The following is a 576716-nucleotide window of genomic DNA, read 5'->3' on the forward strand; positions in this document are numbered from 1 at the left end:
TGTATATTGTCACCCTGCTTATTTAACTTCTATGCAGAGTACATCATTTGAAATGCCGGACTGGATGAAGCACAAGCTGGAATCAAGATTGCAGGGAGAAATATCAATAACTTCAGATATGCAGACGGTACCACTATAATGGCAGGAAGCGAAAAGAAACTAAAGCTATTCTTGATAAGGGTGAAAGAGGAGAGTGAAAAAGCTGGCTTAAAACTCAACACTCAGAAAACAAAGATCATGGCATCCGGTTCCATTACTTCATGGCAAATAGATGGGGAAAAATTGGAAGCTTTTTATTTTCTTTTCTTGGGCTCCAAACTCACGGCAGACAGTGACTGCAGCCATGAAATTAAAAGACACTGGTTCTTTGGAAGAAAAGATATGACAAACATAGATAGTATATTAAAAAACAGAGACATCACTTTGTCAACAAAGGTCCATCTAGTCAAAGCTATGGTTTTTCCAGTAGTCATATAGAGATGTGAGAGTTGGACCATAAAGAAGGCTGAGTGCCTAAGAACTGTTGCTTTCAAACTGTGTTGCTGGAGAAGATTCTTGAGAATCCCTTGGACAGCAAGGAGATCAAACCAGTCAATCCTAAGGGAAATCAGCCCTGAATACTCATTGTAAAGACTTATACCAAAGATGAAGCTCCAGTAATTTGGCCACCTGATGTGAAGATTCAACTCATTGGATAAGATCTTGATGCTGGGAAAGACTGAGGGCAGGAGAAGAAGGAGGGCAACAGAGGATGAGGTGGTTGGACGGCATCACTGACTCAATAGACATTACTTTTAATAAACCCTGGAAGATAGTGAAAGACAAGGAAGCCTGACATGCTGCAGTCCCTGTGGTTGCAAAGAGTCAGACACAACTGAATGACAGACCACAAATGCATATATATGGAATCTAGTGGCTAAAGCGACTTGGCACACAAGCATGCATTGAATCTAGAATCATGGTACTGGTGAGCCTATTTTCCTGGGCAGCAATGGAGATGCAAACCTAGAGAACAGACTTGTGGACATAGTTGGGAGAGAAAGGGTGGGGCAAACTAGGAGAGTAGCATTGGAACTTATACTTTTCTGTATGTAAGATTGATAGCCAATGGGTAGTTGCTGTATGAGGCAGGGTGCTCAAACTTGGTGCTCTGTAACAACCTAGCGCGATGGTATTGTGTAGGAAATGGGAGGGAGTTTCAAAGGGGGGGGTGGTGACTGATTCATGTTGATGTACAGAAGAACACAACACAATATTGTAAAGCAATTATCCTCCAATTAAAAAATAAAATAATTCTACAAACAGTAAATGCTGGAGAGAGTATGGAGAAAAGAGAACTTTCCTACAGCATTAGTAGGAATGTAAATTGGTATAGCCACTATAGAGAACAATATAAAGGTTCCTTAAAAAATAAAAAGAGTTACCATATGACCCTGCAATCCCACTCCTGGGCATATGTCAGAGAAAATCCTAATTCAAAAAGATACTTGCAGTCCAATTTTTTTTGTAGTTCTATTTACAATAGCCAGGATATGGATACAACCTAAATGTCCATCAATAGAAGAATAGATAAAGAAGATATGATACATTTATACAATGGAATATTAACTATAACAGATAAAAAATAATGCCATTTTCAGCAACATGGATGGACCTAGAGATTGTCATACTGAGTAAAATCAGACAGAGAAAGAGAAATATCATATGATATCCCATATATGTGAAAACTATAAAGAAATGATACAATTCAACTTATTTATAAAACAGAAACAGAGTCATAGACTTAAAGAATGAAATTTTGGTTATGGTGGGAGGAGGTAGGGGAGAAGGGATAGTTAGGGAGTCTGAGATCCATACATATACATTGCTGTATTTAAAATGGATAATCAAAAAAGACCTACTCTATACTTCAGGGAACTCTACTCAATGCTATGTGGCAACCTAGATGGGAGATTGCCACACGAGTGAATGAATGTTTATGTATGGCTGAGACTCTCTGCCATGCACCTGAAGCTATCACAACATGGTTAACTGACTATGCTGCTGCTGCTAAATCACCTCAGTTGTGTCCGACTCTGTGTGACCCCATAGACGGCAGCCCACCAGGCTCCCCCATTCCTGGGATTCTCCAGGCAAGAATACTGGAGTGGCTTGCCATTTCCTTCTCCAATGCATGAAAGTGAAAAGGGAAAGTGAAGTTGCTATAGTGCAATACAAACTTAAATTGTTTAAAAATTTTTTTAAAATTAAGGATATTTGGACCCCTGAGTAAAATTAAAATGGAGTAACAATCAATTAAAATTACAGTTTTAAATACAATTACTAAGAAAATTATGTATAACTATTGGATCTCATTTTTGAGAATGTGTAACAAATCTCTCAACTATCAGGAATTTTCCAGAAGTTTGTATTTTCAGATATACACAGACTCTGTCAATATATAGTTTTAAAAATTTAAAGTAACCTGTTTATTTAGTTTCATTAAAAATTCTGTAACAAAGTTTTTCTTATTACCTATTTGAAATTAGTTCACATGCAAGGAATTTTTATTTCTGCTTAAGACTAGCTTCAACTCTAATATCTCTTATAGATCTACAATATAAATGCCATTATTCATGAAAGTAGGATTATTTAATATGGACTTCTTTTATAGACACAATGTTTATTTTATTTGCTTTTGATATGTATTCAAGTAAAAACAGCTATAAACTTAGATAGGTACATATATTTGGTAAAACAGAATATACAAAATTACTGTCTAAATTTTTTGCAATGATAAGTATTGTTTTGATATTCAAGAAAACAGCAAGAGAAGACTTTTCTGAAAACATAAGAAGGCATCACTAAAGTATAACTTACTATGGTTGTTGAATATACTGTGAAACAAAGATCCCAAAACTCAGTGTTTACAACAGTAAGAATTTTTTACCCTGGGTTTGTAGGCCAACTGCTTCCCTGCCAGCAACACAACCTGTGTCCAGTGTGCAGCTTTATGGCACTGCTTCATACTATGGGTTGGCTGAACTTAACTGAAAGCTGAGACATTCTCCTTTGGTCAGTTCCTATCTGGTGTATATTTTCCTTATGGCAAATTATTGAGTAGAAAGTACAAATGAAAATGAGCAATCATAATTTAAGCCTCTGTTAACATCACATCCACTAATATTCCATTGACCAAAGCAAATCACATAGCCAAGCCCAGAGTAAAAGTATGTGGAATTTCACCATGATGGCATGGTAAGGATATGGATGCCCACTTTCATCAAGGAAAGTTGAAAATCAGTACCAATAATTTAATTTTCCATATAAGGTTTGATAAAGCCAAAATCAACCAGAGGCAACAATGAAAAAGACACAAGGATGCCCAAAATTGCTCTATCTTCCTATGCTCCTTTCTTCTTTTGGAATCAATCTGAGGACTCTGGAATCATTTGCTCAGCAGCAGTACCTATTCTTGGTTGTTTGTCCTCCTCCAGGGGATCTTGCCAACCCAGGGATCGAACCCAGGTCTCCCTCATTGCAGGCGGATTCTTTACCATCTCAGCCACCAGGGAAGCCCTTATCTATTCCTGCCCTCCTTAAATTAGGCTCCAGTTGTAAACATTGTACTGTATTGCCTACTACACTGCCACTTGTTTATGTCCCACTCCTTTACAGTCTGATTAGTAAACCATAGAAATTAATTCTCTCCAAGTGTTGCTGCTGCTGCTGCTGCTAAGTCGCTTCAGTCGTGTCCGACTCTGTGTGACCCCATAGACGGCAGCCCACCAGGCTTCCCGGTCCCTGCGGTTCTCCAGGCAAGAACACTGGAGTGGGTTGCCATTTCCTTCTCCAATGTATGAAAGTGAAAAGGGAAAGTGAAGTCACTCAGTCATGTCCGACTCTTAGCGACCCCATGGACTGCAGCCTACCAGGCTCCTCCGCCCATGGGATTTTCCCGGCAAGCGTACTGGAGTGGGGTGCCATTGCCTTCTCCAAAGTGTTAATGACCAATTAAAACTTCTAATACCTTGCTCAAAGATTTCGGCATTTTACCACTGTAGCCTGAAAGCTTAGCAACAGCTCACACCATCAAATTAGTTTGAATTATTTCAGGATCATTAGACATCCAAGGAAAAGTGATGCTTTAGCATGACCACATTACAATTGTTTATCTTAAAGTGAGCTGAAAACAATTTTGGACTATTTACATATGGTTTTTGAATGTAATTAATGTAGGAGTATTTCTTCAGTTATCTTCCACTGAGGATAAATATGATAGGTTTTATTAACATGCAGAATGAGTCCTGCATTTAATTACAGTCCCTTGTCATCTACCTGCACCTCCAATTCATCTCTCTTGTTGATATGAATTTGTTACATTAACCCAGTGTCAGTTAAGATCAAGTACTTTGTCAGCTCACACATAATCATCTTCCAAAAAAGGCAGTCACTGAAATACAGGTTAGAGTATTAGATAGTATCAGATTTTCTTCCAGAAGATAATCATGAAAAAAGAATGCAGTTATAGATTTCACCATTATATGAACATAAAGGATATAAAATGACTGACTTTTAATGCCAGAAAGGACCTTAGAAATCAGTTGTTCAAAATCTTTATGTTTCGAGTGAACAAAAGGAAGTGAAGTTATTTGATGGAATGTAATTAACGGCAGAACTAGGCTTTATTCTAAATACTCTTTTCTTTCCATTACACCAAGCATATTAGTCATGATCATTGTGGATAATCAATAAAAGGTAATCTAGTTATATATAATCAATATCTTTAAATTCTTGTGATTCTTACAAAAAGAGATTTACCTAAAATAGTCATAGGAATTCAGTGTTTTTAAAGAACAAAATGAACATGAAGCAATAACTTTTCTCAAATGAGGAGCTTGGACAATGATGTAACTGTGGATATAGTAACAGTATGGAGAGCAGCCTCTGGGACCCCCAGGAAGCAAATTAAAGCACATGTAACCCGAAGCAATGGCACCCCACTCCAGTACTCTTGCCTGGAAAAATCCCATGGACGGAGGAGCCTGGTGGGCCGCAGTCCATGGGGTCACGAAGAGTCAGACACGACTGAGCGACTTCACTTTCACTTTTCACTTTCACACATTGGAGAAGGAAATGGCAACCCACCCCAGTGTTCTTGCCTGGAGAATCCCAGGGATGGGGGAGCCTGGTGGGCTGCCATCTATGGGGTCGCATAGAGTCGGACACGACTGAAGTGACTTAGCAGTAGATATAATGGTCTTCTGAATTAAATTCATCAATTCTGGTCCATTTTAGTTCACTGATTCCTAAAATGTCAATGTTCACTCTTGCCATCTCCTATTTGACCAGTTCCAATTTACCTTGATTCATGGATCTAACATTCCAGGTTCCTATGCAATACTGTTCTTTAGAGAAATGGACATTACTTCCATCACCAGTCACATCCACAACTGGGTGTTGCTTTTGCTTTGGCTCAGCCTCTTCATTCTTTCTGGAGCTATTTCTCCACTCTTCTCCAGGAGCATATTGGGCACCTACCAACCCAGGGAGTTCATCTTTCAGTGTCATATTTTTTGCCTTTTCATACCGTTCATGGGGTTCTGAAGGCAAGAATACTGAAGTGGTTTTCCATTCCCTTCTCCAGTGGATCACGTTTTGTCAGAACTCTCCACATTTTGTCAGAACTCTCCATAAGAGTTTGTCAGAACTCTTCACTGATTTTATGAATCAGTGAACTAAAATGGACTGGAATTGGTGAATTTAATTCAGATGACCATTATGTCTACTAATGTGGAAAAGAATCTCTTAGAGAAATGGAGTAACCCTCTTAGTCAAGAAAAGAGTCCAAAATGCAGTACTTAGGTGCAATCTCAAAAATGACAGAATGATCTCTGTTCATTTCCAAAGCAAACCATTCAATATCACAGCAATCCAAGTCTATGCCCCAGCCACTAATGCCAAAGAAGCTGAAGTTGAACAGTTCTGTGAAGACTTACAAGACCTTCTAGAACTAACACAAAAGAAAGATGTCCTTTTCATCATAGGGGACTGGAATGCAAAAGAAGGAAGTCAAGAGATACTTGGAGTAATGGGCAAGTTTGGCCTTGGAGTACAGAATGAAGCAGGTCAAAGGCTTGCTTTTGAGTTTTGCTAACAGAGTTTTGCCAAAAGAACACACTGCTCATAGCAAACACCCTCTTCCAACAACACAAGAGAAGACTCTACACATGGACATCACAAGATGGTCAATACTGAAATCAGATTGACTATATTCTTGGCAGCCAAAGATGAAGAAGCTCTATACAGTCAGCAAAAACAAGACTGGGAGCTGACAGTGCCTCAGATAATGGACTCCTTATTGCCAAATTCAGACTTATATTGAAGTGGGGGAAACCACTGGACCATTCAGGTATTACCTAAATCATACCCCTCATGATTATACAGTGGAAGTGACAAATATATTCAAGGGATTAGATCTGATAGATGGAGTGCCTGAAGAAGTATGGATGGAGGTTCATAACATTGTATAGGAGGCAGCGATAAAAACCATCCCCAAGAAGACATGAAAAAGGCAAAATGGTTGTCTGAAGAGGCCATAGTGGAAAAGGTCAGTTTGCATTCCAATCCCAAAGAAAGGCAATGCCAAAGAATATTCAAACTACCACACAATTGCATTCATCTCACAAGCTAGCAAAGTAATGCTCAAAATTCTCCAAGTTAGGCTTCAATAATACATGACCCGAGAACTTCCAGATGTTCAAACTGGATTTAGAAAAGGCAGAGGAACCAGAGATCAAATTACCAGAATCTGTTGGATCATAGGAAAAGCAACAGAACTCCAGAAGAACATCTACTTCTGCTTCATTGACTACATTAAAGCCTTTGACTGTGTGGAAAACTCTTAAAGAATTGAGAATATCAGACTACCTTACCTGCCTCTTGAGAAATCTGTATGCAGGTCAAGCAGCAATAGTTAGAACCAGACATGGAAAAACAAACTGGTTCCAAATTGGGAAAAGAGTACGTCAAGGCTATAAATTGTCACCCTGCTTATTTAACATATAAGCAGAGTACATTATGCAAAATGCCAGACTGGATGAAGTGCAAGCTGGAATCAAGATTGCCGGGAGAAATATCAATAACCTCAGATATGCAGATGATACCACCCTTTTGGCAGTAAGCAAAGAGAAACTAAAGAGCCTCTTGATGAAAGTGAAAGAGGAGAGTGAAAAAGCTGGCTTAGAACTCAACATTCATAAAACGAAGATCATGGCATCCAGTCCCATTACTTCATGGCAAGTAGATGGGGAAATAAAGGAATCAGTAAGAGACTTTATTTTTGTAGCTCCGAAATCACTGCAAATGGTGACTGCAGCCATGAAATTAAAAGACACTTGCTCCTTGAAAGAAAAGCTATGACCAACCTAGACAGCATATAAAAGGCAGGGACATTACTTTACCCACAAAAGTTCATCTAGTTAAAGCTATGGTTTTTCCAGTTGTCATGTATGGATGTGAGAGTTGGACTATAAAGAAAGCTGAGCACCAAAGAACTGATGCTTTTGAACTGTGGTGTTGGAGAAGACTCTTGAGAGTCCCCTGGACAGCCAGGAGATCAAACCAGTCAATCCTAAAGGAAATCGGTCCTGAATATTCATTGGAAGGACTGATGCTAAAGCTGAAACTCCAATACTTTGGCCACCTGATGCGAAAAACTGACTGATTGGAAAAGACCCTGATGCTGGGAAAGATTGAGGGCAGGAGGAGAAGGGGACAACAGAGGATGAGATGGTTGGATGGCATCACCAACTCGATGGACATGAGTCTGAGCAAGTTCCGGCAAAACAAATATTTATTTGACTGCCCAGGGAGATATTCATAGTAATGGGACATATGAGGCTAACCTTGATGTTCTAGGTGTAATTCAGCCAGCAGCTTATTAAAATAAATGTTTTGTAAAAGTCAGATTTGGGTAGAAAAAATAAACTATACATGATTGGTGTCATCCTCAAACCACTATCCATACTGGCCCTGCTTTGTTATTTTATAAGGCCAAAAGAAGCAGTTTAGAATCATATTTTTTTTTCTCCACCTTTGTCCTGTTTTAGTAGAAGCTGTGCTGTGTTTGCTGGTTGAAACATTAGACAAATGAACCCTGTGGCAGTTTGTCTATTGCTTCTCATTACACTAATATGGAAAATTAACTAGGAATCATGCTTTCTCTCTCGTTAGCCTGGTGGCACACTTATAAGGACACCATCAAGACTGTTCTTTTCATTCAGTCCTCAGATTGTCTCTGGGCAGTTGCTGCTTTCTACACATTTGTAATCTTTCTTCATTAAACTGAAATACAACACTACTGAGAGTCTTTTGTTACAAGTAGCTAGGGACATGACTGTGATTTTGTTCATTATTAGGTCAGTGGTGTGAGTTTTGAGAACAAAGGCAATAGGAATAATAATAGTTGGTATTAGATATTAAAGTCACTAAGTTATCCTGAAGGATTCACAAAGAAAAGGGATCACTGCCCTTGTTTTCACAGATACATGAACAAATACTGAATGACTCTACAAGGTCAAGAAAACTCGTGATATATAGAGAGAAGATTAAAACAATTTAAGTCCTTATGGCAGCATATTTTTGGAGGATAACAGTTGCAATGCTTGTTCTTTTTCCTTTTTCCTCTACAAATCCCCTAGGTGGACTCTGCTCTGGTTTTTCTTCTCTTCTAATATCATACTACATTTTAAAATACTGGCTTTTTTTTTTCTTCTTTCTTTGCAGATACATTACATTTTTAAAAGCCAGAAAACATGTTTTTCTTTGAGTAACCCTCCTTGAAAAGAGGGGGTTTTAAAGAAAGCTTCCCAATATTGTTTTAGAAATACACTAGAGAAAACATGATCCAGGCCTAAGCAACATTTCTTCTTCTGTTTCCTTTACTCTGGACTTAATGCATTCAACTTTTGGAAAGAAGTGGGTTTTATAAGTGTCCCATGATAAGAAAGACGAGAAAGGCTTTAAATCTCTGTAAATCATCCTTTTGCTTAAGTGTTTCCTGATACTTCTGTGAGTTGAACCCATACTGTGGTCCCAATTTATTCTAATTTTAGGACCATCATGACTCATATAAAATATTAAATTACAAATTAGATATTTAAAAGGGAAAATTTTGTTTCTATGCACATGAGTCGTGTCTAATAATCCACGCCAACATGAGAAACAGTAACATTAAATGTGTGGATCACAATAAACTGGAAAATTCTGAAAGAGATGGGAATACCAGACCACCTGAGCTGCCTCTTGAGAAAGCTATATGCAGGTCAGGAAGCAACAGTTAGAACTGGACATGGAACAACAGACTGGTTCCAAATAGGAAAACGAGTACGTCAAGGCTGTATATTGTCACCCTGCTTATTTAACTTCTATGCAGAGTACATCATGAGAAATGCTAGGCTGGAAGAAGCACAAGCTGGAATCAAGATTGCCAGGAGAAATATCAATAACCTCAGCTATGCAGATGACACCACCCTTATGGCAGAAAGTGAAGAGGAACTAAAAAGCCTCTTCATGAAAGTGAAAGTGGAGAGTGAAAAAGATGGCTTAAAGCTCAACATTCAGAAAACGAAGATCATGGCACCCGGTCCCATCACTTCATGGGAAATAGATGGGGAAACAGTGGAAATAGTGTCAGACTTTATTTTTGGGGGGTTCCAAAATCACTGCAGATGGTGATTGCAGCCATGAAATGAAAAGATGCTTACTCCTTGGAAGGAAAGTTATGACCAACCTAGATAGCATATTCAAAAGTAGAGACATTACTTTGCCAACAAAGGTCCATTTAGTCAAGGCTATGGTTTTTCCAGTAGTCATGTATGGATGTGAGAGTTGGACTGCAAAGAAAGCTGAGCACCGAAGAATTGATGCTTTTGAAGTGTAGTGTTGGAGAAGACTCTTGAGAGTCCCTTGGACTGCAAGGAGATCCAACCAGTCCATTCTGAAGGAGATCAGCCCTGGGATTTCTTTGGAAGGAATGATGCTAAAGCTGAACCTCCAATACTTTGGCCACCTCATGTGAAGAGTTGACTCATTGGAAAAGACTCTGATGCTGGGAGGGATTTGGGGCAGGAGGAGAAGGGGACGACAGAGGATGAGATGGCTGGATGGCATCACCGACTCGATGGATGTGAGTCTGGGTGAACTCCGGGAGTTGGTGATGGACAGGGAGGTCTGGCGTGCTGTGATTCATGGGGTTGCAAAGAGTCGGACATGACTGAGCAACTGAACTGAACTGAACATTCAAAGTGATCAGTGGAGCATAATAATGACAATGATAAAACTTTTTAAATCAGCAGATTTGACTTTGTCAGCTTGGAAGCTGCACCTGCTCCTTAGGGCCTGCTTTAGATGCCTGGTATATTCTTTCTCTAGAAACATGCCTAGTTCCCCTACTCACTTCTTTCAAGGCTTTTCTCAATTCTCACCCTCTTGATGTGGCCTCTTCTGAATGCTCCATTTAACTCTGAAAGCTAATACTGCCCTCCCCTTCCTAGACCTCACTATGTCAAATGCTGTTCTACTCTGTCATTATATCCTTGGCCTTTATCATTTTCTAACAAATAGCTGTGAAAAGAAGAGAAGCAAAAAGAAAAGGAGAAAAGGATAGATATACCCCATTTGAATGCAGAATTCAAAAGAATGCAAGGAGAGCTAAGAAAACCTTCCTCGGTGATCAATGAAAAGAAATAAAAGAAAACAATAGAATGGGAAAGACTGGAGATCTCGTCAAGAAAATTAAAGATACCAAGGGAATATTTCATGCAAAGATGGGCTCAATAAAGGAGAGAAATGGTATGGACCTAACAGAAGCAGAAGACATTAAGAAGAGGTGGCAAGAATGCACAGAAGAACTAAACAAAAAATATCAAAAAAAAAACAACCCATATAATCACGATGGTATGATCACTCATCTAGAGCCAGACATCCTGGAATGCGAAGTCAAGTGGGCCTTAGGAAGCATCACTACGAACAAAACTAATGGAGGTAATGGAATTCCAGTTGAGCTATTTCAAATCCTAAAAGATGATGCTGTGAAAGTGCTGCACTCAATATGCCAGCAAATTTAGAAAAGTCAGCCTGGTGCTGGGAAAGATTGAAGGCAGGAGGAGAAGGGGACGACAGAGGATGAGATGGCATCACCGACTCAATGTACATGAGTTTGAGTAAACTGCGGGAGTTGGTGATGGACAAGGAAGTCTGGCATACTGCAGTCTATGGTGTCGCAAAGAGTCAGACACAGTCTCGAACACACAAAGAGATTCACAGAGTTGAATAGAGAAGAGAAGGGGGAGGGAGGAGACAGAGGCGACACGGTGGAGAAAAAGGAGAATCCAAAGGGGGAGAGAGCAGTCAAGCCAGTAATCTCGCTCCCAAGTAAAAATGGGTACTGAAGATTGGGTTTCTAAAGGTACAAAATTGATAACAAATACCAAAAAGCAAAGATTAAAAATCTAGAGTAGAGGTTGGATTCTCAAAAATACAATATTCAAGAAAAAAACAAAGTCACAAAAATTATAAAATATATGTATATGAAGTTTGCTTTAAAAAATAGGGTCTTTTTTTTGCAAAGTAATAGGTTATAAAAATGAAAATTAAAGGAGTAATAGAGGACTTAAAATAAAAAAAATTTTTTTAATTTAAAGAATGATAATAGTAAAAATATATCTAGGACTTTCTCTGGTTTTCTTGTGGACAGTGTGGGCTCAGTTCATTTTCAGATAGTTCCTTGATCCAGCTTATACTTCTCAAGGTCTATAGGTCCCTTCCTATGTAGTCAGTGCTAACTACAGGGTTTTAATCTATTGCACCTGTCACTTCCAAGGTGGTTCCCTCTGTTTTAGCTTCTTCTGTTTGCTGGTCTCTTCAGAGTCTAATTTCTGCCCTGACACTAGGGGGCAGTGGTGGACACTTTTTTAGACTCACTTGTTCAGATGGGATGGGGAGGGATGGCAAAACCAATATAATATTGTAAAGTAATTAGCCTCCAATTAAAATAAATAAATTTATATTTTTTAAAAAAAAGTCAGACACAACTGAGTGACTGAACTCAGTGACTGATTGTATAATTTCCATGTATCCGTCCTTTTTTACAGTGTCTTTTCCTGTAATTGATCTAGTCTCACAAAACTGTGGTTTGAAAAAATACTTGATATTATTTCAATTTTCTTATTTACTGAAGCTTGATTTGTAACCCAAGATGTGGTCTATCCTGGAGAATATTCCATGTGCACTGGAGAAGAAAGTATATTCTTCTGCATTTGGATGGAATGTCCTGAAGATATCAACTAGGTCCATCAGGTTTAAAGTTAATTTAAGGCTTGTGATTCCTTATCAATTTTGTTTTGATGATCTGTTCATTGGTGTAAGTGGGGTTTTTATGTCCCCTACTATTATTATGTTACTGTCAATTTTCTTTTCTATATCTCTTAGTGTTTGTTTATATATTGGGGTGCTCCTTTGTTGGGTGCATAAATGTTTTTAATTGTTATATGTTCTTCTTGGATTAATCCCTTTATCATTATGTATTGTCCTTCTTTATCACTTATAATATTCTTTTAAGGTCTATTTTGTCTGATAGGAAAATTGCCACTCCAGTTTTATTTGCTTTCTATTTGCATGCAGTATCTTTTTCCACCCTTTTACTTTTAGTCTGTATGTGTCTCTAGGTCTGATGTGGGTCTCTTGTAAACAGAGACAGCATATATATGGGTTTTGCTTGTCTGTCTGTGTCTTTTGTTGGAAGCATTTAGTCCGTTTACCTTTAAAGTAATTATTGATATATGAAGCGACTTAGCAGCAGCAGCAGCAGCATGTTCCTATTGGCATTTTCTTAATTGTTTTGGGTTTGTTTTTGTATGTCTTTTCCTGTTCTTATGCTTCCTGCCTATAGAAGTCCCTTTGCCATTTGTTGTAAAGCTGTTTTGGTGGTGCTAAATTCTCTTAACTTTTGTCTGTAAAACTTTTGATTTCTCATCAATTTTGAATGAGATCCTTGCCAGGTAGAGTAATCTTGGTTGTTGATTTTTTTTTTTTTCCTTTGTGTACTTTAAATATATCTGGTGATCCCCTTTTGACCTGTAGAGTTTCTGCTGAAAGAGCAGCTGTTAATTGTATGGGGTTTCCCTTGTATGTTACTTGTTGCTTTTCCCTTGCTGCTTTAATAGTTTTTCTTTGTGTTTAATCTTCATTAGTTTGATTAGCATGTGTCTTGGCAAGTTTTTCCTTGCTGCTGCTGCTGCTGCTAAGTTGCTTCAGTCGTGTCTAACTCTGTGCGACCCCATAGACGGCAGCCCACCAGGCTCCCCCATCCCTGGGATTCTCCAGGCAAGAATACTGGAGTGGGTTTCCATTTCCTTCTCCAATGCATGAAAGTGAAAAGTGAAAGTGAAGTCACTCAGTCATGTCCAACTCTTAGCGACCCCATGGATTGCAGCCTACCAGGCTCCTCCATCCGTGGGATTTTCCAGGCAAGAGTACTGGAGTGGGGTGCCATTGCCTTCTCCAAGTTTCTTCTTGGGTTTATCCTATTGGGACACTCTGTGCTTCATGGACTTGTTAATTTCCTTTCACACGTTGGGGAAGCTTTTGATTATAATCTCTTCAAAACTCTTCTAAGACCTTTTATTTTTCCTCTCTTTCTTCTGAGACCCTTATAATTTGAATGTTGGTCAGTTTCATATTGTCCCAGAGGTCTCTGAGACTATCCTCAATTTTTTTCCTTTTCCCTTTATTCAGTTCTTCAACAGTTATTTCTACCATTCTGTCTTCCAGCTCACTTATCTCTTCTTCTACTTCAGTTATTCTGTTATTGACTCCTTCTAGAGTATTTTTAATTACAGTAAATGTGTTATTCATCCCTGTCTTTTTATTCTTTATTTCTTTGAGGTCCTTGATGAATGTATTATTTGATTCCTGCATTTTATTCATTATATTTTTGAGGTTTTGAATCATCTTTTTTCTATCTTTACTCTGAAATCTTTTTTTAGGAAGTTTGCCTATTTCCTCTTCATTTACTTGGTCTTGTGAGTTCTTACCTTGTTCTTTCATTTGCATGATATTTCTCTGTCTTTTCATTTTTTTCTAACTTACTCTGTTTGAGGTCTCCTTTTCCTAGGTTTTAAGGTTGTATTCCTCTTCCTTATTGTTTCTGCCCCTGGTAGATAAGGCTGGTCTGGTTGTTTGTGTAGGCTTCGTGTTGAGAGTGACTTGTGCCCATGTTCTGTGGGAGAAGTTGATTTTTTTGTATTGTTTTTTTTCTCTCTAATGGGCAAGGATATGTAAAGTAGTATGTTTTGGGGTGAATCGTGTATGCTAATGATTGGATTTGTATTTTTGCCTTGCTTGTTTTTGAGTGAAGAATCCTTCACTGGGTGTGGCAAGCAGTTGAATGATGCTGGCTCTTTTGTGCAGATGGAGGCCTTTGTGGGAGTTCTCACTAATTAAAACTCCCTGAATTTAGGAGTTTTCTGACAGCCTAGAGTCCGGGACTCAGTACTCCCACTCCAAAGGCTCAGGCCCAATCACTGGTCAGAGATCCAAAATTCCATAAGTCATTTGTTATGGCATTAAAGGGGGAATAAAACAAACACACAAATAAACAAAATATAAAAAGAAACAAAAGATGATCGCACACAAATGGTCAAGATAAAATAAGACAAATAATAACAAAAACAATGAAACATACCCACACACACACATACACACATACAAATGAAATCACAGCAGTCCAAAAAAAGAAAGTAAAAGAGAGTGACCCGGCAAGCAAAGGAAGCCAGAAATTATATCAACCAATTAAAAGAAAACTAACTAAATGCAAACTGGAAAGTAAAACCAAAGCAGAATGTCAACTGGGGAATAAAGCAAAGAAAAAAACCAAACTAACAAACATATTGTAAAAAGAAAGAAAAAGAAGAAAAGAAAAAATCATAGAAAAACAAAGTTAAACAGAATTATATAAAACAGATTTATATATATTAAAAGAACAGCAGGAAAAGAAAAATAAAAAAATAATAATAATTGAACAAAAACAAACCAAAAAACCCACAGAACCACAAAGGGCCAAAATAGAGGTAGAAATTTATAAAGGAAATAAAAAGTATGATTAAATAAATTCTCAAAAGCTTAAATAGAGTTAATAGTCATAATAAAATCAACAACTTCCACAACAGAGGGGAAAGAAAAGAAAAAAACTCCAGAACCAATCAAAATATAAGAATAATAATTCTTTTCTCAAATATCGGTTGTAAATGTCCTTTCCTTCTCTGTGAGTCACAGTTCACTTCTGTCTCCCTAATGATGCCCTCCAATACTGGGCTTTTCTCTGGACCTGCTGTGGGGCAGCTCAGAGTCTCATCTGGCCTTGCTCCTGTGTGTTCTTGCCTCTACGGTCCACAGCTGCCAGAATCAGTAAATTTTCCTTTGTGGGAGCACTCATTGTCAATTTATATATTGCATAGACACAGTCTGCCTACTTAATCATGTGGATTTAATCTGCAGCTTGTACAGCTTGTAGGGAGGTTTTTGATCCTCTTCCTTAGCCACATTGCCCCTGGGATTCAACTGTGGTTTTATCTCCACCTCTCTATGTGGGTCATCCACAGGAGTTTGTTACCAAGGCTGCCCTGGAGGATTTGGGTCTGTTCCAGTGAGGGCTGGGTATGGAGGAGGTGCAGCAGCTTGAATCACAATGACCCTGGCAAAACCAGGTACACAGGGGATCCTGCAGCCAGGGGAGCAGGAGATATGATGCCATTAGGGTTTTTCTAGCCTCTAACAGATCTGTTCCATTGGGGATCAAGCAAGCAGGTGGCACAGCTGCTTGAATCACAGAGAGCCTGGCAATGCCACATAGGCAGGGGAGCCAGCAGCCATTGGCCTGGGAGATATGGTGTTCAGTTCAGTTCAGTCACTCAGTCTTGTCCAGCTCTTTGTGACTCCATGGACTGCAGCACATGCCAGGCCTCCCTGTCCATCACCAACTCCTGGAGTTTACTAACTCATGTCCATTGAGTCTGTGATGCCATTCAACCATCTCATCTTCTGTTGTCCCCTTCTTCTCCCACCTTCAATCTTTCCCAGCATCACGATCTTTTCAAATGAGTCAGTTCTTCACATCAGATGGCCAAAGTATTGGAGTTTCAGCTTCAATATCAGTTTTTCCAATGAATATTCAGGACAGATTTTCTTTAGGATGAACTAGTTGGACCTCCTTGCAGTCCAAGGGACTCTCAAGAGTCTTCTCCAACACCACAGTTCAAAAGCATCAATTCTTCAGCGCTCAGTTTTCTAGTCCAACTCTCACATCCATAATGACTACTGGAAAAACCATAGCTTTGACTAGATGAACCTTTGTTGGCAAAGTAATCTCTCTGTTTATTAATATGCTGTCAAGGTTGGTCATAACTATTCTTCCAAGGAGCAAGCATCTTTTAATTTCATGGCTGCAGTCACCATCTGCAGTGATTTTGGAGCCCCCAAAAATTAAGTCTGTCACTGTTTCCACTGTTTCTCCATCTATTTCTCATGAAGTGATGGGAACAGATGTCATGATCTTAGTTTTCTGAATTTTGAGCTTTAAGCCAACTTTTTCACTCTACTCTTTCACTTTCATCAAGAGGCTTTTTAGTTCTTCTTCACTTTGCGCCATAAGGGTGGTGTCATCTGCATATCTGAGGTTATTGATATTTCTCCCAGAAATCTTGATTCCAGCTTGTGCTCCATCTGGCCAGCGTTTCTCATGATGTACTCTGCATTTAAGTTAAATAAGTATGGTGACAATATACAGCCTTGATGTACTCCATTCCCTATTGGGAACCAGAATGTTGTTCCATGTCCAGTTCTACTGTTGCTTCCTGACTTGCATACAGGTTTCTCAAGAGGCAGGTCAGGTGGTCTGGTATTCCCATCTCTTTCAGAATTTTCCAGTTTATTGTGATCCACACAGTCAAAGGCTTTGGCATAGTCAATAAAGCAGAAATAGATGTTTTTCTAGAATTCTCTTGCTTTTTCGATGATCCAACGGATGTTGCCAATCTGATCTCTGGTTCCTCTGCCTTTTCTAAAACCAGTTTGAATATCTGCAAGTTCACAGTTCATGTACTGTTGAAGCCTGGCTTGGAGAATTTTGAACATTACTTTACTAGTGTGTGTGTAGGGGCGGTGGCCGAGAGGAGCTACCACACGTCTGAGGTCAGGGAGGCGGCCAGGAGGAGCAACCTCACATCCAAGGAGCAGCGGCTGCATGGGTGCAGGAGGGCCGAGAGGAGCTACTCCACGTCCATGGTCAGGAGGGGTGGCCCTGAGGAGATACCCCTCGTCCAAGGTAAGGAGCAGCAGCTGTGCTTTGCTGGAGCAGCTGTGAAGAGATACCCCACATCCAAGGTAAGAGAAACCCAAGTAAGACGGTAGGTGTTGCGAGAGGGCATCAGAGGGCAGACACACTGAAACCATAATCACAGAAAACTAGCCAATCTGATCACACCACTAAGCCATGCCATGTGGGGCCACTCAGACAGGAGGGCCATGGCGGAGAGGTCTGACAAAATGTGGTCCACTGGAGAAGGGAATGGCAAACCACTTCAGTATTCTTGCCTTGAGAACCCCATAAACAGTACGAAAAGGCAAAATGATAGGATACTGAAAGGGGAAATCCCTGGGTCAGTAGGTGCCCAATATGCTACTGCAGATCAGTGGAGAAATAACTCCAGAGAGAATGAAGGGATGGAGTCAAAGCAAAAACAATACCCAGTTGTGGATGTGACTGGTGATAGAAAAAAGGTCTGATGCTGTAAAGAGTAATATGCATAGGAACCTGGAATGTCAGGTCCATGAAACAAGGCAAACAGAGATCATTCTGTCGTTTTTGAGATTGCATCCAAGTACTGCATTTTGGACTCTTTTGTTAACCATGATGGCTACTCCATTTCTTCTAAGGGATTCCTGCCCACAGTAGTAGATATAATGGTCATTTGAGTTAAATTCACCCATTCCAGTCCATCTTAGTTCGCTGATTCCTAGAATGTCGACATTCACTCTTGCCATCTCCTGTTTGACCACTTCCAATTATCTCTTTTCGTTTCCAAGGCAAACCACTCAATATCACGGTAATCCAAGCCTGTGCCCCAACCAGTAATGCTGAAGAAGCTGAAGTTGAACGGTTCTATGAAGACCTACAAGACCTTTTAGAACTAACACCCAAAAAGATATCCTTTTCATTATAGGGGACTGGAATGCAAAAGTAGGAAGTGAAGAAACACCTGGAGTAACAGGCAAATTTGGCCTTGGAGTACGGAATGAAGGAGGGCAAAGGCTAATAGAGTTTTGCCAAGAGAATGCACTGGTCATAACAAACACCCTCTTCCAACAACACAAGAGAAGACTCTACACATGGACATCACCAGATGGTCAACACCCAAATCAGATTGATTATATTCTTTGCAGTCAAAGATGGAGAAGCTCTATACACTCAGCAAAAACAAGACCAGGCGCTGACTGTGGCTCAGATCATGAACTCCTTATTGCCAAATTCAGACTGAAATTGAAGAAAGTAGGGAAAACCACTAGACCATTCAGGTATAACCTAAATCAAATCCCTTATGATTATACAGTGGAAGTGAGAAATAGATTTAAGGGACTAGATCTGATAGAGTGCCTGATGAACTATGGATGGAGGTTTGTGACATTGTACAGGAGACAGGGATCAAGACCATCCCCAAGAAAAAGAAATGCAAAAAAGAAAAATGGCTGTCTGAGGAGGCCTTACAAATAGCTGTGAAAAGAAGACAAGCAAAAAGAAAAGGAGAAAAGGAAAGATATCCATTTAAATGGAGAGTTCCAAAGAATAGCAAGGAGAGATAAGAAAGCCTTCCTCAGCAGTCCATGCAAAGAAATAGGGGAAAACAATAGAATGGAAAAGACTAGAGATCGCTTCAAGAAAATTAGAGATACCAAAGGAACATTTCATGCAAAGATGGGCTCGATAAAGGACAGAAATGGTATGGACCTAACAGAAGCAGAAGATATTAAGAAGAGGTGGCAAGAATACACAGAAGAACTGTACAAACAAGAGCTTCACAACCCAGGTAATCACGATGGTGTGATCACTCATCTAGAGCCAGACATCCTGGGATGTGAAGTCAAGTGGGCCTTAGGAAGCATGAGTATGAACAAAGCTAGTGGAGGTGATGGGATTCCAGTTGAGCTATTCCAAATCCTGAAAGATGATGCTATAAAAGTGCTGCACTCAATATGCCAGCAAATTTGGAAAACTCAGCAGTGGCCACAGGACTGGAAAAGGTCAGTTTTCATTCCAATCCCAAAGAAAGGCAATGCCAAAGAATGCTCAAACCACCACACAATTGCACTCATCTCACACACTAGTAAAGTAATGCTCAAAATTCTCCAAGCCAGGCTTCAGTAATACATGAACCGTGAACTTCCAGATGTTCAAGCTGGTTTTAGAAAAGGCAGAGGAACCAGAGATCAAATTGTCAACATCTGTTGGATCATCGAAAGAGCAAGAGAGTTCCAGAAAAACATCTATTTCTGCTTTATTGACTATGCCAAAGCTTTTGACTGTGCGGATCACAATAAACTGTGGAAAATTCTGAAAGAGATGGGAATACCAGACCACCTGACCTGCCTCTTGAGAAACCTATATGCAGGTCAGGAAGCAAGAGTTAGAACTGGACATGGAACAACAGACTGGTTCCAAATAGGAAAAGGAGTACGTCAAGGCTGTATATTGTCCCCCTGCTTATTTAACTTCTATGCAGAGTACCTCATGAGAAACGCTGGGCTGGAAGAAGCACAAGCTGGTTCAAGATTGCTAGGAGAAATATCAATAACTTCAGATATGCAGATAACACCACCCTTATGGCAGAAAGTTAAGAGGAACTAAAAAGCTTCTTGAAGAAAGTGAAAGAGGAGAGTGACAAAGTTGGCTTAAAGCTCAACATTCAGAAAACGAAGATCATGGCATCTGGTCCCATCACTTCATGGGAGATATTTGGGTAAACAGTGGAAACAGTGTCAGACTTTATTTTGGGGGGCTCCAAAATCACTGCAGATGGTGACTGCAGCCATGAAATTAAAAGACGCTTACTCCTTGGAAGGAAAGTTATGACCAACCTAGATAGTATATTGAAAAGCAGAGATATTACTTTGCCAATAAAGGTCTGTCTAGTCAAGGTTAGGTTTTTCCAGTGGTCATGTATGGATGTGAGAGTTGGACTGTGAAGAAAGCTGAGCACCAAAGAATTGATGCTTTTGAAGTGTGGTGTTGGAGAAGACTCTTGAGAGTCCCTTGGACTGCAAGGAGTACCAACCAGTCCATCTTAAAGGAGATCAGTCCTGGGTGTTCATTGGAAGGACTGATGCTAAAGCTGAAACTCCAGTACTTTGGCCACCTCATGTGAAGAGTTGACTCATTGGAAAAGACTCTGATGCTGGGAGGGATTGGGGGAAGGAGGAGAAGGGGACAACAGAGGATGAGATGGCTGGATGGCATCACCAACTTGATGGACATGAGTTTGAGTGAACTCCAAGAGTTCGTGATAGAAAGGGAGGCCTGGCATGCTGTAATTTATGGGGTCACAAAGAGTCGGACACGACTGAGTGACTGAACTGAACTGAACTGAATTTACTAGTGTGTGAGATGAGTGCAATTGTGTGGTCGTTTGAGAATTCTTTGGCATTGCCTTTCTTTGGGATTGGAATGCAAACTGCCCTTTTCCAGTCCCTTGGAAAAAGGAACCCTAACCCTAACACATCTGAGTTTTCTAAATTTGCTGGCATATTGAGTGCAAAAGTTTCACAGCATCATCTTTTAGGATTTGAAATAGCTCAACTGGAATTCCATCACCTCCACTAGCTTTGTTCATACTCATGCTTCCTAAGGCCCACCTGACTATACATTCCAGGATCTGGCTCTAGGTGAGTGATCACACCATGGTGATTATCTGGGTCGTGACAATATTTTTTGTACAGTTCTGTGTATTCTTGCCACCTCTTCTTGATATCTTCTGCTTCTGTCAGGTTCTTACCATTTCTGTCCTTTATTAAGCCCAGCTTTGCATGAAATGTTCCCTTGGTATGTCTAATCTTCTTGAAGTGATCTCTAGTCTTTCCCATTCTATTGTTTTCCTCTATTTCTTTGCACTGATCACTGAGAAAGGCTTTCTTATCTCTCCTTGCTATTCTTTGGAACTCTGCATCCAAATGGGTATATCTTTCCTTTTCTCCTTTTCTTTTTGCTTGTCTTCTTTTCACAGCTATTTGTAAGGCCTCCTCAGACAGCCATTTTGCTTTTTTGCATTTCTTTTTCTTGGGGATGGTCTTGATCCCTGTCTCCTGTACAATGTCACAAACCTCCATCCATAGTTCATCAGGCACTCTATCAGATCTAGTCCCTTAAATCTATTTCTCACTTCTACTGTATAATCATAAGGGATTTGATTTAGGTTATACCTGAATGGTCTATTGGTTTTCCCCACTTTCTTCAATTTCAGTCTGAATTTGGCAATAAGAAGTTCATGATCTGAACCACAGTCAGCTCCCACTCTTGTTTTTGCTGACTGTATAGAGCTTCTCTATCTTTGGCTGCAAAAAAGATATTCTGATTTCATTATTGACCATCTGGTGATGTCCATGTGTAGATATGGTGTTACTAGGGTTGTTTTCCAGCCTCTGGCCACTCTGTCCCAACGAGGACTGGGTGTGGAGGTAGCACAGCTGCTTGGGACCCAGGCTTGCCAGGTGTGTAGGGATGCTGGCCATCTCAGCCACAGGAGCTATGGCACTATTAGTCCCTTTCTAGACTCAGAAGCTGGCATTCAAAGGACCTCTTTGACTGCTCTTTATCTGCTCCCTGGTGCATCAGGCACTTAAAGTGCACTGTGGCTGGGGTCAGTCTCTGTTTCTCAGTGCTTCAGGCACTTGAAGGGCCGCTCACTATGAGTCCTTCTCTACTGTTCAACTGCCCAATCTGGCGTGCAGGGAGAGAGAGGCGACAGTGATGGCTTCGTCCTGCGCACATGACTCAGCATTATTGCCTTGTCTCTATGGCCACTCTGCTTTCTTGCAAAGGCATTTCCTACCATGATCTCCTCCCGCATGTCCCCTCATACTGTCTCCCCCCAGTCAACAGCAGACCTTGCCCTGGGATTGTTCTCCAATCTCTATGATCCAGCTCCCAGCATGCCAGGGAACTTGTGTCCCTGTCCAGGGTATGTAGGGCTACAGCAAGGATTGTCTGTGTGGTTCTTATTCCATTCAGCCTGTCACAGGTCAGCTTCTGCACTCTCCAACAGCTTCAAATGCTCCTCCACTGTCCCCAACAATTTCCCTGATGTGGGGATTGACCCCTGTCTCAGATTTCTCACCCCTTGGGTGGAGGTCCGTTTGTTCATGCTCCTCTTTTTCCCCTTCTTCCTTCATCCTACTGAGTTTTGTGTGGATCTATGCATCCCTTTCAAAATTATAATTTTGAATTTTACATTTAAATCCATAACCCAGTTAGAATTGTTTTTTATGTAAGTTTTGAGACTTAGGTTGGGGTTCTTTCTTTTCTTCTTTATTTTTTTGCATATGATTCTTTAATTATTCCAGCATGATTTTTTGAAAAGACTATTATTTTTCCTTTGAATTTCTTTTGTACTTTCATCAAAAAGTTACTTACATCTGTTATACTAGCTTCTCTATTTTATTTCACTGATATGTCTCTTTACCTATTTTATACAGTCTTGATTACACTAGCTATATAATGTTCATTCTTCCTGCTTTATTCTCCTTTTTCAAGATTGTTAGCTATTATAGTTGTTTTGCCTTTCATATAAATTTTTAGAATAATATAATCTATATCTGCAAAATGTTTTTGCTTGGCAGGTTATTTGTTGTTGTTCAGTCATTCAGTTGTGTCCGAATCTTTGCGACCCCATGGACTGCAGCACGCCTGGCTTCCCTGTCCTTTACCATCTCCCAGAGATATGTAAGCTCAACTCAAGTTCATTGAGTCGGTGATGCCATCCAAACATCTCATCCTTTGTCATCCCCTTCTCCTCCTGCCTTCAATCTTTCCCAGCATCAGGGTCATGGATGGCATGACCTCCAGCAACGACATGGATGTCAGTTCTATGACTGCAAGGCACTGGATTCCACCAACCAAAGTGAGCAAGGGAACAGATTCTCCACTAGAGTCTTCAAAAAGCTCCAGTACGTTGACCACCTGATGCAAACAGGCAACTCATTGTAAAAGACTCTGATGCTGGGAAAGATTGAAGGCAGAAGGAGAGGAGAGTAACAGAGGGTGAAGTGGTAGGATGGCATCACCAATTCAATGGACATGAACTTGGGCAAACTCCTACAGATAGTGAGGTACAGGGAGGCCTGGTGTGCTACAGTCCATGGGATCGCAAAGAGTCAGACATGTCTTAGCAACTGGACAAAAAGAAACATTACTCTAGCTGTATCTCACAATTTTTATGTTGTATTTTCATATATATATACACATACAAAACTTTTAAATTTAGATTTATAAATATATTTACCATGACATTTCATCCTTGACCTATGAATTATTTAGAAATGTTGCTTGGTTCCCAAGTGTTAGATGATTTTCCTTTTATGTTTATTATTAAATTGAATTCTTTTAAGTTTGATGATGTCTATTCTTAAGTACCAGTTATAATCCTGGGACTATATATGTTATTATATGGTCTATTGACACTTTGAAAAAAATGTATACTCTCTTGTTGTTAGGGTGTTCTACAAATATCGATCAGACTCTGTTGGTTAAATGTATTGATATTATTGAGTTCTGTATTCTTGCTGATTTTCTATTTCTTCTATCAATTATTAAGAGAGGGATGTTGCAGTCTCCAACTTTAGTTGTGGGTTTGTTCGCTTCTTTTAATTCAGTTAGTTTTTGCTTCACGTATTCTCTAGCTTCGTTGTTTGGTGCATGCACATTTAGGGTAACTATGTCTTCTTAACTGACTGACCATTTTATCAATATATAATGCTCATTGCTGTCTCTCATAATTTTATTTTGCTTCAAACTTATTTTATTGATTATTATTATAGCCACTCCTGTTTTCTTACATTATTGTTGATTGATTACTATTGATACATTTTGTTTCATCATTCTTACTTTCAATCTACCTGTATAATTATACTTGAAATAAATTTCTTGTGGATATAGTGAGGCCATGTTTAATTCTCTCCACCAGTATTTTTGCTTTAATTGGTATATCTAGAACATTTGCATTGTGTTGTTATATCTTTATTAAGGGCTTAAGCCAGTCATGTCATTTTTGTTTTCTGTTATCTCTATCTTTTATTTCTATTTTTCATATGTAACATCCTGTGAATCACTAGAACATTGTTTTAAATTCTGTTTAGGTTTATCTTGCTTGGAAACTCCCATGGACGGAGGAGCCTGGTAGGCTGCAGTCCATGGGGTCGCTAAGAGTCGGGCACGACTGAGCGACTTCACTTTCCCTTTTCACTTTCATGCATTGGAGAAGGAAATGGCAACCCACTCCAGTGTTCTTGCCTGGAGAATCCCAGGGACGGGGGAGCCTGGTGGGCTGCCGTCTATGGGGTCACACAGAGTCGGACATGACTGAAGTGACTTAGCATTAACATTAGGTTTATCTATGAGTCTATCTATTTGAATATATTTTATATTGGTTTCTATAGTTAATATATACTGATAACTTATATTAGTCTACTTGTGCTGCTATTTACTAGTTTTCCTTTCTTTACATCTTTTTATGCTCTATATAAGGCAATATAATTACCTTAAATATTTTTTCTGATTTAGAATCACATCAGACAGCGTTCATTTTTTTGTTCAATCACCAAACAGGAAAATTAAAGAAGAAAAAAAAGACAATCGTAGTCATCCATATTTTTGCTTACTATATTTTTTCTTTCTTCCTTACATTCTAAGATTCCTTCTTTTATCATTTCCCTTTGTTTAAAGAATTTCCTTTTATACTGTGTGTAAGTGTACTGCTACTGATAACATATTTTCTTAAGTTTCCTTCATTTGAGAATGCTTTATATCTCCTTAATTCTTAAAGAATACTTTTGCTATGTATATAATTCTGGGTTAGCAATTATTTTCTTTCATCACTTAATACCTATTGTGTTATTTCCTCCTGGCTTCTGTGGTTTCTAATGAGAAATTCATTATAATTTGAACTTTTCACCATATAGGTAAAATGTCCTGTTTTTCTGAATGTGTTAGACTTTTGTGTGTATGTCTTTAGCTTTTAGAAGTTTAATTATGTATATTGACATGGATTTCTTCAGATTTATCCTGTTTAAAGTTAATTGTTTCCTGAATTCGTATATTTTGATCTCAAACTACCTCAAGAGATGCAGTTTGTTTTAGAGCTGGATGAAATAGTCTCATCTATGTAGTTGATTCCACTCATGTGATAAACTAGTAGATGCAGAGATAAACAGATTAGCTCAAGTTCTCAGTAATTGGGTACCAGGTTTGTGTTAAGGGAGCCATGATGGCAATTTCTTCAGGATTAAGAATGACAGATTTTTTTTTTTAATCCCATGTCTCTCACTGACTTAAAGTATTTGTTGGAAAATCACTTAGCATTTTGCATTGTGTAGTGGAAGCAGACTTTTCACACCAATGTACCTGAATTAAATCATTCTTGAATTATACAAAGTTCTGAGATTTAGTGTTTAACTCTTTGATTTTTGTTTTACTTAGCTATATAAGGGGATAAGTAAACTATCATTTCTTATCCCTTTGCCAGAGTGTTTCAAAGTCAGATCCTATAATGCATATAGAATTGTTTTGGAATCTGCATGGAAATGATGAAGTTGAGGGGCATTTTGTCCTTTATCTCATGCATTGTCATGGGTTGCAATTCATGTTTGTCAAGTGTAAGTTTTAGGTACATATTGCATGGCTGTGCCTCAATTTAAATAGTATTTAATAGTATTTCTTATTTAATATTTAATAAAATATTTAATTTTTAGAGATTTAATAAATTTTTATTTAATTAACTTATATTTACTTGATAAAATATATAAATTAGTAATTATTTAATATTTAATAAAATATAAGATATAATTTGTGTACTAGAGCATAATGAAAGGAATAGTCAGAAAGACAGTTGCCCAGGCAGCCTGTCTATAAGATATATTGAAATGTATCCAAAGAAACAAACTATGAGTGGAAATGTGATTAGAAAGAAAAACAAAACCTTAAACAGGAAACTTTGCAGTGGAACACTGACATATTTGGAAGGAATATCTAATGAGAGTCTAAGTGGAGAATGCCCCAGCAATATAAATTACCATTCTGTATACTTCATTTAAAATCTTATTGTGAGAATCATCAGGGCCTTTCAGAGATTTAAATTGCTCACATTTCCAATAATCATATGTTGCTAAAATGGTCAAAACATCTTTAAGGCTGCCCACAAGCTGGTCCTATACATTTCAACATTGCTTGCTCTAATCTTATAATTATACTTGCTTCTGGCATCATGAAGATAGTCCCAAGTCCACTGTGTTATTCTCCTGTGGAAGGACATAGAGTCAGCTACTCTCTATAAAAAGAAGTATGTCAGAGACCACTTGCCAGGGTCTGGAGAAATCACCAGACCTCCTGGTAAGCAAATGGCATTGTTGCTACTGCTACTGCTATTGGGCTGCTTTGGTGACAGGTCTGGAAAAGGTATTTCTTTTAGGAGTATAATTTTACTTTCTATATTCTATAATTTTTACATTTCAAACATATATAAGTTATTGTAGCCTCTTTACTTATAATAAATAAGTTACTGTAGCCTCTTTCTTATAACCTCTTATTAGCTAACCATTAAGATGTTCTACTGCTCTGACAAATAAGACCATAAGAAAATATCAATTTCTACTGATAGAACACATAAATCAGTCTTTGGCAATAGTTTATTCAGCAAACTTCACAATTAAACTTTGAGTTCTCCTTCTGTGGCAGGATTAAAATTTCTTTTCAATTATAATGAAAATTATTCCACTATACTAACATAATTATGTGAGATGATATTATAAGGGAATAGGAAACAATGCACTTTTTTTTACTTAGAAAGGATATTAATTTGAAGACACACAGAACTTAAACCCAGTGAAGGTAAGAAATGAGATATAAATTAGTAAACTAATTGCCAATATACTAATTAACAATCAACATTTTTTGCAATTTTAATAGTCTTTCTTTGTGTCAAGAGCCAAAAAGAGAGAGTGACTGAAAGAGCAATCACACATATTTCAGAAAATTGAAGATCAAATGTAAAAGATTTCAGAGCTGAAGAGAATTATTTCATATCAATTCAGTTCAGTTCAGTTGCTCAGTTGTGTCCGACTCTTTGCAACCGCATGGACTGCTGCACACCAGGCTTCCCTGTCCATCACCAACTCCCAGAGTTTACTCAAACTCATGTCCATTGACTCAATGATGGCATCCAAACATCTCATCGTCTGTCATCCCCTTTTCCTCCTGACTTCAATCTTGTCCACCATCAGGGTCTTTTCAAATGAGTCAGCTCTTCGCATCAGGTGGCCAGAGTATTGGAGTTACAGCTTCAGCATCAGTTCATCCAATGAATATTCAGGACTGATTTCCTTTAGGATGGACTGGTTGGATCTCCTTGCAGTCCAAGGGACTCTCAAGAGTCTTCTCCAACACCACACTTCAAGTATCAATTCTTCAGTGCTCAGCTTACTTTATAGTCCAAATCTCACATCCACACATGACTACTGGAAAAACCATAGCTTTGACTAGACGGACCTTTGTTGGCAAAATAACATCTCTGCTTTTTAATATGCTGTCTAGGTTGGTCATAACTTTTCTTCCAAGGAGCAAGCGTCTTTTAATTTCATGGTTGCAATCACAATCTGCAGTGACCTTGGAGCCCCCAAAAATTAAGTCTGTCACTGTTTCAACTGTTTCCCCATCTATTTGCCATGAAATGATGGGACCAGATACCATGATCTTCGTTTTCTGAATGTTGAGTTTTAAGCCAATGTTTTCACTCTTCTCTTTCACGTTCATCAAGAGGCTCTTTAGTTCTTCTTCTCTTTCTGCCATAAGAGTGGTGTCATCTGCATATCTGAAATTATTGATATTTCCCCCAGCAATCTTGATTCCAGCTTGTGTTTCATCCAGCCCAGCGTTTCTTATGATGTACTCTGCATATAAGTTAAATAAGCAGGCTGACATTATGCAGCCTTGAAGTATTCCTTTCCCAGTTTGGAACCAGTCTGTTGTTCCATGTCCATTTCTAACTGCTGCTTTCTGACCTACATACAGATTTCTCAAGAGGCAGATCAGGTGGTCTGATAGTCCCATCTCTTAGAATTTTCCACAGTTTGTTGTGATCCACACAGTCAAAGGCTTTGGCATAGTCAATAAAGCAGAAATAGATGTTTTTCTGGAACTCTCTTGCTTTTTTGATGATCCAACAGATGTTAACAATTTGATCTCTGGTTCCTCTGCCTTTTCTAAAACCAGCTTGGACACCTGGAAGTTCATGGTTCATGTGCTGTTGAAGCTTGGCTAGGAGAATTTTTAGCATTACTTTACTAGCATCTAAGATGAGTGCAATTGTGTAGTAGTGTGAGCATTCTTTGACACTACCTTTCTTTGGGATTGGAATGCAAACTGACCTTTTCCAGTCCTGTGGCCACTGCTGGGTTTTCTAAATTTGCTGACATATTGAGTGCACCACTTTCACAGCATCATCTTTCAGCATTTGAAATAGTTCAACTGGAATTCCATCACCTCCACTAGCTTTGTTTTTAGTGACACTTCCTAAGGCTCACTTGACTTTGTATTCCAGGATGTCTGGCTTTAGATTGGTGATCACACCATCATGATTATATGGGTCATGAAGATCTTTTTTTTTTTTTTTGGTATAGTTCTTTTGTGTATACTTGCCACCTCTTCTTGATATTTTCTGCTTCTGTTAGGTTCATACCATTTCTGTCTTTTATTGTGTGCATCTTTGCATGAAATGTTCCCTTGGTATCTCTAATTTTCTTGAAGAGATCTCTAGACTTTCCCATTCTGTTGCTTTCCTCTATTTCTTTGCATTGATCACTAAGGAAGGCTTTCTTATCTCTCCTTCCTATTCTTCAGAACTCTGCATTCAAATGTGTATACCTTTCCTTTTCTCCTTTGCCTTTAGCTTCTCTTTTATTTACAGCTATTTGTAAGGCCTCCTCAGACAACCATTTTTCCTTTTTGTATTTCTTTTCCTTGGGGATGGTCTTGATCCCTGCCTCCTGTACAATGTCACGAACCTCCATCCATACTTCTTCAGGCACTCTGTTCATCAGATCTAATCCCTTGAATCTATTTGTCACTTCCCCTGTATAATCGTAAGGGATTTGATTTACGTCATACCTGAATGGTCTAGCAGTTTTCCCCACTTTCTTCAATTTAAGTCTGAATTTGGCAATAAAGACTTCATGGTCTGTGCCACAGTCAGCTCCCGGTCTTGTTTTTCACTAAGCTCTTGACTATATAGAGCTTCTCTATCTTTTGATGCAAAGAATATAATCAGTATGATTTCGGTATTGACCATCTGGTGATGCCATGTGTAGAGTCGTCTCCTGTGTTGTTGGAAGAGAGTGTTTGCTATGACCAGTGTGTTCTCTTGGCAGAACTCTGTTAGCCTTTGACCTGCTTCATTGTGTACTCCAAGGTCAAATTTGCCTGTTACTCCAGGTATCGCTGAACTTCCTACTTTTGCATTCCAGTCCCCTATGATGAAAAAGAGATCTTTTTTTGAGTGTTAGTTCTAAAAGGTCTTGTAGGTCTTCATAGAACCGTTCAACTTCAGCTACTTCAGCATTAATGGTTGGGGCATAGACTTGGATTACTGTGATATTGAATGGTTTGCCTTGGAAAAGAACAGATCATTCTGTCATTTTTGAGATATCACCCAAGTATTGCATTTCAGACTCTTTTGTTAACTATGATGAGAATTGTTTAAATGGTATTAAATTTGGAGGTGACTCCTTACAGATATTGTCTTTAGTTTCTTCTTGCTCACCTTTTATTAGAGGAAAATTTGCATGAAAATAGAATCTTTGCTGCTTGAGGCTTTGTTTTACCTAATGACCTGATAAAAATAAAAGTTTTAATAGGTACAACATTCTCAGACTCACCACATAAAACAAGACTTTTAAAAATAAGACACAAGGAGACAAAATCATCTTTTTTACTTGAAGCAAAGCACCTCATTTTACCTCACCTGGATATAGGCTTTTCAAACAATCACAGTGAATTCTTTCCTGCATAGGAACTGAAGGCCCCACAGTTTAACATACATTGACACTTGAACAACATTGGATTAGACTGTGTAGGTTCACATATATGTGGATTTTTTTCAATAACTACATTGGAAAAAATGTTTGGAGATATATGACAGTTTGAAAAACTTGCAGATAAACTCTGTAGACTAGAAACATGAAAAAATTAATAAAAAGGGAAGCTAGGGATGCATAAAATTTATAAGGATACTATGCCTATCCTTAGATAGGCATAAAGTGAGCTATATTTAATATAAAATGAATAATGTGTTAGTTTTCTGTTTTACAACTTTGATTTCAAAGAATTCAGTTCAGTTCAGTTCAGTCACTCAGTCGTGTCCGACTCTTTGCGACCCCATGAATCGCAGCACGCCAGGCCTCCCTGTCCATCACCAACTCCCAGAGTTCACTCAGACTCACGTCCATCGAGTCAGTGATGCCATCCAGCCATCTCATCCTCTGTCGTCCCCTTCTCCTCCTGCCCCCAATCCCTCCCAGCATCAGAGTCTTTTCCAATGAGTCAACTCTTCACATGAGGTGGCCAAAGTACTGGAGTTTCAGCTTCAGCATCATTCCCTCCAAAGAAATCCCAGGGCTGATCTCCTTCAGAATGGACTGGTTGGATCTCCTTGCAGTCCAAGGGACTCTCAAGAGTCTTCTCCAACACCACAGTTCAAAAGCATCAATTCTTCGGCACTCAGCCTTCTTCACAGTCCAACTCTCACATCCATACATGACCACAGGAAAAAACATAGCCTTGACTAGATGAAGCTTTGTTGGCAAAGTAATGTCTCTGCTTTTGAATATGCTATCTATGTTGGTCATAACTTTCCTTCCAAGGAGTAAGCATCTTTTAATTTCATGGCTGCATTACCCATTACTGTCTGGTATGTCTTTCTTCCTCTCACCTAATTGAAGGCAAAGGAAAAAAGGAACAATATGCACATCTGAATGCAAAGTTCCGAGAATACCAAGGAGAGATAAGAAAACCTTCCTAAGTGAACAATGCAAAGAAATAGAGGACAACAATGGAATGGGAAAGACGAGGGCTCTCTTCAAGAAAATTAGAAGGAAACCAGAATTGAAACAGACACGTGTACCCCAATGTTCATTGCAGCACTGTTTCTAATAGCCAGGACATGGAAGCAACCTAGATGTCCATCAGCAGATGAATGGATAAGAAAGCTGTGGTACATATACACAATGAAGTATTACTCAGCCATTAAAAAGAATACATTTGAATCAGTTCTAATGAGGTGGATGAAACTGGAGCCTATTATACAGAGTGAAGTAAGCCAGAAAGAAAAACACCAATACAGTATACTAATGCATATATATGGAATTTAGAAAGATGGTAACAATAACCCTGTATATGAGACAGCAAAAGAGACACTGATGTATAGAACAGTCTTTTGGACTCTGTGGGAGAGGGAGAGGGTGGGATGATTTGGGAGAATGACATTGAAACATGTATGATATCATATATGAAACGAGTCACCAGTCCAGGTTCGATGCACGATACTGGGTGCTTGAGGCTGGTGCACTGGGATGACCCAGAGGAATGGTACAGGGAGGGAGGAGGGAGGAGGGTTCAAGATGGGGAACACGTGTATACCTGTGGCGGATTCATGTTGATATATAGCAAAACCAATACAATATTGTAAAGTTAAAAAATAAAATAAAAAAAAAAGAAAATTAGAGATACCAAGGGAACATTTCATGCAAAGATGGACAGAGTAAAGGACAGAAATGGTATGGACCTAAGAGAAGCAGAAGATATTAAGAAGAGGTGGCAGGAATAAACAGAAAAACTACACAAAAGAGATCTTAATGACCCAGATAACCACGATGGTGTGATGACTCACCTAGAGACAGGCATCTTGAAGTGTGAAGTCAAGTGGGCCTTAGGAGGCAGCACTATGAACAAAGCTAGTGGAGGTGATAGAATCCCAGCTGAGCTATTTCAAATCCTAAAAGATGATGCTGTTAAAGTGCTGCATTCCAAAGCAAATTTGGAAAACTCAGTAGTGGCCGCAGGACTGGAAAAGGTCAGTTTTCATTCCAATCATGAAGAAGAGCCATGCCAAAGAATGTTCAAACTACCGCACTATTATACTCATTTCACATGCTAGCAAGATCCTACTCAAAATCTTTCAAGCTAGGCTTCAACATTATGTGACCAAGAACTTCCAGATATTCAAGCAGGATTTTAAAAAAGCAGAGGAAACAGATATCAAATTGCCAACATCCACTGGATCATAGAAAAAGCAAGAGAATTCCAGAAAAAAAACATCTACTTCTGCTTCACTGAATACACTAAAGCCTTTGACTGTGTGGATCACAACAAACTGCAGAAAATCTTCAAGAGATGGTAATACCAGACCACCTTACCTGCCTCCTGAAAAATATGTATGCTGGTCAAGCAGCAACAATGACATGGACATGGAACAACGGACTGATTCAAAGTTAGGAAAAGAGTACATCTAGGCTGTATATTGTCACCCTGCTTATTTAACTTATATGCAGAGTACATTATACAAAATGCTGGGCTGGATGAAGCACAAGCTGGAATCAAGATTGCCAGGAGAAATTTCAATAATAGCTAATATCAATAAAGATATGCAAATGACACCACCCTTATAGCAGAAAGTGAAGAGGAACTAAAGATCCTCTTAATGAAGGTGAAAGAGGCAAGTGAAAAGCTGGCTTAAAACTCAACTATCAAAAAAAAAAGATCATGGCATCCAGTCCCATCATTTCATGCGAATAGATGGGGAAACAATGGAAATAGTCACAGACTTTATTTTCTTGGGCTTCAAAATCACTGCAGATGGTGACGGCAGCCATGATATTCAAAGACACTTGCCTCTTGGAAGAAAAGCTATGAAAAGCCAAATAGCGTATCGTAAAGCCAACAAAGTCTGTACAATCAAAGCTATAGTTTCTCCAGTAGTCCTGTATGGATGTGAGAGTTGGACCATAATGAAAGCTGAGCACTGAAGAATTGGTGCTTTTGAACTGTGGTGTTGGAGAAGACTCTTCAGAATCCCCTGGACTGCAAGGAGATCAAACCAGTCAATACTAAAATAAGTCAGTCATGAATATTCATTGGAAGGACTTATGCTGAAGCTGAAGCTCCCATACTTTGGCCACCTGATGGGAAGAGCTGACTCGTAAGAAAAGACCCTGATGCTGGGGAAGATTGAAGTCAGGAGGAGAAGGTGATGACAGAGGACAAAATGGTTGGATGGCATCACTGCCTCGATGGACATGAGTTTGAGCAAGCTCTGGGAGATGGTGAATGACAAGGAAGCCTGGTGTGCTACAGTCCATGGGGTCACAAAGAGTCAGACATGACCTAGCGATTAAACAACAACAAATGGAGGACTAATCGGGTGTGCTTGGTATTATTTTTTTATTTGCTATTTTGGAAAATTATAGGTTGAATTAATAATAAACACATAGGAATCAAGACAATATTTCTTAAATTAAAGGTCCAGGATTTTTAGCTCCAAGTGGCAGAAAAAGAACTGTACAAGAAAGGCAACATCCTCTAGTACACTTTAAAGCTTATATAATCATAATAATATTAAATACCATATAATGATTTAACAAAATTGTGTTGTAAATATACTGTGGTAATTGGAAAAAAAATTTTTGGTGGTGAGTATGGAAGGAGATACACATATACATGTATATATATTTACTTATAATATTAAATATTATATACAAGCCTATAATATTTATATAATATACTTTCTATATAAATATATGTAATTTTTTTTTTTTTTAGGAATAAAGCTGTTTAAATCACAGCATGGAGGGAGTTCAATATCTTCACCCTAATACTACTGACTTTAATCTGCTGCATAGGACTGAACTGTCCAATGTCAACAGATCCATAGAAGTATTCAGATAAGCAGAAAAAAAAGCTTCCTGAAGTATTTCATTCTTATCCCGGATGCAGCAATAGCTTAACAATCTGCAGAGTAAGATAGCCTCAAGAAAAGAAAGGGATATGGTTATAGTTAAAGGAATATATTATGTAAAGTGAAAGGAGTATATATGGGCTTACAACATATGCAATATATGCAGTGTGTCATATATAATCTAAAGCATTGAAAATAAACAAATTGTTTAAAAGTATCAGATAGATGAAATTTGTACAAAACTATGGAAGAATATAATAGAAAGAGCAGTTTACAATTATTAAAGGAGATTGCCTCTAGTATGAAGAATTTGTGGTGGTGATTCAGATAGCTTTTTTCCTTATGTGATAGCATTATTTGGCTTTTTATACTACATGCTTTTATAATTTTAATAAAACTCATAAAATAAAAAAGAAAACATAGGGAACAAAGTATAAGTAAAGGCAAATTAAAAGCATATACAGTGTTTATTGTTGCTTTGTTCAGCCGCTCAGTTGTCTCTGACTCTTCGTGAACCCATGAACTGCAGCACGCCAAGCCCTCCTGTCCTTCATTATCTTGCTGAGTTTGCTCGAACCCATGTCCATTGAGTCAGTGTTGCCTCAATGTATATATACACGCCATTGTTCATTTCAACACTTCTTCACAATACCCAAGACATGGAAGCAGCCTAAATATCCATGAGCAGATGAATGGATGAAGAAGGTGTCACATACATATGTGTGTGTATATATATATAATGGAATATTAATCATCTATTAAAAAGAATGAAATAATGCCATTTGCAAATTTATTTTTTAATTATAAAAAGAAAATAATTGTAGCCACCTTAAAAAAAGAATGTACAACGTTTACCCTTGGAAACCTAAGAATTAAAAGAACTATTCTTCATTCTCTAAGAGATATCATAGAACATGAATTCTTATTACAAACAAATATTTTTTTAAAAAAGAGTACAAGTCAAAGCAAAGGATTTCTTTAAATAGAAAAAAAAAAGAAACCAAATTGACAAAGTTAAAGAATTGAAAGAAAAATCAACACTACAGAGAATGCCACTTTAAAAGTAATACTAACAACAAAATAAAATTAATGCAACAGGAAATGTCTTAGACACAATGGCAAGATTGAATAAATAATATTTAAAAAGGAAAACTGCAAAGAGTGAATATAATGTGTTACAATTCACGACAAATATATATCAGTTATAAAATATATATTTGCAAACAAACCTAACATATAAATACATTTTAAAATAACATAATAATGTAGAAACTTAGCAGACAGTTCATGTAGGTGTCATAACAAGTAATATCAAGTTCCACAGATGCTGGCAGCAATGTCTCCACTTTCATACAAGTAGCCACATGCCCTAAGTATGTCACTGAGATGGTTACATAAGAGGTTTCTAACTTTCTCGCCTTTGACTGTGTGGATCACAATAAACTGTGGAAAATTCTGAAAGAGATGAGAATACTAGACCACCTGACCTGCCTCTTGAGAAACCTGTATGCAGGTCAGGAAGCAACAGTTAGAACTGGACATGGAACAACAGACTGGTTCCAAATAGGAAAAGGAGTACGTCAAGGCTGTATATTGTCACCCTGCTTATTTAACTTATATGCAGAGTACATCATGAGAAACGCTGAACTGGAAGAAACACAAGCTGGAATCAAGATTGCCGGGAGAAATATCAATAACCTCAGATATGCAGATGACACCACCCTTATGGCAGAAAGTAAAGAAGAACTAAAAAGCCTCTTGATGAAAGTGAAAGTGGAGAGTGAAAAAGTTGGCTTAAAGCTCAACATTCAGAAAATGAAGATCATGGCATCTAGTCCCATCACTTCATGGGAAATAGATGGGGAAACAGTGGAAACAGTGTCAGATTTTATTTTTTGGGCTCCAAAATCATTGCAGATGGTGATTGCAGCCATGAAATGAAAAGACGCTTACTTCTTGTAAGGAAAGTTATGACCAACCTAGATAACATATTCAAAAGCAGAGACATTACTTTGCCAACAGGGGTCCATCTAGTCAAGGCTATGGTTTTTCCAGTGGTCATGTATGGATGTGAGAGTTGGACTACGAAGAAAGCTGAGTGCCGAAGAATTGATGCTTTTGAACTGTGGTGTTGGAGAAGACTCTTGAGAGTCCCTTGGACTGCAAGGAGATCCAACCAGTCCATTCTGAAGGAGATCAGCCCTGGGATTTCTTTGGAAGAAATGATGCTAAAGCTGAAACTCCAGTACCTTGGCCACCTCATGTGAAGAGTTGACTCATTGGAAAAGACTCTGATGCTGGGAGGGATTGGGGGCAGGAGGAGAAGGGGACGACAGAGGATGAGATGGCTGGCTGGCATCACTGACTCGATGGACGTGAGTCTGAGTGAACTGGGGGTTGGTGATGGACAGGGAGGTCTGGCATGCTGCGATTCATTGGGTCGCAAAGAGTCGGACATGACTGAGCGACTGAACTGAACTGAACTGAACTTTCCCACAGATATACATTAACATACAGATCAATTCCCTCTGAGAGAAATCCAAAAAGTAGTTGAGTGATTCCTACATATTTGGGTGACTGAGAAAATATCCACATCCAATATCCACATACCAGCCTGTGTCTAGGTATGGACTAGAATCCTCAACAGACCCTGAAAGGATCAGTGGGTACTTCCCCAGCCTTCTCTCTCCAGCTCACTCCAACAATAAAGGCAAGTCAGCAGCATCTCCCCAGAAGGAGCTTATTCATACATCTAGCACACCAACTTTTGTGATTGCTACACAAGGGACATTCCCTGAATCATCTCGTTCTGATAGTTAACAGGGTTTGCATTCATTAGTCTCACAGTAGTATAGCAACAAACTCTGTTTTAAAACTGGTACTTGAGCACTCCCTATGGTTCTATGTTAGGCTCAGTGCAGAGGGAACAGGAAAAATAAACACTCATTTCCCAGTTTCTCCCTGGAAGGAGTTGACTAAATACATTCCCAGCTTCTGCCCCAGGGTCTAGTTTCTAATAAGCCTGCTGACTGGGATCCTCCTGGAAGACCCAAAGAGCCAGCGGACATTACCCTCAAATTTTCCCTCTGCGTGGCTTCAACAATAAAACCAAGTCTCCAGCTTCTCCTTGAAAGGAGCTTGTCTGCACATTTAGCACTTCAACTTTTAACACTTCAAGGTCCACACAACTGATGGACCTTCAAATCACCTAGGTCTGTTAACAAAGTCTGTAGGTTTAGAATTCACAAGTCCATGTGAAAGTCACTCAGTCATGTGTGACTCTTTGCGACCCCATGGACTACATAGCCCATGGAATTCTCCAGGCCAGAATACTGGAGTGGGTAACCTTTCCCTTCTCCAGGTTATCTTCCCAACCCAGGGATCGAACCCAGGACTCCCACATTGCAGGAAGATTATTTACCAGCTGAGCCACAAGGGAAGCCCCCACAAATCCATAGAGCCATATTAAATAACAAGTAGTTTTGAAACAGGCACACAGCATTTTCTGCAGCTATGACCTCTGGGTTCAGTTCAGAGGGAGTGGGCAAAAATGCCCATCTTCTGATTTCTCTCTGGAAAGAAATGCTTCCAAACTCATTTCATGAGACCAGTGTTACCTTGATACCAAAGACAGACAAGTACACAACAAGAAAAGAAAAGTTACAGGCCAATACCCCTAGTGAACATCAGTTCAGTTCAGTTCAGTCGCTCAGTCGTGTCTGACTCTTTGCGACCCCATGAATTGCAGCACGCCAGGCCTCCCTGTCTATCACCAACTCCCGGAGTTCACTCACACTCACATCCATCGAGTCGGTGATGCCATCCAGCCATCTCATCCTCTGTCGTCCCCTTCTCCTCCCGCCCCCAATCCCTCCCAGCATCAGTCTTTTCCAATGAGTCAACACTTTGCATGAGGTGGCCAAAGTACTGGAGTTTCAACTTCAGCATCATTCCTTCCAAAGAACACCCAGGGCTGATCTCCTTCAGAATGGACTGGTTGGATCTCCTTGCAGTCCAAGGGACTCTCAAGAGTCTTCTCCAACACCACAGTTCAAAACCATCAATTCTTCCGCGCTCAGCTTTCTCCACAGTCCAACTCTCACATCCATACATGACCACAGGAAAAACCATAGCCTTGACTAGACGGACCTTAGTTGGCAAAGTAACGTCTCTGCTTTTGAATACACTATCTAGGTTGGTCATAACTTTCCTTCCAAGGAGTAAGCGTCTTTTAACATAGATACACAAAAAATCTTAAAAAATATTTGCAAACTGAATTCAACAGTAGAGTAAGAGGATTGTACACCATGATAAAGTGAGATATATTCTTTGGATGCAAGAATGGGGTCGACATATGCAAATGAGTCAATGAGATATATCACATTAAAAAATTGAAAAATAAAAATCATATGACCATCCCAATAAACACAGAAAAAGTACTTGATAAAATTCAACGTCCTGTCATGAAAAAGATTCTCAATAATTTAAGCATAAAGGGAATATACCTCAACATAATAAAAGTCATATAGGACAAGCCCACATTTAATGTCCTCAACAGTGAACTTCTGAAAGATTTTCCTTTAAGATCAAGAACAAGACAAGTGTGCCCACTTTATCACTTTTATTAAACACAGTTCTGAAAGTCCTAGCTAGAACAATTAGAAAAGAAAACAAAGCAAAAGGCATCCAAATTGGAAAGGAAGAAGTGAAATTATCTCTATTTACAGATGACATGATCTTATAAATAAAAACCCTAAAGACTCCACCAAAAATTTATTAAAGAAATTTAGTAAAATTGCAAGACAAAAAATCAATAGGCAAAAATTATATACATTTCTCTGCATTAATAATGAACTATGAGAAAAAGGAAATATAAAAAATCATTTACATGTGTATAACCAAAGAGAACTATGGTGTTGGAGAAGACTCTTGAGAGTCCCTTGAACAGCAAGATCAAACCAGTCAATCCTAAAAGAAATCAGTCTTGAATATTCATTGGAAGGACTGATGCTGAAGCTGAAGCTCCAATACTTTGGCCACCTGATGTGAAGAATTGATTCATTGTTATTGGAAAAGACACTGATGCTGGGAAAGATTGAAGTCAGGAGGAGACAGGGATGACAGAGGATGAACTGGTTGGATGGCATCACTGCCTCAGTGGACATGAGTTTGAGCAAGCTCCAGGAGTTGGTGATGGACAGGGAAGCCTGGCATGCTGTAGTCCATGGATTCACAAAGAGTTGGATGACTGAGTGACTAAACTGAACTGAAACATAAACTTAATTTTAAAACATCAAGATGGTAGTGTCAGCAACAGTATGTTAGATACTTAGAAAATTAAATTATTTTCCCAAAGAGTCCTTTTTCGAAACTAGCTAATTTTTCTCTTCCTTCCCATGTTTGTTGCTCTCTATCTAAATGAAAGTGAAAGTGAAGTCACTCAATCGTGTCCAGCTCTTTGCAACCCCATGAACTGCAGCCCACCAGGCTCCTCCATCCATGGAATTTTCCAGGCAAGAATACTGGAGTGGGTTGCCATTTCCTTCTCCAGGAGATCGTCTCGACCCAGGGATTGAACCCAGGTCTCCTGCATTGCAGGCAGATGCTTACCATCTGAGCCACCAGGGAAGTCTCTAAGTAACCTTATTTGACTCCCTTAAGCATTTACAACTAAATTAAATTATTTATTTACATTTTCCTTCACTAGAATGTAATACTCCTGAAGACAGAATCTTTATAACACCGTTTCTAGATGCTAAGCATTTATTGACTGTGTAACCATAAAAGATGAGATAATTGGTGCTCTTATACTTCCTTCTACCTCCCCTCTGCCAGATATTATTTTTATTACTCTTTTATTTATATTATTTACTTTTATCTTTATTATTCTCAAGGTATACTACAACTATGTTTTGTTGTATTCTCAGTTCCAACAAGTCCTTAGCCTTAATTTTATATGAAAATTAATTAAATGCTCATCATCATTCCCTTTACCACAATTTACTCTTTTCAAGTTTCTGCATTCTGATTCCATATTCAATTAGCTGCATTTGACCACTGGGAAAATTTTCCAAGAATAGTCACTAAATGTTATTTCCTTGCATCTTCTGATGTTTGAGGATGTCTGTTAATTGCCTTCATAGTTGAAACTCATATCAGCTGGATAATTTATAATTGAGTCACATTTATTTTTCATTTAATTTTATAAACATAATTTCTTTGTCTTCTGGCCCATATGTTACAGTGGAAAGCCAGAGCTTTACACCCTTGCAGATAATTTGTCATTTTCCCTGAATATGTATGCATTTCTCTCTTTTCCTAGAACTTAAATGTCAGTTTTCTGGACTGATTTTTTTTTAAATAGCATAGTTTTCTTTTCATATTGAGAATAATTTCCCTGTATTTCAGAACAACGTTTCTTCATGACCACTTTTAATTCATTATTTTCTTTCCCATTGGTTGACTTCTTGACTTCATCAAAGCAAATTACACTTGCCTGTTCAACTTTATCTCTCTCTACATTAAACTTTCTTCATATTATTTTTTCTTCCATCTATATTATCTATTATTTCTCACTGCATATATTATTTCCCATATATTAAGGGAGATTGTCATCAAACAACATATGGAAAAACATTATAAAATTACGAATCTTGAGAAATGGTGCAAGGAAAAAAAAAACTTCAATAGTGATATAGAAAATGAAAGTTGCTCAGTTGTGTCCAACTCTTTGGAGCCCCATGGACTGTATAGCCCCTGGAATTCTCCAGGCCAGAATACTGGAGTGGGTAGCTTTTCCCTTCTCCAGGGGATCTTCCTGACTCAGGAATTGAACCAGGGTCTCCTGCATTGCAGGTGGATTCTTTACCAAATGAGCATAGTGATATAGGGGGTCCTAATTTATACTAGGTAATTTATACTAGGTCCCCCATAGTGATATAGGGGGTCCTAATTTATACTAGGTAATCAGGAAAGAGTTCTCAGTAGAAGCGATATTTAAGCTGTGAAGTAAATGTTGAGTTAATCAGGTGAAGATTTAGTGGGAAATCATTGGGACAAATTGCATATAGAGGAAATAGCTTGTCTCTCTCTGCACCAGGAAAATAATTGGTGTTTGAAGAACCAAAAGACAGTCTGTATAGCTGAAGTACAATGAATGCCAGAAAAAAATAAAATGATTTGGAATGGTTTTTGAAAGGAAAGGAAAATCATATAGAGCAACAGTAGATAAAAGAGTCATTGTTTAGTTGCTAAGTCTTGTTCAACTCTTTCACGACCCCATTGACAATAGCCTGCCAGGCTCCTCTGTCCATGGGGTTCTCCAGGCAAGAATACTGGAGTCAGTTGCCCTTTCCTTCCCCAGGAGGTCTTTCCCACCCAAGGACTGAACCCACATCTCCTGCTTGGTAGGCAGATTCTTTACCACTGAACCACCTGGGAATCCCAAAGGGATTCTATTTTATTCTAAATTAGATTATAATTCAATCAAGTTATTTTTAAAGGAGAGATACGAGGTATTTGTAGTAATGAATAAAATATCACCTCATTAGCAGTATGAAATTTAAGGGGTAGCACAAATGTGTGATGAATAGAGTAACAAGTAGATACAGTGTGAAGAAGTGTTGGAAATGGTTTGTATAATGGTGACAGCAGTGGACTTGAAAAGAGATGCATAAATTTAAGGTATTTGGGGGAAGCAGAACTGACAGAATTTTGTAATGTGTTGAGGGTTGCATATGTGAATAAAAAAGAATGTCAAGGAAACCTTCATATTTCTGAAATATACAAGGAGAGGTATAGACACTATTTACCAAATCAGAAAAATTAGAAAGGATAGTCACATTGGCTTGGTTGTGAGAGGTTGAAACATAAGGATTACTCTGTATATATATTAAATTTGTGATGCCCATTAAATAGGAATGTGAGATGTGAAGGAGGCAGCTGTAATATGAATTTGACACTTAGTAGAGTTCTCAATAACTGTTAGACAAAAGATTCTAGGCACGCGTGATCAGTGGTTGCAACACACAAGCTCAGCAGTTGCAGCTCACGGGCTCTAGAGTGCAGGCTCAGTGGTTGTGGCGCATGGGCTTAGTTGCTCAGGGGCATGTGGAATCTTCCCAGACCAGAGATCAAACCCACGTCCCCTGCACTGGCAAGCAGATTCCTACCCACTGTGCCACCAGGGAAGTACCTGAATGTAATACTTAATTATGTAACGCTAACGTATCATTCAGAGACTATTCATAGAAAATTTTAAATATAGTGAAATACTTATAGAATACTTAGAAGTTACCATTTAAAGCTTTACTCAGATTAACTCACTAAATCCATATAATAAAGCCAGTAAGTAACTAGTAAGTTACTCTTATTCTAGTTTTAACAATGAACATTCTGAGGCAAAGAGAGGTACATGCTCTAGGACACACAGCTAATTAATCACATGTCTAGAATAAAGAAAATTAAAGCAAAGAGTAGAGGAAAAAAGAAGTAAGGATGATTCTAAAAGACCCATGTACCCCAATGTTGATAGAAGCACTGTTTACAATAGCCAAACATGGAAGCAACCTAGATGTCCATTGACAGATGAATGGATAAAGAAGCTGTGGTACATATATACAATGGAATATTAGCCATAAAAAGGAATGAATTTGAATCCATTCTAGTGAAGTGGATGAAACTAGAGCCTGTTATACAGAATGAAGTAAGTCAAAAAGAGAAAAACAAGTATCATATATTAATGCAAATACATGAAATCTAGAAAAATGTTACTGGTGAACCTATTTGCAGGGCAGGAATAAAGAGAGAACAGGCTTGTGGACACAGCAGGGGAAGCAGAAAGTGGGATGAATCAAGAGAGTAGCATTGAAACATCTACATTACCTATGTAAAATAGATAGCCAGAGAGGACAGACAGACTGCAGCCCAGGGGAGAGTTTTTGTGGTTCTTCTGATTTCAGGTGATGGGCAGGGTTGGGCTGGTGCTATGATCCCTCTAACTCAACAGTTCTATGATTCTATGATGTCACTGAAGAGAGAAGAATAGGGAGCTGAGCTCGGCTCCAGCTACGCCCATTCCTCCGTCCTCTGGATTCTGATAGTTTTGGGGATGAGGGGAGATGAGCTGAGTCCCAGCTCAGACTCCCCTCTAGCCACCTCAGCCCCCACCACATTTATGGAGAGAAATTAACCAGGGTGAGTCCACACCACCAGAACAAGCCGAGCATCTTTTATGAAGCTGATCAAAAGAACAACAATAAAAACATCCTTTTATTCTTCTGTTTCTAGAAAACTTAAAGAACAAGAGAACTACATTCACACTGAGCTGGAAAACATATTTGGACAATCTGTGATTGTGAGAGTAGATGAGTCGTCTAGTTAACCATATGAACTTTGAAACCACAGCATTCACTTTCTTCATCATCCTTCTAATTTGCCTCAGTTGCATCTTCCTTTTATTGGTGGTTTTTTTATATAAATGGTATAAATCCATGCTGATAAATTGGGATCAGATTTTAAGTCAGTAGCAAATGTATCTAGTAATAATATAAAGCAATTTAAAATAGAGCAAATAATAATGCTGTAGCTATCTGTTTTTTCTATTTCAGGGTTTTAGAAATGCTAATTTCCTGATTAAAAGTGAAGTTCCTTTCCAAGTCTTAACATCAAGACCTTTCTTTCTTTTCCACACTTTCTCCTTTGTGATTATAGTTCCCAAAGCAGGACAGATGAAGAGACAGAAAAAGGTCCTTGTACAGAAAATGAAGGTGAAGATTGTCTAGCTGCTAATACAGAGATGAACAATTTAGACAACCAAGAAAAGTAAGTCTGCACCTTAGGATGTGGTGGAATGCCATTTTTGTGTGTGACCATGAGGGCTAAGATGCATGAATTTTAAAAACCTTGCTGATTGATTTTCTAGGACTCTTGCACCTGCAAGGCATGGCATTCTTGTCCAGAGACGGAGTAAAGATGCGATGACCACACCCTTAGGAAATAGAGAGGACGTGGAGGGTGAAGAAGAGAACAAAATAAAAGAGAAGCAAAAGCCTGAGAATGCTACAGAAAATGGTCAAGAGGTGATATGCTTTTCTACTCTTAAGAGGCATTTAGTGTTTAAAGAAGAGGTAAATTCCTTGGCTAGGTATATTGAAGGATGGTCTTGTTTGTAACTTAGGTTTGTATCTGGAAGGAGTGCAGTGTTGACAATCATTTAAACCACCCTTCTTAGCTTATTGGTTCATTTTGTTAAACCAATTACACATGCCTGGACACTTGCTCCATCTTCATCCTTACATTTGTGGTTTTCTTAATAATTCCCTTTCATTTTGCTTTATTCAGAATCCTAAGGTGTTAGAGCTGGAGGAGATCATTTAGGGAGCCAACCCTCTTATGTTACGAATGAGAAAATAAGATGAATTGTTGAAGTCACTCCTCCTCCCTGGCCAGGCTCAGGACCAGATGCCAAAGACCTGCTCTACTTCTGGGTTCCTTCTACAATAGCTTGTAAACATTGCCGGAGCCTTCTTGAACTCGTGTTTGGGGCTGCCTAATAACAACAACTCACATGTCCTCCTAACATGAGACCCATGACCTCTTGGAGACAGAATGGTGATCCAGGTGGCTCTTGGGTTTACCTCCTTTGTAGAGAAAATAACACATGTTGCCAGATGCTATTTGAATATAGTAGTGTGTGCTTTTATAACCATAGAAATATGAAAATTATATCTTTATGGATTATTACTGCTTTTCTGTATCATTTAGAAATCCTTTTTCTGTTTCTTACTAACAATGTAAATATAACCCATATTTTTTAAAAGCAGGGCCTGCTGTATTCATAAATTTATCATTGATATTAGTTGTTATATTCTCTTACAGGATGACTATTTGCAAAAACCACTCATACCTCTCACTGGAAGTTCTTCAGTTGTTGATAACCATAAAAGACCCTTAAAAGGAGTAACATTTTCTAGGGAGGTAATCGTTGTGGACCTTGGAAAGGACAATCCTATGGCTCGAAGCTATACTCGGTTACATAAAGAGAGAAAGTAAAGCTTAAAAAAGGCTGAGAGCAAAAGAAATGTAACCTTAGACTAACAAGGAAATGACTGGGGGTGCAAAATCATGTTGAAACAGCAAAATAATGGGGAATTAAGCAAATATGGATAATATTTTATCTTTATGCAGAAAAGGTGGACTATGTGCAAAATTCTATAAGTAAAATACCCAGGGCAACTCAAATGTGAGTTCAAGAAATTGATTGTATTAAGTGTCCTTAAAACTCTGTCTACTCAAACACTGTTGTACTGTGTGAATAAAGTTATTTGTGTTTGTGCAGATGTCTTTTAGGTCATATTCAAGGCGGATTTTGGAAACAGCCCAGGTTCTTGGTGCTTTGATCATAGGCATTTAGAATCAAATAACATTACTGCTAACATCATGGAAACTTTCAGTAAGTAGGACTTGGGTCTCCTCGACATAGTTCCTTTTGAATTCAGTCCTGAAATCTTTCTTGTCCTGACAACTGCTTTTTTTTCTAATTTAAATAAAATATATATATTATATATATATATAATATAATATATATATATATATATTAGCCACTGGACTACCAGGAAAGTCCCCTGACAACTGATTTTTTAAATTGATACCAAGACAAGGATGGTGGATACCATCCACCAACAAAATACCCTGTTACTTAGACAATTCCTGAGGTTATACTATTCTTGATTTCAATAGTTTAAAAATGTGCTTTCCATCAGTGAAATATAACATTACAGACCAGTACAGTATCATCCAAACCATTGCAGTAAACATTTGTGAGATGTGTAAGGGGCTATGAGAGGAGATAAAAAGCAGAAAACAGCATCTGATTCAGGGGCCTCGCACATTGCCATGTATATGTCATATGCTTAATAGATGTTTGTTGGGTGACTGGGAGAATAAGTGATAAAATAATGTAGAATGTGTGACTAATGCTAAATGAAACTATTGACACCATTTGATGGGGAGAAGTCCCTGTGGTCTGGGACCATTCCACTGTGGGGAAGAGAAGGGACTTGACGGAATGGAAGGATTGGCTAATACAAGCAGAGGGAAGAGGGTATTTCCATTGGTGACAGGCACAAGCCAAGGCAGAGAGGTGAAAATATGTGTTGAGCCTGGTAGCTGGAGGCGTGTTGAGAGTTAAGAGTGAAGTGTGGTGAGGGGTCCGAGTAAGGTAACTCTGAGGATCCCAGGCTAGAGAGAGGTACTGGGTAGAGAATGCAGTAAAGTAGTGTGCGCTGGGGGTGGGGGTCTACAGTAATATCCATCAAGAGCCCTAGAGTCCAGGAACTGTCTACAAGCACTGAAAAATATTGATCTTTCACCTGATGGTAACATTAATTTTTTTTTGGCTACATCCCACAGCATGTGGGATCCAACTTACCCTGTCAGGGATGGAGCCTGTGCCCCCTGCAGTGGAAGCGCAGTCTTAAGCACTGGACTGCCAAGGAAGTCCCAACATTAACATTTTTTAATTATTGTAAAATACACATAAAATCTACCACCTTAATGATCCTAAGTGCACAGTTAAGTAATACTAAGTACACTCACATTGTACAATCATCACTTACATCCACAGTACTTCTCATTTTGCTGAACTCTAACTCTACCCATTAAACACTAACTCCTCATTTCCTACCACCCCAGCCCCTGGTAACTACCAACCTACTTTCTATCTCTATGAATTTGACTACTCTAAGTACCTCATACAAGTGGAATTGCAGTATTTGTCCTTCTGTGGCCAGCTTCCTTCACCCAGCATAATGTCCTCAAGGTTTATCCATGTGTCAGAATTTCCTTTCTTTTAAAGCCTGAATAATACTCCATTTTTTTTTTTGCATATTCCAAATGTTTATACATTTATCCATTAATGAACACTTTGGGTTGCTTCACTTTTTGTCTACTGTAAATAATGCTGCTCTGAATGTTTCAAATTCTAATATATGAAATTTCACACCTAGATGACCATTTATTTCCATATGAGTTTTTCCAGATGAGGGCTTCTCTGGTGGCTCAGATGGTAAAGAATACGCCTGCAGTGCTGGAGATCCCAGGTTCGACACCTGGGTTGGGAAGATACCTTGGAGAAGGAAATGGCAACCCACTCCAGTATACTTGCCTGGAGAATTCCAGGGACAGAGGAGCCTGGTGGGCTACAGTCCATGGGGTCACACATGGGGTCGCAAAGAGTCAGACACTACTGAGTAACTACGAACACTTTCACTCTTTTTTTGTTTCCATATGATGTCATGATTTCATTGCCTATATCTGTCTGAATTTATAAAACCAAGTTACTTTTTCACAAACTGACAAGAGTATTGAAGGAATGAATCCATAAATGGTGCATCCATATCAAACTAAAGGCCAGTTTCCTGGTGAGTGGACTGTACTAGCTGAAGTTTTGTAAAACTTTCAGTAGAAGAAGATGGTAGGAAAATGGGCCATCAGTGCCTACGATAGTACAGACACCCGAAATGCCAAAGACCAATCAATGTGCCACCACTATGGGGTGAGTCAAATTCAATGTTAACTTGAATTTTATTAGTTTTTATGCTCCTGTTTGTATTTTGTTTGTAAATTTGTTTTGATTTGATTTTTTTAAAGATACCTGACTAAAAATGTTCAAGACAGCTTTGGTTTTTCTGAAAAATGTTAATTAATTAGTTTGGCTGCGCTGGGTCTTAGCTGGGGGACTCGGGACCTTTGATCTTTGTAGTGGCACACAGGGGTCATTTATCGCGGCCTATGGGATCCAGTTCCCTGACTAGGGATGCAATGCTCCCCTTGCATTGGGAGCACGCAGTCCTAGCCACTGGGCCACCAGGGAAGTCCCTGTTTTGATTTTAGAGTTGAATGAGAGCACTAAGGATATTCAGTTTTATGTTTCAACACAGTTTAAAAGTTACACTATATATAATGAACAATTCAAGGTCATTGTGTGTGTGTTGCGGGTAAGTCCCTGAGAATTCTACTACAGGATTAGTTTATTGATGACCTGGGAGATAAATGGAGATGACTGTAGTGACAAGTCAGGGTTTGAGGATGAGGGTCTGGAACAGAGGCGGCAGAACACAAAGTAAAGAACGTCAGTTTCTGGTTAGATGTGGAACAATGAGAGGACTTGACAGTGACTCCTGAGTTTGGACACCTGACGGTCAGAAAGAGGCAAGTCCAAAGAAGTGACTGGTGGGAAGGAAATGATTACCTAGATTTTAGCTCTGCTGAACTTGAGATGTTTGCCAGAAATTCAGCTGAAGATGCCCGGGGCACCAAAGCTGTGGGATTCCCCATTTCCATCTGCTAAGCTGTGGCTCCTGTTAAAAGCGGCTGTTAAAAGTGCCCATTGGTATTTCTCTTGTAGAAATGGGGTCAAACTTACCACCTTTCCTCTTTAATTAGCTGTGGACCCAGGGACCCCAAGCAAGACACATCACCCGAAAGCCAAGAGGGAAAAGCTAGATAAATTGAAGTATTTTTAGAAAAGCTTCTAAAGTCAAAAGACCAACAACAAAACCAGGAAGGCCTATTTTTAAAATAAAAATTAAAAAAAAAAACCTTTTACTGTCATACAGAGTGAAGTGAGTCAGAAAGAGAAAAATATTGCATTTTAACACATAAATATAGAATATAGAAAAATGGTACTGATGAACCTATTTGCGGGGCAGGAATAGAGACGCAGACATAGAGAATGGACCTGTGGAACAGTGAAGGAAGGAGAAGGTGGGATGAATTGAGAAAGTAGGATTGACGTATATACACGTTTGTAAAACAGATAGCTAGTGACAAGCTGCTGTAGAGCACAGGGAGCTCGACTGGTGCTCTGTGAGGACCTGGAGGGGTGGGATGGGGTGGTGGGAGGCTCGACAGGGAGGAGATATTTGTATACTTAGAGTGGATTCACATTGTTGTACAGCAGAAACTAACACAACATTGTAAACCAATTATCCTTCAATTAAAAAAAAATTACAGAAAAAGTTTCACAAGTAGTACAGAGAACTATATATGCTTTCACTCAGATTCCCCAGTTAACTGTTTGCCATATTTGTATTACCATCCTCTCTGTCCATGAAATTCATATGTTTTAAGCATTTGAGAGTCAGATGCAAACATGCTGTATCACTCAGCCTTAGCACTTCAGCACAAATTTCCAACAAACTGGGACATCTTCCCACATAATCAACCATCAATTAACATCGATACACTTGCTGACTAATCCGTAGGCCTCACTCAAAATTTGCTGGTTGTCCCAGTTATATTCTTTGTAGGCCCAGGATCCAGTTCAGGATAACACTTTCTGTTTAGCCATCATTCTTTAGTCTCTTCAATTTGGACTGGTTCCTCAGACTTTCTTTGACTTTTTTGACCTTGATACGTTTGAAGATTGCAGATCAATTACTTTGTAGCATGTCCCTCACTGTTGGACTTGCCTGATGTAACTTCATGATTAGGTTCAGGTCATGTACCTTTAGCAAGAATATTCAAGAGGTGATCCTGTGATCTCAGTGCATCGTATCAGGAGGCATGTGCTGTCATATGTATTGATGTAATTTAATTTTTACTACTTGGTTTTGTCAGATTTCTCCCCTGTGAATTAATAAGTGGTTTTTACTTATTAATAAACGATATTAGTTGACAGCCTACAGAAAGGAAAGCTTTCTCTTCCCTCCTACTCAATCACTTATTCAATATATCAGTGTGAACTTTTAGATCCTGTTTTGTTCAGTGGGTCATAGTCCTTTACGATCATTATTTATTTGGATATTCACATGTTCCCAGATAGGGCCAAGGGAGCCCCTTCCAACTGGCTCTTGGACCTTTAGACATATTTGAGCACTCTGTTGTATAAGATGTTCCAAGCTCATCTTATACTTTCTCTGCCCCCGCCCTGGAATCAGCTATTTCTTTAGGGGAGAATGCTATTCCAAAAATAAGATCTGCATGCTAAGCATGCTCATAGCTCCTGGGTTATCATTGTTTCTAGAATTTTTCAGTGGACAGAGGTAGGAAATGTATATATGTACAAACATAATATACACATATGCAGACATATAATACATATTAATTATCTACAAATGATCCTCAAACTTAGTGGCTTAAATAATAATTCTGTATTATCTCTCATGGTTTATGAGGGCCAGGAATTCAAAGTGCGTACAATGGGGAATGACTTGTTTCTGTGCCATGATGTTTGGGTCTTTGGGGCTGAAATCATCCAAAGGTTGTTCATTCACATGTGTGGCACTTGCTGCTGGCTGTCAGGGTCAGGAGCTATCCCTGGAACACCTACATACGGCCTGCCATGGGACCCTGGCTTACTCACGAGTTGGTGACTGGATTCCAAAATCAAGTAATGAGAGAGAGAAAGAAGGTGAATTTTTATATCCTTTTTGTAACCTAGCATTGGAGGTCACCTAGACATTAAGTTCTAGACTAGAAATCTTTTCAAGAAAGTTAGAGATACCAAGGAAACATTTCATGCAAAGATGGACACAAGAAAGGACAGAAATGGTATGGACCTAACAGAAGCAGAAGATATTAAGAAGAGATGGCAAGAATACCAAAAAACTACACAAAAAAGATCTTCGTGACCCAGATAAACATGATCGTGTGATCACTCACCTAGACCCAGACATCCTGGAATGCAAAGTCAAGTGGGCCTTAGGAAGCATCACTATTAACAAAGCTAGTGGAGGTTATGGAATTCCACTTGAGCTATTTCAAATCCTAAAAGATAATGCTGCTAAAGTGCTGCACTCAATATACCAGCAAATTTGGAAAACTCAGCAGTGGCCATAGGACTGGAAAAGGTCAGTTTTCATTCCAATCCCAAAGAAGGGCAATGCCAAAGAATGTTCAAACTACTGCACAATTATCTCACACACTAGCAAAGTAATGCTCAAAATTCTCCAAACCAGGCTTCAACAGTATGTGAATCGAACTTCCAGATGTTCAAGCTGGATTTAGAAAAGGCAGAGAAATCAGAGATCAAATTGTCAACATCTATTGGCTCATAGAAAAAGCAAGAGAATTCCAAAAAAACATCTACTTCTGCTTTACTAATTACGCTAAAGCCTTTGACTGTGTAGATCACAACAAACTATGGAAAATTCTTCAAGACATGAGAATACCAGACCACCTTACCAGCCTCATGAGAAATCTGTATGCAGGTCAAGAGGCAACAGTTAGAACCAGACATGGAACAATAGACTGGTTCCAAATTAGGGAAGGAGTTTGTCAAGGCTGTATATTGTCACCCTGCTTATTTAACTTATATGCAGAGTACATCATGTGAAATGCCAGGCTGGATGAAGCACAAGCTGGAATCAAGATTGCCAGGAGAAATATCAATAGCCTCATCTATATAGATGATACTACCCTTGTGGTAGAAAGTGAAGAGGAACTAAAAAGCTTCCTGATGAAAGTGAAAGAGAAGAATAAAAAAGCTGGCTTAGAACTCAACTTTCAAAAAACTAAGATCATGGCATCTGGTCCCATCACTTCAGGGCAAATAGATGGGGAAACAATGGAAACAGTGACAGACTTTATTTTCTTGGGCTCCAAAATCACTGCAGATGGTGACAGCAGCCATGAAATTAAAAAACACTTACTCCTTGGAAGAAAAGCTATGACCAACCTAGACAGCATATTAAAAAGCAGAGACGTTACTTTGCTGACAAAGGTCCGACTAGTCAAAACTAGTGTTTTTCCAGTAATCATGTATGGACATGAGAGTTGGACTATAAAAAAGCTAAGCACTGAAGAATTGATGACTTTGAACTGTGGTGTTGGAGAAGACTCTTGAGAGTCCCTTGGATTGCAAGGAGATCCAACCAGTCCATCCTAAAGGAAATCAGTCCTGAATATTCATTGAAAGGACTGATGCTAAAGCTGAAACTCCAATACTTTGGCCACCTGATGGAAGAACTCACTCACTGGAAAAGACCCTGATGTTGGGAAAGATTGAAGGCAGGAGGAGAAGGGGACAACAGCAGATAAGATGGTTGGATGGCATCACCGACTCGATGGACATGAGTTTGAGCAAGCTCCGGGAGTTGGTGAAGGGCAGGGAAGCCTGGCATGCTGCAGTCCATGGGGTCTCAAAGAGTCAGACTGAGCAACTGGACTGAGTGAGACATTAAGTTCAGCCCACATTCAAGGGCAAGGAGATTATACTCTACCTTTTGAAGGAAAAGAATTTTTTAAAAACCCACCAAAATGTGGATCTACTTTAAAGCCACCACAGTATCAATATCTATAGCTATCCTTATGAAAGATCATGAGCTCATACCAAACTTTCAATTCCAATCCAGAAAGGTCTAGTCTAGCTTCCCCTGCTCCATAATTTCCTTCCCTGATAGTGAGAAACCTGGTTCCCATTATACTCAATTTATTTCTGTATTTTCTCAATCCCACTGTATGTCACTATGCAGCAAACACAGGGCCACATATCCCTGGCTCCACTGATTTTGGTTATTATTATACTGGAAAAGTTTATTTTTTTGAAAGTCTATTTTTTAAATAATTTTTTAAATTTAATATTTATTTTATATTGGTGATATAGCTGATTTACAATGTTAGTTTCAGGTACCAACCAAACCGATTCAGTTATAATATACATATACCCATTCTTTTACATATTCTTTTCCTATACAGGTTATTATACAATATTGAGTCGAGTACCCTGTGTTATACAATAGGTCCTTATTAATTATCTGTTTTATATATATTAGTGTGTATATGTTTAAAAATGGTAAAAATTAATTTCTCAGTCATGTCTGACTCTTTGCAACCCCATGGACTGTAGCTTGCCAGGCTCCCTGTCCATGGAATTCTCCAGGCAAGGATACTGGAGTGGGTAGCTGTATGTTATCCCCAAACTAATTTATCCCTCCCCTCCACCTTTTCCCTTTGGTAACCATAAATTCAGTTTTGGAGTCTAAGGGTCTGTTTCTATTTTGTAAATAAGTTCATTTGTATCATCTTTTTAGAATCCACATATGAGTGATTTCATGATATTTATCTGTCTGACTTACTTTACTTAGTATGATAATCTCTAGATCCATCCATGTTGCTGCAAATGGCATTATTTTATTTTTTATAGCTAAGCAGCTATTCCACCGTGTATATATACCACATCTTCTTTCTCCATTCATCTGCTGATGGACATTTAGGCTGCTTCCATATCTTGGCTATTGTAAAGAGTGCAATAATGAACATTGGGTTCGTGTATTTTTTGAATTATGCTCTTTGTGAGATAAATGCCCAGGAGTGGGATTGCTGGATCACATGGTAGTTCTGCTTTGATTAGTTTAGGAAACCCCCGTATAGTTCTTCATAGTGGTGGTACCAATTTACATCCCCACCAAAGGTGTTAGAGGATTCCCTTTTCTGCACAACCTCTCCAGCATTTATTGTTTATAATAGACTTTTTGATGATGGCTGTTCTGACTGATGTAAGATGGTATCTCATTGTAGCTTTTTAAAATTATTGTATTTATTTATTTTTGATGTGGACCATTTTTAAACCTTGTTTGTTAATTTTTGTCTGTGCTGGGTCTTTGTTTGTGCAGGCTTTTCTCTAGTTGTGGCAAATGGGGGCTCCTCTCTAGCTGCAGTGCGCTGGCTTCTCAGTGCAGTGGTTTCTCTTGTTGCGGAGTAAGGGCTCGAAGGCACATGGGCTGCAGTAGTTGGGGCTCCCAGGCTCTAGAGAACGGGCTCGATAGTGTGGCTCACAGGCTTAGTGTCTCCACAGCATGTAGGATCTTCCCAGATTAGGGATCAAACCTGTGTCTCCTGCATTAGCAGAAAGATTCTCTACCACTGAACTACCAGGGAGGCCCTCTCATTCTAGTTTGGATTTGTATTTCTCTAATAATTAATGGTTTAGCATCTTTTCTTAGGCTTTTTGATATGTCTTCTCAGGAGAAATGTCTATTTAGATCTTCTGCCCAGTTTTTGATTGGGATGTTTGTTGGTTTTTGTTGTGTTTTTTTTTATATTGAGCTGCATGAGATGCTTGTATGGTTGCTTAATTTGCTGATATTTTTTTCCTTTCTGTGGGTTGTCTTTGTTTTGCTTATGGTTTCCTTTACTATGCAAGAGCTTTTCAGTTTAATTAGGTCCCATTTGTCTATTTCTGTTTTTATTTTCATTACTCCAGCAGATGAATGAAAAAAAGATGCTGCTTATGTTTTCCTCTAAGAGTTTCATAGTAACTGGTCTCACATATAGGTCTTTAACTCATTTAGAGCTTATTTTTGTATATGGCGTTAAAGAATGCTCTAGTTTCTTTTTTTAACATGAAGCTGTCCAGTTTTCCCAACACCACTTATTGAAGAGCCTGACTTTTCTCCATTATATAGTTTTCCCCTCTTTGCCATAGATTAATTGATCATAGGTCCATGGGTTTATTTCTGGGTTTTCTATTCTGTTGCATTGATCTATATTTTTGTTTTTGTGACAGTGTCATACTATTTTGTATACTGTAGCTTTGCAGTATAGTCTGAAGCCAGGGAACCTGGTTCCTCGAGCTCTGTTTTTCTTTCTCAGAATTGCTTTGGCTCAGTTCAGTTCAGTTCAGTCACTCAGTCGTGTCCGACTCTTTGTGACCACATGAATCACAGCACACCAGGCCTCCTTGTCCATCACCAACTCCCAGAGTTCACTCAAACTCATGTCCATCAAGTTGGTGATGCCATCCAGCCATCTCATCCTCCGTCGTCCCCTTTTCCTCCTGCCCCCAATTCCTCCCAGCATCAGAGTCTTTTCCAATGAGTCAACTCTTTGCATGAGGTGGCCAAAGTACTGGAGTTTCAGCTTTAGTGTCATTCCCTTCAATGAACACCCAGGACTGATCTCCTTTAGAATGGACTGGTTGGATCTCCTTGCAGTCCAAGGGACTCTCAAGAGTCTTCTCCAACACCACTTTGGCTATTTGGGGTGAAAATTAGCATTTCCATGCAAATTTAAAATTTTTTCTTCTAGTTCTGTGGAAAAGCCTATTTTTAAGAACATTTGTGACAAAAGGATGATTTCCATATTTATAAAAAAACTGTTAAGAGCACTCAGAATCATAAGAATTATTTCACCCATAGAAATAAGAAAAATGTAAATTACTTAAAATGGTAATTTTTGTAAAAGTATGAAGTCATGATGAGCATTTAAAAATTTGGCCATTTACTTTTATGTCTACACATATTATCTTTGCCTATTTTAATTAATTTATTTTTGGTCACACCATGAGGCTTGCAAAATTTAGTTCCCTGACCAAGGATTGAACCCAGGCCCTGGCAGTGAAAGCACTGAATATTAAGCACTGGACCACGAGGGAATTTCCCTCTTTGCCCTTTTTATGCATTTGTGCCAAGGCCACCCTCAGGGTGCTCCTAACCAATATCTGAACTGGCAAGGGTTACTGGCAAGATTCAGGACTCCTTCAATAGGAACACTGGCTCTAGGTGTTGCCATTGGCGTGGCTGGGAAATCTAGACTGGTGGTGGTTTAGCAACTAAGTCGTGTCCAACTCTTGTGACCCCATGAACTGTAATAGAAGTGTCAATTTAGGATTGTTTGGAGTTTGGTGGTGTACAGGTGTTATGCAGAGGGGAGGGTGAGGATAAGACAACAAAAACATTTTTAAGTGATTCGTTCATGCTTGGAAGTGTTCTAAGAGCTTCAGTTGTATTCATTTCCTTTAACTTCACATTGCCTATGAGGTTGAGGACAGATACTGCTAGTTATCCCCCAATATCTATTTTTTCTTGGGAGCAGAACTCCCAGGTGTTGGCCAGCCAGGCCATGTAGCTGACTAGAATAAAGACGGCGCTTCCCAGCTTTCCTTGCTGGCTGTTCCATGTGAACTGTTCTGACCAATAGGATCAAAGCAGAAGTGCTGGGCTGTGTCTTACAGGTTGAGGATGTGCTATTGCTCTTTCTTCTTCCTTCTGGTTAGAATGTGGTTGTATTGATTGGAGTCGGACCCTGATATGGAAGCCATATTTTGGGGATTGGTGATGTAAACTCAGGGCCTTGATCATTGTGTATCTTTCATACTCACCATGGACTGACTATTTTTATGTGAAAGGAAAGGGCTATCTTGTTTAGTATTATTTTGTTATTGCTACTTTGCTACTAGCAGTTGAATCTAATGATAATACAGACAGGTGGTGATACTATCCCCATGTTACAAAGTACAAAGAGGTGATGAAGTACAAGGAGGTTAAGGAAATTGCCTAAGGTCACCCAGCTGCTAAGGAGAGCTGAGATTTGCATCCAAGCACTGAGCTGCAGCAGAGCCTGCCAGCATGGTCTGATTCTGCTATGGCAGATACAGCTCAGTACACAGTTTTTCACGTTAGTTTAGAGACTCCTCACACTGGCTTTCACACCCTCCTCCAAATGTCTTCATTGAAGTCTTAGTGCCCATTCTGCATGCGTCCAGCCTACTTTCCCCCAGTTACTTTCCCATCTTTGCTAATGCTTTTTCTCTTGGTCTGGACCGACCTCTCCCATTTCCAATTTCAAGGCGCTTTCATATTTCTTCATTCCCATCTTCTTTTACTCCTATGAAATGATTCATTCAACCAATATTTTTTCCCCTATGTATTAAGAATGACACTACTTATATATCATCCTGGGAAGAATCAAGAAAATAGTCACTGAAATTATTTTCTGTATTCTGTAGTTCATATGAGGAGCTCCAGTTGAGAAAGGCTAATAATAGACATGCAAACTGAAGTCAGTAAAAATGATTTGCTCAATCTACAGCATATGGAAAAGCTAAAGACAGGAAATTCCTGTGCTAAACAGCCTCTCATGTTATTATATAAACTAATCTATGGGAACCATGTTAACATAAATCCCCTTAACTTCTTCTGTTACCTTTGCCCCCACTCAGTCAACCAAAATTTATTGAGATCTGCTGTGTGCAAAGCACTGGGGATTATACTATGTGCAAAACAGATCAAGTTAGTTATAAGCTAGTGTACTTATCTTTGTTTGCCACAGCAGTGGCTTTCAAACATAAAATAAAAACAAGAACAATCTCACTTAATGTAACCATAGCATACTTCATATATGGGATGATTTAAGAAGCAATGTTTCTTCTTAAACATATCAGGCCTTCCCTGATAGCTCAGTTGGTAAAGAATCCACTTGCAATGCAGGATACCCCAGTTCGATTCCTGGATTGGGGAGATCCGCTGGAGAGGAGATAGGCTATCCACTCCAGTATCCTGAGCTGGAGAATTCCACGGTCTGTATAGTTCATGGGGTCAAAGAGTCGGACACAACTGAGTGACTTTCACTTAAGAAGCAATGTTTACCTTTACCACAGGTAATCACTCTGATACTTAAACTGTATTCTATTTAAGGTAAAAATGATGATGAATGCCTGTTAAATTGATTTTACAGCCTACTCACAGGTTGGAAATACAGGTTTGAGAACTGTTCATTCCCTTTTCCATTCAGTTATCCAAACAAACATTTACTGGTGCCTACTGTGTGCTGGGCACAGCTCAGAGAGCAGTTGCTGAGCCCCACCTGCCTTTGTGCTCATCTCCTTCCATTGTTTCTGGGACTCTCTGCTCCACAACCTGACCCTCTTTTCACAAGCTAGTCCCCATCAACACGTGAAAACATTTAAAAGGAAAAGGCAAAATCTCCCTTCTCCACGTATCTCTACACAGCTACTGCCCACTAGTCTTAGCCATCCTGTCAAACATTTTAAAAGCATGGTCTCAACATTCTCACCTCCCATTCATTCCTCTGTACACTGTGACTTGACTTCTGCCGTCATTCACCAAAACTGCTTCCTGGAAAGAGCCCAATGGCCGTCCTGTCAAATCCAAAGAAGAATTTGTCTATTATCCTACTTGCCATCTTCCATAGCTAACACTGTGACCACTCCCTCCATCTCAGCCCTTGGCTTCCATGATCAAATATCTTCTCTGTTTTCTTCCTGCTTCTTTTGGTTTCCCTTTTCAGCTCCATCTTCTCTGCCAATCCCCTGCAGGCTGGTCTCCAGAGGTAATCACCTAAGTCCTCCTCCAGGCTCTTTTCATTCTAGCCTCTCAGAATGATGGTGACTAACCAAGCTGAAAGTCCCAGTCTCTTAAAAACACTTCCTCAAATGCACCCAATATCTGATACACTCCTAGTTTCCATTTCCAAATGCTTCTCATATCTCGTCTCCTCTCCACTTGGACAAATATTCCCCCCTTCCAGTTTTTACCCACTCCTGTCAAATTGTCATAACAATGATTCTAAAACACAAGTCTGACCTCGTGACATTTCTCCATTTATACCACCTCGGTGGGCTCTTGTTGCCTACAAAGTCTGTGATCCTCAGCAGAGCAAGCGGGGCTTGTTATGAGGTGGTAGTTTGCCCCACTGCAGACTCATCTCCTGCAGCCCCTACTCCATGTCTCGGTTAGAGCCCCTTGTGCAGTGTGCTTCTCCAGGCTTCTGTGCCTGGGTGGACACTTGCTGCTCTTCGTGCCTAGTGTCCCCTTTCCTCTATTGAACACAAAGCCCTCACATGGACTCCACTGGTGGACCAATGGTTAAGAATCTGCCTTGCAAAATACAAAGAAAACAAAAACAAACAAATGAAAAGAATCTTCCTTGCAATGCAGGGAACGAGGGTTCAATCTGTGGTTGAGGAACTCAAATCCCACCTGCTTTGTGCACCACAACTAGGGAGTCCCTGCAGCACAGTAAAAGTCCTGATGCAGTGAAGATCCTGAGTCCTGCAATTAAGACCTGAGGCAGCTAAAAAAAAAAAAAAAAGTCCTAACTTTCAGACTTCCTCTGAGAAAAGAACTATGTCAGCACCACTCTCCCTGAGGGGAGAGGCACTTTCTTTTCTGTGCTCCCAAGGCACCCTGGGTTTACCCTGAAGGTGAATTCACAATGGTCTCTTCACTAGTGACTGAGCCCCCATGTCTTACTCATTTTTCTGATGACATGAGCATACAGCAGAACTGGACACACAGTAGATGCTCGATAAATGTAGCGTAATGTTTAGCCACCTAGTACTAGATGGTTACAAAAGGCTAGAACCCACGCACTGACCCTGAAGATGCCTTGCCTCATTCCTGCCAAAAAAATTTTTTTTAATAATCTCAAACTTACAGAAGCATTGCAAAAATAGTTTAAGGAACCTCAGATACACTTCACCTGGATTCACCAGGTGTCACCCTTTTGCCCCCACACTTGCTTCATTTGTCTTCTTTTCTCTCTGCACTGAGTTAATTGCAGACATCATGACAATTTACCCACAAATATTTCAGCATGTCTCCCAAGGTCGAGAATGCTCTTCTCTAATAAATAAAGAATGCTCTTCTTTGTAACCAAAGATTAACACTCAGAAAATTTAACCGTTGACACAAGGTTACCCAGTATGTAGTCTGAAATGAAATTTAAATTTCCCCAATTATGTAATTTTAAATTGTTTGGACCCAGAAGCTCTGTTGGGTGATAGTTTCCTCATAATCAGATTCAGAATAAGCATTTTTGGCAGGAATACTAGGTAGGTGATGGTGTATACCAGTTATGTCTTTGCTCCATTATTGGTGATGCTGAGTTTGATCATTTGGTTAAGATGATGAGTTACAGATTTCTCTCCTGTAAAGTTTACTTCTCCCTTTTGAATGTAGTAAGCTAAGTGTGGGTGTATATATCTTCATGTTGCATGATTATCTTCTTCCCCAACAACTTTTTACTCATCAATTTAGGTGCTTTTTATCCAAAATTTTTTCATTGTGGTAAAACACACATAAAAGTTACCACTGTAACCATTATGTTTACAGTTCAGTGGTGTTAAGTAGATTCATAATGTGCTACCATTTTCCACTGTCCATCTTCAGGATTCATTTCATCTTGTAAAATGGAAATTCTATACCCACTAATAATGCCCCACCCTCCCTTCAACTCCTGGCAACCACTGTTCTTTCTGTCCCTATGATTTTTGCTCTCAATACGTCATATAAGTCTAATCATGCAGTATTTGTCTTTTTGTTACTGGCCTAATTCATTTAATATAATATTAAGATGCTAAGTTCACACTAAGAGCATAATGTGAATCTCAAGTTTCACCCATGTTGTGGTTTATGTAAGAATTTCCTCCCTTTTTAAGGATGGAATAGTATTTCATTGTATTGCTAATCCAATTCTTTTCTACTTGATACCTTGTGTTCACTCTCCATGCTTTTGACAAAGTGTAAAAGGTGAAATCAAAATGCCATTTCGTTTGGGGGGTCAAAACACTCTGAGGCAGGCTGTTTACAAAACTGTGGTAGGTTTTGGAAAATGACGTTGGAATGTAGTATCTCCAGTAAGCAAATGGAGAAAAACACCCTCCCCCAGCTCTGAGAAGACTAGATCACAGGAGAGGACAGGTCATCACAGTGGAGCAGAACGGAGAAGTACCTGCAGACTTCCAACGTTCATACGTGTTCTGCCTTCTAACTAAACATCCTCAGACCTGTGGGGAACATTTTCCAAACAGTTGACACAAAGTTTTTGCTGGAAGGTGGAAATTTGTTACCGGAATCATTAATTTCTGTACAATTCCATCAAGCTGCAATAATACACTCTTGCAATCTCCTTCTTTTGTCATCTCCAAAGGATCATTACATGAATAAAATATAAACATTCCCGAAGTAACTAGGACCTTGGTGGCCCGTGCTACTTGGACAGGTGTTGGAAAGGCATGAGAGGTGGCGTTCAGGGGAGAGCCAGAGGGCACCAACTCCTGAGAACTTTCCACACAACAGAGCTGTGCTGTAAAGTGGGCGCGCTCCGACCTCGGCAAGCCGGTGGCACAGCAAACCAAGTGCTCGGGCAGTGACCCCGGCAGGACCGAAGGCCGTCAGCGCGGGCGTTTCCCGCCTGCACCCGGGCGCTGCTCTCAGGCGCCCCTTACTCAGCGCCCCGCTCTGCCAACACTGGAGGCAATCACTGCGGTAATAATAGTGAGTCGTGGAGAGGCGTCCGGCGGCCTTCCGGAGGCGGCGGACGTTCCCCCTTCCCGGCCACTGCACTCGCAAGTCCCGCGGCAGGGCCCAGAGCCTCCGCAGACCCCACCCGGCCTCCAGGGCCGAGCCCCGGCCTCTAGGATCGCCTCTCCGCAGCGCCGCGGCTCGGACCTCTCTCCCAACCGCAGTCGCCGCCGCCCCCCACCCGGGTCTCCCAGGCCGTGACCTCTCCCCTCCCCGGCCGCATCCATCTCTGGCCCGGCGCCCTCCCGCGCGCCGACCTCCAGGGCCCGGACGCCGGCCTCCCGCTGCCCCTCGGGCCCCTCCCCGCGCCCCCGCCCCTCGGCTCGGGCCCGGTCGCTCTCCCCGGGCGCTCCGCAGCGGGGCGGGCGGGGCAGGCTGGCGCAGGGGCGGGGATTTCTGGCACTTTCTGGGCTCCGCGAACGCTCTGCTCCTGGGTTCGCCGGCCGGAAACGTCGGCGACGGAGCCGCACCGCCGCCGCGGCCGTTCCTTGTTCTCCGCCGAGGCCGCGCAGCCACGCTGACATGGCCAAGTGGGGACAGGGGGACCCGCGCTGGATCGTGGAGGAGCGGGAGGACGGGACCAACGTGAACAACTGGCACTGGTGCGGTCGGGCGGGGGCCGGGGCCGCGGCTTCCGGGCGGGCCTCCTCGCTCGCAAGCCGCCAGGAGGGACGGGAGGGACCCTCAGCGAGCGCCCGGTTCCCGGGTGGAGGGCGGCCGCGGGTCTCGGCGCGCTCCCCTGGCCGCGGCGAGCCCCGGGCGGGAGGAGCGGGTAGGGTTGTGAGGCTGCACAGGTGCAGATGCTTGTCTTTAGCGTCGGGGCTTGGGGAGCCCTTGGAGCCTGGACACCTGGGGTCTTACCCTCACTGGCTCTGGGACTTGACTTTGCTGTTTGAAAGTTGGGTTGGGCCCCAGGAGTAGCAGTCATTCCTGACTTATCTCTTCAGCTTTGGCAGTCTGTGTGACCTCAGGAGCTACCCTCCCGTGGCCCTCCGCCCCAGCCCCTTGAAGTCTTGGGGGGAATTAAAATGAAGCTGGAAAGTTTGTGTGTGTGTGTTTTACGTCTATAGTGGAAAGAACAGGAAAACAGAAATTTGGATCGGAACGCCACATCTAACTTGATGGGTCTCTAGTGAGCATGCCTTCTAGAAGTTGGAACTAGTTACTCATCCTTTTTCAATCTTATCTAGAGTATGGGCCAATTTCTGCCTCCTTCCCCCTTCCGCCTGAGCTTTCAGGAAGTGATGTTCTATGCTCCTTTCCTCTGAAGGCTAGGGCTATGCTACCTCGGGTCCATGAAGGTGATGCTGAGGCAGGTCCAGGGCAGAGCAAGGCTTTGGCCTGTAAGGGCAGCTTTCCTGGGGATGGGGAGGGAGGGGGGTGTGGGGGGGAGGGGACGTCCTGGCCTGGGGGTGGGACGGGCTGACCTCTTCTTTCCCAGCCTTGCCACCATGAACACTAAATAGACTTCTCTCAGCTTATTTTCACTCCCCTAAATTGGAAACATTATTTGGGAAGATTGTGTGAGATAATATACTTGTGAAAACACTTAATAATTTGTCTTATTACGATAAAAATTATGTCAGTTATAACTACTTTTTCATGTGGCCCAGGCTTTGCCCCTCCATTTCCAACAGGTGAAATTTCTAGACCTCCTTTCTCCCAAATAAGCCATGCCTCCCAGCATATCTTAAATCACTAATGAGAATTAGAAGATATTTGGTAGAAAACTGGTCTGAGAAGTGTGCTTGTAAGTTTGTGGGTGGCAGGTCTCTCACATGGTTGAGAGGAATTGGGCAGATCTGGACTGGGCCAGGGGTGGGCGTGTGGATATCAGCAAGAGGGTCCATTCATGGCTCTGCTCTTCTTCTGGTCCTGGCAGGACAGAGCGGGATGCCACCAGCTGGTCCAAGGGGAGGCTTCGGGAACTCCTGGTGGGTATCACTGTGGAGAATGAGGCTGGCCGCTGCGAGATCAGTGAGCTGAAGCAGGTGGAAGGCGAGGCTTCCTGCAGCAGCCGCAAAGGAAAGCTGATTTTCTTCTATGAGTGGAACATCAAGCTGGGCTGGAAAGGTAACAAGGGCTCCAGGTACTGGCAGGGTAGAGTGCAATGTTGGTGGAGCAGAGTTGGTTGACTCATTAGTCATTCATTCAGCAAATACAGTTGATTCATTAGTCATTCATTCAACAGATATTTTTATTTTTGGTTGCACTGAGTCTTTGTTCCTGTGCGTGGGCTTTTTCTAGTTGCTGCGAGCCAGGGCTACTCTTCGTTGTGTTGCACGGGCTTCTCATTACGATGGCTTCTCTTTTTGCCTAGCACAGGCCTTAGGCACATGGGCTTAGTAGTTGCGGTTCACAGGCTTAGTGGTTCAGCTGGCATGTGGATTCTTACTGTACCAGGGATTGAACCTGTGTCCCCTTCATTGGCAGGAGGATTCTTATCCTCTGGACCATCAGAGAAGTCCAACAGATAGTTTTAGAACTCCTGCTTGGGCCCCTAAATTAGTATCTGTGGTTGCAGACAGCCTTACTACATGTGGAGTTCTTGCCCCGCCTGCCATGGGCTTCCCTCTCTCCCAGCATTCGGAGCTGCTTCTTGTTCAGTCACTCAGTCATGTCCAACTCTTTGCGACCCCATGAACTGCAGTAAGCCAGGCTTCCCTGTCCTTCACCATCTCATTTGCTCAAACTCATGTCCATTGAATTGGTTGGTTGGTCTCAGCAGGACTCAGTCGGCCAGGCACTTGTGAGCATTAGTATTTCCTGGAGCTGCTGCCTGGACCACTCTTCCCCTGGATTGTTGTATGCTGGCTCCTTTGGCTCCTTCAGGTTTGCATCCTGAGTACATTCTATAAAAATGACACCTGTCTCCATTCTATAAAAATACCAGATCCTTTTCTTGTACTGTTTCCCTTCTCTGCTTAGTTTCTCCTGAAAGCACTTATACTTGGCACACTACATGCAGTTATATTATTATTGTTCTGGATCCCCCTTTTCTCCCCATTCATTGGGGCAGAGATTTTTAAAAATAACATCTTTATTGAGATATAATCACATACCACATAGTTCACCTGTTTGTTGTGTACAATTCCCTGGTTTTCAGTATATTCACAGAATATGCAGCCATTACTACAGTGAGTTATAGAACATTTTCATCTCTCCCACAAAAATATTTACCTGTCACTCGCCCAGTCCTTGGCAACCACTGATCTATGTTCTGTCTCCACAGATTTGCCTATTCTGGACATTTCTTATGAATGTTATCACACAGTTTTTGGTCTTTTGTGACTTGTTTCTTTTATTTGGCATAATCTTTTCAAGGTTCATCTGTCTTATAGCACATTTCATTCTTTTTCATGGTTGACTGATGTTCTGTTGTATAGATGTAGCACATTTTGGTTATATATTCATCAGTTGATAGACATTTTGGTTGTTTTCACTCTTTGGGTCTTTAGGTCAGGGAGTGATTAGTTTTGTTTACAGATTACTGCCTGAAAGATTGTGTATTTGTTGAATGAATGCATTTCTCCCATGGTGCCCAGCTCCTTGCTGGGTAGACAGCCTATATTCAGTAAATCCTTGTTGAAAACACGAGGAGCAAGGGTAAGATTTGGTTCTGGAGGATTGTGCTGTGTTAAAGTTTGGGCCTCAGCTCGAGTCATCTCCATTCTTGTGAGCTGCCCAGTTAGTGGCCTTGGGCCTCTGACCTAGTGACTGTCTTGCTGACTTAAGCCAGGCCAGAGCCCAGGGAGGTGTTCAGTGAGCATCAAAAACAGCCCCACTCCTGCCTTGGAATATTCTGGCTGGAGGTTGCCTATCAGTTGCTCCCTCAGTGGCTCCTGCTGGCTGGATCATAGCAGGGTCTGGTTCCTTATACATTCCAGCTCCCCAAGACAGGGCTCTGAGAGCCCCAAGGAAGCTTTTGATCTTGTATCTCTTCCATCTCCCTTAGCTCAAAGCAGCAACCAGCTCCTTTGCAGGGTAAGCCCCCTGGCAGGAGCCAGAGGGCAGGCACACCAGTGCTTGCCTGACGCCGTGTGCTTTCTTTTCTAGTAGTGACTCCTAGAGGTGGCTAGTGGGACCTGCTGGGGAGGAGGCAGTACTCTGGTCTTGCTTTTTTTTTTTTTAATTAAATTTTAGTTATATTAAATTTAGCTTTTTTCAGTTTTATTGAGATATAGTTGATTTATAACATTGTATGAGTCAAAAGTGTACAGTGTGATGATTTACTATATGCATATATTACAAAAGTCACTTCAGTCGTGTCCGACTCGGTGCAACCCCATAGACGGCAGCCCACCAGGCTCCCCCGTCCCTGGGATTCTCCAGGCAAGAACACTGGAGTGGGTTGCCATTTCCTTCTCCAATGCATGAAAGGGAAAAGTAAAAGTGAAGTCGCTCAGTCGTGTCCGACTCTTTGCGACCCCATGGACTGCGGCCCACCAGGCTCCTCTGTCCATGGGATTTTTCAGGCAAGAGTACTGGAGTGGGGTGCCATTGCCTTCTCCAGATTCTACAGTAAGGTTAGTTAAAACATCCATCACCTCATAGAGTTGTAGTTTTCTTTGTGCGTTTGTTGAGAACCTTTAAGATCTGCTCTCTTAGCAGTTTTCAAGTGCATAATACTGTACTGCTCACCATGCTGTACATTAGGGTCCTCAGAACTTACTCATCAAATAAGCTGAAGTTTGTACACTTTGTACCTTTCGAGCACCTTCACCGCCCTTCCCTCCCCCACCTTGCAAACACCAGTCTACTCTGTTTCTGTGAGTTTGGTTTGTCTAGATTACACATATAAATGAGATCATACAGTATTTGGTTTTCTCTGACTTATTTCACTTAGCATAATGCCCTCAAGGTCCATCCATGTTGTCACAAATGGCAAGATTTCCCTTCATTTTTGTGGCTGAATAATATTCCATTGTGTAAATATGTCATGTTCTCTTTATTCATTCATCCATGGATGGACACTTAGGTTTCCATAGTCAAAACATTGGGGTGAAGATACCTCTTTGAGATGGTGATTCCATTTTCTTTGGCTATATATCCAGAAGCAGAATTGCTACATCATATGGTAATTCTATCTTTAATTTTTTGAGGACCCTCTGCTGTTTCCCATAGTTGGCTGCACCAGTTTCCTTTCCCACCAGTGTGCATGAGGGGTCTCTCTTCTCCACATTCTCATCAGCACTTGTTGTCGCTTTTTGATAGTAGCCATTCTAACAGGGGTGCAGTGGTATCTCTTTGTGAGTTGGATTTAAATTTCCCTGATGATTAGCAATATTGAACACCTTTTCATATAACAGTTGGGCATTGGAATATTTTATTTGTATCGATATTCAGGTCTTTTGCCCATCTTAATGGTGTTTTGTTTTTTGTTTTTTTTTTTACTATTGAGTTGTATGAGTTCCTTAGATATTAACTTCTTATCAGATAGAGTTTACAACTATTTTCTCCCATTCTGTTGGCTGTCTTTTCATTTTGTTGTTTGTTTTGCCATGCAGAAACTTTTTAGCCTGACTAGTCCCACTTGTTTATTTTTGCTTTTGTTATTTGTGCTTTTGGTATCATATCCAAAAATCATTGCAAGACTGACATCAAGGAGCTTTTTCCCTGTTTTTCCCTGGGAGTTTTATGGATTCAGGTCTTTAAGTTTTTAATCCATTTCAAGTTAATTTTTATGTATGGTGTAAGATAGGGATTCATTTTCATCCTTTTCATGTGAATATTCAGTTTTCCCAGCACCATTTACTGAAGATAGTAGCTTATAGCCATGGAGTAGTTTTGTTTCCCATGTCATGTACTAGTTGACCATGTATGCAAGGGTTTATTTCTGGCCACTTGATTCTTTTCCACTGATATGTGTCTTTTTTTTATACCAGTACCATAATATTTTACCACTATTGCTTTGTAGTAAACTTTGACATCAGGAATTGTGATGTCTCCAGCTTTGTTCTTTCTCAGGATTGCTTTGACTATCAGGAGTATTTTGTGATTCTGTGTGAATTTTAGGATTGTTTTTTCTAATTCTGTAAATGCCACTGGAATCTTGATAGAGGTTGCATTGAATGTACAGATGCCTTTGTGTAGTAGGAACATTTTAATAGTATTTTTTCAAGACACGAACATGGGTTATCTTTCTTTTTTTTTTTTTTAGAGTTTTAAAATTCTTTACTAGTAAACACAAGAAACTTTTAAAATTACTAAACTGTTTGATAAAAATCCAGGTCTTCACCACCTGCCCAATGCATCAATCAATGCACAGAATATTATCTAAATGTCTGTTTAGCTTAAAGGCTAAACATATATATAAGCATACACTTCAGCCCAACAGGAAAATTATCCATTCATATGTATATAGTTCCAGCTAGATGGTACCTTTGTGCAACAAAACTGCATTCCTGAGGAGCCACTTGGGGTTTCTTTTTAAGGTGTGGGACTAAAAGAAACAAATACAATTCTGTTAGGAAACTGAAGTTGTCATTTTAATTTTGCTCAACTCAGACAAGACCCAAGCCTTTATAATGAGTCTGAAAACCTAATTAAAGATCCACTCCTAGGTAAATTTTGTCTCCAAACTGTAATTACTGATTATACATTATACACTTCCTTTAACTTGTAAATAGATGTTTCATCAAGCAGGGAAGGAAGAGGTGTATATTACTGAGGGAGAACAGCAAGTAAAAATATTTAAGACCTATAAGAGTTCTAAACTGTTTCCTTATACAAATGAATTAAAATTCAACACCATAAATCTTACCCTTTTGTAAAAATCAACATGCAATTTTTACCAAATATAACCACGTACAATAAGCAGTTTCAGTTCAATCTATCAAAAGGGAAGTTTCTTCAATTCATTCCAGCAAGTATCTTCTGGCTGAACCCAAGTTGGAGGATGGAATATAAACAAAGCTTTACATGCTAATCACCAGACAATTCTGGTTTTCTTACACGAATCCCCACCCTCCCCACCCCAACAACCCCAGGTGCTACAGTTCCATGGCTTGCCAGTTAGGAGTAGTGTCTGTGTTGTCAAGCTCTCTTTGTTCCAGTAGCTCTGCTTCTCCTGCACTTTTCTGACATGCAGAAGTTAAGTTTTGGTTGGTATATGTCCCAAGTTTCAAACTGTCCACTTTAAATTTTTTGTTTCTTTTGTTTTATTTATAAAAGAAAATGAACCAACTCTTTTCACCATTCTGCATCTCCAGTGGCTTTGGAAAATATATAATCTCTTCCATTAAGGTTCATAATGCCATCCTTGAGATGAAATTTCCATTTGTTTTTACTTCTGGGTATCTTATCATACTGGCACACAACAACATTTTCTGTATCAAAGAGTTCCTGTCCTTCCTCATCACTCACATCATCTTCACTATTGAGGGGTTCCTCTTCTACTTGCCCATCTTCAGCTCCATCTTGCTCTTTGTCTTCCTCCTCCTCATCATCATAGTCTTCTTCTTCATCTTCTTCAGATGACGTATCCCCAGTTCCATCAACTTGCAATACCAGTGGAGCTTGCTGTTGAGCAGGCTGGGCCCGTGGCTGCTGCTGGCCCGCGGCAGTTATCTGCGCTTGTGCCGGTGTAGGTGCTGCCACTGTTGTAGGTATAACTTGAGTCTTATTTCCTGTAAATAAGATTTGCTGGGGCTGGATGATGACACCTGTTTGTGGTGAAATCCCTCCAGGAAGAGGGGCCAAGACCTGCTGTATAACAGGAGCTTGTACTCCACCAGGCTGCATTTGTGGTATAACCTGTTGCTGCAGAACCACTGACTGCTGAGGCTGAAATATACACTGGGCACCGTTGGCTGCTCTGACCACTTGTAGAAGCTGGCCTGAATTTGTTAATATCTGTTGAACAGGAGTCACACCAGCAGGGAGTGTCAAGGTTGCAGCTGTAGCAGCAGCACTCGTGTTGGATGCGTTCATGTGTTGTATCAGCTTAGAATCAGGAACAATAACTTGTGGTGCTGCAGCTTGCTGTGAAGCAGGGATAAGGACCTGCTGGGCCTGCGCTTGCTGAGGCCCTGTCTGCTGAGGCTGAGCTTGCTGCTGGTGGTGACGGTGATGCTGCTGCTGGGGTTGATGTTGCTGTTGAACTTGCAATAAAAGCTGCTGCTCTTCTGAATGAAATCCATCTACTGCCCTAGACTGCATTAGTTTATGCTCCCATAAAGTTTTTAGTTCCATCAGAACTTGTTCATTGACTCCATCATCCAAAAAGATGTCTCTCACATCATTAATAACATCTTCGATCACAGATCTGTATAATTTAGGCACGGTGTTTGTATTTGCCGAGTTCGCCATTTCCACACACAACACAAACAAGAGTGGGGGGTCCACCCCGAGGAAACAAGATGAAAACAAAACGAAAAAGAAAGGGGAAAAAAAAAAGAACACTCGAGGGTGACCCAAGCCACCGCAAAACTGAGGGGAAAATCTTTCAAACAAAATCGGATCCTGACGGAGGAGAGGGGAGCGGCGAGAGGAGGAAGGGGAGGACGGATGGAGGGGGAGTCCTCCCGGAGCTAAAAAAAACTCGAGAATCGCCCTTAAAAAAAAAAAATGGCCACGACCCTTCAGGGGTCCCGGGGGGCGTTGCCCGCTCCCCACCGCGCAAGGAGGGAAACCACCACCAGTCGCCGCTCCCCGCGCCGCCGCCACCGGCTGCAGCTCCAGCCGTCGGGTCCGCCGGCTTCTCCCCTTTATATAGTGAGCCAACGAGCTGCGCGAGCCGCCGCCGCCGAGAGACCGGTTATCTTTCATCGTCTTACAGTTACAGATCTTTTACCTCCTAGATTAAATTTATTCCTAAGTATTATACCATTTTTGCTGCTATTGTAAATGGAATATTTACTCTCTTTTTCAGATAGTTCGTTAAGTTAGTGCATAGAAAAGCAACTGATTTTTTTATGTTGATTTTGTATTCTGAAGCTTTACTGAATTTATTTATTCTAACAATCTCTTGGATTCTTTGTATATATGATCATGTCCTACACAAATAGAAGTAATCTTACCTTTTCCTTTCCAATTTGGATGCTTTTATTTCTTTTTCTTACTTGTTTGCTCTGGCTGGGACTTCCAATACTATTCAATAGGAGTGGTGAGAGTGGGTACCCTTGTCTTGTTCCTGATATTAGAGGAAAAGCTTCCAACATTTCATATGAAGAGTATAATGTCAGCTGTGGGGTTGCTACCTATATTGTCTTTATTATAATGGAGATATGTTTCTGTTATACCCAGTTTATTGGTAGTTCTTATTATCAGAGGACATTGAATTTTCTCAAAAGCTTTTTCTGCTTGAATTGAGATGAGCATATGATCTTTATTATTCCTTGTGTTAATGTGATGCATGATTTGACTTGGGCATTAAACCATCCTTGCATTCCAGGGATTAATCCCATTTGATCATAATATATGATCCTTTTAGTGTGCTGTTGAATTCAATTTGCCAGTATTTTGAGAATTTTTGCATCTCTACTTATGAGGGATATTTGTAATTTTTTCTTGTAGCATCCTTAACTGGCTTTGTTATCCTGATAATACCAGCCTCTTAAAATGAGTCTGAGAATGTTTCCACTCTTCAGTTTTTGGGAAGAGTTTGAAAAGGATTGATGTTAGCTGTTTAAATATTTGGTAGAATTCTCCATTGAAATTATCTGGTTCTGGACTTTTCTTCACTGAAAGTTTTTTTTGATTACTGATTTAGTTTTCTTAATTGTAATTGGTCTGTTCAGACTTTCTAGTGCTGAATGGTTCAGGCTTGGTAGGAAATATATTTCTAGGAATTTATCCATTTCTTTTAGATTGTCCAGTTTTACAGCATTTAATTGTTAACAGTGGTCTCTTATTATCCTTTGTATTTGTGTGGTATCAGTTATAATGTCTCATCTTTCATTTTTAATTTTATTTGAGTCCTCTTTTTCTCCCCTTGGTTAGTGTAGCTAAAGTTTTGTCAATATTTTTGTCTTTTCAAAGAACCAGCTCTTTATTAATCTTTTCCATTGTTTTCTTATTCTGTTTCATTTATTTTTGTTCTAATCTTTATTCCCTTTTTTATTGAGATATAATTGATAAGTAATATTATATTCACTTGGGGTTATAATGAATATATATATGTGTGTTTATATTTGTACATATCAAGAAATGGTGACCACAATAAGTCTAGTTAATATTTATCACCATACAGTTCCAAGTTTCTCTTTTTCCTTATGAGAATTTTTAGGATTTGCCTTTCAAATATGTAAAATAGTCTTATTATAGTTCCCATACTATGTATTCCATCTCTATGACTTATTTTTTGTAACTGGAAATTTGTACTTTTGACCATGTTCACCCGTTTTACCCATTCTGCCACTCCCTGTTTCTTGCAATCACTGATCTGTTCTCTGTATCTACGACTTTTTTGTTTTCTTTTAATTCCACATATAAGTGACATCAAATGGTATTTATTTTTCTTTCACTTATTTACTTAATGCCTTCAAGTTCCATCCAGATTGCTGCAAATGGCAAAATTTTTTTTCTTTTTTATAGCTAAATAATATTCCGTTGTGTGTATATACTACATTTTCTTTATCCATGCATCTGTCGGTGGACAGGTTGCTTCCATGTCTCTGCTGTTGTAAATAATACTACAGTGAACACTGGGATGCAGGAATCTTTTTGGATTAGTGTTTTTGTTTCCTTTGGGTATATACCAAGAAGTCAAATTGCTAGGTCATATGGAAGTTCTACTTTTAATTTTTGGAGGCACCTTCATTCTGCTTCCATAGCGGTTACAGCAGTTTACATTTCTGCCAGCAGTGCACAAGGCTCCCTTTTTCTCCGCAGCCTTGCCAACACTTATTATTTCTCCCCTTTTTAATAACAGACAGTATAACAGGTTTGAAGTCATAATTTCCTGATGATCATTGTTGAGCCCAGTTTCATGTACCTGCTGGCCATTTGTACCTCTTTTTTCCTTAATATGTGCATTCTGTTGATGTATAGTTGACTTACAGTGTTTCAGATGCATAGCAAGGCAACTCACTTATACATAAACACACATACATTATTTTTGAAATTATTTTCCATTATAGGTTATTATATGTTACTGACTGTAGTTCCATGTGCTATACAGTAAACCTTCATTGCTTGTTGCATAGCTATTATTAATTAGAAATCTAGCATTCTATTCCTCCTAAGTCAAACAAGTGCAATCAAAGTGTCATAAATTTTTTAGTTAGGCAAAAATTCTTAAAAGTTTTCTACAATATATACATATTGTGATCCCGTGGACTGTAGCCTACCAAGCCTCTCTGTTCATGGGATTTTCCAGGTAAGAGTACTGGAGTGGATTGCCATTTCCTCCTCCAGGGGATCTTCCCGACCCAGGGATCGAACCCAGGTCTCCCACGTTGTAGGCAGATGCTTTACCCTCTGAGCCACCAGGGAAGCCCCATATATAGGTATACAAAAGTTTTTTACTGTGCTTGATAAAGGCTTGATCAAGATAGAAAAAGAGATGGAGAAGTTGAAAAACAAACTGAATGGAATGGGAACACTGAATATGAAATAGAAAAAGTGAAAATAAGTAAATAAATCACAGTAGTAAAAGTGTTTATCAGTTTTCACAATCAATGGCCAAAATCAGACAAAATATAAAAGATCGTTATAATTGCAAGCCATAATGGGAACATGATTAACCTAACACTATAAAATAATTACATAGTCAAGCAGGATGATGTGGTAAGCGAGATGCATGCACATGTTTTCATCCACCCAGACAGTCTGTGTCTTTAGGTTGGTGCATTTAATTTATTTATATTTAAGGTAATTATAGATACATATGATCCTGTTACCATTTTCTTAATTGTTTTGGGTTGGGGCTTCCTTGGTGACTCAGATGGTAAAGTGTCTGCCTGCAGTTCGAGAGACCCGGGTTTGAAACCTGGGTCGGAAAGCTCCACTGGAGAAGGCAATGGCAACCCACGCTAGTACTCTCGCCTGGAAAATTCCATGGATGGAGGAGCCTAGTAGGCTATACTCCATGGGGTCGCAAAGAGTCGTATACGGTTGAGAGACTTCACTTTCTTTCTTTCACTTTCTCTTTTCTGTAGGTCTTTTCCTTTTCTTGGGTTTCCTGCATAGAGAAGTTCCTTTAACATTTGTTGTAAAACTGGTTTGGTAATGCAGTATTCTCTGAACTTTTACTTGTCTATAAAGCTTTTGATTTCTCCATCAAAGTGGAATGAGAGTCTTGCTGGGTAGAGTATATTTGGTTGTAAGTTCTTCCCTTTTATCAATTTAAATATATCATGCTGTTCCCTTCTGGCTTGTAGAGTTTCTGTTGAGAAATCAGGAGTTCCCTTGTATATTATTTGTCATTTTTCCCTTGTTGCTTTTAATATTTTATCTTTGTCTTTAATCTTTGTCAGTTTGATTATTATGTGTCTCAGTGTCTTCCTCAGGTTCTTTCCTGCCTGGGACTCTCTGTGCTTCCTGGACTTGGCTGACTGTTTCCTTTCCCATGTTTGGGAAGTTTTCAGCTGTTACCTCTTCAAATATTTTCTCAGGTCCTTTCTCTCTCTCTTCTCCTTCTGGGACCCCAGCATAATGTGAATATTGGTGCATTTAATGTTGTCCCAGAGGAATTTGTGTGTATGTCTTCTTCTTTGGAAAAACATCTCTTCAGATTTTCTAACGAGATTGTTTCTCGTTATTGAGTCTTACAAGTTCTTTGGATATTTATCGCTTATCAGTTACACGATTCGCAAATATTTTCTCCCATTCAGTCAGATTCAGATTCAGATCAGTCGCTCAGTCGTGTCCAACTCTTTGCGACCCCATGAATCACAGCACGCCAGGCCTCCCCGTCCATCACCAACTCCCGGAGTTCACCCAGACTCACGTCCATCGAGTCAGTGATGCCATCCAGCCATCTCATCCTCTGTCGTCCCCTTCTCCTCCTGCCCCCAATCCCTCCCAGCATCAGAGTCTTTTCCAATGAGTCAACTCTTTGCATGAGGTGGCCAAAGTACTGGAGTTTCAGCTTCAGCATCATTCCTTCCAAAGAAATCCCAGGGCCGATCTCCTTCAGAATGGACTGGTTGGATCTCCTTGCAGTCTAAGGGACTCTCAAGAGTCTTCTCCAACACCACAGTTCAAAAGCATCAATTCTTCAGCGCTCAGCCTTCTTCACAGTCCAACTCTCACGTCCATACATGACCACAGGAAAAACCATAGCCTTGACTAGATGAACTTTTGTTGGCAAAGTAATGTCTCTGCTTTTGAATATGCTGTCTAGATTGGTCATAACTTTCCTTCCAAGGAGTAAACGTCTTTTAATTTCATGGCTGCAGTCACCATCTGTAGTGATTTTGGAGCCCAGAAAAATAAAGTCTGACACTGTTTCCACTGTTTACCCATCTGTTTGCCATGAAGTGATGGGACCGGATGCCATGATCTTTGTTTTCCGAATGTTGAGCTTTAAGCCAACTTTTTCACTCTCCTCTTTCACTTTCGTCAAGAGGCTTTTTAGTTCCTCTTCACTTTCTGCCATAAGGGTGGTGTCATCTGCATATCTGAGGTTATTGATATTTCTCCCAGCAATCTTGATTCCAGCTTGTGTTTCTTCCAGTCCAGCGTTTCTCATGATGTACTCTGCATAGAAGTTAAATAAGCAGGGTGACAATATACAGCCTTGACAGACTCCTTTTCCTATTTGGAACCAGTCTGTTGTTCCATGTCCAGTTCTAACTGTTGCTTCCTGACCTGCATACAAATTTCTCAAGAGGCAGATCAGGTGGTCTGGTATTCCCATCTCTTTCAGAATTTTCCACAGTTTATTGTGATCCACACAGTCAAAGGCTTTGGCATAGTCAATAAAGCAGAAATAGATGCTTTTCTGGAACTCTCTTGCTCTTTCGATGATCCAGCAGATGTTGGCAATTTGATCTCTGGTTCCTCTGCCTTTTCTAAAACCAGCTTGAACATCAGAAATTTCACGGTTCATGTATTGCTGAAGCCTGGCTTGGAGAATTTTGAGCATTACTTTACTAGCTTGTGAGATGAGTGCAATTGTGCAGTAGTTTGAGCATTCTTTGGCATTGCCTTTCTTTGGGATTGGAATGCAAACTGACCTTTTCCAGTCCTGTGGCCACTGCTGAGTTTTCCAAATTGGGTGGCATATTGAGTGCAGCACTTTCACAGCATCATCTTTCAGGATTTGGAATAGCTCAACTGGAATTCCATCACATCCACTAGCTTTGTTCATAGTGATGCTTTCTAAGGCCCACTTGACTTCACATTCCAGGATGTCTGGCTCTAGGTCAGTGATCACACTATCGTGATTATCTGGGTTGTGAAGATCTTTTTTGTACAGTTCTTCTGTGTATTCTTGCCATCTCTTCTTAATATCTTCTGCTTCTGTTAGGTCCATACCATTTCTGTCCTTTATCGAGCCCATCTTTGCATGAAATACTCCTTTGGTATCTCTGATTCCCATTCAGTAGGTTTATTTTATTTACTTTGCTGTGCAGAAGCTTTTTAGTTTGACTCATCCTCCTTGTTTATTTTTGCTTTTGGTGTTAAGTCTAAAAATCATCATCAAGACCAGTGTCCAGGAGCTTATCATCTGTGTTTTCTTCTAGGACTTTTTTTTTGGTTTCAGGTCTTAGGTTCAAGTCTTTAGTTCACGATGATTAATTTGTGTGTGTGTGTGTGTGGTGTAAGATAGTGGTCCAGTATCATTGTTTTGCTTATGGATGCTGCTTTTCTCAACATTTGTTGAGCAGACAGTCCTTTCCTTATGGTATTTTCTTGCTTCCTTTGTCTTAGCTTAATTGACCACATAAGCATGGACTTATTTTGGGCTCTTTTTTCTGTCTATCCTCTATTATAGTTCTGCTGATCTGTGTGCCTGTTTTTATGATAGTACTATACTGCTTTGATTACTATGTCTTTATAATACAGTTTGAAATCAAGAAGTGTGATGCCATTAGCTTTGTTGTTTCTCAAGATTGCTTAGGCTATTTGAGCTCTTTGTAGTTCCATACAAATTTTAGGATTTTTTGTTCTATTTCTGTGAAAAATGTAGTTGGAATTTTACCAGGCATTGCATCGAATCTGTAGATTGCTTGTTATTTATTTTCTTCTGCTGACTTTGAGCTTACTTTTTTCTTTTTCTAGTTCCTTGATGTGTAAAGTTAGGCTCTTTATATGAGATTATTTCTTGTTGTATGAGTTTACAGCTACCAGCTTCCCTCTTAGAACTGCTTTTGCTGCATCTCATAAGTGTTTGTGTTGCCATTTTTATTTGCACCAAGATATATTAAAATTTTGCCTTTGATTTTTTTAAGCCATTAGTTGTTCAGGAGTATTTTAATTTGCATGTACTTGTGAATTTTCTAGTTTCATATCATTTTGACTGGCAATGATATTTGTTATAATTTATCTTTAAAAAAATTGTTCAGACTGGTTTTGTGGCCTAACCTATGATTTATTGTAGAAAATGTTCTGTGAGTGCTTGAGAAAAATGCATATTCTATTGCTGTTCGATGGACTGTTCGGTATATGTTTATTAGGTGTATTTGGTCTGTAGTGTTCAGATCGGGTATTTCCGTACTGGTTTTCTGTTTGGATGGTATATATCCATTGTTGAGAGTAGGGTATTAATGTCCCCAACTATTATTGTATTGCTGTTTATTTCTCCTTATAAGTTGTTAGTAATTGCTTTATTTAGGTACTATTAGATGCTTAAATGGAGAAGGCAATGGCACCCCACTCCAGTACTCTTGCCTGGAAAATCCCATGGACGGAGGGGCCTGGTGGGCTGCAGTCCATGGGGTCGCTAGGAGTCGGACATGACTGAGCGACTTCACTTTCCCTTTTCACTTTCATGCATTGGAGAAGGAAATGGCAACGCACTCCAGTGTTCTTGCCTGGAGAATCCCAGGGATGGGGGAGCCTGGTGGGCTGCCGTCTGTGGGGTCGCACAGAGTCGGACACGACTGAAGCGACTTAACAGCAGCAGCAGCAGCAAATGCTTAAATATAATTGTTATATCATTGATAAATTGACACCTTTAGCTTTATATAATGACCTTCTTTCTTTTGATCATTTTAGCTGAAAGTCTATTTGTCTAATGTAAGTATAGCTATTCCTGCTTTCTTTTGGTTAACATTTGCTGACATTTCTTTTTCCATCCCTCTGCTCCTGGTTTTCGTGTGTCCGTAAAGGTAAAGCGAGTCTTGCAGAGAGGCTGTCTGTTGTGGAGACACTGTCATGTTGTTGGACCTTGAGTTTTTAATCCATTCAGGCATTCTTTGCCTTTCAATTGAGGAATTTAATCTGTTTATGTTTAAAGTAACTATTGATAGGTAAGGACTTACACCTCTCTTGTCAGCTCCATAGTCCTTTGATACTTTTTTGAGGTGATATGCTTTGAGTCGTACCATAATCTTTTGTGGTTTTTCCTTTGTGGTTAACCTGAGGTGTATATAAAATATATTTATAACATCCTATTTAAACTGATAACAACTTAATTTTCATAGCATACAGAAATTTATACTTCTTCACCTCTCACATTTTAGGTTGTTGATGTTACAGTTGACATATTTTTACATTGTAGAAGTTTTCATAGTTATAGTTACTTTAAATTCTCATAGTTACGGTTATTTAAGTACATTTGTTTTTTAACTTTTAATGCAGACTTGTTACCATTGCAATTTTAGATAATCTGATTTTGACTGTATATTTACCATTACCAATGAGCTTTACACATTCATACGTTTTTATCATGCTAACTAGCATCCTTTTATTTCAGCCTGATGAATGTTCTTTAGCATCTCTTGTAAGGCAGGTTTAATGACATTGAATCCCCATCAGCTTTTATTTGTTTGGGGATATCTTTGTCTCTCTTTTACTTCTGAAAGGCAGCTTTTCTGGGTGTAGTATTCTTGGTTGACATACTGTTTCTTTCAGTATTTTGAGTACGTCATCCCACCGCTGGCCTGTCAAGTTCCTGCTGTGAAATCCACCTGTAGCCGTATGGAAGCTCCCTTGTTTGTGAAGAGTCACTTTTTTTCTGCTTTCAAAATTTTTTGTTTTTGACTTCTGACAGTTCAGCTCTTGTGTGTCTTGATGTAGCTTTTTTTTTTTTTTTTTTTTTTAAGTTCAGCCTACTTGGTGGACCGTTGGGCATTGTGCATTTCTCTTCCCAGGTTTGGGAAGTTTTCAACCATTATTATTTTAAATAGACTTTCTGGCCCTTTCTTTCTCTCCTCCTTCTGGAACTTCCATAATGAACATATTGTTTCATTTGGTGGTATCACATGAGTCTCCTGTTCTTTCTTCACTCTTTTTCTTTCCTTTTGTTTTGTTTCTTTGACTGGACAGTCTTGAATAACCCACTTCTAGTGTTCACATTGTTTTCTTCTACTAGGTCAGGTTAGCTGTGGAAGCTCTCCGTTGAATTCTTCAGTAGAGTCATTGTGTTCTTTTGCTCCAAAGGTTTGTGGGCTTTGTTTTTTTCAACACTTTGTTTCTTTTTTGAACTTGTTTTGTTCATGCACTGTTTTCCTAATTTCGTTTAGTTGTCTGTGTGTTCTTATAGTTCGCTGAATAAGAGATTTATTCTGAATTCCAGATTATATAGTTCATGCATCTCCATTTATTTAGGGTCAGCTATGGAGCATTACTAGGTTCTTTTGGTGGTCTCATGTTTGCCTGATTTTTTTCTTGAACCTTGTTTTCTTGCATTAGTAGCTGCATGTGTAAGTAATTGGCCTCCTCTTCCATGTTTTACAGGTTTGCTTTGGCAGGGAAAATCCATCACCTTTGAGCTTGGGTTATTGGATGTGTCAGCTCATAATGTCCATGGGTAGGCAAGACTTGCTGCTAGGGTCTCCAGCTGAGTGTGCTCTGAGGTCGGGGTGGGGGGTTACCAATGGCTGGCCTTTATGGTTGGGTGAGTCAACTGACTCCATATTCAGGCAGGGCTGCTCAGTGGGCTCCTTGACCAGGCAGGGTTGCCGGCTGTGCTCCACGGTCACATGGGGCATTAGCTGTGCTCTGCATTACCTGTGGTCAGGCAGAGTCACTGGCTGTGTTCCTTGGCAGGGTGGTGCCCTGGTTGGATTCCATGATTGGGCAGAGTTCTGAGCTGGGCTCTGCCATCACTCCTGGTTGAGTGGGGGGGGTCTCAGGCTCTGCTCCCTGACAGGTAGTGCTCCTGGCTGGACTCTGTTCAGACAGAACTGCAGGCAGAGTTCTTGGGTAGGACCTTAACCTCCATTGTGTTCTGTGATCAGATGGAGACACAGATTGTGCCTTGAAGTTGGGCAGGGCTGCAGGGTTGGCTTCACCATCCATAGGCTGCTGGGTATGCTCCGCTGTCGAACAAAGTTGCTGGCTGGGCTCTCTGGTCAAGAGAGGCTTCCACCTGTTTGCTGCAGTTGAGGGGCTGTTCTCTGTGGGGTAGGGTCGCTGCTGAGCTTCTTGTCTGAACAAGGCCCCAAGCTGTGTTAAGCAATTTGGCAGGGCTGTAGGCTCCACTCCGAGGCCACTTGGGGTCACTGTTCAGGCTCCCTGGCTACGCAGGGCTGGAGGATATACTCTGTAGTCGGACAAGACTGCTGGTGTGGCTCCCTGCCCAAGGGGGCTGTGTGGATGGGCTCCAGCGCTGCCCGGGTTCTCTGGTCCAGCTTCCTAGATGATCAGGCTGGGAAGCCACACTCAGCAGTTGAGTGGAGCTGTGAATTTGCTTCCCCACCTTTGTGAGACTCCCCAGCTGGCCTTGGCCTGTTGCTTGGGGACCCACATCAAGCAGAATTGCCAGCTGAGCTCTGCTCGTGTACTGCCTCAAGCAGGAACACGGTCCATCCAGGTTTGAGCATTGGCGGCTGAAAGCCCGAGTCCCCGTGGCTTCCACATGTTGAGACCCCTGTTGGCCTCCGAGGAAGCATCCAACAGTGCCGGGAGCCTGCCCTCTGCTGCGGGAAAACTGCAGTGGGGGGCCCGCCGTGGGGCTCTGTGCTGGCCTCGGGGTTCGGTCAGAGGGTCACCACTCCTCATACCCTCTACTGCAGTCCTCTTCTGTCTCTGGTCCAGAAGCGTGCATCAGCCTCACCTCTGGGTTTGGGGTTTTCAGTGGTGTCCTGTCCCTGTGTAGTTGCTAGTTGCTCTTCTTGTGAGGGGTGCTGAAGTTGGGAATGACCTGTGTCACCACCTTGATGTCACTGAAGTCAACACCCGGTGTTGAAAGACACTAGCTGCGTGGGGGGATCCACACAGACTTCCCCACCTCCCTGCCTTTCCCTCTTTCTGTGATCAGAACTCGGTGTCCCTTTTTGCCTTCCTGTGACTGAGCGACTTCCTTTTCACTTTTCACTTTCATGCATTGGAGAAGGAAATGGCAACCCACTCCAGTGTTCTTGCCTGGAGAATCCCAGGGACGGCAGAGCCTGGTGGGCTTCCGTCTATGGGGTCGCACAGAGTCAGACACGACTGAAGCGACTTAGCAGCAGCAGCAGCCTGTTCTTCAGGATAGTCCTTTATCATGCTTTGACTTTTTAAATATTGGGGGATGAAAAAAGAAACCCTGGTTAACAGACCTGCTTACTTCACTCTTATGCTTCCATGTGGACCCTGATTTCATGTGCAGTTAAAAAAAAAAAGTCTAATAATAGCACTGTTCTTTTTTTTATTTTCTGGCCCTGCCATGCAGCCCATGGGATCTTAGTTCCCTGACCAGGGATCAAACCCTTGCCCCTGCAGTGGAAGCACCAGGAATTCCCTTGTCTGCACTTTAATTGCCCCCCACCCCACCCCCCGCCTGAACCTCTGATGTGGGCCAGGAGAGCAGAGTTGGTTTGGACATGCATGTGATGGGCCTTTGTGGGGGAAGGCTGCGCCCTGTGAGGAGGGTGGGCTGTTCAGTGAGGTGGGGCAGTTTTACATAAACTAGTTGTTACTTTGTAATTGAAGAAGACATTTTGCTCATTTCAGGTATCATTAGAGAATCTGGTGCGAAGCACAAGGGGTTGATTGAAATACCCAGCCTGTCTGAAGAGAATGAAGTAGATGACACTGAGGTGAGGTATCTGATGGAATTTCTTTCTTTTCTTTGTTTTTAAATCAAGTTTCTGCTATACATATTGGGCAGTTGAAAACCTGTGCCCGTGCGGTAGTTCTGGTGAGTGGTGAAGGGCTTGTTTGCTGAGAAGGAAGCTGCGCTGTGGGGAGGTAGGGTGGGGTGTGGACAGTGATGTAGGAAGGGCATGCCTGGGAAGCCGCGGACTGCACGCTCCACGGCCTCATCACCTTTCAAAGGTGTCGTCAGATGTGTGCCTCTGTATGTGTGCTGGGAAGTGCTCAGGTATCGTGCACAGCTCAGTGAATGGGATTTTGTATCTCCTCTGCATCTTTACTCTTTCCCTTTAATAGTGAAAATTCTTGGCTTTTCCCCATCATCTCCCTTGGTTTTATCACATTTGTTTGGACATAAGTTAGTATGTGTGTTGGTTTTGACTGGCTCTTCTCATTGTCGGGGGAGAGCAAGCCTGTGTAACTCCCATGCTTGGTTTGCAGTCAGTGTCCACTTGTAAGCTAAAAGCTTGGTTGTGGGGTAAAACCTTTTGTATGATAGCTATATTTCCAGATGACAGTCTGACAGGGTCTTTTTTGATTTGTGAACACATTTAGTGTGAAGGCCTTCAGGAGAGCAAGTTACACCGAACCACCAGGAGTTGCCTTTCTAAAAGGCTATGAACTACCCTAAAAGTGGTAGCTTCACATGTGGTCAGTGCACTCAGGGCCTGTGACTTCACTTTGCTCTGTCCACATCCACCATCTCAGAAGTATTTTAGCAGGATATTAAATTGGTCTTTTCGATTCAGTCCTTGGTAGTACTGCAGAACAAACTCTCTAATGTAGAACTGGGCCCTGGGAGCAGGCCCACCTCAACTGAATCACAGGGACATGAAGGGAGTTTCAAACCAATACCTCTTCTTTCTGAGAATACCAGAGGCACCCCCAGAGCAGCATTTTGACATTTCCCTCTCCATTTCCTCCTCTCTCCTCCTGTCCTGGCCTTCCTTCCTTCCTTTCCTCCCCCTCTTCCTCTCTTTCCCAACTCTCCTCCTTGCCAAAAAAAAAAAAAGAAAAAAAAGGTGTAGCCCAAGACCAGGTTATGTGGGAACCTAATTTTCCTAATTAACTGAATTTGGGACTCTAAACAAGCACTGTTCAATAGATACATAATGCAGGCCACATAAATAACTTAAAATTTTCTAGCAGCAGTTTTAGAAATATTTAAAAGAAACAAATAAAATTAGTTTTAATACTTTTTATTTTACCCAAAATATAAAAATACCATTTTAACATGTAATTAGTATCAGGGTTATTCATGAGATTATTTTGTATTCCTTTGGTGCTAAGTCGTTAAAGTCTGGTGTATGTGTGTGATTTTGCACTTTGAACCCATCTCAGTGGGAGCTCAGTAGCCACATGTGACCAAGCAGCTGCCATATTGAACAGCGCGTTTCTAGACTCTGAACACCATGGACTACATCATCAGTATGATACATATACATAAAATATATGCAGATTAGGGGTTCACATTCTAAGAAGTCCTTTCAAGTTTTGGCCACCAGTTTCAGTAGACACTTGATTAAAAAAGTCTTACATCTTCTCAAACTATATGAAAAAGCCTGTCACGTCTCTCTCTCTTACATCACTTCTTTCCCTTCCCTTGCCATCACAGTTCCCTCATCCATTTGTCCCAGTATTGTAAGAATACGTCAAACCAGATTTTTTTTCGGTTTGTATTTTTCTGATTTGTAGGTGAACGTGAGTAAAAAGAAAGGAGATGGGGATATTCTGAAGGATCTTATGAAAACTGCAGGCACCGCCAAGGTCAGGGAAGCCCTTGGAGATTACCTGAAGGCACTTAAGACGGGTAAAGAAGGCGTCCTTGTGAACTAGAGGGTCCCCTTCCCATTTACCCAAATAATGCTCAGCACTGTAGTCTGGATTCCCAGGTTAGGCCAACGTCCCAGGTTCCAGAGATGAGCTCTTTATGCTGCACAATAAATTGTAGTCTGGAGGCTGAGATCTAGTCATGAATTAGACCATTAGTGCTTATTAGTATTTTATACAGCATGAACCATTTTGCCTACAGAATTGTTGTTAGTTTCTGAAATGATAATTATTTAATCAGTTGTTTTTATAATTATCTGTCTAATGTCTGTCTTCCTTGCTAGACTATAAGCTTCATGAGGGCATGGACTCTGTCCTGTTTACTACTGCTGTATCTCAGTGTAGCACAATGCCTGGTGTATACAGTAGATGCTTAATAAATCTTTGTTGAATGAGTGCATTAAAGTGACTATAGGTATTACAGGTGTAGTTGGAAACTTACTCAGATAATCCTTGCACTGAGTGGAACTGAGGTTATGTCTTCTTTGCTAAATTAGAGAAGCTCCCTGCCAGGTAAAACAGCCAGCAGGGCTCGTACGTCCGCACCTCATCCTTGGACTCTGCCGAGTATCTCAGTGTTGGCACAGATGGGTTTGGGGTTTACTTTTCTCACAAGATCACGCATGTTGCTGCCACAGGCTTGAATGGAGACCAAGCTTTGTGAGGTGGTGGTGATGAAGCTGTGAGCCAAGTGTCTGGTTTTGATAGTAAGTGACAGTCATAAAGCTATTAGTTAAGTGTATAAAATGGAGCTTTTTGGAAAACAGCATTTGAATGCTATTTTTTGTCAAGAACTAGATAAAAGTGAGGTATTCAGTAAAAAGAAAAGTATCAAAGGCATTTGTTGCTGTGGAACTCATGTTAATGATTGGCTTTATATGTAAAGATACAGAATGGTCTTGAAATTCTCAAAATGCTATAGGAATTCTTTCTATAAATGTGTTTCTTTATATTCTTATATATTTTCAGTTTTCTGCCTATTTGTGCTGGAAGGGGAAAGGTACTTTATTAAAGTTATTTCTCTTATGTTTCCTTTATAGAATTTACAATGGGAATGATTTTACCAACCAAAGCTATGGCAGCCCAGGAATTGATGGTTGAAAGGAAACTGAGGGAGAATGCCCTGCAGGTGTGGCCTCTGGTGGATGATATGCAGGGAGGGGGAGAAGGAAGTGCCTAGTGTGTGCATGCTCTGCATGCGTGCAAGCTCAGTCATGGCCTGCTCTGTGCGACCCCATGGGCTGTAGCCCACCAGGCTCGAAGGCTTCAAAGCTTCAAGAGCCTGTGATGATGGAGGACTACACAAGATACTGAGGAGGGCCAGTTAATCCACCCTTGCATCTTCTGCCATTTTGGGGGGAAATGATGAAACTTTAATCCTTGATGGAAGGGATTGTATAAACTAGCCTTTTTGTTAAATATTTAATTTAGTCCAGGACAGTGCTGTTTTGTAGTCATTACACTACAGAGTCACAAAGGTGACTTTGAAGTTCACATACACAATGGAAGGAGCATCTCTCCACTTTCGGAGGATTGGGAGGTTTTAGATCTTGTTCTTGGACTGTAGTGATGGGGAGTTTGACACCTTTTGGCCTTAAGTGCTGTGTCCTTCACCTATGCTTATCTTTATGCCCCCTGGGCCATAGTTACATATCTAAGTAGGATTTGGGCTGTGAAGCCCTAGTCTGGGCTCTGTTTCCAAAATAAAGACTAGAATTGGTGGTGCTTAAAAAGGCTTTTTAGTGGAAGGATAGTGTTTGGGACATTGTGATATTTTACTGAGACTGTAAAACTGAATTTCTGAAATCTGTCATGCTAATTATGCTTTGGGACCTTTTCTGTTGAGATTCAGGCCTCCTCTCCGGTGGCACTGGGTGTAAGGATTCCCACTGTGGCTCTGCACATGACAGAACTCTTTGACACAGCTATCGAGCAGCTGTACAGAATCTTCACTGTGAAAGATGTAAGTAACATCTCAGTATCTGGAATCAGAAATGCTGACACTGGCAGAGAATATGCCACTGAGAACTGAAGCTGGTTTTTGGTTTCCTACATGCCTTATGTTTTTCTGATTGAAGGGATCTAGTAACCTTCAGGATATAGCTCGAGGAGGGGTAAGCTATCCTAAGGATTTGAGGGCAGAAAAGATGGGTGTTTGGGAGCTGGGGTGGGGGAATTTATCAGCACTGAGATTTGGAACCATCTATTGAGGCTGTATAATTAAAAGCTATGTATTCACAATTAAAAACAACCACAGTAACTGTTATGTTATACATTTAGGTTGAAAACATGATAAGCACATGCCAGAATAACATGTCTACTGTATGTTTCGCTTTGTTAGTTGGTGCAAAAATTTTCTAAATCTCCCGCTGTATTAGAAGCTGAAAAGGGAGGGAAATTCCAAATGTTTGATGGAAACATCACCGGTGAATATACAGAACTGGTAGGTAACCTAACGTTAAAGGAAAGCAAGCTAGACCCTTCAGTTAAAATGTTTTACTCATGCTGTTTTTAAAAGTGCTTCGGTTTTTATCTGAGCTCACAGAAACTTGAGTGCTTTATAAAGTTATATGGCAAATAAAAAATTGATATTTACTAAGTAGTAATAAAGATGAAGCCTTAGTTTCACAGCAGTTGTGCCACTGTTGATGACTTTTAGAAGACGCAAGTCCAGTTCCTCCCAACTCTCGCGTCTAGACGTTCGTGGCCTCTGCTGCTAGTGTGTGCTGCCTTCCTGCTGACAGCGGCGCTGCGCCGGCTGCCGCGCTTCTGTCTGGCGTCCCTGGTACATTCTGGCACGAGGGACAGTCAGTCCTCAGTGGTGCTGGCGCTCAAACCAAGTATGAGTGTATGTTCACTGACTAGTTCTCGTATTTCTCCCATAGGGGCTCATGAAAGGATTTGGTGTTTTTCTTTGTTGTAGTGTTGTACAAAGTTTTAAACGATGTTTTCAGTGGAATTTCCCCTTTGTTTTCAGTTAACAAACAAAAAGATTGTCATGAAATGGAGATGTAGGAACTGGCCAGAAGGTATGTTATTAGCACCTTTTAAGTCCAAAAACACTTCAAGTATTCTACCCCCTAATATGAAAAGCAAATAGTGACAATGTATGGATAAATTCTTTTCATAGTACAGTAATAAACTTTCCTTCCTTTCTTCCAGAACACTATGCAATAGTTGCACTGAATTTTGTGCCTACGCTACAGCAAACGGAATTACAATTGGACTGTAAAGGAGTTCCTGTCTGTGAAGAAGAGAACATGAAATTTTGTTGGCAGAAGCAGCATTTTGAAGAAATAAAAGGTTTACTGCAGCTGACCACCCTAAATGGTTGAGTTAGTTTGAAGTTTTTATAAGGGCATTACTTTTTGTAAGCAGAAAGTATCATGTTTACCTCCTCCTCTAGTGTTCCTTTAAAAAAAATAATTTATACTAGATGAAATCCACAAACTAATACAGAATTGAAAGCACTGTTGAATCTTTATTTACTATGACTAGACTCTGCACTGAGCTAAAAGCAAGCAATGTGAAATCAGACTGTTAACGTTACCGTCCATAGATGCTCCTCCGGGAACAGATTGCGTCTCCGAGTGTGGATAGTTGAAGTGTCCCAAGCTAAAGCTTGTCTTAGCGAGCCTACTTTTAGCTGTAAATTTTTAATTCAGGAAGAGACAAATGGCATGTTGGTACTTCCTTTATTTTACTTCAGGGTTTTTAAGGTGTGTAGCTCTAGGTCGTGAAACAGTGGCATGTTGCATTCAGAAGCATGTTGATGTGAGGGCGAGCGGGCTGCATTGTTATGCTTCTCCCTGCAGCAGTTATGCACTCTGGAGTGGCGAGGACTGAAAAGTCTATGGAAAAAGGTACTTTTGGCCTGCCACTGTACTTCTCATGAAGTAGCAACAGTGGACAAGTACATCTCCTGGTTCACAGTTTTCTCATTCCTTTCATCTGAGAAGACTGAAGCAAGGTATGTAAACAATTAAAAGTCATCACAATCAGTTTAATTAAGTGCATAGAATAGCAATCAGTCATGTCAATAAAAATAAAACAATTATTTTTACATCAAGTGTGCTTTATTTCCTCCACAGGTATTCTGTTAAATAAAGCACCATTTATATACTGCCAGGCCACAGCTAAAGAGGATTCTTTACAGAATCAAATTTCTTGTGGTTGTTCCGTATACAAGTAAACTTAATTTTGATAATAAGAACCACAGCGATCGGAGGCAATCTGCCTCTATTATAAGGTACAAAACTGGCACAGAGGACACCATATTATACACAGTAAAAATGCTGTAAGTTTAAATTACATTGTACAGGGCCAGAGAACCCTGTGCCTCCCAGACAGCCATATTAAATGAAAGCCACTACAGTGAACTCTTAATTACGTAAAACATATTCATTATCTGATTGCCCTTTAGAAAGTATACTGAAGATGCAAATTTTTTCATCTGAAGTTTCTGCCTGGCCAAGAATTAAGCCTATAAATCTATCTTGCCATTCAAGCAGAGAGCACTGGACGAACTGAAGCACGAAAACAGAAATAGGCAAAACTTATACAAACAGCATCGGGTGGGGGGAGGGGTGACCTTAAAAGTAGACATGCTACATCTAATGTCAAGAAGCAGCTTGGTTTCCTTTGCCAGATATCCTCGTGACCACATGGATTGTAGATTCAATGGTCCTACACAGGGTATCTAGAATGTCGTGCTGCTGCATGTGACTAATGAGTCCTCTGGAATGGCCACAGCTGAGTGATAAAGCCACCTCAGGGTCCTGGGAGGGCAAAGCTTGACCGTCACAGCTTCTCAAGTCAGCTAAGTCAGACAGAACTGCAGAGAGAGAAGTAGAAGGGAACTCGGATTCCTCCTCAGCAAGGTTAGAATCCTTGGAACAGTGGAGGTCTTTCAATTCCTTACAGTCTTCAAACCTACCATTGTCGGACTGTTCTTCTGCATGCTGTGACCTGATATTTGATGTGTCTTCTGAAAACGAAGATGGAACTTCCATTCGGTATTCTTTAACAGAACTATTTTCAGGGGAAGGAAGATCTTGCTCGGTGCCTGGGTCGATAATTGAGGAGTCTCTCGTCTCATTGTCTGAAGTGCTAGTTGGGGTCAGGACCTCCCTGGTTTCTGTCTTCATGTCACTGATGCAGCTGTCGACGGTGTGCTCCTCATCGCTGCTAACGCGCCGCCTTTTAACAGGAGTTGCCCCTTCATCATCTGTGAAAACGAACATGAAAATTTCTCTGAAGAGTCATTAAGATCATATTGGGGGTGTTTGCATTTTTTAGCATTTATATTCAGGAGGCTCACACAACTACTGTAAAATCAGTAGTAGAAAGTGTATTTGTCCTAAACTCAATATTTTATTAGTCTGCAAAGCTAACCTTTAGTTTTTCTTTCTTTGGCTTCTTGCTCTTGGAGTGAGTTTCTCTGCTGCAGACAAGTCCTGCATTTGCTTAAAAGCTCTTGCAGAGTTGGAATTAGAGCCGGGTTTAATTGTTTGGGAGTATGTACCGACAGTAGCAAAGCAAGTGCCCGTAAGTCCTACAAAAATCCAAACAAACATTTTAAATTCCAAAGCCAACATTTTGACACAGTTAGTAGTTTAAATGCATATGTTTATTACTCTTCCAGGAATCCACCCTGGTTCCTCTGGTACTTTTAGAAGGATGCTAAAACCAGAAAGCCAGTGTTATGACACTACTGCCTTTCTATTTCATTGGTTCCAAGTCACTAATACCATTGTTCTTTGCACCACACCACTTGACTGAAGACCTAAACAGTATTTTCTGAAAATGGAAAAAAAAAAATCAGTAATAAAACTTATACAGGAATTTTAAAAGCAAACCCTGAATGATCCATGAACAATTTAGGCCTCATTAATCTAGGACCCAGTTTTCAGAGATACTTGATTTCTGGTAGGTACCACAGGTCGTCTTCATGTAGCGCTATAATCCACCCTGGCCTCTAAGCATTTTGTTACTTAGGAGGCAGGCATCTGCTGGACGTGTGCCTCACATGCTGGTGGGTGTTTCATTTTTCTGCAACACGGTTTTCATGGAAGTCTATACAAGCAACCAATTCCCCAGCTTTAACTGGCTTTATAGGCAGACTATTAACTTGATTTTCAGTTCCTTAGGAGTCACAGGTTTATTGCCCTTAGCATTTTATGACGTTGGCTCATGTCTTAAGGTGACAGAAAGTATGCTACATACATAAAAGGCAGAGGGAACACATTTTCATTTGGTTAGTTTTTCATCATATGTGACTTCTAGAGTTTGAGTAAGTTAAAATTATGTGTATACTAAGGCCAGATTTAGAGTTGATGTAATAAGGAGAGTTTGAAAGTACATGACTACTGCTTTGTATAGTCCTTACCCCATTTAAAGCAGCACTTGCTTTGGAAATTTCAACTCTGTTGGTGAAATCAGACTGCAGGTTCTGATACTGATTTATCAAGTTTGTAATAAGGGTGCTGATCAAATTGGCACAGTTAGCTTCAGAAAACACTTGACCTTGAACCTGAAAAAGATGATTAAAAAAAAAAATCTCCAAAAAACCAACACAGTGAAAACACAACCATTAAGTAACTGGAAGTAACAAGTTGAGTTTCCAACTTGTGACATACCTTTAGAAGAAAATGTGTCATGAATGTGTAGACAATGTTGTTGTTTAGAAAAGTTCTTTCATCCATTAAGATGCATTTTATATATTCTGCAAAAACAGGATCTTCACACAAAAGCTTGATGCAGTTTTTTGACATAGCAGACTAAAGTGGGGGGGAAAAGCACTGATTGGTTGAGCACTGAAATAAGTGCAAGTCTTAAATACACTGCTTATGATAGATATACATCCAAAGTCACTTAACATCTTATTGGAAAAACCACTTCTCTTTGGCCATGCCATGCGGCTTGTGGGAACCTAGTTCCCAAATCAGGGATTGAAGCTGGGCCCTCAGCAATGGAAGCACAGTGTCCTAACCACTAGACCACCAAGGGAATTCCCAGAAAAGCCACTTTTACTGGTTTGGGCAAAGTGTTCATTCAGGTTTTCATGTAAGATGTTATAGAAAAACCTGAACAAAATTTTTGGCCAGCCCAATACTTTAATCTACTCAACTCTTGGTTACAATTATACTCCCAATAACTTAAATGGGTAAGTGTTAAGAAGAGACTTGTAAAAAGTCTGAAAGGCAAAACTGAACAAATACATTTTAAAAGAAATGCAGCCTTATTATCTACCATTGAGTTAATAAGGACTGGAAAAATAAGACAAATGGGATGATGTTTTCAGGGGAAAAGAGATAACCAAACCACCCACAGAGAAAAGATTTTAAGAAATTTTATTCCCTAAAATGAGTTAAAACTTGCACTATATAATGTCATAACAATAGTAATTTGTTTGGTAAATCCCTTTCCCCTACACCTTCATAAATATTGCAATGATAAACAGCAAACCTCTTTTCCTAATTGTCTCACATAGAAATCAGTGGGTCCCAAAATATAGAAATTGTACTAAAATTTGGTTTTCCTGTTTTCAAATGGTCATGGCTCTTTTTAAACACAAGTAGTATGTCTTTAAGTATATTCCCTAGACTATTTATACATATGTTTTAATAACATCATTTACATGGAAGAAAAAATGGATTATTTTTTAAAAATAGGACAAATTTTAGATAATACTGTACATGCATATACTTGTTGTAAGTAAACTGTTTAAGTCAACCCAAGAAATCAGGAGTCAAGTACAACTGGCACCCAGGTTTTCAGATCCTTGGTGTCAGGAAAATCTGTCTTACTCTACCAGTAGTAACAGTCTCTGCCTATGATTCCTGCACAGTACAGATGGCTTTTTCTATAGGGCTGCTAGGGGCTTCGGAAGCTTGAGGTGGTCTGACTTTGTTTTAAGGGAAGTGGGGGGGGGGGGGGGGGTTGGCACGGTGATGAATTTTGTGGGAAAAAAGCCAAGAGAGTAGTGCAGTACAGCAGCCGATAAAGCAATAGAGAAGCAACAGGCAGGGGCAGAACACAGAAACCGAAGAAAGCAACCACCGAAATCAAGAAGAATGAAAACGGCAGCAGCAAGTGACAGAGTTGGCAGGGGGAGGCCAGATATCTGTTCCAATTTACTGAATAAACCACTCAGCTCAGCAGTCAACCAGCAAGTTGTTTTCTGTGTGTTTACTATGTACTATGCCATATGACTAGCCTATCAAAGATGCCTAGTATAGAAAACAAAATGACATTTCTTTAGGAATACAGATGACTCAGGTAGTCTTTATACTTGTGAAATTCACAGTTTGGGACAGGGAGGCAGAGAATCAACTATTACAGTACCATGTGACATGTATCCATTAGGAGAGCATACAGCATACAACAGCCTGGACAAGAGGCTGGACCAAACTCAAAGTATTCTGGGTGCTAAACGTGGGTAAAAGTCCATGCCAAAGGAATTAATCAACTCACACACTCAGGCAAGAAACTGGAAGTTATTTTCAGAGTCTAAAGAGTAGGGTCCTTTATACCTGATCCAAGGATGACTCAAACCTGAGAATTAATCTGATTTCCTCCTCTTTCCCCACCATTCTTCCTCCACAATTTAACAAGCATTATTTCGGTGCCCACATTAAGGGGTTGGCTCTTAGACTTAAGATAGGAAGGGTACAGTGTTTGCTGTTCTCAGTGAGATTGCTAATAAGAAAACAAGTGCACCAGACTCCAAAAACTGCTCTGAGGTCATAGGTAAGCGAGAGGTAATGAACAGTCTGCTGAAATGTTTTCTGTTAGAGGTTTTGGATTGGTGGCAAGGAGAAGAAACAGGAAACAGGAGAGGTGAGGAAGACCAAGAAGTGGCACATGGCTTCTTGTCCTAATAGCTCCCTGTCTCAGACTTTCACCACAACTATTTATACTGACCTTTAAATGAGGAATTCAACTAGAAACAGCTTGTCTGAAATATCCTTTGTGATAACAAATGTATGGAAAAAGAAAATTTCACAGGGCAACTAGATGTCCATTGCTTAATAGTTATTTTTTCTCTTAACAGTGTCTTACCTACCAAGATTTGAAAACATCCCCAATTTCTAGCCAATTTTCAACCCAGTGTTCCTAAAATTACTGACCACCTGTTTGGATGAGATGAAACACCAAGTCATCTAAAACTCTTTTTCTTTACCTGAGTCTGGCATAGCTCAGTCCAAAGTTTGGGGAACAGTGCAAGATGAAGTGGCAAACCTTCATAGGCAACTAGGACACCTAGTATTTGAAAAGAAACCAGAATAGGTTATAATTATAAATTACACTACTGAGATAACTAAACTCTGCAGGTACAATAAATAGTATGGCTATTTCTAGTCATAACTGCATATTTTCTATGTTTTAGAAATACGTAATGTATTTAAAGGGGAAGAATTCATTCCAATGTTTTAACCAGTGAAATAATTTTTAGAGTTCAGTATACTTTGACTTCATTTATCTCCCATACCTCATTCCTAGAAGGACCTTCGACAACTTAAACCAATTCAGGTTTTTGAGAATCAGAATTTTATCTGGGACAATAAAATTTACTGCAAGTGGTTCCAAAGCTTTCTTGGGTTAAGTTACCACTCCGCATATTAGATCATATTACATGGAACTGCTAGAGTGCAGTGGGGACAAGGGGTACAAGTTCAAACAGGATGTGAAGAAGTAGGAAACACATCATTCTCTCCTCTTTTATCTTGTTTCTCCAAGGATAAGATGAATGCCTTTGTAGTAGATTTAGGTAAATTCTGCTCTAACAGCCCCTAGCCTCGTCCCCAGGACCCTTCGGGCGGATCACACTTAGCTGCTGTATGTCAGCATTTTACTTGAAACGTCCAAGGTTTTAACTTTTCCTTCTCTTGACTATTCCAGATATCAAATGTTTCATTAAGAAATTAGTTCACCTAGCCCCTGCTATCCTCTCTCTCTCAAAACACAGAAGCTGTAATGCCACAGTCGGTCATAAGTAAATTTTTCATCCTCCAACACTCCCATCCCCCAAGGAAATCATGGGGGAGAAATACAATACAAGTTATCTTCCTACAGTTAAAAAAATTATGAGAAACAGCTCAAGTTGGCAAACATTTTCAGTACAGGGCCAAATAGTAATTACAGGTTTCCCCCAATTATGAAAGTATGAAACTTTTCATAAGCTGAAACATCATCAAGTGAAAAAGCAATTTACCTTTTTCCATAAAAGCAAAAATCCCCTTTGCATTTCTTTTGGTTAGCAACAAGAGGTACTAACGTAGGTATTTCATGAAGTGGCATAAAGCAAACTTTCAAAAATTTGGGAATACCAGTATTTTAGTCTTTGTAGACTATTTAACTGTTGCAACTGCTCCATTGACAGCACTAAATGAATGGGTGTGGCTGGTCTTTCAATAAAATGTTATTTAAGACATTGAAATTTGAGTATTGTGTAATTTTCATGTATATCACAACATACTCAAAATCTCAGAAAAAAAATTAAAAATTGTAAAAACTGTTCGTAGCTTGCAGGCAGCTCACTGGTTGTACAAAACAGGCAGCACACAGGTTACTGTTTGCCAACCTCTGTATTAGGCTACGGGTCTGAGAAAATCTCAGAGAAACCAAATCAGTCATTCAGTTTAATCATCGAAGAATGCCTAGACTCCCTTTTGTGGGAAAGCCTACCTTTTATTTTCCTGTCAAGATTAATTCCATTTTAAAGAACCAAAGAAACTCTCACCTTTCTCCATTATCCTAACCTAATCTGGCTGGGATTGGAGGCATTTACCAATCATAACATCACAATACACAGAAGAAAACAAAGGCATGTCATCAACACTGATGGCTACAGAGAATAAAGTTCCTATGTTCCCATGTTTCAGCATTATAATTATTCATAAAAGTACAGCAGGGGTTGGCAATAGGCCCATGGCCCATTTTTTCTGGCCCCTTCACAGAGTCTGCCAACCCCTGAACTAGAGGTTGCCCTGACATAAACCTTCTGTGAAAGCAGGCTTTAACTACAATTTAAGATCCTCTAGACTTTATTCCTATTTTCCACAACTACTAAAAAGCTAGCACTACCAAAAAAACAACAAAAAAACAGAGGCCTTCTATGATGTAAGATTGTTTTCAAATAATACTGATTCAAATATGTTTATTTTACAAGTGAAGAATGGAATAAACATACTAACATCTATTGTGCTAGGTAAGTCAGATAATCATATTTAATTTTCTCATCAACTCTGGGAGGCGTTATGTTACCCTCATGTTCCCCACTGTTTTGAATGAGGAAATGAGGCTCAGAGAAATCACTAATCTGCTCAATTTCATCCCCAAAGCCAGTGAGTGATACAGCTGTATCTATCCCAGACCTGAGTCTAAAGCCCACCATCTTTTCAATAATCAGTTTCCCAAGCTTTAGTCATCCATGTATAATTTTCATCACTGTTTTCATATCTGTCCATCTTCTCTGTTTACTTGATAACTGTGCTTTCGATTCATTCAGAGAAGCTAATCCTATGTTGTCCTTGTCCTAGGCAATGTAACATCCAGGACAATCATGCATTTGGTATGAATTATTTACTTTTGTAATACAGTAAGATCTATTTCTTAACATGAAAATTATTTTCTCTGGGCCATCTTGTACACTACATTCTGGAAAACACTGCCACCCACAGTGAGCTAAAGACACCTCTTTCACATCCTAATTCCCTACTGAGCTGCACCTTTGGAAGGAAGGCCATCCCTTCAAAGCAGCTCAGTTTCTTTCTAGCATTTTCACAAAGCACCAAGGATAAGGTGTATCTAGGCTCTACTAATTTAAGGTAGAGGCCAATGCCATCCTAGTTCACACACTCCTCCTCCAATAGGGGTATCTCACTTACTGGGTGCAAAGCACAGGGAGATGCAATCGCCAGCATTCACAGGCACGTTTCCAAGCCTTACCTCAGCAAACAGGATGGGCAGACCCAAAACATACTGGTTCCTGTATTATCACTCATCTTTCTCAATCCTGTGACTTTGGGCATCCTTAACAAGGGTCCTTACCCCACCCCGTTCCCACCCACGAAGGAACCATGTTCAACAATGAAGAGCTATTCCAAATATATTTTTTCCTCAATAGTGGCACCTTACACTGTAGAAGCTGTTGGGTGTGTTATGTAAAAGAAAAATCTTTTAAAGACAGCTTTTGTAGGTAAAATGGTAATACATATGGTTGCTGTGAGGATGAAATATTTTATATGTATATTTACTAGTTAGGGTCTCTGCCCAGCTTTCTATAGGAGTATTTATCCCATTCAAGCATTACTCATGGGAAGTGGGAGCTCTGGCCAATGGATGGAAGCCCACAGCTAATGCTCCACTGCAAGACTGAATCAAGACATCTTAGCCTGAGAATATCACATTTGATTCTTCTAATTCCCCTATTTCTGATCTCATATCCACTAAGCAAACTATTGTTGTTTACTCGGCTTCCGATGCAGGTTACAGGGGAAAATCTGCTAGCCCTACCATGTAACTTTCAGATTGCTGTGCTCATTCTTCTTTGTAAATTAACAGACTGGTATCCAAACCCTAAATTATACATATGTCTATTAAACGTAATGATTCTATATGACCTCATATAGGTGGATGTGCCCTTGGATGGATAAAAGCTGGCTTCTGAATGACTGGCACTTGTTTCAAGTACATTCATCCTACGAAGCCTTTGGGGAAACAGCTAAACGAGCTGTTTCTCCAATAAGTATCACCTTGATATCAAAAAAGCTGAAAGATGATCAACAGTTGTGCTTTCATATTGAATTTTAATCTGTTTACTTACATCAACTATATTAAAACTTTGAAGATTATGGATGTTCTAGGTATATCACGTTACTTGCAAAAAATATTTTAAACTACCTTTCACTTATTAAGGTATTAAGAAAGCTTTCAAAAACTAATGTCAAGGTGATTTTTGCTTTGTGTCTAAAAATGAAAATTATGAAATCTAGGATTTGTTTGGAGAAGGCAATGGCACCCCACTCCAGTACTCTTGCCTGGAAAATCCCATGGACAGAGGACCCTGGAAGGCTGCAGTCCATGGGGTCGCTAAGAGTCGGGCACGACTGAGCGACTTCACTTTGACTTTTCACTTTCATGCATTGGAGAAGGCAATGGCAACCCACTCCAGTATCCTTGCCTGGAGAATCCCAGGGACGGGGGAGCCTGGTGGGCTGCTGTCTATGGGGTTGCACAGAGTCGGACACGACTAAAGCGACTTAGCAGCAGCAGCAGGAGGGATTTGTTAGTTTAATTTTACTTGAATATCTTATTAATCTGCATGTGCACTACTAAGGTACCTAAAAAACTTGGTATGATTAGGGTCTGCATTACCAATTTTCTGTTTTGGAAAAAACTTTCCTCAAATGTAAGATCAATGCATGATCATTACAAATAAGTTGTATTTAACCTAGAAAATAAAAGCGTCCCATAATTTTATCCTTAGTTAAGAATATAATCCTCTTTTTTAACATGTACTGATCTTCCCCCTTGTTCATAAGAATGTGGTCATATTCTGTATTTTCCAATTTGCTTTTTCATGTGATCCAAAGTTATTTCCTATCATTTTATTTTAAAGACTATATTATACAAATGAACTTAACTAAGCTGCTACTGACAGACATTTGGGTTTTTCCCAGTTTTACCCAATACAAACCAAGTTAAAATAAACATCCTATGTATGTTACTATATATTTAATGAGTAGATTTAGGGTGGATCCCCAGATCTGGTATTGCTGGGGCAAAGGGCATGAACAATCTAAACCTCCTCTCCAAACCAACCCCATTAATAGATCTCCTCTTTGCCCAAACTGTAGTATCATCCAAACTTTACCTCATAGTTGGGAGGGTGGGAGTAGAAATAACTGTTTACTTTAATGTTCTTTACCATCTTACTGAATCCTAAAAACTCTTTGTATACTGGTATTCCTAGCCATTTATCGGATAAGAAGGCAAATATTTCACTCATTAGCTGTATGTATTTTAATTCAATTCATGGCATTTTCAACATGTAGTATTTTCAATTTTCATGTAATAAAAAATTTCAATTTCTTATTTATTGTTTCTGGGTTTTGTGTCCTGCTTACATGGTCCTTCAAATCTCAAGACAGTATTCATATGATCCTATGTTTTTTATTTAATATTTCTAGGATTTTATTTTTCACAATTTAATACTTAATCCTCCTAGGATGTATTTTGGTCTAAGGAGCAAAGATGGTATTAAAATCTTGCCTCTCCTCTCCCAGAAAGCTACCCAATATCTCAATAATACCATTTTCGACTAATCTGGTGTGTCATCTTTATTATCTACCAAATCCTTGTGTAGCCTTATGTTTGTTTTGGGGCTGTTTTTCTGCTGTTCCATGCATGTGTTTCCATAGCTGCAATGTATGGTTTTAATCATTAGTTTAGTCATTCCTTGGGTATTAATAGGGTACTGGTTCCAGGAGCCCCCAATGCTTAAGACCCTTATATAAAATGGTAATACAATGATTACAGTGGAAATTTCAATCCACAGTTCGCCATCTGAGGATACGGAGGATATTTACATAGGTGCTGCTGTGCTTCATGGCTCAGTTGTGTCTGACCCTTTGTGACCCCACGGACTGTAGCCTGCCAGGCTCCTCTGTCCATGGGGATTCTCCAGGCAAGAATACTGGAGTGGGTTGCCATGTCCTTCTCCAGAGGATCTTCCCAACTCAGGGATAGAACCCAGGTCTCCCGCATTGCAGGGATATTCTTTACCCTCCCTCTGAGCCACCAGGGAAGCCTATTTACATTAGAAAGAGGAGAAAATAAACCCATACTTGCTGTTTTTAATTAAAAAAAAAAAAGAATAAAATTTTTACATATCAAAATACTGCAGTCTCAGACACACTAGTATTATTTCACTTGGCAATTGGCAGTTTTGTTCATATTCCCTGGATTCTCTCCCAACTTTGTCTCTTCTATCCCCATACCTGACTGTCCTCACTTTAACAGCACTTCAACCTTCCCCTCTTGTTGCCAAATATAGTTTCTTGAAGAGACTATACAATTAAAACTCCTTATCAACTCTCCGCTTCCCATCCCAGTTGTTAATGTGGGCTTTGCTTTCTCAAGCTCTCTCCTCATTGCCTCTCCCCTGGAAATAGTTATTTCAGCTAGAAGACTGGGACATAATCTCTCCATTTTTAAGAAGCATAAGGAAAGCAATGCTTTTAGTTCTTTGTTTTACTTCATATCCAAAATAATGTCCAATTTTCTTCATTAAGATATAACCATGAAATATTTCTTTTCCTGCTCAATTTGTTCAAGGTTTCGGTTTATATATATGTAGAGCTGTCCTATGCAATACAGTAGCCACAAGTCACATCTGCTATTTAAAATTCATTTGGTTAAAATAAAAAATTCAGTTCCTTAATTACATTTTAAGTTCTGAACACACACACGGTCAGTGGCTATCATACTGTGGATGGTGATGCAGTTGGAGAATATTTCCATCCTGCTAGAAAATGCTAAAGAACAGTCCTATGTAGAGAACTAAAAACCATGAGCCAGCATAAATGTGCTTCCTGAGTGTTAAGTGATGAGGAGCATAAAATAAGATGAAAGTTGAGTCAGCTAATGGCATGGCTAGGTATGTGTCCTTTCTCTTCCTCCCTCTCCTATGTTTCCCAGAACTGTCTATTTGTGTTAGTGAAGAAGACAGTCTCACAGGGTGAAACATTCATTATTTCAAGTAGATAAGACAGCTCCTCACTTAACTTTTGGTATAAATCACATGGACACAATTACTAAGAACTTTTCTTGAGGTTAACATCTTTCTAAGTCTTCCTCCTTATCTGGGAGCAAGACTGTCTTATTAGAACTCCTGGGTATTTCCCTACACTTGATCGTTGCCACTGCTAGATTTCAGCTTTTTATAGCCAAGTGCCACAACTCAATTATATAATCATGAAATGGCCGATACGAACATATCCTCATCTGCCCACTCCCCGATCTTCAGCCACATATATAAAAAACTAGCTAATGGTAGCAGGTGGAAGGAACACCCTTTCAAATCTGAAGACATTCTAATCACTTACCAATAAGCTGGTTTTTCTGAAGAGAAATTATCCCTGACAGTTGTTACCACTTCCTTCTTGGATAACAAAATCTAAGGTATATTCACATCTTTGGCCCTATCTATAATGGATCAAAACCTTTTCCAAAGGAAGGAGGGGGTTGTGACTGAGAAGGAGCACAATACATAACTTCCAAGGTGTTATATTACTTCCAGGAAGTAATATTCTACTTCTTGACCTGGATGGTGGTTCCATGAGAATTTCACCTCCCATGCTCTTGACACAAAAACTATGGTACAATGGAGAGGATCCTGGGCCATCCCTAAAGGTAATAGACTCATATGACACACAGAGCCTGAGAACTCTGGAGATCTTAAGACAGGGGACATGTGGAGGGCTACATTTCTTCTCAAGACTTATCAGCTAGAAAAAGTCACCCAAAGGGAGCAGTCGTCTAAGAGCTCTCAGCTGCATCCGCAGAGAGACAATATTACATAAAAATAATTCAAGGTTTTCCTTTTATAATTCACTGATTTTTTTTTCTATTTCTCATATCTTCCTTTTCAAATTTCCCTTCTCACTCATCCCTCTATTTTATGAGACTTACCTCCTAATTTACTCATATATGCACCTCTGCTTCACCCTGGCAAGTCCACTTAGCTTGCTCTTGGTGTTTCCAGCTCCAAAGCACAGCTGGCACTATTATCTTATGTTATCCTCCAGATCAGGGCTGGGGAAGTCCATCTCTCTAAGTCTGCCTCCCTAAACAGAGCAGTTTTTGGTTTTTAAATTCTGCTGGGCAGATGGAGGAGGACTTGGGCTTCTACGTACAGAAGTGATGAGCCTATTCCACACTCCTTTATAAGCCAGCTGAAACTCTGGGCAGAACTATTCAATGGAAACCAGTAAGTTGGTGTTTTCTTAATAAAAATAAAAATGTTCCCAAGAATAATTAATATTTTTCAACATTCACTTTAAAAAAGAAAAAAAGGATTGGCTCATTTTTTTCCTCCCCTTCCTAAATGGCTAGGGGCTTAAAATAATTCAGTGGAATTTACTGCTCATCTTTTATACTTACTCAGCTTAACTAATGTTTCAGTAAATTTTTCACAGTTGATTGCAACTCGGCATAATAGATGGATGAATTGATGATAAGAAAAGAAGTAGTCTAGCAGCATACGATCATAAACGTCATCTTTGCCCTGAAGGTTAAAGATGATAAAATGGTTGCACTTAAATTGTATAATAAATTAAAGAGCATATTTTGTGCAAATGTAATAAATTTAACTAAAAAGCTGATTAAATATTTAAATTCTATAAGAACCTAGTTTTAAATTCCAAGTTTCTATTAATGTTATTAAGATCTTAATTGTCACAAGTTTATTTTCAGTGTGCAAATGTTGTCAATTAAAATTACCCCTTATTTCTATATACTTTAATAAAGTAAAACTACTGTAGGATTTTAAAATGTGACACTTGAGTTCTACAGACATATCATCAAGAAGAGTGAATTAAATTTGATTTTTGAAATAAATTTGATTATTTCTGAAATGGTTTCTACTGTATTAACTATTTTAAATATTTTATTTAATACAAACTTCTTAAATGCATTTAAGATCCAAAGATAGTGGGCAAGAGAGAATATGAATAAAGTGGGTGAGGAAAGATAAATTAGTGAAAAAATTGTTTAGAAAGTCTTAGAACTAAGATAAATTATCCTGTGTCAATGTTCCCTCTCTCTATAATTTAGAATTAGCTCTATTTTAGAATAAGTATTAGAGAACCAGAATCAGGCTACAAATGATGATAAATCCATCAATCAGTCATAATTAGGCTTAGGTCAAAGAATTATAATTAAAGGGCAGTAAAAGGAGTCATTGATTATATGGCGAAATATAAACAGCAGTCAGTACCTAACTTGACCTTTCAGATTTAGATATATGACCCATTTATAATTTAGCCTAGTGACAAATACTAATGAGACTTTCTGTTAGGATATTTTTTGAGGGGCAAAAAAAACTTACTACTTGTGCTTATTATTGATTTTGCAAATATTCAACCAACATTTCAGAGCAGGAAAAAGTCCAAATGAGTCTAATCTCCTTAGGATCCAGATAATGATCATTTAAGTCTAATATATTCATAATGGCCAGAGGGGAAGTTCTAAATTACTGTGTACTAGAGAAACATGGTTTTCCTGGCATCCCAACATACCTTACTGGTTTCCACCATTGTGGGCAAGAGGCACATATTGAGTTCAGGGCGCGGAGGCCGAATATTGCTTTTCCCTCCTATTAGCTTGATATTTTCTCGACAAGGGAAATAAGGTCCAAGAGACACTAAGACATTAAAAGTGTACAATAAGAATAAATGGAAAAAATAAATCTCCATGTTTCAGTGTGCAGAAAGATTAAATGCCAACCATGTTCAAGTACTGTGCTAGATGAATACATACTTGGTATATTACTGTGATGATAAGTACAATGGTTGTGCTGTAGAAATGGAACCAGAGTGTGAAGAAAGTCATGGGGACTCAAAAGCACAAGCTCCTTGAGGACATCTGAAAATAAAAACACAATGTGGGCATTAAAAACTGGAGTGTGGACCTGCTATCTTCAAATTCACCACTCCTACTGGGGTAATTGATGGCAGTGTGGCAGCTAACAAGTTTTAATGAGTCTCACACTGTCTGAGCTCTCAGCCCCAGGACAAACTGTCTGATGCTTAACGAAAAATGGATCCACAGAGTTATTAACCTCAACAGGGCATCATTAAGAAACCAAAGTTTAAAACTTAAAAGAAGCATCAGGGACAAATACAATGGAGGAAATATTTAATGCATACTGATTATGTTTCTTCATAAAATCAACCAAAGCAAGGTTTGAAATTCTTTGGATCTGCGAATCCTTAATCAACTTTGAAGTAACCCTCTCTTCTTGATGGAGCAGTACAGGCCAATAATCTACAGAACATCAGGCGACCTGCCAAGATTAACTGCTCATATATATATCTACCATTTTGAGAAACTATAAACAAATAGCTACAGTCTCTAAAGATGACTTAAATGGCTTATAAGACAGTAAAAAAAAAAAATGCAGTATGAATTTAAACCAAGGGTTTCCTTTAATAGATATAAATTATCATTTTATTATAAATATGCAATTAATAAAAAGCTAAAATACTCAGGAGTCCAAGAACAGCTACTAGGAAGTATCTCTAGGCAAAAAGACTCACTGAAATAATCACCCCAACTCTTTACAATGTCAGTTCTAATCTGTAAACATCTGCATGATTCTACACTGTTTATATAGCCTGGAAGATTTCAGAGCTGGAAGAGATCTAACCTTAGGTCAGCATGCCCAGATATATGAAGTGACCTGGCATATGATGACATAGTTAACTACTGATATGTTAAGAAACAGAATTCTATTTTCTTAAGAGTCTGCTGGCCAGTGTAAGTCACTCATAAAAAGTACAAATGTCTTCCAAACTCTACAGAACTAACATTACATCTTATACATACACACATACACACACACAGGATCCCATAAAAATGTTCTTCCATTAGGCTTTTACACAGGTTTATTTTCCAGGTAACTTACCTATACAGGCATTTCTAAGTTCTGGAGGGCTATAGGAATTAAGAAGAGTTAATAGTTTATGGGCAAATTCAATTCGTTCCTGCCACTGGATTAACGCTTGCTTCACGTCTGCAAACACAAAAGCATACGTAAATATGCCATCTGAAATCAAACTTCTTCACAATTATTTTCTGTTGTAAACTACAGAATGCTAAGACTAAAACATTCAAATTCATTACATAAACATCTTTAGTGAAAGCTAAGTGATTATTTTTATAAGATAGCTACTATTGTTAAACTTGCTAGATTTCTTAAAACACATATTTTAGTGATTGTATGTCCCATTTTCTAGAAATTCACATAGATTTCAAAGTTTATATGATTTTACAGGGACACAAGAGATAACTGTTTTATAGTTATTTCTCTTGAAAATAAATGATCTAATCTAAACCATGGAAGTTTCCAGCTGGAGAACCTTCACAAATACTCATGTTGTTACTGTGCTTGGAAATATTTTCCAGTCTCCTAAATCTTTTTTTTTTTTAATATTTTATTGGAGGATAATTGCTTTACAATATTGGGCTGGTTCCTGCCATACATCAACATGAATCAGCCACTAGCACGCTTGCCTATTTTTAAGGCACGAATAAAGAAAATAAACAAGAACATTCCAGCTTTACATCAGGAGGTCACAAACATTTTCCTAATGGTTAGCTAACATCAGCCTTGTAAAGACAAATTCTCTGAAGCATGTGGTTTAAAAAGTCTTATTTCACTCTTTAATTGTTAAACTAATAAAAATAAGTAGGATTAAGCAAACCTTTTCTCTGAAGATATGGGCGTGTAGACTTCAAAACTGAAAGGAATATTGACAGAAGTTCTACTAAGTCTCCAGTCACATGGCAAGCTGTGGCTTCATGATACATCATGTGCAGTGTGTTGAAAGACTACAAGTGATTAAAAAAAATGAAAACTTCATTCCACTTTTACTTTATGGAGCCACAAAATTATACCGCTCATCCTCTATGACATGTTTTCAGACTCAGACTATGAGTGTGCCTATGTGCACAAAGCAAATGTATCTGCTTTCTACCTATAAGTCAAAGACCCCCATTCAGCTCTTTTAAAGCACAGAACAGTCCTCACTCTCAGAGTCTGATATTTTGTGTTTACATTTTACTTTGAACAAATAATTTATTTAATTAGATTTTTACGGGAGAGGGGGTGGTGGTTTACTGTTTGCTCTAAGTACACATTTCTAAGACTGCAAATTTCAAAGATTACAAAGCAGCAGTAACAACAGGAAGACTGGGGAGAATAGGCTACTGCTTTAACTAACTTTCCAGAGTTTCTATCAAAGACAACGGTGAAACTGCTGTCAGTCATAGTAGGTCTAAAATAGTAGCAGTAAAATGGTAGGTCTAAAAGAGGTAAAAGAACTCCAAAGGTAAAATTCCTTTAATCATATTGGCTTGTTAAATCTTTCGATTCCTTTAACTGTACTAGCTAATGAAACCCTTGGTTTCTATTTCATTGTACACCAATGCATCATCTTCCTAATCTTGTTAAATCAGTTCCCCATGGCCTATAAACTACTCGCAATTCACAGGTGAAAATTCATAACCTAGAATCTGTGACAGTACATAATCTGAACAATGTACTCATGTGACATTTAATGTGTTAGTTGTGAGGACAGAAACCATGACTATCTTCTTCACTGCTATATCCCCCGTGCCTAGCACAATGCCTGACAGAGTAGACATTCAAATAGCTGTTGAAGAATTAAGTTCTCATTACTCTTCTTCACAAACTTTTGTTTTAGCCAGACAGACTTTGCTTTTGTTGAATACAACCAATACTTTCTTACCTTTGTGTTGATTAAATCATTTATGTTAATCCTTTTCTATTTTGTCTCTGCAGGTTCAGATTCTTCAAAGCAGAGTTTCATATACTGTATCCTTATTCTATAATACCATCAACTGAAAAAACTATCCTACCTTTTAATTTTCATAGTGCCCTTGGTATGTACTCTTTAACCTTATCTCCATTATTAGACTAAAGGGTATGATGCACCTCTGTAGAATTAAAATCATCGTAAGAGTTGTGGATGTTCAGTAATTATGGGAAGAATGAACAGTTGATTTTTAACCACCTATAGCAGCCTCACTAGGTTCCTCTAATGAGGAACGCACATAAGCGCACTCTTGAGAAACTGTGTGTCAATTAAATCCTACGAATTTCATTCATTTCTAGTCCTACAAATGAAATGAATGTATGTAATTGTTATGGGAAAAGAAAATAGCATGCTTAGTACCATGATGTAGTTATTCTTAGAATATAAATTAGCATTTACTGATTTGCATATTTAAAATCTAGACACCTATAATAAACTCTAAATATACACAAAAAAAGTTTTGGTGAGAACATTAAATTGGAATAAATCTACAGTAAAACACAATAAAGCATTTACCTCAGTCATCAGGATTAACCCTCGATTAAATACAACAAGAAGTCTGTCTTCATCAGATTCTAATAGTATTCTGAAGGCACTATAAAAATACATAAAGTCCAGTTTGAGAACTCTAAATCAGAACAGAACACTTATGGGGGGGGGGGTGGGGTGGGATAAGTAAACTGTCATTTTGGTTCTCTACTTTCTTACCTAGAAAAAAGACAGCTACATCTAGTTCTTAGTAATTTAATAAAAAGATAATATTTAAAAAGAAATCTTCAATGCAACCTGGGCAGGGGACCCCAAAACTTCTGTTGGTGCTGAAAATCTACATAATAATCATCCATAAGTAGGTTCATTACTCTTATTAACAGACTTTCACTATTAGTACTGGAAACTGCTATTATACAGTACAGTCGGAAATTCTACTTTAGTGAGATGTTTTTCTTTCCTTTTTAAAAACAGTAATCAGAAAAACTCCAAATTTTCTTTTGAAAATAAGCTTTTAAGTAGCAAATCTTGGGAAAACAATGTTTCCAAATTAATGCTAAAATTTTGAAAGTTTCTTTAAAGAGTCTTGGCAAAAGCAGTTAATTTGATCTTATGTACTAACAAAGATTCAAATTTTAAGGTTTTCTGAAGAAGATAACCTTATCCATTGTGGGTTGATTACCTTAAGATTCTACAGTGTTCAAGAGAGTACTGCCAAAAAAATGTGTGTCTAATAAAAGACATCAGTCCCAAGTCTCAGATGCAATACACAGAAAAGAAGTTAATCTAGACTTTATTTCTACAGTTAAAGGGAATTAAGTGTAATTTGTAGCAGTTCCTTTATAGCTATTCAGTAATTTCTGAGCTCTGAACAATTAACTGTAAAGATGATGTTTTGTTATTTTGGCTAATTCCTATAGTTAAAAAAGATAGATCTGGGCTAAATAAAAGAAAAGTATCTTAACAGTGAAACTTATTCAGAGATGGAGTAAGCTATCTAGAGGCCTCTAGAACTGAACTGTCCAAGCGTAAGTTAGGATGAACTGCCAAGAGAGAAGGATTCAAGCTTTAGGTGGAAGATCACACATTAAGGTTCCTTCCAACCCTAATGATTCTGATAAAACACACACAGACAATCCAAATCAAAATAAAAACTATTAAAAAGCAGCTAGCTAACTCTCAAAATACAAAGTCTGCCTAAGTGTCAAAGGTTTAAATGCTTTCCCAATAACCTTAAAGAACTGGTAAACTTTCACTTATAAACAATTTAAATTATTCCTCTTTAAGTGTCAAAATGATGTTCTCTTACTTGGAAAAACAAAACAAAAACATCAAAAAAAATTTTTTTACCTTATTAAAGTAGTCCAGCAGGACCGGCCATCTAAGCAACGTAAGTAACAACTTATGGTTGTTTTCTTAAACTGTTTAATATCTTCTAATTCTTCTTCTCTCATATCTGGCCTCTGAGCTATGAACAGTTGCATCAGGTTAAATAGTTCTTCTACTGCCTGAAAAGGGTAAAAAGCATAGTGATGACCTTTTAGCCCTATAACATTTTATAGTATCTGTTTCTCATTTGTTAAGTCTTGTGCTCATTCAGCTAGCTCTTAAAATTATACAAATTAACTTAAATTGCAATGGCATTCATAAACAATTAAAAATTAGCAATGGATTCTATTTAAAAATTTTAATATCTTACTAGAAGAAAATTATCTTAAAATAGAATTTCAAGATTAAAAACTACAAGTAAATACAGTTCAACTTTAGTCCTAAAACTATTCAAATTACTAGTTTTGTAATGTCAAATATATGTTCCAGAGATGCAATGCCAATCTTTTGTCCCTTTTAAATGAGAAATTATTACTTTGTCACAAAGATTTCACACACCTCAATTACACCTGAATACTGTTTTTTAGAAACTCTTTGTGGCAATATTTAGAGTGATCTTTCCAGACTGACAGATGATCCAGTTCAAGCCACGTGATGATCAACCACTTTTGGTACTTAATATACTCACTTTCTTTATTATAGGCATTCTAACTTTCTTGACAAAAAATTAGGTTATTCTTTCTGGGTGAGAAAAATAATTCACTATATTATATCTAAAGGACAGTTAAGTTCCTTTATTCCTTCAACAGGAAAAAAGTACAGCACCCAATTCAAGGATACCAATATTTAAAATACCATTTACTATAGTCATGTGATTGAGCTTTTAAGTAAATCTTGAATGTCTTGAAAAAGTTCCTTTCTTCTACACTCCCATCACCTCCCATTTAGCAAAGAATTTCTCCTATTAGCAGTTTATGGTCTTTGGGTTGACAACAGCTTGAAAAAGGGTTCTGCACTCTGCTTCCAACCTCCTTCCCAGATTTATACCCTCTTGGTGTAAACTTGAGTTTACAACAAAGAGTAAGAAGCAAAATGGAAAGAAATATCCAAGAATGACAGCCTAACATGAAGAGAGGAAACTTTAATATAAAACCTATAGTCTGCAAAGAAAAAGGAATCAGACTTAGATGGTATATATTTGTATTCTGACAGGCCCACCTCTTAACCATTTCATTCACTTGAATGTAGTGTGAACAAGTGAATGGGATTCCCTGGTGGCTCAGATGATAACGAATCTGCCTACAATGCAGGAGACCTGGGTTTGATCCCTGGATCGGGAAGATCCCCTGGAGAAGGGAATGGCAATCCACTCTAGTATTCTTGCCTGGACAATTATCCATGAGGTTGCAAAGAGCCAGACACAACTGAGCAACCCAGCAAGCAAACATGAACAAAGAAACCAAAAAACAAAAAATCCTAGGGAACATTTTCAGCTAAGAAAATATTGTCTAGCTCAAGGCTTAGCAAAGCATGTACATCTTGATAATAAATATCTAAATAGTGAATACTCACTTCCTTAAAACTATACCACAAAGCTGAATTTTCTGATTAGGTATATATGAAAAACTCATTAACAAAACCACAAATTAACATAGATAAGTTCCATTAGAGATAAAATTTCAATCATCAAACTAAAAAAAATTATCTACACACTTATTAGTTTTTTCCCCACTTATCAATTTTATAACATTTTACAAATATAGTCAAGAAAACAAATACACCTATAAGAACAGTTAATTAGACTATACGCCCATATTTTGTCACTACACCCCACAAGGGGAAAAACAGGCATTTCCAATTAATTTGAGAATACAGATACAAGAGTTATCATTTTACTCACTCCAGGGTATTGGCTGGCATGTGGTGTAAGATTCTTAAAGGCCCACTGAATGTTCTGGTGAGAAGCCAGTTGTCGTGTAAATGCAGGAGACTGCTCACAGCAGAGCCTCAGAATGCCATAGTAGGCAGGCAGCATCCCACGGTTAAAAAGCACCACATCCTGATCATCATGGTCAGCAAGGATGTAATTGAAGGCAATGTTCTTGGTTACCACTGGGTTCTGAACAATAAGGCGGATATTCTCTGGACAGTCAGCACACACATTGTACCAAAACGAAAGCAAAGCCTGTTTATTGTGATTTGTAGCTATTGCTGGCTCAGAAAGTTTAGGCTGGAAAAGGTTCCACAAATCCATGAAATATGTGGAAAACATCAGCTTCTCAGTTTTGGAAATTAAACAGTAAGTCATAAAGCTAAAATAGGGCACTAGCTTTGTAGTGCCATGAACAGCAGCATCAACATAAAGTTTGGCTCTTGAGAGCAAACCAAGGAGCACGTTGTAGACCTGATGTAGGACTACTGTTGTGTCTGGACTGAGTGGAAGGTCACGGGTTGGGATGTGCAAAGACCTTGTTGACCGGAACATCTGGCGGAATGAATTGCTTGGTATAAGGGACACCAGAAGATAAGCTGCAGCTATAAAATGTAAAACAAAACTGTCAGATGTTTATAAGATATGAAATAGACTGAAGAGCAGTCATTAAACACAAAGCCACTCTTCCCTGTAAAAATCAAAATGAATAAAAATTAAAGAGACATGAACATCTCTTTTAATATCTTTCTGCTCTACCACTCGTACCAGAGAAAGATCCCAAGGAATGACAAAAACAGACGCCTTCCATTCCGTCACTATTATTTTTAAGTGGTGACAACAATTGCAGTAACTACTAGAAAGTTTTAAACCTCTTCTGTTTAGCTTTCCCAAGATACAGAATTTTCCCATTTGTTTTTATCATTTTATTTCTTCTCAGGGAATAACATGGTTTAACAGGAAGAACACAGCATTTGGGGCCAGAAGACCTATGCTGTCTGACAGGGTCAAATATTTAATTTAAGGCCTTAGTTTTCTTCTTCCTTATCAATTATTACAAAATAATATTATTTTGTAGATAATGGTAAACTTACATTATAAAAATAGAATGAGATTTATCTAAAAGAATTTTGTAGTATAAATTATATATACATATGCCAATTAGAGAACACCAACTTTGGAAAATCTTTAGAAGTCTTCTAGGCTAACCCTGCGTGCAAAGAAAGAATCCCTTCCTTCAACATATCTGAAAAATGTTATTAAGCCTATGGTGTAATTCTGAGAGGATGACTCATTAGTTGAGTCCATCTGTAAAAGGAGTTAGTATGAGCTAGGTACTTTATAAATATTATCTCATTTAATCTGCACAATCATTCTCAATGTAAGTGATGATACATTGGAAAATTTGAATCTTGGAGAAGCAAAGATCAAGATCACACAGATAAAAAGAGGGGGACCCAGATTTTGACCTTGGGAAATGATGATGATGATGATGATGACAATGATAATGGTAACAAAAACAAGAACTGCTAAAATTCATCAAATTCTTAAATTTAACAACACAGCTTTATGTACTTGGTATTACTTCTATTATCTCCACTTTTACTCAGACTTAAAATATTAAGACAACTCCATTTTACACAGTTATGGCAGAAATGGAATTCAAACACTGATTGTCAGACTCATGAGTTAATCTTCTTACCAACATTCAATACAGAGCCTTCTCAAGGCATCTAATGGCTTAGCACAGCCCTTTGCAATACACCTACTAATTCTGTCCCCCACTATTCTACCTATAATTTGATAACTTCGTTTGTACTGCCAAAGCAAATGATGTTAGGGTTTCTAAATTAACTGTAAACTCTTTTACAGATTTACTTCAAATTAGACTTTACTTTTGCGCAACACTCCATTTTCTATATATTTATCAACTAACTATTCACTGCTCTGGTTAGTCTGTTTCAGTTAGGCTCAATTTGCTATGTGTTTCAAATATAAAAACTTGGCATGTAGGTGTCATCTTGAATAATTTTGTATAAACTGCAATTGAGAAAAAAATTTTTGATTAAAGAAATTATTCAGTTTAAGTTAAATACTTTTAACCCAATATTTTATTGTGAAAAAAATCTCAAATACCCTGAAAGGTTGAAAACACTCTATCAAATAATGACCCATGGACCCACCACATAAATTCTATAATTAACATTTTGTTTTGCTTTATCAGATACTTAACCATCTACTTAGTTCTATAAAAGTTCCGTGCTTTTAAATAAAAAGGTAAGTTCTGCTAGGGAGAAAAACACAACTTTTAAGTTATATCTATCTTTGAGAACAAACATGAAGGTCAATGTGAAAGAACAGACCATCTTTCTAAAAACTGCCTTGCTAGAATATAATTTAAGAAATCCCAGTTCTAAAGAACTTAGAATAAAACTTTCATTTCTACAAGGTAACTCAACTATTCTAGGCCATCTATCATGTCACCATTTTTCTTTTCTCTAAACATTTTAAATAGTTATTCTTTACAATTTTGTAGGATTTAAAAGGATTTCTCTGTAGCTTTTCTTCTACACATGTTACCCTAATTCTTACTGAGTTATATTGACTCTATTTAAATATTTGGCTCCTGTGTTCAAACATTCAAAAGCATGCTTTCATATTTCTACAGTCTTCATTATTTTAATTTTTAAATGATGCATAACTATTTCCTATCTAAACATCTAGTTTTAATTTTTCACAATTACAACTAATGCTATTGGACATTCATATATTGGATAACTTACTTATACTAGAATCCCTGAAATGGTATTACGGAGTTGAAAAAGGGAAAAAAAAAAATTTAAGGATCTTGGTACATACTGCTAAACTGCATTTTATAAGGATAATATTAACTTACAAAGTCACTGCAATATATGAGATGCTTTCTTCGGCGCTATTATGTATGTTAGGTGTACCAGCTAGCTAAAAAGCTTTCCTTCCCTTTTTTTTTTGGGGGGGTGGGGTGGGGGGAGGTAGTTCAGCATAGGTTTTTAATTGTTTTATGGTCCGGAGTCAGGACATAAATACCAACCAGCATATGTGTCTGCTCTTACAAATATCCCATTACTGTGGTGTTGCCTAAACTGACAGGAAGAAAAGCCTACGAGCAGAGCACCACTGCCAATCCATGTGTACCCATGACTGACACATGTTCTCCCACTTCTACTGTGACATTATTACTACAGTACACTTGTAGTGTGCCAACACTGGCACATTACTTTTAACTCGGTTCCACACTTTAGATTTTAATAGTTTTGTCCTAATGTTCTTCTGCTTCTAGGATCTCATTTAGGATACACCAGATTCAGATGTCATGTCTCCTTAACCTCCTCTTGACTGTGACACTTTGTCGGACTTTCTTTTGAAGACCATAGTAGTTTTGAGTAGTGGTCCAGTATTTTTGTAGAATGTCCCTCAAATGAGTTTATGTGATGTAGAGTAGACTCAGGTTATAGGATTTGGGGAGAAAAACCACATAATGAAGTGCCCCTTGTATCACATTATACCAAGGGCACATGCTATCAGTATGACTTATTAGTGGCACTTTTAACCTTAATTACCTGCCAAAGTTAATGTTTGTCAAGTTTTTTCACTTTAAAAGTTATTTTCTCTATCCGTAATACTCTGTTCTTTGAAAGCAAGACACTAAAGCTGATACTCAAAGGGTATGAAATTACACTCCACCTTTGGAGGGGAAAGATATACAAAAATGATTTGGAATTCTGTATGGGGGATGTGCCTCCTCATTTATTTGTTTATTCAATCATTCATTTGTATTAGCATGGACTCATGGACATTTATACTTTGGATTACGATTCAGTGCTATGTTAACTATTTTTCGACCCAATCTGTTCCAGGTTTGGAGACTGGGAGATCTTCAGGTTGGTTCTATGTCCCTTCAACATATCCTCATCATTGTTTCTGGAGCACTTCATTACTTTCTGGTTGTACAAGATGCTCCAGGCTCATCTTATTTATTCCCTGCCCCAGTCCTATAATCAGCCATTTCTCCCAGGAACTGTGATTCATTTTACTAGAAATGTTATTCAAAAACATGGATCTGGGTATTCGATGTGCTTGCTGCTATCAGAGTGTCACTCACTGTTTGAGCTCGCAACAGAAAACTAAGAAATACAATTTTAATGACTAAATTGAATGATTAAAGAATTTTTAAGAATGAACCACTTTGATTTTTATTTAATACTATCAAAAGAAAACACTCTGTGTGTATTTATGAGCAGTTTCCTATTATGTGGAAATATCTATTTTTGCTATTTGTCCATCTGTCTTCCAAGATCTTTGCTTATTTCCTTCTGGCCTGGATACAATAAAGATAGTCATCATTTAACTCCCATAACTTTAGAGAGTATTTTCTCTCAGCCTGTACTGTTTTTATTGCTACTTTTACCCTTAGCCTTCTCAAGTTATTTTTAAGACAAGATCTCTTCACTAATGCTGATCATGCTTTTGTGACTCTACCAAAAAAGGAAACAAAAATGATAGTGGTGGTGATGTCACCCAAGAAAGACAGTTTCCTATACTTAAAAAAAAAAAAAAATTACAGATATTTGTAAAATACTGTCATAGGTTTTCAAATACTAATAAAACTTTGGCCTTTAAAACAGTATCTCAAAAATAAACAAGAGTATCTCTAGAGTCTTTTTGCATTATATACAATGAGCATACTGTAATCACCTTAAAAACAAAACTTGGAACAACAAACGGTTTGTTAAATTCTGAATATTTGACTTACAAGTCCTGACTCTAGGATAATTGTGAGCCAAAAGAAACCGCTCAACCCAGTTTTCCATATTCTGTAGAACCCAGCTGTGTGCCAGTTTGTTTCGGGGTGTCTGCACTGCCAACCAATCCAGACACTGAGAAGGATTGTATTCAATCACCTACAAGTAAAATGAGAAGAACAGAATGTAAGTCTAAGTGCGTGAGCAGTTACTCTTTCAAACTTACTTTTGGTATACACATTAGACACTTTAAAGCTAAAACAGTTTCCTGAAAACTAGAACCTGAAAGAAGTTTCACACCCATGTTTTTTTCTCCCATTTTTAAAGCAATTTATTTTTATTAACAGGAATATGTTCAAAAAGTATTTCTCAAAAGTTTACAAAATCAAATTATATTAACCAAGGATTCTAGCAAAGGACCAATAAGAGAAACCCAATGACTTTTAGGTCTTAAGTTTACAAACTTATTAAAACTGTTTTCAGGGCTTTCTGGTGGTACAGTGGACGGGAGTCTGCCTGATAGTGCAGATGACACGGGTTCAATTCCTGGTCCAGGAAGATCACACATGCCACAGAGCAATTAAGCCTTTGCAGCACAACTACTGACACTTTGTGCTCTAGAGCCTGGGAGCTGCAACTGCTGAGCTCACGCACTGCAACTACCAAAGTCCAGATGTTCTAGAGTCTATGCTCAGCAACAAGAGAAGCCACCGCAGTGAGAAGCCCTCACATCACAACTAGAGAGTAGCCCCTGCTGGCCACAACTAGAGAAACGCCTGTGCAGCAACAAGAACCCAGCATAGATAAAAACAAATAAACAAAATTAAAAAATTTTAAAGTATACATTAAAGTGCTTTAATTCCTTGATGTTTCCATCTTTACTTTTCTTATTGTTTGACCAATCTGCTACTATAATTGAAAATGAAAACTAGCTCAGTATACTGCTGGAAAGATTTTCTTCATGGAAACAGGAAATCTAAGAATCTAGAGGTTGGAAAATTATGGATCACAGGACAAATTCTGTGGTTTGCTTGTTTTTGAGTTTGTATTGGAACGTAGCCATGCCCACTCATTTATATTTTGTCTATGGCTGATTTTATGGTAAAACAGCAGTTGAGTGGTTGACAGAGACCATATGGCCCACAAAACCTAAAATATTTACTATCTGGCCTATCAAGAGAAAAAGTCCACCAAGCCCCTAGACCAGTGAGTGGGCATTTCCAACACTCAGTAAGAAATTCTGTAACCTCAGCAGTAATTCTAGAAGAAAGGTAGTGGTTGGTGCTTTCTCTGTATTTTCTATCAACTACTGAAAGCAGCTAGTTTTTATTTCTAGGGCTTCTAACACTTCATGGAATCTTTGAGAGCAGGGGAATGGGAATGAGAACCTCATATGGACTAAAGGTTGTTTATGATTCTACAAGAAAGTCTTTAAACATCTGAGACACTAACTAGCCAGAAACTCTTCTTCCTCTAGTTTAGTCAGCAGATGCTCTTCTGACTAAAAGCCATCTTTTCTTCTCTTGACCTGTGACTTACTAAAACCATTTTGAGTTACCCAAGCAAGAAGAAACTAGTACTTAAAATGGCAGTGATTGTATTAGAAAAATAAATACTAGAACATCTACAAGACTTACCTCCCATATCCTCTGCAGAATGTAAGATGCAAAGGGAGGCATTCCTGGAGGTCCACCGGCAAACTCCATTAGCATAGTCAACAATTTAAAGAAAGGATTGGCTGCCTATAAGACACATACATGACTGCGTATTTAGATCTGGTGAATCAATCACTTTTGCTAGAAAACAAATGTAACTCTTCTACAGATCACATTTAAATCTGCTGTATTAGGTTAGAGAGATTAGTACTCATACATATGAACCTGAACTATCATAAAGCAGCAGGATGAGCTCAGGATACAGTGTCAATTGCACGGGTATAGTTTTCTGGATGTCAACTTAGGGGGAAAAAAAACTCTAGTTAATGAGACAGCCATGTTTATAGAAAAGTTTAGATTAAAAGTTTCCTGTAGCAACTTTTGCTCGCTGAGGTAGAATTCATATTAATATTTGAAATGTATTCTCAAAATAGCTATAACATTTTCATTTTTAAAAAGATACATATTTATCCACCTAAGCAGAATTTTAGTTAGTTCACTTTCTTCCAAGGTACAATATGATATATGCTTCAAACCAAACAACTTTAAAGCTTAGTACCTAGGTGACACACTGATATGTTCGAATTATATGTTAATTTAACTGGGAAAATGACATTTGTGATAAGACATGAAGAGGTAATTCAATTTATTCAAGTTTTAAAATAGGTTACTATATTATGGGGGAAGCCTTGATAAACTTTTCCTCAAGAACAGTTAGAAAGGTTCATCTGAAAGCATGGTCAGTGCTCACAGTAATTTGAAAAACATGAATTAATAAATGTCTACATACCTCAGGAGTCAATTTTGCTATTGATGTGAAAAGCATAGATACAATCTAAAACAAAAAAAAAAGGGGGGGGGTAGAATTTCAGAATATTCTTCCAAAAATTACCAAAAAACTTTGACTGTTTCTCAGTACTTACATGTTCTGCAAGTCGATTATTGTATCGACAAAGGCTGAAAATCAGATTACAAGTTTGTCTTATATTGATGCCATCGCGAATATGTTGAAACAAGAAGGGAAATCCCTGTCAAAAGCAAAAGTTGTTCATTTAAGAATTGTTTTGTTATTTTTGGGATTATCAAGTGGTCTAAATATTAAGAAGGTATTACCTTTCCTCCTGTTAATGCCGCCATGTCAGTCTGTGACAATGTCAAATGCCTGAAAGAAAACATTAGTGGAAATAAGTTTTTCTTTCCTCTATACTAATTTAGAGCCATTTGAGTCATGATACATAACAACATTGTTGATTCAGTTACAAGTATACCAAGACACCATCATAAAATGATTTTTGAACTTTCTGCTAGACTTGTTCATTAGACACCTTTTGGACAATTTTTTAAAATTCCAAGATTTATATATAGAAGTCCAAATCTACTTTATTTCCATTTAATTAATTCAATATGTTCATGCATTAAGATGGATTTAATTTAGAGAGCTTTTCTGACACGAGGACCTTTAAAACAAAGCAAAATTTGAAGAAAATAAAGAATTTCACTTTCAAGTTTAAAATTACTGCATATTTCTTCAACTTAGTAAATAAAATTTCAAACACACGCAAAAATAGTGTAAGCATCCCAACAGTCAAATTACCAACGCATGGTCAGTGTTGTTTCATTTGTACCTAGTACTTAATCAATTTGAACTATTCTGAAACAACTCAGATATTGTATCACTGAGCCCATAAATCAATATATATCTCAAACATAAACTTCAGAAATGTAACACTACCATTATTCACACCTAATTAAAATTCCTTATTATCATACAAGATCCAGTCAATGTACAATTTCCTCAAGTTTCTAAAAAAAAAAAAAAAAGTTATAATCTGTTTGAATCAGGATCCAAATAAAGTCCTCTGTTGCCATTGGTTGAAATGTCTTTTAAATCTCTTTTAAACAACTGGTTTCCCCTCCGATTTTGTTTTTATCTTGCAATTTAATCTGCTGAAGAGTAGGTGGTTTGTCGTGTAGAATTTCCCACATTTCCATCTTGCTGATTATATCCTCACTGTGTTGTTTTAACATATTCCTCTGTCCCCATATTTCCTGTAAACTGGTAGTTAAACCCAGAAACTTGATCAGATCTAGTTTTGACTTTTTAATTAAGAATACCTTGTAAGCAGTGTTATGAACTTTCATCACAAGGCACAATGAAAAGTTGTCCCTCTTTTTCTAATGTTTTCAGCCCACAATGATCAATTTCTAGATCCATTATTTCAATTGGGATACAAAATACTAGTATCCCAATTCCAGCACTACTTGCTCATTTATTATAGCTCAAATACCTCTATGACGACGAGCATGTCTCATTTACAATCTGGTTGCCATGAAGTATAATTCTTGCAGGTAAGATAAACACTTGATACTGTTCCTTTATTAATATGCTTTCAAAATTATCATTTGGTTTCTTAATATACTCCAAAGGTTGCCAATAATTTTTAAAATTTTGCTTTTAGGTATCATTATGAACTCATGGATGTAAACATCCATGACATGTTTTAGTCCACTTGCAGTTACTTCTTGTTATTATTGATGTTCAAGTTGTCCAGTCTGTGGCCAAAGATACCTCAAGTTGACTCTTGAGACCTTTTAACATGACCCCAGCAGTCTTTGATAGCCTCCCTGCTTTCCAAAATGACAAAATGTTCAAGGCTTCCCATTCATTTCTTGCCCCAAACCTGGAACTGGTCATTTTCCTAAGGAACCTTCATTTTTTTCAGTGGTAAATAATATCTAGATGCCAGTGGCACTCATTGATTTTGGGTTGGAAAGAGTTTCTAGACGTTTTCAGAAAATGGGAGATACATAATACATTTTTTGTTTGCTTAAGACAAAATATACCATGATATTTTGATATTATTGATATTTCTCCTCTTTTCTTTTTCTGAAAATCTTGGTTTCTAATGATGTTAACAATTATCTATTTACTTTATTCGATAACATAGTTTCAGAACAATAATTCTAGTTATATTAATACTAACAATATAATTAGCAAAACACTTTTAAGATAATTTTACAATTTTTCTTTGTCTTTCAGGTACATACCACTAAAAATTACAGTTAAATCAATGTGTTCTAAAGTCACTTTAATTAATTCTTCTCCAATGTTTATGTCACCAACTCAATATACAGTTAGTTTCATTTATTTCAGTCTGCTTTTGATTTTTAGGGACTGCATTTTATTAAGTCTGTAATCATATAAAACATTCACATGATTCCAAAAATAAATCTAAAAAACAAAACAATGTACTACATTCAAAGAAGTCAAACTTCCATTCCTGCCCCCTCCAGTCTGTTTTTTCCTCCCCGCAACCACTGTAAACTTGTTTTTAAAGTATATTTTTAAAAACTTAGTCTTCAATTAAAAAAAAAAAAAAAAAAAAACCCTCAATTCTTGTCATTTGCAGTACTTATGTTCTACACGGAGATGCAAACACACTGAATTAGTGAACACCGAATCACTGCTTACAGGGAAAACACACAGTTTGTTCCTGTGAACCTCAGGGTCATAACATTTTCATTGATAAATCAATATGTTACCTTGTGTCATATGTGTGCTTCTGTTTCAAGACACCTGATTTAATGTTGACCATTAGCACATTCTTGAACTTTGGAACAAACTAGATAGCACTTGGCACTATGCTTGGGACCATTTTTAAACAGCCAAATGACCAAATAAAGAGCATAAATGTGAAAAATGTGGCACATACTGCAAAAAAGTTTGTTTACAATATGAGAACCGAAACAAGAAGGCATAGTGTCACGACATCTGACCTCAGCTGGGGAAGTGTGTTGTCACATCAACTCCAAATTTTTGGTACATTCTGTAATCCACAAATGAATATAAAAGCTTCACAAGTATTGATTTGAGGATTACAAATAAATTTTAGTTAAGTAGGCAAATTTGCAAATTGGAGATCCATGTATAATGAGGCTTGGTTGTGCATGCACACACGTACAAACAAATGCACACGTGCACACAGAAACGAACGTGCATGCACGCGCGTGCGCACACACACACACACACTTTCACTCATTTTGTCTCTCTCAGCCTCCCCTGTCTTAAAAAGTAGCATACTATAGGGAATTTTTTGGCAGTCCAATGGTTAGGACTCGGGGATCCTGCAAGCCAAACCATGCGGTCTAAAAAAAAAAAAAAAAATAGTATTCTATAGATACTTTTGTCCACCTTCATTTTTTTCACCTTAGTAATATCTATCCTGAAGATCTCTTCATGGTAATATACAGATTCCATATTCTTCTTCTTTCTGCAATGGAGTACTCTTATAGAGGGGATGCTGTTTCTTCAACTAGTCCCATCTTTGTGGACATTTTCAGTCTTTTGCTGTTTATAAACACTGCTTCAATAAATATACATCTTTCTGTATTTTGGGAACAGAATCCCAGAAGTGGGGTTGCTAGGTTAAAAGATGAATGCACATATAATTTTGCTAGATATTTTACTGTATATTTCTTCAATGTATATTTCTAACATGACTCAGAGGCACAGTAAAAGTTTGGTACAAAGGACTGAAATACTTATGCTACAAGAGTTGATGAATCATGTTATTATTTAAAAAGAATTAAGTAACAAAAGCCACGGAATTAAGAATGATAAAACAATTATGTAAAAAGAATAAAACCAAACATGCTTTAAGCATTTTGAATGTTGAAACATTTCACCTTTCTGAGCGAGACTGTTCAACCAAAAGAGCAACTAAAGCTATCATTTTTTCAAGGGCAGCTGGCCTGTATTTCTCTTCTGCCAGAGAGAGTATATCTTCTTCCTCCTCCTCCTCTTCTCCTTCTTCCTCTGACAACACTTCAACTTGAGGCTAGAACATAAACACAATTCATTTTTAATATATTCGTTTTTTAACATTAGGTTGACAGCAAATAGCTTGATTATTTTATACAATAATGCAGGGTAGACGGTGGCAGGAACATGCATCATGAAAAATAACATTCAAAGGCCTAACTCTAACTTTAAAAATCTAAATGACACTCAGGACAATTTTAGATTTAACAGGCAGAGCTGTAAAGAACAATAATTCCCAATACTTTGAGTATTTACCTTACCTAAAGAGATAAATTCTTTAATAAAAACTTTTTCTTATAGGTAAGTTCTTTGAAAGATAAATCAGGATCAAAATTCATATTAATATGAAAAAAAAAGTATTTAATAAAAATGTCAGTCACACAAATAAAGGAATCTGTATTTGCAATTTTCAGAAAATCCAAACAGTAGGTATGTCAAAGAGATATTCATCAGAAGTTTGAAATGCAATACTGAACAAGTAACCACCTAGGCTGGAATTAGATAATAACAGTATATATCTGGAGAACCATGACCGCATAGTGGCTAATAGTTTTGTTCAAGAGTCTAATCAAGGATCAAATGCTAACTCACTGTTATCTAAAATAAGTTAACTTCTTTATGCCTCAAGTTGCCCGTCTGTAAAATGAAGATAACAATAGTACTTACCTCTTAGGGTTGCAACAAGAATTTAATAAGATAGAACATACAGAGCATTCAGTCCAATATGGTCATTACAAACAATACACAATTGATAAAATACTTTCAATATTATGAACAGACTAGCTACCTGAATTTTTGGAAGACATACAAATTTAGTACAGCAAAGGGCTTTAAAAATATGGTCAGAAAAAACATTCACCAAAACACAATATGCTGACAGGTAACTAAAGCAGGTGGTGGTCATTTTGCTACATTTATTGGTTTTGATTCTGGGCCATACCAGTGAGATGTATTACTTGATGTTTCTTCTCTCACTAGATCCATTAAAAATATCAACCAAACAGACTCCTAAAATCATTTAATCTCAGGGCTGCTGCTGCTACTCCTGCTAAGTCGCTTCAGTCGTGTCCGACTCTGTGTGACCCCATAAATGGCAGCCCACTAGGCTCCTCTCTCCCTGGGATTTTCCAGGCAAGAATGAATACTGGAGTGGGTTGCCACTTCCTTCTCCAATGCATGAAAGTGAAAAGTCAAAGTGAAGTCGCTCAGTCGTGTCCGACTCTTAGTGACCCCACGGACTCCAGCCTACCAGGCTTCTCCATCCATGGGATTTTCCAGGCAAGAGTACTAGAGTGGGTTGCCACTGCCTTCTCCTAATATCAGGGCTAGACGGGACTTAAAAGGAAATCTATTATCTTTCCATGGTGCAACTTGAAACCATGGCCTCTAAATATCCCTGATATGAGGCAGAACTGTACTTACATTTTCAGGCCCTTTGGTTCCCATGTAAAAATGTACCATTGTAGATATGGCTTGCAATGAGAGCAAAAACTGGCTCTAAAAACAAAAATATTGATTTAAAAATATAAACACAATTATGTTTTAAATACCAAAAATAAGTATATAATACCAAAAATAAACAAGATACAGTCTCACCTCTTCTTCACCCATTTTGGCAAATTCATAAAGGAAAGCAAAATATTCTGTAAGATGTTTACTGTGAGGCTTCACACCGTGTTCCATAATTAATAACAGAGTTCTCACAAATCGAGTGACACACGAACGACCACCTATATCTTCTACTGAAGCATCCATATCATCAGACCTGAAAACATAATTTTATGTATCTTAGAGAAACTATGAAGTCTGGGGATAGATATTCTGGGAGGATAAATATTAAAATCTGAATTTATCATATTTGTAGTTATGAATACATCAATTATAGCAATACAAACAGTTGGATTCTAGTTCTCTCTCACTGAAATCAAAACAAAAAGACAAGTCAAAGTTCCCTGTAGAGGATTTCGAAAATGCAATTAAACAAAAATAAAACAAAAATTTTCCTCCTTGATTTATATTATTATAGACTTTTTAAAACAGGAGAACCTAAATATTTCAGTGTGGATATTTAAAAATACTTTGTAAGCAGGTAATCAAAAAGCTTAAAATGTTCAGTTCAAAAGGTATACTTCTTACCCATCTTCCATCCCTGGCTGTAGATAGAGATGAGCGTGCACAGGTCTAAGTCTCTGAATTACATGGATACACAAACGCTGAAACATCTAAAAGTGAAAAGATATGACAACCTAAGAGACAAGTCATGTCAGGTAACAAAGATACTGAAAAATGAACATGATCAAAAATTCTGTTGCTCATTTATATTTTTCTCACAGATTATCTTTTGACATTCTAAAGCTTTCCTGGAGTCTCCACTACAGACTGAAGACAAAAGGTAGAGTTAGCTTGAAAAGCAATATTCAGTTTTATAATGGAAAAAGCAACAATAAACTATAGGTATTGGTAGTAGAGATTGCTAACTACAAAGCTTCATGAAACCTTCTGCACTAGTGGAGATACAGAAGAAACCTGGCATCCATTTCTTTCATAAAAGTGGAATGGGGAAGGGTATCTGCTTATGAGAACCTCAATGACCAAGAGAAAACAATTTAAGTTTATTAAAAAAAAATATGAATTAAAAAGGTCTGAGGTGAGACTTCCTTGGTGGTCCAGTAGTAAGAATAAATCTTCCAATGCAGGGGACACAGGTTCAATCCCTTGTTGGGGAACTAAGACTCCATATGCTGCCGGGATACTGAGCCGGCACACCACAACTAGAGAAGCCCCGTGTGCCACAACGAACAGCCAGTGCAGCTAAAAAAAAGTCTAAGAATTCGCTAAATAAGATATACAAATAGCCAATAAGCATATGAAAAGATGTTCAATATCATTATTTCCAAAGGAAATACAAACCAAAACCATGATACACTACTTCACACCCATTAGGATGGCTAAAATCAAGATGATAACAAATGCTGAAGAAGATGTAGCAAAACTGGAACCTTCATAGATTGCTGCTGGGAATGTAAACAGGTGCAGACATCATGATAAAAAATCTGACAGTTTCTAAAAATGTCAAACATAGTGACCATACAACCCAGCAATTCACTTCTATGTATATATCCAAAACAACTGAAAACATATGTCCACACAAATATCTGTACACGAATGTTCACAGCAGTGTTATTCAAACTAGCAAAGAAGTGGAAACATCACAAATGTTCATCAACTGCTGAACAGAGAAACAAAATCTCATATATGGAATATTATTATGCAGTAAGAAGAAATAAATTATGGATATAAGCCACAACATGCCAGTCACAAAAAAACACATACTGTGTGATTTTCTTCAAGTGAAATGGTGAAAATAGGCAAATCCATAGAGATAGAAAGTAGATGAATGGTGGTCAGGGGCTGAAGACAAGGAATAGGATAAAATGGAAGTGACTGCTCATATGTATGGGATTTCTTTTCAGGGTATTATAAAATTACAGACAGATAATAGTTGCATGTTTGGGAACAGGACTAAAAACCACTAAATTTTACACATCAAAAAGTTTTATAAGAATTATATGTCAAGAATAACTTAAAGTAGCATCTTTCAGATTAAATTTTTGGTTTTGTATCCTAAGTGGATATATGTGTTTTTTCTTTCTTGTTAATTTTTCCATTGGTTTAAGAAAAATAAATTGATTCATGTGATAGTTCAGAATCTGTCACAGAAATAAGTTATATACTATTCATTTAACTTCAAGGCTATTACCGTACCCTACCATGGTTAGAGCATCTAAGGAACTGAAAAAAATATCAGTACAATTCACATATCACACATCGATCCTGTGATCTCCAGAGTACAATACGCATAACTGAGAAAACAGGCAGTTATAGCTATCTTCCCATAACCAGGAAATGTGAATTATTTTAATCACTTGAATGGAATGATAGCTGATTTGCCAAGAGGCTGATGAAAATAACAGCAAAGTGACTTTTGTGGTAAGAGGTCAATCTTTTCAATGCTTTCAATGCTGGGTTAAAGTATATTCATGGGCAAATTCAGAGTAATCAACTTGAAAACTACTACTTTTTCAAAGAAAATTTTTCTTACCTGTCTCACAATTTGATTAGGGCACTTAATTAGTATCTGCATTGGCCACCAATCATCATCAGCCATGCGGTCCAAAAACCACTATTAAGAAAATCATGTGATTTTTAATATTCAACCAATACTTGGAGATAAACATTACACAAGGATTTTAATTTTAACTGACATTTGAATTATTTTAAGTTCTCACCAAAACAGATTCTTCAACTGATAGAAAGTCTAAAATCTAAAATGCCTAAAGTCATAATCAAAGTCTTCTCAATACAGAATTCCATGGATGCCATTTATATTACAGTGTACAACCCACATGATAACAACTGGCAGTGCTTAACAAAGTGGAATATTATTTTCCTCTTAGACTTCTTTAATGTCACACTGTAGAATCTTTTGCTCCTATTAATAAGATAGGATCTGAGTATAATTCACTTTTCCTCTGTTTAAAACCAATTTATGTCTCTTGATAACAAAAAAACATTTTACACTTACTTAGCTTAGACAATTTCCCATTAATTTCAAGGTATCTCTTAATCACATATTTAACTCCTTTACTGAACTGTACTGCTCATTAATGCATACATATAATTGCTGACAACTGTAGAGAATTTTAACTCCTTGAGAGAGTTCCAGAAGCAAATCCTTAGTGAAAAAACTAAAGTGACAACTTTATTAAAAAACAACAAAAACAAAACAAATTTATGACCTAATATAGCTTCTCCATCCACCAGTTTCTTAAAAATCATGAAGAAGGGGAATAGAGGAGTATGTCAAAGAACACACAAAAGATGCTGTTGGTCAAAACCAGCATGTGGAAAATCCTGCAGAACAAATGACAAAGTGGTACGGAGGGGGGGAAAAAGTTAACTACAGCTGCTCTTTGGTATGGAGTCCCAGCATATACAAAAATCTGCAAATACTCAAGTCCCATAGCTGACCCTCTGTATCTGAGATTCCTCTGTATTCTCAGACTTAACCAACCACAGATTGTACAGTACTGTACATATCTACTGAAAAAAATCTACGTATGAGGACAAACAGTTCAAAACCCTGTTGTCCACAGGTCAACTGTATTATAGGTGAAAAAAGATTTATAAGACAAAAGCAAAATGGGGAAAGGATCTTGTTTGAATCCTAATTCAAACAAACCAATTGAAAAAAACTCAAACTCTCTCTAAAAACTTATATGAAAAAAATCTTCAACTAATCTCATTGTACACTATGCTGCTGTCTCCCATTTCTGGAAATTTATAAGACTTGCATTCCTAGTAAGATACATACCACTTTGCAAGACCATAAAAATGATAAACAATAGTAAGATGACAATATGGCTGAGTGATTATTACCAGTGTGCATATTATCCTAAGGGATATGTTACTCTTATAAGGCAATTCTGGAAAAGATAAAATAGGACATAAATTGATCAACTGGGATAGATTTTCCTATTTTCCTCAAGGGGTAAGGGATCTACTATTTTCCTCAGGGGGTAAGGGAGATATGTATTTTTTACTATTTTATAGTAACATGCAAAAGTAGTTAAGAAATATCTGGTACAGTCCTAAATCTTCTATACTTTTTCCTTCTGATACATGACAGGGAGAACACAAGAACTTTTAAATAACTTAAAAATCAATTATTTACTCAGTGTAATGAAGCTGATACACAATTATAAATTTCTCTTGGCTATCAAGTAATTTTAGGAATAACTGACACTGGGCTCTCTATGATTTATAATAGATAAAATAATTTTGCTGTAGCATCTTAAGAATAAAAGAAAACAAGAAAGTGAATCTTAAGCTATGCATTGTTTTGTTCAATTATTCACCTCACCTCACAAGCTGCTTGACTATTATTAAATTGCTTGGTCAACAGTTCAATCCACTGAAGCATTGTGGGCTAAAAAAGAAAAAGAAGTCACTGGAGGTTTTAAGAGCTATCTGATAAATGACATAAATAGCACAAAAGTTTAAAAAATAAAATATGCACCTTTTCTTTTGAATGAATAAAGGTCTCTAGGACAAACGAAGTGCTTAACTGCAAGAAAAGACAAAGTTAAGCAAAAAAGATTTAATTATTTTAAAGTCATCAATTTTGAAGAAATTTTCTAAGGTTATACATATTACCTTTGCTGTCATTAAAGACACAGCTTTAGGATCTGGTAATGTACTGGGAATACAACTACACAACTGCCACATAAACCTAGAATTTGAAAATTATAGGTTAAAATTCTCACGAAGGAAGATTTTTTTAAAATGTGTAACAAAAGATCTCTTATTAAAATCTACCAAACTTACCCAAAATATGTATGTTCAAAAATGTTTTTGTCTTGAAGAAACTGCATGTTATCATGCCAAATCCACTGAAGAAAAAAATGTTAACATGAGGTATCAGAAAGCATGTTTCATGACATTTTACCAATATTTTTATTAGACAGAATAAGACTTGCTCTAGAACCAAAACAAAACAAATACATGCACTTAAAATTTATGTTGACTTTTTCTAGGTAAATGGAATATGGAAGTAGTCACTAAACCTGATCCAATTTTTCAATACTTATCTGGCTAACTCAAGCCCCACACTGTTTTTATTCTAAATTTATGAAAATTTTTAAAGTACGAACTCTGAAATTCCACCTGTCTGAAGAGAAAACATATAATAAACAAAACTATGTTATGTTGATAACACAGGAAAATGATGGCAGGTTGGTATTTTTATAAAGGTTTATGTTTAAAAATTGGAAAAAAGTTATTCAGGTTCACAGATCTAATGAGAGGTAATTTCTTTGTTTATAATAATCATGAAAAATTATTTCTGACATCTGTCCTATAGAATGGCTTTGCTGACTTTATTTTTTGTGTCCTTTCCCTCTCTGAATACCCTAAATATGCTCTAAGTCATTGACAGTCGGTTCCATAAAATTATTATCTGGAATAAATTTATGTTTTGATTATTATTAAGTTTTACTTATTTTTGGCTGTGCTGGGGTCTTCATCACTGCACATGGGCTTTCTCTAATTGCAGACAGTGGGACTATTCTTCCTTGGGATGCACAGGCTTCTCATTGTGGTAGATTCTCCTGTTGCAGAGCACAGGCTCTAGGGCAAGGGCTCAATAGTTATGGTGCCCGATTTAACTGGTCTGTGGCATGTGGGATCTTCCTGGACCAGATCAAATCCGTGTCCCTTGCACTGGCAGGCGGGTTCTTAACCACTCTACCACCACAGGGAGGTCCCCTATGTTCTGATTATAGGTATTACTCTCTTCATCCCTCTGAAGATTTGAAACCACCTCTACCTGCCTTCCCTGTCCATGACTCTAGTCCAGAATCAGGTCTTAAAATCACTAATTAGGGCTCCTGCTCCATGTTATCAATATTTAAAAAAATCACAGACCTGATTTGGCCTGCTTCCGAGTTCTTGTTCCTCTAGCATTTCCAATCATGGCAGCTTTCTTATAGCCCCGGGGAGAGACTGACAGCATTAACCTATCCAAATTCAGTGCCTTTTCACAGCAACAGAGCCCCATTCCAAGCTTCCTGCTTTTAGCCACAAGCTCAGCTCCTGTGTCATAATTTTTGTCACCCTTTACCCCACAAGAACTTAACTCTCAACCACTACTGCTTTGGTCTTAGAGCCTGGTAGACCCTGGAGAAGGCAATGGCACCCCACTCCAGTACTCTTGCCTGGAAAATCCCATGGATGAAGGAGCCTAGTAGGCTGCAGTCCGTGGGGTCGCTAAGAGTAGGACACGACTGAGTGACTTCCCTTTCACTTTTCACTTTCATGCATTGGAGAAGGAAATGGCAACCCACTCCAGTGTTCTTGCCTGGAGAATCCCAGGAATGGGGGAGCCTGGTGGGCTGCCGTCTATGGGGTCGCACAGAGTCGGACACTACTGAAGTGACTTAGCAGCAGCAGACCCTGGTTTCTACCAGGCTCAATGCTTTTCATTCTATTCCATTTTTGCCTGGAAAATTCCATGGCCAGAGGAGCCTGGCAGGCTATAGTCCATTGCGTCACAGAGTTGGACACAACTGAGCAACTGGGCACAACAATTTCTGTCCTACAGAAATATTCATTTTGTTTTTTGATGGCCCTTTTTACATTGTATCCATACAATATATGTGGAGCCAACTGAGTATGTCTAAGTATTAGATTACTGCACTACACTGATGAAAACATTCCTAGGTATTTTATATGTATCTGTCCAACTTCACCTTGGGCCACTCCTTCACCACAGCCACAGCCACAAAGATTATCATTCAGCTTCTAAACCATGCCAATAGGCTCTATCCTTCTTCAAGAGATTTATATATAATGTTCTGTTTGCCTGGAGAACTTACCACATGATTAATTTCTTACTGACTTTCAAGTCTCAGTTTCAGGTTAACTTAAAACATATCCAGATTACCTGCCCCCTCCAGCAATCCTGATCAACTCCCTACCATTTCTGAGCACTCTGCTTGTTCTATCCATAACAGTCACTACAATTTATCACGTTTGTTTACTTAATATATTTTATGGTTTTAAAATTTTCTATTTTCCCCTTGAGAAAGTCTGCTCCCAGCTATATTTCAACTGAAGAAATCTAAAGGACCAGATTCTACTTTATGTCTAAAATCTATGTTGATGTTAAATAATACAATAAAAATATTACATTTTATTTAATTTTTAGTAAAATATATATGCAGCCAAACATTTTAAATTAATAAGCTAAAACAATGATAGGAGAAAATGTTTGGTTTAGGTCTGCAATCAGAAATAACGCTGAGGCATCCCTGGTGGTTCAGTGGTAAAGAATTCGCCTGCCAATGCAGGAGACAAGGGTTCAATCCTGGATGTAGGAAGATCCAACATGTTGCAGAGCAACTAAGCTCGTGTGCCACAACCACTGAGCCTGTGCTCTAGACCCTGGGAGCCACAATTACTGAGCCCATATGCCACAACTACTGAAAGCCTGACTGCTCTAGAGCCTGTGCTCCAAAACAGAAGCCATCACAATGAGAAGCCTAGAGAGTAGCCTCCACTCTCTGAAACTAGAGAAAAGCCCATGTAGCAACAAACACCAAACACAGCTGAAAATATATAAATAAATTATTTTTTTTTTAAAGAGTAATGTGGTTCAGCTTGTTTTTCTATTATAGTAAAAGTCTGGGATTCTCTTTTGTCACAGTGTAGATCAGTGGTCCTCAAAGAATGGTTTAGGGAGGGGAGAAGTAGGGGTGGGGGTGGCATGTAGGTACAGTGACCTTCATGGGGTGTCCATAAAATTCAAACATTTTATTCAAGCAGCTCATGCAGCTCAATACCAGAAAAATAAATGACCCAATCAAAAAATGAGCCAAAGAACTAAACAGACATTTCTCCAAAGAAGGCATACAGATGGCTAACAAACACATGAAAAGATGCTCAACATCACTCATTATCAGAGAAATGCAAATCAAAACCACAATGAGGTACCATCTCATGCAGGTCAGAATGGCTGCTATCCAAAAGTCTACAAACAATAAGTGCTGGAGAGTGTGTGGAGAAAAGGGAACCCTCTTACACTGTTGCTGGGAATGCAAACTAGTACAGCCACTATGGAGAACAGTGTGGAGATTCCTTAAAAAATTGGAAATAGAACCACCATACAACCCAGCAATCCTACTGCTGGGCATACACACTGAGGAAACCAGAATTGAAAGAGACATGTGTACCCCAATATTCACTGCAGCACTGTTTACAATAGCCAGGACATGGAAGAACCTACATGTCCACTGGCAGATGAATGGATATTACTCAGCTATAAAAAAAGAACACATTTGAATCAGTTCTAAAGAGGGGGATGAAACTGGAGCCTATTATACACAGTGAAGTCAGAAAGAGAAACACCAATACAGTATGTTAACGCATATAAATGGAATTTAGAAAGACGGTACGATGACACTATATGCAAGATAGCAAAAGAGACACAGATGTAAAGAACAGACTTTTGGACTCTGGGAGAAGGCAGGGTGGGATGATTTGAGAGAATACCACTGAAACATGTGTATTACCATATGTGAAACATATGATCAGTCCAAGTTTGATGCATGAAACAGGGCACTCAAAGCCAGCGCACTGGGACAACCCAGAGGGATGGGGAGGAAGCAGGGAGGGGGTTCAGCACAGGGGGACACATGTACAACCATGGCTGATTCATATCAACGTATGGCAAAAACCACCACCACAATATTGTAAAGTAATTAGCCTCCAATTAAAATAAATTTTTTAAAAAAGGATTCAAACAATTTTATTAGTAACACTAAAATGTTATCAGTCTTAAAAAAAAAAAAAAAAAAAAAACCACCTCATTCTCTTCTGAGTGTACAATGGAGTTTTCCAGAGGCTCAATGATGAATGAAATCACAAGAGACCAAGTGCAGAAGCTGTTATGAGACTCCAGCTGTCTTCCATTAAATCAGGTATTAAGAGAGATTTGTAAAAAAACAGAAGAAGTAAAACAGGGCCACTTTCCTCACTGAACTGTTCTGTTTTGAAGAACTTTTTTTTTTAAATTATTTATATCAGAATGTCATGAGTTATTTTTTAAAATAAATTTTTAAAATTTGCTTTAATTTTAATATGGTAAATATTGATACATATAACCACATAAAAATGAATAGTTAAAACTCTAAGGTTCTCAATATTAAGAATATAAAGAAGTCTGGAGATCAAGAAGTTTGAGACGTAAATGAGCAATATACAGTTGACCCCTGTCGTGCTGTGTGGCATACGAGACCTTGGTTCCTAGACCACAGATCAAATTCCCTGCAGTGGAAGGGCAGGGTCTTAACCTCTAGACCACCAGGGAAGTCCCTACAGCTGACCCAAACCTTGAACAATGAGGGAGTTAGGATTGCCAAAGTCCTGCAGTAAAGATCTGTATATAACTTTTCTCTCCAAAATTTAATTACTGATAGCCTACTTGTGTTGACTGGAAGCCGTTAGACTGATAGCATAAACAGTTGATTAATACATATTTTGTATGTGTTATATACTTTATTCTTACAACAGAATAAGCTGCTAAGTCACTTCAGTCATGTCCGACTCTGTGCGACTCCATAGACGGCAGCCCACCAGGCTCCTCCGTCCCTGGGATTCTCCAGGCCAGAACACTGGAGTGGGTTGCCATTTCCTTCTCCAATACATGAAAGTGAAAAGTGAAAGTGAAGTCACTCAGTCGTGTCCGACTCTGTGCGACCCCATGGACTGCAGCCTACCAGGCTCTTCCGTCCATGGGATTTTCCAGGCAAGAGTACTGGAGTGGGGTGCCATTGCCTTCTCCCAAAATAAGCTAGAGAAAATATATTTACAGTACTGTATTGTATTCATCTATACTGGTGTGTTTATGTTGTCTGCTTACAAGATGAACTTCAATACCTGCATCAATAGCTTTGGGCTTTTTTTTTTAATATTTATCTATTTGACTGCACTTGGTCTCAGCTGTGGCAGGCAAGGTCTTTGATCTCGGCTGCAGCATGTGGGATGTTTAGTTCTGGCATGCAGGATCTTTTTTAGCTGCAGCATGTAAGATCCAGGTTCCTGATCAAGGATCGAATCTGGCCCTCTACATTGGGAGCTTGGAGTCTTACTCACTGAACCATCAAGGAAGTCCCTCAATAGTCCTATACAAAACACTGTAGATGTTATATGTATTATGAAAACTACACATCAAACATGAAAAGATAACATGAAAAAGAAATTCATATTTACTTATACATCCTGCGTTTATTGAAAAAAAAAAAACACATATAAGTAGAACCTTGCAGTTCAAGCCTATGCTGTTCATATGTCAACTGTAAATCAGTAAGATTTTATTTAAAATTTTATTTTACTTCAATAAGTGGGCTGACTATCATAAAATATTGTTAGGGCCTCATCTAGAACACAGTCTACATTTATCTGAATACCTTGGGAACACGAAGTCTTGCACATAATGATGATAATCTATAATAATTTTGCTATTATGATAGAAGTTGAAATAAATTTTTGTATAAACAGGTGAGTTTCATAGTTTGATTTCTCATTCTGATGGTAAACCCAATTAAGGGGTTTGGGAGAAGGTAATATACTTGGCACTGCATCAGAAAATTATAGGTAGGCAAGATACCATTAAGAGTAGGGAACAAAATCTCCACAGCTTTAAGACTTGACCAAAACAGGGCAAAATGCCAGTCAATCAATGAAAGTTTAATTGTCTTGTAGGAAGATTACATGTTTACCAGGTAAACCTTCCTGCAGATTTACTTTCTGTACTTTTGGCTGAGTCAGTTTATAACACTGATATAACACACTCAGCATGAATATCTTTTATAAATCCCTAACAATATCACTTAATATATTATTAAATGAAGAGAGCTTCATTACTACAAATGAGACACATTTTAAAATATATATATACAAACATTTTAAATGCATTTAAAATACACTTCTGTATAATACGAAGCATAAGAAAAGGAATACTCTCAGTCCTATCACCCAATCCAAATATATCACCGATCATACAAGTTAATTGTGAGCTTGCACTAATTCCACAAACCTTTTACCTCTCTTATTTTTTCTTCAGTGTTACTAATAATTGTTTTCCACTCCCTTTAATCTCATTCACTTTATGTTCACCTGTCATATGTCGGTATTACCAAGACTATTTGTAAAATAAATAGTGTTAAGGTCTACTTTGGATTACAGATACTAATGATGTTTGAGCCTGCTTTTATACTATAGAATACTTGCATAAATACTTAACATGCTTTTAAATTGTTGCTAAACTTAAATTAACTCATACCTCTAGCAATTCAGATGAAACATCAAATTTGTACTCTTTGCCACTTTCTTCCTCTGGTTCCATGCGTTTGTAAAACAGCATATATGCACTGTGGGTCTTCAAGAAGGAAAAAATAGTATATTTTCATTTTGACATAGTTTAACTATACAAGTAGATAATATGGAAGTCAGAAAACAATGTAAAATATATGAAGGAAATGGTTACCTTTTCAAAGGAGAAATCCATAAACTTATCTGTAACAGAATCATAGGTCTTGGTCTGTATAAAAAAATGAAAGTTTTCCTTAAGAAACAGGTACACTCAGCTGTATTTATATACAAAATATTTTACTAACAGATATTTAAAACTTTACAGTAATTTTGTAAACAGTTCTCAAATAGCATTATCACATAAAAATCTTTGACAGAAATTTTTGGCAAAGAAAATATCAAAATATTTTTAAGGTACTTTACTACCAATATATAAAGTTTAATAAAATGGACTGCAATCTGAAAAACTACTTTTAAAAGAAGAGTTTTGCAAAGTTTGTTTTCATTTTAATCTTTTTTTAAGGAACTATTCTAGGAAAAACACCTAGAGATGCAATAGGTTTAGCTATGCTTTCAATGCTAACACATTATTTACTTCCTTCTTCTACTCATTTTCAAAGTGTTAAGAATTTTTCTACTTCTCCTTTTTGATTCAGAATAGTACATAAGAGCATCAAAGAGCAATAAGAAAGCCTCTTCATTAAAATCCAGAATGGCGACTAGTTATTCACAATAAACATAGTTACTAAAGGGAAATATAACTTTATCTGGGCTTATCTGTGAAATATAAAATACTTTTTAATACCTGATTTAGAGAATCAACAGGGAAAATTTAAAGTTTTCAGAAAATTGCTACCAGGGTAAAATGCATATGAAGTGAAATTATTTTAAGACTACTCTAATCTGTCTTTTTTACATCTTAACTGCTAATTACATAAGAGATAACCCTTTTCTATCCTGTCACTAGTAATAATTAGTAATAACAGCTGCTATTGTTACAGAAAGCACCAAGAATGATCTTTAAAGTTCAGCTTAAGCCAACTTCCTGGTCAAAGATTTCTCACAGTAAGTCAATAAAGAGCAATTTCTTCCTGCTCTAACCCCAAAGCATTTAAGTAAACAACTTATTCAATAATGTCTTGTATCAGTGTAATTTAACTCTTATACTTTTATTTTTCAATTGTAAGTCAACTTCTTAATCAGTTGAAGAAATCATTTAAAAAATATTTTTTAAAAAATTGCCATGTCTGGTATCTGTTCCAAACTTAGTAACTATGCTAAACAAATAAGAAATTTTACATATAATTAGGAACTAAAGGAAAGTTAAATGACTGTTTTGGGGTTTTATGATACTGTAAAGCACTTGGAAATTCACAAACCACTTAAAAATTTTTGAATAAAACTTACCGTCATCTCTCCACCAAAACATTCAGAGGCAAGTTGAGCAGAATCAAAAGGTTTTACCTCAGCATCATTAAAAAGATACCTAAAGCAGAGCATATATGTATTGATCAAGTATATATGTACTATATATAAATATATGTATATGTGACTGGTTCAAAATTGGGAAAGGAGTATGACAAGGCTGTATATTGTCAACCTGTTTATTTAACTTATAAGCATAGTACATCATGTAAAATGTCAGGCTGGATGAATCACAAGCTGGAACCAAGATTGCTGGAAGAAATATCAACAACCCCAGATATGCTGATGACACCACACTTATGGCAGAAAGTGAAGAGGAACTTAAGAACCTCTTGATGACAGTAGAAGAGGAAAGTGAAAAAGCTGGCTTAAAATTCAACATTCAAAAACCTAAGATTATGGCATCTGGTCCCATCACTTCATGGCAAACAGAAGGGTAAAAAGTGGAAAAAGACAGATTTTATTTTCTTAGGCTCCAAAATCACTGCAGATGGTGACTGCAGCCATGAACTTAGAAGACATCTGCTTCTTAGCAGGAAAGCTATGACAAACCTAGACAGTGTATTAAAAAGAAAAGACATCACTTTGCCAACAAAGGTTCGTATAGTCAAAGCTATGGTTTTTCCAGTAGTCTCCAGATGTGACAGCTGGACCATAAGGAAGGCTGAGCACCAAAGAATTGATGCTTTCTAATCGTAGTGTTGGAGAAGACTCTGTGAGTCCCTTGGACTGCAAGGAGATAAAACCAGTCAATTCTGAAGGAAATCAACCCTGAATATTCATTGGAAGGACTGATGGTGAAGCACCAATACTTCCGTCACCTAATGAGAAGAGTCGACTCATTGGAAAAGACCCCGATGCTTGGAAAAACTGAAGGCAAAAGGAGAAGAGGGCAGCAGAGAATGAGATGGTTAGATAGCATCACCAACTCAAAGGACATGCATGAATTTGAGCAAACTCTGGAAGCATTGATGGACAGGGAAGCCTGGCATGCTACAGTTCATGGGACATGACTTAGTGACTAAACAACAATATGTACTTTACCTGTGTTGTGCCTATTTTTAAAATATTTAGATTACATTCTAATATATTACAAATATTGATCAAACATTAATATGCAATCAATTCTAACTAAGCTCTTGTTTTGACAATTTTAATCCACTAGAAATTGGGAATATAGTTTCACAACATAGTTATAACCACCTTAAAATGTGATAGATCTATTTATAATCTAGGAGTAACAAAAGAGTTCATATAAGCGAGGAATAAAAAGTTTGCATAAATATAACATGTAAAGCTATTGGACAGAAAATATTAAGAGCCTGGAAAACTTACCAAGATAAAGGTACCATTTCAAAATTTATTTTCAAATGGACCAGAAAAAGTAAAAGATACCATAGACATGATGGCTTAAAGAGAAATAATTGAACAAAAGTATTCTGCTAAAAAAGTGAAGCTGCTCAGTCGTCTGCGACTGTTTGCAATCCCATGGACTGTAGCTTACCAGGCTCCTCCGTCCATGCAATTTTCCAGGCACGAGTTCTGCTAAGCACAAATCAATTTACCAATGTACACTTTGTTCAAAGCAATATCCCCAACACTTAGAACAATGCCCAGGACAGCAATAGTCTCTACATATAAGAATTTAACCAACAACATTCGAAGGCCAAAAACCAGCTATTAAAGACTGATTGAATGACTTCCAGCCATTAACTTGATAAAAGATGATAAAAAAGAATGTGTGTTAGAGGGGAAAAGTAAAGTGAAGAAAATGGATATGCAGGTAATTTCTAAGTGGAATATATAAGGACTTTGTGGCCATCCACAGGTAAGATTCAGAAGGTGCAATATTGTCTATGAATCTTAAGCTGTGTGCAAAACTCTTGAGGGTCTTCATTTTTCTTGAGTAAGCATTTATCAAGTTCTCAAAAAAGTGCAGAAATCTATAAAGCTTAAGAACAATGGATTCATATTATCTTTTGAAAGCTGCTTTCATTGAAACATTTTATGTGCCCCCTTTCCAGACATAGATAAAGTTTAAAAACAAAAATCTGAAAACATATCTCAGGAAAAAAACTATCATAAGTTTATACTTTAAAAATTGAAAAAAATATTTAAAACTCACCATTTATTGTTTTTATAAGCATGTGGGTTGACTATATCTCTAATGAAGCTGTAATAGTGTCCACCATCTGCGGTTCCTGTATGAACAGTCACTCCTATCAAGTCATACTCATAGCTCTCCGTGTCTTTTGAATGATCACTGACTTCCTTAAAACCTGTAATGATTTACATAAAATGGCAGTGATTTTGAAAACAGCACACAGTGACATCTTAGAATCACTTGGTAGACTATACTTCATGCACAGAAATAGGCACAGATACTTCATATATTCAAACAGGCACAAAACAACTGTATTTGCTGTCACTCACTATTTATAGCCTACAATTTTAAGGAACTTTTATACACATTACTGGAAAAACAACTACCTTGTTAGTGCATAACTAGGGACAATCTCAACATAACAAGTAAATGTAAATTTTTTTGTTTGTTTGTTTAATCTGGCTATTCCTTTTGAAATAGATAAACTTGAATGAAACAGTGTATATTATCTTTATTAGGAATAAGCAAACACAAGATCTGAAAGGTATTAACATATTTATGCCTGTTAGTCTATGTTAAGGAAAATGAAGCACTGTACTGGTAGCATGGTTCCAACTGTTTCATCAATTAATAAAAAACACTATGTATTAGAAGCTTTATGTACAAAGAAACAAAATAAAACATACTTCCAACCACAGAGATTCAATTTGAAAGGTTATTATAATCGATACTAAGGAAAAAACTCCAGAAGATGTATGATTTACGATCTATATTTCCACCATCACACAAAAAGAAAAGGTGTAATTAAAAGCAAGTATGAAACAGCAGACTTGGTTTCACCTGAGTGCACAGTCTAACATGAAAAGTGAAGCAACAATTAGCTGAAGAGGAGGAAATGGCTGACAGTGGCAGAGCAGTGGCTGAGGAGTTTGGGTATACTAGGATCTGATTCTGTGGCCTAATAAACTCCTTTATCTTGGCATTCTTGTTATTTTCACACATGGTAGCATCATGAAAAATACAGTGAAGCACAGTTACTATGTAGTCTTGCTATAATTTTACAAATGGTTTGAAAGCATTCTGAAAAGTAGGACGTATATATACAATGTCAACTTCTTAAATCTGTCTATATTTTCAAACTTACCTCTTTTTGGTCACTTCCTGAAATTCCTAAATGTACTCAGCTTTACTATAAAGTTCCCTCCCTTAACCCTGTATCCCTACATAGTTAGAATCACCATCCTCTCTTTTCAAAGAAAGATTATGTTATTCTCTTGAAAGAGTAGTGCTCACTCATTGCTTATATCTCTCATTTCCCATTTAGTGAAGAGTAAAACATTCACTGGATGCTCATTAAGTACCCAGCAATACAGTATAAAGATTAAAATATGGTTCTTTTTCCTAAATCTTATAATATGGTGGCTCTTCAAATCTCAAAAATTTCAATCTGCATAACTTTCTATACAAACAAAACACCACCAGGCCTCTTATGTAAAATAGAACTTCTCTCTGCCAAAGAAGAATGGAAAAGGTAAGGGCTAAACCAGTTCTGCTTTCTTCTCTCCTCTCATCTATTCCCATTCCTCACCATGGTTCTTAGGGCATGTACACAGATGTTTGAAAATCACTGGTCTTATGGAAAGAACAGCAATTTGTAGGTAACTCAAGTGCCATTTTAAATTCACTGCAAACTGCCTTCCTACCACAATACCCATATTAAATTGCTGTGATAACCAAAGATCTTCAACATGTTAGATAATTTTCCCTTGTGGTCTTACTGGAACTGTTGCTTTTCTTTAGCATTCAATACTTTTGACCACATTCCCTCGTTCTTGAGCTCCTGAAGTACTGATCCCACTAGTCACCTAACTGATCAAACAGAAACCTTTCTTGACTTTTCCTTCCTCTAGGAGTAGACTGACTAAACTATAAGCTTCAGAGGGGTAGACACCTTCTTCTTGTTGTCATTATATTCTCATTATTATGATAGCAAGTTAAATAGTAGACAGATGTTCAGGAACTTTGTTGATTTCATTGTTTCACTCAGTCATTGAGTTTTATTAACTCTACTGCCATACACTTCTCTCTAACCCTACTAGTATGCTTCTATTCCTGTGGTTTGCCTTAATAGCCTCCCCACACTCCTTTTATTCAGCCTCTAATCCATTTCTATTACTATAGTTAGAATAACTTTCTCCAGATCTCACCTGGTTATCTTGGTTTCCTGCTTAAAATTTTTCAATAGCTTCACATTGAAATAAAGATCAAAATCATTAACTTGGCCTACAAAAGACTAATCTGGCTGCCACTCTTTTGCCTATTTTACCAACCCCCTAACCCCCCACCCTCCAACAAGACTATTTGCTCCTCTCAATCTAGCTCTTGATACTCAGGTTCTGCTTAAATGTCACCTTCTCTTGAAAGCAACCCTGTGATTCCCCTCAACCAATCTGACAACACTTAATATTAATAATCCCCTGTTTAAAATATGCCATGCCCAATAGACTCAAGTTCTTCAAGACCAGGAACCATGTTTATCTCATTCACTATTGTGTCCCCGATGCCTAGAACAGTGCCTGCAACACAGTCCTAGTAGATACAGAATGTTTATAGGCCAACTGTCTGAATATACCATATTGTCTTTAGAAACAGTTTTCTAAGATTCAATTTAATTTTCTTAAATGTATATTTAATTACAATGTTGTAATTAGGACTATCTTGTCATGGCGACCTACAGTAAACACAGGCAAGAGAAAGAAATTTTGCATTACCTTCTTTCCTGTCACTCTTTCCCATAAGGAAATCTTCTGTATAGGGTGTCATATCCAAACGTAATGGAAAGGAAAAGTGTGTATTCACTTTTTCTTTCATCATTGTGACCATATTAAATGTATACCTCATAGTATTGAAACTCAGAATCTGGGGCAATTTCTTAAAACATGCTCTGAAAGACAAAAACAAAAGTTGTTAAAAATTATCTTTCTAAAGTATTCTAGCTATTATCAATTACATTTATACTACACTTATTTCCATATTCAATTCAGAGTAATAATAAATAGTACTCTGAATCATGCTCTTATTAAATCTATCCATCTATTTCCTTCTTACATGACTTTCTATTCTGAAAGAACTTCCCCATGTCTAGATGGGAAAAACTACCATGATGAGGATGGGAGAGCAAAGCACAGCCTTCTGAATTAGGTCAGATTATTTGGGAACCATTAGCATATCAGTCCGGAGAAGGCAATGGCACCCCACTCCAGTACTTTTGCCTGGAAAATCCCATGGATGGAGGAGCCTGGTGGGCTGCAGTCCATGGGGTTGCTAAGGGTCGGACACGACTGAGCGACTTCACTTTCACTTTTCACTTTCATGCATTGGAGAAGGAAATGGCAACCCACTCCAGTGTTCTGGCCTGGAGAATCCCAGGGACAGGGGAGCCTGGTGGGCTGCCGTCTATGGGGTCGCACAGAGTCGGACACGACTGAAGCGACTTAGCAGCAGCAGCAGTATATCAGTCGGAGAAGGCGATGGAACCTCACTCCAGTACTCTTGCCTGGAAAATCCCATGGACGGAGGAGCCTGGTAGGCTGCAGTCCATGGGGTCGCTAGGAGTCGAACATGACTGAGCGATTTCACTTTCACTTTCATGCACTGGAGAAGGAAATGGCAACCCACTCCAGCGTTCTTGCCTGGAGAATCCCAGGGACGGGGGAGCCTGGTGGGCTGCCATTTCTGGGGTCGCACAGAGTCGGACACGACTGAAGTGACTTAGCAGCAGCAGTATATCAGTAGAGAGTGGTATTATGGTAGTAGATAAAATTTTTTAGCAAAGAATGAGTAACTGAGAAAACCAGAGCTTGAAGACAGAACTGAGTATGATCGGTTGAACACTTACTATATTATAGACATCTAGAAGTATGATAAGAGTACAAGAGGACTGAATAATACTTTTCTTGGGAGATATTTGACAATATTAAAAAAAAAAAAAAAAGTAGAATATTAGCCAAATTAAAGGAATGCTTCAATAAGGAAACAGTTATCAAGAACAACAGATTTATTCAATAAGCTTATTCCAAATTTATTGAATAAATAAGAGATTCTATAAGAATGGAGCCTCTCAATTATCTTTCACTGACTTCTAATTATATTACTCCACAGTAATAAACTTTTGCCTGAGTCCAGTCTGTTTTAACTCCTTAACTTCTGGCCTAACCTCTCGTCAGATGAGTTTGTCTTTTACATGTAACTACCTGCACAGTTATGCTTTGAATGTATTCATTATAACTTTTCTCTTTTGCAACCAACTTGACTTCTGGAGACTGAGAAAAAGAATACCATTCTTTTCAAGGGCATATTTATCTGGGAAAATCTTCTATTAAGCAATTTGAAAAGAAAGCTTTTCATTCACTGTCTTCAAACATGCTCAGATCTACTTCATGTAGAAAACTCCTCCTCTGTTTGATTTCAAAGTTCTTTCTAAAGTCCATCTTTCTTTCTGTTTCTTACTGCCAAACTTCTAAAATGAATGATCTATACTTTGTGTCATGTTCTCTGATGACTCTGCTTCTACTGCTACAACCTGACAGAAACATCACTGAACTATCTTTTTGAAAAATCCAATGATTTTATTTGGCTATTATTTTTTCCCTCATCTCTGCGTACTATGTCAATTGAATGAATACCTTCTTGAAATTCTCTTCCCCAGATTCTGGGTTACCATAATATCCTGATTCTTTTCCCTTCCTGACTTTCATTCTGTCACTTTTTCTTCTGTAGTTTTAGGTTGGCAAAGGTCTGAGTTCTTTGCAACAGTTATGTTCTTTCTCAGGCAAATGTTCTGACGGCTTCAATCAACTATGCAAATAATCCTCAAATCCAGGTGTTAATCATTTGGTGTCACTGTATATTAACAATCTTATTTTCTATTACCATGAATGTAAATCCTCTACTTGAGGCAAGGTGGTCAAATCCCAGACTTTCTAGTACTTATAAGGTCATTACCATTTCTCTGCCTTTGTTCCCAGTAATGAACAACATAATCTTTCAATCTAATTTCTATTCAGTGTTCAAGAGTAGGATTGAAACATCTTTACCCAACTACTCTCTGTCCTAAACCAGCCATCTCGTGGCTGGCTCTAAAGAAAAAAATCTCACTTTAGAAGTTCAGAGGAAGTCTTCAGCTCATGAGTTGATTCTTTATCATGTTCCACTGAGTGCATGGGAAGGACTAAGCAATCATACACACATTGTTAAATACTTGATTAAAAAAAAAATTAAGAGTGCTTGAAAGTTTACTTGAATAACTGAATGAAAATTTGCTGTGTAAGAATGAGCTCCAAGCATCTGATTATATCATGTAATCATGTAATTTTCATAAGCGTAACATTAGTTTAGCCTAAGTTTGTATTTTACTTCTATTTGATGATTTATCAAAATGACAAAAATTAGGTTTCAAAAAAGCATACCTTTTTTCAGCTCGTACTTTCTTACCACAATGAGAACAAGTATACATGTTGTCACCTTCTAAAGTATCTTTAATAGTAACTTCATCAAGAGATTCCTGTTTACACATTTAAGAGTTTCATATTATTATTTGCAACACGCAAAAAACACAAAAAGCATTCATTACAATTTGAACAGAATGCACAGAGGAAATCAAAGTTTTTATTTTAAAAAATAAACTCTTAAATTTAGTAAAAAAAAAAAAAAAGGACAAGGTGCTCTGAATCTTACTAAATATTTCTAAAACTCAACTATTTAAATTCTGATTAGGAAAAATCAGTTCTGTGGTCTACCTTTAATTCTTATTTGAGTAACATCGCAAGAAGAAAATAGATGAAAACATGAAAATTTTCTCTCAAAGTAACAAACAGAAGCCTGCTCTCTCTCTCTCTATATATATAAATATGTGTGTGTGTGTATACATACAAACAGTTGAAAAACAGGAAAAAAATTTAAAAATATATACATTACTCACATAAATATTCTTCATATCAGCCACCTGGCACCTCACAGTATAAAACTCTTCAGCAGTCTGACTAACATGTTCACAATCCTAGTCAATCAATAGTCAAAAATTGGTAAATTCTCATAATAAGCTAAAACATACATAAAAATTTTCAAAAAGCAAAAAACAGGAAGAATACTTACCAAGGACACAACATTGTTTGTAATTACACCTCCAAACAAACTTTTGACAGTATTTTTCTTAAAAAAAATAAAAAACAAAAGTCAGTAATTTAGAACCGTGCAAAATCTCTAAAAATTTCAAAGGAACTTGAACATTACAGTACTAACCAGTTCTGGAGACATTTCTTCAATTTTAGTAATCAGATCAGTAAAAAACTCTGTCATATCTTTCTGCTCCCCAGTGTTCAAAGGCTGCTTATCCATGGTGTATGTTTTACAGAAAGGTCTAGGATTATATGCCTTGCATTCACTCTCCTATGAAAGAAAAGGGTGTAAGGAGGAGGATTATCAAACAATCAAATAAATGTACCTCTCAAATAACAATAAGAGCGTTAGTGGAGGAGGGCTACAGGCAGTAGGAGCAGCATAAATAACTGCACAAGTGAGGAAGCAAAAGGTGATGCACTTCTCTGGCTTGCAGTTACTACAGGGTGAGGCTGGATGTGGGCAGTGGTTGGGGGGATATAAAAAAGGAAGTTGAAGGGAAGGGGATACATGCCATCCTGGCTGGACCTGAACACCAAAACTAATTTCATAATAAAGAACCACTGAGGAATTTTAACTAGGGGAGTAGTATTTTAAGATTTGCTATTTTTTAATGATTAATTTTATAGTTTTCTGGGTGGAAACTAAGAAAGACAAAGAAAAATCAGTCAGAAAATCCTAAGACTAAAGGGTGGGGGTGACCTTGTGATGAAAAATGGATTGGATATAAGAAATTCTTCAGAGGATAAATTAACAAAATGCAGATGACTGAAATATGAAAGTTAAAATTCACCATGATAAAGAACATCAGCAACTGACAAAGTCAATTTGAAAAATCAGAGTATATAGTCAGGATAGGCCAATACACTCAAACTCCAATTAAAGTTTTTTTTGGTCAAAGGGTATATCTAACTAGTTTTCCTATCTGATTCTCAAACATACCATTAAATATGTAAACATTTTTTGAAGCTCCAGAAGAGTGGTCTTATGCTTCATATCTTCGGAATACTGTAAATTAAGAAAAAACCTTCCATTACAACGTACTGGCGTTGATGGTAAATTAGATATTTTAGAAAAGAAAGCATTAAAATGGCTCAGCACTGTTTTCATTCTTTTAGGAAAAACACATAGTCTGTTTTCGTAACAATTTTAGCATTTTAAAAATTGAAGTATTTTGTTAATTATACAAACACAGCCATCATTATTATGTAAGGAAACTAAATAAAGAAATCTTAAAACTATTTTATTTATCAGTACTTATTTGGTTCAATGTTGATTTACAAGTTGGCAGTTTTGCAAGAACAGAAAACATCTTTTCCAGAAACAAATTCACACATTAAAAAATATACTCATCTAGTCATACCTTCATTTTTTTCTAGAACAGTAGATCCTTAACACTGCAGGGTAATTCTGGCCAATTTCTTTGAAAATCCTCTAAATATTCAAGTACATTAACTGAGATTTAGGATTCTGGCTATACTAATTTACTGGAGACTTGGTTCAGAACATCAGCCTTATAGGAGAGTCCCACATTCATCCCAGGCACTTGTTAGATATACTCTTATCTCATTAAAATTTTAAAATAACCAATAAAGTAGTTAATATTCTCTTTACAAATTATTACCTGTCATAATTTTGAAGAAGCAGATGAATCTTGAAGACATTATGCTAAGTGAAATAAGTCAGTCACATGCTAATATTGCATGATTCCACTTATGAGGTACTGAGAGTAGTCAAATTCATAGAGACAGAAGTAGAACAGTGGTTGCAAGGGATATGGGTGAAAAAAGAATGGGTAGCAAAGTATTTAATGGGTACTGAGTTTCACTTGGGGTAGGTGAAAAAATTCTGGAGATTGATGTGTTAATGATTACAGTGTGAATATACCTAATACCACACAACTGTACACTTATAAATGGTTAATAGGATAAACTTTATACTGTGTATATTCAGCCACAATTAAAATACATGCAGTTTTCTTTAATCTTTCCGTGAAAATCTGAAAAGGAAATAAAAATGACATTTTCATGTAAATAATCAAGTGCTCATTTGACGAGAGCACGTTCCAAAATCATGTCAAATTTCTATTCTGTAAGAATTCCTTATGTAGAGACAAGTCTAAATTTAGTTTTTATCCAAAATTACCATTTCTGACATTCATTCACAGTTAACACATGTGATTGTTCTTTCTGTTTCTACATACTAATTCCTGACAGTGCTAATGGCTAAAAGGTGATTGTTAATATGAAGAAGATAGACTATAAAGTGTCGTTAAGTCATCTCCTAAAAAGAAAATCACTGAAAACACGCTTCTTTAATAAGTGGTTCTATCAAGTTATACAAATGGGGACAACCTAATTTATTCACAAAACTTTACACATGCCTAATAAAATCAACTTCTAATTATAATCAGTTAGATGATAAAGACATCAATTTAACTAAAGCCAAAAAAAAAAAAAAAGAGAAACCCATTTGAGTATATTGTAAATTTGGAGATTCTAAAGCACACCTTAAACATAGTAAGGATTCACTAAAGATATACAAAGAATTTCAATACTTTGTGGTGGGGGGTGGGGGTGGGAAAGCAAGGACATCAAGATGACATGTAGAAGAAAACAAAATATTCAAGTATATACAAAGTCTGCCAAAAACTTATAAAAGCAGTCCAGAAGGCAAACTAAAAAACAGCCCATGGCAAACAAAGAATGAAAACTACAAAGAACAAATTAACAAAAATAACATAAAGTAGAGCTTACTTAAATAAACTAGGCCACAATCAAATTTACCTTAAAATATTAAAAAATAACAAGTTCAGTGATTCTAATAATAATTTCCTACTTTGTTTTAGGCTTTACTTATTATCTATGTAATTAAAATTTATATTTATTTTTACAGAAAATACCGTGTTCATTCAATACACTGAGTGTGTATATTCCACAACTGTATTTTCCTTTGCTAAACAAATTATACTGTGGTGTTTGGAATAATCAATTGAAATGTTAAAATAATTCAAATATATATGTTAGCTAGTAATATCCAATTTTGTCAATTTTAATTAAAATTATTTTCTCAAACAATATTTACTAAACTGAATCAGGATCTATCAACAAAGTTTTAAAATTCTGTTTTAAAGTTTTAACTTTCAAAGTACAGAAAACTGTACCTTAGCAGTGAAAACAGCCTGTCTTGCCTCAGGTATCATATAAAGTTGCTGAATAGTAGAAGCCAAGTAACAAGTAGCTCCGAGGTTAGTCAGGCCAACAAATCTACACTCAGCACGGACATCTTCATGAGGCCAGTAGTCCCATTTATAAGGTGCGTGAGCTGCTGAAAAAAGGAGGGAGAAAAAGACACCCCCCAAACAAACTATTAAACATAATGTATTCTGCTTTTACTAACAGCCTCTATATCTGTTACTTATTTAATTCATATACATATTGCTTAGGTTTATATTACTCATTTAGTTCATATACATATTTAGTTCACATACATAAAATATTTGGTACATTTTAAACACACAGTAAAATTAACTCATTCCTAAATATTCAAGACTGTCAGAACTTGACTTTACTTGGCACTAAATTATTTAACCCAAAAATGCCAAAGTTTTTCACATATCTCTGAAAAAGTTCATCACAACTGTTGCTTTAAATTCAAAAACCAATATTCCCTTTTTAACTTCATACATCCTAGCATCAATAGTTTACAATGTTAAAACGTATGAATGGTGAATTCTGTCTTTATTGTATGAATGGTGAATTCTGTCTTTAAATCATGCCCTCCAAAATCTTATTTCCATGAACAAAATTGACAAAGATTAAAGGAAAAGAAGAATGCTTACACTGCATGTGTTGTGCCATAACCCAGTTATGTATTAATCTGTAGTTTTCAACAGATCCCTTTACCATCTCCACTAACAAGTCATAAGCAGCAGCTCTTGAAGAATGTGATTTGCACTTTGGCTGTTGTCTATCCTTTAGACTAGGCAACAAAAACAGGAGATTGAAGATATCTCTTAAAAATTCCTGGGCAGGGGGGGGAGGAAAAGAAAGACCAAGTATATTATCCAAACTTGGAAATTAATGATATCCCAAATATAGTAAGTTCTATAGAGTAAACTGGACTATATGACAATCAAAAGTTTACTAAGACTGTTTTAAAACTTAAAGGAACATCACACACTATCATCTAAAAGTATTCCCAAACATCATTTCTCTTAGAGAAAAGTAAAATGGGAGAAGGCGCTCAACTTTACTTTTCTCTCCTTCCTAATATCTGATCGTTTACAGTCCCAACGACAGTATATTGTATTCTATACCATTCAGTGATCAAACATTTTAACCTAGGACTCACTACTCTCTATCTTGACTTTCTCTGTATTTACTTAAGTTTCTCCTTATTTCACTCTAGTAATTATAGTAGTAGTAGCAACAGCAGCAACTCACTTATAATGTGCACTTACAAGTGCCAGATACTATTCAGAGGCCTCAAAACAAACAAAACACAAAAAAGGTTAACAATCTTGCCTGGCATCAGACCTAGAAGGTGCTGCAGTCAAGAATTACAACATCAAGCTCTTAACTTCAGTAGCAGTGAAGTTCAAACTGAGGTGCAAGGCTTAACCAAGTAAAATACATCCTATAGGTGTTTTTCCCTAATCTGCCTGAGAAAGGGTTACTTTTCCCCACCTGTTCTTTAATTGGTCCTTTGCTACTATTCCAAAGAAAGTCATCTCCCTCACCCATCTCAAGTAGAACAATGGTATACTGTTCTGGGGTATAAAACCTCCTGGAGTACTGTGTAGAAAAGAGGTAATATTGTTAAGACTGAGACTGCTATCCTTAGAAAAGGCTGCATTTTAAGTTTGGCTCTTGGTTGTTGTCTGAACACTTGAACGCTGAACAGTTCCCTCCTCTGTTATAAAACTTTCCTGAAGTGATAAAAGTGGCCCACTATGGCTATCTGTATTTGGTTTGTGAAGAATACTTGCTTTTCATCTGAATTTCAGTAACTGTGGTCCGTTATATAGGTATTATATGCCTACATAACCCAACCCCGGATAAAACCCCTGAACTGCTTGGCTAAAGAGAGCATCCCAGGCAGAGAGCACCTCAATGTCACAATCATTGCTGGGGGAATTAAGCACATCCCCATGCAGCTCCTCTGGGAGGTGACTCTTCGAAGGGCATACCTGGTTTCCACTACATCTGGCCCCATACTTTTTATTTGCTGAATAAAAGTTTTTGTCATGAATACAATTACATGCTGAGTCCTTTGAGTCCTTCTAGTGAATCACCAAATCTGGGAGTGGTCTTGGGACCCTCTGACACAGGTACCAAATGAAGGACAATTTAGAATATTTTCCCATTAATGATCTCACCTCCTCCATCTCACTGCTGTCAGAGTACAGTGCATAGTTCCTGACTTGCCAAAGAAAAGTAAGTTTGGCTAAGAAATATGGAAGGTGAACAGAGGCTTATTTTATATAGCTGATAAACTGACAGTAAGGTTATGTCTCATCTATTCTATAACTGAAAAGGAGAAGACTGTCTTGGAGACACAGAGTAGCATGTTCACATGAACTGGAAAATATAAGTCACTCACTCAAACAGAAATAGAATTGGCTAGTAACTAGTTTAACAATGAACTATCTTTGATAGTTTAAATATAGAAACTAAAAAAAATAAATATTAATAGCTTCAAAGTTTTGACAAAATATACTTAAGGCCTATGTTAAAAGTATTTTAATTAAAATATTAGGTTTGGTAAAGCCATGCTGAAATGAACAATACTTTTATTTTCCTCACTCTGAGTGTACCAGGAAAGCAGGTGACCTTAACTTAAAGAGTAACATATATATTAACATGTGTTACAGAAATTGAAACTGTAATCAAAAATCTTCCAGCAAACAAAAGCCCAGGTCCAGATGGTTTCACAGCTGAATTCTACCAAAAATTTAGAGAAGAGCTAACACCTATCCTACTCAAACTCTTCCAGAAAATTGCAGAGGATGGTAAACTTCCAAAACTCATTCTATGAGGCCACCATCACCCTAATACCAAAACCTGACAAAGATCCCACAAAAAAAGAAAACTACAGGCCAATTTCACTGATGAACATAGATGCAAAAATCCTTAACAAAATTCTAGCAATCAGAATCCAACAACACATTAAAAAGATCATACACCATGACCAAGTGGGCTTTATCCCAGGGATGCAAGGATTCTTCAATATCCGCAAATCAATCAATGTAATACACATTAACAAATTTAAAAATAAAAACCATATGATTATCTCAATAGATGCAGAGAAAGCCTTTGACAAAATTCAACATCCATTTATGATCAAAACTCTCCAGAAAGCAGGAATAGAAGGAACATACCTCAACATAATCAAAGCTATATATGACAAACCCACAGCAAACATTATCCTCAATGGTGAAAAATTGAAAGCATTTCCTCTAAAGTCAGGAACAAGACAAGGGTGCCCACTTTCACCTTTACTATTAAACATAGTTTTGGAAGTTTTGGCCACAGCAATCAGAGCAGAAAAAGAAATAAAAGGAATCCAAATTGGAAAAGAAGAAGTAAAGCTCTCACTGTTTGCAGATGACATGATCCTCTACATAGAAAACCCTCAAGACTCCACCAGAAAATTACTAGAACTAATCAATGACTATAGTAAAGTTGCAGGATATAAAATCAACACACAGAAATCCCTTGCATTCCTATACACTAATAATGAGAAAACAGAAAGAGAAATTCAGGAAACAATTCCATTCACCATTGCAATGGAATGAATAAAATACTTAGGAATATATCTACCTAAAGAATCTAAAGAGCTATGTATAGAAAACTATAAAACACTGGTGAAAGAAATCAAAGAGGACACTAACAGATGGAGAAATATACCATGTTCATGGATTGGAAGAATCAATATAGTGAAAATGAGTATACTACCCAAAGCAATCTATAGATTCAATGCAATCCCTATCAAGCTACCAACAGCATTCTTCACAGAGCTGGAACAAATAATTTCACAATTTGTATGGAAATACAAAAAACCTCGAATAGCCAAAGCGATCTTGAGAAAGAAGAATGGAACTGGAGGAATCAACCTACCTGACTTCAGGCTCTACTACAAAGCCACAGTTATCAAGACAGTATGGTACTGGCACAAAGACAGAAATATAGATCAATGGAACAAAATAGAAAGCCCAGAGATAAATCCACGCACATATGGACACCTTATCTTTGACAAAGGAGGCAAGAATATACAATGGATTAAAGACAATCTCTTTAACAAGTGGTGCTGGGAAATCTGGCCAACCACTTGTAAAAGAATGAAACTAGAACACTTTCTAACACCATACACAAAAATAAACTCAAAATGGATTAAAGATCTCAACGTAAGACCAGAAACTATAAAACTCCTAGAGGAGAACATAGGCAAAACACTCTCTGACATACATCACAGCAGGATCCTCTATGACCCACCTCCCAGAATATTGGAAATAAAAGCAAAAATAAACAAACGGGACCTAATTAACCTTAAAAGCTTCTGCACATCAAAGGAAACTATTAGCAAGGTGAAAAGACAGCCTTCAGAATGGGAGAAGATAATAGCAAATGAAGCAACTGACAAACAACTAATCTCGAGAATATACAAGCAACTCCTACAGCTCAACTCCAGAAAAATAAATGACCCAATCAAAAAATGGGCCAAAGAACTAAATAGACATTTCTCCAAAGAAGACATACAGATGGCTCACAAACACATGAAAAGATGCTCAACATCACTCATTATCAGAGAAATGCAAATCAAAACCACTATGAGGTACCATTTCACACCAGTCAGAATGGCTGCGATCCAAAAGTCTACAAGCAATAAATGCTGGAGAGGGTGTGGAGAAAAGGGAACCCTCTTACACTGTTGGTGGGAATGCACACTAGTACAGCCACTATGGAGAACAGTGTGGAGATTCCTTAAAAAACTGGAAATAGAACTGCCTTATGATCCAGCAATCCCACTGCTGGGCATACACACTGAGGAAACCAGAAGGGAAAGAGACACGTGTACCCCAATGTTCATCGCAGCACTGTTTATAATAGCCAGGACATGGAAGCAACCTAGATGTCCATCAGCAGATGAATGGATAAGAAAGCGGTGGTACATATACACAGTGGAGTATTACTCAGCCATTAAAAAGAATACATTTGCATCAGTTCTAATGAGGTGGATGAAACTGGAGCCTATTATACAGAGTGAAGTAAGCCAGAAAGAAAAACACCAATACAGTATACTAACGCATATATATGGAATTTAGAAAGATGGTAACAATAACCCTGTATATGAGACAGCAAAAGAGACACTGATGTATAGAACAGTCTTTTGGACTCTGTGGGAGAGGGAGAGAGTGGGATGATTTGGGAGAATGGCATTGAAACATGTAAAATATCATGTATGAAACGAGTCGCCAGTCCAGGTTCGATGCACGATACTGGATGCTTGGGGCTGGTGCACTGGGATGACCCAGAGGGATGGAATGGGGAGGGAGGAGGGTTCAGGATGGGGAACACATGTATACCTGTGGCAGATTCATTTTGATATTTGGCAAAACTAATACAATTATGTAAAGTTTAAAAATAAAATAAAATTTAAAAAAAAAAAAAAAAAAAACATGTGTTAGTAGCTCAGTCATGTCTGACTCTTTGTGACTCCATGGACTGTAGCCCATCAGGCTTCTCAGTCCATGGAATTCTCCAGTGATCTTCCCAACCCAGGTATCATACCTGCATCTCCTGCATTGCAAGCACAATCTTTACCATCTAAAGCCAAGAGGGAAGCCCATATTAACAGTAGGAATGGAAGGAGTTTTAACAATGCTGTTGAATTCTTTGAATTTCTTCTAAATTATGTGTCAAAGATTATACTCCTTTTGACCTATTTAGATAAAAAATTATAATGTACCATTATAACAGTACACCCATTCCGGTATACTTCACAGAAAGAAGAATCTCAAAAATTATAATTTACCATGATAACGGTACAGCCATTTCGGTATACTTCACACAAAGAAGAATCTCAAACAGATACCTGAGAGAATAGGTCTGAGTGTGATGTTTGACATGTAATTTAGAAGAAATTCAAAGAATTAAATAACATTGTTAAAATTCCTTCCATTCCTACTGTAAACAACATGTAAACAAGGTTTCTTACAATTTATATCTCTAGAAAAATAAAGTAGGAAGAGAAAATCTGCGAACAATAAATTAACTTAAGGTGGCCTACAACAAATTCATATACACAGATCCTTCCTCTTCATAAACAGCTAATTAGAAAACAAAATTGAAGAAAAGAGTCCATTACCCAAGGTAAGAGAAACCCAAGTAAGATGGTAGGTGTTGCAAGAGGACATCAGAGGGCAGACACACTGAAACCATACTCACAGAAAACTAGTCAATCTAATCACACTAGGACCACAGCCTTGTCTAACTCAATGAAACTAAGCCATGCCCGTGGGGCAACCCAAGATGGGCGGGTCATGGTGGAGAGACTGACAGAATGTGGTCCACTGGAGAAGGAAACGGCAAACCACTTCAGTATTCTTGCCTTGAGAACCCCATGAACAGTATGAAAAGGCAAAATGATAGGATACTGAAAGAGGAACTCCCCCAGGTGAGTAGGGGCCCAATATGCTACTGGAGATCAGTGGAGAAGTAACTCCAGAAAGAATGAAGGGATGGAGCCAAAGCAAAAACAATACCCAGCTGTGGATGTGACTGGTGATAGAAGCAAGGTCCAATGCCGTAAAGAGCGATATTGCATAGGAACCTGGAATGTTAGGTCCATGAATCAAGACAAATTGGAAGTGGTCAAACAAGAGATGGCAAGAATGAATGTCGACAGTCTAGGGATCAGCGAACTCAAATGGACTGCAATGGGTGAATTTAACTCAGATGACCATTATATCTACTACTGTGGGCAGGAATCCCTTAGAAGAAATGGAGTAGCCATCATGGTCAACAAAAGAGTCTGAAATGCAGTACTTGCATGCAATCTCAAAAACGACAGAATGATCTCTGTTCGTTTCCAAGGCAAACGACTCCATATCACGGTAATCCAAGTCTATGCCCCAACCAGTAACGCTGAAGAAGCTGAAGTTGAACAGTTCTACGAAGACCTACAAGACCTTTTAGAACTAACACCCAAAAAAGATGTCCTTTTCATTATAGGGGACTGAAATGCAAAAGTAGGAAGTCAAGAAACACCTGGAGTATAAGGAAATTTCGCCTTGGAATACGGAATGAAGCAGGGCAAAGACTAATAAGAGTTTTGCCAAGAAAATGCACTGGTCATAGCAAACACCCTCTTCCAACAACACAAGAGAAGACTCTACACATGGACATCACCAGATGGTCAACACGGAAATCAGACTGATTATGTTCTTTACAGCCAAAGATGGAGAAGCTCTATACAGTCAGCAAAAACAAGACCAGGAGCTGACTGTGGCTCAGACCATGAACTCCTTATTATGAAATTCAGACTTAAATTTAAGCAAGTAGGGAAAACCACTAGACCATTCAGGTATGACCTAAATCAAATCCCTTATGATTCTACAGTGGAAGTGAGAAATAGATTTAAGGGCCTAGACTTGATTTATAGAGTGCCTGATGAATTATGGAATGAGGTTCATGACACTGTACAGGAGACAGGGATCAAGACCATCCCCATGGAAAATAAATGCAAAAATGCAAAATGGCTGTCTGGGGAGGCCTTACAAATAGCTGTGAAAAGAAGAGAAGAAAAAAGCAAAGGAGAAAAGGAAAAATATAAATACCTGAATGCAGAGTTCCAAAGAATAGCAAGAAGAGATAAGAAAGCCTTCCTCAGCGATCAGTGCAAAGCTATAGAGGACAACGATAGAATGGGAAAGACTAGAGATCTCTTCAAGAAAATTAGAGATACCAAGGGAACATTTCATGCAAAGATGGGCTCGATAAAGGACAGAAATGGTATGGACCTAACAGAAGCAGAAGATATTAAGAAGAGGTGGCAAGAATACACAGAAGAACTGTACAAAAAAGATCTTCACGACCCAGATAATCACGATGACATGATCACTGACCTACAGCCAGACATCCTGGAATGTGAAGTCAAGTGGGCCTTAGAAAGCATCACTACGAACAAAGCTAGTGGAGATGATGGAATTCCAGTTGAGCTATTTCAAATCCTGAAAGATGATGCTGTGAAAGTGCTGCACTCAATATGCCAGCAAATTTGGAAAACTCAGCAGTGGCCACAGGACTGGAAAAGGTCAGTGTTCATTCCAATCCCAAAGAAAGGCAATGCCAAAGAATGCTCAAACTACCACACAATTGTACTCATCTCACACATTAGTAAAGTAATGCTCAAAACTGTCCAAGCCAGGCTTCAGCAATATGTGAACCATGAACTTCCTGATGTTCAAGCTGGTTTTAGAAAAGGCAGAGGAACCAGAGATCAAATTGCCAACATCCACTGGATCATGGAAAAAGCAAGAGAGTTCCAGAAAAACATCTATTTCTGCTTTACTGACTATGCCCAAGCCTTTGACTGTGTGGGATCACAATAAACTGTGGAAAATTCTGAGAGATGGGAATACCAGACCACCTGACCTGCCTCTTGAGAAATCTGTATGCAGGTCAGGAAGCAACAGAACTGGACATGGAACAACAGACTGGTTCCAATTGGAAAAGGAGTACGTCAAGGCTGTATATTGTCACCCTGCTTATTTAACTTATACGCAGAGTACATCATGAGAAACGCTGGGCTGGAAGAAGCACAAGCTGGAATCAAGATGCCGGGAGAAATATCAATAACCTCAGATATGCAGATGACACCACCCTTATGGCAGAAAGTGAAGAGGAACTCAAAAGCCTCTTGAGGAAAGTGAAAGTGGAGAGTAGAAAAGTTGGCTTAAAGCTCAACATTCAGAAAATGAAGATCATGGCATCCGGTTCCATCACTTCATGGGAAATGGATGGGGAAACAGTGGAAAAAGTGTCAGACTTTATTTTGGGGGGCTCCAAAATCACTGCAGATCGTGACTGCAGCCATGAAATTAAAAGACGCTTACTCCGTGGAAGGAAAGTTATGACCAACCTAGATAGCATATTCAAAAGCAGAGACATTACTTTGCCAACAAAGGTTAGTCTAGTCAAGGCTATGGTTTTTCCTGTGGTCATGTATGGATGTGAGAGTTGGACTGTGAAGAAGGCTGAGCGCTGAAGAATTGATGCTTTTGAACTGTGGTGTTGGAGAAGACTCTTGAGAGTCCTTGGACTGCAAGGAGATCCAACCAGTCCATTCTGAAGGAGATCAGCCCTGGGATTTCTTTGGAAGGAATGATGCTAAAGCTGAAACTCCAGTACTTTGGCCACCTCATGCGAAGAGTTGACTCATTGGAAAAGACTCTGATGCTGGGAGGGATTGGGGGCAGGAGGAGAAGGGGACGACAGAGGATAAGATGACTGGATGGCATCCCTGACTCGATGGACGTGAGTCTGAGTGAACTCTGGGAGTTGGTGATAGACAGGGAGGCCTGGCGTGCTGCGATTCATGGGGTCACAAAGAGTCGGACACGACTCAGCGACTGAACTGAACTGAAGAAAGAAAACTCCTGAGAAGAATCTTAATTAAAAATTCCCAAGATTCAAATTCTAAATGACATTAAATTGGATAACTCAAAAAGACTGGTCTTCGTAAATAAGAAGACAAATTTTGCTCTTGTACAGGCAATTTAATATAATTTTAATATTTTTCTATATCAAGGCATAAATTTAACACAACCCCAATTTGAAAAGTATCAGTATTTTAATTTTTGAAAGAATGAGACACACTGATTCTAAAGTTCGTTGTGGAAAAATAAACAACCAAGACAATTCTGAAAAGGACTAATAATAAAGATGGACAATCTCCATAAGACATTAACTGAAAAGTGTAACTCTGCTTAATTAGAATACAATACTGGAGAATGAACAGATCCATAGATCGAAACAGAAAGACCAGAGACATCCCCAAATATACAGGGCACTTTCCTACATAGAAAAATTCTACAAATTATCAAGAAATGGACCACATACATACATACATAAAAGGAAAATGAGGATAGGATTTGAGCAACTTGGAGAAAAAATAATACAAGTAAATGGCTTTAAAACACATGAAATCAAGTATGAATATACAATGGAACAAATACACAAAGATGTTCACTGCAGTTGTTTCTTTTTTAAACAAATTTAGACAACATCAATGTCAATAAAAATTAAATAATTTCTCTTTTGATGTATTCAAGTTTTTAATGTATTTTCTCCCTTTTTCTGGATTCATTTTAAATGATGAACACAAATCACAGAATCGTATTTACATAATATATACCTTTGTATTTAATACAGCCACAGAAAGTCCTGAAGGCCATTACGAAAACATCACTTGAAATTAAAATATATAAGAATCTTACTTTTATCAGCACTACCTAAAAATTCATTTTTCTTTAAAATGATGTTTTGCTTTACAATGATACATTATTAGAAAGATCAATTAATATATTTACACTTTGGAATAAAAACTACATATTGCTTTAAATATAACTTAAGACTTCCACCAAGCAAGACTATAAATAAGTCAAGTTATTCCCAGTGAGAATAATAGAAAAATTTTAAAAGATCCAGGAGAAAACCCACAAAACAGGGCTTTATGCAATAGGAGTAGTAGCACAGATTTAAGACAAGTAAGACTATCACTTTAAGTTTATCTTAAGAATCCCTTAGCCCATGTTCATAGAGGACAATCTTCCATTCTGTTGGTTATTCCTGTTTCCTAAGATGATCAGTAACCTCAGGAAAGCAATACTCCAAACCATAACTTAATTTCCTTAATGAAACATGGACAAAAGTGCCAGTGACAGTAAATAACACAATCTAAAGAGAAATTAGACATTTGTTGGCATAGAGCAATTAGGTGATATCAAACAGTCAATTATAGAATTTTGTCAAATGGGCCTTTAAGGTATGAATCAATAAGTATTCTACAATGACTACATTAATTCGATGTGCTATTAATTCAAAATATTCAATTCTATAAAAATCTATTAAGTATAGATGGCCTCTTCATATTCAGTCACAGTAATTAAAACTTGTTCTGCATTCTAAAAACAAGGCTAAGATTTATATTTCTAGGATTCATCTTATTCAAAGTTCACTGTTCCTACCAGTAATAAAGTTCTGATAAACTTTATATTTGTATGTATAAGGAGATTTAACATATCCACATATAAGGAAACAATATTAAAAAGCTTAGTTTTATTTCATATAAATACTTGGATGTGTTATTACCAACCTGTCCTTCCCTTGAAAATTTAAAGGGTGGTTTGTGTTTAATAACACTTGTTGCAAGCCTTAGGAGTCCTGTAAGCCCATCATCTTCTATATTACCATCTTGATGATCGAGGATCTCCCTGCTACAAAAACCACAAGCAAAACAAGATAGGTCATGCAGTTACGTCCTTTATCTTTATGCAACAAAACTGTCAATTTCACATCAAATTTTACCTTCGAATACAGTCAGCCAAATGCCGTGCCAAAGCATCCAGGTCGAGCAGTGTTGTCTTAATACAAAAAGAAAACACAAAATTCAAATACAGATTTTTACATTTAGTATTTCAGTATTTACTAAAACAAAACAAAAAAATCCTTACTTTTAAGTAACAAGAATTCTTCAACTTCATTAACATGCCAATTAAATTATAAGTATTTAACTACTCTTTACTTATAAAATTATAATTGTAAACACATCATTAATAGTCCTTCAAAAAAAAATCAATGAATTGTTGGCAATAAATTATGACAGCCATAGCAATTTATTAATGAGAAAACACTAGGTTTGATTTATTTTTTAACAATTTTACTGAGATATAATTCACATACTATACAATTCACCAAGGTTTGCTTCTAATAGCACCTTTTGAAATAAACTTAAATGGACAGTTCACTTCAGAAATCTTTATTCTCATTATAACCGAGCAACAAAATTAAAACAGATTTCATAGAACAGAATCTAATTTAAGAGGATTCACAGTACAGTGGTTAGGACTCCACACTTTGAGTGCAGAGGGTGTGGGTTCAGTCCCTGACTGGGGCCATAAAATCTTGAAAGCCATGTGGCACAGCCATAAACAAAAAAAAGATTCTCAAAGAAACTCAGATAACCAAGAAGGAAAATTACTTTTGACTACCAAGCAAGAAATAACAGATCCCTACTTTAAATAGGCGACCATAGGTTTTAAAAAAAAAATTCCATGTCTATCTGGCGTTAGTATTTTATGGACAAAGTCAAATACACTAAAATATGTTCTAGGGGGAGGAAGACCTGGAAGTGGTCATCAAAAGCAGTAAGATAAGTAAATACTAGGGATGATAAATATCATTAACATTGCTATATGTTATATAAAGTTGTTGAAAGAGTAAAGTGCTCATTACAAGGAAATAAAATCTCTTTCCATTTCTTTAATTTTATATCAGTATGAGATGATAATCTTCAACTATGCTTACTGTGGTAATCATTTCATGATGTATATAAGTCATTATGCTGTATACTTTAAACTTACACAGTGCTGTATGCCAATTATAACTCAGTAAAACTGAAAGAAAAAATTAAAACAGGTTCAATATTGATTTTTAAATTTCTCAAATGTAAAGTAGAATAAGAATTCAGATGTAAACTGTTCCTTAAAAGTAGAAAGCTCAAACGTTAAAGGACTTTTAAAATATATAGTGTATATATTGGACTTTGATTGAAATACATGAAAAAAATTGACAGAAAAGGTTTCCTAAATATTTAAATTTAAATTTTTCAAGTGTTTCTCATTTTTCTGTGAGATCAATTAGATTTATTTTAGCTTACTAAATTTATAAAAAGGAAAAAAAAAGTTTTTATGTGGCCAAGCTTTTCTTCGAAATGGACTTGTTTTAAATGCCTTTGTTAGACAGGAGTATCATTGTAGTCTCATATAACAAAATTAGAAGATCAGAAAACTGATAGTACTCTTTAGCTTAAAGTGATTTCTATTAACTTCAACTTTACTTTATATACTCAAAATCTACTTACTATTACAGAAATCTGTATATTTAAGGTCTAAATTTGACACTCCAAATAAGATTTTATACCCACAGATCTTACTCCGAAGACACAGGAAACTACTGATAAGTACCAAGTAAAGACATTTCAACTAAGGTCAAAATAAAAGGAAGGAATGAGAGCAAAACACAAAGGTACAAATGAAGTAGAAAAACTATGACATTTTCAACTCATTACAGACTGATAAAAATGCCCTTAAGGATAAGGACTTATAAATTCACGAAGATACATGTACACAATTCATCTCTACTAACAAGTTAATGTAAAATTTTCTGAACATACCTGACTAGCATCCTTTATATGTATGTTGTCAACTAATTTGCACAACAACCAAAAATATTCTTTACATCCAGGTTTTAACATTGGTTCTTCTTCATAATCATCTATCTATTAAAAAAAATTTAAACTTTGTAAAAATAGTTTAAAAGGGGAAAATGAACTTAAAATTATATTTTAAAAACTATTAGGGTTTATTAAAAAAATTAAATCCTTACAAACTAAACAGTATTCAAAATTTAACCAAAAAATTCTGAAGAGGACACTCCTGGTTTCTTTAAAATTAAAACTACTATGTACATAAGTGAATGATGAGAAGTTTGAGGAAAACACTACTCTCAAATTACTTATAAACTTCTTGGAAAAGATATGAATAATGTATAATACTAAATAATGTAGTGTCAACTAAAAATTCAATGACAATGTGAAAACACAAGAAACCTACAGAAAATGAGTATATATAAATCTACCCACATGTAATGGTCTATTATAGTTTTCAAATCTGAAAAATAAAGAACATTACATTTCTTACACAGTCAATGACAGTAAATATGGAGAAGAAAAATCCTACAATGCATCATATTTCTAGAGATTAGTACAATTTACTTATTAATGGGCCCTGAATTTATTATGTGGGAGAAGGGGTTTACAAGGCTAGCAATGAATAAAGTTGAAAATTCTAAGTATCACAAAGATAAAACAACTGTGATTGAGTAAGGAGAGAGCTACATTTATGATGTTTCTATTATTCAACTTATCAACACAAGGCTCAAAACTTATAAAGACAAATGTTATTTCCAAAACAGAATACCCATGAGATCCCACAGAGCTGAAACCAAAGCACACAGAATCTATCCTTAAAGTGTAACATGGACACAATACGTCACAATGCTATTACTTTAAGAACTATATAACTATCATCCTTCTGGTGAAAACTATAAATAGTAAACAGGTATTCAAAATGACTTGGAAGAATAATATAATGATAAACGTGGGGCAAATGAAAATGCAGAAATAGAAACTGCTGTTGAACACAGTAAAATCTTACTCTGATAGGTTTGAGTGCTTGAGCATCTGGAAGGAACTTCAACAATGTTGAGGCAGCCAGTAGCAGAAAAGAGCGATTGATTGAGTCTCCTCCATCCAGCCCTGATAGAGATAACTTATAAAGACCATTGCAAGACTCATGACGGACTGCAGTCTAAATGAAAAAGCAAGTTCCAAAGATAATCTGAGTCAGTGACAAGAAATTAATCTTAAAGTTGATACGTTGCCAGAAATAATGTTAGATGGCTTCTTTAATAACATATTTTAAAACACAATGTCCTGATCACATACTCAGGCATGTAAATAATACATGATCAAATGAAGTACCCCAAAGTATATACAGTAATATGTAAAAACATTTTGGAAATTCCCAAATACGGCCATAAAAAAAAAAACTAAATAAATACAATAACAGACAAATACAAAAAGGATTGAGAAGAGATTATTCATAATAATTTACATGATTAAGTAACAAGAAAAATATTTTCAGAACTAGAAGCAACTTAGGAAGTATTTAAACCAAAATATATTACAGATTTTAGAATCTTGTTCAAATAGTCACCTGGGACAGAGCCAGAACAAGAACACATATGCATTCAATACAAAGCTAATAATTCTAGAAAATGTTCTCTAAAAAAAATGTGAATATCGTGGCTAAATGTACTAATAAGTGTTTCTACTACTTCATTTAGGATATGGTGTGAGTAACATCAAGATATGATTGGTGAAAATTATACTGACTTCAGTGTCAACAATGAAACAAAAGAAGTATATATAACTTATTGTCAGTCTCTCTTGCATCTAAGGATACTCTCAACTAGATAAAGCAAAATAAATTTCTCTAAAATATAAATTACGATAATAAAGGCTCAAATCTTTCTAAACCGTCAGAAAACAAAAAACCCCAAAAGAACCACTCTGTAAACAAATACTACAAAAACAAGAAAAATATGAATGCTACACAGTAACATTCACACTTAAGTGTACATAGTTCAAAATACTCTAGACCTTAAAGGATTAATAAGTACTTTCCAGGATATGTTTATGGAATCACATTCATTTGTTTCCATTAGCTCTTTTTATTATCAATGCTAATAATATGAAAAAATATGAAGAGTACTGCTAATCTTCAAACTTTAGCTTACCTCAGGAATAAGGAGAGTCAATTTCTTTAGCCAATCTTGTAAATGATCACTATCAGCAAGGCTAGATTTCACTAAAGAACAGCAATGAGCCCAACTCACCAAGAGCCACATAGAATAATGTGAAACTAAAGAAAAATTGGAAAAAAGTTACTATAAAAATTATTATAAAGGCTTGTACTATAAAGAAAACAAAATGTTCATTATTAAAGAAAGGTATTATACATAAATGTTTCCAGCCATCCAAATCTTTATCTATTAAAAATCAACTTTGTGGAACCCTTACCTTCATGTCTAGACCTGTGATCAGATTGAGCTTTCAAAACCCTGTAAAGTAAAAACATACCATCAGGAATAGTTAAATTCAGCAATGAATTAAAAAATAACTCTATTTCTTACTATATTTATCATTTAACTTTCCCAAAAGATAATAGGTTTTTATGAAAGATATTAATTTATTTTTCCATGGTCTTCATTTTTTGTTTAAAGAATCACTGGCAAAATCTTACTATAACAAACTCTAAATGACTTCATATTTAATAAATAAAATCTGAGTGAATCCCATATTGACTTAAGTGCACTCTCACAGTGCCTAAAAATTTGGTTACTGAAGTGATATGGATTACAAAGAGAAAGGTTATAATGGTTTAGAATTTAAATATAAGACTTCTAAAAGGAAAAAAATCATACACTGGCATAAAATGCCCTTTTTTTTTGTATGGGTAAGTTCAATTTTCACTGGGAATAGTTAAAAGTAAATTATTGAAAAGTAGAGAAAAATAACTAATTTAATTCTATATTGCTTCAGTTCTATTTTTTTCCCCATGATACTTTTAGTAACTTCAGTGGAAAATGTATTACACCTCAATTTAAAGAAAACTAAACAGTAAAAATTTTCAATTTAATAACACCATTACACAGGAATTTAGGTTCACCTTACAAATAAATTGCTGGTTTTTTTCCTTAAGAAAAGCACAGATCTCTAGATACCTACTTTGTTATAATTAAATTTTTGTAATTAAAAAACGCCTTTGAAAATTTCAAAATCTATATAACTGACTTAAGTAAAAGGTACTGAAAAGTTAAAACTTGTAAATCAAGATCTGGTCATATTTCATGTTTAACTTTTATCATATTTGCTTAATATATTTAACTTTACCAAGAGCAACCTACTCATGTACCTTTTAAATCTGCGGCATTTAAAGATTTTTGGTAACAGACAGTAAGTTTTTTCTAACTACCTTAATTGATATAAACCTCCCAGCACCATATAAACTGAAGGTGGGAAGTATACAGAATGTATATTAGAGGACAGGGAGAAAAAGTTAATAATTATTTATCTGGAGGAGAGTAACTGGTAGTTGGTACAGAAAATCTATTTTCCTCATAAACCAAGGTCAAGTTACTGCACTTTCTTTGTTTCCCCACATTATCCATTCATAAGTTTTATAACTAATAGGAGAAGTGCCTGGCACTAATAATGGTGAGCAAAAGCAGATAAAGTACATATAAAACTATACGGTCAGTGAGGTAAAGCAAGTATTAATCAAGTAATACAAATTCAATAGAGACAAACACAAAAGAAAGACAAACTAAAAAAGAAATAATCTTAAAATAATCATGCTACTTATATTCAACCACTGCTTATGAAGGTGACTTTTAAAAGCATCTAAAAAGAAACAACTAGCTATTAGCCATAAATAAGCACTTTGAAACATGTTTACATGAACTTTGTAAATCATCTGAGTAACAACGGCAAGCTTAAGCCTAACATAACACCTAGAGAAAACAATACTTGAAAATATTTCTACATACTTTAACATAATTTATGTGATTATTTAAGGTATACAGAGTCAGGTCTTTATGTATTAGCAAATATCATTTATACACTATTAAAATTTTGTACATTATTTTTAAAACATCGCCAATGTAGCCCAAATAAATTGGATCATATGACATGTTTAAACTATATTCTTAAATAAATATTTCCAGCTTTATCTACTGAGAGCCCAGAAGCAAGTTAACATTAGGAGCCATGAGTATTCGTATTTCACTGGTTCCACGCCAACAACTAGGGCTTCCTAAACACTGATTCCAGAACTAAGGCATATATAAGCAAAGTGAACAGTAATAGTAATGAATTATCTTGCATTAAAAAATCCAACTTGATACTAAATAAAAGGAAGAGAAAGCTCTTCCTCACAATAAAATGTCAACTAATAAACATAAAATGGCTGAGTTAGAAAATCACTAGTTTGCAAACACTGTACTGATACTTAATTCAGGCAAGATTCATCATCACTGTAATCCATAGGGTAGTTTTAATTAGAAAAATCAGAAACTTCACTGTAGAGAAATCTGGATGAAACCAGACTGACTGATCAAAATCACTAATAATAAGACAAACTGCTATCACTGGGATGTATTGGGAAAGATATGTTACTTATGGAGTATTCCTTCTAAAATGTATAGTCTGAATTCAATTGTAAGGAACAATTAGGAAAACCTAAACCAAAAGGTGTTATAAAAGAATTGTCCTGGGATGCTGAAAAATGTCCGTTCCATGAAAGAAAGGATAAGAAATATCCCCTATTACAGGAAATGGAAGAAATATGACTATTAAACATAGTATGTTATCCTGGATGAGGAAAAAATTGCTATAAAGAATATTAATGGGGAAATTTGAGTATGGATAATATGTTGAATTTCACTATAGTCGTCAGGAAACTGTCCTTGGTCTTAGGAAACACATCAAACTATTTATGGGTAAGTGACCATATGTCTAAACTCTTACAGAATTTAGGATAACCTGTAAATAAACGTGTGCACAGGGACACCCACAGAAAATGCTATAAAAACTTGCAAAACGTTGCTAACAATATGCAAGTCTTAATGAATGATATGAAAGTGCACTAAAATACCCTAACCATTTATCTGTTAGATTTCAAGTTTTTCCAGATTCAAATTTTTAAACACTGTATTCTTACTATACATATATATATAATGTAAAAACATCATACCTAGGAGCCAGATTATCATATGTATAAGCAACAGACATAAGTCGCTGAATCAAACTGGTTCCTTGGACAAGAACAAGAAATACCTTTAAAATAAAAACATTTAAAAAAAAATCTGTAAGTACACTAAAGCACAAAACTGCATTTTAAACAGACTCCATATTACTTTGATTTTTATTTATAAAAATATAAACAATACTCTAAAAATGGTTATTGGAAAATACTACAAAAGTATTAAATACTAGAAAAACAGATTTTCATAAACAAACGTAAGAATACAACTTTAAAAAGAAAATAATACAAATTTAGAAAATACACAGGCAAATTCTCTCTATTTGGCCCACAGATTATCTGCATGTCACCCAACAGTGCAAGAAAAATTATACATTATACATGCCAGTGATTTTGGGGGGCAGTAGATGAAGTAACATTTTTCACTTGAAATAAAACTATAGTTAACCAAGCTTGGAATCCAGATTTAAAATCCTGAGGTTCAACATTAGTTTACTTATTTTCAAGCTGTATGACTCTAATACTAAATTTCTCAGTTCTTAATCTATATAATAGAAAAAATATTTCGTAAAGAATTATTAAATTCCTTCTGCAGGCCCAAACTCATTCTGGGCACTAAACTCTATAAAAGCACTGTTCCTATCCTGGGGAAGTTAGTTATGCAGCAGATAACATACAAAGCATTGCAGGAGCTTCCCTGGTGGCTCAGTGGAGAAGAGTTTGCCCACCAATACAGGAGACACAGGCGTGATCCCTGATCTGGGAGGGTCCCACATGCCATGGAACTAAGCCCATAAGCCGCAACTATTGAGCCCACATTCTAGAGCCTAGGAGCTGCAACTACGGAGCCCATGTGCCACAACTACTGAAGCCTGCGTGCCCTACAGCCTGTGCTGCACAACAAGGGAGGCATCGGCAATGACAAGCCTGCACACTGCAACTAAAGAGTAGCTCCTGCTTGCTACAACTAGAGAAAAGCCCTTGCAGCAACAAAGACCCAGAGCATACAAAAATACAATATAAAAAAAAAAAAGCACTGAAACACAAGTATATGCAATGTGCCAAATGATCAACAGAAGAGAGCAGCAACTAAAGCTGTCCCGGACAAAATAAGGAGAGCTTTAAGAAAAACTATATTTAAGTTTGGAGGCTAGTGGATACATGTATATATATCGCTGAGTCCCTTTTCCGGTTTGCCTGACTCTTATCACAATATTGTTGATTGGCTTTATCCCAATACAAAATAAAAAGTTTAAAAAAAAAAGACAAGCTATACTTAGGCTGGAATTTGAAAGTTAAATTTGGAATCTGAAACTTCCAAAAGACTACTGAAGGAGAATAAATGAAATATTGCATGACAATAAATTAGTAAAAGAATTAGTGTTTCTTTCTATTAGATGACTTTGTCTCGAGAAAAAGAGTAACAAAAATTTCCCCTCAAATAGCTTAGATTTACATACTATGCTCTAATTATTAATGATAAAGGAAAAAATATATCATATGCTCTTTTTCTAAACTAGAACTATAATATTGGCATATGCATAGAAAAAAATATGCACATAAAAAGAGAACCCATGGTAATGACCTGTGACTCCGGGGAAGGTTCATTTGTATATTCTTTTTTGCCACATCACAGTTTGCAGGATCTTAGCTCCCTGACCAGGGACGGAAAGCAGTCAAAGTGCAGAGTCCTAATCACTGAGCAGTTAGGGAATTTCCTCAATTGTACATTCTAAATATTTTTAGTAATTATGTACTTGAACAAATTTTTTTTAGCCAATTATTTAAAAATCCCATATATGAGTATATGTATTTTATTTTTCTATCAGTAACAACTCATTGCTCTGAAGTTTCTTGAACAGGTATGAGGTAAGCTGCTGTCCTCAAATGATTACAAAATAAGGAACAGACTGAGTAAAAACTTATCTTCAACCTTCCCCGGTTCAGTTCACTGACAGAAACAGTGGAAGGGCAAATATTTGATTGTATGAACAACAGAATCCACAGTCAGAAAGATTTAATTTTATTGCTGGATGTGCTGGTTATCGTGCCACTTTTGTTCAGCTCCAAACCCACCATACTGTGAACTTGCTCTGCCATTATAATGGCTGGTAAATTTCTCCTCTGCCAGCTGGCTTTCTTTTAAGTTTGTCAACCTGGGATATTTGAGAGATACCTTACGTGCTTTTTCTTGTTTGTTTTGTATTGGGGGTTTTTTTCTTGGTTGTGCCATACAGCTTGTGGGATCCTAGTTCCTGACCAAGGATCAAACCTGGGCCCCCGGGTGGTGAAAGCATGAAGCTCTAACCACTGAACCACCAGGGAATTCTTGTTTTTTTGTTAACACTATTCCAAAAGTATTTTAACCAGATGAGGAAACTGATTTCAGAATCAGTAACAGAATGAGTTCCTCAGAGGCCTAAACTCCAGTTCAGCAAGATCCCATCTATAGGCTTCTCACTTCTGGTAGCTATAATCTTTTACATATATTCCTCAAAAATATGTGAAATTGCCTGCATTACCTTAACATTCCCTTTTTAAATTATAGCCATTCAAAACATGGGATTCTCTGATGGCTCAGTGGAAAAGAATCCACCTGCCAATGCAGAAGTCATGGGTTCAATTCCTATGTCAGGAAGATCCCCTGGAGAGGGAAATGGAACTCACTCTAGTACTCTTGTCTGGGAAAAATCCCAGATGGGGGCTACAGTCCAGGGAGTCACGAAAGAATCGGACACAATTTAGTAACTAAACAACTCTGAAACATATGAATAAAATTAGATCTCAATTTTAAATCTACTCTGTTGGAATACCTAGTGTAGTTTGTTTTTCTGAATGGATCCTCCATTCAGCATAAAAATTACTGAGACCAACTAATGAACTCAACACATATAGAATGGCATAAAATTCAATCTGCAATTTGGATGATGAACTGAAAAGTTTTACTCCTTCATAATTGCTACTGCTTTAAAATAAATGAAGGCATAACTTCTGTGAGGTCATACTGTGGTGATCTAGGATAGCATTTCATAGATATCAGTGTTGTTCATTTTGTAAAATCAAACAAATTCTCTTAAAAGACAAGTGTATTACTACAGTTTAATGGTAATGTTTCTACTTTACCTCTGTTAATCTTGGTATATGAAGACCCTTAGCATGATCACCAGCAGCCTTTCTTGATTTGCCAGGCCATGTTCTCTTCCTATGGCTTTCTGCTATACCAGACCAGGCAAAGACATCATGATAAGCTAAATCCAAATCAGATGGATCTACTGCAAACTGGCATATTAACTTCAGCAAGCAAGCAAGACAGTCTAGCTGCCACTGTGGATAAGAAGAAAATGTTATTTACCTAATTTCCATTAATTTCACATGGCCACCATACAAACTGAAATTAAAGACTAGAAAATGAAAATAATTATAGCCAGTACTTAATCCATGAGGTAATGAAATTTTTCCCGTTCATGTATTACGGTTAATAACAACCCAATCTTACAAAAATAGACACTAGATAACTAAAATGTGTATTTGATGAAATGAAAATGATACTTGTATTTCTATCATGAAATAATCATACAAATGCATATAAGAAGAAGATATAAAAAATACTGCTTGGAATGAACTGAAATAATAAAACTATTAAAATACTTTACCTACAAAATTAGCATTAAGGGCAAAAATATTAGAAGCTGTCTCTCCACATTAAGTGGCATATACTCTAATATTTGGGAGTGAAAACTATTCTCAATAATTTGATAACTTTTCAATTGAAAATCTGTACTTTACAAATGTACATGTAAAATAAAATAAGTATCTCATCAATAAGATACTGCTTCGTATGGAAAGTAAAATTTCTAATTGATTTAAAGCTCTACATTAAAATTTTTTAAATAAAACAATTCCTTCAAATAAATAAGAACATCATCTATGTATGAGAGCTTTCTCTTCAATGGTCCTTGTTCTCTTCTTTTCCTAATACTTCTACTAAGTGTTACAACTATACCAATATACCAGGAAACACAGCAATACTATGTAACTGATTTTTCAAGAAAAGTATCACAAAATTTCAGTGAGAAAAAAAGTCTTCACACAAACAGTGCTAGAAAAATTGGATAGCCATATGGAAAAATAAAACCTCAACCTCATTCTACATATTCAAAAGTTAACTCAAAATATATCACAGATCTAAATGTAAAAGGTCACTATAAAATTTACACAACACATAGAATATCTTTGTGACCTTAGAAAAAAGGTTTCTTAGCTAGGATTAAAACTGAAAACTTCTCTGCTTAAAAGACACTGTAAATATAAAGAAAAGACAGACCACAGATTGAATGCAAATATTCTTAATACATATACCTGACCAAAAAAACTTATCCAAATTCATTAAGGAAAAAAGTCTTACAGCTCTTTACTAAGAGAAAAAAACAAAACAAAAACCCCAAAGAAAACAAAACAAAAACCCCCAAGACATTTACAGACACTTTACAAAAGAAGATAAAAAAACATGGTCCAAATGAAATGTTAACGGGGAAATTTATAACTATGTTTACATTAAAAAACAAGAAGGTTCTCATTAATCTAACTTTAGAGGTTAACAAACTAGAAAAAGAAGAACAAACTACACCCAAGGCTAGTAGTTGCAAAAAGGAGATAATAAAAATCAAAACAGAGATAAATGAAATAGGGAATAGAAAAACCTAAAGAAAAAAAAATCACTGAAAATCAAAGCTGGTTCTTAAAAAAGAACAAAATTGACAAACCTTTAGCTAGGAGGACTAAGAAACAAGAAGAACCAAATTACTAAAATCAGAAATAGGAGTGGGACCATTTCAACTAATTCTACAGAAATAAAAAAGATTTTAAGAGAGTACTACAAACAACTGTTATGTCCCCAAACTCAATACACTATACAAAATTAACAAAGTCCTAGAAACACAAAACTTATAAAAACTCAATAAAAAAGAAACAGAAAATCTGAACAGACTTATAACTAGTGAGGAGATTGATTCCATGATCAAAAATCTCCCAAAAAAGAAAAGTCCTGGACCTGACAACTTCACTAGTAAATTCTAACAAACATAAAGAAGAACTAATGCCAATAATCCTCAAACTTTCCCAAAAACTGAAGAGGGAACTCTGTAACTCATTTGATGAAGCAAGCATTAACTCTGATACCAAAGCCAGACAAAAGACACTACAAGAAAATTACAGGTTAATATTCTTTATGAATATTCATGTAAAAGTCCTCAACAAAATATTAGTAAACAGAATTCAGCAATATAGTAAAAGGATGACCAAGTGGGATTTACTCTTAGACTGCAAGGATAGTTTGACATATGAGCACTGATCAATGTAAATACTCCATATTAACAAAATGAAGGAAAAGACATTATCTTGATTACTGCTGAAAAAAGCATTTGACAAAATTCAACACCCTTTTATGATAAAAAATACTCAATGAAATAGGAACAGAAGGAAACTAGTGCAACATAATAAACAAAAGTCATATTGAAACACTCAGTGAAAATCATACTCAATGGTGAAAGACTGAAAGCTTTTCTTCTAAGATCAGGAGCAATGCAAGGACAATTGCTTTCATCACTTCTATTCAATACCATAGAGTTAAGTTTCGGCCTGAGCAATGCACACAAAAAATAAAAGGCATCAAAATTGGAAAGGAAGAAGTAAATTTATCTGTTTGTTACTGATGCAGAAAACCCTAAAGACTCCATGCAAAACCTGTTAAAACTAATAAATGATCTCAGCAAAGTAGAAGGATACAAAATCAACACACAGAATTCAGTTGTACATGAACAATGAACAATATGAAAAGGCAATGACAGAAACAATTTCATTTAAAATAGCATCCAAAAGAATAAAATACCTAAGAAGGAACTTAACCAAGGAGCTGAAAGACTTCTACAGTGAAAGCTAAAAAAAGTTGCTCAAAGAAATTAAAGACAAATAAATGGAAACATATCCTGCATTTATGGACTGGAAGACTTATTATTAAAATATCAATACCATCCAAAATCACTGCAGATGGTGACTGCAGCCATGAAATTAAAAGACGCTTACTCCTTGGAAGGAAAGTTATGACTAACCTAGACAGCATATTGAGAAGCAGAGACATTACTTTGCCAACAAGGGTCCGTCTAGTCAAGGCTATGGTTACTCCAATGGTCATGCATGGATGTGAGAGTTGGACTGTGAAGAAAGCTGAGTGCTGAAGAATTGATGCTTTTGAACTGTGGTGTTGGAGAAGACTTTTGAGAGTCCCTTGGACTGCAAGGAGATCCAACCAGTCCATTCTAAAGGAGATCAGTCCCGGGTGTTCTTTGGAAGGACTGATGCTAAAGCTGAAACTCCAATACTTTGGCCAACTCATGCAAAGAGTTGACTCATTGGAAAAGACTCTGATGCTGGGAGGGTTTGGGGGCAGGAGGAGAAGGGGACGACAGAGGATGAGATGGCTGGATGGCATCACCCATTCGATGGACATGGGTTTGGGTGAACTCTGGGAGTTGGTGATGGACAGGGAGGCCTGGCGTGCTGCAATTCATGGGGTCACAAAGAGTCGGATATGACTGAGCGACTGAACTGAACTGAACCACCCAAAGTGACCTACAGATTCAATGCAATCCCTAACAAAATCCTAACAATGATTTTTGAAGAAACAGAAAAATTCATTCTAAAATTCACAAGGAATCTCAAGGAACTCCAAACAGACAATCTTGAAAGAAAAGGACAAACCTGGAGGACACACTTTCTGATTTAAAAACTTACTACAAAGTTACAGTAACTGATACCAGTGAAGTACTGGCATAAAGATAGCTTTAAAAAAAGAATGGAACTGAGAGCCCAAAAACAAACCCTCATCTATAGGGTTAAACGATTTTTGATAAGGATGCCATGAACATTTACTGTGGCAAAAGGAGTCCTTTCACAGAAAAATGGTGGAAAACCTGCATCTCCACATGCAAAAGAATGAAGTTGAACCTTTACCTAACAACAATTAACTCAAAGTGAATCAAGGATCTAAATATAAGACCTAAAAAACAATAAAAATCTTGAAAGAAAACACAGAACCAAAGGGTCATGACATTGTATTTAGCAATGATGTCTTGGAGAGTATACCAAAAACTCAAGTAACAAAAGAAAAAACAGAAAAATTGGACTTTATGAAAATTTAGTTTGTGAATCTTAAGACTATTCACAGTGTTCTTTAATATATTGAGAGATACATTATGAATAGTGGATATCTGAAAGCAATTTATGTCTCAGGCAAACTAGCCATCTCAAGCGTTGCCAAGCTACAATGTGTGCCATATGGTAGTAAATTTTTCTTAATACTTCATAAAAGTATCCATAATTTTAAAGCAAAACAGAAAATCTTTAGCACATGATTACCTGTAAACTTTATTCAAAGAAAACACATAAGTTTTTAAGCAAAAGTCCTATGAACAACATATAACTACTCTAAAATTTTTAAATTCTCTCACTTTGCCTGAGAACTAAAAGGCACCTTATAATTCTGAAAGAGTAGTGAGAAAACTAAAACACAACAATAAAACACAACAAAAGACATCCGAGTTTTAAAAGTCAAAAAACAACAATTACTATTGCAGAGGTATTTATTCTAAGAAGGAAAATATCTGTAGCAAAATATGTAAAATAAAAATGGCAAAGAAGTATTGAAACCAATGGTAAGAGTAACAAAATCTTAATAGATAGCAATACATGTCTTAAAAAGTATATTTTTTTTAATATACTGGATGCAGCAGCACTCGACAGTAAATTAAGAACAACTGACTCCTGGACTCTAAAGTAATTCTAAAAAACAAGTACTAAGAAATTAATTTTTGAATGCAATGTTTGATAATGCTATTCTGCTTTGCTGGAGGTCAGGAAACCAGCATACCTTCCATTTCAGACAAAACTAGATTACGGAGTTTGGTCCATCATTATGAATTTTAAAATATTCCACAAGTAAGCAATTTTATTTTCCTAATATTATAGGACAGTGCTTCTTCAAGTTAACAGCAGTAAGTACTATTTCCTAAAACTTCCATTTTGTTAAAGATCAATAATTTTGTAAAATACTATTAAAAAAATACTGTATCAATGTGCAATTGCTATAAAAATCTCTAAAGGCTTACTCTCAAATTCTGTACCTATTTCATTGCAGACCAGTCACAAATGGTCTGGAAATATATTTTTGAGTAGTGCTGCTTAAAGGAAAAAATGGTCAAAACAAAACAAAGAATATTTTCAAAAAACTAAAGACATAAACTAAGTTTTCCCTAAAAATCATCCCAAATTTTAAGACTATATAAACATTAATATATAACTTACCAAGCTAAAGAAAAAATGTTCATGAATTATATAGTTCAGCACCATTAATATCAGCACTTAAAATTTATACAGAGTTGACACTGAGAACTCTTACTGCATAATTAGCTCACCAGATTCCTTATTTTTCCTTAAATTTATTTCTACTGTACTCCACACTCCTTTACTACAATGAAGTTTGCAGGAAAAGTTACACTTGCAAGTGGTTCATGGATTTAGCTTATAGAAGTGGCAATCAGCTACTGTAACTGGTTGAAAGGGTGAATTTTCACTTACCACAGTCCAGGATTCCTGCTCTTTTGGCTCTAGAATTCCAGAATTAAAAATTTCTAACAACTGTTGAAGTCCTCCTGCAGCAACAAACTGTAAGCAATTGCGAGAGTATGGTAAGAGGAAAGCAGCTACATAATGCAGTAAAATCTGCTTTTTAATTCAGTGACTGGATGCGTGTGTATGTCTGTGTGTGTAAGTAAAATACTACATATCTTTCATTTAGGAAATTATTCTTTGGCTTAAATAACCAATATAACTTGTATACAATAAAGTAACAACAGCTAATTTTCAAGAATTTTTTGAAAAGATTCTTACAAAAATCTATATACATACTTTGTATTCCATTAACCATTTAATTTCAGGTACTGGGATGTCCTAACACAGTACTCTAATGAAGGGGAAAAAAAGTGCTAAAAACAGAAGCACCAAGGCCTTAAACAACCTCAGTTTATTAATGTGATTAAAGTAATATATAATTTAAAAATCATGCTTTATTTAAATGGTACGTTACTTTAAAACAATAATTATGGTATCTACTTTTGGTACATGAAATCAATTATTTTCACCAAGACACTGTAAAACATGTATAATCAAACCTTGCAACTCCAGGAATTTTTACTGTTTTCCACTTGATCCTCACTTGAATCATCTGAATCTGGATAGAGATCACTATAACTTCCCTGTGGGAATGGCAAAAATAAATAAGGAAGGGTGGCAGGAGGATTAAAAGATAATGTACTCTGGAATTTTGCTCCAGAGAGAAAACAAACATTTGATGATAATAATGGAAGTGCAATCACCGTTGACTCTCTCCTTATTCTTCGGTTAGGTTTTCCCAGTGCTTCAATAATTTCCAGGGCATATAACAGCTTGTGAGCACTTTTAATTTTGAGCAGTTCTTTCCAATTAAGTCCATCATTGCTCTTAAATTAAAAAAAGAAAAAAGGTTTCTCAAACCAACTTACTAAGAGAACCACACCTCCTCCCCAAACCCAGGGGCGGGGCAGGGTGGTGAAGACTAAAGAAACTGACACTATATATAAAAACTCAAATATTACATATACGAAGGGCAACTATATCACTGGAACTAACCATATGCTTAAAATACCAATTATTCCTTAAATTTTGCTAAAATTAATATATAATAGCAGCATAGGAAAAAATATATCTGTTATCCTCCAAAACAGTTGAGGTAATTTACCATCTTCTGAATAAAAAACACACAGCCTAATTGAATGTGTCAACTTTTAAGGATACAGTAGTACAGTGTGTATTTAATATTTATGTGACACCTACCCATTTAAAAAGTCATATACAAACACACAAACTTTAAAATATTATTCTACTCTCAATTTATAAGTGCTACTCACACTTAGTGTGTATGCTGGACAATGTTATTCACAGGGCTACAATGAGTCATCAACTCCCATTTTCTAGGCCCAATTTCTTCACTTTTAAGGCATTCAAAGTGAATACCTTAAAATCACATAAAGAATCACCTAAAGTGAAGTTGCTCAGTCGTGTCCGACTCTTTGCAACCCCATGGACTGTAGCCCATCAGGCTCCTCAGTCCATGGAATTTTCCAGGCAAGAGTACTGGAGTGGGTTGCCATTTCCTTCTCCAGGGGATCTTCCCAACCTAGGGATCAAACCCGGGTCTCCCGCATTGCAGGCAGACGCTTTACAGTCTGAGCCACCAGGGAAGCCCTGAAAAATTTAATATATATTAATATTTCTAGAGGCATGACCTCACATGTATTAAGTATTAATATATCTTTGTAAAGATGTCTGTTAAAATTAAAGATTATTTTTAAAAGTTATATAATAAGGGGTCACTTAGTGCAAATACCAACAGAACACCTATTGAACTAATTCAGAACTAATTCAATAGGTGTTCTGCTCTGAATTAGACATCTTACAAAGATATATTAATACTTAATACATGTGAGGTCATGCCTCTGGAAATATTAATATAAATTTCTTTGCCTCCCTTTTTCTCTATTTCTACCAGTTGTCATGTATAAGCAGCCAAAACAAGCACTGATGCAAATATCATTAAACCTTGGTGTATTTTCTCTAAACGTTACTTTTTGTTGTCAAAAACAAAGCAATATTCAGAACATACAGTAATATGAAAAAACACTAATATAAAGGCAAATTTACTGTTTACAGAGATAATTTTAGAGACCATCCTTGCCTTATATTTAGCCCGTATTACACAAGCTCACTAATAATTAAATATATGAACTTTAAAATGAAGTGGCACTTTTTAACCTATTAAATGGGCAAAATTTTACTGAGGTTACAGGTTAACAATCAATCTCATATACTACCAGTAGAAATGTAAACTGTATCATCCTCCAGGGAAGTAAAAGTATTTTGTGAACTTACCTGTTCATCTGAGATATTCTGGAATGCCATCAACATGTTAGGACATGTAGGAAGAAGCATCAGTAGCTCCCATACACGCCTGGAAAGGTTTTCTGCGTGAAGATGAAGTTCTTCACATCTTAAGCTCTACAAAAATAAGAATAACTGCTTATCAAAACAGATCAGTTTTTTAATTAATCTGAATCTCGATCTGCATCAAATCACGATCAAGTTTGATAATATATTAAAATCTTACTTTAAAGTGAGAATAAACCATTTTTTACACAGTCAAGTTAGTTATGTCAAAGCAGTGGTTTTTCAACTTGTTACTGAACACTTTTCTAGGAAAAAGTGACCTGAAACTCTGGCCACTTTTTTTAGAAAAACTTTTCAAACAGAAGTGAAAATATTTTATGAAATCATCCAAATAAATTTCAATCAGACTATCACCTATCTCCTCTTTGCAGGCCACTATTCCAAGAATGACAAAAGGCTGGTTAATTAAATCCCTGACCTTCTATTTGGGGAAAGAGTACACCTGTTTCTCTTATGTTCCTAATCCATATCTTATATTTCAATCTCAGACAAGCAGAGATAAAAGAAAAGCAAACACTTTTAAAGAACTTACTTTTTTCCATTATCACTTGTTAAATTTGAATTATCTAAGGTACAAGATAACAGTATGCTAAACAATATTGCAAAAAGTATTAAGAAAAAAAGAGTCGGACACAACTTAGTGACTGAACAAAAACAATATAAGAAATAAGCAAGTTTTGGGGTTTTTGTGTTTTGTTTTTGTTTCTTAACTAAAGAACAACCCTAAGAGGTAAACAAGCAATGAAAGCTAAAATATACGGTTTTGGAATTTTCCAGAGTATGAGTTTGTACTCATTATTCTACTACTAGCTGCTGTCACATGATGATTTTGAGGTATTCACTAAGCCTAAAAGATGCCAAAGGAATATCCTTACATATCTACAAAAAATAACAATTCAGTTCTTTCTGTATAATGGTATAAAGCTAATGTACTTTGAAGGTAAGAGAATTTTAGAGATGAAATTTCAAGATAAACTTTGCTTTACACAGACCTAATGAAAAAAGAGAAGCAATCCACGTTAATACTGTTAGTTTAGTTGAAGACAAGGCAATGACAGGTCTTCAGTAAAAGAGAATTCATTCCTTTGTAAATACCCAGTTTGAAAAAGAGAAGGAAGGGGAGAGGGAGGGAAACAAGGAAGGGACTGAACTCTGCAGCAGATGATCTAGAGGGGAAAATAAAAATCTTCCAAGTGTACATGACTATGATCTACATTGTGACTAGAAGGCCACACAATGTCATAAATAGTCAAGATCCATTATGTTTTTGGTAATCGTCTTCAAGACTGAACCAATCTAGTACAACAAAGAAACTCCACACCATCAACTGCATACTGGTCATGATGTTCAATAATTTATCTGTCCAAAATGAATGTTTTCTCTCTGGTTTAGGCCTCACATGGTGAATTACAATGGGCTACTAACTGGTATGCCTACCTCTGGTCTTTGATTTCTCTTAACATAATCCTCCAAACTAACATCTGAACTCTGTGACTTTTTGTTGCTTTAAAATCTTCCATGATAATAACAATCCATTTTAATACAAATAAAAACCTCTTAAGGTCTTTTGTAATATGGGTTACAATCTGTCTTTCTGTCCTTATATTTGAATTACATCATAATCACACTCCCAGTTTTTCAAATTTTTGTTTCCTCCTTATGCTCCCATAACACACTTCATAGATTACTAGCACCCTCCTCAAAAAATCAGGAAGTTCTTATACTTATCTTTTACTCTTAAACTAGCCATACAACACTGACATGAAGTAAAAGGTTATTAAGTATGGCATAAAATTTAAAGGTGACGAAATGGAGGTTTACGACATCTATTATTATCAAGATTATTCTGGTTGAATAAAAAGGGGATTTCTTGGGAATTTAAGAGTGTGCCACCACAAAAGAAACCAGGTTATGAGGAACAGATGACTCAATTTGGTAATTCATGAGCAAATACATCGTGGAAATGTAGAAAGAAGCCACTTAACATTCTTAGCAAAGAACTCTGTTAGCCTAATATAGAAAAGTCATAAAAGCACCAGTCTGCCAATCTCAAAATGATGATTCTTCCAAGAAAGATGGTCCCCTGAAATAGAATGGTGGCAGTGAAAATAAATTAAGAGGACAACAGGTCAAAACATCAGTTGTGGCAGACGGGATCAGGAGGAGGGATAGACTCAGGTTCAGGAAGAAGAAAAGAAGAGATGGAGTCCAGGTTTCTGACTTGAGGAACTGGGTGGATTCCATTTCAATGAAGGAGAATGGATGCCTGTGGGACATCAAGTGAAAGTGTTAAGTAAGCAATTGAATGTTTAAGTTTGGAACTCAAGAGAAGAGGTTTGGTCCGGAGAAGTGAGTTTGAGAGTTAGCACTAAAAAGATGGTATTTAAAAAAAAAAAAAAAAAAAAAAAAAAGATGGTATTTAAAGTCAACTTTTTTTAATTATTTATTTTTTATTGCAGGATAATTGTTTTACAGTATTGTGTTGGTTTCTAACCAAATAAAGTCAATTCTTCCTCCGTGTACTACTTCCATGCTAGTACATGAGGTTCCTTATTGTTTTTTCTATCCCTGTCAAACAAACCTATTACCTTTAAAAGAAAAATTAAGATATATGTCTCTCCCTCTGCTTAAAATACTTCAGTGGTGGACTTCCCTGGTGAGCCAGTGATTAACAATCCTCCTGCCAATGCAAGGGATATGGGTTCCATCCCTGGTCCGGGAAGATTCCACATGCCTCAGGGCGAGTAAGCTTGTGTATCAAAACTACTGAAGCCCAAGGGCCCTAAGAGCCCAAGCTGCACAAAAAAAGAAGTCACTGAAATGAGAAGCCCATGCACTGTAACAAGGGACCAGCCCAGTTGCTTGCTGCAACTACAGAAAGCCCATGCTCACCAACAAAGACTCTAAATAAATAAATACAGATAAATAAATTAATAAAATTTGAAAACAAAACCAAACGCCATTCCAATGCTGTCCATTTTGAGTGAACTGGAAACAGCTTGCAATGGCCAGCTTGGCTGTTTACCTTTTCATTTCATTTCCCTCATTTCACTCTCCCACTACCCTCCTCACTCTACTTACTGGCTCCCAAACAATTCCCAGACCTGCCTAACTCCTTATTATCAAGGGCTTCAGGAATCAGTCTGCTCTATCCAAATTATTCTTCATTCTCTTCATTTAGTAGCCTCCTTTTCATCTTGAAAGCTGAAGTTTATATGGTCTCCCTCAGAGAAACCTTCCTTGACCAAACATTAATAATATATAAATGTTGTTGTTCAGTTGCTCAGTCGTGTCAGACTTTTGTGACCCCCATGGGATACAGCACACCAGGCTTCCCCATCCTCCACAATCTTCCAGAGTCTGCCAAAACTCATGTCCACTGAGACAGTGATGTCAATCAACTACCTCATCCTCGGCTGCCCACTTCTCCTCCTGCCCTCAATCTTTCCCAACATCAGGGTCTTTTCCAATCAGTCGGCTCTTCACATCACGGTGGCCAGAGTACCAGAGCTTCAGCATCAGTCCTTCCAATGAATATTCAGGGCTCATTTCCTTTAGGATTGACTGGTTTGATCTCCTTGCTGTCCGAGGGACTCTCAAGACTCTTCTCCAGCGCCACAGTTCGAAAGCATCAAGTCTTTAGTGCTCAGCCTTCTCTATGGTCCAACTCTCACATCCATACATGACTACTGGAAAAACCGTACTTTGACTATATGGACATTTGTTGGCAAAGTGATGTCTCTGCTTTTTAATGTGCTAACTAGGTTTGTCATAGCTTTTCTTCCAAGGAGCAAACATCTTTTAATTTCATGGGTTTTGTCTATCACCAGTCTCTAATGTCAAGTCATGGCAACTATGTCTACCTAAAACTGTTTATCTGTTAGTTTACTTGAAACTGTTAGGCATGGCAATTATCCATCTTCCCCACTGGACTCAATGAAGGCTGAAACTGTGTCTATTTTAATCCTTGTATAATAGTACTTAAAACAACATGCCTGGGATATTAGGCACTTAAATACTTAATGAATTAATAAATGGATTCTTTGGTTTTATTGACATTTAAGAGATTACTGAGAACATTATTTTCCTCTCAACAAAGACAAAACAAGATTTTGTGAAAATAAAATGATATAGTCACCTCACTATCTTCGACTGCCATTTTTCCTGAAGGTGGTTTAAATGATGCGAGCATCTCTAATAAATCAAAAAGAGTAGTTAAATGAGGTTCTTGTAAGAGCAAAAGCATTGGAATGTTGTCCTTTTGAGGGGGTGGTAGGCAAGATGCTGGCAGCTGAACACCTTCCCCTTTCCGTTCTCTCCTTGGTGCACCCAGAGATACGAATACCATCTATAAAAACAGGAGCAACAGGGGATCAACATAGAGTCAGACATTTTAAGTTTTTGGTTTAATAAATCTGTGATGTAGAAAATAACTTCCCTTACAATTTTAACAAAAGTGAACACTGATTTTGAACTATACCTCAACTAAACAACTACTGACTGTAAGTCAAAAGACAATTAAAACTCAAACCACACTTATGTTTACCTGCATATCCTTAAAACCAAGCTCATGAAGTGCTTTTTCATCATAATCTGTTGTTAATTCATGTCCAGAAGAAATCATCCTGACAGGTCCCATAAGGCCTCCTTAAAAAACAGCAGAAAATCAAAGTCAACTTTTTATAAAAGTTAATTTATCTGCCAACATGAATACATGGTTATAGCAATTAATTCCACTGAACATTAAGCTTAAATATAATTCTTCAGCAAAGTGGAAACGGTGCTAAGCATGCTTCCTGCATAATTTGCTATTGTCCGAGGTTAGCCTTAGGCAGTTAGAAAGTCTAAGAAAATCCTCCTTTAGCACCAGTCTAATTAGATCAATTTCTGCTTGCTTAATAATATGAAAAATTTACAATTAAAAAAACACTACAGAGCTTTCTGAGAACCTACAGCATTTCCCCTCAGCAATATGTGAGACTCAGATTCATTAATGCTTTAGTTCACAAGTTATCAGCATGTATTTAAAATGATCCAGTTCTCTCTTCCCGATTATTACCCAACAAAACAAAATAAAATAGAATATAGGACACACATAAAGTTCTGGCATGAAATGAAAAAAGATGAGCTACAACCTTCTACATTACAGTAAATTCAATGATCTCAATAGACTGAGACAATTCATTTCTAGAATGCATAAGTCCTCTTTGCTGCCTACATCTCCATGTCCCACCATCATCCATACCAAAATATGCTTTAGTTGCCCAAGCATGTTCTTTCTTTAAAGCACCAGTATGTTCCCATCTCAAGATCTGCTCCACCCCAGAAATTCATATGGATCATTTCCACAATTCAAGTTTTTCACAAAATGTGAGCTCTAAAAGGCCTTCATCCTAAATCTAAAGAGCTGCATCTTACTCTTAACCCCTTACTCTGCTTTGTCATTTTTTATAACACTTATTAGTATCTGATATGATATTTGTCTCTCATTAAAAAAAAAAAAATAAGTTCCACAAAGCATGTATGTATGTATTCCCAACATTAGAACAGCAGGTATTCAAATCACTGTTTAATCCATGAAAAAAAATTTAAAGAAAATGCTTGATAGAGGAAGAAAATTAAGTAAAATGATGAAACAGCTGATGAATAAACTTAAGTATTGTTAAATTTTATTAACTTAATGTAGGAAAATTCCACTGGATAGGCATAAAAACAACTACTTTCAGTAATGAATGAAGCAGGACTACTGCTTTCCATAATGACATACAACATTTTAAAAATACATTTTCCTTCCACTCCAGAAAATTCTATCAGAAAATATTTCTGGTAAGGAAAGTGGGTTCCTCTAGTAAGATTCATTTCAATTATTTTCCTTAAGTATAATTACTGTGCAGCACAATTGCTAATTGTTGTGTAGCTAAATCTAAGATTCTTAGCCTTCTTGCCATTTCTAAACCTAGAAACCCTGGTCCTCCCAGTGGTTTGATGAATATTCAATCCTGTATCTTCTGAATATCCCTATAGTTTATTGGGTGTGTGCACACGCATGTGTGTGTAAAAAAAGACTTTAAATTCATCCTGATTATTAGACAGAAACAGAGTTTTTCTTTCTGCCCAAAGAATATTTCTTTGTTACCTATTGTGATTTATTTCACAACACTTTAAGAGATCATAATGTTGTAGTTTTTAAATGTATATTAGTTAATATTAAAATTCATCTATTATCCTTTTAACCTCTCAGAACTTATAATATTGTTTTGTTTCTTCACACAGTTTATTATTCAGAGTAGTTTCATCCAATTTAAAGTACAACTTCATTCAGATTTAAGTAAAATATATTAAGAAAGAAATTAACTTAGAATCTCTACAATATTTTGTACACAGAAATGCTAGGTATAATCACTTATTCAGGTGTTCATTCATATATCTCAGAAAGTTTTATTCTCGTATATTACACAAACACAGTAATGAAGAGTACCCTAACTAAGGACTTTCCTAGCAGTCTAGTGGCTAGGATCCAGTGCTTTCACTGCTGTGGCCCTGGGTTCAATTCCTGTTTTGGGAGATTCCACAAGCCACATGACCAAAAAAAAAAAAAAAAAAAAAGTACCCTAAATAATGTTTAAAAAATTGTTTCAAAGTACTTGATATCTTTAGCTTCCTATTTATCATCATATGACTTGCAAATCATCACTGAGTTCCTTCTTCTGATACTGTTTTATGTAAATCAGTTATTTAGCAGAAAGTAAATGCTTAAGAAAAACATGAGCTACTACATGGAACAGAAATTCTATACTAAACCTTTAATACTTTGGTAGATTTTTATTAAATTTCTATGTTATTGAGATAATCTAATACAATCTATAACTTGATCTTTTTACAACAGTTGATAAAATATCCTTAGTTGTGTTGGATTGCTAAGATAATATGGAGTTGATTTGCTTCCTCTTTCCTTCTAAATACCCTAAGCATGCATGACTTCATTCCAAAATACAACTAAGATGGCTAGTACTTTATTTAGGATTCAGGTTTCTATTTGATATGTAAGTTAGGCTTATACATTGTGTACACCCTTTAATTATAATTGGTAAATTGGTTTTTAGAGTTAACTGAGCAGCTTTCTATCTTCTACTACTTTTAAGAGGATTTTTAACCTAAGAATTGCTTATTCCTTAACAGTTCTGAAAAAATTTGCTATCTTTTAAAAATTCAATATCTTAATGCAACAAATTGGAAACAACAAACAAGGAAGGAACAAGAAAAGGAAACAAGAAATCTTTAAAATTCTTAGGTTATGATGCTATGGTAAACAACATTCATCTAATTTTAAGCCTCTGGAACTGCAATGAAGTAAATTTTTATAATTCTACAACTATCTGACAGAGAAAAAAGGGAATAGATAATACAGGTTTGCAAGCTGGCAATCAAATGAACTTACAGTAACCATCAAGACCTGAAAAAGATAAATCCTAAAGCAGACACAGAATTATAATCTATAATCTTATTTACACTGATTTGGCAGAGGAACAAGATCAACACCTGACGAAGGAAAAGAGAAGAGTGAAGTAAGGGCTAGAAAGAGAACAAAAAGAAAGAGAAAAGGGAAAGGAAAAACAGCACCTCAGTGATCTATGAGGCACTAACACTGCTAAACTTCATCAGAGGTCCAGAAATTATGGTGAGACTAAGGGGGCAAATTTTTCTTAAAAACATATAACTGCTAATCTTTTTCAAATTTGATAAATATTACAAATACACAGGCCTAAGAAGCTGAACTAAATCCAAACTGCATGAACATAACAAGGCATATTAATAATCACACTGCTGAAAATCAACATTAAAGAAACATATTTAAAACCAAGCACAGTTAGAAAGACATACTGTATATAAGATAAGAAAAATGACAGACTTTTAGTCAGAAATTCTGCAAGCCAAATAATAACTGGCAATTTTTTACAAAGTTCTGAAAAGAATTTCTTTACCTAGAAATCTATATCCAGTGAAAATTTCTTTCAAAAATGAAGGCAAAACAAACTTTTTATTCAAACAATAAAAGCTTGAGAAAATTACTAGATCTGCAATATAAACATTTTTAAGCGAAATTTATCAGAAAGAAGAAGAAAGATAAGTGGAAATTTCTCAATCTACACAAAAGGAATGAAGAATGCCAGAGTAGTGTATATATATATATATATATATATAAGGTAAAAGATGAAATAAGGTTAACAGAAAATAATTGGTAATTAGCTAAACATTCTAATTAAAATGCACACACCATCACTCTGGATTTTTAAAGATCCAATGATTAAGGGAAAACACATCAATATTCTCAAAAAAATACGTTAAGATATCAGGAGTATGCTGAGGACAAAAAAAAAGAGAGAGATGTCAGATATGAAAAGCACCACTGCAAAAATGAAAAACTCAAAAAAACTTCAAAATAAAGTTGAAAATATATCTAAGAAAGCTAAGACTCAAAGAAATGAAACATAGAAAAGAAAAGATAAATAAATTAGAAATAGTCCAAGAAATGAAACATGTAAAGAATTTCTAGAAAGAAATGATAATATAGGACACAGAAAATCAGTAACTCAAGAAAATTTCCCCAAACTAAAAGATACAAGTTGCCAAACTAAAAGGGACCTCTGAATATAAAGTACCAATAACAGTTGCTGAAAATAGATCCATACTCAGGCATAGTATTGTAAAATAGGCACAAGAAGGTTCAATAAGCTCTGGAAAAGGGGAAAAAATATTAACAGGATGTGTAAAAACTACCAGAAATCAAAATGGCTTCAAAATTTGAAACAGCAACAGAACCATGAAGTGCATTAATATCTCTAAAATTCTGAAACAAAATTATTTCTGACCTAGAATTCTATACTCAGCCAAATTATCATTTAAAGTATCAGAAATATATTTTCGATCATTCAAAGAATCTCTCAAGAAGTTACTGGATAATTTGCACTATATTCCAGTCAAATTAAAAAAAGTGAACCAATAAGGAAGGTATGGGATATTGAAAACAGAATAGTCAACACATGAGAAAGACAAGAATTACAAGGAGGATGATAACGGAGAGCCCACTACTGTGAGTCAGATGTGGAAAACAATCAATAGGATCAAGTGTCACTAGAAAAACGTATTCCTGAGGGCCAAAAGACCAAATCTCTGCTACTTTCACAATATTTTCTCTAAGGAAAGAATGCAAAAGTGAACTGGGCCCAGAATCTTTATCTCTACTCGGACTGTCAAGTTTCTACTCTAACCTTCAAGTCCTATCATCAAAGAGAAGAAATTTCATTTTGAATAAAAAGATCAGAAAAAGAAAAGACTATTCTGTTGAGTATTTCAGCATCTTCTCAACATCATAGCACTAAGATATGTCTTCACCGTGCCAAGACCTAAACTTGAGAACTTTCCCACTGATAACCTTCGATGAGGCTTTATAATACATCTTTTGGGATTCCCTGGTGGCTCCAGACAGTAAAGAATCTGCCTGCAATGCAAGAGATCTGGATACAATTCCTGGGTTGGAAAGCCCCCCTAGAGAAGGGAATGGCTACCCACTCCAGTATTCTTGCCTGGAGAATTCCATGGACAAAGGAGCCTGGCAGGCTACAGTCCATGGGGTTGCAAAGAGTTAGACAGGACTGAGCGACTAACACTTTGACTTCTTACTAAAGAGATGAAAGTATACCTTCTTTAGCTTGCATTTTCTGTGACCCTTTGCCTAACAAGAACATACTCCCTTTTCCTTAATCCATCAAGTTTCTCTGTGCTTATGTTTCACAGAACTAAATACATCCTTTAGGAATAGATACACTGGAGGTAAAACTATAAAGAATATTACAAAAAAAAATCAAGATAGTGTTAAGGAGAAGAGGAAATGATGCTATCAGGGAGGGACACACAACTAGTTTCTAATAATGTTCTAGTCCTTATTCTCGGTGGTAGGTGCATTGGTGGTTCATTTTATTATTACTCATTTCATATTCTCTTTATATACATTGCAATGTAACAAAAATATACTTTTTGATCTGAAAATTCCATAACTAGATATTTAGCCAACTCCTGTTAGATAATGTATGTATTAAGAATACTCTGTATAACACTATAAAATCAAAAGAAGAGAAACTACCTAAATATCCCTTAATAGAGAATAGGTAAAATAAATCATGGTACCACCATACTACAGACAATATAGATCGTAAAAAGAATGAGGTAACTTTCTATATTTAACTATATGGAATGTTCTCTAAGATAATAAGCACAATGAACAAGGGATAGAAGAGTATAAACTGAATGCTGCTATACTTGTGTTTTAAGTACATAGCTGACACCTGAACAACAAAGGTTTGAACTATGCAGATCCATTTATATGCAGGCCTTTTTCAACAGTAAATACTAGAGTACTACCTGATTCTCAGCTGATGGAATCCACAGATGCAGAACTATAGATATGCAAGAACAGTGGGTATGAAGAGCCAATCATAAATTATACATGGATTTTTGATTGTGCAGAGGGTTGGTGTTCCTAAGCCCCATATAACTCAAGGGTCAATAAATATCTTGTTATCTCTTGAAAAATATCTAAGAAAATCTGCCTCAGGAGAAGGGAAATGGGGAGATTTAGAGATAGGATTAGAAGGGAGATTTTCAGCATCTATTCCTCTATCAAGAATACTCACTAATTATTTAAAAACAGTTTAAGATCTGATATATTTAAAATGTACATATGATTTCATCTTGAGCACAGTGTAGTAAAACTGTTGGCTCCTTACTAAAAGAGACGAAAGAATTATCTGCTCACAGGCAGGTTAAAAGTCTTAAAAAGAAGCTTTTAAAACTTCAAGATTTTCTTCCGCTAATGTTATCAATCAAAGTGACATTACCAGGTAGGCATTTTAAAATATCTATTTAGCCTATTATCATTCAGACCTTTAACCTGTAAGTAAAACATAACAGCTTTTCTGGTTGCTCCTCTGAATAGCCCCTATTTTATGTGCTATGTAAAGACACTAAAAGGGAGTAATCAAATACACCTTTCAGGCCCACATGAAAATTTCTTAATATGATACTTTTTTTGAGGGAAGGGGAGATGCATAGGTGGGAACTCAATGAGTATTGTTTTCATACGCTTCAAAAAATATACCAAAATAGCAAAAGAAAAAAAAAAAAAAAACAACACCAAAAAACTACTGAGTAAAACTGGGTACTTAGAGAAGCAACCCACTCCAGTATTCTTGCCTGGAAAATCCCAAGGACAGAGGAGCCTGGCAGGCTACAGTCCATGGAGTTGCAAAGAGTCAGACACGACTTAAAGTGACTAACACTTTCACTTTTAAAGTTGGATTCTAGGTGGTGTATGGACACAAACTTATTAATTCCCACACTGCTTATCAAATAACCTACAAAAGCGGATCTTTTTTTTTTTTTTTGAGAATAATGAGTACAAGTGTTTGCAAATAACATCTTTAAAAAAAAAAATGAAAAAGATAACTATTAACTCTTGCCTAAGAATTGATGGCACCATACCTAGGATGGGAGGGCAGGAGTCATGAACATGGCTCATAGTCTTTATTTAAAGAAGTAAAGGTTTGAAGTCTATATATGATAGAACCTAGAAAATAGAAAAATTTGAACTGATGGACTTACCAGGAAACTCTCCTTTTCGGCTGCTTTGACCAAACTCCTGAAGCTGAGCTTGTTGATTTATTTGTTCTTTCTGTAAATTTTCATACCAATGAGTTACTTCAGCCCTAAGATCTGCTACCTGGTCACTAGGATACATTTCAATAGTCATCTGAAATATGAGATGCAACCAATTTAAAAATACAAAAAGAACATATATTTGAACTGGGAAATGTTATTAATTTGGAAACTAAAACTATGTAACTACCTTGTCAGGAAGTCCAGCTGGCTGGCAAACAACCCTTAGCGGCAGGGACTGTTTGTCACTCAGTGCTTTCAAATGACTACTAATACCCGTGCCTTCAATTTGCCACTGTCTGAGATGATATGCAAACCTAGAACACAAAAACCACATCGAGGAAGGATATCATTTTAAACTATTTTAATGTTACAGAAGTTTTTGCTATTTTACAAAATGAAAGAGCCCACAAAAGGGTCCAATACACTACAGTTTACTCTACAACATTATATTTAAGTTTGGATTCATGATAATGAATCCAACTCAAATGTGTAAATATAGTTGAGTGTCTTAAAAATTAGTTTCCAAGAAAAATTACAAAAAAAAAAAAAAAAAAGGCCCATTAAGAATATTATAGGGTTTGTTTTTTTTTTTTTTTTTTTTTTAACAAGACGGAGGGAGGACTGGGGAGTAGCAAAGACAGGAGGAATTTAAAGAAACAAATTAATCCGGTAAGTGAAACAGCAAGCTGTCAATCCTATTTTCAAAGGAAGAAAAAAGGTATTAGGAAAGATTTTTCAAAGAGAGAACTGTATTGCAGTAAATATATGTTAACCAGCCTAACAACTTTGAGAGCGGATTCCATGACTGCTAAAAACATAAAATGAATAATAAAGATTAATATGTCAAAGGAGACAGGCAATTAAGCATGACACTAAATATTAATTTTCTAACTGATTTTCAGTTGAAGACAGGATCCAGGGTACCTCAATGTATTTAAGGAAAAAAAAAATATCAATGTCTAAACTAATCAGCAATTCTGGAATAAAAGGGCAAGTAAGCAAATAAATGTACTTGATTTCCAAGATGTGATCCAATGTTCACCTTCTATGAGCAAAAGAGTAATCAATCTTTTGGAGCCTGATAATTCTTAAGTAATGAGGGAGTTATCTGGTGTACTACCAATGTCTGGCAATCTTCTACCTACTATATGCCAATAACATTGCCTTCTCCCTTAAGCTGTGATAATCAAAAATGTCTCCAGGAATTACCTAATGTTCTCAGAGAAACAAAATCATTTCTGGTTGAGAACCACTGTTAAGATTATAACCTTATCTCTTTTTAAAAAGAAAATCCTTTGAAAAAGACATTTTTATTTACTCTTTTAATTATAAGGAATATATAAGTGCAATAATTACTTTATATTTTCATTTTATAAATGTTTAGACAATTTTAAATTAGAAACAGCAATCTTTTAAAATGACATTTTTATTTACTCTTTTAACATAAAGAATAAACATAATAATTACTTTATATTTTCATTTTATAAATGTTAGGCAATTTTTAATTAGGAGTAGCACTAAGCACATTAAGCACCTGAAACTGTATGATACTATACAAGGATTTGCTTGAAAATTTCTATATAATTTTTTTAAACCAGCTCTCAGTTTTTGAATATTTAATTGTTTCCTAGATTCTTTACTTGCCACCCAAAAAGTATTTATATAAATTATTTAGCACCAACATTAACTTTTAGAGGAAAACATAAACAAATACAAAGGTTTCTATTAAGGATATTATAATAATCAATTTTCTTCAGTTTGAAAAAGTTTGTACACCTGAGAAGGAACTTTTGAACTAAAATTCATTAAACTGATAAAATGCACCACTGGAATCCTAGGAAAAATTTGTTTTAAAAGACTTTTAAATAAGCACCTATTTTAAAAACATGGGTTAACGCTGTATGAGGACTGAGGGCTTGAACCAACAGGACTGTTTTGGTTTGCTGTTTGCAGACCCTGCAGCACAGAGAAAATTTTAGAAGACCATATACTGTTATCATTAACAATAAATATCTGATAGGAAAGGGTAGATTATAGAGACTCTGATTTTCTTTAGTATTATCTTAGTGTAATATCTGAATTTTATAATGAGTATGTATTAATTTTTTATTAATTTGAATAAGACATACCACATTTGCTTTTTTATTGTTAGCTTTTAAAGTGATAAAAATTATGAGGCAGTGTGAAGTTTCTGTTGAAAAAGACTCAAGACTTCCCTTACACATTCTTTAAAAACACAAGGAATTATTTAAGTAGAATTTCTACAATTTACAATCATAATCAAAATAATAAGGAATTTTGCAAAGCCTAAATGTTTTAAATCACAGAGCCATGTTATTTATAAGGAATGTGTAGAAAATCTTTATTCAGTATTTTCTGACATTTTAAACAAAGGTCAATATATATAAATAGTATAGGTTTTCATTATCAAACTGAGCTTGGAAGTTGAAATAAGTTTTAACAATTTTGTTCAACAGTTCTTTGTACTTTTACATTTACTCATGATTTTTAACAAACAGAATTTCTTAATTAAAACTATCTACTCACCTTTTAATTCAGTCGATATATTCATAAATGTTAATTTGCTTTATTTCTGTATTACACAGGGTATGTCTAAATTAATTATATAGATATTCATTAACACAGAATTTTTTGATCATGTTTCCATGGTAAATGGAAATTCAAAATTAAAATACTGTCTCCTAGTCCAGGAAGAAAAAAAAACAGCAAATGAAACAAATGACTCAACTTGATTCAACTATGAGAGATTATCTGATGTTCTTGGTGCGAGTTTTAGTGAAAACTTTTTTGGTAGTGGTGTTCTGCCATTTCAATCATAGTAATACTTTCTTAGAGATGGAATTCTGTCTAGAGATTTTTATTCATGCACATCTTCTCAGAGTCTTATGATATTTAAAGCTCTGCAGTATTTACCAGGAACCTATATTGCTGATTCCACGATGAAATGGTACATATCATGAATAAAAATTACTTCCATTACTAACTCTTCACTTTTGGTAAGTTATGTTTTCTAGCTGCCCCCAAGAAAACCTTTAGTTTTAAGAATACTTTTGGACATATCAGCAATTTTTTTAAAAAGCCTAAAATTCATTCTAATAATGTGGTTTTAAAAAATTACCTTCTCCTAAATGCTTCCAGATGTGTCTTCAGCATAAGGAGTCCTCTTTCTATAACAGTGAGACTTGAGTGTGATTCCTGTTCAAGACTGCTAGAAGCTATCATAAGACTCTCCATACACTTACTAATAAATTCTTGCTCCTTCTCCAAACCCGTTTTACCTAAAAAGTCAGATGTTTAGATATGTATTATCAACCTTATATTCTTATTTAGCTGTATTAAAGAAAATGAATTATAGCTAAGAAAAATACTTACATAAAAATTACCTACCAGACAGTAATTCAAATCACTCACCATTAATATAATAGGAGTTAATATACTGGATAGCTGCTCGACTGACATCACCAGATTGTGCTCTTAAAGCAATGCCCCAAAATTGGTCCATACCACAAAGCTAAGAAACAAAAATATGCCATCTATAAATGTTAACTGTCAAACAATGTTTAATTAAAGACCAAAGTTACAAATTTAAAAGGCATTCAATTATCAGAGAGCTTTAATATTTTATAAAGTATTTAAAAGGCAATTCCTAATGATAAAAACCTTGGAAATTTCTTCAATTTCTGAAATATACCTGTACTAGTTATAAAAATACCTACTTACAAATCATCTATGTATGTGTATAACATTTAACTCATAAGTTATGACTACACAGTGAGAAAAAGTCCTCAAAACATGCTACAAAGGAATAATAACTGACATAATTATTAGCGTAACATGTTAACATGCTTTCATCCAACTTATTCTGAAAGTCACTGATTTCAGGTACTCACAGAAAATTAAAAAGATTCACTAACTGAAACTGATAATTAAACTTATGACTTAAACTCATGACTTAAACTCTGAGATGAAAAAAAATGTTTTCACTGAAAATTACAGAAAAAGTGAACAGTGGAATTTCTCAAAAACTGTAACTAGGGTGAAGAAAAGATAACCTTCTGATAAGTGACAGAATAGCTTTAGTGTTCATGTCATCTACTTAAAAAGCAGTATTATCTCAAAATTAAAGTGTGACCTTTTAGGTAAATCAGATCTGTCCAACTGTATGAAATCACCAAATTGAAACTTCTCATAGTGCTATCAAAGTAAGAGCTTGAACCAAAACATTAAAAACAAAAATAAGTAAACAAATACTATTCAAACAAGGAAAGAAGGTAGGAAGATACTATGAAAGCAATATACAACTGCTTGCTCTAAATACAATTACAGTTATCTTTACCACATAGATTTTACAACAGTTTACTTTTCTCTCTATAACACAACTCAATCTCTAAAGAAAATTAATGAAAAATATAAGTGGAGTGCAGATGGCATGAATCAGAGCTATCATTAATAAACTGAAATGTCCAATAAGCAAGACTTTCAAACAACAGTCTATGTTAGGTGAGCCTAGGAATATATAATGCATTCAACAAAAACTCGCAGTCATCCAACCTAGCCAAATAAAAGCCAGAAATAAGACTAGCAATCTGTGACAGTCTTCAGCTAATGAACTGATCATGCCTCATGGCCACTAATGATTTAGGTATATTCCATTCCAGAAGAGAAGTTACCGATAGGAACTCTGAAGTTGCCCAAGAGCAACTAAAAGTCTGGCCACAAAAATGGCCTGAAAAACAGATTTTAGATAAATCAAACTTCTACTCAGCAAAATCCTTTATTAACCAAGGAACATACAGTAAATTATGTTACTTCAGTTATACTAACATACAATATTCTATTAGTTTCAGGTATACAGAACAGTGATGCAATATTTTTACACATTATGAAAAGATTACTGTAAATAAGATCAATTACCATCCAGCACCATATGAAGTTGTTACAATATTATTGATTATATTCCCTATGTGGACGTTACATCTTTGTGACTTGTTTCACAGCTTCAAGTGTGTATCACAAGTTTCCATTATTCACAACAAAGATTATTTTCAGTAATAAAAATTACCATATTTGCTTTATAGAACTTTTAAAACCCAAAAGATAAAGCTTAATATTTCAGAATAAAAGTCTGCAGAGTCAGTAAATTCAGTGCTTGGTAGTAATCTAATTTGATGAACAATAAAAGAAATTCCACAAGCCTACCCAATAAAAGGACAAATCTCAATTCATACCTCAGAGTTTGAACCACCATCATAGGCACTGGTAGCCAGTCGAGCCAAGTTACAGAGATGCTGAAACAGGTTTAAGCCAGTCATGCTAATTGTTTCAGGTTTTAGCTGGGGCATCTTAAAAAAAAAAAAAAAAAGCTGTCAAGGTAGTTTAGGTGTGATAATTAATTTAGCAGATTTCATTTTATTAGATTTAAAGTAACACATTTAAGTTAACAAACCTAGTTTTACTGAAAACACTGAAGAGGAAAATGTAATATCTGAGATTTTTAGTGATAACAAAATAATTTCATAAAAAATTTTAATCATGATGTAACTGAAACCTGCTGATACGTGCTTCCATTTTTGAGATGTATTATAGACCCAAACCAGAGGAAATTTATAAATTTTATTAGTTATTATATAGTTACACCAGACACATTTACAACATATAGATAAATACAGTTTTTGTATAAGTCAGAGCTTGAAATTAAGATAACTGAAGACCTGTTTGTAGCTTTGTCTTGAATCTATTAAGTGATTTAGTTTCTATTACCAAAACTCATTCGTATGAACTCAAGTCTAACACAGAGACTTTCTAGAGCCTTTATAATCTCAAAAATCAGCATATAAAAAATAAAGTGTATTGCTTTATTATCAAAGTTTTAAAATCTAAATGGAAAATTATCTACTGAACCAAATGCAGCATCTTATAAATAAAAATTGGATAATGTGTATCTTTAATACCATGACAGCCCTTCCTACAAATGCCCTCCCCCCGAGAAATCAACAAATCTGAACATTAGCTTATATCTGCCAGAAGACTAGCTAAAAACCATACCATTTAATTAAAAATTGCAGAATAGGGCTCTCACACTAGTAGGTGTGGCACCACCCCTCAAAAATTGAAACACAATGTTACTAATGATTTTAAAAAATATATAACAAAACCCCACACACATCTCTTATTACTGTTCACCAAGAGTTATACTTACTGTAAGTTTAAGTACTTTAGCTAAGAAACATAACATTTTTGTAAATCAAAACTAAGTATTCATTTAGATATACAAACACTGTAGAGCACAAAACTAAAGCAACATCTAAGTGGCAAAAATTATACAAGGACTGCAGATAAGCAGTATATTTATCTTTTTTAAAAAGAATTCCAGGGCTTCTCTGGTGGTCCAGGGGTTAAGAATCTGCCTTGCAATGCAACAGATTCGATTCCTGACTTAGGAAGATTCCACATGCCACGAGGCAACTGAGCCCACATGGCTACACATGCTTTGCAACAAGAGAAACCCCTGCAATGAGAAGCCCTGGCACTGGACCTGGAGAGTAACCCCCGCTCATCACAACGAGAGAAAGCCCCAGGCAGCAATGAAGACCTAACCAAAATAAATATTAAAAAACTTTTTTTTTTATTAAAATATTTCAAGAGGAAAAAATGAACATTACAGTTTACATTTCAAGAGCAAAAAAGGAAATATAGAAAAACAATACAAATAGTCAAGAAATAAAATTACCTTCTCCAGGAAAAGATGTTTGTAGGTTTCCATTCCCATAGCATGTTGATCTTTACTTCGAACTTGATTTAAAAACCAATGGAGTGCATCATCGTAACACTCAGAATCTTCTACTAAACAATGCCATAAAATATCAACTTGCTCCAAACTTAACCCTAGATAAAATTACAAATTTTAAATCCTGGTACATGCAACATTTTCATCCTAATTAAATATACTAGAAGCACCAATATATACAGAAAAACAAAGGAGATATTTCATAGCAATTTATAAAAATTGTTTCGTAAGAGACTTCATATAATTTATGCTTTCAAATGTAGTTAAATATACTCCAAAGATAAATCATCTTAAAAAACAAGACTTACATGGTATAGTATCCTAGAAGAGACATTTGTTCTGGAAACTCATTTTCTTTAAGACATGAACAATCATTGTATTATAGCAAACATGATTAAAAGGAAGTAATCCCCAAAAAGTTAAGTCAGTTCTAAGGTTTAAGGGTAAAGAATACAGTGGATACCATATTCAAAGCTAATTCTATGCACATAGGAGATAAACAGTAAATGCCAATAAGCATCATGTTTGTAAACTATGAAAAAAGGGATCCTCACAATTAATAAAACAAAAAGGAACTGACTACCTAAAACAGAACAGCAACACATCACAGGTAACAATTAGCTAAGAAGCCACTGAAATTAGACAGAATCTGTATGTTATTAATACTTTGACCGAAGTATCAGATAATTCTAAAGTGTGTCAGAAGGAATCAGAACTATTCAGAATCAAAGAAAAGGCATCAGGGCAATCACAAGTCTGATAAGTGAGACAATACAAAAGGGTAGAATAAAATTATCACAGGGATTTCTAAAGTAATAAGGGATTCAAGAGCATGGGCTTATTCCCCAGAATCAGAAGGCATTGAGAAGATGACAGAATCTTAAGTAACCACCACCTCCATCCTTTTTCCGGCCAGTATGGAGCTGTTTGGAGGCTGGTTGGGGTGGTGAGGTCCAAAGCAGCTTTTGGAATTTCTGAGCAGCCCTGGTCGGTACAAGATGGACCCAGTCGTCTTGAGTTACATGGACAGTCTACTGTGGCAGTAATTTGTCTCATACTGGATCCTCCAAGCTGGCTCAACGTTCATGTGTTTGCCTTTGAGTACTTTGCCAATAGTCAGTTTCATGACTGCTCTGACCATGTCTTCTTCACTAGCCCCGAAGTCACTCAGTTTATCAAGTACACTGGCAACCCAGCAGAGATCACCATGTTGCCTGAACCCTTGGACCTCTCCAACAAAGAGTTAGTATTTTTAGCCATCAATGATAATTCCAACCACACAGCTAGGGGAATCCATTGGAGCCTGCTGGTTTATCTCCAAGATAAAAATGGCTTTTTTCATCATGATTCTTATGGTAGTAGCAATTAATTCCATGCAAAGCAGGCAACAAAGAAATTAGAGGCTCTCTCAGGCAGAAAAGGAAACAAACTAGCCTCTGTGAAAGAGAAAGCGCTCAACAAAACAGCTATAACTTGAGATATACATGATATGTAACACTGAGGCCTGTGTCAGAACTTCTTTAGACGACAGCCAGAATCACTATTGCAGCTACTCACTCTTACATACATCATCAAGAATAGAGAAGAATGGAAAGATCTCATTGCCAGACCTGCCAAAATTTAGCTGTTGAAATATAGTTGACTTTGGAAGTCTCCTCTTTCTGCCTGTCCCCATGTACTGGATGGCTGTAGTCTCAGTGTCTGAGGGAAGATGCCTGGGAGAGGAAATCTTCGGATGCTTACTTTCTCCTGAGAGAATGTTATCCTCTGCATTCTCCTAATGGGAAGTTTTGCTTTAACCCTAACTTTAGAGCAATATATGTTCTGTGAAAATGTCTTCAAAATATGCACCAAAACCTTAAAACCAATCTTAACCAATCTTAACACTTATTAATTCCCTTTTGGTCTCCCTTATCCACACTGGTTTATTCCAAAGAAAAAAGACTGATCTGTACAAAACAAATTAAGAATATGTGAAATCTAGAAGCAAGCAGAAAATCATAGAACCAAAAACTTATTGCACAGTCCACATATTCCAAAAGATCAACTGGCTAGAAGCAGATCAAGTCCCAACTAAATGCAAGATCAAATATTATCAGTTACTCAGTTCTATGATACCTCTTCCATTCAACAAGCAAAGGCTTTCCCTGCTACAAGCTCTGGCAATACTTGATATTATCAAGATGGTGTTAGCCCATAGTCGCCCACTGATTCCTAAAACACTTTAAGAGAGAGGGAATAGTAAATAACGTTGTTAAAATAAATGTGGTATACCTCTTGTTTTGTATCTGAAACTTACTAAAAGTTGGTTTGAGATATCAAGGAAAAAAGTGACCTCTCTCAACTCTTTCACTTAATTCAAAATGCAGATAATGGAATTTTTGAAATGTGGAACCAAGAATAAAAAGAAATATTATTCCTTCCAAAAAAAAAAAGAAACCACTCTCAACTCTCCCCCTACTCCAAAAAGTAGATGAGATCCAAAACCACCTGAGACAATATTTACCTAGTAGCAGTATCAGTCTAAGAGATTGAGGCGAAAAATGTATCCAATCAGTTTCTCATAGAAATAGTTAATGTATGTCTTATTCATTCTAAGAATCTGTGCCCGAGAGCCAACATAAAAAACACTAGGAACAACATTTAGTGTATAACTTAAATACAGTAGTAGTTAAGAAGAGATAAATGAAGATAGGTAAGAATCTTTTTTAAAACTGTAACTTTCGAGTAACTATATTATACTTGAAAGAAACTATAACAGAGAAGTACAATTATGATGTGGGATAAGTTCAAACATGATTCTAAATGTGCAGTAGCTACTGAAAGCCCACACAAAAAGAACATATTCTGTGTTTAATGGAACAGGAGCAGCAAAATAAATAACTCGTTATTCAAACACTGAAAAAAATGATTAACTTTTTCCAATGAAAATCTATATTCAACAAACAGGAAACAATGGTCATGTGAAATTATTTATACTGAAAATATTTGTTTGCGTTTGATTTCTCCATGTATAAAGATTTTTAAATATTTTATATTATTTCTTGTATATCCTGAATCATAATGGGTGTAATAAATGACCTAGTAACATGAAACAGGGGTTTCCTATCAAAAACAGGTGCTTCATTTTGAAATCTACTGGTATCATAATGTTAGTGACATTCGTTACAAACACCTTGACTTAAAGAAATTACAGACTCAAACAGTAACATAAACACATGGCATACCTCAAGCACAGATATGGACTTAAAGAGTCATGAAGACATCTCTCAGGCTAGCAACATACTCACTCAGCAGTTTGACATTAACCATAGCTAAAAAAAAAGAATGTCCTTCTAATAAATGAGGTTGTTGACACAGACATACAGAAAACGAGGCATGTGGAGCGTGAAAGAAAATAAGTCAGTCTAGCAAGAGGAGAAGGCAATGGCACCCCACTCCAGTACTCTTGCCTGGAAAATCCCATGGACGGAGGAGCCTGGTAGGCTGTAGTCCATGGGGTCGCAAAGAGTCGGACACTACTGAACGACTTCACTTCCCCTTTTCATTTTCATGCATTGGAGAAGGAAATGGCAACCCACTCCAGTGTTCTTGCCTGGAGAATCCCAGGGACAGCGGAGCCTGGTGGGCTGTCGTCTATGGGGTCGCACAGAGTCGGACACAACTGAAGCGACACAGCAGCAGCAGCAGCAAGAGGAAAGGTGCTCTGGTCGAAAGAAATCAACCTTCCTCCCTTCTTGAGAGAATATCTTGCATGTGGATTTAGAAATGGTCCACACTCTTAATATACCAGACCAATTTCTCTGTTTTTTAAGATTAATTATTAATGAAATTGAGTTTGAGATTCATCTAAATTAAATGTGTCTCCAAATTTCTGTCACCTATGAAGTCAACAAATCTGGGATAAGATTAGCCCTGATATAATATACAGACAGTGGCTGTTTCCAACTGGAATGAAAGGAATATTCTATTAACCAAAGGTTAAAAAAAAGAAAAATACAGTCACTCTAACATGATATGTTCGCCTATCCCAAATATTTTGTTCATGCAATGAGTCATTCATTCATTAAGAAACCAACACATTCAGAGATTGAAACAAGAACATGTCAGGGACAAGTTGCTATTGCCATACACAGATAGGACGTTTAGTACTTAGAATAATTTGATCACCACAGAAATCTAAAGGCATGAGTACATTTAATTGGACTCTTTCAAGAATCAATGAAGATCTAAAAACTTATTAAAATATTGATTAAAAAACTTACTGAAATGATCAGGTGATCCCAGAGTTGAAAAGACACAAGTTAAGAACTGAAGTCGCACCTGAACTTCGGCACTATGGCTGTACCTGCAGTTAAAAATAATTAGCTGAGAGACCCTATTTCTTAATTATTTTTAAAGATCTAATGGTCCTAATCTTAAATTGTACCAAATAAATAAAATTCCATTTACGAATTCAATTATTAAATATTTCAAATTATATCTTTAGCTACACACACAAAAAATGGCCAAAGCCAAATGTTACAGGAAAGAATTGTTATTTAATATTATAAAACTCTACAAATTATTAGAACACAAACTTTCAAATTAGATAAGTAGGTAAGAACAACAGTAGAAGAAATGTTATTTTAAAGTTATGCAATATGTACATTAATTTTAATATTTAATACATTTCCATCTAGAAATTCCATGTTTCACTGTCACTGTCCCTCCAGGGATAATACTATATTCCTTAAACAAGAAATGTTAATGATATATCATTTCCATAAATATAATTCATAAAGAAAACAAAATAAGCATTTATTTTGATTATAAATTATAAATAAATAAAATTTTATCATTTTATTTTGATACAAAATAAGCATTTCTGAATGTTATTTCAAATCTAAGTAACTGTAATTCATATGTACAAAATTCAATGTATAATGTAAAAATTGCTTTGAAAGCTTGTTAAGTAGGTAATTTCACATGGTTCTCTGGGAATCAGTTTGTCAGCATTTGCAAAAGAAAGCATTTTAAGAATCAAGTGTTGGTCTGTGGTACAGGAAAGGTAGGAGATGGGTCTGAAGAGGGAAGCAGGGGCCAAACTGCTGTCAGCCTGAATGTCAGAAGAGTTTGATACTGTTATGGACAGATAAGAAAGTCACTTATCTGGTGAAGGATGCTGGCGAAAGAAAAGGGGTAGCGATCAGATTTGCATTTTAGGATTCCTTTAGCAGCTCTGTGCACTGCACCACTGAACTGTGACTGTGGTATCACAACATTCTAGTTCCCACAAGCACCTGAATCAATGAGACTGAATCAATGAAGAGTTTTTATGTTACAACTCAAAAGGCTGGTTGGGGATGAACTGCCCAAATTACCATGCCAACAAAAGAGAGCAGCCACTCTGAGCTATGATCTATATCCCAGTTTGCAGACAGAGTCTCTTAATTCAATTTCTAAATATCCGTAAGCAGGTGCAAAATTCTAAAAGCTTCCTAAAGGTAGCTGGTTTCAAAAATTACACTAGATTTGCTACTGAAGTTTAAAGTTAAGCTTTCCTACAGATTGAGTTTGCTTGATATATCTTAATTTTTCTTTACTGTCTCATATTAACACTGGCAAAGAAAAGATGAATATTTGCTTCATTACTGTTGCAGTGTCCTTTCTGAAGTTCAAAGTACTTGTGTCAAGCTGGCTGGGAATTGGGGGTGTGGTGGGGTGGAATACTGTAAGCAACTCACAGACTAGAACACTATTCAGATGAAATTCAAGACCTTCTCTTAACAGTTTTCATCCTTTTACTAAAAGGGCAGATTTTGTAGCAGAGACTTTGGAGTATAAGTTCAAATACGAGTTCTATCATACATCAGTTCTGCGATTTTAAGTAAATTACTGCACTTATCTGAGCCTGAGGATGGGGAATAAAAGAGGAAAAACGCCTTGTCCTTTACAAAGTGCCTTTACTTTCTGAATACTTCCTTCCTTGAGAGTAAAGGGACCTATAACCTTAGAAGGTAGGGATCAAGTCCCTTTGTCCTTCTTTCTTCCACTTTCACCGTAGTGCCACTGGCTCCACATTTCAAAGGACTCTTGCCTGCTCTGTTAGGATCCCACTGGCTGATGAATCACCAGCCAGGAAATTTCTTGGGATGCAAACCAAAAGTGTTATCAATACTGATAAACTCTCCTGGGCTTGTCCATGGCTCCCAATATTACAGAAAATATAGGACAAAAACAGTCTCACCACAGGCATAAAACTCTAGTGAAAAACTGCCACCTTAAAAAAATTAATCTCTTTATAGCCTAAATGTTGGCACAGGGTTTTCTCTAGAGGCAACTGTATTCAAGGAATATATACTATGTCCATTTATTAAATGAAATGTTATCTTTAATGCGACAAGAATCTTCTTGTCCTATGTAAAAATCTTAGAACTTGCCTACTATAATCTCCACTGAACAAATGGAAAGTAATGTGCCACAAACTTATGAAACCAGTATGCTTTATCAAAGAGCAACAAACGTACAACTCAGTTTTCACCCTGAAGAAACAAGCGGATTACGCTAAATTAGTCCAGACAGCTCTCACTTCTAAGATTTTATTCTCTTAAAATGTCAGGTAACAAAGCAGACTAGAGGACTGGAAGGATACTCTGGCATACCCTAAGAAAGTGTAAAACTTATACTCATCTCCAAACAGTACCACATAAGCAATGCTTCTTTAAAAAACAAACAAACAAACAAAAAATACAGGCATCAATGCTATGAGGCTCTACTTCTGACTCCACTAACAAAGAAAGCAACTTCACTGTTACCAATGCTGTCAATAACTAAGTGTCAGACATGTGTTCATTTTCTGGCACTTAATGTTGGACTTTTTCTTTCTGAGTATGATTTATCTGAATCTGCGATGCCCCTCAGTTAAGTTCGTGTCCCTGGCTCTTCAAGCCCACAAGCTTTGTTTCTAATGGGAGCTCTCTTGCAATTTAAGTGTTTCTCTGTTGACAGGTTAATTTGAATTCTGCCTTCTAAAAATGCTGGTCAGTGTGGTTTTATTTCTGCTCCTTGTTGATTTTAAGGCTACTATAGAAAATGGATGGAGATACAGATTCAGAAGGCAATAATCTTTACCTCTGCTTCAAGAAGAAAAAATGAAAGAGGAGAGACTATGAAAAATACTTAGAATTTTTAAAGGATTTAAAGAGAATGCACCTTTACAGAGGTAAGTTTGTAAGCCAAGTTACAGAAAAGAATAAATTTAAGGAAATATCTCAGAAATAATTTAATAAGCATAAAGAACAATTTCTAAAAGAAAAAAAATCATTGAACAACAAAACAAGAACGGTTAGTTGAGTTTAGATTTTAGAGGGCCCAAATACTAGACAGAATACAATTTATTTTTTATTCAGCGAAGAGTCTAAATGAGGGTAGGAGTCAAGTTTTTTGCCTGTTATATACCATAGTTTATTTTAGTGACATAACTACAATTTATAGATGACCTACTATGTGCCAGAAACAGCTTACTAATTTATTTAATTCTTTAAAAAAAACTCATACACTAAATAATTAGAACTTATTAGAGCATTAAGTAAATGAAATAAGGTCAAACAATAGATTCATAACCTAAACCCAGATCTGTGTGATTCTCGGGCCCATGTGCTTTCTAAAAGTATCATTAATGCCTTCTGCAATTCATAAGCATGAGTAATTAACAATTATGGGGGAGGCTGAGGGAAGAAAATTGATCCAAAGGTTGGTTAAAGAACTGGAACAGTGTTTGTGGACATGTCCACTTGTGAACCGCAGAGTCTTAATCACTGAACTGCCAGGAAAAGTTCCTGTTCTAACTTTTAAAATGACGGTTCCTACTTCAAATTAGTTGTTGTGTACCTTGAAATTAATACTTAAAACGTATCCGGCACATAGCAAATATCAATGAATACTGGCTATTTTTATCACCACCACCACCATTATTCATGATTGGAAATACACATATACAAAAAGGGCCCCAAGTTTTAGATGACCTGGAGGATGGCAGTACACTGAAAAGCAAAGCAAATTTTGGAGAAATAATTGATGGGGGTTGGGAGGAGGAAGAGGGTAGACATGATTTCATTTTTGGAGGTGAACAAACATGCCTTAAAAACCCATAGCTTTTCTGAAAACTGCTACTATCTGATCCGTTATCTACATGAAACTTTTCTATGTAGATGTTTTCTCAATAAATACTGTGTATATTTCTCTTATTTATAGACATGGTGGTTTCCATAACTATCAGTTTCCACTGACTCACAAGTAGAAGCTTTCTGAATTCTACATGATTTCATCTTTGCAGGAATCTCCCTTTATAAGAAACTTTAAACACAGCCATACACCTAATCAACTTCTACTAATACTTACACAAACTCACTTCAATATATCCAGACAATATTTTTAATGATAAAATATTAACCATCTGTACCATTACAATTTCCATTTTCACATAATAAATACTAGTATATAACTATAATAATGAAGGAAAATGGTTTGAATTAATTCTATGATAAAACACTTTTTCAGAAGTAAACATTTATATTATTAAATATTAAATATTATTCAGTTCAGTTCACTCAGTCGTGTCCGACTCTTTGCAACCCCATGAATCGCAACACGCCAGGCCTCCACGTTGATCACCTTTACTCACACTCATTTTCATTGAGTCAGTGATGTCAATCAACCATCTCATCCTCTATCATCCCCTTCTCCTCCTACCTTCAATATTTCCCAGGATCAGGGTCTTTTCCACTGAGTCAGTTCTTCGCATCAGGTGGCCAAAGTATTGGGAGTTTCACCTTCAGACTCAGTCCTTCCAATGAACATTCAGGACTGATTTCCTTTAGGATGGACTGATTGGATCTCCTTGCAGTCCAAGGGCCTCTCAAGAGTCTTCTCCAACACCACAGTTCAAAAGCATCAGTTCTTTGGGGCTCAGCTGTCCCTGTAGTCCAACTCTCACATCCATAAATGACTACTGGAAAAACCATACCTTTGACTAGAAAGACCTTTGTTGGCAAAGTAACGTCTCTGCTTTTTAATATGATCCCTAGGTTAGCCATGACTTTTCTTCCAAGGAGGTAAGCATCTTTTAATTTCATGGCTGCAGTCATCATCTGCAGTGATTTTGGATCCCAAGAAAATAAAGTCTGCCACTGTTTCCCCATCTATTTGCCATGAAGTGATGGGACCAAATGTCATGATCTTAGTTTTCTGAATGTTAAGCTTCAAGCCAACTTTTTCACACTCTTCTTTGGTTTTCATCAAGAGGTTGTTTAGTTCTTCATTTTCTGCCATAAGGGTGCTGTCATCTGAGTATCTGAGGTTATTGATATTTCTCCCAGAAATCTTGATTTCAGCCTGTGCTTCCTCTAGCCCAACGTTTCTCATGATGCACTCTGCATATAATTTAGTTAAATAAGCAAGGTAACAATATACAGCCTTGACGTACTCCTTTCCTGATTTGGTATCAGTCCATTGTTCCATGTCCAGTTCTAACTGTTGCTTCTTGACCTGCATACAGATTTCTCAAGAGGCAGGTCAGGTGGTCTGGTATTCCCATCTCTTTAAGAATTTTCCAGAGTTTGTTATGATCCACAAGGTCAAAGGCTTTGGTATATTCAATAAAGCAGAAATAAATGTTTTTCTGGAACTCTCCTGCCAATGGATGTTGGCAATTTGATCTCTGGTTACTCTGCCTTTTCTAAATCCAGCTTGAACATCTGGAAATTCACAATTCACATACTGTTGAAGCATGGCTTGGAGAATTTTGAGCATTACTTTGCTAGCGTGTGAGATGAGTGCAATTGTGCGGTAGTTTGAGCATTCTTTGGCACTGCCTTTCTCTGGGATTGGAATGAAAACTGACCTTTTCCTGTCCTGTGGTCACGGTTGTGTTTTCCAAATTTGCTGGCATACTAAGTGCAACACTTCAACAGCATCATCTTTTAGGATTTGAAATAGCTCAACTGGAATTCCATCACTTCCACTAGCTTTGTTCATAGTGATGCTTCCTATGGCCCACTTCACTTTGCATTCCATGATGTTGGCTCTAGGTTGAGTGATTATAGCATCGTGATTATCTGGGTCATGAAGATCTTTTCTGTGTAGTTCTTCTGTGTATTCTTGCCACCTCTTCTTAATATCTTCTGGTTCTGTTAGGGCCATACCATTTCTGTCCTTTATTGTGCCCAACTTTGCATGAAAAATTCCCTTGGTAACTCTAATTTTCTTGAAGAGATGTCTAGTCTTTCCCATTCTATTGTTTTCCTCTATTTCTTTGCCCTGATCACTGAGAAAGGCTTTCTTATCGCTCCTTGCTAATCTTTGGAACTCTGCATTCAAATGGGTGCAGAGTGCATTCAAAAGGGTGCATTCAATTCAGGTATCTTTCCTTTTCTCCTTTGCTTTTCGCTTCTCTTCTTTTCACAGCTATTTGTAAGGCCTCCTCAGATAGCCATTTTGCTTTTTTTGCATTTCTTTTTCTTGGGGATGGTCTTGATCACTGCCTCCTGTACAATGTCATGAATTCCGTCCATAGTTCTTCAGGCACTGTATCAGATCTAAACCCTTGAATCTATTTCTCACTTCCACTGTATAGTCTTATGGGATTGATTCAGTCATATCTGAATGGTCTAGTGGTTTTCCCTACTTTCTTCAAATTCAGTCTGAATTTGACAATAAAGAGTTCATGACCTGAGCCACAGTGAGCTCCTGGTCTTGTTTTGGCTGACTGTATAGAGCTTCTCCATCTTTGGCTGCAAAGAATATAATCAGTCTGATTTCAGTACTGACCATCTGGTGATGTCCATGTGTAGAGTCTTCTCTTGTGTTGTTGGAAGAGGGTGTCTGCTATGACAAGTGCGTTCTCTTGGCAAAACTGTTAGCCTTTGCCCTGCTTCATTCTGTACTCCAAGGCCAAATATGCCTGTTACTCCAGGTATTTCTTGACTTCCTACTTTTGCATTCCAGTCCCCTATAATGAAAAGGACATCTTTTGGGGGTGTTAGTTCTAGAAGGTCTTATACGTCTTCCTAGAACCATTCAACTTCAGCTTCTTCAGCATTAGTGGTTGGAGCATAGACTTGGATTACCATGAGATTGAATCGTTTTCCTTGAAAATGAACAGAGATCATTCTGTCGTTTTTGAGATTGCATCCAAGTACTGCATTTCAGACTTTTTTGTTGACTATGATGGCTACTCCATTTCTTCTAAGGGATTCTTACCCACAATAGTAGATATAATGATCAACTGAGTTAAAGTCACCCATTCTAGTCCATTTTAGTTCGCTGATTCCTAAAATGTCAATGTTCACTCTTGCCATCTCCTATTTGACCACTTCCAATTTGCCTTGATTCATGGACTTAATATTCCAGGTTCCTATGCAATATTGCTCTTTACAAAATCAGACTTCGCTTCTATCACCAGTCACATGCACAACTGGATTATTTAAAATAATACTAAATCATATTGTATTTACAATGTCCTAATATGCCAAAGCCTTTGACTGTGTGGATCACAATAAACTGAGGAAAATTCTGAAAGAGATGGGAATACCAGTCCACCTGACCTGCCTCTTGAGAAATTTGTATGCAGGTCAGGAAGCAACAGTTAGAACTGGACATGGAACAACAGACTGGTTCCAAATAGGAAAAGGAGTACGTCAAGGCTGTGTATTGTCACCCTGCTCATTTAACTTATATGCAGAGTACATCATGAGAAATGCTGGGCTGGAAGAAGCACAAGCTGGAATCAAGATTGCTGGGAGAAATATCAATAACCTCAGATATGCAGATGACACCACCCTTATGGCAGAAAGTGAAGAGGAACTCAAAAGCCTCTTGATGAAGGTGAAAGAGGAGAGTAAAAAAGTTGGCTTAAAGCTCAACATTCAGAAAACGAAGACCATGGCATCTGGTCCCATCACTTCATGGGAAATAGATGGGGCAACAGTGGAAACAGTGTCAGATTTTATTTTTTGGGGTTCCAAAATCACTGCAGATGGTGATTGCAGCCATGAAATTAAAAGACGCTTACTCCTTGGAAGGAAAGTTATGACCAACCTAGATAGCATATTCAAAAGCAGAGACATTACTTTGCCAACAAAGGTCTGTCTAGTCAAGCCTATGGTTTTTCCAGTGGTCATGTATGGATGTGAGAGTTCGACTATGAAGCAACCTGAGCGCCGAAGAATTGATGCTTTTGAACTGTGGTGTTGGAGAAGACTCTTGAGAGTCCCTTGAATTGCAAGGAGATCCAACCTGTCCATTCTGAAGGAGAACAGCTCTGGGATTTCTTTGGAAGGAATGATGCTGAAGCTGAAACTCCAGTACTTTGGCCACCTCATGTGAAGAGTTGACTCATTGGAAAAGACTCTGATGCTGGGAGGGATTGGGGGCAGGAGGAGAAGGGGGCGACAGAGGATGAGATGGCTGGATGGCATCACTGACTCGATGGACGTGTGTCTGAGTGAACTCTGGGAGCTGGTGATGGACAGGGAGGCCTGGCGTGCTGCGATTCATGGGGTCGCAAAGAGTCGGACACGACTGAGCAACTGAACTGAACTGAATACAAGGATACTGGTGACTTCTGAAAAAAGTATTTACTTTTGATTCCTAAAAACACTGCCTTATGAAAAGAACTCAATAGTGAAGGTAAATCAACTCCTAAAGTTATATAGTTTGTATTTCCCTAAGGTTAAGCATTATTAAAATAACCTTACAAAAGTCATATTAAAAAAGAAACTTCCTCTTATAATTTTATAACTACATTTTTCATTATATTTATTATATGGAAAAAAAAAAAAAGGAATGGAAAACTGAAAAATTATCTTATCTTTCAAAGGAAAGACAATCAACACTTACACATACCTTACCTAGTTAAAGTATACTTACAATGCATGCTTTTGTCTGCCTTCTCTTACAGCTTGAATATAGTATACCAAATTATCAAAGAAAAGCTTCATCATGTTCAGTTCTTTTTCTGCCCACCTGAACCAATTAAAAGAGAAAATAATTTCAGAGGCACAGGGTGAGATAAATCTATTCTAGAACAGAGAAAAACACTATAGTGCACCTTAATTTTTATGAAGTTATAGTATGATTGCGTTTAAATCTCAAAATATTCAATCTCTGTGTAGGGAATAAAATGTCTGGTCAAATGCTAAATAAATGACTAACATGAGTTAATGTTTTAAAAAACAGTACAATACAGTCCATGGCAGCCTGTCAGTTTGCTGGTTACCTGAAGATTTACTAAGATGATCAGAGATAATTTCCAATTTTAAAATATGGACCCTAAGAGTTTAAGAGATAATACATATCAAATCAAATGTTGAGTGCTACTGCATATAACAGACTCACACCAAGTGCAAGTTTTTGCTATTATTGATGCCAATTAACTGCAGGAGCTCAGAGTTCTTTTTTTTTTTTTTGGATGTTTACGATAGCTTTATTCATTATTATGAATAAAGTTATGAGCCCCACACCAAAGACAACTAAAATGTCCTTCAATGGGTAAATGGTTAAACATATGTATACTCATATCACAGAATACTTCTCAGCAATAAAAAGGAAGAAATTGTTGATACGTTCAATAATTTGTTTGGAGCTTAAGGAAATTATGTTGCATCAAATAACCAACCCCTAAAGCTTCCATGGTGTATGATTGCATTCAGGTAACTTTTGAACTCTAGTTTTATATGATTTATTTATTTTTGTCTGCATTGGGTCTTCAGAGTTCTTTTAAGTGATCCACCTAGTAAGATTAAGGGTCCAGTCTCACATTAGAATTAACAGAGCTTATTTATATTTAAATAAGAAACAAGCTAGGGGTTTCATAGGTGGCTCAGTGGTTAAAATTCCACCAGTCAATGCAGAAGACACGGGATACTCTGGTTCAATCCCTGGTTTAGGAAGATCCCCTGGAGGAGGAATTGGTGACTGAGCACACAGTACACAAAAAACAAGCTAAAAAGGTTTCAACTCAATATACTTGATAAATAAGTATGTATGTTAGTCACTCAGCTGTGTCCAACTCTTTGCAACCCCATGAACTATAGCCCACTAGGCTCCTCTGTCCATGGAATTCTCCAGGCAAGAATACTGGAGTGGGTTGCCATTCCCTTCTCCAGGGGATCTTCCAAACCCAGGCAATTCTTTACCATCTGAGCTACCAGGAAGCCCAATATACTTGATAAGTAACTGAATATTCAGAGCTTCCCACTTCCATGTTAGCCTCTGTTACTCCTTAATATAAACCTCCTCAAATGACTGCAATACCAACTTGCCCAGGTGAGCTACAACTGAATCACTTTAATGCTTTTGAATTTTGTAATTTGGCCATTTAAAAACTAAGAGAAGAGTAAATGAAATAAAACTCATGCTACTCTTGTACTTAAAGGATGCTAAATGCTTTCCCCTACTCCTCTGTCCAAAGACCCTCCTTGCAATCACAAACAGAACTGTCACTAGGATCACACTGTAAAAATTAATCAAAGAAAGAGCTTTTCTAATATGCTTTTTAAAAAACAGTAATACAGGTTCAGGTTAAACCAATCCCCTATTAAAAGAAAAATAAACAGTAAGTGCTGTAACTCAGAAGAGCTAACTTCATCCTATTTGTGTGTGTCTTAGTTACTCACTTGTGTCCAACTCTTTGTGACCCCACGGACCATAGCCCGCCAGGTTTCTCTGTCCATGGAATTCTCCAGAAAAGAATACTGGAGTGGATTGCCATTCCCTTCTCCAGAGGAGCTTCCCGTCTTTAGATGTCTACAAATTTTTTAAATCATACTCATTTTGAAAGGAAGTATTCTTACCAACTAATCTTAGTTTTGAGAAGTAATTAGATAAAATTCCATCCTATGTGATTTCATAAATAAATCCTTCAACAGGTCTAATTTTTCCTAAATTTTAAGTTTCTGAAATCTCTCCAAAAAGGCTATTTTGAATAAAGCAAGTTACACATTCTCAGAGGTTAATGAAGTACTCATGATAGTGAACTTTCTCCAGAATTTTCTCAAATATTAGATCAATATCACATCAACAGCACACTATCGTTGAAAGAATTCTTTAACATTGATCGTTAAGTTCTCTATATATGTAAAAGAGTAACACAGTGGTTTCAAAATTATTCCTAACATGATGCAATGCCTACAACCAATTTCAATAATGGATAAAAATTAAAAGCATCCTAGAATGTTCAACATGTGGATCCTCTTCAGGAGTCTTTTCCCATGATCAAACACACTAAAAAATCTTTACCTGAAAATTAAAGCATTAATTGCTACACTATTTTTCTCACGCTACAATGAATACAAAGGTCAGATTTCCTACTGGCAGGGGTATATATAATCTCCATGGTGCTAAGTGGCAGAGATAGCACCTCAGAAATCTAAGAAAACATTTGAATTACACAAAATTCAAATTTTCCTTGTACAAATTAGCAGCTGATAAGTTACTCAAAAACTGAGAATTATGATTGGAAAAAGTCTTGAAAATGAATACTTTCTTTTATTTACTTACATTGTAATCCAATGTGTATCATAACTGCTCCCAAACTGCTGAAAGGTACCAAAGAGTTTTGGAAGAAGACGAAGTGAAATTACTACTGATCTGAAATAACAAAAACAGATATTTATAGAAAAAAATAATTTTAACTACTATCAGTAATTCTAGCTCTTAACAGAAATTCAGTTATTTAAAATCAAACACAAAAAGAATTAATGAATTTTACAGATGCTTTTATGCAAACATTAGAGTTTTTTCTCTAAAGTATCAGCTTATTATCCACTGTGGCAAGAAATCTAAAATTTTTAATGGAAGTTTTCTTTTAACAGTCATAGGTGTTTCTCAGGATTTAATCAAGGAAAACAAGCAGCAGCAGGTTGAGTCAATTATCTAGAGCAGGGCTTCTCAAAGTTTAGTCCTAAAATGCCAACTCTGATCCAGTAGGTCTGGGGTACGTTCAGGATTGCATTTATAATAAGCTCACAAGTGATACTCAAACTGCTGGTTTGTGGACCACAAACAATAAATATAGAGAACACTTTTCAAACTACATAAATTATCACTTTCCCCCTCTCTCTCACTTAATATAAACTGTATCTAAACTGACAATCACTGCATTATGAGCAATGTTAATAACAGAAGCACACCATAAACCTCAAGAATTAAGGAGCCAAAAGGCAACATGAAATCACTCAAAGACCTCAAGAAGATCTGAGTATGTCTATCTTCTGGAAGAAAAGGGGGACAGGGTACACACTGATATACAAATCCCAGAATTCCTAATAGGCAAGAAGGCTGCTTCCATGAGCCTTGAAAGAAGCACAACAAACTCTAATAAGTTACTGAATGTATTTTATTTTTAAGCTTAGGAGCAGTATTGCTTCATGAAAGAATTATTTTTTTTTTAATTTGGCACCCTACTAACAAATATGGAGTACAAGTAAGTCCTCAAAAATGCCTACTCTTTTCGAGAGGAGTACCAGGAATATTAGTATACAAGGCTACACTTCTGAATAGGAGGAAAATCATGGCAAATGCCAAGCAGGAGAAACTGCAAAATTTCATCTTTCTAAATAAAATCCAAAGTACTTAAATTTGATTACAAAGCCATATGTGATCTGTCCCCATTTCTTCTATCAGTGTAACCTCTTTTCCTTCCCATCCTCCTTGAGCTATTCCATCAGCACACACAAGCACTTTCCTGCTTCAGGGCCTTTGCTATTGCCTGTGCTTGGAATGCTCTTTACCTAAATATCTACTTGAAGGACTCCTTCCCCCACTGTTATTAAGGTTCCCTCAATATCAACAGAAACAATGACCCTGACAACTCAATAATTAAATAACACCTTCCCACTGCTCCACGAACCTCTTTATTGACTCCTTTACAATTTTTATTCATCATCATCACCTAATGAATGTTCCTTTATTTAATGCTACCACTAGCATATGCTCTATGTGAGCAGACTGTCTTATTCATTAAAAATTCCCGCATATGTGCGTGCTGAGTATATATTTCCTCAAACAACAAACCAGCAAAGAACTTAAAGACAAGATTTTCAAGGAAGGAAGAAAAACAACAATGTACAATGTTATATTATAGTTCTGATGTACAAAGAAGAAAATACTACCAGAAGACAGCATGCTAAGAGAATGTCAGAAGATCAAAACGACATTAGTATATAAGAATATACAGTGGACTTCCCCAGTGGTCCAATAGTTAAGACTGGGCTTCCACTGCAGGGATACAGATTCAATCTCTGGAGGGAGAAGGTCCCCATGTCTCAAGGTATGGCCAGTAATAATAAGCATACAGTGAAGAAATAAAGACAGTAAATGCCTGGTATCTAGTAAGTGCAAAGTAAAGATTCTTTAAATATTCAAAAACACTTAAACGTTTAGTATATTTTTAAATATTAAAATTTTTAATATTCTTCAGCAAGTTGCACAGTAGTGGTGCTTGGGAAGATAGACCATAGAGGATCAGGAGAAATCAGTTTCAATTTTAGATTATTTATCTAAAATCTTCTGTCAAAATTTCAGAAACATTAGCAGAGTTTTTCCCAAAAATTAAGACATAAAAAACTAGAATGTATACATATACATTATCTGACTTTATAAGCACAAAATCAGTAAGATAACACAATGAAAAAAGGACACAGGAAAATTTCACCTAAAATCACAGAAGCAAATTCCAAAATTATTTGCCTAGTGTAATTTCAAATTTTAAAATATACAGACAGACAGACTAGATATACCATAGCTCATTAAAGCAAGTCTTATACTGTGCAACAGTTGTATATTTTCTAAAAATCTTATTTCCTCTTTTGCATTCAATGCTATTAAGAGTCTAAATTGTTTAAATTTACTTTCCAAGTTTTCTACAATGAACATGATTTCATTTTATAAAATGCAGAAGCAAGCACATGATGCTTGACATTAGAGAACAGGATGCCAGGCTCTGAGTGGGTAACAGTGGAAGATAATTAACTTACTTGGTGATAACAATAACTTATATTTCAATGTTAACGGAAACTTCGCAAGAACACATGTATCAACTTGTTCCAATTAAAATCATATCGTGCTGTACAGCAGAAACTACACAACACTGTGCATCAACCACACTCCAATAAAACTTTTCTAAATTTTTTAAAAATGTTATAGCACTTCTCCTGGAAGAACTATGTTACCTTATCAACTTTTTTGCCCAAATAGTTTTCATTGCTGATATGCTTACAAAAAACAGAGATTATATTCATACTTATATTTCACAAATTCTTCCAAGAGTGAAAATTTTAAATATCAAAACATACAACCCTGGGCAACAACAGATTTAAGATAAAAAGGAACAACGGTCCTGAATAACAAGATACAGTTAGCTCTCCATAGCCACAGGTTCCTTATCTGAGGATTATACAGAGAGCTGATTGTCCTACACTACTGTATATGAAGGACCTGAGCACTTGTAGATTTGGGTATCTGCAGAGGAATCCAGGAACCAGTGCCCCACAGATACCCAGGGACCACTGCACTAAGTTTAGAATCAGGAAAAATGCTATCATCTTAAAACTGCTCTGGTTCTTTGCTTAATTCCAAGTTTTTGTTGTAACCAGAAGCTTATTACTAAACAACAGCGTGGTATGACTCTAAGAATTACCCATGCAACTTTACACTGCCTTAGGAGAATGAACTGGAGAAGGCAATGGCACCCCATTCCAGTACTCTTGCCTGGAAAATCCCATGGACGCAGGAGCCTGGTAGGCTGCAGTCCATGGGGTCGCGAAGAGTCGGACACGACTGAGTGACTTCACTTTCACTTTTCACTTTCCTGCATTGGAGAAGGAAATGGCAACCCACTCCAGTGTTCTTGCCTGGAGAATCCCAGGGACGGTGGAGCCTGGTGGGCTGCCGTCTATGGGGTCGCACAGTCGGACACGACTGAAGCGACTTAGCAGTAGCAGGAGAATTAACACATTTGCTGGTGGGCTTCACAGTTTAAAAAGTCACATTTGGATGGTTTCCCTAGACTCCATATTTGAAGAAGACTGGTGTGTTCTACAAAATGCTATTCGGTCATTTTGAATTATAGTATATACCAACAGTTGACATGAAATGCTATATATAATACTGTCTTTACAGAGAGGAAACAAAACCAAAAAAAAGTACCTAGTACCATCCATTTCTTAATTATATGAACCTCTAAACAAATCCCTAATATGTACAAGAATTTTCACTTATGTATTCTAAGGCAAAAAATTTCACACATGGATTAAACTACCTAGTGCAAAAGAATAGGGGGAAAAAAAAAGCACAAAATGGACAGGTTCCCAGAGTCTCAAATCAATTCTTGCTAGGTAGCACAGATTCTGATTCTGTGCTAGGTAGCACAGAATGTGAACACCTGTCTTCTAATACACATAAAACATCAAAGGGGCTGATTACAACTCAACCCTTACTTCCACCCTACTCACTGGACAGCAGTCTTATCTCACTGACCCAAAGTAACAAATTCTAAGCTGGAAAGTCATGGACTTTTCATTGTGGGAGTTACTGTCCACCTCATGCTCTCATTTTATGACAACATTCTGCAAATCAGTCTACTATGTGTTTCTGAGTATAACTTAAAACTTCCTGCGCCACTGAAATGTCATTTATACACCTTATAAAACAACCTGCCTAAGGCTAAAAGTGCATATGTCACATGCTGCATGTTTTAAAGCGTTTATGGTGGGTTCCATATAAATGGCAGAATTATGGACAATTTATGGAAGACTTTTTCTTTTTCAGATCTCTAAGCCCCCTTAGAAGTAATGAGGAAAAACTGCTGTTCTAAGAAAAGCTACGTTCATTCTGTAAAATAAACTGTAATATGATCATAGAAAAGCAAAAAAAAAAAAAAAAATTGCTGAAAGGTCTATAAACCATGGCAAGTGAGGAACTAGAAAGAAAATCAAAATGAGCACAAAGAAAATTTTAAAAAAATAAAACCTCTGTAAAGTATGTAAAGAATTGTCATTATCAAGAAGTAGACATCTGTGGGGATTTTGGGGTCACATGTCAGAAAATGGTGTATGAGTAGGTTGCCGTGGTCCATCTGTTTCAACATAAGGAAGAGCTTTCCTATTAACACCCTTTCACAGCACTCCTTTCCTACGGAGATGACAAACACAGGGGGCTAGGCTTGGAGAAAGTATTCTTGTGTTTAGGACTTCTTAGACTCTGATGTCACTACTGACATTTCACACAATTCTCCTTTGTGAAACGCTGTCCTCTGTATTGAAGGATGTTTAGTAGTACCCCTGGCTCAAAGTAACATCTCCAATTCAACTCATCAACGTGTCAACCAAAGACATCTCCAAGTACTGATACTGCAAAGGAAGAATCACTCCAGTTAAAAACCACTGATTCATCAGGAAACTGAAACTAACAATGGTTTTCTAAAAAGATGTTCAAAACTAATTTTTAATTTGCATAACTTCAGTAAGTTCAGTTGGTGTACACTGGATATGTTGTATATATCCAGGCTAAAAAATGCTACTATGCTCTAAGCATTGGTACATATGATACATTAATACTAAGACTAGAATAATAAATACAACAACCCTCTAAGGAGTAAATTCTGAGGGCAAATTTAACATCAATATAATAGTTATATTTACTATATTTTCCATACACCATTAAGTAACTATAACTGGGGTATAGGATTGCCTCCAACAAATGAAAATGCTTATCTTTTCAAGTTATTTGGGACTGAACAAATTAAAGCTTACTAAAAATTCAAGTTTGCAATTTTCCATAGTTTTATACACAGTTTTCCTACTGTCTCTGTTAAGATACCCTTGGAGAAATAAGTGCTCATTATGGAAAAATTGGAAAATAGAAAAGCATAAAGAAGAAAAAAAAAAAAACTGAATCCTCCTAGAAGTAACTACTCTACAGCCTCACATATTGCTTATAATCTTTTTATTAAAAACAAATGGGCCTATGAGTATATGCCCATATTAATATACAACTTTTGAAAATGTATGTCTCAAAGGCTACATGATATTTCCTCTTTCACATAGCTTTTTATATTTAAGTGTAACATTCATGTAAAAACATGTATAAAATTAAGTGACAAATCAAAATGAGGAGGTGAACATACGTATGTAATATGTACCCACATTAAGAAAGAAATCCTCACCAGCATCCCAGAAGACTTGGGAAGAGCCCCCTTTCCAGTCACTGACAACCCAAGAGTAACCATTATCCCAACTATTAAATAGCTTTCTTGTTTTTAAACTCTACATAACGAGAGTAATAGAAATAAGCCTTTTATTATGGCGTCTTTCACTCAACATTATGATATTGAGATTCAACCACACTATTCCTTGCAGTTGTAGTTCTTTCATTGCTACTGTTATAAACATTTTATTTAACAAACGGTCCATAATTTAATTTTTCCTTCTTATTCTGTTTTTGGCATGTGGACAGCAGTACAAAGAATAGTTATTTTGAATAATGTTTTTATGAACATCCTTGAATGTGTCTTTTGGTGACCATCTGGAGGTATTATTGTAAGGCACATACTTTGCAGTGGAATTGCTGGGCCATACAATATGCAGAGGCACATATGGGGAATAAAAATTGATACAACTTAAAAAAATGTTCAGTAGCTTCAGGAAGACTAATAAAAGACAATTAACATTTTAAAATTAACTTCTGTAATACATAAATTATGATATATCATCCAGCCATTAAAAGCATTCCTTTTAAATATATGTTGAATGAGGCAACTGATCCACTGCTGCTGCTGCTGCTGCTAAGTCACTTCAGTTGTGTCCGACTCTGTGCAACCCCGTGGACTGCAGCCTACCAGGCTTCTCCGTCCATGGGATTCTCCAGGCAACAGTACTGGACTGGGGTGCCATTTCCTTCTCCAATGCAGGAAAGTGGAAAGTGAAAGTGAAGTCGCTCAGTCGTCTCCGACTCTTCGCGACCCCATGGACTGCAGCCCACCAGGCTCCTCCACCCATGGGATTTTCCAGGCAACAGTACTGGAGTGGGGTGCCATTGCCTTCTCCAACTGATCCACTAACAGGGACCTATTAGTAGTTTCTTACACCTGCATGAATAAGCAATTTTTCTACTGTGATTGTTCAAATTATAGACCTTTAAAGACCAAAAGTAGAAAATAAAATATTGAACATATTTTTTCTAATTCAATTAGGTCAAAAAATATTTTTTTACATAGTTAAATATTCAATAAAATTAGACATTTATATTGAGCCTGAGAAGAGGTAAAATGAAAATGTTAATATGTTCAATTAATAACTGAATTCACTATGAAAGAGAATGAAACAATATTACCAAAGCAGTATAAGACAAGGGAAACTGGAAACTGTATCAATAAGCAGAACTGAAAATCAAGAAATTTGTAATAATTTGAGCCCCAATAAAAAGTACACATATATACAGCAAAAGTCAAACCAGATAAAAAACACTAATCTAATTCTCTATGCACTACAGAAGTCAAAAAATCCACTCAGAAGGAAGAAAAATGCCATTATCAAAATGTATGTATTTCAGCTTAGTTGTTTACTTATCATATTTAGCTTCCTTTATATATAATAGCTCAAGAATATTTAACTTCAATCTGAAAATAATCACCATCATTCCCAGAATCAAGGAGAGAGTATTATTATTCCCTTATTTCTGTTAGAGGGGATCTAATCAAGAGTGCCAAAAAGTGTTGAAATAACCAAGACCAAGTGATAACATATGAACACTGTGGGGGGAAAGAGTTTAATACAAAAACCAAGATTACTTTAAAAAAAATTTTTGAGGCTAATAATGGTATATTAATTATGAATATGATTACCATGTAAAAAACTGTCAATTCCTATTTACCTGTTGTTTCCTAAATTTTCAAGGCAACCTTCGATGAATCTCATTCGAATCTGTCTATCTGTAAACCAACATACTAAGGAACAGAGAAGTTTCTCTGCTTCATTTATTAATCCTTCAGAAAGATTAACCTACAAAAAGAATGTACATACATTAAGTTACTAATACTGATTGCATTCTGCTATAATTCTGTAGTCTTTTGGCTTTATTAAATAACTTACTGCATCATCATCCTGGACTATATCCCACAACAAAGTGTTTCCTTTCTTGCAAACGTTATCCAAATTAATGTCCGTCACAGCATTACTGCTGAATTGATGTTTATGAACTGCAGGTCCTGAGGGGCAAAATATACCACACTATAGAGGAATGCAGCTGACTGAAATTGTAAAGTGAATTACAGCATTCATAAAAACAACAAATTCAAAGTGAAATATAATGATAAATCTTTTCTTACATCACAAGATAAAAACAAGATTATTATAACAGTTGCTTTATAAGTGAGAGAATAGTATTGTTTAGTTTGATACTACTAAAGTGAAGAGTTTTCATAATCTCTTCACCATTTCATAGCCTCTGCTCTATTAAGTATTAGTATTTAATGTTTTCCTCATGTCAAGAGAACTGTATACAAATACCTGAAACCCAAATTAAACATAAAAATTACTGTTGATGGCTCAGATGGTAAAGAGTCTGCCTGCAATACAGCAGAGGGTTTGATCCCTAGGTCAGAAAGATCCCCTGGAGAAGGGTATGGCTACCCATACCATACCATAGGCTGACGGGCTATATAGTCCACGGGTTGCAAAGAGTTAGACACGACTGAGCAACTAACACTAACTGAATTAACTATATAGCCATGGGACATAACTCTGTTAAGTGTCTTATACCTAAACACTTTTTTGAATTGAGAAAGTGAAAGTGAAAGTTAAGTCACACAGTCATGTCTGACTCTTTGCGACCCCATGGACTGCAGCATACCCGGCTCCTCCATCCATTGGATTTTCCAGGAAGAATACTGAGGTGGGTTGCCATTTCTTTCTCCAAGAGATCTTCCCAACCCAGGGATTGAACCTGGCTCTTCCACATTGTAGGCACACAATTTATTCAAAACATTCAATTAAATTCAAAAATTCTAGTAAATAATTCTCCCTAGCTCTGTTATATTAAGCAGAATTGCTTCTTTTTTAGCAGCTTTACATGAAATTTTCCTCTTAAACTGTACACGTACATTGATTTCATAAAATGAGAATTATGCAACCACCACTAGAATAGGGTTTTAGAACACTTTTACCACCTTAAAACATTCCCTCATACCTAATTAATTATATTTAATCCCTGAGCACATTCCCAAGCCCTAGTCTATTTTTCTACTCCCACAAATTAGCATTTTCTAGAAATTTCATATAAATGAAATTATACAATATGCATGTACAGTCTTATGTCTGACTTTGTTCACTTAGCAGAATGTTTTTAGAGGTTTATCCACGTTGAAGTACCTATCAGTAGTGTGGTCTTTTTAATTACAGAACAATAGTCCATCATATGAAAATATTATTTTGCTTATATATCTACCCAATTAATGAAAATTTGAAGTTTCCAATTTTTGTCTAATATGAACAGTGCTACCATAACACTGATGCAACCAGTCTTTGTACAGACAAAACCCCAGTACTTTGGCCACCTCATGCTAAGAGTTGACTCATTGGAAAAGACTGTGATGCTGGGAGGGATTGGGGGCAGGAGGAGAAGGGGACGACAGAGGATGAGATGGCTGGATGGCATCACTGACTCGATGGACATGAGTCTGAGTGAACTCTGGGAGCTGGTGATGGACAGGGAGGCCTGGCCGTGCTGCAATTCATGGGGTCGCAAAGAGTCGGACACGACTGAGCGACTGAACTGAACTGAATTGATGCTTTTTTTTCTTTTGGGTAAATATTTAGAATTGTGGGATCATAAGGTAAACACACAAATACATGAACGTTCAAAACTTGAAGAAACTGTCAAACTGTTTTCCAAAGCAGTTGTGGCACCAGTTACTGTTCCTCCAAATTCTCCCCAATACATAGCTATGGTCCTTCTTTTTAATTTTAGCCATTCTCATAGGTATGCAGTAGGATCTGTTTTTTATTTGAATTTCTCTAATGACTAATGATGCTAAGCATCTTTTCATGTGCTTATTAAGCTATTTGTGTACCTACTATGGTGAAATAAATCAACTCCCAATTTTTAATTAGGTTGTCTTACTACTGAGTTGTAAGGTAAAAGTTCTTATATGGTCTGGATACAAGCCATAGATACATGATTTGCAAGTATTCTCCCAGTTTGTAGCTTGACTTTTTAAGTTTGGGGTTTTTTTTTTTTTGGTTTGTCTGTTCTGGTATCTGCTTTTTAAAATTAATTTTATTAAAATACAATGTAAATATAAAATCAGATACAGAACACTTCTATCACCCCCAAAATTTCTCTTCTGTCCCTTTACAATCAGTCCCCACCACCAACCACTGAGTAGACATCAACCACTGCAAATCACTTTAAGAAATTTTAGAAGTGCACATAAATAATATATAGTATGTACTCTTCTGTCTAGCTTTATTCACTTAGAATGTTTTTTACATTCATCTATGGTGTTGAATGTATCAGTAGCTGTTTCCTTTTTGTTCCACTGTGTGAATATACAACAATTTGTTTATCTACCAGTTAATTCCAGTTGAGGTTCATAAATGAACCAGTTAACATTCATGTACAACTCTTTTTGTGGACATGTTTTCATTTATCTTGGGTAAAATATGTAGAATAGGAATTCCAGCGTCACATGGTAAGTACAAATTTAGCTTTGTAAGAAACTGATAAAACAGTACTCTAAACTGGCTGTACTATTTTATGCTCCTTGACAGCACTGTATGAGATTGTACTTGCTCTCCATCTTTAGCGTCATTTGATAGCATTAAGTCCTTAATTTTTTACCCATCCCAAGTGAATAGAAGTATCTCACTGTGGTTTTAATTTGCATTTCCCCGATGACTATCGATATTGAGTATCTTTTCATTTCATTTTACTGACCACTTCTATATCTTCATTTATGTATTAACAAAATTAACTACTCACATCTTTCACCCATTTTTAAATTGTTTGTCTTTCTGTGTTGGAAGAATTCTTTATAATAGAAGAAGAATGGCAAAAAATTTAATAAATATGGTATCTAATTCAATTGAGCTCAATCTTAACCCATTGATTTCTCAACAACCACAATAACACAACAACAAAAATGTCAGAACAGGGAATTCCCTAGCTGTCCAGTGGTTAGGACTCTGCACTCTCACTGCTGAGAGCCCAGGTTTGGTCCCTGGATGGGTAACGGAGATCCTGCAGGCTATGAGGCATGCCTCCACATCCTCCATCCCCCAAAATCCTGAAGTAACCTTATCTAGATCCTATGCTAGTAACATCTGAAATCAGAAAGTTGTTTCCAAGATTCACAAATTGCATCTCTAAGTCTAATCACAGCAGTAACAGCATATATCTAATCTATCAGGTTGTACTTAATCATTTATTGGCATCCCAAAACCTACTTCCTAGGCTAGCAAATGGTGGTGGTGTGTAACCAAGCAAGAGGTTGAATACTGACCTTGACATTGCCAATTCTATAACTGTTTTCTCTCCTAACTTCTCCCTTTCTTCCTTCATTTTCTACTATTCTTAAACATCCTCTAATCTCCATTCATTCAAGTTTGGTCGTGTCCTATCACTTTTTTTAAGATTAATTTTAAAGTGACTAGAACATCATTTTTTGAACATTTTTATCACACCAGATGAAAGAAACACCTTACCCTTTATCAGTCACCCCTCCTCTTGTTTCCCCCAATTACCCCTAGCCACAGGGAACCACTAACCATATATCTTAGTTATTTGATATAAATGGAACCATACAATATGAAATTCTGTGTAATCACCTACTTTTAAGTCTTAAGCTTCCAGAATATAAAATCTAATATAGCCATAGTGAAAGTGAAGTTGCTCAGTCATGTTCAACTCTTTGCGACCCCATGGACTGTAGCCTACCAGGTTCCTCTATCCATGGGATTTTTCAGGCAAGAATACTGGAGTGGATTGCTATTTCCTTTCCCGACCCAGGGATTGAACCCGGGTCTCCCACATTATAGGCACACAGTTTTACCATCTGAGCCACCAGGGAAGCTCAATATAGCCATACATTTTCTCAAATACAAAGCTATAATTTTGCAAATTATTTTTTAATTTCCTTTCCTTATTAAATATCTCTTGGTGGAACTCTAGCCTTCATATTCATGATGGACCATTCATAATAATTTCATTTCTTTGTTAAAAAAAAACTGTAATATGAGAGTTATTTGGCAAAAACAATGAAGTATAATAACATTAACTGTCGATCTCTTTTAACAATATACTATATTCATTTTAAATAAAGGAATACATTTTACTTAATATAGAACCTTACCTTGACTAAGATGTTCATGGTAAATAGATGCTAAATTGGGAAGATGTTGTTGGAGATGAGATGTTAGCTCTGCATGTGAATTAATCTGAACTAGCTCCTCTTCACACCCAGATTCTTCACCATCAAAATCAGCCATGTTTTTTTCTGATTTTGCACTGACCTGGGAGCTACTACAACTGACATCATCTGCACTGAGCATATCATCAACCATATGACTGTAACACAGAGAAGAGCAGCACAAAGTTAGCAATTACAATTCAAACACACATTGTGATTCACAAAAACTCTCTCTCAAAACATTTGGCACAAGTTACAACATACTCAAGAATGAAGCTACATTTTGTTTGTTAACCCTATGGGATACTGACAAGCTTTACAAAATATAAAAGCCCACAAAGTCAGCACTATGTATTAACTTTACATTATATCCACATATTATCTGGTCGATCAACACTTCACTAAAACAACTTCAAAGGGAATAATTTTAGAGAAAAATCAGTAAAACTTACTGTTAGAATTATTTTATAAACTCAGATCTTAAAGTGAAACCTCAAATTTTATTTTGTTCAGCCACTGCAGAATCAAATGACTACCAGGAAAAAAAAATTTCATTTAAAGATGCAATCCAGATTTGGTTGGTATTAACTGGGGGACTTTCACAAGTGGTTACCATACACAGAGAATATGGAGATGACTAACATAAAAAATTAAATCATTAGGTCTTTTCAGGTGAGGGTTAGTGTGAACACTAAAAGAAATTTATAATGTGCCAAACTGAATATGCTACTTACCCACATTGGTTTTATGAACTAACTGCTTTGTCTTCAGTATGTCCTGGGGAGAACTATGAACGTGCATTTCTGTAATGTCAGACCATAACCAGTGGTTTTCAATCAGAAGGCCAAGGGGGCCTCCAGGAAATGTCTAGAAACAATTTCTGGTAATCACAATATAGGAGATGCCTCTAGTATACAGGGACACAGGTTAAGGATGCTACTAAACATCCATGCTACAACGCACAGGACAGCATTCACACTGCCGTAAATCCAAAACACAGAACTACGTGGCCCAAACCATCAACACTGCCAAGACTAAGAAACATTATCAGGGCTCCCCTGGTGGCTAAGTGGTAAGGATTTACCTGCCCATGCAGGGGACATGGGTTCAATCTCTGCTTCAGGAAGATCCCACATTCCATGGAGCAACTAAACCCATGCACCACAACAATTGAGCCTGTGCTCCAGGCCAGGAGCTGCAACTCCTGAGCCCACATGCCACAACTACTGAAGCTAGCAGGCCCTAGAGCCTGTCCTTCACAATACAGAGAAACCACTGCAGTGAGAAGCCTGCACACCACAACTAAGCCTCACTTCTCCCCAACCCTAACCCTAATTAGGGTTAGGAAGAAAGTCTGCACAGCAACAAAGACACAGCACGGCCAAAAATAAATATATAAATAAAATAAAAAAGAAACATTACCATATACTCATATGGAATAAAGATAAGAACCAAAAAGCAAAGGAAATAAAGTAGGAACATGGATGGCTATGTAATTCTCCCAAACAACCATCTTAAATTCTGAAAGGCCTGGCAAACAGTCAGGTCTAAGAAAAAGTCTGATCAAGCACTCATCCCTATTTCATCATTAATTCAAATATTACTACTTATAATGACAATAATAACAAATAGTAGCTAATATTTATTAAGCTCTGATTATGTGCCAATCATATCAGCCCATGAAATGCTCACAATAAAGCCCATGAGATAGGTATTATTGTTCCTATTGTATACACAAGAAAATGATGTTGAAAGAACAATTGAGTACTCTGCCTAATACTGTAACACTACTAAGTGACAGAATCACTATTAAACACAATGGGTGTATTTCACAGATGATCAAAAAGCTTTATGCTGAGGCTTTAACTTTACTGATATCCTAAAAATGGAATGTGCATAAAATTCCCCTTTCCATGATCATATTTTAATGGAAGTATCCCACAAGCAATTTTCTATCTACTTTTAGGCAAGTATAACAAGGAGTTGAAGATCTAAATCTGTACTTCCTATACAACAGTCACTAGCCATCTGTGGCCCCTGCACATGGAAAAAGTGGCTGGTCTAAACAGAATATGTTAGCAGTAGTAAATATGCACAGATTATTGAAAATTTAGCATTACAAAAAAAGAATGTTTGTTAATAATTTTACACTGATGATGTGGATATTACTGCTTTAAATAAAATTTATAATTAAAAATCAATCTTCTCTGTTTTATCTTGCTTTTTTATATGTGCCCATTAGAAAGTTAAAAATTGGGACTTTCCTGGCAGTCCAGTGGTTAAGACTCCATGCTTCCACCACAGGGGATCACAGGTCTAATCCCTCACTGGGAAACTAAGATCCCTCAAGCTGCACAATGCAGCCATAAATCAATAAGGAAAGAAAATTAAAAATTACATATCTGAAACATGCATTTGTAGCTTACATTATATTCCTATTGGACAGCACGGATCTAGAATTTATCACAACTGAATAAATGGAGGCTACAATTAACTCCCTGAAGAAAACGTAAGCTGTTTTATTTTTAGGTAGACTTACCCATCATGGTGGTGGTGGTGGTGGTGGTGGTGGTGGTGATGCTGTGGACCTATAAACTGCCGACAATTAAATAATTCATTCCCAATAGCCTCCCCAAGAAAGTCCCCAGTGCGTGCAATACAAGATTCCTGAGATGCTTGTGCTATATGAGCAGCATTCATTTCCCCCGAAATATCATGTTCTGGGTCTTCAGAATGTGAACAGGCATCTAGCATTCGTATTCTATTATCTACCGATGGCAATGACTCAGTATTAAAAACCAGGTCCTTTCCTGTTCCATTGTTTGTCCCACTTCTTTCTGATGGGCCTTGGGAATCCCCTAAGCAAATGCCTGCTTGACTTTCTAACTTCCTGTTCCGAAGATCCGTACCACAACTGCTTTTAGGAGGATTATGACCATGATCGTCATCTTCATCTTCTTCTTTCAGGGCTTCAATATCTGCAATGTCTTCTGACTGTAACTCACTGCCAGGGCTCCCTGCTGACTGGCTTGCATGGCTAGAATTCACCTCATTGCTAGATCCATCACTATGTCCACTGCTGCTACCAGGACCACTACTTCCATCTTCACCACTGTTGGCAGTTTCATCAGAACTTCCCTGCATGGATTCCTACATTTAGAAACGAAGACTTAAATAAATATTTAATCCAGTAAGAAATGACATTAACACACTATACTTTCTAAAAAGACTGCCACAGTACTGACATATTTCCTTGAACAATATAAAATGGAATTAAAAACTCAAAGAAAAGTAAAGAACTTAAATGATACTAACAAGATAGGAGAGGCCTTAACAGGGCTCAAGTTTATATTCCCAGTTCAAAGGATAAACATGGCACAAACCCAAATAACTCTTTAAAGGGGGAGGAAAAAAGGGTTTTCATACCTCTGTATCTGAAAGTCGCTGTTGCACATGTTTGGTTCTATTAATAAGTTGCTCATCCATTTCAATGTCACTGCCTCCACTTTGATGGGTATCACTGTTATCACTGCTTTGAGGACTGGCTGCAGGTGACCCTATATTAAAATGATGGGTTGTTTTTTTTCACTCTTACTTGTATTAATATGGATCTATCAGAATGTCATAATCCTTTGATTCTCTGACATACCAAAGCTTCATGCCAAGTAGCCAAAAATATAATCTGGAAATATGTTAACACTTGCCAATTATTTCTAAAGAGAATATACATGATTTCAATTAGAAGTCAAGACACTAATGATTTAAACAAAAAGGGTAAGACTGATAACTAGTAAGGATTTACATCTCCTGCACAAAATGAACTTCATGACTCTGATACACATATATAAAATCAATTAACTCTAGATGATCATCAAAATAAAACTACAAGTCATCTTGCCATACATTTCTAAGACTCAACTTACAAGGTGATGGTGCAGCTCTTCTGAGCTCTTCTTCCTCTGAAGGAAAAGGAAAAACAGGACGGAGATACTCTAAGTGACTGAATTTCTTTGGGACATGTATCAGTTGTTCTTATTACATAAACAACAAGATATAGGTAGGGAAACCTGTAATAATGTAAGACCCCACCACTTGCCACAGTAGCTGTGGGAGCCTGCACAGAAAAGCCTAAGGAAAGAGTAGTATATGATGTCAGGAGACAAAAAAGAGGGGTAATGCTGGTAAAGTTTTAGAAAACCCTAGAAAGCTATATGTGTAAAAGCACACACAAAACACCTAAAATGACAGAAAAGTGTGAAGTAGAAAACATGAAAAGATAAATGTATCATTATGTTCTGTTCTCAAAACTGTATCTAAAACAAAACATGTTGACTGTTTTCTAACTTAAATTTCTAGAGATTTTATGAAACTTTTTTTTTAAGGGAAAAATATCAATGAAACAAAATCCAATAACTACTTAAACTTCATTGCCATTACTTGAACAGTATACCAAAAGCATGAGCTCACTCCAATTTATTAACCTTTTCACAACACCAACAGCTCTCATTTCAAAATTGAGATTAAACTTAAACTAATTTGCAGAAACTACTTCACATCTGAGTTAAAAACTAGGGACAACTCACTTCAAATTACGTAATACTTTACGAACCTTTCTTATTTCCGATAGGAAGATTAGTGTTTAATAAAGATGCAAAAGAACTCTGTTTAGATAGCTGGGCCTTAGCTGCTAGCGCATTATTCCATAGTGCTTTGATTAACATCGATGCCAAGTACAATGTCTTAAAAAAAAAAAAGGAGAAGTTGAAATTAGAGGTTTTAGGAAATATTGTAACAAATTTAATACCCTTTTGCTTAAATGAAATACCAACAGTAATAAACTACAAGTTAAATCATGTGAATAACAAATTTTCACTTAAAAAACTTAACAAAAAAAAAAATTTCATTATGTTTTGAATCAATTACCTGTTCAGTATGAACACTTGGCTCAAGAGCCGAAACCAGATTAAGAAGATGTCTAAGTGGTACTGGATCCAAATTCTTGATGAGTGAAGGAAATAAGTCATGTATGTATCGACTACAGTGTTTCAACTAGAAAATACAAGTAGTGACAATAGTCAAATATAATTATACTGCATAAATAAATAAGCTGATAGCAAAAAAGTTATCTAAGTTTAAATGTGAAGAAAGTGGCTGGTATGCTAATATGTTCAATACTAGCAAAATATTAATTACCAAATTTACAAATGTAAGTTACAGTACATAAAATTGTGAAAATAAAATTACACTTTACCAGAACTTCACCTTATCCAAGAAAACCACAAGCACAACTTTTTAACCTCAAGAGGGAAGCCCACAATAAGTGATTTGTAAGTTCCAAGTATAAAAAGAATTCCAATTTAGGAATGTATCACTAATATACAAACAAATAGCAAATTAAAATGCAGGAAATAAAAAACAAAATAAATTACAATTAGGAGAGAAAACCAAATATTATTTTTTAAGTGTACAGTGGGCCCTTGAACAACACAGGTTTGAACTGTGTGGTTATACAAGGTTGGTTTTTTCCCCACTAATAATGATATGTTCCACAGATACAGAACTGTGGATACTGTGGAAGGCTGACTGTAAAATTATACATGGACTGTTGACTGTGCAGAGGGCTGACACCTCTAATACCCATGATGATCAAAGATCAACTGGATTATATTTCTTATATTAAGTGGTTATAAAGTATTTATATAACATGTTCATTTTTAAAAGAGAGTCAAAACAGAAGCCCCTTTACAGTCAAAGACTACATATTATAAACTAGAAAAGTCTACTTTGTTACACTAAACAGAATTAGGTAAATATAAGGGAAAATATAATTTTTAAAAAGATATGACTACTAAATATTACAATGTCAGTAAAACAAACATGTTTTATAGCTACAAGGCTGCTAACTGCTAAATCAAGATATGCAACAAATATGACTAGGCCAGAAATACTCAATTTCAAGACTCCAAAAGTAAAACATATTCTATTATCTTCAATACATTAAAAGTCTATTAGAAAATATAGATCTTCTATTCTAAACACTGACTTTCATATTTTTTCAGGTGTAAATCATGTAACTTTTCTATACTGCATCATCTTATCAGGGTAAATATACACAACCTAATGTTTGAAACAGAGGTAAAATAAAATAACACTGGAAAAATTCCTCTATGGTGAGGTGACTTTTAATAAACTACTGTATTTACTTCAATCTACTATTTGATTCAACAGTGTTTACTTACACAATTGCAATACTTTAAGACCAAAACATCATTAGATTTTGAGAAGTGAATCATCAGTTATAAGTCTGCCCATTTTACAGATTTTACCTAAGAATATTAGTTTTAATATATTAACATTCTAATTAAGACTGTACTAACAGTTTATACTTGCTTTAAGTCAACAAGTAGCTGTTAGATTTATACCATTCCTAATTAAAATGTGATTAAAAACATTCTATGTAATAAAAATTATTTGTGACAACTTAAATGATTAATAAAATGGGATTTTCATAATAAATATAATTATGATTATTTTTAAATAATAAAGACCCTTAAAAGATAATTACATAATCCTGTAGCAGAGGCAAAAGACACATAAGGCTCTTTACAAGATGCACATTATGAAAACACATCCAAAAAGTGAGGAGAAAATTTTAAGATTGACAGCTTTAGTTACTGGTAAAAACAGCAGTGTGGAGTTGGTTCACAGACTCTTCACTAGTTATTGAAAAGAAAAGAGAGGAAAAGGATGTCAAGGAAGATGGTAGGGCAGAAGGTGCCAGGAATCCATCTCCATGCCTAACAAGCAACCGTACTACAGAAACTGTATGAGGTAACAATTCCGAAACTCTGGAGTTACCAATCTGAACTCTTAGGTTCCCAAAGGAAAACTTGGCTGGTAAACTGTTGTTAATGCTGGCCATTTTCAGCCTTCAGAGTGACAGAAGCTACCCATTTCCCAGTCCTTGACGCTATGCCAAGAAGCTGTGGGGACAGCAATGTGACGCTGGTACAGTTTGTTGGAGCCATGGGTGGACAATAATGATCTTGTGCTCCAAATAATAAACTTCTGTGTTCTGAACTTGGATCACTACAATGGATGGCTGAGGTGTAGGCAGGCAGGTTAACTGCCATTGTTTCAACCCAAATAAGGTGAAGTGTCTACTGGAAGAATTAAAGGAGTCACACCAGGATGTTTTTTTTTTTTTTTTCTTTTTGATGCTCAGCAAAGATGAATGTATAGAAGAATTTACAAAGATACTACACATTATAAGGGAAAGACACAGGCTCAGAAAAAAACCTGAAAAGTCCATAAAGTTTCACATTAGATTGATCTTTAGCCCAAAAACAATCAGAAAAGAACAAACTCTGAAAAAGGAAGAGAATCTCTTTTCCAATTTACCATATTGTAAACATCACACTGTTTACAACCAAAAAAAAAGAAGAAAACCAACACAAAATATAAAAAGAAACAGGAAAAGATGGCACATTCAAATAAATAAAATAAATCAACACAAAAGTACCATCATTCATAGAATGCAAACCCAAAGAAATTACTAGACAAAAAATCCTGAAACATCTTACTGTTAAAACAGTTAAAGGAAAAGGGTGAAGACAGGAAAATATTGCCTGAACAAAATGAGAATATCATTAAAGACATAAATCATAAAAAGGAGCCAAAAGAGAAATGCTAAAAAGTAAAGTAACGGAAATAAAAAATATACTACAGAACCTCAAAAGCAGATCTGAGCAAGCAGAACAATAAACAAACTTGAAAATAGGACAACTGAAATTACTGAGTCTAAGGAGTAGAAAGAAAAAGAATGAAGAAGATTGAACAGAGTCTAAGGGTCCTATGGCACACCATCCAGTCTACCAATATAATCGTTGTAGAAATCTCACGGGAAAAAAAAAAAAGTACACAACGTATATTTAAGACTAATAGCAAAAAGCTTCTCAACTTGAGGAAAGACACAAGTTCACAAATTCAATATTTTCAACAAACTCCTAATAAGAGCTGAGTTACCCCAAGACATATTATAATCAAACTGCTAAAAGCCAAAGACAATAGAATAATCATGAAAGCAAGAAAAGGAAATGCTGACATTCCACTGAACAGAAGGAAATTTATTAAATGTAAACTTTAAAAGATGAAACGAGTCGCCAGTCCAGGTTCAATGCACAATACTGGATGCTTGGGGCTGGTGCACTGGGACGACCCAGAGGGATGGTACGGGGAGGGAGGAGGGAGGAGGGTTCAGGATGGGGAACACGTGTATACCTGTAGCGGATTCATGTTGATATATGGCAAAACCAATACAATATTGTAAAGTTAAAAAATAAAAAATTAAAAAAAAAAATCTCATTATCAACAACCTAACTTTCCCACTTAGAAACTAGAAAAATAATGAACTAAACCCAAAACTAAAAGAAGGAAAATAACAAAGGTGAGGACACAGATAATAAAATACAGATTAGGAAAACAATTTTTAAAAATTAATAAAACCAGAACTTCCCTGTGGTCCAGTGGTTAAGAATCTGTCTTCCAATGCAGGGGACACAGGTTCAATCCCTGGTCAGGGAACTAGATCCTGCAGGCTCATGTGCTGCAACTAAGACCCATGCAGCCAAACAAGTAATTTTTTTTTTAAATTAACGAAACCAAGAGCTAGTTCTTCTAAACAAGTAATAAGCTTTTTGCTAAACTAAAAATAATTTTTAAAAATAGAAAGAGGAGGAATGTAAATAGCTAAAATCAGAATGTGATATATTGCTACCAAACTTAAAGGTTAAAAAAAAAAATTTTTTAAGAAAATACCATGGACACTGTGTGCCAAAAATTGCTTACAAGTTACCTCAACTGACTCAAGAAGAAATGAAAAATGTCTCTTTAACAAGAGAATGAGTCAGTAATCAATCTCCCAAAGTACACTTTAAAATACATGGTTTAACTTGAATTCTACCAAACATTTAAAGAAAACTTATCACCAGTCCTTCTCAAACCCTTCCCCCAAACTGAAGACAATCAACTACTTTACTCATTCTATGAGACTAGCACTAACCCAATACCAAAACTTTCCTAAGAACAGAAAATAACAGAGCAGTATCTCTTTTAATGATTCAAAAAGTCCTTCACAAAATACTAGCAAGTCAAATACAACAGCATAGTAGAAAAATTTTTACCAGGACCAAATGAGATTTACTTCAGGAATACAAGGATAGTTCAAAAAGAAAATTAATTACTGTAATACAACATATTAACAGAAGGAAAAAAGCCATATAATCTCAACTGACACAGAAAAAGCATCTGACAAAAATCCAACACCCTCTCAAGATAAAAAGTCTCAGCACTTTTAAGAAGCTGCTGCTAAGTCGTTTCAGTCGTGTCCGACTCTGTGCAACCCCATATACGGCAGCCTACCAGGCTCCTCTGTCCCTGGGATTCTCCAGGCAAGAACACTGGAGTGGGTTGCCATTGCCTTCTCCCACGTTTAAGAAGAAAAACTCCTGAACATGATAAAGGTGATTTATAAATCCCACAACTAACATCACACCCAGTACCCAATGACTGAAAAAAATTTCCCCTAGGATCAGGAACAAGACAATGATGCTCACATTCACCAAAGCCACTCAACGGTACATAGAAACTCTAGCCACAGACATTAGACCACAAAAATAAATCAATCAATTAAAAAATGAAAATACATTGGAAAGGACTTGTAAAACTATTCATAATGACATGATTTTATAGAGAGAGAAAGCAAGTAGCGCTAAAAGCAGATTCACAAAGTTACACACTACAATGTACTGAGTACAAGCTCAACAAGCAGAATTCAGCTATTTCTATGTAACAGCAAACTATTTTACATATGAAAACTGTGGAAAATTTCTTAAAGAGATGGAATACCAGACCACCTGACCTGCCTTTTGAGAAATCTGTATGCAGGTCAGGAAGCAACAGTTAGAACTGGACATGGAACAACAGACTGGTTCCAAATAGGAAAAGGAGTACATCAAGGCTGTATATTGTCACCCTGCTTATTTAACTTATATGCAGAGTACATCATGAGAAACGCTGAGCTTGAGGAAGCACAAGCTGGAATCAGGATTGCCGGGAGAAATATCAATAACCTCAGATACGCAGATGACACCACCCTTATGGCAGAAAGTGAAGAGGAACTAAAAAGCCTCTTGATGAAAGTGAAAGAGGAGAGTGAAAAAGTTGGCTTAAAACTCAACATTCAGAAAACGAAGATCATGGCATCTGGTCCCATCATTTCATGGTAAACAGATGGGGAAGCAATGGAAACAGTGACAAGATTTTATTTTCTTGGGCTCCAAAATCACTGAAGATGTTGACTACAACCATGACATTAAAAGACGCTTACTCCTTGGAAGAAAAGTTATGACCAACCTAGACAGCATATTCAAAAGGAGAGACATTACTTTGCCAACAAAGGTCTGTCTAGTCAAAGCTATTATTTTTTCCAGTAGTCATGTATGGATGAAAGAGTTGGACCATTAAGAAAGCTGAGCACCGAAGAACTGATATTTTTGAACTGTGGTGTTGGAGAAGACTCTTGAGAGTCCCTTGGATTGCAAGGAGAGCCAACCAATCCATCCTAAAGGAAATCAGTTCTGAATATTCCTTGGAAGGACTACTGCTGAAGCTGAAACTCCAATACTTTGGCCACCTGAAGCAAAAAACTGACTCATTTGAAAAGACCCTGATGCTGGGAAAGACTGAAGGCGGAAGGAGAAGGGGACAACAGAGGATGAGATGATTGGATGGCATCACCGATTCAATGGACATGAGTTTAAGTAAATTCTGGGAGTTTGTGATGGACAAGGAGGCCTGGTGAGCTACAGTCCATGGGGTCACAAAGAGTCGGACACAACTGAGGGACTGAACTGAACTGAATGGATAACATGATGAACCCTAAAAAGCTGTATTTAGTAAAATAAGCCGCCACAGATAAATACTGTATGATTCTACCAAAATGAGTCGGACACAACTGAAGCGACTTAGCAGCAGCAGCAGCAGAATAGTCAAATTCATAAAGATATAATGTAGAAGAAAGGAAATCAAAAGTTCCCTGAGAGATGGGAAAAAGGAATGGAGAGTTATTGTTTAGTATGTACAGGGTCTTCATTGGATGTGATGTCAAAATTTTGTATACAGGTAGCTGCTGCTGCTAAGTCGCTTCAGTCGTGTCCGACTCTGTGCGACCCCAGAGACGGCAGCCCACCAGGCTCCCCCGTCCCTGGGATTCTCCAGGCAAGAACACTGGAGTGGGTTGCCATTTCCTTCTCCAATGCAGGAAAGTGAAAAGTGAAAGTGAAGTCGCTCAGTCGTGTCCGACTCTAGCGACCCCATGGACTGCAGCCTACCAGGCTCCTCCATCCATGGGATTTTCTAGGCAAAAGTACTGGAGTGGGGTGCCATTGCCTTCTCCAAGTATACAGGTAAGTGATGGTTAAAAAACATTTTGAGTGTATTCAATGCCACTGAATTGTACATTTACAAATGGCTTAAAGTGGTAAATTAACGGTTTGTTATGCTGAACATATTTGTACCACAATAAAAAAAAGTTTAAATAAAATACTGTTGAAGGCCATCAACCAAAAATTCAAAACAAGTTAAAAAGGGGAAAAAAAAAAAACCCCTCTGGGACTTCCCTGATGGTCCAGTGGCTAAAACTTTGCACTCCCAATGCAGGGGTCCCAGGTTCGATCCCTGGTCAGGGAACTAGATCCCACATGCCACAACTAAGAGTTTGCATGCTGTAACTAAAAAAGATCCCACATACTGCAGCAAGATCAAAGTGCCTCAACTAAGACACAGTGCAGTCAAATGAATAAAAAAATATTTGAAGAAAAAAAAAAGAAAAACCCTCATGGGGTTAATGAACACCTACAAAACCACATGAGAAAAATTCTGCCAACAAAGAATGATGGGATATATAGTAGATATTCTTTTCTGTTTAATATTAAAAATAAAGGTTGTTCAGAAAACAAAGGACTACTCTTCAAATATACTACACAGTTCTCACTGAAAGCTAGAGTGAAAAAATAAATAAATAAAAAAAAATAAAATAAAATACCCACAAGTTTCTCTTCAGAGATTTGGAGAAAATAATCGAGAGGACATTACTGCCAGTTGACTTTTGAGCTGAAACTGAGCAAAGAGAGGTACCTCACTTCCTCCCCTAACATTGGAATATACACTCTGCCTGTCTGCCACTCCTTAAGTGGGAACTACTCCAAGGTTATAGTAATTGTGTCTAAACCCAGTTAAGGCCTCACTTACAACTTGTAAGATTTGGCACGTGAGTGCCGAGATCTACTCATCTTGCATCCACTGAAGACAAGCCTCTTAACTTCCCTTGCTTTTAAATCTGCCACCTACCAATCTGGAGTGATCTCTGCCTCTTTCATTCTCCCAGACCACTGTGTATAAAGGCCAGTTTATAAACCAACAAGGTAAAACAAAAGTCTACTCCGTGAAAGCCACAAAAAAAAGCACAAATTAACTCGAATAAAGAAAAAGAAACAAGAAAAACAGGAATAAGGAAAAAGGATTTGTGGTAAATCATATACCTACATACAAAATTAATACTAAACAACTGTGGAAATTATGGTTCACTTAAAAGTTGCATAACTTGATAAAATATAAATAACATAATAAAAACTGTGAAGAGAAAAATGATGAGAATTTCCTCATCTTCCATAAAGGAAACTCATTCATTACTGTATTTTAGAATGAAAAGAAACAAACCCACAAAGAAATGAGAACCAGTAACAGATAAAAGGGGCTTCCCTGGTAGCTCAGTGGTAAAGAATCTGCCTGCCAATGCAAGAGATGAGGGTTCGATCCCTGGGTTGAGAAGATCCCCTGGAGAAGGAAATGGCAACCTGCTCTAGTATTCTTGTCTGTGAAATCTCATGGACAGTGGAGCCTGGTGGGCCACAGTCCATAGGTTTGCAAAGAGTCAGACAAAACTGAGTTGCTGAGCACGAGAATCAAGGGAGAGAGAAAGCTATAGCTCAGAAAATTTGTGAGTGAGCTGCAGAGGAGACAGGTCTATCTCTGCAATGTAACTGGAAAAATCTGAGTTATTTGAGTACCAGATTTGATAGACAGCAGGAATGATACATGGACATTAAATCCTGTTTTCCCATTTCCAGAAGTCCATTTAAGAGCTCTAATGGAAAAATATTTCACAACACCTGAAAGTACTAAGATCTCTTACCAGTCGTCTACCTTAAATATGAACAACACAGGAAATACCCAACATAAAAAAAGAATATAGCATAGACAAGAGGTTTGAATATATAGTACAAGAAGGAATCATTATTCATATAAACAGCTCCTAAAATAGGCATAAATGAAAAGAATTCAAATCATAAGATGTAACACAATGACAGATACTGCAATGGCCAGATTATAACTGAAGTACAATCATAACTTCACATGCTAACAGTATGCAGAGTCTCAAAAAGCAGCAGTTTAAATGTGCATACAAATATACAAGCAGAAGTTAATAACCAATGGAGTGTATATCAGTGTTTCTAAAATTAGTTATCATATATTCCCTTTGAGAATCTGATGAGAAGTATGAACTACTGCCCTTCAAAAATGTACATAATGCACACTGAATCAGATGATATTTAAATTCTAAGACCTAAGTAATTTTACTTCTGTCACTGAGACAGGAAAATCTATCCCCAAAAAGCTTTTAGCTGCATTTTAAGACAAAATTGTTATCTAAGTTACATAAATCTATATATCAGTTCAGTCGCTCAGTCGTGTCCGACTCTTTGCGACCCCATGAATCGCAGCACGCCAGGCCTCCCTGTCCATCACAAACTCCCGGAGTTCACTCAGACTCACGTCCATCGAGTCAGTGATGCCATCCAGCCATCTCATTCTCTGTCATCCCCTTCTCCTCCTGCCCCCAATCCCTCCCAGCATCAGAGTCTTTTCCAATGAGTCAACTCTTCGCATGAGGTGGCCAAAGTACTGGAGTTTCAGCTTCAGCATCATTCCCTCCAAAGAAATCCCAGGGCTGATCTCCTTCAGAATGGACTGGTTGGATCTCCTTGCAGTCCAAGGGACTCTCAAGAGTCTTCTCCAACACCACAGTTCAAAAGCATCAATTCTTGGGCACTCAGCTTTCTTCGCAGTCCAACTCTCACATCCATACATGACCACTGGAAAAACCATAGCCTTGACTAGACGGACCTTTGTTGGCAAAGTAATGTCTCTGCTTTTCAATATGCTATCTAGGTTGGTCATAACTTTCTTCCAAGGAGTAAGCGTCTTTTAATTTCATGGCTATATGTAATCTATATATAAATCTATATATAAGTTCTTCAAATATGGAAAGCATTTAATGATAAATTCCAATACAGTAAAAAAGATTCTGAAGTTTACCTTTTTATGTCCTATGACTAAAAGATTTTATATGAAAGGGTATGAAGAGAGATATAAAGAGGTACCTCAAATCAGAATAGTAAGTCATTTTAAATGGTACAGAAAGTCACTTAAATGCCAAAATCTTTACTGTAACTTTATGTACAACTTTTTATATTTAATGAAAAATTAGTAAACACATGTAAAATTTTTCAAGTCTACATAAATGTGGGCAAAATCTCCCACCTACCTCAGGCCACTTCCCCAAAAGCAAACCTATTAAAATTTCTTGTGTGTTTTTCTAAAATTGTTCCAGACACTCACAAGTACAAAGAGTACATATACATGTATGTACATTCTCTTTTTACCAGTGTTTTAATACACAGTGGGAGAATACACTGAGTACTTACTGTTTCTCTTAATATAAAATCTACTACCGTATTATTTAATAAAAATATATCTTGGAGGTGGTTCCACAAGAACAAAATATATCAGGTTAGGTCCTCCTCATGGCCACCGAACATTCTACTAAATGGCTTTCCCAAAACTCATTTAGTCCCACGTGACAGACATTCATGGTCTAGTAGCATAGTCAGTGGTATATCAAACATTTTCATGTACATGTATTTAGAAGACAAATAAACTAGAAAGAGAACTGCTATGTTGTTCTCCTAAAGTTACACCATACTCTGGTTAACAGAGTATATTGTCAAACATAATGAGAATTAACTAATAGGTGAAAATGATATAATGTTAGCTGAGCTTACATTTAATTATAATCAAAGATAAGCATTTTTCAAATATTTATAAACCACTTTACACATTTTTTCAATTTCCCATATGTCACCCTTATCTCTTTTCTGCTTGGATTCCAAAAGAAGAGTTTTGATACAAACAATGAAAAAAATAGCAGACAATCCAATTGTTACTGGGTGAAGTGTGTGTAGGTATGCATATCAACTGTGCAAAGTGATTTCAAAAACTTACTCCAGAGGGAAGGAAAAAAGACTCAGGCAAGACCGTATGAAACCAACCAACCAACCCTAGACAACCTGTAACCTGATGTCTGTTATAGTTGGTACTCAAAATGTAAAAATTCCTGATAATTTGAAATCTGTAGTACAGTCAAAAGTTAAACAGTAACAAATCACAGGAATATGCAAATAAAATAATCTTTCAAATATATTTATTTCATCTCATTAAACTATCCTTTATAAATATTTTAAGTAATTTCAGACTATATTATGGATTATGCCAGAAGTTTTTAATAATTTCCTTATTAGGTGAATTCAAATTTTTGCCAGGATAAAATGCTAGAAGTTTTAATAACATAGTATCAATATGCCAGCAAATTTGGAAAACTCAGCAGTGGCCACAGGACTGGAAAAGGCCACTTTGCATTCCAATCCCAAAGAAAGGCAATGCCAAAGAATGCTCAAACTACCGCACAATTGCACTCATCTCACACGCTAGTAAGTAATGCTCAAAATTCTCCAAGCCAGGCTTCAGCAATATGTGAACCATGAACTTCCTGATGTTCAAGCTGGTTTTAGAAAAGGCAGAGGAACCAGAGATCAAATTGCCAACATCTGCTGGATCATAGAAAAAGCAAGAGAGTTCCAGAAAAACATCTATTTTTGCTTTATTGACTATGCCAAAGCCTTTGACTGTGTGGAGCACAATAAACTGTGGCAAATTCTGGAAGAGATGGCATACCAGACCACCTGATCTGCCTCTTGAGAAATTTGTATGCAGGTCAGGAAGCAACGGTTAGAACTGGACATGGAACAACAGACTGGTTCCAAATAGGAAAAGGAGTTCGTCAAGACTGTATATTGTCACCCTGCTTATTTAACTTCTATGCAGAGTACATCATGAGAAACGTTGGGCTGGATGAAGCACAAGCTGGAATCAAGATTGCCGGGAGAAATATCAATAACCTCAGATATGCAGATGACACCACCCTTATGGCAGAAAGTGAAGAGGAACTAAAAAGAGGAGAGTGAAAAAGTTGGCTTAAAGCTCAACATTCAGAAAATGAAGATCATGGCATCCAGCCCCACCACTTCATGGGAAATAGATGGGGAAACAGTGGAAACAGTGTCAGACTTTATTTTTCTGGGCTCCAAAATCACTACAGATGGTGACTGCAGCCACGAAATTAAAAGACGCTTACTCCTTAGAAGGAAAGTTATGACCAACCTAGATAGCATATTCAAAAGCAGAGACATTACTTTGCCAACAAAGGTCTGTCTAGTCAAGGCTATGGTTTTTCCTGTGGTCATGTATGGATGTGAGAGTTGGACTGTGAAGAAGGCTGCGCACCGAAGAATTGATGCTTTTGAACTGTGGTGTTGGAGAAGACTCTTGAGAGTCCCTTGGACTGCAAGGAGATCCAACCAGTCCATTCTGAAGGAGATCAGCCCTGGGATTTCTTTGGAAGGAATGATGCTAAAGCTGAAACTCCAGTACTTTGGCCACCTCATGCGAAGAGTTGACTCACTGGAAAAGACTCTGATGCTGGGAGGGATTGGGGGCATGAGGAGAAAGGGACGACAGAGAATGAGATGGCTGGATGGCATCACTGACTCGATGGACGTGAGTCTGGGTGAACTCCGGGAGTTGGTGATGGACAGGGAGGTCTGGTGTGCTGTGATTCATGGGGTCGCAAAGAGTCAGACTCGACTGAGTGACTGATCTGATCTGATCTGATCAATTTAAATGTGATGAATTTCAGTTTCAATAAACAATGCTTCATTACTCCTAGTTACTTATTCTGTATTACTTAATATATCATTGTTCTGATATTTTGTCTTGCTATGAATAAAAATTAAAAATCAAAAATTTGAAAAAGTGTAAGTATATTAAAAGTTTATGTATATATGTTGTGATCATTAAGAATATGGATGAAACAAAAATATAATGGATGAAAGCAAGTATAAGGGGAGAAATGGCTATTTTAATAGCAATAATATATAAAATTAAAACCCTTAAGAATGAGCTTAACATATGATAAAATCTATATGCAAGTAACTCTGAAATGCTGAAAGAAACAAAATAAAACAAATGGCATATCACAACTTGGATAAGATAGCACTTTTCAAAATAATCATTATAACAATGAAAATAATATTTTTAAAGGGTAAGTCAATGCTAAAACTCACATGGAAAAATAAATGAGACACAGATTCTTTAAAATATATATAAAGGATCAGCTTTGCAACATATTAAGAAATGTTACACAGACACAAGGCGAAAAAAGAAAAGATATGAGTATAAAAGCAGGGACTAACAAATGTTTTCTCGATGCACCAGACAGTAAATATTTTAGGATTACAGGTGATACATTCTCTGTAACAGATATTGTATTCTGCCACTGCAGTGTAGAAGCAGCCACAGACAATATGAAAATGAACAGGCAAAGCTATGGGGCAAACAAACTACAAAATCAAGTGTCCAGCCCAAGGCTATAACTTTACCAATCCCTGGTATACAGATCATGACTATATACACAAAAACGTCAGTCTACCAAGTTCAGAAATTGACCCAGTCAAGATAAAACTAGTGTCTCAAGTCAGTGAGGAGAATTACTGAACAAATGGAATGGGGACAACACAATCAAAAATTGGGAGGGGAAATATTGGGTATGTATATGATAAATTCCTACTGGATCGAAGATTAAAAAACAAAATTGAAACAAAATGTACAGAAAGGAACTAAAGGTGAATTTTGTTGTAATCTTGAAATGCATTTCAAACCATAACACAAAAGCCACAGGCCATAAAAACTTCAACCACAAGTCTGAAACCACGTACTTGAAACTCAACTGCAAAAACCACCTGAATTAAGCAAGGAGACATCAAAGCAAAATGTAGTCATAACTCCTAACAGACAAAAAGTCCAATTTCATTGATATATAAAGATCTCCTACAAAAAAAAAGTAAAGCAATTGATAAATGGCAAAGAATATAAACATTCCCGGAAACAAAAAGGGTTCTTAAACACAAGATTTTCAACCTGATTCACATTAAAGAAATCCAAATTTAAAACATCAATGATAACACTTTTCACTCACTAGTTTAGCAAATAAAAAGGAGTTTAATACAACTAATTGAGGAGGATAAGGATAAGGACTTCCTTTCACTTAGAGGTGAAAAGATAAGGAATGATGCTGAAGTTTAAGCTCCAGTACTTGGACCACTTGTCGTGAAGAGCCAACTCACTGGAAAAGACCTTGATGCTGTGAAAGATTGAAGACAAAAGGAGAAAAGGGTGGCAGAGGATGAGATGATTAGATAGCATCACCAACTCAATGGACATGCATGTATTTGAGCAAACTCTGGGAGACAGAAGAGAAGGAAGCCTGGCATGCCTCAGTCCATGGGACTGCAAAGAGTCAGACACGACTTAGCAACTAAACAACGGCAAGAGGTCAAAGTGGCACTATCACACCATGAGCTACCATAAGTAAACCACACATAAATTTTAATGTAACAATTCTACCTACAAGTAGGAATTTATCCTACATAATGGTTTTGCACTTGGATGAAATGACTGTAAATAGGTTACCTCTTATGGCACTGTTTGTAATGGAAAAGATTAGAAAAAGATAGTGCCTATGAACAAGAATTGGTTAAATAAACTATGGTACATGCATATAATAAAACACTATCTAGTCCTTAAAAAATTAAGTGCTTTATGTTACTTATATGGAATAATAATCTCCAGGACAAAATGTTAAGTGAAAAAAAACCAAGTCCATTTAGTACAATACATCTGTGGAAAAGCAAAGTGGAAAGAAAAATGTTTACTGTTTACAATTAGAAATTTATACAGAAAATTTATGATGCACCTGAGAGATAAGGAACTACATGCATGAGACTGGTAGAAAGGGGAAAATGTATAGAATATCTTTTTTGAAAAGATATCAATTTTTTGAAATTTAAACCATATGGAAATGAGCCTATTCAAAAATTAAATTAAAAAAGAAGATAGTATAATAGAAAAAAAAAATTACAATGTTCAGGACAGAAGCACTGATTGTATAAATGATAATAATAGGAAAATGTCTCTTAATAAACCAAGAACCTCTAACTGACTAGCTCTCACTTCCTTTAATTATACCACTTGTACAGTAAGATAAGACATGGATTCACAGATTTGATCCCCAATTTTTCCCATGTCTTGGTTTCTTTAGCTACAAAATGGTAACAGAATTCACCTTATAAGGGAGTAAGCACTTAGAACATATAATAAGGAAGTATTTAATAAATGTAAGCTGTTGATATTACCTGTGCAGCAGCCCAAATGCAGTCAATATGCTGAGTACTCAATCGCCCTTCAGCTGCCAGAAAATTCAAAATCACTTGGCACTGTTTGATAATCTGGGAAAGAAAACCTTATTATAGTTAATTTTTAAAAACTTTCTCTCTTAATAGAGCAGATAAGTCATATAAAAGTCCACAAACCTCAATATGTAAATTTGGTCCAAATATATGCTCTACCACATTGTTGCTTATAAGCCAGTCTGCAAGTTCTTTTGCAATGGACCTAAAGTCAAATAAAAAAAATAGTTTATACATTTCAAAAACTATTAGTATCATTTTGTCCCATGTCTGAAAGCAGACTCAGGTGAAAACCCAAAACTGCTCACATACAAATTATAAGTGTTAGTGTGTTAGTTGCTCAGTCGTGCCCAACTCTTTGCAACCCCATGGACTGCAGCCCACCAGGCTCCTGTGTCCAGAAGATTTTCCAGGCAAGGATACTGGAGTAAAGAAGTGACTATATACAATTAACTGTTAATAGTACTACAAAGAGTAACTGAAACAGAAATCAAGAAATGATATTACTACCTAAATTTATGAACAAACAAAAAAATTCTGAAAAGTTAGGCTAACTAATACCAGGTGCATAGGGGAGAATACCAGGTACACAGGGGAGAATACCAAGGGTAACACCCAGAAAGCGATACATTTTCTGACTCAAAGATCATGCCTTCCCATTATTTCCACAGTAGACACTGAAGCATTCAAGGAAGGTTTTCCCGTAGGTCTGCTATGGCTGGGCTTCCCTGGTGGCTCAGTGATAAAGAATCCGCCTGCCAATGTAGGAGATGCTGATTTAATTCCCGGGTTGGGAAGATTCCCCTGGAGAAGGAAATGGCAATCCACTCCATTATTCTTGCCTGGGAAATCCCATGAATAGAGAAGCCTTGTGGGCTATACAGTCCATGGGAGTCACAAAAAGTCAGACACTGAGTGATCAAGCACGAGCCACTATGAGTAGATATCATAAAAGTAGGTTACCAAAGTGCGGGGGGCGGGAAAGAAAAATCTCCAAGCCAAACGGTAACTCCCCTGCCTGATACTCAAAAAGGTTCTGCTTAAGAGTCGGGTATCAACTGACTGTTCAGAACACTTGGCTACATTTATCATGAACAATTCACCCTTCATTTCAATATGTGAACTTTTTATTCCTAAACAGTTTTAGATTTTCCTTCATTTTTGGAAAAGAGCTAACAACTTTCTTTTAGAGTAATAAATCACTGGCACAGAAATTAAACTATTACGTAGCTGGCCAAGTTCCTCTATCCATGGAATTCTCCAGGCAAGAATATTGGAGTGGGTAGCCACTTTCTTCTCCAGGGGATCTCCTCAACCCAGGGATCGAACCCAGGTCTCCTGCATTGTAGGCAGATTCTTTACTGACTGAGCCACCAGGGAAGCCCAACAATACACAGTGTCAGTTTATCAGTTAATTTGTCTTTTATAGCTTTAAGATATGTGTGAAACATAATAAACTGAACATATTTAAAGTATATAGTTCAGTGAACTCAAGCTTACATATACATCTATGAATCCATTAGCACTGTCAAGATAACACATCAACCCAAAAAGTTTCTTTATGACACTTTATCTTTTCTCAGCTCTCACCCCCACTGCCCAGACAATCAGTGATCTGCTTTGTTATTAAATTTTCTAGAATTTCATGTAAAAGATAAGGTATGTGATTTTTTTATAATTTAGATTTTTTTTTTTTCACTCAGCATAATCCATTTTCCTTCATTGTCATTAACCCATTGGTTTCTTTCAAGTTTGGGCAATTATGATTAAAGCTGCTGTAAGCACCCATGTGCAAGTTTTTGTGTGGATATAAGTTTTCAAATTCTTTGGGTAACTGCCAGGGAACAAGACTACTGGATCATAAGGTTATGCTGAGTTTTGTAAGAAACCATGAAACTGTCTTCCAAAGTAGCTATACCTTCTTGCATTACCACCAGTGATGAACGAGTGTTTCTGCTGCTTTACTCTTTGTCAGTATCTGGTGTTACCAGTGCTGTGCATTTTGACTATTCCAATAGGTGTGTAGCAGAATCTCATCTTTGTTTTGATTGGCATTTCCCTGATGTATGCATGTGTTCATGTGCTATCTGTATATCTTCCTTGGTGTAGCTGTCTGCTAAAGTCAGCGTATTTTCAATCTGATTGTTCATTTTCTTACTGTTAAATATTTAAGAGTTCTTTGTATATTCTGGATAACAATTCTTTATCAGATGTCTTCTGCAAATGTTTTCCCCCGTCTATGGCTTGTCTTCTCCTTCTCTTGACACTGTCTTTCCCAGAACAGAAGTTTTTTGAAGAAGTCCAGCTTATTAATTCATGGATCATGGTATGGTATTCAAAAGGTCACCACCATAGCCTAGGTCATTTAGGTTTTTTCCTATATTCTTTTAGGAGTTTTCTAGTTTTGCATCCTATGTTTAGGCATGTGATTCATTTTGAATTAACTTTTGTAAAGAGTGTGAGATCTACATCTAGATTTTTTTTTCCACTTGGTTGTCCAATTGTTTCGATACTATTTGTTGGAAATTCTATCTCTGCTACATTGTACTGTCTTGGCACCTTTGTCAAGTATCAGCTGACTGTATTTATATGGGCCTATTTCTGAGCATCGTATTCTGTTCCACTGATCTGTCTGTTCTATCACCAAAACTGCACTGTCTTGATCACTGTAAATTTAGAGTAACTGTTGAAGGTGGGTAATGTCAGTCCTCCAACCTTCCAATACGCTGAAGAGCAGTGGTGAGAAGGGATACCCTTTCTTTGTTCCTGATCTTAGTGGAAAAACTTTCACCTTCACATCATTAAGTATGGTGTTAGCAGTAGGAGGTTTTGCAGATGGCCTTTATCAGGTTGATTTAGTTCCCTTCTGTGCCTAATTTACTGAGAGTTTTTACCATGAATGGTAAAGTCTGACTTTGTCAAATTTTGACTTTACATTAATTGACTTTGAAATGCTGTACCAGCCTTGAATACCTGAGATAAATCTCACTTGGTTGTGATGTATCATTCTTTTTATACCTTGTTGGATTCAATATGCTAATATTTTCTAAGGGTTTTCATATGTTTGTTCATGAGAAATACTGGTCTGTAGTTTTCTTTTCTTGTAATGTCTTTGTCTGGTTTTGCTATTAGGGTAATGCTGGCCTCAATGAGTAAGGAAGGCTTCCTTCTGCTATTTTCTGAAAGAAACTGTAGAGAACTGGTATAATTTCTTCCTTAAATATTTGGTTAAATTTACTAGTGAACCCACCTGGGCCTGGTACTTGTTTTGGAAAGTTATTAATTGTTGATTCACTTTAATTGATCCAAGCCCTTTCAGATTAATTCTTTTAAAAATTTTTAAATGGTTACCACAGAAGAACACCTAATGAAAAAAGTAGTGTTACATATACTGTGGGAAGAAGAAAATAGGTTTCAAAACAGGATGTGTAGTGCAAAGATTCCAAGTATTTTCAGCAACATAAATTATACACAGAAAAACCGGGAAGAAATTAACAATTCCTTTTCTTGTTTATCCACAAAAGAATTATTTTTAATTTTAAAATTATTATAAATATTTTTAAAAAGAAGCTATGAATTAGACATATGGCCTCAAAGGGTCAAACATTAAAATAAAACTACTAGTGGTATATTTCACCTATTTCTGAGTAGGCTGACAGAAGCTACGATCCACAAATCAACTCCATGATTTCTTTAACATAGAAAAAGATAATTCAACAACTAAAAATAATTCTTTCAGTTTCTTGAAAAACATTCAAAGTAAGTGTAAAATTGGACAACATTATCAATAACAACCATTCAGGACCCTGGAAACATACACACAACTGGGACTCCCATAAGGACTAAGGGGAGCAGAAAGAAAATTTGAAGAAATTATGGTCAAACATCCCAAATTTGAAGAAAAATGTTCATCTACACATTCAAGAACCATAATAAACTCCAACTAAGTTAAACACAAGGATATCAACGCCCAGAGACACCACAATCAAATTCCTAAAAGCCAACGACCAACAGAAAAATCTTAAAAACAGCAAAAAAAAAAAAAACAAACCAAACATGTACAGAAGAACTACAATAAGATTAACAGCAGACTTTTTATCAGAAAATAGAGCTATACTGAAGCAATGTTCCTATATTTTATTAGAATTGTTATTAATCTGAAGTAGACAGTAATAAAGATGCATACTGTAACCCATAAAGCAACCACTAATTTTTAAAGTATAAAAAAATAGAATTAAAATGGTATACAGTTGGTTCTCTGTATCCATGGATTCTGCATCCATAGATGCAAACAAAAAAGGATCAAAAATATTTCTTAAAAAAATTCTCATAAGTTCCAAAAGGCAAAAGTTGAATTTGCCACATGCTGACAACTATTTACATAACACTTAAATTTTGATATCCTCAGGTGGTCTAGAACCAATTCCCAACACATACCAAGAGACAACTATACTACTATATACACTGCAAAATAAGGCAGTAAAGGAGAAACAGAAAAAAAATTTTAATTAAGACATAAAAAAACCAAAAGCAAAATGGCAGGCATAACTCCAACTATACAGTTACTGAATTAAATAATACAATCATAAGGGAGTACTGTGTAAGAGTGGATTTTTTTCCCCAATCCAACCAAATGCTGTCATCAAGAGATGTATGTTAGATCCAAAAATACAAACAGGTTGAAAGTAAGAGGAAGGAAAAAGAGTAAACATAATAAAGTTACACTGGTTATACTAACATCAAACGAAATGAACTAAGTCAAATATTGTTTTAAAGAGACAAAGACAGACATTTTAGGATGATGAAAGGATGAAATTATCAACATAACATAGTAACTATAAACAGAGTGTACCCAACAAAATGTCCTAAAGTACATGCAGCCAAAACCAACAAAAATTGAGAGAGAAAAAGAAATACAGCCAATTCTCATCACCCCTGGTAGTTGTATCATACAATGTCACTGCACTGAGTTAGCTAATACTGAACCCCTGAATATTTTTCTTAGATTACTATTACCCACCGCTTTAATGAGTAAAAGGAACATGTTATTAGCATCAAGTGCTTCCTAGAGTGGGTTCTCTTTAAAAGAATGACTCAGTGCAATAATATGACTCATTGGTTAGACTGACTGAAAGAAGACACAGACTTTGATTAAATGCAAATCTCACATAGTAACATTAAGTACACAATTTGGTCTACAATTCATTTGCAGAACTTCTTCAAAGAAATATTGTTTCACAAAACTAGTATTTGTTTTGAAGTTTCCACTTCAGTCAGAACAATGCAAGGGAGACTTTTCCCTTTATGTAAAACTGTCATCATAAAAAGTTCATCAACACCCTTCCCCTTCCCCATTCCCTCTGGAAAAAGAGACATGGTTCTCATTTAAGTGTTACCATGTTGTTTTCTTCGATACGCTTTTTCTAAAAACTTTTTATAACTGAGGTACAATGGACAAATAACATGATTAGTTCCAAATGCACAACATGATGATTCAATATTTGTATATATAGCTAAATGATTGTGTAAGTATATAGCTAAATTATAGTAAGTCTAGTTAACATCCACTATGATGGTGTTACAAAATTTTTTTTTCCTTTGTGATGAGGACTTTTAAGATCTACTCTAATAATTTTCAAATATGCAATACAATATTATTAACTATAGCCACCATGCTATACATTACCACTTCTATAACTTACTTATTTTGTAACTAGACATTTGTATCTTTTGACCTCCCTCACCTCTTCTGCCCTCCTCTGACCTCCACACCTCTGACAACTACCAATATATTCTATCTTTGAGCTTAGGGTTTTTGGTTTTTAAAGTCTGTATATAAATGAGACCATATGATATCTTTCTGACTTATTTCACTTAGTATAATGCCCTCAAGGTCCATCCATGTTACCATAAATGGCAAAATTTCATTCTTTTTATGGGTGACTAGTATTCCATTGTATATTCTATTTCACCATAGAACTGAAAGAACAAATAAATACAGTCAATTCTCATTTTTTACTCATGGCAACTGAATCCTATAAAATCTCTGCACTGAATAAACTCATATTGAACTCTTGAATATCAAATTTAAAAAAAAAGAACTTCTTTTCAGATTCTATTTTCGTTTTACAAAACAGAAAATGAGCATCAGAAGTGTTCAGTGACATGGCTCAGTTCAGTTCAGCTGCTCAGTCATGTCCGACTCTTTGCGCCCCCATGGACTGCAGCACACCAGGCCTCCCTGTCCATCACCAACTCCCGGAGTTTACTCAAACTCATGTCCATCGAATCAGTGATGCCATCCAATCATCTCATCCTCTGTCGTCCCCTTCTCCTCCTGACTTCAATCTTTCCCAGCATCAGGGTCTTTTCCAATGAGTCAGTTCTTTGCATCAGGTGGCCAAAGTATTGGAGTTTCAGCATCAGTCCTTCCAATGAATATTCAGGACTGATTTCCTTTAGGATGGACTGGTTAGATCTCCTAGCACTCCACAGGACTCTCAAGAGTCTTCTCCAACACCACAGTTCAAAAGCATCAATTCTTCAGTGCTCGGCTTTCTTTATAGTCCAACTCCCACATCCACACATGACTACTGCCCCAATATCAAGTACTAGACGTGAGACTCATATCCCTCCAACTGGCCCAGAGTCACAGCTTCTTGCACTATCCTGCACAGCCTCCTACCACTTCCATCCCCTGGTCCTTTCTAAACCAGTGCTAAAACAAGAAAACAGAGCATCACTTTATATGACTTCAGCTGGGAATGTGCACGTTGGGAGACTTTCTTATTGCTCTGTGCATTTCAGCACGACTATGAAGAACCAAAAGTATTGATTTGGGGGTTACAAATAAACTGTAGCACACAGGCAAATTAATAAAAACAGAACCCACAAAATGAGGATAAATTAAAGTCAGAGACTTCAATGCCCTACTTTTAATAACAGACTGGAACAAGTAGATTAAAAAATCAACAAGGATACTGAAGACAAACATTACAAGTTCCCTAGACCTAAGAGACACCTAAGGGCTTCCCTAGTGGCTCAGAGGTTAAAGCATGCGCCTGCAATGCGGGAGACCTAGGCTCGATCCGTGGGTCGGGAAGATCCCCTGGAGAAGGAAATGGCGACCCACTCCAGTATTCTTGCCTGGAGAATCCCATGGACGAAGAGCCTGGTGGGCTACAGTCCATGGGGTCGCAAAGAGTCGGACACAACTGAGCGACTTCACTTTGACTTTCAAGAGACACCTATAGAACACTCCATACAACAGCTGAATAAATTCTTCTTAAGCACACATTAACATTCTGTGGTACAGATTGTATGTTAATCTGTAAAACAAGACAAATAACCCAACTAAAAACTAGGCCAAAAAGTGAACAAACAATTCACCAAAGAAGAAACAGAATGGCAAATAACCATATAAAAAGATGCTCAACATCACTGGTAATTAGGCAAATACAAATAAAAGTCATAATGAAATGACACTAACACCCACTATAATGGCTATAATCAAAAATACAGGTAAAAACAAGTGTTGATGAGATTGGGGAAAACTGAAACCTTCATATATTACTAGTGGAAATATAATACAGGAATGCTGGAAAACATTTTGACAGTTTCTTTAAAAGATAAACATAAAATGACCTTACAAACCAGCTGATCATACCTATGTATCTACCAAGAGAAATGAAAACATATGTCCAAAAAGACTTATACACAAATATTTAAAGTAGCATTATTCATGCTAACCAAAAAGTAGAAACAATCAAAATATCCATCAATTTGGTAAAAGAATAAACAAAATGTGATAAAGCTATATAATGTAACACTATTCACCAATAAAAAGGAATGAAGTACTGATTCATACCACAACATGAATGAGCCCGCAAAATAAACAGTGTAAGTGAAAGGTGGCAATTGAAAATAAACACTATCATATGATTCCATTTATAGCAAACCCCCAAAATGGGCAAATCTATAGACAAAGATTATTAATGGGGCTGGGGATAAGAATGGGGATTGACCCACTGCTGGGCATACACACCAAGGAAACTAGAACTGAAAGAGACATGGGTACCCCAATGTTCATCGCAGCACTGTTTACAATAGACAGAACATGGAAGCAACCTAGATGTCCATCCACAGATGAATGGATAAGCTGTGGTGCACATACACAATGGAATATTATTCAGCCATTAAAAAGAATACATTTGAATCGCTTCTAATGAGGTGAATGAAACTGGAGCCTATTATACAGAGTGAAGTCAGAAAGAAAAACACCAATACAGTGTATTAACGCACATATATGGAATTTAGAAAGATGGTAACGATGACCCTACATGAGAGAGAGCAAAAGAGACACAGATGTAACGAAGAGTCTTTTGGACTCTGTGGGAGAAGGCGAGGGTGGGATGATTTGAGAGAATAGCATTGAAACATGTATATTACCATATGTGAAATAGATTGCCAGCCCAGGTTCAATGCATGAGACAGGGTGCTCAGGGCTGGTGCGTTGGGATGACCCTGAGGGATGGGATGGGGAGGGAGGTGGGAGGGGGGTTCAGGATGGGGAACACATGTACACCCATGGCTGATTCATGTCAATGTATTGCAAAACCCACTACAATATTATAAAGTAATTAGCCTCCAATTAAAATAAAAAATTAATTTTAAAAAACAAACAACAAAAAAAGAATGGGGATTGACATAATTCCCTGGCAGTCCAGTGGCTAAGGCTCTGAGCTTCCACTGCAGGGGGCATGGGTGCAATCCCTGGCCAGGGAACTAAGATTCCACATGCCATGGTACAGGAAGGGGGGGGGGGGGGGGGGAGGGATACAAATGACTACAAATGGGCAAAAGGGATCCCTCTGAAGTAATATAAATGTTCTACAATTGGACTGTGATGAAAGTTGTACAACTCTGTAAATTTGCTAGAATTCATTATAAAAACAGTTTTATGATATGTGCATTATCTATACCTTAATAAAACTGCTTAAAAAGACAGACACAATTCACAGGCTCCAACAATGTTTATCACACTTTGAATTTGCTCCAATCTTTCCACACTGTACAAACTCTTCTCTTCCCAACTTAAAATATCTCTACTAACTATTCCTCAAAACTTTTAATCCCCTCCCTCTTAAGCATGTCTTTAGTATGTATAAACTTCACACATTTTTTAAATGGAATTCCTTCTTACTCTCTATCCACAGGAACATAAAAACCTAGCCTGTACATGTAGGGTTACTACACTGGTGAGTTCAAGACTTTTAATTTCTGTCTTTTTTGCAGGGATGGGGAGTGATTACTTCATTGGCAATTTTAAAATTCTCTTAAAGGCAGTCTGAAGGGGTGCAAGGGGATGCACTGAGGTGTCAAAAGGGAAATATAGACATGTAGTTTAATATACATTGGATATAATCTACTTACTATCTTGACTGTGTGAAACAGTACTCCTAGTATGAACCAGAATTTATAAAGCTACTACCAATTCTGGGCCACACATTTTAAGGGGACTTAAACTGACAAAGAATGTTGCCAAAAGTGAATGACCTGCCTGGCCATATAGCTAATAACCATAATATGTGAGAAAAAAAAAGTACAGGCATAGTCTCTGGTTTCCAAACTCATGAAGGGATGGGTTCGATGGAAATTAGCTCCACAGAGCAGAACTAACATCAATGCATAAAAGTTATAGTAAACCAAAAATATGACTCATTCATATCATTACTAATTTTCTAACACCTTAGAACTGTGTAACTCTGAGGAATTCTCTGGCAATCCAGTGGTTAGGATTCCACACTTTCACAACTAAGAGTGTGGGTCTGATCCCTAGTCAGTGGCTCAGAAGTAAAGAATCTGCCTGCCAAGCAGGAGACTTCAATCCCTAGGTTCTGGAGAATCCACTAGAGAAGGAAATGGCAACCCACTCCAGTATTCTTGCCTGGGAAATGCCATGGACAGAGGAGTACGGTGGGCTATAGTCCATGGGGTCACAAAAGAGTCCAACACAACTGAGCCACTAAACAACCACAGGGAACTAAGACTCTGCAAGCCATGCAATGGCACAGCAAAAATAAAACTAACGAACTCTGTTACAGCAGAAAATATTACTACCCAACTGAGATTTTAAAAAATGATTTCTATACTGGATGGACAACTAAACAGAATATTAGAAAAATAAGCATTTCTAAGTACTTTAAAAAGCTGTAGGTTATAAAAACTACTTTTTCATACGTGAGCATCATGAACTTGGTTTTTCCAAAAAAAAAAAAAAAAAAAAAAGTTAAATGAGAGCTTTTCCTGCATCAAGTGTGGTTTCCGAAAACTATCAGTACCATATTCTTTACTATTAAGTTCTCCTGTATAGTCTCTCTTTGTATTTTGTGAAAAATAACACTGTATGTTTTTTTTTAAGTGTTGCAATATATTCCTCTGAAAGCTTATTAAAGGCTATACCACAAGGCAAAATATTTCCAGTGAACACTTCAAATAGTCAGTTATATTTATCATATAAATAGCTACACACTGAAATAGTGTACTTATGCATAAATTACTTACGTTTCTGTGTCTGATACCAATGATTCATTATTGCACACATCATTGAAGGTGTGAAGCTGATTCTATACAGAAAAGAAACATTTTTCCAAAATTATTCTTGCATGTTATGCAACTGGCAAGAAACACAGTTTGATGTATTTGATATGTAGATCAGAAAGCAATAATCAGATCAAAATTATAAAATATAAGATCATCAGATATATACTTCCCAATTAGCCTATTTCATTTATCATTTTTAAACATGAATTCATTCCACAAGCAATACTTGGGCTTTATTTCACTGAGAATGTTAGAAAAAAGCTGAATAAGGGGAAAAAAATCACAAAAATTTAATGCAAAGCAGCAAGTAATGTGTCATTGCGTGCATGCCAAGTCACTTCAGTAGTGTCAGATTCTTTGCCACCCCATGGATTGTAGCCTGCCAGGCTCCTCTGCCATGGGGATTCTCCAGGCAAGAATACTGGAGGGGATTGCCACGCCCTCCTCCAGGGGATCTTCCCAACCCAGGCACCAAACCCCTGTTTCTTATGTCTCCTGCATTGGCAGACAGGTTCTTTACCACCAGCGCCACCTGGGAAGCCCAATGAAATTCGAGAAAGGCTTCCTAGACCTATACTTTTAAGATTTGATTTGGGAAACTGCCATTGTTTTCTACATTTACAGTCTAATACATGGGTAAAATCTAGCCACTTCAGAATAACTATACTATAAAAATAGGTAGTAAATATAAAGGAGTAAATCTAATACAGACCTTTGTAAACCAGAGTAAGCATATCCATTCTGAAAAATGCAGCTAACTACTTAGCTCTAAGCAAACTGTCATGCAAGAAGACAGATTCAAGAACACCAGATTCTTGCCACCCGCCCCTCTCAGAGAAGCTAATAGTATGTATTTCTCACCATTTAAAACAGTATTTGCTACTGTGCAAACCAAAAGTTTCTGTTAGTCAAATCTGGCCTATGGCTCAATAATCTGTGGCTTCTACCTGAAATGAATTAGTTACTTATAATCTTCTATTCTTTTTCTCCCTGAAAACACTGCTTTCTAAATGTAAAAAAACTGAACAGCTAGGACTTCCCTGGTAGTCCAGTGGCTAAGACTCCATGCTCCAAATGCAGGGGGCCTGGGTTCAATTCCTGGTCAGGGAACTAGATCTCACATGCTGCAACTAAGATCTGGCACAATGAAATAAATAATAATAAATATTTTTTTTTAAAAAAGAAGGGGGAAATTTTACCCAAAAAATTATTTAAAAAAAAAAAATATATATATATATACATATATATATAAAAAACAAGTGAAGGAGTTGGACCTGGAAATCAAAAAGATCTAAGGTATAAATCCTTATAAGTCCCTGCCTCTTCACATTTAAAATAGGAGGAAAGAGAACACATAAGAAATGATTTGTAAGGACCACACAAAATAATGCACTTAAAGTCCTTAGCACAATGGTGCTCCATTGTGCTCCATAGGTGGCTCCATAAGCAGTAGGTATTATGATGATGATAATGACAGCCTGAGAAGGCAAACAAAAAATTACCAAAAATAAAACAAAAATAGCTTACAGTTATCTGACTTAGTCCAGCCAACCTCATAGTCAAAGTAGGTGACATAAAGTACTTAAATGCAAGATCTAGGCTTTCTTTATCAAAGCACAACGTCGTGTCCAATGGTTCTTTCACTGTGCTCCACATTAAGTCAGCCATGTTGCGAGCCGCACTCTGCCTTAACTCCTGATCAGAGAGCTTGCATAAATACCTGAAATGATTCAGAAATACAACATACACAAAAACTTGCAACCTATTTCTTAATCCAACTTAAAAATTCAATAATATTACTTTGCTCCCTAACTTCGAAATGTTTAGTACAGTAGAACCTGACATCCTGGGATTAATATCCCCAATTTAAACTATTTCTAAGTGATGCTTCAAGCACTGTGACCTGTGGCAACGTGTCCTTTGCTGAGAGTTCAACATGAATCAGAAACTGCAAAGTCCAACACAACATAGAAGGTGGGTGGAGGGAGGGAAGGAGGGAGGGAGAAACTACACAGAGACAAGTGGTTTAACATCAGATTCTGTACCCACACCTCCAGTAAAGCTTTCTATTCTCTAATACCTGTCATGTATACAGCTCTTGCTTTTAATAAGTTTCAGTTAACTTCATACAAACAACATATCTACTTCCTGACACAGCCAAAATCTTTCAAAATGTGTACATTTTAAACAGCACTATTTGGGTTTCAAAAATCACAATCCACTGGTTTTCCTTTCAGGCCCTACCTATATTATTTGGTTGGTTCCTCCTCCTCTACCCAACCTTTCAACATTACTGCTCCTCAGGGCTCATAATGGATTGCAAAAAGACTCCATATCCTTCCCATCACTTCATACAGCAGTCTTTGCAATGTGACTTCACCACTCTTCCTATCTAAAGTGTCATTTCTCTACTTCCTTGCACCTGAACTTTGCCATGAAAGTACCTTTGGCCAATGGCACAAAGAAATGTGACACAGCAGAAGCTTAAAAGCATTTGGGCTTGCTCTCTATTGCTGGGAACTCTTCAACTACCAAGAAAATGGACTCAGGAAAGCCTACTGGATGAAAGACACATAGCTAATGCCCCAAATAACATCCAGCCAACTGCCAAAATATATATGAGCACCTGTCTCCACCCGAGACCAATCCACCTGCCAACCACAAGACAAACAAATGAAGTTATCTATCCTAGAGCATCCAGGTCCAGCCAAGTCAACACAGATCGGAAGAGCTAACCAACCAGGGACCTGTGAGAAATGATAAATGGCTGTTATTTTAAGCTACTAGTGCTGGGTGTTTTCTTACACAGCAAAAGCTACCTGATGCAGGCCTGCATCCTAGCTTCACTTCTATTCTCTTTCTACGTTCTCTCCCTAGATGAGTTCATTTATTTACTCCAGAAGATTCTAAGAGTGATTCTTTATGCTGACAACTCCTAAATTAATGCTGTTGTTCTAAATTACATGCTTTTACTCCCAATTTCCTACTGTCACTTAAATGTCCCACAGGCATGTAAAAATGAAGTCTTTAAACTCTCCCAGTCTTTCCCATCTCAGTTAATGATACCAACTGCAAAAAGAGGAATCAAGGAGAAAAGGGTTAAGTGTCATCCACTACACTATCCCTTTTCTTAAACTCCACAATCACCAATCTTGTTGCTTTCATTCTCAACTATATCCAGTGAATCTGCAAAACATAACAATAACCTTGTACAAGTTTATTGCTTATCAACAATCCTTGAACAAGTATCCCTAACTTCTTTCCAGGACTACTGCATTAACTTTTCAGTTGGTCTCCCAGCTTCTCCTTCAACCCTCCTATAATTTATGAGGGAACTTCCAAGCTACTAAAAGGCCAACCTGATCTTTTAAAAACCACTATGAGGGCTTCCCTGGTGATCCAGTGGTTAAGAATTCATCTGCCAATGCAGTGGACACACTTTCAATCCCTGGTCCAGGACAATCCCATGCTGCAGTGTGCCCCGTGGGCACACTGAGTCCCGTGTGCCACAACTACTGAAGCCTGTGCACCTGGAACCTGTGCTCTGCAACAAGAGAAGCCCCTACCCTCCACAACTGGACACAGCCCATGGGCTTGAAGCAGTGAAGACCCAGCACAGCCACAAACAAAATAACCAAATCTTTCTAGAAAATTAAGCTATTAAAAAAAAAAAACAAAGCCATCAGGATTCATCTACTTAAAACCCTTCAACAGACCCCACTGCTAAAAGTAAATTCAAATTCCTTGCAACAGCTTGAAGGTCCTAAATAATTTTATCAATCATATCATAATTGAACTTCCCTGTGCATTATTCTCTGCCAATCTATTTCTAGTTTTTTAATGTCATATTCTTTCCAACTTCAAAGCCTATGCCTTTATGTTCCTTCTACCTGAAATATGTCCTTCTAATTAATATCTGATGAGCAGATTCATGTTCTTCAGATGTCACCTTTCTGAAAGGCCTCATATTCTCTATCACCTTATATCTTTACTTGCACAGGATTCAGCATTATCTGATTCTTTTCCTGATACTTTCTCCAATAACTTAGACAGTAACTGGAAAATAGTAGGCACTAAAATTTTTGCAAATGCAAGAGTAAGAAAACTTATAAAGAACTCTTAAATATTATCAAGTAACACAATCTGAGAACACCAAAAGCTTACATCCTACATTTAAACAATACAATTCTTTCTCTATCTTCATCATAGGTTTCATTCATAGGTTGGGACTTACAAAACACAAGTATCACTTGCTCCTCAATGAGACTTTCTCCATACCCACAGTTACTAATTGTGACCTACCCTCTAGAACTCTCAATCCACCCTTGTCATTATTTTTCTCTGTAGTACTCATCAATTTCTTTTTTATTTTTTAATTATTTATTTCAATTGGAGGCTAATTATAATATTGTAGTGGTTTTTGCCATACATTGCCATTAATCAGCCATGGGTGTACACATGTTCCCCATCTTGAACCCACCCACCCTCGCCTCCCTCCCCATCCCATCCCTCAGGGTCATCCCAGTGCACCAGCCCTGAGCACCCCGTATCATGCATCGAACCTGGGCTGGGGATCTATTTCACATATGATAATATACATGTTTCAATGCTATTCTCTCAAATCATCCCACCCTCGCCTTCTCCCACGCGTCCAAAAGTCTGTTCTTTACATCTGTGTTTCTTTTGCTGTCTCGCATATAGGGTCATCGTTACCATCTTTCTAAATTCCATATATATGCGTTAATATACTGTATTGGTGTTTTTCTTTCTGACTTACTTCACTCTGTATAATAGGCTCCAGTTTCATCCACCTCATTAGAACTGATTCAAATGCATTCTTCTTAATAGCTGGTACTCATGACTTTCTAATGGACTCTATTATTTTTTATTGTGTACACAGATTACACAAAAGGAGGTAACTTTTCTTCTCTGCTATATTCCCTATGCCTATAAAACTTAGTATATATTTGCTTACTGAATAAATATAGCTGAATATCATGCAACCACTGTTAATCTCTCATTCTTTATACTCACGGGAAAAAAATTCCAACATGAATTGCTTAAAAGTAAACGTTAAATATAAAAATACATATGTTCATTAAAAACTATAAATTGTCAATTAAAATTTTCTCTAGGGAATGTGAATGCAAAAGACTTTCAAACAATATAATTCTGTACTATTATATGAACAGTTTTAAACACTACTATATTGACAACAAGGGGAGAAAAGTTTTATAAACTTACCTGATAACGTATGTCCTAAAAGGAATAATGTGCTGCATGACAGCAGGGATATGCAGCCATATTCTAATCTATAAAGAAACATAAAAGCAATATTAATGTATAATGAATATGTGAAATACATGTCTTTAAGAACAAGAACATTTAGTATTTTGCTACATCTAAAACCTAAATATTTTGTAAAGGATAAACTAAGAAATATGACTGAACACATACAAGTAGTTTAACCTATACATTTTTAATACATATACCTAAAATCAACCTGAAGAATTACTATCAGCATCTTGATAAAAAGGGAGAACCATCAATCCAAGAGTATCTTACTACCTGCTATTCTATACCTCTTTGCATGGTAGCAACCCAAATACAATAGAACTATATAATTTTTTCATAAATCATCTTAGTTTTTTAAATTATCTATTTATTTATTTATTAGGCTATGTTGGGTCTTAGTTATGGCACTCCAGCTTCTCTCTAGTTGTGGCACACAGGCTCAGTGGTTGTAGTATGCGGATGAGTTTCCCCATGGCGTGTGGCATCTTAGTTCCTCAACCAGGGATCGAACCCATGTCTCCTGTGTTGACAGATGGATTATTAACCACTGAGCCACCTGGAAAGCCCTATATGTCAATTACACCTTAATTTTTTTACAAAAATGACAAGGAGGTAGAACTTGTTTTACCGCATAACAAGACTTCTTAAAAAGAAGCAGAAATTGAGACAGTATGAAAAATAGCACAAGACTAATCAAATAGACAAATGGAACATACTATAAATCTGAGACTATGCCCAAGAAGACACATAAAGATACTTGATTTATGACAAAAATGAGTCTGCAAAACAAAGAGGAAAGAACTGTCTTTGCTACAAATAGTGATAGGACCAGGAGTTGGCTATATGAAAAAGAAAATGAATCCTAATCCCTCACATACACCACACACAGTTACCATGGAATTACAGGTCAAAATAACAAAGTAATATAACAAAACTTCAAGAAAATGGAAAAATATCTTCATAACCTGAGAATAAGATTTTTTTAACCATTAATGAGAATATTAACCATAAGGGGAAAATTTCTTATAAATTATACACCATTAAGATTTAAAGCAATCCTTAATGAAAATGCAAATTACAATGAGCTGTCATCTCACATAATTCAGAATGGCCATCATCAAAAAGACTACAGATAACAAATGCTGGAGAGGGTAGAAAGAAAAGGGAACCTTCCTGCAGCGTAGGTGGCAATGTAAATTGGTGAAGCCACAATGAAAAAGTCCAGAGATTCTGATAAAAACTAAAAACAGAGTTACCACATGATCCAACAATCCCACTTCTAGGCATATATTCTAAAAAGAAAGGGGAAAAAAATCTCTAATTCAAAAAGATACATCCATCCCCAATGTCCACAGGAACACTATTCACAATAGTGAAGACACGGAAGTAATCTAAATGTCCACCGACAGATGAATGAATAAACAAAATGGGGTATACATATCTGTTCCTGTTGTTCAGTTGCTAAGTACAACTCTTTGTGACCTCATGAACTGCAGCACGCCAGGCTCCCCTATCCTCCACTATCTCCCAGTTTGCTCAAATTCATGTCCACTGAGTTGATGAGGCTATCTAACCATCTCATCCTTTGCCGTGCCCTTCTCATTTTGCCTTAAATCTGTCCCAGTATCAGGGTCTTTTCCAATGAGTTGGCTCTTTGCATCAGGTGGCCAAAGTACTGGAGCTTCAGCTTCAGCATCAGTCCTTCCAATGAAAATTCAGTTGATCTCCTTTAGGATTGACTGGTTTGATCTCCTTGGTGTCCAAGGTCTTCTCCATCACAATTTGAAAGCATCAATTCTTCAGTGCTCAGCCTTCTTTCCTGTCCAACTCTCACACCTGGAGACTACTGGAAAAACCGTATCTTTGACTATGCAAACCTTTGTCGGCAAAGTGATATATCTGCTCTTTAATACACTCTGTTTGTCATAGCTTTCCTTCCAAGGAGCAAGCATCTTTCAATTTCATGGGACTAGTCACCAGCCACAGTGATTCTAGAGCCCAAGAAGATAAAACTGGTGTCCACTTCCACTTTTTCCCCTTCAATTTGCCATGAAGTGATGGGACCAGGTACCATGATCTTAGATTTTTTACAATCAAATTTCAAGCCAACTTTTTCATTCTTCTCTTGCACCTTCATCAAGAGGCTCTTCAGTTACTCTTCACTTTCTGACATTAGAATGATATCTGCATATTGAGATTGTTGATATTTCTCCTGGCAATGTTGATTTGAGCTTGTCATTCATCCAGCCCAGCATTTTGCATAATGTACTCTGCACAGAAATTAAATGAGCACAGTGACAATATACAGCCTTTTCATATTCCTTTCCCAATTCTGAACCAGTCCTTTGTTCCATGTCTGGTTCTGTTGCTTCTTGACCCTCATACAGGTTTCTCAGGAGACAGGTAATGTGGTCTGTCATTCCCATCTCTAAGACTTTTCCACGGTTTGTTGTGATCCACAAGTCAAAGGCTTTAGCGTAATCAATGAAGCAAAAGTAGATATTTTTCTGGAATTCTTGATCACAGCACTTTAACAGAATCATTTAGGATTTGAAACAGCTCAGCTGGAATCTGTCACCCCCACTAACTTTGCTCATAGTAATGCTTCCTCAGGCCCACTTGATTTCACTCTCCAGGATGTCTGGCTCTAAGTGAGTGGCCAAACCATGTTCATTATCAGGTGATTAAGACTTCTTGCATAGTTCTGTGTATTCTTCCCTCCTCTTCTTTATCTCTTCTGCTTCTGATAGATCTTTACCATTTCTGTCCTTTATCAGGCCCATCCTCGCATGAAATGTACCCCTAGTATCTCCAATTTTCTTGAAGTGATCTCCAGTTTTTCCCATCTAATTGTTTTCCTCTCTCTCCCTGCATTGTTCATTTAAGAAGGCCTTCTCATCTCTTCTTGCCATTCTCTGGAACCCTGCATTCAGTTGGGTTTATCTTTCCCTTTCTCCCTTGCTTTTGGCTTATCTTTCCTAAGCTATTTGTGAAGCCTCCTCAAACAGACAAACAGCCTTCCTGCATTTCTTTTTCTTTGGGATGGTTTTGGTCACTGCCTGCTGTACAATGTGACAAACCTCCGTCCATAGTTCTTCAAGCACTCTATCACATCTACTCCCTTGAATCTATTTGTCACCTCCTGAATCTATTTGTCACCTCAACTGTATAATCATAAAGAATCTGATTTAGGTCATACCTCAACAATCTAGGGATTTCCCCTACTCTCTTCAATTTAAGCCTTAATTTTATAAGGAATCCATGATCTGAGCCACAGTCAGCTCCAGGTCTTGTGTTTGCTGACTGTACTGAGCTTCTCTATCTTTGGCTGCAAATAACATAGTCAATTTAATTTCAGTACTGACCATCTGGTGATGTCCACGTGTAGAGTCTCAAGAGACTGTTGGAAGAGTTGTTGGAAAAGGGTTTTTGCTATGACCAGCATGTTCTCTTGACAAAAACTCAGCCTCTGCCCTGTTCATTTTGTATTCCAAGGCCAAACTTGCCTGTTAAACTCCTGACTTCCTACTTTTAATCCTACTTCCTAATCCCTATGATAAAAAGGACACCTTTTTTTGGTGCGTGTTCCAAAAGGTCTTGTAGGTCTTCACAGAACCAGTCAACTTCAATTTCTTCAGCATCAGTAGCTGTGGCACAGACTTGGATTCCTGTGATGTTGAATGGTTTGCCTTTGAAACAAATTGAGACCATTTTGTCATTTTTGAGACTGCAACCAAGTACTGCATTTTGGACTCTTATTGACTATGAGGGTTATTCCATTTCTTTCAATAGATTCTTACCTATAGCAGTAGATATAATGGTCATTTGAATAAATTTGACCATTCCCATCCATTTCAGTTCACTAATTCCTAAGATGTCAATGTTCGATCTTGCCAATTCCTCCTTGACCACATCCAGTTTACCTTAATTCATGGACCTAATATTCCAGGTTCCTAAGCAATACACTTCTTTATGGCATCGGACTTTACTTTCACCACCAGCTGTATCCACAACTGAGCATCATTTCTGCTTTGACCTAACCCCTTCATTCCTTCTGAGCTCTTAGTTAATTGTCCTTTGCTCTTCCCCAGTAGCATACTGGACATTCTAACCTAGGGGGCTCAGCTTCTGGTGTCATATCTTTTTGCCTTTTCATACTGTTCATGAGGTTCTCCAGGCAAGAATACTGGAGTGGATTTCCATTTCCTCCTCCAATGGACCACATTTTCTTGGAACTCTTCACTATGATCCGTCCATCTTGGGCGGCCCTACATAGTGTGGCTCATAACTTCATTGATTTACACAAGCCCCTTTGCCACAGACTATAATCCATTAACTGGGGTGCATGTGTGTGTGTGTGGGTGGGTGGGTGTGAGTGTGTGTGATAGAATATTACTAAACCATTAAAAAAAAACAACTTGCAATTTGCAGCAACATGGGAATGGACCCAGACATTATCATACATAGTGAAGAAAGTCAGGCAGAGAAAGACAAATTCTATATGATATCACTCATACATGGAATCCAAAAAAATAATACAAATCAACTTCTGTACAAAACAGAATACTTATGGTTACCAAAGGGAAAGGTGAGAGGGAGGGATAAATTGGGAGTATGAGATTAACATCTACTTCAGCTTCATTGACTACATGAAAGCCTCTGACTATGTGGATCACAACAAACTGTGGAAAGTTCTTTAAGAGACAGGAATATCAGACAACATTATCTGTTTCCTAAGAAATCTGTATGTGGGTCAAGAAGCAATAGACTCTTACATGGAACAAATGACTGGTTGAAAGTTAAGGAGTACAGAAAGGCTGTATATTGTCTATTTATGCAACTTCTGTGCAGAATACATCATGCAAAATGCCGGGCTGGATGAATCACAAGCTGGAATCAAGATTGCCAAAAGAAGTACCAACATCCTCAGATATGCAGATGATACCACCCTAATGGCAGACTGTGAAGAGGAACTAAAGAGCCGCTTGATCAAGGTGAGAGAGGAGAGTGAAAAAGCTGGCTTAAAACTCAACATTTAAAAAACTAAGATCATGGCATCTGGTCCCATCACTAAATGCAAATAGAAAGGGAAACTGAAACCAATGACAGACTTATTTGGGGAGGCTCCAAATCACTGCAGACTATGACTGCAGCCATGAAATTAAAAGATGCTTCCTCCTTGGAAGGAAAGCTATCACAAACCTAGACAGTGTATTAAAAAGCAAAGCTATCACTTTGCTGACAAAAGTTTGCATAGTCAAAGCTATGGTTTTTCCAGCAGTCATGTACAGATGTGAGAGCTGGACCATAAGAAAGTCTGAGCACCAAAGAATGGACATGAATTTGAGCAAACTCTGGGACACAGTGAAGGACAGGGAAGGCTGGCGTGCTGCTGTCCATGGGGTCACAAACAGTCAGACACAACTGAGCAACTGAACTACAACAATGAGATTAATAAATACATACCACACCTTAGATATAAATAAGGGCTTATAAACAATAAGGGCTTCCCTGGTGGCTCAGTGGTAAAGAATGTGCCTGCCAATGCAGAAGACATGGGTTAGATCTCTGGTCTAGGAAGATCCCACATGCTGGACAGCAACTAAGCAAGCCCTTGTGTCACAACTACTGAGCCCATGTTCCACTGCAGCCCACTCACCCTAGAGCCTGTGTATCAGAACAAGAGAACACATCACAGTGAGAAGCCGGCCCCAACTCACTGCAACTGCAGAAAGCTCCATGCAACAATGAAGACCCAGCACAGCCAAAAATATCAATAAACAAAAATTTTAAAAAACAAACAAGGATTTACTGTATAGTACATGGGACTATGTTCAGGATCTTGTACTAACCTATAGTGAAAATGAAGCTGTATACCTAAAATTAACATAATATTGTAAATCTACTATTTGTTGTTTTAGCTGTTAAGTTGTATCTGACTCTTTGCAACCCCATGGACTGTAGACCCCAGGCTCCTGTCCCTGGGATTTTTCAGGCAAGAATACTCGAGCGGGTTGCCATTTCCTTCTCTGGGAGGTCTTCTCAGCCTAGGGATCAAATCCACTACTACTACTACATCTCCTGCATTACAGATGAACTCTTTACCACTGAGCCAGTTATATTAAAAATAATCATCTTTAAAAGATACAAGAGAATGGAAAGCAAAACCAGAGTTGAAGAAGATATTAGTAATCCATGGATGTCAGGCAAAAGACTTATATAAAAAACATATAAGGAATCTCCATATATCAGTAAGGAAAGGGCAAACAATTTGATTTTTTAAATGAATTTAATAAACCTGAACTGACACTTCTCAAAAAATATTCAAATGGCTAATAGCCCATGAAATTGTGTTCAATTTCTTTAGTCATTTAAAAATACAAAAGGAGGACCATAATGAGATACCACTACTCATCCATCAGGAGTAAGAACACTTGATGTTTGCTTGGATATGGAGCAATGGGAAACCTCATTCCTGGTAGGAGTATAAACTAATACAATCACTTAGGGAAACCTTAACATTAATGTGTAAGAGTGATTTTATGCATAACTTGTCATCAACAAATTCCACTACTAGATATATATCAAAATAAAACACATGCACATATGCACCAAAAGACATGTAAGAGGTTGCTGACACCACATAACTCTTAAATAATCTAAATGTCCAACACCAGTAAAACAGACCAATGGAAGTGTATTTTAAAGGAGTATTATACAACAATGAAATTGAGCTACTTCAGCTACACACAATCTCAATTTTAAATTAAACTAGCCATACATGCTACAGTCCAAGGGGTCACTAAAAGTCAGGCACGACTGAACGACTTCACTTTCACTTTTCACTTTCATGGAGAAGGAAATGGCAACCCACTCCAGTGTTCTTGCCTGGAAAATCCCAGGGACGGGGGAGCCTCATGGGCTGCCATCCATGGGGTCGCACAGAGTCAGACACGACTGAAGCAACTTAGCAGCAGCAGCAGTAGCAATACATGAAAGATGCATTATGTGTAACTTCACATACATGGTTCAGTTCAGTTCAGCCACTCAGTTACGTCCAACTCTGTGACCCCATGGACTGCAGCACTTGAGGCTTCCCTGTCCATCACCGACTCCCAGAGCTTGATCAAAGTCATGTTCATCGAGTTGGTGATGCCATCCAATCATCTCATCCTCTGTCTACAATTTTTCCCAGCACCAGGGTCTTTTCAAATGAGTCAGTTCTTCACATCAGCTGGCCAAAGTATTGGAGTTTCAGCATCAGCATCGGTCCTTCCAATGAATATTCAGTACTGATTTCCTTTAGGATTGACTGGTCTGATTTCCTTGCAGTCCAAGAGACACTCACGAGTCTTCTCCAACACCACAGTTCAAAAGCATCAATTCTTTGGCGCTCAGCTTTCTTTATAGTCCAACTCTCTCATCCATACATGAAGTGAAGTGCAGTGAAAGTCCCTCAGTCATGTCCAACTCTTTGCAACCCCACAGACAATAAAGTCCATGGAATTCTCCAGGCCAGAATCCTGGAGTGGGTAGCCTTTCCCTGCTCCAAGGGATCATCCCAACCCAGGGATCGAACCCAGCTCTCCCACATTGCAGGAGAATTCTTTACCAGCTGAGCCACAAGGGAAGCCCTTACATGACTACAAGTCATCCATACATGACTACTGGAAAAACCAAAGCCTTGACTAGTCGAACCTTTGTCGCAAAGTAATGTCTCTGCTTTTTAATATGCTATCTAGGTTGGTCATAACTTTTCTTCCAAGAAGCAAGCATCTTTTAATTTTATGGCTGCAGTCACCATCTGCAGTGATTTTGGAGCCCCCAAAAATTAAGTCTGTCACTGTTTCCATTATTTCCCCATCTATTTGCCATGAAGTGATAGGACCAGATACCATGATCTTAGTTTTTTGAGTGCTGAGTTTTAAGTCAACTTTTTCACTCTCCTCTTTCACTTTCCTCAACAGGCTCTTTAGTTCTTCTTCACTTTCTGCCATAAGGGTGGTGTCATCTGTGTCTCTGAGGTTACTGGTATTTCTCCCAGCAATCATGGTTAACCATACATGGTTAACAAGGGACAAAACTAAGTTATAGTATTTCAGGCTATAAGCTTAAGTAATAAAACAATAAAGAAAAGCAAGAAATAAAAATATGAATTGTATTTACCTTTAAGGGCAAAGAGATGGCAAAGTGACTTAGAGGAATCATAAAGGAGGCTTCTGGGGAGTTAACTGTTTTGTCTCTTGGCATAGTAGTGGTTAGAAGGGTAGTGATTAGAAGGGGTATTCACTTTGATAAATCATAAACCTTATTATGTGCACTCTTCTGTTTGAAAGTGTATTTCAAATTTTTTTTAAAAGGTTAACACATTCAATTATATACAAGATACATTAGAGATGGAGAAAATGAAAATAGGTACAGTGATACCTTTTATTTGCAGATAAAGACCTCAATGAATAAAAGTGTAAATAAAAATGACAAGGGAAAATGTCAACACTGGAAAGAAATTTTTAACAGAAAGAGCTACCATTTGTTGATCCCTTAATATTCTCATTCTGATAGATGAAAAAAGTGAAGTTTATAATGTAATCAAAATTAGATAAAAAGTGGGCTTCCCTGGTGGCTCCGTGGTAAAGAATCTGCCTGCCAATGCATGAGACACAGGTTCAATCCTGGGTCCAGGAAGATCCCACATGCTGTGGAGCAACTGAGCCTGTGTGCCAAGAGAAACCACTGCAATGAGAAGCATGGGAACTGCAACTAAAGAGTAGTGTCCACTTGCCACATCTAAAGAAATGCTAAAGAAAAGCTACAAAGACCCAACACAGGCAAAAAAATAAAAAGTAAATAAAATTTTAAAATAAATAAAAAGTATTAAATAATATTAAGCAAACAATACCAAAAAGATACTACAACAGAACTACAATTCAAGCCCAGAATTATTTCTCTGTAAAATCTACATTCTTTATACTATTATAATGAAAAACATTATAAAAATCAAATTCCATACACTATTAATCATATTATATAGGTTCTTCTTCTTTCCTTACTGTTAGTGCAGCCAAAAATAAATAAATGAGACTTAAAGAAACCACCAGGGTTTATAATTTACAATGCTCCACTAAAGGAAAACTACTCTGCTCTAAGTCAATTTGTATGTGACAAGAAAATTCTGCAATTTAAAGGCCTAAAAAGGGATGTCAATTTCAAGTGCTTAAACAGATCACTAAGTGCTTTCATATAAACTTCAGACAGAGTGGTCAAAACCCCAAGAAAGGTCAGAAATCATGCTAAAACTCATACTGCTTTAAATGTCCAAACTCTGAAAAAAATTAACTACAGGGTCTGCAGAAAACTTAATTACCAAAAAACCCCAGCAATTTAAGCTCCTAATTGCACCAAAGTATTAACTGTATTTAGAAAAACAGAATGAAAAGGGCAAAATCAAAAAATATTTTTTTATGACGAACGGTGCCAAATGATAGTTACCCATTCAAGTTATAAAATATTTGGTTGGAAAGTACATTATGTTATACTCTCAGGAAAAAAACACATCAATTTAGATCCAAATAATTACATTATTAATTAAAACAGTATGACTAATTTTAACTTTGGTTTAATGGTCTCAGTTCAGGTACAAAATAACATTATGCAAACTGACAACAGCCCATAGTTAGCAGTCACAAAAAGGCTGGGAACAGAAAACTGAAACAGAATTCAAACTTTTTCTCTAGTAAAGGACTCCTTTTCAAGAGAGAGTAATAAATTAGTCTTTAATGAGGCTTCCGTAATAGACTTTAACCAAGAATTAGTAAAATTAATTCAAGAAATAAATTTAATTCAGGTAATATTCCTAAGGAAAACTGTTGATAAATTATTTTGTGAATTTTCGATTTCAAACTCAAATACTTTGTCTAAATTTATTACAGCTGAAAATTAAAATGTCAACACAGGATTCACTCAAAATTTTATTTTTTCATTTTTCTACCAAAGGAAACCAAAATGAATAGAACTTCCTTTCAAACAAAGTCAATCAGATTAACAGAATTAAGTGTTAATAACAGCTATCAGTAACTAAGTATTTACTATTTATCAAGTACTATATATAAGAATTTAAAATCTATCTTAAAACCTCATCACCATCTTTAAAGGCAGATCACCATACTTATCATTCCCATTCTACAAATTAAAAAATTGAAGCTCAGATTCAGAATTTAAACACAATTGTTAATCCAAATGCCAACTATGAATTCAAAGTGTATATTCCTAACCTACAAAAGCTACATTGCCGTTACAGGTAGTATTTTCAACCTATCCAAGGAACCAAGGAATCTGGGGGCTAAAAATGGTTCAAATATGGAAATGGAGGTATTCAAAACACTTTAGAAAGGCAGTGTCCTTTCCAGTGTATTTCTACACTGGAAACAATGAAACAAAGTTATTTTGTTGGGTCTTTTTTACACCTTGTATTTTTATTTTACATACACACTTGAAATATTTCACAGTAGTTATTATTTACGGTGAGTGAGTTAACACAAGAATTCTGGCTTTGGCAAAGTTAGATTTAAGTTTTTCTGTAAGATTTTTTAAAATGATGACCAAAATAAAAGGTTATTTCAGGTTAAATTTTAATATAGAGACAATAAAAAATATTTCTCTGTTTCGGCACATACTGTGTTTCACATTAACTGACATTAACATACAAAAGAATTATCTTCTTTACAAAGGCAAAAAGAAATGTTAGCTTTTTACCTGTAATACAGAGGGAAGTCAGACACACTGTAATAAAGCCCTGGGCTAGGCTAACCATTATTTAAGAAACCAAAAACCCTAAGAAGTCAAAAATTTGCCAGTACAAAATTCCAGACATGGAAAGCTAAAAATCAGCATAAGACTGTGCAAAGCAATCCATCTTATCTTTCAAATAAAAGAGGTAGACAAATTTACATTTTTTACTTATATTCATTAATTTTTTCTTGCGATGCCACACAGCTTGTGAGATCTTACTTCTTTGACCAGGAATTGAACCCAGGCCACGCAGTGAAAGCACTGACTCATAACCATTGATACAAATTTTAATTTTACTTTAGTGAAGACTGAAAAAAAAAAAGACTTCTATACTCAACTTTTTCAAAGTATAATCCAGAAAAAAAAAAGACTATTGAACATAACAAATCCTCATAACCTTTTTCTGGACATATAAATGCATGTTATTAATATAATAGTTTTGTTCCCAAGATTAAAGTCAATAATCAATAATCAATTAAAATAATCAATAATCAATTTCAAACAATACTTACATTAGACACAACTGTAATAAATGCATGTGCTATCAGAAATGGTAAAGTTTCAGGAGTTCCATATTCAAAGCAGTCCTTCATAAGAGAAAGGCCATTTTTCCCACAAAACAAACATACATAACGAAGCAAATGCAATGGTACTTCTACATCCTGAAGAAAAAAAGAAAATTATTTTAAAACTTATCTGAGGTAATTTTCATTTTATTACCAGTACTGGAAAGATACTGGTCAGACATAAACTCAGACTGTATGAACAAAATAATAAAATTTCCATAACTCTAAAAATGAAAAAAGATAAGCACTTACATTCATATCACAGAATGCCCCTAAAATGTTGCTTTCTTGGGTTGATATATCCTGATTAAGAAGAAGGAAAAAAAAAAAGGTAAATGCAACTGCATCACACTATCACATAACCATCTTTTAAAACCACAATTTTTAAAGACCGATTTTATAAAAACTCATATTTTACAACTATTACTCCTCATGAACAGTAGTATTCCAACGGAAGTTAATATGATTCAATTCTAAAGTATATTTTAACTCTTATCTAAAGATATCGAAATAAGATGGAATGGAATGGGTGAATTTAACTAAGATGACCATTATATCTACTACTGTGGGCAGGAATCCCTTAGAAGAAATGGAGTAGCCATCATGGTCAACAAGAGAGTCTGAAATGCAGTACTTGCATGCAATCTCAAAAACGACAGAATGATCTCTGTTCGTTTCCAAGGCAAATGACTCCATATCACGGTAATCCAAGTCTATGCCCCAACCAGTAACGCTGAAGAAGCTGAACAGTCTATGAGGACCTACAAGACGATTTAGAACTAACACCCAAAAAAGATATCCTTTTCATTATAGGGGACTGGTATACAAAAGCAGGAAGTCAAGAAACACCTGGAGTAATAGGCAAATTTGGCTTTGGGAGTACTGAATGAAGCAGGGCAAAGGCTAACAGAGTTTTCCCAAGAGAACGCACTTGTCATAGCAAACACCCTCTTCCAACAACACAAGAGAAGACTCTACACATGGACATCACCAGATGGTCAACACCGAAATCAGATTGATTATGTTCTTTGCAGCTAAAGATAAAGAAGCTCTATACAGTCAGCAAAAGCAAGACCTGGAGCTGACTGTGGCTCAGATTATGAACTCCTCATTGCCAAATTCAGACTTAAATTGAAGAAAGTGGGGGAAACCACGAGACCATTCAGGTACGACCTAAATAAAATCCCTTATAATTATACACTGAAGTGAGGAATAGATCAAAGGGACTAGATCTGATACACAGAGTGCCTGATGAACTATGGACAGAGGTTCATGACTCTGAACAGGAAACAGAGATCAAGTCCATCCCCATGGAAAAGAAATGCAAAAAAGCAAAATGGCTGTCTGAGGAGGCCTTACAAAGAGCTGTAAAAAGAAGAGAAGCGAAAAACAAACAGGAAAAGGAAAGATATAAGCATCTGAATGCAGAGCTCCAAAGAATAGCAAGGAGAGATAAAAAAGCCTTCCTCAGCGATCAATGCACAAAAAGAGGAAAACAACAGAATGGGAAACACTAGTGATCTCTTCAAGAAATTTAGAGATACCAAGGGAACATTTCATGCAAAGATGGGCTCAATAAAGGACATAAATGGTATGGACCTAACCAAAGCAGAAGATATTAAGAAGAGGTGGCAAGAATACACAGAGGAACTGTACAAAAAAGATCTTAACGACCCAGATAATCATGATGGTGTGATCACTCACCTAGAGCCAGACATCCTGGAATGTGAAGTCAAGTGGGCCTTACTTAGAAAGCATCACTATGAACAAAGCTAGTGGAGGTGATGGAATTCCAGTTGAGCTATTTCAAATCCTGAAAGACGATGCTGTGAAAGTGCTGCACTCAATATGCCAGCAAATTTGGAAAACTCAGCAGTGGCCACAGGACTGGAAAAGGCCACTTTGCATTCCAATCCCAAAGAAAGGCAATGTCAAAGAATGCTCAAACTACCGCACAATTGCACTCATCTCACATGCTAGTAAAGTAATGCTCAAAATTCTCCAAGCCAGGCTTCAGCAATATGTGAACCATGAACTTCCAGATGTTCAAGCTGGTTTTAGAAAAGGCAGAGGAATCAGAGATCAAATTGCCAACATCTGCTGGATCATCGAAAAAGCAAGAGAGTTCCAGAAAAACATCTATTTCTGCTTTATTGACTATGCCAAAGCCCTTGACTATGTGGATCACAATAAACAGTGGAAAATTCGGAAAAAGATGGGAATACCAGACCACCTGACTTGCCTCTTGAGAAACCTATATGCAGGTCACGAAGAAACAGTTAGAACTGGACATGGAAAACAGACTGGTTTCAAATAGGAAAAGGAGTATGTCAAGGCTGTATATTGTCAGTTCAGTTCAGTTCAGTCGCTCAGTCGTGTCCGACTCTCTGTGACCCATGAATCGCAGCACACCAGGCCTCCCTGTCCATCACCAACTCCCGGAGTTCACCCAGACTCCAGGACGTCCATCGAGTCAGTGATGCCATCCAGCCATCTCATCCTCTGTCGTCCCCTTCTCCTCCTGCCCCCAATCCCTCCAGCATCAGAGTCTTTTCCAATGAGTCAACTCTTCGCATGAGGTGGCCAAAGTACTGGAGTTTCAACTTTATCATCATTCCTTTCAAAGAATCCCAGGGCTGATCTCCTTCAGAATGGACTGGTTGGATCTCCTTGCAGTCCAAGGGACTCTCAAGAGTCTTCGCCAACACCACAGTTCAAAAGCATCAATTCTTCGGCGCTCAGTCTTCTTCACAGTCCAACTCTCACATCCATACATGACCACAGGAAAAACCATAGCCTTGACTAGATGAAGCTTTGTTGGCAAAGTAATGTCTCTGCTTTTGAATATGCTATCTAGATTGGTCATAACTTTCCTTCCAAGGAGTAAGCAAGCGTCTTTTAATTTCATGGCTGCAGTCACCATCTGCGGTGATTTTGGAGCCCCCAAAAATAAAGTCTGACACTGTTTCCACTGTTTCCCCATCTATTTCCCATGAAGTGATGGGACCGGATGCCATGATCTTCGTTTTCTGAATGTTGAGGTTTACGCCAATTTTTTCACTCTCCACTTTCACTTTCATCAAGAGGCTTTTGAGTTCCTCTTCACTTTCTGCCATAAGGGTGGTGTCATCTGCATATCTGAGGTTACTGATATTTCTCCTGGCAATCCTGATTCCAGCTTGTGCTTCTTCCAGTCCAGCGTTTCTCATGATGTACTCTGCATATAAGTTAAATAAGCAGGGTGACAATATACAGCCTTGACATACTCCTTTTCCTATTTGGAACCAGTCTGTTGTTCCATGTCCAGTTCTCACTGTTGCTTCCTGACCTGCATATAGATTTCTCAAAAGGCAGATCACGTGGTCTGGTATATTGTCACCCTGCTTAACTAACTTATATGCATAGTACATCATGAAAAACACTGGGCTGGAAGAAGCACAAGCTGGAATCAAGATTGCCGGGAGAAATATCAATAACTCAGATATGCAGATGACACCACCCTTATGGCAGAAAGTGAAGAGGAACTCAAAAGCCTCTTGATGAAGGTGAAAGTGGAGAGTGAAAAAGTTGGCTTAAAGCTCAACATTCAGAAAACGAAGATCATGGCATCCGGTCCCATCACTTCATGGGAAATAGATGGGGAAACAGTGGAAACAGTGTCAGACTTCATTTCTGGGGGCTCCAAAATCACTGTAGATGGTGACTGCAGCCATGAAATTAAAAGACACTTACTCCTTGGAAGGAAAGTTATGACCAACCTAGATAGCATATTCAAAAGCAGAGACATTACTTTGCCAACAAAGGTCCATCTACTCAAGTCTATGGTTTTTCCTGTGGTCATGTAGGGATGTGAGAGTTGGACTGTGAAGAAGGCTGAGCGCCGAAGAATTGATGCTTTTGAACCATGGTGTTGGAGAAGACTCTTGAGAGTCCCTTGGACTGCAAGGAGATCCAACCAGTCCATTCTGAAGGAGATCAGCCCTGGGATTTCTTTGGAGGGAATGATGCTGAAGCTGAATCTCCAGTACTTTGGCCACCTCATGCGAAGAGCTGACTCACTGGAAAAGACTCTGATGCTGGAGGGATTGGGGGCAGGAGGAGAAGGGGACGACAGAGGATGAGATGGCTGGATGGCATCACTGACTCGATGGACATGAGTCTGGGTGAACTCCAGGAGTTGGTGATGGACAGGGAGGCCTGGCGTGCTGTGATTCATGGGGTCGCAGAGTCGGACACGACTGAGCGACTGAACTGAACCAAATGATTCTTAGCATCTTTCAATTATCAATGTAAAGCATTAAAAACACGATTCATGTGGTGTTTTTAAGACTAAATTTTGGAATTTTGCATGAACTGATCCCCTTTTTGTTGACCAAGGTGACATTTTTTAGAATGATTAATAAACATCTGATATCATATAGGAGATGTATTAAAACGTTTCTTTATAGGAAGATAACAATAATTAAGAATACTAGAAAACAGAGCACAATCTGATTTGAAGTATTTTTATGGAAAATTCTATTAGGGAAAATACCCACCTCCTGGACTATATTTTTAAATAGTCTCAATTCACTGTTGCAAACATTTTCAGTAAAGAACAATTTTGTTCCAGATGAAGAAAGAAGTTTAGAGAAGTCAGTATGGAAGTTATAGAAAAAATAAGCTAGAAAAACAGCCTTTAAAAAAAAAAAAAGGCATGTGGTAGATTTGTTAATGCCCACAACTCTATCTATTCATGGATGTATAGAAAAACATAATGTACTTTAAAGTTAAAAATGAAATTTACCTCTCCTCCCAACCACATATAGAATCTACATCACACCCCTTTGATCTCAGCTGTCCTTGTGAACTGCTTCAACCAACAGAATATGGCAAAGATGATACTGTGTGATTTCCAAGACTGGACTTTTATTATAAGACTTTTACCCTTATCCAAGGTAAGGAGCAGCGGCTACGCTTTGCTGGAACAGCCGTCAAGAGATACCCCATGTCCAAGGTAAGAGAAACCCAAGTAAGACGGCAGGTGTTGCAAGAGGGCATCAGAGGGCAGACACACCAAAACCATACTCACAGAAAACTAGTCCATCTGATCACACGGACCACAGCCTTGTCAATGAAACTAAGCCATGCCCTGTGGGGCCACCCAAGACAGGAGGGTCATGGTGGAAAGGTCTGAAAGAATGTGGTCCACTGGAGAAGGGAATGGCAAACCACTTCAGTGTTCTTGCCTTGAGAACCCCATGAACAGTATGAAAAGGCAAAATGATAGGATACTGAAAAAGGAAATCCCCAGGTCAGTAGGTGCTCAATATGCTACTGGAGATCAGTAGAGAAATAACTCCAGAAAGAATGAAGGGATAGAGCCAAAGCAAAAGGAATACCCAGTTGTGGATGTGACTGGTGATACAAGCAAGGTTCGACGCTGTAAAGAGCAATATTGCATAGGAAGTTGGAATGTCAGGTCCATGAATCAAGACAAATTGGAAGTGGTCAAACAGGAGATGGCAAGAGTGAACGTCGACATTCCAGGAATCAGCGAACTAAAATGGACTGGAATGGGTGAATTTAACTCAAAAGACCATTATATCTTCTACTACTACGGACAGGAATCCCTCAGAAGAAATGGAATAGCCATTATGGTCAACAAGAGAGTCCATAATGCAGTACTTGGATGCAATCCGAAAAACGACAGAATGTTCTCTGTTTGTTTCCAAGGCAAACCATTCAATATCACAGTAATCCAAGTCTATACCCCAACCAGTAACGCTGAAGAAGCTGAAGTTGAACGGTTCTATGAAGACCTACAAGACCTTTTAGAACTAACACCCAAAAAAGATGTCCTTTTCATTATAGGGGACTGGAATGCAAAAGTAGGAAGTCAAGAAACATCTTGAGTAACAGGCAAATTTGGCCTTGCAATACGGAATGAAGCAGGGCAAAGACTAATAGAGTTTTGCCAAGAAAATGCACTGGTCATAGCAAACACCCTCTTCCAACAACACAAGAGAAGACTCTACACATGGACAACACCAGATGGTCAACACCGAAATCAGACTGATTATGTTCTTTGCAGCCAAAGATGGAGAAGCTCTATACAGTCAACAAAAACAAGACCAGGAGCTGACTGTGGCTCAGATCATGAACTTCTTATTGCCAAATTCAGACTGAAATTGAAGAAAGCAGGGAAAACCACGAGACCATTCAGACCTAAATCAAATCCCTTATGATTATACACTGAAGTGAGAAATAGGTTTAAGGGACTAGATCTGACAGAGTACTTGATGAACTAGGGACAGAGGCTCGTGACATTGTACAGGAGACAGGGATCAAGACCATCCCCATGAAAAAGAAATGCAAAAAAGCAAAATGGCTGTCTGGGGAGGCCTTACAGATAGCTGTAAAAAGAAGAGAAGCGAAAAACAAACAGGAAAAGGAAAGATATAAGCATCTGAATGCAGAGTTCCAAAGAATAGCAAGGAGAGATAAAAAAGCCTTCCTCAGCGATCAATGCAAACAAATAGAGGAAAACAACAGAATGGGAAACACTAGAGATCTCTTCAAGAAACTTAGAGATACCAAGGGAACATTTCATGCAAAGATGGGCTCGATAAAGGACAGAAATGGTGTGGACCTAACCGAAGCAGAAGATATTAAGAAGAGGTAGCAAGAATACACAGAAGAACTGTACAAAAAAGATCTTCACGACCCCGATAATCATGATGGTGTGATCACTCACCTAGAGCCAGACTTCCTGGAACGTGAAGTCAAGTGGGCCTTACTTAGAAAGCATCCCTATGAACAAAGCTAGTGGAGGCGATGGAATTCCATTGATCTATTTCAAATCCTGAAAACTCAGCAGTAGCACCAGGACTGGAAAAGGTCAGTTTTCATTCCAATCCCAAAGAAAGGCAATGCCAAAGAATGTTCAAACTACCACACAATGCACTCATCTCACACGCTAGTAAAGTAATGCTCAAAATTCTCCAAGCCAGGCTTCGGCAATACATGAACCGTGAACTTCGCCTTCAGAGGAACCAGAGATCAAATTGCCAACATCCACTGGATCATCGAAAAAGCAAGAGAGTTCCAGAAAAACATCTATTTCTGCTTTATTGACTATGCCAAAGCCTTTGACTGTGTGGATCATACTAAACTGTGGAAAATTCTAAAAGAGACTAGAATACCAGACCACCTGACCTGCCTCTTGAGAAACCTATATGCATGTCACAAAGCAACAGTTAGAACTGGACATGGAACAAGACTGGTTCCAAATAGGAAAAAGAGTACGTCAAGGCTGTATATTGTCACCCTGCTTATTTAACTTCTATGCAGAGTACATCATGAGAAACACTGGGCTGGAAGAAACACAAGCTGGAATCAAGATTGCCAGAAGAAATATCAATAACCTCAGATATGCAGATGACACCACCCATATGGCAGAAAGTGAAGAGGAATGAAAAGCCTCTTGATGAAAGTGAAAGTGGAGAGTGAAGAAGTTGGCTTAAAGCTCAACATTCAGAAAACGGAGATCATGGCATCTGGTCCCATCACTTCATGGCAAATAGATGCAGAATCAGTGGAAACAGTGTCAGACTTTATTTTTTGGGAATCCAAAATCACTGCAGATGGTGACTGCAGCCATAAAATTAAAAGACATTTACTCCTTGGAAAGAAAGTTATGAGCAACCTAGATAGCATATTGAAAAGCAGAAACATTACTTTGCCAACAAAGGTCCGTCTAGTCAAGGCTATGGTTTTTCCTGTGGTCATGTATGGATGTGAGAGTTGGACTGTGAAGAAAGCTGAGTGCCGAAGAATTGATGCTTTTGAACTGTGGTGTTGGAGAAGACTCTTGAGAGTCCCTTGGACTGCAAGGAGATCCAACCAGTCCATCCTAAAGGAGATCAGTCCTGGGTGTTCCTTGGAAGGACTGATGCTGAAGCTTAAACTCCAATACTATGGCCACCTCATGAGAAGAGTTGACTCACTGGAAGAGACCCTGATGCTGGGAGGGATTGGGGGCAGGAGAAGAAGGGGATGACAGAGGATGAGATGGCTGGATGGCATCACCGACTCGATGGACATGAGTTTGAGTGAACTCCGGGAGTTCGTGATGGATAGGGAGGCCTGGTGTGCTGTGATTATGGGGTCGCAAAGAGTTGGACACGACTGCAACTGAATTGAACTGACAGCTTCCACTTTTGCCTTCCTGGATCAATGCTAAGACTGTCATGTAAGGAAGTCAGGCTACCCTAATAAAGAATGAGAGGTCATGCATAGAGAAATCCAAGGAGCCCTCAGGAGCAGCCAGCACGATCAGACATGTAAATGAGACTATCTTTGACTCTCAAACCCATTCAACTCCCAAAATAAAGGCAACTGTGTTAAGTGAGGCCATACAAAAATCAACAAAGGAATTGACCAGGCCAGTCATGGAATCATGAGAAATAATCACTATTGTTTTAAGCCATTATTATAATACATTATCACATAACTGTTTCAATTCTTACTATCTGGAAAAATAAATGCCATTATCTAAATAAACCTAAGACGGAAAGGCTTGTATAAATATCACTAGTGGAGGAGGGAAGAAGGGAGGGAGGCAGAGAAAAAAAATCACTAGTGGAATAAGTAAAGCATCTTGAGTGCAAAAGAAAATACTATTATTTAAAACTAGTAATTACAGATAATTTGTTAAGCATTTTTTATTTATAAAAGGAATTCCAAATTCTGTTAACCTACATTTCTAAGAATGAAATTCCATGTTTTTTTCCCTCAATTACTAGTTTTTGAAAGTCACAGTAAGTAGAGCATAGATATACATTAGCAAAATATCTATCACTGATAGTTTACTTTTTATGAGTTCAATTTATAAATCTTTCCTTATTAGAACTACACTGAGCAAATGTTCAACACAAGTCGCTACAGAAATGCTCTGAAGAAATCCAAAATAATTTTTATAATGATAGTGATTTTTATAATTTTCCATCAATAATGACTATCTTCATATTTATTTGTAAGTGAGAAATTACCAACATAACCATGACTTGGTATTACTTAAAATTCACAATACCTATTTTTACATACCTCTATAGTAGGATGAGTATTATGCTTGTAAGCAGTATATAAGGGAAACTGAATCTGAAAAATTTTTGCCACACACAGTAAGAGTTTTTCCTTCTCATCTGTACTCCACAAACTAAAAGGATCAGAGTTCTTTGAAGATTCTTCCTCAGTCAGATTACAAATTCTTGTAGAGTTTGATTTTTTTTCTATTGATTTTTGTCTTTCTGTACTTCCCTCATTACATTCTCTTTCTATATCCTGTGGTTCTTCCGCTTGATTACTCTCATCTTGCCATGTGGAATCTATGTTGATAGTAGTACAATGTTTACAAAGCTGATCTCGGAGCACTTGAACTTGGGCAATCACTAAGTTAATAAGTGCACACACTACTTGGTTAAAAATCTCCAAATGCTTATACTCTTTGAAGCAGCACAGACATTGCCTACAAGAGAAAAAAAAAATTTAATTAATAAATGCTTCCTAAAGAGGCAACAATTATATCCTTCTAAAAAACAGTATTAAAAAAGTAAATACTAAAATATTATTTTCAAATAATTATTTCCTCCCTTCTGATAGAGTAGCACTATAAAGACTTTAAAAGATAGCATCACACCAAAAACTGATACTGGTAAAAAGTCACTAGATTAGATTGACAGCTATCATCTTCAGTTTTATATTTTATCTATCCCTCTAGACTTCCCTTCCGTTGTAGCTCAGTTGGTAAAAATCTGCCTGCAGTGCAGGAGACGCGGGTTCATTCCCTGAGTTGGGAAGATCCCCTGGAGAAGGAAATGACAATCCATTCCAGTATCCTTGCCTGGAAAATCTCATGGACAGAGGAGCCTGGTGGGCTGCAGTCCGTGGGGCTACAAAGAGTTGGGCACGACTGAGCGACTAACACTTATCCCTCCAGACAAAGAACTACTTAAGAACAAGAATTACGGCTGTATCTTTGCTTCTCTAAGTACTAAGTACTCAATGCATGTTTAATAAGTTATTAGGAAACTGACTATAATAAAACACCTTGTTAGTAAACTTGACTCATTATCTTACATAAGGGATTTTGCTGTCAACTAATAAAAAAGTTTACATTTTGGGGGAGAGAAGGGATAAATGTGTATGTATGGCCGAATCCCTCTGGTGTTCACCTGCAACTATCACAACACTGTTTGTTAATCAGCGATACCCCAACAAAAGCTTCTTTTTTTAAGTTACATTTAAAAATAATTTGCAGCGGACTACGCTGGTAGTACGGTAGTTAAGAATCTGCCTTCCAAAGGGAGGATGCAGGTTCAATCTCTGGTGGGGGAACTATGATCCCACATACCACAAGAAGCCCCTGCACCACAATGAAGACACAGCACAGCCAAAAAAAAACCTTCTAAATAAAAATAAAAAAATAATTTTCTTGGGATTTTCCTGGCAGTCCAATGGTTAAGACTCTGTGCTCCTACTCTGGTCAGGGAACGAAGATTCCACATGCCAGCTGTGCAGTGGCCAAAAATAATAATTTACTTGAAGGCTATTTAGAAGGACGTTCCTACCCCATCTGGCAGATCAAAAGTGCTTAGGAATAACACATACACACACACTTACTTCAGTTCCAGTAAAAAACAAGAATAAAAATAATAAGAGTCTAATTATTACACATAATTATAGTTCTCTTAGACATGTTCAGTTAGAACAGTGCCTAGCATTTTACAGATAATCAAAGGGGTCTGGTGAGTCAATAAGTAAATGATACACAAGTACCATGTTATAATGTATACAAAGACAAATGACAGTTAAGCGACTATCACAATTTGCATCTATTTATCAAAACAAATCAAAACTCTTATTGTACCAAAAAGATCACCAACTTCCTGTATGGCCATATAAGAATAATTTCATTTTCTCTAGATGTGGAAGATTTGAAGTATGGCCACAATTCTTTAACACTCTTCCCTTTAAAAAGGGAAGCCCAAAAAAAAAAAAAAAAGGGAAGCCCAATTTTCCTCCTCTTGAATGTGGACCAGACTTAATGACCAATGAACGGAATGTGGCAGAAATGACAATGTGTGACATCTAAGACTAGGTCATAAAAGACCTTGCTTCTGCCTTGCTCTTTTGGATCACTCACTCTGAGGGAAACCAGCTAACATGTAAGACACTCAAGGAGGCCAAAGCAAGGTCCACATGAGAAAAAACTAGCCTTCCACTAACCACCCATTTGCCAACCATGAAAGGGAGTCAACTTGGAAATAGATCCTCCGGTCTCATGTAAGGTCATGACTACAACCGGAACCAACCAACTAAACCACTTCCAAACTCCTATTCATACAGTAATTGATGATAAATGTTTATAATTGAGATAATAAATGTACCTCTCAGGATAAGAAATGCTTGTGTATTTTTTTTTTTTTCAATTATTTATTTGGCTGTGCCAGGACTATCCCATGGACGGAGGAGCCTGGTAGGTTGCAGTCCATGGGGTCTCGAGGAGTCAGACACGACTGAGTGACTTCACTTTCACTTTTCACTTTCATACATTGGAGAAGGAAATGGCAACCCACTCCAGTGTTCTTGCCTGGAGATTCCCAGGGACGGGGGAGCCTGGTGGGCTGCTGTCTCTGGGGTCACACAGAGTTGGACATGACTGAAGCAACATAGCAGCAGTGCCAGGACTTAGTTGCAGCATGGGGGATGTAGTTCCATGATCAGGGATCAAACCCAGGCCCCTGCATTGGGAGCACTAAGTCTTAGCCACTGGACCACCAGAGAAATTTCCTATTGTTGTTTTTAAAACACTAATTTAGGAGTACTTTGTTACACAGAAATACATAAATGATATATCAGGACTATTTTCTAGATGGCAAAATGAAAGGAATTTTATCTCTAAGGCCCCCTCCAGCTTTAAGTTCTATAATATTACAATATCTACAAGAAAAAAAATAAACACATTAATCAACATTTTTCTGATGAATAGCTTCTTTCTTTAGGTTTAGGAAAGACCAAGGTCAAAGGGAAGAATCATACATTTGACTATCTTTAGTGAAAATGGCATCTTGAGTTTCTCCTCAAAAAACAAACTTAAGGTCAGAGTTCAGATCAGTAAAGCCAAAGAGTTAGTCAAATTTACTTTAAAAATTCACTGTCAGGGATGGACCTAGAGATTATCATACTAAGTGAAGTAAATCTGACAGAGAAAGACAAATATCATATGATAATCTCTTATATGTGAAACCTAAAAAAAAAAAAAAGATACAAATGAACTTATTTACAAAACAGACTCAGACTTCAAAAACGAATTTATGGTTGCCAAAGAGGAAAGGCAGGGGGGAGGGATAATTTAGGAACATGGTATTAACATATATATACTACTATATATAAAATAGATAATCAACAAAGACCTACTATTCAGCACAGCGAACTCTACTCAATATTCTGTAATAACCTATGTAAGAAAAGAATCTGAAAAAGAATAGATGTATGTGTAACTGAGTCACTCTGCTATACACCTGAAACTAATACAATATTGTAGATCAACTATACTCCAGTATAAAATAAAATTAAGAAATAATAAAATTAAAATTCACTATCATGATATGAGCATTAAATTGTTTGCTAACTGACTAGGAAACTAATCTTAAAATACTAAATTGATATATGAACAAAGTAACAAACTGGATCTAGGTCCTTACAGATGTAAAATATACACGTTCAAGGAGAGTTGAGGATCTAAGTTATGCACACACACAAACACATATCTTTAAAATAATTATATACTATATAAATTATACATTGTACTGCCTACTCAATTTTGAGAAGTCTAGGTATCTGAATTCTCAATTCAGCATGTCTCTCTGTATCCACACCCACAATACAAGGAGGGAAAATATTTTAGTTTTTTAAAACAAAAACATCACCTTTTCAGTTAAGCCCAATCTGATTTTACAAATAAACTTATTTCTTCTATGTTGTAAATCACACTACAAATATACATAAGGAAAAAAATCATTAAAGAAATAATGGAAGAAAAGATGACAGCAAGAAATTCTGGATGTTAGAAAAGGGAGGAAAAATAAGTGTGTTCCAAATGAACAAATTTAGAAGGGGCCACAGGAGAAAACTATCAGCAAAAAGATTCACCCCACAGAACACTGGAAAAGCTCAGGACTGAAGAGGTTCAGACACCTCAGAAGGCAGAAATAAAGCATAATAGGAAATAGGACTAAATGAAAGGTACTCTTAAAACCTGCAGGCTCCCATTCCAGACAGCAAGAATACTACCCCTACCTGACCCAGGAAAAGAAGAAATTCTTACTGTACATAAAATGAACAAGATAAACTCAGGAACATAAGATACTGAAGAAGGCAAAGATATAAGAAAATGAAAGTGAGAATTATGTAAAATTATGACTGAATGGTGAACCTCACTCAAGTATCCTTCTCTGCCCAACCATCAGATTAATGTATCTCAAGGGGAAAGACTTAGAAAATGTGAACAACCAAGAGAGAACGCCTATAAGCCTAAGTCTTAGAACGCCTAAGTCTGCTCAACATTTTACCACATCATATAGTACATGCCAAAATCTGAGATGCCCCATTCACACAGAACTTGCAATCTGTTTTTCAGTGGCCCTCTTTTAACCATGAAAAGATAGCCAAGGATACTAAGACTTTCCAGGAAAAACTGTTGTCACTAAAAACAGATGAAAGCAAACAAAAGAAGTTTAGAGGCAGTAGATAAAACACAGCAAGAAAAAAGGTTTTAATTTATATCCTCAGAGAAATGAAAGATACTCTATTACTGAAACAACAGAATATTCTTAAAAAACGCATTCCAGTTACAAAACAGAGCCATTTAATGTGTACAGATGTGCACTATATAGCTTTTGTTTATATATCATTCACAATTTAAAAAAAAAATTAAAATTACATCAATTTGTAAAATTCAATAGTAGATCCAGAGGTAAAACTGGAGAAATCTCCCAGAAAGTAGACTAGACAAAGAAAAATAATGGGGAGAAAAAGAAAAACTATCAATCAAGGAGGTATAATTTCTGACTGATATTTGCAAGAAGACAGCAGAAAATACAGAGCTAAGGAAACTATGAAATAAAAATAAAATTCAGAACTGAAAACCCACGAGAACACGTATCACCATTAAATTTCTGAAGCCAAAGAGGGATAAAGATCCTAAAAGCTTGCAGGAAGAGTGAAAAGAGTGACATGGAAAAGCTCAGGAATAAAAACAGTGCATACTTCAAAGTAATACTAGGAGATAAAATACAACGGAATAACACTTTCAATATTCTGAGAGATAATAATTTTCTATCTAGTATTCTGTATCCAACAAAAGTTATCAATAAAAGTAAGGGCAGAAGAGACATTTCTTTTTTAGGCCACAAAGGTCTAAAAACCATTTATCTCCCTGGTAATTTTTCTCAGAAAACTCATCATCCAAACAAAATAAAGAAGTAAACTAATAGAGATGGCATGCAATCCATGAAACTAGAGATTCAAGACAACAGAAAAGCACAAGAAATTTCAAGGATGATTTAAAGAGAAGATAGCTGTTTCAGTAACCCTAATGAGAAATCAATACAGACTGGAGTAGGAAGATGAAGTCCAAAGGAGATGGAGGGAAGGAAAGAAATAACAGATCACTTAATGGTGTATAAAATGTAAAAACTAGTACTAAGAAAGGCTGTAGATCTGGGGGAAGAATAAGCGATTCCTACCCAGAAAATTAATCAAATGAAAAACAAGCCACTAAACTCTATGAAACAAAGAATAACAAAAGAAAAACAACAATTTATATCTTTTAAGATCTAAAGTGAATCACAGAATCTTTTTTGGCAATCACTGAGCAATTATTTTCATTTTTAGAACTACCTCAAGAACTGACGTAACTATATTGAGAGGATGGGGAAGGTTAAGTGGGTGAAACCATTATGCATCAGAAAAGGAAGTTCACAAATTATATCCGAAATTAATAAAGCAATAGAAATATTAATCTTTATATAACTGAAATATAATTACTATTTCAGAAAATAAGTTAATGTCAAAACCAACATTTTAAAGAATTGAAAACAGAAATCGGGCTGAGAAGACAGGAGACAATGGACTTTTTTACAGGCCTCTTCCTCCCATTTATTTTTTAAACTCTACACATATTGCTTTGTATTGGTACACCAAAATCATACATTACCTTTGACTACCTGAGCTTATCCTATTTTATTCTCTGTCTTACCCCTATTACTACCAGCCTGATAAGACTTTTATTACTTAAGTAGAGTTTTGTGCTGCCTATGTGAGTGGAGTACGCTTACACTTAAGAACACACAATGATAAAAATTTCTAAATGATAATATAAAATGCATGTGTGCTCAGTCACTTCAATCATACCTGACTCTTTGTAACCCTATGGGCTGTATCCCACCAGGCTTCCTCTGTCCATGGGATTCTCCAGGCAAGAATCCTGGAGTGGGTTGCCATTTCTTACTCCAGGGAATCTTCCCAACCCAGGGATCGAACCCATGTCTCCTGCATTACAGGTGGATTATTTATCCATTGAGCCACTTGGGAAGCCCCCAACATAAAATATGTAGCATTAATTAATACAATAAAAATACTAACTACACATTCATGAGGAAGCTATATGTCAAAATTATTTCAACCTGGATTCCATAATTTGATCTAACAAATATTCCAACAGATCTAACATTTTCCTGGCCTGGTACTGCTAAACATGAGAAAAAACTATTCATCTACAGTATCCAACCTTAGCAAAAGCTTATTTATGAGCTAATTTCTGAAAAGCACTACTTTGAATAGTGGTCAATATCAATATCCCACTGGCCACAATCTTAATGCCAAAATAAAGACTAAACTCTTAAACAGTGGAGAATATACATTAACCTATTCAAAAGCAGTAGTATCTAAAACCATTCTAAAACAGCTTTAAAATAAAAATAAAGTTGATTAAAACAATGAAAATAAGCAATAGCCTCAAATATTTATTAAGTAACAAATGACAAATAAGAAAGGTACAATTTTTAGCCTGAAAATACAAAGAAACACCCCCTACCTAGCACTCAGAATTCTTTCAGGGGAGAAATAAGATTAGAAAGTAGACAAGCAGGAGACAATGAGGAAACTTGAATGGCTACTAAGGCATCTGCAAGATATAAACATAATAAGCCTATTTTATAATAGGCTTTAAACAAGTCAAAAAAAAAATCTGGCAGCAATTCCAACAAGAAGGATTTTGCCTTGTAGGATCAATGCCTTCATCATTAATGACATTTCCTTTCAGATCCATATATGCTCTTTTCCAAATTTATATTCTTAAATTTATTCTAATATTCTCTCCCCATTCTCTGAGAATTCATTTTATTTCCCATTTCATTCCAATTTCCCATTCCAATAGTGATAAAATAATGATAATCTGTTAAAGTAACATACATAACTACTTAAATCTTACAAAGAAGTGACAGCTATATTACTGTGATGAAGCAATTAAAAATGATGACGAAATAAGGATGACACAGTCATTCTGTTGTGCACCTAAAACTACCACAACATTGTTAACTGATTATATTCCAGTATAAAACAGTTTTAAAAAATATTTGATGATATAGAGACTGATCACAGTTCACATGAAAAAAAATTAGATTATAAAAGATACAGTTTTATAATCACATTTTTGTAAAACTTTAAACTGTACTGTTTCCAATCTTATACCAAGGTTATGCCAAAAAAATTTACCAGTTGTTAATCTGGGTGATGGCATATTTTCCTTTTAAACTTTTATCTTCTGTATTTTCTAAAAAGATTTTCACAGTAAGTATATCCTTTAAACAGGAGGAAAATTATAAAATATTAAAGCCTTCAAATTTTCTATAAATATTAAACTTTTAACATACTGCATTTTCAAGTGAACATTCTCTTTCACCTATATCCTGGCCAATCAATATATCAGAAAAGTGATTCTTCATCACTCATAATCTTATGAAAGTTAACACTTTTCTCCCAGAAAACCTATAAAGAACATTTTGTATGAGATGTCATGGGTCCATTTGTGCATGAAGGTACATTGATGGATCTTCCATGGTCATGAGCCACCAAGTTAAGAATTTCTTTTGTGAATTAACTTTGTCTTGCTGCTGCTGCTGCTGCTAAGTCACTTCAGTCGTGTCCAACTCTGTGTGACCCCATAGACGGCAGCCCACCAGGCTCCCCCGTCCCTGGGATTCTCCAGGCAAGAACAATGGAGTGGGTTGCCAGTTCCTTCTCCAATGCATGAAAGTGAAAAGTGAAAGTGAAGTCGCTCAGTCGTGTCCGACTCTTAGCGACCCCATGGAGTCCAGCCTACCAGGCTCCTCCGTCCATGGGATTTTCTTCCAGGCAAGAGTACTGGCTGGAGTGGGGTGCCATTACCTTCTCCAACTTTGTCTTATTAGTAGCCAATTATCCCCTACAAGAACCACAATCTTAACCTAAGCAACAATATTTTTTGATACCCTAGAGAGAAACAGGAGCAGGGAGGGCAGAGCAGGCAAACAGGCAACAACTTTTACTATATAGCACTGTGCTCCAACTGGATATTTTACTGTCACTTCTCTCTTCTATCAGTATGAATGATTACAAGTGTAATATTCTACTTTTTGGTACTTTTTACTATCGGATAAATAACTATCGCTACTTATCAAGTGAACAGCATTATAAATATGACAAACTGTTTTCCAATTTGACATTTCATTCTTTAGCTTATGTACCCCTTCAACATAGATTTCATTTTCTAAAATAAGTTTTAACAATTTTAATTAAAATAAGTGTTTAATTAAGTTATTTTGTTTAGATATTGTACTAAGTATCGTGTTTCTTCAACCTCATGAAGACAGTAGTAGCTTTATTATTACTCATTTCACAAGTAAGGAAGTAAGAGTTCACAGAAGTTAGCTAATTTGCCTTATCACCTAGTACACAGGTGATGGAGGACTGGAAGCCACATCTACTGGGCTCCAAGGCCACAGTCTAAAGCACTATATTCCAGAACAGCATCAGATAAAAGGCAGAGTCTCTACAGTGAGAGCTACAAATTACTGCCTGCTGCTGCTACTGCTAAGTCACTTCAGTCGTGTCCGACTCTGTGTGACCCCAGAGACGGCAGCCCACCAGGCTCTCCCGTCCCTGGGATTCTCCAGGCAAGAACACTGGAGTGGGTTGCCATTTCCTTCTCCAATGCATCAAAGTGAAAAGTGAAAGTGAAGTCACTCAGTCGTGTCCGACTTTTAGCGACCCCATGGACTGCAGCCTACCAGGCTCCTCCATCTATGGGATTTTCCAGGCAAGAGTACTGGAGTGGGGTGCCATTGCCTTCTCCGAAATTACTGCCTAAAACTGTACATATCAAAATTTCATTTATATTTTCATTCCCAGTCCACAAACTCCAAGTTAAAGTTTCCTGATACAAGGATTGAGTATACATCTAGGATAAATGTGAACTAGAAAAGGACTCATTCAGATCCACTGATAACTAATGGTGAGGTGCCAGGAAAATGATAATTCTCTGAATTTCATTTTATTTAGTGGCACACTTATAAATCCTGAAATCAGGAATAAGATTTTATCCCAGTAAATAACAGGTTGCTACCGAGCTGTAGCTGCAATGAATTCAAAATTATGACTCAAATGTATCATTTCTCAGCAAATACTTTAGATTGTTGATGTTAATTTTAAATCATTAGTATAACGAAATATCCAATCATCTATCCTACCCATAATGAAAGGGACAAACAGCAAGCACAGATAAACTTAAGTCAAAAGAAACTCAGGTCAATGGGACTCAGCAAAGAGATGCCCAATAATAATGGCACTTATGTTTTAAAATCTATAATCTTTTTGGAACAAATACAAGCACCGCTTTATTGACAAGAGAGAAAGAGAAAACACAGGATAAAGGGATGTCACTGTAAAGCAAATGCTATTTGAAATTAAACTATTCTGATAAACCCCATGATCAGTCTGTTACCTCATGACATGCACCTCTGTTATTACTGTATTTAATGTGTTCATTAATCACTGCACACAATGCTTCAAACATTTTTTTTTCCCAGAAAATTTCAGAAGAGCTAAGAATCTTTAAACAAATAGATACGTACATAAAAGAATTTTTTAGCCATGACCAGCTAAACTCATGTCGAGGAACAGTAATTTGCAAATCCCTGCTATACACTGTGGTTATATTAATGACTGTTCTGTACAATTTTATGCTCTCTATATATATATATGAAATTTAAAAATCAACCTAATACACATAATTATTATGGAAGGAACAAATACAAAGTAGCTCCCAGAATGGTCAAAGTGTCCTCTACTATAATACTGTTTTAAAAGTTTAAGTTTGTTATAAATCTCTAGCTATGACATAATGATTGTTCAATCTCTCAAAATAATTATTTTTTACCATTTCAGTCATTTCCATGTTTCTAAGTAATGACAGAATCCTTCCCATATTTCTAAACAATTCATGTTTTAAAAACAAAACCATGAATGATCCCAAGAATAACTGGAGAAGATATAATATTGATAAACTGTGATTTAATGACAAAAGGTATATAAACCAAAACCCTAAAGAAAAAATTTGATGACAGTGTAAATTTAAAATACAACAAGGGGGAATTCCCTGGTGGTCTAGTACTTGAGCTTCCACTGCAGGGGTACAGGTTCAATCCCTGGTCAGGGAATTAAGATTCCATAAGCCCTGCAGCATGGCCTAAATGAATTAATGAAGCTTTTCAAAAAAAAAAAAAAGAATATAACTAAAAATTCCCTGGCGATCCAGTGATAAGAACTCCATGCTTTCACTGCCAAGAGTTAAAGTCAATCCCTGGTTGGGGAACTAAGATAATATAAGTCACATGGGTGTGATCAAAAAAACAAAAAATTAAACTATAAAATAAAATACAACTAACAAAGTTAGTCTTCAAAGTACTTAAAGACGCATACCTCTGTGTCCAGGAATTGATATAAGCAAATATTTTGAGAGTATGTTCCTTTCTGAGCTGCAGTCCATCACCACCTTCTATATCAGATACTGAAAGAAAGTAGAAAAAGTAACTTTTAAATTATGAATAAACAATGCTAAACCAGTATTAAAGTCAACAGGGACTTCCCTGGCAGTCCAATGACTAAGACTCCATGTTCCCACTGCAGGGTATTCAGGTTCGATCCCTGGTCGGGGAACTAGGATCCTGCATGCTACACACAGTGGCAAAAAAAAAAAAAAAAAAAAAGCCAATACTTTAAAAAAAAAAAAAAAAAAGATTTACAAATATTTCACGTAATTTGTTTTTGCTTTCACTAAAGAAAATAAATCTGTTTAATTAATGACTATTATGATGCTTTGTCCCACAAAGTCTCAGAAAAACTCAGAAACATTGAGTACTTCTAAAAGGAAGAATATAAATGAGGCTAAAAAATAGTAGAGTCCTATTAAGAAGCAGTTAGACAAACCCCCATACCCTTCACTGCCCTCCCACCCCACCCACTTTGTGTGTGTGCACAGGGGCGCACACACACACACACACACACACAAACACAAGACCTCCAAAAGTTTCTATGGAGATGCTGAACCAGAGAGAGCTGTGTTTAGAACACTCAGATAGCTGAAAGCGAAGAGTATCATACTGAAAACATTTAATTTCTCTGTACAAGCATTCCCTACTCTGTAATGTAAACATTGCTATGAATCCTTATATAATATAAAATCTTACAATAAAGAAAATGAGACTAACAATAAAATGTTACAAGCAGACTACTCAAAACCTATGAAACTATAACCAGAGCACTGATAAAACAAGTAACTAGTCTGATTTAAGCTTTTTTAAAAAATACAAGCACAGTTAAATCCATTGGCATTTGTGCTAACTAGTGTCAATCAACATTCTTCAGCTTTAAACCATGAGGTTCATGCTTCATCTTTTGATATGAAGGTGCTTGAGGGCATTCAATTCTAACAAAGATCATTTCCAAAAATTAAAGATTGAATATAATCATTCTCATGAATCTATCATTTTTTTATGACTTTGCATCTCCACACAGCTCTACAGAGTAGAAAACACAGGGGTTCTTGAAGGCAATAAAGCAATCACATGCACAAGAAGGCATTTTTGAGGAATGTCAGCTTTGTTATTCTTTTTTCATATACTACTAGAGTCTTGTCTTTAATCACAAGAAACCTTTCATGAATTACTATAAAACAATGTGATGGCAGAAAATCTCATATGAACTAGTAAGATGTTCCATTACACTAATATCTTCCCACTATTTACCAACTGTGTATGGCTTAACTTTCATTTGTAAAAATAAAAACCTCTCCCTGTTCTAGATCAGACTATATACCTTTGACAGTGTGGATCACAATAAACTGTGGAAAATTCTGAAACAGATGGGAATATCAGACCACTTGACCTGCCTCATGAGAAATCTGTATGCAGGCCAAGAAGCAACAGTTAGAACTGGACATGGAACAACAGACTGGTTCCAAATAGGAAAAGGAGTACGTCAAGGCTGTATATTGTCACCCTGCTTATTTAACTTCTATACAGAGTACATCATGAGAAATGCTGGGCTGGATGAAGCACAAGCTGGAATCAAGATTGCCGGGTGAAATATCAATAATCTCAGATATGCAGATGACACCACCATTATGGCAGAAAGTGAAGAAGAACTGAAGAACCTCTTGATGAAGGTGAAAGTGGAGAGTGAAAAAGTTGGCTTAAAGCTCAACATTCAGAAAACGAAGATCATGGCATCCAGTCCCATTACTTCAAAGCAAATAGATGGGAAAACAATGGAAACAGTAGCTGACTTTATTTTGGGGGGCTCCAAAATCACTGCAGATGGTGACTGCAGCCATGAAATTAAGACACCTGCTCCTTGGAAGAAAAATTATGACCAACCTAGACAGCACATTAAAAAGCAGAGACGTTACTTTGCCAACAAAGGTCCATCTAGTCAAAGCTATGGTTTTTCCAGTAGTCATGTAAGGATCTGAGAATTGGACTATAAAGAAAGCTGAGCGCAAGGGAATTGATGCTTTTGAACTGTGGTGTTGGAGAAGACTCTTGAGAGTCCGCTGGACAGCAAGGAGATCCAACAAGTCCATCCCAAAGGAAATCAGTCTTGAATACTCATTGGAAGGACTCATGTTGAACCTAAAACTCCAATACTTTGGCCACCTGATGCAAAGAATGGACTCACTTGAAAACACTGTGATGCTGGGAAAGACTGAAGGCAGGAGGAGAACAGGACAATAGAGGATGATCAAATGGTTGGATGGCATCACCGATCGATGGACATGAGTTTGAGTAAACTTTGGGACTTGGTAATGGACAGGGAAGCCTGGCATGCTGCAGTCCATCAGGTTCCAAAAATTAGATACAAATAAATAGTCTCATATCCATGGAACTTTTAACATCATTAAGTGTCAATACTGCCCAAAGTGATCTATACAGTCAATACAATCCCAACCAAAATCCCAACAATGTTTTTGCAGAAATAGAAAATTCTACCCTTAAATTTATAGAGAATTTCAAAGGATCCCAAATAACCAAAACAATTTTGTAAAACAAGAACAAAGATGGAAGGCTCAAATCTCATGATTTCAAAACAAAGTACACAAGTAAAAAACCACAATGAGCTATCCCTTCACACCCATTAAGATGGCTACTACTGGGTTTCCCTGGTGCTGCTGCTGCTAAGTCACTTCAGTCATGTCTGACTCTGTGCATAGATGGCAGCCAACCAGGCTCCTCCATCCATGGGATCTTCCAGACAAGAGTACTGGAGTGGGTTGCCACTGCCTTCCCCACTTCCCTGGTGGCTTAGTGGTAAAGAACTGCCTGACAATGCAGAAGACACAGGTTCAATCCCTGGTCCAGGAAGATCCCATATGCCGCAGAGCAACTAAGCCCGTGTACCACAACTACTGAGCCTGTGCTCTAGAGCCTGGGAGCCACAACTACTGAGCCCAAGTGCTGCAACTACTGAAGCCCACGCACCCTAGAGTTCATGCTCTTCAACAAGAGAAGCCACTGCAATGAGAAGCCCACGCACGGCCACTAGAGAGTAGCCTCTGCTCACCACTAGAGAAAAGCCAAGAGCAACGAAGACCCAGCACAACCATTTTTTTTTCTTTAAAGATAGCTACTATTAAAATATCATAAAATAACAGATATAGATGAGGATGTGGAGAAACTGAAACCCTTGAGCAATGCTGGTGGGAATACTAAATGGTGCGACCACTATGGAAAAGAATACAGTTCTTCCTCAAAAGATTTCAAAAAGAATTACCATGTGATTCAGCAATTCCACTTCTGGGTATATATATGAAAAAGAATTGAAAACTGAACCTCAAAGAGATATTTGTACACCTATGTTCATAGCAGCATTATTCACAACAGGCAAGAGACAGAAGTAACCCAAATGTATACAAACAGATGAATAAGCAAAAAGTGCTGCATACATACAGAGGAATGCTATTTAGCCTTAAAAAAGATGAAAATCCCATCACATGCTACATGAAACATGAATGAGCCTTGAAGACATCATGCTAAGTAAATAAGCCAGGCACAGAAAGACAAAATACTGGATGATTCTACTTATAAAAGATCTTGAGTAAACAAATCCACCAAAAACAAAGTAGAATGGTGGTTGTCAGTGGGAGATGGAAGTGAGGAATTGTTGAATGGGTACCGAGTTTCAGTTTTCAAGATGAAAGAGTTCTGAAGATCTGTTGCATAACAATGTGAATATTCTTAACACTAAATCATACACTTAGAAATGGTTAAGATGAAATAAACAAGTTCCTACTGTACAGCACAGGGAACTGTATTCAATATCTTGGAATAACCTATCATGAATATATATATATATATAAATATATATAAACAAGTCACTCTGCTGTACACCAGGAACTAACACATTATAAATGAAATACACTCCAATAATTTTTTTTTAAAACAGTTAAGATGAGAAAATTTATGTTATGTGTTTTCTACAATAAAAAAAGAAAACAGAGAAGCCCAAACTTCAGTTTAAAAGAAGCCACTGATCTTTACAGATCAAAGATCCATTAAAGTCCACAATATAATAAATAAAGGAAAGAAGAAAGGAAACTTTAAGAAATCCTTCCACCATTTCCTATAGAAGAAACTGTATTTCAACTCTAAAGGGCCAACCACCCAGACAGATAAGAGAGAATGGTGGATTGTCACACAGATCTAAAGAACACCAAAAATAATAGCCCAAGAGAAAAGATCAAAGTGGAATTGGAAACATTAAGGCTGGGTAATCAGACATCCCTCAAAAGGAAGAAAGTTCAGTAACTGAAAGAAATGTACCCAACTGACACAATGCGTGAGGTAGCAGGATGGAAATAAGGTGAGGGGTTCTCATCACTTAAAATTTAAAAAGAAAATGCTCATGAAAACTTCAAGACCACAAATGGACATTATGATAACATGATAGCAAGCAGAATCCCAAAAGGAAACATGAGGATCAGATCACATCAGATCAGATCAGTCGCTCAGTCGTGTCCGACTCTTTGCGACCCCATGAATCGCAGCACGCCAGGCCTCCCTGTCCATCACCAACTCCCGGAGTTCACTCACACTCACGTCCATCGAGTCAGGGATGCCATCCAGCCATCTCATCCTCTGACGTCCCCTTCTCCTCTTGCCCCCAATCCCTCCCAGCATCAGAGTCTTTTCCAATGAGTAAACTCTTCGCATGAGGTGGCCAAAGTACTGGAGTTTCAGCTTCGGCATCATTCCTTTCAAAGAACTCCCAGGGCTGATGTCCTTCAGAATAGACTGGTTGGATCTCCTTGCAGTCCAAGGGACTCTCAAGAGTCTTCTCCAACACCACAGTTCAAAAGCATCAATTCTTTGGCGCTCAGCCTTCTTCACAGTCCAACTCTCACATCCATACATGACCACAGGAAAAACCATAGCCTTGACTAGAAGGACCTTTGTTGGCAAAGTAATGTCTCTGCTTTTGAATATGCTATCTAGGTTGGTCATAACTTTCCTTCCACGGAGTAAGCGTCTTTTAATTTCATGGCTGCAGTCACCATCTGCAGTGATTTTGGAACCCAGAAAAATAAAGTCTGACGCTGTTTCCACTGTTTCCCCATCTATTTCCCATAAAGTGATGGGACTGGATGCCATGATCTTCGTTTTCTGAATGTTGAGCTTTAAGCCAACTTTTTCACTCTCCACTTTCACTTTCATCATGTGGCTTTTTAGTTATAATGACAGGAGGCATAAACCCACAAATCTAGTAAGAAACTACTAGTAGATATGACCAAGATCCTACCCCAAGCAAAGGGTAAGTATTCCCATACACAATCTCACAACTATCAGATGAAAAACTTCATGACCACTACCAGGCCAAAAGTGCTGAACACAACCTCATATACTTCTTACAAGCCAGTAAGAAGGGTACAAAAGTCCCTTACATATGAACCTTGAAGTTGCGAACATTCAAAGATGCGAACATGTGTTTGCATGCCCAATCACCTAAGTTAATTCACGTGCCTCACATATAATGACATGCAAGCATCCTCTACAAGTGGCTGTGCTTGTGTACTTTACTGTACACACAGTGCTGTACACAATACAGTAGGACTCTACCATCTCTCATCTCCTCTCCCGCCTACAGTCAGTAACTCTTTCTATTCACTCGATGCCAGCCCCTGTATACCAGCTGTTGTACTATACTACTGTACTCTTCAAGGTATTGTACTTGAAATTAAAATTTTAAAGATTAAAAATGTTTTAGTCTTTGTATGTATTATTTCTGTGAAAAGTGTCAAATCTATTACAGTTCAGTACTATATAGGTGTTGGAGAAGACTCTTGAGAGTCCTTTGGACTGCAAGGAGATCCAACCAGTCCATTCTGAAGGAGATCAGTCCTGGGTGTTCTTTGGAAGGAATGATGCTAAAGCTGAAACTCCAGTACTTTGGCCACCTCATGCGAAGAGTTGACTCATTGGAAAAGACTCTGATGCTGGGAGGGATTGGGGGCAGGAGGAGAAGGGGACGACAGAGGATGAGATGGCTGGATGGCATCACTGACTCGATGGACGTGAGTGTGAGTGAACTCCGGGAATTGGTGATGGACAGGGAGGCCTGGTGTGCTGCGATTCACGGGGTCGCGAAGAGTCGGACACGACTGAGCGACTGAACTGAACTGAACTGGACTGATATAGCTGATTGTATTAGTTGGGTACTTAGGCTAATGTCATTGGACTCAAAAACACACTCTTGGAATGAAACTCATTTGTATGTAGGAGACAGCATACTCTCAGCAAAGTCCCAAAAGAATGGTACATGCAAGAAGCTGGGCCCTATCCAGAACCCTAGACAGCACCAAGGTTAGCCACAGAGACCTATGCAGGTGGGTAAAATGGTTAAAATAAGTATAAACAACCCAGGAGAGCAGAACCAGCTAGCATACCTAGCCTGAGCTGTTCCTTGGGTATACAGAAATTACAACTAATGCATCACTTTAAAACTTGGAATAATACATATTCACCGATCTTTAGACATAGGACCTCTTCTTAGGATTTTGGTTCACTGACTGGAGTTCTGCATCTTTTATTTCAAAAGAATAAAAGCAGTACACTGGCTGTCATTTCCATTTCAGCTATTACAGTAGTTTAAACACTCAATTTGCAAAGCAATCTAAATATAGAATACTTTCTACACTTTTAAAACATTTCCCAACCTATTTGAACAATACCTAGTTCAAGAGAACTGTTTTTAGTACAACTCATCATCATTAACTCTTTCCAACTTTTTTTTTCTTAACCTAACAAGCAGGAAATGGAAACAAAGTCTTGGAAAGGATTAAGGAAAGTTCCCTAAAAGAAATAACTGAAAGATAGGAATTAGTAAAAAGGGAAGCAAGAAGGACAGTAGAAAAGGAATAAGAAGGAGTGATGACAAAAAAGCTCACAGGGGATGGAATCCTAGTCAGAAGGATCATCATGTGCAAAGGAAGAGACAATTAAGAGAAACATTATGTACTAGATAACAGCTCAATAAAGGAATGTGAAGATAAAGCTGTTGAGGCAGCTAATATATTATCTAAGGCTTGATTCAGTAAATAATGTAACAAGATGCTATCAGAAAATTCTATCAACAATCATAAGTCTTAAATTCTTTAAAACCGGTTGCCTGGAAGGTAAAGTGTTAACTATTTGACATAGAGCTACAAACACATTTAAAAGACCATTCAAGGGGCCAATTAAGTGAATACAAGCCAATTAAAGAAAGGTACTACATAGTTATGAACTTGAATGAACTACTGACAAAATTTACCTTTTAATACCATAAGTGTATTATTCTTTTGCACATATTAGAAATTTTCCAAAGAAAATTTGAGTAAAATCTTCAGAGAAAAAGACTACATAGAGTAACACCACAACAGACTGAGAGGCAGACTTCTGACCAAAAGAAAAAGCTGTTCTTTAAAACATTAAAACGATGTTAAAATAATGGTTAATCTACAATTTTACACCCAAGTAAGCCTCAATCTAGAATTTGATACCAAGGGTAGACCTCAAGAAGAAGGGTGAAACAAAACCTGGACAAATGTATTATATGTTTAACATTGATAGGTCATGAATAGAAAATCAAATTTTAAAAAAGATTAAGAGGTACTTTCAAAGGGGGATGGGGGGCGGGGAGGGGAAAAAGGAAAAGAATCTAAGAGCAAAAAGCAAAAAAAAAAAAAAAAAAAACCCAAAGAAGGAAATAAGCACATGGGTAAACCTAAATGAGCAAACTCATGAAAAATTAACAAATACTTATTATAGACTTTTCTCGATTTACTATGTGATTATATAATATAAATCCATTGTAAGTTGAAAATACCATAAATTGTGAAAATTAACTCATTACATCTAATCTACCAAGCATCATAGCGTAGCCCCACCTACTTTAAATATGCTCAGAACACTTACATTAGCCTACAGCTGGGCAAAATCATCTAACACAAAGCCTGTTTTACAGTAAACTGCTGAACTTCTCATGCAATTTACTTAATAATGTATTTAAAGGTAAAATCAGAGTGGCTGTATGGGTACAGAATGGTAAGTATATCAGCGTTTACCCTCAAGACTGCAAAGTTGACTGGGAGCAAGGTTGACTGCGAGCTATGGAGCTTACTGTTGCTGTCCATCCTCATACAAGAGTATCATACCCATACTGCTAGCCCAGGAAAAGACCAAAATTCAAAGTACAGTTTCCACTGAATGTATATCACTTTCTCACCATCACAAAGTTGCAAGTCAGGTACTATCTGTAGTTTGGGAGTCTTTAAAGTCAACTGAAATACTAGATAACATAGAAGATGGTAGTGGCATTTTTAAACTGTTCTGAATTGATACATCTGAGCACATGAAAAGTTTAATTATAGATAAAAACAACACAAAGCAAAACCTCAAAGGAACCACAAACCAGGAAAAGTCTTTACAAAACAGTAACCTCTCTGAGCTCAAATAAACATTAAAAAATATTACAAAAACTGAGTAAATAGGATTAAAAAAGAACAAATGATACACATCAGATTCAAACATACCACTGAAGTACTATGTTTTCCTACAAACAGATTGCAAAAAGTTTAAATAACACTTAGTATTGATAAACTCAAAAGAAAACATTTGTTGTTCAGTTGCTCAGTCATGTCCAATTCTTTGCGACCCCACAGGCTGCAGCAGGCCAAGCTTCCCTGTCCTTCACCATCTCCCTGAGCTTACTCAAACTCATGTTCACTGAGCTGGTGATGCCATCCCACCATTTCATCCTCTGTCATCCCCTTTTCCTCCTACATACGTACTTATGCTTTCATACATCAGTAAAAATTAGACAGTATTTATCAAAATGAAAAATACACTGATCCCCTGAGTACTATTTTAATCCTCTTTTTCTAACACACTTTTTCTCATCTAAAATAGCACCCAATGATACTCAACACTGTTCTGAACACCAAAAGACTGGAAATAACCTAAAAGTCTACCAACACAAGTTAAATTCATCCTGACCGTGGAAAACTATCCATCAGGAAAAAAGAGGGTTCTCTTTATTAACTGATATAAAATAACACCCCAAAAGTTAGGTGAATAAAAGTAAAAACATTACTTTTAATGACATAATTTTATAATAATCCTGAAAAAAAAAAAAAGGACCAATTTCAATCAGATGTTAAACGTTTTACAGAATTCACTGTTTGAAACTGGTAAATAAAAGGAGAAAACTGAGAAATGTATCCTCCTTCCTGTACAAATATTAATTCAAAGTAATAGGTACTAAAAGAAAGTTTCTCCTTATACAGATAGACCAGCTAATTAGAAAAAAAAAACAAAGACAGGATTAGAATATCACTATTTGGGGGCTTCCCTAGTGGCTCAGTAGTAAAGAATCCACCTGCCACTGCAGGGGACACAGGTTTGATCCCTGATCCTGGAAGATCCCACATGTGCGGAGCAATTGAGCCTATCGCCACAACTACTGAGCCTGTGCACCCCAACTATGGAGCCTGTACTCAGGAGCTACAACTCCTGAGTGCACATGCCACAACCACTGAAGCCCCTGCACCCGAGAGCCTGCGCTCCTCAAGAGAAACCACTGCAACGAGAAGCCCACACACCACAACTAGAGAATAGCCGCCGCTCTCTGCAACTAGAGAAAAACCTATGCAGCAAGAAACACTCAGCACAGCCAAAAATAATAAATACAATTATTTTTAAAAAAGAATATCACTATTTCGCAACTACTAATGAAGTAAAAGATCTAGGCGATGGCTGCTGGCATTACAAAAAAAGCAACAACATGACATTATCTGCCTTCTGATAAAATACAACACATTCTATAAAGTCTTGCCAAGAAATCTAATCTAAATCTGATCCAGCCTCTAAATCCAATAATCAAATTATAAAAATAGAGGAGACATGAAAAATGTTCAATAATTCCACAAGGATACAATAGCAAGATCCAAAATGAAAAACCTTTATGGGTGGAATGATCAATGTAATCAGTAGTTTCTTCAACAGATAAATAACAAGAACAAACAAACCAAAAAAAGGTTAACAAGGGTACCAGGAAACTAAAATAGTTTCAAGAAACAAATAAGCAAAACCACTAAGCTATCCTGAGTGAGGAAGGACTCACAGAAAGCTGACTTGGTCTGTCTGTATGTACACACACACCACACACATCAGTGACTACAAACAGCAGGGCAACCAGAATCTACAGAATTAGTCCAGGCAGGTAGCCAATGAAGCAGCAATAACAACAAAAACACAAAAAAGCAAAATAAATAAAAACTATGTCCCAACACTTCATGGCAGATAGATGGGGAAACAGTGGAAACAGTGGCTGACTTTATTTTTGGGCTCCGAAATCACTGCAGATGGTGACTGCAGCCATGAAATTAAAAGATGCTTACTCCTTGGAAGGAAAGTTATGACCAACCTAGACAGCATATTCAAAAGCAGAGACATTACTTTGCCAACAAAGGTCCATCTCGTCAAGGCTATGGTTTTTCCAGTGGTCATGTATGGATGTGACAGTTGGACTATAAAGAAAGCTGAACTCAGGGGAATTCATGCCTTTGAACTGTGGTGTTGGAGAAGACTTTTGAGAGTCCCTTGGACTGCAAGGAGATCCAACCAGTCCATCCTAAAGGAGATCAGTCCTGGGTGTTCTTTGGAAGGACTGATGCTGAAGCTGAAAGTCCAATACTTTGGCCACCTGATGCGAAGAGCTGACTCGTTGGAAAAGACCCTGATGCTGGGAAAGACTGAGGGCAGGAGAAGAAGGGGATGACAAGAGGATGAGATGGTTGGATGGCATCACCGACTCAATGGACATGGGTTTGGGTGGACTCCGGGAGTTGGTGATGGACAGGGAGTCCTGGCGTGCTGAGGTTCATGGGGTCACAAAGAGTCGGTCACGACTGAGTGACTGAACAGAACTGAACTGAAGCAGTCTCAAACTAGAAACAAACCACCTGTCCGAAGCAGAAAAAAATTATAGTTTTCTATTCAACAATGAAAAGAAACAGACTACCAATACACTAATAAGCAACATGGGTAACTTACAATGATATACTAAATGAAAAAAATGTCAGATACATAGAAAACATAGTTTATTTCCATTTTAATTAGTTATATTAATATTATACAAAAGACAAATCTAAGCTTGGGTTGTATAAATACATCAATAGATAGTGACGTCATCAAAATAGCAAAATGGGAGCTTTCTACCATCTTCCAAAGAACATTGATTTCAACAATCACCACAGACAACAGTGCCTCTGTGGATGTCTAGGAGTACAGCAGAGAAGTTCTGACACACACACAAAAAAAATCCAAGACTGGGACACACTTAAGAGATTAAGAGGAACAATTTCACTTTACCTGTGACACCCTTCCCCCAAGGTAGCACAGCACAGTGCCAAGAGAGATCTTGTCTGAAGATGCCCCAAGCCCACATAAGCACCCAGGACTCTCCATGTACTTCACTCACACACTCTCACCCTGTGGCTGGTCCCTTGACTGTACCCCTACGGGCAGCAAAAGCAAGCCTTCACAGGCAATTAGTGAGCATGAGCAAAAAGCTGTCCAGACTCTGCAGAAGTGGGAGAAAGTACTCAAACTGGAGAATTCAGCATAGCTGCAGGAAAAGCAAATGAGAGGCTGTCAGCACCCAACCTGGATTTGCATGATCAGGAGAGGACATACAATCTTAGAATTACGCTCCAAAAGAGAGTAAGAAATCAGGAGCAGACACATCCACTTTAAAAGGTCTGAAAAAGCTTCACAATTCTTAACAGGGCTGACAAAAGACATGCCTCTCCAAAAGCCTATCAGTAAAAAACTGAAGAATACTGCTTCCCTACAGGCAAAAACAGCAACTCAAGGCACCACAGAACATGAAAAATCAACATTAAACCACCAAGGGAACACAATATTTTTCCAGTAACCAACTCTAAGGAAATGAGATCTGAAATTTTGTCAAATAAATAATTTAAAGAAGTTGTTTTAAGGAAGGTCGGTGAGCTACAAGAAAACACAGAAAGACAATTTCAATGAAATCAGAAAATAATGCAAATAAAAAGTTAAAAGAAATTATAATAAAACAGAAACAAGCAAAAACTCCAGGACTAAAAAATACAATGAATGAAATAAAAATGTGACCAGCATCAATGGCAGACTTGATTAAGAAGAAACTATGAAGTGGAAGACAGTTCAATTGAAATCATCCAATCAGAGGAGAACAAAGAAAGAAGAGAGAGTAAAGGAAGCCCACAGAAACTGGGATACAAATGAGAGAAACAATCTATGCATTACTGAACTCCGAGAAGGAAAAAAGAGAGTAAAGGAGCAGTAGTTTACAAAGAAATAATGGCTGACAAATGTCCAAATCATAAACATATTTGGACCTCCATGGTTCATGAAGCTCGTAATTCCCCAAAACTTTCAAGTCAAAAAGATCTTTTCCCATACATATTATAATGAAATTATCTGAAAGACAAAAAAAGAGTTTCCTCACAAAAGGCTATCGGTGGCTTTCTCAGAAGAAACCTTACAAGTCCAGTAAGAATGGGATGATATATTCAAAGTGCTGAAAGAAAAAAACTGCCAACCAAGAAACCCAGAATAGTTGTCCTTCAGAAATGAAGGCTTTTACTCTAATATGGTGGTGTATCAGTCAGTTAACTCTTAGCATAAAGGTTAAATGGCAAAACTGTTAAAAATAAATATAGCTAAGATAATGTTAATGGACACCCAATATAAAAAAGATGTAAACCTGATGTTTTCCTGAGTTTAAGCAAGCTCCAGGGGATGAGGGATAGGGAAGCCTGGAGTGCTAGAGAACACAGGGTCACAAAGGGTCGGACACAACTGAGTGACTGAACAACAAGAAATAAACAATATAAGCCAACAAATTAGACAACCTACAAAAATGGACAAATATCTTAAAACATACAACAAAGATTGAATAATAAAGAAACAGAAAATCTGAAAAGATAAATAATTAGCAGGGGAATGGAATTAGCAATCAAAACCTCCAAACAATGAAAAGCCAAAGATCAGATAGTTTCACTGCCAAAGTCTACCAAATATTTAAAGAATAAGCAACACCAATCCTTTTCAAATCCTTCAAAGAAAAAACTGAAAATGAGGGAACGTTCCCAAACTCATTTCACAGTAAGGTCAGCATTACCCTGATACCAAAGCCCAATAAGGATACAAGAAAACTACAGGTCAATACTCCTGATGAACACACATGCAAAAATTCTTCAACAAAATACTAGCAAACCAAATTCAACAGCACATTAAAAGGATTATACACAATTATCATCAATTCAATGGACAAGAACTTGGGCAAACTCCAGGAGATGGTGAGGGACAGGGAAGCCTGGAATGCTGCAGTCAATGGGGTCAAGAAGAGTTGGACACAACTTGGTGACTGAACAACAACACATCATCATCAAGTGGGATTCATCCCTGGTATGAGTATCATGTTTGCAGATAATGATCACCTCTCACACATAAAAAAATCCTAGAACTTTCCTGGTGGTCCACTGGTTAAGAATTTGCCTTCCAATGCAGTGGACACGGGTTCGATCTCCAGCCAGAGAATTAAGAGCCCCCATACCCTGGGGGAAACTAAGCCCATACACTGCAACAAGATAAGCCCCCACACCACGATGAGAAACCACATGACACAATGAAGATTCAGAGTCAAAATAAAAAACAGTAAAATAATTCTAAAGACTTCACCAAAAACAAACAAAAAACTGTTAAGAGTGAACAAATCCAGTAAAGTAGCAGGATACAACATCAACATAGAGAAATAAGTTATTTTCCAATATACTAACAATGAATTATCTGAAAAAGAAAACAATCTCATTTACAGTAGCATTATATAAAATATTCAGAAGTAAAAATATTCATCATATTTTTTAAAAAGGTGGAAAATCTGAAAACTGTAAGAGAAGGAGGAAGGAAACTAAAGAAGACACAAATAAATGGAAAGATGTCTTGTGTTCAAAGAGCAGAAGAATTAATATTGTTAAAATGTCCACAATACCTAAAACCATTTAAAATTTCAATGTAATCCCTCAAACTTTCAAAAGCATTTTCAAAAAAGTAGAAAAAACATTCCTAAAATTCACATGAAACCACAGAAATCTCCAAATAGCCAGAGCAATTCTGAGAAAGAACAAAGCTAGAGGCATCACAACTCCTTGTTTCAAATTATATTACAAAATTATGATAATCAAAACAGTACAGCACTGGCATAAAAACAGACACAGAGATGAATGGAACAGAATGAAGAGGCCAGAAATAAACCTATGCATAAATGGGTAACTAATATTTGGCAAGGAAGCCAAGAATATTCAATGGGGAAAGAACAGTCTCTTCAATACAGGGTGCTGGGAAAACTGAATAGCTACATGTAACAGAATGAAACTGGACCCTTATCTTACATCATACACAAAAATTAACTCAAAATGGATTAAAGACTCAAGCATCAGATCTGAAACCAAAATCATAAAAGAAAAGTTATTTGACAGTGGTCTTGGCAACAATTTTTTTGGCTATCACAACCAAACGCATACGCAGCGACAACAAAATAAACAACTGGGACTAAATCAAACTAAGAAGCTTCTGCACAGCAAAAGAAACAATCAGCCTACAAAAAGAGAGAAAATATGTGCAAACCATTATTTTATAAATGGTTAATATCTAAAATATACAAGAAATTCATAAGCAAAAAAATCAAATAAACAATTAAAAAGGACAAATGAACTAAACAGACATTCTTCCAAAGACAACATATTAATACAAATAGCTAATGGGTACTTAAAAGATGTTCAGCATTACTAATCATCAGGGGAATGCAAATGAACTACAATGAGCTATTACCTCACATCTGTTAGAATGACCATTATAAAAAAAGACAAATGGTAACAAGTATTTGTGATGATTTGGAGAAAGGGGAACCTTGGCGCACTGTAAGTGGGAATGTAAATTGGTAGAACCACAGTGTAGAGCAGTATGGTGGTTTCTCAAAAAATACAAAAATAGAACATAATCTAGTAATCCCACTTATGGGTACATATCATAATGAAATGGATTACTACCTCAACAGGACATCTATACTATACCCCCATGTTCAATGCAGCATTTTTCACACAACCTACCTCAACCCCATTTTTTCACAACAACAACCCCAAAGCAACCTACATGATCAATGATAGATGAATGGGTAAGAAAGATGTGGTTCATACATATAATGGAATACATTCAGCCATTTGTGATAACATGGATGAACCTTGAGGACATTATGCTAAAGTGAAATAGGTCAGAGAAAGACAACACTACTTGGTCTCGCTTATGCATAAAATCTTAGAAAGCTCAACTCAAGAGAAAAATATAGCAGAATGGTGGTTGCCAGCAGAGGTGGGATAAATGAGATGATGTCAGTCAAAGAGTACAAACATCTAGTTATAAAATGAATAAATTCGGGAACTCCCTGGCAGTCCAGTGGTTAGGACTCCACAATTTCACTGTCAAGGGCATGCGTTCAAACCCTGGTCAGGGAACTAAGACTCTGAAAGCCATGCAGCACAGCCACACACACACACACACAAATTAGCAACTACAATAGACTTCAACTGAATCTAGATTCAAAATGAAGGAAAAAGTAAATAAAACTTTAAAAACTTTAGACTATGAGAGAAATTTGCTCACTAGATACTCTGTATTGTATTATTCTTAACTTTTTAACTGTACCAATGATACTATGAATACATATCTTTTTAAGTATTTGTCTTTTAGAGAGCTACACTGAAATGTACAAAGGTAACAAAAACAAATTGCCTACGAGTTAATAATTACTGATTGGGTGAGAGGTTCATAAATATCATTACTATGAGTCTTCCTACTTCTACACATGACTGTTTAACTCTTTCTATAACAAAGTTTAAAAAAAAAAAACACTAAAGTATCCCAAAAAAAAGACCATAAACCACATAATAAAAAAAAGAGGGAAAAAAAAAAAACAGTAAGACAAAAAAATGAGATAGATTTATCAGACCTGAATTTTAAAATACCAGCATGTTCAAAATATCAAGATACAGAATTACAACAAAGTTCTAAAACCTATTAAGAATCAAAAGCTTTAGAATTAAATATACAGTAACTGGACAACGAAGGTTCATCTAGTCAAGGCTATGGTTTTTCCAGTGGTCATGTACGGATGTGAGAGTTCGACTGTGAAGAAAGCTAAGTGCAGAAGAATTGATGCTTTTGAACTGTGGTGTTGGAGAAGACTCTTGAGAGTCCCCTGGACTGCAAGGAGATCCAACCAGTCCATCCTAAAGGAGATCAGTCCTGGGTGTTCATCGGAAGGACTGATGCTAAAGCTGAAACTCCAATACTTTGGCCACCTCATGCGAAGAGTTGACTCACTGGAAAAGACTCTGATGCTGGGAGGGATTGGGGGCAGGAGGAGAAGGGGACAAAAGAGAATGAGATGGCTGGATGGCATCACGGATTCAATGGACATGAGTTTGAGTAAACTCCAGGAGTTGGTGATGGACAGGGAGGCCTGGCGTGCTGCAGTTCATGGGGTCGCAAAGAGTCGGACACGACTGAGCGACTGAACTGAACTAAACTGGAATTAAGCTCTCAATAGATGGCTTTAATACTAGATTACATACAATTTAAGGAGGGATTAGGAAAAGTAAAATAGGTCAAATATAAATAAGTATCTAGGGACTTCCTTAGTGGAACAGTGGTTAAGAATTCACCTTCCAATGCCTGGAACGCAGATTTGATCCTTGGTTGGGGAATTCAGGCCCACATGCCAGAGGGCAACTAAGCCCAAGCACCACAACTAGAGAAGTCTGCAAACTGCAGCAAAGATGCCACTTGCCACAACTACGACCCAATGCAGTCAAAAATAAAATCAAGTAAATAAATATTTTTTAAATAAAATATCTAGACTGAAGTACACACACAAAAAACAAAAGGATGCAAAATACAGAACAGAGCAAAAGAGACAAGGAAGATGATTGAAAAGCATAGAGTTTATAAGACAGGCTCCAAAAGGCCAAAATCATGTGGCAGGACATATACCTCAAGAAATAATGGCTACAAAACTAATTTTTTAAAACTCAAACCAGATTCAAGAATGAATCCCAAGCAAATAAATACAAAAAGAGATGCAGACAAGCCACACACAAAAAAATTCTTAATAGAATGACTTATTGAAAGAAGCAATAGCATTCACAAATCTGTAATTCAATACTCTATTTCAGTGTTTGCTTGTTTGAAAATATATATTGTTTTCATTTTAAAATATATATTGTTTTCATTTTCATTTCCCTGGTGGCTCAATGTTTAAAAAAAAAAAAAAATCTGTCAATGTAAGAGACAAGGGCTTAATCCCAAATCTGGGAGGATCCCACAGGCATCTAACCAGTTAAGCCTGTGCACCACAACTATTGAGTGTGTGCTCTAAAGCCTGGGAGCTGCAACTTCTGAACCCACGCTCCAGAACAAAAGGAGCCACCACAATGGGAAGTCTGAGCACCACAACTAGAGTAGCAGCCCCTACTCTCTGCAGCTGGAGAAAAGCCTGCACAGCAACCAAGACTCAGCTCAGTGAAAAACAATACACTTTTTAAAATTTAAGAAAAAAGACAAGCAAATACAGGAAAGACCATCCACAGGAGAACTACATTAAAGAAAATGCTGAAAGAAAAATGACCCCAGATCAAAGCCCAGAGATGCAAAAAAGAATGAAGAGCAACAAAAAGAATAAATGAGGGAAACCTAATTGAATACTGACTTGATTAATGTCTTATGGAACTTTAAAAATATATGTAATCAAAATACAACAATATAAAAAAACAAGAGCAGAATAATGACACTAATGTACTCTAAGGCTTTTCTACTCAATGAATGTTCTAAGGACCAATGAGATCAGCATCATCTGGAAACTTTGTTAGAATGAAGAATCTCAGGCAAAGTTCCAGACTGCTTGAGTTAATTTGTCTTTTAAAAAAAATCTCCAGGTCATTCATATGTACATTAAAGTTCCAGAAGCACTATTCTAAAGTCTGAAAGGAAGGACAGGTACTAAAATAAACTCCGGTGTGAGAAATGCATAGTTAAGCAAGATACAAGTGGAGAAGGCAATAGCACCCCACTCCAGTACTCTTGCCTGGAAAATCCCATGGACAGAGGAGCCTGGTAGGCCACAGTTCACGGGGTCCATACGAGTCAGACACGACTGAGCGACTTCACTTTCACTTTTCACTTTCATGCATTGGAGAAGGAAGTGGCAACCCACTCAATGTTCTTGCCTGGAGAATCCAAGGGACGGAGGAGCCTAGTAGGCTGCCATCCATGGAGTCGCACAGAGTCGGACACGACTGAAGCAACTTAGCAGCAGCAGCAGCAAGATACAGGTAAAGCAGCAAGCAAGAAAATGAATATGAGTACAACATGAAGTACTCAATTTCACTTTTGCTGAATTTGAAGACAAAGTGAAAGTCGCTCAGTAGTGTCCGACTCTTTGCGACCCCATAGACGATACAGTTTCTCCAGGCCAGAATACTGGAGTGGGTAGCCTTTCCCTTCTCCAGAGGATGGAACCCAGGTCTCCCGCATTGCAGGCAGATTCTTTACCAGCTGAGCCACAAGGGAGTTGGTGGTGGACAAGGAAGCCTGGCATGCTGCAGTCCATGGGGTCACTAAGAGTCAGACACGACTGAGCAACCGAACTGAACTGAAAATCAGTTGACCTATCTTGGTCTCTGAATAGATCTTTCATCCATAAATGACTATATAACATCATACACTGGAGATATGCAAAATATCAGCTCACTAAGTTATGCCAATCTTTCCAATGTTCACATATTTCATTATACAATATTAAAAAATCACATCATTAACAATTCCATCAATCTCATAATAAATCTAAGTTTTGGGCAGCTGTCAAACTCAGTGACAGGCACAAGTTCTCCAAGTTTTTTTTTCATGAAAGCTTAATTTTATCACTGACAGCAAATACTTTCAGCCTTCTCTGAAGTGACATGCTTGCTTCATTCATTCCAGAAAATGCACACCATACTATTGCTGTTCAGTCCTCTGACTCTGCGACCCCATAGACTGTAGCCTGCCAGGTTCCTCTGTCCATGGGATTTTCCAGGCAAGAATATTGAAGTGGGCTCCCACTAGCCTCTCCAGGAATCTTCCCAACCCAGGGATCAAACCCGCGTCTCCTGCTTGGTAGGTAGATTCTTTACCTCTGAACCACCCAGGGAACTACACTACACACACATCTGGATAACTTGAGTTAATCATTCTTTCAAACAAATATGGTATTTCATGAAAAAGCAACTACTTCAGCTTACAACCCAATCACATGAGTGCACTTCCCTACAACAACCAACTGTATACTGCAGTACACATAAGAAATGCTTTATATGCATTTCTCATTTCATCACAGCATATTAAAGACATGCACACAAGCTGTTGAGATTTAACAGTATTAATTTCCATTGCTTCAAAGGCATCAAGTGAATTTTTTTTTTTTTTAACAGCAAGTGCTTGGCAGCAAAGATTACATTAACTATTTAACACCACTGTATTTCTTGCAACGTAACCAGGAATTTTACCCATCATGCCTTTGCACTACCAGTGAAAACATCAACCAAAAGGCAAGTATGTCTTGCCTCTCAGACCCCCTGAAAGGCTCTCTGGGACCCCCAGGGTCCACATACCAAATTTTGAGAACCACTGATGGAGCCAGCCAAAGATATAAGATTTAATAATAAAGGGTTATATTATGAAACAAAAGACATCCCAATTAAAAAGAAGGAAGTAAAACTGTTTCTAATCATAGACAACATGATCTTATGTAAATCCTAAGAAAGTCCTAAAGAATCACTAAAAAGAATAAACAAATTTAACAAGATTGCAAGTAACAAGATCGATATACAAATATCAACTGTATTTCTATATGCTAGCAACAAGCAATGAAAAGATGAAACTTAGCAATTCCATTTACAATAGCATAAAAAAAATTCTTGGGAATATATTTAATAAAAATGGGTGCAAAATTTATACTCTGATAGTTGAAAAAAGTTTTTTAAAAATTTAATACAAAGACATCCCATGATACATAAGTTCATGTATCAAGACTTACTGTTGTTAAAATAGTAATACTCTTCAGCTTTATCTATAAATTCATCGCACTCTATCAGAATCCCAGCTGGCTTCTTTGTAGAAACTGAGAAACTAATTGTAAAATTCATATGGAAACTCAACAGAGCCAGAAGAGCCAAAAACAATTTTGAAAAAGAAGATCCACACTTTCCCATTTCAGATACTACTCAAAAACTACAGTAATCAAGACATACAAATCAACAAGACAGAAATGAGAATACAAAAACAAACCCATGCATCGATGGTCAACAGGTTTCCAACAAAGCTGCCAAGACCACTCAAAGCAAAATGCCGCCTTCTACAAATGGTGCTAAAACAACTGGACAGGCTCGTGCAAACAAATGAAGCTGGACCCTTATCCCAAACCATGTACAAAAACCTGACTCAAAATGGATAAAAGATCTAAATATAGGAGCCAAAACTATAAAACTTAGAAGAAAACATAGGGGTAAATCTTCATGCCTTTGGATCTGGAAATAGATGAGATACCAAAAGCATAAGCAACAAAATAAATAAATTAAACTTCAACATTAAAACCTTTTGTGCTTCCAACAACAGTACTGATAAAGTGAAACAACCACCTACAGCACGGGGGTGGGGAACTGCAAACTCTTACAACCCAATAATAAAAATATAAATAACCCAATTAAAAAGTGAGCAAAGGATCTCAAAGGACACTTCTCCAAAAAAAAAATACGCAAGCAACAAATAAGTATATGAAAAGATATTCATCATTATTCATCAGAAAAATCCAAATCAAAACCACAATGAGATACCACTGTAAAGATCACTAGGATGGCTACAACAGTCAAAATAACAAGTACTGGTTGAGGATGTTGAGAAACTGGAATCCTCATACACTGCTAAAGGGAATATAAAATGTTGCACCATTTTGGAAAATAGTTTGGCAGTTTTTGGTGGTTATTTTTTTTTTCTTTTGCAAATACTGTGCTAACATAAATCCACTTATTTAAATTTATTTAATTGAAGGATAATTGCTTTACATTATTGTGCTGGTTTCTGCCATACATCAACATGAATCATCCAAGATTAGACATGTCCCCTCCCTCTTGAACCTCCATCTCAGTGTGGCAGTTTTTGAAAAAGTAAAACTGAGTTACCACTTAACCAAATAATTCCACTCCCAGGTATAACCTGTGGGAAATATAAACTAAGTCCATCTCAGTGTGGCAGTTTATGAAAAAGTAAAACTGAGTTACCACTTAACCAAATAATTCCACTCCCAGGTATAACCTGTGGGAAATAAAAACTAAGTCCATGGAAAACTTTTTACACACATGTTCACAGAAGCATTATTCATAAAAGCCAAAAGGTAGAAACAACTCAAATGTCTATCAACTGATGAATGAATTATTAATAACAAAATGTGGTATGTTCATACAATGGCATAATAGTTACAGAAAGGAATGAAGATCTCATACATTTTCCAATATGGATGAATCTTGAAAATGCTAAGTAAAAGCAGTCAGTCACAAGATATACTGTAATTCCATTTGTATTAAAGATTCAAAATAGGCAAATACATAGAGGAAGTAGACTGTTGCTAAGGGCCGGGAGAACAGGGGATTTATAGTGATAGTTAAAAGGTGTGGGGTTTCTTTCTGAAGTGATGCAAGTGCTCTAAAATGGTGGCAAAGATTGCACAATTCTGTGAATACACTGAAAGCCATCAAGTTGTACAGTTTTAATGAGTGACTTGTATGTATCTCAAAATTGCTACCAAAAATAAAGTAAAATAATGATAAAAGTGTGTAAAAATTCCATTAATAATAAGAAACAAAAATACCTAGGAATAACTATAAAGGAAATACGCAGAATCTACATAAAGGGAAAACCCCACAATGTTTCACAAAGAAACAGAGAAGAATATATAAATGGGAAAGCACATTATGCTTCCAGAAGTGGCAGAATCAATACTGTAAGATGTCAATTCCTGCTATTTATAAACATTATGCAAGTTCAATAAAACTTCCAACAGAAAAAAATTTTTAAGTATCAACAGAATGTGGGTGGAGGAGGGTAACACAACAACAAAAGAATTCTGAAGTTTTATCTCAGGAATAAATAACTTTTCACTAGTAATGTGATTTAATATTGTCAGGTGCCACACTATATCATGAAGTGACTAAAGTAAAACCAAACAATAAAAAGCTTAAAAAGAGACCTCCAGGAATACACTCAAAAATTCTGTATAAGACAGACATGGCATATCAAAACAGTGAAAAAAACAGATGGATGCTAGAATCAATGAATAGTAGTTTGAAAGAACTAATATTAGATCCACTTTATAATACACCAAAATAAATTCCAGATGGATTAAAAACTAAAAAATTCATAAAAACTGGAAAAAATAGCAAAGAATATGTGATCTCAGAATGGGAAAAGTCTTTCTAAATAATAGACTACTCGCTACTAAAACTTAAAAACCAAATACATCAATACAAACAATGCAATAACACCTTAATATCTGAACTGTTGCAGGAATCAAGTAGTTTAGGATAGTAACTATATCTGTTTTCCCCCTACTACATGAAATTTTAGAAATATCTAATGCAAACAAACAGGCACTCTCAAACACTGCTGTTGGGGTGTAAACCAGAACCCTTCTAGAAGGCAATTTAGCAATAAAAGTCTTAGAAGTTTTTACCTATTGACCCTGGACATGACCTAGGTTTCTATGCTCAAGGATATTTTAATTTTTTTTTTTCTTCACAGGAAAAACAGTAGTTAAATATGTGTTACATTCAAAAGACTAAAAGTAGGATGGCATTAAATTCTGTTCTCAAATAAGCATAAGGATACGAGAAAATGTTCATAAGAAAGAGAAGCGTACAAATGAACTCAATATTTTATAAGTATCCACAGAAAATTAGCTGGAGTAATATATACCAAAATTACTCCCTTCACTGCACTTCAGCTATATATACTTTAATGGAGCAGCCGTGAAGAGATACCCCACGCCCAAGGTAAGAGAAACCCAAGTAAGATGGTAGGTTTTGCAAGACAGCATCAGAGGGCAGACACACTGAAAACATACTCACAGAAAATTAGTCAATCTAATCACACTAGGACCACAGCCTTGTCTAACTCAATGAAACTAAGCCATGCCCGTGGGGCAACCCAAGACGGGCAGGTCATGGTGGAGAGATCTGACAGAATGTGGCCCACTGGAGAAGGGAATGGCAAACCACTTCAGTATTCTTGCCTTGAGAACCCCATGAACAGTACAAAAAGGCAAAATGATAGGATGCTGAAAGAGGAACTCCCAAGTCAGTAGGCGTCCAATATGCTACTGGAGATCAGTGGAGAAATAACTCCAGAAAGAATGAAGGGATGGAGACAAAGAAAAAACAATACCCAGCTGTGGATGTGACATGATAGAAGCAAGGTCCGATGCTGTAGAGAGCAATATTGCATAGGAACCTGGAATGTCAGGTCCATGAATCAAGGCAAATTGGAAGTGGTCAAACAAGAGATGGCAAGAGTGAATGTCGACATTCTAGGAATCAGCGAACTCAAATGGACTGGAATGGGTGAATTTAACTCAGATGACCATTATATCTACTACTGCGGGCAGGAATCCCTCAGAAGAAATGGAGTGCCCATCATGGTCAACAAGAGAGTCCATAATGCAGTACTTGGATGCAATCTGAAAAACGAAATAATGATCTCTGTTCGTTTCCAAGGCAAACCATTCAATATCACAGTAATCCAAGTCTATGCCCCAACCAGTAACGCTGAAGAAGCTGAAGTTCAATGGTTCTATGAAGACCTACAAGACCTTTTAGAACTAACACCCAAAAAAGATGTCCTTTTCATTCTAGGGGACTGGAATGCAAAAGTAGGAAGTCAAGAAACACCTGGATAACAGGCAAATTTGGCCTTGGAATACAGAATGAAGCAGGGCAAAGACTAATAGAGTTTTGCCAAGAAATGCACTGGTCGTAGCAAACACCCTCTTCCAACAACACAAGAGAAGACTCTATAAATGGACATCACCAGATGGTCAACACCAAAATCAGACTGATTATATTCTTTGCAGCCAAAGATGGAGAAGCTCTATACAGTCAACAGAAACAAGACCAGGAGCTGACAGTGGCTCAGATCATGAACTACTTATTGGCAAATTCAGACTTAAATTGAAAAAAGTAGAGAAAACCACTAGACCATTCAGGTATGACCTAAATCAAATCCCTTATGATTATACAGTGGAAGTGAGAAATAGATTTAAGGGCCTAGATCTGATAGAGTGCCTGATGAACTATGGAATGAGGTTCGTGACACTGTACAGGAGACAGGGATCAAGACCATCCCCATGGAAAAGAAATGCAAAAAGGCAAAATGGCTGTCTGGGGAGGCCTTACAGATAGCTGTGAAAAGAAGAGAAGTGAAAAGCAAAGGAGAAAAGGAAAGATATAAGCATCTGAATGCAGAGTTCCAAAGAATAGCAAGAAGAGATAAGAAAGCCTTCCTCAGTGATCAATGCAAAGAAATAGAAGAAAACAACAGAATGGGAAAGACTAGAGATCTCTTCAAGAAAATCAGAGATAACAAGGGGACATTTCATGCAAAGATGGGCTCGATAAAGGACAGAAATGGTATGGACCTAACAGAAGCAGAAGATATTAAGAAGAGGTGGCAAGAATACACAGAAGAACTATACCAAAAAGATCTTCATGACCCAGATAATCACGATGGTGTGATCACTGATCTAGAGCCAGACATCCTGGAATGTGAAGTCAAGTGGTCCTTAGAAAGCATCACTACGAACAAAGCTAGTAGAGGTGATGGAATTCCAGTTGAGCTATTTCAAATCTTGAAAGATGATGCTGGGAAAGTGCTGCACTCAATATGCCAGCAAATTTGGAAAACTCAGCAGTGGCCACAGGACTGGAAAAGGTCAGTTTGCATTCCAATCCCAAAGAAAGGCAATGCCAAAGAATGCTCAAACTACCACACAATTGCACTCATCTCACACGCTAGTAAGTAATGCTCAAAATTCTCCAAGCCAGGCTTCAGCAATATGTGAACCGTGAACTTCCTGATGTTCAAGCTGGTTTTAGAAAAGGCAGAGGAACCAGAGATCAAATTGCCAACATCTGCTGCATCATGGAAAAAGCAAGAGAGTTCCAGAAAAACATCTATTTCTGCTTTATTGACTATGCCCAAGCCTTTGACTGTGTGGATCACAATAAACTGTGGAAAATTCTGAAAGAGATGGGAACACCAGACCACCTGACCTGCCTCTTGAGAAATCTGTATGCAGGTCAGGAAGCAACAGTTAGAAATGGACATGGAACAACAGACTGGTTCCAATAGGAAAAGGAGTACATCAAGGCTGTATATTATTACCCTGCTTATTTAACTTCTATGCAGAGTACATCATGAGAAATGCTGGGCTGGAAGAAACACAAACTGGAATCAAGATGGCCGGGAGAAATATCAATAACCTCAGATATGCAGATGACACCACCCTTATGGCAGAAAGTGAAGAGGAACTCAAAAGGCTCTTGATGAAAGTGAAAGTGGAGAGTGAAAAAGTTGGCTTAAAGCTCAACATTCAGAAAACAAAGATCATGGCATCCGGTCCCATCACTTCATGGGAAATAGATGGGGAAACAGTGGAAACAGTGTCAGACTTTATTTTTCTGAGCTCCAAAATCACTGCAGATGGTGACTGCAGCCATGAAATTAAAAGACGCTTACTCTTTGGAAGGAAAGTTATGACCAACCTAGATAGCATATTCAAAAGCAGAGACATTACTTTGCCAACAAAGGTCCATCTAGTCAAGGCTATGGTTTTTCCTGTGGTCATGTATGGATGTGAGAGTTGGACTGTGAAGAAGGCTGAGCACTGAAGAATTGATGCTTTTGAACTGTGGTGTTGGAGAAGACTCTTGAGAGTCCCTTGGACTGCAAGGAAATCCAACCAGTCCATTCTGAAGGAGATCAGCCCTGGGATTTCTTTGGAGGGAATGATGCTGAAGCTGAAACTCCAGTACTTTGGCCACCTCATGCGAAGAGTTGACTCATTGGAAAAGACTCTGATGCTGGGAGGGATTGGGGGCAGGAGGAGAAGGCGATGACAGAGAATGAGATGGCTAGATGGTATCACTGACTTGATGGACGTGAGTCTGAGTGAACTCCAGGAGTTGGTGATGGACAGGGAGGCCTGGTGTGCTGCGATTCATGGGGTCGCGAAGAGTCGGGACACAACTGAGCGACTGAACTGAACTGAACACTTTTCCTCTCACACCATTGTTTTTTGTATATTTCTTACAAACTGGCAGTATGTAACCGTTGAAATGCATTATCTTATTTAATGTTCACAAAGCCCTGCATTTTAGGTGTTATCACCCTCATTTCAAGTAAATAATAAGACACTAAGAGATTAAGGAACTTAAACAAAGCCAGAGACCTAATACATGACAAACAGTACTTGAACTCAGGTCTGTCATAGAGCTCACTCAACTATCATACTGCCTCAACTGTGTTGTTCTCTAATCTTCCTTAAGGGTAGATACATGCTGCTGCTAAGTGCTGCTAAGTCGATCAGTCGTGTCCGACTATGTGCGACCCCACAGACAGCAGCCCACCAGGCTCCCCCGTCCCTAGGATTCTCCAGGAAAGAACACTGGAGTGGGTTGCCATTTCTTTCTCCAATGCATGAAAGTGAAAAGTGAAAGGGAAGATACATATCTAAATGTGTTTCTATATCTACCACAGTATCCTTCAAGCTAGGCTTAGACAGTACGTGAACCGAGAACTTTCAGATGTACAAGCTGGATTTAGAAAAGGCAGAGGAACCAGAAATCAAATTATCAACATCTGCTGGATCACAGAAAATGCAAGGAAATTCCCCCATAAACAATCTATTTCTGCTTCATTGACAAGGCTAAAGCCTTTGACTGTGTGGATCACAATGAACTGTGGAAAATTCTTAAGGAGATACGAATATCAGGCTACTTAACCTGTCTCCTGAGAAACCTCTATGCAGGACAAGAAGAAATTGTTAAAACCAGACACAGAATAACTGACTGGTTCAAAATTGGGAAAGGAGTATATGCCAAGGTTGTATATTGTCACCCTGCTAATAACTTATATGCAGAGTACATTGTGAGAAATGCCAGGCTGGATGAATCATAAGCTGGAATCAAGATTGCCAGAGAAATATCAGCAACCTCAGATATGCAGATGGTATCACTCTAATGGCAGAAGGTGAAGCGAAACTAAAAAGTGCCTCTTGACGAGGGTGAAAGAGAGACTAAAAAAGCTGGCTTAAAACTCAACATTCAAAAAAACTTAAGATCATGGCATCTGGACCCATCACTTCATGGCAAACAGATGGGGGAAAAGTGGCAACAGTGACAGATTTTATTTTCTTAGGCTCCAAAATCACTGCAGACAGTGACCAGAGCCTCGAAATTTAAAAAGCTATGACAAACCTAGACAGTGTATTAAAAAGCAGAGACATTACTTTGCCAAAAAAGGCCCATCTGGTCAAAGCTATGATTTTTCCAGTAGTCATGTTTGGATGTGAGAGCTGAACCCATAAGGAAGGCTAAGTGCCGAAGAATTGATGCTTTTAAACTGTGGTGCTGGAGAAGACTCTTGAGGGTCTCTTGGACAGCAAGGTGAGCAAACCAGTCAATATTAAAGGAAATTAACTGTGAATTTTCATTGGAAGGAATGATGCTGAAGCTGAAGCTCTAAAACACTGGCCGCCTGATTCAAAGAGCCAACTCACAAGACAAAACCCTGATGCTGGGAAATATCGAGAGCAAGAGGAGAAGGGGGCGGCAGAGGATGAGATGGTTGGTTAGATAGCCATCAGTGACTCACAGTGGACAAGGGTGTGAGCAAACTCCAGATGACAGAAGGACAGGGAAGCTTGGCGTTCTAAAGTTCACTGGGTCACAAATAGTCAGACATGACTTAGTGACAGAACAACAGAGCCCAGCAAATGCTTTACAAACGTTAAATATTCAATATATGTTATATATTGAAAAAAGTAGTTAAATATAGAGATAAAATCAAGTCAGTAAACAGAATATTAAGAAATGATTTTAAGTCTTCCAACCTGAACCCAGCAGAATGACTCCCACAAAGATGGGTGACGAGAATAAGACCATTCAACCATTCTGGTTAGTGATGAGAAAATATACCATCAACATTCATGAGTGCATCCATAGAGTGAGCATCAAGAAGTGTGCCCCTCAGGCACTGAAAGAGATCCAGAAATTTGCCATTTAAGGAGACAGAATGTCCAGATGTGCCCATTGACACTGGGCTCAACAAAGCATTAAGGGCTAAAGGAGTAAGAACTGTCCCATACTGTATCTGTGTGTGGTTATCCAGAAAACACAATGAGGATGAAGATTCCATAAACAAACTAAATACACTGGTTACTCAGGTAATTGTCATCATTTCCAAAACTTTATAGTCAATGTAGATGAGACTTAACCACTGATTGTCAAATAAAATTATAAAACTTTCAGAAGTTAAAAAAGCAGAGTCTTCAGTATAGTACAGTGTACTAGGTATCTATGTCCTTGCTGTCCCAAAACAATTTCACCTTCTGTATAATCACAACATGCCAAATTTCTTTGGGGGAAACACCTTTTTTAAATCTATGAGGTTTGCTGGGATCAGCTTCAGGAATGGGTCATCAGTTTAAGTCAACCAAAATCTATCCTCTCTGAACTCTAGAAATAAGGCCAATGATCTATGAAGCACCATCTGCTAGCAAGGTTTTGGAAAAAGTAGCTTCTTTGTTCTTGTACAGTAGGTTTCAGAAAGCATTCTGTTTTGCTTTGCATAGTATAAATATGTGGCTTCCAGTGTGGTATGAAGATGGTGTGCAGTAGTCATTTCTGCTACTATGAGAAATGCCAAACCAAGGAAGCACAGCAAAGCAAACCACAGAGAAATAAGAGTCTTTGTAATATTATATGGATCTTAGATTAAAAGTAGACCACACCAGGAAAAAAGGAAACTCTCCTTCATTGTTGAAATGTAAATTGGTGCAGCCACTATGGGTAACAGTATAGAGGTTCCTCAAAAAACTAAAAATAAAACTGCCAAATGATCCAGCAATCCCACTTTAGGGCACATATCTGGACAAAACTATAAAAAGATACATGTACCCCTATGTTCATAGCAGCACTATTCACAATATCAAGACATGCTGCTGCTGCTGCTAAGTCGCTTCAGTCGTGTCCGACTCTGTGCGACCCCATAGACGGCAGCCCAACAGGCTCCCCTGTCCCTGGGATTCTCCAGGCAAGAACACTGGAGTGGGTTGCCATTTCCTTCTTCAGTTCATGAAAGTGAGAAGAGAAAGTGAAGTCGCTCAGTCATGTCCGACTCTTAGCGACCCATGGACTGCAGCCTACCAGGCTCCCCTGTCCATGGGATTTTCCAGGCAAGAGTACTGGAGTGGGGTGCCATTGACTTCTCCATCATTAAACATTGTAAATAATCACTGACAGATGAATGGATAAAGATGATGTGGCATATATAGACAATGATCTACTACTCAGCTATAAAAAAGAATGAAATAATGCCATTTGCAGCAAAATGGGTGGACACAGAGATTATCATCCTAAGTCAAGTAAGTTAGAATATATCATTTATATGTGGAATCTAAAATATTACACAAATGAACCTACCTCAGAACAGCAACAGACTCACAGAGAGAACAGACCTGTGGCTGCCAAGGGGAAGGTGAGGTGAGGGAAGGATGCAATGGGATTTTGGGGTTAGCAGACACAAACTATTACAGGTAGAATGGATGAACAGCAAGGTCCTACTGTATAGCACAGGGAACTATATTCAATATCCTGTGACAAACCGTAATGGAGAGAAAATATAAAAAAGAATGTATATACATACATAACTGAATCACTTCACTGTACAGCAGAAATTAACACAACACTGTTTAAGTTAAAAAACAAAATCAAACAAAGAGTAGACCACACCAGAACACAGCACACACCTTGACTGGCTTTTAAAAATTCCTTTTTCTTTCTGCTAAATAGGGTTTTCTTCCTGGTCCATGCAGAGACCTAACTTGGCTTCAGAAACTAATTCCCAATCTTAGACTTTTATTCCATAGGTGCTAAAATCAAGGAATATGGAGGGTGGCAGGGAACAGACAAAATGAAAATTTCTTTTTTTTAATCAATGAAGTACCTTTTAATGAAGCTGGGGTACAAAACAGGACATCATACAAGGATTGACAGTACTTTGAAATATCCCCCAAAACTGAGAAAACAGGAAAAACCACCACATCCAGCCTACCCTCATCTTCCAGTAACCACCTACAGTGATCGTAAGATTTTTCAAATATTTTAACAGATACGGATCGATCCCAGTATGTGTAGGCACTGCGAAACTTGGTTAATTTAAGACAGTCGCAATCATAGAACGTGCAACCCTACGTAATAAAGACACTGAAGAGAATTTCCTGGCAATCCCAACGGTTAGGATTCTGCACTTTCACTGCAGAGGGCGCAGGCCTGATCCCCATAGGGAACTAAGATTCTGGAAGCCAGGCAGAGCAGCCAAAAATAAAAAATAAAAAGACATTACGCAAGTAAATAAAAGTAATGGGAAATAGATGGGCAAACAGTGGCAGACTTTACTTTGGGGCTCCAAAATCACTGCAGATGGTGACTGCGGCCATGAAATAAAAAGACGCTTACTCCTTGGAAGGAAAGTTATGACCAACCTAGATGGCATATTCAAAAGCAGAGACATTACTTTGCCAACAAAGGTCCGTCTAGTCAAGCCTATGGTTTTTCCAGTGGTCATGTATGGATGTGAGAGTTGGACTGTGAAGAAAGCTGAGCACCAAAGAATTGATGCTTTTGAACTGTGGTGTTGGAGAAGACTCTTGAGAGTCCCTTGGACTGCAAGGAGATCCAACCAGTCCATTCTGAAGGAGATCAGCCCTGGGTGTTCTTTGGAAGGACTGATGCTAAAGCTGAAACTCCAGTACTTTGGCCACCTCATGCGAAGAGTTGACTCATTGGAAAAGACTCTGATGCTGGAAGGGATTGGGGGCAGGAGGAAAACGGGACGACAGAGGATGAGATGGCTGGATGGCATCACCGACTCAATGGACGTGAGTCTGAGCGAACTCCGGGAGGTGGTGATGGACAGGGAGGCCTGGCGTGCTGCAATTCATGGGGTCGCAAAGGGTCGGACACAATTGAGCGACTGAACTGAACTGAAAGGATGAGTTCATCCTTAACTTTTCTTGAAACCTTGCCTAATCCACTTTAGTCACAATTAATCTGCCTGTGAGTTTCCCAGGTGGACCAGTAGTAAAGAATCCCCCTGCCAAAGCAGAAAAGACACAGGTTCGACCCCTGGGTTGGAAAGATCCCCTGGAGAAAGAAATGGTGACCCACTCCAGTATTCCTGCTGGAAAATTCCAAGAACAGAGAAGCCTAGCAGACTACAGTCCATGGAGTCGAAAAAAGTCAGACACGACTGAACACACACATGCACAATCTCTATGGTTCCTCTAAGAAGTTTTCAAGGGCTTCCCTGGTGGCTCAGAGGGTAAAGCGTCTGCCTGCAATGCGGGAGACCCAGTTCAGTCCCTGGGTCAGGGAGATCCCCTGGAGAAGGAAATGGCAACCCACTCCAGTATCCTTGCCTGGAGAAGCCCACGGACAGAGGAGCCTGGTGGACCACAGTCCATGGGGTTGCAAAGAGTAGGACACGACTGAGCAACTTCACTTCACTTCCAACTCCCACAGTCAAGTTCCTCTTTTAAAGAAAAACAATATGATTAGAGAAAGGTATACCGAGTAAGAATAAAAACTAAATTCTAGTCCTAGCTCTGCTACTTATTAGCTGTGTAATCTTGGCCAAATCATTCTATTTCTCCTGATTTTTATGAGGTGCCATGAAGATGTCATCACCAACTCGATGGACGTGAGTTTGAGTGAACTCCAGGAGTTGCTGGACAGGGAGGCCTGGCATGCTGTGATTCATGAGGTTGCAAAGAGTCAGACACGACTGAGCGACTGAACTGAACTGAACTAATGAAGATATGTGAAATTACACAATATTCAAATAGCTTCACAAGTAGATTGTCATTGTGTTGTATACAACTCAACACAACCTATTCCAACTCATAAGCACTGCACTACCCATTATACTTGGAGTTTGAGCACCAATATTGTTAATAGTTTTCAGGCTTATTTATAAAGCAGCTACTATCCCCCTTTCTCCTCCCAAAATCTTAATTTAACTCCAATTTACAAAATAGAACAAAATGAGCTTTTTATTTTGAAACAAAGAAGGAGATTCCAAAGTCACCTTCACTCCACTGAAAAAGGAGCAATGCCACTCCAAGAACAGTTCATAAATCAAGGATCATTACTGAAAATCTTGAAGAAGAAACAAATTAAGGATAAGACCCTATGGCTTGCCACCAATGATGTCTCTCCAAGTCAACTAAAAAAAACAAAAACAAAAAAACCTCATCTTTTTTACAAGGATAGCTTCAGATTCTGTGTGACTTGATATAATCAAAATATGACAGGTTTAACATAAATTACTAGTATCACATAAATTTTTTTTACTATCCATTCACTCTTTAGTGAGTGATTATTTAATAGTGGCAAGTTTCTCTCACAGTTCCCAAAATGAGGAGGTGGTGGGAGGAATAACCAAAGATAATACTTGCCAATTTCTGCTCTTCTTGAAACTTAATAAGCTAAAGGTTAATAATCACACAGAACCATAGCTTTATCTCTTTCACTGAAAGGAATGTACCATTCTTGAAAATTTTTTCTCTTAACACTCTAAGAGAGCTCTCATCATTTCTTACCAATCTAGAGGTTAGATTCCCTCTTAATATATGATTTATCCCTACTGTTAGGGGATTCCTCTTAGAAGGGAAAATGGAAACAAAGTATTAGAGTAAAAGAATATTCTGCTGACCACCACCCTCTATTATACCACTCTACCAAGCAGTGGGTCCACTGTCCCCTTATTTATCTTACTTTGAACACAAAACAAAACCTCTACTGTCTTAAGTATTTTCTTAAGTTTCAATTTATTCTGAGCTAGTGCTCTTACTCGGAGAAGGCAATGGGAACCCACTCCCGTGCTCTTGCCTGGAGAATCCCATGGACGGAGGAGCCTGGTAGTCTGCAGTCCATGGGGTCGCTAAGAGTCGGACACGACTGAGCGACTTCACTTTCACTTTTCACTTTCATCCACTGGAGAAGAAAATGGCAACCCACTCCAGTGTTCTTGCCTGGAGAATCCCAGGGATGGCGGAGCCTGGTGGGCTGTGCCGTCTATGGGGTCGCACAGAGTCGGACACGACTGAAGCGACTTAGCAGCAGCAGTGCTCTTACTACTAGGCTCTTAAACTCCTACATTCATCACTGGTTACTGAGCCTTTCTCAATAATCAGAATAAAGTTCACAAGTCTAGAAGCAAAGTTACCCAGAGTAAAAAGTCCCTTCCAATTTTGTCTTGTGGTGATTTAGAACCAATACACTGCTAAAACAGCCCACAAACCGCAGAGTCAGAATAAACACTTCAAAGACTATGAAGCCTTTACACTCATGAGCTCTAACACTGTAAGGATAATTTTTAAAGTTTTATCTAAATAAATATTTTTAAACAATAAAGTTTCATCATATTGCCAGATTTCCTTCCAGATATGCTCTATGAGCTACTCACCAATCTGATTTGAGAGACTCCATTTAAGGTGATAATTAGACAATTCCAAAGTCATGTAACAACCCAAATGCCCATCAAGAGAGAACTGGTTAAGTTAGTGTATGATCAAACAATGGAATACTACACTAAAGCCATAAAAAAGGACAATGTAAGTACATATGAACACCAAAGGAACTCCTTAGTATCAATAAAAGTAAAAGAGTAACATATAATTAGTTTGTCTACATAAAACAGTGTATCTGACAAAAGAGAAAAAGAATGACTTAAGAGATGTTTACTAAAACATGATTTCTTACATGAAAGCAGAGTTTCAGGTTATCCTAATTTTCTTCTTTATATTCTGCACTATTTGGGTTTTTTCTAAAAAGCAGGTATCCTTTTTAGAAAGAAAAGCAACAAAGCTACTTTCATTTTCTTCAAAGACTAAGCAGGCTGGTAGAAAGATAAGTAAGTAACAATACGGGTTCCTAAATGTTTTCCTGCCACCAAACACTACAGATGACACTTTGCTCAACATGTTCCAAGAAAATAAACCAGACTATAATGAAGCACTCACAGGTAAAGATTATACCTCATCTCCAATATTGGAGAGCTCATCATGTGGCAATACTGGCATCAAAACTCTTTTGGTTGTACATTAACTCAAATGGTATGTACAGAGGAGACAGCTAAAAGGGAGCTCTGGCTTCAGTATTAGAAAGGCACATCTGGGGAAGGGGTGGCAGGAACGGGGGCTTCGCTGGTGGTACAGTGGCTAAGACACCATGCTCCCAATACAGGGGCTCCAGATTCAATCCGTGGTTGGGGAACTAGAGCCTACATGCCACAACTAAAGATCCCACGTGCCAAAGCTAAGACCCAGCATAGCCAAAAAAAAGAAAAAAAAAATATATATATATATAGTTAAACTATTCCAAATCCTGAAAGATGATGCTGTGAAAGTGCTGCATTCAATATGCCAGCAAATTTGGAAAACTCAGCAGTGGCCACAGGACTGGAAAAGGTCAGTTTGCATTTCAATCCCAAAGAAAGGCAATGCCAAAGAATGCTCAAACTACCACAGAATTGCACTCATCTCACACGCTAGTAAGTAATGCTCGAAATTCTCCAAGCCAGGCTTCAGCAATATGTGAACCGTGAACTTCCTGATGTTCAAGCTGGTTTTAGAAAAGGCAGAGGAACCAGAGATCAAATTGCCAACATCCGCTGGATCATGGAAAAAGAAGAGAGTTCCAGAAAAACATCTATTTCTGCTTTATTGACTATGCCCAAGCCTTTGACTGTGTGGATCACAATAAACTGTGGAAAATTCTGAAAGAGATGGGAACACCAGACCACCTGACCTGCCTCTTGAGAAATCTGTATGCAGGTCAGGAAGCAACAGTTAGAAATGGACATGGAACAACAGACTGGTTCCAATAGGAAAAGGAGTACATCAAGGCTGTATATTATTACCCTGCTTATTTAACTTCTATGCAGAGTACATCATGAGAAACACTGGACTGGAAGAAACACAAGCTGGAATCAAGATTGCTGGGAGAAATATCAATAACCTCAGATATGCAGATGACACCACCCTTATGGCAGAAAGGGAAGAGGAACTCAAAAGCCTCTTGATGAAAGTGAAAGTGGAGAGTGAAAAAGTTGGCTTAAAGCTCAACATTCAGAAAACGAAGATCATGGCATCCGGTTCCATCAGTTCATGGGAAATAGATGGGGAAACAGTGGAAACAGTGTCAGACTTTATTTTTCTGGGCTCCAAAATCACTGCAGATGGTGACTGCAGCCACGAAATTAAAAGACGCTTACTCCTTGGAAGGAAAGTTATGACCAATCTAGATAGCATATTCAAAAGCAGAGACATTACTTTGCCAACAAAGGTCCATCTACTCAAGGCTATGGTTTTTCCTGTGGTCATGTATGGATGTGAGAGTTGGACTGTGTAGAAGGCTGAGCGCCGAAGAATTGATGCTTTTGAACTGTGGTGTTGGAGAAGACTCTTGAGAGTCCCTTGGACTGCAAGGAGATCCAACCAGTCCATTCTGAAGGAGATCAGCCCTGGGATTTCTTTGGAGGGAATGATGCTGAAGCTGAAACTCCAGTACTTTGGCCACCTCATGCGAAGAGTTGACTCATTGGAAAAGACTCTGATGCTGGGAGGGATTGGGGGCAGGAGGAGAAGGGGATGACAGAGAATGAGATGGCTGGATGGCATCACTGACTCGATGGACGTGAGTCTGAGTGAACTCCCGGAGTTGGTGATGGACAGGGAGGCCTGGCATGCTGTGGTTCATGGGGTCGTGAAGAGTCGGACACGACTGAGCGACTGAACTGATCTGATCTGATGTATGTGTAAATATATATATGTATATATGTGTGTGTATATATGTATATAAAGGAAGAAAGCCATCAGGATATTAACTTCTGTCTCTTTATAGAGCTTCCATGTCAACTGTTTTCACAATTTGCCCCAATTCTCTTCTGTAAATAGCTGCCTCCACTTGCTCAATGTTGCTGCTCCTTCACGTGAGGTAGCCAAAGCACTAATTCTAGTTTGGCTACTCACAGCTACCTGGTTCTTTAATTCAAACATTCTGACAGGAAATATCTGATTCATGGACACTAGTCCCACCAATCCACCAGGTCGGGAGTCTATCTGAAATCCAATCAGCGATGGCCAAAGAGAAGGGCCTTTCAGGGGATGTAAGCTAGATAAAGTCTCTCTATAGAAGAGGTTATAGCCAGGACAAGAAAAAGCTGTCTCTACCAGTTTAAAAAAAATAAGCGCAAGAGGAGGCCAGGTGTAAACTACATCAAATCCCAATTAACTGAGTAACCTACATTTGGAGACTTTTTAATTTCTATAGAATTTTAAAGAAAAATAACATTAATAAGTGTTAATCACATTAAAGTTAAAAGTCCAATTATTTTCCTAGTATATAAAGTTTTAAATAAATGTAATTTAGTACATGTTCAACCCAGATTCAAATCTCACCATCTATGTAGAAAAAAATATATAGTCTTTTTGCATTACCTATTAATTTAGAATGTAGCAGCTTGGTGTGGATATTTTGTATAAGTACATAACATATGTGATACAATCTGTATATTTCATCCACAAACTCTCATAATTACATCACTACTCACAAGAGGCCCAAGAACACTCTGGTTTACCTAGGCAATCATATTCTTCAAGAACTTTCCATTAACTAAAATGTTCACTAAGCACCTACTCTCTACAGGGCACTATATTATTACTAATATGTATGGTGGTCACTCAGTTATGTCTGACTCTTTGCAACCCCATGGACTGTAGCCCACCAGGCTCCTCTGTCCATGGGATATTCCAGGCAAGAATACTAGAGTGGATTACCATTCCCTACTCCAGAGGATCTACCCAACCCAGGGACTGAACCGAGGTCTCCTGCATTGCAGGCAGATTCTCAACTGTCTGAGACACCAGGGAAGCCCTATTAGTACTAAGAAAAGAAACAAAACATGATCCCTGACTTTAAGGAAGTCAGCATCCAGCAAGGAAGGCTCTTGTTTTTAAAAGAAGGTGGGGGGTGGGCTGTAACTTAAGTACATATTCTACGAAAGGTGTATGTTGTCATTTTAAGAGAGACTGGAAAAGTTTTAAGAAAGCCTCACAGAAAAAAGTGAGAATTGAGGCTAGAAACCTGAGTTTGGGCCAAACTGTGCTGTGATGGAGCTTTCAATGTAACTCAGTGGGTAAAGAATCTGCTTGCAATGAAGGAGACACAGGAGACGTGGGTTCAATCCCTGGGTCAGGAATATCCCCTGGAGGAGGAAACAGCAATCCATTCCAGTATTCTTGCCTGGGAAATCCCATGGACAGAGGAGCCTGGTGGGCTACAAAGGGTGGCAAAGAGTTGGACATGACTGAGGAGCAACTGAGCACATCATTAAAAATAAAGTGAAAAAGCACACAAAAAAGGGGGGGAAGTACATGATAAATTAAATCTAGCGTTGATACACTTAGTAAATGAACAGCTCTTATAATACAAAACATTAAAACCTAAAGAGTAGGAAAAGAACACCACCAACACATTAAATAAGAAATGCAAACAGCCAATAAAAATGAGTGTTTAAAATTGTTTATCACATTTTTTTGCTGAAATATTCAGCAAAAGTGAGAGTGCTTAAGTTGCAAAAACACAACTAAAAGAATAGAAATCAGTATATCCTCTCTGGAAAGCAGTTAGACAATATAAAACAAAGAAGTTTACATTTTTAAAACCACTTCTAAAAGTCTGTATTTTTAACCACTTCTAAGAATCTATTTTTTAAAACCCAGTGATTAAAAGATTTATATGCAAGGATGTTCATTTGCAGCTTTATTTATAATACTGAAGAACTGAAAACAAGAATACCATGAGGAAAAATTAAATTGCATACAAAATAGAACATCATACAGACAAAAAAATGTTTTAAAAAAGTTAAGGGAAATGATCAAACAATCTTAGGTGAAAAAAGCTACTAAATATATACATATATATATATATCTCATTCTCAATTTTAAAACTGCTGGGAACCCCCTGGTGGTCCAGTGGCTGAGGTCCAGTCACTGCTGAGGGCTCTGGTTCAATTCTTGGCAGGGGAATTAAGAGTCCAAAAACCAAGTGGTGCAGTCAGGAAAAAAAAAGTGTAAATATGTACCTAAAAAATATGATGTAAAAATACTTCAAAGCATTACCAGAAATCATCATTGGATAGTAAGATTATGGGTGACTCAAACCTGAATAGTTTGGGGGGGCTTTGGGGAGGAAGGGGACATGCCATGGCATCTTATCTCCCCCACCAGGAAAGTAACCCACAACCCTGCAGTAGAAGCATGGAGCTTAACCACTGGACTGCCAGGGGAAGTCCCTGCAAGCTGCAATCAGGAAAAATAAGAGTAAGTGAAAAAGAGAAAGATAGCAGAGCCCATTTGGCAACAGTCTATCACACCTTGGCCATTACTGAAAAGTTCTACACTTTCTGAAAAAAATAGAAATTCTCATTAATACACATTCAACCTACACATAAACACTTGTAGATATATAGATACTATCATTATTTAACATATTAAAAGATAATTAGCTAGTAATAATCTACTAGTGCTTTGTGATTTGTAAGTTACTTTATAAAGATACATGAGTTGAAACTCTACTATTTTTGAAAAATAATATTTCAAATAGTAACTATTTTAAGAGAATATAATCTTAGCAAGATTTACTGAAATAAAAAATTTAGTAATTTGGTACTATATTGCAGTAAAATCAAATTTCCAATCAATTCAAGTTTTAGAATTAAATGTCTACCAAAAAATGTTACATTACTAATGATTATTTCATGCCTATATACTTATATTTTTAAAACCCTAGAAACGTGAGGTTTATTAAAGAGGTCATTGCTGATAAATATTAAGATATATTAAGACAGACTACCATTCAGCTACATTTACCACCACTTATAAATTCTTTTTACAGTGAGTACAGAATCAAGCCCAAACTTGTGAAAACACTTAAAAATTTAGTAATTTTTTATTTTGCCATCAGTGTACTCATAATGTCTTCCATTTGATAGATCATCATAAAGTTTATACAGCATAGCGTAATTGTAAGAGCATGAGCTTTTAGCCCAACCTGAGATTAAGTCCTCTACAAATCCTGACTCCACCAAATAAAGTCTAGTGACCCTAATCCTTGGTTCTCTTATCTAAAAAGGGGTGATAAGGTACCTACCTCAAAGAACTGATTAAGTTCCCAACACAAATGGCTCAATATTCTTTAAAAATAAAAATGCAAACAGAATTATTCTGCAAATACTGACATCAGAGTATCCTGAGTTCTAGCTTAGATAAGGATACTAAGCAGGTGACAGGTGATCTTCAGCCAATCACTTAGCCTTTTACTCTTTGTGACCCCATGGACTATACAGTCTATGGCATTCTCCAGGCCAGAATTCTGGAGTGGGTAGCCTTTCCCTTCCCCAGGGGATCTTCCCAACCCAGGGATCAAACCCAGGTCTTCCGCATTGAGGGAGGATTCTTTACCAGCTGAGCCACCAGTGAAGCCCAAGAATACTGCAATGAGTAGCCTATCCCTTCTCCAGCAGATCTTTCCATCCCAGGGATCGAACCAGGGTCTCCTGCATTGCAGGTGGATTCTTTACCAACTGAGCTATCAGGGAAGCCCATTAAGAAAATAAAAATGCAAACAATTATTCTGCCAATACTGGTATCAGAGTAGCCCGAGTTCTAACTTAGATAAGACTACTAAGCAGGTGACAGGTGATCTCCAGCCAATCACTTAGTCTTTCTGAGGTTCAACTTTTTCACCTTTAAAACTGAGATACTAGAGTTTCCTGGTAGTCCAGTAGTCAGGACTCCATGCTTTCACTGTAGTGAGCCTTGGTTCCATTCCTGGTCAGGAAACCAAGATCCTGAAAGCCACGTGGCAAGGCCAAAAAAAAAAACCTGAGATACCAATACCTGCTCCTGCCTATCACAAAGGGCAGCTAGCAAAGACAAATGAATTGCCCATTTAAAACATCTGGCAAAGTGTAATTCACTAAACACATACAGAGTAAAATCCACAACAAACAAATGATTCAAAAGATGGCTGTACACTTAAAATCATTTTCACTCTGCTATAGAGAAATTTACTTCACCAAGGCAGTGACTTCAATTAACTAGTTAAGCTAGCTATATGCTAATGGCCCAAAGCATAACTTCTCATCAGCATCCACAAATGTTTTAGATTTAGTAACCTAGTTCAAAAAAGTAGCTATAAAAGCAGCAAATACACAAACTCAACAAGTAAAGGAATATAAACTTAAAATTATTTCCTAAACTGAACGAAACTCCCCAAACGGACAGGAGCAAAATTCACTCAACACATTCCAAACTTTTAAAACATCTTCCTTATTAAAAACAAAGCAATGGAAAGCATATGAAAACTCAAATATGTTAGTATTGTTCAAACTGGTTATTCTAACACTAAAGCCAAATGTTATTTTGAAAACTAATTTCAAATTTCAGGATATCTGTCAAGACTATACTAAAAAAAGAGAATGACGTGGTCCTTATTACCAAGTCCTAAGCCTGGTTCCACAGACATTACTTTAGTGGACCCTTAACCTACAAAATTCTGTCTGTATACTGTCTGTATCCTGTACATATTTCTATGGTGAGAGGTTTAGATTCTCAGCAGAACTAGAGGTGTTACTAATATCAATATTCTCATCAAAAACTGATGACAAAAGGAAACTATTGTATTTTGTCATCTATTTTTAACTACACTACATTTTGTTATTTTTAAAATAAACACTTCACTGCAAGTCCTTAACCTTATCAAAACTCTAAGTATATCAGATGTAAAGCTCTACTATCCACATCATGTCTACCTGTTCACCTAAAACACAAAATTTTTACATCATGCATTTACTAGTGTGTCCAGACAGACTGAAGTTTAATCAGTGTTTGCAAATTTAACAAGAAGCAGAGAGAGAGAGTGAAGTCACTCAGTCGTGTCCGACTCTTTGCAACCCCATCGACTGTAGCCCACCAGGCTTCTCCATCAATTTTCCAGGCATGAGTACTGGAGTGGGTTGCCATTTCCTTCTACAGAGGATCTTCTTGACCCAGGGATTGAACCCAGGTCTCAAGTTTTTAGTTTATTTAAATTCTATCTTCCCAACACACCACCTAAAAAATACACTAATTTTATTTCTCCTTTTGGTTAAACTGTTCAGGGAGTTATAGAGAAAGATAGACACAGTATTTGGGGGCTTTAACTGAATTTCTAATCTAGGATGAATTGATGTTCATCTTTGCACAACTGTATGGTGGATAAAAAAAGAGATTTCATGTACAATTATTGTGAATGAGATTACAAGAAAGACTTAATAATGTACTTTAATCACAACAAGTTTTATCAAGTTCCAACCATCATGCTCCAACCCAGTCTTGGATAAATGTTACTATAATGAGATATAGTTAATACCCTCTGCTCTCAGGAAACTTAAGCATCTTATGTTTGAGGTACAGTAACTAAACAAAGGAAAAATGAAAACAATTGTACAACAACCAAGAGGGAGGAACGGGGGAAGCAACGTGTCAAAGCCTGGTATACCAACAGATGAAATTGCTGAAGTAATTTTTTTTTTTTTTTAAGGAAGCTTCTTTGTCAGATTAGTGTTTAAAAGTCAAATTCTTAGACTGAAGTTTTAGAGGGCCTGCACTGCCAGGTTTTGTGAAACTGGCTCAACTAACCATATTTAATTAAAGGTAACAAAAGCCAAGTTTCTAACTCTCCATAGATCAACTGCATTTTTGAGTGCTAAATTCTAAGGGTTTCCCTAAGTGCTAAATTCTAGGGGTTCTTTTATTATGTCTCTTTTCAAAAGATAAGGATTAACAAACTTTAGTTTCTCTAGATAGCATGTCTAAAGTTTTTAATTTTTAAACATAACTATTAAAAGCAGGCTCTTACAACAAAATTCTGTAAAGCAATTATCCTTCAATAAAATATTAAAAAAGTAGGTTCTTCTAATATATAAAATAACAAAGCTATCCTTTCCAATTTCAAAACAATCAAGCCATAATCCCACAACTTGCATCTGAGATATATAAAATACAGTTCACTAAAATAAGTACTAAGGACTTAAATTTATCGTATCATAAACCACCTACACCAAAAATAACAGTTTCTTAAAATATATACAAATAACCTCAAAGGTGTACCTGTGGCTAATTCTTGTTGATGTATGAGAGAAAACCACAAAATTCTATAAACCAGTTATCCTTCAATTATAAAATTTATATATATACAAATAATCTTAAAATTCCAAGAAAATTTAGAATGAAACATACTGGAAAGTATAGTTTGAATTTGTGCAAAAGCCTGCTTCCACCTGTCAGGAAGAAAACAGAAGTGAAAGTAAACTAGAACCCTTCCACTTTTATTATGGCCTTTGCTCATTAAACTCAAACACAAACTAGACGATATATTTTATAATCAAGTTGTTTTAAAGAATATTAGAAAGTAAACAGTTTGGCAGGCTTTCGAAATACCACACACAAAATACAAATCTAAAATCCACAAATGCCGTTCGTAAATGAACATTTTCTCAACCTTCAACTTTTTGTAAATTAATCTTTTATCTAATTCACCTCGCCCAACTAGGCCTTGGGGCCCAGAAATAGTTAACTTGCAACATGCCTTGCTTCTTTAAGCTAAGATACCATCTTACAAGAGTCTGGAGTAAAATAAATTAAAGGAATCTAACTAGAAAACAGCAATGCACGCTTTGTAATAATCAAAAGTATACGAAATAAGGCCTTTCATTCCAGGAGACAGGCCATGACTATCCCGGGATGGTATCTGTACTACAGTGCTCTCCTTGATATAAGAGAATTGATCATTAAAACGACGATTGGTACACTAAGAGACATCATTAACTAATTTTTTTAAAAAATAGATATAAGGGTTCCAATTATCACTATCACAGCTCATTTTCAGCTATTTAAGGACAGGCAGAAAGGTTTAATACACCTACACACCCCCAAGGGAGGGGAAAACCATCAACCACCTCCCAGGGACTTTAATGAAAATTAGCAGGTAAGAGGCCTCGGCCGCACGCTGAAAACCAAAGAGGGCGGCCGGAGGGTCGAAGCGTTCAGACTGCAGAGGAGAGACTGGTACTCGGACCCCACCTCGCCTCACCTTCCCGTCAGGGCGAAGGGGGCGAAGGATCATTAGTGCCTTCGTTAATTGACACCTGTAATGAGGAAACTTTCCGAGAGCAGACAGCGCTCAGGCCCGGCCTGGCCAGAGCTCCGCGGCGGGCCCCTCTAGGGCGCCCAGGTAACCGGGCCGGGCTGGGCCCGAGGCGCCGCGGCGGCCGCGCCACGGCTCACCTTCCCGGGGCGCTAGGCCCGCACGCCGGCCGGTTCGGCCGCCGCCTCCCGCAGGCCGCAGCAGCTCGGGGAGGCCGGAGAGCGGCGCGGAGACCCCAAACCCTACACCCCGACAGGCCGCCGCCGCGGCTACTTACTTTCATTTAACACCTCCACCAGGTCTGCGCAGTTCTCGCACATCGTTCGGCCGCCGCCCCCCCCTCCCCCGCTTCGGATCGCAATGACTGATCCCGATCGGCGGGGGGGAGGGGAGAGAGGCGGAGGAGGGGGCCGGCCGGCCGGCGGGGCGGGGAGGCGACGAGGGCGGGCGGCGGCGGGGACGGGGCGGGGAGCTGGAGAATGGGGGAGGGGGCCGGCGGTCCCCGGAGCGGGCGGGGGAGAGGAGGGGGGCGAGGGGAGGTGCGCAGGCCGGAGGGGCGCGGAGGCGCCGGCGGCGGGGAAGAGGGGGGGAGGACGGGGGGAGGGGAGAGGGAGGGAGGGGGCGGGTGGGGAGCGAAGCAGCAGAGTCACTTCACCGACCAGACGCCGCGGCCACCGCCGACGCCGCCGCCATTTTAATAAAGCGTTCGGGCTGCGCTCGGCTTTTTCCGTCCGGGCGAGGGAGCCGACGAGAAGGGCCTCGCGCTCTCATTCCTGGGCCTCCCTCCCTCTCTTCGCCTCCCACCTCTCCCTCCGCACACACGCCGCACGCCCCACACCCCGCCGCGGCCGGCTCGCCGCCCTCCCTTTCCTCTTCCGTCGGGCCTCCCCGCCCTCGGTCCACCCCCTCCGCGCGCTCGCCCACCCCGCCCAGCCCGGATCTCTGTCAGCGGCCGGAAGGGAAGCGCGAAGCCAGCGCGGCCGCGGGGGGAGTCCGGGTGAGTTGGAGAAGATGGCGGAGCTCCGAGTGCGTCGCGGTTGCGCGGCGTCGCCCAGCGAGGCCCCTCCGCGGGCCCGGAGGCCCAGCAAGCGTCGGGTCACTCTCGCCGCCCTGTCCTCCGCCCCTGCGCTTCGCCATTTTAACTCGGGGTCCCCAGGGGGACTTGGTACTCATTTGTCCCGTCCCCCTCACCCGAACTCAGGCCTTTGGGGTTGCGGGAGGCTGGGGTTCGGGGAAGCCGGCTGGAGCGACGCCGCAGCCCAGGAGGGGACACGCAGCCTTCTCCCCGCGGGGTTTTGGAAGAATGGAACAGCCCCAGGCTGGCTTAACCTGCGGGCGTGTCCTCGAGCAGTGATAACATTGATGTGACTAGAAATGGCGGAGTGAAGTGTCCCAAGGCATCTCCTTCTCTTTCCGCCAGAGGGCCCCCTATGAATTACCCTTAGAGTTTTCACCTGAAATAGCGTAGTATGCTTCCCGGCGAAGAGCAAATAATATGGGAATTAAGTCGGAGAGCGGAGAATGAAGAACAGGTGGAGGGAAGGGGCCACTCAGCTGAAGTTTGTTATTGTAACAACTAGGTAGTGTGGGGAAAATCTTCCTTGCTTGCACTGATACTGTCGTCACTGATTTCTGTATCTAGTACGTTCCTTTAGAGATATGACTGAGAAGTCCAGTTTACATAGTAGCATCTTTGAAATCCATAGCCAGAGAGCTTTGGAGGCCTTGTGGGAGTTCTTTTTACAGATTTTGTCGAGGTTAGATCACACCATCCCTTCACTCGAGGACCACCTTGCCGGTTTTCTTTGCTTTTCTGCTGCTTTAAGTTGATGCTGTAAAGTTTCTGTTAAACCTGTTTTGAGTTGTTCCATCCAAGCAGGTGATCCTTAGGAGCTGTAACTATTTTGCCATTGTCTTCTCTTCTTCCCAGCTTTCCCACAAAATTTGGGTTTCTGCAGACTTTGGATCCTGTAGCAGCCATTGTCGATCCAATATCCATTCCCACCCACCCCCTCTTTTCTTCCTACAGGGAAACTTACCAAACCCTAGTTGTTTTACTGGTGGCAGCTGAGACTCAGGAATCTTGATACGTGAAAGGAAAGCCCCAGGGATTCTTTGTGTTTGCTTTAAAATGTCATGAACACTGCTCAGTATGCTGTAATAACATATGTGGGAAAAGAATCTGAAAAAGAATAAATACATGTATATGTATAATTGAATCACATCTGAAACTAATACAACACTGTTAATCAGCAATATAAAATAAAAAATTTTAAACATTATGTAATTGTTTCTCTAGGGGTTACCCATCGGAGAAGGCAATGGCACCCCACTCCAGTACTATTATTGTTTTGAGTTCTTGCCAGTGAAATATAAGCAGAAATCTGCCGAGCAGGTCTGTTGCAGGGAAAAGCCAATTCTGACTCCACGTTGGAACTGTTTCGATGACTTGCTTTTCTCTGCTTTTGTTATCTTAATCATACATAATGGCCTGCTTGAGAGAATCCTGCCCCTCTGCCTTACTGTTAAGGTGCCTTTGTTCAGAACCCTGTCCACCTGTAGATGGCAGGAAGGAAGAAATTAACACACATGCTGCCTCAGAGCTTGCCATTCTAGGAGATATTTGCAAGATTAATGGCCTTTTTACTTTGTTTCTTCACCTACCCCTATCTCTGATCTGTGAAAGATCCTCGCATCCAGATGGTCATTTGACACTTTAGTTTGCCATCTTCTCCATCAGCCCGTGGCTTTCCAAATAAAGTCCTTGCCTAAACACCTCATCTTTTCATTGGCCTATCTTGTGGCAAGCAGACCAAGCTTGGACTCGTTACAGGTCTTTGAGAAACAATTTCCCATTCCTAATTTTAAAAAAAAGGACAAATTCAGCAGACTTGCGTCTTAACCCTTTCTTTCTGCCCGAAACATGATCTTGATGCTCTAATAAGGCATCTAGTTTGTGATTTTTTTAAACAAGGAAACCACAACAGGGTAAAAGCCAACCATAAAGTTGATAATAAGGTGTAGGACCCTGATGCATCTTTGAGCAGCTCTCCACCCCTAGACTGATTATGCAAGAAAATATAAATCCCTTTTTCCTTAAGCCACTCTTATATTTCCATTACTTGTAGCCAAACACATTGCTAACTGATAGTTATTTTCAAATCTGTCCACTATGGTTTTTAAGACCAGAGAGAGCCCATAACGGTTCTTGAAAATGAGGACAACTAGTACCATAAAGGCAGAGTACTAGGGTGTAATACATCCCAGGTGCCTCTAGTGCTAAAGAACTTGCCCAGCAATGCAGGAGACATAAGCGATAGGGGTTCAATCCCTGAGTTGGGAAGATCCCCTGGAGAAGGGAATGGCAACCCACTCCAGTATTCTTGCCTCGAGAATCCCATGGACAGAGGAGCTGGCAGGCTACAGTCCATGGGGTCGCAAAGAGTTGGACATGACTGAAGCATCTTAGCACACACAGGATATATACAAGACACACTCTGATCTTTAAAGAAATAGCTTAACAATTGCCACCCAATTGTTTAAGAAATTATGTGAAATGATGCTTAGTTTAAAATGCTTTTGAGAATCTATAGAGATTTATTGTCATGAATGATCATGGCGCTTCAGTGATGACTGAAGTCATCACTTTAGCTCTCAACAGATTTTTCTGTGATGAGCCAAATAATATTTTAGGTATCACAGGCAGTCCAAGTCTCATCACAACTATTCAACTCTGTTAGCACAAAAGCAGCCATAGATGATACACCATAGAATAAGTGTGGCTGTGTTCCAATAAAAATTTTAACTTAATGGACACTGAAAATTGATATTCATATTTTCATGTGTTACAAAATACTATTTTTGTTTTGATTTTCTCCAACCACTTAAAAATGTAAAAACCATTCTTAGCCTACAGTCCATACAAAAATGTGAAAATGGCCAGATTTGGCCTATGGGCTGTAGTTCACCATCCCTTTATCCACTTCAGTTGCTTAAGAGAGAAAAGCATAGAAGCCAATAAAACAAGGTTGCCTGCCTCCTAACTAGATTCTTCACTCTTCTGTGCTCACTTGTTAAATGTATCAACAGAGACCTTTGAATATATTTGAAGGATGTGCATTCCAAAAGAATAAAGCTGAATCTCTGGTAAAATACCCCCTAAATTCCTCCTGCAAATCTGAATTTTCAAACTAATAATAAGCAATCACCATACACCCTCTACAGCTAAATTGATAAAAGATGACTGACTGTCTTCAATATTTTGTATACATGTCACCATCTAGTGGTAGAATTATGCTTTCAGTAAAATTATACAATCTACTTTGAAATTTCTAATTCTTGAGTTTGTAGTGTATGTGTGGTATATTCCTAGGTACTTGCCTGAAAGCCAGCCCACATAAACACCTTGGAAAATTAATATTGCCATGGAAATTATTTGCTCTTCTTAGCATTCTGCCTGGAAAATCCCATGGACGGAGGAGCCTGGTAGGCTGCAGTCCATGGGATCGCTAAGAGTCTGACACGACTGAGCAACTTCACTCTCAATTTTCACTTTTCTGCATTGGAGAAGGAAATGGCAACCTACTCCATTGTTCTTGCCTGGAGAATCCCAGGGATGGGGGAGCCTCGTGGGCTCCTGTGTATGGGGTCACACAGAGTCGGACACGACTGAAGTGACTTAGCAGCAGCAGCAGCATTCTGATTGCAGTTATTGAACACAGGATTTTTGTCTCTGGAGTTTGGGGTTAAAGCCTGGTATTACTATCCGAAAACAGTTATTACAAAATGTATTCTTCTCCCTCACACCCACACTCACTGTCATTTTGTGAAACTTAAGGCCATTCTTAGAAGGCTGGTATGCTGTTGTTTTCTCTCCACCGCACCTAGATCAGTGCTTTGTACATTAACTCAGCAAACTGCTCTTTGGTTCTTAAACTGCTATCATAAATTGGATTATATCACCTCCCTACTTAGATCTCCTCAGTATTGCCTATTACATTTAGAATAAACTCTACTTGGGCCTTCCCCACCTATCTTGTTTTTAACATCAATGTTGCTACATTCCAGCCACACTAGTGTGCTTTCTAACAAAAATGTCCTGCTCTGGTTCTTGGTGAATGTTTCTTTCTAGGACATGCTTTCTAATTCTGAAATGGCTAACTTCTTATCCTCGAGGTTTCAACCTACACACCATCTAAAAAACTCCCCTGTAATATTTTATCACAGCCCTATTTCCACTGTAGCTCTTCCTATAATTATTTTATTTGTTTATTTGTATCAGTATGCCTTAGACTGCAAGTAAAATTTTTTTCAGAATAAATGGCTTAAGCAAATAGGCCTTGTTTTCCTCTTGTAACAGACAACAGTAGCTAGGTCAGGGCTGATACAGTGGCTCAAGGGTATGGACCCAAGCTCTTTGATTCTTTCTATCTTCTGTATATTGGCTTGTAATCTAGTTGTAAGATGGCCACCATAGCACCAACTTTACACCACAGCACCAACTGTCTGGTTTAAAGACTAGAAGAAGGAAAGATGGTAATGTCCTGTCTTGGATTGGATTTCCCCAAAAGCAGGCCCTGAAACAAGGACACAAATGGAGAGAATTTATTTTGGTGTCATCCCAAGAAACACCCAAGAAACACAGGATACTGAAAAGTTAGAAGGAAATTTGGGGGAGGGGCTATTAATCAGTAAAGAAATATTAACATTAAGCTCTTTACTACCAAGGGTAACTGGAGCCCTGATTGCGCTGGGAAACTACAAACCAGTATAAAACATGTCTTAAAATCATTCTACCTGAGGGACAAGGAAGCTAGGTATTTATATCTTCTTCCTCTAGTCACTGATTGATTGTTGTTAGGAGGAAGGGCTGTGAGCAGCAAAGACAGCCTCAGACATAGAAATGCAGGTGCTAGCAGTTGGGAGTTTGGCCTCTGTGCATGAAGTGATAAGATCTAGGGAATATGGGCAGAGCACTCTCAGTATCTTATATGCCCCACTTCGCTCTTCAGTCTGCCTTGAGTACAGGGACAGTATCTGGAGAAGCAGCCCCAATTTCAAAATAATAAATCTATAGGCCAAAAGCAAAAGCCAAGGCATTGAAAATGACAGAGTAAAAAGAAAAGGTCTGGGTCCCTGGTGGCATTGTTGAGCAGCTGAATCAGTGCTAACAACTACTTGTTACTATATAAGACATTTGATGATCCAACAAAAAATTAAACCCTAAGGCCACTACTGGAGTTTTGTGGCACAAGGCTCATTAAAAATTGTGTGAAACTAAAAGTTGCTCAGTCATGTCCAACTCTGTGACCCCTTGGACTGTATAGAATTCTCTAGGCCAGAATACTGGCGATTCCCTTCTCCAGCGGATTTCCCCAAAAGCAATGGAAAGCTTCTAAGTGTGGAAGCAAGACAATCGGGTTGTATTTTAAAATACTCTGACTAATCTGTAGAGAATAGATTGGAGATAGGGACAACTGAGGGTTATTAATATTAATCCAGAAAGATGATGATAGTTTGGAGAAAGGTAAAAGGAAAGAAATGGAGAGCCCATTCTAAGGTTATTTTACAGGTAGAAAGAAAAAAAACACAAGACTGGTTGAGGGACTTCCTGAGTGATCCAGTGGTTAAGAATCCAATTTCCAGTGCAGGGCACGAGAGTTCAATCCTTAGTCAGGGAACTAGGATTCCACATGCCTTGGGGCAGCTAAGCTTGCACACCACAACTACAAAGCCTACATACCTCAACAAGATCCCGAGTGCCACAACTAAGACCAAGCGTAGCCAAAAATAAATAAATAAATACTTGGTTGATGGGTATGGGAGAGAAGATAGTATTAGAGCCGTCTCCAAATTCGTGATTTGCACAAGTGGGTAAACAGTGGTGCTGTGCCATTCACCAAGATAGGGATCATTTAAAGGAGGGCCAGAGGGAAGTAGAGTCAATAGTGACAGGTACTATGTTGTTTTTTTTTAAAGATTTATTTTTTGCTGCACTGGCTCTTTGTTGATGCTAACAGGCCTTCTCTAGTTGGCATGAGCAGAGGCTACTCTTTGTTGCAGGGCACAAGCTTCTCATTGTGGTGGCTTCTCTTGTGAAGAAGTGCAGACTCTAGAGCACAGGGCTCAGTAGCTATGGCATATGGGCTTAGTTGCCCCGAGGCATGTGGGATCTTCCCAGACCAGGGGTTGAACTCGTGTCCCCTGCATTGGCAGACAGATTCTTAACCACTGAGCCACCAGGGAAGCCCACAGGTACTATTTTAGAAGTGCTCAGCCGGAGGTACCTGAGAGGTAAACAAAAGGAGTTGTTAATTAAGCAGTGGTTTGAATCTAAAGCACAGAAGAACATTCTGGGCTGGAAGGGTTAATATGAAAGCAATTCTTAGTATGCTAGCTCTTTGCCTTATGGGGAAAAGAAAACTGCTGGATATTTAGCATTACAAGTTTCAGGCATGAAGAAGTAGGAAAAAACCAGTTCCCTCAACTGTTCTCTTATCAGGAAAGCAAAAACTTTCCAGAAATCCTAACTTTACATTTGGTCTCATTACCCAAAACTCTGTCACATGGCCTCCTTTAAGCCTCAAAGAAAGCTTGAAAATCCAGTATTTCATTTTACAGCCTGCATGATGGAAGAAGGAAAAGCTAGCTAGCTGGCAGCGACTACCAAGTGTACAGAATCTGCTGCAAGTGGTAAATGAAGCCATGGGATCATACAGGGAGAGGAAATGCCTAGAAGAAAGAGCCTCAAAGAACTCTTAACATCTAAAATTTGGGTAGAAGAGAGGATGCCCCAAAGACTTGAAAGAATATGGTAGAGGAGGAGGAGGCATTTTGGTACCATTTAACCAAGGGAATAGAACTCAAAAAGGATGAAAATTACACTTGTTGAATGCTGCAAAGTCAACTAAAATGAGATCTATCCAGTATTCATTAGATTTATTAGATTTAGTGCATGGAGGTCATGGAAGGAGGAATTCTAGATGCTGAAGCCTCATTACAGTAGACAGAAGACCATTTATAATAGAAACTTTTATAATAGAAAACTATTTGAAGACTTGGGACTCTAAAGAGAAGGTGGGGTAACTAGATGAGGAAGAAGACTAATACGTGTAAATGCTAATGGAAACATGAAAATAATAGGTAGATTTCATTGTACATGCTGTGTGACAGACACTGTTTTCAGCACTCCTTTAATTCTCACAGCCACATTGTGTGGAATGTTCTATTCTCCCTGTTTCCCAAAAGAGAATAATAAGGCACAGGGAGGTTAAGTAACTTGTCCCACAGACAGAAGGTGTTGATACTAGAACAGAAAAGGCAGAGTGATTGCTATAAGTTTTCTAAGAAGGTAAGAGCAGATGGAATCAGTATTATTGCACAGAGGGAAAGATTGACCTTTGATAACAGGAAGGAAGAAAAGGATATGGGTACCCACATGTGTACATTTGATGATCAGGAGTCAAGGGAGTTCCCATCAGATGACTTTTGGGTTTTTTCCTGAAATAAAAGGCAAAATTATTTATTCCTATTAATTTTAAATGTTTTTGGATCAGAGTTGACTCCAGGTAACTGAAACGCAGAAAGCAAAATGGTGGATTGGGGAGACTACTGTATATGTTGACATGTATCAAACTTTGGCATTGGACTTTGCAGACTATTAAGAATACAGGCAAAAATCAAAAATAAATACATTTATTTTGGCAGATCATGGTCAAACTCCTCCTGTGTATTTAGTGAAACAAAAATATATATTGCTAAATTCTAATTGACCTAGTAACCAGCAGATAATTTTATTTTTTTAATAAGAGTAGGAAATAAAACATTTAATACGATGAAATAAGAATTGAATTATATTCAAATTATAATTTGAATTAAAATATTATATAACTTGACAAATAAGCTGTAATTACCTTCTTGATTTATTTATACCTTACCTGAAAGAAATTCTATAAAAATATTTAACTTTGATTTTATTTATTTTTAAATTTATTTATTTATTTGACTGCACTGGGTCTTAGCTGTGGAATTCAGGATCTTTAGTTGTGGTATGTGGGATCTAGTTCCTTGAACAGTGATCGAAACTGGGCCCCCTGCATTGGAGTACAGAGTCTTAGTCACTGGGCCACCAGGGTAGTCCTGATTTTATTTATTGTATCCAATAATCCCCTCCCCAAATTAAAAAGAAACACCATCACCAGTAAATACACTGCTTTTTCTATTCAAATATGATCTTCCTTCCAGCCAATGATACATCTAAGAAATAAGTAATTGAAGAGTTGAAAAAAAATTTGTTTACCTTTAAATATGGGATGGAGATGAGCCATTTTGGAGTGTTTGAGGCTTCCTTGGCCTACAAGGTCACTCTCTCAAGAGCCATTCATTTCTTGACTGTTGTTGGGAATGAAAGAGACAAGTCACTCTGACCAGACCAATCTATATACAAGCATATCTCAGTTTTATTGAGCTTCCGAAATAACTGCCTTTTTTTATGAATTGAAGGTTTGTGGCAACCCTGCATCTAGCAAATCTATCAGCAACATTGTTCCAATGCCACCTGCTCACTTCATGTGTCTGTCACATTGTAGAAATTCTCAAAACATTCCATACTTTTTCATTAGTAGTAGTATATTTGTTACAGTGATCTGTGATCACTGATCTTTGATGTTGCTATTGTAATTGTTTTGGGGTGTCACAAATAGCACACATGTAAAGTGGCAGACAACCAATTGTTAAAATGACAAAGGATTTAGAATATTAGGATATTATGTAAATTGAGTTTATTAAACAGCAGCCAGGTTTGAGAGGCTTGACTCCAGTTTTGAAAGAAGTTCTCCTGTGGGTAAAATGCTGTCAAACAACATTATGTGTTACAGAGAAATTATTCATGAAATGAAGAATTGATCCATGTGGCAAACTTCACTGCTGTCTTATTTTAAGAAATTGCCACAGCTGCCCCAACCTTGAGCAAGCACCAGCCTGATAGAGCAGTCAACAGCCATCAAGACAAGACTCTCCACCAGAAAAAAGAGTACCACTCACTGAATGCTCAGCATTTTTTTCCAACAATAACCTATTATTTTTAGCAATGAAATATTTTTAAATTAAGGTATGTACATTTTTAAAGACAATGCTTTTGCACACTACAGTATGCTATACACATACCTTTTTTTTTCTTTGGCTGCATCACCCACCTTGCTGGATTGTATTTCACCAACCAGGGATTGAAACCAGACCTTTGACAGTGAGCATGCGGAGTCCTAACCAATGGACCACCAGAGAATTCCCGAAACATACCTTTTAGATGCACTATAAAACTGAAAAATCCATGTAACTTATTTAATTTATAGTATCTAGATTAGGGCTTTCCTGGTGGCTCAGTGGGAAAGACTCTCCCTGCCATTGCAAGAGACACAGTTTTGTTCAATCCCTGATTCTGGACGGTCCCACAGGCCACGGAGCAACTAAGCCCATGCACCACAACCATTGAGCCTGTGCTCTAGAGCCCGGGTGCCGCAACTACTGAAGCCCAAGTGCCCTAGAGCCCAGGCTCCGCAACAAGAGAAGCCACTGCAATGAGAACCCCATGCACCACAACTGGATAGTAGCCCCCACTTGCTGCAACTACAGAAAAGCCTGCACAGCAACGAAGGCCCAGCACAGCCAGAAATACATAAATAAAATTATATCAGGTTCATTGCAGCAGTCTAAGACCCAACTTAGAGTATCCTCTGAAGGATATGGTATTACCTGACCATAGGCCAGAGACTGACATTTTAATAAAATATGTATAGCAGGGAAGAAAGATCCTATAAAATCATGGAGTGATTTAACTAATCAAGCTGGTTTTAGAAAAGGCAGAGGAACCAGAGATCAAATTGCCAACATCCGCTGCATCATCAAAACAAGAGAATTCCAGAAAAACATCTATTTCTGCTTTATTGACTATGCCTAAGCCTTTGACTGTGTGGATCACAATAAACTGTGGAAAATTCTGAAAGAGATGGGAATACCAGACCACCTGACCTGCCTCTTGAGAAACCTATATGCAGGTCAGGAAGCAACAGTTAGAACTGCACATGGAAAAACAGACTGGTTCCAAATAGGAAAAGGAGTACATCAAGGCTGTATATTGTCACCCTGCTTATTTAACTTCTATGCAGAGTACATCATGAGAAATGCTGGGCTGGAGGAAGCACAAGCTGGAATCAAGATTGCCGGGAGAAATATCAATAACCTCAGATATGCAGATGACACCACCCTTATGGCAGAAAGTGAAGAGGAACTCAAAAGCCTCTTGATGAAAGTGAAGAGAGGAGAGTGGAAAAAGTTGGCTTAAAGCTCAACATTCAGAAAACTAAGGTCATGGCATCTGGTCCCATCACTTCATGGGAAATAGATGGGGAAACAGTGGAAACAGTGTCAGACTTTATTTTGGGGGTCTCCAAAATCACTGCAGATGGTGATTGCAGCCATGAAATTAAAAGACCCTTACTCCTTGGAAGGAAAGTTATGACCAACCTAGATAGCATATTCAAAAGCAGAGACATAACTTTACCAGCAAAGGTCCATCTAGTCAAGGCTATGGTTTTTCCTGTGGTCATGTATGGATGTGGGAGTTAGACTGTGAAGAAAGCTGAATGCCGAAGAATTGATGCTTTTGAACTTTTTGAACTGAGTCTTTGGAGAAGACTCTTGAGAGTCCCTTGGACTGCAAGGAGATCCAACCAGTCCATTCTAAAGGAGATCAGCCCTGGGTGTTCTTTGGAAGGGCTGATGCTGAAGCTGAAACTCCAATACTTTGGCTACCTCATGCGAAGAGTTGACTCATTGGAAAAGACCCTGATGCTGGGAGGGATTGGGGGCAGGAGGAGAAGGGGATGACAGAGGAAAAGATGGCTGGATGGTATCACCGACTCGATGGACATGAGTTTGAGCGAGCTCTGGGAGTTGGTGATGGACAGGGAGGACTGGCATGCTGCAATTCATGGGGTCGCAAAGAGTCGGACACGACTGAGCGACTGAACTGAACTGAACTGAAAGGAGACTTCCCCAAAACCAGTAATTAGAATTGTCATTTTGTTACCCATATACCCCTAGGTGAACCCGAGAAGTTGAAGATCGAGAAATCGATCCGTGCTGTGGTCTTCTGGAAAGTGTCCATATAACTCAGTATGTGCTCCCTAGTCTGAAACCACTGCTCTGAAATCGCTACACTTTTGCCTAGCTGAGGCATAAAGACTCCAAACATTCACAGGATTTGATCCTTAATTTATGGTCCTGATGTTACAGAGCAGAAGACTTTCATTCCATCTAAGAATTTTTTGTATAACCACCACTTTGTGTCCTTGATCATGTTACTTAATCTTTCCATGCTTCTGTTTAGCTATACAATGAGGATTAATGATAGTACCTACCTCAGGGTTGGAAGGATTAAATGAATTAATGTAGATGAAATGTGTAGAGTAGTGTTTGACTCACACTAAGCACAGAATTAAATGATCTATTATTTGAAAGAGAAAAAAAATGCATCAGAATTTTTGTTGTCTGGTGAGTTACTCTCAAATTATTTACAGTAATTCTTAAACTTGGGTTCTTATGAGAAGAGATCTTAGAGTGCCTTGCTTTTGGCGGTGGATGGGGGGTGTGGAAGGGTGGGGAGAAGAAACATATTCTTTGCCTGTTTCCCAGAGATTCTGATTCTGTTGGCCTGAGTTGGGGCCAGAAATCAACTATTTTAATAAAAACTTGTAATTCTGATGCAGATGGTTCTTGTCTGACCCTATGTATGTGAAACACTACAATAAGGTTTAATGTCACTTATTCATCATACTCCTATCTTTGAAAGTGGAAGTCTGGTTTCCATTGTGACTGACTTTTCTTTGGCCCAGAACATCCAGGGCTCTTGTACCTCTTCCTCATGTAATATGACTTCAGGTCTGTACAGAATTCTGGTTGAGAAATTAAGCCTGTCTAGTGAAGTGAAAGTCACTCAGTCGTGTCCAACTCTTTGCAACTCCATGGATTACACAGTCCATGGAATTCTCCAGGCCAAAATACTGTAGTGGGCAGCCATTCCCGTCTCCAGGAGATCTGGGAGTATAAAATTATGTTCCCTTTTGTTCTAAACAATGTACTCCAATTAATTTAGCAATAATATTTGGCAACTCTAAACCACATTTACTGAAAATATATCTAGGTCTTTTTCACCTTTCCTGCTGCCAAATCTCTCCCTGTATTTGTGCAATTGTTTTTTTTTTTAACCTATTTGCAATATTTTGCATTTCTTATTATTGTAATAATAACTTTTTTGTTTACACAGAGAAATAAGAAACAAAATATTGACCATTATCCAATACCCAATCAGAGGCACTATCAATATATAAGCACGTGTCCTTTCATTCTTTAAATAGGATGGATATCTTTTTTTTTTTTTAATCAAAATGGGACTCAAATGTTTAAGTAATTTTTTTATTAACATGTATAGATACATAACAGGCTTCCTGGTGGCTCAGTGGTAAAGAATCATTTGCCAGTGCTAGGGACTTGGGTTTGATCCCTGGCTTGGTAAGATCTCCAAGAGTAGGAAATGGCAACCCACTGCAGTATTCTTGCCTGGGAAATTCCATGGACAGAGGAACCTGGCAGGCTACACAGTACATGGGGTCACAAAAAAGTCAGATATGACAGCGATTAAACAACAATAGATACATAATGCTTTTATTGTCCTTAACATTGTATAGATTTCACAATAATTTCATTAAACTGAACCCAGCTGATGAACATTCATTAATAAATTGTCTCCAAGTTTCCCCTCATAAGTAACACTGTAACAAAGACCCTGATACATATATCTCTGTGTACTGTTTCACTTATTCTCTTAGGATAGATTCTTACAAATGGAGTTACTGCCTATGACCATCTTCAGATAAAACCTTTGTGTCCTGGATGTTTGTTTTCTGTCTCCTTTATTCGCTTCCTTTCATCTCTGAAGACTGGAGTGCCCAAGGCTCAACCAATCTTCTCATTTACTTTCTAGGAGATCCCACCCAGTTCCACAGGATAAAACCTGTATCTCCTGCATTGGCAAGCAATTCTCTACCACTGTGCCACCTGGGAAGCAGGATAGAGGCCAAGGATGTGGCTAACTACCTTACAAGGTGCACGATGGCACCCATAACAAAGAACTACCATGTCCAAAATGTCAATAGTGCTGTGGCTGAGAAATCTTGCTCTCACTGCTCCCTACCTTGAATGTTCTTCCTCCAGGTAACTACATGCCAGGCTTCCTTACTTGCTGGTCAAAAAGTCTGCTTATCAGAGAAGCCTTCCCCGACTACCCTCCCTATGTAAGATAGCAGCCCAACAGTCACCCACTATACCTATGTTATGAATACATTTGATTATCTGTCTTCTCCTCCCTCTATGAGTAATGTAATAAGCTCTATGAGAGTGGACCTTTGTTTTGTTCCTTGTATCTTGAGCACACTGTAAGCACTCATTAAATCTGTTGAATTAATAAATACATTAAGGTTATATCATTTTTATACTCTTATCAACAATGATGAGAGTTCCCATTCCCTTATACCTTGACTATACTGTCTATATAGTCAATTCCATTTTTTTGTTCCTTATTCTATCTAGCAAGGTTGTTTTTTTTTTTTCTTGAAACTTCAGGTGTGTCATTCAACTATTACTTCAAGTACTTGTAATCATCTAATGGTAGAATAATAATTAAGATTACTATGAAACAAAGAAAAATAATTACTATGAAACACACAGTTTTAGGGCAAATTTATAACAGAAAAATAAACCTGAAATTCTAAATCAAACAGGGAACTTTCAGCGTACCAGGGCTATTGCTAAACTTCACTATATCAAATTGCCATAGAATAACATGAGATAGTTTTCTAGTAGTGATGAACAATGTTTCCTCATTTTAAATTGCAAGCTAATAACATAGTTATATATCACTTCCTTTGGGAAGCGTATCTCCAATAGAATTCATGTAGCTCCCAGAATATTTTGTTCATATTCCTTATTGAACATTATCTTCTTCCATATCTGCCTTCCTCTTTAAAAGTGAGAGTTTATCAATGACAAGAAGTATATCTTATTTAATCTGTATCTCAGGTGTCTGACACATAGTAGGTAGACATATAATACTATTTTGAAAAATCTCTGTATGCCATTCAATAGGATATTGAAGAAAGTTCATTTAGTAAAGTGGTGCCAACACACTGCTATTTATAAATCACATCACTGTTCTCAATATTCACTACCCTGTCTTCCCCTAGGTAAAATAATTAGTTTTCCCTGCCCTCTCCAAGTGACTTACAATGCATGCCTATGGGAAATGTTTGCCTCAGGAATCTCAGCAATTTGAAACAGTGATCAAGATCATCACTTGTCCCTTGCTATACAGTGCCTATAGGTCAGTGCATTCGCTAAACATGCAACATGACTCTGTAAATGACCTGGAGCTGAAATGTCTTGGAAAGGAGAGAGAGATACATGCTTTCTTAGGTATTTTCTTTACAATCTGATTCTAAATTATGAAGTATAAATGTTCTGAAGTCATTGATGTATCTTACCTAATTTCTATAAAGTCATGGTCTTTGTACATTAGGGAGCAGAGATATCTTTGATAAATTCAGAATAAGGCAGAACATAAAATTAAAGCGTACTACCCTTTTATATCAAGATGTCATGTCTAACTGTACTTTTGCCTCTCAATCCATTCTACAAGACTAGGTTATTATGTGAGGTACTTCTAGATATTACTGTTTGGTTGATGTCCAAGACAGACTCGTAAGTGTCAAAATTCATCTGTGACTCAGGAAACAAAATGAGTTTTATTTCATCTGACTTTGCTAGGAGACACTACCCTGGCATCAGCCACTAAAAGATAAAAATAATGGCTTTTTCAATTTGACTATGAAACAACTGAAACTTTAATAAGTATATCTCACTGCTGAACAACATTTTGAGGACCATTTATGACAGGTTTTAACGTATTTACCACAACCCAAGTTAACAGCAGAGCACGTTCCATGAATTGAACTTTACCAACCAACCTTCGCCCTAGAATTTGCCACATGGTTCCCTCTCCTTTCATCTCTCTCCTCATTCCTGCACCTGTTGTCTTAATTATCCTTTTAGCTCTCATGCTCTCACTCTATGCCTTCCCCCCACATACACATTTTCCAGTATATTATTTTCCTTGACTGAAGCCTTAAATATTTTCATGTGAACATAACCAAAGTTTTCTTGAGCTTCCACAGATATGAAACTGTTTCTCTTTTTTTTCTTCCTTTGATTTTACTGGAAGCTTAATTTAAATTCCTTTAAGCTACAGCTTTAAAAAAAAAGCATTATCAAAAAATGTTTCTCAAATGCCATCACATGTCTGTACTTGTGTGGGACTGGGTGGATGAATGGAAGTAAAGGAGGCAGGCACTTTCAGTCAATGAACTCAGCAAGACCATACTTTTGGAGATTTATTTTTCTTTAGTATAAGAAGTCAAGGCAAGTTAAATGGGAAGCAGAACACCAGGAAAGTTATAACAAAATATTCATGTAAGGATCCACTAAAGGTAGAGTTTCTGTCAAGGGTACTTACTGAGTCATCTGATATTTAAATTATCACAAGCAGGGACTTCCCTGGTGATCCAGTGGCTAAGACTCCACACTCCCAATGCAGGAGATCCAGGTTCAATCCCTGCTCAGGGAACTAGATCCCACATGCCATGACTAAGAATTCATACGCTGCAACTAAAGACACTTCATGTTGCAACTAAGACCAGATGCAACCGAATAAATAAATAATTTTCAAAACTGTCACAAGCAAATTTTCCCACTACAGACGTGCCTGTATTGACCAGAATACAATAGATAGCAAGATAAAAAATAAAGCATAAAACAGCAGTATTTACACAGGAATAGTGAAACAAAGTTGTAAAGTAGAAAATCCAGAAACAGAATGTGTATGTATGTATAATAAGATTTTATTATAAGATGGCTGAAGTGATATTCAGACAAATGTTTAGTCATTTGGGGGGAAAAGTATGCCCTACCTCACCTCATTTATCAAAAATGTAGAGTTAGACTATTAATATAAAGGTACTAAAAGAAAATTTAGGGGAATATTATATAATCATAAGTTGTTAGAGGCCTTTTACTCTAGGCATGACATGAAAAGTATAATCTATAATCTGATTTGACTACATCTTAAAATTTTTATATAACTATCATAAATAAAATAGAAAGAAAATGACAAACATAAAAGACCAAGAAACAGGTTGGCATAAGTTGGAAGCATATTTTAAAAAGTTAAAAAATTCAACCTCATTCAATATTATGAAAGGAAAAATTATAATAATAATTTCTAGCTTGTGCCTAGGTATAGAGAAATCACAAACTGTATTATTGGTTGAAACACAAAATTGGTCAGCTTTTCTGGAGAGAAACTATACTAAAATATTTAATGTTTATATATGCTTTGACCTAAAAAAATCATATCTAATAATTTATCTAAGGACAATTAGCAAGCTAAGACTTGGCTACAAGCATGCTCATCAAAGTTTTGTTCAAGTGGAAAAAAAAAAAAACAGCAACCATCTAAAAGTCCAGTAGTAATGGGGAAATTATAATGTGTCCATGCAGGGAAATATGATGTAATCACTAAAATAGTTTTAGGGAATTCCCTGGTGGTCCAATTGTTAGATCTCTGCACTTACACTGCAGGGGACATGGGTTTGATCTCTGGTCAGGGAACTAAGTTCCCGCAAGCCATGTGCATGGCCAAAAATAAATAAAATAAAAATAGTTTTTAAATGGGCATATAATTCTGAAGGAGATCGGCCCTGGGATTTCTTTGGAAGGAATGATGCTAAAGCTGAAACTCCAGTACTTTGGCCACTTCATGCAAAGAGTTGACTCATTGGAAAAGACTCTGATGCTGGGAGAGATTGGGGGCAGGAGGAGAAGGGGACGACAGAGAATGAGATGGCTGGATGGCATCACTGACTCTATGGACGTGAGTCTCAGTGAACTCCGGGAGTTGGTGATGGACAGGGAGGCCTGGCTTGCTGCGATTCATGGGGTCGCAAAGAGTCGGACACGACTGAGCAACTGATCTGATCTGATCTGAAGTTATCAAACAGTGTGAACTATATTGTTCTACTTTATTTAAAAAGAAGTGACAGTCACTCAGTCGTGTTCAACTCTTTGTGACCATATGGACTGTATAGTCCATGGAATTCTCCAGGATAGAATACTGGAGTGGGTAGCCGTTTCCTTCTCCAGGGGATCTTCCCAACCCAGGGATCAAATCCAGGTCTCCCGCACTGCAGGTGGATTCTTTACCAGCTGAGCCACCAGGAAAGCCCAAGAATACTGGAGTGGGTAGCCTATCCCTTCTCCAGGGGAACTTCCCGACCCAGGGATAGAACTGGGGTCTCCTGCATTGCAGGCAGATTCTTTACCAGATGAGCTACCAAGGAAGCCTGGTAAAGCCTTTTTATTTGAAAGACTAGGGGAAAAATGGGTTAACAGTTAACTTTTATTGAAGGGATTACAGATAACATTTTGCTTATCTGTATTTGGCACATTTTCTACAATGAAGATATCATTATTACAGTTTTTAAATAATAGAAGTTCTTATTAATCATAAAGTACACTAATAAAGAACATAGCTTTATTGATGGTCAAGCTGGAATCCTTGTTTCTCATCACCTCTAATCAATATGGCCTTCAGAGATCATTAACTACTGCCTCACTTCCACTACTGAAATCTTACCAGATCTTTTTTCAACAATTCCAATCAATAAACAAACATGTAAGGGTAATGGGCACTTTGGGGGTAAATTTTTACAGTCTTGTGCTTGTAATATGTCAAAGGAAGATCATTTCTAAGTATTTATTAGGAATTCCCCAGTACTATATTCCAACTCAACAGTTTACAACAAATATATTTTATTAAGCTTCTCTGTGTTAATATTATGAAAATCAGGAGAAGACTGTAGGAATTCCATACAACTGAGGCAAGTTATTTAATTTGTGTCAGGAGGGAGGGGATATATGTATACATATGGCCAATGCATGATGTCGTACAGCAGAAAGGAACAAAACATTGTAAAGCAATTATATTCCAATAAAATTTGTTTTTCAAATTTGTGTCACTTTCTTCATCGTAAAATGGAAATAACAGAATCCATCTTTTACAGGAGTTGTTAGAAATTAAATGAGATAATACATGTAAAAAACTTAGCATGATAATTAGCATATACAAGAAGTGCTCAATGGCACATATTATGTTAGAAAACATATATATATTGAATGTATATAAATATAAATCATGATTATATAGGAGATTTCACTGGATAGCATTTTTTCCCCCTTCCGGGTAGTATTTCGATATGTGGACTTCCTCTGATTTTGGTCAGTAGGATACTGATATGATCCCACAGGTGTGTGGAAAGACTGGTGCCTCAGATATCATGTAGACCAGGATTTTTCATAGTTTTTAAAGAATTGCAAGTCATAGTAAATTTGTAACAAGACCTAGAACCAGGATGATCATATAATTTATATTCCTAAATGAGGACGTTTTTAGATTTAAAGGGGTACAGTTGAAAATTACCCTGGGTTAACAGGCATAAACTAGGAATTTCGCTAGGAAATGTGGTTACCCTCCCACATATCTTACACACATACACAACACACACACAAACATACGTACAGACTTTCCTCTTATGTATGATGGGGTTAAATCCCAGTAAACCCTCTGTAAGTCGAAAATATCATAAGTCAAATAGGCATTTATTGTACCTAATCTAGTGAACATCAAAGCCCAGTCTACCTTACATATGCTCAGAATACTAACATTAGCCTACAGCAAAGAGGAACTAAAAAGCCTCTTGATGAAAGTGAAAAGAGGAGAGTGAAAAAGTTGGCTTAAAGCTCAACATTCAGAAAACGAAGATCATGGCATCTGGTCCCATCACTTCATGGGAAATAGATGGGGAAACAGTGGAAACAGTGTCAGAGGACTTTATTTTTGGAGGCTCCAAAATCACTGCAGATGGTGATTGCAGCCATGAAATTAACAGACCCTTACTCCTTGAAAGGAAAGTTATCACCAACCTAGATAGCATATTGAAAAGTAGAGATATTACTTTGCCAACAAAGGTCCATCTAGTCAAAGCTATGGTTTTTCCAGTGGTCATGTATGGATGTGAGAGTTGGACTGTGAAGAAAGCTGAATGCCGAAGAATTGATGCTTTTGAACTGTGGTATTGGAGAAGACTCTTGAGAGTTCCTTGGACTGCAAAGAGAGCCAACCAGTCCATCCTAAAGGAGATCAGTCCTGAGTGTTCATTGGAAGGACTGATGCTGAAGCTGAAACTCCAATATTTTTTGGCCACCTCATGCGAAGAGTTGACTCATTGAAAAAGACCCTGATGCTGGAAGGGATTGGGGGCAGGAGGAGAAGGGGACGACAGAGGATGAGATGGCTGGATAGCATCACCAACTTGATGGACATGAGTTTGAGTGAACTCCGGGAGTTGGTGATGGACAGGGAGGCCTGGCATGCTGTGATTCATGGGATCGCACAGAGTCGGACATGACTGAGTGACTGAACTGAACTGGGCAAAATCATCTAACACAAGTCTATTTTATAATAAAATGTTGAATAGCTCATGTAGTTTACTGAATGCTGTGCTCAATGTGTAAAACAGAATGATTGTGTGGGTACAGGATGACTGTAAATTGATTGTTTACCTCATGGTCATTTGGCTGACCGGGAGCTGTGGCCACCTGCTGCCGCCCAGAACCATGAAGGAAAACTGTAGCATAAATCACTAGCCCAAGAAAAGATGAAGATTAAAAATTCAAAGTCTGGTTGCTACTGAATGCATATCATTTTTGCACCATCCTAAATGTAGCCATTGTAAGTTGGGGACCATCTATATGTATAATCCATATATATAACTGCAACATGTTTCATGAGAAAATATTTACCGTTACTATGTACAATGTAGCTGATATTTCTATTTTATTTTAAAAATTAGTCATTTAAATGACATCAAAAGTATAAGAACAACAAATCAGCAAGTGAGGCTGGCTTCATCAAACTTAAAACTATGCACCACAAGAGAAACAATCAACAAAACAAAAAGGCAACCTACAGAATGGGAGAAAATATTTACAAACCATATATTGGATAAGGGATTAGTACCCAAAACATATAAAGAACTCATCAACTAGATATCAAAAACTAAACATTTGATTAAAAAATGGGAAGGAGAACTAAACATATTTTTTTCCAAAGAAGGCACCCAAACAGTCAACAGACAAATGAAGAGATGCTCAACATCCCAAATCACTGGGGAAATGCAAATCAAAAGTGCAATGAGATAACATTTCAGATTTCTTAGAATGGCTATTGTGAAGGAGACAAGAGGGCTTCCTTGGTGGCTTACTGGTAAAGAACCGGCCCGCCAATATAGAAGACTTGGGTGCAATCCCTGGTCCTCAGATCCCACGTGCCATAGAGCAACTAAGCCCTTTTGCCACAACTACTGAGCCTGTGCTCTGGAGCACGTGGTCGGCAGCAAGAGAACCCACTGAAGTGAGAAACCCACGCACTGCAACAGAGAGTAGTTCCTGGTCTCCACAACTAGAGGAAAAAAAGCCCGTGTGGCAAGGAAGAACCAACACAGCCATAAATAAATAAAAGTATTTATTAAAAAGTAAACTTCCAGAAATGAATGGGGTGTTTAAAAAAAGAGAGAGAGAGAGAGAAGTGGTAACAAGTGTTGGTGAAGATGTGGAGAAAAGGGAAACTTTGTATACTGCTGCTGGGAATGGGTTCAGCCATTATGGAAAACAGTATGGACTTCCGTAAAAAATTAAAAATAGATCTACCTATGATCCAGCAATTCCACTTCTGGGTATAAAGCCAAAGGAAATGAAAATAGGATGTCAAGGAGATATAAGCACTCTCACGTTTTCAAAGCCTTATTCATATACGTGTACACACACGTATTAAAAAATTAGTCATTTAAAAAATACAGCAATCCCACTGCCAGGCATACATGCCAAGGAAACCAGAATTGAAAGAGACACATGTACCCCAATGTTCATCACAGCACTGTTTATAATAGCCAGGACATGGAAGCAACCTAGATGTCCATCGGCAGATGAATGGATAAGAAAGATGTGGTACATATACACAATGGAGTATTACTCAGCCATTAAAAAGAATACATTTGAATCAATTCTAATGAGGTGGATGAAACTGGAGCCTATTATACAGAGTGAAGTAAGCCAGAAAGAAAAACACCAATACAGTATACTAACACATATATATGGAATTTAGAAAGATGATAATGACAACCCTGTATGCGAGACAGCAAAAGAGACACTGATGTATAGAACAGTCTTTCGGACTCTGTGGGTGAGGGGGTGGGGGATGATTTGGGAGAATGGCATTAAAACATGTATAATATCATATAAGAAACAAATTGCCAGTCCAGGTTCGATGCAGGATACAGGAAGCTTGGGGCTGGTGCACTGGGATGACCCAGAGGGAGGGTATGGGGAGGAAGTTGGGAAGGGGGTTCAGGATGGGGAACACATGTACACCCATGGCAGATGCATGTTGATGTATGGCAAAACCAATACAATATTGTAAAGTAAAAACATAATAATAATAAAAATTTAAAAAAATAAAAAATACTAAATTGATTTATCAACCTTCTAGTGCATTACAGTATTTTTTTTTACAAGCTAATTTTGAAAACACCAACAAAACAACACTCTTGGGACTTCCCTGGCAGTCCAGTGAGTCTGCACTCCCAATGTAGCGGGCTCAGGTTTGATCCCTGGTCAGGGAACTAGGACCTGTACACCACAACTAAAGGTCTAGAATGCCACAACCAAGATCCTGCATGCTCCAACTAAGACCTGGCATAGCCAAGTAAAAAAACATAAATAAATAGAAGTTTTAAAATTCAGTTTGTTAAAAAAAAAAATTCTCACTTTGCAGATAATTAAACTGTCAGTTTCCTTGTTTTTCAAAAATTTCTGTAAAATATTGCAACTGACAGTAACACAATACCGATTTATCAACTATTCTGCTCTTTTAAATCCTTTATCCATATTTGTACCCTTATTCTCCCAAGTAATCATAATCTCTTATCTAAATTCGGTATTTTCCCAGAACTACACGTGTCTTTATATTACTAATACATAGCATTATATGAATTAAAAAATATAATACAACAACTTGGCGTATTTTTCAAACTTTAAGTAGATGGTACGCGTGCGTGCTAAGTCTCTTCAGTCGTGTTTGACTCCGTGTGCCCCTATGGACTGTAGCCCGCCAGGCTCCTCTGTCCATGGGATTTTCCAGGAAAGAACACTGGAGTGGGTTGCCATGCCCTCCTCCAGGGGATCTTCCTGAGCCAGCGATCTTTTATTTCTTCTGCTTTGGCAGGTGGGTTCTTAACCGCAAGTACCACCTAGGAAGCCCACGTAGATGGTATACTATTTTGCAAATTGAGATTTTCCACTCAAGTTTCTTTGAAATTTATCTTAGTCCATTCATTGTTAACTATGCATGATGGTATCCCAGTATATGACTATATTACAATTTGTCCATTCTCCGATTGGACACCTAGTTTATTTCCAGTTTTTGGTGTTAGAAATAATAGTGCAATAAACATTCTCATACAACTCCTTGGATATGTGTGCAAAACAATCTCAGAAATATATACCCTCTTCAACTTTTCTAGATATTCCTAAATTGCTCTCCACTGCAAATGTGCTAATTATACTCACAGCAGCAAGCATGAGATTTCCTGTTTTTTCACATCCTCACCAAACTTGGTCTTATAAGACTTTTAATCTTTGTGTGAAATGCTGTCTCATTGTTTTAAATTGTACTTTGAAGATTACTACTGAGATTGAGCAACAGATCATTCTTAAAAGACCTAATGCTATTACTTTCAGACAGAATTCTCTAACATCAAAGCATCATTTTCACACCTTATTTGTAATCCTGCTTGATGCTTACACATCCCTGTCTTCCTCCACTGGACTGCAGTCCATGGACTGCCTCCACTGGACTCCACTGTGCCTTCCTCCCAGTGGTGGAAAAAACACATGCAGCCAGAAGGCCAGGATTTGCATCCTAACTGCTCTATCATTCCTTCAATCTGTCACCATGGGCAAGTGAAAACCTGACCTGTTTAGATTCATCTGTAAAACAAGGATGATGGCATCTGACAAGGTTCCTGAGAGGATTAAATGTTATAGCAGCTTATTATTAGTGATCATCAGATCCCCAACAACTCCCACCCTTGTTATACAGGAGGATGGCCAATGAGGGAGAGAAGAGCCACTCTCTGCCTCTATGTGTTCCCTTCTGTGTACTGTAGACACATCACACCAATCTGTGCTTTGGGGCATTCACCCTTGCCGTTACCTCTGCCTCTTTTGCCCTTTCTGCCTTCTCCACGAAGCTGACTCCTTGGTTCTCGAAGGCTACTCAAAACAGTGTCCCTTGCCTTCCCCATCACGCCCAGTCAATTCTGGATTAGGTCCCCGCTTTCATATCTTATCACAACTTGTACACACTCCTTTCATAGCACCGAGCGCTTTTTTTGTATCTTTGGTGGCAGATAGGGCCCTAGGTATTTTACTCATCATTGCAACTTTAACAACTAACAGGACCCAGCACACAAAAATCAGACTGAGCATTTGTAGAATTGAAAAACATTTACTCACTAAACATTTTCCTGAACTTCACCTCCTCAGAAGTACCAGGGGCTCATAATGCTGCCATGGTGGCCTGGCTACAGCCATAAGACCACCAACCCACTTTTGGGTTATAGAGAATGACAGCAACTTGCAGTCTGTTAGACAAGTTTAGAAGATAATGGGACACTGCGAAATTGCTTTCTAATGTGTGCCCACTATTAGTCAACAGATGAGAAAGATCCTTGAGTGAAGTCGCTCGGTCATGTCCGACTCTTTACAACCCCATGGACTGTAGCCCACCAGGCTCCTCTGTCCATGGGGATTCTCCATGCAAGAATACTGGAGTGGGTTGCCATTCCCTTCTCCAGGGGATCTTCCTGACCCAGGGATCAAACCTGGGTCTCCTGCATTGCAGGCAGACTCTTTACCCTCTGAGCCACCAGGGAAGCCCTGGCAGGCTAAAAGATCAGTCTGAAAGATCCCTATCAGACTGAAATAATAGCAAAAAATCTTATGAAAGGTGAAATTGCACTATTGAAAAAAATTTTATCTTTGTAGCTGAGTCAGATGGAAAACACTAAAAGAAAGGAAGGTAATCTGCACTTACCTTCTGTCCTTGAAAATTCTCAAACATTCCAGGCAACAAAACACCTTTTCAAATAAAAGAGAAACAGTAATTCTCATAAATGCTTGTGAAGGAAAAAAAAAATACAATATTTCTGCAAGCCAGGAATGATATTCAAAAATTAATAAAATATATCCCTTTTTATTCCCTAAATAAACTAAAAATACATAATTATAGATAGTATCAAGTTAGGATACAATCATGAAATTGTTCTTATAATTACCAAGTCTGATTGATTTTAAGAAATTTTTCGTGTTAGTTTTTATTTGATACAACTGTCACTTAGCTAGCTAAGTAAATGCAGCCCTAGAGAGATTTAACAGACTGTTCCAATGTCTTCCCTATTAAACTGAGAGTCAGTAGCTATATTAAAAAGGTTGAGAATTTCTCTCTCAGTTTCTGCTGAACTACCCTAAAAATTACTTTGAAAATTTTCTTTTATAATACTGAGGTTGTGTATGTTTAATTTCTCTATCAAGTAAGTCATAAATTCATTTATTGGAATTCCATAGTTAATTACTTAGCTTAGTAATATTATTTTTCACTCAGCTTCAATCCACAGAACATGCTAATTATAATTTGGCCAAGATTTTGGCTCACTCTTGAAAGAACTGCTCATTGTATTTTTCACTTCACTTTAATGCTGCTAAGTCACAACAAACGTGTTTATATATATGTAATTTTGATAATTTTTTGTTTTATATTTCATATTTCTTCATTTATATAATCTTTTACTTTGTCTTTCATAGTTTCCTTTTTTTATATATTTGTATATATTTAATCATTTAAATCAATTATTGAATTAATCAGCTTTAATAACTCAAACTGGCTTCTTATAAAGCCAAAAAAAAAACTGACATGTTAGAATATTTTATTAAAGTTGAATCTTTTAAAAAATTTTATTTCCCAAAGTCTCCAATTTCATAATTTCATTTCTTTCTTTCTTGGAGGCACTGTGCAGTCTGTGGGATTTCAGTTCCCCTATAAGGGATTGAAAGCACAGAGTCCTAACCACAGGACGACCAGGGAATTCCCCACAATTTCTAAATTTTCTAAATTCCTAAACTAAATATATGAAGCTTGATTCAATTTCTAAACTTCTTTTTCACCTCTTGTACCACAGGTTACCTGTGGAAGTCCAAATATTCTTCCAATTTTTTAATTATTTTGATTATTAAATTATTTTTGATTATTTCAATTCCCAACCTTTCAGCCATATAATTCTTTGATCTTTTGATTTGATATAGAAAAATCAATCTATAGTGATTTACATTTTTAAATCACATCATCCAGAGATAGTTGCATACAGTAAATTAGTGTTAGTTTAAAATATCCAGAACATTTTCTAAGCTTTTGGTTAGAAGTCCAGACTTTCTTTCTAACCAGTCTGTACTAAATCCAATTTGAATTTTATGTAAGATTTCTTATTGAACTTATTTTTAATATACTACCAATAAAGTTTGATCTGTTATTTCAGATGTTTCTCTCATGTCCATAAAATCAGTAAAAACCACTAACATCTTTGAAACTTAATAAATATTAAAGTGATTTTTTTCTATTTGTTTTAATTTTTACAATTTACTTATAAAACACCTGAAATGTCATCAATGACAAAATTTTACCACTTTGATATATATTTTCCTAAGTTTTCACATTTCAGTAGATGTATGTTTTGCAAAAAGCAGAACCATTATCTAAATCATATGTATATGTTCTCTGTTTTTTGCAAGTCTTTAAAAATTTTATACCTGAAAATGTTGTTGTAAGTTTTTAATTATAGAATTAAAATCAGTTGATGGTTCTAAATATATATGTCTAAATATATTTTACATATTAACATAAATGTGAATACATGCAATTTTTCTTGCTTTTATCACCATCTTGATTTTTAAAACTCTTGCAAGTTATGATTTCTAATCATTTATCGTACATACAGAATGCATGCACAGAAACATGCTATTATATCTTAACTGTTATTGTATTTTTCAATTAATGTTTAATATAAAAATACACATACTAAATCTTCATTTTGATGAGTTTTGAAAGTTGTATCAGTTCAATTCAGTCGCTCAGTCACGTCCGACTCTTTGCGACCCCATGAATCACAGCACACCAGGCCTCCCTGTCCATCACCAACTCCCGGAGTTCACTCAGACTCACGTCCATTAAGTCAGTGATGCCATCCAGCCATCTCATCCTCTGTTGTCCCCTTTTCCTCCTGCCCCAATCCCTCCCAGCATCAGAGTCTTTTCCAATGAGTCAACTCTTCGCATGAGGTGGCCAAAGTACTGGAGTTTCAGCTTTAACATCATTCCTTCCAAAGAAATCCCAGGGCTGATCTCCTTCAGAATGGACTGGTTGGATCTCCTTGCAGTCCAAGGGACTCTCAAGAGTCTTCTCCAACACCACAGTTCAAAAGCATCCATTACTTCAGCTCTCAGCTTTCTTCACAATCCAACTCTCACATCCATACATGACCACAGGAAAAACCATAGCCTTGACTAGATGGACCTTTGTTGGCAAAGAAATGTCTCTGCTTTTCAATATGCTATCTAGGTTGGTCATAACTTTCCTTCCAAGGAGTAAGCGTCTTTTAATTTCATGGCTGCAGTCACCATCTGCAGTGATTTTTGGAGCCCCAAAAAATAAAGTCTGACACTGTTTCCACTGTTTCCCCATCTATTTCCCATGAAGTGATGGGACCAGATGCCATGATCTTCGTTTTCTGAATGTTGAGCTTTAAGCCAACTTTTTCACTCTCCACTTTCACTTTCATCAAGAGGCTTTTTAGTTCCTCTTCCCTTTCTGCCATAAGGGTGGTGTCATCTGCATATCTGAGGTTATTGATATTTCTCCCAGCAATCTTGATTCCGGCTTGTGTTTCTTCCAGCCCAGCGTTTCTCATGATGTACTCTGCATAGAAGTTAAATAAGCAGGGTGACACTATATAGCCTTGACGTACTCCTTTTCCTATTTGAAACCAGTCTGTTTTCCATGTCCAGTTCTAACTGTTGCTTCCTGACCTGCATACAGATTTCTCAAGAGGCAGGTCAGGTGGTCTGGTATTCCCATCTTTTTCAGAATTTTCCAGTTTATCGTGATCCACACAGTCAAAGGCTTGGGCATAGTCAATAAAGCAGAAATAGATGTTTTCCTGGAACTCTCTTGCTTTTTCGATGATCCAGCGGATGTTGGCAATTTGATCTCTGGTTCCTCTGCCTTTTCTAAAACCAGCTTGAACATCAGGAAGTTCACGGTTCACATATTGCTGAAGCCTGGCTTGGAGAATTTTGAGCATTACTTTACTAGCATGTGAGATGAGTGCAATTGTGCGGTAGTTTGAGCATTCTTTGGCATTGCCTTTCTTTGGGATTGGAATGCAAACTGACCTTTTACCCATGTAATCACTTTCTATTATTTTACATTAATTTTTGTTTTCTCATGAATTTTATAAAAATGCAGTTGGAGGTATTTACTCCTTTGAGTCTGGCTTCTTTCATCTACATAATGCTTTTGAGATGTACCCTTTTGTTGCATACATAACTAGTATTTTTTCTTTTATTGCTGAATAATAACATGATATTGTTTTAAGTTTAAAGAAGTACCCTACTGATAACTGCAAGTTTTAAAACTCATAACCTGTAACAATTGCCATTTAGATGGAATATGCGGTTATTAGCACTTTTAAACTATTTTAAATTGTATCTACATTTAGGTAAAGTGCAATAAGCCATATATAGTAACAATATAGATTGTTAAAATAATAGTCATTTTTCATTCTGGAAATACAGCTAATTGCCTTATTACTGTACCAATTCTTCCACGGTATCAAAAGACATCCTGGACTGTTCTTATTTTGTATGGTGTCCCAAATTCAGGCTTCAGTTCATCGTTAGTAGTATCTCCCTTTTGTCCTCCAGCAGATTCAACTTTATATTTTAAAGGACAGTTATGAAACTTTTCCAACTTTGCTGTCTTAATATCTTGGGTGTTTGTTTTTAATATTTTGTTATAAGGTATCCAGTGTATACATATGAAAAATTACAAGAAAAATAAAACCAGAGTAAAAACTTTATTTAGGAGTGGCATCAACTATTATACATAATAAATGATAAGGATAAATAGATCCGTCTAAAGGGCAGGCTTCCTGTTGTGAAATGAACTGAACTGCCAGAAATGCTGCAAATGTTTCTCAGATGTCACTATCACAGGAGACCCATTTATCGGTGATCATCATGGTATCTTAGAAATAATTAGCTTAACTAATGCACTTATAGAATTTATGTAATTTTTCACACTGCAGCAACTAAAGCCATACTTCAGCCCATATCTATATCCATTAAAGTTACAAACACACAAACCCATTGATAAAACTATTTCACTTCTGGAAATTTATCATTTGTATATAGTCACACAAGTATAAGCTTCTTTATAGTAGCAAGAAATTAGCACTTATTTCTGGACTGAACATTGTTCTAAATGCTTTATGTCTAAACTCATTTAATCCTCATAACCTTATGAGGTCAGAGAAGGCAATGGCACCCCACTCTGGTACTCTTGCCTGGAAAATCCCTTGGATGGAGGAACCTGGTGGGCTGCAGCCCATGGGGTCGCTAAGAGTCGGACACAACTGAGCGACTTCACTTTCACTTTTCACTTTCATGCATTGGAGAAGGAAATGGCAACCCACTCCGGTGTTCTTGCCTGGAGAATCCCAGGGACAGGGGAGCCTGGTGGGCTGCTGTCTATGGGGTCACACAGAGTCGGACACGACTGAAGCGACTTAGCAGCAACCTTATGAGGTAGGTATTATTCCCATCTTACAGATGGGTAGGTATAACCTTATGGGTTAAGTATTATGTGTAGGTACTTTATAGGTGGGTGTTATTCCCATTTTATAGACTATATGGTTAAGTTATTGATGGTATATTCTTCTAATGGAATGTAACACAGCCCTAAAAAATGAAGGGGAAGCTCTTTAATACTGATATGGGACAATAGGCAAGATGGCACCTCACTAGGTGGAAAAGCCCAGTATATGTAAGGTATTATTTGTGTAAAAACCACATCAAATTAGAGACCTGAAATTATATACAAAATTTAGGGGACATACGCATTTGCCTAGGAGGGTTACAAACTTTCATTACATTTTCCTCCAAAATGATTACGATTCTCCAGGCTAAGGAATATATATAAATTGTATATATACTAGGATTACATCTATCTATAAAAATATGAATAGGAAAATATGAAATATATGCAGTAGAATAATAGCATCTTACACTAAAATTCCAGATGGGCCAATTATTAAAATGATTACAAAGGTGGAATCTAAAAAGCAAAACAGGGACTTCCCTGGTCATGTAGTCATTAAGAATCCACCTTGCAACACAAGGGACATTTGTTCAATCCCAGGTCCAGAAAGATTCTACACACTGTGGGGCAACTGAGCCCATATGCCACAACTCTAGAGCCCGTGCTCTGCCACAAGTGAAGCCACCACGATGAGAAAGCTGTGTGCTGCAATGAAAAGCAACCCTCACTCGCTGCAACTAGAGAAAGCCCACAAGCAGCCATGAAGACCCAGCAGAGACAAAAAATAATAAAATAAAAACGAAAAGCAAAACAAACATAAAACAGGAACAGACTTGGAGTGAAAGAGGTGAAGGGATTAAGAGGTACAATCCTCCAGTTACAAAATAAATAAGCCACAAGGATGTAATATACAGCATAAGGAATATGGTAATACTGTAATAATTTCGCATGGGGACAGATGATTACTAGACTTAAAGCAGTAATCATTTCATAATGTATGCAAACGTCATTATCTCTGTTTTGTGTGATTTGTCTTTTTACTCTATTTTGGGGAGAATTCTTCAACTTAAACCTTTACAGAATAGCAGAAATTTAAATTTAATTAGCAGGACTTCCCTGGTAGGATAGGAGATAGGGAGCCATCTGCCAATGCAGGGAACCTGTGTTCGACCCCTGGTCTGGGAAGATTCCACATGCCTCAGAGCAACGAAGCCCGTGTGCCACAACTACTGAAGCCTACACACCTATAGCCTGTGCTCCACAAGAGAAGCTACAAAGAGAAGCCCACACACTATAATGAAGAGTAACCCCTACTTGCCAAAACTAGAGAAAGCCCTCACAAAGCAACAAAAACCAATTACAGTCAAAATAAATACTCTCCAAATCTTAAAAAAATTGTTAAGCTTTTTGTTCTCTAAATTTACCTCTAATGTATTATTATTTTATTTCTTGGTTGCTATGGCTTAACTACTGAAGTTATTGATAAACAGCTAAGATCCCCCAAGGGCTTTGGAAAGGACTCCTGTGAGACAGAGGCTCTGAAGTCTAAACTTCATGAACCTCATGTTTAATTATTCTCTAAGTGCAAAACTTGACAGAGTAACAGGTATAACCTGAACCATACTGCATATTGAAGATCAGAGGTCTTCAAGTGGATTACTTATTTCTTTAGGTGCACAAATGCTTCTCAATGGGTACTCTTTTAAGTACTTTTAAGGGAAATCAACTTCAATATGCGGAGAAGGCAATGGCACCCCACTCACTCCAGTACTTTTGCCTGGAAAATCCTATGGCCGGAGGAGCCTGGTAGGTTGCAGTCCATGGGGTCGCTAAAAGTCAGACACGACTGAGTGACTTCTTTTAGTTTTCACTTTCATGCATTGGAGAAGGAAATGGCAACCCAGTCCAGTGTTCTTGCCTGGAGAATCCCAGGGATGGGGTAACCCCAGTGGGCTGCCGTCTATGGGGTCACACAGAGTCAGACATGACTGAAGCGACTTAGCAGCAGCACCCTCAATATGAACTTTATGAAGTGATCTGCCCCAAAAGGTTTCAGCCATTTGCCAGTTTAACTCATTTCTCTTTCAAATATTCTACCTCCCACTTTACAAAAGTCATACCTCTCATTCATTCTATTGGCTCACAGTGTGAAATTTTCCGAGGGACAATTCCAGAAGGCATAGCTTCTAAGTTCCTTGTGAGCAAAGTAAACGTTTTGGAAGAGGGGGACTGTAACTTTATCATGCTGGAAAAACTGGTAAGGTGTTTCACACTGTCACCTTTGTCTCTTTCTTCCCCTTCTTTGAATTCAAAAATCAGAAGAAAGTTGTGAATACATGGTTTCTTGACATTTGAATGCAGATTTACTGGAATTTTCTTAGAAAGCCTTTTTCTAATAATCAGTGAGAAACAGTATTTTTCAAACTGAAGAGCTTTCAGCTTCTATTTTAGAAGTTTCATGAAAAACAATATGCTTTCACAGAACCTCAGCTGGACTATGCAGTGTCTGAATGCATATTTTCCCAAGATTATTCCAAGTTTTAGAATAATGGATGTTCTGAAATGAATCATCTTGATGGAGTAGATGACCAACAATGCAGGCATTCTAAAATTTGCAAAGGCAGCCTGAGAAACTTATAGCTCAGATTTGTCAAAAACTGTTCATCTTTCCTGAGGTTGTGACTTTGTATCTACTAAGGAACCCTGTAGCTACTCAGTATTATGGTTTCTTTGAATCTAGGAAACTCATTAATATTAATCATCTATTTATTTTGTGATGTGATGACTGAATTCAGAAAAACTGGATATTCTTTTAAGTGATACACGATTCACACAGCTGCTTCATGGAGGCAAAATGACAAAATAACATGGCTTCAGGGATCACCCTGAAGAATTAAGGAGATTGACAACTTGATAACTTAGGTGAGTATTAACAGGTACAATTTATGAATTAAAACCATTTCCTACCTTAGCTATGTAACTCTACATGCAGTAGTATAAACAAAATTTAAAAATACAAGTTTTTGGAGAGTTTGAATTAATGAAAGGTGAAAAATTAACTATGTTTTTTAAAAGGATTGTTTCTAAGGGAGTCCTTTCTTTATCTTGATTGTCAGAAAGCACAAGAGATTTTAAATTAAGAGACAAGCAGAGCCTACCCAGCCCAGTGATAGCAATGCAGAGTCAGCTAAGGCTCTATGGAGCACAATGTGTAAATACTTACACAAGTGGAATTTATTGAACATCCTGGGGCAGCAATCTAGCTTACTAAAATCAGGATGCTTTTTCTCTGTGGCTAGGCACCGATAAATCTAAGTAGTTGTTATATGGTCTATTTTTAACATTGTAGCCTCTTAACAGCTCACTTGTGATCTAGTTGTAAACACCTTCAGCAGCAGAAATTTTTCTTCCTATAGACAAACCATTTCTCCTCTTAGTCTTTAAAATAAGCAAGCAAACACACCAGTTGTAATGCTTTAATGTAACCTAAAGGGCAGGCTTGTCAACACCAAAGCTCAGGACTTGGTCCCACCTTTTCAAATGTCTTTGATTCAAGATTCAGACTTGAGGTAGACTCAAGAAGACGATTTCTTGTGGGCCAATAGTCTGAAGAACAAGATGGAAAACACACCACTACTTTCTGTGTCTAAGAGCTGGATGAATCACAAAAAGGCCAAAAATACTTAGGAATGGTTGGTTCTTACCTGATACAGCCATGCAGATTAAGTCTGGTAATGTCTGATCTCAGAACTTTTGAGATCAAAGGGAGATGGCCTAGTTTCTTTTCCTGTCACAGTTGTAGAAAAAGGATGTTCTGGGTCAGGAACTTCAGTTTAGGGTAGCAAGTACAGAAAATTAACATCAGTCCACACATAATGGATCTCTTATGGATAATCCTGCTGGAGTACAAAAATAACAGTGTATCCCAGCTTGCAAGGAACTACGGCTTTAACCCTTTTTCACAAAGTGAATAATAGGTTTCCCAACTCCTAGGCATGGCCTAACTCCCTCAGCTTCTGTAATGCCTCCATTCCTTTTTAGGTTTTCAAGACTTCATCTTGGAATGTCAGGACACTAGCTTCAGCAGTTACCTTGAAAATAGACACAAGGCCATTAGTAACAAAGACAAGGAGTGAATGGTTTTGTTTGCCACCCTGTACAGATTTTTTTTTTCCAATTGTGTACAGTGAATGACAAAAACAACTGCCACTGTTAGAGGGGCAATTTCTTTGGTATTTTCAATACCTCAAAGCTTAGAGACTTATTTTCTCAGTCAACTGCCTTTTGTCCTTTTCACTCAACTTTTATAGTCAGACTTTCAATTCACTCTCCCCCTTTCTCATTAATAAAACACCAGTTTTATTCAGAGCAGCAATGCATACAGCTTTAGCATGGAATTTCTCAGCTTCTCTTATTGGGCAGTTATGGAAATTGGAATATTCCAAAGTGTTCTGCAACTTGTTCTGGGTCTTAAAAGGGGAAGTTTTTTATTTTCCATGCTGCCCAGGATCCAAGTATAAAACCTGAAATTCCCACAACCATATTTGACCTTGGGGTATAATCCAGGTGCTGGGGATAGTAAATAAAAGTAAGTGTACTCTGAAACAAAGTTATCGGGGTAGAGGTACACAGGAGGGATTTGTTAGTTGGGACAGTAGACAATACAGAATATAAACTATGCTTAGATAAACATGAAAAAAGAGAAGATACTTTAAAAAACAGATCTGCATAGTAACTAAGTATTTTTCAAGAGAACAATGATCACTGAAATTAAAAACTACAAACTCAAAAAGCATGAACCTAAATTGGGTACTCATTTGGGAAAAACACAAACTATGAAAAATATTCTTAGCAACTGTTGGGGAAACCTAAACATGGACTAGATATATTACGGAATTATGGTTAACTTTACCAAGAATGCGTCAGAGATGAAAAGCACAAAAGTGGTAAGGAACTGTACAACTCTACTCAACTACTGTTCATTTTACTGTAGTACTTTAAATACCGAAAGTACTGTTTATATTTTTATGTAACTGTTTATAATCCAGACATTTTGTCCTTGAGTTTCCTCTAATCAGAACATCAAAAAAGGCTGACTATGTGACTTTTTTTAACTTTTCTATAGGCTTGAGTCTTCACACATTACAGAATGGAATTCTGTTGGGAACTTTCCGGGAGGAACATCCAATACATACACCACCACATCAGACCTGTTAATCTCGCAGTATTCTAATACTGCATTTTTACCAAGTCTATCCTTGCATGTCTGTTGGCATCAAATCTGCATCCTAGATCCTATCACAGACCTAACTCAATGTGGGATTGATAAGCCAGTCAAGTTTGAATTCACACTTTCATTATTTTCTGCTTTTTTTCCAACTCTAAGGTATTAATTGCAAGATGTATTTTTATGCACCATCAAGAACAAGAAAACTTTCAACTATGACAACAGTCCTTACTAAAACCAAAAATTGGTTACAGAAGCCTTTTTGAAACTTGAGTATCAACTTCTTACAAATAAAATTGCACTGCTTGGCATTTGGTGAACAATTCTTTACATTATAGCTTATTGACAGCTTCCCTGCTTAGGTCCCAAGAAAAACTTGGTTGCCACTAAAGAAAATATGGAAGTGTGATTATTCTTCCAATGATTATTTACTCTCCCCCTTATCAAGTTTATATCCTGCTGCCTTCGTATGCCTTTTTGCATAGAATATTTTGTTGCTGACCAATCTAAGACACTTTAATACTTTTGTGTAAGACAATTTTTTTTGGTAAGACAATAAATAGCAATAAATGCATACAAACAATTATTGAGTTCACACATGGACAAGCAGGGAAATATATCAACAGTACTGCCTAGCCACCAGTTTTTAAGGTGCCACAGATCTTCAGAGATGCTAAAATGTTAGAACGGCATCCTACTGTTGATATCCTAACTGACTCAGGAATTAGCTTTTGTGAGACCATTTTCAGTTCAAAAGACTTGTCTATGATTCTAATGGGTGTCTAAACCAAGATTCAGACATACTTATGAGACAATTCCAGTTCTCTCTCACAATTTATAACACCTGAGACGCTGCCTTTTTGCAAGGGTTAAACAACACTGAGCCAAACGTTTCAAATGGCCAGTTTATCAGTATGCTTTCTTGTAAAACACGTTGAGGCTGGCCTGATATGATTAACTTTTATTCAAGCAAGAAATGCCCACAATAAGTTTAATTTTCTATTAGCATGTTCTCATTTTGGCCAAAGCTTGGTTTCTTCAACATTCAAAACATATCAAGGTAGGCAATGGGGCTGTAGGGTAAGAAAATTATACATGACCACTGATGGAAAGCAGATTTCAAATACAGCATATGATTTGAATCTGAACTCTTTTAACTGTTCCAAGAAAACTTATTTATAGGCAAACACCAGTAAGAAAATCAAAGCTTTTAAGAAAGCTAAAGTATTAAACAAAGTACTTCAATATTCCTCTCTGTATATTTAAAACATCTATTTGTTGTTTTAAAAAGACTTTTATGCATGATTACATTCTACTGAAATAATGCCAATCTTTGCCAAAGACCTATATAAAAAGTTAGGAGAATAGCAATTATACAAAATTGCTGATTCTCCACCAACATGAGGCACTTCAAATGCTTAGGTTTTAGTTTAGGTATATAGAAGGCTAATTTAATCATCTGGAAACAGGCTCACCCAAGCTGGTTTCCTTTTTCTATCCCCTTTTCATATTTTGTAGGGAATCTACAGCTTTGTTACCCCCCAATTCCTAACCAAAGGAAAGATGCTTTTTAACTGCAAGTAAAGGTAAAATGTGTGCCAAGCTGTCCACAGGAGGGATTTGTTTCTTGGGAACAGAAGATATCTCAGGAACATGTTCATTTTATACAAATGCTGCCTTTACTCAATAACCTTAGAAATAATACTTGGAAGTCAACAGTTATCAAAATTCATTTAAAAATGTTACCTAACACCTAAACATAAATAACCACTTTCATTAATACAGGAATAAGTTTGAGCCAATAAAGGGAAAATAAATGTAAACCAAGTTTATTTTGCTTTTTAAGTAGTGTTCTTAAAGCACTACAGCTTGGTAAACAATGTAAATTAGTATAAGTCATCTCAAAAGCCAGAGTTTTGTTTTGTTTGTTTTTAATGAGTTGTTAAAAAGATGCAGCCTATTCTAACAGGATAAATATTTTTAACCATTTCACTTTGAGTTAATGAAGGCTCACAAATGAGCAACACTCCTCATTGAGGAAAACAAAAAGCTGTTGTCGACAAGCGACAGCACACACACACAAAAACAAAAAGAACTGTGTAAAAATAACTAACTGTGTTCCCATATTTTTTGAAGTCGTTTACAATGGGATGATATGCACATGATCTTGCTGCAAACTTGCCATACAGACTTGTAATACATGTAGTCTAGACAAACAATTCAGTCCAAGAGGTGCTAGCTTCAGACAATGCAGCACTATAATCCTTTTAACAACGCAATCTGTTTTACTCATTATCTTTTCTTCTAGACTGAAATACAGGCTAGAAAGAAAATGCTCCCTAATTAAAAACTGGTATTCTTTACAGGAAAAATTGTATACTTTTGCATCAGAATTTACAAGTATATGTTCAAATTGGATTTGCCTCCTCCCCCCATCCCAGCCACAAAATGGGGATGAAGTTAAAATTTTTAAAAATGCCGTAATTTTCAACTTCATGCAAACTAAATAAAGATGACCAAAACAAAAGCTTAAACAATGGAAGGATATTTCACAGAAAATTTCTTATACAAAAAACACATAAGAAAAGGGGCCACTAGGTGACATTTTAATTTACAAATTGGCATCATTTTGGTCGACAAATATCCAGATGCTGTTTTCATCTGCTAACAAGAGTTGCAGAGGAAAAGAAAAAAAAAAGAAAAAAAAGAAAAAAAAAACCCAGCATGACTTCTGATTTTAATCACACATTTCTTCTGGAATTTCATGTGGATTAAGGATGCCTGGAACAGACATCTGAAGTTTGTGTTTTTCTTCCTGAGCCTGTCGAAGGGCTGTTTCTCGTTCTTCCAAAAAGAGATCCGATGTATCTTCACCTGCAAACTCCTGTGAAAAGATGGTCAACTGTCAACATACTTAGCAGTGTAATTTATCCATCAATTGTTGGGCTTAAATTATATATGTAATTCTACACAGTTGAATTAAAGACTAAATGTGTTAGTTGGGAGGGAAAGATTACAAAAGAGGGATAGTATAATGCCACATATAAAACATACTTCAAGAGCAATGATAATAAGAAAGACTAATGATCAAGTTTAAGTATATTATCATTGCCTCATAGCTATGTTATCAATTATCATCCTTTATAGCTCTGTAAGAATTAGCTTTTTTTACACTTAAAAAAAAAAAAAAACTTTGTATTTTGGAGGGGGGAAAAACCTGCATGTTATGTGATCAATTCTTATTTAATAGATATGGACAAGAATTCATCAGCTCTTTTTGACTTCTTTAAAACACAACAAAAATTCCTCTTCCCCTAAGTCAACAAAGCACTGTAACAGCAGTAAATAACAGGCTAGTATCTGCTAATCACCATTGCTGCTGCTACTGCTAAGTCACTTCAGTCGTGTCCGACTCTGTGCGACCCCATAGACGGCAGCCCACCAAGCTCCCCCGTCCCTGGGACTCTCCAGGCAAGAACACTGGAGTGGGTTGCCATTTCCTTCTACAAACCGTGAAAGTGAAGTCGCTCAGTCATGTCCGACTCTTAGCAACCCCATGGACTGCAGCCTACCAGGCTCCTCCATCCATGGGATTTTCCAGGCAAGAGTACTGGAGTGGGGTGCCATTGCCTTCTCCACTAATCACCATGGTTCCCCCTAAAATGAATTCTTTACTAACAATGTGGAAAATCCCAAAAGGAACTATCAATATATTTCACTCCCCCCACTCCTTTAAAAATATCTATGGGATTCAATCACAATGTTGCAATAGACATAGTTACCCCAAACATTTTAAACCTATCTCCTCTTCTGGCTTTGTTTTAAAGTTTTTCTTTCTGTAATCTATCTCAAAAGAGTAAGACTGTACATATTTTACAAGTACACTCATTTTGCTCATTACAAAAAGTGGTCAATTTTTCTGGATGCAAGAATGCAATTAGTATTTACTCTCAGTATTTCTGCAACTGCAAATAAAATACGTACCTTTATCTGTACCAGGAAATCCCGAAGATGTTCCTTGAATGCAGGAATATCCTGATTTAAGCTGAAAAGTCCTGTCACAAAGAGCTTTACTTGAGCGCTGCAAGTTAAAATACAATGATTAATCGCTTAAAAAAAAAAACACACAAACACCCTTAAAAAACTTAGGTTTATAAAAAGGGATATTTACTCTTGTAGATGAGGGAATGCGGACTTAAGAAGATTAGCCACATATTCCTGAATAAACATTTGGTTGTTAACTGGATTTCCAGGATTTAATGGTGTACTTATTTTTCCTTCTTCAACCAAATTAAACATATATGCAAGGATAGATGCATGCATTGTTAAACCTGTTGATAAGGAGGACATCATTAAACTCTAAGATATAATAACAGTCAGAAGAAACATAGAATTTTTACAGCTTTAAAGTCTTACCAGCAGTATGCGAGGTGTCTGTCACAACAGAAAAGATATGCTGAAGAATATCACAAAAATAAGTCTGATAAAAACTCTGAGCTGCAGCTTCTTCTTGTGCAACATTTTGTAAGAGTGTAAAAAGTATCTGTAGGCCTAAAAGACATATAAAGCCAATCAAGTTACTCCATACTGACAACATTCACAATGGTACTTCAGCTATCAAACAATTCAAAGTACCTCTCGTTTTTTTTTTTAAGCTCAAGACAATTATTTGCCTAAATTATCTTGACTCAGTAATGGAGTTAAATTAGAATCAATGACTGCTTACTTACAGACTAATCTAACCATTATCACCTTTCCATTATTTCTTAAGGTTTAGTTAATTCTCTCCCACATCCATTACTGATGCACTCAAAAAAACCCATGACAAGTGAAGTGATACCTCTTGTGTGCAACTACAAATACACAGATAGATGGGTGTCTATTTGTAAGTGTCCGTATGTGGATTGTGGGTTGGTAGGCAAATGAATAAAGAACATCATTTTTATGTATTTACCTGTATCTGCTACATTCCTCATGGTATGTTTAAAAGCCCAAATAATAGAATCCAAAACAAGTTTAAACTGTGCTGGTGGAATAGCCAGGAATGCTGGGAAACAATGAGAATTGACAGCCTGAAGTAGTAAGAAAAAGTTCGTTCTGTGTTCAGGATATTCTTCAAAGTCCTAAAAATAAATGGTGAGAACAAAATAGAAGATACAATGCCTTAAATTGTTATTTAATGGAAGAGGGAAAGCAAGCTCTAATTCATTATAAATATTTGGAGTTGTTAGTGGACCCCGTAAGAGAGAACAAAAATACTATTACACAAATGGATTGTCAATATGAAGGAATACAAGGTCATCTTATTATAAAGAGAACTCAACAAAACCCACAAAGACCATCACATTTTCTATTAGCATTGAGACTTGCTACCACTTTAAAGTGACTTTGAGATCAGTAACACAGATTAGAGAAGTCTACTGTGTAAATGTGTACACATGTATTTATTTACATGTTTTACTTTTTGGTTAATAAATTTTCTTGTTCTTTATAAACATATACTACATTTTACTAAACTGAACTAAAAATCCATTGACTAAAACGTTTCAAGTTTTAAATAAATGTTAGCTGCTATTTGAATAAAAAACTTTGGCAAATTTAAAAAACAAGTACTTTTCTTATCTAGAAGTTCAAATGTTTTAACATCAGAGCCTAAAATTTATGCTATGCTCATAGACAGCCATCATTTACGCTTTTAAAAGTTATATGGATAACTGTAGAACTTGCCATTACGTAACTGAAATGCAAATTGCATACCTTATTTATCATATTCAATGTGCACTCAAAAACAGCATCAAATATTTGAGGTATTTCAGCTGTTATATGTCCTCCTAACTTGTTGACAATAATAGCCATAGTACTAAGCACTTCTGGCTCTCTAGCAGCTGGGACATTTCTCTGGTAATCAATGAGAACTGCATCCAACAGAGGAGGAACAAAATTTTCAGCTACCTGTTTAAAAAAAAACAACAACAAAACTTTTCATTTTAATTCAGGCACTTGCCAACTCTTACTAAGCAGCCAGGTCAATGTTACCTCGTAAAACTTAATTTAGGCTGATCGTCTACTGAAAAACGGAAACTCCTACGGCTTTAATTCTGGTGTATTAGAACTTTACAAAGAAAAATCAAGAAACCAAAATAGGCAGAAGAGGGCCACAGACATTGTACAGTTTAAATCTATACTTATTAAAGAAAACTGGGGCCTGACATCAAGTGACTAGCTCTAAGTATTTTGGCAGGACCAGGATTCTAGGGATACTGTGTGTGTGTGTGTGTGTGTGTGTGTGTGAGGCACGGGGAAGGTAATGCCTAACTGTACACCCAAGTATTCAAATCTAACCAAAATCAGACCTCCACCATCAATGCTTTTTTAAAATTTAATGAATGCTAACCGATAGTTTTAAGAAATAATAACCATTACTTACTCTCAAAAAAGGAACTACACTATGCCAGAAAGACTGTGGTAGGCTTTCCAAGATTCCCAATAAACACAGTCTAAGGTGTAAACTCTATGCTTTATAATGCATCCTCCATTGAGATGTGCTCAATAAATATGATCATGTTTCATTTAACTAAACAGTAGTAGTGTCCCAATACACAAAACAGGCCTAGCAAGATTTGAAGGATAAGCACAAAATTATTTTTCTTTTACTTACTAGGTTTTCTCTTAACTAAAACCAATTCTCCCTTCTTTTTCTTCCTTTAAGTTCTACTCAGACGTGATTAAGTTCTACAAGTTTACTTACATCATCAAATGATTATAGAAGAGTTAAGTTTAGTGATCATCATAGATATTTTATATATAACACCTCATATAGATATAAACAGAAAAAAAGTTGATAAAAATGCTTAAGATTTACTCAACTTTCTTACAAAACATACAGCAGTGTAAATTTTATATACCATGTTTGTAAATTACATCCTTCTTTTGACCTACAACATGACATTAGTTCCTATTAACAAAGTCTAGTGATTTAATATTTTTATACATTCTAAAATGATCCCATTAAATTTATAGTCTGTCACTATAAAAAGATATTAGTTCTTGACTATTATACACTATTTCCCATACTGTACACTTCATACCCATGCCTCATTTATCCTTTCCTTGACCACTCTCATATTTCCACTCTTAACACTGAATTTATTTTCCTACACACTAAATCTGAATTATTCGACTATCTTTGAATTCACAGCCCCAAAGTTCAACATAAATCTTAGCTGTAAACTAGTTTGATACCTTGGTAATTTCCTGAAAAAATTTTCCAGTATTAACAGGAACAATATTTAAGTATCAAATTTATGAAAGTAAGTAGCACAGTTCTCAATGCTACTTCCACACAATAGTGATGAACAGGAAAGGATTTATTGTAATGTTCCAAGGATCCAGAAGAAGGAAGGTTTAACAATAACTAAACATAAATAGTTACCCCAAGTTCAAGCATATAGAGCTAATTACTTTCTGAAAACCATTTAAGACTGACAGGAGTAAGACAGCACAATAGACTTTTAAACCTTCAACTAAGAAACTGCTTAATCCCACTAAAGAGGGAAACAGCTCTTGTGACAGCTTTACAAATTGCTCCCAAAACCATCAGGAAAAGAAATTTCATTTGAACTCTATCCATGGAAAATAAAAATGACCCAATCATCTCAACTGTCTTATTACATCACCACCCTCCCCCTACCAACAGCAATTTCTTTGGAAGAAGGTATGTATCTTGGGCCTCCCTGGTGGCTGGCTCAATTGGTAAAAGAATCTGCCTGCAATGCAAGAGACCTATGTTCAATTCCTGGGTTGGGAAGATCCCCTGGAGAAGGGATCTTACTATTTTAAGGGACTCCAGAACTCCAATAAATAGAATGCTATAAAGTAACACCAAATGTAAACATCTAAATTACCTTTTAAATAGCTAAATGCATACAGAATATATACACATTCTAGAGAGTACAGTATCAACTTTAAAAAACAAAAATGACATCTCACTTACCATCTGTGGATCATTAGACCGGCTCACCCAACCAGATATTAACTTTAAAGTTTCTCTTTTTACTGTTCGCATACTTCTAATCAATGGTTGCTTTGTAACCATCTCACCTAAAAAACAAAATCAGGTGGAATCCAATTTGACAACTAAAATTCTACATTGGCAGTTACCTGTACTTCAGATACTACTGGTTTCCATTCTCCATTAGAAAACCTAAAGACAAAGAGTGCTCCTGCTCATTCATGTCCAACTCTTTGCAACCCTATGAACTATAGCCTGCCAGCATCGTTTGTTCCCAGGATTTTTCCAGGCAAGAGTACTAGAGTGGACTGCCATTTCCTCCTCCAGGGGATCTTCCAGACCCACGGATCATTGGCGGGCAGATTCTTTACTACTGAGCTACCCGGAATGCCACAAAAAACAAGAGGACACAGATGAATTTCCTGGGAAAATAAACTAATTTTATAAGGGAAAGGGGCATGTGTGACTCATTAAAAATTGTTGAGGATTGCCTAAAACACGGGAGGTATTTTGTCAAAAGTGCTAAACACTTATGGCTAAGGCAAAGAATGTAGAACTAACTTAATATAGTATTCCATAAGAATTCAGAATTGCTTACCATTAGCTTGAATAGCTGCAGAAATATTTTCACTGAGGCACTTGTATACATTAAGCATATCTAAATAAATTCTCCCAAGCTGAATCACAAATGGGTGTCCAACTGCTTTGCAAGCTCTCACATTTGTTTTCAGTATGCTACCAAGTTGCTTGACAGTTTCAGGATCTTTAAGTATATCCACATTCTGTAAGAACAAAACACAACTCCACTTATCGTAAGAGAATTCTTTTTGCTAAAGCAAAAAAAATTACCCACGTTACTACGAACCACCATCACATATATAATCTTAAAGTGTAAAAGTACTGTACAAGTCTTTATTACTAAAGAATAGAGGAAAGTATTTCCCAAAATATCATCCAAACAGAATAAAAATGTTACCATTCTTTCAATGTGCAAAAACACACAAAGCACTATGGATCAGATATACATGTCAAGGTACTAAATTACTACTTTTGTAAATATAACTTTCTTAGATTCCATTTGAACTTTCACAAAAAGTAACTAAAACTTACTTTGGTTGCTTGCTGGATTATGCTATCCCAAACCTGATTAGGAAGTAGCATATATTTTTCTATCAAATGTTCTTGTACTGTTTGGTCTGTTTGTGCACCAATCATGTACCCCACAGCTTCATAAAATGTATGGACCTATGTTAAAAGGCAGACATGTTACTTGTATGCATCATAATAAGGAAAATCACATACAAATAATTCATTACACAGCTTAAGCTAATTTTGTTAACATGTTAGTAATAATTAAATAGTAATTCAGTTTAACACACTTCTGATTGAATTTCTGCCTCACTATAAAAATTTAAACACAGAAACACTTGAATCCATTAGTGGCATTCTACCCCCATTAATGAATTTTCATTAAAACAGTAGTTATTTTCTAAGAAAAATATGCTTACTGATCCACATACCTGTTGAGGTTGAAGATCGCAAATTATAGTGTTAATGTTGTTCAAAATCTCATCAATAAATGGCATTACTTCTCCAACCTGAACCTGAACAAAATGCCTGCGGCACTTTTGAGCTATTTTAATGAAAGTATCACAAGCCATGTCCTGGACTCCATCGTGGGTCTCTTAACAAAACAAAAACAAATATCAAAAAAAAATTTGCCTTTTCCATTAAGCAACAATAAAATATATTAAGCAAACAGGATTTACCATGCATGAATTCGAAGAGCTTGTTAACTACTGTCTTCAAAAATTTCCAGTGAGCTCTTAAAAATCGTGGATATTGACCTACTATGTACATGATATTTGATGCAATAATAGCTTTATTATCTTTGCCTCTTTTCTGTTCACATAATCCTAATAGATCCTGTAAAGTAAGAAAAATTTCAGTCATTTATAGTAAAATACACTAACAAGGTTCTAGTTCACACCTATCTCTTGCATACCTTTATAACAGTAACAAGAAATCGCTTTTCATCCTCTTCATGCATTGCTCCACTAATGGAGCCTATTGCCCAACACAATGTATTCAAATTCTTCCATGACCACTCCGTACCATTCACTTGATTGTGAAGCTTCTCGGTCATTATTCTTTCTGTATCTACATAATCCAGATGAGTAAGATAAACTACAGGAAAGAAAAAAATTCCACATTTTAAAATGCAAAACTTAATGAGCAAAAAGATTTTTACTAAGACAAACAGCACTCTAATAAAGATAGCTATTAACAGACTCAGAAACTAAGCATGCCTTGTTTCCTAAACAGTATTTCCACAAAAGAATACAATTTTTAAAAATAAGGATTAAATTAATAGTATTTATTAACTTACCTAATGTTTCTCTCATATTCTTATACAAATTTATGGAATCTGTATCCTTCATGAATTCTCTTACAACTTCTCCCTGATCATTTTCTACAACTAATACTTCCTCTGGTTTAGCCATTCTACTAACCATTAATAAACGGACCTATTCAGCAATTAAAAAAAAAAAAAAAAATCTGTTAGATCTCTGAAATTAGTTACATCAACTATAACTCCCACTCTTAAAAAATGGCACTTAATACCAACATACCAAACACAATCATGCCCACAATATAAAATAAATATACTTAAAATGTAATTCTACAATAAATTTCAATCTAAACATGGACAAAAATCAACTGTTAACTTTCCTGCATCTCATTTGCATTTCTAACAAACTCACAGGTTGTGCTTGGATAGATTCAGCCAAAAAATAAAAGCCAGCATTTTCATCTGGTCCTCCAAAATCAGAGAAAGCACACTCAACCACATACTGTTGTTACCTTGGACAATACAGGCAAATATAGCTGTCTCCTAGGAGGAACGTCAAAATGCTGACTTCCAGATAGCAACGGAGAGGCAGATGTTGAGAACGGGCTCTCTCTATAGAGTTCAGCTGCCAGGTGATTCCAGTACTCAAGACAAATCTTAAAGATTTCAGTTTCCTCTACTTCGGATACCAACAACATATAATGAAGGGCCTACACAGAAGACCAAAACTATTAAAACAATCCTTAGACATTACTAACAACCTCAAACTGTTTTCCATTTGCTATGTTAATGGGAAATAAAAATTCATATTGCTTTTTGTACACTATGAAGATTCATCATTTATCAAATATACAATAGAAACTGTATATGAGCAAAGTGCACTTTCTTCTGACATGTCGTAGAATATGCTAAGAAACTTACATGATTGTTAAAAAGTATGGACATCAAACAATATTTGGTAATAGCAAAAAGGAAGAAATAATTCAAATGTTCAACAGATGTACGGACACAAAAAATGATGTATATCCATATAAAGGGATATTATTCGGCATGAAAGGGATGAAGTACTGACATATGCTATAACATGGTAAGATGTTAAGTGAAAGAAAGCAGTAACAACGAAAGTCCATACTTTATAATTCCAGTATGTGAAAGGTTTAGAATAGGTAAATCCATTGAGTTGTACAGCAAATTACTTGTTGCTGGGGACTGGAGGGAAGAGCAGAATGGAATGACTTGTTTCAATGGGTACCTTTATCCTTTGTGGGTAATGAAAAAATGTTTTAGAATAGATAAATGGTTGACAACACTGTGAATGTACTAAATGCCACTCGTGCAATCTGTGAATGTACTAAATACCACTCATGCAATTTAAAAGTTGTATGTTATTACACCTCTATTTTAAAATAAGGTTTTTAGACTTTGCATCTTAGGAATGACACATTTGCACACTTATTGGAATTTAATTTTCATTATAAATTACTGATCTGACATTGAATAGAACAGAGAAATCAGGACACTTGGCTTCTGACTAGAATTCAGAATTGAGAGCATGTATTGTGCAGACAATAAGATATGTCAAAGAGTATGTCAAGAGAATTTTAGAACAAAAGCAGTTTACATTATAATTAATTTCAGAAGCCAAAAGCTCCACAAAGCCTACCTCCATGAGTGTTTCCCTGAGATTTAATCTTTTTTCTATAAGTTGACCATGTTCTTTAAGAAAGGTGCAGAGAAACAAACTGAGATTTTGAATAAAGTTCTGTTCATCATCCTTTCCATTTGAGTATGCAAGTCGAATATTGGTATTTAGAGGAAGCATCTGCAAATTTAAATATGGATCATAAGCCTTCAAAATAACAACAAAGATACTACATTTAAGTTCTAAATTTCCACCAGGTTTTATTAATTTTAAAACATATGGAGTTAAATAGCTATCTTTCAATAAAATGCCTTGGTCTATTATATCCATTTTTGTACCTTTCTGTCCTAGCTTTTGTTTTTTAAATCAAAAGCACAGTACGATTTCCTCAAAGACAATCCTTTGAAATTTTTCCTAAATCAGTTTTCCCACCTCAGTGTATATAATATATATATATAATAAACACAGAATTGCACTGATCTATTTATGTTAAGCTGTGGTGAAATGGTTCAACTGAAATCCAACTTTTTCTAAGGCACTAAAATTGTTTAGTCAGTTTAATAAGAGTGTTACATTACCTGTTTTAGCTGCATCATTGTCAGTGTAAATAGCGTTACAAATTGCTCCTCATACTGGCTTACACTCACACCAGCAATCTCAGTGAGGCACTTCAGAGAGACATTTCGAAACATTGGAACATTCAGGAACTATTTTAATTAAAAGAAAGGGGAGAGACAGAGCATAAAATTAAATAGCCTGAAACACTTTACTTAAAATTAACAATTAAAAAAATAATGAAAGATTTAGAAATCAGGAACACTGGGGAAAAAAAATATCAGGCAAATAGGTGGTGATACAGGTTTTTGGTATCTATATTTTAAGGAAATTTCATTATCCACCCAAGAGACAGTAAATGCTTTAAAAGCAAACTGTGCTTTCTTTTGATGTGTCTTTAGACATCTGAAAAACACGAAGTTGCTTAGAAACTTTCCCCATGATCTACTACATGACTTTTAAAGACATGTTTTCTGTATAATCTGAAAATATTATAATTGTTTAAGATCCTAAGATCAGTAATATAAGATTAACAAAGGTGTAGGGAAACTGGCTCTTTTTTTATTGATGAGAAGGAATAAACGTAGCCTCCTATTTGTGGGTGGCAATTGATGAGCATCAAGAGCCTTAAAAATGGACATACTTATTGACCAATACGTGTATTAAAATTTGCACAAAGTATCTGGACAAGTACATAAATACCCAACATTTCCTGTGGTATTTAGTAAAGTGAGAGTATCAGAAGATTCTGACACTGTTTTTAAAAATTAGCTGAAACTGCAGAAAATCTCAGCAGTTTTCTCATCTCAGAAATAAGGCTGATTATGGTTATGAATGTAGATTGGTTTTTCTATTCAAAAGAGCATAGCTGTGCAAACTTTATTTATATAAAGAAAATAACTGAAATGCATTCACATACCTTATAAATTAATGTGCTGATTAACTTGGTCTCAAAAATATATCCAAGCGGAATCCAGTTAAGAAATCTGAGCAACGTTTCTAAAGTTGCATGTACAAGTGGAGCATTTTGGGAATTTTCCTACAACAAAAACATTTTTTCAATTAACATCTTCCTATAATAATGGTTATTTTTTAAAAACTGAAATTAAAAACACTTACCATCACAAACTGACAAAGCTGAAAAATTTGTGAGAATTCGTTGCACATGCTAAAGAAAAACAAAAAAGTGATCAGTTTAGAAGAAATGCTGTAACTATTTACAGAGTAACAACATTTCAGCAGCCATTAAAATCCAAGTTACTTCTATTTATAAACACACGTACCAATAATTTCATCCAAAGTTATAAAGTTGGGACTTCCCTGGTGGTCCAGTGGCTAAGACTGCTTTCCCAATGCAGGGGCCTGGCTATGATCCCTGGTTAGGGAACTAGAACGCACACACCACAGCCAAATAAATAAATGTGCCGTGCTTAGTCGCTTGTGTCCGACTCTTTGCAACCCTATGAACTGTAGCCTGCCAGGCTCCTCTGTTGATAGGGATTCTCCAGGCAAGAATATTGGAATGGGTTGCTGTGTCCTCTTCCAAGGATCTTCCCAGCCCAGGGATCAAACCCAGGTGTCCAACACTGCAGGCGGATTCTTTACCGCCTGAGCCACCAGGTAAATAAACAAACAAATATTTAAATAAATTAGTTATTAAAACTATGGGTAAATATCATTCTTTTAAAACTCACCTATAAAGAGCACATTAATTTCCTTTAAAGGTTTGGTTTTTATGTCATCCTTACTCTATTTGAAAAATTTCAATTAACATAGTCTTTTACTAATTTTTTTAGTTTGGTCATGCAGCATGGCATGCAGAATCTTAATTACCCAAACCAGGGATCAAACCAGTGCTCCCTGAAGTGGAAATTCTGAGTCTTAACCACTGGACCACCAGAGATGTCCCTCAATATAGTCTTTTAAATCCAGACAGTTGAAATAAAACTCTCCAAATGGAGAGAGGCAGTGTTAGACACCCCTAATCCATTGTGCTTACACACCAAACCAGAGAAAAAAATTCTAAATTCTGAAGCTAGTTTAAACACATAAAGGTAAAATATTTGTTCCATATAATGACTGAACACATTTTTATTACTACGTTGAAAATAATAAAAATAAAATCTGCCATCTTTCTGGTGTTAACTATAGGAAAATGGATAAAATGTAGGAACAGTAGAATTCTGTAGACATTTGGACACAAGTCATATCCTTGGACCTATAATTAACTAGGCACCAGATAAAACAGACTCCCAAGAGCATTCTGGGAATTCTTAATCTACATTCTTTCCGCATAACATATATGAAGTTACTTTGTTGTAATACCGTACATATTTTTCAAGCCTCCCCAATTTAGAGTATTAGACCATTTAAGCATTATTTAAATTTGGAGTCAAAAAGAATTAAAAATGTACTAACTTGTTCCTTAAATATTTATAATCGACCTCCAATTCCTTGAAATTGTTTGAAAAATTGCTTAAAAATTCTAAAACAATTACTTGCCTGTCTTTTAAATGCTTAGCTTTCACTTGGGTTATCTGTCCACTAGAAAAATCAAATACTTCTTCACTCAAGAGTTTCAGAATCACCATATTATTCTGACATAGACTTTCACTGGTCCTACTTGCTCCAACAATGTCACTGATAAAAGTTGGCCAGTGTTTTGGCCATTCCTGTTTAAGTATCTAAAATAAAACAGAAAGTGTTAATTTCATTTCACTTATCAAGTGCAAATAAACAAAATTCACAGAAATTGTATGATACCAAAAGCAGAAGCAAATCATCAACCACCCTTCATTTTGTTCCCCTTTATCAAGACAGGAAATGTGTCAGTCTCTATACAGAATATACTGAGTTAACAACTACAAAAGTCCTATGTATTAAATGCCCCATTCTCAGGAAGATTTTTGTACATATTGTAAAAGTTAGGTAAATTAAAATTTTCTAGTTAGATATATAGAAAGTTTAAAAAACAGGTAAAGTATAAAGATCAATTAAATGGATGCTTGAATTCAAAGCAATTTTTTAATGAATCAGTAAGACTGAGATAGCCGACATGGAAAAGAAACATACAATAAGGCAAAATTTTTTTAATGAGTCCAACCCATATTGGAGCCAAAGAAGTGAAGTTTTTACAGTATTTGTAAATACTGTAGTACTCTTTGTAAATACTACCACAGCATATTAATAACTTTAAATGTTAGACAATGGGCTAACTACGTAAACACTGTGAGGACTACTATCACCACTCTGCAAGATGTTTAGTTAATCAATAAAAGTAGAATAGAATACTTTGTTCAACTTATCAGCCTAATTCTCAGGGAAAACAATGTATCAAGTAAAAACTTACCTGAACAAGAATCATATTTAATTTCCCGATATATACCTTTTCTTTCTAAGAAAAGAAAAAAGTTCAAACAAGGGACTTAAAAAAGTTGATATAATTAATAAGAAATGCAGGCAGCCCCCCACCCATGCCCGGCAGAAAGAACAAAGTGATTACACATCTATCATAAATGATTTGCATATGTGTCTATATGTCTGTGACAGAAGTGGGTTTAAGATCAATCCAATATTTAAAAGATTTACACTCTCACAGTAGCTTCCAAAAAAGCTCTTACCTCTACACAAGTTGGGTCAGATGATGTCTTGATAATGAGGCCCACAACGTATTTTTTAATCCCTATTAAAAAAAAATTATTCAGAACGTTATAGCATGCTATAAAATTGGGTAGGGAAGGGGAAAGTAAAGATCAGATCATACACCTGAATCCCATCACCAGTTATGACATTATGGGGAAAAATGTGTACTACTACTTTAATTTTTCAGTTTCGTCAAGAATGACAAAATATTGGTTTGACAACTATGAATTATTATCTTCTAAGATATTCTTTAATGCTAGATAGCCAACTATACCAAGCTGTGATTTTTAAATTAAAAAAAAAAGGGGGGGGGGACGACACTTATGATTCCTTTAAAGAAACACAAGGTCAGATGTTAGTCCCTGTCAGATTTATTTACAGCACTACGCTAATCCTGTATGTCATTTTACCTTGTTTGCTCTACAATGTAAGAAAAAACAGAGTTAAGAAGAAAGTTTTTATTTATATTCTTAAGGATACCTTTATAGCATTACCTATTCGTTCAACAATTAACATTTCACGTCTTTGATTTTAATTTGCATCACTCAGAATTTACTGGGCATCTATCTACTACACATCCCCTCAAAATTTTAAAGTAATGTCATTCACCTTAAATTAATATACCCAAAGGACCTGAAACAGGATTTCCTAATCCAACAAATTATCTCTCCTATGAAAAATAAAGACTAACCTCACATCTGTTTAATAATTTAGCTTTTGCCACCGAATGCTTTATGAAGATTTTCAAATTTTCAAAGCTATCTGAACTTCAGAAATAACAGATGAAAGTTTGTGAAACTGTGTCCCAACTCTCATCTAGCAAATCTACATTGGACTCAATATCCATTGACCAATGCTAATTTATAAGAAACAGCTACCCAGAAATATAATCAACCCTAGGCAACAAAATGTCTGATTGTAAAACTACCCAAATAGAGCAATTTTCATGAGTTAAGTGTTAAATTCACTCTTTGACCCACACACTCCCTTCATTGGTAACTGAAAATTAATTTTTATTAGTTACGGTGGAACTGGACATTTCAACATTCCAAATAAAAACAAAACTTTTAAAAAGCATTAATTATAAAAATATTTTCCTAATTGATGAAAAATTTCACAAATAAAGACACATAATAAGGGTTATTAATCAACTGAAAATGTAACATTAAGTATTATCAATATTCACAATATAAGAATCATTTGAAAAACTGCCTGCCAGTTACCAAAGATTTAACTATATATACACAAAGACATAAAAATCAGTGAAAACTATGTTACTGACATTTTAAAAACTTCTACACTAGGCAAAAGCCCCAGTAATACCTGTTGTAGACAGGATCCACCAATGAACATGCTGTGTTGTGCTTAGTCACTCAGTCAGATCTGACTCTTTGTGATCCCATGGACTGTAGCCCACCAGGCTCCTCTGTTCATGGGGATTTTTCCAGGCAAGAATATTGGAGTGGGTTGCCATGCCCTCCTCCAGGGGATGTTCCCAACCCAGGGATCGAACCCAGGTCTCCCACATTGCAGGCGGATTCTTTACCATCTGAGCCACCAGGGAAGCCCCAATGAATGAATGAATTTATAAAAGAAATGGACAAAACTTCCAGGACAAATTGTCTAAGTTGTTAGTAGGAAAACTAAAAGGTATAAATACATTCTGCACTTATGGGGGGGCAACATTTTAGACAATATTTCTATTGCTAAAATTATTTTTCAAAAAAAAAAAAGAGGCTTTTTGGACACACAAAATAAAACCAGGTTTAGATTCAATAAAGTGATTTTAAAAAAGAAAGAAAGAAACACCCAGAACTAGGAGAACTGGTCTTATTTTAAAATGAGTGCTAAATCATACCACTTAGGATAAAAAAAAAAAGTGAAGTCGCTCAGTCATGTCCGCCTCTTTGAGACCCCATGGACTGTAGCCTACCACACTTCTCTGTCCATGGGATTTTCCAGGCAAGAGTATTGGAGTGGGTTGCCATTTCCTTCCCCAGAGGATATTCCCAACCCAGGGATCAAACCTGGGTCTCCCGCATTGTAGGCAGATACTTTACCATCTGAGCCACCAGGGAAGTCACTTAGCTAGGATAACCCACACAATAATCTCATGTCCTTAATATCCATTAGATCATTATCAAAACAATTCTGGTATTGTTAACCTTTCTGCTCTTTAGATAAATTATTGTCATTAAGGCCCCTAAAAAAAATTTAAGAAAAAGAACCATTCTGAATAAACAGAAAACATCACTCTGAAACCTCTAAATACAGGATAAAAAATGGAACAGTAGTGGAACTACAATTTCTACCTCCCTATGAGTTTGGAGGCTTCTCTCAGCCTCAGAAGAAAACAGAATCAGACTGAGCCTACAACTCTATTAGCAACTAAATTACTTCTTTTCAGAAACTTCTGAAATTCATCTATAAGATGGAGCAAAGAGTAAAAGATGAAACCAGAAAAATGTGAAGTAAGTAGTAAACACACACATGCAACCTGTAAGGATCTCAGAGACAAATCTAAGTCTCAACTAAAGACTATGGTATCACTAAATATCACTCTAAAATGATCAGTGTCCATTCAAAGCATTTAAACTACATGTAAAGGCCTTTTCCATCAAGTACTGCTGTACATAGTGTCTGTTTAGAATCTCCTGCTATGTAGCTTATATGATTAAGTACCATAATGCCCTCCCCAAATTTCTTCCCATTATTTACCAAAATTTAAAAAGTAAAAGGAGTCAGTTAAGAGTAGTTCTAAAATTGTAAATTAGACCTTTAAAAAAAGAAACGGTGGGAATCCCCTGGTTGCCTAGTGGTTAGAATTTTGGGCTTTCACTGCCATGGCTTCAGTTCAATCCCTGTTTGAGAGCTAAGATTCTGCAAGCCATGTGGCTTGGCCAAAAGAATAAATAAATGGTGTCACACATATCAAGGTAGAAAAGTCAGATGTTTACAAGCAGCAGAGAAAGCTCAGCTTCTCAGATTTAACAGAAAACGATCCTAGACCTGACAAAAACAAAACCCCTTTATTCCCAGCATCTCTTTGTGCCAAATGAGTCTGCCAGTTGGAAGAAAAAAATTTTTTTTCGGTTTCTTCAATTGTTTAATAAATAAAACAAATTTCTTAAAATAAGAACTATCTTTACAAGACTTCATATCCAATAAAAACCATACTAATCAGAAATTATCTCTTTCCAATTATTCAGAAAGCATATGTGGATAGACTAGGATACTCCTTCCAGCAGTTTTCTAAGCTCTTTCCTGGGAATCAGGAAAACTTATAAATATATGTATTAAACAGATCAAAGAACACTTCACTGAAGAATTCTCATACGTAGGTTGTATGCCTCTGACAACCACAATTATGCCCTTACTGCTTACTATGCCAAGGCTTTCAAAGGACTCCTACAATGATCCAGCACACTTCTATCAATAGCCCCCACAGCCCATTCTTCTAAATAGGAAAAAAAATTCACCTCCAAAGTTTTAAAAGTAAACCTTCAAATCATTTATTGAAAAGTACTACTTTTTTTTAAAAAGGACCATCCATACAAAATATGGTACACTATTAAAATATGGTACAAAATATGGTACACTATTAAAGCTCAACATCCAGAAAACGATGATCATGGCATCTGGTCCCATCACTTCATGGGAAATAGATGGGGAAACAGTGGAAAGAGTGTCACACTTTATTTTTGGGGGCTCCAAAATCACTGCAGATAGTGACTGCACCCATGAAATTAAAAGACGCTTTACTCCTTGGAAGAAAAGTTATGACCAACCGAGATAGCATATTCAAAAGCAGAGACATTACTTTGCCAACAAAGGTCCATCTAGTCAAGGCTATGGTTTTTCCTGTGGTCATGTATGGATGTGAGAGTTGGACTGTGAGGAAAGCTGAGCGCCAAAGAATTGATGCCTTTGAACTGTGGTGTTGGAGAAGACCCTTGAGAGTCCCTTGGACTGCAAGGAGATCCAACCAGTCCATTCTGAAGGAGATCAGCCCTGGGATTTCTTTGGAAGGAATGAGGCTAAAGCTGAAACTCCAGTACTTTGGCCACTTCATGCGAAGAGTTGACTCATTGGAAAAGACTCTGATGCTGGGAGGGATTGGGGGCAGGAGGAAAAGGGGACGACAGAGGATGAGATGGCTGGATGGCATCACCGACTCGATGGACCTGAGTCTGAGTGAACTCAGGGAGCTGGTGATGGACAGGGAGGCCTGGCGTGCTGTGATTCATGGGGTGGCAAAGAGTCGGACATGACTGAGCGACTGAGTATAAAACTGAACTGAGTATAAAAATGCCCAAATACTCACTGGAAGGTGACTTACGGAATATGAATGCTCCTTATCCAGGAGTTTATGTATTAATCTTTTACAACTCTTATTTTTCCCAATATCAAGAAAAATGTCTTTCACAGTCTCATTTCAAATAGAAACAAACCAACACCAAATAATCCACACTATCTCATAAACTGAAAACAACAACATTGGCTAGCTAAAAAGGTGAGATTTAAGCACATGTAATTTCCAAAAATGCTCAAACTACCACACCATGGCACTTATCTCACACGATAGTAAAGTATGCTCAAAATTCTCCAACCCAAGCTTCAACAGTACATGAACCCTGAACTTTCAGACGTTCCAGCTGGTTTTAGAAAAGGCAGAGGAACCAGAGATCAAATTGCCAACATCTGCTGCTACTGCTGCTGCTAAGTCGCTTCAGTCGTCTCCGACTCTGTGCAACCCCATAGACGGCAGCTCAACAGGCTCTGCCATCCCTAGGATTCTCCAGGCAACAACACTGGATTGGGTTGCCATTTCCTTCTCCAATGCATGAAAGTGGAAAGTGAAGTTGCTCAGTGGTGTCTGATTCATCGCGACCCCATGGACTGCAGCCTGCCAGGCTCCTCTGTCAATGGGATTTTCCAGGAAGAGTACTGGAGTGGGGTGCCATCACCTTCTCTGGCCAACATCCGCTAGATGGAAAAAGCTTGAGTTCCAGAAAAACATCTACTTCTGCTTTACCGACTATGCCAAAGCCTTTGTGTGGACCACAACAAACTCTGGAAAATTCTTAAAGAGATGGGCACATCAGACCACCTGACCTGCCTCTTGACAAATCTGTATGCAGGTCAGGAAGCAAATAATTAGAACTAGACATGGAACAACAGACTGGTTCCGAGTCAGGAAAGGAGTATGTCAAAGCTGTGTACTATCACCCTGCTTATTTAACTTATATACAGAGTACATCATGAGAAACTCTTGGCTGGAAGAAGCACAAGCTGGAATCAAGATTGCTGGGAGAAATATCAATAACCTCAGATATGCAGATGACACCACCCTTATGGCAGAAAGTGCAGAAGAACTAAAGAGCCTCTTGATGAAAGTGAAGAGGAGAGTGAAAAAGTTGTCTTAAAACTCAACATTCAGAAAACTAAGATCATGGCATCTGGTCCCATCACTTCATGGCAAATACATGGGGAAACAATGGAAACTATGACAGACTTTCTTTTCTTGGGCTCTAAAATCACTGCAGATGGTGACTGTAGCCATGAAATTAAAAGACACATGCTCCTTGGAAGAAAAGCTATCACCATCCTAGACAGCATATTAAAAAGCAGAGACATCACTTTGGCAACAAAGGTCCATCTAGTCAAGGCTATGCTTTTCCCAGTAGTCATGTATGGATGTGAGAGTTGGACTATAAAGAAAGCTGAGTACCTAAGAATTGATGCTTTTCAACTGTGGTGTTGGAGAAGACTCAAGGGAGTCCCTTGGACTGCAAGGAGATCCAACCCAGTCCATCCAAAAGGAAATCAGTCTTGAATATTCTTTGAAAGGACTGATGCTGAAGCTGAAACTCCAATACTTTGGCCACCTGATGCGAAGAACTGACTCACTGGAAAAGACCCTGATGCTGGGAAAGATTCAAGGCAGAAGGGGACGAGAAGATGAGATGGTTGGATGGCATCACCAACTCAATGGACATGAGTTGGAGTCAACTCCGGGAGTTGGCGACGGACAGGGAGGCCTGGGGTGCTGTAGTCCATGGGATCGCAAAGAGCTGGACACAACTGAGCAACTGAACTCAACTCCCATCAGACTTAATAGTTTTATATATCATCTTGAAAGTTATTTACACCCAATATTAACAGTCTTACCCCCCAGGAACATCTTGCAAATATTAGACACTTAATGACAAGATAAAAGAAATGCATTAACAGAATGTGATTCACTAAAACCCTTTAAAATGAAAACTTACTCACTACAACATACCATTGGTGCCATATTCCCATAGAGGCAAAATGCCCTTTCTAAATTTAAATTGTAAATTTGTTCATGAGCATCTTAGCTAGTCAGTGATACAGACTATCATTATATCAATACCATTATATTTTCAACCAAGTATAGAATTCTACCCATTGAGAGAAAAATACAAGTGAAAAAGTTGCAGAATCTTATCCCTTGCTTTCACAGTGGCTCATTTTCATACACCACAGAAAATGGAGAGCCCTGACACACTATCACAAAAGTAAAGCTACAATCATCAAAACTGAGTTCAGTCCAGTCCAAACCATTGTGCAATACTTAAATTCACTTTAAATGTGTACTCTATAATCACATCCCTTCATCAAAGCCATGTGTAACTGAAACTTTTTCCAAAAAAAAAGAAGAAAGACACATTACTTTCAGATGTATAGCAAAGTGATTCAGTTATATATACATGTTAACATACATGCATGTATACACTTTTGCCTTCCCTGGTGGCTCAGTGCTAAAGAACTCGCCTGCCAGTGCAGGAGATACAGGTTCAATTCCTGGATTGGGAATATCCCCTGGTAAAGGAAATGGCAACCCACTACTGTATGCTTGCCTGGAAAATCCCACGGATAGAGGTGCCTGGTAGGTTACATCATCCCTGGGGTTGCAAAAGAGTTGGACACGACTTAGTGACTAAATTGCAACAACATACACGTTTTCAGATTCTCTTCCATTATAGTTTATTACAAGATTATTGATACTCAATATACCACAATATATGTGCTATATAGTAGGTCTCTGTTATTATATATATAATAGTACTTCTGTTGATCACATATCCCCAATTTATCCCTCCTCCCCTTTCAAACCCTTAGGTAACCATAAATTTGTTTCCTATGTCTTTAAGTAAGCTCATTTGTATCGCTTTTAAAGATTCCACATATGATATATCTGTCCTCTGACTTATTTCACTAGTATGATAATCTCCAGGTCTATCCAAGTGGCTGCAAATGACATTTCATTCTTTTTTATGTCTGAATAACATTCCACTGAGTGTGCACACAACCCACTTCTTTTCCCACTCATCTGTCCATGGGTATTTAGGCCTCTTCCATGTTTTGGCTCTTGGCCTCTTGACGAAGGTGAAAGAGGATCAAAAAGCTGGCTTAAAACTCAACATTCAAAAAACTAAGTCATGGCATCCAGTTCCATCATTTCATGGTAAATAAATGGGGCAACAATGACAGACTTTATTTTCTTTGGCTCTGAAAAAGATTTGATGCTTCTGAATTGCAGTGCTAGAGAAGACTCTTTGAGAGTCTCTTGAGATACCAAGGAAATCAACCCCAAACATTCATTGGAAGGACTGATGCTGAAGCAGAAGCTCCAATACCTCAGCCACCTGATGCAAAGAGCCAACTCATTAAAAAGACCGTGAAGCTGGGAAAGATTGAAGGCAGGAAAGGGGACAACAGAGGATGAGATGGTTGGATGGCGTTACCAACTCTATGGACAGGTGTTTGAGCAAGCTCCTGGAGACGGTGAAGGAGGGGGAAGCCTGGTGTGCTGTAGTCCATGGGGTTGCAAAGAGTCGGACATGACTTTAGTGACTGAACAAAAAAACGTCTTAGCTATTGTAAACAGTACTACTATAAACACTGGGTTTCATGTATTTTTTTGAATCAGTTTTCATCTTTTCTGCATATATGACCAGGAGTGGGATTACTGGCTCATATGGTAACTCTATTTTTAGTTTTTTTAAGGACCCTCCATACTGTTCTCCATAGTGACTGTACCAATTTACATTCCTACTAACAGTATAGCAGAGTTCCTTTTTCTCCACATCCTCTCCTGTATTTATTATTTGTAGGCTTTTTTGATGATGGCATGAGGTGAGATACCTTACTGTAGTTGCGATTTTCATTTCTCTAATAACTAGTGGTACTGAGCATCTTTATATGTGCCTGTTGGCCAGAAAGGAAGGTGCTTTTCCCATGTCACACTGTTATTACAAACTTGTCCACTTAAACCACCAAGAATAATCACAGAGAGTCGCTAAAATATAGCTATTTGTCCTATTTACCTTATCATCCAAAGGAATCCAGAACAATGTTCCTATTCCTCATTCACTGAAATACTCATGGGAACAAACCACAAAATGAGAAATAGAAAAAAATAATTCAAAAGCAGGGGTTCTTAACCTACAGTCCCCAGAGATTATAAATTGGAATTAGACTGTAATTTACTGCCTTTATGTTCAGTAGTCTTAAGAAGAATGGATCTTTATTTATTATTCTTAAAAGGGTTTATAACTGCAAATAGTACTGAACAAGAACTCCTAATGAGATAGAGCAATTAAAATTCTATTAAATTCACAATATACAATATTTGCAAACAACCCACAGGTAGATAAAGTAGAATAAAATATTCAGTGTTTAAAAAAAGGAATGAAATTGATACATGCTGCAACATGGATTAACCCTGGCAACATATGCGACTGAAATACAGCAGACTCAAAATACTGTATGATTGTACATATGAGTTACCAAATAGGCAAATTCATAAAGACAAGTATAATAATGGTTAACAGGGACTGGGAAGAGTATAAGAAATAGTTAATGTTTAATGGGTAATTTCAACTGGAATGACAAAAAAATTCCAGAGATCAATAGTAAGGATGGTTGCACAATACTATGAATTTACTTACTGATGATGAACCATACATACACACATACACTTAAAATGGTAAATATGTATATTTAATCACAGAAAAGTTTTTATTTTACTAAAAATTCAACATTTTTTTCTAGAAAATCCGCAACTCTTTAAAAAAAATTTTTGGATTTAAATAATTTTTTGGCCATGCCTGGTAGCCTAAGGGATCTTAGTTTCCTAACCAGGGATCAAGCCCACGCCCCCTGTATTGGAAGTGTGGAGTCAACCACTGGACCACCAGTTCCTCCAAACCTCTTTAATAAAATCTACAGGTGTTTCGCATCTCCTGTGTGGATGTGATGTAAGGATTAGGCATTGTGAGGTCTCAAGTAAAGACCGTTTATGAAGTTCCACATAACTAGGATATACTGGGGGGGGAGGGACCACATTGTTATTATACCTTAAATAGAAATGGTAGGAAAACAGTTTTTGTCAATTACATATGATGCTGGTGTAAAAATAATATTGTAAAAAATATCATGTTTTATTGGATAAAATGTAATCAATATTGTGCTTTATTATCCCGTGTTATAAAACTGGCAAAAATACACCAATAAGAGTGCTTGTTAAATCTGAGATTAGACTGATACTTCACACATTACATTCCACAGAGTGGGGGGAGAATTTCTCATGGATTTGCTTAAAAGCCATGGCCTTAAGAGTCCAAACACTTAAAAGTTCTTTTCAAAATGACCAACAAAGGAAACAACTATCTCTGTTCAATAGGCCTAACAATATTAACTTAAATATACATACAGAGATGATATGTGGATGCTCAACAGCCTAAGTCACAGTGAGAAGCCATTATATATGTGCTACACTGGCTAGAATTTTAAAAAACTGACCACAAGCTTTGGTGAGGATGGGAAGCATATTGCTACTGAGAATGTAGAGTGATACAATCATTTTGGAGAACAGTTGGGCAGTTAAAAACATACACCTACCATATGATCTAGCCATTCTACTCCTAGCTAATCAATTGAGTGACAGCAGATTGGGGGCTGGGGAGGTAAAGGAAAAGGCATTCACAAAAAAAGGGTCATGATTAGTCAAAATGTATCAAATTGTATACTTGAACTTGTTTTATTGTAAATGTTAAATATACCTTAATAAAACCATTAAAAAAAGCAAACAATTTTTAAAAAGTCACTACTGCTTAAGGCAACAAGTTAAACATGTGATATTCAGTACAGTGGGCGATTTTATGCATAGGAATGACCTGATTAGTTCTGTTTCTGAAATACACTAAACCCTTTGCTGAAAATATATCACAAGGGACAAACAGAAGTAGGTGTTAAGGAGCCCAGTTAGGATGTTACTGCAGAAATTTCAAGGCAACTTGAGAGTAGTATACGAGCATTTGGTGAAATGGAGAGAAGTGGGAGTATTTTTTATGGAAAGGGGCTGACAATACACCTGTTTATCCAGTCAGCACCCAAATATGCAGAGCGTTTTAAACACATTACTTATTATATCATTTTCCAATAACCATGCAAGACAATCAAAACAGTATGGCTTTACCACTATGAACTCTTTTCTTCACCACTGCTCTTTTCAATGTCAGCAGGTCTGTATATATTTCATAAAAATGTAATGATCTGTAAACTACATGTCTTAACAGATTAAAATATAATCCTTTGGTTTAAATGAACCATTCCCTATTTGGAAATTATTTCCCTTCATATATTAAAATTCAATTTTTTTCTTTAGTTGAAACCATTACCTTAAATAAAAACAAAAATTAACAACTGAGACTTAAAACTTCAAAGTTTTTGCACAGCAAAGGAAAACATAAACAAAACAAAGACACGCTATAAAATGGGAGAAAATATTTGCAAATAACACAAATGACAAGAGATTCATCTCCATAATATACAAACAGCTCACACAGCTTAATATAAAAACCCTTCTCAAAAGAAAAAAAAAAAAAAAACAATCAAAACATGGGCAAAAGATCTAAAGTTATTTCCTCCAAAGACACACAGACAGCCAAAAGGCACATGAAAAGATGCTCAACATTACTAATTATTACAGAAATGAAAATCAAAATTACAATCAGGCATTGCCTCACAGTGGCCAGAATGGCCAATCATCAAAAAGTCTACAAATAGTAAGTGCTAGAGAGGGTGTGGAGGAAAAAGAAACCTCCTACACTGTTAGTGGGAATGTAAATTGGTACAGCCACCATAGAGATCAGTTATGAAGGTTCCTTAAGAAACTATGGAAGTGAACTTCTCTGGTGGTCCAATAGTTAAGAATTCGCCTACCAATACAGGTGTCAGGGGTTTGATCCCTGGTGCAGGAAGATTCCACATGCGGCGGGGTGGGGAATTAGCCCATGCTCTTCAACAAAAGAAGCCAACACAACTAGAGTAGCATCCACTTGCCACAACCAGAAAAAGCCCGTGGGCAGTAACAAAGACCCAATGCGCTCAAAATAAATAAACGAAACAAAAGTATGGAAACAATCTATGTGCCCATGACAGATGAATGGATAAAAATGTGAAACACAATGACAGCCAGAAAAAAGAAAAAAATAATGCCATTTGCAGCAACATGGATAGACCAAGAGATTATCATACCAAGTAAAGCAAACCAAAGTATCGCATGATATCTCTTATATCTGTAATCTTTTAAATGATACAAATGAAATTTATACAATAGATACAGACTCACAGACAACAAACTTATGGCTACCAAAAGAAGAGGAGGGTGATGGAAGGGATAAAAGGAATTTGGGATTAAAATATACATACTATATATAAAATAGATAACTAAGACCTATTGTACAGCACAAAGAACTATACTCCATAGCTTTAAAAGACTGTCTTGACTTATAGTAACTGATGTATGTTATTCATTTCAAAACTTAACCTCAAAGATATCAATGATATATAATATGTACACATGTAATATAAAAATGTAAAAGCAAAAATACTGGGAAAGTCATTAGGTTCTTAAATAAAGGACTGAATTCCAAATAAGGAGTGGTGTTAGTCACTGAACTAATACTAAGCAATTAATTGAGTAATTATATACCAGCTACTGGAGCTGATGGAATTCCAGTTGAGTTATTTCAAATCCTGAAAGATGACGCTGTGAAGTGCTGCACTCAATATTCCAGCAAATTTGGAAAACTCAGCAGTGGCCACAGGACTGGAAAAGGTCAGTTTGCATTCCAATCCCAAAAAAGGCAATGCCAAAGAATGCTCAAACTACCGCACAATTGCACTCATCTCACAGGCTAGTAAAGTAATGCTCAAAATTCTCCAAGCAAGGTTTCAGCAATATGTGAACCGTGAACTTCCAGATGTTCAAGCTGGTTTTAGAAAAGGCAGAGGAACCAGAGATCAAATTGCCAACATTCGCTGGATCATGGAAAAAGCAAGAGAGTTTCAGAAAAACATCTATTTCTGCTTTATTGACTATGCCCAAGCCTTTGACTGTGTGGATCACAATAAACTGTGGAAAATTCTGAAAGAGATGGGAATACCAGACCACCTGACCTGCCTCTTGAGAAATCTGTATGCAGGTCAGGAAGCGACAGTTAGGACTGGACATGGAACAACAGACTGGTTCCAAATAGGAAAAGGAGTATGTCAAGGCTGTATATTGTCACCCTGCTTATTAACTTATATGCAGACTACATCATGAGAAACACTGGGCTGGAGGAAGCACAAGCTGGAATCAAGATTGCCGGGAGAAATATCAATAACCTCAGATATGCAGATGACACCACCCTTATGCCAGAAAGTGAACAGGAATTAAAAAGCCTCTTGATGAAAATGAAAGAAGAGAGTCAAAAAGTTGGCTTAGAGCTCAACATTCAGAAAATGAAGATCATGGCATCTGGTCCCATCACTTCATGAGAAACAGATGGGGAAAGAGTGTCAGACTTTATTTTTCTGGGCTCCAAAATCACTGCAGATGGTGACTGCTGCCATGAAATTAAAAGATGCTTACTCCTTGGGAGGAAAGTTATGACCAACCTAGACAGCATATTCAAAAGCAGAGACATTACTTTGCCAACAAAGGTCCGTCTGGTCAAGGCTATGGTTTTTCCTGTGGTCATGTATGGATGTGAGAGTTGGACTGTGAAGAAAGCTGAGTGCCAAAGAATTGATGCTTTTGAACTGTGGTGTTGGAGAAGACTCTTGAGAGTCCCTTGGACTGCAAGGAGATCCAACCAGTCCATTGAAAGGAAATCAGTCCTCAGTGTTCTTTGGAAGGAATGATGCTAAAGCTGAAACTCCAGTAATTCTGCCACCTCATGTGAAAAGCTGACTCACTGGAAAAGACCCTGATGCTGGGAGGGTTTGGGGGCAGGAGGACAAGGGGACGACAGAGGATGAGATGGCTGGATGGCATCACCGACTCGATGGACATGAGTTTGGGTGAACTCTGGGAGTTAGTGATGGACAGGGAGGCCTGGCGTGCTGCGATTCATAGGGTCGCAAAGAGTCGGACACGACTGAGCAACTGAACTGAAGGACACACTAAGGGAAACCAAGGCAAGAGACATCTAACTCAGTCTAGAATTGTCAGGTATATTTCTGGCAAAGTGCTTCAGACAATGCTATAAATTGAAAACGCCATTCCCCCAAAAACATGTGAAATTAACATCTGCTTATGGATGGATAAGAAACTGAAAGGTCATAAAATATGAACTAGACTGAAATAAATGATTACAAAAATTTTTTGGCTGGCTCTACAGCCAAACCTATCCTTCTCTGAAAATACATCAAGCACTGCCACTTTTGTGAATAAGCTTGTCTAAAGGGGCCAACCAGATTTTCCTTTTCTTTTACCACATGCTAGCACTCATATATACTAAGACTAGCTAACAAATGGAAGATAACAGCTTAAAAGATTGACAATTATAAACAAAAGGAATGTATAGTATTTCAGGGGTTATACTGATTTATTTCCAATGTCAAAGTTAAAGATGAAAAATTAACATTTGGAAATATTAGTATACTTTGTGAGATATAAAATCTTAGGATGGTACAAGCCTCTTAGGAATGACAAAGTTGAAAAGAATCATAAATATAGTAGTGAATAAATTTATGTCTCAATTTTTGTAAACGAGATCAATTACTTTAAAAACACAAACTAAATTCATCATGCAAAGCTGTTGCAGATCTAAAGTTCACTAACATTCTCTGGGAGCCATTTTACATCCTCTTCTGATATTGAACCTCTGAAACACCCTAGAAATTACACTACACTTTCCCCTCCATGTAATGACTTCATTGACAGCGACAACCACGTATGTGGTGATAGTAACTTCAGGTATTTTTAGAAAAGATTTACATCCCACTCAATCTTACCACTAGTGTTAAGAGGAAATGTAAAGAGAAAGGTGATTCTGATAAGTTTTCTTCTAAGTATAACTTTAAGAGAAATGAACTGTCTCATTAATACAGAATAGGAACACATGAAGAATCCTCCTCCACCAGTTTTTTTGCAAACAAGACTTTTAAAACTGAAAAATCTTATGTCCTAGAATATGCACAGAAATATATGGAAGTTTTTGACTGTGTGATAAAAGCCAAAACATGCCACTCCCATTATTCATGTGGAAAGCAAAAAATGTCCAAGTTCTCAAGGGTAACTGTAACCTCTGATATTATAAGCACATATTACTTCAAATCATTTAATTTTACAGCTGGAAAATAACTTGGGAGGATTATTGAGCATAATCCTTATCTAATAAGCAGCAAAGGTTTATGTGTTTAGAAATTAAAGAGGGACTTACCACAGTACAATGGCAATGAAATAAAAAATAAACACTTTCTGTGGGTATGGTAAGCCATGGCTCAAGCCACAAGTATAAAACAACAATAGTAAAGGAACTAGGACTTCACTGAAGTCCCTAAAAGTAAGTAGTGATGAAGTACAAAGGATCTATTTGGGACAGGAGTCAAACCGTACTTATTAATTTGTAAAGTCACAGAACATGATCTAAAATGGTTTCAAACCAAAATAAAACATTAAAGAACCTCTTTGGGTGGCATACTATCATTCTTAATTCAGTTTATGATGTTTTAGGGATATTGCTGTTAAAAAACTGTCCCATTCACCTCTAAATGTGCTATAAAGATGTCAAGATTTAAGTCAGGATTTCATAAATCCAGGTCACTATCCCATTATAAAGATGATATGAAAAAGCAGGTCAAAGACGACATCTTAAAAAGCAATAGTCCAAGAAAGGGAACATGATTTAATAGAACGCCATCAAAAGTAGAGTAACCCCATTATAAAGTCCAGACAAACAAGTAACAAAGTAGTTAATAAGGGAGTATGTGAAAACCACATTAAAGAATTGAAAAAGACTAACTTTGCCCCTTGTTTCTTAAACCATGACTACTTTTATCAAGGTAGTACAAAGGGAGAAGTTAAAATATTAATACCAGGCATCATCAAATCTTCATTAAAAAAAAATCTTTCCTATTTTAGAAGCAAATCTTTTATAAGGTATGCTTAGAATTTCAAAAGGTAAAGTCCTATGATTTTTAAAACTTGTTTTTTTCTGTGCTGTTACGTTTATGTGTTATTCCTATTTTAATTCCCATTATTTGTTCCATGTGATGAATTTAAAACAATGCATAAGAGCACATATTCAAATCTCATTCACTTCAAACATGGTCCAGATTAACTATGAGTTTGTAAGAATTTTTCACAATATTTACAGGAGAAAGTTAGACCAGTCTAGTTTCTGCTTTCTCCTAAATAAAACCTTATTCTTCCTCTGCCCCCAAATATAATCAGCATCTGCCTTGCAACATGATGAAAGCAGTAAACAAACCATTAGTGCATAATAAACTATTAAAGATTTGACACATTCCCCTAATAGTCAACTAACAAAAATGCCAGGGATAATAAAATTCTAAATTTGCAATTCTTAAAACACTTTCCTACCTTCACATTGGTTCCTTGGAAGAATCTTCCACCTTGTTTTTATCACATTTTCCAAAATCTGTAGTCCATAATACTGAAAATTGGAGAATAAAAGTATGTGAATATAGTGCTATAAGACTGGCAATTTCCAGGATTCACAAATGGACAGACATTCACACATTTACATCTAAAGTTTCAAAAACAGTATGCTACCAAGTTTAATTACATATATTAAACAAGGATCTATTCATTCGCCCATATACTGAATTTTCATGCATTTTCCTCATTTTATTGTTTACTACTCTATTTAACGTCCTGCTGTTTATACATGCTCACACCAGGAGGAAGAACCAAATAAAAAGCCCTTAGCAGCCAAATGGGCTGGGTGTGCAGAAGGAAAATGTAGCAGCCAGATATGAATTCACAGCATAAATGACTGCTTACAGGCTCACATACTTTAACAAAACCAGGCTCCTAAGAATTTAGCAGCTTGGATGTTCTCAAGCTTCCTACCATCTTCTAGGAGTTGTAAACTCTTGGCCAAGTATTAAAGTATTGTCACAGATACTTTCTATAGAAAGTGCTTACAAACATCACTGGTGTGTTACTTAAGGAGCAGCAAGACAGCCCACGGGTTTAATTTAAAAATTTAACCCCACCCTTACAGTTGCTATTTCTACTAATTTAAAGATAAACTTTTGTGCACAGTCAAAATAATACACAAATGCATGTTGCAATCTGTTATCTACCTTTCAGGTATTTCTTCCAAGTATAGAAATAACTAAAAATGTAAATTAATAAATACAAATACCACTTTGAAGCCATTTTGTCCCCCCTGTTGATTACTCACTCTAAATAGTCAACAATATTTATAACAATTTATAAGGCTACAGGAGTTACTACCCAAAATTATTACCATGACCAATTAGTGTGGATAGACAGGAGGAAGAAAAGGGTCAAAATCCTTGTGGTATGTTTCAACTGGTTGAACTAGGGAAGAATCAGCTAGAATACCTGAAAGGCAAACTCATTCATATATAGACATATAACCTCAGATTGCAAGTTTTGGCTGAGAATAAGAGTTCATCTTTAAAATGGTTAGTCACCACACAATAAAATAGGAGCATTAGTATTTCAACCAAAGGGATCATGTGAATGCACACTTTATCCAAAGCACAATATAGACTGTCCCAAACTACATTGTGCTCAAACAATGTTTTTGCTGTTTTCTTTCATTTTTAACATTTTGTACTTTTTAAGGGAAATTTTGCCATTTCAACCCAAATCCTACATTTGCAGAACATTCCTTAAGAAGACTTCATAAATAAAAACAAGGCCAAAGCAAAATTCTGAAATTATAAATTTGACGCTATTAAAAGTTTCATAATCAGCAGCAAATGGTGAAGCTTTCTATCCTCTTTAAAGGTCTAGCTCTCAGACACATGTAAATAAACAAAAGTAAGTTTCTCACTGACTAAAATTCTAAATTAACTTTAAAAACATACTACTCTAAACTTGCTTTAAATTAATTTTATAGTCATGAAGTCAAGAGGGGCCAAAGTTTTACCAAGTCAAAACAAATGCACTTCCTACTACATGGAATATACATCCTCTTGCTAATTTTCAACCAATTACAAAGATCTTTAAGAAACTAAGAAACAAAATCCACCATAAACACACCAGATAAGAAGTAATAATCCTAACGATAACTTCACCATATTCAGCTGATATATTTTTAGCTTACCCCTTTTTTAATCTAAGAATATTCCCCCTTTATTTTGCTGCATTCATTTACTTCTGCCTTTATATCTGATACTTTGTTACCTAAATTACCAATTTACTGACCTCTAGTCCTTTCTTCAACTGTAAAAAAGTAGCACAGTTTGTTGAAGATACAATTCATATTTTCATCTTTCTGCTAGGAGGGCTGAAGTAGGAAGCCCGATAAAAGCTGTTTACAAGTTAGTTCAAAGGAAGACACAGGTAACTTTCAGAATACCCTAAAACCCAATCTTTCCTAGACATTGAGACTTTACAAATGATGAGAATTCAGTTCTTTGAAAAGCAGTATTTTAATGAAAAAATCTGGAAGTGACAGCCAAATCTGAGGGCCAATGATAAACAACTACTTTGGAAATATACATAAATAATTCAAATATCATTTTGCAGTATTACATTTCTGCTTTACATCTCAGGACTTGAGAAATCCACTGCTGAGTTATGAAGATGAGGGACAGATAACAGCAAAGACTACATGAAAAAAAAAAAAAAAATAAATGCATGAAATGATCCCTATGGTAGAAATTTCTACTGAGCCCTTAGAAATACTTATTTTACGCATTGAATTCCCCTTTCCCCTCCCACCACCCATGAAACAAAAACAATTGATGAACAGAATTCAGTTAAAGGGAATCAAAAGGGTAGACCTTGTGGAGGCCTGCCGTCAAAGCCTAGCTGTGTCAGTTGCACAGGAAGACACCCCTTTTCTTCCTATTACAAGCAATCAACATAATGGAACATTATGATTAATATCAGGTAGTGTTAACATCTTTAAAGAAAAAAAAAATGATTGCATAAAAGCCAAATGTCATAGTGCATAAATTTAGCACCAAATCATTTGTAATTTATGTAAATTGAAGAATTCTTTACCTGTTGCTTTCTTTCTGTTCCTCTAATCATCTCATTTTTCACAAGACAAATTTGAGTTTTTAAAAATACTGTTGATAAATCAACTTAAACATTAGTAATGTCTGTCAGTATAAAAAGCAAAATTTACCAGGCAAGCAAACAGGCAAACACTGTTATGTTACTTAAGGTTAGCACTTTGAGGAAGTTCTGGACTGTATTTTTGCCCTAAAATTTATAAGATGTCAAAACTAGTTAATATTTTAAAACTGTTAATTAACACAGTCTGATTTCAGAAACAGAGGTGAACATGGCTAATTTCTGTTTTAACACAATGTATACCAAGTGGAAACCTTGTGTGTTTTTAAACAGAATGCCATGCATGGTATTTTATTACTTTAAGGCAGTTTAAAGAGAAGTGTGAATCATCAAGCCTAAACAGTCAAAACACATTTTGATCAACCTTTCTGTTCAAACTTAAGAAAAAAGGACCCAAATGATAACATTTTCAATTGCAAATAAAAACTGAGTGCTGTCCCATTAAAAGCATTGGTACCATGGAGTCGGGTTTTACGCTGCCAACAAAACTTGGTTTTGGAGGTGCCTAGCCTGTGTTATATTGATCACTTGCCCAAAATAACTCTTCTGATGTTTCATCTCTGAATAACATTCAGAATAACATTCAGAATTTATGCTGAGATCTGTACACATATTCTAAAAAGAAAAAAACAAAAAAACCCCAAAAAAACCCCCAAAACAACAAAAAGAAAAAGCCACCTTGCATACTAGTCCCAATTACAAAACTCAATTCATAATTCTTAGGACTATTTGCAAGAATTAATTCTATGTTTAAGACTAAATTTTGAAACAAGTCAACATTATTAAGTGATTTGAGATAACAAAGACTAATACTAAAAATGAGATACCTTCCTCAAAGTTTATGACTGGAAGAAAAGAGGAAATAATGGATTTTAAAACCACCACTTGCTTACTTTTGTGTTCATATTCTGTGAAAACTCCAAAATTGTGTCGACTCTTGTCCACGCATCAGGATGCTCCTTTAAATGTGTCAGTACTTCTTGAGCCATTCTTTGCTAAAATAGTACACAAAAACAATTTTAAGCTAACTTGTTCTTTTCAAAGGTATCAAGCAAGACAAAAGTCCAAATAGGAAAATGATTTTATCAACTTTTGGAAATACTGGGGGGAAAAAAAACTCCTTACAGAAATAAAAATGTGTCCATTATCAGTCTTAAAACTTCAGTTAAGAATGGAAATATACCTCTGAAACACATAAGTGTTTTTTCCCCTTAATCTGCCTTATTTGGTATTCTCAAAACTGAACTTAAATTCTATCAATTCTAACAAAGTGCTACTCTGACATAAAGGGGTTCTCAGCACACAATCAACCAAAAAAAAAAAAAAAAAGCAACACAGAAAAATTCACATCTACTAAATAAACTGTGTAACAGTATACTCTGGTTTGTAAGAGTCACCAAGATATCTTCAACAGTATCTATAAAATTATATTTCATGGGAGACAGACAAAACCTAAGTCTAAGTAAGTCTACAAATCTCAAATACCTGTTGATACATTCAAAACATTAAGACAGTCTCTTTCGTTTATTGTAAACACAAGTTTATCTCTGAAAAATCTTCTAATTTTATATATTAACTCCTAGTTTGAGATTTCTTTTTTGCTTTTGTATTTCTAAAATGCAAACCCAGAAATAATTTGACCTACAAAAACATCATCTAGAACATTAATTAGTGTTTTTAAAATCTGTCCATTTTAGATGTTGTTGTACACTTGTATGTTTTTCTTTTAAATATCAGATCTAAAACTTATGGAACTTAGTACCTTTCTTCAATGCCATTTCCTTTCTTTGTTCCTTCTTTCTAGACAATCACTTTCATGATCTGGTGTCTTTTTCTTGATTTTCACAGCATGTGTATGAATTTCATAAATATAGTTGTATAATTACTGAATTTTATATTAATAGTACACTATGGAAATCCTTCTGCAACTTGCTCTTTCCATTTGACAGTTTTTTTCCCCTCCGCTTTACTGAGCTATGATTGACACCTGACAGTTTTAAAGATGTAGCCATGTTGATATTATCTAGTTTCTTCACTTTAAATGCTAGTTTTTCGTATGATAGGAACACTGTTTTACCAAAGGCTAAAAAGTCTATTGATTTTCTGAGCCTCCCCCCTCCCCACCCCGAAGCCAACAGGTTAATGCGTTTCACCTTTAAGGCTCAACTGGATCCTAATTATCTTTTGCCTGTTTCTACCACATGTCCTAACCAAAAAAAAAAAAAATAAGTCTGTCAGTTATCCTTCTGGTTAGATCGTTTAGTTGATGAAGGGTTTGACTCTATGGGTAATTAATAAGAAATCATCAAAAAGGGGGGAGAAAAGCATTCTTATTTAAATCATCTCTGACAGAGACACCTCATAATATTAAGTTGGCTTTTATTCCAATTTACAAAAAAATCATTCTCCTCTTGTAGCTTTGATGTTAAGAAAGAAGTCTTTTCCTCAGGGAACAGATATCACATTCATTATTTTTTTCTCATTTATCAACGAGCAATACACACTGCTTATTGTTTAAAAGAAAACTTTCACAAATACTCACTAAATTAGGTAATGGTTCTGTACTCTAACAATAACACCAGAAACACTGTGAAACTTGAAAGAAAAATCAGGTGCCTGGGTTTCACTCTAAGGGTCCAGGATTAGAGCCAGAGTGTAAAGTCTTGAAATACAACTATACATTTTTAAATTTTGATTAAAGCACTGATAGCTTTAAAGGGTTCTAACCGTATTATATAATAACCAACCAACAAAAGTAGAAAAAATAGTTACCTGAGTTATTCAGGGTCAAAGCCCATTTTAGCAGTGTTTTGATTCTTTTCCTGCGAGTATCTAACTAGAGACAATATCCAACTAGATAAAGACTTGAATGTAATATAGTAACCCATATTAAGAGGATAAGGTGTATGAAACATCCATGCCTAGAAAGTTATTTGGTCATGACACAACTTCATCAGTTTAGAAGTGATGAGCAATTCTACACATTTTAAATGAATACTTTCCACAGTATTACTTTCATTTCAACCTCTGCATAAATCATGTTCCTTCCTTTTATATCATTCATTCTGTCATAATTTTACTCTCAAAAGTTACTTCTAGTATTTGCATCCTTTTAAAAAACTGTCTTAATCCCACTGTCCCCTCATATTCTTTTCTTAACTTAAAAGCCCAGGAGGGGTTAAAAGACACAAAAGGAAACCAAAGAGAAAATCTGGCATCTCCCTGTGTTACTAACTGAATGGTGAAAGTATTTTAGTTGCTAAGCAATAGATAAAAAAGTTCAAGACACTTGACACAGTATTGAAAAAAACACCCAACTCTATCATTTTTTTTCTCCTGGCGGCCTACTTGGCTAAAAATGTTTATAACAGAAGGTAGTCCTAATATTACAGTGCTAAAATTTTACTATACTACCCATCTAAGCAAAAGTTCTACCTATACCCTTCTAATAATTTCTTTCTCTAAGTTATGTAATCGTTTTAAAAAAGTTAGGCTACATAAAGGTGAGTTTGAAAGCTTAATTAGCATAATTTCTAGTTGCTATTTTAAGTACATATTTTATGACAAACCAAAACCAAACAAACACTCCCCACCAAACCATATATTAAAACAATGACTTTACATCACATATCTTCTTTACTATACTTTCAAAAGTATCCTTAAAGTAGCAGTCACTGGTAACAAGTGCTTTACAAAACCTCATCACTAACCCCCTAGTCTCTTCCAAGGTAGGTAACACTTTGTGGATGAGACTCCAGAGGAATGACCAGAAACCTTACTGGAAAAAAATTAAGACATCTAACATTAAAACAATGCTTTCCAAACTTTTTATCCAAAATAAAAACCCTCAGAGGTGGTATATAAAAAACCGACTGGACAAGGAAGTTTAAAGATACCCCAACAAAAAAGGGGTTCTTAGCTGCCTTTAGGCTCTAAGCCTGTTTCCTAATCTATAACAAGTATCAACTTACTGATTATCTTTATACAATTGATTTGTCCTATAAGAGATCTAACTAAACATAAAATGTTTACTTTTGAGAAAGTTAATTTTGCTTTTATAAATGGGAAAATATTTGTAAAAACTTTCCTAAATCTACTTTTTATTCAGAAATCAAATTTAAAACAAATCACTGTATCTCAACACTATGAAACATTACTAATAGTAGTATTACACCCTATTCTTCATAACCACTATTCCAATTATAAGTGTAGGGCCCTGGTCTATTTAGTCATCATTCTTTTAGACACTGTGAACCAGGTTAAAAAAGAACAAAGACTAGACAGCAGTGGGAGCTTAATGATGTGATAAAATTAAATGCCAATCTTCCTAGTGGCTTACAGACTTGTGCTTCTAATACAAAGGTGAGCCCAATCTTGTTGTTGTTGTTCAGTCACTAAACACGTGATCCCATAGACTGTAGCCCCACCAGGCTCCCGTGTCCATGGGATTTCCCGAGCAAGAATACTGGAGTGGGTTGCCATTTCCTTCTCCAGGGGATCTTTCTGACCCAGGGATGGAACCTATGTTTTCTGCATTGGCAGGCGGATTCTCTACCACTAAGCCACATACCCCTCACTTCATGAATTTCAATCTTACTTTCATGCTTTCTTCCCAAAGCAGCTGTTTTCCATACATCATGTTGGGATGAAATGGAACTTAAAACTTCATGTTGAACATATAATCAGGAAACTACTACATGGTAAGTGTAACAAATACAGATACTTTTCAGAATGCTTTTGATCAAAAGCCCCTAGGAGTGTAAAACTGCACTAACAAGCTTACAAAATCACTGAAGTTATTTTTGCCACTCATACAACTTACATGGTCCTCAATGTTAGATTTCAGAAGGGAACAGAAATACTTATATACTTGCTAATATTTATGTACCATGTTTTTTAAGACTATCTTCTACGATGTCCACCTTTTAGAGGTTTCTAAAAATTATGAAAGTAGCCGGGGTTTAATTAGGCAAATATTCAATGTAATTCAGTATCTTAAAGATATACTTTCTCCCAGAAATGTACTTTCTGGCAACAAAATTGTACTAATAAGATACCTGTAACATCACTTTAAAAGATCTTTTTAACCCAAAAGCAAAAACTTTTACTCATTTAAAACTTTACATTATTAAGTCCACAGGGTGAAGACTCAAGATTGTTGTTTCTTATAACATATAAAAGTTTAAATTTACAAACACTTCTGTTTAGAAAAAAAAAAAAAAAACCCAACGCCTTAAACTTATCAAAACATTATATGTTAAGACAATCTCCTACTTTAACAGTAGCACTTTTACATGTGCTAAAATTCAGACACTTGGTATTGTTGGATTTTTAAAATAAGTTTTATCTGTGAAGTACTTCTGCAATTTAAATGTTTCGAAAGAGAAGACTCTATTAATTCCAATATATAGGGGACATACAACTTTTAATGTCTACAAAACATTTAATACATTGGGATCTTTCAGTAAATGGGATAAAGGTTGCTGAAGGACAGAACAAGAATATTCCAAAACGTTCCACTCTAAACCGTTTGAAAATATAATGCAATTTATTTTTACAGACCACTTCTCATAGTTAATACATAATTCCAACTTAATACAAACTATGGAACACTTCTTTAAAAGGTGGTAATTTCAAATTTTATTCTAAACCCAGCAATTATTACATTGCAATAATATTTTGGTCAGCTACTTTACCTGGGCTCCTTCTCCATGGTATAAGCAATTCACCACATTGTCTAAAAGGTTGATATCCAGTTTTTGGCTGAAATCGAGCAGCTGACGAGCTGCATGGTCTGCTAACATTGTCATAATTGCTGGCATAGATTACTGAAAATAAAGAAAAAAAATTTAAGGCACCTATGACATTATCAGTCAAAAAGTTTTTACTCAAGTTATTTCACTTCCACTATGTTCTTACAAATACTTTACTTTGTATTTTGGAGATTTTTACCTGAACAACTAAGATAGTAAAAGCAAATCCTGAAGCTACTTAGGTACTCCGTAACTGCATTGATTATTAGGATCTACTTTTAGACCTGAGAAAAATCGTACTGTTCTTTCTACTAACATGCATATAAAGTTATCTTAACCCGTTTTTAAAAATTATTAAAGAATTTACAGCCCTAAAACCTGATACAATTGAAAGTCGATCTCAAATTTTTAAATGGAGATGAAATTCATATAGATGTCCCCCTCTTCCTAAGCAGGGCCTTTTAGCTCAGTAGAAGTTCACTTTCCCTTATTTAATGCTACTTTAATTTTTAAAACATATCAAAGACATTAAAAACTAAATGTGATATCGAAGTTTTCCTATATATAGCAATGATTTGGAGGAACCACAAGTCTAACCAATCTCATACCCTTAACTTATATAGAATTTAATCTTCTACATACAACGAAACCATCTATATTGTTTCTTCTTTGAATAAATGTGGGGGTTTAAATTACAAGTGCACAAGCTCCTTGAACATATATGGTCTAGGGAAAAAAACTTCATAGTAGTATCTAAAGTTTTTTAGAAAAATTTCCACGTATTCGCTAGCAAAGCAAAAAGCTTGCTAACTATCCCCTGACAACCCACCCTGCAAAAAAAACTAAATTCTATCATAAAAGAAAAAGGAGCTTCTTCAGGTCGAATAATGTTCTGGCTGAAATCTACTGGTTCATATGCAACGGTATCCTTTTAAGAGGATTCTACTCCAAGGGGCTGGCACATGTGCACATTTTTATTGTCCAACATTATAAAAAATCTTTCCCTTTACTTTTCTTCAAAGTCAAGTGATGCTTAAGTCTGGCTAAATCAGTACTCAACCTTTTTTGGGTCAAGATGCCTCACAATCAAAGGAACAGGATGGCTCTTGCCAATTTAAAAAAAATTCGCAACTTCGTATACAATTACAGACAGACGATTCAGGATATTTCGAAAGCCACGCACGAAACCTTGGGTTAAGCACTCCTGGTTTACAATACTTAGACCCAACAAGGTCATATGGTCATCTCTACTTCTCCCCTTCTTTTTAACCTTCCAAGACCAGGAAATGGGGTGGCTAACCGGATTACACTGGATCTGAACAAACTAGCTTGTTAGGAAAAAGGCTTATTTCTTAGGTATTTTACAACAGTTTAAAAACGTTAATAACAGCAGCAATTTCAATTAACTCAAATGTTTTAATGATGTCAACTACAACAAAGTCTGAAGGATCAGTTAGGTTAGATATAATGTAAAAGTTGAGGAATTATGAATTTATGAATTATTGTCTTTCCATCCACTATTGACAGTGGTGAGACTTCAAAAATTTCTACAGTAGTTACTAAATGTATTTCAAATACAAAATATTGGACACACAATATTTTATCTAAATACTAAAATATATATATATACTGCACAAATGTCAAATGTAAATTCCCCCCATTCGAATGCCATACAATTTTAAAAATAACAATCTTAAAAATTAATAACCAAAACCAAAAATAAAGTGACTCTTAAAAAGTTCTCAAGTACACTGTCCTTACAAATTCCTTCGAAACAAATTCCTGTGAAAAGATCAGGTTCAGAATAGAAGCCTGTGTTAAATACAGCAGGGCATGCCACCCTTAAAACTAGCTACTATCTTCGAAATGACCTACCTATTCTTGAACTGTAAGTAGTACAGAAATGGCGGCTTTCTGGTCAATGCCAAGCACATTTAGTCTCCCAAATCAAATAGCTTCCAAAACATTCTTTCCACTAACAGCAGTGTCCCACACGCTTAAGATGTACAATCAGGCAGATAGCAAAAAGCCATAGAGGGAGAGGTAAGAGAGACCACAAAAGCCTTTTCTTCTTCAGACATCCAATCCAAAATCCACTCACAGTATAGTAAATATAAAGTATTAACCAGCCATGTGGTGACTCCAAAAGTGACTACCAAAATACCTCCACTGCCACTTCAAACTGAAGAGGCAGGCAGCTACACACTGCGGGTTCCCATCCCAAAACCAGAAAATCATAACCGCTGCTTTATGATAACTACATAGCAGGTCAAAAAAGCAAGTCTCGACAAGGAGAAACTGCTACTTTAGGTGTGTGAGCAACTGCCTGCTTCATTCAGTAGAAACACACCTCACTAAGGCCCGCCCTCCCCCTCTCTTCCCACCCAAAGCGAAGTGCAGCACTTCTAACTATAGCAGACTGGAGCACGCTCTCACCCCGCCCATACTCGGAGGAGGCATTTAGACCAGGCGCCTGAAGTTCACCGCCCCATTCTCTATGCAGCATGGCCTCTGCGTGATCAGAGGAGGTCCGCGTCGGGCAAATCTTTTAATACTTCCTCCAGCACACCATTTCCTCCCACCCACCCCAAACTCAGGCATCAAAATAAAGGAGAATCAGGGTATCATCTACTGTACAATGCCAGCAGTAAATGAGTTGATCACTTTTAACTCACCCAAGTCCCCCGAAACAAACTACAGCACGGAACCTCATCTGCAGATCCCTGAAAAAATCAACTAACCTTTCCTGCTTCTAATTCTACTCTTAAAAAACCCAGAGATTCTGAGTTTACCTGCAGGAGGAGCAAGGACTCCACAGCCCCTCCCTCCCGCGATCCCAAGCTCTCCACCGAAGGGCCACGTGATGCAGGCGGACGTTTCAATGCTGCTGCACTAAATATTTCTGGAAACTTCCACTCCTAATAATTTACAGAAATGTTCCTGAAATCTCCCCAACTTCTCCCCAGCCCACCGGGCTGGGAGAAGCCCTTCCACCCCCGCGCCGGGCCCCACTTCACTATCTCGCTCCTTGCCTTCCGCCACCGTTCCCCGCACACACGAAATGACCCAGCCAGCGCTCCCCTCCCGCGGCCGCCTCCCCGCCTCCATCCCCCAGCAGCAGAAGCGGCTCCATTCAATCGCAAGCTCTGCTGTGGGCCCGCCGCCGCCTCCCCGGTTCGCCTCCCGCGGCCGCCGCCGCCGCGCCCCACGCCAGCCTCCTCCCGCCCAGCCGCGCCGCCGCCCGACCCTCGGCCCCGAAGACACAGTCGACTTACCCAGAGATTGAACCAACTGCTTCTTCCTTCCTTGTCGGGGTATTAGGGCAAGGGAGGACGGGGAGGGGGGAGAGGGGAGGAAAATCAAGGTGGGTTTCCCAGTTTTCCCACCTTAAAAAAGAAATTTACAAACGAAGAGGATAAGGGCAAAAAAAAAAAAAAAAAAAAAAGCTCAACAATATTTACTATTTCGGGGACACCTCCCGCCGACACGCACACTCACCCGCCCCCCCCCCAAAAAGGGGAATTAATCTGTGGATAAATGCTCCCGCCTGGCTGGGGAGTGAGGGAAGGGGGAGGGGAACGGGGTCAAGTCCCAAAGATTCAGCCCCAGGGGGACCCTCCAGCCACAGGCGGCAGCAGGAGCGGCAGGAGTAGGGGCTGTAGAGTCCACACGGCCGGGGAACGCTCTGCTGCCAGTTGCAGTCCGATTTCCCCCTACCAAAATACGGCTCCCTCTCTCACGCGGCTCCGGCGCTGGCCCCCCCCCCCACCCAGGCTCGCCTAAACTTTCCCCCCTTCTCCTGCTCCTCAGCGACTGGTGGTTCCCCCCTCCCCCTCTGGGTGGTTGCACGGACTGCAGCAGCAAAGACTGGAACAGGCACCGCCGCCCGGGCTGTAGCTACTGTTGCTCTTGCTGATGCTGTAGCTCCCGCTGCTCCTGCCGCGGCCGCTGCAGCCGCTTCTCCCCCTCCTCCTAGTGCCTCAAACTCGGAACCGGTTGAAACCGGTTCAGACTGGGAGATTCCATCTCGGTTGAGTTTTCAGCCCATGGCGCCGCGGAGCGTTTGGAACCTGGGCCTCCGCCCCCAGCCCGCTCGCCCATTGGCCGGTTCCAGCCACAGCCGCGCCATCAGCGTACCTTCTATTGGCCAGACCGCCTGTCAATCCCACTTCAAGGCGCCACACAAGCCCGCTGCTTAGGCCCCCGCCTCTTTCCAGCAGCGATTTGCCCGCAGAGTGGGGGAGGGGAAGTGGGGCGGGTCGCAAAGGAACGAGGAGGGGGGTGGAGGAAAAGGAGGTGGGACGAAGAGTTGAGCCGAGCAGAGAGGAGAGCGAAGAGAAGCCGTGCGGAGGATTGGTTCCAGAGAGCTGTCAATCAAACGTGGCCCGCCCTCGACTTCCCGCCCCCTCCCGTCGCTCCCCCTCCCACTGCTTAGCCCGCAGGCCCGGCCTTTCCGGCCCGCTCATTGGTTGGGCGCCTTTGGTGACGGAGGGAGTGGGGCGCAGCTCGTGAGCTAGTGGTGGCGCGAGTTTGAGCGCGGCGCGCGCCAGCCAGCATTCTCTCGGCTTCTCTCAGACCCGCGCTGGCCCGCCTCCGCCGGGTCCCGCCAACCTGCGGGGCCTGAGCCCACCGGGATCTGGACCCGCCCCCGCAGATGGGGGCTGCGCTCCTAAAAGAGAGGGCACACCCAGCTGTGTTTTTCTTCGGGGAAGGGTGGGGTGGAAAAAAGGAGCGAAAAGACCTCAGCGTAGGCCAACTGTAGGCCCCAGACCTCTCTAATCCATTTTAAATGCCTGGCATGGGGACCAGAATGTTGAGAAGGTGAGGTGTAGGGCGCGCACTCTTTTCGCCTCTTAATTTTCTCGGAGATGTTTGAAAGGTACCTAAATAGTTCGTGGTCAAGTATTTTTCAAATTTACCTCGGTGTCTCCCCAGGCTGAATGTGGCCTCTTCAACAAGGAATCCTTCCTAAAAATTAAGATACTATATAATCCCTGTAATTGGCTTAACATCGCGTGTTTTTGCTGGGTAAGCTTCCATGCCAACCACACTTGATCTTCCCCTACCCTAGGTTTTTTCTTTCAGCATAACTGCCCTTTGCGTACTTCATCATCACCAAATAATATTTTCTATGAAAGTCACATGCACGTGGCCCTTCACATGGTTGCCTCTCTTGTCCCCAGGTGCCCATCAAGTGCTTTACTGATTGTTCTTTGCTGAAGAAATAGCAAGCAGCCTACCAAATTTTAGTAGGCCCATTGTGCCACCAAGAGGTTGATAAAGGGTTTATTAAATCACAGTTTTCTTCAGCAAATTCTCACTCACAATGGACAAACATAATTTCCTCGCCTTCCACTAGATGTACCAAAATGATACTGGATTCCTTTCAGACCTAAAATTTTTATTCATTTCCTAACAATTATATCAAACCAAATTGTATAATATACATGATATACACACTCATCACTTGGAATACTTACATTCTATTACCATAAAAACTTTCAAAAAGTTTTTCCCTCCACATTTTCAGCTCTTAGAATAAACAGGTCACTGATTTTTTTTTTTTTTTTTTTTTTAGATGACAGAATAATACGAATAAAAACTGACTGGTCCTAAGACCTGGCTGTGCTCAGAATGTGATCTTAGGCAAGTCACTTCGCCTCTTTGGGCCTCGGTTTCTTTCTCACCCATTCATGCCTCTCATCCATGTAAGAATCAAACGGATGTGAAGGAGCAGTGCGACCCATAAAGCACTTAGTGGATTGTAAAGGTCGAATTAGCCCAGCTTGCTGACCCCTTCTTTGGCTGTTTTCATCCCATGTTTAAATCATAGCCCTTAAGTCATATTTCTCTGACCATAGTGAATCAGATGTAAATATTTAGCCCATTATTTTTGCCTAAAGTTAGCCAAAAAGCGCAAGAAGTGACAGGAGCAGACGATTATGTTCGATCACTGTATTTTAAGAATCAAATTCAGAACAAAGGTTTGACATATTTCTAATACTTTTTTCATTGTGTTCATTTGTTGGAATCAAACAGGCTTCAAGCCTTGGAGTGGGATAGGAATAAGGAAGTGTAAGTAAATTAGTTTTGAGTGTCTGCCTGCTATCTGGCAGGCTGTTAGAGACTTTTCTGTACAATATTTCACTGAATTGTTACAACAACCCTGGGAAGTAGTCTTTTTCAGATCCCACTCTTGCTCCCTACCACCCTCTATCAAGCACACTTATGCACAGATACATACGACACCACAGTAGTTGAGAATTTAGAACCTATGTTTGTGTTCTTTTTGCTAGTTCACACTGTCTCAAAAAACAGTAATATCAAAAATAAGAGGAACAGAAACCCATAAATTCCTTTTCACTACTTGTCACTTATTTCTATAAATTTTTTTAATTTAAAAAGTAACACATGATTATGGTTAACAAACAGTGAAGGGGAAGGTAAAGTTGGTACCTGTGGGTTGGAAAGATGCCATTTCTTTCACATAAAAGCATACCATTAACTATTAGGCAATTAGAATCAGAAAAGGAAGTAAAATAAAGAAAAAGTTGATACTGATCCATTCATTCAACAATATTATATTGAGGTCCCAGTAATTGCTGGTCACAGACCTAAGTGCTAATGATTTGAGAGGGAGCAAATTCTACCAAAATCTCCACTTTTATTGAACTTTCAGTTTAATGCAGAACACTTGGAGTAAATAACAAGTCAGAGAAATGGTATATTGTACAGTGATAAGTGTTATGGTTAAAAATGAATCTAGGTACTTTCCAGGTGGTCCAGTGGCTAAGACTCCATGCTCCAAATGCAGGGGGCCAGGGTTTGATCCCTGGTCAGGGAACTAGATCCTACGTGCTTCAGCTAAGAGTTCACCAGCTGCAACTAAAAGGTCCCACATGCCACAACTAACACCTGGCACAGACAAATAAATAAAATAAATGAATCTGGATATTGGAGAATGGAACCAAGGGATGGTACAATTTTAGATAGAGTGATTGAGGAAGGTGATACCTAGAATGTAACATTCAATAAAAAACCTGAAGGAAATGAAGGAGGAAGTACTTGCAAGTCTTTGGGAGATGACCTTTCTAGGAAAATGGAAAAATAAAGAGCTGTAGGCAAGTGCAGGTTTGGTGCTGTATTTACACTATGAGTTAGAGCCAGTTCAACTGATTCCTGGTAGCCAATTGTTAACTTTTCAAGAATTTTGCAAGCTGGTTGTCAAACATAGTCATATTAAAAAATTAAATTATGTAAACTTCAGTTCAGTTCAGTTAAGTTCAGTCGCTCAGTCATGTCTGACTCTTTGCGACCCCATGAATCACAGCATGCCAGGCCTCCCTGTCCATCTCCAACTCCCGGAGTTTACCCAAACTCATGTCCATCGAGTCAGTGATGCCATCCCATCCTCTGTCGTCCCCTTCTCCTCCTGCCCACAATCCCTCCCAGCATCAGAGTCTTTTCCAATGAGTCAACTCTTCGCATGAGGTGGCTATTGTATTGGAGTTTCAGCTTCAGCATCTGTCCTTCCAATGAACACCCAGGACTGATCTCCTTTAGGATGGACTGGTTGGATCTCCTTGCAGTCCAAGGGACTCTCAAGAGTCTTCTCCAACACCACAGTTCAAAAGCATCAATTCTTCAGCACTCAGCCTTCTTCACAGTACAACTCTCACATCCATATATGACCACTGGAAAAACCATAGCCTTGACTAGATGGACCTTTGTTGGCAAAATAATGTCTCTGCTTTTCAATATGCTATCTAGGTTGGTCATAACTTTCCTTCCAAGGAGTGAGTGTCTTTTAATTTCATGGCTGCAATCACCATCTGCAGTGATTTAAAATAAAAATAAAGTCTGACACTGTTTCCACTGTTTTCCCATCTATTTTCCATGAAGTGATGGGACTGGATGCCATGATCTTCGTTTTCTGAATGTTGAGCTTTAAGCCAACTTTTTCACTCTCCTCTTTCACTTTCATCAAGAGGCTCTTCAGTTCCTCTTCACTTTCTGCCATAAGGGTGGTGTCATCTGTGTATCTGAGGTTATTGATATTTCTCCTGGCAATCTTGATTCCAGCTTGTGCTTCTTCCAGCCCAGCGTTTCTCCTGATGTACTCTGCATATAAGTTAAATAAGCAGGGTGACAATATACAGCATTGACAGACTCCTTTTCCTATTTGGAACCAGTCTGTTGTTTCATGTGCAGTTCTAACTGTTGCTTCCTGACCTGCATATAGGTTTCTCAAGAGGCAGGTCAAGTGGTCTGGTATTCCCATCTCTTCCAGAATTTTCCACAGTTTATTGTGATCCACACAGTCAAAGCCTTTGGCATGGTCAATAAAGCAGAAATAGATGTTTTTCTGGAACTCTTGCTTTTTCCATGATCCAGCAGTTGTTGGCAATTTGATCTCTGGTTCCTCTGCCTTTTCTAAAACCAGCTTGAACATCTGGAAGTTCACAGTTCGCGTATTGCTGAAGCCTGGCTTGGAGAATTTTAAGCATTATTTTACTAGCGTGTGAGATGAGTGCAATTGTGCGGTAGTTTGAGCATTCTTTGGCATTGCCTTTCTTTGGGATTGGAATGCAAAGTGACCTTTTCCAGTCCTGTGGCCACTGCTGAGTTTTCCAAATTTGCTGGCATATTGAGTGCAGCACTTTCACAGCATCATCTTTCAGGATTTGGAATAGCTCAACTGGAATTCCATCACCTCCTCTAGCTTTGTTCATAGTGATGCTTTCTAAGGCCCACTTGACTTCACATTCTAGGATGTCTGGCTCTAGGTGAGTGATCACACCATCATGATTATCTGGGTCATGAAGATCTTTTTTGTGCAGTTCTTCTGTGTATTCTTGACACCTCTTCTTAATATCTTCTGCTTCTGTTAGGTCCATACCATTTCTGTCCTTTATTGAGCCCATCTTTGCATGAAATGTTCCCTTGGTATCTCTGATTTTCTTGAAGAGGTCTCTAGTCTTTCCCATTCTGTTGTTTTCCTCTATTTCTTTGCATTGATCACTGAGGAGGGCTTTCTTATCTCTCCTTGCTCTTCTTTGGAACTCTGCATTCAGATGCTTATATCTTTCCTTTTCTCCTTTGCTGTTTGCTTCTCTTTTTTCCAGAGCAATTTGTAAGGCCTCCTCAGAGGCCTTACTTACTCCTCCTTAAGTAAATAAGTTATATTAAAACCAAAGGTAATAAATACTCAAAATTTATCACTTCTTAATTTCTTCATTTTAGTATTATCTATGCTCTTGGTGGCTCAGACAGTAAAGCGTCTGCCTGCAATGTGGGAGACCCAGGTTGGATCCCTGGGTCAGGAAGATCCTCTGAAGAAGGAAATGGCAACCCACTCCAGTATTCTTGCCTGGAAAATCCCATGGACAGAGGAGCCTGGTAGGCTACAGTCCATGGGGTCACAAAAAGTCGGACAAGACTGAGTGACTAAACTTTCAGCTTTCACTTTCATGCTCTTGAGATTGTTTACATCAATGGTATTTGCATAATGAAAATACTGTATAATGATGTGCTGTGGCAAATCTTCACAACTTCATAACCTGTGACAATCACTGGTAGCTTGAAATTGACCATAATGGGAGCACATACCATGGAAGTCAGTTATAGCAACAAAGGGGCTGGATGATATAGGGCCTTACTCTAGGCTGTTGAAAATGCTTTGACTTGTTTTCTCAGTGAGATTGGGACCAAGTGTTTGAAATCAGACAAGATGACTTGACCTGACTTCAAATTAAACAGGATCACTCTAGATGTTATGAAGAGACTAGACTAGGAAGCATGATTAGAAAAGGAGAGATGTATTAGGAGACTCTACATTAATCCAGGGATAGAAGTGGTAGCCTTAGAAGTATTCAAAGTCTGAATATATTCATATTTTGAAAGGAGAGTCAAAAGAACTGTATTGAATTGGGATGTGTGAAGGAGAGGATTTGAGGATAACTCCATGGATTTTTGGCTCCAGTGACTAGAAAGGTGTAGTTTCCATTTTCTGGATGGACTTCAGGAGACACAAATTGAAGCGAATGGGGCCGAATTAGGATCTCAGTTTCTCACCATCAGTCCTTAAAGGCGGGGGCTTTGTGCCAACTTCTTAGTTGAGCTTGAGAACTATTTGTTGAATTCATGAATTAATCTTTTTTGGCTTTTTTAATAGGACAAAGTCCTGGAAATTAATGTTGATGAGAAGATGTTACAAGATGTGAAATTCTGTGACTCTGTGACTCTGGAGAGTCATAAAAGGAGAAAAGCTCCTAGATGTCACTCCAAACTAGGTCTGTTTTCCTTCCTTTAGTTCTCACCACTTAGTAGTGACACTGTTCTGCAGCTTTCTGGTTGTCTAGTTGTTTCTAGTTGTCTGATCAGAAGCAGAAAACATAAAAAGAAGATAAGAATAGTAATATATTACCAAATTTTGATGACATTTTATCAAAATTATGTTTCAAAACCTTACTCTCTTAAAATAAACTGAAAATGGGTTCTAATAAGAGTAAAAAATGACCTGTAACATACTCTGACTTTGGAAGAAAAGAACATAGCAAAGTTAGAGGGTCCATTTTAGTGGTTCTCAATGGGGGCAGTTTAATCTCCAAGGAGATATTTAGCAAAAAAAAAAAAAAAAAATTATTAGCCAATGCCAGAACCAAACAGAGGACATTACATGCCCAGGTAGATCAGAAAGTGTAAGTAATAATACTAGGTTGATGAAAAAGTAATTGTGGTTTCAGACTGTGAACTTTAAATTATTATAACTAGGCTAAAAATATCTTTATTAATCAAAAGAGGAACCATTACAATCAACGCATTTTTTGCCAATGAGAAATAAGTTTGTTTATTCCTGTAGCATAAAAATCTGTGCTTTGGATTCAGTGAAGTTTTGGAAAGCATTTCCTGCATCTTGCTGGTTGTGGAAGCATTTTTCCACCATTTTTCCTGCAAAAAGTTGTCAAGATGCTCAAAGAAGTGGTGGTCGGCTGGCTAGAGGTCAAGTGAATTTGGCAAATGAGACAAAACTTCCTAGTCCAATTCGTTCAACTTTCAAAGTATTGGTTGTGCAACGTGCAGTCAGGCATTGTCCTGGAGAAGAATTGGGCCCTTTCTGTTGACCAAAAGCAGTTTTCAGTGCCTCTTATCAATTTGCTGAACATATTCTCAGATGTAATGGTTTCGCTGGGATTCAGAAAACTGTAGTGGGTCAGATGGGCAGCAGGCCACCGAGCAGTGACCATGATCATTTTTTGGTGCAAGTTTGGCTCTGAGAAGCATTTTGGAGCTTCTTTGAGGTCTAACCAGTGAATGGTTGTCACTGGTTGTCATATAAAATTCATTTTTCACTGCATGTCACAGTCCGATTGAGAAATGGTTTGTTGTTGCTGCATAGACTAAGAGAAGACAACACTTCAAATGCAAATTTTTTTGATTTTCAGTCAGCTCATGACACACCAGCTTATCGAGCTTTTTCACCTTTCTGATTTGCTTCAAATGCCAAACAACCATAGAATGGCTGATGCTGATTTCTTTGGTAACTTGTCGTGTGGTTGTAAGATTGGCTTTGGTGATTGGTCTCGATTGGTCATTGTCAACTTCTGATGGCCGGCTGCTGCACGCCTCATGTTCACGGTTTGTTCTCTCCTTTGCAAAGTGTCTTGGGCCACCACTGCACTGTATGTTCATTAGCAATTCCTGGGCCAAATGCCTTGATGTTCTGAGTTGTCTCCACTGCTGTACAGCCCATTTTTAACTCAAATAAAAAAAACTGCTCAAATTTGCTTTCCCCCCCATTTCTATAGTCTAAAATAAATATAAAATAAATAGCAAGTAATAAAGTAAAAGTGAAAGTCACTCAGTCATGTCCGACTCTTTGTGACCCCATGGACTGTACAATCCATGGCATTCTCCAGGGCAGAATACTGGAGCGGGTATCCTTTCCCTTCTCCGGGGGATCTTCCTAAGCCAGAGATCAAACTCAGGTCTCCCGCATTGCAGGAAGATTCTTTACCAGCTGAGCCACAAGGGAAGCCCAGCAAGTAATGTCATTAACAAAAAAATATAAAATGAGAAATGTGCATTAAAATGACGTATAACATAACACATTTATTAAAGAATGTATTCCAATATAAAATGGCAGAGTTCAACATTACAAAATCACAATTACTTTTGCACCAACCTAACTACACAAAGACATTGTTGGGGTGCTACTAATATCTAGGGGTTGACAGCCAGGGATGCTGCTAAACATTCTGAAATGCACAGGACAGGTCCTCACAACAAAGAATTATTCAGTCCCAAATATCAATAGTCCAGAGGTTGAGAAACTGTAATTTAATTATAAATTATTTTAAGTTATCCTGGCCTCATAGCCTTCTCATACTGTTCATGGGGTTCTCAAGGCAAGAATACTGAAGTGGTTTGCCATTCCCTTCTCCGAGGACTGATGCTGAAGCTGAAACTCCAATATTTTGGCCACCTGATGTGAAGAACTGACTCAATGAAAAAGACCCTGATGCTGGGAAACATTGAAAGTAGGAGGAGAAGGGGATGACAGAGGATGAGATGATTGGATGGCATCACTGACTCAATGGATATGAGTTTGAGCAAGCTCTGGGAATTGGTGATGGACAGGGAAGCCTGGAGTGCTGCAGTCCATGGGGTCGCAGATTCGGACACAACTGAGTCACTGAACTGAACTGAACTGCCCTCATAGAAAAAAAAAAAAAAGCTGAACCTCAACTAGACCAGTCTTTCTTAAACTTTATTGTATATATAAATGCTCTGGGAAGTCTTTTGAAATATAGATTATGATTCAGTAGGTCTGGAGCAGGGCCTGAAATTCCTTTTCTAATAAACATCCTGTAGATGCTGATGCTGAAAATCCATGGTTTGAGTAACAAGCACTAGATTATGCCACTGTAGTATCTTTTGGAGTGGGATGGGTACAGGGTTTCCTCAAGAATTTGTGCTGAGAAATCCCCCCAAAATAATGCTTGGGACGTCGTATTGGAAAGTTTTTACTTAGTTCATAAAAGTATGTTATTTTGGGGTACTCTGTATTTTGCAATTCTTTCCTCCTGGGAAAAGATTTAAAGTGCATTTCTAGAGCAGAAGAAAATCTTCTCTGAGGAGATCAAATTAGCATCACAAATGTTAGTAAAAAACATCTCAATACCTTATCCTGCCTTCAGGGGGTACTAGTTTTAAATCATTTCAAGATGACTTCTATATACTTGAGAGTGTCAGAATTAAACAGCCATTGAGTATAAACCTGGATAGATCAGAAGGGGGGAATATTACTCAACCATAAAAAAGAATGAGATATTGCCATTTGCCGCAATATGGAGAGATCTAGAGATTATCATACTGAGTGAATGTCAGACAGAGAAAGATAAATATTATATGATATCACTTCTATGTAGAATCTTTAAAAAAGTACAAATGAACATTACAAAACAGAAATAGACTCATGGACATAGAAAACAAACTCAAGGTTACCAAAAGGGAAAAGGGGTGAAAAGAGAGAAATCAGGAGTCTGGGATTAATAGACACATACTATCACATATAAAATAGATTAAGAGCAAGGATTTATTGTATAGCACTGGGAACTATATTCAATATCTTGTAATAACCTATAATGGAAAAAAGTCTGAATACCTTTCTATACACCTGAAGCTAACACAATTATTATAAATCAGGGCCTTCTCTGGCAGTTTAGTGGTTAAGGCTCTGTGCTTCCACTGCAGGAGGCACAGGTTCGATTCCTGGTTGGGGAACTAAGATCCTGCATGCCATATTATGCAGCCAGAAAAGCCTGTAAGTCAATTATACATTAAAAAAAAAAAAAGAACAAGTATAATAATGGCTAACATCTCCTGAGCACTTAATATGTGCCAGGAAGTTTATGAAGCATTTCATGATTTTATTCATTTAATTTTCACAATAACCCAGTGAGGTAGGAATTATTATTATTGCCATTTTAAGATGGGAGAACATAGAAAGTTAAGGTATCCAAAAATAAAGTCAAAAGTATACACGGATACCCTGATTTTTAAAAGTGAGTGAATGAAATATAAAGTTTCCTAGAAAGAATAAATTCTTTTGGTTCTTATTCCTTTCCATTTGGATGTACATTTCAAAACCCTGTAAGACAGAAAAAGAAAGAGAAATACTATTTTCTAGAAGGACTGGAACATGTGCACATAATGAGAGCTTTAAAAGGAAAATAAAGAAAAAGCTTGATTCTAATTTGACCAAATTAGAATCTTTCAATTGCTCTTACAATATATTTTAGAACTATGACCAAATTCTCATAGAAAAAACTTAGTATAAATCCTATACAACATTGTAAACCAACTATATTTCAATAAAACTTTTAAAAATCCTGTAAGTTATTTACTTATTTAACCATTCTAAATTTATTTCAATAGCAAGTACATTTGCTGAAGCATTTTGAAAATTGCCACAATTCATGGAATCTTTTCTTAAGAACAATCTAACATGATTTGCCAGTACAACTCTTTATTTGTAACATAGCTAGAATCTGAAGATTTCCAAATGAATAAGAATATTTGAACCACTTTTCACATGAAAGGTGAGTGAAAAATATTACAGAACTATATAGACCATTATAGATATAATTTCAGGATTTAATTCTCTGAAGATGAAGCCTATGCCATTTATCTAAGAAATGTAGAAAACTATATAAATAATTATAATTAAAGACACTTGGTGTTTTTTCTTTTTCCTTTTTTTATCATCAATCTGTTTATTAAGAGTCTACTATATATTAGGCAAACTTAGTATATACAAGGCAAACTTCTTTATCTTGGAATGTAAAGTGAAGTGGGCCTTAGGAAGTATCACTATGAACAAAGCTAGTGGAGGTGATGGAATTCCACTTGAGCTATTTCAAACCCTGAAAGATGAAGCTAGGAAAGTGCTGCACTCAATATCTCAGCAAATTTGGAAAACTCAGCAGTGGCCACAGGACTGGAAAAGATCACTTTGCATTCCAATCCCAAAGAAAGGCAATGCCAAAGAATGCTCAAACTACCTCACAATTGCACTCATCTCACATGCTAGTAAAGTAATGCTTAAAATTCTCCAAGCCAGGTTTCAGCAACACGTATACCATGAACTTCCAGATGTTCAAGCTGGTTTTAGAAAAGGCAGAGGAACCAGAGATCAAATTTCCAACATCCACTGGATCATCAAAAAAGCAAGAGAGCTCCAGAAAAACATCTATTTCTGCTTTATTGACTATGCCCAAGCCTTTGACTGTGTGGATCACAATAAACTGTGGAAAATTCTGAAAGAGATGGGAATACCAGACCACCTGACCTGCCTCTTGAGAAACCTGTATGCAGGTCAGGAAGCAACAGTTAGAACTGGACATGGAACAACAGACTGGTTCCAAATCAGGAAAGGAGTCTGTCAAGGCTGTATATTGTCACCCTGCTTATTTAACTTCTATGCAGAGTACATCATGAGAAATGCTGGGCTGGGGGAAGCACAAGCTGGAATTAAGATTGCCAGGAGAAATATCAATAACCTCAGATATGCAGATGACACTACCCTTATGGCAGAAAGTGAAGAGGAACTAAAGAGCCTCTTGATGAAAGTGAAAGAGGAGAGTGAAAAAGTCGGCTTAAAGCTCAACATTCAGAAAACGAAGATCATGGCATCTGGTCCCATCACTTCATGGCAAATAGATGGGGAAAGAGTGGAAACAGTGTCAGACTTTATTTTTCTGGGCTCCAAAATCACTGCAGATGGTGACTGCAGCCATGAAATTAAAAGACACTCACTCCTTGGCAGGAAAGTTATGACCAACCTAGATAGCATATTGAAAAGCAGAGACATTACTTTGCCAACAAAGGTCCGTTTAGTCAAGGCTATGGTTTTTCCAGTGGTCATGTATGGATGTGAGAGTTGGACTATAAAGAAAGCTGAGTGCCAAAGAATTGATGCTTTTGAACTTTGGTGTTGGAGAAGACTCTTGAGAGTCCCTTGGACTGCAAGGAGATCCAACCAGTCCATCCTAAAGGAGATCAGTCCTGGGTGTTCATTGGAAGGACTGATGTTGAAGCTGAAACTCCAATACTTTGGCCACCTCATGCGAAGAGTTGACTCATTTGAAAAGACCCTGATGCTGGGAAAGATTGAGGGCAGAAGAAGGGGACGACAGGGGATGAAATGGATGGATGGCATCACCGACTCAATGGACATGGGTTTGGGTGAGTCTGAGAGTTAGTGATGGATAGGGAGGCCTGGCATGCTGCAGTTCATGGGGTCGCAAAGAGTCGGACACGACTGAGTGAACTGAACTGAACTGTTTTTTCTAGTTGGATAAACTAATTTACTGGAAACTAAATAGTAGTAGTTGTTTATAAGAAAATCCCTGGTAGTACCCTCCTACACTGTTGTAGGAAGGTAAATGGGTGCAGCCACTATGGATAACAGTATGGAGTTTCCTTAAAAAGCTAAAAATAGAGTTACCATATGATCCAGCAATCCCAACACCTGGGCATATATCTGGAGAAAACTCTAATTTGAAAAGATACCTCAATATTGATAGCAGCACTATTTACAATAACAAAGACTTGAAGCAAACCAAATGTCCATCAACAGATGAATGGATATAGAATATGTGATCAGATCAGATCAGTCGCTCAGTCATGTCCGACTCTTTTCAACCCCATGAATCGCAGCACGCCAGGCCTCCCTGTCCATCACCAACTCCGGGAGTTCACTCAGACTCACGTCCATCGAGTCAGTGATGCCATCCAGCCATCTCATCCTCTGTCGTCCCCTTCTCCTCCTGCCCCCAATCCCTCCCAGCATCAGAGTCTTTTCCAATGAGTCAACTCTTCGCATGAGGTGGCCAAAGTACTGGAGTTTCAGCTTCAGCATCATTCCTTCCAAAGAAATCCCAGGGCTGATCTCCTTCAGAATGGACTGGTTGGATCTCCTTGCAGTCCAAGGGACTCTCAAGAGTCTTCTCCAACACCACAGTTCAAAAGCATCAATTCTTCAGCACTCAGCCTTCTTCACAGTCCAACTCTCACATCCATACATGACCACAGGAAAAACCACAGCCTTGACTAGACGGACCTTTGTTGGCAAAGTAATGTCTCTGCTTTTGAATATGCTATCTAGGTTGGTCATAACTTTCCTGCCAAGGAGTAAGCATCTTTTAATTTCATGGCTGCAGTCACCATCTGTAGTGATTTTGGAGCCCAGAAGCTCAACATTCAGAAAACAAAGATCATGGCATATATAATGAAATAATATTCTGTCATAAAGAAGAATGGAATAACACTGTAGCAACATGGTTGAACTTCGAGATCATCATACTGAGTGAAGTAAGTCAGAGATAGAAAGACAAATATCATATGATATCACTTATATGTGGAATCTACAAAAATAATATAAAGGAATTTATTTACAAAATAGAAACAGACTTACAGACATAGAGGGCTTCCCTGGTGGCTCAGTGGTAAAGAATCCACTTGCAATGCAGGAGCCACAGGAGACACTGGTTCGATCCCTGGGTCAGGAAGATCCCCTGAAGGAGGGCATGGCAACCCACTCTAGTGTTCTTGCCTGGAGAATTTCATGGACAGAGTAGCCTGGCAGGGTCAGTCCACGGGGTCACAAAGAGTTGGACACAACCGAAACGACTTGGCATGTACACCCACACAGACATAGAAAACAAACTTACAGTTACAAAAGGGGATGCTAAGTCACTTCAGTCGCGTCCGACTTTGTGCGACCCCATAGACGGCCGCGCACCAGGCTCCCCCGTCCCTGAGATTCTCCAGGCAAGAACACTGGAGTGGGTTGCCATTTCCTTCTCCAATGCATGAAAGTGAAAAGTGAAAGTGAAGTCGCTCAGTCGTGTCCGACCCTCAGCGACCCCAAGGACTGCAGCCTTTCAGGCTCCTCCATCATGGGATTTTCCAGGCAGGAGTACTGGAGTGGGGTGCCATTGCCTTCTCCAACAAAAGGGGATGGGGAGGGATAAATTAGGAGTTTGGGAGTAGAAGATACAAACTACTATATATAAAATAAAGCAAGAATTTACTGTATAGCACAGGGAACTATATGCAATATCTGGTAATAAACTATAATGAAAAAGAACATGAAAAATAATATATATATTCAGTTTCATGTATATATATATATAACTAGATATATATATGTAACTAGTTATATATATCAGAGAAGGCAATGGCAACCTACTCCAGTACTCTTGCCTGGAAAATCCCATGGGCAGAGGAGCCTGGTGGGCTGCCATCTATGGGGTCACACAGAACAACTGAAATGACTTAGCAGCAGAAGCAGCAGTTATATATATAACTAACACAACATTTTATTTTTTATTTTTTATTTTTATTTTTTAACACAACATTTTAAATCAACTATTAATATATTTCAGGAAAAAAAGAGAGAAAGAAAGGAAATTCCTTGGTAATTCGATCATTTATCAGTATCTGCTATTTGCCAGATGCTTCGTACATGTAGAAAGTCACAAATAAATTAGAAATAAGGCCTGCTTCTGCTGCTACTGCTAAGTCGCTTCAGTCGTGTCCGACTCTGTGTGACCCCATAGATGGCAGCCCACCAGGCTCCCCCGTCCCTGGGATTCTCCAGGCAAGAACACTGGAGTGGGTTGCCATTTCCTTCTCCAGTGCATGAAAGTGAAAAGTGAAAGTGAAGTCGCTCAGTCATGTCTGACTCTTCGTGACCCATGGACTGCAGCCCACCAGGCTCCTCCATCCATGGGATTTTCCAGGCAAGAGTACTAGAGTGGGGTGCCATTGCCTTCTCCGAGAAACAAGGTCTAAGTAAATTCAAATTTCTAAATATTTATTTGAATGTTTAATAAAATAAAAAGCAAAATTTAAAAATCTTTATATACAGTGAAATTTGGGTTGTGACATAACACCATAAACACAGGAAATGTATGACTATAAATTCAAAGTAAAATTATTTTTCCCTGACTTATCTAGATAATTATTTCACACATCTTTTGCCTGTAGCCTATTGAATACACTTTGTAAAAAGTACTTTAATGTTTTTTAATATTTAAAAGTTTTGAATCTATTCTAAGATCTGTGAAAACCGAAGTATTTGAAAATATTTGTCTTTCCTACATAAGTCAAATTATACCAAAGGACACACTGAAAGTAGTTTTCCTAATAATTCATCTATAGGTTTTGTGTAGAAACTAAGTATAATTTCTGAGCTCATCACTAATGCACTACACACCCTTTTCTCAGCAGCACTCCTTTCTTTACTGGGTAACAATAGGATTCCCCAACGAGGATTTTGCATGAGCTTAAAAAGACAAGGCGAGCACAGGGTAAGCAAGTAAAATGAACAAAGGTGCATGAAGCTGAGGCTGAAGCAGGGTGGTGGAACTGGAACAAGGGGACCACTGCAGCGGTTGGCAGGGTGGTTGGGGATACACAGTCACAGGCTGGGAGGTGCAGGCTTAGCAGGAACCATATGCTATCCAAGAGGCTGAGTCAAAGCAAGCCTACAACCTCACCAGATTGAGGAAATAACAAATTAGTGCCGGGTTGGCCTTCTGAGATAATGAGGTGGGAGACAATGAAGATCACAGACTTAATTACCCAGGTAGCAGAAGCATCATCTTAATATAAACCAACAGACTCAACACAAGAAAGCTATGGAGAAGGAAGAGGGGGACATATAAAGGACATGGGTATTAACAGTTTCAGCTGCATTTTGTGGGGGGCTGCACCACACAACTTGCGGGATCTAGTTTCCTGATGAGTGTGTGTGTGCATGGTAAGTCGCTTCACTAGTGCTGGACTCTTAGAGACTCCACGGACTGTAGCCCACCAGGCTCCTCTGTCTCTGGGATTCTTCAGGCAAGAATATCTTTTTTTTTTTTTTTTTTGTGGCCGTTTTGCGTATCATATGGGATCTTAGTTCTCCAACCAGAGATTGAACTCACGCCCCCTGCAGTGGAAGTCCAGAATCTTAACCACTGGATCGCCAGGGAAGTCCCACAGCTTCATCTTTTATCACTAGAATACAAATCTTCCTATTTTATGCAAAGGTTTCAGTTTTCTGGTCAGAAAGAGAGTGGGTCAGGAGACCAAGAAATTCATGCTATACCCAGATTAGTCAGGGTTTTGGAGATCCCCCAAGGCCCTGTACTTACTGTGTATTCTAAGTCACTTCAGTTGTGTCCAACTCTGGGACCCATGGACTGTAGCTACCAGGCTCCTCTGTCCGTGGGATTCTCCAGGCAAGAATACTGGAGTGGGTTGCCTTGCCCTCCTCCAGGGTGTACCTACTATAATATTTTCAAAGTCCAGGGTGGCCCAAAAGGGCCTCAATTTTCTGAGGAATCCTTGCTTCCACTGGTACAGCTAGAGAAAACTGGAGGCAAGTCAGTAGAGCTTGTCACTCATTGTGTCAGGAGATTTTGTCCAGTCTTGTCTATGGTAGTGTCACCCCTGATGCTAGAAGAAAATACAAAAACACAAAACCTAGTCCTTGAAGTAAGCATCTGATAAACAAGGGGCTATTGGAAGTTCACACAGCTCTAGATCATCTTTTCAACAGGAGCTGACCTATCACCCACACCTTATCAACAATGTGGACTGTAGCCTGTTTAGCTCCCAGCCTCCTATTATCCTTGTTAAGGAGCAGGATCCTCTGGGCCCTCTGGCTGAACCCTCAAGGCAGGAGATGTGAATGCCCTTCCACAGACAGGAACTAAGATAAGAAGATAGGCCAACAGGGTTTTTCTTCCCTTTCCAACCAGGCCTCTCCAGAGAGGACCCAAAAGACTGTGGGCAGCCCTAAGGCCATCAGGGGAGCTCCTAAAAGAATTGTCTTCTTGTCCCTGCCTTTAGAGACATAGAACTGGCAGGTATTATTTCTCCCTTCTAGTTTTTTCTCACAAACGAATGGCATGGGGTGGAGAGAGTAGGAGAATGGTTTCAGACATTTAAGCTTTAGTGGGAGATGGGACTTCCCTGGTGACTAGGACTCTGTGCTCCCAATGCAGAGGGCCCTTGTTCGATCCCTAGTTAGGGAACTAGATCCCACATGCTGCCATTATCCCAAGCCATATTATGTCCTTATTTACATAATATTAGTTTTTCTTTAAAAATAATCCACCCTGTAGGCATATTCACGATCCCGATTTTAAAAACCAATGATTAAAAAAAAAAGACTTGACACAGTCAAAAAATAAATAAAAATAAATATTAAAAAAAAAAAAAAAGCTTTAGTGGGAGTGAGAAATCTGAAAACATATTTCTTGTGTGATCAGGGTGGCTAAGGGAAGAAAAGAAGACCACCAAGGGAACCTAATGGGACAAAAAGGGGACCCAGTGAGGAAGAATAGAGTAAATGGGACTTCATCCTGGGATCTAGAGAGAGAACCAGAATCACTACCAAATCTGAGAAGGCAACTGGCAGAATGTCATCAAGAACTCTTGGTAGGAGGGCATGAGAGAATTTGCTTTTACTGGCTTCAGCAAACATGAAATCCCTGAGGTCTTGTGTACAACATAAACTTCCTTGGTTGTTGAAGACTGAAGCCAACAACTTTTACTGTGGAAATAACTGGCATAGAGAAAAACACACGAGGTTTACTTGAAGGACAAAGACACCTTCATTTTTAGATTCCACATCTGTATTTAAAATTTTGCTCCTGCAGGAAATACATGGCTTTCTAGTAGCTCCAATGAGATACTGTACCAAACAAGTGAGTTTCACAAGATCAATCAGATTTTAATAAATGTTGTCACATCTTTTAAAATTGAAATTACAAAATGAGGCAGTGAAAAATGTCTTGGATCAGGAGAGCTGAATTCTCCTCCCTGTTCTCAGGCAGAGCTCTTCACCATCCGTGAAGTATTCCTACTGCTAAAAGGTTCCTAAAGTCCTTTCTGGCCTAAAGACAATCCCTAACTTCTGTGCATTCCTTTCTTCTGGAAGATTAAAGCTGATAAAGAAAAGTGCGGAAAAAAATCTTTACTAGCAATTTTGTGAATACAAGTGCCTTAAAGACGCATTCCCTATACCTGTTCAGACATTCATTCATTTAGCTTATATTCTGAGTCCCCGTCATGAAACAGGTACTGTATTGGGGCTAGGGATACAATGATGAGAAAAACTGTTCACTTCCCTGGACAGAAAAAGACCTAACGATAAAAACATTTTCTTCAGATGTGATTTTTTCCCTATAATTGGGCCTACAATAGATTCTAGATAATCACACATTGCATCATAAATTTGAACATGTTATCGTTAACAACTGGGGGAACACTGTTGCCTTTCTTTTAATACCAGGGAGCTATTTTCACTGAATTATCTTAGAAAAAGACATTTCAGAATCACTTAGTCAAAAATATTTGTTGATTATCTAGTGCATGCTGGATTTGCTGTAAGTGGTGAGAATATGGTAAAACCAAGTCAGGCAGAGGCCTTGCCCTCAAAGACTCATAATCTTGGGTCTACGAAAGCACGAAAACTTAAAACTAGTTTGCACTCATGCAGTTTAAACTTTCTCATCACACTAGTCAATTGCCCCAGCTTCATAAGCTACCCCTGAAATTTTTCAGGTGATTTTCTTTTTTCAACTCAGGACTGTGTTTTCTTATTTAGACAATTTGTGACAAACTCACTTTTTCTAGCAATGCTGCCAGCAAGTTGATTTTAAAAAATAAATGTGACCATTTAACTCTTCTTTCTCCCTAGCTCCCCATACATTTCTTCCACTTAAAAACAAAACAAAAAACCTTCAGTGTCTACCCTTTGCTTCACAAAAAAAGAAACCCCAGCTCTCCAGCACATCCCCTTTGTGACTGGACCTTGCCTCCCCCAGTCCCATTCATGCTCTGAGGCTTGCACACTGTCCCCTCTGGCCATACTGATTATCATTTCCCAGTCTTTCAGCTCTAGGCCTTCATCCATGCTGCTCCTTCAGTGAAGATTACTCTTCACCCTCTTCCTCCTTCTGCCTTCACTTATCCCTGGACTTGGTTTCATCCTTAACCCCCACAATTCCTGTGTCTACATCCCATCCTGAGACTCACCTAGTACAGTACAATGGCCCACTGACACTTCTAGTTCCTGACCACAAAGGGAAATTTCAGGACAACGCACAGGGCTGGACACATAGACACCCTTAATGAAAGTTTTGAGTGATGATTAATGAGCACACATTTACAGATGACATTCCTAGCAGGGAGAACAACACGACAGAAGATGAGCATGGCGCATTAGGGACTCTGGAAAGAATTCAGAATATATGGAAAACATAGAGGAGGAATGGCTAGAGATGGGACAAAAGAGAGAAGTAAGGACAGATGCAGCCAATTTGATGATTTGACAATAGTGAGTCACTAAGGGGTCTTAGGAAGAGGAGTAATTAGATTAGGGTTTTTAGAAAGAACCTTGTGAAGAATAGATTTGAAGGAAGCAAGACAGGGGATGAGGAGATGTGTTAGAGTGACTATTGCAGAAAACCAAGGGGAGCTGGTAATGGCCTGAACTAATTTAGCAGCACTGAGGATACAAGAAGTGGAAAGATTTAAGCAATGTGCAGCCATGAAATTAAAAGACGCTTGCTCCTTGGAAGAAAAGCTATGACCAACATAGATAGCATATTAAAAACCAGAGACATTACTTTGCCAACAAAGGTCCGTCTAGTCAAGGCTATGGTTTTTCCAATAGTCATGTATGGATGTGAGGGTTGGACTATAAAGAAGGCTGAGCGCCGAAGAATTGGTGCTTTTGAACTCTGGTGTTGGAGAAGACTCTTGAGAATTCCTTGGACTGCAAGGAGATCCAACCTGTCAATCCTAAAGGAAATCAGTCCTGAATATTTGTTGGAAGGACTGATGCTGAAGCTGAAGCTCCAATACTTTGGCCATCTGATGTGAAGAACTGACTCATTGAAAAAGACCCTGATGCTGGGAAAGATTGAAGGTGGGAGGAGAAGGGGACGACAGGATGAGATGGTTGAATGGCATCACCGACTCGATGGACCTAAGTTTGAACAAACTCCAGGAGTTGGTGATGGACAAGGAAGCCTGGCATGCTGCAGTCCATGGGGTTGCAAAGAGTTGCACACGACTGGGTGACTGAACTGAACTGAACTGAGACCTCCAGGGAAGCTCCATTTGAAAATACTGAAAAGTATGAAAATGACCAAAGATGAGGCTAGTTTGAACTATGATGTTCATATTTTAATTGTAATTGAAAGATAGATGTTTTACCACATAAGATCTCAAACTATTAATTTTATTGCCTTAAATTTTCATTTACTTCTAGGTTTTTAAAAACTTTTAGTTGGTCAAGTTTTTAAATGATAGATAAAATTTAAATGATCTTTCTCCAATTTTTTTACAATTAGTAAAGAGAACTTAAAAGACTAGTTATTCAATGCTTTTGATTTGACAATTAAAAAACAAAACACTGTCAACTATATTTCAGGCTAGTGGGCTTGCAAAATTTTTTTAACCTCAACCCACAGTAAGAAATACATTTCACATTATGACCTAATCCACAAGCCTATACATAAAGGACTGAAACAGGACAGTAGTTCTACCAAACATTACCGCGATGCACTCTGGTACTTACTGTTCTATTCTAATTATGTTTTAAAGACTTGCTAAAACAGCAGGCTATGACCTGCTGTTTGAAAACCTCAGCTTTAGTCACCCCACATTTTATAGAGCATTCAATTCAGTTCAGTTGCTCAGTTGTGTCAGACTCTTTGTGACCCCATCCATGAACCGCCGCACACCAGGCCTCCCTGTCCATCACCAACTCCCGGAGTTTACTCAAACACATGTTCATTGAATCGGTGATGCCATCTAACCATCTCATCCCCTGTCATCCCCTTCTCCTTCTGCCTTCAATTTTTCCCAACATCAGGGTCTTTTCAAATGAGTCAGCTCTTCACATCAGGTGGCCAAAATATTGGAGTTTCAGCTTCAACATCAGTCCTTCCAATGAACACCCAGGACTGATCTCCTTTTGGATGGACTGGTTGGATCTCCTTGCAGTCCAAGGGACTCTCAAGAGTCTTATCCAATACCACAGTTCAAAAGCATCAATTCTTCTGTGCTCAGCTTTCTTTATAGTCCAACTCTCACATTCATACATGACTACTGGAAAAACTATGGCCTTGACTAGACGGACCTTTGTTGGCAAAGTGATGTCTCTGCTTTTTAATATGCTGTCGTGGTCATAACTTTCCTTCCAAGGAGTCAGCGTCTTTTAATTTCATGGCTGCAATCACCATCTGCAGTGATTTTGGAGCCCAGAAAAATAAAGTCAGCCACTGTTTCCACTGTTTCCCCATCTATTTCCAATGAAGTGATGGGACTGAATGCCATGATCTTAGTTTTCTGAATGTTGAGCTTTAAGCCAACTTTTTCACTCTCCTCTTTCACTTTCATCAAGAGGCTCTTTAGTTCTTCTTCACTTTCTGCCATAAGGGTGGTGTCATCTGCATATTTCTGAGGTTATTTACATTTCTCCTGGCAATCTTGATTCCAGCTTGTGCTTCATCTAGCCCAGCATTTCTCATGATGTACTCTGCATACAAGTTAGATAAACAGGGTGACAATATACAGCCTTGATGTACTCCTTTTCCTATTTGGAACCATAATGGTTAATTAAAGACTCTAGGGGCAGCTCCACTGCCTTCTAGTTTTGGGATTTTGTGTAAGTTTCCCATCCTCTTTTGACCCAGCCTCTCCACCAGTAAAATGAGGATAAGAACAGAATCTACATCATTGTGAGAATTAGTTTTTAATATGCATGGTACTTGTAAGAGTGAATAAAAGTGCCTACTACTTGGTAAGCATTCAGTTCTACCCCATTATTATTATTTTTTAGTCATTAGCTGTTTTCTTGATATCTATGTATAATCTATGGTACCAGGCATTCTCAAGTATTCCAAAGACACACTGCTCTCATGACTCATCTTTTATTTGATTGATAAATTGTAACCATGACAAATTGATATCAGTGAGACACAGAACTGTCACTTCTTCAAGATACAGTGTTTCCCTCGGTTTAAAACAAAGAGACAAACAAAAAATCAAGTTCTATATAATTACCAAGTAACTACCCCCTCAGAGTCAAAGAATAATTTTCTCACGGAGAGTGCTTATCAACCTCATCAAGTCTCTCTGAAAAGAGAGTCCAGTGTTTGAGATGCATTTTCACATGGTGTTTATATTCTCTCCCTTTGGTGAAGAAATGTGTTGTTACAAGACATTTAAAATCTTTCTTGATGTCCTTGGACTTTTCATTCATTCAGATTTAAAAAGCTTAAAGCACCACAATTTATATCTACATCATTAATTATATTACAAAACAATGGCTTTCCCCCCTTTTTTTAAAAATGTCAAAGGAGGAAAAGAAAATATATTTCCCCTAAGGTCATAACCTTCTAAACAGACATTCAGAACTTTATTACTTAGCACCTATATAAGCAATAATGTCAAATTCTTTACAAGACGAAGAACAGAATAAAAGTAATTCCAGACTTTAAAATTGTATTACAATTATTACAGCTGTAATACAATAGTACAATTTATATGTATTATTATTTTGATAAGACAATAAGTATTCTGTTATATCATTTTAGTCTATTAACTTTAGCCAAGTATATTAGCTAGCTATTGTTAGACCAGAAGCTCCCTAAGACTACAGTTCCAAGTACCACTTCCTAAACTGTTACCCAAATTCATTTCTAGATGCTTAAGGCAATCAAAGAGTTACTGTAAAAACCATACTAATTAAGAGGCAAACTGGCTTCACTCTGCTATTCCTTAGTTTCCATATTTGCTTTTGCTTCTTTGCTAGAACTATTTCTCTTGTCAAGTTCTTTGAGGTTTCTCCTGAAGTAGAGCAGGGGGAAGGGTTGGCCTGCCTACACGGGGGTAGAAGAGATCGCCTCAGAGTTTCAAGGTTGAATTATCCTCTACAGTAAACTTACATAAACAGGTAGCAGAATCTATCTATAGCGGCAACCACTCGTGTGCATGCTAAGTCACTTCATTCGCGTTGGACTCTTTGCTACCCTACGGACCATAGCCTGCCAGGCTCCTTGGTCTGTGTCCAGGCATAAATACTGGAGTAGGTTGCCAGGCCCTCCTCCAGGGCATGGCAGATCCAACCTGTATCTCTCATGTCTCTTGCATTGGCAGGCAAGTTCTTTACCACTAGGACCACCTGGGAAACCACTCTAGAAATGGTTAATAATCTACAGCTCAAAGAGATCTGTGAATTCCTAGATCTAAAGAGTATATGGTCTCAATGAAATATAAAAGAATGTGCAAACCAAATAAATCTGTATTATAGTCTATTGAATATAATTAGCAAAGAATTATTGTTTCAGTTCAGTGCAGTCACTCAGTTGTGTCCAACTCTTTGTGACCCCATTGATTGCAGCACACCAGGCTTCCCTGTCCATCACCAACTCCCGGAGCTTGCTCAAACTCATGTCTATCGAGTTGGTGATGCCATCCAACCATCTCATCCTCTGTCGTCACCTCCTCCCTCCTTCAATGTTTCCATCAGAGTCTTTTCCTGTTGAGTGAAGAACGGATGAGTCAGTTCTTCATATCAGGTGGCCAAAGTATTGGAGCTTCAACTTCAGTATCAGTCCTGCCAACAAATATTCAGGACTGATTTCCTTCAGGATTGACAGGTTGGATCTCCTTACAGTCCAAGGAATTCTCAAGAGTCTTATCCAACACTACAGTTCAAAAGCATCAATTTTTTGGCACTCAGCTTTCTTTATGGTCCAACTCTCACATCCATACATGACTACTGGAAAAAACCATAGCTTTGACTAGATGGACCTTTGTAGGCAAAGTAATGTCTCTGCTTTTTAATATGCTGTCTATGTTGGTCAAAGCTTTTCTTCCAAGGAGCAAGCATTTTTTAATTTCATGGCTGCAGTTACCGTCTACAGTGATTTTGGAACCCAAGAAAATAAAGTCTGTCACTGTTTCCATTGTTTCCTCATCTATTTGCCATGAAGTGTTGGGACCGAATGCCATGATCTTGGTTTTTTGATTGTTGAGTTTTAAGCCAGCTTTTTCACTCATTCATTCACACACTTCTGCCTGACTTTTCTAGAGCAATCAGAAAGATCTGAAGAAATGCTAACCTAATCAATTCTTTCTCCTCCTTAAAACTCTCTTTGGAAGCCCATTGTTCTCAGTATGAAGCACACCAGTGTTAACAAGTCTTATCAAGTCTACCTCCAGGGTTGCTGCAGAAGTTTCTCTCTTCTCCCTCCCTAGGGATCAGCTGATCTTTTGGCTCCCCATTGGCATAAAATGCTTCTTTGAGGAGGCAGTTCCCTCCCCTGCAACATTCTTTATAATCTTGGCTAAAGTAATACCCTTTATCGTCAATTCTCACTTTAAAAACCAATTTCTAAGGAAAACACTCCCTGATCAACCCCTCTGTGGAGGGTCTCCTTGTACTTTAGGTACAATTTCTCCTTCATCCTCACTTCACTTCAATCCAGTATCTATTTCATGTCTGTCTCCTCTGCTAGACTGTCAGCAGGACCGCAGGTCTCTTCAGTGCTCAACAGCAGGCAGAGTACCTGGCCAAATAGTAGGTGGTCAACAGATCTTTGTTGAAAGAAGGAACACGAGCTCACTACAGCCTACTACCTGGCAGGCCGTATGTTGGACACTGCAGGGACAGAGCTGAGTAAAATAGGGTGTTTGTCTTCAGGGGATCAGACTTGCAAACAACTGTAACCACAGAGCACAAGCGCTTTGAAGGGAAGTGAGTACTGGGTGCCTTGGGTGGAGGGAGGAACAAGCACCAACTCTCAGAAAAATGAAAACAAACATTTCCACTTAGTGCATGCTGGGCTCTGAACTAAAACCTGTACAATGTTACATTCCTCATTCAATTTCTAATGACAACCCCATGTGGTGGTTAGATAGCTTGCCTAAGGCTACAGCAGTATTTGAATCCAGCTTATCCAGGTCTTCTAATTTCAAAGCAGAAAGCTACACATAGAAACACAAAGCTGACACAATGAGTCCCTGGGAATATGTCCAGCCACTTCACCATGCTCTGTTAACAATTTAAAAGGGGGCCATAATAGCCAATTTAAATATTGATTTAAATTTTTTAAATGTTGAATATGTAATACAGTCACGTTTTTCCCACATGTTTTTCTGAATAGACAGTGCATTCTTATAATTCATACATATCAAAAAATAAGCAGGTTTAGTTAAGTTTCCCACTCCATGTAAGTTGGTGCAGCTGCTAAGGAAACAGTATGGAGGTTACTCAAAAAACTAAAATGAGTTGCCATATGATCCAGCAATCCCACTCCTGGGCATATATCCAGACAATACTATAATTCAAAAAGATACATGCACTCCTATGTTCATAGCAGCACTATTCACAATAGCAGCACTATTCACAATAGCCAAGACATGGAAACCACCTAAACATCCATTGGCAGATGAGTGGATAAAGATGTGGTACATATATATACAGTGGAATATTACTCAGCCATAAAAATGAAATAATGCCATTTGCAGCAACATGGATGGACCTAGAGAATATCATACTAAGTGAAGTCTAAGAGAGAAAGACGATACCATATGGTATCACTTACATGCATAATCTAAACTGTAACACAAATGAACCTATCTATGGACCAGACACAGAGTACAGACATAGAGAACACAGAGTACAGACATAGAGAACACAGAGTACAGGCATAGAGAACACAGAGTACAGGCATAGAGAACACAGTGTACAGGCATAGAGAACACAGTGTACAGGCATAGAGAACACAGAGTACAGGCATAGAGAACACAGTGTACAGACATAGAGAACACAGTGTACAGGCATAGAGAACACAGAGTACAGGCATAGAGAACAGTGTTGTGGTTACCAGGGGGAGGAAGGTTGGGAGGGATGGATTGGGAATTTGGGATTAGCAGATGCAAATTATTATATATAGAATGAATAAACAATAAGTTCTTACTGTATAGCACAAGGGACTATATTTAATATCCTGTGATAAATTATAATGGAAAAGAATATAAAAAAGAATGCATATATATGTATAACTGTATCACTTTGTTATATATGTATAACTGTATCACTTTGCTGTACAGCAGAAATTAAAATAACATTGTAAATCAATTATACTCAAATAAAATAAATTATACTCAAATAAAAAGTATAGGATTGCCCATCCTATCTCCCATTAATTAGCTCAAACCTAGATTACCAAAACTAATCCCTATTATACTTTATGCATTTTTCCAGATTCTCTTTATAGTATACAGATACAAATATATATTCTTATTTTGCCTTTAAATTAAAACATTTTTTTTTATTTATTTGTTTTGGCCTTGCCACAAAGCATATGGGATCTTAGTTCCTGGATAGGGATTGAACCTATGCCCTCTGCAGAGAAAGTGTGATGTCTTAACCATTGGACTGCCATAGAATTCCCTAAATTTTATTTTCAATTAAAAAAAATTGAAGTATAGTTGATGTATAATATTATATAAGTTATAGATGTACAATATATATATAGTGACTCACAATTTTTAAAGGTTATACTCTGTTTATAGTTATTATAAAATATTTATAATATTTTATATCTTTTTTCCATCACAAAAGGTAGCATACATACTTGCTGTTGCACACTTTGATTTTCTCAGTTGCTGCTGCTGCTGTGTCGCGTCAGTCGTGTCCGACTCTGTGCGACCCCATAGACGGCAGTGCACCAGGCTTCCCCATCCCTGGGATTCTCCAGGCAAGAACACTGGAGTGGGTTGCCATTTCCTTCTCCAATGTATGAAAGTGAAAAGGGAAAGTGAAGTCGCTCAGTCGTGTCCGACTCTTAGCGACCCCATGGACTGCAGCCTACCAGGCTCCTCCACCCATGGGATTTTCCAGGCAAGAGCACTGGAGTGGGGTGCCATTGCCTTCTCTGGATTTTCTCAGTTAGTGATTTATATTTTGGAGATCCTTCTGTATTGTCAGGACACCATTCTTTCTTGGCATCATAGTATTCCATTTCATGTATATACTACTATTTATTTGAATGATTCCTTATTGATAGATATTTGGATTGTTTCCAATGTTTTGCTATTACAAACAATGCTGCAATGAATAACCTTGCACATAGTTCAGTTAGCACGTGTGCAACTATATCTGCAGGATAAATTCCTGGGAGTGGTACCGCTGGGTCAAAGGGCATATGCATGTGTAATTTTGATAGATATTGCCAAATTGCCCTCTGTAGGGATTAAATCAGTTTAAATTCCCACCAGCCGTGAATGAGAGCAGCTGTTTTCCCATGGTCTCTCAACAAACAGTGTTAGCAAAGTTCTGATTATTTGCCAGGCTAATGGGTAAAAAATGGGACTACAGCATTTTTTGCATTATAAGTGAAGTTGAGTGTTGTTTTTTTTTTTAACATTTATGAGTTTATATTTCCTTCTTTCTGAACTATTTACATCCTTTATCTGTTTTTCTTTTGTTGGTCATTTTCTCTGGGTTTGGCAGAAGCATTTTCTGTATAAGGGAGATTAGTTTTTACCTGTGATATAGTTTTAGCCACTTTCCTATAATAATGTGTTAGAAGTTCTGACCAATCCAAAAAAACATGTATTAGATGTGATGTAAAAATATGCAAAAGGAGAAGGCAATATGTCATTATTTGAACATGATTATATAGCTAGATAACTTTAAATATTAATAAAATTAATTGAATATCTCTTGATACAGGAAGCTGAAAATGCTGGAGGATCTAAAAAGAAGATATAAGAGAATATGCACACCTTAACACCATTTCTACATGCTAAGAATAATAAAAATATGACAAAAAAGAGAATTCACAATAACTATAAGAAATAGAAAGTACCTAGAAGTAATTTTGGCAAAGAAAGAGTATGACCTATATGAATAAAAATAAAATATAAAATTTAATTTGTTTTCTTTATAAAAAGAAGACTGGAGTAAATGAAAACACAGATTAATGTATTGAATGAGCAGCTTACATATTTGAAAGAGGTCACCTGAATTATTTTATAGGTTTAATACCATTAAAACAAAACTGCTGCTAAGTCACTTCAGTCGTGTCCGACTCTGTGTGACCCCATAGACGACAGCCCACCAAGCTCCGCCGTCCCTGCGATTCTCCAGGCAAGAACACTGGAGTGGGTTGCCATTTCCTTCTCCAATGCATGAAAGTGAAAAGTGAAAGTCAAGTCACTCAGTCGTGTCCGACTCTTCGTGACCCCATGGACTGCAGCCTACCAGGCTCCTCCGTCCATGGGATTTTCCAAGCAAGAGTACTGGAGTGGGGTGCCATTGCCTTCTCCGGAAAACAGAACTAAATAATTTTAAATTTGAGAAAGTTGTTTTCATGTATAAAAATGAAAAATCATAAATATATACATATACATATGCTTTAATTCTAAGAAGAGGAGTCATTGTGTTAACATATATTATAACAGATGTTAACATATATTATACAATAATATTAATTAAAGCAGTGTGGTATAAGGACAAGATTAAACAGATGAATCAGTCATCCAGAAACGTATCCAGCTGGAAATAGGTAGATGATACACAGTGGTCCTTCAGTATCTTCAGGGAGACTAATGGTTTCAGGACCCATACCAAAATCCACATATGGTTAAGTCTCTTACATAAAATGACACATCCACAGATGCAGAGTGCATGGATACAGAGGGCTGACTGTATAGTAACAAGAGGCACATAACATAATTAGGGAAGAAAAATTGTAATTTTAGTAAGAATTAATGCTTAGGTAGTATTATTCTCTGCTTGGCATTTTCTAAATTCCTCATGTATATCAATTCAGTTAATTATTTTTTTAATCCTATTAGATCCATGCTACTTAACTGGTGAGTAAACTGAGACACCAGGAGGGTCAGTCACTTTTTCAAGGCCATACATACAGCTAGAGAGTGGCAGGGCAGGGCTTAAATCCAGACAATTTGCCTTCAGAGTCTGTGGGCCTAACCATTTGTAATTAGGATAACTACCAATTTATCAAAAGTAAAAAGATAAGAATATAAGCAAAAATACTTTAATAATGCATATTTGAAAATCTGCTATAGAATATCATACAGCTTATCTCAAGTAATTCCTTTGCTTTGCTTTTACATTTCTATTTTGTTTGAAATCTTTTTCAATTATAACTGCATAAGACTTTCATAATTAAAAGAACAAAATAAATGGGATATTTTGAATTAAAAAAAATCTTTGACTATGCATGAATTATTTCCCACCTGTTTATCCAGTTGAAATAATATATTATCTATTCCTTCCTCTTTCAGGCATTGATGATCTATCTTTCTTAAAAACATATTTATTAAGTTCCTACTGTTTGCCCTGAGTGAAAATGGACAAGATAAGTGCTGTAAATTAGGGACAATGTGGATGTAGATTCTCAGGCATGTGGAAGTTATTAAAAATAGCAGGCTGTTTGGCCAATAGCATTAAATAAAGGTTGTGCAAAGGAAAAGTGGAATGAGCCATAAACTTTGTTTTGTAAACTATATATAAACTATTTTAGTAAACTTAACATCTATATATCAGCAATTTTCATCTATTTTTAATTTCTACAGGTATTCCTCATACATCTCTACCACAACACCTTTCCCACAGGTATATACAGCCAGGTCTTTACGAAGCTGAAAAAGTAACTCCAACCCATCACTAACATACTCAAAGTTGTTTTAAGGATCTTAGGTGTGGGTTTGTACATTAGCTAAAATCAGAAATAAAAAAAGATAATCAGTGGGACTTCTCTGGTGGTCCAGTGGTAAAGAATCCACCTTCCAATGCAGGGAAATCTGTGTTTGATCCTTGGTCGGGGAGCTAAGATCCCACATGCCCCAGAGCAACTAAGTCAAAACTAGAGAACCCTGCGTGCTTCAACTACTGAGCCCCCGCACCACAACAAAGACCCAGCATAGCCTGAAAAAAAATGATACTCAGGACTTTTATCGGAGAAAGCAATGGCACCCTACTCCAGTACTCTTGCCTGGAAAATCCCATGGACGGAGGAGCCTGCAGTCCATGGGGTCACGAAGAGTCAGACACGATTGCGCGACTTCACTTTCAGTTTTCACTTTCATGCATTGGAGAAGGAAATGGCAACCCACTCCAGTGTTCTTGCCTGGAGAATCCCAGGGACGGCGGAGCCTGGTGCGCTGCCGTCTATGGGGTCACACAGAGTCAGGGACACGATTGAAGCAACTTAGCAGCAGCAGCAGGACTTTTATTCTGGTATGAGATAGTGGTTCAGTTGCTCAGTCGTGTGTGACTCTTTGCAACCCCATAGACTGCAACACGCCAGACTTCCCTGTCCTTCACCATCTCCTGGAGTTTGCTCAAACTCATGTCCATTGAGTCGTTAGTGCCATCCAACCATCTCATTCTTTGTCCTCCCCTTCTCCTCCGGCTTTCAATCTTTCTCAGCATTTGGTTCTTTTCCAGTGAGTCGGCTCTTTGCATCAGGTGATGAAAGTATTTTAACTTCAGCCTCAGCATCAATCCTTCCAATGAATATTCAGGTTGATTTCCTTTAGGATTGACTGGTTTGATCTTCTTGCTGTCCAGTGGAGTCTCAAGGGTCTTCTCCAGGATCATAGTTTGAAGGCATCAATTCTTTGGCGCTCAGCCTTTCTAATTTTCCAGCTCTCACATCCAAATATGATTGCTGGAAAAACCACAGCTTTGACTAGACGGACCTTTGTTGGCAAAGTAATGCCTCTGCTTTTTAATAACGCTGTCTAGGTTGGTCATAGCTTTTCTTCCAAGGAGCAAGCGTCTTTTTAATTTCATGGCTGCAGTCGCCATCTGCAGTGATTTTGGAGCCCAAGAAAATAAAGTCTGTCACTGTTTCCATTGTTTCCCCATCTATTTGCCATGAAGTGATGGGACCAGATGCCATGATCTTCATTTTTTGAATGTTGAATTTTAACCCAGCTTTTTAACTCTCCTCTTTCACCTTCATCAAGAGGCTGTTTAGTTCCCCTTCACTTTCTGCCATAAGGGTGGTGTCATCTGTGTAGCTGAGGTTATTGATATTTCTCCCAGCAATCTTGATTCCAGCTTGTGCGTCATCCAATTTTCAATAAATAAGGAAATATTTAGGAACATCAAATTCATCCTTTCTAATTTTTAAAATTTTTCTTTATTTGTTTGTTTTGGCCTCACCAGGTGGCCTGTGGGATCTTTGTTTCCTGACCAAGGATTGAACCCCTACCCTTGGCAGTGAAAACATGGAGTCTTACCCACTGGACCTCCAGGGAATTCCCAAATTTACTTTTTTTTCCAAGTCTCTAAGTACTGTCTCTGGTTGCTAAAACATTCAATAACTCAGTAAAATATATGATAAAAACCCACTGAAAAAGTAGAGTGTTTTGACTTCCATTACATCTGAGAGAGAGAGAGCTCCATCTGCTAAATCTATTAGATTCTGATCCCAGCTAGCCTCTATGAATAAAGCCTCATGGTGACAGATTCATCTCTTTCAGTGTTACCGGTATCAGAAATCTTATGGGTTGATTTCATCCTTGATTTGTTAATATATTTAAAAATAGATAGAATTTTTTAAGGAAATTTTTATGAGAAAAATAAATCTAGAAAAATAAGTTTTCAGATTTATGCCTATTTTGAATGTTGTAACATTAAGAGGAGGCAGGCAGAGGTAATAGAAAGGGCACTGGAGATGGAATCAGAGAAGGGGTGACCTAACTGTGTCATTGGTCTCTGTATCTTTTAAATGGTCACGTTCCTCCTGACTTTGAGCCCCAAATTCCTCATCTATTAATTTAGATTTTCCTGCATAGTGTCGCTTAGAGAGCCAACTCAGCCTATGTATGTAAAAGTACGTTTTTAAGATTACTCTACATTTGTTTTGGATTATGTTTAAGGCCTTCTTGTTAATATTATTGTCAAAGTAGTGACTGAGAAAGTTGCTTTGTGACCATCCTCTCATGCCATTGCCCTGACCAGATTTTGTCCCTCTATCCTAATCTGCTCCCTGTTCCTTGAACTTTCTAGTCTTTCTCACTCCTTACATTTTGGTACAGTAAATAACTTTATCTTAAAACACCCACTAAACTTCTGGAACATCATTCATTTCTGGTTTTTCTCTTATTTTAGTTTCCTTTTCTGGGTCTTTCTCTTTTTCCAGACCCCTAAATATTAGGATTTCCCAACTCACTTCTGAGACTTCTAACTCTATTCATTTCCTTGGTGATCCCATCAAAGTCCCATGCTGATGAATGCTAGGCTCTACCTGATCTCCCCTTGCATATTTCTCTAATTTACTCCTCTGCTGTATTTCTCTCTCATTCACTGTCCCCACTGCCCACCACAGGGCCTTTGCACTTGCTGTTGTCCTCCTTCCACACTTTCTCCCTTACTTCACTCAAGTCTCTGCTCAAATATTATCTCCTTAGAGAGTGCTTCTCTTCACCATCTTATCTAAAATGGCACACACCACCCTAGACCCTCTCTCATCCTTTATCCTGTTTGTCATTTATCTTGTCATGTGCCTACTTGTTAATTATCTTTCCCCCCAGGAGGACACAGACTTGACTCTCTGTTTACTGCTCTATTTCCAGAGCCCACTGACCAGCACATAGTAAGCCCTGTAACTTGGAATGAATGAATAAATGAATGAATGTTGCTTCCTCTGATTAGAATACTATCCATCTACCTAACTTTTACTCATCTGTAAGGAGCACCCTAAATATTACCTCCTTTGAGTAGCCTTTCCTGATTGATCAAACTGGTTTACCTTCTCCACCTCTGTGTGTTCATAATAACTTCCTACTTAGGTTAAATCCATTAGAGCATCTTATTTGTTTGTTTACTTGTCTGTTCCCCCACCATACTGCTGGGTTTCTTATTGTTCTAATTCAAGGGCAAAACATCTTGCTGGGAATGAAATTGTGAAACTTTTCTATAGATTGATCACTTTTAAATAAAAAAATTAAAAGATAAAGAATATATTTTTGCATTTAATATTATTTAAGAATGTTTATAGATATTGATAGAATATTGTTCAAAAATGCTGCCATGTTTGTTGCAAATATTTTTGGCAGGATTTTGATTATGGCTTTGGGGCCTTGATTATTATTATTATTCATCCTTTTCTGTAGTCATATATGTCTGTTCTTTTCTTTTTTGGGCTTCTGACTTTTCCAAGTTTTTAGGTCTTTCAAACCATAAGTTTATATAAATTTTTTCTCACTTTTTTTTCTAATTATATATTACAACTTTCTTTGTTTAATTCTTTAAACTGTGTGCAAAATATTTTACATTTGAAACACAGGAAGTAAAGGACTAGTCTTATTTTCTAATATTTTAAATAAGAAGGAGACAGTTCAGACAGAAAACTTACTTTCTGTCTGATAGTACTAATAATATAGAAATTATCCATTTCTTTCCCATAGCTGGGGAGGAATTTTTCCATACCTGGGGAGGATTTCCCAAATACTAATTCTTTTTGTGGGTTTTGATGCCTTATTGAATCCAGAATTCTTTTTTTTTTGGCCAAGCAGTGCCACATGCAGGATCCTAGTTCCCTGCCCAGGGATTGAACCCACACCCCCTGCAGTAGAAGTTTGGAGTCCTAACCACCGAAGTGCCAGGGAAGTCTCAGAATCCATTTGAGTCTAGTTAAAATGATCTCTCGGAGAAGGCAATGGCACCCCACTCCAGTATTCTTGCCTGGAAAATCCCATGGGCAGAGGAGCCTGGTGGGCTGCAGTCCATGGGCTCGCTAAGAGTCGGACACGACTGAGCGACTTGACTTTCACTTTTCACTTTCATGCATTGGAGAAGGAAATGGCAACCCACTCCAGTGTTCTTGCCTGGAGAATCCCAGGGACAGGGGAGCCTGGTGGGCTGCCATCTATGGGGTTGCACAGAGTCGGACACGACTGAAGTGACTTAGCAGCAAAATGAACTCTAAGTGTAACACATGTCCACTGTGGAAAATATAGAAATGTGCTCTTGAGAAGATATTATGACTTTGACAGTAAATATGTGACCCAGCATCTTATCAGAACAAGGTCAGAATTGTGTTCATTCTATGTGAACATTTTTTCAGCCTTAAAACTTGAATAACAATGATATTTAAACCATGGTCTCAGGAGTCCAGGGAGACAGTGAAAGCATCCCAGGGACTGCTGTGTGGGGGCGTAAGGCTGGCAGAGGGTAGGTGGGCTCTAGATCATCCACTCTGTATCCAACCAAGTGGGTCTGTATAAAATTTCATTTAAAAAAATGTTTGAAAGCCACAATCTACAAATAAAACAAATGCTCAAATGCAGGATTATAAAATTACAGTATATTTAATTTTGTTTCAATCCGATAGTGTTTCTTACACTTAAAATGATAATGATGATTTAGATCCCACTTTCGGGCCAAAGCCTTTCCCCTACCCTGCCCTTTCCTCAGTTGCTCCTCAGACGTGGGTCCTTTGACCTCCTCCTCTCTCTCTCCCTCCGTTTGGGCCAAGTTCTTTCTGCCTTCATTCCTCCCTATTTCAGCCTGGAGCTCTTACTTCCCTTGCCTTCTTGTGGTTCCACCTGCAAAGGGGACCTCTGGGCAGCCAGGCTAAGCAGTGTTTCCCATTATCTACAACTGCCTTTTCAAACCTCCACAAATCTCTGACCCTCCTGCCTCACCCTTAAAGAATGACCTCACCTCCTACTTTAGTGAAAACAGAAAGCTTTAAAAGGAACCCCCCCAACTTCCTGCCTCCAAAATAGCACCCCCCCTTTCCACCTATTAAGGCTATTTTTTCCACCTATGCTGTGGAAAACACACCCCACTCCTGTTGTCTTGGGCTTTGCACTCACTATTAATCATCCTCTCTCTCTGAATCTTGAATCACTCTGGCTTACTAGTCTTTCACTCAGTCAGTTATAACTCAACAATTTGACTGAGTTACCATCAAGGCTTCTGTCTGTTTGTGGCCACTTCTGTGACGCTCCTGGGCCCATGGACCCAAATGTTCTTTTCTTTATGCTGGCTCCTTTGTCAAGCAACTTAAATTTACCAAAGAAGCAGGGACAAAAAGCTAGAAGAAATCTCTATGCATATAGTACTTTTGGAGCTTAAAAAAAAAAAACTTTAAAATCACTATGCTTTGGGTCACATTTGTGAAATGGAATGGAGAAAAGGTTCCTTTCAGAGTTTTTTAAACTGATGCTTTTAGTTACACAGAGAAAGGTGGGGAGGGAGAAGGTGAAAAGACTTAACGTAGTTACCGAAAATAATTTTGGAATAATTGTCAAGTATTATATCAGGACAACAATGAAAAGGATGGCCCAACATCTGAATCTGCTGATGAGTCAGATGCATCTCTCTTGAAGATAGTAGTTAGTAAGACAGGTTAGCAGAAATTAACAATTTTCAGAGACCCAGGGATCCAAATAACCTACTAAATGACTGGTCTCAGAAACTGAACTCGCTGTTATCTACATCTCATAGACAAAGAAGAGATGACACATAATCCACAATAAGGGACTAGAAGTCCTTAATGTTTTTGAGAAGGCATTTGAACTGGAAATCATAAAAATAAACTTAGCACGGGGTGCCCAGTAATATGGTTTCTTTATTCTCAAATCCTTTATCTAAAGTTTAAAAAAAATAAGTGAAAGTATTTGAGGCTCTTTTGGTTTTAAGTTCCCTAGGCTTCATTCCCTGGATTGTAAGTGTCAGCAAATCATTCCTATTTATTTGTTTAGCCCCCTCCATTACAGTACACTTATGATTTGTCTTTGTAACTGTTCCTTGGCACTCTTGTATTAAGTAATGTCAAAAAGCAAGATACGTTGTAGATATTGATATAGTTTCCTGCCAAGGGCCCTTGATAAATTAAGATTTAATCTTATACTCTTACCTTTTATAAAAAGGTGACTATAAGAAATGTCTTTTCAAAGAAATATTTCCTGTATCTTTTGTAAAGTCAAATCAAAGACATCCATTAATTCATTAACAAATATTTATTGAATCCTGATTACATGGCAGGCTGGCGATACGAACATGAATGAAACCCAATGCCAGCCCTGAAGGAGAACGCAACCTGGCAAGGTACAGACACATAAATAAATCATAATACAGTGTCAGAGTGTCTGTAATTAAAAGCACAAATAAAGTGCTATGGGAACAGAAAGAGAGGGAGTAATTCAGCCTCCAGGTAAAGGAGGGCTTCTCATAGGACCACAGAATAAAGTTGGATATTGAAGGTTGAGAAGGGCTACCTTGACCAAGAGGGGAGAAGAGAAAGGTTTTCCAGAGCCAAGAGCTGAATGAATAAAGCTGGACAAGCATTGATTCATAAATCCAGAGAACAGTCATTAGGATAGAAAAAGGACACTAGGAAGTATCCTGAGATGAGGCCAGAAAAGTAGATTACGGCTCAACTTTATTTATTTATTTATTATTAATTTTTTTTCTTTGCAAAGTGAAGATTGTGTATTGCTTGTTATGATTTTGACAGGCAAGACTCTATATAGGAACTGTAATATTTACAGGTGATCTTTACCAAATGCCTGCACAGACATGAATGTTGGAATGAACTTCATGTGTGTGTGTTTTCCTGGAGTTCTCACTTATCCTTTCCTGGTGAAGCAGAGCTCCCATCTTCCCAGCGAAGGAATCCAGAGACAGACAGTGGGGCCTGTGCTGGGGCTGTGTACTTGCCCATCACCTCCCCTCACTCCATCCGCACCCAAACAGCCCGATTTCAAAGGTACTTGCAGCATAATGGATAACATTTAGGCCCTGGAGTCAGACTGCCCTGTGTAACTAATTTACTATTTTCTAGCTATAAAATCTGGAGAAGGAAATGGCAATCCAGTCCAGTATTCTTGCCTAGAGAATCCCATGGACAGAGGAGCCTGATGGGCTACTGTCCATAGGGTCGCACAGAGTCAGACACGACTGAAGTGACTTAGCATGCAGGCATGCATTGAAGAAGGAAATGGCAACCCGCTCCAGTGTTCTTGCCTGGAGAATCCCAGGGACAGGGGAGCCTGGTGGGCTGCCATCTATGGGGTCACACAGAGTCGGACACAACTGAAGCGACTTAGCAGCAGCAGCAGCTATAAAATCTTGGATGACTCAACATCCTAAGCCTCAGCTTTGTCTCCCCATCTGTAAAAGAAGAATGCATTCATTCAACAGTATTTATTGATCAGCCACTATGGGCCAAGCACTTAATAATACCTGTCTAATAGGGTTGTTGGGAGGACAAGTTAATAAATGTAAAGCATTTTGATTGGTGCTTGACCCATAGTAAGCACTGACTAAATGTTAGTTACTAGTATTAATGATTGTAAGGTTAAAATGTCTTCTTTAATGACAAAAGGTATGCTTTTCATCCTGAAAATGAGAAGTTATTTAAGATTTCTAGGCAAGGAACAAGATTGGATTTCATTTTAGAAAAATTATTGGCTAAAGAGGATAGAGGGGAAAATTGGAGAGAAAGAGATTAGAGATGGGAAGAAAAAGTAGGAAGTGATGCCAGTAGTCTGAGATTGAGCACATAACACGTATTAGTGGTGATAAGGTTGGAAATGAAGGCAGAGATCTGAGAGATGTCTAGATGAGAAAACTTGAGTCGAGGTAGGGTTGAGGAATTAAAGATGACCTTCACAATTCTGGTGTGGGTGATAGAATTAATGGCCTCCTTAACTGAGACAGATAACACAAGAAATTGTTATGATGTAGGCAGAGGTTAGATGACTAAGTGTCCAGCCTCAGACAACAGGAAAGGAACATAGACTGGTAAGTGAGGAAAATAACTTTTATTTAAAAAAATGTTTGGCCATGATGTGCAGCATACAGGATCTTATTCCTGAAACAGGAATCAAATCTGTGACCCCTCCATTGGGAGTACAGAGTCTCAACCACTGGACCACCAGTGAAATCCCTTAGTAACTTTAATATTGTACACTTTGCCTTTGATAGTGAAGATAGGAAGAAGCAAAAAACAAAGAAAAACCAAACAAACAAATCTAGATTTCAACAGAGAGGTGCTATAGAATCAGAGATGTGAGAGTCATAAAAGCAGCAGCAGCGGTGCTGTGTCTAGGAGCCGAATCCTGGAGAGAGATCTTGCCAAGATAGCCTTGACGAAACTGACATTTCACCAGAGAGCTGAGAAGCAGAAATCAATCCTTCTCAATATTTGAAGCTCTCATAGTGCCCAACCTGTTTTGTTCCTCTCTTCATTTCAATATAATCATTACCCTGATTTTTGTAGTCATCACTCTCTTATTTTCCTTCAGTTTCATGACACACATATATATGTTATTAAATGTCTCATGCTTTCATTGCATTTTTCACATTTCATGTACCCCAACATTGTTTGTGAGATTCATCCATGATAACATATGAAACTATAGTACTTAATTTTCACTGTTATATAATATTCCATCACATCAGGATAAAACTACCTGTCCATTCTACTATGAAAGAGCGTTTGGGTTGTTTCCATTTTTTGCTCTTAAGAGCATTGATACCATGAACTTAGTGCATAGCTACTGGTATATAGTACAAGAGTTTTTCTCAGATTTCCAGTTATGATTTGAATCACTAGGTGGTTGGATATTATTTGTCAACTTTCTCAAATAATACCTAATTATTTTCAAAGTAATTATACCAACTTAAATTCTATTTGTTGTTCAGTCACTAAGTCGTGTCCACCTCATTGCAACCCCATGGACTGCAGCATGCCAGACTTCTCTGTCCTCCACTCTCTTCCGGAGTTTACTCAAATTCATGTCCATTGCGTCAATGATGTTATCTAACCATCTTGCCCTCTGTCGCCACCTTCTGCTTTTGCCTTCAATCTTTCCCAGCATCAGGGTCTTTTCCAATTAGTTGGCCTTTTGAATCAGATAGCCAAAGTATTGGAGCTTCAGCTTCAGTATCAATCCTTCCAATGAATATATAGTGTTGATTTCCTTTAGGATTGACTGGTTTGATCTCCTTGTAGTCCAAGGAACTCTTCAAGAATCTTCCCCAGCATGACAATTAGAAAGCATCAATTCTTCCGTACTCAGCCTTTGTAATGGTCCAGCTCTCACATCTGTACATGACTACTGGAAAAAAACATAGCTTTGATTATACGGATCTTTGTCAGCAAAATTATGACTCTGCTTTTTAATATGCTGTCTAGGTTTGTAATAGCTTTCCTTCCAAGGAGCAAGCATCTTTTAATTTCATGGCTGCTGTCACCTTCCGAAGTGATTCTGGAGCCCAAGAAAATAAAATTTGTCACTGCTTCCACTTTTTCCCCATCTATTTACCATGAAGTGATGGGATAAGTTGCCATGATGTTAAGTTTTCTGAATGTTGATTTCAAACCAGCTTTTTCACTCTGCTCTTTTGTCCTCATCAGGAGGTTCATTATTTTCTCTTCACTTGCTGCCATTAGAGTGTTATCACATGTATATCTGAGATAGTTGATATTTCTCCTGGCAATCTTTATCTATGATCCAGAGAATGTTGGCAATTTGATCTCTGGTTCCTCTGCCTTTTCTAAATCCAGCTTGTGCATCTGGACATTCTCGGTTTACATGCTATTGAAGAATGGGCCCTAGATGGTGGAGTAGAAGGATGTGCGCTCATCTTCTGCGAGAACTACAAAATTGCACCTTGCTGCTGAACAACCATCGACAGGAGAATGTTGAATCCCACCAAAAAAAGATACCCCACGTCCAAAGGCAAAGAAGCCCCAGCAAGATGGTATGAGGGGTGAAATCAAGTTTGCAATCAAACCCCATGCCCCCCAGAGACACTCGGAGGGTTCAAACAAAACCAGGACCCAGAGAGCTTATTCATCAGAGAGCAGACAGAATGAAAACCACAATCACAGAAAACTAACCAATCTGATCACATGGACCACAGCCTTGTCTAACTCAGTGAAACTATGAGCCATGCCATATAGGGCCACCCAAGACAGACAGATCACAGTGAAGAGCTCTGACAGAACATGGTCCACTGGAGAAGGAATGGCAAATTATTTCAGTATTCTTGCCATGAGAACCCCATGAACAGTATGAAAAGGCAAAAAGATATTACACTGAAAGATGAACTTCCCCAGTCAGTAGGTACCCCAATATGCTACTGGAGAAGAGTGGAGAAATAACTCCAGAAAGAATGAAGAGACAGAGCCAAAGCAAAAATAGTGCCCAGCTGTGGATGTGACTGTTGATGGAAGTAAAGTCTGATGCTGTAAAGAACAATAGTGCATAGGAACCTGGAATGTTAGATCCATAAATCAAGGTAAATTGGAAGTGGTCAAACAGAAGATGGCAAGTGAACAGCAACATTTTAGGAATCAGTGAACTGAAATGGACTGGAATGGGTGAATGTAATTCAGATGACCTTTGTATCTACTACTGTGGGGAGGAATCCCTTAAAGAAATGGAGTGGCCTTCATAGTCAATAAAAGAGGCTGAAATGCAGTACTTGGGTGCAATCTCAAAAATGACAGAATAATCTCTATTCATTTCCAAGGCCAACTGTTAAATATCACAGTAATCTAAGTCTATGCCCCAACCACTAATGCTGAAGAAGCTGAAGTTGAACGGTTCTATGAAGACCTACAAGGCCTTCTAGAACTAACACCCCAAAAGATGTCTTTTTCATCATAGGGGACTGGAATGTAAAAGTAGGAAGTCAAGAGATACGTGGAGTAGCAGGAAAGTTTGGCCTTGTAATACAAAATGAAGCAGGGCAAAGGCTAACAGTTCTGTCAAGAGAACACACTGGTCATAGCAAACACCCTCTTCCAACAACACAAGAGAAGACTCTACACATGGACATCACCAGATGATCAATGCCAAAATCAGATTGATTTTATTCTTCACAGTGGAAGATGGAGAAGCTCTATACAGTCAGCAAAAACAAGACCAGGAGCTGACTGTGGCTCAGCTCATGAACTCTTTATTGCCAAATTTAGACTTAAATAGAAGAAAGTAGGGAAAACTACTAGACCATTCAGGTATGACTTAAATAAAATCCCTTATGATTATACAATGGAAGTGACAAATAGATTCAAGAGATTAGATCTGATAGAGTGCCTGAAGAACTATGGGTGGAGGCTCATGATATTGTACAGGAGACAGGGATCAAGACAATCCCCAAGGAAAAGAAATGCAAAAAGGCAAAATGGTTGTCTGAAGAGGCCTCACAAATAGCTAAGAAAAGAAGAGAAGCAAAAGGCAAAGGAGAAAAGGGAAGATATACCCATCTGAATGAGGAGTTTCAAAGAATAGCAAGGAGAGATAAGAAAGCCTTTTTCAGAGATCAGTGCAAAGAGAGAGAGGAAAACAATAGAATAGGAAAGACTAGAGATTGCTGCAAGAAAATTTGAGATACCAAGGGAACATTTCAAGCAAAGATGGGCACAAAAAGGACAGAAATGGTATGGGCCTAACAGAAGCAGAAGATATTAAGAAGAGGTGGCAAGAATACACAGAACTATACAAAAAAGATTTTCATGACCCAGATAATCATGATGGTGTAATCACTCATCTAGAGCCAGATATCCTGGAATGTGTAGTCAAGTGGGCCTTAGAAAGCATGACCACAAACAAAGCTAGTGGAGGTGATGCAATTCCAGTTGAGCTATTTCAAATCCTAAAAGATGATGCTGTGAAAGTGCTGCACTCAATATGTCAGCAAATTTGGAAAACTCAGGAGTGGCCACAGGACTGGAAAAGGTTAGCTTGCATTCCAATCCCTAAGAAGGGCAATGCCAAAGAATGTTCGAACTACTACACAATTGCCCTCATCTCACACGCTAACAAAGTAATGCTCAAAATTCTCCAAGCCAGGCTTCAATAGTATGTGAACTGTGAACTTCCAGATGTTCACAGATTTAGAAAAGGCAGGGGAACCAAAGATCAAATTGCCAGCATCCATTGAATCATAGAAAAAGCAAGAGAATTCCAGAAAAACATCTACTTCTGCTTTATTGACTATGCCAAAGCCTTTGTGTAGATCACAACAAACTGGAAAATTTTCAAGTGAGGAATACCAGACCACCTGACCTGCCTCCTGAAAAATCTGTATGCAGGTCAAGAAGCAACACTTAGAACTGAATATGGAACATCAGACTGGTTCCAAATCGGGAAAGGAGTTTGTCAAGGCTGTATATTGTCACCCTGCTTATTTAACTTGTGGAGTACATAATGAGAAATGCTGGGCTGGATGAAGCATAAGCTGGAATCAAGATTGCTGGGAGAAATGTCAATAACCTCAGATATGCAGATGACACCACCCTTACAGCAGAAACCGAAGAACTAAAGAGCCTCTTGATGAAAGTGAAAGAGGAGAGTGAAAAAGCCAGCTTAAAACTCAACATTCAAAAATTAAGATCATGGCATCTGGTCCCATCACTTCATGGCAAACGAATGGGGAAACAATGGAAACAGTGACAGACTTTATTTTCTTAGGTTCCAAAATCATTGCAGATGGTGACTGTGGCCACGAAATTAACAGATGCTTGCTCCTTGGAAGAAAAGCTATGACCAATATAGACAGCATATTAAAAACCAGAGATATTACTTTGTGACAAAGGTTCATGTAGTCAAAGTTATCATTTTTCTAGTGGTCATGTATGGATGTGAGATTTGGCCTATAAAGAAAGCTGAGCGCTGAAGAATTGATTCTTTTGAACTGTGGTGTTGGTGAAAACTCTTGAGAGTCCCTTGGACTGCAAGATCAAACCAGTCAATCCTAAAGAAAATCAGTCCTGAATATTCATTGCAAGGGCTGATTTTGAAGCTGAAACTCCAATATTTTAACCACCTGATGCAAAGAACTGACTCATTGGAAAGATCCTGATGCTGGGAAAAATTGAAGGCAGGAGGAAAAGGGGATGACAGAGGATGAGATGGTTAGATGGCATCATCATCTCAATGGACATCAGTTTGAGCAAGCTCCAGAAGTTGGTGATGGACAGGGAAGCCTGGTGTGCTGCAGTCCATGAGGTCACAAAGAGTCAGACATGACTGAGTGATTGTTATGAGTTGAACTGAAGCCTAACTTGGAGAATTTTGAGCATAACCTTCCTTGCATGTGAAATGAGCACAATTGTATGTTAGTTTGAAAATTCTTTGGCATAACCTTTCTTTGGGATTGGAGTGAAAACTGGCCTTTTCCAGTCCTGTGGCCACTGCTGAGTTTTCCAAATCTGCTGACGTATGAGTATAGCACTTTGACACCATCATCTTTATGATTTGAAGTAGCTGAGCTGGAATTCCATCTCTTCCACCAGCTCTGTTTGTAGTACTACTTCCTAAGGCCCACTTGAGTTCACACTACAGAATGTCTGGCTCTAGGTGAGTAACCACACCATCAGGTTATCTGCATCATTAAGAAAATATTTTTTGGTATAATTCTTCTGGGAATTCTTGCCACCTCTTCTTAACCTCTTCTGTTTCTGTTAAGTCCTTACTGTTTCTGTCCTTTGTCATGCCTGCCCTTGCATGAAATGTTCCCTTGATATCTCCAGCTTTCTTGAGGAGATCTAGTCTTTCTCATTCTAATGTTTTCCTCTAATTCTTTGCATTGTTCACTTAAGAAGGCCTTCTTATTTCTCCTCACTATTCTCTGGAACTCTGCATTCAGTTGAGTGTATCTTTCCCTTTCTCCCTTGCCTTTCTCTTCTCTTCTTTCCTCAGCTATTTGTAAAGCCTCCTCAGACAACCACTTTGCCTTTTTGCATTTCTTTGGGAAGATTTTAGTCACTGTCTCCTGTGCAATGTTACGAACCTCCATCCATAGTTCTTTAGGCAGTCTAACAGATCTAATCCCTTGAATCTATTTGTCACCTCCACTGTATTTATGTATCATAGGGGATTTGATTTAGGTCATACCTGAATGACCTAGTGGTTTTCCCTGCTGCTGCTGCTGCTGCTAAGTCACTTCAGTCGTGTCCGACTCTGTGTGACCCCATAGACGGCAGCCCACCAGGCTCCCCTGTCCCTGGGATTCTCCAGGCAAGAACACTGGAGTGGGTTGCCATTTCCTTCTCCAATGCATGAAAGTGAAAAGTGAAAGGGAAGTCACTCAGTCGTGTCCGACCCTCAGCGACTCCATGGATTGTATCCTACCAGGCTCCTCCGTCCATGGGATTTTCCAGGCAGGAGTACTGGAGTGGGGTGTCATTGCCTTCTCTGAGTGGTTTTCCCTACTTTCTTCAATTTAAGCCTGAATTTTGCAATAAGGAGCTCATGATTTGATCTACAGTCAGCTCCAGGTCTTATTTTTGCTGTCTTCAGCTTCTCCATCTTCAGCAGCAAAGAACATAATCAATCTGATTTCAGTATTGACCATCTGGTGATGTCCATGTGTAGAGCTGTCTCTTGTGTTGTTGCAAAATGGTGTTTGCTATGAAGAGCGTGTTCTCTTGACAAAACTCTGTTAGCCTTTGCCCGGCTTCCTTTTGTACTCCAAGGCCAAGCTGTTATTTTGGGTATCTCTTGACTTCCTACTTTTGCATTCCATTCCCCTACGATGAAAAGGATATCTTTTTTTGGTGTTAGTTCTAGAAGGTCTTGTAGGTCTTCATAGGACCTGTCAACTTCAGCTTCTTCAGCATCAGTGATTGGGCCATAGACTTGGATAACCATGATGTTGAATGTTTTGCCTTGGAAACGAACTGAGATCATTCTGTTATTTTTGAGATTGTACCCAAATACTGCATTTCTGGAGCTTCCCAGGTGGCACAAGTGGTAAAGAACCCCTCCTGCCAATGCAGGAAACATAAGAGACTCCAACTGATCCCTGGGCTGGGAAGATCCCCTGGAGGAGGGCATGGCAACCCACTCCAGTATTCTTGCCTGGAGAATCCCATGGACACAGGAGCCTGGTGGTCTGTGGTTCATAGGGTTGCAAAGAGTCAGAGACGACTGAAGCGACTTAGCATGCACTGCACTTCAGACTCTTTTTTTGACCATCAGGGCTGCTCCATTTCTTCTGAGGGATTTTTACCCACAGTAGTAGATGTAATGGTCATCTGAATTAAATTTGCCAATTCTTGTCCATTTTAGCTCACTGATTCCTAAGGTGTTGATATTCTATCTTGCTATCTCCTGCTTGACCATGTCCAATTTACCTTGACTTATGGACCTAACACTCCTAGTTCCTATGCATTATTCTTCTTTATAGCATCAGACTTTACTTTCACCACCAGACACATCCATAACAGCATCATTTCTGTTTTGGCCCAGCCCCTTCATTCTCTCTGGAGCTCTTAGTAATTGCCATCCACTCTTCTCCAGAAGCATATAGGACCTCTTCTGACCTGGGGGGTTCATCTTCTGGTGTCATATCTGTTTGCCTTTTCATACTGTTCATGGGGTTCTCCAAGTAGGAGTATTGGAATGGGTTCCCATTTCCCCCTCCAGCGGACCACATTTTGTCAGAACTCTTCACTATGACCTGTCCATCTTGGGTGGCCCTGCATGGCATGGCTCATAGCTTCATTGAGTTACCCAAGCCCCTTTGCCACAACAAGGCTGTGATTCATGAAGGGGTCAAATTCTATAAGCAGTGTATAACAATTGTATCCTCACCAGCATGTGCTATTATATAATTTTTTCTTTTTACCAATCTGAAATTTATAAAGTAGTGTTTCATTGTGGTTTGAATTTTCAGTTCTCTGATTACCAATGAAGTTGTGTATCTTTTCTAATATTTATTATCTTTCAGTATTTCCCATCCATGAAATGCACCTTTGTATCTTTTACCTTGCTTCGTTATGTGTCTTTTGGTTAGGTATCTTGTAAATCCTAGACATGAGGCTAAGGACTTTAATGCAGGTTATTGCACAACGTACTTCCTTAAATCTTTTTTGGGGTCAGAAAGTGAAATTGAAAGTTGCTCAGTTATGTCCAACCCTATGAGACCCCATGGACTCCAGTCCATGGAATTCTCCAGGCCAGAGTATTGGAATGGGTAGCTGATCCCTTCTCCGGGGGATCTTCCCAACCCAGGGATCAAACCCACGTCTCCCATATTGCAGGCAGATTCTTTATCAGCTGAGCCACCAGGGAAGTCAAAGGATTTTTGGGGTCAAGGGATTTATATATGTTAATAAACTTTGCCTTTATATAAAGTATCTGTCTACAGATTGAAAGAAAAAGGAACACAGTTGCAAGTTTCCTAACCTATTAGCAAAGTGTTAGGCATCCAGATCCAGCACATTTATTTTAGGAATGACTTTAATTCTGGCTTTATTTCACAAATACTATCTGAAAGTAGCATTCGTTTTGTCAGTTAAAGCTTTTGTTATTGTTCATCAAAAATAGCTTGCATTTGAAAGACAGCAAGAGGCTAGTGGTTTAGCCCCTTGCTTCTTCAAGTCTGAAACACAGACCAGCAGCGTCAGCATCACCTTGGAGCTTGTTAGAAATGCATTTGCCTCATCCCAGACCTAATAAAAAGCTGCATTTTAACTGGTCTCCACGTGACTCTTTAGGCACTTTATAAAGTAAGAGAAGGGCTGGTTAGCTAAATGGTGGTAGACACTATGTGTGATATCTTAAGAACATCTTTGTTTTTCCAGCACCTAGAGAGCAAAACTATGCCTGGCGTTTTTAGGTATGAGTGTTTGAATCTCTGAGGGGCCCGCCTAGATGAGCTGAGAACGAAGCTGAGAAGAAGCCAGTTGCCTCGATCCATCTGGTAGGATTCTGTCTTATAGGCCCAGAAAAGTAAAAAAGAATAAACAATTTGGCTTGAAATATATCTACTTGAGGTCCAATTTACTTTTGATTTCTTTCCAGAATGATCCATACAATTGATCCAACTCTCCACGTCATTTTGAGTGTATGATTCAGGCTGACAGTCTAAACATTAACTAGCTGGGTTCAACTAATAGATTTTCAAGCCATAGGATGATAGAAACCCCTTGTACCTACAGTCTCATTTTACAGGTGAGACAAATGAAGCATTGAGCAAATAAGTGAGAGATCATGTAGCAGCTGGTAAAGACTTGAGTCCCAGTATCAGGCTTTCCCTATTAAATCAGAGGCCCACATTAGGAATTTCTCAACTCTAGATACATCTCCTAGCCTGAACAGGGTAAAATTCAGTCTTTTTTTTTCCTTTCAGGAGAATAAATTAATATTTTGGAAAAATAGCCTGATAATACAAAATGATGCAGAAAGCAACTTTTTTAATGAAAGGGTTCTATGATGCCCATCTGTTTTTAATCCCTATTATAATTATAAGCAGCAAAACAACTTAAGTGGCACCATCTTCTGTGTCCTTTTCTAACTCCAGTGCAGTGTTTGGATCTAAAGAAGCATCTAACACATAGACTTTTCCACTCTCCTCACCATATTCTCTTAGAATTCAAAGTAATGACTTAATATTTTAAGCCTGGTGACTTTCTAATCCCTAAATTACATTAATTAGGCTGAGTCTAGGGACTGACTGTAGTGGCCCCACCTCCAGAAGGGCAGAGGTGGAGTGACCCTATTGTTCTGGACTTCCTTTCTTTGTCCACTCCCAGCCTCTGGCCAGTCACCTTAAGTCATCCCTGTCCTGCTCTCAGAGATCTAAAAATGGCCTGGGGTTTTCCCTGCTGCTGGACTAGTTTATGACAAATACCATTGCTCCCCTATTTTAAAACTTCCCTTTCCCCATCATGAGTATTTATGTGATCAGTGGGGACTTTTACAACTAACAATAGACACTGAAATTCAAGTAACTCAAAAGGATTTACATATATTTTCAAAAATCATAAAAGAAGGATACAAATAAATTGCCAGCAGAGGTGATCTCCTGGGAAGGAGGTGGGGCTGGGTGGAGGGCAGTCTGAACTTCCTCATCTGAAATAACCCTGATGCTGGGAAAGATTGCAGGCTGGAGGAGAAGGGGACGCCAGAGGATGAGATGGTTGGATGGCATCACCAACTCAATGGACATGAGTTTGAGCCAGCTCAGGGAGATGTTGAAGGACAGGGAAGCCTGGTGTGCTGCAGTCTACTGGGTCACAAAGAGTGACCCGGATATGAGTGAGCGATTGAACAACAACAAGGAATGCCAGGATTATGGTGGAGAAATGCTGAGTCAGGCAGAGACCTTGTTTGAAATATCCAGAGGATAACCAAGGGCAACCTACGACCAGAGGTCTCCTGAGATATTGACACTGCCACAAATGGAAGGCAGCGGCAACTTGGTTAGAACAGTGGACAGGCTGTGAGTTCAGAAGTGGAGGTTGAAATGATCCCCTGGGCCAACCTCCATCAGCTACAAGGCCAGATCCTGACAGCTTCAAACACAGAGGTCAAGGGCACAAGTGGTTTATTGTCGCACAGCTTACCTTGGGAGGAGACGTGTGTGTGGTCCATGTGATAGGCATCTCCTGGCTTGGTGATTGGTTGCTGGAGAGGGATGAGGAATTAAGATTTGTTGTGTTTTCTTTGGACGAAAGATAGTTGAGAATCTTCTCTAAGTAGGGTTGCCCAAAACACAGGCTACTCAGTTACATTTGAATTTCAGATAAATAATGAATGCTTTTTTTTAGTATGTTCCAAATATTGCAATCATATAGTTGCTCCTTTTTAAAGAGAATAGATAAGTTTAGGGGAGAATGCAGGAAGCTCCTTATTTATTTTTATTTTTGACTGCACTAGGTCTTCATTGCTTTGTGTGGGCTTTTCTCTAGTTGCGACAAAGTGGGGCTACTCTGTTGCAGTGCTCAGGTTTCTCATTATGATGGCTTCTCTATGCGGAGCATAGGCCCTAGGCAAGTGGGCTTCAGTTGTTGCAGCACACGGGCTTCGTAGCTGTGCATACAGGCTTAGTTGCTCTGCGGCATGTGGAATCTTCCCCAGGATTGAACCTGAGTGCCCTGCACTGGCAGACGGATTTTTATCCAGTGCACTATCAGGGAAGTCCAGGAAGTTCCTCTTCTCTAAAATGAGGGCAGCTGCTGAAAGGGAGAAGGAAGGTGGGAAGCAGGGGTTTTGAGGAGAGGGCTAGACTTGCTGCAACTGTTGAGGCCACTGGACAAACAGGTGACGAGGGCCGCCTGGATGCAGAGACGGGTAGTGAGCAGCTAACAATGGTGAGGACTCAGGTTTGGAACCACACTTCCAGGGGCTGTACCTCTTCCTAACTTTGGTTTTGGGCAATTTACCTATCCTCTCTGCTCTTGTTTCCTCATCTCTAAAATGGGCTCCCTAATGGGACCTTCTTCATGGGGTTGTTGTGCAGATTAGGTGAGGCAATGCAAGCAACTGTACCTATCACAGAGTCAGTGACTGTCATTGTCAAATGGCAGTGGCGCAAATCTTCATGACTGTGTGCCTTTTTCAAGCCATTTTCTCCAGGAGAGAAAGTAGATTTCTCAATTGCTTCATCTTTGTTCTTAATTAGAAAATTTAATTTGACTTTTAGAACTGTTAGGCAGCTGAATTTTAATGAACACAAAACTAAAACAATTTTTTTATTACAAAAATAATATACACTCATGGTAGAAGTTTTTGAAAATAAAGATCAGCACAAAGAAAATTAAAACCATCTGTAACTTTATCTTCTGAGATAAATACTTAATATGTTCAGTTCAGTTCAGTCACTCAGTCGTGTCTGACTCTTTGCTACCCCATGAATCACAGCACGCCAGGCCTCCCTATCCATCACAAACTCCCGAAGTTCACTCAGACTCACGTCCATCGAGTCAGTGATGCCATCCAGCCATCTCATCCTCTGACGTCCCCTTCTCCTCCTGCCCCAAATCCCTCCCAGCATCAGATTCTTTTCCAATGAGTCAGCTCTTCGAATGAGGAGGCCAAAGTACTGGAGTTTCAGCTTCAGCATCATTCCCTCCAAAGAAATCCCAGGGCTTATTTCTTTCAGAATGGACTGGTTGGATCTCCTTGCCGTCCAAGGGACTCTCAAGAGTCTTCTCCAACACCACAGTTCAAAAGCATCAATTCTTCGGCGTTCAGCCTTCTTCACAGTCCAACTCTCACATCCATACATGACCACAGGAAAAACCATGCTAGTAAAGTAATGCTCAAAATTCTCAAAGCCAGGCTTCAGCAATACGTGAACCATGAACTTCCTGATGTTCAAGCTGGTTTTAGAAAAGGCAGAGGAACCAGAGATCAAATTGCTAACATCCGCTGGATCATGGAAAAAGCAAGAGAGTTCCAGAAAAACATCTATTTCTGCTTTATTGACTACGCCAAAGCCTTTGACTGTGTGGATCACAATAAACTGTGGAAAATTCTGAAAGAGATGGGAACACCAGACCACCTGACCTGCCTCTTGAGAAATCTGTATGCAGGTCAGGAAGCAACAGTTAGAAGTGAACATGGAAAACAGACTGGTTCCAAATAGGAAAAGGAGTCCGTCAAGGCTGTATATTGTCACCCTGCTTATTTAACTTCTATGCAGAGTACATCATGAGAAACGCTGGGCTGGAAGAAACACAAGCTGGAATCAAGATTGCTGGGAGAAATATTAATCACCTCAGATATGCAGATGACACCACCCTTATGGCAGAAAGTGAAGAGGAACTCAAAAGCCTCTTGATGAAAGTGAAAGTGGAGAGTGAAAAAGTTGGCTTAAAGCTCAACATTAGGAAAACAAAGATCATGGCATCCGGTCCCATCACTTCATGGGAAATAGATGGGGAAACAGTGGAAACAGTGTCAGACTTTATTTTGGGGGGCTCCAAAATCACTTCAGATAGTGATTGCGGCCATGAAATTAAAAGACGCTTACTCCTTGGAAGGAAAGTTATGACCAACCTAGATAGCATATTCAAAAGCAGAGACATTACTTTGCCAACAAAGGTTCATCTAGTCAAGGCTATGGTTTTCCCGGTGGTCATATATGGATGTGAGAGTTGGACTATGAAGAAGGCTGAGTGCCAAAGAATTGATGCTTTTGAACTGTGGTGTTGGAGAAGACTCTTGAGAGTCCCTTGGACTGCAAGGAGATCCAACCAGTCCATTCTGAAAGAAATAAGCCCTGGGATTTCTTTGGAGGGAATGATGCTAAAGCTGAAACTCCAGTACTTTGGCCACCTGATGCGAAGAGCTGACTCATTGGAAAAGACTCTGATGCTGGGAGGGATTGAGGGCAGGAGGAGAAGGGGACGCCAGAGGATGAGATGGCTGGATGGCATCACTGACTTGATGGACGTGAGCCTGAGTGAACTCCGGGAGTTTGTGATGGACAGGGAGGCCTGGCGTGCTGCGATTCATGGGGTTGCAAAGAGTCAGACATGACTGAGCAACTGAACTGAACTGAACTGACTAGACAGAACTTTGTTGGCAAAGTAATGTCTCTGCTTTTGAATATGCTATCTAGGTTGGTCATAACTTTCCTTCCAAGGAGTAAGCGTCTTTTAATTTCATGGCCGCAACCACTATCTGAAGTGATTTTGGAGCCCCCCAAAATAAAGTCTGACACTGTTTCCACTGTTTCCCCATCTATTTCCCATGAAGTGATGGGACCGGATGCCATGATCTTTGTTTTCCTAATGTTGAGCTTTAAGCCAACTTTTTCACTCTCCACTTTCACTTTCATCAAGAGGCTTTTGAGTTCCTCTTCACTTTCTGGCATAAAGGTGGTGTCATCTGCATATCTAAGGTTATTGATATTTCTCCCAGCAATCTTGATTCCAGCTTGTGTTTCTTCCAGCCCAGCGTTTCTCATGATGTACTCTGCATAGAAGTTAAATAAGCAGGGTGACAATATACAGCCTTGACGAACTCCTTTTCCTATTTGGAACCAGTCTGTTTTCCATGTTCACTTCTAACTGTTGCTTCCTGACCTGCATACAGATTTCTCAAGAGGCAGGTCAGGTGGTCTGGTGTTCCCATCTCTTTCAGAATTTTCCACAGTTTATTGTGATCCACACAGTCAAAGGCTTTGGCGTAGTCAATAAAGCAGAAATAGATGTTTTTCTGGAACTCTCTTGCTTTTTCCATGATCCAGTGGATGCTGGCAATTTGATCTCTGGTTCCTCTGCCTTTTCTAAAACCAGCTTGAACATTAGGAAGTTCATGGTTCACGTATTGCTGAAGTCTGGCTTGGAGAATTTTGAGCATTTCTTTACTAGTGTGTGAGATGAGTGCAATTGTGCAGTAGTTTGAGCATTCTTTGGCATTGCCTTTCTTTGGGAGTGGAATGAAAACTGGCCTTTTCCAGTCCTGTGGCCACTGCTGAGTTTTCCAAATTTGCTGGCATACTGAGTGCAGCAGTTTCACAGCATCATCTTTCAGGATTTGAAATAGCTCAACTGGAATTCCATCACCTCCACTAGCTTTGTTTTTAATGATGCTTTCTAACGCCCACTTGACTTCACATTCCAGGATGTCTGGCTCTAGATGAGTGATCACACCATCGTGATTATCTGTGTTGTGAAGATCTTTTTTGTACAGTTCTTCTGTGTATTCTTGCCACCTCTTCTTAATATCTTCTGCTTCTGTTAGGTCCATACCATTTCTGTTCTTTATCAAGCCCATTTTTGCATGAAATGTTCCCTTGGTATCTCTAATTTTCTTGAAGAGATCTCTAGTCTTTCCCATTCTGTTGTTTTCCTCTATTTCTTTGCATTGATTGCTGAGGAAGGCTCTCTTATCTCTTCTTGCTATTCTTTGGAACTCTGCATTCAGATGTTTATATCTTTCCTTTTCTCCTTTGCTTTTCGCTTCTCTTCTTTTCACAGCTATTTGTAAGGCCTCCCCAGACAGCCATTTTACCTTTTTGCATTTCTTTTCCATGGGGATGGTCTTGATCCCTGTCTCCTGTACAATGTCACGAACCTCCATCCATAGTTCATCAGGCACTCTGTGTATCAAATCTAGGCCCTTAAATCTATTTCTCACTTCAGTGTATAATCATAAGGGATTTGATTTAGGTCATACCTGAATGGTCTAGTGGTTTTCCCTACTTTCTTCAATTTAAGTCTGAATTTGGCAATAAGGAGTTCATGATCTGAGCCACAGTCAGCGCCTGGTCTTGTTTTTGCTGACAGTACAGAGCTTCTCCATCTTTGGCTGCAAAGAATATATCAGTCTGATTTTGGTGTTGACCATCTGGTGATGTCCATGTGTAGAGTCTTCTCTTGTGTTGTTGGAAGAGGGCGTTTGCTGCTATGACCAGTGCATTTTCTTGGCAAAACTCTATTAGTCTTTGCCCTGCTTCATTCCATATTCCAAGGCCAAAGTTCCCTGTTACTCCAGGTGTTTCTTCACTTCCTACTTTTGCATTCCAGTCCCCTATAATGAAAAGGACATCTTTTTTGGGTGTTAGTTCTAAAAGGTCTTGTAGGTCTTTATAGAACCGTTCAACTTCAGCTTCTTCAGTGTTACTGGTTGGGGCATAGACTTGGATTACTGTGATATTAAATGGTTTGCCTTGGAAACGAACAGAGATCATTCTGTTGTTTTTGAGATTGCATCCAAGTACTGCATTTCGGACTCTTTTGTTGACCATGATGGCTACTCCATTTCTTCTGAGGAATTCCTGCCTGCAGTAGTAGATATAATGGTCATCTGAGTTAAATTCACCCATTCCAGTCCATTTTAGTTCACTGATTCCTAGAATGTCGACATTCACTCTTGCCATCTCTTGTTTGACTTAATATGTTAGTCATTTTCATATTCATTCTGTTCTTATATATTAAAATATTTAATGTTGCTGTATAGTACTTATTTTCATTTCACAATGTATCCTGAACATTCTCTCAGTCACTCATTGTGCCTCTACAACATATCTTAATGGCTACATATTAAATTGATGAACTGAATTTAAAAAAGCAATCTCCTCTATAGGATATATTGTTTGGAGTTTTATGACACAGATTAATCAAATAATACTTCTTGGTGATCTACATTTACAAAAACCCAATATGTAATTTCTTTAATTTCAAAAGTATTATACTAAAAAATAAGATAAAATAATTTTATTTCCCTAATACAACTAAGTTTAGTTCATCCTCTGTCAATACAGTTCTCTGCGTCTATATGTTTATGTAGTTGTAGTTGCTGATGTAGTTGAACTGTGCTACCTGGATACCTCTTGGAGAACATGAGGTCACCTTGGCCTGAGGTATTAATATTTAACAGACCTGAGAATGATATGGATTGATGATAGCAAAATTAACTCAATCCACCTAGGTTTCATTCTGTCAACAGAATTAGCAATGCTATTCTACTGACCAGAAAGCAAGCACCTCTGCAAGAAGCAATCAATAGCAATTGATGTTTTTGAACTGTGGTGTTGAAGAAGACTCTTGAGAGTCCCTTGGACTGCAAAGAGATCCAACCAGTCCATCCTAAAGGAAATCAGTCCTGGGTGTTCATTGGAAGGACTGATGCTGAAGCTGAAACTCCAATACTTTGGCCACCTGATGTGAAGAGCTGACTCATTTGAAAAAACCCTGATGTTAGGAAAGATAGAAGGCAGGAGGAGAAGAAGATGATGGAGGATGAGATGGTTAGATGGCATCACCTACTCAATGGACATGAGTTTGGGTAAACCCCGGGAGTTGGTGATGGACAGGGAGGCCTGGTGTGCTGCAGTTCATGGGGTCACAAAGAGTCGGACACAACTGAGCAACTGAACTGAACTGAACTGTGGCCTCTAGAATCTGGAAATATGGACAGGCAGCTCCATTGGTTTTCTTTCACCTTTGTTCTCAGACAAATGTCTCTAGATTAGCTGCTGAAGGGTCATATTGTCTCTATCCCCCTTCTTTAAAATCTTGGTATCTGGGAACTTCCCTGGTGGTCCAGTGGCTAAGACTCTTTACTCACAATGCAGGGGGCCTGAGTTCAATCCCTGGTCAGGGAACTAGATCCCACATGCTACATCTAAATAAATAAAAATAATTTAAAAAAAAAAAATCTTGGTATCTCAGTAAAGAAACAGAACGACCCACAGAGAAAAGCCCATTTTAGTTAGTCTATAATGTTGTCTAGAAAGTCCAGTCTCAGGTAAGGTGTTCAGCCTCATTGCAGAGAGAATTAATCCATCATATACATGCATTGAATAAATGTTCTGCTGAATCAATTAAGTTGGTTTGTATTCTCCAGTGATGCCTCTCACCTTTGGCTTCTGTTAAAGGAAGGTATCCTGGCAGCCTTTTCTCTGTCACAAACGGGTGGGTTTGTAATCTGCTGATATGTTTTAGATACAAAAATCAACTCTGGGATGTGAGCCAACACCTTACTTGATATTAACCACATGGTTTTTTGTTTTTGAGATGTTTCAGAATTATACAGACATATCTCTAATCACAGGGAGTATAGATCATTATGTCAGGGGAGTGTGTAATTTCCTCGGTTCTATCTCATTGCAACAAAATCTGAAGCAATGGACGGACCAGCATTACAGCCCTCAGTTGGATCAGTGTTACAGCTCCATGTTACAGCTCAGTTTTATTTAGAAAGTAAAGGAAAATACATCCTTGAGGTGTGAGGGCATGCCAACCCAAAAGACACGAAAAGAGGCCCCCTGGCCCAGTTTTGGCTCCTCTTTTTATATGTTTTTTCTCCTCCCCCGAGCCTGCCCTATGTAAATTGCTAGCCAGGAATGCTGTTTGTTCTACCTCAAGTCCTCACTCTGGTCCTTGGACCTTCCTTTGTTCTATTTTCACAGGCTTTTCCCTTCCTTGTCTTTTAGCCACCACTACTCTGGACTCCTTTTTCCTATTCTAACTACATAACAATTAGAAAAAACAATTCCTTAACCTGAGAAACATCCACAGACTTGCAATTGACCTTACTTCCATCTACTCATGTCGTATTCTGGCAGGCACTTTTCATGTATATTATTTTATTTAAAGCTCAGAGAGGAACTGCCCTAGTGCTTCAGTGGTTGAGACTCCATGTTTCAACTGCTGGGAGCGTGGATTTGATTCTTGGTTGGGGAACTAAGATCCCACATGCCACATGACTCTGCCAAAAAATATAAAAATAATATAAAAGATAAAGCTCAGAGAATAGGCATTGTTATAATTGTCATAAATTAATTCCTCAGTCACAGGTCACTGCCCAGCCCCTCTCTGGCAAACCCCACCTCCGCTCTGCTCTCTATTCACTTCCCTTCCTGGCTGTTCCTCACCAAACCCACTTACCACATAAGAGCCCATGAAATTTGCTTTTCATTTGCCTCCAGAAACCCACAGTACTCATACCCTCACAATCCTAGGGTCTTGACTCAATTCTCACCTTCTCAGTGTGGCCTTGCCAAGAAAGATGTTACTGACTCTATTTAAAATTGTACCCCCTGGCCTTCATACTCCCTATCCTCTTTTCCTTTATTTTTTTCTGTAGCACTTATTACCATTTAAAATAATATACATTTTCCTTGTTCATTTTGTTTGTTGGTGGTCTTTCCCCACTGGAATGTAAAGTCCATAAGAGTAGGGATGTTTTTTTTTGTTTTGCTCATTACTCAGTCCCCAGTGCCCAGAACCGTGTCCTGCAATGAGTAGGCGCAGTAAATATTTGTTAAATGAATGAATGAAAGGCCACTCAGCCTGTATATGGTGGAGGTAGAGATTCAAAATTTGGGTCTCCTGGCTTGAAACCTGGTTCTCTTTTCTCAACTCCATGCTGCTTCTGGAGAAAAAAAAGATTTTCTTTCAAAAGCTAAAACAGGCAAATGTTAATGGAAGTTAATGGCAAAACCTAGAGAAGGAAATGGTAACCCACCACAGTATCCTTGCCTGGAGAATCCCATGGACAGAAGAGCCTGGCAGGCTACAGTCCATGAAGTCACAAAGAGTTGGACATGACTTAGCAACTGAACAAAACAAATAGCAAAACCTGGTCAATGGTCCATCCACAATATTTGATAGGTCTGATCCTTACTAGAGTATCCTGAACCAATTGAAAAACTGCTTTTAATGAAAGATTTGGAGAGTTCAGAGAAGATAGAATGACTGAACAGGTGCCAAATTGGTGTTTGCTAGAAGAATTGGAGGAAAAGGCAATGGCAACCCACTCCAGTATTCTTGCCTGGAAAATCCCATGGATGGAGGAGCCTGGTAGGCTACAGTCCATGGGGTCACGAAGAGTTGGACACGACTGAGGGACTTCACTTTTACTTTTCACTTTCATGCATTGGAGAAGGAAATGGCAACCCACTCCAGTACTCTTGCCTGGAAAATCCCAGGAACAGAGGAGCCTGGTGGGCTGCCATCTATGGGGTTGCACAGGGTCGGACATGACTGACGTGACTTAGCAGCAGCAACAGCAGAAGAATTGGAGCCACTGAATTGGTAAAAGGGAAGTCCAAAAGTCACAGGACCTCAAGCATTTACAAGGTTAAAATGAGATCCCTAACCAATTGTTAGTCATTTCTAAAAGGATGCAACAAGATGAAATAGGTCTTTGTTAAGCCTAAGAAAAATGTTATTGACTCTAAAAATGTTTGAACTTCTGAGTGTAAAGCTCATATCACAGAGAAGTAAAAGAATAAGTAAACACCAGCTATCTGTTCACTCATTCATTCAGTCATCTAATACACATTCTTAGAGTGCTTTTCTGTTTACCACTAGGGCTCCAGAATTGCTGTCTTTAGGTATATAACAGTAAATAAGTGAGGCACAGAGTCTCATCATGAGCCTAGCAAATGCTTCAGATGCTGTCTTGGACATATCTAGTGCTAGATTTCTTGAGATCTCTACTAGTCCTCAATTCTCTGAATATATTTTAAAAAACAGAATTTTAGTACTCACTTTAGCAGCACATATACTTAAACAATGGAATTTTAAATTTAATTTATTATTATTTTTTTTACTGTGCTGTGCAGCTTAATGGACCTCAGTTCCCAGACCAGGGACTGAACCCAGGGCCATGGTAGTGAAAGTACCAAATCCTAGCCACCAGGGAACTCCCTTATTTAATTTCTTGAGGTCACAAAACTTCAAAATTCAAAAAGTATATAAGTCTCCATCCTCTGTCCCTAGCCACCAGTTCTCCATCTCAGAAGCAACTAGTGTTGGAAGTTTCTTGTGTTCCTTTTCAGAGATGGTCTCTCAGTATATAAGCAAATAGGCACAAGTTACCTTCCTCCTCCCTCCTATCCCCTAACCTCCCACCACCTGTTTTTTTTTACACAATTGCTCACCTTTTTCACTTTACAATATATCATGGCAATCTTTCCCCATCAGAATAAATATCTCCCTATTCCTTTCTAAAGGTGGCATGGTACTGTATTGTATGAAGTCTTTCAGTCATGTCTGACTCTTTGCAACCCCATGGACTGTAGCCTACCAGGCTCCTCTGTCCATGGGATTTTCGAGGCAATAGTACTGGAGTGGATTGCCATTTCCTTCTCCAAGGGATCTTCCCAAACCAGGAACTGAACCCGGGTCTCCCACATTGTAGACTGACGCTTTACCGTCTGAGCCACCAGGGAAGTCCTACTCCATTGTATAGTGGACCATAATTTATTTTACTAGTCTCCCTCTGATGGTCACTTGCATCTAATCTTTTGTTAATTTATTACAAACAATGTTGTAATAAATATTCTTCAGGACACCTCATTTCCCACAAAATATCCATATTTCTAATTATATTGTTGGATTAAAGGTTTTTTTTTTTAACTGTAGTAAAAACACATATAAAATTTACCATTTCAACTATCTTCACGTGCACACTTCAGTACTGTTTCATACATTTACATCGTCATGAATGTATATGCCGGTTTGACAAATATTGTCAAATTGCCCTCCATGGCGATCGCACCTATTTACACTTCACCAGCATGAGTGAGAGAGGGCCCTTCACACAGTCCTGAAAAGCAAGTAAGTGCCTGTGATTAACTGGAGATGGTGTGGCAGAGGAGAAAGGGCACCAGTTCTGAAACTTAATCCTTGATCTGATGCTCGCCAGCTGAGTGCTCTTAGGCATTACTTAATTCCTTTGGGTTCTGTTTCCTCATATCTAATACTGAATCTCATAGAGGGGCAAGGATCCAAAGGGCCTAGAATAAAGGCCAGGCATATATAGAAAGCACTTAATAAATTACAGCCATTAACTATTATTGTGAGTTGAGTCCTTCCCCAGTCTACAGGTACAAGCTAGTTAACATCTATGAGAGCTAATTTTCTCATGTGTAAAATGAGGGGATTTAAATAATAGAGAGCTGGTTACCCAAATTGTAGCCTATTGACTCACTGGAATACTACTTAGCTATTAAAATATAATTGAGATATATTGAGAGGTAGTGCAGAGTAGGGTTAAGCATATAGATTGCAAAGCCAGGTGGCCTGGGTTGATTCCTGGTATTACTCCTTACCAGCATGTGTAACCCTGAGCTGACCCTTAGTCAGTTTGGGTTGCTGTAACAAAATGCTAGGGACTGGATGGCTTATAAACAACAGAAATTTATTTCTCACAGTTCTGGAGGCTGGAAGTTGAGATCAGGGTACCAACAGGCTCCAGTTCCTGTGAAAGCCCACTTCCAAATTGCAGACTGCTGACCTGAATCCTCACATGGTGGAAAGAAACCTAATTAGCTCTCTGGCTTCTTCTTAAAAGGCACTAATTCTATTATTGAAAGCTCCATCCTTATGCCCTATACCGCCCAAAGGCCCTGCCTCCAAATACTATCACACTGGGATTAGGGTTTCAACATTTTAAGTTTTGGGGATGACACAGTTAACCCATAGCAACATCTCTGTGTTCCGGTTTGTGTGTGTGTGTGTGTTCAGTGTCTCAGTCGTGTCCAACTCTGCAACTTTATAGACTGTAGCCTTCCAGGCTCCTCTGTCCATGAGATTCTTCAGGCAGGAATACCGGAGTGGGTTGCCATTTCCTGCTCCAGAGGAGCTTACTTACCCCAGGGATCAAACCCATGTCTCTTGTGTCTCCTACATTGGCAGGTGGATGAGCCATCTGGGAAGCCCTAGTTGTGTTTCAGTTTAATCATCTGTAAAATGGGGATAATAATAATACCTATTTCAGAGAGTAACTGTGAGAATGGAATGACATGATGAACATAAAGCTTCTAGAATAATACCTGACACTCAGAAAGCTCCCAAAGAAATGCTGGGCTCTATTGTTATATACGGAGAAGACAATGGCAACCCACTCCAGTACTCTTGCCTGGAAAATCCCATGGACGGAGGAGCCTGGTAGGCTGCAGTCCATGGGCTCGCTGGGAGTCAGACACGATTGAGTGACTTCACTTTCACTTTTCACTGTCATGCATTGGAGAAGGAAATGGCAACCCACTCCAGTGTTCTTGCCTGGAGAATCCCAGGGACGGGGGAGCCTGGTGGGCTGCCGTCTCTGGGGTCGCACAGAGTTGGACACGACTGAAGCAACTTAGCAGCAGCAGCAGCATTGTTATATACAAAGAAGCCTAAGCTAAGGTGTTCGGAGGTCCTGCAGAACCCAGACTGGCTAATAATCTTTTCTGAAACACAGATCTTGTTGAAAAGCTGAGATGATCCTACTTTTTTTTTTTTTTTTTACTGTGCTGCCCAGCTTGCGAAATCTTAGTTCCCCGACCAGAGATTTAACTTGGGCCATGGCAGTGAAAATGCCTAGTCCTAACCACTGGCATCACTGATTCAAAGGACATGAACTTGGACAAACTCTGGGAAATAATGAGGGACAGGAAGGCCTGGTGTGCTATAGTTCATGGGGTCACAAAGAGTCAAACACAACTTAGTGACTGAACAACAGCAACCACTGGATGGCCAGGGAACTTCAATGATCCTAATTTTTAAGGGCAACTGCCAGGGAAAAAAATGCAGTGGAGTACCTGATTAGACATACAATTTCAGAGGTTCTTGGACCCCAGGCTAAGAATTCCCAGTCTGGTTTAAATTCTTCAGTCCATGAACTAGAAGGGTCCTTGGATGAACATGATGACTTAAGTGATAGCAAATTCAATTGTGGAGGCTGAAGTTGGATTGTTTTTGGTGGAGAAGAGATTAGCTGGAGAAGAAGAAGAGATAGTGGATGGAGATCACTCTTTCAGGTAGATTGGCTGCAAAGGGAGTAGAGAGAGAATCTACTAGATGGATGCCATGCTTTTAAAACATGTGTTAATAATAAATTCTTTGGCAATTCTCCTGTCAAGCAGTAGAATCATATCCCCTTCCCCGACTCTTAACCATTAAGGACACGGTAGAAGTGATGCAATACTAGTTTTTTGACCCAGACCTTACAAAGCTGGTACCCTCTAATTTCTGTCTCAGACATTCACTCTTGAAGAAGTCCAAGCAGCCTGTGGACAGGTCCATGTGGAGCAGAACTGAGCCTGTCCACAGCCCCAGCTGACAGCCAGAATTAACTTGCTAACTTGAAGGGTACCTTCCAGTCCCCTCAGTGAAGTCAGCCTAACTGGAGCAGAAATGATCCTCCTTGCTGATTTTGGCCCAGATTGTCTATTTAGGTGTTGATTTTATTTACAGTGCAATCAGAAGCCACTGACGGTTTTAAGCATGGGAGTCAGATGATCCAGTTTACATTTTAAAAAGATCCCTGCTTCCAGGAATGCCTAGAGGGGTGGTAGTGAAATCATATTTTAAAAAAGTAAGTTTTCATTGAGTTTACTAATTTTTTAAAGCTACAGTGGGTTTTGTTGCTGTTTTTCAACCTAGGTTTTAAAGCCAGATCCTCAACAGATCCTTGTGTGGGGATTTAAAAAAGATAAACTCAATTACCGCTTATTCTTGGAGTGCTTTGGCATTGATGTCCCATTATCTCAGAAATACATGATATTTGATATTACAGAATATTGACCCAGATGTGCAGATGTCCTAAATATTTAGTACTTGTGGAGAAAAGTCATTATTTTATAATTTCCCCAAGCCAAAAAAAAAAAAAAAAGATAAAATTGAACAATAAATGTACAGGACTTATTTGAATAAAACTTTAAAACACTCCTGAGAGAATCAAAAGACTTTATGAACAGATAGTCATAAAGTTCTGCCATGTTCTTGGAACAAAGGGCTCAGCATCATAAAGATATCAGTTCTCACTAAGTTAACCTAAAAATATTTACCACAATCCCAATAAAAATACCAAGAGAATTATTTTCCTGGGAACTTGACAAGCTGATTCTAAAGTTCATGTGGGAAAATAAACAAGCAAGAATAGACAGGAAAATTCTATACAGGAAGAATATTGAGGGGAGACTGGTCCTCCTAGATGTTGAACCATATTCTAAGACTTCAATAATCAACACTATAGCACTGATGCCCACGAAGACCTACAGATAAATGGGAAAACATAGAAAGTACAGATTTGGGTTAAAATACACACAGAAATTTAGTATATGATAAAGTAACACTTCAACTGGGAGAAGAAAATGGATTTTTATGACCAGTGGGATGGCTATCTCAAGAAAAAGTTTAATCTCAATTTAACTTTTTTTTATAACAGAATAAGTTCCAATTGGATCAAAAATTTAAATAAAAATAATAAAACCATGAAAGTACCAGAGGAAAGCATATGAGATATTCTGTTATATGCTCCTGGGGAGAAGGCCTTTCTAATGAAAGCATAAAACCCAGAATCTCTAAAAAATTTAATAGATTTGATGATGTGAAAATAAAAATATGATGCATGAAAAAATCATGAATACAGTCAGTGACCAACAAGGAAGAATAAAAGATGTGCAATGCATGGCATGAAGGCTCATTTCTCTAATATGTAAAAACTCTCACAAAATCATCATCAAAAGACCAACAACATAGTGTGAAAATGAGCAAAAATATAAAAACACAGCCCCCAGAAAAGAAACACAAATCATGTCTGCAGAAATGAAAAGATGCTCATTCTCACTCTTAAGAGAGATGGAAACTAGAACTTCAATAAATCACCATATTCGATTTACAAGATAGGGAAGGATCAAAAACTTGGTTTAAAAAACCTGTATTAGTCAGAGAATGAGGAAACAGGGTCTCATACATTACTGGAAGGAGCTTGAATTGTATAGTCCATACAGAGGACAATCTGACAATGTCAGTCAAAATCACAAGCACACATAACCATTGATCTATCAATTTCTCTTGTGAGAATTTAACCTACAAATAGTTAGCACATGTAGAGAATTGCTCAAGTACAAGGTTACTTACTTACAACTCGTAAGAGCAAGTAAATCGTGATTCGTATGCCATCAAATTTTAGTGAGCTATTAGAAAAGGAGAAACTGTCCAAAACTGGAAACATAAAGTTCTGCAAAGGCATACTGTTGAAAGGAAAAAAAAAAGGAAGGTTTAGAAGAGTACCTGCCTTTGTGTAAAAATAAGGGAAATAAAAGAATATACAGTGGCTTATAAGCATAAACAAAGAAATTTTGGAAAGTTATATAAGAACAAATAATAAAGGTTAGTTCTTAGGAATAGGTGAGGAACTGGTGATTGGAGACATGGGTAAGAGAGAAACTTTTAATTTATTTTTAAATTAATTTTCAAATATGTGACTAATTTCTTATCAGAAAATTAAAATTTAAAAATGAGGAAGGCCCATAAATACTGATATGGAATCTTCAAGATTATTTTCTCCAAATTAAGTGAGGAAATAAAGGAGCAAAATTGTAAAATTCCTATTGAGATGTAATTGACAGCAACAGCCAAACTCTTCATCCCTAGTTCAACTATAATCTCTTACAACATTGGAATTACATATTTCAGTCCCTCGAGTCTCCTGAATGTGTGTGGTACAGGTCTTTCTGCAAAGTTTGGTGCCCTGTAAATGTAGGCTATCTCCTTGGAACACAAAATCAGAGTTCTCTTAGCTCCACATCCCAAGTAGCTTAATGCCAACTCAACTAGCTCAGTCATCCACAGTGCTTGGTCAGGGAGACACTCAGAGTAGGAATCTGATGGCTTAATACAATCAGCCTGGGACAGCTGGCATGAAACTTACGGCAGTTATCTTAGAATTTCCCGTCATGACCCATCCTTGGACTCTTGATTCTGTGCTTCATGCTGCACCAGGCAATTGAAGGGATCAAAGAATCTCCTTTCGTGTCTCCTTTCCTGACATTTTAGTAAGATCTTAATACAAATGTTAGTTGAATAACAAAGATCTAGAAAGCTGGGGGCTTGTGAAAGTAATTTAAGGAAAAACCTCCTGAGGCAGGCTTAAATGGTAATCACATGAACGGTCAAATCAGTTTTGACTGATCCTATTTCACAGGTTGGGATCCTTTGTATTTTGAATGAATTAGTGAAATTAATGGGGTTGACTAACATCTGGCTCCACTGTTCCTAAAGCCGGATATCTAATACTTCACAGTTTCCTTAAGATAAAAACAGGCAGTTCAGCCTTTAAAAAAAAATTAACCTTTATTATTTATTCTTATGTAAGGCCTTAGCTGAACAAGCTGAAGTTGAATGGTTCTGTGAAGACCTACAAGACCTTTTAGAACTAACACCCAAAAAAGATGTCCTTTTCATTATAGGGGACTGGAATGCAAAAGTAGGAAGTCAAGAAACACCTGGAGTAACAGGCAATTTTGGCCTTGGAATACGGAATGAAGCAGGGCAAAGACTAATAGAGTTTTGCCAAGAAAATGCACTGGTCATAGCAAACACCCTCTTCCAACAACACAAGAGAAGACTATACACATGGACATCACCAGATGGTCAACACCAAAATCAGATTGATCATATTCTTTGCAGCCGAAGATGGAGAAGCTCTATACAGTCAGCAAAAACAAGACCAGGCGCTGACTGTGGCTCAGATCATGAACTGCTTATTGTGAAATTCAGACTTAAATTGAAGAAAGTAGGGAAAACCGCTAGACCATTGAGGTATGACCTAAATCAATCCCTTATGATTATACAGTGGAAGTGAGAAATAGATTTAAGGGCCTAGATTTGATAGAGTGCCTGATGAACTATGGACAGAGGTTCGTGACATTGTACAGGAGACAGGGATCAAGACCATCCCCATGGAAAAGAAATGCAAAAAAGCAAAATGGCTGTCTGGGGAGGCCTTACGAATAGCTGTGAAAAGAAGAGAAGTGAAAAGCAAAGGAGAAAAGGAAAGATATAAACATCTGAATGCAGAGTTCCAAAGAATAGCAAGAAGAGATAAGAGAGCCTTCTTCAGCAATCAATGCAAAGAAATAGAGGAAAACAACAGAATGGGAAAGACTAGGGATCTCTTCAAGAAAATCAAGATACCAAAGGAACATTTCATGCAAAGATGGGCTTGATAAAGGACAGAAATGGTATGGACCTAACAGAGGCAGAAGATATTAAGAAGAGGTGGCAAGAATATACAGAAGAACTGTACAAAAAAGATCTTCACGACCCAGATAATCACAATGGTGTGATCACTGACCTAGAGCCAGACATCCTGGAATGTGAAGTCAAGTGGTCCTTAGAAAGCATCACTACGAACAAAGCTAGTGGAGGTGATGGAATTCCAGTTGAGCTATTTCAAATCTTGAAAGATGATGCTGTGAAAGTGCTGCACTCAGTATGCCAGCAAATTTGGAAAACCCAGCAGTGGCCACAGGACTGGAAAAGGCCAGTTTTCATTCCACTCCCAAAGAAAGGCAATGCCAAAGAATGCTCAAACTACCGCACAATTGCACTCATCTCACACGCTAGTAAAGTAAAGCTCAAAATTCTCCAAGCCAGGCTTCAGCAATACGTGAACTGTGAACTTCCTGATGTTCAAGCTGGTTTTAGAAAAGGCAGAGGAACCAGAGATCAAATTGCCAACATCCACTGGATCATGGAAAAAGCAAGAGAGTTCCAGAAAAACATCTACTTCTGCTTTATTGACTATGCCAAAGCCTTTGACTGTGTGGATCACAATAAACTGTGGAAAATTCTGAAAGAGATGGGAATACCAGACCACCTGATATGCCTCTTGAGAAATCTGTATGCAGGTCAGGAAGCAACAGTTAGAACTGGACATGGAACAACAGACTGGTTCCAAATAGGAAAAGGAGTATGTCAAGGCTGTATATTGTCACCCTGCTTATCTAACTTCTATGCAGATTACATCATGAGAAACACTGGACTGGAAGAAACACGAGCTGGAATCAAGATTGCTGGGCGAAATATCAATAACCTCAGATATGCAGATGACACCACCCTTATGCCAGAAAGTGAAGAGGAACTCAAAAGCCCCTTGATGAAAGTGAAAGTGGAGAGTGAAAGAGTTGGCTTAAAGCTCAACATTCAGAAAACGAAGATCAAGGCATCCGGTCCCATCACTTCATGGTAAATAGATGGGGAAACAGTGTCAGACTTTATTTTTCTGAGCTCCAAAATCACTGCAGATGGTGACTGCAGCCATGAAATTAAAAGACGCTTACTCCTTGGAAGGAAAGTTATGACCAACCTAGATAGCATATTCAAAAGCAGAGACATTACTTTGCCAACAAAGGTCTGTCTAGTCAAGGCTATGGTTTTTCCTGTGGTCATGTATGGATGTGAGAGTTGGACTGTGAAGAAGGCTGAGCGCCGAAGAATTGATGCTTTTGAACTGCGGTGTTGGAGAAGACTCTTAAGAGTCCCTTGGACTGCAAGGAGATCCAACCAGTCCATTCTGAAGGAGATCAGCCCTGGGATTTCTTTGGAAGGAATGATGCTAAAGCTGAAACTGCAGTACTTTGGCCACCTCATGCGAAGAGTTGACTCATTGGAAAAGACTCTGATGCTGGGAGGGATTGGGGGCAAGAGGAGAAGGGGATGACAGAGGATGAGATGGCTGGATGGCATCACTGACTTGATGGACATGAGTCTGAGTGAACTCCAGGAGTTGGTGATGGACAGGGAGGCCTGGCGTGCTGCGATTCATGGGGTCGCAAAGAGTCGGACACGACTGAGTGACTGATCTGATCTGATCTGAGGGCCTTAGCGTTTCTTTCTTTCTTTTTGTTTTGAAGTTCTTTTGTTTAGGAAAATTGAGGCTTGACATTTTTATGACTAAACATTTCCCTCTCCCAAGGCATATACACCTAGCACTATGCTGCCCAAAGAGTTAACAGATTCATTACTATATTATTTGCCATTTTAATATTTTATTGTGTGGCTGTGGCTTAAACAACAGAAAGGAACTGATAATTACTCTCCAATTGTACGATGGTTGCTATGTGGTTTCTTGGTGCACAGTTTCCATATAATTAGAGCTATGTACATCCGGAAAAACAAAGCCATGCCCATAATCTCCAATTGCAAGCATGAAATTAAATTTCCCAGGTTGAGGGTTAACAATTTCAGTTTTGAGAAATTGATTTCTTTAAGCATTTCTTTGGGAAATTCAAAATATCTCTTCCAGGATGTAGAAATAACTTTAAATTTCTGATTACAGTTCAGTATGAATGGAGATCTTTCTGTCAAAATTGGAATGTGTGAATTTCTCACTCTGAGCAGAGGTTTGTGCTGGGGCTAAGTTCTGAGGGTAAGTCAGGCACTGCCTTCAGCATCCTGCTTTTGGATATTTGGGGAAAGAATGGCTTCTAGAGAGTCTGAAATTTGAGGAATTAGGGTCTCTCAAAGGCCCAGACAGAGAATGAGCAGTCAACAGAACTGTTCTGAACAGATGAATTATGTTGTTTCTCTCTGCCCTATAGAAGCCCCCCATAAATAGGCACTACCTGAAATCTGATTTTACTCAAATGAATCTTAAAGAAAACCAACTATATTTTCTTATGTAAGATCTCTTGATTAAACATGTGAATAGTCTCCTAGGTTGAGAGTACTTCATTTTCAGATTTTATCAACATAATTTCTGGAAAATACATTTAAAACTAAATTTTAGAGGAAAAGATCTGAACTCAGATTACTCAAGAGCACTTTCTCCTCTGATTTCAGTTTTAAAAGCCATGACCTGAATTTCCTTCTCTTAAACCATGGAGCATCCCAGGATTTCTATGATCACTGCATTTCCTGCTTCTACCAATCACTAAGTCCTCAGAATGTCCCCAGTTGTCCAAACCCTGAATCCCCTACATTCTTTTATTCATTTGGAACCTGAGCTTCCCAAGTGGCCCCCTCCTGTGCTTCCTGAACCTACCTAGGAGCATCCTAATTCTTTCTCTTTGGGAATAGGGATGAGAGTGAGTAGACACTTATCAGTTCTGACAGCATCCAAAGACTTTGTGTAAGCTTCATGTGTGACTAACTAAAAACAAATACTCCACCTACATTAAGAAATACTTTTTATTGATGAAAATTTATAAGATATAGATAATCAAGAGAAAGAAAATTAAAATTGCCCATAATCTTACCACCTGTTGATCACGAAAAGCAATACTTCAGTGTCAACTCATTTTGTCTTACATCTAGGCACTAGTAAGCTTTTTAAAAATGTGACATTACTGTTTTATAACCCACTTTTTCCTACTTAATATAATGAGAATATTTTTCCTTTTCTTAAACCTAGTCTTCATTTTCATCATTTCTCATGGCTGCATAGTTCTATGTGTTATGCATTCACCTCGGTTTAGCCAGTTGTAGAAATATGGTTGTTCCTAATTTTCCCATTTTATAAATATTCCTGTGGCAAAATCTTTTGGGATACCTATGGTTATTACCAGAAGGTAAACTCCTAGAAGTAGAATTTCTGTGTCAGAGAGTATGTGTATTTTTAAGTTTGTTTAAATGGATTGCTAAATTATACTCTAGAAAGCACCATTTATGATCCTCCGTGATATGTGTAAGAAATATTTACATTCCTTTGTCCTACCTTTACTAACACTGGTATTAAAATTAAAAAAAAAATTGTCAATTTGATAGATAAAGATAATATTTCATTGCTGCATAAATTTGTATTTATTTTTATTAGGCAGGTTTTAAAAATATAGATCTTTCTGGCATTTTGCATTTATTCTTAGTAAATTGCCATTTTCTTTTTACATCTTCCCCTGGGTGCCAGTCATTTTCTGATAAATTGTGTTTGATACAATTTTTGAGCCTTGCTCTCAAATACTAAATCTTGATTTTTAGAGAAAAATTTCTGGATTACTGTTCTCATAAATCTACAACTCTTTGCCCCTACGTGAAGTTCACATATAGGGTACTCATTTAAACCCAGATGATCTATTAGGAAATTTAATTTATAATATGCTGATGTTCTAAAAAAAAAAAAAATGCTGATGTTCTCTTTGAAATTCAATGAAGACTAGTGCTGAAGTTTTGAGCATCATTCCACACTTTTTACACATTTACTAAGCCATTTAAAGTTTATATTTACCCCCTCACTTACCAACTGAATCACATTTCCTTCACCTTCTTACATTTACAAATATTCTTTATTTCTCAAAATTCTTCTCCCGGTCTGGAATCTTTCATTTTGAGTCTTGCCATTAGGGAGGGGAGCTAAGAGTATTGGAATGTTCTATAAATCCTGCAAGGTTGATTTCTGTCTTCACCTTCCAGAGGTTTCTGGATGGAGAACTGAAGAAGTCAGCACCTTCAGGAAGGTTCCTGGTCGTCAGCGGCAAGTTACAGACACCACGTGACTTGTCAGAGCTCGAAAGAGACCATGAGGGCCCACTTTCAGATTTGACCAGAAATTTGTCTTTCTTTTAGTTTCTTAGCTTATTAATCATTCCCTCCCAAAGCATCCCCAACTCCATCACATGTAATTTAAAGCAAAGATATTTTCATTTATTTTTAACTTTTTATTTTGAAATTGTTCCAGACTTTCATAATCACTGAAATAATAGTACAAATAATTCCCTTTTCCCAGATTTCCTATATGTTAATATTTACTACATTTGCTTTATCATTTTCCCTCACTCTTTCCTGTTTGGCTTCTAAGCTCTTTCACTGCCTATATAACCAATTACCATTACAATATTAGATTCATATTAGTATTATGAATTAGTATTAGTTACATATTAGTATTAGATTCCCTCTCTTTGAAATACCTAAGGTCATTTTGGGGAATTTTTTTTTTTTTTTTTTTGGCTCAATCCTTACTGAAAATATGGGTAAGATTTTGTTTGAAAGTGTTCTTGCTCAAATAACATCAGAAACTGCTGCCATGGATGATTGCCACAATCCTTTATTTTACTTTGTGCCTGTTTATTTATTCATTCACTCACATGCTATATCAGTTCAATTCAGTTCAGGTCAGTCACTCAGTCGTGTCTGACTCTTTGACCCCGTGAATCACAGCACACCAGGCCTCCCTGTCCATCACCAATTCTCGGAGTTCACTCAAACTCACGTCCATCGAGTCGGTGATGACATCCAGCCATCTCATCCTCTGTCGTCCCCTTCTCCTCCTGCCCCCAATCCCTCCCAGCATCAGAGTCTTTTCCAGTGAGTCAACTCTTCGCATGGGGTGGCCAAAGTACTAGAGTTTCAGCTTTAGCATCAGTCCTTCTAATGAACACCCAGGACTGAGCTCCTTTAGAATGGACTGGTTGGACATCCTTGCAGTCCGATGGATTCTCAAGAGTCTTCTCCAACACCACAGTTCAAAAGCATCAATTCTTTGCACTCAGCTTTCTTCACAGTCCAACTCTCACATCCATACATGACCACAGGAAAAACCATAGCCTTGACTAGACGAACCTTTGTTGGCAAAGTAATGTCTCTGCTTTGAATATGCTATCTAGGTTGGTCATAACTTTCCTTCCAAGGAGTAAGCGTCTTTTAATTTCATGTCTGCAGTCACCATCTGCAGTGATTTTGGAGCCCAGAAAAATAAAGTCTGACACTGTTTCCACTGTTTCCCCATATATTTCCCATGAAGTGATGGGACTGGATGCCATGATCTTTGTTTTCTGAATGTTGAGCTTTAAGCCAACTTTTTCACTCTCCTCTTTCACTTTCATCAAGAGGCTTTTTAGTTCCTCTCCACTTTCTGCCATAAGGGTGGTGTCATCTGCATATCTGAGGTTATTGATATTTCTCCCAGCAATCTTGATTCCAGCTTGTGCTTCTTCCAGCCCAGCATTTCTCATGATGTACTCTGCATAGAAGTTAAATAATCAGGGTGACAATATACAGCCTTGACATACTCCTTTTCCTTTGGGCCCTTAGTAGGTAGCAGGACTTAGGTGCTAAGGACATAAAGGAGAACAAAACAGTTACAATAGTGACTAACATTTACTGAGATTTACTATGTATCTTTTAAGTCCTTTAACATCATCCTCTTGTCTTAATTCTCCATTGCTGGGTAACAAACTGCCCTAAAAAGTAATGGCTTAAACAACAAGAATTTATTACCTTAGTTCCTGCAGGTAAGAAATTACAGAGTGGTTTAGGAGGTTGGTTCTTGTTCAGGGTCTCTCAGGAGATTCCTGTTAGGATATTGGTAGGGACTGCGTCATCTGAAAGCTTGAGTGGGGTTTAGAGGATCCACTTCCAGGATGGCTCCCTCACAGGGCTGTTGGTAGGAAGCCTCAGCTCCTCACCACATGGGTCTCTCCATCAGCTGATTGTTTTCACAATAAGGTAGCTGACTTCCCCCAGACGAATGATCCAAAGCCACAATGCCTTTTCTGTGCTAATCTCAAAGGCACTACCACTTCTGTTATATTCTATTTGATAGTCATTAAATTGTCCATACTCAAGGGAAGAGAACTTTAGCTGCTTATCTTGGAGGGAAAAGTGTTGAAGAATTTTCAGACATATTATAACACCACCACACATTTCATATAATCTAACAACCCTAAATTTGCAACAGTCCCACTTTGTAGTTGAGGAAACGGAAACCGCAGATGGTCAAGGACCCAAGGTCCCATAGCTGGCAAGTGATAGAATTGGGATTCCAATGCAGATTGACTCTAGAATTTGTGTTTTTAACCACAGTGCTATATTACCTTGATACAAAGATGCCTTGCACTCATGAAGCTTATATTTCAACAAAATGACTGACATTAGTCAAGCAATTTCTCTCTCTTGCTAATACACATACACAATTACAAACTATTTAAATCCCATGAAGAAAAAACACAGGGAACTATAGGAGTGCATGGTTGTGAAACTAGATCTAGTCTGTGGTAACAAGCTGCCATATTTTGAGTCTACAAAGTCCCTGACCCCAAGTGCAACTCTTTAATGGGCTAGCAAACAAGTAGTTCCCATGCTTGATTACACATTAGAATCATCTAGAAGGCAGTTTAAAAAAAATACTCACTCCCAGGACATAGCACAGGCCAATTAAACAAGCATCTCTGCAACTGGATCCAGACATCAATATATTTTAAAGCTCCTTGGGTGAATCCAGTGTGTGGTTGGGGTTAAGAAGTGTTACAGGGTTCAATTTCGCCATACAAACTTGGACATGGAAGTGCTTTAACCAAAATCAGATGGCAGAGCTTAGCTTCTACCTTGCTGCTGTGACTGGGGGTGGGGTAGGGGGGTGGCTCTCTTCTAAAGGAACTTTTAAACACATTTTAAAATTTAAAGTAATTTTTTTTTTTTTAGCTGCACTGTGCAGCTTCTGAGATGTCAGTTCCTCAACGAGGGATTGAATCTGGGCCACAGGCAGCAAAAGCACCAAGTCCTAATCACTGGACCACAAAGTGCAGCTCAGTTCAGTTCAGTAGCTCAGTCGTGTCCAAATCTTTGCGACCCCATGAATCACAGCATGCCAGGTCTCCTTGTCCATCACCAACTCCCAGAGTTTACTCAAACTCATGTCCATTGAGTCGGTGATGCCATCCAGCCATCTCATCCTCTGTCGCCCCCTTCTCCTGCCCCCAGTCCCTCCCAGCATTGGGGTCTTTTCCCATGAGTCAACTCTTCGCATGAGGTGGCCAAAGTATTGGAGTTTCAGCTTTAGCATCACTCCTTCTAATGAACACCCAAGACTGAGCTCCTTTAAGATGTACTGGTTGGACCTCCTTGCAGTCCAAGGGACTCTCAAGAGTCTTCTCCAACACCACAGTTCAAAAGCATCAATTCTTCGGTGCTCAGCTTTCTTCACAGTCCAACTCTCACATCCATACATGACCACTGGAAAAACCATAGCCTTGACTAGACGAACCTTTGTTGGCAAAGTAATGTCTCTGCTTTTGAATATGCTATCTAGGTTGGTCATAACTTTCCTTCCAAGGAGTAAGCGTCTTTTAATTTCATGGCTACAATCACCATCTGCAGTGATTTTGGAGCCCAAAAAATAAAGTCTGACACTGTTTCCACTGTTTCCCTATCTATTTCCCATGAAGTGGTGGGATCAGATCCTATGATCTTAGTTTTCTGAATGTTGAGCTTTAAGCCAAATTTTTCACTCTCCTCTTTCACTTTCATCAAGAGGTTTTTTAGTTTAGAAATTCCCTAAAATTGAAAGTAATTTTTAAATGTCATGATTTGTGGAAGTTTTCATTTTCTAAAAAAACTTTTTCTTTTATATTGGAGTATAGCTGATTAACTATGTTGTGATAGTTTCAGGAGGAAGGTGGACAGTGAAGGGACTGAGCCATACATATACATGTTACCATTCTCCCCTAAACTCCCCTACCATCCAGACTGCCACATAATATTGAACAGAGTTCTCTATGCTATATGGTAGATCCTTGTTGGTTGTCTTTTGGCAAAGAAAGGACACATATTGTCTTAAATATTTTGCTTGATTGAGAAATCACTTTTTATGAATGAGATAATTCTAATCTTCCTTGAAGCCAGAGGGTCACTTTTTCTCATGGGCCTCCATCATTCCAAATATCAGGAAGTAAAAAGAAAATCATACCAGCAAATCAGTTGCAGAAGCTCCACTCCAGGGAGGGTTGCATAGATGAAATGAAGTTGAGGATACAAATTCTCTTTTCATTTCTGACGTGAGCTAAGTCTTTCTGATTCTTCTTTCCCAGTCCTATCCAGAGGACTGTAGAATCATTCTGCTCCCAAGATTCTGAGAGGTTTATTCTACTCGTACAAGATAAGCTCAGCACTATCTTGTCTCTGGTAGGCTTCCTGCTTGTTCTCAGACTGTAGTTTCCTAGAGAGTTGAGACCAAGTGTCATTTATTTTTGAATATTCAGATCTTAATACAGTGCTTTACACATATCAGGTGCTCAAAACATTTGTATCATTGAACTAATATGTTATTGCATTTTCAGAGATTGAAGATGGTGATTAACTCAGCTCGTGAGACACAGAACCAAAGATGTCAAGAGAAGGGATGTAACACCTTCTTAGTACCTACTAACCGACTATATCACAATGCATGTATATAAACCAGTACAAATCTGTGAACATTTCCAAAAAATACATTTAGAACATACATTTTGCTGATGGCGCAAGAGCAGCAGCCTTGTTGCAATCTTTTAACTGGATTCTGGCTTCCTGTCTTGACCCCCAACTCATCTCCCATCCAATCTTCACATCACCCAAAGTAAGCTGTGATACTTAGAGAATATAAATGTGATCATATGACTCCCTTGGTAAAAATAACCTCAGTGGGGAGACCCATAGGGTCCTGCACCATCTGGCCTTTGCCTCCCTCTCCAGCTCCATTCTGACTTCCTCCGAACTCTTTCCACCCATGGACTTCTGCATTGCTGTTCCCTTTGCCCACAGCTCTTTTCCCAGGCCCTCGACATGGCTGGCTCCTTTATAAGTTCTACTGAGAGAAGCCTTTCCTGACCATTCTACCTAGAATGACTTCTCTTAAATTATTCCTTACCCCTGCTTGTTTTCTCCAAATCATTTTTCTCAATGTGAAATTACCTTACTTATTTGTTTACCTTTTTACTGTCTCTCTGAGCCTGAATATAAGTGCCATGAAGGTGAGAACCTCATTTTATCTATCTTGATTGCTCTTGTATCCCCAATATCTGGCTCACAGTGGGCATTCAGTCAGTACTTATTAAATGATTAAATAAACACATAGGAAAAAGAGTACTGTTATTCATTAAGGAGGTGTAAGGTATTACAGACAGAATAGTGGTCACAGATTATAAATATTTTTAAAAGTCTTTGCTATGTAAAAAAACCTCATATATTAATAATATTTCCCCAGAATCTTAGAATATTATTCTTCTATACTCGTGTCTTTTCCTTTTAAAATAGTTCTGTGGGGTGGAGGTGGTGGCAAAAGGTGATATTTACTTTGGAAACAAACATGAAAATTACTTTTACTTTACATGCTGAGAGTAGAAATATGACCCTTATGCAATGCAAGATTTGCAATAAAGCTGAAAAGGACAAATGATATTAGCATTCCCATCTATTATAACTGGACCAGAACTTCAATCACCAGCTGAAAAAATAAACATGGGGTCAGCAGGCATTTGCCCTGTACCCTGAGTGCATTCCAAAGCAGAAACCATGCACAAATGACCTAAAGATCAAATGCTTTCTGATTTAGAATTCATGTAAAGCTATGCAATCCTATAGGATGAAGCGAGCCATGGCAGAGTGAGTGAAGTCGCTCAGTCGTGTCCAACTCTTTGCAACCCCATGGACTGTAGCCTACGAGCCATGGCAGAGTGTCCTTGAAACTGATGCCCATTGTAGGAGATAGTCCAGGGGACAGGGGAATCATATCTGAGCCAAAAGAAACTATATAGAATTTCTCGCCTTTTTTCCCACCTAGTGATCAAATGACTAGGGCCATGAACAGAAAGGTGATTTTGCTGGAGGTGGGATGGCTTCAATCCCAAGGTTTTGCAGCAGTTGCCTGGCTTCAGCAAGGAGCAAAGCAGGGACACATGGAGGGCCAGCTTAGACGTCTATAGCGTTGTTGCTTGGAGTGAGGTGAGAGCCACTCTGGTTTGGCCCTGCTCTGCAAGGAAGCCTGATGTAAAGCAAACTTGGGTAAGGCTAGAGGCCTCTGTGTTTATCTCTGTAATTAACAGAAAAAACTGAAAATGAGTAATATGCTCTGCTTGGTTTAGGGGTTATACAGAGGTATAAGCCACATCGCCATAATCTTCCCAACCACACTTATCTCAGATAATCTTGCCTTTTCTTCTTTTACCTGACTTTCAATTTCTTATGGTGGAGACAACAGAGATGATTGCTACTTCAAGTGCTTAGGAGTAGCCCACATTTATCTGCCGAAACACCTTCCTTTGGTTCTTTGAATGTGTGCTTCCTATTCTGGTTTCTATTGCTATATATCAAACACTCCCCAAATTTAGCGCTCTAAAACCATAGCCATTATTTATTATGCTCTCAAACTCTGTGGGTTAAGTGTGGGTAGAGCCTAGTAGAGATGTCTTGTCTCTGCTCCACGGTAACTGGGCTCTCAGCTGGGAAGACTGCCATGCTGGGGGGCAGGGCGGGTGTGACTTGAATAATCAGGGCACACCTTTGAGATCTTTACACGTCCTTTGTCCAGTTGAAAGGCTCTATGAAAGGTTCATTTCCCAGCCCTAGACAACCATTAATCTACTTTCTGTGTCCATATATTTGTCCACTCAGGACGTTTAATATAAATGGAATCCTACAATATTTAGTCCTTTTAGAGTGGCTTCTTTCACTTAGCATAATGCTGTCAAGGTTCACTGTGTCATGGTCATTCCTCTTACCTCCATTTCTCTCACTAATTCAGTATGTTCCCACTTGGCAGGATGTGCCAGGCTCTCTTTCTCGCATCGCCGTATCTTTATGGTAGGTACTGTGGATTGGCTCAGTCAGTATCCACTGCAACTTCCTTCTACTGTGTCATCATCTATTGCAAAAGTTGGAATATGATGCCCTGCACTTCCCAGAGTTCCTTTCAGCTAGACGCCAATTTATGTTCTGCCAATCAGCTGCTTGAATGTGAGACTTTGAATTCGGAATTCAGTAAAATCAGGAGAGAGTCGTGTGTATTTCTGGCAGGGATGTAGCCACAGAGACAGCGTGCTCAGTGGTCCTCAGCTTCCCGTGAGGGCAGCAGCACTTTCCTTCCACAGAAGAAGCAGTGTGATTCTGGGGGTCGAGGGTTGTTCCTAGAAGCTCCACCTAGAACCTGCTCCTCCAGCCCTTCCAACGATTTTGTACGCCTACTAACATCTGATAATAAGTGGATTCTGTTGTCCTTGGAAGGCACCTAAAGAGCCTCTATGATTTCTTCTCTTCCCTGCCTCCAACAAAAACAAAAGTCCTAAGTCATTCAACATAGGCAATTGGCTAGCTGCCCTGTTTTTAAAGATAGCCTAGAATTGAAATCTTTAATCTCACTTCCTAAATTACCCAATCACCATCACAGTCAAGTACTGTTTCTTCATTTCTAGGTAAACATTTCAGAGCACTGCTGTCCAACAGAAATGTAATGCAGGCCATATATGTAATTTTAAACTTTCTAGTAGCCATATTAAAAAGTGAAATATTTAACTCTATATCAAAAATACCGTTTCAATATGTAATCAATATGAAAATTATTGACAGCAAGTCTTTGAAATCCAGTGTGTATTTTATACTTAGGCTGTTGTTGTTCAGTTGCTAAGTCATGTCCGACTTTTGGTGACCCCATGGACTGTAGCATGCTAGGCTCCTCTGTCCTCCACTATCTCCTGCAGATTGCTCAAATTCATGTCTGTTAAGTCTGATGCAATCTAACCATTTTGTCCTCTGCCACCCCCTTATTCTTTTGTCTTCATTCTTTCCCAGCATCAGGGTCTTTTCCAATGAGTCAGCTCTTCACATTTGATGACCAAAGAACTGGGGCTTCAGCTTCAGCAACAGTCCTTCCAATGGATATTCAGGGTTGATATCTTTTAGGATTGATTGGTTTGATCTCCTTGCAGTCCTAGGGACTCTCAAGAGTCTTCTCCAACACCACAGTCTGAAAGCATTAATTCTTCCATGCTCAATGTTATATGTATAGCTTATCTTCATTTGGATCAGCCCGATATTCTATAGCAATGAGTAGCTGCCTATGTGGATAGTATAGTGTGAAAACTATTTAATACACTTCTACTTTTTCCTCTTGGAGAGCAACAGACTGGATTCCTTACAATATACTTTCAGAAAAAAGACTAGAATTAGTAACTGCCTCATCCTGAATCCCGAGCTGTGTGCTGTTGCCCGGCACACGGTTTTCATTCAATTCCCTAACTACGTCCAGCCCTTTGCTGTCCCAGGGCTTTGGTACCTGCTAGTCCCTGGGACTGCAAGGAGATCCAACCAGTCCATTCTGAAGGACATCAGCCCTGGGATTTCTTTGGAAGGAATGATGCTAAAGCTGAAACTCCAGTACTTTGGCCACCTCATGCGAAGAGTTGACTCATTGGAAAAGACTCTGATGCTGGGAGGGATTGGGGGCAGGAGGAGAAGGGGACGACAGAGGATGAGATGGCTGGATGTCATCACCGACTCGATGGACGTGAGTTTGAGTGAACTCCAGGAGATGGTGATGGACAGGGAGGCCTGGCGTGCTGCAATTCACGGGGTCGCAAAGAGTTGGACACGACTGAGCGACTGAACTGAACTGATCCCTCTTTACCCACCTTGTTCTCCTTTAGCTAACTCCAGCTTCTCCTTCAGTTTCAGCTGAGAAATTGCTTCCTCAGAGTCCTTCCTGACCACAGTCCCCTCCTCATATGAATTTTTATTCTTCCATAATTTTTGCCCACTGCATGCATTCATGCTAGGTCACTTCAGTCATGCCTGACTCTTTGTGACCATATGGACTGTACTCCGCCAGTCTCCTCGGTCCATGGGATTCTCCAGGCAGGAACACTGGAGTGGATTGCCATGCCCTCCTTCAGGAAATCTTCCCAACCCCAGGGATTGAACCCAAGTCTCTTACATCCCCTGCACTGGCAGGCAGGTTCTTTACCACTAGCCCTGGGAAGCCCTTTTGACCACTACAGTATGTATTTCACCTAAGAAGTTTCTTCTCATTTAGATATTAATCAGGGGAAATCCTGAGTCCATAGTAGTCTGAAATGAACCCAGGTTTCTTAAACTGGATACCCAAATCTACTAAATCTAGTCCCTGTTGCTAGACAGCTATGATTTGTTCCCATTGACCCTGTATCCTGTCTTTCTGGACCACAGCTGATTCACCAGGGTGGTTTGTCAGTCTTCAGGCTATGACCTTACTCCTACTGCCCAATGCAGTAAGTCTGCCGGTTTGCGGGGAGGCAGCTAGAACAGTGTGGATGTGTCATAGCATATGAATAAGCTCTGCAGCTGAGCAGCTTTGAGCTAGAACCAGCCTCTATTCCAACCAAAGGAAGTCTGGTGATGACTCCTCTGGAACTAATGCTAGAGACCCTTTATCATGCCTTATATAATAAATCCCCTTTATTTTAACTTTTCAGTTCAGTCACTCAGTCGTGTCCAACTCCTTGCGACCCCATGAATTGCAGCATGCCAGGCCTCCTTGTCCATCACCAATTCCCAGAGTTTACTCAAACTCATGTCCATAGAGTCGGTGATGCCATCCAGCCATCTCATCCTCTGTCATCCCCTTCTTCTCCTGTCCCCAATCCCTCCCAGCATCAGAGTCTTTTCCAATGAGTCAACTCTTCGCATGAGGTGGCCAAAGTACTGCAGTTTCAGCTTTAGCATCACTCCTTCCAAAGAACACCCAGGGCTGATCTCCTTTAGAATGGACTGGTTGGATCTCCTTGCAGTCCAAGGGACTCTCAAGGGTCTTCTCCAACACCACAGTTCAAAAGCATCAGTTCTTCGGCGCTCAGCTTTCTTCACAGTCCAACTCTCACATCCATACATGACCACTGGGAAAACCATAGCCTTGACTAGATGGACCTTTGTTGGCAAAGTAATGTCTCTGCTTTTGAATATGCTATCTAGGTTGGTCATAACTTTTCTTCCAAGGAGTAAGCGTCTTTTAATTTCATGGCTATAATCACCATCTGCAGTGATTTTGGAGCCCCCCAAAATTAAGTCTGACACCGTTTCCACTGTTTCCCCATCTATTTCCCATGAAGTAGCAAATCTCAATTCTCTGTGATCAAATAAATCTAAGCTAAAACACCAAACAGAGTAGATATTTCTTTTGCTTACAGCCGACAGCTTTCGTTCTCTGAGAACTGCCCCCCAGAAGGTGTGAGCCCAACAGGCTGGTACACTTATAATAAGTAAGGCCCCTCAAGTGAATTTCAACCAGAAGATCTTTGCCTAAGACCCCTGTGCAGCATCTCCCAAGTTACCAACACCCAACTTGTAAGCTGCCAGGTGACTGAAGCGAAGAAGGTACCTCCCTGGGCAATGTAGAGTAAGATTGAGTCTCAGTCTATAAATTCCTCTTGCTAAGAAACACTATTAATATTCATTCATTCTACAAATACATATTAAGTGTCTGCTGCTGCTGCTGCTAAGTCGCTTCAGTCATGTCCGACTCTGTGTGACCCCATAGACAGCAGCCCACCAGGCTCCCCCATCCCTGGGATTCTCCAGGCAAGAATACTGGAGTGGGTTGCCATTTCCTTCTCCAATGCATGAAAGTGAAAAGTGAAAGTGAAGTCGCTCAGTCGTGTCTGACTCTTAGCGACCCCATGGACTGCAGCCTACCAGGCTCCTCCGTCCATGGGATTTTCCAGGCAAGAGTACTGGAGTGGGGTGCCATTGCCTTCTCCAATTAAAAGTCTACTATATCTATACACCAAAAATTTGAATGGTTTCAATTATCTTATGTGTGAATCCAAATTTGTGGAGTAGACTTCGACTCCAACCATTTTTTGTCACATGGTTTTATTTTTATTTATTTATTTTTTTTGTCACATGGTTTTAAAGTAAGCTTTGTTCTACATTCCTCCACCCCAATTGCCTTCCAATTACTGTCTGGCCTAGGATGCAAGCTGAGGATTGTCTGCAAAGCAGAGAGCAGCGCAGTGGTTGTCTCACTTGAGAAAAAGCTGCTGACTTTCCTTATTGTTTCTTAGGGAAGCGACCAGGACTATGAGAGGTTATGCTTCAAAATGCAGCTGTGTTTAAGGCATTCACAGGAAAGCAAACAGTGCAGTGACAGTGGAATGTGTGCTTATTGAAACACTTGGTGGAATGCCTGGAAAGTCTCTGAGATGAGTCATTAGTGATCTATATAATTGTTAGGTGTTCTAGATACTTTAAAGGCTTTCCTGGTGGCTCAGACAGTAAAGTGTCTGCCTGCAGTGTGGGAGACCCGGGTTCAATCCCTGGGTTGGGAAGATCCTCTGGAGAAGGAAATGGCAGCCCACTCCAGTACTCTTGCCTGGAAAATTCCATGGACGGAGGAGCCTGGTAGGCTGGGGTCGCAAAGATTTGGACACTGAGTGACTTCACTTCAGATACTCTAAGTTTGGTGGGCTTTGTCAAGCTTGTATGTATTTGCATTCAAGAATTAAATTCATTCAGATAAAGACTGGACGAAAAAACAATTAGGCTTTCACCTAGGAGAAAATCCTCTAGAAGAATGATTCTCTTTTGAGTATGAGAATGCCAGAAAAAAAAAAAAAAAAACTTTTATTTTCCTTATGACTGAAAAAGTAACAGGCTCATTTCAAAAAATTTAAACATTACAAAGTATTTATTTACCACCTACTATGTATAAGACCCTTGTTGTTGTTGTTCAGTCACTAAGTCCTATCTGACTCTTTGCAACCCCATGAACCGTAGCATGCCAGGCTTCCCTGACCTCCACCACCTCCTGGAGTTTGCTCAAATTCATGTCCATTGAGCTGGTGATACTATTTAACCATCTCATCCTCTGCCACCCCCTTCTCCTTTTATCTTCAATCTTTCCCAGAATCAGAGTATTTTCCAATGAGTCTGCTCTTCGCATCAGGGGCCAAAATTTTGTAGCTTCAGCTTCAGCATCACTCCTTCCAATGAATATTCTGAGTTGATTTCTTTTACAATTGACTGGTTTGATTTCCTTGCCATCTAAGGGACTTTCAAGAGTCTTCTCCAACACCACAATTCAAAAGCATCAATAACACCCTAGACTAGTCACTGAAGATACAACAGTGAGCATAAAATAGACAATCTCTTATAAACACACCATCCAGAGAAAGTATTACAAACAGCTTGTTGCAGTTTGTTCTGGTCGGTACACATGTCCAGATTCTAACACTTGGTGAGAAGTCTATGGTCCCTGGCTCTCCTGCTAAGACGTGCAGGTCGGGAAGCTGCTCTAGACATCTTAGGTGACACATTTGGCCTCACAGACTTCTATCTCTGCACCATACATTACTGAGAGTCAAGACCTGCAGAACTACATCACTTGATGGGAGCTATTTCCATGAGAACAGGTACAAAAGCAAGTGAAAACACACATTTCCTGGTGGATGTTGGTAAACAGGGAAACTATCTTATTTCAGATCCAAGGCAACGACCAGGTATCTGCTAGGTTAGTGTCTTACTTAGAGCCTTACTAGGGCCCAGTAAAGACTGAATGTTGAAACCAGTCTTCCAGTTGCATTTGAAGGAAGAAGAGGCTTCCTGTTGCTCTTGTAGAGTTCAATAGGACAGGTGTACACGCACATCGCTTTTGAAAACATGATTTTCCTGTCTCTGACGTCAGCACCCTCCTCCCACCTCTGAGATGCTGAAGATGCTGGGTGGAGCTTCGAGATTAGATGCTCTCATTACAAGTTGTCTTTTGTGTTTCAGTTTAATGATAGCCCTGGGCATACAGCTCATAATCTTACTTCAGGTTGAGAGGCATCTTTCCTGCAGTTTGAAGTTTTTTATTTATAACTAAGTTGTCTTCTTCAGTGATCTTTAATTGGGAATTTTGGTTTAAATATTCAAGAATTTTTTTCATGGGCAAAGGTCTTTTACAATACATATTTTGCCAGTTTTGATTAAATAATTTATGCCACCACCTGGTCTTTTTAGGACTTTTTCATTATTAAATTTTTTATAATTAATTTGTGTTTGTGCTGTGCACAAATGTGTCTAAAATAACCTTTCAAGCAAAACCATAAATCTTTTACAAGGACTATACTGATGTTGACCCACATCTTCTATTTTTAAACCTCACCAAGGCCAATTTTAAAAGGTACTTATGTATTATTAAGGGGACAGCTATTATTCTCTAGTCTAGACTAACATTCCTAAACAGCATATATTTTAGACTTCAAAGCCTTTATGAATATCAAAAAGCATATGGTCCTGGTGAATAGTAAGTTTGTCATCTCTACAAATGTAAAATAGCTCATTTAGCTAGAAAACCTTTAAATGACTCTTTTTGGAAGGAAAAGTTGTAACAAAGGTAACAAAGCTATTTAAATTGTCTTACTCTCCCCTGACAATCTGCCACCCTTCTACTCTTACCTCCTCTTGTAGAAAGTGGAGGAATTCTCTACATAACACAGGATTGATGTTTCTCATTTAAAATTCATATGCATGCCTCAGAGTTCTACCAGAGACAAATGAGGAGCAAACTGAAGTGCTCATAGAACCTCTCAAATTGACTCTGGCTAGGGTTGTGATTTTTTTCATCTTAAGAGAAAACATGTTAATTGTAGTAACTTTGGAAAATACAGGCAACCACAAAAAAGGAAATAAAAATAATGTATAATAAGCCCAACTCTCAAAGAAAAGCAGTATTAACATAACAGTGACTCTCTTTTCCAGATACAGTTATACAATTTTCTTCAAAAACCAAACTGGGAAAGCCTAAGGATAATGCCTTACCTACTGTTTTGTAACTTGCTTTTTTCATTTATCAACATGATGTCACTTCTCCATTTTTTTATTCTTCCAACATTTGGAATTCTATCACCTAGATGAACTGTACTAGGTTGAACTAGTTCCATATTTATGACTCTTTAGTTTGTGACCATGTTTTTTGGCAAGAGAAATAAGTTGCAGTGAGTGTTCTGATATGTATACCTTGGTGTGTAGCTACGATGCTTTCCTTAGGATAATGTGGGAAACTCAAGCAGCAGAATTTGCAGGATCAAATGTTAAGGACCTTTTTCAGGTTCTCAGTCCATATTAAATGATAATTGACAGACCCCAGGAGAAGGGCATATTTCACTGTTGAGGCTCCCTCAATCTCACTGTGGAATTCTTAGGAGGACAAAGCTGACTGGTCATTTCAGCACCGAAGGGTTTGAAGAGTGAATAATCTTTTTAAATGACAAGAGAAGTTCTGATTGCTGGTAACAGAGATGCAAATAACAGACTACATAGATATCTATGAAATCTTAGGATATTTTAGCTGAGATGTTTCAGAAAATAACTGTTCTGTCCGAGCTACAGAAATAAATATATTTTCTTAAACTTTTTTTTTTTTAGTACATAAAACATGTACAGCAGGATGGATATGTATAGCTGCCCAGGCCACACACAGCACAGCTCCAAGGGTGCAATTTATCCAGATTAGAATATGAATAGTGAACTGTTGACTTCCCTGGTGGCTCAGAAGGTAAAGCCTCTGCCTACAATGTGGGAGACCTGGGTTCAATCCCTGGGTTGGGAAGATCCCCTGGAGAAGGGAATGGCAAACCACTCCAGTATTCTGGCCACCACCCCCCACCCCCAACAAAAAAAATGGCCATTCCCTTCTCCAGTGGACAGAATATGGCCCACTGGAGAAGAGAATGGCAAACCACTTCAGTATTCTTGCCTTGAGAACCCCATGAACAGTATGAAAAGGCAAAATGATAGGATACTGAAAGAGGAACTCCCCAGGTCGGTAGGTGCCCAATATGCTACTGAAGATCAGTGGAGAAATTACCCCAGAAAGAATGAAGGGATGGAGCCATAGCAAAAACAATACCCAGTTGTGGATGTGACTGGTGATAGAAGCAAGGTCTGATGTTATAAAGAGCAATATTGCATGGGAACCTGGAATGTCAGGTCCATGAATCAAGGCAAATTGGAAGTGGTCAAACAGGAGATGGCGAGAGTGAACATCGACATTCTAGGAATCAGGGAACTAAAATGGACTGGAATGGGTGAATTTAACTCAGATGACCATTATATCTACTACTGCGGGCAGGAATTCCTCAGAAGAAATGGAGTAGCCATCATGGTCAACAAAAGAGTCTGAAATGCAGTACTTGGATGCAATCTCAAAAACGACAGAATGATCTCTGTTCGTTTCCAAGGCAAACCACTCAATATCACAGTAATCCAAGCCTATGCCCCAACCAGTAATGCTGAAGAAGCTGAAGTTGAACGGTTCTATGAAGACCTACAAGACCTCTTAGAACTAACACCCAAAAAAGACATCCTTTTCATTATAGGGGACTGGAATGCAGAAGTAGGAAGTCAAGAAACACCTGGAGTAACAAGCAAATTTGGCCTTGGAATACAGAATGAAGCAGGGCAAAGGCTAATAGAGTTTTGCCAAGAGAATGCACTGGTCATAGCAAACATCCTCTTCCAACAACACAAGACTCTACACATGGACATCACCAGATGGTCAACACCAAAATCAGATTGATTATATTCTTTGCAGCCAAGGATGGAGAAGCTCTATATAGTCAGCAAAAACAAGACCAGGAGCTGACTGTAGCTCAGATCATGAACTTCTTATTGCCAAATTCAGACTGAAATTGAAGAAAGTAGGGAAAACTACTAGACCATTGAGGTATGACCTAAATCAAATCCCTTATGATTATACAGTGGAAGTGAGAAATAGATTTAAGGGCCTAGATCCGATAAATAGAGTGCCTGATGAACTATGGAATGAGGTTCGTGACATTGTACAGGAGACAGGGATCAAGACCATCCCCATAGAAAAGAAATGCAAAAAAGCAAAATGGCTGTCTGGGGAGGCCTTACGAATAGCTGTGAAAAGAAGAGAAGTGAAAAGCAAAGGAGAAAAGGAAAGATATAAGCTTCTGAATGCAGAGTTCCAAAGAATAGCAAGGAGAGATAAGAAAGCCTTCCTCAGCAATCAATGCAAAGAAATAGAGGAAAACAACAGAATGGGAAAGACTAGAGATCTCTTCAAGAAAATTAAAGATACCAAGGGAATATTTCATGAAAAGATTGGCTCGATAAAGGACAGAAATTGTATGGACCTAACAGAAGCAGAAGATATTAAGAAGAGGTGGCAAGAATACACAGAAGAACTGCACAAAAAAGATCTTCATGACCCAGATAATCATGATGGTGTGATCACTCACCTAGAGCCAGATATCCTGGAATGTGAAGTCAAGTGGGCCTTAGAAAGCATCACTGAGAACAAAGCTAGTGGAGGTGATAGAATTCCAGTTGAGCAATTTCAAATCCTGAAAGATGATGCTGTGAAAGTGCTGCACTCAATATGCCAGCAAATTTGGAAAACCCAGCACTGGCCACAGGACTGGAAAGGTCAGTTCTCATTCCAATCCCAAAGAAAGGCAATGCCAAAGAATGCTCAAACTACCGCACAATTGCACTCATCTCATGAGCTAGTAAAGTAATGCTCAAAATTCTCCAAACCAGGCTTCAGCAATACGTGAACCATGAACTTCCAGATGTTCAAGCTGGTTTTAGAAAAGGCAGAGGAACCAGAGATAAATTGCCAATATCCACTGCATCATCGAAAAAGCAAGAGCGTTCCAGAAAAACATTTACTTCTGCTTTATTGACTATGCCAAAGCCTTTGACTGTATGGATCACAATAAACTGTGGAAAATTCTGAAAGATATTGGAATACCAGACCACCTGACCTGCCTCTTGAGAAACCTATATGCAGGTCAGGAAGCAACAGTTAGAACTGGACACGGAACAACAGACTGGTTCCAAATAGGAAAAGGAATACGTCAAGGCTGTATATTGTCACCCTGCTTATTTAACTGATATGCAGAGTACCTCATGAGAAACGCTGGGCTGGAAGAAGCACAAGCTGGAATCAAGATTGCCGGGAGAAATATCAATAACTTCAGATATGTGGATGACACCACTCTTATGGAAGAAAGTGAAGAGGAACTAAAAAGCCTCTTGATGAAAGTGAAAGTGGAGAGTGAAAAAGTTGGCTTAAAGCTCAACATTCAGAAAATGAAGATCATGGCATCTGGTCTCATCACTTCATGGGAAATAGGTGGGGAAAGAGTGGAAACAGTGTCAGACTTTATTTTTGTGCACTCCAAAATCACTGCAGATGGTGATTGCAGCCATGAAATTAAAAGACGCTTACTCCTTGGAAGGAAAGTTATGACCAACCTAGATAGCATATTCAAAAGCAGAGACATTACTTTGCCATCAAAGGTCCGTCTAGTCAAGGCTATGGTTTTTCCAGTGGTCATGTATGGATGTGAGAGTTGGACTGTGAAGAAGGCTGAGCACCGAAGAATTGATGCTTTTGAACTGTGGTGTTGGAGAAGGCTCTTGAGAGTCCCTTGGTCTGCAAGGAGATCCAACCAATCCATTCTGAAGGAGATCAGGCCTGGGATTTCTTTAGAAGGAATGATGCTGAAGCTGAAACTCCAGTACTTTGGCCACCTCATGCTAAGAGTTGACTCATTGGAAAAGATCCTGATGCTGGGAGGGATTGAGGGCAGGAGAAGAAGGGGACGACAGAGGATGAGATGGCTGAATGGCATCACCGACTCGATGGACGTGAGTTTGAGTGAACTCTGGGAGTTGGTGATGGACAGGGAGGCCTGGCGTGCTGCAATTCATGGGGTCGCAAAGAGTCGGATATGACTGAGCTACTGAACTGAACTGAACTGAACTGACTGAGTCAACCGTTCGCCCTCTGCATAAAGTACACAAAGGTTCAAACAGGTATATGGTAAGAAATTAGTTTCTCTGCTACCTATACCCTGATGGCTGTCCTATCTGAGGGCAGCGGCTCAGTCTTTATCCTTTTCAAGATATTCTATGCACATACAAAAACTTACATACCTACCCCATTACATCACAGACACTGTACTGCTCCTGGCTTTATTTACTTAACCACAGATCTTGCTAATTGTTCCATATCAGTATATCTTGAGTTTCTTCCTCTTTTCTTTTAATGGCTGAATGATACCTCACTGTGTGATTGTTTAAGGCTTTTTTTTCATAGGTAGGAGAATTGTGGTATTATTGGAAATAGGACACTTAAGCTTTAGAAAGCATTAAGTGTTTAGTCGCTCAGTTTCCGACTCTTTGCGATCCCACGGACTGTAGCTTGCTGGGCTCCTTTGTCCATGGAATTCTCCAGGCAAGAATACTGCAGTGGGTTCCCATTTCCTTTTCCAGGAGATCTTCCTGACCCAAGAGGCAAACTGAGGTCTCCTGCATTGCAGGTGGATTCTTCACTGGCTCAGATGCAACTAACTAGAAAGCATTAGGATGTTATATATTGTGTTGTGGGCATGCCAAATCTCAAAACTGGTAATGTGAAACATGAATTGTTTGTGAAAGTTGTTAGGATTAGAAATGGATCCTGGAGTCATTCGATGTGTGAGAATACAGGCTGAACTGCTATGACAAAGATACCATAAATTTAGTGGCTTAAATAATATAGGAATTTATTTCTATCTCACATACCAGCCAGAGATAATTAGTCAAGGGTTGGTAAGGTGACTCTATCATCCTCTACTTCTGGCTCCAGCTCCTGCCATCACATCTGCATCTCAGATAGGAGAAAGGAATCAAAGAGGAGTGAAGGGCATGCCTACTACCTTAAGAGAATGACCGGGAAATGAGGCATATAAATTCTCACATCCGACTGGCCAAACTTAGTCACATGTCTTGCATTCCATGGCCAGCTGCAAGACTGCTGGCTGTCTCAGGCTGAGTTCCATAATAAAGGAAAAAAAGAATGAATACTGGTGGAAGCTAGCAATCTTTGCCATACTCACAGATACTGTTAGGTTAAATTCCCTAGGAAAAAAAAGACTGGGAGATTCATTTGCAGAGTTATTTTTCCTATTGTGGTAAAATGATATAAATGTTACCATTTTAACTACTTTTAATTGTATATTCAGTTCAATGTAATTAAATGCATTCACATTATTGTGCGACCATCTCCACTACTTCAGAACTGTTTCATCTTCTTGAACTGAAACTCTGTACCCATTAAACATGAATATCCCATTTTTGCTGTGCTCAGGATTTTATTCGGCATACCCTTGGGAATCAACATCTGTGTGGGAGTGAATGCAGTAGGAGTGGGCAGCCAGGGAGCTGAACTGAGTGAACCTCAGTTGAGCCTCAGCTGACCCAGTGGGAGGTCTGGAGCAGGATGGGACCCTGGAGATGTCCCATCTTGAGCAAGGGGTCTGGACTTTATGCCAGGCAGGGAAAAGGATTTGGGGCAGGCTTCCCAGGAGGCGCAGTGGTAAAGAATCTGCCTGCCAATGCAGGAGACATAAGAGATGCAGGTTCCATTCCTGGTTCAGGAAGATCCCCTAGAGGAGCAAATGGCAACCCACTCCAGTATTCTTGCCTGGGAAATTCCATGGACAGTGGAGTCTGGCAGGCTATAGTCCATGGAGTCACAAAGAATCGGACACGAGTGAGCAACTAAACACACACACAGAGCACTTACCAGCTGAGGGCAATTCCTAGAGAAGGATTCAGCTAAGAGCTTTTGGTAACCAACATGCTCAGCCTCTGGGGGAATGAGTGCCTGGGTCCAGACCAGAGGATAGGGCAACACACCACAGCATCCATGACACTGCCCCTTATCCATTCAGAGCCACTTGCTTCATATGATAAATCCACTTTCCCCAGAATTTGGGTTGCTCTCTTTTCCTGGGGAAAACTTATAAGAGGAAGAACTCAGCCCTCACCGTGGCAGGTGGTCTCCAGGTGCAAATAAAGCTCACAGCCGCGCTCTTCTACTACATGTCCCAGAGCCCCCTTACCCGCAGACAGCACCACTGCCGGTCTAAGCAGCTTCCTTTGTGGTCTGGGTGAACCAGTCCCTCAACCCAGGGGGATTCTAGAACAGGTATGACTGGTGCTTCAGAGATATCCCACCTTGAGGCAAGAGGGCTGGCCCTTCTCTTTCCCACATGGAACAAACAGTGGGTGAGGGCTTTCCCCAGGGAGGGGATGTAAACTTGGGTGAGGGTGATTTCTTTGCATGAAGCCAAGGCGTAGAGAAGAACTCAGCTGAGAGCTGTTATCTTCCAAACTTCCCAGCAGCTAGGGAAAATAAAGCTTCAGTACAGTAGGGGGATTTGGGGTGATATACCTGTAGACACTGCAGGGATTATAACTAAAATTTCAAGAGAGAATTAGGTAAAAAAGAGAGTCAAGGATACTTCACTGAAGAGACTCTCACATTTATGTGACAACAGAATTAAGAACTGGTGCAGAAAGAGACACCAGAGATAGACGAGAACATGGAGAGGGGAAAGCTGTGGAAAATATGGTAGCAGATGGGAGGAGGCCACAGGAAGCTGGAGTTTATCAATCCGATCTCCCAACTTTAAAGCTGAGCAGCTCTAGACCGAAAAGAACAAGGAGTTTAATTCCTGCTCAGTCAACAAATTTGTGTCAAAGCCAGAACCAGCATTCAGATTTTCTGATTCCCTCTCCAATGTTCTTATCTCTGTGTTTCCTCCTTTTAGCCTGTGTCAGTGATCTTTCTTACTTAGCCTTGGTGAGGGTGGGGAAAATTTAATGACACTCTGGAGAGGTCCCTTTGTGGGGCTTGGTTCCTAACTTCGTTACCTTTCACAAAAAAGTTTCTTGAATTATGTATATATGATTCTTCTTGAATTATATAGAGAGTTCTTCTTTTCACATTGAATCATGTCCACAAAGTGGCATTATTGAATGTGAAGGGAGTCACTAACAAGTCTATATGTTATTATGAAGGAACTTCAGGAAAAATTCTTCTGTAGAGCACTGCCTACCTTGTCATAAGTTTGTTACAGAAATGAAGGGTGTTTCTTTCATTTATCTGCCTTAAATATAAGACTGAAGTTGCTAATACTTTCTTTGTCTCTTTTTTCTAAAGCTTATCATGATGTGCCAAGAATATTTAATTAAAAAAACACCAGGCGCAAGGGGTTGAATTATCATTGAGATATTATAAATTAGAAGTTTATTTAGTCTTGTGCATCCAGAACTGTGGTTATTTTAGAACAAAAGTTCCCCGGGGAAGTGAGGGAAACAAAACTTGATGATTGGTTCCTGAAATCTGGTGCTATAACCCTTAGTTTTCTATATAGATTTACAGTTTGCGAGGGAAAGGCCTTGTGTCTGAATGAGGCATGTGGGCCCTACAAGCATACATTGAGAAGATATTGAAAACTAGGGCTTGAAATTCCCAGGTAGCCCAGTGGGAGGAAACAGTTTTCACAGGGGCCTGATGACATAAGCAGATCCTGTTGTCACTGTACCCTCTTTACCACATAATGTGTCCAGTCATTGAAGGACAGAAGGCAAACTAAATCAGAGATTAAATATTGGCTGAGGGGATAGAAAAGGAGGATAGAACTCTGCTTCCTCCAGCTACTCCCCTCTGCTTTGTCAGAGGAGCAGGTCACTTTTCTAATTTGTCTTGTTTTATTTTGCTTTGCTTTTTCATACTGTTGACAACTTTTAATAGGCCAATAATTTTATTCAGATGTTCAATAATGATCTCTAGTAGCATATTAAAAATATTCCAAGTTGACAGTGTATGTATCCCATCTAATAGCTCTAAAAATATTTAATTTCCATATATTCTTGAACTGAACTTTGGGACTGATTCTAAGGAGGCTCAAATTCTACACACTTACTAACCACTTAAGCTTATTATATTCAATGATACTGAGCAACATGGGCCACATTTCCTCTCAGAATACATTTGTATATCAATATAGTAAATTAAATTTATTTGAGCTAATTTTTAATTCTCAGATGAGAAACAAATCCAAAAAAAGTCATTTTATTCAGAGACTCAAGATCTTCATTCATGTTCTAAAGCTAAAACATATATCTGAATACAAAATATAGATACTTGAAAATACCTGGAAGACTGAAATGTTCAGTTTTCAGTTAAGATCTTTGACATTGTGTGTAGAGAACATGCTTTCCCCCTAAGATTAAGAACAAGGCAAGGGGGCTTAGCTGGTGGCTCAGAGATAAAAAATCAGCCTGCCTGCAGGACACATGGGTTTGATCCCTGGTCTGGAAGGATCCCACATGCCATGAAGCAACTAAACCATTGCATCACAACTATTAAAACTGTGCTCTAGAACCCGGGAAATGCAACTACTGAGCCCATGTGCCTCAACTACTAAAGCATGCATGCCCTAAAGCCTGTGCTCTGCAACAACAAAAGCCACCACAGTGAGAAACCCACACACTGCAACGAAGAGTAGCCCCTGCTCCCCACAACTAGAGAAAGTGCACAGCAGTGAAGACCCAGAACAGCCAAAATAAATAAAATTATGTAAAAAAAATTTAAATAAAGAACAAGGCAAGGATGCCCACTTTAGCCAATTCTATTGAACATTGTGCTAGAGGTCTTATATAGTGCGGTAAGGTAAAAATTTAAAATGAAAAAATAAAAATAATTAAAAATTTTTTAATTAGAAAAATTAAAAAATTTCTCTTCCATTAAGTAAAACTCATTTTATTCACATATGACATTATTATCTATGTAAAATCTTAAAGTAATCCAAAAGCTAAATGCATTTAGCAAGTTCACAAGATACAAGTCAATGTATAAAAAGCTATCTGTTTCTAGCAACAATCAAAGAATTAAAATAAAAAAATATCACAATAACATCAAAAAATGAACTATTTGGTGATAAATTTAATATAAAATGTTCAAGACTTTCAAGACTGAAAAGTATAAAATTTTGCTGAGAGAAATTTAAGAAGACATATATTATTAGAAAGACTTCCTGTGTTCCCAGATTTTAATTAGCTGAATTAGTTGAACTGAAAGTTGCTCAGTCATGTCTGACTCTTTGCCACCCCAGGGACTATACAGTGACCCAGGGCAGGATACTGGAGTGGGTAGCCTTTCCCTTCTCCAGGGGATCTTCCCAACCCAGGGATCGAACTCAGGTCTTCCGCACTGCAGGTGGATTCTTTACCAGCTGAGCAATAAGGAAAGCCCAAGAATACTGGAGTGGGTAGCCTATCCCTTCTCCAGAAGATCTTCCCAACCCAGAAATTGAATCGGGGTCTCCTGCAATGCAGGCAGATTCTTTACCAACTGAGCTATCAGGAAAGCCCTTTAGAAGACTTAATATTGTTAAGATGGCAATATTACCCAAAGAACTCTACAGATTCAATGCAATTCCTATAAAAATACCAATGGTAGAAATGGAAAAGTTAATTCTTAAATTTGTATATTATTGCAAGAAACCCTGAAATGACAAAACAATCTTGAAAAGCAAAACTGTTTTGTTTTTGTTTAAACAAAAACCTACATATAAATGTTAATAGTAACCCTATTCAAAATAACTAAAAGGTATAAATGACCCAAATGTCCATTATCTGATGAATTGGTAAACAAAATGTGATATATATATAAATATAAAATTCAGCCTTAAAAGAATAAAGAGAATAAAGTAGTACTGGTACATGCTACAACATGGATGAACCTTAAAAAAGTTATGCTAAGTGAAAGGGGCCAGACACAAAAGGTCATATATTATATGATTCCATTATATAAAATATCCAGAAGAGGCAAATCCATAGAAACAGAAAGCAGATTAGTGGTTGTTAGAGGCAGGAGGAAGGGAGATGGGGAGTGCCTAAGAGATACAGCTTTGGGGATAAACATTCTGTAATTGGATAGTGGTGATGGTTGAGGGTGATAAATTTAACATAAAATGTTCATGACTTGTACACCAAAAACTACAAAATATTGCTAAGAGAAATTAAAGACTTAAGGAAGTAGAGAGAAATACTGTCTTATGGGTCAAAAGATTCCATTTACGATGTCATTTCTCCTAAAATGACCTATATATTCAATGTAAGTTTTCTTAGCCGCAGAACAATTGACATTTGTTGTAAGAGGCTGTCCTGTGCACTGTAAGATATTTAATAGCTCCTCTGGCCTCTGCCTACTGGATTCCAATAGCACCTCCTAAATGAGACAACCAAAAAGTCTCCAGACACTTCAGTTAAGACCCAATGATTCAATGCAATTCCAATCAAAATCCCAGTTCTGGAAATTGGCAAGGTGATTCCAGAGTTTTTATGATAATGCAAAAGACCTAGAAAACCCAAAACAATTTTTGTTTTAGTTGAATAGTTGAAGGACTTACAGTATCTATTTTCAAGACTTATCATAAGGTTGTGGAAGTCAGGACATTGTGATATCAGTAGAATAATGATTTGTTCAGTCACTAATTCATGTCCGACTCTTTGCAACCCTGTGGATTGTAGCACGCCACACTTCCCTGTCCTTCACTATCTCCTAGGGTTTACTCAAACTCATGTCCATTGTGTCAATGATGCCATCCAATCATCCTCTGTCGCCCGCTTCTCCTCCCACCTTCAATCTTTCCCAGCATCAGAGTCTTTTCCAATGAGTTGGCTTTTCACATCAAGTGGCTAAAGTATCTTGCGCTGTTGCAAAGGTTCTAGGCCTCGTATTGGACTTTCCAGGGATCCAGCAAAGGGACTGGGGATCCCCAGGGAATCTGACCTTGAAGGCCAGTGGGATTTGATTACAGAATTTCCATAGAACTAGGGGAAACAGAGACGCTTCGAGGGCACAAATAAAACCTTGTGTGCACCAGAATTCAGGAGAAAGAAGCAGAGAGTCCACAGGAGACTGATCCAGACCTGCCTCTGAATGTTTGAGGGTTTCCTGTGGAAGCATGGGTCGACAGTGGTCTGCCTCAGAGACCGGGGCACAGGCAGCAACAGTCCTGGAAGGCACATGTTGCCATAAGACTTCTTGGAAGTTGCCTACCATAGACCCTGTAGACTCCAGGACTGGGTCACCTCAGGACAAACAACTAACAGAGAGGGAGCAGAGCCCCACCCATCAGCAGACAATTGGATTAAAGTATGATGATTAATGGAATGGAATAAAGAGTCCAGACATAGGCCTACAGAAATATGGCTAATTAATTTTGACCAAGATTCCTAGATAATTCAATGGCAAATGGATACATTTTTTTAACAAATGGTGCTAGAATAATTGGATATGTACATGAAAAAAAATTAACTCCAATTCTTACTTCATACCATAAAAAGTATCAATGTGAAATTGATCATAATGTAAGAATTAAAACTATAAAAATTTAGAGTAAAAAGAGAATCTTAGTGACCTTGTATAAGGTAAAAATTTCTTAAATAGAACACAAAAAGGCAGAACTATAAAAGAAAAGAATGATAAATTAGGCTGTATTAGATTTCTAAGGCTGCCAAACAGGATGGCTCACAACAATAGAATGTTTTCTCACACTTCTGGTGGCCAGAAGTCCAAAATAAATGTGTGGCAGGGTCATACATAGTCTTTGAAGTCCCCAAAGAACACTCCTTCCTTGGTTCATCTAGCTTCTGGTGGCACCCAGCTTGTGGCAGCAGATGATATCATGATTTATAATAAGAAATATATATATTTGGTCTCTCTGCCATTTTTGGCATGACTCTCCTAATGCCCTTGAAATTTCGTTCCTGAAAAGAGAGTGACAAAGGTATCTTTTGTTATGTTAATGAAGTAGCTTTTGAATGCCGCCTCCCCCTCAATGGGGCTGGTTGCCAGGAGAACCAACGATTTGAGGGTTAGATCTTTCAATCCCACTTGCCTGATCTCCAAGGAGAGAAGAGCAGCTTGAGGTTAAATCAATTGCCAATGGCCAATGAGTTAATCAATCATGTCTGTGTAATGAAACCTCCACAAAAAAAACAGAAAGAGATCTTTTAGGTAGGAGAACCAGAATGCCTCCACAAGCCACCATGCTGGGCCACAAAATCCTTTGTTTGGGACCTCATCCTATGAATCTCTTCATCTGGCTATTGATCCTTATCCTTTAATATCCTTTGTGATAAACCAGTCATTTAGTGAATAAATGGGTTTTCTGAGTTCTATGAGCTGTTCTAGCAAATTAATCAAACCCAAGGAGGGGGTTGTGGGGACCTCAGATTTATAGCCAGTCAGAGAAATGCAGGTTATAACCTGGGCGTGTAATTAGCATCCGAGGTGGAGGGCAGTCCTGTGGTACTGAGCCCTTAACTGGTAGAATCTGATGTTATCTCTGGGTAGACAGTGTCAGAATTGAGTTATTGTAGGACACCCAGCAGGCGTGGGAGAACTGGTGGGGTGGGACCCCTCCCTCAATGGATTGGTACCAGAAACTATTTACAGCATAATCACAGTCTCTATCTTCATCTACACATGGCTTCTTCTCTGTGTCTTTGGTGCTTTTCTGTATTTTACAAGGACAAGTATCATTGGATTTAGGGCCTATCCCAATCCAATAGGATCTCATCTCAATCCTCACCTTGATTAAATTTGCAAAGATCCTATTTCCAAATACGATCATTTTCTCAAGTTCTGGGCGGACATAAATTTTGGAGAAACAGTATTCAATCCCCTACATGAAACTCAACAAAATTGAGACTTTTGCTCTTCAAAAGACACTTTTAAGAAAAATAGCAATCCAGAGACTGGGAGAAAATATTTACTAAACAAAGGACTTGAATCCAAAATATATAAAGAATTCTTACAATCCTATAATAACAAGTCAAACAGCCCAATAAAAACTGGGGGTAAAAGATTTGAATACTTTACCAAAGAAGATATACAGATGACAAGTAATGCTCATGAAAAGCTACTCAGTGTTAGTCAATAGGGAAATGCAAATTAAAACTGCAGTGAGATACCACTACACACCCACTAAAATGGCTAAAACTTAAAAGATTGCAACATCACGTATTAGTGAGGATGCACAACATCTGGAACCTTCAAATGATACTGCTGAGGATGCAAAACAGTATAACTACTTTGGAAAACAGTTTGGCAGTCTCTTATAAAGTTAAACACACTTATCAGAGACCTAGAAACTCCACGTGTAAGTATTTATCCAAGAGAAATGAAAACAGAGTCACACAAAGATTTGTACATGAATGTTAATAGCAGTTTTATTTATAATAGCCAATAGTTGGAAATACCCCAAGTGTCCATCTTTTGGTGAATGGATAAAAATTTGTAGTATTTGATATAATGGAATACTACTCAACAACAAAAGAAACTATGATATACACAACCAAATGGATGACTCCCAAGAGAATTAATGCCAAGGGAAAGAAGCCAGACACCAAAGACCACATGCGGTATGATTGTATTTATATGGAATTCTAGTAAAGGCAAAACTACAGTGATGGAAAGCTAATCAGTGGTTTCCAGGCACCAGGAGTTGGGAGCAGTACGTTAACTGCAAAGGTGGACCTTTTTGGAATGCTGGAAACATTTTATATCATGATGTGGTAGAGATTATATGACTATACATGATACTGTGCAGGGCACTGTGGGGCTCCTCAGCACAAGGCCTTTGTGTCCCCCATTTCTTTGATTATAGGAAACAGCCTTCATTCAGTCCCCATGACCTTCCCTGAGTTCCAATGGGCAGATTCAAGCAGTTGTTAATTAGGGAAAGAAGGGGATGGGAGAACAGGGGTAGCTGTTGGACAAGGTCCTGTTTCCCCATCAAAGAATACACACAATTTCTTTAAGCTGTTTTGCAGATACTGAAACCCCCTTCAGGTGGGAGAAGTTAACAATTAACAATGGTTATGCTGCCCCAAAGCGTGTAGATCCCAGACTAGTTGGACCTGAAGGCTGATGATGCTGACTTCTACTTACCTCACCACCAGCCTCAGAAGAACGTCTACCAGCTGATCACAGCCTCTTTGGGCAGTTAATATAAAACTTGTCTTTATATATTCCCCAAGTTGGGACACATGGTTTTGAGGGCATGAGCCCTTTGTGTCCTCCTTTGCCTGGCAAAGCGATAAAGCTATCTTTTTCTACTTTACCCAAAATTCTGTCTCTGAGATTCAATTTTGGCACGGGTATGGTGGCTCAGACGGTAAAGCATCTGCCTACAATGCAGGAGACTGGGGTTCGATCCCTGGGTTGGGAAGATCCTCTGGAGAAAGAAATGGCAACCCACTCCAGTACTCTTGCCTGGAAAATCCCATGGATGGAGGAGCATGATAAGCTACCCTTATGGCAGAAAGTGAAGAGGAACTAAAAAGCCTCTTGATGAAAGTGAAAGAGGAGAGTGAAAAAGTTGGCTTAAAGCTCAACATTCAGAAAATGAAGATCATGGTATCTGGTCCCATCACTTCATGGCAAATAGATGTCAGATTTTATTTTTTGGGGCTCCAAAATTACTGCAGATGGTGATTGCAGCCATGAAATTAAAAGACGCTTACTCCTTGGAAGGAAAGTTATGACCAACCTAGATAGCATATTCAAAAGCAGAGACATTACTTTGCCAACAAAGGTCCGTCTAGTCAAGGCTGTGGTTTTACCCAGTGGTCATGTATGGATGTGAGAGTTGGACTGTGAAGAAAGCTGAGAGCCGAAGAATTGATGCTTTTGAACTGTGGTGTTGGAGAAGACCCTTGAGAGTCCCTTGGTCTGCAAGGAGATCCAACCAGTCCATTCTGAAGGAGATCAGCCCTGGGAGTTCTTTGGAAGGAATGATGCTGAAGCTGAAACTCCAGTACTTTGGCCACCTCATGCAAAGAGTTGACTCTTTGGAAAAGACTCTGATGCTGGGAGGGATTGAGGGCAGGAGGAGAAGGGGACGACAGAGGATGAGATGGCTGGATGGCATCACCGACTCGATGCACATGAGTTTGGGTGAACTCTGGGAGTTGGTGATGGACAGGGAGGCCTGGCGTGCTGCGATTCATGGGGTCACAAAGAGTCAGACACGACTGAGTGACTTCACTATACAGAGAAGCTGAGGTTTCAGCATCATATACATGTATTAAAACTCATCTAACTATATACTTAAAATTGGGTATATTTTACAATATGTAAATTATATCTCAATGAAAGAAGACCCATCATTCTGAAACTTTAGAACCCTGGGGCTTCCATAGAGAAAACAGATAATATCTAAAGGCTTGAGAATCAGGACAGCATCTGACTTTTTAAGAGTCATACTGGAATCTAGAAGGCAATTGAGAAAGGCAATCAAAATTATGAAGAATTTTATAGTCAGCTAAACTATTAATTAAGTTTGAGAGTAAAATACAGCTGTTTTCACACATAGAAAGCTACAAATAAGTTACCTCCCACTTATCATTTCTCAGGAAGTTATTAGAGAATGTGTCCCACCAAACTGAGGGATTAAACCAAGAAAGAGAAGGAATCCAAGGAGCTAAACACAGAAGACAAAATAATGTGTAGGAAAGTAGTGATGAAAAGTATTAGGAGGACAGATGAGTCTCAGGCGTACAGAGGAACTGTCCAGACTGAAGCAGGAGAATGAAAGGCTCCAGAAAGATGACTCCAAGAAAAAAATGTACCTGAAGTATCAATATGTGACTACATGAGAAGTCATTTTTCTGTAATGTCAGAGCTTGAGAATTAATCAGTAATAGGTATCTGGAAAACTATAATAGAGAAAATGAGGCAATTATTACTTCCAGGGAAAACAGTAAGTTGCCCAAGGTAAATAACTGTGTACTGAGTGACTCAGCAGAGATATTTACAGTGATAATGTCGACATTAAATATTAATTTAATTAAAAACAGCAATATAAGGTAGGATTTTTAGCACCTTCACTAAAACTGTTCCAGTTTTCATCTTGAGGATTGCTTTCTAAGCTATCGTTGACTATCATTTCTCACTAGTGTCAAAATGTCTGTCCCTCCAAGATTCTGCTCTCCATTCCAGTTTCCTTCTTTTCTGCTGTGAACTTGGAAATCAGATAATCAAGCTTATTTTATTGTGTAAAGTTGGACATAGAAAGTTTAACTTGCCCGAGTTTTACTGCACAGTCATGGTGACATTCATATTGGCTTTCTTGGAGCCTTTTTTGGCCTTTGTGACTGTGAATAAATTACCTAACCTCTCTGTGAGGGAAATGATAGGGCCTATTTCAAGGGTTGCTGTAAAGATTAAAAGTGGTCAAGACTGGGACTTCCCTAGTGGTCTGGTGGCTAGGATTTTGTGCAACCAGTGCAGGGTATCTGGATTTGATCTCTGGTTGGGGAATTAGATCCCACATGCTGCAGCTGAAGATCCCACATGCCTCAACGAAGACTTGCTGCAGCCAAAAATAAATAAATAAATAATAACATCAGTCAAGATTAATTGAAGGTAGATTTAATATAATCCTCTTTTTTTATTAATCAATTTTTAAAGTTAGGAAATCAAAGTAATAAATTAATATGCTATTCTTTATTACCTAATGTATAATAATGCAATGTCATGAATAGCCAAATTATAAGCTATTTATAAAGATGTGTGTTTTGATGTCTGTTTCAAATTCTGAGGTTTGGCTTTGACAATAAATAAGTCTCAAATATAAAAAAGTAGTGCCATTATTTCATTAGACATTATGACAAATTTTTTCCCATGATTTAATGAAATGGAAAGATATAGACTGTAAAAGTTATTTAATCTGGCAAGTAACATACAATTTCATTTTTGTTAATGAGAAATAGGCAATATTAAATAAAATAAGATGAAATAAAGATGAGAATTGGTTAAAACTGGAATAAATATTTTATTATGGTTTTATAAAAAAGTTTTAAACCATCTTACTGAATAACATATCAAATCTGAAATTTGATCATGTAAAAACTTGATTTATTTAGCTGGTGTGTCATGAAAAATTTCGTGATCCTAGAAAATACTATAATTGATCTAAAATGATCAACTACTTTGGCCATTTCAACATATTTCTTTCTTTTTTTTTTTTTTTTTCATTTCAACATATTTCTTTCCTGCTAATGACATGACTTTGGGATTGAGAATAGGTCAAACTAATTAAAGTATTTGAAAAACTGCTGTTTAGCATTTTTAAAAAGGTGCATTCTGTGCTTTTTTCCCTTAAAATAAATGCTTTCTTTGATAATTCTTAGAAGACAGAAGAAGGCTTAATCCCACCACCCCACTATACCACAAATTACATTCAGACCGTAACAGCATGAGCCAAAATTCCCTATTTCTAAAGCCGTTTCATTCTTCACAGAGGTATGTAAAAGATAGGGAAAGATTGGTTCCTTGTTAATCATTGACAGAGACTTCCTCTTTGATGCTCTAGAGGATATTATTCACCTGGTGGTGCCATAAAATCAGATTTAGGAGGAATAATGTGTATACCTTTCTTTTTGAAAAGTTAAAGAAGGACTATTGTGAACACAGATACTTTCCTAAGCAGGTTAGTTTTAGGAAAGAGGTCACATGCAAGTTGAGGATGGGAAAATTGATTTCCTCAAGGCTATCCATAATTAAGCATGTCTTGGAAAGTGTTTTGAACTCCCAGTGGTATGAGAATCCTCAGTTTGAAGGCCCATTAGGGTAAACTGAAAAATCGTTCAATGTGCCTTAAGAAAACATTGCCATCTAGTGGCAACTATTTCTAGTCATAGACACAAGGACCTAAAGGTTCCCTTGACCCTTTGAAGGACACCTCTGATTCAGCCCCATGTTGCAAAATACCTTGCATGTATATTGTGCTGTATCATTCATTGTGTTACTTAACATTTCAAACAAGCCCTTAAGGTGGTGATGCTATTTTCTTTTGCAGATGAGGCCACTGAGAATCAGAGAGAGTAATTTATCCAAGATCATGCTTTTATTTATTCATTCAAGATCCATTTATCAAGCATGATTACGTGATTAACATTATTCCTGGCTTGGAGAAGGGGCATAGATTGTGAGTGAATTCAGAGATGACTAAGACACAGTGTCCTTATGGTCATTCTAGCGGAAACATGGAAATGTGAATGCTGGAGTCAGGATTCGCATCTAGGACTGTTGTGTATCAGTGTTCTTGCCACTGCATCATGGTACACGGTAAATGAGTTGTAAGGGTGTTCTGAGGAATCCTGGAGTCCTTACAGTACAGGATGAAGACAGTCACCAGGAAAGGTGATTTCCAAGCAAAGTGACTCACTGAATTAAAATGTCAGCTGAACAGAGTGCCTGCCCTTCCCTTTCCTTCTAATCTGAGGCTTGTAATCTGCTATGGGCTTGAAAACCAGTTAAGGAAACTTATTTACAGGGTATTTAACATGAAAGCAAAGGACCTGAGAGAAAATCCCAGAAGTTCCCTGAAGGGTGTTGTGTGAGCTTTAGAGCATAGACTTTATTACATCTGTTCTGGCCACTCTTGGGAGTTTCTTAATATGTCCTCTCTCTGAATCAAAGCCAGGCAGCTGAGTTACCCAGTGAGTTCTGAGTGGGCTGCGTTACAGTAGAATAGATAATTGTGCCGTAATGAGCACAGTGAGGTAGGAAAAAGCCACATCCTTTATCAAGGCATGCCCGCCTCCCCAGCTTTGTGTTTAGGATCTCTCCCCTAGCTTAGTGGACTGCAGAAATGGACCTTCTTTCTTCTTTTTGAACATTCCAGGTTCTTGCCTAACTCAGGCCTCTTTCTCTCTTTCTCTCTCCCTCACTCTTCACAAGGCTGGCTCCTCATCTTTCATGATTCAGCTTAAATGTCACCTTCTCAGAAAGCTCTTCCATAATCACTCTACATAATACCTAATATAATAACTAATGTCCACCTTACCTATGCCCTCTACCAACACCCACTTGTGTCCTAAAAATGTCCTAGACAATTTTCTACACTAAATGAAGCTGTCGCACTTACCACCCTCTAGTATTTACATATTTCGTCTCTTATCTTTATTGTCTATCTCCTGCCACTAGAATGTAAGCTTTTCATGGACGAGTTTTTCATCTAGTTGGCTCTTTTCCGTATACCCACTATCTAGAACAAGACTTGGCCGATGGTAGGCACTCAATAAATATCCGTGAATGAATGGAATGAAAACTCTTTTCCTCTTTGTCTCATGTAGCTATTCTCAATAAACACAGCCAGACTGGCCTGGTTTTCTTAAATAGATTCTGACAGTTTTACTTGGCAGCTCATGAAGCAGGACTGCTGTGGGGCTTTGTTCAGCAAATGGACTTCAAGTTACCTTCCCAGGGCCCGAGCTTCTCTGGGACATTTATTTTCTGGGAAATCAGGCATCAGTCAGATATGTTAAATAGCATTTCCTAGTGGTTTGTTCGTTAACCCTCTTGGTCAGGACACAGGGGCAATGGGGTCAGGGTCTTGTTCAACTATCAGGTTGGCTTTCCCCCACTCCTCACCATAAGCCACACCCTTGGGATAAACTGGCTTTCAGGCCAGTGTGCTGCAGATCTCACCATGGGAGGATAGGCCTGGATAGAGTAGAGGTTTTAACCCTGTTCCATTCCTGGATTGCCAGGTTCATCCCTTGCTGTTATTAAGTCAAGTCCGGGGATGTCTTGCGAAAAGAACAGTATATGTAGTGAAGGACGGAAAACTGCACTGCAAAGTCATCAACTTCCAGGAAGAGCCTGGGAGTGAAAAAGGAGCAGGTTTCCCAGCCCAGTGATCTCAAGAGGCATTTACGGAGGTCTGGTTTGCATACAGCACTACTCTGAAGGTAACAGTGGAGAAGCCCTGTACCACCCTTTGACTTAGAGAGAACCAGGTGGGGGCTGAATACTTCCTTGGAGAAGGAAACAGCACCAGCCCTCTTGAGCAGCCAGTCTTCCTGACAGAGTTGCTTGCATCCCTGGTCTCCACTGCCTCACTCTCTAGTCACCCTTCTGGACTCACTATCTTTCCAGCTTCCCATGCTCTCTCATTCTCCCTCAGTCCACATTGTGAAGGTCTTTCTGTTCTTGAACGCTACAGGTATTTGGAGCCCCAGACCTTTGCACGTGATGTGCCATGTGTACTCCCATAAAAAAGACACTCAGTTAATGTTATCTACTTCTCTTTTGCATTTCAGCCTCTCACTACCTTCTGGCTTCTGTTTTCACATATTGAGTTGACCCAAACTATGTTTGCCAATGTGATCAAAGATGTACTTGTTTCTAAATGCAGAGATTAATGTAGAGAGGATTGATACCTTGTGATTGAGTCCTCTGACTTCCTATCTAAGAACACCATTGTCCTTTCCATTTCTTAAGTCTTCTTTTGTGTCCTTGAGGAACATTTTAAACTTTTCATCATATAGATCTTGGGTATTTCTTAGTAAATTTGTTCTTGGGAATTTATCTGTTTTCATTGCCCCTATAAATAGTGTTTTTCCCACTATACCTAATTGATTGCTATTTGTGTACAAAAAAGCTATTAATTTGTATGCATTAATTGCATTCTTATTTTATTTCTCATGGATTTGTCATTTGATACTCTTGGGGTTTCCAGATACATGATCTTATCTACCAACAGTGATACTTTATAACTCCTCCTTTCCAGTTTTAACATCACTAACTCCCTCCCAATGCATTGACTAACACATCTAGAACAATATTAGGTGTGTTGGCAGTGGACATCTTGTCTTGCTCTTGCATCTAGTAAGAATGCTTCCATTGTTTTCCCACTGAGGGGGGGAGTTGGCTTTTTGGTTGTCCATAAATTTCTGGAAGCTGTCTACTTCCCTCTATTTCTACTGTCTATCTTGGTCCAAGACACTGTCATTTTTCACCTGTAATAACCCCCAATTTCCATTTTCATTCTTGCTTTGACCACTTCACTCTCCACACAACACCTAGAGTTGAAATATAAAAATCTGATTGTGTTGTTTCCCTCTTAAAACACTCCAGTGGCTTCCTATCACTTTTAGGAGAAAGCCTAAAGTCCTGAACGAGACCCATAAGGCTCTGTGTGATTTGACCTCCAGTCATGCATTTCCATCTTCACTGTGTACCTTCTCTTCCTGACCACCGCCCTGCTCACACAGACCTTTCAGTTGCTTGAATGTGATAAGTATTTTCCACCTGCGGACTCTGCACATCCTGCTCTGTCTCTACTCCTTTGCTTCCATCATCCTACTTACTCTTTGAATTTGCACTTCTCACTGACTTGCTCAGGAAAGCCTTCCCTAACATGTTAGACCTAACATACTGTCACCGCACCCGCTCCTTTTCTTCCACAATCCTTTTCACTGGAGCATATTTACATGTAACTATTTATAGAACCTCTATTGTCAGTCTTTCCTGCTGGATTGAGAATTACCTTAGTGCCTAATGCACTGCCACTTCTCAACAATTATTTGTTAGGTAAATAAATGAATATAAATTATTCAAAATGTATTAAAGATATAAGGATTGCCTCTCTCTGTTCTTATATAAGAAATATCTCAGGTTCTGAGACTGGTGTATTTGCAGGAGAATATGGGATAATATCAAAGCAAACAGATTAGAAAGTGAGTACATAGTACATATTGTTATACTAGAGAGTCAAGAAATTATCAAAGACCACTGAGATCATGACTAAAGGGCTCCAGAATCAAGTTTGAAGATTTTCCCAATGGCTAAAGATGGAATAACTTGTGTAAGAAAAATAACTACAATAGATTAAAACACATCAGATATGTTTACCTCTTCTGATACTAAGAAAATAAAAATTAAAACTCACAGTTAATTTCCTGGACAATGGAAAGGAATCAGTTCACTCTTTTGAAAACTGGTAATAAAGAGAGAAAAAAAGTTAAGCATTTATTCTGCCTTTCCTTTACCTATGGATAACTGAATGGTTAATGAGAGGTAATATAATTTTTTAATGCATATATTCCAACTAGTAAGAAGAAAATGATAGAATATTACAGTTTTACAGCCTAAAATGAATTAATGGTTCTAGGCAATTATTAGCATCATTCTCTGATACTTCAACTAAATAGAAGGATACAATACAACATCTAAAAATATCTCTGGGGCTTTCCTGGTGCCTCAGTGGTAAAGAATCTCCCTACTAAAGGAGGAGACAGATTCAGTCCCTGATCCAGGAAGATCCATGTGCCACGGGGCAACTAATCCCGTGCACCACAACTATTGAGCCTGTGCTCTAGAGCCGGGGAGCCGCAACTTCTGAAACCCACATGCCTAGATCCTGTGCTCCACAATGAGAGAAGCCACCACAGTGAGAAGCCCTTGTACCACAACTAGAGAAAAGCCCTCACAGCAATGAAGACCAAGAACAGCCATAAATAAATAAATAAAATTATTTTTTTTAAATGTCCCACAAGCCTCTAGGTCCAACTACCCAACTACAGGAAGTAAAGGGGACAGAGTAACATGTTAAATTTACCAAGGGTATGCAATGAACAAAGTCCAGGCTCTGGAAGACTTTTCAGAACAGAAGACTTGATTTCCTCTACAAAAAGTTGTGAGGAACAAAAAGAGAGATGGAAGAGCACTTACAGATTTAAAGACTTCAAGGATACATCAACCAATGCATTGTAAGGACCTTGTTTGGATGACTGTGTATTTGAAGATATTAAGGAATTGTTGGGGATTTTTTTAGACATTATAATGATATTGTGGTTAATATTAGTTTTTAAAAACATCATCTTTTAGAGATACATAGGAAAATATTTACAGATGATATGGTGTCTGGAGTTTGTTTCAAGTTAATCCTGATGGAGAGAGTGAGTAGTGAAATAAATGAAACAAGACAGGCTCTGACTTGATCATTATTAAGACTGCTTGGTGAGTACTTGGGAATTCATTACATGAATCTGCTACATTTGTATATGTTCAAAAACTTCAATAATAATAACAGGTAAAAAAAAAATGATAAAGAAAGGGACATTACATTTGGGTTAATGCCTAGATTGTAGGAGGCATTTTAATGAATGAATGACTAAAGTGATTAATTTGGCTGCACCAGGCCTTATTTGCAGCACATGTGATCTTTGTTCTTTGTTGTGGCATGGGGGGTCTTTAGCTGCAGCGTGTGGGATCTAGTTCCCAGATCAGAATCGAACCCAGGCCCCCTGCATAGAGTGCCGAGTTTTAACCACTGGACCACCAAGGGAGTCCCAGAGGTATTTCACAAAGAACACAAGTCTGGTTATTGAATGTCTAAATCTTGACAGTTTGAGGCTTAAAAGAGCAGTTGTGCCTCACTGGCTGGGGGAAACTAGGGGCAGAGTTCACTTCAGAAGCCCAGAGCCTTCCGTCCTGCTTACAACCAGATGATCCAGCTGGCAGGAACAGTATGAAATGACAACAAGTATTTATTCCATTTTAGGATTGTCCTGTACTGCTTGGATTTCCAAGAAGAAACTTGGATACGGGGCAATCCCTTTCACCCAAGCCTTTAAAACTTTTGGCTCCCTTTCCAGCACTGTCACAATAATGAGCAGCAAAATTCATGAGAGTAAAATAGATTTTTATTGAATGGAGGAAAAGAAAACAACTATTCAGTGTAGACCAGTGATGTTCAATAGAACTTTCTACTATGATGAAAGTTTTGTATTGCCGCAGTTTAATGTGGTGGCCAATACCCACATATGGCTACAGAGCACTTGAAATGTAACTAGTGTGACTGAAGAAACAAATTTTTTTTTAAATTTTATTTTATTAATTTTTCCAATATTTATTTATTTTTATTTGGCTGTACTCGATCTTAGTTGTGGCTTGTGGGGTGTTCTATCTTTGTTGCAACATGTGGGATCTTTTTTTTTTTTTTTTCCAGTTGCAGCATGTGGGATCTAGTTCCCTGACCAGGAATTGAACCCAAGCCCCCTGAATTGGGAGCATGAAGTCTTAGCCACTGGACCACCAGAGAAGTCCCAGGAAACAAATTTTAAATTTCCTGTGACTAGCAGCTACTGTATTAGAGGGCACAATTTGACTCTATGTTATGTCTGTATATAGAGGGATCTAAACTCATCTTTATTAAAAAATTATTTATTTATTTATATTTTTGACTGTGCTGGGTCTTTGTTGTTGCCTCAGGCTAGTTGCAGTGAGTGGGGCTACTCTCTACTTGGGGTGTGCAGGTTGCTCATTGTGGTAGCTTCTCTCGTTGTGGATTCCAGGCTCTAGGCACACAGGCTTCAGAAGTTGCCGAACACGGGTTCAGTGGTTGAGGCACATGGGCTTATTTGCTCTGTGACATGTGGGATCTTCCCAGATCAGGGATCAAACCTATGTCCCCTGCACTGGTAGGCAGATTCTCATCCACTGTACCACCAGGGAAGTCCTAAACTCCTCTTTAGGGAGATGAAGATTTTATTTTGGAAAGAATCTGAGAGAAAAGAGACCTCCCTGCAGAGAGAAGTGAGGACAGAAGCAGACAAAGTCCTGACTGCAATTTTCTGTCTCTCTTTCAAGATATCCCTTGCCATCTCTGTACTACCTAAGGCTTGGTTATTGGAGCCAATGAATTTTTTCCTTTTTGATTAATCCAGTTTATGATGGATTTCTATCCTACTTTCTTACCATCCTAGCAAATTGATTCCATTTTTCCATTTAATCTTGTCATTTGTGTTTTGCATACCCATTTTTATATAGATTGTATTCTTCAGTGTACAACTTTGTATTCTGCCTTTTCATTTGTTGTCAATACTTCATATTTCTCCACAGCTGACAGAATGGCTGCAAGTTAATAATTCTAAGTTAATATACCACAGCTCCACAGTTTACCAACTGTAGAATATTTAGATTATTTCCTTCCCCTCCCCTTTTTATTGTTTTTAACATTACAGTGACCAAATTGGTGTATGTAGTCTTATTCTTCTGTTGAATTAATTCTCAAGTTGAATTCCCGGGAAGGGGATTGTTGAATCAAAGATCATGAATACTTCCATGGTTTTTGGTACAAAAATATGTATATTTTACATTTCAGAAAAAGTTTACTTAGTTGTCAAGTTTAAAGGAAATGTCAGTGTCTTTAATGGCGAGAGGCTTGAGTCACTTCCTCCTGGCTAAATTTCTATCTCTTGGTTCTGTTTTCAGGGCAAATGGGGTTTGTTGCTCATCTAGAACTCCTAGAGAGGAAGGAAGAGCCTGAGGCCACAGTACCTGGCTGTGTGGGGTTTTTCTCTGCCCAGGAATGGAGCTCTGAGGTATGGTATAGGGTTCTCATGAAAGAAAGAGAGGGTAATGGAAGGGACTGGAAGCATCAGGAGGGGATTTCAACATACCAAGTTTTCCCTACCCAAAGCCAGATTCAGAATCTCATCAAGGTGAGCAACCCTCCACAAGAGATTCTGGTACCAAGTTCCTAATAAATCCTCTTATTTTTACCCTCCTATAGCACTTTGGATTTTTTCTTCATAGTGCTTATTATTATTGCAAATTATTAATTATGCAATTCATTGTCCCATTCCTGGTAATTTAACTTAAGAATTAATTCTTAAGAGGGAATTCACCTAAGAATTAGGCTTCCCTGGTGGCTCAGCGGTAAAGAAGCTGCCTATGATGCAGGAGGTACGGGTTGTTGGAAGATCCACTGGAGAAGGAAATGGCAACCACTCCAGTATTCTTGCCTGGGAAATACCATGGAGAGAGGAGCCTGGTGGTCTATAGTCCGTGGGGTAGCAAAGAATCAGACACGACTTTAGCGACCGGATAACAACAGCAAACCTAAGAATTAATTCAACAGGAGAAAGCTACATTCATTGCATTGTCTATAAGTTCCACGAGAGCACAGATATGTGACTTTGTTCACCCACGTATCCTAAGCTGCCAAAATGGTGCCTGACACATAGGTACTGATAAAAAATTTTTTTAATGAATAATTGAATTAGCATAATAAAAGAAACCAGGTGAACTATGTTCCTTAAATTTAATTGACCATGGAACCATTTTTTTTCAAATCCAAGTTAACATTCTAAGGTACACACTTGGGAGATGCCAGGTCCATGTATTAGAGAAAAGTATCAAGAGGAGGCGAGGAGAAGCAGCCCTGTGTATTCCATGGGAAGTCTGTGCCCCTCTGAACTCTATTGAGCTGCTGCAGGCACTAGGAGCACAACAGAGACAAACACTCATGATTTGACTGACTTGAAGGGAATTTTGTTGAAGTAAGTTGATCACCACGACACTTTGATCATCAGGTGGAAGTTTAATAGTTCTGGTTAGTGTTCTCTTGAAAATTTGTAGCTTGTGGATCATTGAGCAGTTTTACAAGCCAGTCCGTTCAACTGTTTTAGAAGACATCCCCAAGATGCTTCGTAGGGAAGTTTCTTTGTAAGCATGTTCCCAGTACTGATGTATACTGAAGTTAAATGAGTCTTCTGCATATTTTAAAAGATTAACATATCCAAATAAAAAGATTAATTAATTCATAGAAACTTTCTCTGACTATAAAAGTGAGAAATTATTCTGGCGTTGAGTCACTGTGAGTATAAAGAACTCTAGATTAGGAATCTAGATTAGTTGAGACACCTGGTTCTAATTTCAGCTCTGCTCCTAAAGAACCTGCTTCATCTTTCTGAGCCTCAGGGAACTCTCCTATAAAGCGATAGATTGAATTTAAAAGACTGTAATTTCCCTTCCTGCTCAGATAGTCCATGGTGCTTATCTGAAAGCACATTCGGTCTCTAGGAATGGCATAAGTAGCTGTGAACAGAAGAACTGGTTAATACAGGCATTGCTGTGGCAACTACAGTCTCCAGAGCCATTACAGAGAAGTAGATGCTAACATACAATGTTCAAATTTCACGGCTTAAATCACAGTTGCTCTTCAGCTGAGGGATTCCAATGGCTCTCACAGAATAGATCTGAGTAAGGCCCACCTGTGGTTAATGCTGGCTGAGAAGAAAAGTGAAATGTGATGAAAGATACACTGAAATTAACCTGAAGCAGTGTTGCTATTTGCAGGTCTCTAGTAGGACCACTTCATTTAGCAGCTTTGTTCTGTGACCTTATAAGTGTCTCTTGAGCTTCCAGCACTGGATTTTCCCCTCAGATACATTTCCCCTGTACTGCTTATCTTGTAAAATTAACTACTGTGTTACAGATGCATGAGCCAAAGCTAATTTTATAAGAAACTTGAGTGAGACGAAATCAATCTTTCAAGGTCCCTGAAGTCCTGAGATCACAAAGAAAGAGCTAAAGAAGTAGTTTCTGGCTTTTAGCTTTCGATTTCCTTTTTAGTTTCAGTTTTCTTTTTCTGAAACTCTCTCCCCAGAACTTCCATGGCATATATAGATGCTTATAAACAAAACAATGACGAATACTATGCTGTTAGAAAGGTCACAGCCCTCGCAGCCAGCAGCCACTGCCAGGCTGGCTTGTTAGTGGAAATTTACAAATGATAATGGGGCTGCCACTTTAGCTTTAAGAGCTACTCCCCCTTGGGGACCTGAAACTATGTAGTCACCAAAACAGCAAAAAGTGGTAAATTCTTTGATTTACTGCAAGGAGCCCTATTATCAAGTTCATTTAAGGTAATCAGTTTATTTTACACATAATCATGGTTTGGCAACCATACATACTTCAGCACTTACAAGTGGTCAGATTTAATTATTGTTGAGTTACGAAATCATGGGGTATGCCCATCACTGTAAGCCCAATCTTAAAGCATGTACAAGCTTAACATTCTAAGAATTGTTTTCAGTATCTCTTCTGGTTATGAGATTTTATGTGCATGTTTTTGTTATGTAAAACTCAAGTCTAACGACTGTTTTGAAAAGATCTAGGCAAAGGGTCATGACAACAATTCAGCTATTTAGCACAACTCTGTAAACAAATCACCAGAGAAAGGCTTAAAGTGAGGTAATAATTCCGGCTCATTGTCAATGAATAAACACCAGGCATCCATAGACATGTTTAATTAATTCTTGCACTCTCTTCAAATACAAATTAATACAAAATAACATTTTGTGACTTGGAGGTAATTGTTCACATGGCTGAGCTGTGTATCTTCAAGAAATGTGTAATTTAAGTGTGGATTTAGGTATGGAACATACAAGACTCTCAATAAATATTTTGAAATGAACATTTATTTCACAGAAAAAACAGATGAAGTTGAGAATAAACGATGGCAAGGCAGACACCAGAAACAAGTAACAACAACGCACGGCAACTGCGCCCTGCTAGAAGTATAAACAAAATCCCCCTTAGCATCGGGGAGGCGCAATGTAAACCAGATGGGAGGACAAGCTTCACACAGACGTGGAGATGATCCTGAGTTCTTCTAGGAAGATGAGTACTGTTCTGATTAATAGAAGAGGTGGGAGGCAGAGGAAGCATTACAGTTAGAGGAACATCAGAGGCAGAGAGGAGTGAAAAGCACTACCTGGGTGAATGGAAATGTAGAAGGTGGGGCTGAAACTGAGCTAGGGACTCATTTTGAGCAGTCTTGAATGTTAACCTAAAAGTGAATCTATCAGAAAAAGATAATTTTTCCCCCCATTTTGGGGTCTTCACTTTTTCAAATTGAAAAATAAAAATAAATCATTATAAATATTAAATCTGTGAAAAGTAGTGAACAACACTGTGAAAAATAGAAAGTTAGCCTCTCATAATTCCACAGCCCCAGAGAGAACCATTGTTAGGGCAAATGGGTATTATTAAAGTCTTGACAAGTATTGCTAAGTTGTCCTCTGAAGTCTGTATCTATGAATACTTGCAACAGTAATGGAGGCAGTCGCTTGTTTTCTCACAGATTTGCCAACATTGGTTATTGCCAATCTCGTAGGGGAAAAAAAAAAAACAAACATTTCATTCTTGAGCATTGTTTTGTTTTGGCCATTTGATTCCACCCCCCTGATTTGAAACGCTTCCTTTATCATAACTCACCAGTGCATCTCCTGTACCTAGCCATATAAAGCACTGAATAAATGAAGACATGTAATAAATAGGAATGATGCATTTCTGCTCTTTTGAAGAGAAAAACAGTATGATCATACCTAGGCTTTAAGACCACAGTTCTGGTGGGATTATGGAGAAAGGACTGAGAGCAAAAAGCTAATAAATTCAGAGTATAGTTAGAAAATCATTAAAACATTCCAGGTAAGAAAATGATGAACACCTTACCTAGGGTAGTGCCAGTGGGGATGAAAAATGGAAATGGATCTATGGAGTATTACAAGAGTGGAACTGAGGACTTTGTATCCATTTAGGACTTCCTGGGTGGCACTAGTAGTAAAGAATCTGTCTGCCAATGCAGGAGATGCAAGAGATGAAGGTTCCATCCCTGGGTGGGGAAAATACCCACTCCAGTGTTCTTGCCTGGGAAATCCCATGGACAGAAGAGCCTGGTGGGCTATGGTCCATGGGGCCACAAAAAGTTGAACATGACTGAGTGAATGAGCATACACACAAGCAGGAAAGGAGATGGAAGACGAGGAGGTAGTAAAGAAGACTGGAATTTCTAGCTTGGGTGCTTGAGTGGATTTACATACAGTAATCAGCCTGAAGGCGACCGATCCCATCTGATCTCGGAAGATAAGCAGGGTCGGGCCTGCTTAGTACTTGGATGGGAGACCACCTGGGAACACCGGGTGCTGTAGGCTTAGGAGAAGGCAATGGCACCCCACTCCAGTACTCTTGCCTGGAAAATCCCAAGGGCGGAGGAGCCTGGTAGGCTGCGGTCCATGGGGTCTCTAAGAGTCAGACATGACTGAGCGACTTCACTTTCACTTTTCACTTTCATGCACTGGAAAAGGAAATGGCAACCCACTCTAGTGTTCTTGCATGGAGAATCCCAGGGATGGAGGAGCCTAGTAGGCTGCAGTCCATGGAGTCGCACAGAGTCAGACGTGACTGCAGCAACTTAGCAGCAGCAGCATGGGAATATGGATCCAATAATGAGGAGTAACTTTTTTGAAGAGAGTTGTGAATGAGTTTATTTTATATGCTAAGTGGGACCTGCTTCCATTTTATCTATGACTCTATTCTCATCCTCATAATTGCCAGTTATGTAAGTGTTCCACCAGTTTCCACTATTTTTGCACTTTTGATTTCCACTGGAGTTCTATACCTAAAAGCATGTTAAGTTTCCCCTTTCCTCAAATATACCATTATTTTAGTCTCTCCTTTATTACCCCCACTGACCTGACCTTTCTTTTGTAACCACCCTTATGCACGCATTAATTTATTCACTTTTTAAATTAATATTTATGGAGAGCTTACATACACCAGGCATGGTTCTACATGATGGGAAAGATCAGTAAATAAAAGAGACAAAAATCCTTGCTTCCTTGGAGGTCACATACTTATTCTACTTACTCATTATTTCCTTCTTATCTGCTTCCATCATTGTCCTGGAATTGTTCTGAAAGTTGACACTGATTTCAATGCTGTGAAACCCAAGTGCCATTTCTTGGTTTCTTTGATCTCTCTGCAGCACTTGACATTGTTGGCAGCTCTCTATTTAGTTTAACTCTTGTTATCTTCACCTCTTCTGCTTTTCTATTTCTTGAAATGCTTCATTTATGTTTCCTTCTCTGCCTTTCTTCCATTCTTTCCTCCACCCCTTCCTACTCATGTTTTAAGGACTTGCTCTTAAATATGACATTCTAACTTGTGCTATGCCATATACCCAAGTGTATGTTTTTTAAAAAAATAAATTTATTTGTTTTTGAATGTGTTGGGTCTTTGTTGCTATGCAGGCTTTTCTCTAGTTGCAGCAAGCGGGGCTATTCTCAGGCTACAGCGTGCAGGCTTCTCATTGCAGTAGTTTTCTTGTTGTGGAGCATGGGCTCTAGGGTGCACTGGCTTCGGCAGTTACAGCACACGGGCACAGTGGTTGTGGTTCATGGGCCCTAGAGCATAGGCTCAGTACTTGTGGGGCATGAGCTTAGTTGCTCAGTGGCATGCAGGATCTTCCAGGCCCAGGGATCAAACCCTGTCTCCTGCTTGGCTGGCAGATTCTTTACCAATGAGCCGCCAGGGAAGCCTGGGTATACGTCTTATCTAGACCACTGTTTCCTAAAATGTGTTCCATGGAACAGAAGTTCTTTGGGTTGTTAACAGATGTTGAAAGAGTCCTGTGGTAAAATACTTTTGGGAAAACTTTGGGGTAAACACTGGGTTTCTCCATAGTGGTACTTCTTGGAGCAATTAATATGCCAATGAGAATTTTGAATCACCTACAGAATGAATGTGTCTCCCTCATGTCTTGGAGCATAGAACATTATTTTTGAGTTGAATCTTGTAGGACTTCTGAAGAATACACTTTAGGAAATATTGTATTAGACAATAAGCTCTTTGAATGCCAAGACCTTATCATATATATTTGTTCATGCACTCCCCAGAGGGGATTCCCCCAATGGCTCCATGGGTAAAGAACCCACCTACAATGCAGAAGACACAGGAGACACAGGTTCGATCCCTGGGTTGGGAAGATCCTGTGGAGAAGGAAATGGCAACTCACTCCAGTATCCTTGCCTGGAGAATCCTATGGATAGAGGAGCCTACAGTCCATAGGGTTGCAAAGAGTCAAACACAACTGAAGAGACTGAGCATGCACACATGCACTGAATTCTACCAAGCATAGGTACGCCAGGTACAGCCAAGCCTGATGCTGGAGGAGTTCAGACTTTACCTGATCAGTAATGGACGACTGAAGGTTAAGGACAGTTGCGTAATTTAGTAAGGACAGGATTAAATTCCTCTTTCCAAACAGAGATACTGCTGAACCACCTGTGTCATCCACACTCCTAAGCTGAGAGAGAACCAGGTTGGCTCTGAATCTACTCTGCACAGGTTCTATGACATTTACTACATGGTTAAATACGAATATTAAGGCTGTGGGGTAATCCAATAGTTCTGAGCTGGAATAAATATCCTAAATCCAAGAATCACCAGCAATAGACATCTACCTGTCTAGAAATTAGTGAAAGTAGGTTATGAAGTGGGCAGCTTACTATAGCTTCAGAAAATTTGGCTAAACCAGGCCAAACTTGCTTTTACACTCTTTAGTAAGGAATCAAAGCTACTCAGAAAAAATGACCAAAATTCATGTCACATCATGGCCATAACCATCACCCCAAATGATCCCAAAATGAACTTCCTCTCCATCCCTTTCTACTTTTAATTCCATATAAATACTTATTAAAAACAGGAATACAGATACTTTTCTCACAAAAGTATCTTACTTCTGTACATTGTCTTACTTCTTTTAAAGATATTATCAGGCTGTGATTCCAGATCTTCAGCAGGAACAGGACTCTGATACACAGCCAGCAGTAGACTCCCTTGGAGCACATTCAGTGCCTGTCAGTATGATTTTTCCTTCATATTATTCCTACTTATAGCTTTCTACTTGGCAATCACTAAGGAAAATCTAGTGTTCAATTTCCTCTATTATCTTAATTCATTCATTTGCCAAATATTTATTGAGCATCTACTTGAGAAGACTCTTGAGACTGCAAGGAGATCAAACCAGTCAATCCTAAAGGAAATCAACCCCGAATCTTCTTTGGAAGGACTGATACTGAAGCTGAAGCTCTAATACTTTGGCTACCTGATGTGAATAGCCAATTTGTTGGAAAAGACCCTAATGTTGGGAAAGACTGAAGACAAAGGAGAAGGGGGCGGCAGAGGATGAGATGGTTAGATAGCATTACTGATGCAATGGACATGAACTTGAGCAAATTCCGGAAGATACTAAAGGACAGAGGAACCTGGTGTGCTGCAGTCCATGGGACATGACTTAGCAAATGAACAACAACAAAATGTTCCAAATGCTGACCTAGACTCTGGGGATTAAGTAATGAACAGAGTCCCTGCCCTCATGGAGCTTATATTCTAGTTCAGTTCAATCACCCAGTCATGTCCAGCTCTTTGCAAACCCATGGACTGCAGCACTCCAGGCTTCCCTGTCCATCACCAACTCTTGGAGCTTATTCAAACTCATGTCCATTGAGTTGGTGATGCCATCCAACCATCTCATCCTCTGTCGTCCCCTTCTCCTCCCACCTTCAATCTTTCCAAGCATCAGGGTCTTTTCTAGTGAGTCAGTTCTTTGCGTCAGGTGGCCAAAGTATTGGAATTTAAGCTTCAGCATCAGTCCTTCCAATGAATATTCAGGACTGATTTCCTTTAGGATAGACTGGTTGGATCTCCTTGCAGTCCAAGGGACTCTCAAGAGTCTTCTCCAACACCACAGTTCAAAAGCATCAATTCTTTGGCTCTCAGCTTTCTTTATAGTCCAACTCTCACATCCATACATGACTACTGAAAAAATCATAGCTTTGACTAGATGGATCTTTGTTGGCAAAGTAATGTCTCTGCTTTTTAATATGCTGGCTAGATTGATCATAGCTTTCCTTCCAAGAAGCAAGTGCCTTTTAATTTCATGGCTGCAGTCACCATCTGCAGTGATTTTGGAGCCCCCCAAAATAAAGTTTGCCACTGTTTCCACTGTTTCCCCATGTATTTGCTATGAAGTGATGGGACCAGATGCCATGATCTTAGTTTTCTGAATGTTGAGTTTTAAGCCAACTTTTTCACTCTCCCCTTTCACTTTCATCAAGAGGCTCTTTAGTTCTTCTTTGCTTTCTGCCATAAGGGTGGTGTCATCTGTGTATCCGAGGTTATTGATGCATTCTGCATGATTTTTCAATTTGGAGACAAATTAAACCTGAGTTCATTCTTAAACTGGTTACTTACTAGCCATGTGACCATGAGCAGGTCACCTTAACTTCTCAAAGCCTAGATTCTTCTCTCTGTGAAATGAGGATAGTGGTAATTTCAGAGTTGTGAAAGTTCTCTGAAATAATGAGCTAGTGTCTGGCATACAGCCTATTCTTAATTCACCTTTTACTACTAGGTAGGACTTTTATTTGTTTTTTCTTCTTCCTTTAATTTTTTTTTTAAATCTTTTTTTTTCTTGTTTTTAGGTAAGATTTTTTTTTTAAAGTTCATATTTATAAATTTCTATCCGGGGTCTTCAAAATAGACATTTATGAATTCATTTCTTCCTCACTTCTGACTAACCATATTCACTTATTCTTTGTCAGAGGTAGAAGAAACACTGGAGAAACACTCTGAACTTGTATCTCGTTTGACCACTCAGAATTTTCAGTATGTCCTGGTCAGCAATGACAGACATATATAATTGTGTGTACCTTTCACTCTGCTACCAACCACTGCTAAACAATCTCTAAAGGACAAAGTTTCACTAGGACTATGTGGTGACAAAGTATGTCTCACAACTACATATCTCCTTAGGTGAAAATTCACACAAGTCAAGTGATGGCTTCTATAATTGTTCAAGTACAATGCTAAGCACTTGAAGCCTTCCCGACCCCCCTTTAAACTCCTTACAAGTGTGAAAGCAACCTTCTTCCGTGTCTGAGAACACATGCAAACAACTGTATGTGCTGTCATTTGACTTTACTTGAATCACAAGGGTTTACACCAGCCAGTGAATAACTTTCCCTGACTACAATCTGCTGTCAGACACGAAGAAATCCAGAAGGCAGACTTTAAATCATTCTTGATAATGTTGTCGATATACATTCATTGAATAGATCTTTTAGGCTTCCCTGGTGGCTCAGAGGGTAAAGAGTATCTGTCTGCAATGCAGGAGACCTGGGTTCGATTCCTGGGTCAGGAATATCCTCTGGAGGAGGAAACGGCAACCCACACCAGTATTCCTGCCTGGAAAATTCCATGGACAGAGAAGCCTGGTGAGCTACACAGTCCATGGGGTCACAAAGAGTCGGACACAACTGAGAGGCTTCAGATAGATACTCTACTATTTTTCAGATACCTGGTGGGAACTCTGGAAGCACCAAGACCCCATTTTCGTGCCTTTATTTCTCTAAATATTGCCATCTGCACTTCATTTGCAAACATTAGGTCAGGCATCTCCTATAGTTAACAGACATCCTGTGAACTGTAATTAATTAGAAGGTAGTTTGAAATTAGTGATACTTTGATGGTGATTCTAGCCATTGGTATTTTCTTTAACAATAAATTCGACGCCCCGAATTTAGTACTCTCGTGTCCTTGCCCGCGATTTGTCTTTGGCCAGTCACTTTGTAACTCAGTTGCATTCTTCACCTTTCAACAATCCACCTACTCCCCTTCCTATCACTTTCACTTGTGAGGCTTGGGACCGGTGAGCCAGGAGGAAGAAAAGCACAAGAAGATCTTCAGGATACACCCTCCCCAACAGGGTCTCACTGCAGAGAAGCTCCTGAAAGAAGACTCAGCCTCAAGGCCTTCTGCCACGGCGGGATCCCCAGGCCTGGCCAGAGCCCTAGGCAGAAAGCACCCTGGCCTCGCCTCGGCCCAGTCTCTGCCAGGACTTCTGGATGCTAAGACCCAAGGCAGCGCGGAGAAGGAGGAGGGACTAGAAAGAGGAGGAAGAGCAGGAGAGGAAAACGAAACTCCTTTGAGGCTGACCCAGCCTAGTGGAACCTCAGGGGCTTGGGGTCCCAGGAGGCGTGGCCTTAGGGATGGAAGGAGGGCGGGGCTTCATGGGGCGGAGACTCATGGGAGAGAGCGAGAGAGGAGGGGCGGGGCAGCAGAGACTCCTCCAAGTGGGCGGTCGGGCTGCACTTGTCCGTCCGCGGTAGGAAAGGAGGGCACATCCTCTCCCCCCCGCACCCCTCCCACCTACTCCCCCCTAGTGGAGAAGGCAAACTCTTAACAGGGTCGCCAGCCGCGATGTCGCGGCTCGTCCCATCCTCTCTTACAGCCTACGTGACCAGCGCAGGTCGTCAGCCCGAGAGCAGGCAATCTGAGCAGTTTCTGTTTTCATTTTCCGTTTCCCGCTCTGGTCGCAGTCTTGGAGGGAAGAGGCGGGGAGGCGGGGGCGGCTGGGGGGCGGGGAAGGGGGGGCAGCTCCAGTGTCACCGCCCCCCACCCCAGGCAGGGAGTTAGGTAGTCTGCAGGGCTACACCATTCAGAACGTTATGATGCCCAGAGATTCCCACCATAGACGCAATCTAGGATAAAATGCTGCTGTACTGGGGTCATGATAAGTAACTGACGTGTTTCTGGCCCACAACTATCTAAAACTATTCTATTGATTACGGGATTAACTGCTTTTTCTTCTATTTTTAAAGTAGAAAACCGGACCCTTAAAAACACCAGGTGTGGCGCCCTAGCTACTCTGCGAGCAACTGAGCACAGAGCACTTCAGGGGAAACAAAAGAAGATTCTCCCTTCCTCCCAGTTGTTAATATGTGACATAGCTCCACTCTCAACTCCTTGCAAATGACTCGTGTTTTCGGAGAACTCAGTTTTCCTAGTTTTGCAATAACTTAACTGAATTCCTCCACTTTGGGTTCTACTTGACTCTTGATTGTGTCATCTACTCCAGTGCTAGACCAAAGAGTTAAAAGACAAAAAGAAAGTAAGCTTCTTAGAGAAAGGAAAAGCTGTAATACTTACCTAAGCCAAACATACTTAAGCTTCCATAGCTGCAAAATATGTTTGGTTTAACCAGGCAAATTCTGTGCTGGACCCTGGGGAAAGTCATATATAACACAGATACTCTAATAGGGAAGATAACTGAATAGAAAAACAACTATAATTCAGTGTCATACAATTAATAAAAGCATATACTAGATCCAAAAGTAGCATCATTGAAGAAGTGACTGATTCTATGGGACATATGGGGATGAGGGCATAAAAGGTTTCACCCAGGAATTATAACCATCTGAGCATAAGTAAGAATGTTTAAAACAAACAAAAAAAAAAGCTTAAGAGATAGATATTAATAAATTACTACAAAATGCTGGTTGAGTGGTGCAGAATTCTCTTAATTTTAAAATGTCGGCAACGAAATTAGCTGGAAAATGGGGTTGAAGGGGGAAAACTCCTTTTACTCAAATCTTAAATGTTACAGAAATAACAGCCCTCCATAATTCCCATTCCAGGAAAGATCAGTGTTGTTGTACGTTGTATACTCCTCCAGGTTATATATTAACAACCGACACTGTATTCTATAGAAATGGAATCTCCAGAACCTGGCGGTGGTATAGGAAAGTGGTTAGTATGCTGGCTTTGGTAGGTTGGTGTCACCTGGGCTGGAATGCAGCATCTATCAGTTCCCAGTTTGGTTACCTTGGGAAGTTATTTCTCTTCCCCCCAGTTTCCCCTTTTGCAAAACAGGACTACAATTATATCAATTATCAGTTGAGATTTTAAATGTCAGAGGGGATTCTTTGTGCATGCAACCCATAAAGTTGCTTGTTTTATTTTTTTCAAATTAATTTACTTTTTATTGGAGTATAGTTACTTTACAATGTTGTGTTAGTTTCTTCTGTACAGCAAAGTGAATTAGCTATATGTTTACATATATCCCCTCTTTTTTTGGGTTTCCTTCTCATTTAGGTCAACAGAAAGCACTGAGCACAGCTTCCTGTGCTACACAGTAGGTTCTCATTAGTTATCTATTTTATGCATAGTATCAATAGTGTATACATGTCAATCCCAATCTCCCAATTCATCCCATCTCATCCTTTTCCTCCTTGGTATTCATATGTTTGTTCTCTACAAATTTCTTGTGTTTTAAATGATATTTACTTGAGTTGTAAAATTTAAATCTAGTCATTATTAAGTATTTAAACAAAAATTTCAAATTCATTTATAAATCTGTCAATTTCATGTTAAAATAAAACACTTTCACTGTTCTTTGATTAATGCCCAGTAAGCATATTAATTTGATGTATTAAACTTTTATTTAAATGCATTTATCAATGGGATAAATTTTCTTAGGCATTACATATTAACATCACAAAAGCATGCAAATCTAACAAATCAAATTCTCTTGCACATTTACACAGTTTATAAATCTCATTTATTAAGTTCCCTTAAATATGTCAAATTCACGTATTGCTGTACCTTATTGCCTCAGGTACTTCACACTCCTAACAAGGCAGATTTACACTCTGTAAATCGTCTCAACCCATTCTCAGCCCAGTCCTGAGCACTTACAGAGTATCTCTATGAGTTTTCCTGAGCACTGAGGGGGGCAATGGTTAGGTTGCTGTGCTAATAACTGGCTGTGTGATCTTGGTTAAGCCACATAACTCTTTGTGCCTCTGTTTTATCATCTGAAAGGGGAGTAGCAATAATACCAACTCATAGGGTTGTTATGAGCTTTACCTGAGTTAGTCCATGCAAAGCACTTAATACAGTCCTGCTAAGTAATAAGCACTCAACAAATGTGTTATTGTAAATCTAGTAAGTCATAGTCTCTCAGGCATCTAGGCAGCATAAAAATCAAACCTATATATTAAATCAAATTCACAAGTGTAAAAATATTCACTGTATCCTTAGTTGGTCAAATCCTAAGTATTTCAATGAAAAATTACTTTAAAATGTCAACTTTTAATACAACTTGCAAGATTCTTTAAAACATCTCAAATATCTTAAAAACAAAGAACACATACACAAACAGCACAGTGAGTTAAAAAAAATCTGTTAATATACCTTGTAAATATATCATTCAATCTATATTATCAGTTCAGTTCAGTTCAGTCCCTCAGTCGTGTCTGACTGTCTTGGACCCCAGGGACTGTAGCACGCTAGGCTTCCCTGTCCACCACCAACTCCTGGAGCTTGCTCAAACTCATCTCCATTGAGTCAGTGATGCCATCCAACCGTCTCATCCTCTGTGGTCCCCTTCTCCTCCTGCCTTCAATCTTTCCCAGCATCAGGGTCTTTTCCAATGAGTCAGTTCTTCACATCAGGTAGCCAAAGTACACGAGTTTCAGCTTCAACATCAGTCCTTCCAGTGAATATTCAAGACTGATTTCCTTTAGGATGGACTGGTTGGATCTCCTTGCTGTCCAAGGGACTCTCAAGAGTCTTCTCCAACACCACAGTTCAAAATCATCAGTTCTTTGGTGCTCAGCTTTCTTTATGGTCCAGCCCTCACATCCATACACAACTACTGTAAAAACCATAGCTTTGACTAGACCGAGTAAAGTTTCTGCCTTTTAATATGCTGTCTATATTGGTCATAGCTTTTCTTCCAAGGAGCAAGCATGTTTTAATTTCATGGCTGCAGTCACCATCTGCAGTGATTTTGGAGCCCAAAAAGATAAAGTCTGTCACTGTTTTCCCATTTATTTGCCATAAAGTGATGGGACCTGATGCCATGATTAGTTTTATGAATGTTGAGTTTTAAGCCAGCTTTTTCACTCGTCCCTTTCATCAAGAGGCTCTTTAGTTCTTCATTTTCTGCCATAAGGGTGGTGTCATCTGCATATATGAGGTTATTGATATTTCTCCCAGCAATCTTGATTCCAGCTTGTGCTTCATCCAGCCCAGCATTTCTCATGATGTACTCTGCATATAAGTTAAATAAGCAGGGTGACAATATACAGCCTTGATGAACTCCTTTCCCGATTTGGAACAAGTCTGTTGTTCCATGTTCAGTTCTAACTATTGCTTCTTGACCTGTATACAGATTTCTCAGGAGGCAGGTCAGGTGGTCTGGTATTCCTGTCTCTTAAAGAATTTTCCACAGTTTGTTGTGATCCACACAGTCAAAGGCTTTGGCATAGTCAATAAAGCAGATGTTTTTCTGGAATTCTTTTGCTTTTTTGATGATCCAGTGGATGTTGGCAATTTGATCTCTGGTTCCTCTGCCTTTTCTAAATCCAGCTTGAACATCTGGAAGTTCACGGTTCACATACTGTTAAAGCCTGGCTTGGAGAATTTTGAGCATTACTTTACTAGTGTGTGAGATGAGTGCAATGGTGCAGTAGTTTGGCACTGCCTTTCTTTGGGATTGGAATGAAAACTGACCTTTTCCAGTCCTGTGGCCACTGCTGAGTTTTCCACATTTGCTGGCATACTGAGTGCAGCACTTTCCCAGCATCATCTTTCAGGATTTGAAATAGCTCAACTGGAACGCCATCACCTCCCCTAGCTTTGTTTGTAGTGATGCTTCCTAAGGCCCACTTGACTTCACATTCCAGGATGTCTGGCTATAGGTGAATGATCACACCATCGTGATTATCTGGGTCATGAAGATCTTTTTTTTACAGTTCTTCTGTGTATTCTTGCCACTTCTTCTTAATATCTTCTGCTTCTGTTGGGTCCATACCATTTCTGTCCTTTACTGTGCCCATCTTTGCATGAAATGTTCCCTTAGTATCTCTAATTTTCTTGAAAAGATCTCTAGTCTTTCCCATTCTATTGTTTACCTCTATTTCTTTGCATTGATCATTAAGGAAGGCTTTCTTATCTCCTTGCTATTCTTTGGAACTCTGAATTCAAATGTGTATATCTTTCCTTTTCTTCTTTGCCTTTAGCTTCATCATGTGTATATTATGTGGGACTGCAGTTATTATCCAATGACATTTTTATGGAGGGGAACAGATGTAGTTTGGGACTGGTAATATGATGTCAGGTATTCAGTCAAAGACAAGGTTGGGGTTATGAATTCAAAATTCACTTTTGCCTAATTTTTAGCGTGTGCTAAATTGCTTCAGTGGTGTTTGACTCTTTGAGACCCTATGGATTGCACCCCACCAGGCTCCTCTGTCCATGGGATTCTCCAGGAAAGAATACTGGGGTGGGTTGCCATGCCCTCCTCCAGGGGATCTTCCTGATCAGGGATTCAACTCGCATCTCCTGCAGCTCCTGCATTGTAAGTGGATTCTTTACTGCTGAGCCAATGGGGAACCAGTTTTTACAGTAACTACCTTCAAGTTTTCCCTGCTTGATTTGAGAGGATGGTATTCTGCACCTCACCACAGGAGAATTCAGCTAATTTCTTTGCTTATTAAAGTTAAATTCTTCACCTTTTTTATATTTGCTTTGTTAGCTAATAAACAGATTATAGTTCTACATCATAGCTTTAAATGAAATTATGTAAATCACAACGTCTGGTATATAGTTAGTGTTCAATTGATGTTAACTATTACTATTATTATGTGGTTACTTTTTCAGATTTTTTTTCTTTTAAATATTTCACATTCTTTAAATACTTGATTAAAATGCAAAAAAACAATTGTCCTTCAAACAAAACTCAAACTTACACTGCCTTCTGGTGAGACACTGTTAGCTTCCTATTGCTGTTATTACAAATTACCATACATTTAGTGACAACACAAATTTGTTTTCTTACAGTTCTGGAGAGAAATCTAAAATGGTCTCTCTGGACTATGATCAAAGTGTCAGCTTTCCTTTCTGAAGACTCTAAGGCAGAATCTGTTTCCTGGCCTTTTCCAGCCTCTAGAGGCTGCATGTGTTCCTTGGCTCATGCTTGTTTCTCAAACAATTGAATCACTCTGACCTCTGCCCTTGTTGTCATATCTCCTTCTCTGACTCTCCTGCCTCCCTCTTTTACTTTTAAGGAGCTTTGTAATTACGTTGGGCCCACCTGGATGAGCCAGGCTAATCTCACTATCTCAGGATCATTAATTTAATCATATCTGCAAAGTCCCTTTTGCCATGTAAGGTAACATACTCACAGGTTTCAGGAATTATGATGTGGACATCTTTGGGCAGTGGTTACTCTGCTTGCCCCAGAAACTTCCTGAAGTTACTAATGATAAGACCAAAGTTGGCATTATTTATCAGCAAAGGGAGGAAGAAAGGATTCTTATTTCATTGTCCTTTAAATGGACTTTGGCCAAATGTTGATGGCATATCAAAGACAAACCCTTTGACTATTTGTTTCCTTAGAATTGGGCAATTTTTTAATCTAATAGGTTCTGAATACCTTCCAGGATTTCGGTCTTAGCAATATTTTATATACAGTTGACCTTTGGACAATAGGAATTGAATTGTGCAGGTCCACCTATTTATTTTCAATAAATACTACTACAATACTACACAATCTGAGGTTGGTAGCATCTGAAGATGCAGAACTACAGATTCCAAGGGCAGACTGTAAAGTTATACTCAGATTTTCGACTGTGAGGAGAGTCAATCAATGCCCCTAACTTCTGCGTTATTCAAAGATCAACTGCATATGTGTGTGTGTGTATAAATATATATACACACACATATCTGTATATTTACATGTATAGGACCATCTCATCTATCCACAACATGGCAACATGTCCCTAAGCTAAAGCTTAGGAAATGCACATGTACACACACATACACATAGTCACACACAAGCTGTCCTGAGTAGCCAAAATAGCTGATGAAAAATTATTAAGGCTATTGTGTTTCATTAATAGGAAAATCGTAGACTCATTCTCAGATCCTATCACTTGAAGTATAGTTCTAATAAAATTGGCTATCTTGTTTTCAAACCTTGGCCAACTTCAAGTAGAAAATTAGAAGAGCAAGAAGGAAAGCTCTAGGCAGGTAGATTGACAGAACTAAGAAGACCTGAAGACCAATATCTCAGTCAACAATGTGCCTTGTTTATATTATATAGTCAAATGAAACAAAATATTAATAAATCTGTGCATTCAAGAAAGGAAAGTGAGAAATACGAGGTTTTTTCAGGAGAATCTATTAATTATCAAGCCTTTGGATAATCACTAACTTTCTGGGCTTTCACTTCTTCATATTAAAAAAAATGCATATTATTTGATGTCTAGGTTCCTGTCTACTCTAGAATTCTATGATTTCAAATGACAATAATATCTTGTCACAGAGGAGGAAATCAGAAGTGCTATGTATTATGGTATACATTATTATTTTTTAGTGTATTTACAATATGAACCTAATATGTTACCACACTTAAGGGATAACTTAGGTGTGTCTGGGATGACTAAGAGTGAGGCAGGCAGGGCAATGAACTTCCGTGGTGTCACAACCAGAACAATAAGTGATATTTATGATGCTTTAATCTAACTAGCAATTAACAGTTACTATGTGCCAGGCATTGTGCTTGCTGCTAAGTCTTCATGAGAAATGAATTTATTTTCGTGTTTCCAGGAAACAGGTGGAGAGCAATTTGGTAGTAACCAAATAAAACTTGAGGAATTCTCTGGCAGTCCAGTGGTTAGGACTTTTACTGCCAAACCCACACAGTGCAGCCAAAACATAAAGCAAAACAAAACAAAACAAAAATCTCCAAAAATATGTAAATGTTTTGATCCAGAAATTCTTCTCAGATACTGTTCAACAGAAACTTTCTTTTTTTTTTTTCCAACAGAAACTTTCATGCAAGTGCTCAACATATCTGTTCAAAAATGCTTACTTATGCATTGTTTGTAATAGTAAAACCAAGGAAATGACCCAAATGTCTATTAATAGAATGAGACAGACCTATATATACCAACATGCAAACATGCCACAGACACAATACGAAATGACAAATAAATTTATGACAGTATGTTTTTCTGTTGTTGATATATAGAGATAAGAAGATGCATTAAAAAAGAATATGCATAAAAATACCTGGAGGATACACAACAAACAAGGGACAGGATTATGGAGGTTTTTTCTTTCTACATTTTTTATAATATTCACTTAAAAATAATAAACACATTACATAGGAAAAACAATACAGATAAAACAAATGTAATAATACAAAATAAGAGGTGAGACAAAAAATAAAATATTTTAGAAATATTTTCATGAAGGATTATTGAAACTTCATTTAAAACAACATGTTTTCCAAGAATTTGCAATAGGTAAGTTGTTTCACCTGCAGTTCTCTAACCCAGTAGCTAGAAGCTGTGAAGTTTGACTCAGTTTACCCCTTTCTTCATCCTGGTTGGTTCCAGCTTTAAGTAAAGCTTTTCACCTGAACTTGCTCTTTAAGAGCCCTGGATTCAGAACAGGGGAGAATAGTGAGCCTGTGCATGCGAATTTGTTTACGGTGAGTCTCTCAGAGGAAATCATGTGCATGTCTGTTTACTTTTCCTTGGAACCTAGAAGGTCACCTCTAAAAATAATCTCGCTCAGTGTCAGAGCTTCCGTGACACAGAGGTACATGCCTCACATGCTCTCTGCAGTTAGTGCCCCATGCCAGGCCTATCCAGTTCCCCAAAGGACTCAGACCAGAGAGGAGGGGAAAGCAAATGCCAGCTAATAATGGATAAGCTCTTTAAAAAAAACGGCCCATACTTATTCTCATGGCTGACATTCTAACTAATGACATTGAACTTTTAAATATTTATTGGCTGTTTGCATTATTCTTTTGTGAACTTCCAAAGGAAATATTAAGAGAATTTCTGAACCAGAGCACATGATTCTGGTTACTGGGCTTTGCAGTAGACACATCTGAGATGGTTAACCAGCCTTTACTTCTTCCAGGGTTGCAAAGACTTGGACACGACTTAGCCACTGAACAACAACAACAACGTCTTCCAGAAGGGCTCTGAAGCTCATGTTAAATTGGTGGGCCTGAGAAACTATGCCTTGCTTGGGAATATGTTCCCTTTGCCTCCGACCTCCACTTCAGTCCTAACTAATTGAATATTCCCTTAACTCATGTTGGGCAGAGATCACATTGTGGAAGACTTTGAAAGCCAGACTATGCATTCTGAAGAAGGCAGCAAGATGTTGAGAGCTCTGCTTTAAGATTAATCGGCATTAGTATAAAACAGACTTGCAAGAGAAAAGTGAGGAGAAAGATCGGTTAGAGGTCTATTGTTTCAGTCAGAAATAATGAAAGTCTGAACTAAAGTCATGTGCAGGAGAGAAAAGGATAAAAAGATGGTAACTGAAGAAGCAGAATCTATGGAATTTTATGGCTGATTGGATCCGAGGAGCAAAGGAATTCCACATGTTCTAGAAGACTCCAAGGCTTCTGTTAGGAAACTGGTGGTGCCGTTACGGAGATGTCCCACATGGGGCTCTGAACTCATCTTCTCACACCAACAACTGTTTTGTCATCTGTCTTCAATTGTTCACTTTCATTTAAGCCTATTCAAGAGTCTCCAATATTTTAAAAACAAAATAAAGCAAACAGAAACAGACCTTTCCCCTTGAGAGGCAGAGGGAAAAGTAGGCTATTGACATCCTCCACCTTAAATGTAAGGAGCCAAGACAAGCTATCTATGATTAAAGGAATGAAAAATAGAGCATAAGTATGTTGCGAAGGTGGCCAGCAGAGAAATAGAATGGTGATAAAACCACTTTGGATGAGAGAGATATAAGAGAAATAAATTTTTATTTAGCATATCAGGAAATTAATAGATAATGTCTACTTCCTTGGTGGCTCAGACAGTAAAGTGTCTGCCTACAATGCGGGAGACCTGGGTTCAATCCCTGGGTCAGAAAGATCTCCTGGAGAAGAAAGTAGCAACCCACTCCAGTATTCTTGCCTGGAAAATCCCATGGACGGAGGAACCTGGTAAGCTACAGCCCATGGGGTCGCAAAGTGTCGGACATGACTGAGCTACTTCACTTCTTCACTTCGAGGCAAATCAAGAAATAGTCATATTATGAGGTTAATTAGCAATATGAAGGTTACCACAACACAGAAATAGTTCAAAGTAGTTGATTCTGGGCAGGGGAGGGTAACTCAGAGGATTGTTGCTTTTTTGAACCAACTGCATGTAATTCTTCGATGTGGGTTTCTTTCTTTTCTTAAAATGTTTTGACCACACCATACAGCATGTGGGATCTTAGGTCCCTGACCAGGGATTGAACCTGCACCCCCTGTACTGGAGAGAGAAGTCTTAACCACTGGACTGGTGGGGATGTCCTTGATATGGTTTTTGAAGTTTTTTCCTTTTTTTCTTCAATATGACAAAGATAGAGGTCTTTAAAAATCCTCCCTAAATTCACATTTTGTTGTAATTACCATTAGCTCTTTTCATCCTTAAAATATTTTCCTTAATATGTAGTAATAAAAGCCAACATTTATTGAATCATTGTTATGTGCCATCATTCTTAGCACTGCTTTATTTTCATCATCTCATTTAATCTTCACAGGCAACTTATTGTAGCTAGACATCTTGAAAAAGTTGTCTGTGTTCACTATCCACATTTGTTTACCATCCAATATCTCTTCAACCCACTCCAGACTGATTTTTGCCACCCAAACTCAGCTGAGACTGCTCTCAGTAAGTTCAGTTCAGTTGATCAGTCATGTCCGACTCTTTGTGACCCCATGAACTGCAGCACACCAGGCTTCCCTGTTCATCACCAACTCTCAGAGCTTGCTCAAACTCATGCCCATCAAGTCGGTGATGCCATCCAACCATCTCATCCTCTGTCATCCCCTTCTCATCCTGCCTTCAGTCCTTCCCAGCATCAAGGTCTTTTCCAGTGAGTCAGCTCTTCACATCAGGTAGCCAAAGTATTGGACTTTCAGCTTTAGCATCAGCCCTTCCAATGAATATACAGGACTTATTTCCTTTAGAATTGACTGGTTTGATCTTTTTGCAGTCCAAGGGACTCTCAAGAGTCTTCTCCAACACCACAGTTCAAAAGCATCAATTCTTCAGCTTTCCTTATGGTCCAGCTGTCACATCCATACATGACCACTGGAAAAACCATAGCCTTGACTAGACAGACCTTTGTTGGTAAAGTAATGTCTCTGCTTTTTTAATATGCTGTCCAGGTTGGTGATAGCTTTTCTTCCAAGGAGCAAGCGTCTTTTAATTTTATGGCTGCAGTCACCATCTGCAGCTATTTTGGAGTCCAAGAAAATAAAGTCTGTCACTGTTTCCATTGTTTCCCCATCTATTTGCCATGAAGTGATGGGACTGGATGCCATGATCTTAGTTTTCTGAACGTTAAATATTCAGCCAGCTTTTTCACTCTCTTCTTTCACCCTCATCCGAGGCTCTTAAGTTCCTCTTCACTTTCTGCCATAAGGGTAGTATTATCTGCATATCTGAGGTTATTGATATTTCTCCCAGCAATCTTGATTCCAGCTTGTGCTTCATCCAGCCCAGCGTTTCTCATGATGTACTCTGCATATAAGATAAATAAGCAAGGTGACAATATACAGCCTGATGTACTCCTTTCCCAATTTGGAAACAGTCTGTTGTTCCGTGTCTGGTTCTAACTGTTGCTTCTTGATCTGCATACATATTTCTCAGGAGGCAGGTTAAGGTGGTCTGATATTCCCACCTCTTTGAGAATTCTCCACAGTTTGTTGTGATCCACAGTCAAAGGCTCTCAGTAAGGACACCCATGATTTCCCTATTGCTGAAACCGGTTACACTTTCAGTGTCTTAAATGCCACTTCTTTCCTCCTTTGCTTCCACAAGATCACACTGTTTTGGTTTTCTTCCTGCTTCTCTGGTTTCTTGTCAGCCTCCTTTAAGGTACTTTCTTCTACTTAGCTCCTAAATGTTGGGTATGCCTCAGAATTCTTTCTTCAGTCTGCTTTTCCTCTCACTTTATATACCTTTGGAGTATTCATAGACTTATATTGCTTAAGTTACTACTGATGACACTCAAACCTCCATTTCTATCCCAACAGTTCTTTCTCCTGAACTACAACCACTGTCTACCTGACATCCTGTTTTGTGTGTCCCACTAGGACCTCAACTCAACATGTCCCAGGTGAATACATCACATTCTCCCATCTTGCCCCTTATTCTGTGTTTCTCAATGACTCTACCACTATCCACACAGCTGCCCACTTCCAAATGTGAACATCATCCTTGATTCCTTAGCTGCCCTCCACAGCTAACAACATCTAAGCATCCATTAAGTTCTATGCAGTCTCCTTTTTGGATTTCTATTTATCCTCATCTAGGGGGCCACTACCTTAATTTGCTCCACGACATCTTTTATTTGGACTATGGCAATGGCCTGATAATTGGTCTCTCTACCCTCCTGCTTTGGGCCCTTCCTGAGTGCATTCTTGATTTTGCAGCCAGAGAGATTCTTTTTCGTATGCTAATCTGAACCAGCCTCTTCTCTGCTAAAAATGTTCAATGCACCCTCAACCTGGATTCTTGCTGGCTGCTCACCTCTATCTCAGGCTATTTCCCTCTGGCTCCTGCCACACTGAACGGCTTGCAGCCTCCCAACTCTTTCTCCCATTTCCAGGCATTTGCAGCCACTGCTCCCTCTGCCTGAGATCACCCCTCTTACCTGCTTCTCTTCTTTGTAGTTCCCATTAGTACTTCTTGATTCAGCATACCTCCTTGATTCAGTTTCCTCCTTGGTAGAGGTGTTTTCTGACCACAAAGGCTGTGTTGGGTGCTCGTTCTGTGCGTTTGCACAGGGCCCTATCATAGCACTTACCACACCACCATTTCTACCTGTATCTTCCCTGTTTCTCTCACTAAAATTGCAAACCTGTAGGGGGTAGATAGTAGATTATTCTTCCTGGCTGACAGCATCCACCCATTGAATGAATTATGGGAGGTCGTACTATGCATTAGAAAGAACATGGAGTCTGGATTCAGACCGACTAGATTTTGGTTTCTTCCTCTTGTTTTTTTCAGTTGTAAGATGCAGATCATAGTTCTTTCCTCACAGAGCTGCTGGGGAGATGAAATGAGGTACCTAGTACAGGATGTGGCACATTGGAGCCTGGAGTCAAGTGTGTGCTCCCTTACCCAACTCAGAGCAAGCTGAGGACCAGGTTTGAGGGGAACAGGATGAATTCAGGGTAGGTCATGCAGAAGGAGAAGCCAGTGCAGAGCAGTGAGTCGGGCCTGAAGCTGGAGTGGGAGCTGGAGGTACGGGTTTAGGAGTCATCAGCACTCAGTCCTGAGGCCTAGGAGTAAATGAGACTGTACATTGGGGAAGGCTTGGGCCTAGGTTTGCCTTCCCAAAAGAAGGAAGAAGAAGTGTTCTGAGGAATGTTAGAGAAGAACCGGAATAATGAGAGAGAAGCAACAGTGTGACACACCGCAGAGAGGCTGAGGAGAATGGTCCGTGAGCTTGAACTTAATGAGGTCATTGACGTCCTTGGAAAGACTGTCAGTGTCTGTTTTGTGTGGTTAATCATTTGTTCTAGTTCACAGCAGAATGAGAGGGGCCATGTGGGACTTGCAGTTCCATAGCAAAAGCCATCAAACTGATAAGCAGGGAAGGAAGAGCTGAAGACAACGATAGCAGCAAAAACTGTTCATAAAGGCTGAGTTGGGGCACAAGCCAATGCCCAGATGCCAGGGCTCTTCCCCACCTCTCTTAGTCAATAGTCCTTTAAAATATCGTTGGTTCATTAATATGAAAACTAAGGCTTAAAGAAGTTAATTAACTTTTTGGAAGTAAGTGATGAACTGACTTCACAGCCCTTGCTCTTAATTGGCCTGCTGGGGGTGGGGCAGTTTGGGGGAGGGGACCTGGAGAAATCAGTCTGGGAGTCAATGGAGAGGTGTGGCAAGGCTTCTGGATAGTTAGGGGATGTTTTATATATATAACATGGCTTCCCTGGTGGCTCAGAGGTTAACGCATCTGCCTCCAATGTGGGAGACCCAGTTTCGATCCCTGGGTCGGGAAGATCCCCTGGAGAAGGAAATGGCAGCCCACACCAGTATTCTTGCCTGGAGAATCCCAGGGACAGAGGAGCCCAGTAGGCTACAGTCCATGAGGTCACAAAGAGTCGGACACGACTGAGTGACTTCACTTCACTTCACTTATATATATAACATACTTCCCTGACACTGCGGGCCAAGTCCTGAGTGAAGTTTGCATGCACGCATGCGTGCTAAGTTGCTTACTGTACACCAAAGGCTACATCTAGAGCTGCACAGCTCCACAACATTTCTGCACTCATAGAATGTTCTCCATCTGTGCTGTTGAATACAGTAGCCATTAACCACACGTAGCCACTGAGCACTTGAAATGAGGCTACTGTGACCAAGGAATCGAACTTTTAATTGTATTTAGTTTATTAGTTAATTTTAATTAGTTTATTTTTAAACATTTTTATTTATTTTCTATTTTTTAGCCACACCACGTGGCATGCAGGATTTTAGTTCCCTAACCAGGGATGGAACTGGCATCCCCTGCAGTGGAAGTGCAGCTCCTTAACCACTGGACCACCATGGTAGGCCCTAATTTTAATTAAATTTAAATTTTAAAACAACTGATGAATTTATTGAAAAATTTTAAGTATATTTTGAAAAATAGTATTTGTTGCTGTTCAGTCACTAAGTCGTGTCCAACTCTTTGCAACCCCATGAACTGTAGCATGTCAGGCTCCTCTCTCCTTCAGTATCTCCTGGAGTTTGCTCAAATTCATGTCCATTGAGTTGATGATGCTATCTAACCATCTCATCCTCTGCTGCCTTCTTCTCATTTTGCCTTCAATCTTTCCCAACATCAGGGTCTTTTTCACTGGGTTGGCTCTTCACATCAGGTGGCTAAATTACTGGAGCTTCAGCTTCAGTCCTTCCAATGAATATTCAGGGTTGACTTTCTTTAGGATTGACTGGTTTGATCTCCCTGCAGTCCAAGGGACTCTCAAGAGTCTTCTCCAGCACCACAGTTCAAAAGCATCAATTCTTTGGATAAAACTACTTTTTCAATTAAAAATTTTGTTAACATTCAAACTGATATTTGTTGTACATGTAATAATATACACTAGATTTCTAAGACATATGAAAGAAATGAATGTGAAATAGCTCATTAATACTTTTTAGTTGGCTACATGTTGAAATGATAATGTTTTCAATTGTGCTGTGCTTAGTTGCTCAGTTGGGTCCGACTCTTTTTGACCCTTTGGACAGTAGCCTACCAGGCTCCTCTGTCCATGGGATTTTTCAGGCAAGAATACTGGAGTGGATTGCCATTTTCCTCCTCCAGGGATCTTCCTGACCCAGGGGTCAAACCTGCATCTCCTATATTTCCTGCATTGGCAGGTGGATTCTTTACCTGCTGAGCCATCAGGGAAGCCCCAATATTTTTGATGTGTTTATTTAAATAAGTATATTATTAAAATTAATTTCACCTGGTTGTAGAAAAAAAATTTAATGTGGCTACTAGAAAAATGTTAATTGAATCTATGGTATGTATTATATTTCCACTGGATGGCTTTGCTCTGAAGGTAGGGTCCTGGTACTAACAGAAGTTTCTGTCAAGTGGTGGGGTTGGAAGGCCTTTCCCCACCTTTTACTACTCTAGTTGTCTCCATTCGTTCTTTCTCTCCATCCTTCTTATTTCTCACACCCTTGAGGTAGGGAAGGGATTATGTACCTAATCATACCTCTATAGGGTATTTAATTTTAAAAGACAGCAGAGGTCATGTAGCTGCTTCACATAAAGAAGTGGCTCACTGTAACTGGATTTAAGGCCTCTGAGACGGGGTATTTGGCCTTCTAAAAGTCTCTGTTGATAGGTGTTGGTGGCATCCTTCTTGGATTTCCAAGATTGTCCCGATTTACAGGTTCTGACCATGTAAGTATTCACACTTGTCAAACTTTGAATCCCAGTTTAAAATTCCAAAATGTGTATCTATGGGAAATTATATGTTCTGCTTATCTATAATACCACTTTATTATTAAAAATGGGCTTTTCTGAGGAGTTGAAGGATACGTGTACTTGCAAACCTGTTTTGCTAAACCCCAAATCAGAGCTGGCATTTCTGGGTGACAGAATAAAACACTGACAATTGTACATCTCCAAAGTTGGCTCTTTGGAGCCTCTATTAAAAGGACATATAGTAGAATCTCTTATTTATTTTTGATTTTAAAACAATGTAGCCTTGGGGAAAACAATAGAGAGAGGGCATTTGGGTACACTCACATTATTGCTGAGAGGACTAAATGAGTTCATATATGTAAGGTGCTTGGACCAGTGTCTGAAATATAATAAACCCTCAACTCAATCAATGTTAACTATTAATATAAAATAGGCACAGGATACTGCTAGCACACACACATTGTTAGAAAACATAAGGTTAGAACAGTCAGACTCCAGGGAGCTGGGTACAGCTGGACCTCAAGAACTTTGGATGCTGCAGGCACTCTCTGTCTCTCATCTGTGCCTCTGTGTGTGCTGATTTCAGTCTTGCTCACTGCAGATGAGCTTCCTCACGTGGCCAGAAACCAACAACTCCCAAAACTATCTCTTACAATTTCTTCCACTGGAGAGAGCTTCTTCTGAGTTATAGCTGGGAAAAAAAAAAAAAAAAAATCCAAGGGAAGGGCTACAGGTGACTTTAGCTTAGCTCAGGTACCCATCCTTAGACCAGCCTACTTTGGTGGTGGGAGTGAGGACATACAAGAGCCTGGTTGCTCTCATGGAAAACCAATGGTTAGAGTTTGGGTAGAGAAATTCCCCAACATAAAGGAGACTGTTGAGCACACCCCTGCCAGACTCAGACGTGTGCTGCGGACTGCCAGAGAAAAGCCTAGCCCCAGCTCAAAAACTGCAGCAAATTGAGCCTGTCATTTAACTGCTTCCATTGCAGCTCATCACTAAGTCCTTTCTTAAAGGGACATTCAAACAACCTATCTCTCCATGGTTGCCAAGGTTTACCCTTTGTGCCATGGATTTGCTTCTCCACACAACAGGTTCAGGGAGTAGCTCCTCCATGTTCCTCCATCCTGTAGGGTCTGAGCTTTTGTTAACCATACCCGTCTCTGGCTGGGATTACTGCACTTGTGCGGACCTTGGAACACCGGGCCGGGGTTAGGTATGAACACTGCCTATGCACTTGCTGATTGCTCTGGAGACTGTCTCAGAAGGGAACAGCCTGGGGGGAAAACAAGGAGATCTGGACTATGTCAGTGTGGTGTCTTGGGAAAGATAGATCAAAGAAAGTTTTGTAGTATGCAATCAGAAATAAAAGCTGGACTCAGAGTGGACTCTGCACCTCAGCCCAATAGAGGCTGCAGGTCCCCTGACCCATTGCACCAAATTTCGTGTTCTGTTCCCATTCTTGTTGCTCACTCCCGGACCTTTAGGGCAACAGTTGACACCCAACGTGGGGCTGGAGCGAAAGTGAAAATACAGCGACGCAGAACCTGGCACGGTTGAGAGGCCTCTGAAAATTCTCGCTGGTAAGTCTTCAGGCATTCAGGGTTAAAATGGGAAATGTTGAGAGTGCAGAACACTATTGCCCATATATTAGTTTATTAAGACAGCTCTTGAAAGCGTGAGGAGCTTCTATTAGTGAAGGGCAATTATTATTAGAATTGTTACAAGCAGTGGATAAATATTGCTGCTGTTTCCCGTCAATAGGGACCTTAGATTTAAAAGTCTGGAAAATAAATAAATAAATAAATAAATAAATAAAAGTCTGGAAAAAGGTTGGAGCCAAGTTAAAGAAAGAACATACAAAAGGAACTCCGCTCCCTGTTTATATCTGGAGTACATGGGCATTAATTAAGTCAGTACTGGAACTTTTGCAGACTTCTGATTCTTTTGATGAAAGACATGACGACTCTTGAAAAACCTCAAAATCAGTATAGGGAGGCCAGTCACTAAATTATGTCCAATCAAGGTTATATACCAAGATTGGGACTGGGCAAAAAATCAACAAGGAAGAATTTATGCTTTGAATGCTCAAGATTTCAAACCTCCCCACCCTCTTTTTAATTGGTGGCTCAGATGGTAAAGCATCTGCCTGCAATGCAGGAGACCTGGGTTCGATCCCTGGGTTGGGAAGATCCACTGGAGAAGGAAATAGCAACCCACTCCAGCATTCTTGCCTGAAAATCCCATGGTCGATGGAGCCTCATAGGTTACAGTCCATGGGGTCACAAAGAATCAGACACGACTAAGCGACTTTACTTTCACTTTCTTTCATTTTTCCTTTTCACTAGTGGTCACTGCTCCTATTAATCTTCCTCCACCCACACCTATACCTCTTAATTGGAAAACTGATCAACCTGTGTGGATAGAGCTACTGCTGCTAAGTCACTTCAGTCGTGTCTGACTCTGTGCGACCCCATAGACGGCAGCCCACCCGGCTCCCCCGTCCCTGGGATTCTCTAGGCAAGAGCACTGGAGTGGGCTGCCATTTCCGTCTCCAATGCTTGAAAGTGAAAAGTGAAAGTGAAGTCACTCAGTCTTGTCCGACCCTCAGCGACCCCATGGACTGCAACCTTCCAGGATCCTCTGTCCATGGGATTTTCCAGGCAAGAGTACTAGAGTGGGGTGCCATTGCCTTCTTCGGTGGATAGAGCAGTGGCTTCTAAAACAAGAAAAATTGGACGCTTTACATAAATTAATTAATGAACAGCTTAGCAAGGGACATATTATTGAGTCCTTTAGCCCTTGGAATTCTCCAGTGTTCGTTATACAAAAGAAATCTGGTAAATAAAAAATGCTTACTGATTTGAGAGCTGTTAATGCTGTTATTGTTCCAATGGGTACTTTACAACCTGGTCTACCTACTCCTAGTATGATTCCAAGAAATTGGCATTTGTTTGTTACTGATCCCAAAGATTGTTTTTTCACTATTCCTTTATACCCTGATGATCAACCTATATTTGCTTTTTCAATTCCTTCCATTAATTTAAAGGAGTCACATAAAATATTTCAATGGACTGTGTTACCTCAAGGTATGCTTAACAGTCCCACTATTTGTTGAAATGTTGTAGCCAAGGCTTTACACCCAGTGCGATAGCAATTCCCTCATGTATATATCATTAATGATATACTGTGACTACAAAAAAGAGAAATAACATTTTTGACACTGAATGGCCATGATATTCTTTAGACTCTGGAGAAAACTGGTTAAAATAAAATATTTTTTGAAATTGCAAAACCGGTTCTTCTTACATGTGCAGTTAGGAAAAAGTTGACTTGTTAAAATACTTTTTTGGAGCTCCAATTCTGCCTGAGAAACAAAAACAGGCTAGGGAAAAAACCTGAAGTTAGCTCTTATCATGTCCTTGGGATACACAGCCCACTCTATCTGGGATTCCAGCCATAAACAAATTGGTAGAACTCAAACCAAAAAAAAAAGATGGGGCAAAAAGATATTTTAAATTTCAAGCGAAAAACTATGTCTGTCTATCTAAATTTATCTGTGTCTCAGTGTGTGTCTTTGTTTTTGGATAATATGAAGTTAATTTATAAATGAGCATTATTTTTTTTTAATTAATTTATTTATTTTAAATTTTATTTTATTTTTAAACTTTACATAATTGTATTAGTTTTGCCAAATATCAAAATGAATCCGCCACAGGTATACATGTGTTCCCCATCCTGAACCCTCCTCCCTCCTCCCTCACCATTCCCTTCTTCTGGGTCGTCCCAGTGCACCAGCCCCAAGCATCCAGTATCGTGCATCGAACCTGGACTGGCAACTCGTTTCATACATGATATTTTACATGTTTCAATGCCATTCTCCCAAATCATCCCACCCTCTCCCTCTCCCACAGAGTCCATAAGACTGTTCTATACATCAGTGTCTCTTTTGCTGTCTCGTACACAGGGTTATTGTTACCATCTTTCTAAATTCCATATATATGCATTAGTATACTGTATTGGTGTTTTTCTTTCTGGCTTACTTCACTCTGTATAATAGGCTCCAGTTTCATCCACCTCATTAGAACTGATTCAAATGTATTCTTTTTAATGGCTGAGTAATACTCCATTGTGTATATGTACCACTGCTTTCTTATCCATTCATCTGCTGATGGACATCTGGGTTGCTTCCATGTCCTGGCTATTATAAACAGTGCTGCGATGAACATTGGGGTACACGTGTCTCTTTCCCTTCTGGTTTCCTCAGTGTGTATGCCCAGCAGTGGGATTGCTGGATCATAAGGCAATCTTAACAGACCCATCACAAGCACGGAAATTGAAACTGTAATCAAAAATCTTCCAGCAAACAAAAGCCCAGGTCCAGACGGCTCCACAGCTGAATTCTACCAAAAATTTAGAGAAGAGCTAACACCTATCCTGCTCAAACTCTTCCAGAAAATTGCCGAGGAAGGTAAACTTGCAAACTCATTCTATGAGGCCACCATCACCCTAATACCAAAACCTGACAAAGATCCCACAAAAAAAGAAAACTACAGGCCAATATCAATGATGAACATAGATGCAAAAATCCTTAACAAAATTCTAGCAATCAGAATCCAACAACACATTAAAAAGATCATACACCATGACCAAGTGGGCTTTATCCCAGGGATGCAAGGATTCTTCAATATCCGCAAATCAATCAATGTAATACACCACATTAACAAATTGAAAAATAAAAACCATATGATTATCTCAATAGATGCAGAGAAAGCCTTTGACAAAATTCAACATCCATTTATGATAAAAACTCTCCAGAAAGCAGGAATAGAAGGAACATACCTCAACATAATCAAAGCTATCTATGACAAACGCACAGCAAACATTATCCTCAATGGTGAAAAATTGAAAGCATTTCCTCTAAAGTCAGGAATAAGACAAGGGTGCCCACTTTCACCATTACTATTCAACATAGTTTTGGAAGTTTTGGCCACAGCAATCAGAGCAGAAAAAGAAATAAAAGGAATCCAAATTGGAAAAGAAGAAGTAAAACTCTCACTATTTGCAGATGACATGATCCTCTACATAGAAAACCCTAAAGACTCTACCAGAAAATTACTAGAACTAATCAATGACTATAGTAAAGTTGCAGGATATAAAATCAACACACAGAAATCACTTGCATTCCTATACACTAATAATGAGAAAACAGAAAGAGAAATTAAGGAAACAATTCCATTCACCATTGCAATGGAAAGAATAAAATACTTAGGAATATATCTACCTAAAGAAACTAAAGACCTATATATAGAAAACTATAAAAGACTGGTGAAAGAAATCAAAGAGGACACTAACAGATGGAGAAATATACTATGTTATGGATTGGAAGAATCAATATAGTGAAAATGAGTATACTACCCAAAGCAATTTATAGGTTCAATGCAATCCCTATCAAGCTACCAACAGCATTCTTCACAGAGCTAGAACAAATAATTTCACAATTTGTATGGAAATACAAAAAACCTCGAATAGCCAAAGCGATCTTGAGAAAGAAGAATGGAACTGGAGGAATCAACCTACCTGACTTCAGGCTCGACTACAAAGCCACAGTTATCAAGACAGTATGGTACTGGCACAAAGACAGAAATATTGATCAATGGAACAAAATAGAAAGCCCAGAGATAAATCCACGCACATACGGACACCTTATCTTTGACAAAGGAGGCAAGAATATACAATGGATTAAAGACAATCTCTTTAACAAGTGGTGCTGGGAAATCTGGTCAACCACTTGTAAAAGAATGAAACTAGAACACTTTCTAACACCATACACAAAAATAAACTCAAAATGGATTAAAGATCTCAACGTAAGACCAGAAACTATAAAACTCCTAGAGGAGAACATAGGCAAAACACTCTCTGACATACATCACAGCAGGATCCTCTATGACCCATCTCCCAGAATATTGGAAATAAAAGCAAAAATAAACAAATGGGACCTAATTAACCTTAAAAGCTTCTGCACATCAAAGGAAACTATTAGCAAGGTGAAAAGACAGCCTTCAGAATGGGAGAGAATAATAGCAAATGAAGCAACTGACAAACAACTAATCTCAAGAATATACAAGCAACTCCTACAGCTCAACTCCAGAAAAATAAATGACCCAATCAAAAAATGGGCCAAAGAACTAAATAGACATTTCTCCAAAGAAGACATACAGATGGCTAACAAACACATGAAAAGATGCTCAACATCACTCATTATCAGAGAAATGCAAATCAAAACCACTATGAGGTACCATTTCATGGCAGTCAGAATGGCTGCGATCCAAAAGTCTACAAGCAATAAATGCTGGAGAGGGTGTGGAGAAAAGGGAACCCTCTTACACTGTTGGTGGGAATGCAAATTAGTACAGCCACTATGGAGAACAGTGTGGAGATTCCTTAAAAAACTGGAAATAAATGAGCATTATTTAAATTCAGGTTCACATGAGCTGAAAAATATTCAATATTAAATATCTAACATTGATGTTTGTTTGCTAATCTAATTAAGACATGTCTTATGTCATCAACATTGTGTAATACTTTTATTGTCCCTAGGTTTAAGGTAAACTAAATTTGTCAACAAAAAAGTAACTCCTTATATATATAAATATATATAAATGAGATGAAAACTTTTAGATAAACTCTATTAAAAATAATTATATTTTAGAAATGTCTATCTAAAATAATCTCTGAGGATTGAGGTAACTTAAATTTCTAGAGTTGTACTAAACTAAATGATAAAAGTTTATTGAATAGCTAGGTCATTTCCAAATAAAGTAAGATTTTAAAACATTAATTACTGAACACTAACTTCCTCTTACAGAAAGTTTCTCTTACAGAAAAACTAAAGAGATTTTGGACTATTAATAAATATTTTTGGTGCCTCCTGAGATGTTCTCTATTAAAAAAAAAAAGCAAAAAAGCAAATGTTAAAAAAAAATTAAAACTGGTATTTATGTTCACCAATCTATAAAATGCTAATATACAAGACAGTTCATGGTTGCTAAAGAAAAGTAAGATGTGTGTTTTTAATAAAAAGTTATAAGGAATGGAATTACATTCTATTAAGGAAAAAGGAAGTACAGCTAAACTGACAAGTGGCTGTTCTCTGAATGGGCAAATAGAGTGATGAATACAAAAGTGTAAAAAAGGTTTTGCAAGTGGAAGAGAGTTTTATGCATGATACAAGTTTCTTAAGACATTAAACTGCCTTTGAAATATTTTATTGTTACTTTGACTAGGTTAATAACTATTGTTTCACAATGAATATAAGCTGTTACCAATCTGAAATTTGATTTTTTTCTTCCTTTAAAAAAAAAAACAAAGTCTTCTTGGAATATGACTTTTGATAAAAGACCATATAAATTTCTGTCTAAGTGATTCCTAAATTGATGCTTTTGAACTGTGGTGTTGGAGAAGACTCTTGAGAGTCCCTTGGACTGCAAGGAGATCCAACCAGTCCATCCTAAAGGAGATCAGTCCTGGGTGTTCATTGGAAGGATTGATGTTAAAGCTGAAACTCCAATACTTTGGCCACCTAATGTGAAGAGCTGACTCATTTGAAAAGACTCTGATGCTGGGAGGGATTTATATGCTTGTTTTGCTGTTATATACCAAAAACTATTAAAAAAAAACTGATAATGGCCCTGTTTATACCAGTAGAACATTCCAACAATTTCTTAAAATTTGATCTATAAAACATTCTACTGACATTCTCTATAACCCACAAAGTCAGGCCATAATGGAGAGGGCTAACTAATCACTTAAATATATAATCCAAAAACAAAAAGGGGGAAATGACATAGGACAATAAACAATATCAAATAAAGCTTTATTTACTCTCAGTTTTTGAATATTTCAACACAAGCTATGGAAACTGCAGCTGAGCAACATTTTCAGGCTAGATCTACAAATACAATTAAGACTGTGATTTGGTGGCAAGATCCACTAACAAATGCTTGGTCACCAGGAAAGTTAATTACATGGGGAAGAGGGTTTGCTTGTATCTTCCCAGGAGAAGATCTAGAACCTGTGTGGATTCCAGCTCATAGAGTAAAACTGAGCAGAAACAACCAGTGACTCCAGACAACCTCATCATGGTTATGTTTGCCCTGATAACCATCGCAGTGAGTATACCCCTGGTTTTAGGAAAAGCAAAGAATTATACTTATTGGACATATATACTTAACCCCCCATTACTAAAACCCATTAATTGGAGGGAGTCTATGATCCCCATTTATGTTAATGATTCTTCCTGGATACCAGGACCTGAAGATACACGCCTTCCTCTTGTTTAAAAAGAGGAAGGAGCTCCCTTCAGTGTTACTTATGGGTATGAATCCTGGCCAATTTGTGTAGGACCAGCTACAGGATGTGTTAAATTATCTATGCAAGCCTGGCTGTCCACTAATTCTTTAAATCATAACTATACTAGTGTTCAACTACATCTTCTCTCTGGTCTGAGTTTTGCTTACAACGACTTAGAACCCAGTAATGACACCAAATCAGACAGACCTTTATGTGAGCATTGCAAGCTGTGGACTGAAAAACAAGATTGTATTCCGTGGGATAATTGCCATGGGACTGAAGGAGTAATTTTGATTAATGGTTCCTATGGAATTGTATGGGACTGTCCTCTAAGGGGTATGCAGTCTCTAATTGCTCTCATCAAAATCAGTCCTGCAATCCTCACAAAAGGCTGTGTTCAGTTCAGTTCAGTTCAGTTCAGTTCAGTTACTCAGTCGTGTCTGACTCTTTGCGACCCCATGAATCACAGCACGCCAGGCCTCCCTGTCCATCACAAACTCCCGGAGTTCACTCAGACTCACGTCCATCGAGTCAGTGATGCCATCCAGCCATCTCATCCTCTGTCGTCCCCTTCTCCTCCTGCCCTCAATCCCTCCCAGCATCAGGATCTTTTCCAATGAGTCAACTCTTCGCATGAGTGGCCAAAGCACTGGAGTTTCAGCTTTAGCATCATTCCTTCCAAAGAAATCCCAGGGCTGATCTCCTTCAGAATGGACTGGTTGCATTTCCTTGCAGTCCAAGGGACTCTCAAGAGTCTTCTCCAACACCACAGTTCAAAAGCATCAATTCTTCAGTGCTCAGCCTTCTTCACAGTCCAACTCTCAAGGTGCATAAAGTCTTTGACCATACTAATATTACCACTCATTCAGATCATCCAATTATATGGCATTGTAATGACATGTCACCCCCCTTTTCCACAATTGAATCAAGGAAGAGGGCAAAGGGAGATTTTACAAATTGACTTTAAGTCTTAAAAAATTCCAAATTTGGGATGGACATTATTCCAGTAAAACTAATTATTCATTGACATTTAATACCAGTACAAACGACATTTTCTATTCAGGCTTGTGTGAGAGATCTTATGTGCTCTTGAAAGGAACAGTTTCTATCAATGAAAGTGTACAGGAACTTTCTTGCCAGGATTGCAAATTATATACTTGCTTATATTCTTCACTTTATAATTCTAATCACTCATTTGTTATATTAAAAAGGAGATTGGGAATATAGCTTCCAGGAAATCAAACCAGACCTTGGGAAGGCTCCCCTGAAATACATGCTCTTTTAAAGGTTATAAAGAAAGTACTGCAACATTCCAAAAGGATTATTGGACTCCTTATAGCAGCTATTGTGGGAATTCTTGCTATAGCCACAACCGCAGCAGTAGCCAGGGTGGCACTGCATCAAACTATACAAACGACTACATTTGTAGAGTAGTGGCGCCAAAATGCAAGTTCTGCCTGGGGCAGTCAAACCCACATAGGCCAAAAAATTAATGGACGATTGACTGATTTAGAAAATACAGTTCTCCTACTAGGGGACAAAGTGCAAAATTTCAAATTACAGATTCATCTTCAGTGTGATTGAAATATCTCTTCATTTTGTGTCACACATAAGTATAATCAAAGTACATATACTTGGGATCAATTATCTAAACTTTGAGAGGAAACATTTGTAATAATCTATCCACTTGCAGCTGGCTCAGACAGTAAAGAATCCACCTACAATGCAGGAGACCTGGGTTCGATCCCTGGGTTGGGAAGATCGATAGATTATTACAAATGTTTCCTCTCAAAGTTTAGATAATTGATCCCAAGTATATGTACTTTGATTATACTTATGTGTGACACAAAATGAAGAGATATATCAATTACTCTGAAGATGAATCTGTAATTTGAAATTTTGCACGTTGTCCCCTAGTAGGAGAACTGTATTTTCTAAATCAGTCAATCGTCCATTAATTTTTTGGCCTATGTGGGTTTGACTGCCCCAGGCAGAACTTGCATTTTGGCGCCACTACTCTACAAACGTAGTCGTTTGTATAGTTTGATGCAGTGCCACCCTGGCTACTGCTGCGGTTGTGGCTATAGCAAGAATTCCCACAATAGCTGCTATAGAGTGCCTGATGAACTATGGAATGAGGTTCATGACATTGTCCAGGAGACAGGGATCAAGACCATCCCCATGGAAAAGAAATGCAAAAAAGCAAAATGGCTGTCTTGGGATGCCTTACAAATAGCTGTGAAAAGAAGAGAAGTGAAAAGCAAAGGAGAAAAGGAAAGATATAAACATCTGAATGCAGAGTTCCAAAGAATAGCAAGAAGAGATAAGAAAGCCTTCTTCGGCGATCAATGCAAAGAAATACAGGAAAACAACAGAATGAGAAAGACTAGGGATCTCTTCAAGAATATCAGAGATACCAAAGGAACATTTCATGCAAAGATGGGCTTGATAAAGGACAGAAATGGTATGGACCTAACAGAAGCAGAAGATATTAAGAAGAGATGGCAAGAATACACAGAAGAACTGTACAAAAAAGATCTTCACGACCCAGATAATCACGATGGTGTGATCACTGACCTAGAGCCAGACATCCTGGAATGTGAAGTCAAGTGGGCCTTAGAAAGCATCACTATGAACAAAGCTAGTGGAGGTGATGGAATTCCAGTTGAGCTATTCCAAATCCTGAAAGATGATGCTGGGAAAGTGCTACACTCAATATGCCAGCAAATGTGGAAAACTCAGCAGTGGCCACAGGACTGGGAAAGGTCAGTTTTCATTCCAATCCCAAAGAAAGGCAATGCCAAAGAATGCTCAAACTACCGCACAATTGCACTCATCTCATAAGCTAGTAAAGTAATGCTCAAAATTCTCCAAGCCAGGCTTCAGCAATATGTGAACCGTGAACTTCCTGATGTTCAAGCTGGTTTTAGAAAAGGCAGAGGAACCAGAGATCAAATTGCCAACATCCGCTGGATCATGGAAAAAGCAAGAGAGTTCCAGAAAAGCATCTATTTCTGCTTTTGACTATGCCAAAGCCTTTGACTGTGTGGATCACAATGAACTGTGGAAAATTCTGAAAGAGATGGGAATACCAGACCACCTGATCTGCCTCTTGAGAAATTTGTATGCAGGTCAGGAAGCAACAGTTAGGACTGGACATGGAACAACAGACTGGTTCCAAATAGGAAAAGGAGTTCATCAAGGCTGTATATTGTCACCCTGTTTATTTAACTTCTATGCAGAATACATCATGAGAAACGCTGGACTGGAAGAAGCACAAGCTGGAATCAAGATTGCCGGGAAAAATATCAATAACCTCAGATATGCAGATGACACCACCCTTATGGCAGAAAGTGAAAAGGAACTCAAAAGCCTCTTGATGAAAGTGAAAGTGGAGAGTGAAAAAGTTGGCTTAAAGCTCAACATTCAGAAAACAAAGATCATGGCATCCGGTCCCATCACTTCATGGGAAATAATGGGGAAACAATGGAAACAGTGTCAGACTTTATTTTTCTGGGCTCCAAAATCACTGCAGATGGTGACTGCAGCCATGAAATTAAAAGACGCTTACTCCTTGGAAGGAAAGTTATGACCAACCTAGATAGCATATTCAAAAGCAGAGACATTACTTTGCCAACAAAGGTCTGTCTAGTCAAGGCTATGGTTTTTCCTGTGGTCATGTATGGATGTGAGAGTTGGACTGTGAAGAAGGCTGAGGGCCGAAGAACTGATGCTTTTGAACTGTGGTGTTGGAGAAGACTCTTGAGAGTCCCTTGGACTGCAAGGAGATCCAACCAGTTCATTCTGAAGGAAATCAGCCCTGGGATTTCTTTGGAAGGAATGATGCTAAAGCTGAAACTCCAGTAATTTGGCCACCTCATGCGAAGAGTTGACTCATTGTAAAAGACTCTGATGCTGGGAGGGATTGGGGGCAAGAGGAGAAGGGGACAACAGAGGATGAGATGGCTGGATGGCATCACTGACTCGATGGACGTGAGTCTGAGTGAACTCCGGGAGTTGGTGATGGACAGGGAGGCCTGGCGTGCTGTGATTCATGGGGTCGCAAAGAGTGGGACACGATTGAGCGACTGATTTGATCTGATCCTTAGATATTACAAGGCTACTATTTCTATTATGCAAAATGTTCATTTTACAGTTACTCCCAGAAACTGCTTTATTTAAAGAAATTGAGGAAAGCTTACATAAACTTAACCCCATGATGTGGATTAAAACTTTAGGGGGAGGATTACTTGGTAGTATAATATCAGGATGTATATTTTTAACTGTTTTGTGTCTAGTCCTCAGATGCACAAGAAAAACCATCCGAGAACTGATGAAGAAAAAAGTTGTTCAGACAGCATAAATACTCCTCCAAAAACAAGAAGGGGGAGATGTAGTGGGAATTCCTAATAATGTACTTTCACAGCCTTGAGAAATTTCAGAGAAATAGCACCTGGAAAAACAGCATATATTAAGAAACTGTGTTGATGATTACTTTTCATGTTTTTCTTAGAATAATAGCCTTGTTACAAACCCCAAGGCCAGACCCAGAAGGGAGTATGACTGGGATCATGAAATCATGGACCATGGAACACCAGGTTGGCGTTAGGTATGAACACTGCCTACACACTTGCTGACTGTTCCCAAGACTATCCCAGAGGGGAATGGCCTGGGGTAAAAACAAGGAGATCTGGACTATGTCAATGCAGTGTCTTGGGAAAGATAGATCAAAGAAAGTTTTGTAGTCTGCAATCAGGAATAAAAGCTGGACTTAGAGTGGACTCTGCACCTCAGTCCAATAGAAGCTGCAGAGACCCATTGTACCAGATTTCGTGTTCTGTTTCCATTCTCATTGCTCGCTCCTGGACCTTTAGGGCAACACTTAAGGTTGCAGTTCAATGACAGATTGCCAAGAGGCACCCATGTGGGTCCCCTGATTTCCACACATAGTCTTCCTCTCTCCCACTGTATAGAGGGAGCCCTGCCTTCACTTGCTGATCAGGGACAATGACCACTCCCAAGATTGTGACTCTTCTTCCTGTCTGTTGCTCCTCAGACACAGGAATCCAAAGTGCCCAGGCAGCAGCCATAGTTGGTCATTTGCTATGTTCAGTGGCAATCGTACACTCCCTGACCAGGCCCTCCAACCCTGCAGAGTCCAGAGTTGCTGGAATAGGAAACAGAAAATCCTCCAGTGAGGTGAAGGTAAGTGGAGCTACTTCTGCTTCCACTTCTTGGTTCCTAGGCACAGATTTCCTTCCTACTGGGGACACAGCACTATATAGAGACCTCTGATTCAGTGCATATACTGCATCCAGGAGCAATGCCCAGTTCTTAAAAGTCTTGCCTCCAATATAGCATTTCAGCTATGCTTTCAGCAGGTCATTCCTTCACTCTATCAGGTCAGCAGCTTCTGGTGCTGCCGTGAATCACAAGGTCCTGGCCCAAACACCCACACCTCATTTATTCAGAACAGGGTCCTCTGGTCATATCTTAGGTTGTGTGGGATACTATGCTTGTGGATCAAATACTCTGAAAGCCCCTGGATACCTGTGCAATGGTAATGGCTGCAACTCTGATGTTAGGAAAAGCAAATCCATATTAAAATAAATGTCCATTTATGTGAGAGTGAACTTGTCTTCTGGGATGCCAGGGACCAATTGTTCTACTTATAACTGGTCGGCCTCCTCAAGGAAGAAAGCCATATGAGAGGCTGGGCTTTGGTCTCTGACAGGTTGGATATTCAGAGGCAGTAACTATGAGGCCGTCCTATGTGTGCGTGCGAAGTCCCTTCAGTCATGTCCAACTCTTTATGACCCCATGGACTGTAGCCCACGAGGCCATTGGGCCCATATGTAGCTTCTGTCTCTGCCACCGTGGCCACTCTGTTCATGCGCCCATTGTGCCAACTCCAGTGACAAAGCTTGCACCTACAATCAAGCTGACTCATCTGTAACAAGATTGGCCTTTTTCCTCCTCCTTTAGCTGATCATACTGGATGTCCCCCTGGCCACAGAGGTGAGCTAAGGGAGGAACACTATTGCTCTTAGCAGGTCCAGTATGTCCCAGTCAAGTTATTTAACCACAAGTATCAATTTGGCAGCCAGAAGAGGAGGTGGCATAGCACCAGAGGAGGGATTGGTTGCCTGTGCCATCCTACACAGGGAGGGGCAGGCCACAGGAGGGGGCTCAGGAGAGTCTGCAGAGCCACTGTCTTTGAGGGTATCCACTGAGATGTTATCATTCCATGTTTCAGGACTGCAGGTTTTCTCAACCAGAGTATAACGGATCTGCGATGTCTGAGCATTCAACTGTTTGGGGGGCTCCTAACTATCAGATCCTGAGTTTACTCCTCGGTGTGCTAACTCTTCTACTTTCTAAGCTACCAAAGAGATCTTCTGGCTCTTGTATTTAGCTGTAACTGTTTGTTAATTGCCCTCCATTTCCAATTATTCCTCTGTAAGATGTCAATGCAACTTTTTAATGCCTGACCAATTCCATTAACCTTATGCTTAATCACATGCATTTAAAAAGGCTTGAATCATCTCACCAGCCAGGGCATTCCGCACTGGGATGGCACTCTCTCAAGTCACTACTGGTGATATTTTTAGCAACTGGGCTACCACTTGTGGCTGAGACTATCCATGACCACATACCACTTGGACGGGGGAATCCTCCTTGACAGCAAGGAGGTATGTGGTCTAGTCCTCAAACTGAGTTTGTCATTTTAGTCCACTTCCAGAACCACTTGTGTCAGTGGGTCCTCTGAGCAGCAGATATCAAGGCAGGGTTAGAAACTCAAGAGGTTTATTGCTGATAACATGTATTAAAGGACAAAAGGGAAAAGGAGCAGGAGTAGTCAGGATAAAACTTTAGAGCGTGATACAGGTCTGACACCTGGAAAGGAGAAGGGAAAGGAAGAAAGACAGAATATTAAGAGCCTTAAACTGAAGTATGGCTTTGACAAAATCTTGGCCATGCTTAGTTACCTATCTATCACCTCCCAGCCTATTTCAGGTGAAATAGACTGGGCGCTTCCTGGAGATAGTGGCTCTGGTGCATAGTAACTGGAGGACAGAAGAGGGCTTCTGAGGTTTCGGTAATGATCTGTTTCCTAGTCTGGGTTTCATGTGTGTGGTCGTTTTATAAAATTTTATCAAGCCCAGCTTTTATTTGTGAACTTTCATGAATATATGCTATATTTCTATTTTTTAAAGTATTTTTTTCTTAGGAAACTTAAGTTTCCATCGGTGTAGGACCTGCTACATAAATTATAGGACAGTCATACAATGGAATAATGAAATGGTTTTAAAATGATGATGAAAATCTATATTTACTGGTACTAAAGTATGTTTGTGATATAGCATTTTTAAATTAAAAAAGTGACACAAAAATATGTTCAATATGATGCCTTTTACCAAAAATGTAATAAGGCATGTTTTTATACTTAAAGGATTATGGGCATTTTACATAAAATATTAATAGTGGTTACTTTGGACAGTATATTAATGATTATTATTTTATCTTTTTAATGTAGTTTCTAAATTTTTATAATGAAAATTTAATACTTTTCTAGTCAGATCTCTTCCCCAAAAAGTATTTAAAAATAAATAAATTGGCCTATGTTTTAAAATAAGTAATGAATCTATTTTTCAAGGCTCACACTGAGCATCTACAATGAACAGAACTTTGTGCTAGGTTTTTACATAGATTAAAAAAAAAATTTTTTTTTAATTTTTTTATGAGGATAAACTTTGGGAGTTTATCCTCTTCTTAGAGACATGACAGACACACACAGAATTAGAGAGTTAGTTTATAGTCAACAGCCAGGTTATGAGATCCTATCCTTTAGGGTAGGGAATCAAAGCTTTTTTTTATTGGGACTTCCCTAGTGGTCCAGTGGCTAAGGCTCCACGCTCTCAGTGCAGGGGGCTGGGTTTGATCCCTGGTCAGGGAACTAGATCCCATACGCCACAACTAAGACCCAATGCAGCCAAATAGATAAGCTTTTTTTTTTTTTTAAAAGCTTATTTATCTATGTGCACCCAGGGTCTTTTGGCATCACCTGGAATATGATATCGAAGTTCTGTATGTATTGAAGATATTAATGAATAATAGATTAATTTTAAAAAAAGAATGTCAGATGAGTAAAAGGCATTTGGGACTAGGGAATTGTATGGGATGGCTACAGAACTGGCAATGTCATCCATAATCATGTTTCAGCCTGTATCCTTACCTCCTACGCTTACTTCTTTCATGAGTTTTAGACAAATATTTATAACAGCAAACCTGATGCTGATACCTGGCTGTTCAAAAGGCTCCTGCAATGTTCAAGGTTGAACTCATTTTCCCACCAATCCTGTTCTTCCTTCTCCTGCTGCTAATGCCACTCAGACCAGAATCCATAGAAGTCATCTTGGACTTCATCTTCTCCCTCAGTTTTCACATTCAGTTTGTTATTAAAATGTTATTTCTACTTCTTGGATCACTTTGGAATTTAGACTTTCCTCCCCTCTGGTTTCTTCCCTCTGGTCATTCTACCTTATTATCTGTTGTCTCTGTCATTGTTAAGTTGATTTTTCTATAATAAAATGCAAATTTAATCACAATTCTCTTCCTTAGGGTTGTCTAATACCTCTTTGCTGCTGTCGTAAAACCCACACTCTTTGATTAGCTTGGCTTACACTGTCTTCCACAATTGGTCCTTTCTACCTTGTCCATCTCCCCGCAAGTTGGGAGTTCCTGGTGTTGGGGATTATATTCTCTTCATCTTCATCATTCCAGTGCCTAACACAGCTTTAAGAACCCAATAAAGTTTTCCTAAATGAGTGGATGAAGAGGTAAGCCCTGAAGTAGGTTTTGAAGTTTGAGATAAGTGGATAAAATATAGATAGAGGATCTAATCTGGATCCTTTACACAATTATTGAGTTCCTAAGGTGAGTTTATTGATGAAAGACATTCCTTGTCATTAATTTTTGTATCTCCATAACCTTGCAATGATTAGCATACAATAGATGTTCAATACATATTGGATTAATTAATCAATAAATTGATGAATGTTATTGTGTATTTAGCCAAGTGAGTATTTCTTTTGGGAAATGTAATGCTTAATTAACTACAGAGCAACTTATTTGGGGAACAGATGAAAACTCCATTAATACTTTGTGACAAGGCTACTATGCTGGCCAGATACCTGAGCAAACAGATGGCCCTGAAGGCAATTTAATAGGGCATATTTTTTATTGACCAGAATAGGGACCTGCTGTTGAAGAGGACACCTGTCTTCCTGAGGTCAGCAGCTCCAGCATTAGATTTAATAACTGTAACCAGATCTGGCTACAGGTGCTGCCAGAACAGGGCTATCCCAAGGTGTCATTCAGTTCAGTTCAGTTCAGTCGCTTGGTCGTGTCTGACTCTTTGCAAACCCATGGACTGCCGCACGCCAGACCTTCCTGTCCATTGCCAACTCCCAGAGTTCACTCAAACTCATGTCCATTTAGTTGGTGATGCCATCGAACCATCTCATCCTCTGTCATCCCCTTCTCCTCCTGCCTTCAGTCTTTTCCAGCTTCAGGGTCTTTTCAATGAGTCAGTTCTTCGCATAAGGAGGCTAATTTTGGATAAATATCTCCTGGAGCCTTTTAGTATTCCAAAATGAAGACTGTATGCTCTAAGAAGTCATAAAAATTACTGGAATTTCCATTTTCAGTAGATATTTAAACTTATATCTTTTATAGTTTGGACATGTAATGGACATGCTGACTTTTTAATACTTATATTGAGTTTTAGAAGTCAAGTACTTTACTAAGAACTTGTAAAGGTCCTAGGAACTTGCTTGCAAAATACCGTGTCATAAAAAGTGACCCTGGTGCAATATTATCACTCCTTTTGGAGAACTTGCAAGTAAATTTAGTTAGTTAAAGCTTCTGCCAGCATGATTCTAGCCCAGGGAATAACAAGGATATCTTCAGTTGCCATATCTGCTGCTTCTCCTGCTGCCTAATTTGGAGAAACTCCATTTTGCTGCATGTTCAAGTCTCTGGATTATTGTACCCTTGGACTTTTTTTCTCCATTTATTTGTTTCTCTGGAGCTTTTGAGGAAACTTTGTGGTCTGTGATATAGTGCCTTTTACTCAAAATACAACAGGGTAAGCTGGTTAAAATATCAACAGTCAAGACTGTAAAGCTTTTTTTTTTTCCTTGACAGAAAGGGTATTAATCAACTCATTAGTTAAATGAAGAGATTAAAACTTAATAACAACCTTGGCTAATCTTCCATCATTAAGTTGGAATGTGGCTAAAGGCTTTCTACTGTCATGTCAACACAAAATGCTTTTCTTGCTTCCGGTTTAACTAGCTAGTAACTTCAACAAATAAAGTTTAAATCTTAAATTGAGATGGTTTTCTTTTGGCCCTCTAGGGCAGAAAATGGAGAAACAAAAAGGAAGAAGACCAATTTATTCATCCTGGTCACCAAGAGGCTTGGAGCTTTAGGGAAATATTTCCCCAGAGATGATATGATGGAAGGAAAGTTATGACCAACCTAGATAGCATATTCAAAAGCAGAGACATTACTTTGCCAACAAAGGTCCATCTAGTCAAGGCTATGGTTTTTCCAGTAATCATGTATGGATGTGAGAGTTGGACTGTGAAGAAAGCTGAGCGCTGAAGAATTGATGCTTTTGAACTGTGGTGTTGGAGAAAACTCTTGAGAGTCCCTTGCACTGCAAGGAGATCCAACCAGTCCATTTTAAAGGAGATCAGTCCTGGGTGTTCTTTGAATTTTATTTTATTTTTATACTTTACAAAATTGTATTAGTTTTGCCAAATATCAAAATGAATCCGCCACAGGTATACATGTGTTCCCCATCCTGAACCCTCCTCCCTCCTCCCTCCCCATACCATCCCTCTGGGTCATCCCAGCGCACTAGCCCCAAGCATCCGGTATCGTGCATCGAACCTGGACTGGCAACTCATTTCATACATGATATTTTACATGTTTCAATGCCATTCTCCCAAATCTTCCCACCCTCTCCCTCTCCCACAGAGTCCATAAGACTGTTCTATACATCAGTGTCTCTTTTGCTGTCTCACACACAGGGTTATTGTTACCATCTTTCTAAATTCCATATATATGCGTTAGTATACTGTATTGGTGTTTTTCTTTCTGGCTTACTTCACTCTGGATAATAGGCTCCAGTTTCATCCACCTCATTAGAACTGATGCAAATGTATTCTTTTTAATGGCTGAGTAATACTCCACTGTGTATATGTACCACAGCTTTCTTATCCATTCATCTGCTGATGGACATCTAGGTTGCTTCCATGTCCTGGCTATTATAAACAGTGCTGCGATGAACATTGGGGTACACGTGTCTCTTTCCCTTCTGGTTTCCTCAGTGTGTATGCCCAGCAGTGGGATTGCTGGATCATAAGGCAGTTCTATTTCCAGTTTTTTAAGGAATCTCCACACTGTTCTCCATAGTGGCTGTACTAGTTTGCATTCCCACCAACAGTGTAAGAGGGTTCCCTTTTCTCCACACCCTCTCTAGCATTTATTGCTTGTAGACTTTTGGATCGCAGCCATTCTGACTGGCGTGAAATGGTACCTCATAGTGGTTTTGATTTGCATTTCTCTGATAATGAGTGATGTTGAGCATCTTTTCATGTGTTTGTTAGCCATCTGTATGTCTTCTTTGGAGAAATGTCTATTTAGTTCTTTGGCCCATTTTTTGATTGGGTCATTTATTTTTCTGGAGTTGGGCTGTAGGAGTTGCTTGTATATTTTTGAGATTAGTTGTTTGTCAGTTGCTTCATTTGCTATTATTCTCTCCCATTCTGAAGGCTGTCTTTTCACCTTGCTAATAGTTTCCTTTGATGTGCAGAAGCTTTTAAGGTTAATTAGGTCCCATTTGTTTATTTTTCCTTTTATTTCCAATATTCTGGGAGGTGGGTCATAGAGGATCCTGCTGTGATGTATGTCAGAGAGTGTTTTGCCTATGTTCTCCTCTAGGAGTTTTATAGTTTCTGGTCTTACGTTGAGATCTTTAATCCATTTTGAGTTTATTTTTGTGTATGGTGTTAGAAAGTGTTCTAGTTTCATTCTTTTACAAGTGGTTGACCAGATTTCCCAGCACCACTTGTTAAAGAGATTGTCTTTAATCCATTGTATATTCTTGCCTCCTTTGTCAAAGATAAGGTGTCCATATGTGCGTGGATTTATCTCTGGGCTTTCTATTTTGTTCCATTGATCTATATTTCTGTCTTTGTGCCAGTACCATACTGTCTTGATAACTGTGGCTTTGTAGTCGAGCCTGAAGTCAGGTAGGTTGATTCCTCCAGTTCCATTCTTCTTTCTCAAGATCGCTTTGGCTATTCGAGGTTTTTTGTATTTCCATACAAATTGTGAAATTATTTGTTCTAGCTCTGTGAAGAATACTGTTGGTAGCTTGATAGGGATTGCATTGAATCTATAAATTGCTTTGGGTAGTATACTCATTTTCACTATATTGATTCTTCCAATCCATGAACATGGTATATTTCTCCATCTATTAGTGTCCTCTTTGATTTCTTTCACCAGTGTTTTATAGTTTTCTATATATAGGTCTTTAGTTTCTTTAGGTAGATATATTCCTAAGTATTTTATTCTTTCCGTTGCAATGGTGAATGGAATTGTTTCCTTAATTTCTCTTTATGTTTTCTCATTATTAGTGTATAGGAATGCAAGGGATTTCTGTGTGTTGATTTTATATCCTGCAACTTTACTGTAGTCATTGATTAGTTCTAGTAATTTTCTGGTAGAGTCTTTAGGGTTTTCTATGTAGAGGATCATGTCATCTGCAAATAGTGAGAGTTTTACTTCTTCTTTTCCAATTTGGATTCCTTTTATTTCTTTTTCTGCTCTGATTGCTGTGGCCAAAACTTCCAAAACTATGTTGAATAGTAATGGTGAAAGTGGGCACCCTTGTCTTATTCCTGACTTTAGAGGAAATGCTTTCAATTTTTCACCATTGAGGATAATGTTTGCTGTGGGTTTGTCATATATAGCTTTGATTATGTTGAGGTATGTTCCTTCTATTCCTGCTTTCTGGGGAGTTTTTATCATAAATGGATGTTGAATTTTGTCAAAGGCTTTCTCTGCATCTATTGAGATAATCATATGGTTTTTATTTTTCAATTTGTTAATGTGGTGTATTACATTGATTGATTTGCGGATATTGAAGAATCCTTGCATCCCTGGGATAAAGCCCACTTGGTCATGGTGTATGATCTTTTTAATGTGTTGTTGGATTCTGATTGCTAGAATTTTGTTAAGGATTTTTGCATCTATGTTCATCAGTGATATTGGCCTGTAGTTTTCTTTTTTTGTGGGATCTTTGTCAGGTTTTGGTATTAGGGTGATGGTGGCCTCATAGAATGAGTTTGGAAGTTTACCTTCCTCTGCAATTTTCTGGAAGAGTTTGAGTAGGATAGGTGTTAGCTCTTCTCTAAATGTTTGGTAGAATTCAGCTGTGGAGCCGTCTGGACCTGGGTGTTTGTTTGCTGGAAGATTTTTGATTACAGTTTCAATTTCCGTGCTTGTGATGGGTCTGTTAAGATTTTCTATTTCTTCCTGGTCCAGTTTTGGAAAGTTGTACTTTTCTAAGAATTTGTCCATTTCTTCCTCGTTGTCCATTTTATTGGCATATAATTGTTGATAGTAGTCTCTTATGATCCTTTGTATTTCTGTGTTGTCTGTTGTGATCTCTCCATTTTCCTTTCTAATTTTATTGATTTGATTTTTCTCCCTTTGTTTCTTGATGAGTCTGGCTAATGGTTTGTCAATTTTATTTATCCTTTCAAAGAACCAGCTTTTGGCTTTGTTGATTTTTGCTATGGTCTCTTTTGTTTCTTTTGCATTTATTTCTGCTCTAATTTTTAAGATTTCTTTCCTTCTACTAACCCTGGGGTTCTTCATTTCTTCCTTTTCTAGTTGCTTTAGGTGTAGAGTTAGGTTATTTATTTGACTTTTTTCTTGTTTCTTGAGGTATGCCTGTATGGCTATGAACTTTCCCCTTAGGACTGCTTTTACAGTGTCCCACAGGTTTTGGGTTGTTGTGTTTTCATTTTCATTCATTTCTATGCAAATTTTGATTTCTTTTTTGATTTCTTCTGTGATTTGTTGGTTATTCAGCAGCATGTTGTGCAGCCTCCATATGTTGGAATTTTTAATAGTTTTTCTCCTGTAATTGAGATCTAATCTTACTGCATTGTGGTCAGAAAAGATGCTTGGAATGATTTCTATTTTTTTGAATTTACCAAGGCTAGCTTTATGGCCCAGGATGTGATCTATCCTGGAGAAGGTTCCATGTGCGCTTGAGAAGAAGGTGAAATTCATTGTTTTGGGATGAAATGTCCTATAGATATCAATTAGGTCTAACTGGTCTATTGTATCGTTTAAAGTTTGTGTTTCTTTGTTAATTTTCTGTTTAGTTGATCTATCCATAGGTGTGAGTGGGGTATTAAAGTCTCCCACTATTATTGTGTTGTTGTTAATTTCTCCTTTCATACTTGTTAGCATTTGTCTTACATACTGCGGTGCTCCCGTGTTGGGTGCATATATATTTATAATTGTTATATCTTCTTCTTGGATTGATCCTTTGATCATTATGTAGTGACCTTCTTTGTCTCTTTTCACAGCCTTTGTTTTAAAGTCTATTTTATCTGATATGAGTATTGCTACTCCTGCTTTCTTTTGGTCCCTATTTGCATGGAAAATCTTTTTCCAGCCCTTCACTTTCAGTCTGTATGTGTCCCCTGTTTTGAGGTGGGTCTCTTGTAGACAACATATGTAGGGGTCTTGTTTTTGTATCCATTCAGCCAGTCTTTGTCTTTTGGTTGGGGCATTCAACCCATTTACGTTTAAGGTAATTACTGATAAGTATGATCCCATTGCCATTCGAATTTATGCACCGTTTTTGTGTTTCCCATCTAGAGAATATCCTTTAGTATTTGTTGGAGAGCTGGTTTGGTGGTGCAGAATTCTCTCAGCTTTTGCTTGTCTGAAAAGCTTTTGATTTCTCCTTCATACTTGAATGAGATCCTTGCTGGGTATAATAATCTGGGCTGTAGGTTATTTTCTTTCATCATTTTAAGTATGTCTTGCCATTCCCTCCTGGCTTGAAGAGTTTCTATTGAAAGATCAGCTGTTAGTCTTATGGGAATTCCCTTGTGTGTTATTTGTTGTTTTTCCCTTGCTGCTTTTAATATTTGTTCTTTGTGTTTGATCTTTGTTAATTTGATTAATATGTGTCTTGGGGTGTTTCGCCTTGGGTTTATCCTGTTTGGGACTCTCTGGGTTTCTTGGACTTGGGTGATTATTTCCTTCCCCATTTTAGGGAAGTTTTCAACTATTATCTCCTCAAGTATTTTCTCATGGTCTTTCTTTTTTGTCTTCTTCTTCTGGGACCCCTATGATTCGAATGTTGTAGCGTTTAATATTGTCCTGGAGGTCTCTGAGATTGTCCTCATTTCTTTTAATTCGTTTTTCTTTTATCCTCTCTGATTCATTTATTTCTACCATTCTATCTTCTAATTCACTAATCCTATCTTCTGCCTCTGTTATTCTACTATTTGTTGCCTCCAGCGTGTTTTAAATTTCATTTATTGCATTATTCATTATATATTGACTCTTTTTTATTTCTTCTAGGTCCTTGTTAAACCTTTCTTGCATCTTCTCAATCCTTGTCTCCAGGCTATTTATCTGTGATTCCATTTTAATTTCAAGATTTTGGATCAATTTCACTATCATTATTCAGAATTCTTTATCAAGTAGATTCCCTATCTCTTCCTCTTTGGTTTGGTTTGGTGGGTATTTATCCTGTTCCTTTATCTGCTGGGTATTCCTCTGTCTCTTCATCTTGTTTAAATTGCTGAGTTTGGGGTGTCCTTTCTGTATTCTGGTAGTTTGTGGAGTTCTCTTTATTGTGGCGTTTCCTCGCTGTGTGTGGGTTTGTACAGGTGGCTTGTCAAGGTTTCCTTGTTAGGGAAGCTTGTGTCGGTGTTCTGGTGGGTGGAGCTGTATTTCTTCTCTCTGGAGTGCAATGAAATGTCCAGTAATGAGTTATGAGATGTCTATGGTTTTGGGGTGACTTTGGCCAGCCTGTATCTTGAAGCTCAGGGCTGTGTTCCTTTGTTGCTGGAGAATTTGCTTGGTATGTCTTGCCCTGGAACTTGTTGGCCCTTGTGTGGTGCTTGGTTTCAGTGTCGGTATGGAGGCGTTTGATGAGCTCCTGTCAATTAATGTTCCTTGGAGTCAGGAGTTCCTTGGAGTCAGGGTTTGGACTTAAGCCTCCTGCTTCCAGTTATTGGTCTTATTTTTACAGTAGTTTCAAAACTTCTCCTTCTATACAGCACCATTGATAAAACATCTACATTAAAGATGAAAAGTTTCTCTACCGTGAGGGTCACTCAGAGAGGTTCACAGCGTTACATGGAGAAGAGAAGAGGGAGGAGGGAGTCAGAGGTGACCCAAATGAGATGAGGTGGAATCAATAGTGGAGAGAGTGCGCTAGCCAGTAATCACTTCCTTATGTGCACTCCACAACTGGACTGCTCAGAGATGTTCACAGAGTTATACAGAGAAGAGAAGAAGGAGGAAGGAGACAGAGGTGGCCAGAAGGATAAAAGGGGGGAATGAAAAGGAGGGAGACAGATCCAGCCAGTAATCAGTTCCCTAAGTGTTCTCCACCGTCTGGAACACACAGAAATTCACAGAGTTGGGTAGAGTAGAGAGGGATTAGGGAGGAGACACAGGGGACCTGGTGGAGAAAAAGGAGAGTCCAAAGGGAGAGAGAGCAGTCAAGCCAGTAATCTCGCTCCCTAGTGAAAAATGGGTACTGTAGATTGGGTTCTTAAAGGTACAAAATTGGTAACAAATACATAAAAGCAAAAATTAAAAATCTAGAGTAGAGTTTGAAATTTCAAAAATACGATGTTAAAGAAAAGAAGAAGGAAAAGAAAGAGAAAAAACGAACAAACAAAAACAAACAAGGTCGCGAAAATTATAAAGAAAATATAGGTACAAAATTGATAACTAATACCAAAAAGCAAAAGTTAAAAATCTAGAGTTTGGAATTTCAAAAATACAATGTTAAAAAAAAGAAGAAGAAAAATAAAGAGAGAAAACAAACAAACAAACAAAAACAAACAATGTCATAAAAATTATAAAGAAAATACAGGTACAAAATTGATACCAAATACCAAAAAGCATAAATTAAAAATCTAGAGTAGAGTTTGGAATTTCAGATATACAATGTTATATAAAAGAAGAAGAGAAAGCAACGGAGGAAAAAAAAAAGTCACAGAAATTATAAAAAAAACTATAGGTACAAAATTGATAACATATACCAAAAAGCTAAAATTAAAAATCTAGAGCAGAGTTTGGAATTTCAAAAATACAATGTTAAAGAAAAGAAGAAAAAAAAAGAAGTCAAAAAATTATAAAAAATATATATATGAAGTTTGCTGAAGAAGAAAAAAATAGGGTTTTGTTTTTGTTTTTGTTTTTTGCAAAGTAATAGGTTATAAAAGTGAAAATTAAAGGAACAATAGAGGACTTAAAATTTTTTTTTAATTTAAAAAAAAGAAAGAAAGAATGATCATAAAAATAGTAAAAATATATCTAGGACTTTCTCTGGTTTTGTTGTGAGTATTGTGGGTTCAGTTCATTTTTGGCTAGTTCCTTGGTCTGACTTATATTTCTCAAGATCTATAGGCCCCTTCCTATGTAGTCCATAGTAACCACAGGGTTTTAATCTATTGCCTGTAGCTTCCAAGGCGTTTCCCTCTGTTATAGCTTCTTCTGTTTGCTGGTCTCTTCAGTGTCTGGTTTCCACCCTGACACAAAGGGGACGGTGGAGGACACTTTTTTTTTTTTTTTTGGCTCACTTGTTCAGTCGCACTGTGGGGAGGGAGGGAGGGATGCTGCAAACAAATAACACTGGCGTGCGCTCGCAGTGCCTCAGCCACACTGGGTCTGCCCCCGCTCATGGCGCATGTAGCCTTCCTGCCCACACTGCTCGGGCCCTAGGTTGTTCCGCCGGGAATCATTCGAGGCCGGCCCTGGGCTGCATGCACCTCCCAGGTCCAAGCCGCTCAGGTTCAGGCACTCGGGTAGTCCTCAGAGGCACAGACTCGGTTGGGCCTGTGTTTTGTGCTCTTCCCAGGTCCGAGCAGCTCAGGTGATGAGGTGTTTGGCAAGCGCCATTGCTGCGACTTATCGCCTCCCCGCCACTTGGTTATCTGGGTGTAAAACCGGCACACCTTCTCAGGCAGATGTTGACCGTCCAGACACCCAAGAAGTTTTAGTTAGCAAAGAAGCCTGCTTACAGTTTTATAGATAATGTCTCTCTGGGGCTGCGATGGCCCCCTTCCGGCTCTGGCTGCCTGTCACCAGAGGGGGAAGGTCTGCAGCCAGCTATCTCTGTTCAGTCCTTTGTTCCGTGCGCTGGCCTGGCGGTGTCTTAGGTTAGGGCTGGCTTTTCGCGTGGTAGATATCCCACAGTCTGGTTTGCTAGCCCAAATTATTTCGCTCAGATAGCGCTCAGGGTATTCAGGCCAGGTTCTTACTCTAAGCGATGCAGCTCGCGCCGCGCCTCCCTGCCCAGCCCCCGCTTGCTAGTGGCGTGTGCAGGCCTCTGTGCTGCTTCTCCGCTGGGGGAGTTACCGTAGGGCTTGCAATCTGCGAGTTTTAATTGTTTCTTTATTTTTTCTCCCTGTTATGTTGCCCTCTGTGCTTCCAAGGCTCGGCACAGATTCGGCAGTGAAAAGGTTTCCTGGTGTTTGGAAACTTCTCTCTTTTTAAGACTCCCTTCCTGGGACGGAACTCCGTCCCTCCCTCTTTTGTCTCTTTTTTTGTCTTTTATATTTTTTCCTACCTCCTTTTGAAGACTTGGGTTGCTTTTCTGGGTGCCTGATGTCCTCTGCCGGCATTCAGAAGTTGTTTTGTGGAATTTACTCAACGTTTAAATGCTCTTCTGATGAATTTGTGGGGGAGAAAGTGTTCTTCCCGTCCTACTCCTCCGCCATCTTGGCTCCTCCCCCTGGGTGTTCTTTGGAAGGAATGATGCTAAAGCTGAAACTCCAGTACTTTGGCCACCTCATGCAAAGAGTTGACTCATTGGAAAAGACTCTGATGCTGGGAGGGATTGGGGGCAGGAGGAGAAGGGATGACAGAGGATGAGATGGCTGGATGGCATCACCGACTCGATGGACATTGAGTTTGAGTGAACTCCAGGCGTTGGTGATGGACAGAAAGGCCTGGCATGCTGCAATTCATGGGGTCGCAAAGAGTTGGACATGACTGAGCGACTGAACTGAACTGAACAGTCCTCTAGAAAATTAATAAGGCTAAGGCAACTTGATTTTTAATGCTTCTGCAGTCTTAGCATAGTGGCTTTGTATAGCCCTGAGCTATGTGTTTAAGTGCAAATCAAAATGTCAAAGTGGACCTCTATACATCACCCCTTCCTGCTGTTTTAAAAATGGTTTCTTTCTTAATTATTTTCAGACTAACAACTTTATTTGAAAACAATTTGAAATGCCTCTGAGTAATTATGAGCAAGGGCTTCTCAGGGGTAAAGGGGTTCAGTGGTAAAGAATCTGCCTGTCAATTCAAGAAAATGCAAGAGATGTGAGTTTGATCCCTAGGTTGGGAAGATCCCCTGGAGGAGGAAATGGCAATCCACTCCAGTATTCTTGTCTGGAAAATACCAAGGACAGAGGACCCTGGTGGGCTACAGTCCCTGGGGTCACAAAGAGTTGGTCAAACTGAGTGACTGAGGATGCAGGCATGCAATTATGAGCAAAGCTGGTCATCTGGTACTCTCTCAACATTAGTCAGGAGCAAATGCAGCCTTCTTGGAGTTTGATACCTATGAATATTCATGAGGAGCAAGGTATCCTAGTGGTTAAAGGCACCAGTTCTGAAATCTGATGTATTGGGTTTGAGTCCTGGGTCCACTGCTCACTAGTTATGACTTGTGCAAGTTAATTAAAATCTCATTGGTTAAGTAGTGAAAGTTTCTCAGTCGTGTCTGACTCTTTGCAACCCCATGGACTATACAGTCCATCGAATTCTCCAGGCCAGAATACTGGAATGGGTAGCCTTTCCCTTCTCCAGGGGATCTTCCCACCTAAGGATTGAACCCAGATTTGTGGATTCTTTACCAGATGAGCCACAAGGAAAGCCCAAGAACACTGGAGTGGGTAGCCTATCCCTTCTTCCCAACCCAGGAACCGAATCAGGGTCTTCTGCATTGTAGGCAGATTCTTTACCAACTGAGCGATCAGAGAAGCCCATTGTGTTAAAAGGGAACAATAATAGCACCTACTAGCCTAACACAGTGCCTGGCACAATAGCAAGTGCTTGGTAAATCTAATTAGCAATAATAATAATAAGCCGTGGCAGCAGAAAAACCTTTTACCTACAAGATTTTGTACTAAGTTTTGAGAATACAAAAGTATGTAAGATATGTGTTCCATCCTTCTCAGGCTGATTGGAGAGAAAGGATACATATACACATGTTTATTAGACATATATATTAATAATAAGTTGAGCATCACAACTGTGAGTGGGTGAAGGGAAGGTTTGTTGAGTAAGAAAGACAGGAGCTTGACCTTGGAGGAAGGGCAGGATCCAGATATGTTGACTACAAGACTGGGTGCATTCTCAGAGCTGTCAAAATTGCATAACTGACTCTTCTTGTCAATCTCTTTGAGCATCTCAGGCACTTCAAAGGCTAAGAATTCATGGGGCAGGGAGGTAGGGGCAGTCAAAAGGTCTTTGGCTGTTTTTGTTTTTAAACTGGATGTTTTCAGTTTGGTCATTTGAAAACAAAGATTTGTTGCTAGCTTAAAAATGCTTCTTTTCCTTAAGTAAATATTTTCTAGAATGAAGAATGGAAATAATCCTCTGCCACAAGAAAAAAATATGCTATATTTTTGCTCTCTCACCTCCGCGCTTCCAAGATGACCAAGAAAAGAAGGAACAATGGTTGTGCCAAAAAGGGCCATGGCCACATGCAGCCTATTCACTGCACCAACTGTGCCCGATGCATGCCCAAGGATAAGGCCATTAAGAAGTTCATCATTAAGAACATTGTAGAAGCTGCAGCCGTTAGGGACATTTCTTTCTTTTTTAACTTTAAAATGTTTAATTTCATATTGGAGTATAGTGCCTTTACATTGTTGTGTTAGTTTCAGGTGTATAGCAAAGTCATTCAGT

The 576716-nt window shown here is 38.1% G+C and overlaps 6 protein-coding genes, 4 long non-coding RNA genes, 1 other non-coding gene and 3 pseudogenes across 21 annotated transcripts; 9 read left to right on the plus strand and 5 right to left on the minus strand.

Annotated features, from left to right (window-relative positions):
* Window positions 1-29326: 29326 nt before the first annotated feature.
* Window positions 29327-58174, minus strand: LOC129622463 (uncharacterized). The gene is made up of 3 exons (XR_008699992.1): window positions 58095-58174; window positions 30111-30179; window positions 29327-29818 (listed from the first exon to the last, which is right to left on the minus strand). It is a non-coding gene; the product is annotated as an uncharacterized LOC129622463 (long non-coding RNA).
* C11H2orf74 (chromosome 11 C2orf74 homolog) lies at window positions 43685-45350 on the plus strand. The gene is made up of 4 exons (XM_055539124.1): window positions 43685-43779; window positions 44010-44120; window positions 44221-44377; window positions 45177-45350. Exons 1-4 carry the CDS (start codon window positions 43685-43687, stop codon window positions 45348-45350), a joined length of 537 nt encoding a protein of 178 aa, XP_055395099.1.
* Window positions 58175-61764: 3590 nt separating the features above from the next.
* On the plus strand, window positions 61765-86839 carry LOC129623208 (activator of 90 kDa heat shock protein ATPase homolog 2). Its single transcript, XM_055540395.1, has 9 exons — window positions 61765-61947; window positions 63228-63418; window positions 81335-81420; window positions 83171-83285; window positions 84346-84434; window positions 85158-85268; window positions 85647-85748; window positions 86283-86334; window positions 86468-86839. The coding sequence occupies exons 1-9, from the start codon at window positions 61868-61870 to the stop codon at window positions 86638-86640; spliced, it is 999 nt and encodes a 332-aa protein (XP_055396370.1). The 5' UTR covers window positions 61765-61867; the 3' UTR covers window positions 86641-86839.
* Window positions 68494-69880, minus strand: LOC129623207 (transcription initiation factor IIA subunit 1-like). Its single transcript, XM_055540394.1, has one exon. It carries the CDS (start codon window positions 69653-69655, stop codon window positions 68537-68539), a length of 1119 nt encoding a protein of 372 aa, XP_055396369.1. The 5' UTR covers window positions 69656-69880; the 3' UTR covers window positions 68494-68536.
* Window positions 86840-87287: 448 nt separating the features above from the next.
* USP34 (ubiquitin specific peptidase 34) lies at window positions 87288-333683 on the minus strand. Of its 8 annotated transcripts, XM_055540392.1 has the most exons (81): window positions 332877-333124; window positions 288378-288465; window positions 277404-277824; window positions 268569-268619; window positions 268263-268412; window positions 256912-256979; window positions 253195-253387; window positions 251629-251690; window positions 241189-241270; window positions 241012-241104; window positions 226229-226354; window positions 225915-226044; window positions 225229-225264; window positions 224732-224862; window positions 223845-224455; window positions 221249-221463; window positions 216990-217105; window positions 216772-216899; window positions 209401-209490; window positions 206770-206865; window positions 198126-198208; window positions 193804-193958; window positions 192302-192415; window positions 190485-190584; window positions 190192-190351; window positions 187240-187366; window positions 186996-187143; window positions 179884-179984; window positions 179476-179685; window positions 175263-175388; window positions 173672-173794; window positions 173468-173551; window positions 172875-172961; window positions 167367-167567; window positions 164235-164317; window positions 161501-161541; window positions 161218-161342; window positions 160074-160226; window positions 159032-159136; window positions 157165-157220; window positions 156953-157073; window positions 146415-146598; window positions 145737-145897; window positions 143516-143581; window positions 142697-142843; window positions 142550-142606; window positions 142377-142454; window positions 141865-141959; window positions 139168-139340; window positions 136418-136571; window positions 134275-134353; window positions 133043-133096; window positions 132839-132934; window positions 126325-126389; window positions 126154-126229; window positions 126017-126064; window positions 125861-125926; window positions 124040-124120; window positions 122074-122159; window positions 121534-121702; window positions 121360-121434; window positions 119802-119953; window positions 116229-116277; window positions 116039-116143; window positions 115906-115950; window positions 115098-115202; window positions 113472-113619; window positions 108650-109284; window positions 106771-106928; window positions 105448-105526; window positions 103798-103924; window positions 102999-103106; window positions 101852-101956; window positions 101611-101735; window positions 100475-100598; window positions 92490-92569; window positions 89944-90084; window positions 89694-89837; window positions 88700-88859; window positions 88242-88532; window positions 87288-88139 (listed from the first exon to the last, which is right to left on the minus strand). In XM_055540392.1, exons 1-81 carry the CDS (start codon window positions 332986-332988, stop codon window positions 87925-87927), a joined length of 10608 nt encoding a protein of 3535 aa, XP_055396367.1. In that variant the 5' UTR covers window positions 332989-333124; the 3' UTR covers window positions 87288-87924. The 8 variants fall into 8 exon arrangements, with proteins under 8 accessions (XP_055396367.1, XP_055396365.1, XP_055396364.1 ...); XM_055540390.1 differs by lacking the exon at window positions 332877-333124 and adding an exon at window positions 333547-333683 and having other exon boundaries at window positions 87288-88532; XM_055540389.1 differs by having other exon boundaries at window positions 87288-88532; window positions 186996-187065.
* On the plus strand, window positions 194829-195484 carry LOC129622684 (sentrin-specific protease 8-like; annotated as a pseudogene).
* On the plus strand, window positions 232981-233053 carry TRNAG-CCC (transfer RNA glycine (anticodon CCC)). The gene has a single exon. It is a non-coding gene; the product is annotated as a tRNA-Gly (tRNA).
* On the plus strand, window positions 332838-346718 carry LOC129623209 (uncharacterized). Its single transcript, XR_008700394.1, has 3 exons — window positions 332838-333214; window positions 342093-342325; window positions 346256-346718. It is a non-coding gene; the product is annotated as an uncharacterized LOC129623209 (long non-coding RNA).
* A 22747-nt stretch (window positions 346719-369465) lies between these two features.
* XPO1 (exportin 1) lies at window positions 369466-412270 on the minus strand. 4 transcript variants are annotated; one of them, XM_055540398.1, is made up of 26 exons: window positions 412072-412270; window positions 411494-411604; window positions 408162-408293; window positions 403359-403460; window positions 399763-399835; window positions 383834-383895; window positions 383563-383607; window positions 382716-382897; window positions 381333-381381; window positions 381133-381252; window positions 380237-380365; window positions 379680-379838; window positions 378529-378726; window positions 378053-378191; window positions 377669-377850; window positions 377433-377589; window positions 377184-377347; window positions 376774-376908; window positions 376262-376445; window positions 375646-375752; window positions 373410-373604; window positions 372607-372775; window positions 372069-372203; window positions 371824-371983; window positions 371637-371733; window positions 369466-370536 (listed from the first exon to the last, which is right to left on the minus strand). In XM_055540398.1, the coding sequence occupies exons 3-26, from the start codon at window positions 408285-408287 to the stop codon at window positions 370390-370392; spliced, it is 3216 nt and encodes a 1071-aa protein (XP_055396373.1). In that variant the 5' UTR covers window positions 408288-408293; window positions 411494-411604; window positions 412072-412270; the 3' UTR covers window positions 369466-370389. The 4 variants fall into 4 exon arrangements, with proteins under 4 accessions (XP_055396373.1, XP_055396372.1, XP_055396374.1 ...); XM_055540397.1 differs by lacking the exon at window positions 412072-412270 and having other exon boundaries at window positions 411494-411667; XM_055540399.1 differs by lacking the exons at window positions 411494-411604; window positions 412072-412270 and adding an exon at window positions 411011-411030.
* Window positions 412271-464780: 52510 nt separating this feature from the next.
* LOC129622464 (craniofacial development protein 2-like) lies at window positions 464781-476350 on the minus strand. Its single transcript, XM_055539125.1, has 2 exons — window positions 476214-476350; window positions 464781-465841 (listed from the first exon to the last, which is right to left on the minus strand). Exon 2 carries the CDS (start codon window positions 465805-465807, stop codon window positions 465268-465270), a length of 540 nt encoding a protein of 179 aa, XP_055395100.1. The 5' UTR covers window positions 465808-465841; window positions 476214-476350; the 3' UTR covers window positions 464781-465267.
* Window positions 476351-525319: 48969 nt separating this feature from the next.
* On the plus strand, window positions 525320-525436 carry LOC129623937 (uncharacterized; annotated as a pseudogene).
* A 5929-nt stretch (window positions 525437-531365) lies between these two features.
* Window positions 531366-532168, plus strand: LOC129622465 (uncharacterized). Its single transcript, XR_008699993.1, has 2 exons — window positions 531366-531450; window positions 531947-532168. It is a non-coding gene; the product is annotated as an uncharacterized LOC129622465 (long non-coding RNA).
* A 14825-nt stretch (window positions 532169-546993) lies between these two features.
* Window positions 546994-559911, plus strand: LOC129622466 (uncharacterized). The gene is made up of 3 exons (XR_008699994.1): window positions 546994-547073; window positions 548585-548680; window positions 559748-559911. It is a non-coding gene; the product is annotated as an uncharacterized LOC129622466 (long non-coding RNA).
* Window positions 559912-576460: 16549 nt separating this feature from the next.
* LOC129623211 (40S ribosomal protein S26-like) overlaps window positions 576461-576716 on the plus strand; it is a 1618-nt pseudogene continuing 1362 nt past the window's right edge.

The sequence above is a fragment of the Bubalus kerabau genome, chromosome 11 (genome assembly GCF_029407905.1).
Source record: "Bubalus kerabau isolate K-KA32 ecotype Philippines breed swamp buffalo chromosome 11, PCC_UOA_SB_1v2, whole genome shotgun sequence".
NCBI lineage: Eukaryota > Metazoa > Chordata > Mammalia > Artiodactyla > Bovidae > Bubalus > Bubalus kerabau.

What these genes read in the sequence shown, in the direction of transcription:
- C11H2orf74 (XM_055539124.1), top strand. Translation starts at nt 43,685, where the DNA reads ATGAACTTTGAAACCACAGCATTCACTTTCTTCATCATCCTTCTAATT. An exon ending in GTGGTTTTTTTATATAAATG is followed by an intron (nt 43,780 to 44,009) that starts GTATAAATCCAT and finishes TTGTGATTATAG; the next exon opens with TTCCCAAAGCAGGACAGATG. An exon ending in CTACAGAAAATGGTCAAGAG is followed by an intron (nt 44,378 to 45,176) that starts GTGATATGCTTT and finishes ATTCTCTTACAG; the next exon opens with GATGACTATTTGCAAAAACC.
- LOC129623208 (XM_055540395.1), top strand. Translation starts at nt 61,868, where the DNA reads ATGGCCAAGTGGGGACAGGGGGACCCGCGCTGGATCGTGGAGGAGCGG. An exon ending in AACGTGAACAACTGGCACTG is followed by an intron (nt 61,948 to 63,227) that starts GTGCGGTCGGGC and finishes TGGTCCTGGCAG; the next exon opens with GACAGAGCGGGATGCCACCA. An exon ending in CCTGAAGGCACTTAAGACGG is followed by an intron (nt 83,286 to 84,345) that starts GTAAAGAAGGCG and finishes TTTCCTTTATAG; the next exon opens with AATTTACAATGGGAATGATT.
- LOC129623207 (XM_055540394.1), bottom strand. Translation starts at nt 69,655, where the DNA reads ATGGCGAACTCGGCAAATACAAACACCGTGCCTAAATTATACAGATCT.
- USP34 (XM_055540385.1), bottom strand. Translation starts at nt 332,988, where the DNA reads ATGAGAGCGCGAGGCCCTTCTCGTCGGCTCCCTCGCCCGGACGGAAAA. An exon ending in CTGGACTAAGTCAGATAACT is followed by an intron (nt 251,691 to 253,194) that starts GTAAGCTATTTT and finishes TTTTCTGTATAG; the next exon opens with AATCAGCTTCACACCTTCAA. An exon ending in TATGGCACAACACATGCAGT is followed by an intron (nt 145,898 to 146,414) that starts GTAAGCATTCTT and finishes TTTTTTCAGCAG; the next exon opens with CTCACGCACCTTATAAATGG.
- XPO1 (XM_055540398.1), bottom strand. Translation starts at nt 408,287, where the DNA reads ATGCCAGCAATTATGACAATGTTAGCAGACCATGCAGCTCGTCAGCTG. An exon ending in AGCTTTGTCAGTTTGTGATG is followed by an intron (nt 381,253 to 381,332) that starts GTAAGTGTTTTT and finishes TTTTTGTTGTAG; the next exon opens with GAAAATTCCCAAAATGCTCC. An exon ending in CATTGAATATGATAAATAAG is followed by an intron (nt 372,776 to 373,409) that starts GTATGCAATTTG and finishes ATTTATTTTTAG; the next exon opens with GACTTTGAAGAATATCCTGA.
- LOC129622464 (XM_055539125.1), bottom strand. Translation starts at nt 465,807, where the DNA reads ATGGTCAACAAAAGAGTCCGAAATGCAGTACTTGGATGCAATCTCAAA.